Source organism: Rattus rattus, chromosome 4 (genome assembly GCF_011064425.1).
Source record: "Rattus rattus isolate New Zealand chromosome 4, Rrattus_CSIRO_v1, whole genome shotgun sequence".
In the NCBI taxonomy this organism is placed as follows: domain Eukaryota; kingdom Metazoa; phylum Chordata; class Mammalia; order Rodentia; family Muridae; genus Rattus; species Rattus rattus.
In genome coordinates, this window is record NC_046157.1 from 61,282,948 (window position 1) to 61,859,663 (window position 576,716).

At 36.5% G+C, this 576,716-nt stretch overlaps 1 non-coding gene and 3 pseudogenes across 1 annotated transcript; 2 read left to right on the plus strand and 2 right to left on the minus strand.

The window, feature by feature from the left end:
* Window positions 1-90,302: 90,302 nt before the first annotated feature.
* Window positions 90,303-90,725, minus strand: LOC116898000 (annotated as a pseudogene).
* A 116,656-nt stretch (window positions 90,726-207,381) lies between these two features.
* Window positions 207,382-207,593, plus strand: LOC116898367 (annotated as a pseudogene).
* Window positions 207,594-395,113: 187,520 nt separating this feature from the next.
* Window positions 395,114-395,241, minus strand: LOC116899873. The gene has a single exon (XR_004387867.1). It is a non-coding gene; the product is annotated as a small nucleolar RNA SNORA17 (small nucleolar RNA).
* A 107,765-nt stretch (window positions 395,242-503,006) lies between these two features.
* LOC116898001 lies at window positions 503,007-503,773 on the plus strand (annotated as a pseudogene).
* Window positions 503,774-576,716: the final 72,943 nt, after the last annotated feature.

Consider the following 576,716-nt stretch of genomic DNA (forward strand, 5'->3'; position numbering starts at 1 on the left):
AGAGAGAACTTTGGGGGTGGGTGAGAGAGTAAATCTAGTGGATGAACAAGTGGGATAGAGAGCTAAGTGCCATTTGAGATTGCGTGAGGAATCCTGATCTGGTGGTAAACAGTGTGACATTTAAAGTAGATCCTGGAAAATCAGTAAGACAAAATCAAGGCCCAGAGTCCAAGGCAATGGCCACTTCTTCTGCCTCCAGGAAAAATTTCTTGGGTGACCAACTCTTTCCCCTACAGAATCACCAGCAAGCAATTTAGATTCAATAGGACAATACATCAATACAAGCTATTTGTTTTCTTGACATTCATCATTTCTCTGCTTCTGTTTGTAGTCTGTATCTTCAGGAGGTATCCCCCAGTCAAATCTCATTTTTATAAATTTGGATGGAGTCTACCATTGTTTTTCTCCTGTTGAAACAAGGCCAAACCTCCCTCCCAAAACATCAAAATTCCTTCCCTCCCTAAGGATGAAGTGAGGGCATCCTTAATATAAACAGACTAATTAAGTTCAGCAGTGTGGTGGTTTGAATATTCTTGGCCCATGTGAACTGGCACTGTTAGGAAGTGGGCCCTTGTTGGAATAATGGTGTTGCTGGATAAAGTGTGTCACTGTGCTTGTGGGATTTCAGGTCTCCTCTTATGTTCAGGCTCTACCCAGTGTGAAAAGGAGTCTCTCTCTTCCTAGTAGCCTTCAGATCAAATCTTGCATAATCCAACACCATGTCTGCCTGTGTGCTACCAAGCTTTCCACCATGATGATAAAAAACTGAACATCTGAAACTGTGGATGCGTTGAATCTATAGATTGCTGCTGGAAGCATGGCCATTTTTTACTTTTAATTCTATTGATCTGTGACTGTGAGGGTTCTTTCCATCTTCTCATATCTTCTTCAATTTATTTTTAAAAGACTTGAAGTTATTAATCATGCATGACTTGCTTGATTATAGTTACCATATATTTTATAATATTTGAAAGGTATTGAAAATATAGTATTGTAAAAGTGTTATGTCCCTGATTGTTTCTTTGTTTGTCATTTGTATATAGAAAGGCTAGTGACTTTTTAAAAAAAAATAATCTTGTAGAGGACTGGAGAGATGGCTCAGTGGTTAAGTGCACTGACTCACTTCCAGAGGTTCTGAGTTCAAATCCCAGCAACCACATGGTGGCTCACAACTATCTGTAATGGGATCTGATGCCCTCTTCTGGTGTGTCTGAAGATAGCTACAGTGTACTTATATATAATAAGTAAAAAAATCTTTTAAAAAATTAGTCTTGTAAACAGTGACTTTGCTTAAGGCTTTTGTCAGCTGTGGGAGTCCCCTGGTGGAATTTATAGTATCACTTCCGTATAATATATTATCTGCAAATGAGTGTAGTTTGACTCTTCTTTTTTCCTATTTGAGATCCCTGATCTTATTCAATTTTCTTATTGCTGTAGTTGAAACTTCAGGTACTACATGAAGTAGATCTGGAAAGAGTGGACAACCTTTTCTTCTTTCTGATTTTATTGGCTGTGGGCTTTAGTTAAATTGGCTTTATTGTGCTGATTATGTCCCTTGCATTCTTAGTATTTTTAGGAATATTAAAAAAAGAAGTGGCTATATTTTGTCAAAACACTATTCTGCATGTAATGAGATAATGTATATTTCTTTGCATCTTGTTTACCCAGAATAATACCTTTACATATATTCATCCATAATTCTCTGGGATGAAGCCTACTTTCCATGGTGGAAAACCTTTTGTTGTGTTAATGGATTCATATTTCAATCTAAATTTTTGTATATTTTATTTTGCATATGTACATAGGGAAATTTAGTCTGTTATGTGCTTGTATCTATATGTGGTTTGCGGATCAGGCTAACTGTGGCTTCATTAAAATGAATTAAGTAATCTTCCTTCTGTTTCTATTTTGTGGAATAATTTGAGGAGTAGAAATATCAACTCTCTGTTGAAAATCTGTAGTAGTGTTTTTTTGTTTGTTTGTTTGTTTTTAACAAACTTGGTTGCCCTTGTGTTTGAGGCATAGATGTTAAGAACTGAAATGTTTTAGTGAATGTTTTTCCCTTGTTGAGTATGTAGTATCCTTTCTTATATATTTTGATTAGTTTTAGTTTAAGTCTATTTGTTAGATATTAAATGGGTACATCAGCTTGCTTGTATGTTCACTGGCTTGGAATGTTCCTTTTCAATTCTTTACCCTGAAATAATATCTGTTCTAGATGTTGAGGTATGATTCTTGGATGCAGCAGAATCATGGATCCCCTTTTCCCATCAATTCTATTAGTCTCTCTTTTTAGAGTGAAATCAAGTCCATAAATATAGAAGGATATCAAAGAGCAATGAGTAATGATTGTCCAGTCCGGAACTTTGTCGTTTTTGTTGGTAGTGATGATGTGTGTATGCATGTGAGTTTGCTTCTTTTCCTCGGATTTCTCAAGTGCAAGGTTATTTATTTTCTGTGCTTTCTTGGGTTGAGTTAACTATCTTTGGTTGTTTGTTTTTCCCCTAGCACTTTCTGTAGCTTGATTTCTAGACAGTTGTTGTTTAAATTTGGGGTTAACATGGAATATCTTATTTTCTCCTTCTATGGTTGTTGTAAATTTGGCTGACAATAGTCATCTGTACTGGCATCTCTGGTCTCTTTGAGTCATCTTTCTGGGCCCTTCTTGCTTTTGGTGTCTCCATTGAGAAGTTAGATACAATTCTAATAGGTCACCTTATATGATGCTTGGTCTTCTACCCTTGCAGCTTTTAGTACTCTTCTTTGTTCTGTATGATTAGTATTTTGGTCATTATGAGGAAATTAGACTTCTTTTTCTGCTTCAATGCATTTAGTGTTCTGGACTCTTCTTGAACCTCCCTTAATTTAGAAAATAATTCTTCTGTGATTTTGTTGAAAAAAAAAAAGTCGTGTCCTTTTACCTTGGTTTTTTCTTTGCTTATCTATTCTTTTTATTTTTCTTAGTTTTTAAATTGTTTTATTGGTTATTTTATTTTTTTCCATTTCAGATTTATCCTCCTTCCCAGATTTCCCACAAAAACCCCCCATCCCATACCCTCTCCACAAGCTTCTATGACAGTGCACCCCAATCACCTGCCTACCCATGCCTCAACACCCTAGCATTTCCCTATGCTGGGGTATTAAGCCATCACAGGACCAAGAACTTCCCCTCCCACTGATGCCAGATAAGACGACCATCCTTAGCTGGAGCCATGGGTCCCCTCCTCCACTCCCATGTGTACTCATTGGTTCCTGGCTTTGTCTCTGGGAGATCTGGGGAATCTGGTTGGTTGATATTGTTGGTCTTTCTATGTGGTTGCAAACTCCTTCAGCTCCTTCAATCCTTCCCCTAACTCCTCCATTGGGGTCCACTTACTCAGTCCAATGTTTGGCTGCAGGTATCTGCATCTGTATTAGTAGGGCTCTGGCAGATCCTCTCAACATACATCCTTATCAGGCTCCTGTCAGCAAGCACTTCTTGGCAGCAGCAATAGTGACTGCATTTGGCGGCTGCATATAGGAAGGAATTCCTGGGTGGAGTAGTCTCTATATGGCCTTTTCTTTGGTCTCTGCTCCACTCTTTGTTCCTGTATTTTCTTTAAACAGGAGAGCAATTCCAGGTTAAATTTTTGAGAAGGATAGTTCTTAGCTATTCTCTATAATCTTAGGCTTTTTCTTTTTACAGCTTCCCAGATGATCTGGTTGCTTTGTTTCAGGGGCTTTTTAGATTTAACATTTTCTTTGACTGATTTTTTTCCTATCATGTTTTTAGTACCTAAAATTCTCTTCTTCGTCTCTTATATTATTTTGGTTAAGGTTGTCTAAAACAATCTAGAGAATAGGAAGGAGCTGAAGTCTTCATAGTCCAGACCTAGGTCTGGAAGATTCTAACATTAATGCAATCTAAATTTTTGTAAGCCTGGACCTTGAAGACTTCAGTTTCTAGCCCTCATATTCCAAACTAGGCCTATAATGTTTCAGCATCCTAAACTGACTGCTGAATCAACTCACCTTTTCTAGCTACTTATGAACACTTGCTGGCTGGTTCAACTTAGCTTTTCTGGGTCAAACTCCTTTGAAGCTGACTGATTCAGTCTAGCTTCTCTCATCTTCACACTGAATTGCCTCAAACTGGCTGCAAAACAAAGCTAGCTGGCAATTTATTGTAATCTTCTGCTCCTTCCTATTCTCTGGGATTGTTTTGTCTTCTTGTGTCTAGCTTTGTGAAACTGTTAATGCGACATCAGCTGAACTCCAATCGAACTGCATGAACTCACAAATGAACTCAACTCAACTCAACTCAACTACAGTGACCAGAAGGAACTCAAATGTACTCCACTCCAAACTGTACTGAACTGCACAGAACTCAAATACATTCAACTGAAGTCAACTGTATTGCCTGAACTCAACTGAACTTCACTCACTGAACTGCCCTCCATCCCTATACGTCTGTTAAATCTCTTTCCAGTCTGTTCTCCTGAGAGTTAGGACTATCTTACACCTGTGACTTATTCTGCCAATTCTTTCTGATTCATCCCTTGTCTGTCACTCAATTAAACATCATTGCTTGTGATTAAAAATGTATACTAAGGGCAAGTCTGTATTCCAGATGGATCATGCAGACATAGGAGGGGCTTGGATGTGATCCCTTGTTACAGCAATTAAGTTGCTGGATTAAAATTTATCTACAGAATGCTTATTAGATAATACCCTTACTATAACTTACACACACACACACACACACACACACACACACACACACACAAATAAAAATAAAAACAGAAACAAAAACAAAACCTAGCCAGACCATTTCATTTACATAATGAACATTGGAAAAGATACAATCGAGAGTCTTTTAATTTATAGATATTTCAAAAGAGCTACTCTCCTGCCATTGTTTTCCTCCCTAGGAAAAGTGCTTCATTTTATTTCAGATAGCGTTTTCTCATTCTTATCATTAATTCATTTGTACCTATCAAACTTCTTTCCTTAGTATCTAAATTTTATTCTCAATTCTTCACACCACATGCACAACTCAATAATTTTATTTATATATTTGCACATAAAATCATTACTGCTATATTAATCATCACCCAAGTCCTTGTATATTCCTTTAAATATGATGGTACACCCAGTGACACTCCATTAGGGAAAACTGGTTTTCCCTCTTCCAGCAGAAATCAGTTCCAGTTAGTTTATTCATTAGGGATTAGACTCCATGGCCATTTTTCCATCTCCATGCTAGAATTTTTGTCTCTTGTGAACCTCTGTAGACCCTCTGTTGTCACAGTCTTTATGTTCATATGAACATCAGCCCTGTTATGGCTGGAAGGGGCTCTTTCCTTAGATTCATCCATCACCTCTGCCTCATATAATTTTTCTGCCGCTTTTTCTACACAAGTCCCAGAATATGGGGCAAAGGTTTAATTAAGACTTCCTACTTAAGACTGAGTGCTCAGAAGACTTTCCCTCTATACTTTGTTCAGGTATGAGATTAATTTTGTGATGGATTGATATACTTGGCTCCTGGAAAGGAGCACTCTTTGGAAATGTGGCTTTGTTGGAGTAAATGTGAACTTGTTGAAGGAAGCATGTCACTGTGTAGGTGGGATTTGAGTTCTCCTGGTGCTCGAGCGCCACTCAGTACAGAAGAGAGCTTCCTCCTAGCTGCTTGCAGAAGAGTTTCCTTCAGACTGACTTCAGTACAAGATGTTGAACTCCTCCAGCCCAGCACCAGTTGTCCTGGATGTTGCCCTGCTTTCCACCATGATGATAATGGACTGAACCTCTGAAGTTATAACGCAGGCCCAATTAAACATTTTCCTTTATAAGAATTACTTTGGTCATGGTATGTCTTCACAGCAATGAAACCCTAACTAAGGCACTTAATGTCAACTGCAAATTAAAGGTTCTCTGGTGAGTGTTGAGTGAGTCACTGATGTGGGTAAAACAATACATATACAATACTCTTGTAACATTTGTGACAGTAATTTAACAGTATATCTTGAAGGCAGGTCACTGTTTTAGGTCTCAGGGTTTATATCTGGCAAAACCAAATAATACTGGTCTAAAAAGAGAAAACAAAAGCTAATGATAAAATGTCTCCTAATTTGTGTTCTGGTAAACATTGAGACCATTACCTTGTTTAGCTATCATCAGAGAAGCGTCCTCCTGCAGCAGGAAAAACAAATATAGAGACCTACAGGCTGAAATTACACAAAAAATGAGAGAACTTGAAAAACACACCCTAAATAAGACCTTTCTAAAAATTCCTACTCTCACAGCTCAGAGAATCTCATAAAAGAGGAAGCAGAATAAAATACTAGAGCAAGATATGGTAGAGGACACCAAAAAATCAAAATCTTGTAAGTCATCATGAGCAAATCTCATATCATAGAAACTGAAGCATCAAGCATTGGGCCAGTATAGTTCTATACCAGGTCATTCATATATATGAATATATATATGTATATATATATATGAATATATATATTGCCTTCTAGTTTAATGCTTTTATACAATATAGGATTCCTGAGTATTCACACAAGTGGGTCTCTGAATATTGTGCTTTCTTTTGGGTGCTTTTCCTTCTGCTGTTTTGCCTTGCCCAAATTCAATGCAATAGTTTTGTTTTATCTTATCACATTTGATTTTTGATATATATATATACATATATGTATATATATGATGTTTGCATGCACATATATGTAATATGTACATATATACATCATATGTAGAATGAATGAGTGAATGCATGAATGAATGAATGAAAACTTAGTTATCAGGAAACAAATTAACAACCAACTGTCATTTATTCCTGCTGAAAGGGAGAAATATAATTTTCTTTTGTAGAGTGAATCTGGATGTATCTATCATTCTAGACTAGGCCTCATATTCAAGAGTAGTTGAACTGTTGTGGTTTGCCTTGGAGTTTTCTCTGAATTTGTGGAATAAAGGCAAGAGCGCTAGATTTGGGCAGAGGGAGGAGTTAGGAGTGAGAGGGGGATTAGATTCAGAGGTTAGGTTGAGAGAGGACAGTTGGGGACAGTTAAGCCAGTGGAACCTGAGCAGGAGGGGGGGAGGATGAAACAGTTAAAAAGAGTGAGCAGAAGAGTAGGAAGCGAGGAGAAAGAAGGGAACGGTTTAGAGACAGGATGGGGAACTGAGAAGAGTTAGAAGAGACAGGAGATGGAGAGAGGGGAGAAGCTAGGAGTCGTAAGAGAAAGAGAAACTAAAGCATAAAAGAGTTGATATATTTGGGAGAGTGAGTAAAGGCAGTTTAGAAACACGATGGGGAACTGAGAGGAGTTAGAGGAGACAGGAGATGGAGAGAGGGGAGAAGCTAGGAGTCGTTGTAAGAGAAGGAGAAACTAAAGCATAAAAGAGTTGATATAGTTGGGAGAGTGAGTAAAGAAAAGAGAGAGAGAGAGAGGAGAAGCGAGGAGTCGTTGTGGAAGAAGGAGAAGCTGGAGACCTGGCAAATAAAAGGTGCAAGGGATGGATGGTACTGGGCTTTGTATGTTTAAGTGGGCAATTATATCTCACCAATTGGATCTAAGATTATTGTGTGGTGCGTTCCTTTATGTAAGAGTCTCAGTGTAAGAAAGTGTGTGGCTGGGCTGTGTTTCTGCCAAGATATCCAGCAGATATCTGGGGCACTGAGGTGTGGAACCCTAGCAGGGTAAAACACCGAGGGAAAAACATTTACCGTTTTTATTTTTACTTTTTTATTTTTATTTTTATATTTATTTACAACAACAGTTGAACAATATAAAATGGACTGCACAGTTTTTTGTGTTTACTTTTATTTGGTCACAGTTTGGTGGTTATGTTTGTTTTCTTTTGGGCGTTTTTTTTCTTGGTTTGGGAGACTTTTATTGTATTGGCTTTTGGTTTATGTTTTGTCAAAGAACTTAATGTAGATGGGTAGGATGGGAGGGAACATTTGGAAAGATATAGTAGAGGGGATGAATATGATCAAAATTCATTTAGATTAAAATTGTTAAAATTAATAAAAATTATTAGAAAATAGACATTTATAGTTTATTAGTCAATTTAGAGTTGAGTCTGAGCTATACTTCCTTAGTTATTATTTCACTCATTTGATAATTATTCAGTATCTCTTTTAAAAATGCACCAGTGTTTTCTATTTTTAAATATTTTTGTTGTGCCAACTCTCATTCAACCAATTTTACTTTTACAAGATAGTGTTCAGACATTCTCATTAGAAATTCCATTTCTCTTCACTCCAAATGTCAAATGGCCCCTTGATTATCAGAATTGACCATGCCTGTCCATCTTTTTCATTTTTATTTTCCCATTTAGAATTAAGAAGAGAATTCAAAGGTCATCCTGCTATCTCATATCTGAAAACAATCCCTGGCAGTATCCTTCCAGTTTAGAGAAAAGTCACCAAGTCTGCTTATCTGAACAGTATGTCAATTAAGCATTTTCAGTTTCATTCTATTCTTTTAATCTGATTTAAATCAATTAGAGCTTACAGTGTTATGCCTGTACTCCCAGCTAGTTTCTTCTTCAACACTATTTGAACAAAAGGCCTTTCTAAGCCAGAAGGCAGTCAATAAATTAAATCTATAACCCACTCTAATTTAAAACAATGAAATGATTTTTCAATGGTTAAACAAAAATTTAACTTGCAACATATATAATTTATCTGTACTTGCAAATTTATTTGACAAAATGTAGAATTGCATAGGCAATTTCAATAGCAAAAAAGATAATTTTAACCTAATTTATCTTTCCATTCAATTTACTCACTACCCATTTTAAATGTGACCGTATATTTTGATATCTACACCAAGTTTTTCTAAAGCTGTATTTGAATTTTCAGTTCATTGCCCTATAACAGGAAATAATAATTTGATCTATCTTTAGTTTAATTAGAACAGATAGAAGGACATAGATAAGGGAAGTATATTAATAAAAATTATGGGCCTGTATTATTTAATTTTCTCACTACTGTGACTAATACCTGACATGAAGCAATTTGAGGATATTAGGGTTCACTTTGACTGAGAGGGATATGGTTCAACCTAGTGAGGAGAGCATGCACTCAGCCAGGAAGCAAAAAAACAGAGAAAAAGTAGGGCCTGACATTCAAACCCCATGTCCTATCCCCGCTCTCCTCCATTAAATTCACCATCTCAGTAAAAATTCTGCTTTCAAAAGGTTCCATAATCCTCCCAAACAACCCCATCATTTCTTATACATACAAAAAAGAATGCAAGTATACAAACTCACAGAGGAAATTTCACATTCAGACAAACCAGAACTGTTCTATGTTTCAGGAAGATGTTTAAACTTTGAGTCCACCATTTGGTGGTCAAACACCAAATATCCCTAGAGTTTCATGTACACCTGAATTGCTATTTTGAAGACCACCAATCTAGGCTAGTAAACATTCTCATTCTAGATATTCATAGCCCACAATATCTCTTGTTAGATGCCTTCTTCTCTGTTTACCACTGTGAATAAAAATTAATGTTCTCCTTTCCCACTTCTTGTTACCTAGTCACTTTTTGCATTATTGCTACAGGGATAGTTTCAGAGAATACGGAAGCTTGCTATTGGTGGTAATAGAATTTATCATAGAAGAGAATTCTGATTCACAGTTACAACAACTTGAAGCACCTTTTATTTCAGAAAACTCTCAGTTCAGTAGTATCTTTATAGATATTAGATGCTAATTTCATTTGAATAATACAATGAAGTATAATATAATGGTGTTTGAGATATATATCACAAAGAAAAGTTTTATCTACAGTTCCAACCCATTGGATATGCAAATTCCTATCACTATTGCTTTGTAATACAGCTTGAGGTCAGGGATGGTAATTCCCCAAGAAGTTCTTTTATTGTTGAGGATAGTTTTCACTGTCCTGGGTTTTTTGGTATTCCAAATGGATTTGCAAATTGCTATTTCTAACTCTATGAAGAATTGAGTTGGAATTTTGTTGGGGATTTCATTGAATCTGTAGATTGCTTTCGGCAACATGGCCATTTTTACTATATTAATCCTGCCAAACCATGAGCCTGGGAGTTATTTCCATCTTCTGAGATCTTCAATTTCTTTCTTCAGAGACTTGAAGTTCTTGAGATACAGGTCTTTCACTTGCTTGGATAGAGTCACACTGAGGTATTTTCTGTTATTTTTGACTATTGTTTAAAAGACAAATTTTTCCACAGTTCTTTATTTAATATCATCCTGACAAGTGTGCAAGTGATACTCTGGCTTTCAGGTACAATTGGTCTGAAGTCATATTTTAAGGTTCTATGATCTGCCATCCATCCCTATAGAAGTATTCTGCCTTTCTGCGTAAATGACTTGATGATTATACCAGTGGATAACCTTCATTGCGAATGTTTAATATGATTTTGCCTAAAATATGCAATTTTTTTCTAATATGATGATGTTAAAAGTGAGAAAATTTGATCAACATTAAATTTGAAAATACTGAAATCACATCATTCTGAAACATTTAGAGATTCTTTGAATAATTTAATAATGTTAAATTGAATCCTGGACTTTAGTAACAAAGTTAAAGAGCCATGTGTTTAAGTTTGGAACACTTTGTTGAAAGTTTATTGAAAGGAAAACAAACTTTGGACGTTAAAGTAAGGCATGAGAAACTGGTAGAGTTGAGAACCTATTATTAGTTATCTGACTCTGAAAGGATTTGCCTATATAGAGAACAGCCTAAAACCTCTACCACATTAACCTATGATTTCGTATATCTAAAACATATTTAAAAACTACTACATTATAATATTTTTGTTTGTAATTATTAACTGTTGAGATGTATTCCAGATCACAGAGTTTTAATTTTACAGGAATGCATTATGATAATTTTTTCAGATCTATCAGCTTTCATTCCTTTTCATCCAAAACAAAGATTTTTTAAAAAAACATTATTATGCATAGTTTATCCAACATCTTGGAGATATATTTTTAAAATATTATTGTGTTCCTATTGTTTGCAAAAACTGCCACTTGATATAGTAATGCCAGCTCTGCTTCCATTTGCTATTTCGCAAATAGGAAAACATAGTAACCATTCTCCATGATACTGAACAGAGTTTTAAAATGAAAATCTGTTATTCAAATAAGTACTCATGGCTAAACTTTTCATTTTTCACAATATAACTGAAATCTCTTTGTGCTTCCCCAGCGACATGTGTGTCTCATTACTGAGGAACCTCTCTCCTGTCTCCCTGCTCAGGCCCATGGAGAAGTATACACAAGTCTCCTCCATGCCAACACCAAACTCAGATGCATCCCAATGCTTTCACCCTCGTGAGTGTGAGGCAGCGATCAACACTGCTATGAATACTTTCCCCGTTCTTTGTCATTTTTAAAAATTTTGCTACATTTATAATTCTTTTGTATTTGGATCAACAACACTTTCCAAAATGATTATTTTCTGCAGTTTCGCTTTCAGTACCTTCCAACTTTTATCTAGACTCTATTTCAATTGAAGTTCTATATCTGAGATTTTGTTTTTAAAAAAGTTTATTTCAACAGTATATTATGTTCTTATTTTCAGGGACACAACATACTTCACAAAGTGTATAGTTCTTTTATTATCATGAGTTCAGATTATTTCCTGGTGAGAATAATTGAATAAGTCTGTCTAAAATGTTAAATGTGTGAATGGTTTTACCATGGCTTTTCAAGAATTTACTTATTGACTACTGATTCAAGTGATTGTTTTTGAGAGCAAGTGATTAAAAACTGTATCTTTTGAGTAACATCATTCCTAGTAAGCAAAACGCATGATGACATCAAACATTTCAAAATTGGTATTGAAACCACTGGGATTAAATGTGGATGGTTTGAAAAATCTCCTACAAATTTTACATCCCTCCTATTTCAGGTTTGAATAATGTCTGTTTACTGGTGTCACCAGTCTGACAATTATGTGAGGACATGGATGGGAACTATTTAAGCCTAGCAGTGAATATCAATTGAACATATTTCAGAAATCACACTTATACTATATAATTACATGTTTAAAATGTCAAGATTTCTATATATTTCACATTTATAATTTATAATGTCTAAGACAATGATGGAATGAAAAAATAAGTTAATATTTCTAACATCTTGGAGGTTAGTGCATGATTATCCTCTTTGTGGCATACATAATACTCAATGAAGTGTTCCAAATGTTGAGTTTATTCATTTTGCTAATCATTAATTGTCAAATGAAGGAAATACATTCATTGGCTTCTCCTTTCTTGCTATCGATGTGGTTGAGAAAGCATCACTAAAGATTTTTGTTTTTTCCTCAGCCATGTTTAAGTGAGGGTCTCCTAAGAATCCAGAAGAACTTAAGAAGATCTTCATTGGAGGGCTAAGCATTAGAATATCCAAAAGATTCTGAAGAGTCAATTTGAACAAATGTGAAAAACTCATGTGTGGTATTGAGAAAAAGTACCCCAAGAAACCAAAACCACCACTATCCCTACCCTCTCCTATAACAGCAACAAAAACAAACAAACAAACAAAGAGCTTCACAAGGGATTTAGATTTGAAATGTAAAACATTGTGGAGGAAGTGCATGTAAATATGAATGACTTCAAGGCCACACAAGGTGGATGGAAGAGTCAAGAAACCAATAAAAACTTTGTCAACAAGAGAGGATTCTCAAAGACTACTTGCCCACTTAACTTTGTAAAAGAAGACACTGAAGAACATCAAATATCACCAATGAAATCATTTTAAACAAACAGGAAAACTGAAGTAACTGACATCATAATTGAGAGAGAATGTTGGGCAAAGACATGCTTTGTTGATGTAATCTGTTACAAACCATGACTATATGGATAAGATTGAAATTTGGAAACACATTTTTATGAATGGTCAGAACTGTGAAGTGAGACTAGCTCATGGAATCAAGAGAAGACTTGTGCTTCACTCAGAGAGGTCAAAGTCATTCTAGAATTGTTGGTGGTAGTCATGAAGATAGTTTTAGTGGCAAAGATTGGTTGGATTTAGTGGCAGCCTTAGTCATGGGACATATGGTGGCACTAGAGATAGTTGTCATGAGTTTGATAATGATTGAAGCGATTTTGGAGGTACATACTGGAAGCTGCAATGTTTTTGACAGTTACAACAATCAGGCTTCAGATACTGGATGTTTTGGAGTATGAATTCCCCGTCTGATAGAAGTGGAGGGTAGTACTTTGCTAAACTGTAAAACTAAGTTATCTATGATAGTTCCAGTAGCAACTGTAGCTTTGTCAATGGCATAAGGTTTACTGTCAGGAAACAAAACATTGCAAGAGGAACAGCAAGAGAATTGACTGAATAAAATACAGTGGCAGCCAGGCCACTTTAAAGAGGACATACTAATGTGTGTGGCCAAAACACTCCAGGACTGTATTTGTGACAACTTGTATAACAGATTATTTTAGTTTCTGTTCTGTGGAAAGTGTAAAGAATCCTCAAAAAGTGTACAATGTAGACTCTTTTATTAGCCATGAAGTTGATTTCTAAATGTAATAGTTTCACACTGGTACTCAATAAATGCATTAAAAAAGTCTACTCTGAAATTATATTACTAAGCTTACCTAACAGTATAAAATTAAAAAATTCCTTTAGGGGTTTGTTTGTGGTCTCTCTCTCTCTCTCTCTCTCTCTCTCTCTCTCTCTCTCTCTCTCTCTCTCTCTGTCTCTCTCTCTCTCTCTCCTTCTTTATTCTTCTCTCATACAATACACCCCTTCTCCCCTCCTCCCCTTCTCCTCTTCTTCCCCACCTCCTTTCTCCCCCAGGTCCACTGCTTCTCTATTTCCCTTCAGAAAAGAGCAGACCTCCCAGTGACCTCAACGTTACAGCATAATAAGATGCGATCAAACTAAGCATATACCCTCATGTCGAGGCAACCCAGTAGGAAGAAAAAAGTCGCACAGTCGCATGAGCAGCAAAAAACGTCAGAGCCACCCCCCCCACTTCCACTGTCAGAAGTTTAACAGAAAGCACCAAGCTAAATAACCACAGTTTGTATTCAGAGTGTCTGATGTAAACCTGTGTGATTGTCGCTTCAGTCTCTGTGAGCCTCTCTGAGTCCTTCTCAGTTGTTTTTATGGTTTTATGGTTTGTGTTCTCCTTCTGTCCTCCACCCCGGTGGCTCCTACAATTTTTCCTTCCCCTCTTCTGTATAGTCCCAGAGCACTGCCTAATGATTGGCTTTGGAACTCTCTATCTGCTCCCATCAGCTCTTGGAGGAAGCCTCAAATGACTGATGAAGACTGGACTAGACATCAATCCCCTGACAGCTCAGAAAACCAGGGTTGACCCAAATAGGACAAACAGAAGTCAATTAAATTATTCCCAATCATATTCTGCTATATCCATTTGAAGTTTAGTTAGGTATTCATGGGTAGAGTGGCCGTCGTCTTCAGAAACCTAGGTGTAATTGAGTTGCCAGTTATTTCTGATTCTTTATGTGCTTCATCATTGAAAAGTTCATCTGAGAAAAGATAAAAAATTCCATTATAATAATAGTTTTTGGCACATCTTCTGCAAAATCAAAATTGAGATATGGGACCAGATAATATAATACATGAGAATGAAGCATGTGTATAATCTATTGTTATTTGTGACCAAGAAATGACTCACTTTTTTAAAAATAAAACATAAAATGAAGGACTAAAAAAATACTATGTAGGTCTCAATTTGGGCCTATCGTTGTACCTCCTTTGCCTCAGGCTCTTCTCCATTTTTGTCCCTGCAGTTTTTTTAGACAAGAACAATTCTGAGTCAGAGTTTTTGACTGTGGCATGGCAACCCCATCTCTCTACTTGATGCCCTGTCTTTCTACTGGAAGTAGACTCTATGAATTTCCTCTCTCCACTGTTGAGCACAAAAGATTATGGAACCCTGGCAGGTTGTAGATGAACGTGGGGGTTTGGGAAGAAACTCAAAGAGACAGGGGAGGAGTGGGATGAGGAACTGTCAGAGGGCAGAACTGGAGGGGGTTAGCAAATAGACTGTAAAAACAGATTAAAGACAATAAAAAATATATGTGTAACAAAGTATGAAAGTTGTTACAGGTAAGATGTGCTGTCAAAATAAAAATTCATCCATCAAGCCTTCTATATAACTCAATTCCCTCTAACATCCTGAGAAGGTTTGTGAGGTGAACTACCTTTAAAGAACTGAAGTCCTCATTTAACTATCTTGTAAATACTAGAGTGCCAATTCAACAAACAAAGTTTTATTTTATTAAACATATTTGAATATGCCTTTTCTAATACTGTATATTGTACCCACAGGAAATTTAGTTAAAATATTTTTGAATAGTAATCCAATTAAAGTAAAATATGTTCTGTAGCTTAAGAAATAGCATTCCTTAATCATCATAGGAATACTTTATTACAACAGCTCTGAGCATTTCATAAGACTCTAAAAGCATTTTTACAGTTGCAAACATAAACACAAGCAATCAACCAAAATATTTGAACTTTTCTGTATAAAGTTTCAGAATTTTTATGTTGTTAATCTTCCCATGCTGCAAGAAACTAAGTTTATTATTTGTACTTGAAATACATAAATCTAATGCTTTGGTAGGAACAGACTCAAGAGATTATCTTTCCTATCCATAAAGTTTCATTTTCTAAAATGTGAAGGGACAAGCCATCAGATACAACTTTAGATTTATCTTTCATTAGAATTTTATATTCCACTGAACGCACTGTGCAATATTTCAGTTTGATTTATGAATTTAAGGGTTTTTAATTTTAAAAAGACATTTAAATGTTGAATTGATATTTTTCTTCCACTTTTAAAACATTTTGATATGTGAGTATATTTTGAACATTTGCATCACTGTCTCTCAGCTCATCACAACATCCTACCTTCTCAATATCTTGTCATATCTCTTTCGTCATTTATGAAGTACAGTTTGTATTAGTCACGTACCCTTGGGTAGAGACCCACCATTTTGCCTTGTCAACCTAACAGGCAGAACATGGGTACAAAAATAATAATGACTGACTATATTTACCAGAAACTATAAATTATCAGCAATTCTTTAGCTAACTTTTGGAATCCAAGTGCATCTACTCTGTCAACATTGTAACTTTGTATGACAAATTTGCATAGGATTTTTACATGCTATCACAAATGCTACGGGTTTATATGGACAACTCCTTTGATGTGTCCAGGTAAATATTGTTTCCTTATCAACCACATATTATGTTTACAATCTATCCATACCCTCTTCTGTGATGACAGCAGAGAATTGAGAAGGGATAAATATATATGTCTAATTAAAGCATAGATCCTACACAGTTTCTTAATCTCTGCACATTGAACAATTATGTACCTTTATGTTAATTACCATCGACTACAAGGGAAAATAGACTCAGATATGGGTTAAGAGATTCACTAAACTATGAACGTAACGACAAGTTGTTAGAAATCAGTTTAATACTATATACATTTAGAAGATGGGTTGTACTAGAATCCAACAGAATATGTGAAGTATCTAGTTATGTGTTATAGACTGAATATTATAACTGTAAGATATGGATTTCATATTGATTCTTCCTATAACACTAGCATCACTGTACATGACAGGGTACATTGTATTAGAGCAGGCATTACTATATATCCCAGAGTTCAATCCTGGGTAGATTGATGACTATTATTCCCCTCTTGTGTTATACATCATACCTTCCTACATTATGGGTGATAGCTGGTACAGAAAAAGCATCAAAATCAGCATCAGACTTTTTCTCCATATCTTATAACTAAAGACGTGGTTTTATTGGCAATGAAGGTCTTACTGAAAATGTTAGTGTAACCAAGAAAAATATCAGTGGCCAGAAATATTTGGGTTTCTATGGGAACACACTTACCAATAACTCTGAAAAAGGTAACCTATTCCTGGTTGAAATGTCTTATTTCTTAGTTTGCTTTCTTGGTAGTATTAAAGTCATCTTAATATTTTTGCTTCAAATTCAGGAATATAGGTTGATAGGTTTCTTCATTATATGCTTGCATAAAGTTAGATCATGTAATCCATAAAAACTGAAGTGATATTTTGATGTAGGATATTCATTTGTTGATCAATCACTTTACCATTCATATAATTCCATGATCATTATTTCACTGGTACTATGACCACTATGCATTTTAAAAGTATATTATAGTGTGTCTAAATAAATGAAAATTGAGTTAAATTACATTACTAAAATTCTTCATTTTTTTTATTATTAGCAGATGTCCAATTGAGTAAAAATAAGTTTTACTGAAAAGGTTATTTATTTTGTTTATATCATCATAGTTGATGCTTGTAAGTAAAATTTTATTATTTGAAAATATCAGCTTTTAATATGAAAGATAGTAATTTTCTTGTTCTTCTCCTTCTCCCAGATAACAAAATCATCTTCTCTGATCATTTTATGTTGTTCATATATCATTAAAGTATTTTTGTTTAGGTTTCTGGCACTAAATATTCCAGGAGAAATATTTCATAAGCAAACTTTATATAGAGAGGTCATAACATTTTTCTTCCTGCAACTTGTTTTAAGTAGCTTATTGGACACACCAATTCCATCACTTTCTTGTGTGAGATCCTAGGAGAAATAATTATTATAGATTTTAATGGAAATGGTTTAATCATATCAGTACTGTTTTTACACCTAAGTAATTTTAGGCATTTCTTTCCTGCAAATAGCTTACTCTGGTCACTGACAACTTAGAGTCATGAAACTTTGTCTTCCTAATGCAGTTGAGAATAGTAATTTTAAGTATGGCCTGTGTCAAACAAAATTATTTATTAAAGACATTTCTACAAATGTTATTGAAATACGTTTATATATATATAAGTAAGGTCATTCAGGGAAATTGAAACTATTGTATTCTAATTGATAAAATCGTAACAGGATAAGAAAATTATGAAGCAAAGTAACTATCAAACATGAATTGTAACATGACTTCAGATAGAGGACTTTTAAAATTTTTGGGGCATGACAGAAGAGAAGTGATTTGGGGTTGGGGATTTAGCTCAGTGGTAGAGCGCTTGCCTAGCAAGCACAAGGCCCTGGGTTCGGTCCCCAGCTCCGAAAAAAAAGAAAAAAAAAAGGAAAAAGAAGAGAAGTGATTTAATTTCTTTCTACTAATGTGTAATATAAAATTACATTTAAATAAAATATGTTAAATAAGGCAGCTGAAAATTAATATTATCAATATATTTACAGTTGCATATAGTGTTAAATTTGTGTAACTGCTCTGGAGAGATTAATTTCTTCACATTGTGAGACGAAAGGCTAACAGGAGTCACGAACACACAGGAAACTTAGGTTTATCAGGTCCCTTTCCTAAGTTACACGAATATTAAATAAAGCTAGGGAGAAAGAAGCTTGGGAGAAACATATTGAACAAGGAGATTAAGTGTTGCATTTTCTCAAGTGGATACCTTTGCATTGGGAGATTCTCCATGATGTGGCTACCTTCACTTCACTCATGATTCTGTAAGCAACTTTGATGGTTTGCCATCCTCTACTTGTTTGGAATAATTTCTTTGATATATTGTTACATCTTCTGTCTGGTGTGGACAAAAATATTTTAGGAAATTTTGTCTAACAACATAGCCTCAAAAATTATTTAGTGAATTATTTCACCATTATATAAAACATAAAAATAATTGGAGAAATTATATTAAAGAAGACTTTCTGATCACCTAATTGAATAAAGCTCATTTGTTTTAGGTTAGTATAAAGCACATCAGAACTGTAAATTTTATGTAGCTGTTAGTCTATTGAGGTCACAGTCTAACTAATCACAGTTGTAAACAGTTTTGTTCCCCAATTTGCTGTGCAATGTAGAAGGCAAATAATAACAAATTCCACATTTTAGATCGTCAAAAATGTTTGCACATCATATTATAGTTCAGCTCTAATATGGCTTATTTTCAGAATAAGGTTCAGAACAAATCTGACCTCAGAATACTCTCATACAGTTTTCAAAACTAGAAAAAAAACAGAAGGTTGTGCATAATATTTAAAGATAATTTTTTCCAAATACATATTTCTGGTTAAAAGGTTGGTAAAGAGATCTGCATAAATTAAAAATTAATCAGAAATACAGTAAACTTTTGACTTCTGTTTATCTCAAAACATGATTATAGGTTTCCACATTCCAGCATGCACAGTGCCTTAAAAGTTTATATCTTGCAGTAAAACATAATTGGGAAATGGAAATTGAACATAATATTGATTTTCAAATCATTTCTCCGTATATTGGAAGGCAAGTTTACTACATACAAAAAAAATTAAATTCAAACAACTTTTCTAATACTGTAGAAGTGATAGGGAAGTCTTCATGCATCTTCCTGTTTATTATTTAAGAAGCATATGTATTAACCATTGGTGCATTATTAAAATATGCATATATTTATTGATTGTTCAGTGATGTTTTGTTCAATGACCATTTGCTACCAATTATTTTTATTTCATAGTTAAAGCAAAGACTCCAAAGGATCAGTTTTAAACTTGAAAATTTGAATCTCTTATGGATCCAAAAGATTGAACACTGTTGAAGCTAAAAAATAATGAAGCTCTGGTTTCTGACTTTAAAATGTTCTTGCTCAAAACTTGAAGGATATATAGTCTGAGAAAGCCATTAATGTCTTCATTAAGAAGAACCTTCCTCTGACAGATCATGTTTCTCCACATTATTTTTAGCACTGACTGGGAACTACAGTCCTCACCATCACAGTGCTAAGCAGGAGTACATATATAGTAGGTACTTCCATGGTTATGGTTACTCATACTCAGGTATCAGGTTGCCTCAAGGAAACAGCATCCTTTCCCTCATCAGTCTCTCTGAAGATTAAGTAGACACAATGTTTTGGTTATTAGAAGGAAAATTAAATTAATTTTATGGGGTAGTTTCTAACTAAAAAGAAAGCGAAGCAAAATAATTCAATTTAGATACACACTTCTGAATAATGATGTTTATTTCAGCATTGTTTTGAATGTGTCATCTCTAAGAATAACGAACAGAGCATATCACAAAAAATGTGTTTATCATGTAGGACCGATAGTCCCTAAATCCGGGAAGTCTCACCGATGAAAACACAGAGCCGGAGAGTGATTCAATCGAGCAAGAGGTTTAATGATTCAGTGCACTGGGGTGATTCTGTGATTGGAACAGAGGCGACTCTGAGTAACAAAAGCACACACTTTTTATAGATTTGTGGAGGACAGCCTTTGGCAGCAGCTTAAGTTGGTCCTTGATGATGCACATTGACCCTTACATTCCTCAATGATGAGATATCTTTGGCTTGCAGATGGGGGAACTGCTAAGGGACCTTCCCTTAGCTCACTTCCTGGAACAGGGTCTTATCGTAAATTCTTTGGACAGGGTGTTATTCTAAATTCTTTGGAAACTTTCTCTGGTTCTGATAACTGAAAGTCCCAGCCACCTGGTGTTTCCCTAAGGCAGCCATTGTCATTAAGTTTGAATCTTACAATCATTGGATCGATTATAATACCAAGAAATGTAAACTTTCTATGGAAAAACTTAGTGGTACAGAAAAGCAAGTCTCCATACCTCATAAAAACAACCAATAGTAATCATGATGACAAGTTAAATTTTGGGACTGAACAGTTAAAATTATTGTATTGCTGTATCTCTTACTATATAATAATCCTGTAATACCTTAAGCATTGTCTCAGTGTCACTCAAACCTGCATGGTAATTCTCAAATAAATATTTCTGTGGCATTGACTAATATTACATACATTATACATATTTCATTTTATTTGTAAATTTAAGTAAAATTAGTCTTTCTTCAATTTGTACTAATATAGAATAAAATGATTATTCTTGCAGAAAGGAATACATGTGAATCTTATCTTTAACAAAGGTATTCATATTAGCCTGAATATAATAACATACCTGTTTTGTTAACAGCTATTAGTTTAGTCTATATTTTCTTTTTGTGTTGACAACTTTTGACACAATTTAATGTGTAGTAGAAACATGAATATTATTTGAGATATTTTGATTTCTTTCAATTTACTAATTATATTACAAATTCTTATCAAAATGTTAATTTTTAGTATTCAATTGTGTTAGTCGTCTTGAGACGACATAAAATAGAGAATGAATATCTATTGCAAAAGTACATGCATCACTGGTTTACGGAATGTGGGCTCGGTAGTCCAACACTGACTGCATGCTGGGGAAATCATAGGAAGATTTCCTTCATAGGAAATCCTGAGCTTCATAGGAGTCCTGAAGGCTATGCAGCTCAACAGCTAAAATCTGTTGTTGTAGCAGCACTGGAAGACTTCTGGAAAATGGATTGAAAAGCAAAAGAAGCTGAACTCCATCAGTTGACAGGATAGCAGCAGTAGCAGAGACAGATGCAAACAGTAGGCTCAAGCACTGAAGTTAGACAGGCAAAGACAGCACTGCTTTTCCCTCAGATTTTCATGTAGCTGGACCATCACTTTCAGGATGTGCTATACCTGGTAGGGGAGGGCCTTCCATGCTCCAGAGAGTACCCTCACAGTCCCATGTCAGAGGCATGTCTTTAGTTAATTCATCATTTAATCTAGTTGAGGGGTTGGGGATTTAGCTCAGTGGTAGAGCGCTTGCCCAGGAAGCGCAAGGCCCTGGGTTCGGTTCCCAGCTCCGAAAAAAAAAAAGAACAAAAAAAAAAAAAAAAATCTAGTTGAAAAGCAGAAGTTATCCATAATACTAAGCTTCTAAAACTAAGATATAATTAGACATGTGTGTTGTTTGTTTTGAAATTCAACAAAATAGATTGAATAAAATACATTTTTTTTAGATCTCTCAGGCACTGAGCCATCAACCAGGCAGCATACAATAGCTGGTCTAACCCTCCTACCCCTGTCCTCTGTCCCCTGTCCCAGGTCCTGACATATACAGAACAGAGGACTTCCTGGTTTGGCCTTAGTGAGAGAAGATATGCATAATCCTTAAGATATCTGAGACCCCAGGGAGTGGGGAGCTCTGTTGGGGTTTGGGGGTTGGGGACATCCAATTGGGGACTGAAGAATGTTGAAGGATGCTGCCGTGGGGAAAAAAACCAAAAACAACAAAAAAAAAATCCTTCATTTCTTAAACTCTCCTTTTCCAGGTTTTCTGTAAATGAAGTAAAATGAGGAAATCTCAAATTTATTATTATATTACTCTTCCAGTGGCTTTCAATCTCAAAACTTGTCAAAAATGACTCATAATACCCCATCAATCACTGTTCCTTATTGAAGGCAGAAAGCATAACATATTTAAAAAATTTCTAAGAGTTTCTAATGCTAAAATCATATGTTATTTGGTACAATTCTTGCTAAGTGACCTTACTAGTTTTAAGGAGTATAAGAATATCAAATCTCTGTCTTAGATGGAAACCTAGAGCCACCAAGTTCAACTATTTAATGTCACTGGGTTTTAAATGTGCATGAATTTACTTATAAGATCAAATTTAAGAAGAGAGAGTAAATATCCTGTTCCTCTACAGTTTTAGATACAAAATAAACACCCTGTCTTTAGTCAGATGAACAATGAAAATCATGAGTCTGTTGTAGAATTTTTACATTTCATGGGTTAGTACATATCAAGACATACATCTTGGAAGAATTTGCTACTCTATTTAAACTACTGAAATAATTTTAAAAGTAAATTCTTTCTTCAGAGACTTGACGTTCTTGTTAAACAGATCTTTCACTTGCTTGGGTAGAGTTACACCAAGACCCTGCATGACATTCTGCCTTACACCAATCAGAACAGCTAAGATCAAAAACTCAGGCAAAAGTAAATGCTGGCGAGCAGGTAGAGAAAAGAGGAAAACTCCTCCATTACTGATGGGATTGCAAGCTGGTTAAACCACTCTAGGAGATAGACATGGCCCCTATTTGAGGGTTGGGAACACCTATTGATCTCCAAATCTTGAACTTGGGATTGTTCCTATCTATAGGAGACACAGTGCCAAAATATAGAGTAGAGATCAGAGAAAAGACCACCCAGAAACTGTCCCTTCTTGGGATCCATCCCATCTGCAGACACCAAACCCAAACACTATTGCTAATGCCTAGAAGTACTTGCAGACAGGAGCCTGATATAGCTGTCCTCTGGGAAGCGCTGCCAGCACCTGACTGAGATTCTTACAGACAACCATTGGACTGAGCACAGAGACTCCTATAGAAGAATCATGGAAAGGACTGAAGGATCTGAAGGGGATTACAACCCCAAAGGAAGAACAATAGTATCAACTACTGGGCCCCTCAGAGCTCCCAGGGACTAAACCACCAACCAGAGAGTTTACATGAGTAGGTCCATGGCTCATGTACATAAGTAGCAGAGGATTACCTCATCTGGCATCAATGGGAGTGGGCACACTTGGTCATGTGAAGGCTTATTGCCCCAGCAAATGAGGATGCGAGAGGTGTGAAGTGGGAGTGGGTGGGTGGAAGGTGGAGCACTCTCTTACAGGCAAAAAGGAGGGTCATGGGGTGGGGACTTTGTAGAGCAAAGAGTGGGATAAAGGACAGTAGTTGAAATGCAAATAAATGAGATAACAAAAATAAAACCTCATTCTAGTGTTGAGATGTAAAGAAATAAAAATTAAAAAATAGATATGAGCTGCCCTTAACCTTGGTAGAAGTTTCTTTTTCAGAGGGCAGTCAGTGCAGAACTATAGAATAGTCAAAGTGCTAAGAATAAGAAACCTAATACTTTGCTCTATGTGGGACATCTTCAAACACAATAAACATTGTGAAAGAAGAGTAAAAAGAATGCAAGAACTTTTGGATGAGGAAGAATGCTGCTAAATGCTCTCTTCTGGACAATACAAAACTCATAGTGAGTGTTACCTGCACAGTATGGAGTCAGACAGACAGAACTCCTTCAGATATTGTGGCAGTGCTCTACAGGCCCTACCTCTAGCTGTGGATCTGTTGAATGTTGATAGCTGCTGGAGGAAAGAGAATAGTTGTGTTTGTTTGTTTGTTTGTTTGTTTTAAAGGTATTTCCATTGTTAGGTTTGCCATGCTCCAGTGGACATCCATGCACCTATGGTTAGCACTAGCACTAATTGGACTCAGTAAATTGTCAAAGAGTAAAATAGAAGACATGGGAAGGTGATATGTTGGAGAATAGAAAGAGTTGGAAACGGGAAATGGATAGGATTGTGTTTTCTTATGTACATGCATGAAAACCTCAAGAGTAAAGAAAACATAACAAAATATGTGTTTCCTATGCAGTACACTGATTTCTGTAATCAATACCATAAAAATAAGTAAGAGTAGTAGAGTTCGTAACGACAAAAGTAAAGCAACAGAGACACCCAGATTCTCAAACCTCTTATACTCGAGGAGTCCTGAAATTACAAGATGTGGAGAGCTTTTGGGGGCCTTAGAAACTTAGTGGGAATTTGACATCAGGCCCGGGACAAAGAAACAAATTCAAGGCCAGAATCTGGCTTTGGCCTAGGTCTCAGGAAATGGACTCAGATTAAGAACATTTACATTTGAGCTAATGCAAAGCTCAGAGTGGACTCCCTTAATCAAGTGTGGCATTCCTTTTGTCTTGGTCATCCTGATTAGACCCAAGAAAGGTGTTTATGGGATTTTATTTATTGCCTAGACCCAGAAGTGATCTTCTTACTTTGCATGTACATAAAATAGTATAAAAGCAGAATGGGGTCATGCTACAGTGTCTTTTTTTTTCTTTTTAATCTTTGTTCCTGTCCTGGAGAACCTGTTGACTGACTGAGTTGGCTTGGTGAATAAGAAGACACTCTGCCTGGAGGCAAAAAGAATAATGTAGTTCTATTTGAAGCCTTAGAAAAATGATATGGGTATCTGGATCCTTATCTGGAAGCAGATTGAAAGATGACACCTGTCAATCTTGTATAGACTGATTCTAAAACTTAGTAAAGAATTATCTAGAAGGAATACTTAAGCTCCATTTATCGATTAGGTAGGAGTCTCCATGAAACATTGAAGAAAATGAAACTAGGACAAAAATTTACACCAAACTCTTTAAAAGGAAATGAAAAAAATTTCAAAGATAAATAAGGGAAAATTGTTGTTTTCTTTGTTTTGTTTCTTTAAGAGCTAGGTAACTAATATTTTAGGCCTTTCAGAGCATGTGGTCTCTGTCACAGCTACTAACTTCTAACTCTGTGGTATGACATTAAGTATAGATGGATGAATTTAATAGGAACAACTGTATACCAATAAAATTTTATTTCCAAAAATAAAAAAAACAAAAAAGTAAAATATTGTGATTTGTATTTGTATCAGTTATGAGATCACAAATAAAAAAAAATCTTGATGTGTTTATAAAGGGTTAAAGAGAGGGAGGATATGGTCTATGGAGGTATGGTGAGGTGTGGGGGAAGGTGGTGCCTCTGGAGGCCTATGCTGAGTCATTCCTCCTTCACCCCATGAAGGACCGGCAACATAATGGTATAGTATAGAATACATATTATGGGGAAGGGAGTCAAGAGAGTAGTAGAGACAGAAAAAGGAAGAGAGACAGAAAAGGAGGGGGGGAGAGAGAGAGAGAGAGAGAGAGAGAGAGAGAGAGAGAGAAAGAGGAGATGAGAGGAGAAGAGGAGAAGAAAAGGAGAAGAGAAGAGAAGAGAAGAGAAGAGAAGAGAAGAGAAGAGAAGAGAAGAGAAGAGAAGAGAAGTAAAAGATGGCCATGAGAACGTGGAGAGAGAAGGGGGAGGATAATGGGAAGACAGAGCTGGGGCAGGAAGGCAAGAGCAAGATCAAGAGAGTGAAGAGGGGGCAAGCTGCCCCTTTTTTAGTGAAAGGTATACATGGCTGTTGCCAGGTAACTGTGGGGTGGAGCTTAGACAGAATGCTAACAGAACTAATACCTCAGATTCAGGTATGCTCTTAGGCAGCTTTTAATCCATCAGTTGAACACTTAGGAAGAGATTCCTATTAAAAGGTTATCTACATTGGTTTAGTCAGCTGTAAGTCTGAGGAGACTAATTCTAATTTAGTTAATTGAAGTAGAAAGACTAAGCTCTACTTTGGCCTCCACCTTTCTCTAGGCAACTAGAGCTGGGCTGTAGACAAGTATAAAATTTGAGTTGAGGACAAGCAAACAAGCAAGCATTGATTCATTCATTGTTCTTTGTTCTTCATTTAGGTGTGATATATCTGGCTGTCACAGGCTTTTTACTATTGCGACTTTCCCACAGTGATGGATTGTAACCTCAAATTCTTTGCTAAAAAGTCCCTGTCTGCACTAAGCTGAATTTTGGTAGAGTATTTTATCATATCAACAGAAAGGAAACTAGGTCAGTAAGCCATAATTCTTACAACTGAGTTATATCCACTGCACAAGATGCTAAATTTCAAAAGTTGTTAAGATACACTTCTGTAGTTATACTTTAATTCCAAAAATAAGTTAAATATACGCTTATAAGTCAAATTATCAATTTATTTTCCTATGTATTTACATTTGTCAGTAACTATACTGTACCATGATGTTTTTTAAGTAACAAAAGTAATTGGGGATTTTAATTATTTTTGATCTCTCAAAATAAAACAAATGGGAATTAAAATACTTATATTTAAATGTTAAACTTCACATAAAAATCAATATAAAATAATGAAGTAACTTTCCCATTTTCTACTGTGGGCATCAAATTAATTACTTTTCTCAAACTGTATTCTCCACCATGGTTGTTCATTTTAAAAACACGTTACTTTTGAAAGACCCATGGAGCAGGGAGTGCCTCACCAAGTCTCGTGGATGAAGCAACCCACAAGAACGAAGTCCCACACCATGATCCCGCCCGCAGCAGCTCTCTGCTCCCAGAACCCGTGGAGAGATACCTTACTGCCTGGTCAGGCGGGCACTCCTGAGGCTGCAGAGTGGAAGAGACCACCAACACTGCCCACCCCTGCCCACATCCCTGACCCAAGAGGAAACTGTACAAGGCCCTGGGTTCCTGTGGGGAGGGCCCAGGAGCAGCAGGAGCCCTGCCTGAGACACCGCCGATCCTGAAGGAAACAGACCGGTAAACAGTTCTCTGCACCCAAATCCCGTGGGAGGGAGAGCTAAACCTTCAGAGAGGCAGACACGCCTGCGAAACCAGAAGAGACTGCTCTCTACACACATTGCTGATTCCAGAGGAAAACACCGGAGGCCATCTGGAACCCTGGTGCACGGAGGCTCCCGGAAGAGGCGGCACAGATCTTCCCGGTCGCTGCCACCGCGGAGAGCCCGTGGGCAGAACCCCGCGAGCGAACTCGAGCCTCGGGGCCACAGGTAAGACTAACTTATCTGCTGCAAGTGACTTGCCTGGTGAACTCAAGGCACAGGTCCACAGGAACAGCTGAAGACCTGTAGAAAGGAAAACTACACGCCCGAAAGCAGAACACTCTGTCCCCATAACTGACTGAAAGAGAGGAAAACAGGTCTACAGCACTCCTGACACACAGGCCTATAGGACAGTTTAGCCACTGTCAGAAATAGCAGAACAAAGTAACACTAGAGATAATTTGATGGCGAGAGGCAAGCACAGGAACCCAAGCAACAGAAACCAAGACTACATGGCACCATCGGAGCCCAATTCTCCCATCAAAACAAACATGGAATATCCAAACACACCAGAAAAGCAAGATCTAGATTCAAAATCATATTTGATCATGATGCTGGAGAACTTCAAGAAAGACATGATGAACTCCCTTAGAGAACAAGTAGAAGCCTACAGAGAGGAATCGCAGAAATGCATGAAAGAATTCCAGGAAAACATAAATAAACAAGTAGAAGCCCATACAGAGGAGACACAAAAATCCCTGAAAGAATTAAAGGAAAACACAATCAAACAGTGGAAGGAATTAAAAATGGAAATAGAAGCAATCAAGAAAGAACACATGGAAACAACCCTGGATATAGAAAACCAAAAGAAGAGACAAGGAGCTGTAGATACAAGCTTTACCAACAGAATACAAGAGATGGAAGAGAGAATCTCAGGAGCAGAAGATTCCATAGAAATCATTGACTCAACTGTCAAAGATAATGTAAAGCGGAAAAAGCTACTGGTCCAAAACATACAGGAAATCCAGGACTCAATGAGAAGATCAAACCTAAGGATAATAGGTATAGAAGAGAGTGAAGACTCCCAGCTCAAAGGACCAGTACATATCTTCAACAAAATCATAGAAGAAAACTTCCCTAACCTAAAAAAAGAGATACCCATAGGCATACAAGAAGCCTACAGAACTCCAAATAGATTGGACCAGAAAAGAAACACCTCCCGTCACATAATAGTCAAAACACCAAACGCACAAAATAAGGAAAGAATATTAAAAGCAGTAAGGGAAAAAGGTCAAGTAACATATAAAGGCAGACCTATCAGAATCACACCAGACTTTTCGCCAGAAACTATGAAGGCCAGAAGATCCTGGACTGATGTCATACAGACCCTAAGAGAACACAAATGCCAGCCCAGGCTACTGTATCCTGCAAAACCTCAATTAATATAGATGGAGAAACCAAGATATTCCATGACAAAACCAAATTTACACAATATCTTTCTACAAATCCAGCACTACAAAGGATAATAAATGGTAAAGCCCAACATAAGGAGGCAAGCTATACCCAAGAAGAGGCAAGAAACTAATCGTTTTGGCAACAAAACAAAGAGAAGAAAAGCACACAAACATAACACATCCACGTATGAATATAACAGGAAGCAATAATCACTATTCCTTAATATCTCTCAACATCAATGGCCTCAACTCCCCAATAAAAAGACATAGATTAACAAACTGGATACGCAACGAGGACCCTGCATTCTGCTGCCTACAGGAAACACACCTCAGAGACAAAGACAGACACTACCTCAGAGTGAAAGGCTGGAAAACAACTTTCCAGGCAAATGGTCGGAAGAAGCAAGCTGGAGTAGCCATTCTAATATCAAATAAAGTCAATTTTCAACTAAAAGTCATCAAAAAAGATAAGGAAGGACACTTTATATTTATCAAAGGAAAATCCACCAAGATGAACCTCAATCCTAAATATCTATGCCCCAAATACAAGGGCACCTACATACGTAAAAGAAACCTTACTAAAGCTCAAAACACACATTGCACCTCACACAATAATAGTAGGAGACTTCAACACCCCACTCTCATCAATGGACAGATCATGGAAACAGAAATTAAACAGAGACGTAGACAGACTAAGAGAAGTCATGAGCCAAATGGACTTAACGGATATTTATAGAACGTTCTACCCTAATGCAAAAGGATATACCTTCTTCTCAGCTCCTCATGGGACTTTCTCCAAAATTGACCATATAATTGGTCAAAAAACGGGCCTCAACAGGTACAGAAAGATAGAAATAATCCCATGCGTATATCGGACCACCACGGCCTAAAGCTGGTCTTCAATAACAATAAGGGAAGAATGCCCACATATACGGGAAATTGAACAATGCTCTACCAATGATAACCTGGTCAAGGAAGAAATAAAGAAAGAAATTAAAAACTTTTTAGAATTTAATGAAAATGAAGGTACAACATACCCAAACTTATGGGACACAATGAAAGCTGTGCTAAGAGGAAAACCATAGCGCTTGAGTGCCTGCAGAAAGAAACAGGAAAGAGCATATGTCAGCAGCTTGACAGCACACCTAAAAGCTCTAGAACAAAAAGAAGCAAATACACCCAGGAGGAGTAGAAGGCAGGAAATAATCAAACTCAGAGCTGAAATCAACCAAGTAGAAACAAAAAAGGACCATAGAAAGAATCAACAGAACCAAAAGTTGGTTCTTTGAGAAAATCAACAAGATAGATAAACCCTTAGCCAGATTAACGAGAGGACACAGAGAGTGTGTCCAAATTAACAAAATCAGAAATGAAAAGGGAGACATAACTACAGATTCAGAGGAAATTCAAAATATCATCAGATCTTACTATAAAAGCCTATATTCAACAAAACTTGAAAATCTGCAGGAAATGGACAATTTCCTAGACAGATACCAGGTAACCAAGTTAAATCAGGAACACATAAACCATTTAAACAACCCCATAACTCCTAAAGAAATAGAAGCAGTCATTAAAGGTCTCCCAACCAAAAAAAGAGCCCAGGTCCAGACGGGTTTAGTGCAGAATTTATCAGACCTTCATAGAAGACCCTCATACCAATATTATCCAAACTATTCCACAAAATTGAAACAGATGGAGCACTACCGAACTCCTTCTATGAAGCCACAATTATTCTTATACCTAAACCACACAAAGACCCAACAAAGAAAGAGAACTTCAGACCAATTTCCTTATGAACATCGACGCAAAAAATACTCAACAAAATTCTGGCAAACCGAATCCAAGAGCACATCAAAACAATCATCCACCATGATCAAGTAGGCTTCATCCCAGGCATGCAGGGATGGTTTAATATACGGAAAACCATCAACGGATCCATTATATAAACAAACTGAAAGAACAAAACCACATGATCATTTCATTAGATGCTGAGAAAGCATTTGACAAAATTCAACACCCCTTCATGATAAAAAGTCCTGGAAAGAATAGGAATCCAAGGCCCATACCTAAACATAGTAAAAGCCATATACAGCAAAAACCAGTGGCTAACATTAAACTAAATGGAGAGAAACTTGAAGCAATCCCACTAAAATCAGGGACTAGACAAGGCTGCCCACTCTCTCCCTACTTATTCAATATAGTTCTTGAAGTTCTAGCCAGAGCAATCAGACAACAAAAGGAGGTCAAGGGGATACAGATCGAAAAGAAGAAGTCAAAATATCACTATTTGCAGATGATATGATAGTATATTTAAGTGATCCCAAAAGTTCCACCAGAGAACTACTAAAGCTGATAAACAACTTCAGCAAAGTGGCTGGGTATAAAATTAACTCAAATAAATCAGTAGCCTTCCCTCACAAAAAGAGAAACAAGCCGAGAAAGAAATTAGGGAAACGACACCCTTCATAATAGACCCAAATAATATAAAGTACCTCGGTGTGACTTTAACCAAGCAAGTAAAAGATTTGTACAACAAGAACTTCAAGACTCTGAAGAAAGAAATTGAAGAAGACCTCAGAAGATGGAAAGATCTCCCATGCTCATGGATTGGCAGGATTAATATAGTAAAAATGGCCATTCTGCCAAAAGCGATCTACAGATTCAATGCAATCCCCATCAAAATACCAATCCAATTCTTCAAAGAGTTAGACAGAACAATTTGCAAATTCATCTGGAATAACAAAAAACCCAGGATAGCTAAAACTATCCTCAACAATAAAAGGACTTCAGGGGGAATCGCTATCCCTGAACTCAAGCAGTATTACAGAGCAATAGTGATAAAAACTGCATGGTATTGGTACAGAGACAGACAGATAGACCAATGGAACAGAATTGAAGACCCAGAAATGAACCCACACACCTATGGTCACTTGATTTTTGACAAAGAAGCCAAATCCATCCAATGAAAAAAAGATAGCATTTTCAGCAAATGGTGCTGGTTCAACTGGAGGTCAACATGTAGAAGAATGCAGATCGATCCATGCTTATCACCCTGTACAAAGCTTAAGTCCAAGTGGATCAAGGACCTCCACATCAAACCAGACACACTCAAACTAATAGAAGAAAAACTAGGGAAGCATCTGGAACACATGGGCACTGGAAAAATTTCCTGAACAAAACACCAATGGCTTATGCTCTAAGATCAAGAATCACAAATGGGATCTCATAAAACTACAAAGCTTCTGTAAGGCAAAGGACACTGTGGTCAGGACAAAACGGCAACCAACAGATTGGGAAAAGATCTTTACCAATCCTACAACAGATAGAGGCCTTATATCCAAAATATACAAAGAACTCAAAAAGTTAGACCAGGGAGACAAATAACCCTATTAAAAAATGGGGTTCAGAGCTAAACAAAGAATTCACAGCTGAGGAATGCCGAATGGCTGAGAAACACCTAAAGAAATGTTCAACATCTTTAGTCATCAGGGAAATGCAAATCAAAACAACCCTGAGATTTCACCTCACACCAGTGAGAATGGCTAAGATCAAAAACTCAGGTGACAGCAAATGCTGGCGAGGATGCGGAGAAAGAGGAACACCTCCATTGTTGGTGGGGTTGCAGACTGGTACAACCATTCTGGAAATCAGTCTGAGGTTTCTCAGAAAATTGGACATTGAACTGCCTGAGGATCCAGCTATACCTCTCTTGGGCATATACCCAAAAGATGCCCCAACATATAAAAAAGACACGTGCTCCACTATGTTCATCGCAGCCTTATTTATAATAGCCAGAAGCTGGAAAGAACCCAGATGCCCTTCAACAGAGGAATGGATACAGAAAATGTGGTACATCTACACAATGGAATATTACTCAGCTATCAAAAAAAACAACGATTTTATGAAATTGAGGCAAATGGTTGAACTGAAAATATCATTCTGAGTGAGCTAACCCAATCACAGAAAGACATACATAGTATGCACTCACTGATAAGTGGCTATTAGCCCAAATGCTTGAATTACCCTAGTGGCCTAGAACAAATGAAACTCAAGACGGATGATCAAAATGTGAAGGCTTCACTCCTTCTTTAAAAGGGGAAAAAGAATACCCTTGGCAGGGAAGAGAGAGGCAAAGATTAAAACAGAGACTGAAGGAACACCCATTCAGAGCCTGCCCCACATGTGGCCCATATAGAGCCACCCAATTAGACAAGATGGATGAAGCAAAGAAGTGCAGACCGACAGGAGCCGGATGTAGATCGAACCTGAGAGACACAGCCAGAATACAGCAAATACAGAGGCGAATGCCAGCAGCAAACCACTGAACTGAGAACGGGACCCCCGTTGAAGGAATCAGAGAATGAACTGGAAGAGCTTGAAGGGGCTTGAGACTCCATATGTACAACAATGCCAAGCAACCAGAGCTTCCAGGGACTAAGCCACTACCTAAAGACTATACATGGACTGACCCTGGACTCTGACCTCATAGGTAGCAATGAATATCCTAGTAAGAGCACCAGTGGAAGGAGAAGCCCTGGGTCCTGTTAAGACTGAACCCCCAGTGAACTAGACTGTCGGGGAGGGCGCAATATGATTGTGAAAAGAACTAATTTCTCCATTCATAAGTCAGCAATCTATATGAGCAGCCGATTTATCATAAATAGTTATATTTTTCCATCTTTATTAAATTGGGTATTTCTTATTTACATTTCAAATGTTATTCCCTTTCCCAGTTTCCAGGTCAACATCCCCCTAACCCTTCCCCCTCCCTTTCTATGTGGGCATTTCCCTCTCCATCCTCCCACCATTACTGCCCTCCCCTCAACAATCCCATTCACTGGGGGTGCAGCCTTGGCAGGGCCAAGGGCTTCCCCTTCCACTGGTGCCCCTACTAGGCTATTCATTGCTACCTATGAATTTGGAGCCCAGGGTCAGTCCATGGGTAGTGGCTTAGTCCCTGGCAGCTATGGTTGGTTGGCATAATTGTTCAAATGGGGTCTGAAGCCCCTTCAGCTCTTTCAGTCCTTTTTCTGATTCTTTCAACGGGGGTCTCATTCTCAGTTCAGTGGTTTGCTGCTGGCATTCGCCTATATATTTGCCATATTCTGGCTGTGTCTCTTTGGAGAGATAAACATCCAATTCCTGTCAGCCTGCACCTCTTTGCTTCATCCATCTTGTATATGTATGGGCCACATGGGGGCAGGCTCTGAATGGGTGTTCCTTCAGTCTCTGTTTTAATCTTTGCCTCTATCTTCCCTGCCAAGGGTATTCTTGTTCCCTTTTAAAGAAGGAGTGAAGCATTCACATTTTGATCGTCCGTCTTGAGTTTCATTTGTTCTAGGCATCTAAGGTAATTCAAGCATTTGGGCTAATAGCCACTTATCAATGAGTGCATACCATGTATGTCATTCTGTGATTGGGTTAACTCACTCAGGATGATATTTTCCAGTTCCAAACATTTGCCTACGAATTTCATAAACTCGTTGTTTTTGATAGCTGAGTAATATTCCATTGTGTAGACGTACCACATTTTCTGTATCCATTCCTCTGTTGAAGGGCATCTGGGTTCTTTCCAGCTTCTGGCTATTATAAATAAGGCTGCGATGAACATAGTGGAGCACGTGCCTTTTTTATATGTTGGGGCATCTTTTGGGTATATGCCCAAGAGAGGTATAGCTGGATCCTCAGGCTGTTCAATGTCCAATTTTCTGAGGAACCTCCAGACTGATTTCCAGAATGGTTGTACCAGTCTGCAATCCCACCAACAATGGAGGAGTGTTCCTCTTTCTCTGCATCCTCGCCAGCATCTACTGTCACCTGAGTTTTTGATCTTAGCCATTCTCACTGGTGTGAGGTGAAATCTCAGGGTTGTTTGGATTTGCATTTCCCTGATGACTAAAGATGTTGAACATTTCTTTAGGTGTTTCTCAGCCATTCGGCATTCCTCAGCTGTAAATTCCTTGTTTAGTTCTAAACCCCATTTTTTAATAGGGTTATTGGCTCTCTGGAATCTAACTTCTTGGGTTCTTTGTATATTTTGGATATAAGCCCTCTATCAGTTGTAAGATTGGTATAGCTCTTTTCCCAATCTGTTGGTTGCCGTTTTGTCCTAAACAGTTATTTTGATCCAAATGAATCACTGAAAGCAGCTGCTTGGAGTGGACAATTTCACTCATCTTCCACTTCCCACCGCTTGTATTGGTATACTTCTAAAATTTCCTAATTTTCTTCACACATTAGAATAACAATATTGCTATCTCTTAATGCTTTTTTTCCTGCTTCCAAATATATATTAGATAACACCGAAATTGCTTCATCTATTCTAATCTTTTTACATCCATTGCCTGCTTACCCTTGCTAACACAAACAAAATTATCATCCACCTTAGTCAGTAACAGAAAGAGATTAGCTTTTCATACAGGCAATCTTTGTAGCTTTGCAAAGCCATAATTGAATATCTCTTTTTATCAGTTCATTTCATATATCTGGCTTCCAGTCTTCAATAGTACTTTTCTCATAACTTTCCTTGGAAATATATTTTGAGTCTGAAAGTGGAACGTACTAAGTTGTCAGCACACATTACTATAATATTGATTGCCTATATTCAAGGAATGAATTATACCAGATTATCTCAGGATAGTATTCCAATGACATAACAGCAGGAACACATAATAAAATTGTTCTCCAGGAGAAAGATTCCAAAAGTAGAATATATCTGATTTTAATGTAGTAAGTGGTAAGGGAAAGAATTGTTTCCTCTTAAATTTGTTTGCTTTCAAAATCCTGACTTCATCTTTGATGAACTATATTATAGTTATATATTATATTCTATTATTTTATCATTATTTGTATTAACTAATATAGAGAAAGTTATATTAAAACTCAGGTGGTATCTATATTATATTTGAAATTTTGAAAGTAGCAAAAAATATTTTGATGTAAATTATGCATTAAGCCAATTTGGTTTATTATTAAATTGTAGCATATGCTTAATAAAAGCTTATAAAATATTCTAAATTGGAAAATAATAGCAATTGCATCATAATCAAAATTATACTTTGAAATGTAGACATAAAATTAAAAATGAAACCAGATATTATTAAAAGATGACTAGTCAATTTAATATTTAATTAACATTTTTATTAAGAGGAAAAGATACAAATATAATCCGTACATGATCAAAATAGGAGTCAAGCAGACCTTCCACAGGAGCAGCAAGGATCCTGATTCTGTGATCCATCTTTTAGCCTCGCATTTAAGGTTTCAGATAGGCTGATTATGATTCTGAATATGGATACCACATGGTTCTTATCCACATATAGACACTGTATAGATATATTTATTTAAATAGATATATAAATGTATGTATGTACATGCCTAATAATAGTACATCTTTTCATATGACTTAATTATGAAGAACTTACTTTTGAAAGAAAACTTAAAGTATCATGCAATAGTATTCCAAATATTTGCCAAATGCCAATTAAAGCATCTGTTGAATTTGTCATTACCACTCTATTAAGACACAAACAGAGAAAATGTATAGGAAAGAATATGACATCTACTTACTTCTAAATATGTTCCAGAACTTTGAACTACTTCATCTCTAATTCTCTTATGAAGATGATCAGAAACGGTGTGATCCAAGACGACCTTCTGCTCCAAATGTAGAATATATACTGAGGTAAATGGGAACAGTGCTTATACCTGCCAAGAGGATGCTGAGAGGTTATGGTCAGACACAGAAAGAGAGAAGCCCTAGCCGTTTCTGGAAGTAGAAGATAGTGCTTTGTATTTCAGAATTTATAAGAGGTCAACAGATGACTAGAAAACATGTACAACAAGCTAGAAGCATGCTTGTGAATACAAAAAACCCCGAGTAAGTTAAAACATACAAGCCTAAGATGGTGTGGTAAACACATCCTGTTTTATATGTAGATTTTGTTTATTTTGTGAGTCACTACTTAGAATCATACTGGATATGGGTTTTCTGGTCATGGGGATTCAGTAGGCAGATGAATAGCTATGTTGTTACTTACTGCTCATCATCTTACCCATAGCTATTTATTGGCAAGAACAGCTGAAATAACACACAGAAGGTTTATTGGAAAATATAAGCAACACATTGGAGAGCTCTGAAATGTTTTCCTTCTCCACAGAGCTGAATGCTTGATAAAGTAATATGGGACAAGATTCTTACATACATGCCATGTGTATAATAAAAGATCTAACAAATGCTTTATTTTTTAAGTTCTATCATTTGCAAAAGTCCTGGCCTAAACACATGCATGCCAAAGTACAAGCGACATATATTCCACCACCATGTTTATAAAATTTAAAATAAAATAGTTGAAACAATAGTTATCATGCTTAATTATAGTGTGGTATTGATTTTCTGTCATTTTCATTGTAGAAATGAATCAAATTGCATCCTTAACATAGCACGAACAATATATGTCTTAGCATCTTTACACATTTGAATATAGAAAAAAGTCTATTTGTACATCATTTGGAGAAAAAAATTATAGCTGTTTGGGGAGCAGCATTACGTAAATATGAAAATATTCTTGAGTTTTGAAAACACCTATTGTTTATTATATCTTATATTTTAAACTGGAAATACTTAAGCATAACCCAACTATTTGCTATGTTTTAGTATATTTAGTTCATATATGGGATAACCCCGATTTTCTGAAGAATGCAATTTTCCACAAGACATAATGAAGAGCTAAAGGTACACCAATTCTCCTCCACATTTAATTTCTCTGGATAACAGAGCCTGCCCCGTGCTCGATTATGACCAAGAACTCAAATGCTGTCATTTTGAGTGACAAGGTAAACATCGAAAAGATTGGAAATTTGATAAGGGTGAAATAAAATATGGGACTTGGCAGCCTTCCATTGTTATAAAATTGACTTCAAAGAGATTGATGTTTTGGGGTATTATTTTAAGTTATGTCAATTATATTTGTGATTACAATTTTATGAGAATACATTTATTACTATGGGTTATTTTTAATGAAAACTTGCCCTACTCCTCGCAGGTTCTAAATTAATTTTAACTTGTAATTATTTAGACATTTAAAATAGTGGCAGTTCCCACCAAAACATAATATTCTTGTGTAAAGCTGGAAGGCAAATGGGGCAGGGAGACTTTTCAAATTCACTTCCCATAAGTAACACACCAGTAAATCCCTGTGGTAGGAACTTGACTATTACTGTCTCCCAGATGATGAAAACTCATAAATAAAAGTATTTTCTGTGTAACCACATTAGAAACCCATGGTAGAAATATCTCTAAAAATTTCTGATAAAAATATTTGTGCCATTGACCAATTCTATTTTTTGATATCCAAGCAGCCAAACATTTGTAAAAATAATAACTCCTAGCTTTGTCTCTGATACTACATATACATGTACATACAAATAGAAATCAATAAGACACAAATGTTGAGCACCACTGGATATATTTCTCGAGTTTACTCATAAATATTTTAGCCCAAATGTATACCAATAGAACTTCTATTGCTCAGTAGAGTCTGTCAAATTCATATATAAATATCTATAACATATTTTCATGTTAAATGTGGCAAACAAAACATTTTTCTTGCAGTGCTTTTAATACTGGACTCTTTATAATGTATTCAAAGGCACATGGATGCCACATTTTGCTCAGAAATGTGCTTTTCAATCACTTTGAATGGGTTTATAGTGATGATCACTGACAGACATTTTAATGGTGGATCACAAGGGCAAATTTCTGATATTGTTTGAGAAATCCTGGGACTTTGTGATTTCTTAAAGTGATGTTATTAAACCATTATGATGTTTGTGTTTAGGTGTTTGGGAATGTATATTGGGCAAATACATAAATGACAGACCATCCCAAACCCTTTCTAAGAGCCTGTGAATAAGCAATATGGGGCAACCATTTTCAAATGAAATGCTCTTAAATTTTAATGATAACAACAGTGGAAAACCAAAAAAGGAGAAGTGAAGTAATTAAGTGGATAATAGCAAAATTGTTCAGAATATACATGATACACAACCAAAACCCAAAGAAACTAAATGAAAAGGAAGGCCAAAATGAGGATGCTTTGCCAAGGGCCATGCAGGAAGAACAACAAGTGGCATTAGAACGCATGGAATGCAGCCCACGGGTTGCCAATACCACAAGGGTGAGCCTCAGTTTGGCACAGCCCAGAGGACTATATGTGTCCTGAGGACTTCATGCTGTTATGGAGCTCTGCTCTGCTTGCTGCTTTCACATGCCTCTTAATCAAAGGATTATATGAAAACTCTAATGGGCTTTCAACCCCTCACTGGACGGTATTTCTGATACTCACAGTAATAGTGCTTGATCCCTTCCAGGAATTGCTGCTGGAGCAGTCTTTCCCTAGGAAAGAACTTAGAGTTGTGAATCGTCAACAATGACCATCACCCTCAGAAAACATTTAGAAAAGTAAAGTTGTTAGTGAAGCTAGTTTGGGATGTTCTTACGACTGGCTGTGATGTAAAAAAAATCTTAGGGAACAATTTGAAGTCATAAAGGCACACTCTTATTAGTTCAGCTAGGGACCGTTTATGATCAAGGAACAAAAACAATATCATCACTGGCTGACATGACTCTCACTGGAGCTGGACTGGTGATGATTGTTTTTTTATGCTCATTTTTGCCCTCAGCTTCCTGATGTGACTTATAAGGATTGCTGATGCATTTTAAGAATTAAAGACAGATATGGACAATGGTTATATAAAGGTTAAGATCTTTTAGGTGGTTCTTTTAGGATTTTTACAATATTAGTTTCAAAAATAAATACTAAAATAATTACTCCTTTCTTTGTAACTGCAAATTGCTGCCTGACATTAAGAGCAACTAGCTGACAAAACTAATTTGCTTGCTTCCACTTTGATAATCTATAACAAGTTGCTTGGTTACAGATATATGTGGGTTTTTGGAAATAACTTGTTTTTTGTTAAACCTGTTCTACATAATGGCATTTCTTGTAAAGGTGCTGGAAAACACATGTGTTTTTCACAATTATTCAGTAGAAGAAAACTAAAATGTAATCACATTGTAACTGTATACTGCTCGAACGATTTTGCGGGCACAAAGAAGGAAGAATGAGTGGCTGGAACATTGTTACTTCCAACCATCAACTCTGTCTGTTTAATTTTGTGTGTATGATGGGTTGGAGTGTTGTTCCTTTCATCCATCAACTCTGTATGTATAAGGTTTGTGTGAATGGGGAATGTACCATTGTTACTTCTGTCCATCATGTGTGCAAGTTTGTATACATGTAAAGTTTCTCTGGATGTGTGTTGGAACTTGCTCAATCCATCAATTGTGTGTGTGTGTGTATGCGTCTATGTGTATATATATGCATATATGTTTTTGTGTATAAAGTTATTGGATTCTGTCTTTGTTTCATTCACTCAGTGTGAGTGTGTGTGTGTGTGTGTGTGTGTGTGTGTGTGTGTGTGAATTTTCTCGTTCCTCTCTTTCTTGATGGCCACAGGAGCTAATGTCTTTAATTGTCGACTGCCTTTGGCAGCAGCCCTGGTGGGTATTTGGATCTACCTCCATCAGCTGCTCTCAAAACTGTACCCACAATGGCTGTCTGCCTCAGTTTACCCTCTGTTGCCAAATCTAATGTTTTGGCAATACTTGAATCCCACTTAGAAAGGGGAACAAAATTGTCAGAGGAGGCAGAAAAAGGAAGTGAGCTGGATGATAGAGAGGACAGCTAGGGGAACTGGGGGTTGGGGCAGGATCAGGTATCAAAAGACAAGAGAGAATCCTAGAATAATGATTGTGAATTTGCAGCTAATGGAGGTGGAGTGTGGGAAGATTCTCTAGGAAATCCCAGAGACACAGGATGAGGGAGGTTCCCAGGAGTCTGCAGTCTTAGTTGAAATGCCTCAAAGTGCAGATATGGAATCTGAAGAGACCACCTCTAGTAGCCAGAGAGGACACCCAGTGGAGAGGAACCAACCGAAACTACAAAACTTTTGACCCAAAATTGATCCTGTCTAAAAGAAATGGAGGGACAAAGATGGACCAGAGACAGAGTGAATGGCTGATTAGTCACCAGCCCATTTTGAGATCCATCCCATGGGCAGGCACCAATCCCTCACGATATTAATGATGCTATGCTGTGCTTGAACCTAGCATACCAGTTCTCTGAGAGATTCTATGAAGTAGCTGACTGAGACAGATGCAGATGCCCACAGACAAATATTGAAAGTAGGTCAGGGACCCCTGCAAAGAAGTTGGGGGAAGGATTGAAGGTCCTCAAGGAGATGGAAACACTCAGGAAGGCCAATATTGTCAACTAACATGGACTCCTGGAAACTCTCAGAGATTAAGCTACCAACCAACGAGCATACATGAGCTAGTCTGAGCTTGCCTCTCCCACTGCAACACATATGTAGAACGGGCTGCCATGTGTGACCTCAGAATAAGATGTGTCTAAGCCAGTAGAGAGTTGATGCGCTAGAATGGGGGTTGGGGGGGAATAGGAGAAGGGAGTCTGCCCTCTTAGAGGTGAAGAGGATGGGGGATGGGGGAGAAAATATGCAAGGGGGCACAGCATTTACAATGTAAATAAATAAACAAATAAATAAATAGAGTAGAATTTAAAGTTTATTTTAGGAGAATGAATTTGCAGATATTTAGGCTTCTAAGAATTCTACATGAAACTAGCCATGACACTACTATTTTGAAAATAGAAGTAAAATTCTATTAAATTTTACTAATATATACTTAATAATGTTTTGCTCAGTTATTCCCATACACTGGACTTTAACAAAATGCTTAATATTCAGATCTTAAAGAAAAGTTGGAGTGTTTTTAGTGGCATAGTTTTAATTTTAAAATATTTCTAAAGGAAATACCTTAATATCAGGGTGGCTGGCATATGGCATAAAACAATCAGACCATCAAACAGATCAATTATACATAAACAATCAAATTACAGGCAAACAGAATCTTTCTCACAAAGCCAGCATGAGTAAATGAATAAATAAGTCAAGTAAATTTTAACCAAAATCGCTATAACTCATATTAGTTTTGTTTATAGATTAATAGTATTTTAATTTCTATTTTATCAGTATATGAAATGCTAAGAAAAAATATATTAATGGGAATTTAAAAAAATGTTGTAGCATTACACTAGTAAGAAATAACCTTTATTCCTTTATCCTTGGTGTATCTTCTGTGGACTTAAGTGAAGAGAATGTCTTGCTCTACCCTGTCTGATCTCTTCAGCTTTCTACATAAACTTCTCTGTTTTTTCCATTTTCCATTCTCTCAACTATTGCTCTGCTCTCTCTCTCTCTCTCTCTCTCTCTCTCTCTCTCATCAACAGAAAGGCATAATATATCTGAAGCAGACCGATGCAGGCCCTATGGATGCTGCTTCACTCTCTGTGAGTTCATGCAAGCTCTGTCTACACGTGAACTTGCAGTACCTTCTATTCTTGGTGTCTTCCATTCATTCTATCTCTTACACTCATTCTGATATGGTGGAGTTCTCTGAGCTTTGAGGGGAGGAATTTGATTGAATCATCTCATTCAGTACTGAGTGTTCCAAGCCCTTTCACTTTCTGTGTAATGTCTGACTGTGGGTCTTTATGTATGCTATTGTCTGTCTTCTTCCTTATTAATCTATCCACTCCTACTCATTTTTTTGCTCTATGACTTTTATAAGGTAAAAATCCACATTGTATTTGGGCTTTGTATTACCAGGAACTGTTTTGTTTTTCATAAGTCTCTTCTTATATCAGTTTGTCCAGCAATATCTCCTAAGGTTTTCTGATTCATTTTTCCCCATTTTTATTGAATATCTTCTATATTTACATTTTGAATGTTATCCCTTTTCCCCTCTGCAGCCCCTCCATGCCACCCTCCCTCTCCCTACTTCTATGAGGGTACTACCCCCACAGTCCACACATACTCCCTCCTGTATCCATTCCCTGGCACTTTCCTACACTGGGGCATCAAACCTTCACAGGACCAAGGGCCTCTCTTCTCACAGATGCCCAACAAGGTCCATCCTTTGCTATATATGTGGCTGGAGCCACAGGTTGCTTGACTGTATGTATTCTTTGGTTGGTGGTTTAGTCCCTGAGAGCTCTGGGGTGTCTGGTGGGTTGATATTGTTGTTTTTCCTATGGGGTTGCAAACCCGCTCAGATGCCCAGTCCTTTCTCCAACTCCTCCATTGAGGACCATATTCTCAGTTCAGTGGTGGGCTTCAAGCATCCAGCTCCATATTTGTCAAGCTCAGGCAGAGCTTCTCAGGAGACAACTATATCAGGCTCCTGTCAGCATGAACCTCTTGGTATTCCCAATAAAGTCTGGGTTTGGTGCCTGTATATGTGATGGATCCCTAGGTGGGGCAGTCTCAGGATGGCTTTTCCTTCAGTCTCTGCTCCACACTTTGTCTTTGTATTTCCTCCTGTGAATATTTTGTTCCCTCTTCTAAGAAATACTGAAGTATCCACACTTTTTCTTCTTCTTGATCTTCATGTGGTCTATAAATTGTATCTTGGGTATTCCAAGCTTTTGGCTAAGATTCATTCATCAGTGAGTACATACCATGTGCCTTCTTTTGTGATCGAGTTACCTTACTCAGGATGATATTTTCCAGTTCCATTCATTTGCCTACGAATTCCATGAAGTCATTGTTTTTAATAGCTAAGTAGTACTCTATTCTGTAAGTGTACCACATTTTCTGTATCCATTCCTCTATTGAAGGACACCTAGATTCTTTCCAGCTTCTGGCTATTATAAATGAGGCTGCTGTGAACATAGTGGAGCATGAGTCCTTGTTATATGTTGGAGCACCTTTTGCATATATGCCCAGAAGTGGTATAGCTAGGTCCTCAGGTAATGTAGTATTCAATTTTCTGAGGAACCTCCAGATTGATTTTCACAGTGGTTGTACCAGCCCGCGATCCCACCAGTAATAGAGGAGTGTTCCTCTTTTTCTACATTCTTGCCAGCATCTGCCATTACCTGAGTTTTTGATCTTACCCATTCTGACTGGTACGAGGTGGAATCTCTGGGTTGTTTTAATTTGCATTTCCCTAATGACTAAATATATTGAACATTTCTTTAGGTGCTTCTGCACCATTCGGTATTCTTCAGTTGAAAGTTCTTTGTTTAGCTCTGTACCCCATTATCAATAGGGTTATTAGGTTCTTTGGAGTCTAACTTCTTGAGTTCTCTGTATATATTGGATATTAGCCCACTACCACATATAGTATTGGTAAACATCTTTTCCTAATTGATTGGTTGCTGTTTTGTCCTATTGACAGTTTACTTTGCCTTACACATTCTTTGCACTTTTATGAGGTCTCATTTTTTTTTTTTTTTGTTTCTCGATCTTAGAGCATTAGCCATTGGTGTTCTGTTCAAGAAATTTTCCCCTGTTTTCACGTGTTCCAGACACTTCCCCACCTTCTATTAGTTTCAGTGTGTCTGGTTTTATGTGGAGGTCCTTGAGCTGTGTACAAGGAGATGAGAATGGCTCGATCTGCATTCTTCTATATGCTGATTGCCAGTTGAACCAGCACCATTTGTTGAAAATGCTACCTTTTTTCCACCAGATGGTTTTAGCTCCTTTGTCAAAAGTCAAGTCACCATAAGGTATATTGGTTCATTTCTGGGTCTTCAATTCTATTCTATTGATCTGCCTGTCTCTGTACCAATACCATATAGTTTTTATCACTATTGTTCTGTAATAATGCTTGAGATCAGGGATGGTTCTTCCCCCAGAAGTTCTCTTATTTTTGAGAATAGTTTTTTCTATCCTGGGTGGTTTCTGTTTTGTTTTGTTTGTTGGTTTTTGTTTTTGTTATTCCAAATGAATTTGGAAATCGCTCTTTCTAACTCTATGAAGAATTGAGTTCTGATTCTTATGTTTCCAAATTTATAGTATGGACTTGAATTTTCTCTGTTTAAATTTAGCAGCATTGATTGAGATCTAGGGAAATGTTATTTTTGGATAATACAGACACAGAAATTTTTAAGTCAGTAGCTGATGGTATGCTATATCTTCATATGAATTTTAATGCTGTGATCGCTATCACTCTTTTCATCTTCCCTTTATAATTACCAGTTATTATTTTTAATAGGTAATTTTATTCACTTCTAGTCCTGTTATCATGAGTAGATTGATTAAATAATTTAAGACTGTTTTCGATTAAAAAAACATGCCTTAATTGAACTTTTTACCTTCTAGCATAAATATTCATACCACATATTTTTTCAAATTCTTTAGAATTTATATATACAAATGCTCGAAATACTGCAAGAAGAGACCTAATATATAGTGACAGACATCTTCAAAGAGTAACAATTTTTGAAAAAGTTTGTAATATCCGTTTGAAAAATTATTTTGTATTTTATTCTGTTTATTTAAGATGGATTTATTCTAGTTTTTTGTTGCTTTGACTTTTCCCTTTTATTAAAAATAAATTATATTCTCACATATTATATCTTGATTAGAGTTTTCACCTATCTATTCCTCTCCGTCCTTGCTCTTCTCTTCTATATGGATCCACTACCTTTCTGTCTTTATAAAGATGAATAGGCTTTTAACGGATAATAATAAAATACAACTAAATGAAATGAAATAAAACAAAAGCTGACACATGAAAGTTGGACATGACAAGCCAACAGCAGAAAAAACAAACAGGAAAAGGCACAAGAATTGGAGACTCATTTATCTTCCTACTCAAGTCCCACTGAAGCACTAACTGAAAGCCGTATTATATATGCAGCAGACCTGGTACTGACCCATGCAGGCCCCGTGGATGCTGCTTCGGTCTCTGTGGTTTCATATGAGCTTTACTTGTGCTAATTTAGAGCATCTTGTTTTCTTGGTGACCTCCATTCCTTCTGCCTCTTACACGGCTTCTGCTTATGACGTGATGGGGTTCCCTAAGCTTTGAAGGGAGGGACTTGATTGAAAATTCTCATTTAGTTCTGCATGTTCCAAAGTCTTTCACTCTCTGCATAATGTCTGATTGTGAGTCTTTCTATAGGCTACTATCTGTTGTAGCAAGAACCTCTGGTGATGATGTCTGGACTAATGTATGAGTGTAACAGAATATCATTAGGAGTCCTTTGGTCATTATGCTTTTTGTTTGTTTCTTTGTTTTTTAAGTCAAGCAGTATTGGGTTCTACCCTAGGACCCAGGCAGGGTTGATTAGACACTGATTCTTAAGTTATCCAAAAATGTTGGGAACAGGCTCCATCTGATAGAGTTGGGGTTAAATCAAATCAGCTATTAGTTGGTTACTACCATCAGCTGTGTTCACCAGTGCATTAGCTTATCTTGCATGCAGATTTCAATTATAATGAAGGATTTGTGACTGACTTGGTGTTTAAGTTTATATTTTGGTAGCCTGCAGAGAACCTTCCTGTTCAAAAGATACCAGAGCATGAAGAGGTGAAGGCTCTCTTAGTAGGTATCATCTCAACTTCTTAATATTTAATGAGTTGTGTATGTGTTGTCTTTAGCAACGGGGCTTTGCTGTTGTCAGTATACGAAGAACAACATGAGTTGTTTGGGGATTCCTATGGGGCTTCTTGACCAAAACCACAATTAAATGTAACAGAATCCTGACACTGGAAACCAATTTGTTTGCAAGAGGACTCTCTGTCTTTTTTTTTTTTTTTTTGGTGATTTCATTTAAATTACTTCTATACATGAATATATTTAAGGAATGTTTCCATACTACACTCAAATGTCCCTTATTTTAGCTGTCTTCCTCTAGTCCCTTCCTCATTCTCTTCTTCCTTTCTCCTTCTTTATTGATTCCCATCTTACCTAATTAAATAATTATCTATTCTTTTTCTTTTTTCTAATGAAATCCATTAATACTCTCTGGTTTCTTATTCTATACCTCTCCTCTAAGTTTCTAGAGATTGAAGATTGGTCAGCACTGAATTAACAGTTAATATCTATGTCCATGCTAATACATAGCTTATTTGTCTTTCTGGGTCTGGGAATGAAATTTGTATTTGTTTTGTCTATTTGTCTGCACTCAGGATGAATTTATATTTGTTTGGTCTATTTGTCTGCACATTTCAGGATGCCATTATTTTTAACAGCTGAATAATAGTCCTTTGTGCAAATATACCACATTGTCTATGTATCTTCTTCTATTGAGGAGCATATTTTTTCCAATTTCTGCCTATTACACTAACAATTTTTTCAGTATCCTTTTATTCAAAATAGAGTCTTTTCTCATATAGTGCATTCTGATTAGTGTTCTCCTCCCTTTATTCCTCCCAGGTTCTCCAATGTCCTCTCCTTAATGAAGCAGCTTCTTTCTGTTTCTTATTAGTAAAGAAGAGACATAGATGCTGTTCCTTCTACTGTTTGTGTTTTCCAGGAATTCTTTATGGGATTTATTTGTTGCTAATTTATGGACCTCTATTATCTTCTTATAGGCAGTTTTAAGATATGTCCGTGTGTGTGTGTGTGTGTGTGTGTGTGTGTGTGTGTGTGTGTGAGAGAGAGAGAGAGAGAGAGAGAGAGAGAGAGAGAGAGAGAGAGAGAGAGAGAGAGATCTGTGTTGGAATATTCAAAGGTTTGTGCCATAGGATAGCTATGTTGTAGTGCATACATTATATTCTGGCTGTTATTGATTTTGTTTCTGTGTTGGTTTTTTAGACATCTGGGATTGAGATAACTATATGTCTAGGTTCTGATTTCTGGATTTATCTTTATTGAGTGAATTGTTTGCTCTTTGCTTTTGTTTTTTCCCCTCTCTGTGCTTTTAAAGAGTATGATGCCTGTGTATTGCCTAGTTACATTTTCTTTTTCGTTTTGGAAACGATAGCTTTAGTCACTGGTAGTTCCAGGAAAAAATATATTTCTTTGTATTAGTGCTGACATTTAGGAATGGGGATAGGCTAGAGATCTGAAGGGGTTCATTGGAGGGAAGAGAACAAAATGTTCAACCAGGGTCTACAAATTTCATTTTGTTGGAATAGGGGGCGACAATGAAAAGAGGTCACCCTAGAAGGTCTACTTACTCTAGAACTGGAGATGAGACTGGTAGGCAGAAGTTAGCAAGGAGATCCCCCTAGGGATGGGGCCTGGGGAAAAGCAGCTGCTGGGAAGAAAGTTTCAAATGGAAAGTCTCCAGGAACCAAGAGTGATGTGGACAGAGGAGGAAGGAAGAATGAAGCACGTATTCTGTTGCAGAGATATGGAAGAGACTAGGGGATTACATCTGGAGGAATAAGAAGAGAGAAGAATAATAAGTAGACCCATCTCACCCTACTTATTGCCTTCTTATTCTAGTAATTTCTTTTTTTTAATATTTTAATTTTAGGTTTATCTCTCTAATGGGATTTGTTTATTAAATGAAATGACTTCTGAAAAAAAAACACAGGAAAGTGCAGAAGTTAGATGAAAACTTATCTATGGCTAAACAGTTTTAAGAAGCAAAACATTTAACATGTCCTTTTGTGTCATGTTTAATCCAGCAGTTGTTAGGCAGAAGCATGTTAATCTCTATGAGTTTGAGGCCAGTGTGGTCTATAGAATGAGTTTCAAATCAGGCAACATTATATCTGAGACCCACTCACAATTAAGCAAACAGAAAGTAAAACAAAACAAAACAACCGAAATAGAGGATCAAACCTTCTATGGCTAAAGTTACAATCCTGACATGCTATAGGAGTAACTCATAGTTTGTGAATTTAATTTACATGAACATTCTGTAACTTTCACTATCAGAATTCCCCAAAGAGTACAGTGATTTCCTTAGGCAGTAGTAGTAAAACTTAAGTAGGACTTTCTGGATCCATATTAGGGAATGAGTGAGTTTGGAAAAATCATGTAAAACTATTCTTAAAAAATACAAGTACATTTATAGGACAATAGATATTTTGAAAAGAGGCAATTTCTTCAGATAATATGTATTAATAAATTATGTCTTTAGTTTTGGATATTATTCTATTGTTTATCATTTACAATGAGATAGTTGGAAGGATGACCACGTCAGGAAATTTAGATCACTCTCATTTTTATGTCACTTCTGTTAACATTATGCTGTTTCAGGTGTAAACACAGCTATCCTTTTCTTTAAATGCACTGTATTTATAAAGTTATTTTGTCATTATAAAAAGGTCAGTATTACCCAAAACAAAATAAGGCACTGTCGAACTTAAAATGAAAGCATGTCTTGACTATACATTTATTCATTTTAAGACTATTGAATGAGGACCAAAGAGTTCTATGAATATCATTTAGAGTACATTGGCATATATTAAAACAAATACATTTCAAATATACGTAAACCATTTCAGCATATATAAATTTACCATACTGTAAGACATTTAGTAAAAAAATATTAATTGTTACATTTTACAATCTCATGAACAAAATACGATTACACATAAATACTGAATATTTATGTTTAGCTCAGTAGGAAGGAAAATATGTTTTATTGACAGCCAAAGATTACTATGACGTGTTTATTGCTCAACAATGAGAACCAATTTGAGACTGATAAAAATGCAAGCTTGTTGGCAAGGACACATTATTCATAGAGTGTGTTGATATTTCGAGACTCACTATAGTTTATTTTGCATGCTGGGAAAAAACAAGAGTTCATCTATCACCTGCTTAATTGTGTGTGGAAACATTCAGGCCTAAGGAGTGTTGAAAGAGTAACATCAGGGCAGCCAGCAAGCTGTTTCTATGCAGTATCTCCATAGACCCACCCTTCTTTCTTCACATAAGAATGAAATTGAGAGGCCAATTCTTTTAAGTTCAGATTCCATTTTACAGAACCTGACTTAACTTTGAAATCAGGTAAATTAAAAGGCTGGTACCTGTGCCCCCAACAAAACTGGAGTCTAGCTCCAGTCTCTAGGCTAATCTCCACGACCAGCATCTCCAGGTTTTAACTGCAGCAAGAACAATGTCTTCAGGTTAGCTCCCAACAGACCTGCACCCCCAAGTTACAAGCCCACCCCTTGCCTAATGACCACCAATGCAAAGGGAAGCAGAATTAAGTTTATGATGTGACTCTTAGCACCTGCCAATGATGTTAAAAACCACAATAGTTTTTTATTAGATACTTGTACACTTACTCCCTGCTTGCTGCTTGCTACAAAGCCTTTCCCTGATAGATGTTCAGGACACCCCCATCACCAAAACCATCCAGGGTGACTGTGGTGTGTTGGAGAGGACAGGGCTAGCTCACATAGCATAAAGACCCTGCTGTGAGTTGCATCAGATTGGCTGTTGTCTGTTATTTGGGGAGGGGTCGTTAACATTTCCCTGGCACTACAAAGTCATATTAGCTGAGGACATGTGGGAAAATAACATGACAGAATGATCACAGTGGTGAAAAGATGTTACTGCTGCTAGAACACAGTGAACATTGTCTGTGTTCTTTATTTCTTTAATTTCTTTCTATGCATAAATTAAAACCTCATCTTTGACTAGTTATACTCCTTAGGTTATCACATCTTCTGCCCCTAAGGATATTTACTTCTAAAACCCATTCACTAATCAGATATATCTCAGAGTTTATTTCATTAGCTGGAGCAAAGTTTCATTTTTGTTATTTAATCAGAATTTGAATTTTTCTTATGAAGAGTAGTAATGATTGTTTTCATAAACATGTGATAAATGTCATTTTATTTTTCTGAGATTCTCTTTCTTTCAATTTATGTAGTTTGGAAATGTCTAAGCAATTTGTCATGGATAACAGCTCAATCCTGTAGAGTGTTGACCATAGAGTATAAAAAGACACCTTTTAGCATGCTAAAAAGTCCTTCTTCATTAATCAAGGTAGCAATAATATTTGTAATATCTCATCAATTTATAACACTAGTGTATATAAGTTATACCTCACCAAAACTGATAAAAACAAATACAAATTTTTTTTTTAAAAGTGCAGAACGGTGACTTTTCTCCACATTCTAATTTTCAAAACTCTAAACAATCATCACATAATCCAAGGGACCTTATTTTATTTACATAATTAGCACTGAGAAATATTGAAAACCATGTTCTGCTGTTGTGAACAGTTTAATTGTTTTATTTAAATATTTATTAAGTATATTTGTCTTTTTTCCTTAACCTTTTTCATTTTCTTTTTAAAAGTCCCCCATGAAAGCATCCCGTGTTCGTTTTTATGTGGCCGACTCTGCCTAGAGCGCCTGATTTTCTCCTAATCCTGTAACATTTCATTTGCTGCCAAGTTGTTGTTCTCTTTGAGGTGAAATTTAAAGTCTGTTTCGAGCCACTTCTAAGTCGTTTCATTTGATCAGAGAACAGAGTTTGTTTGAATGATATGAAAGTCATGCTTGAAGCCCAGATTTCACTTTATTTTAAGTTACCCCTGCATTTATTTAGTACTTCCGTCCAGACTGAATTTGCATCAAGTTTTGTGTTTTTCCCTTGTTCAGCATAGCAATTCAAACCATTGTGATCAATGGAATCTTTCTTATATCCCTATAAAAACGTTTATTAGATGTTATTAAAAATTATCCATGACCTTTTAAGACAGTGGAAAACCCAAACCCTGACACTATTAACGATAAGCTGTTGTGTTTGCAGACAGACAGAAGCTTAGCCTGACTGTCCTCTTGAGAGTCTCCACCCAGAAGCTGACTGAAACAGATGCGGAGATCCACAGCCAAACATGAGATGAAGCTCAGAGGGTCTTATGGAAGAGAGTTCCAGGAAGTACTGAGGAGGGGATAAGAACGCCACAAGATGACCAACAAAGCCAACTAACCTGGACCTTTGGGGTTCCTAGAGACTAAACAACCAACCCATCATCATACAATGGCTGGACCTAGGCCCTCTGCACATATGCAGGAGATGTTCATCTTGTCTTCATGCTGGCCAACAGCTGGAAAGGAGGCTTACCCTGACTCTGGTGCCTGCCTATGGATCCTGCTCCCTTGAGTTGAGTTGTCTGTCCTCAGGAAGAGAGGATGAAGGTGAAAGGTCTTGGACAGGAAACTGGGTGGGGGGATGAGGAGGTTGGGGTGATGCGATTAAGATGTACATTGAAAAAAAAAAGATATGCCGTAATTCTGTGTGCATCCCCTTATCACGGGCTGTGAATAAATACACAGGAGAAGGTATTCAGAGGACTTGCGTACATTTATCTGTCTCCGTTCTCTGACGAGATGATCATGTACTCACCTTTTTTTTCCCCATGATGCAGTAGATTTCTTTAAATTGGAAACTAAGAGAAAACCCCATTTTTTCTTTTAAAAAATAAGAGTAGAAAGATGTATTATTTAGGGACCCCAAATATTAGTTATAGGGAGTATGGCAATGGAGTCTAGCAGACAGTGAAAGAGATCATGTTCCACAGTTTCAGCCTTTAGGGGCTCTTGGCTCAAATTTCTACAGAATGGTAGAGGAAGGGATAGCTCTTTCAGTCCTCAATAATTGTGTTCTTCAGGGTTCAAGGTGTAAATATTAAGTGTCAGTCATAAGGTATTGTCTTAGTCAGGGTTCCTACTCCTGCACAAACATCATGACCAAGAAGCAAGTTAGAGAGGAAAGGGTTTATTCAGCTTACACTTCCACGTTGCTGATCATCACCAAAGGAAGTCAGGACTGGAACTCAAGCAGGCCAGGAAGCAGGAGCTGATACAGAGGCCATGGAGGGATGTTACTTACTGGCTTGCTTCCCCTGGCTTGCATAGCTTGCTCTCTTATAGAGCCCAGGACCACCAGCCCAGGGACGGCACCACCCACAATGGGCTGGGTCCTCCCCCATTGATTACTAGTTGAGAAAATGCCTTACAGCTGGATCTCATGAAGGCATTTCCACAACCGAGGCTCCTTTTTCTGTGATAACTCCAGCTTATGTCAAATTGATTCACCAAACTAGCCAGTGCAGGTACTAAACACTATTCAATGTTTTTAAAACTAAACAGAGTCTTGGGAAATACCACTGCAGTTCTTACAGTGATATCTTTTACTTACTCCATACTCTGACCGAGAAAGAATAGAACAAGCTTCATTTTCATTTATGAAAGTTGTTTTTATTCTAAATGGCCCATGTGAAGGGGAATACAACTGGACCCAAGATATATGCAAATTTACTTGCATGCTCAGAGAAGGCAATGAGACTTAGCTCTCAGATTCCCTGATCAGGCTCCCTGGGTGAGAAGGCTGAGTCAGAGGTGTCTGTAGCTGACTCACGTTTGAGAAGGGAGAGGGAAAGGTTTGGCTGCTGCTCAGCTCCCAGTGCTCCAGAACCTGCATATGAAAGTGGGCGCAGCTGCCAGGCAAGCGAAGGGGCTCAATGAAAGAGCAGCCTTCACTGTCACCAGAGTGCCCAGGGTGCAGTGCACACCCCCATCCTTTCTGCTGGAGGTCTTGACCCCATTCCCCAATCTTTAAACCACTGATTACTTTCCTCCGGACCAGGACTACAGCGAAACGGAAAAGGCATGGGATTTATAGACAACCCTGAGAGTGTGTTTTTGTTAGTTTTTTTTTAAATTCATTATTAGTTAAAAATAAAACAAAATAAAACCCACAAACTCCCATAATAAATGAAATCTAAACATCTGAAATAAAGACAGTGTTTATCCGTATGCCCTCATCCCTAAGACTGGCTCTGGTTCCAAATTGCAGAGAATAGTGAATATCTGTTGTTTGCCAATGGATTTATCAAGATATTGCATTAAAATATTATATAATCTCGGTTTTAAAAAGAAGAAGAAAAAGACAAAGTAGTGAGAACACATTTTCTTTTTTTTTTTTTTTTTTTTTTTTTTTTTTTTGTCAAGCCAGGGGAGAGGGGGGGGGAGGGAGAGAGAGAGAGAGAGAGAGAGAGAGAGAGAGAGAGAGAGAGAGAGAGAGGAGAAACATTTTCAAATATGATCATAACTAAGTTTCAAAAACCAGAACCTAACATTTGCAAAATTTGCAAAGAAACATTTTCTAAATAGTTCTTTCAGTGAAACCCTGGCCAGATTGTGAATCTCTTCCACCAGTTACAAAACAAACAAACAGACAAACAAACAAAACCAAAGAGTATTTTAATCTAAAGGGGGATTGCTATGGTATTAGTTACATTTAGGCAGAAGTTTAATGAGAGAAGGGACGGGAACAATAAGCCTGTAAAATTTCTTGCATATACACATGCAGGTCAGCGTACAACAGGAATCTGTTACTGACATTCTTTTTCTGTTGTGTTTTAAAACAAGCTTTTTCACTGTGAATGTCATGACCTGTTTTGTCAATGTTTCTTTCTTATAAGTCCTAGTATGGTAAATTCAAGAAATAGAAGTGAACATGGACCAAAGGAACGTTCTACAAACCATATAAAACTTAACAACAGTTCTGCATAACCTTTTGAAATAAAACATCATTGTAAGATTAGAGTTTCATAATATTGTTTTGTTTACATAAATTATTTCATGTAGATGCATCACACAAAAATATTGTCATGATTAAAAATAAACAATACTTTAAGTAGAAGCCAGATAAACAGCACTGGGAAACAATGTCTCTTTTCAAACTTCTTCACTTAAATTCCTGCTATGACTTCTTTAATGCCAAGGCTGGACTCAACCAGCTAAGTGGTAACAATACAGACAACAAAGAGGTGTCACTCTATTAGTATCATCACATTAACTTAAATTCTGTATGTTTTTCACTCTTGGAAATTCCAAGCTGTTTTCCCCATTCACGACATTCCCCTATGTATTTATTTTACTTTATTGATAATGCTTTAGAAACCATATTTCTCACTGCTTCTATGAATTCTTTTTTTTTTCTTTATAACTTTTTAAAATGTACTTTTACCCTCCATATTTTATTACCCTCCTGATCCATCCCGAGGGTTCCACATCACATACATCCTCCCATTCTCCCCGCACACCCCCCATTTCCATAAGGATGTCCCCACCCCATACACCCCAACAGACCTCCCTCTAAATTTCCTGGGGCCTTCAGTCTCTTGAGGGTTGGGTGCATCTTCTTTGACCGAACCCAGACGCTGGAGTCCTCTGCTGCATGCATATATGTTGGAGGCCTCATTGCAGCTGGTGTATGCTGTCTGGTTGGTGATCCAGTGTCTACGAGATCTCGGGGTCAAGGTTAGTTGAGACTGCTGGTCCTCCTACAGGGTTGCTCTTCTCCTTAGCTTCCTCCAGCTTTTCCCTAATTCAACCAGAGGGGTTAGCACCGTCTGTTCCTTGGTCGGGTGCACATATTTGAATCTGACTCTTTCAGCTCCTTGTTGGGTCTTTTGGAGAGCAGCCATGGTATGTTCCTTTTTGTGAGCGCTCCATAGCCTCAGTAATGGTGTCAGGATTTGAGGCCTCCCCTTGAGCTGGATCCCACTTTGGGCCTGTCGCTGGACCTTCTTTTTCTCAGGCTCTTCTCCATTTCCATCCCTGCATTTCTTCCAGAGAGGAAGAATTATGGGTCAGAGCTTTGACTGTGAGATAGCAACCCCATCCCTCACTTGATGCCCTGGCTTTCTGCTGTAGGTGGGTTCAATAAGTTCCCTCTCCCCACTGTAGGACCTTTCATCTAGGGTCCCCCTCTTTGAGTCCTGAGAGTCTCTCACTTCCGAGGTCTCTGGTACATTCTAGAAGGTCCTCCCAACCTCCCTCCCCCTGAGGTTGCCTGTTTCCATTCTTTCTGCTGGCCTTAGGGCTTCAGTCCTTTCTCCCAATACCAGATCATGTTCCCCTCTCTCCCCAACCCCATCCCCTTTTCCTCCCATGTCCTTCTCTCCCCCCTTGTGGTTGTTTTTCTTCTCCCTCCCAAGTTGAACTGAAACATCCTCACTTGGGTCCTTCAGCTTTTTGATCTTTTTGAGTTTTGTGGACTGTATTTTGAGTATTTTTTTTTTTTGGCTAATACTCACTTATTAGTGAGAACATATTGTACATGTCCTTTTGGGTCTGAATTACCTCACTCATGATTATATTTCCTAGTTCCATCCACTTGCCTGCAAAACTAGAATGTCCTCATTCTTAATAGCTGAGTAGTATTCCATTGTGTAAATGGACCACATTTTCTGTATCCATTCTTCTGTTGTGGGACATCTGGGTTATTTCCAGCTTCTGGCTATCACAAGTAAGGCTGCTATGAACATAATGGGACATGTGCCCCTGTAGCATGGTGGGGCATATTTGGAGTATATTTCAAAGAATGGTATTGCTGGGTTTTTAGTTAGGTCTATTTTTAATTTCCTGAGGAACCTCCAAATTGATTTCCAGAGTGGTCGTACCAGTTTGCAATCTCACCAGCAATGGAGCAATATTCCTCTTTCTTCACATCCTCTCCAACATGTGTTGTCACCTAAGGTTTTGATCTTAGTCATTCTGATTGGTGTCAGGTGGAATCTCAGGGTCATTTTGATTTGCATATCGCTGATCACTAAGTACTTCGAACATTTTTTAGGTGCTTCTCAGCCATTCCAGATTCCTCTATTGTGAATTCTCGGTTTAGTTCTATACCACATTTTTTGATTGGGCTGTTTGGTGTTTTGGTGGTTAGCTTCTTGAGTTCTTTATATATTTTGGATATTAGCCCTCTATTAGATTTGGGGTTAGTGAAGATTTTTTCCCATTCTGTACGATGCCAACTTTTCTTGTTGACTATGTCCTTTGCCTTACAGAAGCTTTCTCTTTTCATGAGGTCCCATTTATCAATTCTTAATCTTAGAGTGAAGAGCCACTGGAGTTCTGTTTTGGAAATTTCTGCCTGTGCCAATGAGTTCAAGGCTCTTTCCCACTTTCCCTTCTATTGGTTCAGTGTATCTGGCTTTATATTGAGATCATTGATCCACTTGGACTTGATCTTTATGCATGGTGGCAAATTTTATTTTTCTGTATACAGGCCAGCACCATGTATTGAAGATGCTTTCTTTTTTCCATTGTATATTTTTGGCTTCTTTGTCAAAAGTCAAGTGTGCATAAGTGTGTGGTTTTATTTCTGGGTCTTCAATTCTATTCCATTAATCAACCTATGTATAGCTGCACCCATACCATGCAGTTTTTTATCACTGTTGCTCTGTAATAGAACTTGAGGCCAGGGATGGTGATTTCCCCAGCTCTTTTATTGTTAAGAATTGTTTTCACTATACTGGGATTTTTTGCCTTTACAAATGAATTTGAGAATTGCTTTTTCCATGTCTTTGAAAAATTGTGTTGGGATTTTGATGGGGATTGCATTGAATCTGTAGATCTCCTTTGGTAGGATGTCCATTTTTACTATGTTAATTCTGCCAATCCATGAGCATGGGAGATCTCTCCATTTTCTGAGATCTTCTTTGATTTCTTTCTTGAGAGACTTGAAGTTCTTAAAATAAACATCTTTCACTTGTTTTGTTAGAGTTACCTCAAGAGAGTTTATATTATCTGTGGCTATTGTGAAGGGAGTAATTTTCCTAATTTTATTCTCAGTCTATTTATCATTTGTATAAAGGAAGGCTACTGTTTCATTTTATTTTCCTATAAAGTGAGAAATGTGGTGAACCATTGGAGCATGTGAAATGTGCACAAAACACAAGCCAGCATAGTGTAAGTGGATTATGTAACCTCAGCAGGACACACCTAAGCACCCTGAGATTTCTGTATAGTAGTCGAAATGCTTTAAACCATTAGTAAAATTCAAATAATTGCTCACAGTTTATTCCTCATGAAATGAGGAACGAGAAATCAAACAATGATTACATAAAACACTATTCAGACAGAAATTAAGGAAATAAATAAAAATAGTAATCCTAATAAACAAGACAGAAAGATAACAAATAGCTCTTCTAGAAGGTCTGTAAACTTGATATGTAGACAGAAAGATTAGGAAAACATAGAAAAGACAATGGCTGAATATTACAATATTCAAATGGCTGATAGAACTGCAGGTCCCACAGAAATTAAAATAACAGTAATGAAATATGTACAATACTATCCAAGTCAATGCTATATTTTAGTAAAATAAACACTTTGAATGATGCAATGTACTGAAATTCATTTTAGATAGTTCCAGGGAACAGATAAACTTCTGTCCACTTTGCTGGTGGATTTTTCATAACATTTAAGGATGCATTAACATATTGTTCTACAATTCTTCTGAACATTAATTTAAAAAATAATTCCCAGAGATCTCAATATTAGCATCAGGTATAAATGTAGGTAAAGAGAAAAAAATTACCATTGGCCATATATATATTAAAAAACTATTGTGAATCAGTTTTACTGTAAGATTTTCTTCAACTAACCAGTGAGTTTTATGCAATACGTGAATATCTAATTTATACTAACAACAAAATAAAAACATAATTTAAAAATTAACAGTAAAACTGAAAAATAATCACTTTGGTGGGTATGAAATATTTATTTTGAGTATACATTTTTCATCTGCATTAGAGTAGAATGTAGCATATTTTAAAAATCTGGATCTACTATCATAATTTTTATTAAAAATGGAAAATATTTATTTTCAATATCTAGTTATATGAAGTACAACACAGGATATGAAAAGTAAGAGAAAAGCAAAAATAAAAGAAAGAAGAATAACGTGTTTGAAAAGAAAAAATGCTTAGATAGGGAAAATAAATGGCTATTCAAATGAATGTGTTAGAGTTGTTGGACACATCAGTCCATTAATACTAATCTAAAATAAATCAGGTTTGTTCCTATATATTGTATACAACAAATGGAAATTTCAGTTTAAATTCAATAGCACAAAATGTGAAAGGATTAGTTATTTCTTTGACTTAAAATGTGCCAGAACTCTTTATGACAACTTCTACAGTACTGGAAGCAATAGTATTTATGTAAAAGGCAGCTTCAATGTTGCTATGTAAGTTCTGTTCAGATTCATCTATAGATTCAATGTGCTTTGTATGTTTCCAACAAAAATAGCAGTATACGTACATGCTTCTTTTTAGCAGCAATCTGTTACAAAAATTCATATGAGCATAGAAATGTTTTATAAAAATAGCTGCCCTAAAATCATGGAAATTACTGTAGGGAGTGTGTTACTTGATTATGATATGGACTAGAGCAACCTCAAGACTAAAAGCATCATGGGAGTGACGGGTTCCCCTATAAAATTATAGGACAGAGAAGAGGTCCATAAAGGGACCCACACACATTTATATAACTAAATTATTGATGAAATATGAATATCACTCATAGGTAATAAAATAAAAACTTGATTATGTAGTCAAGGATCATAACATAAGCAATAAGTATTCAATATGAAGAATGGAAAAATGAAAAAAAAACTAGATTTGGGGACAGAGGGAAGTTAAATGAAGAGAGGAGACTGGATTGGAGTAGAAGGGGACGAGGGGGAAAAATAAGGGCAGAGGTCAGGAGAGGACACAGGTTATTGCAACATATCTGCATTGTGGAAATTCTTTAAAGGAACCAGAAATAGGCTGAATACATTACTATGAGATAAGCTGTTATCTATAAACAGTTCATCAGAGAAGAGTAAATTCTCAGAGTATCTAATATTTCATTTAATTACTCCCAAGGTGATCTAACATCATATTTCTTAAAGCAACTCAAGGCTTTAATCAGTTTTAGAAAATGTCTTCAGAACAATATTGGGATTAATATCTGATGGAACCACCAGAAAAATAGCCCCTAGTCAACTTGAAAATAAAAATAGTCATCAATACAGCATAACTCATGCTGATGCTAGCAGAAAACACGAGGGTATACATGTGGCACTCAGGCAAAACCCAAGCTAACACAAAAAAAGAACAAAACAAGCACAGAGAGCATCTTTGACGCCATGGATATCAAAGCTCTCTGAGATATAAAGATTAAGCGAAATTTCCAAACACAATTAAAATAAAATGAAAAGTGACTGTCATATTGATATAGTGACAGACGTGTGGAGTCTGAAATAGGATGATCACATCCTCAGATTAGAATCTCAGGCCTTTAAGGATAATGTAGCAGTACCTCAAATTTTTAAAAACCAAATATGATTATTTGCATTAAAAAGTATGTGCTACAACATGAGTCAAATCTGGGTCGATCATGTTAAGTGAAAAAGAAAAATCCTAAAATGTCAAAAATAGTATTGTACATAGACTGAACGTATAGAAGAGCCCAAAATTATTGGTGGTGAGGGGAATTTCTGCTGGTGGGCACAGAGTTTCAGTTTTAGAACGTGTCATGTAATAGAAATGGGTGATTCTGGTACATTTTGAAAATATTTAGTAGTTGACCATACACCTCAATGGATGAAGGACCATGGCTTCTATAAGGAATTGATTCTTCCATTGGAAAATACATAAGTAAGTGAAATATTCGTTTACTGAATACCATTTATCTGTCTACTAGAACTGGTTGCTAGTTGCGATAATAAATAGTGTAGTATGTTGTACTTGGCGTTTGCCACTCTGTGGGTTCTTCTTTCTCACAATCTTTTATCACCTCAGTTTTGTTGTTCAACACTAGAAGAGAGAAAAGAATGACAGATCCTTAAATCTAATATTTTTGCCAATGGTTCCTCTCAGTTTCTAACCCAGCCTCTTCAACCATTTCTCCCAATTGTTCCTTTTTCAGTTCCCCAACAATCTGCTTAGACAGCGCCTTCCCCCAATTTTCCCAATACTAGTGACTCCAAAATATAACAACTATTGTAGCCTATCTTCTCTGCACATTTTATCCTGGTTCAGCTGTCTCCTAACAATGTCTTCTGCGTCAACTGCCTTGTCCTCTCATTCTTCTAGCCAAATTCACTTCCAGGTGCACACAGACTCACAAAGAAAGACACACACACACACACACACACACACACACACACACACACACAAACCTATACACACAGAAACAGAGACAGAGACATAGACAGAGATAGAGAAAGTAAAAGGAAGAAAGGAAAATATAGTTCAACTATAATAGTATCCACTGCGGCATTCATAAGAGTGGAAATATGTTTAAACCAAGATTGAAAAATGAAAAATCACAGTTTATTTTCCAATACCTAGATACTCAGGAGTAGTAATATATTTTTAAATAAATAAGCTGTTTTGCCCATGCTATTGAAAACTACTTAAGAGTAAAAGGAAATTATTAACCTTTGCATAGACCTGGATCACTTTCAGAATAATTTTTCTGTGTGAAATATATCAAAGAACACATTTCCACTATGCCAATTCACTTATAGAAAATATAAATGAAATTTACAGTGACCTAATGCAAATTATGGGTTTCCTGGGTTGAGGGTTTGTGGGCTGGGGAGTGGTAAAATGATGAAAAAAGTAATTAATTATGAGGGTGAATGTCTGGAGAGGCTTTTTGTGATATATATGTAATATTTTAATGAACTTTGCTAAAGCAAGACTTATAAACATAAAACAATTCAGTGATATATATAAGAGATTATATATAAATATGTATAATACAGAATATGTAAAATACACACATATATAATTACAGAATTTGAAGAAAGCAAGGATATGCAATTTTAATATTTGTTAGTATCCTGTTTGAAGTATTTTCCTTTTTTGGAGCCAAGCAAGTTATGTGATGCAGACAGCATTGCCGCAGGCAAGACATAGTACTCCATGTGATTTCAGTTAACGTCCTCCTTCACTAGGTAATCATAAAAGTGATTTAACCTCCTTGAACCTGGTTTTGTAACTTTAATATATGAAAAAAATCCACCACAAAGGCCTCCAAGAAAATGGAATACATCACAAAAAACCTCTGGCTCACCATGGCTTAGTATATTTTACTCAACTCCAGCCTTTCCAATGTGATAAGCAAATTTAATTATTTGTTGATGATACTTTTATGATTTGGTTTCCTACCAAAGACTGTTCTATAATCCTTGAAGAATGTCTGCTCAATTTCAATATGTCCATTCTGGTTATATGCCTTCTTCCAACTAAGAAAGAAGATTAATGAAATCTTCTACCTCTGCTCTCCGAGGAAATGTAAGCTTAGGATTTGAAAAATTATATTAGTAAATACAATGCATTCGAAAACTGAAATGCGCTCAAGTTTATTTAGTAGAAATTTATTTTAATTATGCTGAAGGTAATTGTTCCCAGCCTGCATCCCGTCCTCAATTCAATCTTCTGTGCAGTTTGCGTCACACTTCAGTGGGAAATTGGATTAATTGTTACGTGAATAACACTTAACAATTATGATCCTAGATACTTTAAAGTTAAGCTGTGTGCTTTGAGGACTCGTTCCTTTAAATAGGACTGTTAGACCCAAGTATTTATATGAGATTTATATGATACAAAACTGCACTTACAATAGTAATCATTTCAAATAAGCAGTGGTGAATTGAAAGGATTTTAGACAGTTCAGAATTATTTTGAATTGAAGCATGTGAAACTTACTCTTGTGGTCAAATTCCTATGAAATCTTACCTACATAATTCTCACTGGAAATTCACTCTTGTTAGTGAATAATTTGCATTTCTTTTATTTACCTCAATAAACTGCTACATTCAAAACCCTATGGATTACTTTCGACAGAACACTGTCATCTGAGGCGGGAATATAAAGTAGTTCTGAATAATCCTCGAACTGAAAATGCATAAAATCGCAAGTATGTGTGTAAATGAAGGGCTGTAAGGTGAATGATATCTCCAAACAACTTCAAAATATTTAACTGTCGCCAGTAATAATTTATAAAGTAAGTATGTAGACATTCGCCTGATAGATCTGAGGGGCATGTTAATGGGGTTCAATGAAGACAGATAGCTCCATTCTGGTACCACTGAGCATACAGCCGCCTCCTGAAACACTTCCCTGCAAACGGCCATCAATCTCCTGCCAATGGCTTCTCAGATTAGACAAGGAGGCATACTTCTGTGAATCTTAAAAGGCCATTTCTGTCTCCTGTGAAGTTGTTTAACTTTGTTTTCATTTTACGCAGCCTCGCTGAGCTCTAACACACAATGGATTTGGATTTGACAGATCAATCTTTATAAGATACCTAAGAATGAATGATTTTTATGGAAGTATAAATTACAAATCTCACTGAGTAAATTCAACTTGGCACTAACTGGAGACATGGTAAGATTATATTCATTGTTTATAACTTTGTTCATATATTTTTATAAGTAGGTCCATATTTTTGTGACATTATTTGATTTGTTACAATTTAAATTGTGATCCTTGTCGGTAAGAAGGAATTTGAAGAACACATATTTAATTATCTCTGAACCAAGTTATATGGTTTATGAACCACATAAAATGATTAGGACTCCCTGAGGAAAACACAGAACAACCACTTCAGACCAGTCAGTAGAATCAGGTCTTGCTATGCTGAAAGCATCATCCAGATCCATTCGGGCATCCTTCATGCTTTGTCATCGGGGACATTGCACGATATATGATACCCCTGCTTTTCAGACATGATTTGTTCCTAGGACTTGTAAACTGCAGCATAATAATGTCAACGTGTACAGTGTCATGCTGATCCTGTGTCCATGCATCATTACTCTAAACGAGTGCAATCTATTATTAAAGATCGTATTGTCAGGATCCAGCTCGTGCAAAGAAGCCATTTGGTATTATGGGCTTCACTGTTTGAGCTAAAAAGCAATCAGTCAAATGGAGGGAGTATTTATTTATGGATGTATTCATTGTATATACATATGTAATATACACGCATGTACATACTACATTTTAAATTCTGCATGAGCTTGAAGACCTTTGACATGAATCTTAAGCAGGATCATTTTTTTGCTGAATTTTGATCCACAACATTTTATTGCTCTTGCAGCTCAGGTATAACTTTCTTAGCTCTGTCTATACCACCCGCTTCCGCTTCACACCGTCTCTGTGCACTAATTATTTTGTCTAGCAGCTCACTCCACTCTAGTTCTCTGTCTGAAACACATAGAACAAAGCATATGAAGAACTCCCGTTTCCTTGCCTCACTGAGGCCAGGCCTTAGATCAACTTGACTTAGAAAAAAGAATCCTAAGAATTATTAATGACCCTAAAATCAAGTGACACTGTGGGGGAACCACTGTATTCTATTTCACGAACTTCATCCTATTCCCTAACACATTGTGCTCTTACTTTTGAATTACATAACTCTTTATAGAGGCAAACGTTTTATTCCTTACTCTGTCAGCAGTCACTGATTGATATATTTGAACAATGGTACTGGGGACTCAGATAGCACTATAGATCTCAGTGAGCACGAGAGCCTGCCAGAGTTCACTCACAATGCACAAGGCTCAAATCCTATCTCTTTCTCTCAGCGTGTTACTTGAGAGTAGCTGCCTATAAAGAGATTACCAAATTTCAAACAGATCCCTGAAATAATTTCTGTGTAATAACCTTACTGAAATTTCCCCATTCGAGAGGATGTTGTTTGAATCTCTGTGTTATTCACTAGTATCCTGAGCAGAGAACATTTCTTTCCAACCAGGATAAATAATTTTATCATTCATTATTATCTTGATAATTTGCTTACAGTCTTCTCTATAAGCCTAGCACCCATGTGTGTTAACTTTTTCTTCATGTTACTCCCAGAAGGTAGGGAATTATTTGGAATGTGGTAGGAGTTCTGTGAAAGGGTAGGACATACCAATCACATTCAGCCTAAGAGAAATGGAGATTCTCAGTCTACATAAGTCAGCCACTCAGGTGGGTTATTAGTTCTGACACTGGAGTGTAGGTAAGTTCATGGTGAAGAACAGTAGTTGATTATATATTTCAAGAGCCACATTTCAAGTTACTAGGCCAAAATATATTTTTGTTAGCCCCATTATAGAAACTAGACTTTTTGTTCTAGATTGTTAAAATCCAGTTTAGTGAAAGGAAGGAAAAATATAATCTCTCTGAATAGTAGTTATTTCATGTGGATGCAGATATTTTCGATAATATTTTAAGTATCTATGTATCTCAGAAAGGTCTAAAAATGATAGTAGTCACCTGCTGATATGGGAAAGGTTAGCGATTAGATTTGTGTGCTCAGTAAATATAAATAGACATCCAAAAGAATAATTAACTAGGTTAAGAAGGTACTTTGAGCATTTTTTGGCCAGTTCCTGTATCCTTATGTTAGAAGGGACTTTGGCAGCACCATAGGATATATTGGAAATAGGATTCTCAGGAATGTAAATTCTTGGGCAGAAGCACATTGCTCCAAAAATATTTGAAAATGTAATCGTGGAAATTTTATATTTTGTATTAAAATGCCATTCAGTGGGATAATTGTTCCCATTTTATACTTAACATCAGATTTAAAGAGATTAAATGTATTTGCTTGTTGTTCATAAACTAAAACATAACTCTTCTGTGGAAATCATTTTTGAAAACTAAGAGGCCGAAAAAGCTCTGAAGAGCATTAATTTTGTATGTAACACAGGGTTGAAATAATTGCTTGATTTATAATGAGTGAATTAAATGGACCTTTTATCTATTTGTGCATTTGCTATAAGTTCCACTTTCTTTTATAGTCCTTGAACATACGCACTCTCATTCAAATCAGAGATACTCGACACTACTTTTTTAAACACCCATTAACATGCTTAACAGAAAACATGACATTTTGATCAGTACAACATAAACCTGAGTAGAGTAATTTGCTCCTTAGGGGTGTAACGGAGGCTGTTTTCTTGAGCATATTCTTTTCTTTATAGACATGAAGTTTTTCGGCTTTTTGGACAAGCAATGTGAGCTGCCTGAAATTCTGCCTCATTATCAACTCAGATGTCCTACCTGATTAAGATAGATAAAGATCCTTTACTACAATTAATGGACAAAAGCACATTCAAATTCCTCCTTCTTATTGACCATCCTGTTTAGATACATATAAAAATTAACAGAAACTTTTACTTAATCTTTAATTTATATCTGTAATGTTAACTAGATCACTTCATCGTTATTATTTAAAACCTTATATAAATAAAATTATTAGGATAGTTCACATAAATAAGTTATATTAATCTACATTTAAATGTATGTATGTATGTATATATCTAGCCAGTTACTTGTATACTTACCTACTTTATAAACAGGGCTTTACTGTGTAGTCCTGGTTGTCCTGAAACTAAGAGATCTCTTGCCTCTAACATTCCTATTTGTTTTTCTTTAACAAGAAAAGTTCATTGAGATTCCTGCAATCAAGTCTACATTTTTTCCTAAAATAATATATTTGTCATTATTTGCACTGTTCATTTATATACTGGATCAAGCTTAGAACTATGTTTTCACTTGTTAATATTTTCAGGACTCTAACATTTGAGAGTATATTTGTAATATATAGGCATATATAGAGTCATATCACATGTCATATCATACATGTTATAGATTGTTTATCAATAATGAAAACAGTAAGACATTCTTTTTTATCTTTATTAGCTTGAGTATTTCTTATTTACATTTCGATTGTTATTCCCTTTCCCGATTTCCAGGACAACATCCCCCTAAACCCTCCCCATCCCTTTTTTTTTTTTTTTTTTTTTTTTGGTTTTTTTTCAGAGCTGGGGACCAAACCCAGGGCCTTGCGCTTCCTAGGCAAGCCCTCTACCACTGAACTAAATCGCCAACCCCTCCCCATCCCTTTCTACATGGGGGTTCCCCTCCCCATCCTCCCCCCATTATCGCCCTCCCCCCAACAATCACGTTCACTGGGGGTTCAGTCTTCGCAGGAACAAGGGCTTCCCCTTCCACTGGTGCCCTTACTAGGATATTCATTGCTACTTATGAGGTTGGAGCCCAGGGTCAGTCCATGTATAGCCTTTGGGTAGTGGCTTAGTCCCTGGAAGCTCTGGTTGGTTGGCATTGTTGCTCATATGGGGTCTCAAGCCCCTTTAAGCTCTTCCAGTCCTTTCTCTGATTCCTTCAACGGGGGTCTCGCTCTCAGTTCAGTGGTTTGCTGGTGGCATTTGCCTATATATTTGGAGTATTCTGGGTGTGTCTCTCAGGAGAGATCTACATCCGGTTCCTGTCAGCCTGCACTTCTTTGCTTCATCCATCTTATCTAATTGGGTGGCTGCATATATATGGGCCACATGTGGGGCAGGCTCTGAATGGGTGTTCCTTCTGCCTCTGTTTTAAACTTTGCCTCCCTATTCCCTGCCTAGGGTATTCTTGTTCCCCTTTCAAAGAAGGAGTGAAACATTCACATTTTGGGCATCCCTCTTGAGTTTCATGGCTTCTGTGCATATAGGGCAATTCAAGCATTTGGGCTAATAGCTACTTATCAATGAGTGCATACCATGTGTCTTTTTCTGTGATTGGGTTTCCTCACTCAGGATGATATTTTCCAGTTCCAACCATTTGCCTACGAATTTCATAAAGTCGTTGTTTTTGATAACTGAGTAATATTCCATTGTGTAGATGCACCACATTTTCTGTATCATTCCTCTGTTGAAGGGCATGTGGGTTCTTTCCAGCTTCTGACTATTATAAATAAAGCTGCTATAGTGGAGCATGTGTCTTTGTTATATGTTGGGGCATTTTTTGGGTATATGTGCAACGGAGGTATAGCTGGGTACTCAGGTAGTTCAATGTCCAATTTTCTGAAGAACATCCAGACTGATTTCCAGAATGGTTGTACTAGTCTGCAATTCCACCAACAATGGAGGAGTGTTCCTCTTTCTCCACATCCTCACCAGCATTTGCTGTCACCTGAGTTTTTGAACTTAGCCATTCTGACTGGTGTGAGGTGAAATCTCAGGGTTGTTTTGATTTGCATTTCCCTTATAACTAAATATGTTGAACATTTCTTTGGGTGTTTCTCAGCCATTCGGCAACCCTTAGCAGTTCTTTGTTTAGCTCTGAATCCTATTTTTTAGTAGGGTTATTTGTCTCCCTGCGGTCTAACTTCTTGAGTTCTTTGTATATTTTGAATATAAGCCCTCTATCTGTTGTAGGATTGGTAAAGATCTTTTCCCAATCTGTTGGTTGCCGTTTTGTCCTAACCACAGTGTCCTTTGCCTTACAGAAGCTTTGCAGTTTTATGAGATCCCATTTGTCAATTCTTGATCTTAGAGCATAACCATTGGTGTTTTGTTCAGGAAATTTTTTTCAGTGCCCATGTGTTCCAGATGCTTCCCAATTTTTCTTCTATTAGTTTGAGTGTATCTGGTTTGATATGGAGGTCCTTGATCCACTTGGACTTAAGCTTTGCACAGGGTGATAGGCATGGATCAATCTGCATTCTTCTACATGTTGACCTCCAGTTGAACCAGCACCATTTGCTGAAAATGCTATCTTTTTTCCATTGGATGGTTTTGGTTCCTTTGTCAAAAATCAAGTGACCATAGGTGTGTGGGTTCATTTCTGGGTCTTCATTTCTATTCCACTGGTCTATCTGTCTGTCTCTGTACCAATACCATGCAGTTTTTTATCACTATTGCTTGTAATACTGCTTGAGTTCAGGGATAGTGATTCCCCTGAAGTCCTTTTATTGTTGAGGATAGTTTAGCTATCCTGGGTTTTTTGTTATTCCAGATGAATTTGCAAATTGTTCTGTCTAACTCTTTGAAGAATTGGATTGGAATTTTGATGGGGATTGCATTGAATCTGTAGATTGCTTTTGGTAAAAGGCCCATTTTTACTATATTAATCCTACCAATCCATGAGCAAGGGAGATCTTTCCATCTTCTGAGGTCTTCTTAAATTTCTTTCTTCAGAGGCTTGAAGTTCTTATTGTACAGATCTTTTACTTGCTTGATTAATGTCACACTGAGGTATTTTATTATATTTGGGGCTATTATAAAGGGTGTCGTTTCCCTAATTTCTTTCTCGGCTTGTTTCTCTTTTGCGTACACACTCTCTGAGTCCTCTCCTTAGTCTGGCTAAGGGTTTATCTATCTTGTTGATTTTCTCAAAGAACCAACTTTTGGTTCTGTTGATACTTTCTATGGTCCTTTATGTTTCTACTTGGTTGATTTCAGCTCTGAGTTTGATTATTTCCTGCCTTGTGTTCTTCCTGGGTGTATTTGCTTCTTTTTGTTCTAGAGCTTTTAGGTGTGCTGTCAAGCTGCTGACATATGCTCTCTCCTGTTTCTTTCTGCAGGCACTCAGAGCTATGAGCTTTCCTCTTAGCACAGCTTTCATTGTGTCCCATAAGTTTGGGTATGTTGTACCTTCATTTTCATTAAATTCTAAGAAGTCTTTAATTTCTTTCTTTATTTCTTCCTTGACCAGGTTATCATTGAGTAGAGCATTGTTCAACTTCCATGTATATGTGGGCATTCTTCCCTTATTGTTCTTGAAGAACAGCTTTAGCATGTGGTGGTCTGATGGGACACATGGGATTATTTCAATCTTTCTGTCTCTGTTGAGACCTGTTTTATGACCAATTATATGGTCAATTTTGGAGAAAGTACAATGAGTTGGTGAGAAGAATGTATATCCTTTTGCTTTAGGGTTGAATGTTCTATAATTATCTGTTAAGTCCATTTGGTTCATGACTTCTCTTAGTCTGTCTACGTCTCTGTTTAATTTCTGTTTCCATGATCTGTCCATTGATGAGAGTGGGGTGTTGAAATCTCCTACTATTATTGTGTGAGGTGCAATGTGTGTTTTGAGCTTTAGTAAGGTTTCTTTTACGTATGTAGGTGCCCTTGTATTTGGGGCATAGATATTTAGGATTGAGAGTTCATCTTGGTGGATTTTTCCTTTGATGAATATAAAGTGTCCTTCCTTATCTTTTTTGAAGACTTTTAGTTGAAAATTGATTTTATTTGATATTAGAATGTCTACTCCAACTTGCTTCTTCCGACCATTTGCTTGGAAAGTTTTTTTCCAGCCTTTCACTCTGAGGTAGGGTCTGTCTTTGCCTCTGAGGTGTGTTTCCTGTAGGCAGCAGAATACAGGGTCTTCATTACATATCCAGTTTGTTAATCTATGTCTTTTTATTGGAGATTTGAGACCATTCATGTTGAGAGATATTAAGGAGTAGTGATTACTGCTTCCTGTTACATTCATATTTGGATGTGAGGTTATGTTTGTGTGGTTTTCTTCTCTTTGTTTTGTTGCCAAGAAGATTAGTTTCTTGCTTCTTCCAGGGTATAGCTTGCCTCCTTATGTTGGGCTTTACCATTTATTATCCTTTGTAGAGCTGGATTTGTAGAAAGATATTGTATAAATTTGGTTTTGTCATGGAATATCTTGGTTTCTCCATCTATGTGAATTGAGAGTTTTGCAGGATACAGTAACCTGGGCTGGCATTTGTGTTCTCTTAGGGTCTGTATGACATCTGTCTAGGATCTTCTGGCCTTCATAGTTTCTGGCGAAAAGTCTGGTGTGATTCTGATAGGTCTGCCTTTATATGTTACTTGACCTTTTTCCCTTACTGCTTTTAATATTCTTTCTTTATTTTGTGCTTTTGGTGTTTTGACTATTATGTGACGGGAGGAGTTTCTTCTGGTCCAATCTATTTGGAGTTCTGTAGGCTTCTTGTATGCTTATGTGTATCTCATTCTTTAGGTTAGGGAATTTTTCTTCTATGATTTTGTTGAAGATATTTACTGGTCCTTTGAGCTGGGAGTCTTCACTCTCTTCTATACCTATTATCCTTAGGTTTGATCTTCTCATTGAGTCCTGGATTTCCTGTATGTTTTGGACCAGTAGCTTTTTCCGCTTTACATTATCTTTGACAGTTGAGTCAATGATTTCTATGGAATCTTCTGCTCCTGAGATTCTCTCTTCCATCTCTTGTATTCTGTTGGTGAAGCTTGTATCTACAGCTCCTTGTCTCTTCTTTTGGTTTTCTATATCCAGGGTTGTTTCCATGTGTTCTTTCTTGATTGCTTCTATTTCCATTTTAATTCCTTCAACTGTTTGATTGTGTTTTCCTGGAATTCTTTCAGGGATTTTTCATTGCTCTCTGTAGGCTTCTACTTGTTTATTAATGTTTTCCTGTGTTTCTTTAAGGGAGTTCTTCATGTCTTTCTTGAAGTCCTCCAGCATCATGATCAAATATGATTTTGAAACTAGATCTTGCTTTTCTGGTGTGTTTGGATATTCCATGTTTGTTTTGATGGGAGAATTGGGCTCCGATGATGCCATGTAGTCTTGGTTTCTGTTGCTTGGGTTCCTGTGCTTGCTTCTTGCCATCAGATTATCTCTAGTGTTACTTTGTTCTGCTATTTCTGACAGTGGCTAGACTGTCCTATAAGCCTGTGTGTCAGGAGTGCTGTAGACCTGTTTTCCTGTTTTCTTTCAGCCAGTTATGGGAACAGAGTGTTCTGCTTTTGGGAGTGTAGTTTTTCCTCTCTACAGGTCTTCAGCTGTTCCTGTGGGTCTGTCCTGAGTTCACCAGGCAGGTCACTTGCAGCAGAAAAGTTGGTCTTACCTGTGGTCCTGAGGCTCAAGTTCGCTCGCAGGGTGCTGCCCACGAGCTCTCTGCGGCCACAGCAACCAGGAAGATCTGCGCCACCGTTTCCGGGAGCTTCAGTCCACCAGGGTTCCAGATGGCGTTTGGTGTTTTCCTCTGGAATCAGTAATGTGTGCAGAGTGCAGTCTCTTCTGGTTTCCCAGGCGTGTCTTCCTCTCTGAAGGTGTAGCTCTCCCTCCCATGGGATTTGGGTGCAGAGAACTGTTTATCAGGTATATCCCTTCAGGTTCTGGCGGTGTCTCAGACACAGCGGTCATGCTGCTCTTGGGCCCTACTCCACGGGATCCCAGAGGCCTTATACAGTTTCCTCTTGGGCCAGGGATGTGGGCAGGGGTGGGCAGTGTTGGTGGTCTCTTCTGCTCTGCAGCCTCAGGAGTGCCCACCTGACCAGGCGGTGAGGTCTCTCTCCCACAGGGTCTGGGAGCAGAGAGTTGCTGCGGGCCGGGATCCACGGGTTTGGGACTCCAGGTGAACCCAGGAAGTGCCTGGTCCTAGAGGAATTCTGCCTCTGTGTGTCCCGAGTTCACCAGGCAGGTCTCTTGCAGCAGAAAAGTTTGTCTTACCTGTGGTCCCGAGGCTCAATTTCACTCGCGGTGTGCTGCCCACGAGCTCTCTGTGGCCGCAGCAACCAGGAAGATCTGCGCCACCGTTTCCAGGAGCTTCAGTCCACCAGGGTTCCAGATGGCGTTTGGTGTTTTCCTCTGGAATCAGTAATGTGTGCAGAGTGCAGTCTCTTCTGGTTTCCCAGGCGTGTCTTCCTCTCTGAAGGTGTAGCTCTCCCTCCCATGGGATTTGGGTGCAGAGAACTGTTTATCAGGTATATCCCTTCAGGTTCTGGCGGTGTCTCAGACACAGTGGTCCTGCTGCTCTTGGGCCCTCCTCCACGGGATCCCAGAGGCCTTATACAGTTTCCTCTTGGGCCAGGGATGTGGGCAGGGGTGGGCAGTGTTGGTGGTCTCTTCTGCTCTGCAGCCTCAGGAGTGCCCACCTGACCAGGCGGTGAGGTCTCTCTCCCACAGGGTCTGGGAGCAGAGAGCTGCTGCGGGCCGGGATCCACGCTAGTTATTACTCTTAGCAGACTAATGTTGACAAAGGACTAAGCGTCTCACTTGGCTTTCTTCCCTTTGACCAGGAACTGGAAATCCGACGGCTCCAGAATCACGTGGCATTTGTGTTCTCTTAGGGTCTGTATGACATCTGTCCAGGATCTTCTGGCTTTCATCGTCTCTGGCGAAAAGTCTGGTGTGATTCTGATAGGTCTGCCTTTATATGTTACTTGACCTTTTTCCCTTACTGCTTTTAATATTCTTTCTTTATTTTGTGCATTTGGTGTTTTGACTATTATGTGTCGGGATGTGTTTCTTTTCTGGTCCAATGTATTTGGAGTTCTGTAGGCTTCTTGTATGCTTATGGGTATCTCTTTTTTTAGGTTAGGGAAGTTTTCTTCTATGATTTTGTTGAAGATATTTACTGGTCCTTTGAGCTGGGAGTCTTCACTCTCTTCTATACCTATTATCCTTAGGTTTGATCTTCTCATTGTGTCCTGGATTTCCTGTATGTTTCGGACCAGTAGCTTTTTCCATTTTCCATTATCTTTGACAGTTGTGTCGATGATTTCTATGGAATCTTCTGCTCCTGAGATTCTCTCTTCTATCTCTTGTATTCTGCTGGTGATGCTTGTATCTACGGCTCCTTGTCTCTTCCTTTTGTTTTCTATATTCAGGGTTGTTTCCCTGTGTTCTTTCTTTATTGCTTCTATTTCCATTTTTAATTCCTTCAACTGTTTGATTGTGTTTTCCTGGAATTCTCGCAGGGATTTTTGTGATTCCTCTCTATTGGCTTCTACTTCTTTATTTATGTTTTCCTGCGTTTCTCTAAGGGAGTTCTTCACATCCTTCTTGAAGTCCTCCAGCATCATGATCAAATGTGATTTTAAATCTAGGTCTTGCTTTTCTGTTGTGTTTGGATATTCAGTGTTTGCTTTGGTGGGAGAATTGGGCTCTGTTGCTTGGGTTCCTGTGCTTGCCTCTAGCCATAAGATTGTCTCTGGTGTTACTTTGTTCTGCTGTTTCTGACAGTGGCTAGACCATCCTATAAGCCTGTGTGTCAGGAGTGTTGTAAACCTGTTTTCCTGTTTCCTTTCAGCCAGTTATGGGAACAGAGTGTTCTGCTTTTGGGCGTGTAGTCTTTCCTGTCTACTGTTCTTCAGCTGTTCCTGTGGGCCTGTATCCTGAGTCCACCAGTCAGATCCCTTGGAGCAGAAAAGTTGGTCCTACCTGTGGTCCTGCGGCTGAAGTTGCTTGTGGGGGGCTGCTTTTGAGCTCTCTATGAGGGAGGCAACCAGGAGGGCCTGCGCCGCCTTTTTTGGGAGCCCCGTGCACTGGTGTCCCAGATGGCTTTAGGTGTTTTCCTTTGGGGTCCACTAAGACTTATTCTTATACTGCAAAAAATTCTTGTTATCCACAAACCTTCCAAATACAAAGTTATATAAAACATTACCTTTAATATTTAAATTAAAAAATTTAAATTAATTGACATTTTAATAGAAGAATGTTTTCTTTTCTCAAGGGCACTGAATTCTGTAAAGTAGCTAATATCAAAACTTGGTAACATATAACAAACTTTAATCTCATTGAATTGGAATGGAATATTTCATGATTTTTTAAAAAAATGTATACTCTATAGTCCTGCAAAATTCCAAGGCTGTGATATTGCTACAATACCACTTGTAGCTAAAAGGTATTTGGAAGGATGTTCTGGAAATGCATGAAGACATTTTTTTCATGATTATGCCACAGGGTCTCATGTAATCCTGGCTGTTGTTAAAGTAGTTTGTAGCGCCAACTATACATGAGCTACTGAATTTCCTTATCAACATCTGAAGTCCTGTTAGCAGGAGAGCGGGTCACCAAGACTAGTGTGTCTGATGATGCTCTGCTGTTGCTTAACTAGAGGGGCCTTGGTACATTAATTTATTTGTAGTGGTAAGATTACTATAGCATATAAAGACATTATATTACTGAAAACAATAGCTTATTTTATCAAAAATAAGGAGGCAATATTGAAATCATCAGTAAGGGAGCAATTGCTTATGCTAAAGAGGACAAAATGAATGACTAAGACACAATACTCTCTTCTTTTCCCTCGGAAATTTAGCTCTAAATACAGTATTATTGAAAAAAATTCCTTTACTAACTTAAAGAAATGGATTAGTGTTCTAATTTTCTTGAGAGTTTTGAGATATAAGACTTAAACACTTTTCATAAGATATTCTGATTTTTTGATATCTTAAGAGAATGGGATATAATATAAAACCGTCATCATGTTTTTTACCTAAAAGATTGTAACTTTTCTTTTATTTCACAGTTAATAGATCATTTTTGAATATATTTAAGGAAACAATGAATACCAAATCCTGATGTGATATATCTTTGTGTCTCTGAGATTTCGCCTTCTTCTCCTGTGTTCTTATAGAGTTCCTTCTACAATTGTTTGCATCAGCCCAGCTGGCCAAACTCACCAGAAACTGCACATTCTCTCCGGGGAGTCTCTTTGTTTGAAACTTAAGAAAGCCAGAGGGAACTGATTGGGAAAGGGTGCAGAAAATTCTGCTTTGCTACCAGATAGCAGATGAATCATCTCATGCTGAAAACCATTCTCACACATGATCCCACATCCATATTCAGCTTACTTAACCATCTGACCTTAAATTTGCCAATTACTTTATTTAGTTTTCTTGGAACTCTTTTCTTAAAAAAATTCATCTTAGGGTTGGGGATTTAGCTCAGTGGTAGAGCGCTTGCCTAGGAAGCACAAGGCCCTGGGTTCGGTCTCCAGATCCGAAAAAAAAAAGAACAACAACAACAACAAAAAATTCATCTCCAGGTTCTAATTCAGCTTATTATCCTTTATGGTTTTGGAGCATTAGGGTCAATATGATCAAAGTAGCATAAGTTTCATTATCTTTTTTTTAATTTTATCTTTCTAGGATATTTTATTTATTCATATTTCGAATGTTATTCCCTCCCTCTCCCCATACTCCCTTCTCCTCTTCCCCTGTTTCTATGATGATGTTCCCATTCCCACACACCCACTCCAAACTCAACCCCATAGCATTTTCCTACATTGGAGAAACAAGACTTCAAAGGACCAAGAGTGTTTCTTCTATTGATGCTGGATATGTGGCTGGAGTCATGAATCCCTCCAAGTGTACCCATTGGTTGATGGTTAAATCAACCCTGAGGTCTGGTTGCTTGATATTGCTGGTATTCCTATGGTGTTGCAAACCCCTTCAGCTTCCTCAGTCTTTTCTCTAAACTCTTCCATTAGGATGCCCTTATACAGTCCAACGGTTAGCTGCAACCATCCTCAACTGTATCAGTAGGGTTCTGACAGAGCCTCTCAGGGGACAACCACATATGTCTCCTGTCAGCAAGCACTTCTTGGTATCAGCAATAGTGACTGGGTGTGGAGGCTGCATATGGGATGGACCCCCAGGTAGGTAGTCTCTGGATGGCAATTCCTTCAACCCCTGTTACACTCATTATCCCTGTATTTCCTCCCATGAATATTTTGTTCCCCCTTCTAAGTAGGACTAAAGCATCCAGATTTTGGTCTCCCTTCTTCTTAATCTTCATATGTTCTGTGAATTATTCTTGGGTATTCCAAGCTTTGGGGATTATATACACTTATGAGTGAGATCATACCGTGTGTGTTCTTTTGTGATTGGGTTATCTCACTCAGGATGTTATTTTCTAGTTGCCTTCATTTGCCTAAGAATTTCATGAACGCATTATTTTTAATAGCTGTGTACTTTTCCATTGTGTAAACATACCACATTTTCTGTATTCATTTCTGTGTTGAAGAACATCTGGGTTCTTTTCAGTTACTGGCTATTATAAATAAGGCTGCTATGAACATAGTGGAGCATGTCTCCATGTTATATGTTGGAGCATCTTTCGGGTTTATGCCCAGGAGTGGTATAGGTGGGTCCTTAGGTAGCACAATGTTCAATTTTCTGAGGAACTACCAGATTGATTTCAGGAGTTGTCGTACCTGCTTGCAATCCCACCAACATTGGAAGATTGTTCCCTCTTTCTCCAAAACCTCGCCAACATCTGCTGTCACTAGAGGTTTTTTTTTTTTTTTTCTTTTAATGTTTCTTTTTTATTGAATGTTTTATGTATTTACAATTCAAATGCTATCCCCTTTCTCCCCTGTCCCATTTGCCCTCCCCCTTCCCCAGCTTCTATGAAGATGCTTCCACTCCCACACACCCACTCCCAACTCAACACCCTATTATTCCCCTACATTAGGTAAACAACCCTTCACAGGACCAAGGACTTCTCCTATTGATGCCAAACAATGCCATCCTCTGCTACATATACAGCTGGAGCCATGGGTCCCTCCATGTGTACTCTTTGGTTGGTGATTTAGCCCCTGGGAGCTCTGGGTGGTTGATATTGTTGTTCTTCATATGGGGTTGCAAACCCCTTCAGCTAATTCAGATCTTTCTCTAGTTCCTCCATTGGGGTCCCTGTGCTCAGGCCAATTGTTAGCTGCAAGCATCTTCATCTGTATTAGTAAGGCTCTGGTAGAACTTCTCATTAGACATATATATCTGGCTCCTGTCAGCAAGCACTTCTTGGCATCCACAATAGTGACTGGGTTTGGAGGCTGCATATGGGATGGATCCCCTGGAAGGACAGTCTTTGGATGGCTTTTCCTCCAGTCCCTGCCCCATTCTTTGTCCCTGTATTTCCTCTGTCACCAGAGTTTTGAATTTAGTCAATCTGACTGCTGCAAGGTAAAATCTCAGAGTTGTTTTGATTTGTATTTCTTTCATGGCTAAGAATATTGAACATTTCTTTATGTGCTAAGCCACCATTCAATATTCCTCAGTTGAGAATTCATTGTTTAGCGCTGTACTTCATTTTTAATAGGGTTATATGGATCTCTGAAGTCTAACTGTTTGAGTTTTTGTATATATTAGATATTAGTCCTCTATTGGATGAATGATTAGTAAAGATCTTTTCTGAATCTGTTGGTAGCCATTTTGTCCTATCTACAGTGTCTTCATTGAACATCTGATAGAATTCTGCACTAAACCTTTCTGCTCCTGGGCTTTTATTGGTTGGGAGACTTTTAATGACTGCTTCTATTTCTTTATGGGTTATGGGACTCTTTAGATGATTTATTTGATCCTGATATAACTTTGGTACCTAGTAATTGTCTAGAAAATTGTCCATTTCCTCAAGATTTTCCAGTTTTGTTGAGTATAGGCTTTTGTTGTAGGGTCTGATGTTTTGGGTTTTTTTTTAATTTCCTCAGTTTCTGTTATGTTTACCTTTTCATTTCTGATTTTCTTGATTTGGACACTGTCTCAGTGCCCTCTGGTTAGTTTGGCTAAGGGTTTATCTATCATGTTGATTTTCTCGAAGAACCAGTTCCTGGGTTTGTTGATTCTTTGTATAGTTCTTTTTGCTTCTACATGGTTGTTTTTAGACCAGATTTTGTTATTTCTTGCCATCTTTTCCTCTTGTATATATTTGCTTATTTTTGTTCTAGAGCTTCTAGGTGTGTTGTCTGGCTGTTAATTTATGCTTTCGCTAGTTTCTTTCTTGACGTGCTCAGAGCTTTGAGTTTCCTCTTAACACTATTTTCACTATGTCTCATAAGTTTGGCCATGTTGTGTCTTCGTTTTCGTTAAATTCTAAAAAGTCTTTAGTTTTTTCTTTCTTTCTTCTGTTATCATTGAATAGAGAGAGCATTATTCAGCTTCCATGTGTATGTGGGTTTTCTGTTGTTTTGTTCTTATTGTGGACCATCCTCAGTCCCTGGTAATCTGATATCCTGCATTTGATTATTTCAATTCTCTTGTATCTGTTGAGCCCTGCTTGTGATTGATTATACGGTCACTTTTGAAGAAGGTACCATGAGAGACTGAGAAGAAAACATATTCTTTTGTTTTATGATGAAATATTCTATAACTATCTGTTAAATCCATTTGGTTCATAACTTCTGTCAGTTTCACTGTTTCTCTGTTAGTTTCTGTTTCCATGATCGGTCTATTGATGAGGGTGGGGTGTTGAAGTCTCTCAGTATTTTTGTGTGGTACAATGTATGCTTTGAGCTTAAGTAAAGTTTCTTTTAGGAATGTGTGTTCACTTGTTTTTGGAGCCTATATGTTAAGAATTGAGAGTTCATCTTGATAGATTTTTCTTTGATACTCATCAAAGTACGTAGTGTCCTTCCTTATCTTCTTTGATAAATTTTGCTTGAAAGTCGATTTTATTTGGTATTATAATGGCTACCCCAGCTTGCCTTTTTGGGAAAATTTGCTTGGAAAATATTTTCCCTGCCTTTTACTTTGAGGTAGTATCTATCTTTGTCACTGAGGCATGTTTCCTGTATGCAGCAAATTGCTGGATCCTGGTTATCTATCCAGTATGTTAGCCTATGTCTTTTTATTGAGGAATTGATGTTAAGAGATATTAATGAATAGTGATTGTTGTTTCCTGTTATTTTTGTTGTTAGAGGTGGAATTATGTTTGTGTTGCTCTCTTCCTTTGGGTTTGCTGCAAGGAGATTACTTTAATGCTTTTTGTCTAGTGTTTTTCCTCCTTTGTTGGAGTTTTCCATCTATTAGCCTTTGTATGGCTAGATTTGTGGAATGATACTGTGTAAATTTGGTTTTGTCATGGAATACCTTGGTTTCTGTATCTATGGTAGTTGAGAGTTTTGCTGACTACAGTCCCTGGACTGGCATTTGTATGTTTTTGGGTTCTGTTCAAAATCTGTCCCGGATCTTCTAGCTTTCATAGTTTCTGGTGAAAAGACTGGTGTAATTCTTATAGGTCTGCCTTTATATGTTAGGTGACCTTTTTCATTCCTGCTTTTAATATTCTGTGTGTGTGTGTGTGTGTGTGTGTGTGTGTGTGTGTGTGCGCGCCCGCGCTCACACCATGTGTGTGTGTATTTGGTGTTTTGACTTTTATATGATTGGAGGAATTTATTTACTAGTCTAATCTTTTTGAAGTTCTGTAGGCTTATTGTATGTTTAAGGGCATCTCTTTCTTTCTTTGGGTTAGGGAAGTTTTCGTGTATAATTTTGTTGAAGACATTTAATGGCCCTTTAAGTTGAGAATCTTTTCTCTCTTCTATACCTATTATCCTTGGGTTTGATCTTCTCATTGTGCCCTGGATTTTTCGGGTTAGGAGCTCTTTGCATTTTATATTTTCTTCGGCTACTGTGTCAATGTTTTCCATGATGTCTTCTGCCCCTGAGATTCTCTCTTCGATCTCTTGTATTCTGTTGGTGATGCTGGCATCTATGTTTCCTGATCTCTTGCCAAGGTTTTATATCTCCAATTTTGTCTTTCTTTGTGATTTCTTTATTGTTTGTACTTCCATTTGCAGATTCTTGATGGTTTTGTTCAATTCCTTCACTTGTTTGGTTGTATTTCCTTTAACTATTTAAGGGATTTTTGTGTTTCCTCATTAAAGGCTTCTATTTGTTTAACTGTGTTCTCCTGTATTTCTTTAAGTGAGTTATTTATTTCTTCTTAAAGTCCTCTATCTTCATCATACAATGTGATTTTAAATCAAAATCTTGCTTTTCCTGTGTGTTTCAATATCCATTATTTGCTTTGGTGGGAGAACTGTTGTCTTGGTTACTGTTGCTTGACTCTTGCCGTCTGGTTTTCTCTTATGTTAGCTGATTTTGCTGTCTCTGATTGGTGCTTGTCCCTCCTGTGGGCCTGTGAACTTGTGAGAGCCCTCCTGAGAGAGCAACTCTCTCAGGGCAGGTTTTGGGTCTGGAGGGCTAATGGGACTACCTTAGCTCTGGACTCCCATGGAGACTCACAGGATCCTATCCCAGGTTGCTTGTCAGTTCCTGTGTCCTGTGAAGCGAAAGTGGGTTTCACCTCTGGGCTTAAGAGGGAGAGAACTCCCTAAAGGGCTGTGGGACAGATTTAGCTGTTGCTCATCGTTTCCCTAATCTACTGAGAATATCATTCATATGTCATGGATCCTCACGATTAAAGATAAGTGTAGACATCCTAAGAATTGGAATCATACAGCCCTCGCAGTTTTACCTTTTGTAGCTTATCTGCATCTAGTCCGACCTTCCTGCCATGTACATTTGTTGTAAATCGTCCATGAATACCAACTGCAGAATATTTCTTTTCTTTCTAGGAGCTGGTTGGGGGAAGAAGATAAAGGAGGGAAGAGAAGGGAGATGGAAAAGGAAAGAGAGAAAAGCAGAAGCAGAGGGAGGGAAGAAGAAGATGGAGAGTTAGGAGGAAGAGGGAGAAGTTGAAAGCTAGAGACAGACAGAGGACAGACAGAGAGCACAGATTCAAAACTATACTTTGTTTTTTTGAGGGGCATGTAATTTCTCTTTAGAGTGTTTTAATATAAACATGATGTTCAGTATATTCACCTCATTTATATGCTGGAGTTTTCAGTCTTTTCTTCAAACGAAATCAAGGCTCTATTTTGGAGCTCTTGCTGTTGTGTGACTAGCTTTAGCTTGTCCCGCTGCAGGCTGTGCACAGATCATTATGTCTGGGCTTCTAGGGCCCTTCTGCTTTTCCTTGCTGATAGTTTTGATAACCTAGTCAAAATGTCTGGTTTTTCTAGTCTGTTTCTTCTCATCATTCATACACCAATGCAACCATCCTAAAGACCCATATTTTTCTTATATTGTTTTGATTATGATTAGGGGTTTATTTTCTATTATTTTCCTTAATTAGTCAAATTATCCTACACTGGACTGTTTCAAACCTATTAATGCTGAAGCTTATGTCTGTATGTTATGTACCTTTCTATCTGGACTTTTCTTGTAATTGGAGAAATTCATCTTTACGAAAGAAAAAAAAATCATTCAAGCTCGGGTTTTGCCTTATCTCCTTATTTCCTAGGTTAATGACTGTAAATCCACATTCCTTGATCTTTACTAATCTTTCTGTGCTTCTAATCAGAGCTATAATACATCAATAAACAAACATAGTGGACTAAATTAATATGCAAAATTACTATTTTTCTCTGCTAACTTTGCTTTTAAATATTTATCTAAGCATTCTCTATGTGCATATCACAGTAAGAATTTTGTATAATTATTTTGTTTTATAAACATTTTTATATTGTTAATGCTAAATTTCAAAAGTTGATATATAGAATATTGTAATGATATTGCCTGATTTTAACACTAAATTTAAAAAATTTTAAAATATCAGTCCCTTATATTTCTATTTGCTTTTAGTAGCAGAGTTTGTTTTTTTTCAAAATAATTAAATTTGTAATAGACTTGAATTTCTGTGATTCATGCTAAGGTTCTCAACAAGTCTTTCTTATTTTATAAACTAATTAAGCTTTTCCTTATTTCGATAATACTTAGTTATATGATCTGGATATAAACCAATAAATATATTTTACAATTTTATAATTTACAATGTAATACAATTTAAGACTTTACTAAATGAAATACTGTAGAATATATTTGATAATTAACCATAATATTTTCTCTGTTAGGCAATTATACTTCCAAGATAGCATTAACAATAAAGTCCAAAAGACAAATTGTTACTACAGGTGAAAATTTCTAATTATTCATTTAAATTTCAACAATATTTATTTTAGCCTAATTAAACAAAATGATGGTATAAATATTAGTGTATACTTAAGTTTGACTACCAATAATTAACAAATTATTTATCTAAAGGTTAAATTTGTTAACAACTTAATGTTTGAGGATTGAAATACGAAAGACCACAGTTTTTAACTGAACCATTTGTTGGTGGACTGCTGAGTACCATTTGTCAAAAACCTTTGTAAGTACTATCTTTTCTGTACCATTTCCACTTCTAATTCTAATAACAGGGTAATTATCATTGTTCATGACTGACATCTATGAATTAGTTTTACAAATAATAAATTAGAATCAATCAAATAGTATTTTGTCACCTGTAATTTAAAATTCATAATATTGTAAAGGAGACAAGAATTACGGTGCAAAGATTATAAAATTCAAAGACAGTCACATCAACCGGTAAGATTGGTACAACTAATTTTGGCAAACTGTAGTTGCAGGTGGTTCAATGCCATCAGATGTTTCTTTGGAATCCATAGACTTCTTATAACCAAAGCGTATGAGATTCATTTTAGCATATTGTAGCTACTCATGAATTCCTGGAATTCCCAAGAGTAAGCACAGATTACTGCTGAAATTTATTAACCAAAAATTGATAAAAATATCAGAATGAAAAATTGTAAGATAAATGTGCTGAGAATCATATTTTCAGTGCAAGAGTTGTTTTCTTGAATTGATAAATAGGTTATTAAAATTATTCTTACCAAAAGGTCAAAGTAATAAAACACCTATTATTTTTTTCAAAGAGAAAAATACTGAAAAGTACACGGTCACCAGATTTACATGCAGTTAATCCCCGAGTGTGCATCTTTTTAGTATAATAAGTACTATTTATGAAGAGTGTGTACTCTGTGATTTAAGAGACAAGCATGTATCAAATGTAAGCGAGCCACTACAGTGATGTTTATGTTAAAAAGACTATGTCATTTGCAACATAATTTCATCACTACTAAAACCTACTAAAGAAAGTGAAGTGTCACTGCTGCGGAAGGTCATATGACCATGACAGCAGAAAGATCTCACTGAAGTCTGCATAGTTACTCCTCCCAACCTCATGCTTTTTGATTTTTATTTTTTCAGATCCATCAGCCATTCATGATGCAAGTATTTATTGAATATACATTCATGTTCTTAAATGAGATCAAGAAAGGTATTTTCGATCATATTTTTTTGGTTAATTAAACATTGTCATGTTACTATATGGCTGATTAAACCATTAAAAGTCCTGGCAGCACATTTTATTAAACAAATGATTCTATTATTTACTCTTAGATTTGGCCTGGCTTTGTTTATAATTTTTTTTGTATTATAAGTTCAACGTTCTTCCACCTTCCTTTACTAATTCCAAACTCTCCCATACATCTCTCCACACCATCCTTCAAGTTGATAGCCTCTTTCTTACTAGTTATTATTACATGCATGTGTGTTTGTGTGTGTGTGTGTGTGTGTATGTATGTGTACATATTCATACATATAACCTGTTCAATTTGTATAATCTTATTTTTATGTATATTTTTGGTTTGTCCACTTGTATTTTTCTTTAACAAACAAAATGTTGCAGTCACTTACCCTTACACTTAAAGGTGTTTGAAATCCCAGTTTTGAGATTATGTGTAGCTATGCTGATATTCTCTTGAATAATATAACAACACAGTAACACAACATGGCAGACTTCCAGAGGATGAACATTCATGTAAGGGCTGGGCCACAAGCCAGCATGTGAATTGCTGCTATCTAAAACTAATCCTAGAGTATATCAGTGTATAGGAAATAAAGTAAAAGACAACCAGATAAATTCAGTCAATCACTAAACATACAACAAATAAACTTGTTTTGAGTAACTGAGTATTATGGTGATTTGCAATCAGTGTGCGTGTGTGTGTGTGTGTGTGTGTGTGTGTGTGTGTGTGTGTTCTATTTTTGTCTCAAAAGAGAAAGTTTGAAGACAATCAGGGTAACCCATGAAAGTCAAAACAAGACAGTGAGAGAATAGGATGGTTATTATGTTCTAATTATGGCTTGGAGATTTATTCAAGTAAACCTAACAAACGCTACTGGCTATCTGCAATGTTGTCACCAAAAAAGAGTAATGCCAGAAAATACTGGGATGTCAAAATCTTGAGAAAGAAACTAATTCTTCATGTGATGAAATTGTATCTATGACTCTCAACTCGGAATTGACATTTGCCAAGTCTGAAGCAGCTAACATTAAATAAGTAAGTTTGCCTTTTCCTTCTTCAAGATTCAAGTCAGATGCCCCCCTGACTGAATTGGAAAACTTGAACCAAAATCAATCTTTCTTTACTTCATTGTTTCTGTTATAGATTTGTCTCAGTAATTAAAAACTAACAGAGTACACCAATTGTTTATCTAATACCAAGTGGTCATCACTGGAAATACATACAAATAACATTGTACATATTCAGTATGCAGAGTACAAGTAGGTATCATTTAGTCTAGTAGTATTTATATATTTAACAATAAATCACTTGCGATTTGTATGTGTGTATTTTATATGTATGTATGTATATATGCATGTATGCATGTATGTATCCTTGTATGTATGTAACAACAATTAATGAAATAAAGAGGCCATAAATTTGACAGATAGCAAAGAAAAGCATGGAGGAAAAAAGGAAGAATTATGTAATTATATTAGAATCTCAAATAATAAAATATAATTAAAAATAAAAAAAAACCTCATATGTTGGAAAGGTGATTTCGGTTTGTTTATTTTATTCCATTATAACATCCTGCCAAATGCATTTATTTGTTGAAAACTATATGTACACCAGCTTCTGAATATTTTTCTCCCTTTACAATTAAGGTATTCTTTTATACCTAATTTTATTTCTTCTTTTTCAATATAACCTATTTAATACTGTGTGATAACGTCTCTGGCTAATATTTTTCTATGTTTTAATGAATTTAAATAATGAAACAAGTTTTTGTTTAGGGAGCATGGTGGATATCAGAGCTGGTAGCTAAGAGTTCAACATCTGCAGGTAGTGGAGACACAGAGTTGGGACTTTGGTTGGCCTTTTAGAAAGCTCAAAGCACACTTTTAAGGACACACATTCTCCAAATGGCCACGCCTACTTCAACAAGGTCATATCCCTCAATCAGTTCTAAGCAAAGCCACTTCCTGATGACTAAGAATTCAGGGGTCCATTCTTATTCAAACCACAACAATAAATGTCCTTAAAAATATGCAAGGGTTTTCAATACTACAGTTTTGTGTGTGATTTTTTCTAATTGTATTACTTATATTACATACAGCTTTGTAATTTCCATACAGATAGAAGTAATAATCTCTTCTTTCTCTATAGCAATAATGTGTGCCTTTTTCTCCTTTTTTTCTGAGTCAATCCAACTTAATATATATCAATATTTAATTTTGCAAAGAACAAAATTGAAGATGCATTTATCATTCTCAATGTTTTCTAATTTATATATGATTGATTTCCACATTAGGTTTTATCAACTTCTTTTAACTTACTTTGATTTTAATTTACTTTTTCCTCTGTAGGACAATAAAAGTTTAATTATTAATTTGGGAATGCCATCACTGAGGATGGCATGCTGATATACATAAAGGAAGAAATTAGTTTCACAGTTCTGAAAATTGTAGCCTAAGATCAAGTTGTTAATAGGATTGAAATATTCTGAGTTTTCTTCTTGAATTATGCTTGTTCCCCTCATTCCTATATACCATAGCATACAAAACAAAAGAAGTGTATTGCTATAAATAGTACTTCATAACATTTCAATTTTAAATGAAACAAAAACAAGTCTACATTTCCACAGCTTCATATATTACCAACATCATTGAGATATTAAGCTTCCCTTTTTTGACTCTTCATCATCTTTGAGTGACAATGGTTCAAGGTGGATTTGCTTTGATGCTGGTCATCTTCCTGTTATGTTGGTAATAACATATCTAGTTCGACTATGTGAGGTTTTGGGCTCTGGTAATTGTAGTTTTGATTTTTCTAATGTCTATGTAATTTCATACACTTAGATTTTGTAGCTAAATGATGTGTCTATATACGATAGGAAGCAAGGACGGAACAATAAGATGGGGAGAAAGAGCAAATTCTCAGCCTTGGTCAGAAAAGTCTCTCCTGTGCGAGAGAGTGATAACCATCATTCTCTTGGGTGATGGTTAAGGTTGAGACTCCTAACTATTGAACGTGCTAAGAACAAATGACTCTACACTGATCAACACTAAATAGCACATTTATACCAACTATGGAGGGTTGAAGAAATATCTCTGCAGAGTGGATAGAAATGCTGTAAGAGCATTGGGATGGAGTGGACCACTATAAAAGACACTCTATTTTGAATATATCACGAACATTGTAATCACAAACACATGACTACCTGCACAACACACGCACACACACACACACATACGTGCACATGCACTAACACATTTACACACACATACACACACAAGATATCAAAACACAAAGAGAGAAAGACACATAAACTCATACAAACAAATATACAGAGATAGAGACAAACACACACAGAGACACTCACACACATACAAACATAGTCACACAAAGAAACAGACGCAAACACAAATGCACACATATATGAACAGGGACACAAATATAAACACACAGAAACACAAAACAAAACAAATGAAAACAAACAGGAGTTGTATAAATATGGAGGAAGACCCAGTCAGAGGAAGAAAGTAACCAGCAACTAGGAGGATGCAAATAAGCAATGAAAGAAAAACTTTATATAAGGCTCAGACATTCTAACATCGTATACCCTCACGTAATTAATAGATAAACCTTGGTTTGAAGCAGAAATGAAAACAAAACCTGGTGCTTTGATTAGAAGAGAGATGAAACCTAACGTATTTGTGGAGCGCAAGTTTGATTCCAAAATTACAAGTAGCAAGAAAATCTTTAAAAAGTTCTATTCGCTGTGTCTTACTTTTTTCTCAAAATCTTCCCAAAGTCAGCAGGACTTGTAAAGCCATTCCTATTTGAACATTTTATACTATGCATGAGAACTAGACGGTTAAGATGAGAAGAAATAAACAAAAAGTGGAAAACGTCTATTCATCAGAACGCTGACTGCCTGTTATGATACAAAAGCAACACGATTAAAATTCTTTGGCTATGTTCATGACAATGAAATAAAAGCCACAGGCAAACATACAGCAAGAATGTGTGTGATGGCAGGAATCATCCTCTGCTTGGGTTCTGGATTCAAAGAAAACGTGAATGGAATATGGCGAGTTTATTTTTAAAATGGTGATGGCATCCTTTTAGTCAGCTCTGGAGTTTAAATAACAACCCCAGGCAGGAAAAAGTTGTATCTCAAAACCTACGATTCAGCTGCTTCCTATCTAGTCGTGGAGTTCACAGTAACATGCCTTTCAAAAATATTACAGTGATAAACTTACCTTGATGGAGTTGGCTTTCACAACGTAAGTTAATGGAGAAATTAAAAGAAGAAGCCAATGCCTGCATCATGTCATGTCCACAGGTTTCAGGAAAAGTGAGTCTAAAGCACTTGAACTTCGGGATATTTTGATCTACTGTCATTATGGTATTCAGCAAATATTGCCAGGTCCCAAATAAGATGTTAGTGGTAACAGCAGGACTTTCAAAGTATGTGTACAGAATGAGGAATTAATAATAACAACACAGGAACAAGGGGAAATCATTTAATTTTGCATACTTAGGAGAGACATAGTGCCTATAACTAAAAATTAAAAACATACTCAGATTAATATACTCTAGAAAATACTTTACTCAAAGTTATATTTATGGAGCACTACATATAACCAATACACATTTTTTCTGGCATTTTAATTTTTATTTTTGATATCATAATTTAATTACTGCATTTCTCCCTTACCTTTCCTCTCTTTAAATCCTCCATGTAGCCCTCCTTGCTTATTTTCAAATTCATGACTTCCTTTTCTCAATGCTGTTTGATTCCATATACATGTTCATGTGTGTGCGTGCACATATATACATATACATACACATACATATATACACATATACATATAGTCCTAAGTATAACCACATATATCTGGATCTGGTCCTTTGTGTGTGTGTGTGTGTGTGTGTGTGTATTCTTAAATATAACATTCTTAGTCCACATAATGCAATCTGAATGTATATTTAACAGCAGAGAATGCTCTCCAAATACAATATTATTCCACTCAAAGATAAATCTTCCTTTTATCTTTTAGCTAAAATATTACAAAATTTGATATATCTATATCTATCTATATCTGTCTGTTTGTCTGTCTGTGTGTTTTCACAGTGTATAATATGCTAAATGGTTCCTAATCACACTGTAGATAAACATATGATCTCATATAACATAAGGTAAGTCAAAGTAGATAATATGTAGATTGTAGATAAACCAGAAGAATGATTTCTTAGGAAAGGAAAATATCCAAAGACCTTCTTTACTCTCCTCATAACCATGTATTGGTGTGTATACCCATACTCATAGGATTGCTACATACAACCATATGCCATGTACAACACACACGCACGCACACACACACACACACACACACACACACACACACACACACCCCATAAACCTTGAGATAGCTTAGCTGTTAAATGCATTTTGCTCTTATAGGAAAAACCCTTTCAAAAACAGTAAAAATCTTTTTAATATTTTTTTTGTTGAGAAAGAGAAACATAATGTTAGGTTGGTAGGAAGCAGTTAGGGGAGTAAAAAGAATATGACCAAAATCTAAGAAAAAAATTTAAATGAAATGAAATAATAAAAGAGTATTGTAATCAAAATTAATAGCATTATTTATGAAAAAATTAAACCTTCATTTGAATGACCCTTTATTTTAATGGATGCTAAAGTTATGCGTCAGTGGATATGCTATATTACTGTAGCTATTAAGGAGGATGACTCTTGGCCTTCACTGCACTCCAGGCTGTAGCTTGACTCAGAGTATCTCATGCTGTCTGTGGCTTGACTTACTCTTTCAACATTATTTATTTCTACTTCTTAGGTGTACAGTGGGCTACGTGGATAAACAGGTCAATAGCTTTGAAACAGATGTCCCAAAGCCTGGTTTTTTTCCTTCAATGTGTTAATACATAAATTTCCACTCCTCGCCTCTGAGTTTTTGTTAACACGGCTAAAGAAAGCGACTGGTTTTCAAGAGTCTATTCACTCACACTAAAAGACTCCTTAGGGAAGACATTCAATGTGCTCTGCGCTATGAACTCAGATAAAAAGTATTCAACGCACTCAAGGGGCTTAAATTCTAGTGAAATATAAGAATACGAATAGATAATTGGACTGGTAGAAAAGTTAACAATGATGCTTTTCAAAGTGCTTTAATATGATCAGATTCAACTAATTCATCTTCAGCCTCAAGAAGAAATGTCCTCAAGGAATTTGCCTCTGAAGCTGGCCTTATTAAACGACTGAGAACACGTAAGAACAAAGAATTGGAGTAAATTACAAGTAAATCGAAACGACATGGAAATGAACACTTTTATCATTAGCACATGTATGGCACAAGCATATGTAGGGCTACTGGTGTGACAAGGGTGAGTAGGGAAGCAACAGATATAAGGCATTTGGGAACAGCTCAAGGAGGTTATCTAACAAAAGTAAGCTCATGCCAATCTCCTGACAGAAGCAGAACTGAAAATAGTCTAAAAAGAGACAGCTGTGTCCCATTCTGCCTTTTAGCTATCACACTGCCCAGGACTTGCAGCCTAGTAAATTGGCATTTCCCCAGGAATACCTATTTGGGAGAAGGGAAAGGCTGAAGTCCTCTGCAAGCCAAAGGGGAAGAAAATCGCCAGGAAAGAGAGTGCACATGGTTCTGAAAACTTGTAAGACTCCCTTGTTGGACGCTGGACAATGATTTGGAGTGAAGCCACACCTTCTCAGGACAGCTTAGGTATGAGCATCTCTTGCATTCTAATTAATTCTCTTCCCTTAATATCACAATGTCTTTTATAGCATTGTAAGTTAAACACAAAGTAATGTTTCACTGTAGTGTGTTTCTATACTCATTCTTCATCTTCTGCCATCCTTGTCCCTCCAACTCTGTATACATTCTTTACTTCTTGCTTCTTTCCCAACAGTCCCTTCTTTGGGTTTTTTGTCACAGGCATTCCTTTTCTTTCTCATTTTTAAAACTTTCTTCTCTCATACATTCTGACCACAGTTTCCCTGCCTCCATTCCACCCAACTCTTTCCCCAAACTCCCTTCTCTCTCAGACCAACTCCTCTGCCCCACCCCCCCGCACTTTTTTTTTAAAAACAGGAGGCCTTCCACTATGTTCAGAATATTCACTGAACATACCTCACAATATCTAATAAGATTATGCACATACATATTTTATGTGGCTAGATAACCTTTGATTAAATTGATGTCCCAATTGCACTGCTCAGAGCCTTGCCTCATAGAAACCAGTTTGAACTTTATCCTGCATTACTAAGCGACATTAATGTGGCCACTTTTTTTCTTTTTTTTTTTTTTTTTTTTTTTTTTTTTTTTTCGGGACTGGGGACCAACCCAGGGCCTTGAGGCAATTACCACTGAGCTAAATCCCCAACCCCAATGTGGCCACTCTTGTAGATTCCTGCTGCTTCTTTGATCATGTTGAAATGTGAAAATCTTAGTGAGACTCATTTACAGGTTGTACACACACACACACACACACACACACACACACACATACACACACACACACACACAAACTTGCATGCATATACACTGAGGACAGAATATCTTTTTTTTTTTTTTTTTTTTTTTATTATAATTTATTTTATTTAACAATCTAGGAAGTTCGCGGCCATCAGCAGTTCCAGTGCAATTTCAGGTGCAATTGGGAATTCAGGAATTTCAGTGGAGCTGTTAGTATAGCGGACCTTGTAGGTAAAATACATGCACACTTTCGATAGCACATGTGAAGGATCTCTCTAAAGTTGACCTCATTGGGTTCATTCTCCGCAAACTGACCTGGACCACTCAACATGGCCTTTATTGTTCCTGATGTTAATGCATGTTCTCTTTTTACAATAAATTCATGACCATCAGAAGATATTAATTTCACATACATGGCATCAGGGCCTTCACAGCCACCATAGGTTTTCTCCTCTCCATCCATTATGTTCTTATAAAATTCTATTTGATCCCAGAGGAACTTACTAGTTTCCTGGCGAGGCCGAGAAGCAGCAAGCTGGTAACTTGCGTCCGAAGGAAGTGTCCAGAATATCTTTTAATGTGGCAAATATTTTTTCTAAACTTGTGCTCATTTTCTCTTCTTTTCATTTTCTCCTTTTCATAAAATTTGGTTCTTTTCTCATACACGATATCCTGATTAGTTTCTCCTCAATACTCCTCTTGGTTCCTGCATTTCCTCTTTCCTCTTGATCTACTTCCTTTCGGTGTTATTCTTAGAAAAGAATAGGACTCTAAGGGATAAAAATCAAACAAGACAAAATAAAATGTAATAAGATAAAACAAACCCATCATATTGATGCTGGACAAGGCAAACCAACAGAAGTAAAAGAGTGGCAAGAGCAGGAACGAGAGTCAGAAGCCCACTCGTCCACAGACCTGAGATCCAAAACACTATATATATATATATATATATATATATATATATATATATATATATATATATATATATTCACAGAACCTGGTGCAGAGACACAGAGCCTTGTGTTTGTTGCTTCAGTCTCTGTGATTTTTGTGTGCACCTTTTGTAATTCATTCAGAGAGCCTTGTTCTCCTGGTCTTCTCCATACCTCTGGCTTTTGTACTCTATCTGCCTCCTCTTTCATGGGGTTCACTGAGTTCTGGGAGGAGGTATAGGGACATCTAATTAGAATCTCTTTTCACATAATGTCTGGCTGTGGGTCTGTTCCCAACTGCTACCAGAGGAAGCTTTTCTGATGATGACTGAATAAGCCAATGATCCAAAAGTACAGCAGAATATAATTAGGAGTCATATATATATATATATATATAATATATATATATCAGACCAGTGGTGTTTGGATTAATCCTAGGTATCGGTGTCTTCTAGTCTACTGTTATAGGTTACACAAGCAATGTCAAGTATGTGTTTTGTGTCATGAAGTGGTCCTTAAGTCAAATCAGACACTACCTGCCTACTTCCACAAGTTCAATGCCACCATTTTCCTAGTGTGTTTTGAAGAAAGGCCAGATTATAAGGTCAAACTTTTGTGGCTTGGCTGGTGTTTACTTTTCTCCTCTGATATCTTCCTTCAACAAAGACATGAGAACACAGGGGTGAGGCTTCTTACAGTACCCAGCTTTACGCTCCATGTTCAATGAGTCGTGTGGGTGTTTATCTTGGCACTGAGACCTTGTTTGCGGTTGTCAAGAGCAACCCCTTTTCTTAGCAACAGGCAGTGTTCTTGATTTGGGGGTTTCAATGAGACCCCCTCAGGTAACAGTAATTGAGTGCCACATAGTTCTACTACTAAAAGCCTCGTTGGGTGACAAGAGAGGCCTGTACAGGTCTTTATTAGGACACTTCTTTGGGATCACCCTCATAAATTTCAGGACATTTCTACTGCATATGATTTGTGGCTGGTTCCTCAAATTCCAGACCCTCGATTCCTATATGCCCCTCAATTCCAGCTGATTTTTATTAATATTATGATTTTGTTGGATTTTTTAAATTTATATTTCAAATATTATCCTCTTTCCTGCTTTTCTGTCCATAAATCCCTATCCCTTCCCCCATTTCCCTTCTTCTATGAGGGTGTTCCCCTACCCAACAACCCACACCTTCCCGCCTCCCGCCCTGACATTCCCCTACACTGGGGGGTCCAGCATTTGCAGGACTAAGGACATCTCCTCCCTTTGGTGCCCATCAAGGCCATCCTCTCCTACATATGCTGCTGAGGACATGGGTCTGTCCATGTGTACTTGGTTGGTGGTTTACCATCTGGGAGCTCTGGCTGGTTGGCATTGTTGTTCTTATGGGTTTGCAAACTACTTTGGCTTCTTCAACGCTTTCTCTAACTCCTCCAATGGGGACCCCGTTCTCAGTTCAATGGCTGGCTGTGAGCATTTGCCTCTGTATTTGTCACACTCTGGCAGAGCCTCTCAGGAGACAGCTATATCAGGCTCCTGTCGGTATGCACTTCTTGGTATCAGCAATATTGTCTGGGTTTGGTGGCTCTATGTATATGGGCTGGATCCTCAGGTGGTACAGGCAACAAATGGCCATTCCTTCAATCTCTGCTCCAAATTTTGTCTCCATATCCCCTCCTATGAGTATTTAAGAAGGACTTTTTAGAAGGACTGAAACATCTGCACTTTTGTTGTCCTTCCTGAGCTTCATGTGGTCTGTGGGTAGTATCTTGGGTAATTCAAGCTTTTGGGCTAATATCTACTTATGAATGAGCACATACTCTGTGTGTGTGTGTATGTGTGTGTGTGTGTGTGTGTGTGTGTGTGTGTGTGTCTGTGTGTGTCTGTGTGTGTCTGTGTGTGTCTTGTGATTGGGTTACCTAACTCAGGTTGATATTTTCTAGTTCCATTCATTTGCCTATGAATTTCATGAAGTCCTTGCTTTTGATAAGTGAGTAATATTACATTGTGTAGATGTACCACATTTTCTGTATCCATTCCTCGTTTGAAGGACATCTGGGTTCTTTCCATACTCGGGCTATTATCAATAAGGCTGTTATGTACATAGTGGAGCATGTATCCTTGTTTTATATTGGAGCATCATTTGGGTATATGCCCAGGAGTGGTATACCTCAGTTCTCAGGTAGTATTATGTCCAATTTTCTGAGGAAACCTCCAGACTGATTTCCAGAGAGGTTGTACCAGCTTACAATCCCACCAACAGTGGAGGAGTGTTCCTGTTACTCTACATCTTTGCCAGCATCTCTTGTCACCTGAGTTTTTTATCATAGCCATTTTTGACTGCTGTGAGGGGGTAATCTCAGGGGTTTTTTGATTTACATTTCCTTCATGACTAAGGATGTTGAACATTTTAGGTGCTTTATGGCATCTCAGCCATTGGATATTCCTCAGTTGAGAGTTCTTTATTTAACTCTATACCCCATTTTTAATAGGGTTATTTGATTCTGTGGTGTGTCTAACTTCTTGAGTTCTTTGTACATATTGGCTATTAGCCTTCTATCAGATATTGGACTGGTAAAGATCTTTTCTCAATCTGTTGGTTGCCATTTTGTCCTAATGACAGTGTACTTTGCCGTACAGAAATTTTGAAGTTTAAGAGGTCTCTTTTGTTGATTCTTGATCCTAAACTATAAGGTATTGGTGTTCTGTTCAGGAAATTTTTCCTATTGCCCATGTGTTCGAGGGTCTTCCCCACTTTTTCTTCTATTAGTTTGAGTGTATCTGGTTTTATGTAGAAGACTTGAGCTTTCTATAGGGTAATAAGAATGGATCGATTTGCATTCTTCTACATGCTGACCTCCAGTTGAACCAGCACCATTTGTTGAAAATGCTATCTTTTGTCCACTGGATGGTTTTAGTTACTTTTGTCAAAGATCAAGTGACCATAGTTGTGTTGGTTCATTTCTGGGTCTTCAGTTCTGTTCTATTTATCTACCTGCTGGTCTCTGTACAAATACCATACAGTTTTTAATCACTATTTTTCTGTAATAAAGCTTGAGGTCAGGGATAATGATTTCCCCCAAAAGTTCTTTATTGTCGAGGATAAATTTTGCTGTCCAGGGTTTCATATTATTCCAAATGAATTTGCAAATTGCTTTTTCTAACTCTATGAAGAATTGTGTTGGAATTTTGATGGGTATTACATTGAATCTGCAGATTACTTTTGGCAAGATGGCCATTTTTACAATATTAATCCTGCCAATCCATGAGCATGGGAGATCTTTCCATTTTCTTGGATCTTCTTCAATTTCTTTCTTCAGAGACTTGAAGTTCTTGTCATACAGATCTTTCACTTGCTTGATTAGAGGTATTTTATGATATTAATGACTACTGTGAAGTGTGTCATTTCCCCAATTTCTTTCTCACATTGTTTATCCTTTGAGTAGAGGAAGGCTCCTGATTTGTTTGAGTTAATTTTATACCCGGACATTTTGCTGAAGTTGTTTATTAGGCTTAGGAGTTCTCTGGTGAGGAACTTTTGGCATCACATAAGTATAATATCATATCATCTGCAAATCATGATGTTTTGATTTCTTTCTTTCCAATTTGTATCCCTTTGACCTCCGTTTGTTTTCTGATTGCTCTGGCTAGAACTTTGATTACTATATTGAATAAGTAGGGAGAGAATAGACAGCCTTGTCTAGGCGCTGATTTTAGTGGGATTGCTTCTAGTCTCTTTTCATTTAGTTTGATGTTGGCTACTGGTTTGTTGTATATTGCTTTTACTATGTTTAGATATGGGCCTTGAGTTCCTGATCTTTCCAATATTTTAGCATGAAGGGGTGTTTGTTGAATTTTGCCAAATGCTTTTCCAGCATCTAATGAGATAATCATGTGTGTGTTTTTGTTTCTTTGAGTTTGTTTCCACAGTGGAGTACATTGATGGATTTCCATATATTGAACCATCCCTGCATCCCTGGGATGAAGTCTACCTAATCAGATGAATGATGGTTTTCATGTGTTCTTGGATTCGGTTTGTGAGAATTTTATTGAGTATTTTTGCTTTAGTAAGGTTTCTTTTATGAATGTAGGTGCCCTTGCATTTGGAGCATAGATATTCAAGATTGAGAGTTCTTCTTGGTGGATTTTTCCTTTAATGAATATAAAGTGTTCTTCCTTATCTTTTTTGATAACTTTTGGTTGAAAGTCAAATTTATCTGATATTAGAATAGCTACTCCAGCTTGTTTCTTGGGACCATTTGCTTGGAAAATTGTTTTGCTTTCTTTTACTCTGAGTTTGTTTCTATCTTTGACACTGAGGTGTGTTTCCTGTATGCAGCAAAATGCTAGGTCCTCTTTATGTATCCAGTCTTTTAGTCTATGTCTTTTTATTGGGGAATTGAGTTCATTGATGTTAAGAGATATTAAGGAATAGTACTTCCAGTTGTTAATCCTGTCTGTACTTCTCTAACCCTACCTCTCTTCCACTCCTTCTCCTAACCTGACACTCCCATTCCTACCTGTACCTGTGTGCAGATAATCTATACATCTACCCTGCTTCCCCCTCTCAAGGAGAACCATGTTTACCACCCTAGTCTCTTTGTCTATACTTGACATTTCTGGATCTATAGATTACATCTTGATAATCTCCTGATATCCAAATATAAGTAAACACATACTGTATTTTTTCTTTTTGCCTGGGCTATCTCACTCAGGATGGTTTCTTTCTATGTCTATGATTTGCTTAAAAATTTCATTTTTAACAGCTCAATATACTCCATTTTGCAAATGTACCAACAGATTTTCTTTATACATTCTTTTGTTGAGGGATATGTAGGTTGTTTCCAGTTTCTGACTATTATGAATAGAATAGAAGGGAGCTTGTTTGAGTAATTGACCATTCGATAGGATGAAGCATCATTTAGATATACAACCAAGAGTTAGATTATTGCATCTTCAGGTAAATAAATTCCCGTTTTCTAAAGTAATTGTAATCGTGATTTCTAACATGGTTGTACAATGTTGTGCTCTCAGCCACAATGAAGGAATGTTCCCTTGATTCATATCCTCAACAACATGAGCTGTCATTTGTGTTAATGATCTTATTCATTCTGACAAATGCAAGATAAAATCTCAAAGTAGTTTTCATTTGCATTTTCCCTGGTGGCTAAGAACATTGAATATTTCTTTAAGTGTTTTCAGACATTTGAGTCTCTTTGTTTATATTCCAATTTAAAATTTGGACTATTTCCTATTTTAATTACTAGTCTCTTCAGTTCTTGATATGTTTTGGATGTTAGTCTTCTAACACATGTTGCGTTTTTAAAAATCTTTTTTCCATTCTTTAAGCTGCTGCTTTGTCTAATTATGGTGTCCTTTGCATTACAGAAGCTTTTCAGTTTCATGAAGTCCGTTTAGTGAGTTTGATCTTAATGCCTATGTTAATATTATTCTCTTCTAAAAGTCTAAAAGGTTAAGACTATTTCCCCCTCTCTCTTTTAATAATTACAATAAGACTATGTGCATTCTCCCATCTTAAGGGTAGACAAGGCAACCCAATAGGAGAAGTACCCTAAGAACAGGCAACAAAAGTCAGAGATATCCCCACTTCCACTGTTAGTCGACCCACAAGAACGCTAAATTATACAAGCATGACATACACACAGAGGATCTAGCTCAGACCCATACAGTGTCTGTTTTTATTGAATTTGTTTGAGTCCCTATGAGTCCTGCTTAGTTGATTCTGAAGGCAATATTCTTGTGATCCTGTGTATCCTTGGCCCGTATGACACCTATAATCCTTACTTCACTTCTTGACTGCTTCTACTTCACTAGGGGATATAAGTACACTATAAGTAAACTATATAAGAGATTTGGTTTATCTCTTAATGTCACATCTCCAAATATAGACCTAAGGAACCACTTAACCTATTTATTCTCCCTGAAAATGTAGTCATGTTGAATGACTATCATTGTTATGCTTTTAGTATTTGCTTATTTAATTAGCCTATAGCTAATTTGTAGATAAGCATAGAATGTGAACTCAGTCAAGTATCTGACTCTAACAACTCAAAATTATTTTCTTCTTTTGAGAAAAATTTAAAATATCTTTGTCTTCTTTATTTATAAACATTGTTAAGGTTGAAATATATCACCCTGAAGAATTGATTATGTTTTACATGATTAAGTGTTTATATATATATATATATATATATATATATATATATTGATGGAACTTTTCCAATTGTAAGCATGTTCTCTAAAACATGTAATTATAAACAAATCATGACTGTATTGTAACCAGAAAACAGTTTATATATATTATAATTTAAGGATTATTATGGATTGCAGAGAAGAGAGGAAATATGTGTGTGTGTTTACATATATATGATATAATCCTCCTCCTCTTCATTTTCCCTTAACCACCATACTGGTTAATGCATTTACACCAAACTTTTTTCCTAACTTTTTTACTTTTTAAAAAAGTCTTATTATGTCTGTATATTTATTATATACCATGGAATATATATGTGTCATGTATATTCAAATGAAGTCAGAGAAAAAGTTCTTAGAGCTTGAAATAGTATTATTAGGCTAGTTGGCAAGTGTCTTTACTTACTGAGCCATCTCATCAGTCCAAAATAATCTCTGGAACTCTTTTATGTAAATCGATAGTCATATGCAAGCATCATTTTATGGTACATACAGGTATATATCATACCAATACAAAAGTTCATAGATTAAGGAAACCTTCCAATTACATATATAATGCCAAAATGTTTTCCAAACTACTCTAGCAATATACATTGCCATTATTAGATAAGAGTTTCTCTTATCAGGACTCTTGCTGAAATATGACTTTTTCAGAATCTTCTTTTTGTCTGGTTTTATTATATCTCCTGGAGAAGTTGCACATCTTTTCATGATTATACTATAGCACCTTTTCTCTATTATATATTTCTCTGAGTGACCATCTCTCTTTGGCTTTCTTTTACTTTTGAAGACAAAATTTAGTATTTTTCTTCAGTGATATTTATATTAATTTCAAAATATCTTAAAATTATCATCAATATATTATCTCTATATCTGTCCTATTTTGCCATTGTAAAAAACATCTCAATTAGGGAATACTTGGATATGATTTCCCCTGTTTGTGTGTTTAATAAATGAAGAAGCAACAATTAGCATGTAAAAACAAGTAGCAAAATGCTAGCAGAAACTAACGTCTCATGGAAAAGCTAGGCTTGAACACAGATTTGACTGTCCTTCCCACACATGATAACATCAGTGGAGTAAGCAGGTACAAACATGGAGATAAATGACAATTTAAGAAGAATGTCAGCACAATATGATGTGAAAGAAATTAAAATGACCATCAATGTTCAGAATTAAATTAAAATACTTTTTATATACAAAATAAATAATATTTATTTCAAAATCTACTAAACTTTGCTTTCCATTGCTAACAAGCTTTAATGTGGTCTTTCATAAACCACAATGCAACAGATGCAAGCTAAGAAAATAAACCCTGAGTTTTATTCTACCTTCTTAGTGAAAATGATGACTGCCAATCACTTCAAAAAGAAGTTAATATACTGTAGGATAAACTCATCTTTCAGGATTTCATGTCCTTCAGTTCCTTCTCTAACTATTCAATATCAAAAGACCCATTTGTGTTTTATTTCGTACTTGAAACTTTCCAAAGAAGTTACAAGGGTATGGTCTTTTCTTTCCGATGTAAATCTTATGATGATTCATTACCCTTCAAATTAATTTTCCCATAGTCATTTATCGTCATCAAGTTTCTATCACATGGCAGGTTAGTTATGTCATGCCTGTTGCTCTTTCTTCCTTAGACTGACATTTCAATGTCAGGAAAGGCATATTTTCTCACTACAGATATATAAAATGATACCATTCCAACACATATTATCATGACACAAGTACATAGTTTGGTGTGCGTATATGTATGCACATCGAAGTTGAGAAATAAATTCATTTTACTAAAAAGTAGTGTAATTTTTGCTGTCATATAAACTTATAATTCCCATCTAAAATGAGCCCCAGGTGTTGAACTTACCCTTAATAGGATTGTTTTCTGAGAAATTTGAAATTCACCTTTAAGTATAGGCTGACAGATGTGCTTTCCACCTCTCTAATGCACAATTTAGAGACAGGAGACCTGAGAGTCTTCTTTGTCTCACTTATTCCCTGTTACAGAGATCTTTTCTTTCTTTTTCTTTTTTTTTCATCTTTATTAACTTGGGTATTTCTTATTTACATATCGATTGCTATTCCGTTTCCCGGTTTCCGGGCCAACATCCCCCTAACACCTCCCTCTCCCCTTCTCTATGGGTGTTCCCATCCCCCTTCCTCCCCCCATACCACCCTCCCCCCAACAATCACATTCACTGGGGTTCAGTCTTGGCAGGATCAAGGGCTTCCCCTTCCACTGGTGCTCTTACTAGGTTATTCATTGCTACCTATGAGGTTGGAGCCCAGGGTCAGTCCATGTATAGTCTTTGGGTAGTGGCTTAGTCCCTAGAAGCTCTGGTTGGTTGGCATTGTTGTTCATATGGGGTCTCAAGCCTCTTCAAGCTCTTTAAAGCAAACTCTATGTCTAGAGAAATAATTTCCATTAAGAATTTGACTACCCTAAAGACCTGAATTTGGTTCCTAGCACCTGTATTAGAAAGCTCAAATTTTCCTTTACCTCCCCTCTAAAGGACATAACTTTTTCTGTAGCTGCCTCTGTGGGCAGCAATAATTATATCCCCACATTAGCACATAGACACAAATGGGTACACATACTCAAAGTGAAAAAATAGTTTTCTCTTTTATTGTGCCCCTCGCTCTAATCCTCCTAGTTCTTTTCTTCCATCAGGTTCCTCTTCCTTGGTGTCTCTCGTTAGATAATAGCAGACCATACTGAAACAGATGTGCAGCTTAGTTGTCATGTGGGTCCCTCAGTGACTGGAGCAGGGGCTGCCTTTGACTCCCTTGCCTGCTGTGAATTTTGTTCCTTTAATTGGGTTGCCTTGTCTAGCCTCAGTCGGAGAGGATGCACAGTCCTGTACTGTCTAGATGTGCTAGGGTGGTTTGGTAACTAGAAGGGGCCTCCCCATTCTCAGAGAAGAAGAGGAGGGGTGGGGCTAAGTGAAGGGGACTGTGAAGAGGGGGCTGGCAATAAGAATATGACTAAATAAATAAAGAGGAGTAAAACAGAAATGAAATGAATAAACTGAAAAGAAAAGAAAAGAAAAGAAAAGAAAAGAAAAGAAACAGGCTTCTAACAGATAAAAGGTAACATACGTATATTAAGATAAAGCAGAATCTTACACAACGGATTTGGGTAAAACAAAAAGTGCCAAAGAGAAGAAACAAGAGCCAAAGACAAGAACAGCGCCTGTGCATGATGCTGACTCAGGCTTTGTGTGTAATTCTCACTTAGAGAACTTTGCTTTCTTTGTGACCTTCACTGTCCCTTTTACTCTTTCTTCTCCTTCTTCCTTGAATCTCTGATCTCTAAAGGGATGGATTTGATGGAAACATCGCTGTCAGGACTGACTGTTCCAAGGTCTCTGGCTGACTGCATGATGTCTGGCTGTGAATGTCTGTAACTGTTTCCATTTGCTACAAGAAATTTCTCTTCTAATGGCTGAACAAATCTCAGAAATATATAGCAGAATGTCATGAAAAGTTATTTCATTGTTATTTACTTTATTTATTTATTTATTTATTTATTTATTTATTTATTTATTTATTTACAAAAGAATGGTTAAGTTTTAGCCTAGGTCCCTGTATTATCTAGTCAAGGTTCTTCATCATGTTAGCACTACTGAGTATGGTTTCCATCATGTAGAATGAGAAAGCAGATATCAGTTGGTTTCTTTCACAAACTGTGTGCCATCATTGGACTGCCATATACTGCAGGCAGGACATCATGGTACATCAAAGAATTTGTGTCAGGTTTGTCCGTAACAGTTCTTCTTTGGTAGCATTCAGAGAAATTTCCTGTACATTTCCTCATGCTTTAACCTGTTGCATTATTCAAATAAATCCTGTCTTTTAGTGTGAAGAAGCTTTTCAGTTCTGAATATCTTTTCCTGTCTAAATGAGGTTAAGGTTATTCCACGCTTTCTTTTCCATTAAGGTCAGTGTACGAGATTTCATATTGAATTATTTGACTCACTAGCACTTGAATTTGTACTGGGTGATTAGTATGGAACTATTTGCATTCTTCTACATACAGATGTCCAGTTTTACAAGACTAGATGTTGAAGATGCTGTGTTTTTTCCAGTGTGTATTTCTGAATTCTTTATCAAAAATCAGATATCTATATACAGTTGAATTTACTTCTGGATCTTTAATTTGAAGCCATTAACCAATGTGTCCGCCATTAATCAATGTGTCCGCCATTAATCAATGTGTCCGCCATTAATCAATGTGTTCTTTGTTTTTGTTTTTTTCTAAGAAATAGTAAAAGGGGAAAAAAACCTACCAGACTGTATATTCTCTAAATATATAAGTTGCTCTTTTAATTTTATGTAAGTTGCTCTTTTTAATTTCTATGTTGCTTTCCTAATTTTTATGTTACCCTACTCTGCTGATCTTCCCCTTTCTCCTGCCAGTCTTTGTCTCTTCTCCTATAACATAGTATAATGTAATATAATATAATCATTCCTAGTATTTTTTACTTTTTCTAGGAGAATAGATCACATAGTTTTTCAAACTTTTTTTTTACAAAAGTTCACTATCAATTCACACATAAATTCAAATCATAAGTTAAATAAGTTCACAATATATATGTTTACATGTATTTCCATTAAGAATAATTATCTAACTAGACATTCATTATCTGTCACTAGTGCCACAATTTTTATTATTTTTATTTTTTATTAATCATTTCATTGATTTACATCTCAAATTATATCCCACTTCCTGATTACCCCTCCACCCATCCCCCCATTCCATATCTGCCCTCCATTCTCCCCTCCATGGTCCCCTCTATGAGAACCATGGATCCCTCTAGATATACTCCTTGGTTGGTGGTCTAGACTCTGGAAGAAGTGGGTGCTCAGGCCAGTCTCTGTTGTTCTTCCAATGGGGTTGTGATCCCCCCTGCTCCTCCAGCCCTTCTGCCTTTTTCATAGAGAGTCTAAAACTATTATTTTTTGGGACGAAGTTAGCAATAAACTTTTAAATAGATAATTCCAGCCAACATTTTTTCTTCTGTCCTTATACCTACAAGAAATCATCAGTTCCCTTTTATGACCTTTGGTTAATTGTTTTACATCCTCTTGGAATGTGTCTTAATGTTGTAATGCCTTCTTTCTATCTGAGAAGCAATTAGCTCATGACACATGAAGATTAGTAGAGTTATAGTTACAGATTTCATATCAGATATGACTTGATAGGAGTACTATTATAAATGGCTTCATACTTACTAGTATAATTTTAGGAATTCTTATAGCATCACTACAAAACAGTACATCTTTGTTGAACTGCAGAAATCTGACCCAAAAGGTGGGCCTAACTAGTGATTATATTATGTTTAATAATAATTGGAATGGCAAACTAATGTCAAGAACCTTTCCTAAATTTTTGTTGTCCCTTTGACATTGCCTTGAAGGGCTTTTTCTTCCTAACTCACAGTCTACTGTGAAACCATCTCACGAAGATTACCTTATTTTTCTCTCAGTTCATTTTTTTTTGTCATTTTTATGTAGGAAAGTGACCTACTTTTGTGAGTAAACTTCATATCCAGCTACTTTGCCAAAAGTACTATCAGCTCTAGATGTTCCCCAGATGAAATTTTAGGGTCATTTATATATACTTTATCATCTACAAATAAAGATTCTTTGCCTATACTCTATAATTTCTACAATTTGAATTCCCTTGATTTCCTTCATTTCTCTTAATGCTCTAGTTAAGGCTTCAAGTTCTATATCGAATAGGACGGGGGGTACTAGAAAACCTGTTTCCCAAAGTACAAGAAGATCCAACAAAAAAAGAGAACTACTAGAATGTTAATTTTCTCCAGAGTATAAATTCAGAATAAATTAGCAAGAATGATAGATTACACATTTATAACCTTGAGAGTTTACTCCTAACCCTATTCAGTGTGGGACAGAGGGAGCTGATGAAGGAGGTCAATTGGCTGCTTTCTTTGCTGCTCTGAGCTAGCAGGCTTTCACTCCAACAGCTGGCTCCTGAGTCTTCATTGGCAAAATGAAATAATTGATATTTTGTTAAAAAACATTTGCAATCCTGATATGTATTACCATTAGAGATTTCAATTAATATGTGTTTTGAAGAGCTAATACTTAGGGCTAGGGAAACCTAAGGAGGGCCCTGGGAGGGATAAAATAATCCTTATTCTACAAGGATATGCCTAATAACTGGGAATGGTACACAAAGTGAGTAGAGGCCACAAAAGATAATCTGCTATAGAGATAGGGGTGAGATTTGAGAATTGGATGAGGATGACAGGAGGAAGGGTGAAGACCTGGAGCTTGCTTACTTGCTCCTCTGGCCTGTTTGCTTTCAATGGGCTTGGCTGTTGTATTCTCAGGGAAGGCTTCATGGATTTTGAGCCTGTGATACTAGAAAGAGTAAGGAAGAAGTTTGGAGAAGAAGGTCTGAATGATCTACTGGAGATTAGGGCAGAGAGGGGAATCAGCTGCAGCTGATGGTTTTCTACAGATATGGGGTATAACAGAAGGATTACATTTTGGTGAAAAGAGGGACAGGTGAAGATTCCCAGTTAGGCAACCTGCATCCCTGGACTGAAGAACTGGTAGATTCCCAGGAATGCACGCGAGAGTGGGAGACTAGAATGAAATGTGCAGAGAAAGTAGAGATTGAATGGGAAGATCTATATGATCCCCTGGCAATGAGTGCAGAGAGGGAGGTGAGGCAGTAGCAGGAGTTCTGCTACTGATCTGGGGTTCAGAGGACTGTATAGGATTTGGAGGAGCAGAGAGAAAGATAAAGATTACCAGGTAGCCTACCTCTTCCCTGGCCTGTGTAGCAGTAATGTTCTCTGGGGATTCTTGTTTTTGGAATGTGAGATAATAGAGTCAGTTGAGGGAAGGAAGGTTCAAGAAGAGGATTCATGGGATCCTTTAAAGCTGTGGCCCGAGAAAAAGAGGAAACTGCAGCAATTGTTCTTACATAGAGTTGGAAACGTGCCTTCGTATTGGATTTGGAAGACAACATGGAGAGGTGCGACTCAGCAATTAAACTGCTGCTTCCTAGTCAGAGTCTTCCTCAGTTTACAAAGAAATGCCTGCTGGGGTTGACGGTGACACAATTATACTCTTTTTCTTTGATTGTTTATTTTATTTATTTACATTCATTTCAAATGGTATCCCACTTCCCAGTTGTTTTATAGTTCATTGACTTCAAGAAGAAGAATAGAAAAGGTAAAGATTGTGAGTCCATGCTGAGGAATTAACATGGAAAATAATAATGTCACATCAGAAAAAGAAATATGAACAAGTAAGGATGGAGTTAGTTGTAATCACTACCAGAATCCATTTAATTAGAGGGAGCAGCAGTAAGATGCAGTAATTCCGACACAATAGAGATTAACCTCTTTCATAGTAGATCTCCTTCTATATATATATTAGAAATAAGTACATTTTTAGTTTGAATGGAAATGTACTACCATGCAAAATGCTACACTGGACTAACTTTTGGCTTTCCACAATATTCATGTTGTTCCCTAATCTCCATGCTTACTCAGACTTCAAATGGAACCAATAGTAGATAATGAATATTTTATGAGATATTAAGCTTGGAGCTTCAATCCTATATGATTTGAATACTTATAAGAGGCAGTGATAGCAAATTTATTTCTACTTCTTCTTGCCACTAGAAAAAACAAGATGTGATAACTGATTAAGCAAGTGAGTATCTGAGAAGTAGGAAGAAGGGTAACCTCAGAAACCAATCCTTAAATCCAAGTTGACACTAACTTTCTGTCTTTAAATTATATGAATGGAGATTTGCCTTATTTAATCTACAAGGTGTATTCTATTTTGTTCTGCCAAATCAAATTTATTAATAATCGTGCATATATGCTTTTGTCTAGTATATTTATAAAGCAGTCTTCTAATAGCTAATAAAATTAAATCTAATTTACTATAAAATATCACAAAATTGAAATGATTTTCTTCAAATCACATAGAAAAGAAGACATAGTCAGGATTAATCATGTCCTTGTTTTTCTTTGGAAGGTTTTCATATTTTACCAATTATTCAAAAAATGACATTGTGCATGTCTCTGTCAATATCACAGTCACAGAACAAGGATCATCATGAAACAAGAAGGAAGTCTGGTTCCACATGACTCGGTAGCTGATGTTGCTTCAAACTTATAGAACCTAACCATAAACAGTTTATTTTAGGCTTATTGTAAATACAATACAATTTAGGGGAAATTTTCTTGACTTAACATAATCTTGTGTGTACAATAAGTCATTCTTCAAAACTCTTTTCAAAGTATGTCATTTCTTCTATGATAGGCTATATGTAGTATCTTAATGACATATAGGAATATCTGGTGTAGTCTCATACAACTAGCAAAGAGGCTGCCTTGGTTACCAACCACTTTTAGTACTATTTGTGAAAGCTGGATGTGGCTTGCCCTATAGATAGTGCAGAGGTCACTGTCAGTGGCACTATTAACCTCCTGTGTCCCCAGGCTGCTCTGAGTAAAACATATCTTTCTGTGAAGGGCAGAACAATTTTAATCTAACAACATCCAAAGACCTTCTAGGTCTGTGTAATCTGGCTGGAAGATAGAAATAGCCTTAGTACACATCTTTTAATACCTTTTGCTGGAATAAAGACATGCCCTTCGTACCTACCTTTAATCCCTAACAATCAAAGATTAGTTTGTAGAAGGAAAACAGCTATGTTTGAAAGTGACATCGAATTGATGGGCAGTGGTGAATGAGAGAAAGATTTGACAGAGTGAGTCAGAAATAGGATATGCCCAACAAGAAGAGAACAAGTAAGATAAAATAGTTAAAGGGTGGGAGAGAGAGAGAGAGAGAGAAAGAGAGAGAGAGAGAGAGAGAGAGAGAGACAGAGAGAGAGACAGAGAGAGAGAGAGAGAGAAAGAGAGAGAGAGACATACAGAGACAGACAGAAAGAGTGTGTGAGAGAGAGAGAGAGAGAGAGAGAGAGAGAGAGAGAGAGAGAGACAGAGAGACAAAGAGAGACAAAGAGATATTGAATCAGTTCAGTCAGTGCAGTTCATACAATTCTGTTGAGTTCCTACAATTCTATTCAGTGGTTCATCCAGTCAGTTGAATTCAGTGCTGTGAAGTTGAGTAATAGTTCAGTGCACTTCAGCATGGAGTCCAGTTGAGTTCCTGTCAATTAGTAGAGTGGACTTGATTTCATGTGAGTTTGTGAAGCTTGTACAGGTTCAACAGAAACAGTTTTACCAGCAGAGTTTTACAGTGACAGATCTCAGATGAAGGCAAAGGGAGCCAGAAAACGAGAAGAAGCCAGAAGATTAGAGCATACCGACAAAGTTAGTTTAAGGCCAGGCAAAGTGATTCAGTCAGAAGCAGAGAGAAGCCAGATTCTATCAGTCATCTTGTAAGAAGATTAGATTCTACAGAAGATAGAAGCTTCCAGGCCAGGAATAGTTAGAACAGAAAGGAAATGTTCTGGACTGAGCTGAAGCTATGTATTTGTAAACCTCAGGAATGGTTCTCATCTCATCACCTCATCTGAGTAAATAAATAAAGATCTTTACAGTAAAGAGACAATTTTGCATATTTAACAATCCTGCTTTCCCTAGTTATCAGTGAGTTCAACTGTGGCCTTATTAAGGAGGTACAGCAAATGACATCAGTATAGATGAAAACATAGATGAAAATTGAATATTTTTTTTCCTCAAAACTGAGAAAGCATTTAGATCTGGTAGCAACTGGAGGCTGAGGAAAGAAAATCAAAAATTTTAGAATAGCCTACCTACATGAATGAGTAGAAGATTCAAAAAGAGGAGTCAAAGTGCAGTAGACCAAACCTTGAAGTTTTAATGTGGAAAGAGATTTAGCAAAATAATATGTACAATATGTTATTTCAGGTAAGTATATGTATTAGTGCAGGAGTAGGTTTGAAGGTTTAACATTTATTAGTTTCTCCAAAGCTTCTAAAATATGTATTGTTGATGTATATTCTTGTTGTATGTGTGTTGTGGGGCCAGCTGTGGTTCCCAGTCCTCCTCTTGTCCCACTCAGGGTGTATGGAGGTCAATGCACTCAGGTTTGGAAAGGTGGGATTCTGCAGGATCTTGACCCAGCTGGGGATGAATGCTAGGCAGGAGAGGAGGGAGAGTGTCTTCTCTGCACATCTCTTTTAAATGAAGGCCTTCTCTGTGAATCTTCAATGAAACAGCTCTGTGAGGTTTTCTTAGCTTGTGCAAGTACATGTATTCTGGGTGAGCTTATAGTCATACAGTTTTGGGGTAAAGAGAGCATATATATGGATCTTGAAGATTGGGAAGGTGTTTTCAGAGTCTTAGGAAGAGTTTTACTGCTGGAAACAGATACCATGACCAACTCTTTTAAGGTCAATGTGTGATTGGGGCTGGCTTACAGGTTCGATTTCAGTCTGTTTTCGTCAAGGTGGGAGCCTGACAGCGTCTAAACAGGCATGGTACAGAAGGAGCTGAGAGTCCTACATCTTCATCTGAAAGCTTCTGGCAGAATGCTGTCTTCCAGGCAGTTAGGATGAGGGTCAGTGCCACACCTACTCCAAAAGGCTACACCTACTCCAACAGAGTCGCCGCACCTTCTAATAGTGCCACTCCCTGAGTCAAGCATATACAAACCATCACTCAAAATAAGTGGAAAATCATTCAATAGAGTTTGAAAGTTCTGTGAATGCCTCATTTGTATGAAGAGGCATCCCAGGAATCCTGGTACTTGCATCAGGAAAAGGGGGATGGCGGTGGAGTGGAACTTGTAGATCTGCCAAGGACTACTGGATCTTCTCCAGGTATAGGGTATGGGAGTGTGGCCTCACCAGACAAGGTCAGAGAAGGGTGAAGTTCTGCTGTAAAGGGAAACCTCCATTTTGTAAGGAGCTTAGAGAAGATATCCCATCATGGGAGACTTCGATCTTAGCAAGGTTTCCCATGTATCCTCTTGTATTTTACTAAATTGCTGCTCACATCATGACCTAGGAAATGCTGACACATAAACGTTTTTATCTTTATATTTTCTGAATGATTTGTTTATTTTCAAGTCTCAATCATCTTTCTTTAATATCAAGCTCATTTTAATACTCTTGTTAGATTTTTTTTTACATTTTTTTGCATACTTGCCTGCTTCATTGATTAGTATGCTTTAAAATGTAATGTTTTAATTAAAACAAAATTACATCCCCCCCACACTGCTCCATTTTTTTTCTTCCAGCCCCTTTAGATACCCTTCTTTGAAATTTTCTCATAACCCCTTATCAGACTCTGGCCCTTTTTCTTTGATTATTATTGTGACCTTCACAGAAAAAATAATGTTTATAATATTTACATGTGATTAATTTCTATGCAAAAGAGTTCCTCTTGAAGAATAATTTGTATATGTATCCGTATGAAGAAGAAAATGTTTAAATATTACACCTCACGAGTCCTATTTATATATATAAAAAATCATCAGTATAACTAGAAAGACAAAAGTAATACAATTATTTCAAGGAGAAAACTCAAGTTACCATGGTAACTAACTTCAGCAGACACAACCTAGGGTTTATATTGAAAACAATATACTTATAATATCAATTTTAAATGTAATTTACTTTTAAAAATGTATGCACATAATAAACTAATGAGAAAGCATAAATTATATTTCTTTTTATGTTTACCTGTTCTGGAAAACTACGGTAATATTTATGTGAGAGATCATACAAACAAAATAATTAACATCTGATGTTAATATTAGGTATATCATTTTTTAATGAATCCTTGGTAAATATATTGTGAGTGTGTTCACTTTAAGAAATAGAATAGTTTCAATAATATGAGAAAATATTAAAAACAACATATTTATTTTATTTTTTCATAGTTTCATTTCCTAAATTGAGCCATTAAACACTGGAATGGAATAAACACTTAAAAATATAAATTATTTTCATTGCTATTTTTTCCTGAATAGGCCATCCTACTTTGTAATTATGAAATTTTCAATAAAAATATGAAATTAATTGAAGTATAATACATTAAAAATGTCTGGCATTGAGGGGAGTTCTCGCTGCCTGGTCGGGCGGGCACTCCTGAGGCAGCAGAGCGGAGGAGACCACCAACGCTGCCCACCCCTGCCCACATCCCTGGCCCAGGAGGAAACTGTTAACGGCCTCTGGGTACCCGTAGAGGAGGGCCCAGGAGCAGCAGATCCACTGCGTCTGAGACACCGCACCTGAAGGGACCGACCAGATAAACAGTTCTCTGCACCCAAATCCCGTGGGAGGGAGAGCTAAACCTTCAGAGAGGCGGACACGCCTGGGAAACCAGAAGAGACTGCACGCTGCACACAGTACTGACCCCAGAGGAAAACAAAAGCTATCTGGAACCCTGGTGCACGGAACCTCCCGGAAGGGGCGGCGCAGATCTTCCTGGTTGCTGAGGCCGCGGAGAGCTCATAGGCAACACCCCGCGAGCAAACTTGAGCCTGGGGACCACAGGTAAGACAAACTTTTCTGCTACAAACGACTTGCCTGGTGAACTCAAGACACAGGCTCACAGGAACAGCTGAAGACCTGTAGAGAGGAAAAACTACACGCCCGAAAGCAGAACACTCTGTCCCCATAACTGGCTGAAAGAAAACAGGAAAACAGGTCTACAGCACTCCTGAAACACAGGCTTATAAGACAGTCTAGCCACTGTCAGAAATAGCAGAACAAAGTAACACTAGAGATAATCTGATGGGAAGAGGCAAGCGCAGGAACCCAAGCAACAGAAACCAAGACTACATGGCATCATCGGAGCCCAATTCTCCCACCAAAGCAAACACGGAATATCCAAACACACCAGAAAAGCAAGATCTAGTTTCAAAATCATATTTGATCATGATGTTGGAGGACTTCAAGAAAGACATGAAGAACTCCCTTAGAGAAACACAGGAAAACATAAATAAACAAGTAGAAGCCTACAGAGAGGAATCGTAAAAATTCCTAAAAAGAATTCCAGGAAAACATAAATAAACAAGTAGAAGCCCATAGAGAGGAGTCACAAAAAATCCCTGAAAGAATTCCAGGAAAACACAATCAAACAGTTGAAGGAATTAAAATGGAAATAGAAGCAATCAAGAAAGAACACATGGAAACAACCCTGGATATAGAAAACCAAAAGAAGAGACAAGGAGCTGTAGATACAAGCTTCACCAACAGAATACAAGAGATGGAAAGAGAATCTCAGGAGCAGAAGATTCCATAGAAATCATTGACTCAACTGTCAAAGATAATGTAAAAGCGGAAAAAGCTACTGGTCCAAAACATACAGGAAATCCAGGACTCAATGAGAAGATCAAACCTAAGGATAATAGGTATAGAAGAGAGTGAAGACTCCCAGCTCAAAGGACCAGTAAATATCTTCAACAAAATCATAGAAGAAAACTTCCCTAACCTAAAAAAGAGATACCCATAGGCATACAAGAAGCCTACAGAACTCCAAATAGATTGGACCAGAAAAGAAACACCTCCCGTCACATAATAGTCAAAAAACACCAAACGCACAAAATAAAGAAAGAATATTAAAAGCTGTAAGGAAAAAGGTCAAGTAACATATAAAGGCAGACCTATCAGAATCACACCGGACTTTTCGCCAGAAACTATGAAGGCCAGAAGATCCTGGACTGATGTCATACAGACCCTAAGAGAACACAAATGCCAGCCCAGGTTACTGTATCCTGCAAAACTCTCAATCAACATAGATGGAGAAACCAAGATATTCCATGACAAAACCAAATTTACACAATATCTTTCTACAAATCCAGCACTACAAAGGATAATAAATGGTAAAGCCCAACATAAGGAGGCAAACTATACCCTAGAAGAAGCAAGAAACTAATCGTCTTGACAACAAAACAAAGAGAAGAAAAGCACACAAACATAACCTCACATCCAAATATGAATACAACTGGAAGCAATAATCACTATTCCTTAATATCTCTCAACATCAATGGCCTCAACTCCCCAATAAAAAGACATAGATTAACAAACTGGATACGCAACGAGGACCCTGCATTCTGCTGCCTACAGGAAACACACCTCAGAGACAAAGACAGACACTACCTCAGAATGAAAGGCTGGAAAACAACTTTCCAAGCAAATGGTCAGAAGAAGCAAGCTGGAGTAGCCATTCTAATATCAGATAAAATCAATTTTCAACTAAAAGTCATCAAAAAAGATAAGGAAGGACACTTCATATTCATCAAAGGAAAAATCCACCAAGATGAACTCTCAATCCTAAATATCTATGCCCCAAATACAAGGGCACCTACATACGTAAAAGAAACCTTACTAAAGCTCAAAACACACATTACACCTCACACAATAATAGTAGGAGATTTCAACACCCCACTCTCATCAATGGACAGATCATGGAAACAGAAATTAAACAGAGACGTAGACAGACTAAGAGAAGTCATGAGCCAAATGGACTTTACAGATATTTATAGAACATTCTATCCTAAAGCAAAAGGATATACCTTCTTCTCAGCTCCTCATGGTACTTTCTCCAAAATTGACCATATAATTGGTCAAAAAATGGGCCTCAACAGGTACAGAAAGATAGAAATAATCCCATGCGTGCTATCAGACCACCACGGCCTAAAACTGGTCTTCAATAACAATAAAGGAAGAATGCCCACATATACGTGGAAATTGAACAATGGTCTACTCATTGATAACCTGGTCAAGGAAATAATAAAGAAAGAAATTAAAAACTTTTAGAATTTAATGAAAATGAAGGTACAACATACCCAAACTTATGGGACACAATGAAAGCTGTGCTAGAGGAAAACTCATAGCGCTGAGTGCCTGCAGAAAGAAACAGGAAAGAGCATATGTCAGCAGCTTGACAGCACACCTAAAAGCTCTAGAACAAAAAGAAGCAAATACACCCAGGAGGAGTAGAAGGCAGGAAATAATCAAACTCAGAGCTGAAATCAACCAAGTAGAAACAAAAAGGACCATAGAAAGAATCAACAGAACCAAAAGTTGGTTCTTTGAGAAAATCAACAAGATAGATAAACCCTTAGCCAGACTAACGAGAGGACACAGAGAGTGTGTCCAAATTAACAAAATCAGAAATGAAAAGGGAGACATAACTACAGATTCAGAGGAAATTCAAAAAATCATCAGATCTTACTATAAAAGCCTATATTCAACAAAACTTGAAAATCTGCAGGAAATAGACAATTTCCTAGACAGATACCAGGTACCGAAGTTAAATCAGGAACAGATAAACCAGTTAAACAACCCCATAACTCCTAAGGAAATAGAAGAAGTCATTAAAGGTCTCCCAACCAAAAAGAGCCCAGGTCCAGACGGGTTTAGTGCAGAATTCTATCAGACCTTCATAGAAGACCTCGTACCAATATTATCCAAACTATTCCACAAAAATTGAAACAGATGGAGCACTACCCGAATTCTTCTATGAAGCCACAATTACTCTTATACCTAAACCACACAAAGACCCAACAAAGAAAGAGAACTTCAGACCAATTTCCCTTATGAATATCGATGCAAAAATACTCAATAAAATTCTGGCAAACTGAATCCAAGAGCACATCAAAACAATCATCCACCATGATCAAGTAGGCTTCATCCCAGGCATGCAGGGATGGTTTAATATACGGAAAACCATCAACGTGATCCATTATACAAACAAACTGAAAGAACAAAACCACATGATCATTTCATTAGATGCTGAGAAAGCATTTGACAAAATTCAACACCCCTTCATGATAAAAGTCCTGGAAAGAATAGGAATTCAAGGCCCATACCTAAACATAGTAAAAGCCATATACAGCAAACCAGTTGCTAACATTAAACTAAATGGAGAGAAACTTGAAGCAATCCCACTAAAATCAGGGACTAGACAAGGCTGCCCACTCTCTCCTACTTATTCAATATAGTTCTTGAAGTTCTAGCCAGAGCAATCAGATAACAAAAGGAGGTCAAGGGGATACAGATTGGAAAAGAAGAAGTCAAAATATCACTATTTCCAGATGATATGATAGTATATTTAAGTGATCCCAAAAGTTCCACCAGAGAACTACTAAAGCTGATAAACAACTTCAGCAAAGTGGCTGGGTATAAAATTAACTCAAATAAATCAGTAGCCTTCCTCTACACAAAAGAGAAACAAGCCGAGAAAGAAATCAGGGAAACGACACCCTTCATAATAGATCCAAATAATATAAAGTACCTCGGTGTGACTTTAACCAAGCATGGGAAAGATCTGTACAATAAGAACTTCAAGACTCTGAAGAAAGAAATTGAAGAAGATCTCAGAAGATGGAAAGATCTCCCATGCTCATGGATTGGCAGGATTAATATAGTAAAAATGGCCATTCTGCCAAAAGCGATCTACAGATTCAATGCAATCCCCATCAAAATACCAATCCAATTCTTCAAAGAGTTAGACAGAACAATTTGCAAATTCATCTGGAATAACAAAAAAGCCAGGATAGCTAAAACTATCCTCAACAATAAAAGGACTTCAGGGGGAATCACTATCCCAGAACTCAAGCAATATTACAGAGCAATAGTGATAAAAAACTGCATGGTATTGGTACAGAGACAGACAGATAGACCAATGGAACAGAATTGAAGACCCAGAAATGAACCCACACACCTATGGGCACTTGATTTTTGGACAAAGGAGCCAAAAAACCATCCAATGGAAAAAGATAGCATTTTCAGCAAATGGTGCTGGTTCAACTGGAGGTCAACATGTAGAAGAATGCAGATCGATCCATGCTTATCACCCCTGTACAAAGCTTAAGTCCAAGTGGATAAAAGACCTCCACATCAAACCAGATACACTCAAACTAATAGAAGAAAAACTAGGGAAGCATTTGGAACACATGGGCACTGGAAAAAATTTCCTGAACAAAACACCCATGGCTTATGCTCTAAGATCAAGAATCGACAAATGGGATCTCATAAAACTGCAAAGCTTCTGTAAGGCAAAGGACACTGTGGTTAGGACAAAATGGCAACCAACAGATTGGGAAAAGATCTTTACCAATCCTACAACAGATAGAGGGCTTATATCCAAAATATACAAAGAACTCAAGAAGTTAGACAGCAGGGAGACAAATAACCCTATTAAAAAATGGGGTTCAGAGCTAAACAAAGAATTCACAGCTGAGGAATGCCGAATGGCGGAGAAACACCTAAAGAAATGTTCAACATCGTTAGTCATCAGGGAAATGCAAATCAAAACAACCCTGAGATTTCACCTCACACCAGTGAGAGTGGCTAAGATCAAAAACTCAGGTGACAGCAAATGCTGGCGAGGATGTGGAGAAAGAGGAACACTCCTCCATTGTTGGTGGGATTGCAGACTGGTACAACCATTCTGGAAATCAGTCTGGAGGTTCCTCAGAAAATTGGACATTGAACTGCCTGAGGATCCAGCTATACCTCTCCTGGGCATATACCCAAAAGATGCCCCAACATATAAAAAAGACACGTGCTCCACTATGTTCATCGCAGCCTTATTTATAATAGCCAGAAGCTGGAAAGAACCCAGATGCCCTTCAACAGAGGAATGGATACAGAAAATGTGGTACATCTACACAATGGAATATTACTCAGCTATCAAAAACAATGACTTTATGAAATTGTAGGCAAATGGTTGGAACTGGAAAATATCATCCTGAGTGAGCTAACCCAATCACAGAAAGACATACATGGTATGTACTCATTGATAAGTGGCTATTAGCCCAAATGCTTGAATTACCCTAGATGCCTAGAACAAATGAAACTCAAGACGGATGATCAAAATGTGAATGCAGATCGCTCCTGAGAGACACAGCCAGAATACAGCAAATACAGAGGCGTATGCCAGCAGGAAACCACTGAACTGAGAACAGGACCCCTGTTGAAGGAATCAGAGAAAGAACTGGAAGAGCTTGAAGGAGGTCGAGACCCCATATGTACAGCAATGCCAACCAACCAGAACTTCCAGGGACTAAGCCACTACCCAAAGACTATACATGGACTGACCCTGGACTCTGACCTCGTAGGTAGCAATGAATATCCTAGTAAGAGCACCAGTGGAAGGGGAAGCCCTGGGTCCTGCTAAGACTGAACCCCCAGTGAACTAGACTGTTGGGGAGAGGGCAGCAATGGGGGGAGGGTTGAGGGGAACACCCATAAGGAAGGGGAGGGGAGAGGGGGATGTTTGCCCGGAAACCGGGAAAGGGAATAACACTCGAAATGTATATAAGAAATACTCAAGTTAATAATAATAAAAATAAATAAATAAATAAAATGTCTGGCATTAAGCATATAAGACAATGAGAAAAAAAGATGAATGTGTCTAAATATTTTGAGCTATATTTATGTATTTTGGTGGTTTAGTGTTAAGATACATTAGCATTTTTAAGTATATTAATTATAAGAAGCACTTGTCAATAGTGACAAAATAATTAAATAATAAGAAATATTCCATATTTCACATACTATTGTAGTGTTTTAAATGTTATTTTACTTACTGAAATTACAATTACACATTTCATATATATATTTTAATAACAGCTGTGAAAAACTTATCTGCTCATTTTTCATGAGTCTAAAGTTTTTAATAGCATGCAAGTTCATGCAGTTAATCTGTGATAAATACTTTGGCATATGTTAGGAATTCTAGAAGAATAATTTATATTAGATACAACAGCTGCTTAAAATAGCAGACATGTTAATCAAATTTCATTTACTCTTTGTGTGCTCGTTCGTCAGAACGGCAATCAAATGAACGCCAAGCTACTGTGTGGGTATGCCATCTGCACTTAAAAAAAATGTCTTGGCTAAAATTCAAATATACTTCTTTGGTGAGTTTTATCCAAGAAATATTCAGACACACACACACACACACACACATACACACACACACACACACACACACACACACACACACACAAACAAACACACACACCCCACAGTCAAATGAATTTTACCTACAGGGGCATTTGAAGAAAAATCATTTTTTTCTAGCATTGTCAGTGGTAGGTGATAAGTGAATTATTACTTTTTGATTTTATTTTTCCATATTTTCATTGTTTATTTCATCTATATACATTTCAAATGTTATCCCCTTTCCCATTGTCTCCTCCACAAACCTATCCCCTCCCCCACCCCCTGCCTCAATGAGGTTGCTCCCCCACCTCCCACCCAATCATACCTTAGCACATACTATTCCCCTACTATGGGTCACTGAGCCTTCACAGGACCAAGAGGCTTCCTTCCCAGTGATGCCAGAGAAGGCCATCCTCTGCTACATATGCAGCTGAAGACATGGGTCCCCCACATGTGTGTACTCTGTGATTAGTAAACCACAAACCACAGAACTATTAATTTCTTTTTTTTTCTTATTATTATTTAATTTTTTTTCCACTCCAGTTTTTATTCCGCTCCCGGTCCACCCTCTGACTGTTCTACATTCCATACCTCCCAGCCCTATGTCTCCATGAGGATTTCCCCACCCCACCCCCACCCCACCAAGCCTCTAAACTCCCTGGGGCCTCCAGTATCTTGAGGGTTAGTTACATCTTCTCTGACTGAACACAGACCCGGCAGTCCTCTGCTGTTTTCGGGACCTCATATCATCTGGTTTATTCTGACTGGTTGATGGTCCAGTGTCTGAGAGATCTCAGGGGTCAAGATTAATTTAGACTGCTGGTCCTTCTACAAGGTCGCCCTCAGCTTCCTCCAGCTTTTGCCCTAATTCAACCAGAGGGGTCAGCAGCTTCTGTCCATTGGTTGGGTGCAAATATCTGTATCTGACTCTTTCAACTGCAAGTTGTGTCTTTTGGAGAGTAGTACCTTTTTGTGAGTACCCCACAGCCTCAGTAATGGTGTCACATCTTGGGGCCTCCTCTTGAGCTGTATCCCACTTTGGGACTGTCACTGGACCTTCTTTTCCTCAGACTCTCCTCCATTTTCATCCCTGCATTTCTTTCAGACAGGAAGAATTATGGGTCAGAGCTTTGGCTGTGGTTTAGCAACCCCATCCCTCACTTGAAGCCTCGTCTTTCTGCTGAAGGTAGTATCTACAAATTCCCTATCCCCACTTTAGGGCATTTCCCCTAAGGTCTCTTTCTTTGAGACCTGAGAGTCTCTCACCTCCCAGGTCTCTGATACATTCTGGAGGGTCCCCCCAATCTCTTACCTCTTGAAGTTGCTTGTCTCCATTCTTTCTCTGGCCCTGATTTCTTAATAATTAGTTTAAGAGTTTAAATCTTCTATAAGCCTACAGCAAAAGGAAATAAAGTTTTTCTATTAAACGTAGGGATGGTGAGTTAACCTTTGTTTCAAGCTCCACAGGAAGAACAACTCTATATATATATTCAAACTTTACCAGAGAATTATTGCCATGAGCTAATACATGAATCATGATACATGAATACATGAATCAAAGCAATCAATAACTATTTTCTGCTGGAATACATAGACTAAACCATGAAATTATACTCTTCCTTATAAAGAGTACCTTTTTCACTATGGCTTTTTTTATCAATAGGTACATAAGGTGCAGTTTATGAATTAGAACTTCATGGTGGACAGATTACTTTCATGAGCCATCGTGGAATTTTTTATGCAAAAAAATAATTCTAACTTTTAAACTTCTGTCTCCTCTAGACCATTGTAAATAATATTTTTGTAGGTGTGAGTAACCTTTTTTGGCAGTTTGGAAGATGAGTGTGTGTGTGTGTGTGTGTGTGTGTGTGTGTGTGTGTATGTGTGTGATCATTGGATTTGATCTCTTGAACTCTTCATACCATAAATTTTTGATTGATTTAAGAAGAACGTTCTCCCAAAATTTTGAGAGAAATGATACCCAATGAGTTAGCATATTTATATCTTCATAAAAATGGAAATGTTGATTCAACAGAGAAAGACTTGTCTAGGTACAGATGAACTATTTTCATGTTGCCTACTTCAACATAAAATAAGTAAAAAATATGATTTTTTAACAATAAAAATATATTATATTTCTGAAGGTTTTTAACATGTGAACAGGATTGCTTTTGTAGGAAGAAAACTAATATAACAATGTAGAACTCACAAGTTCAAATGATTTTAGCCTTTGAAATATTTATCTAAGACGAATTTAAGCTAATCATTAATGCTGTCAATATCAAAAGAAAAGAGAGGGCAAACAAAGACACAGCCAAGAGCGGCCCCAGAAAACAAGATGATCAGATATAATTGTATCCTTAATAGGCATTCTGGGAAAGGAAAAGAATACATCAGAAGAAAACAGAGAAAATATTAACAAAAATGAACCTTATTAAAAGGTATTTAATCAATGTATTATTAGTTATAATGACTTGTTTCTTTGATGTAAAATATTAATCATGGAAACAGGATTGCCCAAAAGGTAAAAGTTCAGACATCCATGAAATATCTTCTAGCTAATGTAGTAAATATCATTGGTTAATGAAGAATAACTGACAGCTAATGGAGGGAAGATCCATGTATTAAGACTAGCAAAAGATAAAATCATTGTCAGTAAAAGCTTATTACAAAAAGGACCACACAAGAAAAGTGATAATTACTTTTTTTATGTCTGTTTGCTTTGGGGGTATTGAGATAGTGTTTCTCTGTGTCACTCTGACTGTCCTAAAACTCACTCTGTAGACCATGCTGGTCTCAAACTCTGCCTCCTGCCTTTGTCTCCTGAGTTTCATAGTTAAAGGCTTGTGCTACTACCTCCCAGCTAAGAAAAAGATAATTGTAAAGGGTTCTCTGATTAAGAATATCATCATATTTCTATTAACTAGAAAAAAGAACTCAGAAATATGAACAGTTTTTAGAAACTGTTCTTAAATAACACATGTGATGATGTATATCTGTTGACAATTGGGCATAAAGGTTATGGAGATTAATTCTAGTTATTAACATATTCTTTTAGTTTATCTTTTATTTGCAAAATTAAAATTAAATATATTGTTTGCTTATTGAAAGGTTTCTGTTAACTTTTCTGATTTTATGGAGTTTTATGAGACTTCTTTTGATTAATGGAGCTAACATTGTTCATTTATGGCTTTTGACCTTGAGGGTGTCCATCTCTTCTTCAGAATGAAGCATACCTGACGATAGTCTTGTGATAGGTGGGTTTTTTTAGTCATGAATTCCTTTAAATAGAATTAACTTAGAAATATTATATTTCTCTTTCAATTTTGATGGATTCTTTTGTTTGGTATAATAGTCTAACTTAACAGTTTTGGTCTTACTAACAAATCTAAATTTTAAAAGAAGGGAAAGCATCCCATGGAAATAGAACCTCAAAATAAGCATATATAGATGTATGTATATATAGATGTCATACATGTTCTAATGTATGACAAAATTGATTTTTAACTAAGAACACAAGAGACATATGGCTCATTTTTTAATATTAAGGAAAGATATACCAAAAAGACACCAAAATTACTTCTCTGTCACTATTGCAAGGAAATATTAATAGTTGAAAAAGAAAATGTAGAACCTATACACAATGAAATACTGTTCATCTCTAAACACAACAAATATGAAATTTATAGATAGATGTAAAAATCTAGAAGTGATCATTCTAAATAATTAATCCAAACTAGAATTAAAACTATGGGCCATATTTGGGTGTTTACTTTGACTACTTAATTATGTGTGTTTAAATTGAAACAGCATAATAAGTGGCTATGGGAAAAGAGTCTAAGAAATTTAATACAGCTGATGTGATTGGAAAATAGATAATAATATAACAGGAAGATTTAAAAGAAGCTGGGAATGAGAGCAAAGACAGGAGAAGAAGTGTAGGGAGGAATAGTCAACACTAAAAACATTGGAAGAATCAGCATGAGAAGCCGCTACTGTAGACACTACTATATATAGTATATATATGATCATATAAAATATCCATATTAGGAAACATGGCAAAAATGACATAAGAAATGTGAATAAACAATATTTATACAGAACATAGAGTTATAGGTAGCAAAAAAAAGAGAAAAGACACAAATTTCATGTAGAAAAAGGTGGCAAATCTAAATATCTTTACCTGTGATTGTGAGTTTTAAAATACTGAAAAAATGATGAAGCAAAATTGGTTTCAAAATCATGAGTGCCGCCTGGCGCTTTGTTTTCTGTTTTGCATTAAACGTTTAGAGCAGTGGTTCTCAACCTTCCTTATGATGTGACCCTTTAATAGAGTTCCTCAATGGGTGGTGACTCCCAACCTTAAATTGATTTTTTTGCTACTTCATTAGTGTAATTTGGATATGATTATGTATCCTAATGTACATATATCCAATATGCAAGGAATCTGATATGTTACCCTTGTGAAAGGGTTGTTTGATCCCCCAAGTTTTTGTGGTCAACAAGATAAAAATAAGGCACAAAAATACATGAAGACATGAACTGATTTATACTAACACAAAACTAAAATAGAGCCTAGAGTCATAAGACTCTATGTATCCGGAATCAATGATTACAAACAGGAAAGCAGTCTTTTGTTGAATATTGTAGGCTTAATTCATATTCCTCTGGCAAAGAGGCTTAGAACACAATATTCCAGATGGAAGTAAAATGCTTGATTTAAAAAGGTTTCTTAATAAAATCAGAAGGGGTTCTGTTTAGTAGTCAGGCTTCAAATATTTTATGCACTATGAAACCCATAGTACCCATTCATCATAAAGAGTGATTTTAATATGTGAAATAAGAATTTACAAACAGAACAAAAGACATATTTCAGAATATAATGCAGATAACAATAAATTAAGTTATCCAATAAGTGTCTGATATAATATCACTCCAAGGATTGAAAATAACATATAAATTTAAATAATGTATAACAATATTTTGAATACCCTATCTATAGTAATTAAATGAGTTTTTGTTTCTCCCAATATAGGGGATTGGAAGTGATGAGGTTTCTTTAATTTGTAATACTACTGCAGATATATTTGATTATAGATGGAAGTAAATGAAGTTAAATAGGCAAAGGGAGGCTAGAATATGATCTGTGCTATTACATCACAGTTGGAGGTGCTAGCTGGACTTAGGTTTAACAGATGAGTAGTGGCAATATTAGATAGAAGAAAGAAAAAGAGATAGGATGGAAAAGTTATTAAATCAATTGAAAGAAGAGAGAGATCGTTTTGACATTTTCAATGCCATGGAGTTAGTAAAATCTTAGGAAGTATGTTTCAGTTCATCTCTGTGGAATCTTCTTTGTAGCTCATGTTCAAAGAATGCTGAAAAAAAAGGAATATAGAAAACTTTTCCTGCAGATACATGGTAAAATTGTGTCAGCAAATTAATCAAGCTCACCTGTGTTACAGGAAGTAGATATACTGTTTCCTAGCCTACTAACTGATCTCATCAGACTAGCAACCATATTATCTCTCCATGGAAACTTCAGTTTGAGCATCCTGTTTTTCAAGGAGGCAAAGTTACTTTTAGTAGAATACTAATATTTCATAATAAACAAATAATAAAGTTGAGACCAGACATACCCATGTTCAAAATCTGTTTATGTATGTATGTATCTATCTCTCTGTCTGTCTGTCTATCATCTATCATTTATTTAACCATACCTATCACCCATATAGCATCTGTCAATTTATCGTCATATATGCATGTCCATGTCATCTCTACTATTACATACTTTTAATAATTGAAATTCTATTAGATTATTTTCATCCAAAGATTGCAGAAGAAAGGTACTTCATGTAAAGTGGATATATGATACACATAAAACAAAATGAAATTAAGGATTTTCATTAATGTTTCACAGTCATAAAGAAAATCTATATATTATCATATTTTGTGAACATCAAAGGGGCATGACAACTACATGAAACATGGCATCCTGTACTATAACAGGGGATAAGAATATTGCTTATTGAAGAACAATTATAAATCTGGACTATCCTAGAAAGTAGGGCATCAATACTAATAATTTAGAGCTTACACATGTACTATGATAATTTCTTCAGGAAATGAGGACATCCCTTATTGAAATTTCATGTTCTACTTTGTTATGCTTTCCATAAATATAGATGTATTTCAGCATAAAATCTCTGTTTTAGAATTTAGACAGTAATTGTTACACAGCTTCTTAAAGTTTTCTTTCTGTAGTCTACATAATAATGAAAATGAAGAGTTTGTATGAGTGGAACAAAATCTAAACTAAAGAAATTTGTCCTTGAACAAACTGTACCCTTTTGGAAATAATATAGATTATTTTTATAGTTTGCAAGGGATTTTATTATTAGTGAGTGTGTTTTAGCTGCCTTCTTCTTCCAGTTGAGTAGAAGGACCTTTTATTCATTTATACTGTTGGTATATGTTTAACTGTATAAGAATGAGCATTCCTACTGGCTTTCATATTGAGAAGTTACTTTTGACTTGTGTTGGTGTGACTTAAAAGGAGGAAATTGGGTAGAATCTAGATCATTTCTTAATAATGTCACTGTTTCGGGTGGATTACATTTCTTAAATTGCTATATCAGCCAAAGGATGTTTGGTACATTTTTAAAAGGAAATGTTGTGAAGTTCCATCATCCTCTAGAAAACTTCTTACCCTCAGCCATGCGATTTATGTGCCCTTACTAATTTTAGATACTCAAGACATTAACGTTAAGAGATAACAATACAACACATAGGATTCCCATTGTTTAAAAAGTGTTGTATATTTTTTTTAAATGATACTCCAAACAAAAGGTATAAAGAGCTGATTGAGTGCTTTCAGGGGCAGAACTCACAGAAATTGAGATTATTAGTAACCCCAGGCAATATCTTCAGAGACACAGAGAATGGCCACTGACAGCCTTGTCAGCCACATTAGGGTTATTTTTTTTCTTTTTCCTTTAACTGTTTAAAGAAATTCACAGGATAGATCACAAAATTCTTGTATGGTACTAGCAGGAAAAATGCTGTTTAAAGTCTTTTGATAAATTTACAGACTTTATTTTGCAACTTGTTTGGCTCAGTTTAACATGCAGAATCAAACAAATTTACATGTTCATGTTCTAAATTCGTGGCATGCAGATGGAATGTATATGATTGAAAACTTCATTTTATTCAGTTTTATCAAGCATGGTGGCTCTACCCTTCCAAAAAGAAAACACTTGGCTAGTTATCTTTTCTGTTTTGATAAAGTTTTTCTAGATCGATGCTTGTAGCATGATTCCATCATAGAGGCATATTTAATAAACAGCTCTTACTAATAAATTTGATTCACATTAGCTAATTTGCTATGCACTAATAGAAAAGTTGATGATAGTATAGTTTCTAAAAAAATCAAAATTAATGCAGTGATTCTTAAATATCACCATGCATATGCATATATTTTCTCTTATGCACAGTGAAATAAAATCACAAAAGAAATACAAATGAAAGTATAATCATTGGTCATTTTGCATTTGCCTCTGAGAATTACTGGTGATCGTAAGACAGATTTCGATCATTAAGAACTTTATTTTTTGATAGAAGAATAATATATAATCTGGTATATTGCAGTTTATCTTAATTAGAGATCTAAGTTGCACTGAAGCATTAATAAATTAGTATTGTAAAGAGCTTATTTTGGTACAAAAAATATAATTATTTAGTCTTCCAATTGGTTTTTATATAACTAGGCAAGATATCCTTGTTGCTTTGGACAACATGAACCTTTCAGTCATAAAGTTTGGCTAATTATGGTGGAATTCTTATACTGTCTGAAATGTGAATTTGCAATTTTATGAAGTAACTCAGTAAATGTTAATCGTTTTTTAGACACTAGAAAATTTTATTCAATTTGAGAGAAAGGTTGTGCAGGCAAGTCATTTTATTGTGGGAGTAATGTAGTCACCTGGCAAGTCACTTGGGAATAAATAGTTCATAAATAATTTTAAGTGCCAACCTGAAGGCATGGACATCCAGTAAAAAATTAAGCATAACACCATGAACCTAGGAAAAATGCAAAATGATAAACAAAAATATCAGTCATGGAATTCAAAAATAGGGGATTATGCTTACAACAATTAAATGCACACAGCATAAAACAATGCAGTATACAGAATATCTCAACTACATAGCAAAATCATTAAGCAGAAAAGACAGACACTGATAAGAAAATAATATATATTTTTTAAATTAGGATATGATGAAGAAGAGGTACATTTCTTTCCCCTGGAAAAAAGAATAACCTCATTGAAGTTAATCATTTTTCTACATGATTTTTTTTAAGCCCTATAGTTTAATTTTGTCTTAATTTTTAGGGCTTAGATTTTGGAAACATTTTCTTCTAAACTTAAATTACTTTGAAAAAATGTGCTTTTAAAAATCTGTACTCCTTGAATTCTCTATTACAGATGTTGCCAATTGAAGTACTCGCAGTCTCATAATCATGTATACATGTGTCACATTAGCTCAGTCTTTAAGACTATTTCTACTTTCTCGCTACTTAGGATAAAATAGTGAGAGCACATATCTCTTAGAAAAGAGCTTCTTCAGGGGTTGGGATTTAGCTCAGTGGTAGAGCTTGCCTAGGAAGCGCAAGGCCCTGGGTTAGGTCCCCAGCTCCGAAAAAGAACCAAAAAAAAAAAAAAAAAAAAAAAAAAGAAAAGAAAAGAGCTTCTTCATACTGATGTGGCTCTTATATATGCATGCACTAAAATTACCACCTACTTATGCTCTTAGACTAAATCTGACTCATTCCAAATTTTCAGGGAAAAGAAGTGGCAATGGAAATGCTTATGTCTTAGACATGTCAGGGCTTTAGAATAAGCTAATTGTGCTGATGGCTTCCTTGAACTCAGCCACAGTCATTTCATTTTTGAAAATCTTTATGAACTATTTTTTTTCTAATTGACATCAGGATGTACTTACCATTATATCACCAAGTATGATATTATGTATGATTCTGTGGGCCTGTCTCTTTGTCATACATAAGCCAACAAATGGATGCCCATGAAATAAAATGTCATTTCTACGTCATTTCCAAATCAACTGCAATGGAGAACAATTACAATTTAGAGGTAGGCAAGTTAAGATTGAGAGAAGATACCTGCCTGTCAACACCCCTCTGGGTAAGCTCAGCAGCTGGGAGCTCTGCTCTGTCCCACATGCCCTCTGCAGATAGCTCCACAGCTGGTCTTGATTTCCCAAAAGCCTGCTACCATCAGCTACTACCAGGAGAGAACTTTTGCGCTCCCCCCCCCCGTTCCTTGCCTGCAGGTTTCTCTCTTGGCAAGCACAGCAATGGTGAGCTCTTCCCTATCCCCTGTGACCTCCATTTCTCAGCTCACAACTCTGTGCATTCCCTTAGGCTTGCTGCAATCAAGTACTACCTAAACCATACTGTTATCTGGTACTAGTAGCCCTACCTGCATTTCCAAAGTACTACTCTCATGGGCCTGTTACCATAATGTACTGCTAGGCCTACCAACACCAAGGACAGCCAGTGACTAAGGGCCAGCATAAGAACAAAATCAACACATATCAGGGCAATACAGCAATTACAGCTGAAGCATAAGAAAATGACTTTAAAGCTAATCTCTTGAGTATAACAGAGGCCTTTAAAGATGAAATGAATAGATCCATTAAGAAATACAGGAAAATACAATCAAATGGGTGAAATAAATAAATAATATGTTAAACACCTGAAAAGAGATATAGAAGCCATCTGGACTCAGTGAGAGAGGATGCTCCAGGGTTGGGGAGTACTGGGGAAGGGGCACCCTCTCAGAGGAGAAGCAGAGGGGGATATGGAGAGGGACTCTGTGATGGGAACACTGGGAGGGAGGAGCATCTGGGATATTAATCTATCAGTCAGTCAGTCAGTCAGTCCGTCAGTCAGTCAGTCAATTAATAAAAGAACACACAAACTGAAGGAATTCTGAAAGTAGAAAATCTAGGTAAGAGAAGAGAAACCACTGATCTACTACAAATATAAACTACTTTTACATTCGTAAAAGAAACATTACTTAAGATTCAATCACAGGTTGAACCACAAGCATTACTAGTGGGAGACTTTAGTACCCCAACAGAATACAAGAGATGGAAGAGAATCTCAGGCATAGAATATAGGATAGATGAAATTGATACCTTCATGAAAGAAAAATGTTAAATATAAACGGTTCCTTCCACAAAACATTCAGGAAAATTAAGATACTCTGAAAAGACCAAACTTACAAATAATAGGAATAGAAGAAGGAGACTATTCCCAGCTCAAAGACCTAGAAAATATTTTCAACAAAATCATAGGAAAAAAATTCCTAACCTAAAGTAAGAGATGCCTATAAATGTACAAGAAGCCCACAGAAACAGAGTGGGCCAGAAAAGAAAATCCTCTCATCGAATAATAATCAAAACACTAAATGTGTAAAACAAAGAAAAAATGCTAAAAGTCACAGAAAAAGGCTAAGTAACATTCTGAATTCCACCAGAATTCTCACCAAGGACTTTAAAAGTAAAATGATCCTGGATAAATGTTTTGCAGTCTCTAAGAGACTACCAACATTAGCCCATAGTAGGATAGCCAGAAAAACTCTTAGACAGCATAGATGGAGAAACAAAGGTATTCCATACAAAACCACATGTTAAACAATATCTCTCCACAGATCCGGAGCTACAGAAGATATGAGAAGGAAACTCCAATTCAACGAGGTAAACTACACCCAAGAAAACAAAGGAAATAAATAACCTCACACAAGCAAATCTTACAGAAGAAACACACACACACACACACACACACACACACACACACACATACACACACACACACACACACACCACTCTACCTGCAACAACATCAAAATAAGAGATATGAGCAGTCATTTGACATTAATATCTTTCAACATCAATGGACTCAATTACTCAATAAAAAGATGCAAGCTAACAGAACAGATGTGAAAACAGGATCCATCATTGTGCTGTATGCATAAAACATACCTCAGCAGCAAAGAAAGACATAACCACAGATTAAAGAACTGGAAAAAAGTTTCCAAGAGTATGTACACAAGAACCAAGCTGGAATAACCATTGTACCACATAATAAAATAGACTTTAAATCAGAGTTAATCAAAAGAGATGGGGAAGGACACTTCATATTCATCAGAGGAAAACGAAACCAAGTTGATATCTCAATTCTGTAGATCTGTACTCCAAATGCAAGAGCACCAACATTCGTAAAGGAAGCATTACTTAAGATTCATGTTGCACCACACACATTACTAGTGGGAGACTGTAGCACCCCATTCTCAACAATAGACAAGTCATTGAGACAGAAACTAAACATAGAAATAGTGAAACTAAGTGATATTATGAAACAAATGGACTTAACAGATATCTATAATATAATTCCCTCAAATACCAAAGAAAATACCTCACAGGATCTTCTACAAAACTGATCATATACTTACAATGCAGGGCTCAAAAGAGAGAAGAAAATTGAAATAACCTTCAATGCCTTATCAGATCACCATGAATTAACACTGGACTTCAACAAAAACAGAAATAATAGAAAAACAATAAACTCATGGAAACTGAACCACTCTCTTTTCAATGATCACTGGGTTAGAGAAGAACTAAAGTAAGAAATTAGAGACTTTCTAGAAATAAATAAAAATTAAGGCAGAGCATACCCAAAGCTATGGGATACATGAAAGTAGTGGTAAGCGTAAAGGCCATAGCAGTAAATGCCTTCATAATGAAATTAAAGGGTTCTAATATTACCAATATGACAGCACACAATGAAGCTCTAGAACAAGAAGAAGCAAACACACACAAGAAGAAGAGAAGACAGGAAGTAATGAAACTCTGTGCTCAAACCAATACATTTGAAACAAAGAGAGCAACACAGAATAAATAGCAATACAACAAAAATCTGGTTCTTTTAGAAAATCAATAAGATAGACAAACCCTTTGCCAAACTTACTGAAAGAGAGAGAGAGAGAGAGAGAGAGAGAGAGAGAGAGAGAGAGAGAGAGAGAGAACACATATTAAGAAAGTCAGTAATTGAAAAGGGGGATATCCAACAGACATGGAGGAATTCCAATGAATCATTAAGTCTTAAGGGTTCCAGAGAGAGATCATGGAAAGACATCAGAACCCAAAGAGTCAGACCAGTAAGGAGTAAGCATAGCTGTCACCTGTCACGGCTGGGTTAGCCAGATTAGCATAGACATCAAGGTAGCTCATTTAATTCTTTAGGGACTGAGGTGCAGTTTTACATAATCTTGGTTTCTCTCTGTGGTTTCTGGGGACTACCATAAGGCAGAGAAACACAACTGCTGGATTAATAAACTACTTACATTTATAATAAATATAATAATAATTCATTTTATATATTTATTCCAAATAATGGGAAAATCGAAATAAATCGGAAGATTTTCCTGATAGATACCTCTTAACCAAAGTTAAATCAAGATCAGGCAAACTATTTAAATAGTCTGATAATTCTGGAGGAAAAGGAAGCAGTCATTAAAACGTTCCCAAAACAAAAAAGTCCAGGACAGCTGTCTTACAACAGAATTCTATCATACTTTCAAAGAAAAATAAATATCAGTAATCTTCAAACTATTCCATAAAATTGAAAGAGAAGGAACATTGCCAACCTTATTATAGAAGGCCATAGTCACCCTGATATATAAAAAACACAATTATTCAACAAACAAAGAGAATATCAGACCAATTTCCCTTATGGACACTAAGGCAAAATGCTCAGTAAAATAATCTAAGGGATTCAAGGATAGTTCAGTGTGTGATCCATAAGTAATCCATAAGTATAATCCACCATAAAAACATGTTGAAGGAAAAAAGAGACCATGATCATAAATCATTAGATGCTGAAAAAACCTTCATGATGAAAGGCCTGGAGAGAGGCACGTACCTAGACACAATAAAGGCAATATAAAGAAAGCCAATAGCCAACATTAAATTACATTGACAGAAACTTAAAGCCATTCCACTAAAGCCAGAGACAAGACTGACTACTCTCTCTCCAACTCACCAACAACTATTATATCATCTTCAATTAATAAAAATAAGGCCATCTAATTAAGTCAGTTTATATTTCACAGACAACTGTGCAAACATTCCCCTAACAGGGTTCTGGACAACTAGTGACTGGTCCAACTTGAAACTTATCCCATGGAAGAGAGCCAACCCTTGAAACTATTAATGGCATTCTGCAATTCATGCAGAGCAGAGGTGATCATAAATGTCTTCTGAGAGGCTTCATCCAGCAGTGGATGGAAACAGATAAGAGATCCACAGCCATACAATAGATGGAGCTCGAGGAGTCTTGTGGAAGGATGAGGGGAAAGAATGAGGGACCTGGAGTGGTCAAGGACACCACAAGAACACTTAATGAGTAAACTAACCGAGGTCTATGCGAGCTCCAAGAGACTTAACCATCAACCAAAGAGAATGCATGGGTTGTATCTAGGGTTCACATGCATATGTAGCAGATATGTATGTATCTTGTCTTTCCTATGGGCTCCATGACAATTGGAGTGGAGCTATCTCTGATTCTGTTGTAGACCTTTAGATACCTTTGCATAGCTGGATTGCCCTGTCTGCTCTCAGGGCGAGAGAATGTGCTTAGTTATGCTGCTTCATGTACCAGGGTGGGTGTGTAAACATGGAGGACTTCCCTGTCTGTAAGAAGAGGAGACAGAAATGGGTAGAGGTGGTATAAGGGTGGGCTGTGATCAGGCTGTAAAGTGAATAAATGAGCAAATTTGTAAAGAAAACTTAAAAGCGTACATTTTAATCTGTAAAAATAATAAATTGTCATCAACAATTGAACATTAATATATTCTGTGGGCTTTGCCTATCCTATTTTTTCCATGTTTAAAAAATGAACAATTTAATTTTCAATAATGAATCTTGGGAAAGGAAACCTCTTTGAAGAAGAGTACATTAAGATTAAAAATTGATGATCTTTACCTGATTTGAACATTCTTTTATTCTATGTGAATAGCAATTATTCTGGAGGAAAGGGATAATGTTGGTAACCTGAGATATAGCTCGAACTGACCTAATCTTTTAGAGTCAGAGGCTCACAACGCATGGCTTTCATAGAAAGTTGCTTATTGAAAGCAACTTAAAGTCAAGTATTTATTGTTCTATGAAAACTCTGTCAACTGTCAGTAAATATTTCACCGTTCAGCTTCTGAACTATGTATATCAGAATCTTTGTATCTTTAGTGCTGGTAGCCCTCTCAAATTTTGTTTTTTCATCACTTACTCAGTTCTTCCGTATTTGCTTATATTTTTTAAAATTACTTTATTTACTGACCCATAATTTTGTACTCCTGCTGTCTCTTGGATATTCCTGTAAGTCTTTAGTTCAAACTTAGTAGTTGACCTCTGACATTTCAGCTATTTACCAAGGATATCCTGGCCTTCAGTTTTTGGCTTTCTGAACCCTTTAGAAGACTCTGCTATACTCAATGTCACCTTCACAGCTGAACACACTAGAGAAGACTTATGCTTCTTCAACAAAACCAGGCCTAAAACCACATGTCTGGGATAACTAGTTAAAAAATAATCTACAGTGTAAAATTTCTGTAAATCAAAAGAAATGGGTTTTTATAATTGTCTGTAGACAATTAGATGCTCTACAACCTGTGTGAATGTGCAATTCAATAAAAGACTGAAGTGAATGACTGTCAAATAGACACATGTAGTTTATTTGCTAACAGCTTATGATTGCCTTAGTTGAACTGTAACATATGGTAACCATGTGTAATAAGTAACACATTTATTATAATTAATAGAAAAGTGCCAGTTAAAAAAATTGTACATGTCTGAATGTGTTAAATGAGTTTGATTATGATGAATTTGCCAATAAAATGTATTAAGACACAAAGCATATGAATTTATATAGCAAGCTTTGGCAATAAAAATTTGAATATATGAGTAATAAGGTACCTAAGGAATGCTATGAAAGCCTATCATCTCGGGAATGGAAAAGAAGTTTAGAATTCATGCAATAAATAAGAAAGTGACTTCTTATTTTCACTAACTTACTACTTCAAAGAAAATGCAACCTGCGGCATGTGCCACTCCACTAACTTGAACAGATCACTCTTTCTCGGTACTTGCCAACTCATTATCATATCATGTACTTGCCTTTTCAAGTCATTAGACAGAGACTTCCCATTTAAAACACATTAATTCTCCTGCTCTTCTGAAACCTTCAGCCAGAGGTGGAAATTGATAACTGCTAATGCAAAGTATAAAAAGAAAGGTGTGGACTAGGATTGTTTCTGTTAATAGAGACTAATGGCTAAAACGTCTATAGTTAAGAAATCCATGATGATTATTTTTCTTATTAGTTATTAGGAGTTAGTTTTCTTATTAGATGTTCTAGTTTATTTACAATAATAATTCTTAAGAGGGGATCTTCTGGCATTTATCACTGGCAAACTTTTATTATATGTGGGAGAAATATTTCAGCACAGTAGGCTCTTTGTCGATGCCTAAGCTTCTATAACTGGGTAAGCATGTTATCCCCATTTGACAATTTGGAGCTTACCTAAAATCATTGATTCAGACTTCACACAAAAACATTCTATTTACTTTGAATAAGAGTAATAAAAAAGAGATAAATAACACCAAAAATTCTTGAAAAAACCCTTTGTTTATATATATATATATATTTGGTTTTATATATTTTTATATTTATATTTGTATTTAGAGTAACACTATAATATGCATACACACACACACACACACACACACACACACACACACACACACACACAAAACCCAGTTCTTCTTTGGGATGATGCTACCACTGTGATCTACAGACTATTTAACAAATACAACAGTGCCAGTCAAGAAAAGGAATTTTTTTCTTCCTTTCAAATTGTTGGACAGAGGAATTTTAAAAGATTCCCCCAAACAAGATAGGCTATATCCATTACCCTTTTTTGCCTATCAGAATATGAAACCTTATTGTTACTGACACTACAAACTTACAAGAAAGTCCTTGGATAATTGACATTGGTATTGACCTTGAACCTTTTTCCCTGAAGTCTATGTATGAGTAGATACTTCATAAGCTACAAAAAAGGAAAGTATTCAGTAATCCTAGCCAAGAGTTAATTCCATATTCCACAGCAATCACTGGGCTGGAAATATATTCACAATAGTGAAATAGCGGTACTGATATATTGAAATTAACCAATGACTTTCTAATTGAACTTAAGGTCAATTCAAAAGGAGGCAATGCCTATTACTACAGATACGGCCATCGATTATTGCATGAAAAGTGGTAAAGATTAGAGGAAAAATAACCTCCACCATTTTCACCTTTCTTACTCAATCTTCTAATTATTCTAAGCACCCGCCCTTCTATTGAAAGATATATTTAACTCTCATTGTCCCTCAAAGAAGTGTCTTTTTACAACAGACAATCTACTACAAAAATTTACCCTGGTAAAACTGTAGAAAAATGTCTGGGCATGGTGGTACCAGCTGTTATTTTCAGCACCCAGGAGGCACAGGCAGATGGATCTCTGTGAGTTCAAAGAAAGCCTGGTCTACAGAGCCAGTCCAGGATAGGTAATGTTACCACACAGAGAAACCCTGTCTTTAAAAACAAAATAAAACAAGACACAAAACCAAAAAACATAAACTACAGGAAATAAATGGTTTTGTACTTCCTGGCATCAGTAAATATGTCTACATTACTAGTCCTACACCTAACTCGTGGGAATTACCATTGTAGAAGGTATACAAAGACTGTAATAGCCAGAGGACAAGGATGCTTGCTATATGACAGTATGGTACAGAAGCTGCTTTTATGTGAAAATGTATTGAAGAAATATCATAAAGCCACACTCCTAGATGAAGACTTCCTGGTAATTAAAGATGGTGAGAGATGAAGAATCCATCCTCTTCAAAATGTAACTCACTTTAGTTTATCTGCTCCCAAGTAGTCAGCTGTAACCATATGGAAATATGAATAACACTAAAGAGACTTGATTGGTTTTATGTGTATACAAATGTATATGTATAGAAATATTAGAAAAGAGCATAATGAGTCCAAGAATGGAAATTATATATATATATATGTATATATATGTCTGTGTGTATTAAATTATATATGTTATACATATAATGTAGGTATATGTTTAAATTACATATAAACTATATATTATAAATTATGTATATTCCAATGTTTTTTGTGTATAAAAATTGTGCACTACTTATGTGGACTAAGAGTAATCTACACTATTACAATTGTGTTATCCAGCACTGGTATATATTCGTCCTCCATTTTAGTTAAGAAAGGTTTAATTTGATCAAAGGGAATCATTACAATGTTGTTGAAGTTGCTGAGGGACTTTCTCATACTATAAATCGTCCACATTAGAAGCAGAAAAACCAGATCTTAGATCTTTAGTACATATGTAAAGTGCAGTCTGCTGGTTAACAACTATTTTGCTTTTAGAGAGTAGGTAGAAAAATGAAAGTCCATTGCTACAGGTCTTCCTAAACTGCAGGTTTGAGCTTCAGTGGAAGAATCCTTTGTCAAAGGCTTAACACAAAAAGAGAGCAATAATGGGAAACACCACCAATGACCTGAAGCTTACACACACACACACACACACACACACACACACACACACACACACACACACAAGCAAGCATACATATGTGGGCACACATATGCACATGTATAATTATGTTCATATGCCTTTACCCTTCACACACTCATGCCAAATAAAAGATTTTCATGAGAGATTTAGCTGTACTCATTTGAAATCTACAATGGAGGAGAATGTAATAGAAATATTACAAACTCAAGGACTCCCTCTGCTACATACTCTCATATTAAAAACAATGAAATAACCAAAAACCATCCAGCCATATCTTCTCACCTGAACAACCATGTCACTATTTTTCTCTCTTAGTTTGCAGGAAAGAAAAGTTACTAGAGCATGCGTATAAAGCTTTACTAAATCCTGCTACAAAGAGTTTCCTAGGCTATTATATAGGATTTCAAGAAAATCTCATTCAGAACTATTAATCAGTTGAGCAGTAGACAGAATTATTGATAAAAATATCAAAAGTAAAGAAAATATTGGAAAATCATTGTGGAATTTTTGACATTTGAAAAAAATCAAAGCATGTCTTTATTAAATTCTTATTCTTCAAACAAAAATAGCTTAATTATGTTTTATGGAGTTTAGTAGCAGAATAATAGAATTGTCTAATAAGATCACTGAATACTATGAATATTAAAATAGACAAAATACACTAAAATATTTTCATATAGGGGGATCATGTGTGTGTATATGTTTGTAGTTTAAAGAAGTTATTACACTTCAATTGACTACACTACTCAGAAGATATACAGACTATCAAATACCCCCAAGAGAAGTATTGAAAATTCCCTTTCAAATTCTTGGTCAATGAAGCTCAAAAGCCCTGCAAAACTCTTGAGACTATTATAGTTACTCTTGGTTGCCTCCCAGAAGCTGTTAAGTCTATTGTTGAAGAAATCATGCATTTTGGACAAAGGATTAGGAAGATCCAAATAGGTCTGACCTGAAAGATACTTTTCAAGCTGCAAAGAGGGATAACCAATGAATAATCTTAATGGCTGTGACACTTAGGAACCAGGACAATGACTGGCATGGCAGTATATCCCTACAGGTGTAACACTTGTATGGTGGCAACTCTCTAATTGGACCTAACCCTCTTAACAGAATGTTCATGATCCATATCCCTTGAAGCCCGTGAAAATTTCTAATAGTGATGTCACAGATCTTTGTGAAGCTTGTGTAATCATTTTTAAAGAAATAATCAAAATTTGTTTTTATTATTAAATTATTTTATTTATTTACATTCCAAATGTTGTCTCGTTCCCAGTCCCTCTCCTGGAATTCTTCACGTCATCCTCCCTATCATCTGAGAGGGTGCTCGGCCACTCACCTACCCACTCCCACCTCACCACTACCAGCTTTCCACTTCCCTGGGACATCAAGTTTCTACAGGATTAAGTGAATCCTCTCCTACTGAGGCCAAACAAAGCAGTCCTCTACTACATATGTGCCAGGGGCCATGGACTAGCCCATGTATGGTCTTTGGTTGGTGGCTTAGTTTCTGGGAGTCCTCACAGGGCTGAGTTGTGTTAGCCAATAAGTTTGTTCTTCTTATGGGGTTGTAATATGCTTCAGTTCCTTTAATCCATCCCCAACTTAGATGTTCTCAACCTGAATCTAATAGTTGGCTGTAAGTATCTGCATCTGTCTCAGTCAGCTCCTGGTAAAGCCTCTCAGAAGACAGTCATGCTAGGCTCCTGTCTGCTAGCACAACATGGCAATAGTAATAGTGTCAGGGTTTGGTGCTGGCACATGCGATTGATCCCAAGTTGGGCCAGTCACTTAGATGACCTTTCCTTCAGTCAATGCTCCATTTTCGTCCCTGCATTTCCTTTAGACAGGAACAATTCTGTGTCAAGAAAATGGAGATGGCTGGACAGCTCATGGCTCAACTGGGGACCAGGTCTACCTACTGAAGGTATGGGTTCTAAATGGTTATACTTGCACCCAGAGATCAGTGTAGTGCTCAGCCTTCATTAAAGAAGACTCTCTTCTCTTCAGATGAGGAATAGTACAAACATCACAACTTGTCAAAATACAAATAAATATGATCCTAGGGTGCCAAGACACAGTAGCTGTATCTGCAGCATAAATCCTGCACATAGTGCTCAGAGATGACAATGTTGACTACAGTGAAAGGGCTCCAGGACAATGCCATTGCCTTACAGATCTAGAATATATCCAAGCGAGACCCAGTGACGTTTTCACGATGTCATTTTACTGTGAACCCCACTGTATACAACTGATAAGAGTGTATCAGCTGGATATGCGATGCTCAACATAAAAAAAACTGACAAAGCAATCAGTGTAATGCTTCTAAGGATATTCACTAATAGATTAGTGAGGGAGCATAAGAACACGTTATTAAAATAGGCAAACATTACGCTTCTGTGGAAATCCAGAGTCAAGAGTATAGAGGTAATAGTTGTAGAACATAGTACAAATGAGAAATTCATTAGAGAAACATGGCACTTTAAGGAGATAAAGAGAGTTGTTTAAACTGAATACCCCTATACATAAGACAAATATCAAAAGCACAAATAGTTTAGAGCCTCAGCAACGAACTAGGTAAGTCAGGAAAAAAATTCTGAACTCGAAGACTGGCATATTAAAATAACCACTTTGATGCTGGAGCAATGGCAGCCCTGCTATTGAAACATGGGTGTAGCTTCCCTGAAATGTCTTGAAGGATGAAATACAGTGGAAGAAAATTGTTGTTATACAGAGAAACAAAGAGGTTTGCGGTTATCTCATGCAGAGTCTGGAAAACACTAACTCATCTTCTCTGAGAGTAGGTTGTGTCACATTTTTCACACCTGGAAATGGCACAAAAGGGAATTAAATTCGATCTCTGCATTTTGATTGGTTGCAGTTTTCTCTAAAGGTCTCTCTGCTGTTATATCTACAACAAAACACCTGCACGCAATGATCCCAGGGACCACTGAAGAGGAGGCAGAATGATTGATTGTAAGAGCCAGAGGAGAGGCCCTTGGCCCTGTGAAGGCTCAACTCCCCAGTGTAGGTGAATGCCAGGGTGGTGAAGAGGGAGTGCTTGAGTGGGAGGGGGAGCACCCTCATAGAAGCAGGGGGAGGAGGGATGGGACAGAGATTCAGGAGGGGAAACCAGGAAAGAAGATAACATTCAAAATATAAATTCATAAAATAGCAAATAAAAAAAGGGGTCAGAAATACAGAGTCTACCTACTGTTAGGTTATATCTTAGACCCTTCAGAGAAGCAACACACATGAAGTCTCAACAATGCAGCTACCCGAGCAAGGCTTGAACAGGGGTAACTCCTACACACATGCTAAGCAAGGCTTGAACAGGGGTAACTCCTACACACATGCTAAGCAAGGCTTGAACAGGGGTAACTCCTACACACATGCTAAGCAAGGCTTGAACAGGGGTAACTCCTACACACATGCTAAGCAAGGCAAGGCTTGAACAGGGGTAACTCCTACACACATGCTAAGCAAGGCTTGAACAGGGGTAACTCCTCCACACATGCTAAGCAAGGCTTGAACAGGGGTAACTCCTCCACACATGCTAAGCAAGGCTTGAACAGGGTAACTCCTGCACACATGCTAAGCAAGAGGCAGAACACACATGCTCCTACACACATGCTAACAAGGCTTGAACAGGGGGTAACTCCCACACACATGCTAAACAAAGGCTTCAAACAGGGGTAACTCCTAAGCAAGGCTTGAACTCCTCCACACATGGCAAGGCTTGAACAGGGGGTAACTCCACACACATGCTAAGCAAGGCTTGAACACGGGTAACTCCTACACACATGCTAAGCAAGGCTTGAACAGGGGTAACTCCTCCACACATGCTAAGCAAGGCTTGAACAGGGGTAACTCCTACACACATGCTAAGCAAGGCTTGAACAGGGGTAACTCCTACACACATGCTAAGCAAGGCTTGAACAGGGGTAACTCCTACACACATGCTAAGCAAGGCTTGAACAGGGGTAACTCCTACACACATGCTAAGCAAGGCTTGAACAGGGGTAACTCCTACACACATGCTAAGCAAGGCTTGAACAGGGGTAACTCCTCCACACATGCTAAGCAAGGCTTGAACAGGGGTAACTCCTACACACATGCTAAGCAAGGCTTGATGAGGGGTAACTCCTCCACACAAACTAAGCAAGGCTTGAACAGGGGTGACTCCTCCACACATGCTAAGCAAGGCTTGAACAGGGTAACTCCTCCACACACACATGCCCCAAAGCAAGGCTTGTAACTCCTACAACAGGGGCTTGAACACTCCTCCACACATGCTAAGGCTTGAACAGGGGTAACTCCTACACACATGCTAAGCAAGGCTTGAACAGGGGTAACTCCTCCACACATGCTAAGCAAGGCTTGAACAGGGGTAACTCCTCCACACATGCTAAGCAAGGCTTGAACAGGGGTAACTCCTCCACACATGCTAAGCAAGGCTTGAACAGGGGTAACTCCTCCACACATGCTAAGCAAGGCTTGAACAGGGGTAACTCCTCCACACATGCTAAGCAAGGCTTGAACAGGGGTAACTCCTACACACATGCTAAGCAAGGCTTGAACAGGGGTAACTCCTACACACATGCTAAGCAAGGCTTGAACAGGGGTAACTCCTACACACATGCTAAGCAAGGCTTGAACAGGGGTAACTCCTACACACATGCTAAGCAAGGCTTGAACAGGGGTAACTCCTACACACATGCTAAGCAAGGCTTGAACAGGGGTAACTCCTACACACATGCTAGCACAAATGGAGTGTTCTAAGTCCTAGACAAGAAACTAGAGGGGATTACGAAATGCTGTGAGGGAGAAACAGTCTTCCCCAGGAAAATTCCTAACACTTTGTTATACAACATTAGTTTCATCTTTGAAGCAAACACATAAAAGTTGTATTTGACATTATATTGACTGAGCAGTTTGCCTTGAAACACATATGAAAAATAAATGCACACACACACGTATATGTATATATATGTATATATATACACATATGTCACATATATGTTATAAATGTACGTCTATATGTAGCAACAATTAAAAACATACCATTGAAGGAATCAGAGAAAGAACTGGAAGAGCTTGAAGGGGCTCGAGACCCCATATGTACAACAATGCCAAGCAACCAGAGCTTCCAGGGACTAAGCCACTACCTAAAGACTATACATGGACTGACCCTGGACTCCAACCTCATAGGTAGCAATGAATATCCTAGTAAGAGCACCAGTGGAAGGGGAAGCCCTGGGTCCTGCTAAGACTGAACCCCCAGTGAACTAGACTGTCGGGGGGAGGGCAGCAAGGGGGGGAGGATGGGGAGGGGAACACCCATAAAGAAGGAGATGGGGGAGGGGGATGTTTGCCCGGAAACCGGGAAAGGGAATAACACTCGAAATGTATATAAGAAATACTCAAGTTAATAAAAAAAAAAAAATAGACCATGATCAGGGGGAGCACAGGGACATGGGAAGGAACTGAGAGAGAAAAGGGAAGGACAAGGTATGTATGTATGTATGTCTTCTTTTTTTAATCTTTTTTTTTTTCACTGTCCAGATTCTATCTGCCTCTGGGACCACCCGATGACTGTTCCAAATCCCATACCTCCTCTCTCCTCCCCCTTCTGTTTCCAAGAGGAGTTCCCTACCGCCCCAAACTTCACCCCACCAGATCTCCCACGTCCCTGGGAAAGGTGCCTTTATCTCACTGAGGGCAGATCAGGAAGTCATCTACTGTATACATATTGGGGATCTCATATCAGCTAGTGTTGCTGCCTGGTTGGTGGCTCAGTGTCAGAGAGATTTCAGGGGTCCAGCTTAGTTGAGGTTTCTGGTCTTCCTATGAGGTCTCACCTTCCTCCAGCTCTTCCCTAATTTAACCCCAGTGCCCCCCACCCCCGATTCCCCACCCTCTAGTTTCAGTCCATTGGTTGGGTGCACATATCTGCATCTTCTTTTTCAGCTACTTGTTGGACCTCTCAGAGGGCAGTCATGATAGGTCACTTTCTGTAAGCACATCACAGCATCAGTAATAGTGTCAGGCCTTCACGTCTCCTCTTGAGCTGGATCCCAATTTGGGTCTTTCACTGGACCTCCTTTACCTCAGGCTCTTCTCCATTTTTGTCCCTGCAGTTCTTTCAGACAGAGATTTTTGACTGTGGAATGGCAACCTCATCCCTCCACTTGATGCCCTGTCTTATTCTTGATTTCCAAAAGAAAGATATATTAAAATTAAGAAAGAAATAGTTGCACATTACATTGTATTTACAAAATAGCAAGCATCAAAATGGTTTTAACGTTTTATCATTATTTGTGAGAATTATGATCATAGCTACTCCCACTAACTCCTTTCAAATCCCTCTATTATGTTAATCTCCTAAGTTTTTGCTTATTTTCTGTTTCAATATTGTCTTAGTTAAGGTTTTATTGCTGTGAACAGATACTAACATGTGAACTTATGACTAACATAAGTTTTATAAAGGACAACAGGCTCAGAGGTTCAGTCCATTATCATCAAGGCAGGAGCATCACAGCATCGCAGCATCGCAGCATCTGGACAGGCATGGTACAGGAGGAGCTGAGTTCTACATCTTCACCTGAAGGAAGCCAGGAACAGACTGTGCATCCTCAGGAAGGTAGGAGGAGGGTCTCCAAGCCCACCTCCACAGTGACACACGTTCTCCAATAAGGCCACACCTTCTAATAGTGCCACTCCCTGGGCCAAGTTTGCAAACCATCATAAATACTCAAACAATTGAACTTACACTGCTTAGGTGTGCATAGAATTGGTGCAATCTACTTAGTCATTGAGTGTCTACCAGTCACTAAAACCTCAAAAGAACAGTTTACCCTCCTGAAGCAGCTATTAACTGCAAAGAGCTCTTAGTATGGGCTGCAGAACACTTAAACAGTAACAAAAGCACTCATACACATTTTATCAAAAAGAGAATACTCTTAAATATTATATATAACATGTAATTAAGAATAAATGGAGATATATGAAGAAAAATTTCAATAACATCATAATCAGATTAAAAAAACCAATAATACAAAAATATTGAGAACAACCAAAGGACAATGAATCATGCACAAGAATTTTAAAGAGAGTTATGGCTGACCTTCTAGGTTTCCCTCTATACATATTAGGTTCCTCCTTGTTGCAACATAACGCCAATAAAACAATTTAAGAAAAGGTTAACTTTGACTCATGTTTCAAAGCAATAGTCAATCAGTGTGAGGAAGCATTGGTGGTGGGAATGTGGGGCAGCCACTCACACATATAAATGCTAGAGTTAGCTCTTCTATTCATTCTAAGACCCCCAGACTTTCAGAGTATATATCTTTGATTCTCAGCTCAATCCACTCTTCTTACAGACATGCTCACAGGTTTGTCTCTGCTAGGTGATTCTATATACTATTAAGTTAACCATAAATACTTACTATCACATTCTGCATAACACTCAACAATGATGTTAGCCTTTTAAATTTTAACAATTAAAAATACATTAAACTGAGACTCTGCTCAAACATGTTTTCAAGAGTGAACAAAAATGAGATCATCTACACACAAAATTTGTAAAGATAATTTGTCACCATATACATAAGCTATAAAAACACGTATAAATTATTCCTTATATATAAATTATAAATTTATGCATTATTCTTCTGTATAAAAATATATTAATTAATTTATATATTAAATATCTCACAGCACATATAATTACCGTCAGAGTAACACAGTGAGTTGTAACTACTATCTTTAATCAAACTTGATTTTAGGGATGAGTAAATTGTGGAAGTTGTAAAGGGAGTTTATTGTGTTTACTTTATAATATATTCATTATTAACTTCGAATATGTGAAAACTAGAAAAATATTGTGTCAACTCCTTTTTAACCGATGTTTTGCTCAAACTCATGTTTGGTTGCTGAGCTGAAAGACCTGAATAGAGAGACTGTAAAGAAAGTTATCTAGGGCTGGAGAGATGGCTCAGCGGTTAAGAGCACCCGACTGCTCTTCCAGAGGTCATGAGTTCAATTCCCAGCAACCACGTGGTGGCTCACAACCATCTGTAAAGAGATCTGATGCCCTCTTCTGGTGTATCTGAAGACAGCTATAGTGTACTTATATATAATAAATAAATAAATCTTTAAAAAAAAAAAGAAAGTTATCTATACATGGTCAAGCTATGAATTCTGGTTCTGCACAGAGTATGGCTTTAGAAAATTCAAAATCACTACACATCCATCAGCAAACAAATGAATGAATAATACACACAAAGGACTAATTCCTTATTATTCACAGCAAATGAATATAATAAACAGACATTGTGTCATTTTGAAATAAGTTAATTACATGAGGACCTATACTACATAATGCTGCTTATATTTAAATGCTGAAAAACATTCACCTGGAGAGAGTAGGGACTGAGAAAGTGAGCGTTTAGTGAGTATTTAGTGAGAGGGTACACATATAAGTAATAACTTTTATTAATCTATACCTCTGTAATGAGTCTTTGTGAATTAATTAATATATGTCATATGAATAATTAAAACAGTTTTAGGAATGTTAGAAGGAAGTGAACACAAAGTAAGAAAAGTCATGGAAATAGTAATAGCTCCATGTTTCTTAATAAAAATCATAAACATATGTCAAAAGCTAACTTGTGTTATCAAGTAAAACAACAAAAATTAAAATATATAACTTTTTGGAAAGAATATTTACATGGGGATTTAAAATTCTCAGATTAAATATCCTTGAGAATTTAGTGGTCTTTCATTATTTATTTATTCCATAGCATCTTCTGACCTACACTAAAACAATGAACAGCAAGTAAAGATCAGAAGGACTCACTTGGAGGAGGAATAGATCTTTGTTCTTTGGGGTTAGGGGAAGTGTCATTTAGTTTTTAAGTATTCCATTAGCATACTTTAAATATGAAAGGAGTTTAACTTAGTTTTCTTGTGAAAGCATGAGTGTACTCTTTTAAACAGAACCTAGACACCATACCAATGGCTATACTACTGAAGAAAACCAATCATTTTTTATTATCAACAACCTTGTACCATCCTATACTCTAATTCTATATTGATATTTTCTTTCTATAGTTACAAGGTAAATAGTTTTTTTTCCTCTCTTTCAATATATGCTTCAGTTTCTTATTGGTATTTTATACAAACTAATTCTCCAATATAGCACAAATGATAACATGTTGTTATCACATTAATGGGGGAGAGAGCTGGAACCTTCGAAGTGTGGATACTCCTGAGAAGTCAGAGGAGAATACCCTCTGCCCACAGTCCAGACCTAAGAGGGAATCGCATAGTGCCAACTGTGCCCGCTGTGTGCAAGGACCTACATGCGCAATCGGGGGCAGGATCCTTTGATTTCTGCCCGTACCTAGAGCTGGAAGACAGTCTCCAGGAGTGCCGCCACAGCTTAGAGCAGAGGTCACTTTTTCTGCTACCAAGTGACCTGCCTGGTGGATTCAGGATACACAGAGGCAGAAGTCCTTTGGGTCAGGGCACTTCCTGTTCCTGGCTCTGCCTGAAAGTGAACTGATAACATCCCACATTTCCCTGAACCCAAATCCTGTGGGGAAGAGAGCAGAACACCAGGAGTGCAGACATCCCAAGGCCTCAGGACAGACCGCCACCTCTGCACACCTCGGCTCACATTCCTGGTCCAAGGGAAAACTGCACAGAGCCTCTGGACACAGGAATATAGGAACAGATAGCCGCCGGTACCTGCAGTTCTGGTCTGCACCCAGGACCAAACTGATCCTGCCAAGAAGCTCCCTGCACCCAAATCCAGTGGGGGAGAGAGCTGGACCTGTAGAACTAGAGTTTTAAAAAGGTTACTCATTGTCAGAGTCTGGATGTGCAGGGCCGGACATGCATGAGGGAGAGCCAGAGACAGGACTTGCCAAACCAGCTATCAGCCCCAAGGACATTGATCATCTGTAGCCACCCCCTCCCCTTCCTTCACCCCCCTGAGTGAGGTGAGCCACCCTACCTGCCTGCCGAGCTGCTAGAGAGCACATACTCCTTGCTGATGTAATTTCGCGCCGAAAGTAACTGTGCACCATTTGAATTGACCAATCATGTGTAACCTAGAATGCCCCTAACCTCCCTATATAAACCCCTGAGTTTGGGCTCAGGGTCGATTCCTCTGTCTCCTGTGTGAGATACGTGTCGACCCGGGATCCCGCTAAGACCCGGGATCTCGTTAATAAAGCTACCTCGTGCTTTTACATCAAGAATGGCTACTCGTGATTCCTGGGGGCACCCCACCCCGTGATTGGAGCGAGAGACACGGTTCCCCATTTAGGGGTACGCTCTTTCAGACCCTTAGAAGTGTGGATACTCCTGAGAAATCAGAGTAGAATATCCTCTGCCCACAGTCCAGACCCAAGAGAGAATCCCATAGTGCCAACTGTGCCCACAGGGTGCAGGGACCTACATGAGAAATCAGGGACAGGACCCTTTGATTCCTGCCTGTGCCAAGAACTGGGAGACAGTCTCCAGGCGCACCGCCATAGCTGAGAGCAGAGCACCTGTTCTCAGGAGAGGCTGAAAGAAAACAGGAAAACAGTTCTACAGGAGTGCTGACACAGAGGCCTACAGCAGGGCCAAGTCACTCTCAGAAACAGCAAGACAAGCAAACACCAGAGACAACCAAATGGCTAGAGGCAAGCGCAGGAACTTAAGCAACAGAAACCAGGAGTATTTGGCATCATGAGGGCCCCGTTCTCCCACCAAAGAAAATACTGGCTATCTAAATACACCAGAAATGCAAGATTTAGATTTCAAATCACATTTTTTGATAATGATGGAAGACTTTAAGAAAGACATAAAGAATCCCTTAGAGAAGTGCAGGAAAGCACAAGTAAACAAGTAGAAGCCCTTAGAAAGGAAACACAAAAAGCACTGGAAGAATAACAGGAAAACACAACAAAATAGGTGGGGGATTGAAAATGGAAATAGAAAAAATAAAGAAAGCACGAAGGGAGACAACCCTGGATATAGAAAACCAAAGGAAGAGACAAGGAGCCATAGACACGGCATCACCATCAGAACACAAGAGATAGAAGAGAGAATCTCAGGGTCAGAAGATACCATAGAAAGCATTGACACAACTGTCAAGACAATGCAAAATGCAAAAAGCTCCTAGCCAAAATGTACAGGAAATCCAGGACACATTGAGAAGATCAAACCTAAGGATAACAAGTATAGAAGAAAGTGAAGAATCCCAACTTAAGGGGCCAGTAAATATACTCAGCAAAATTATAGAAGAAAACTTCCCTAACCTAAAGAAAGAGATGTCCATAAACATACAAGAAGCCAACAGAACTCCAAATTGATTGGACCAGAAGAGAATCCTTCTATCACATAATAGTTAAAACACCAAATGCACAAAACAAAGAATATTAAAAGCAGTAAGGATAAAATGTCAAGTGACATATAAAGGCAGGCCTATAAGAATTACAACAGGCTTCTCACGAGAGACTATGAAAACCAGAAGATCTTGGACAGATGTCATACAGACCCTAAGAGAACACAAATGCCAGCCCAAGTTACTGTATCCAGCAAAACTTTCAATAAACATAGATGGAGAAACCAAGATATTCCATAACAAAACCAAATTTCTGCAATATCTTTCTACAAATCCAGCCCTACAAAGGATAATAGATGGAAAACTCCAACACAAGGAGAGAAACTACACCATAGAGACAGTAAGAATATAATTTCCTTGCAATGAAACCAAAACAGGAACAAACAAGCATAATTCCACCTTTAACAACAAAAATAACAGGAAGAACAATCACTATTCCTTATTATCTCTAAACATCAACGGACTCAGTTTCCCAATAAAAAGACATAGACTAATAGACTGAATACGTAAAGAGGACCCACTATTTTGCTGCATGCAGGAAACACACATCAGAGACAAAGACAAACACTTCCTCAGAGTAAATTGCTGGAAAACAACTTTCCAAGCAAATAGCCTGAAGAAACAAGCTGGAGTTGCCATTCTAATATCAAATAAAATTGACTTTCAAATAAGAGTTATTAAAAATGATAAGGAAGGACCCTTCATATTCATCAAAGGAAAAATCCACCAAGATGAACTCTCAATCCTAAATATCTATGCTCCAAATGCAAGGGCAACTACATTCATAAAAGAAACTTTAATAAAGCTCAAAGCACAAATTACACCTCACAAGATAGTAGTAGGAGATTTCAACACCCCACTTTGATCACTGGACAGATCATGGAAACAGAAATTAAAGAGAGACATAGAGAAACTAACAGAAGTTATGAACCAATTGGATTGAACAGATATTTATAGAACATTCCATCCTAAAACAAAGGGATATACCTTGTTCTCAGCACCTCATGGAACCTTCTCCAAAATTGATCATATAATCAGTCACAAAACAGGCCTGAACAGATACAGGAAGATAGAAATAATTCCATGCATCCTATCAGTTCACTACACACTAAGACTGGTCTTCAATAACAACGATAATGAGAGAAAGCCCACATACACATGGAAGTTGAACAATGCTCTACTCAATGACAACTTGGTCAAGGAAGAAATAAAGAAAGAAATTAAAGACTTAGAATCTAATGAAAATTAAGATATAACATTCCCAAACTTATGGGACACAATGAAATTGGTACTAAGAGGAAAACTCATAGCTGTGAGTGCCTGCAAAAAAAAAAAAAAAAATGGAAGAGAGCATGTGTCAGTAGCTTGACAGCACACCATAAAGCTCTAGAACAAAAAGAAATAAATAAACCTAAGAGGAGCAGAAGGCAGGAAATAATCAAACTCAGAGCTGAAATCAACCAAGTAGAAAAGGAAAGGACTATACAAAGAATCAACAAAAGCAGGAGCTGGTTTTATGAGAAAATCTACAAGATAGATAAACCCTTAGCCAGACTATCCAGAGGTCACAGATAATGTATGAATTAAGAAAATCAGAAATGAAAGGGGAGACATAACAACAGAACCTGAAGAAATTAAAAAAGACATCAGATCCTACTACAAAAGCCTATATTCAACATAAGTGGAAAATCTGGAGGAAATTGACAATTTTCTAGACAGATACCAGGTAGCAAAGTTAAATCAGGAATAAATAAATCATCCAAACAATCCCATACTTCCTAAAAATGGAAGCATTTATTAAAAGTCTCCCAACCAAAAAGAGCCCAGATCCAGATGAATTCATTGCAGAATTCTATCAGACCTTCATAGAACACCTCATACCAATACTGTCCAAACTATTGAAACAGATGGAGCACTACCAAATTCCTTCTATGAAGCCACAATAACTCTTATACCAAAACCACACAAAGACCCAACAAAGAAAGAGAACTTCAGACCAATTTCCCTTATGAACATTGACGCAAAAATACTCAACAAAATTCTTGCAAATCAAATCCAAGAACACATCGAGATGATCATCCATCATGTTCAAGTAGACTTGATCCCAGGGATGTAGGGATGGTTTAATATATGAAAATCCATCAATGCAATCCACTATATAAACAAACTCAAAGGTAAGAACCCCATGGTCATTTATTTAGACGCTGAGAAAACATTTGACAAAATTCACCACCCCTTCATGATAAAAGTCCTGGAAAGATCAGGAATTCAAGGCCCATATGTAAACATAGTAAAAGCAATATACAACAAACCAGTGGCTAACATCAAACTAAATGGAGAGAATCTTGAAGCAATCCCACTAAAATCAGGGACTAGACAAGGCTGCCTACTCTCTCCCTACTTATTCAATATAGTGCTCAATGATCTAGTCACAATGATCAGACAGCGAAAGGAGGTCAAAGGCATACAAATTGGAAGGGATGAAATAAAAATATCACTATTTGCAGATGATATCATAGTGTACTTAAGCGACACCAAAAGTTCCACCAGAGAACTACTTAACCTGATAAACAACTTCAGCAAAGTGTTGGAGTATAAAATTAATTTAACAAATCAGTAGCCTTCCTCTACTCCCAGGATAAACAGGCTGAGAAAGAAATTAAGGAAATTATACCCTTCATAATAGTCCCAAATAACATAAAACATCTTGCTGTGACTTTAACCAAGCAAGTGAAAGATCTGTATAAGAACTTCAAGCCACTGAAGAAATAAATTGAAGAAGATCTCAGAAGATGGAAAGATCTCCCATGCTCATGGATTGGCAGGATTAATATAAATGGCCATTTTGTAAAAAGCAATCTACAGATTCAATGCAATCCCCATCAAAATTCCAATCTAATTCTTCATAGAGTTAGACAGAACAATGTGCAAATTCATCTGGAATAACAAAATCCCAGGATAGAATAAACTAAACTCAATAATAAAAGAACTTCTAGGAAAATCACCATCCCTGACTTCAAGCAGTATTACAGAGGAATAGTAATAAAAACAGTATGGTATTAGTACAGAGACAGGCAGGTAGATCAGTGAAACAGAATTGAAGACCCGGAAATGAACCCACACACCTATAGCCATTTGATCTTTGACAATGGACCTAAAACCATCCAATGGAAGAAAGATAGCATTTTCAACAAATGGTGCTGGATCAAGTGGAGGGCAGCATGGAGGAGAATGCAATTTGATCCATTTTTATCATCATGTACAAAGCTTAAGTCCAAGTGGATCAAGGACCTCCACATCAAACCAGATACACTCAAACTAATAGAAGAAAAAATGGCAAAGAGTCTCAAAAATTTCCTGAATAAAACACCAATAACGTATGCTCTAAGATCAAGAATTGACAAATGGGAATTAATAAAACTGCAAAGCTTTTGTAAAGCAAAAGACATTGTCATTAGGACAAAATGGAAACCAATAGATTGGAAAAAGATCTTTACCAATCCTATATCTGATAGAGGACTAATATCCAAAATATATAAAGAACTCAAGAAGTTAGACTCCAGAGAGCCAAATCACCCCATTGAAAATGGGGTACAGAGCGAAACAAAACATTCTCAACTGAGGATTATTGAATGGCAAAAAGCACCTAAAGAAATGTTCAACATCCTTAGTCATCAGGGAAATGCAAATCAAAACAACCCTGAGATTCCACCTCACTCCAGTCAGAATGGCGAAGATGAAAACTCAGGTGACAGCCAATGCTGGCGAAGTTGTGGAGAAAGAGGAACACTCCTCCATTGTTGGTGGGATTGCAAACTGGTACAACCACTCTAGAAATCAGTCTGGAGGTTCCTCAGAAAATTGGACATTGAACTCCCTGAGTACCCAGCTATACCTCTCTTGGGTATCCCAAAAGATGCTCTAACATACAACAAGACACATGCTCCACTATGTTCATAGTAGCCTTATTTATAATAGCTAGAAGCTGGAAAGAACCCAGATACCCTTCAACCGAGGAATGGATACAGAAAATGTGGTACATCTACACAATGGAATATTACTCAGCTATCAAAAACAATGACTTCATGAAATTCATAGGCAAATGGAATGAACTAAAAAATATCTTACTAAATGAGGTTACTCAATCACAGAAAAACACACTTGATACGCACTCATTGATAAGTGGGTATTAGCCAAAAAGCTCAAATTTCCTGAGATGCAATCTACAGACCACAGGAAGCTCAAGTAGAAGGATGGTCAAAATGCAGATTCTTCCACTCTTTCTTAAAAAGGGGGAAAATATTCATAGTAGGGGATATGGAAGCAAAGTTTAGAGCAAACGACTCAAGGAATGGCCATTCAGATTTGACATACATGTGGGCCATGTATATATGTATGTATATGTATATACATACAGCCACCAAAACTAGATGAGATTGATGAAACTAAGAAATGCATGCAGAAAGGGACTGGATTTAGATCTTTCTTGGGAGACACATCCAGAGCACGTTCAATACAGAGGTCAGTGCTAGCAGCAAACCACCGAACTGAGAATAGGACCCACTTGGGGGGAATTAGAGGAAGTATTGAAAGAGTTGAAGGAGCTTGAAACCCCATAAAAACATCAATGCCAATCAACCAGAGCTTCCAGGGACTAAACAACTACCAAAAGACTATACATGGACTGACCCAAGGCTCCAACTGCATACTTAGCAGAGAATAGCCTTGCTGGGGCATGAGTGGAAGGGAAAAAGCCAAGATTGTATCCCCAGTGCAGTTGAATATGGGGGAGGGCAGTAAAGGGCATGTATACGGGGAATATCCATATGGGGGAGGGGAGGGAATGGGGGCTTATGGACAGGAAACTGGGAAGGGGAATAATCCTTGAAATGTAAGTAAAGAAATATATAATAAAAAAAGAATTTCACATTAATAAGTACTATACCATATACAGTAAGATATATATGCCAAGTACTACATATCTGTAGCAAATTCAGTAGTATTTTATATAAATACTAGTCCAGACCAGAAGGGACTCTGCAAAAGTATATGGAGCCTTCTCTACATGTCTTCTCCTGAGATGCTCTCTTTACTGCCTACACAAACGTGCTATGGTAATAATTTTATCAACTTTTCCAAAAATTCTTTTTATGTAAGTAAAACATCAGTAAATAAATATCTTGCTAGAACTGAAATTTTACCATCACAAATTTACAGCTATTTATATATATTTATATAAATATATGCTTATATTTATATAAAACTATTTTAACTCAGTATTTTGAGTCAAAATTAGTTTTTAAAAAAAATAGAACATATCTCTGCCAATCTTCAAGTCTTATCACCTTGATGATACTCAGATGTTAGCTTTAGTATTGTATAACCACCCTAGATTATTTCTTAATTTTCTTTATACCATCCTTCTTGCTTCTATGTATCTACATACCATACATACTTTGGGTTTTGTTCTTTTATTTGTTTAATTATTTTATTATAATTCTTAGGATTAAATATGCAGAATCTCATAGGGATATGCTTCATTTTGCAACATAAAATAGTAGATAGCTTTTCTCTGGATGCATTATTGAGCTCATAATGCTGTAAACATTTGCTGTAAATGCTAATTACACTATTCTAGAAATGTTTAATTGAATTTGGTGTTCTGTCAAGCCACAGTATTTTTCACTGTGTCATTTCCAATGTCTTACTATGTTCCAACATTCTCAGTGCAAGGCATAAGACTGATTCCAGTCATTTCTCTCACTAACACACTTATGACTAACATCAGTACTATAATTTTTCTCAAATAAATTGCTCTTAGAAAATCAAACTAATTCAGATTGCTTAAAATGTTGCTTCACTCCTTCTTTAAAAGGGGAACAAGAATACCCTTGGGAGGGGATATGGAGGCAAAGTTTAGAACACAGACTGAAGGAAAGCCCATGTAGAGCCTGCCCCACATGTGGCCCATACATATACAGCGACCAAAATAGATAAGATGGATGAAGCAAAGAAGCGCAGGCCGACAGGAACTCAGATATAGATCTCTCCTAAGAGACACAGCCAGAATATGGCAAATACATAGGCGAATGCCAGCAACAAACCACTGAACTGAGAATGGGACCTCCGTTGAAGGCATCAGAGAAAGGACTGAAAAAGAGCTTGAAGGGGCTCGAGACCCCATATGAACAACAATGCCAAGCAACCAGAGCTTCCAGGGACTAAGCCACTACCCAAAGACTATACATGGACTGACTCTGGGCTCCAATCTCATAGGTAGCAATGAATATCCTAGTAAGAGCACCAGTGGAAGGGAAAGCCCTTGGTCCTGCCAAGACTGAACCCCCAGTGAACGTGATTGTTGTGGGGAGGGCGGTAATGGGGGGAGGATAGGGAGGGGACCACCCATATAGAAGGGGAGCGGGACGGGTTAGGGAGATGTTGACTTGGAAACCAGGAAAGGGAATAACAATTGAAAGGTAAACAGGAAATACCCAATTTAATAAAGATGGAGAAAAAATGTTCCTTATTCATCAAAGCATTTCACACCCATTTTTATAGAGATCAGTGACCTCACCCTCTCCCTTTCTACCTTGCTTAGTTCCTTTCAACCCTTTATTGGTCTTTTAGGCATATTTCTATGTAAATAATCTCTACCTCTTATTAACACCATGCTTATAAGATGAATTGCAATATATTGAAAAGTATATTCAAATAATAACTTTAATGCAACTAAAATATTTTGTTGGTTTAATGATTTGTAAAAAAGCATAGATCACCCAATTTCAAATAAGAAATAAATGTCTCAGTGTAGTGACAAGAGTGTATTCTAATAGTGAAATCAATGATGTTTTCTTGTTGAAATAATTTGGGTTAGCAATTTGAAAATTTTTACTCACCCTTCAAGGAATAATAACCTCATCTCCAGTTGTAGGGGACCCACATTAAGACCGAGGTGCACATCTGGGACAAAAGTTTAGGGGGCGTATGTCTAGCCCCTTCATGCTCTTTGCTCTTTGGTTGGTGTCTCTGTAAACCCGAATGAGCACAGGTTAGTTGACTCTGTAGGTCTTCTTACAGTGTCCTTAACCTGCCTAACCCCCTTAACTCTATCCCCTACTCTTCCACCTCTGCTGCATAAAGCCTTTCAGGAGGAAGGGAACTGGGATGAGAGGATGTCAGGAAGGGAATGGGAATGGGGATCAATGTGGTTATAAAAGGTGTGGGAAAGACCTGGGAGTAAGGATAGTAATTGATTCTGTGGCATCTCTGGGACTAACTGAAAACCTGGGATGGGGAAGAAACAAGGTATCTCTAGGGTGATGTTAGCTGAACCTCCAACCAGCACAGGATATGGACTCTGAAGTAGCCACCTCCTGTAGCTAGGGGGGACTTCCAGTGAAGGGAGGGGAAGAACAAACCAACACAAAAAATTCAATCCAAAGCATGTCTTGCCTACAAGATACACAGGGCAATGATGAAGCAGGGTCTGAGGGAAGGTACAGTCAGTGAATGACTGGCCGAAGCTGAAACACATTCCATATAAGATAGCAAATCCCTGATTAATTGTACTCTATATACTTGCAGAAATGATTTTTTATAACCCACCTACAAATAAGCATGACAAACTAAAAATATGTATGTGTATAGATAATCAGAGAGAATGAAACTTTTATTAGACATTATTTGTTGTATTATTAATTATCTGTAAACCAAAGCCATAAGAAAATTTCTTGTTTAACAGTATGACTTTTTTTCACCATAATTATTTTTATTGCTGCAACTGTGATGCGTTTTAAGTGTTTGAATCACAAAGAAAAAATTTTCATTTTAATAAATCAGATTTTTATACTGAAAAATATTAACCAGCATATGCAACCTGAAGGAATTTTCATGAAATAATAAAACCTCTTATAGTCTAGCTTTGACAAACATTAAATAATTACCTTGGAACATATAATGACTGTTCTAAGATATTTTAATTAGGCATGAGTGTTAAAGAATAGGAACAGGTTAATTTACAGACATGAGAACTGCTTCACCTTTACTATGAGATATGTCTCATATTATGTTTTAACATATTTTGTAATGTTTTTCTGCCAAACCACATCTCATGACTGGGGATCACAAAAGCCAACAAAAATAACCCAGCCTATTTCTTTGATCTCTGTTGCTCATCCTGCAACTGAGGACATGACAAAATTTGGTCACAGGAAGATCATAGAGAAATCAAGCTCGAAATGAGCTGGATGCTTCCTCTATTTCTGCTAACTTTCATGGTCCAACAAAGTATTGTGAAGTCTGCTAGGAAAAAAAAAAGCATTGATTATCTCGCTCAGGTCTGAACCTGAGCCTATGAGTTTAATAATGACATACAAGGAAAAGCATTCCTCTGATGTATCAATGACATACAAGTTTTCCTTTTAGATTTGAAACTTTCTCCACAGGCTGTGGAGATGCAAGCCTGGTTCTACACATTGGAACAAGCACCATTGGTAAAGAAGGTCAGCTGCTGTATGGGGGAGTTTGCTACTAATCTTTTGCTAAATAATCACATTATCAAACTACTTCCTAAATACTAAGGTTGATATCCATACATTAGTGCTTTATTCCCTTGCCACAAGAGAGACTTCTTCCTGTAGCAGATGATTCTTTATTCTGAAACACAACTGGTTAAATTATAAAGTCTAAGTGTTGGTGGAGTTAGTTATAAAATTCTCCATGATAACTGTTACCATACAGATGAAGAGGTAGAAAGGAGTTAAGAGCCCAGGCTAAGGAAGTGTGGGATGAAATGATGCTTTCTGGAAAGGAAATAGTCATTTCACTCAGCAAGTTGGCTGCACAAAATTGTCCAACATTTCAGCACGAATAAAAGAGGGGACGAACTGCCTCAAACCTTCCAGCACTTTTGGTAAATGATGTTTTCTAAGTCGTAGGGTGTCACTGTCTTAAATTATGTAGTAACAGAAATTAGCTTTGCTCCACTTGAAAAACTTCAAACCAAACTCAGGCAAGCCTACTTGGTCATACACAGTGAAGACAGGAATGTAGGGAGTGGGTGTCTGGAGTAGAAAGATCAATGTGAGAGCTAGGAGTGTTGGAGAAAGGAACTGGAAGGATCAAAAGTGACTGAAGTTTATTGGGTAAATGTATGAAGCTGAAAAACAAAAATAATTGGGGGAAAAAGAGAGAAAGAAACCATCAAGCAAGGCATTCCTGAATTCTTCAAATTAAAGTCTCACAGATATGCTAAAGCTTTAAAATCACATTATTTATTCAATTAATCTAAAATAATATGCCAGAAGGTGGCAAAATAAAAATGGCATAAATTAACATTGTTAGGAACAAGACTCAGTAAAATCATACCATTCTGGATCTTGTGGTACACAACATCAGAATGTAATTCTTTTTGCCTCGCTGTCTTTCCTTGTTGTTAATGCAGTTGTAAAACATAAAGTTAAAATCTGAGCTATGGGACATAGTGGGCGAAAATGTCTTGAAGCACATGTTTATTGAAAAGTGTGTGGCAAGTAAAATTAGTTAATGGCATGAATCTAATTTACTACGTTTGTTCTTAATTACATTTCTGGAAGTTCAATTAAGGCCATAGAAGATGTCCGAAATAGATATTGAATAACAGATGCTTTGAATGGCAAACTGGATGTGGCATATTTTATAGTGATTTCTCTGTGCTTTCAGTGTCGATTACTTATTATTTTTTCTTTCTATTACAAGTGACTGACAATACATTGTATTCGTAAGCATTTGACATGAATTTTCCACTTACTTACAAGATATTCACTCCCTATTCTTCATTTTTAACAAACATCTTAAGCCATCTATAATATTTTTATCTTTAGTATAATCAAATATACCTAAATCATAGAGCAGCAAGATTGTCAATGGCATTCCTGTTTGAACATTTTTCTCTGTTTAATGGAGATCAGGGTACTGGGAACTTTCTCAACATAATTACTCACTTCCCAGTTCTAAAGTCAGAATGGTTGATCCTGTTTGAGCTGTTATTGAAAATTCATGCAATCGTTTTTCAAACTGACATAAGAATAAGTTGAGCGAATAGGGGCATTCCTTTATTCCTTTTCAAACAATGCCTTTAATAACCACACACTTTAGGGTGGGATTATGTAGTTCAATGACAGGACATTTGCTGTTGGGCATGAATATGTACAAAATCCTGTACTCGATTTACAATGCTGAGAATGAAAACAAAGAAAAACAACAAGGGTTTTATTGTGACATTTTGGTGAAAGTCCATCCACCACCTAAGGCAGCCTATATTATAGACCATCAAGAGATTTTGCCAAGGAAATGAGGTAGGAAAATTATTTTTCTGTGCAATCACTACTTACTCACAAGAATGCATTAACAATAAATCATGCACAGCCATAGGTGGCAGAGACAGGACATGACAAAAAAATTCTACTTGTAAGTAATGACATGTATTCTGTGGACATCCATTTCTGAGAAGCAGCATCTCCAACTACAGCTATTGTGCTGACCTTATACTTTGTGTTTGCCTCATTCTTTCATTGACTAACTAGGAAGGAGATACTAAGCATAATCAGATACATAGTCAATTCAAGCCATTCCTAAGGTATGTAGCGAATTCTCTCTAACTTTTCGATAAACATGTGGTTCAAGACATTTCTATCGACTGTGGCCCTCATTCAGAATTGAACCGTATGTTTTACAGCTGCATTAGGAACACAGAAGAATGGTTAGGCAAAAGGAATAAAAGACAGAAAAATCAAACACTGATGCTGCGTACCTCAAAATTCAGAATAACATCATTTGAATGATTCCTATTCTTCACCATGTTAATTTATGCCTTAATTTTTTCCATCTTCTGATGTCTTACTGTAGATCGGTTGAATTTGTGTTTGCACAGAAGCTCATTCACAGGGTCCATAGTAAAACAGGACAGTGGTATTTCAGCTCAAAGACTCTCTAATATTATACTCAAGGTCTCTGTGGTATACCAAAGATCTATGTCAGTGTCTGAGATAATTTATCTTTTTTTCTTCTGTCCCCCTTTTTTTCCTTTTTTACATGTTTTTTAGTAAATTATTTTTAAATTATTGTTATTTTTACTTAGCATTTTACATCCTGTTTACTGCTCTGCTCCTGGTCATCTCCTCCCACAATTCTCTGGCCTCCCCTTCCCTTTCTCCTCTGAACTAGTGGAACCCCCTTAGGATTCCCCCATCCTAGCACACCAAGTCTCTGTGAAGCAATTCACTTCCTCTCCCACTGGGGCCAGACAAGGCAGCCCAGCAAGAAGAACATACTCCACATACAGGCAACAGCCTTTGGGACAGCCCCCTCTCAGTTGTTCAGGACCTATATGAAGACCAAGTGGCACATCTGTTACATATTCCTCCTTCCTTAAAAATTGTAATTACAATTAAGGTTCAACTGCTATTTAGATTCTGTCAGTCCACTTCTTAATGCGCAGAGACACTACCTTTGACAAATCTCCTAAATAACTTGTTCCATATTTTCAGAGTCTAAGAAATTGCATGCTAGCTCAAAAAAAGAAGAAAAATGTCGTGATATATATATATATATATATATATATATATATATATCATGTTAGAGGTTTTGATAAGAGGTAGGAAGAAAACAATTTAGGGAGCAGAGAGGAAGTAGGAAGTTACTTACATGTCCATGGGCATCAGAGCTGAGCGACATCAGAGGGTGCAGCTGGAAACACGCGGGTGCATCAGCAGGACCGCATTCCTGACCCTAGTGCTGACGTTTTAAATATTGGGCTTGCTGGTCCAGTTCTGCAGGACATTTCATCTTGAGGAATGAAAACTGTTTTGTTTTGGGTTTTTATTTTTTTCATACAGTAGTTTTTTTTTTCATTCATATTAATCCCTGGTAGGTGAGAGTCATGGAGTCATATGAATAAAGACTAAACAAAGATAGCAAAAACCCTTGTCCTGGATGGGGGACAGTCTTGTTGAGAATACTGATATTATATTAGCATCTCTAGATGATTTCACCCAGTATTACATTAGGATTAGAAATTTTCATTGACAGACAATGGTCCTTTATGAAAGTAAATTATCTATCTACTCTCTATCTAATAATTTATTACCTGTCTCTCTACCCATCTAAATATTTTATGTGGGCCATTTACTGCTGACCGTGGCCTAAATTTTGGGTTAGATACACAGCAAGACTTTGTGGGGGAAAACTAGTTTTTTCTTTGTTAGTGGTTAACAGTAGAAATAGTTTCTGGTTTAGAGATGGTCTTCAATATTCCCTCCTCTCTTAGTGCTGGGATCCCATCTGGTTCTGACACGTGTAGGCCCTTTGTGTGCTTCCGCCATCTCTATGCATTCATAAATTCTGCGTCTAAAAGGCCTGTTGCATCTAAAAGGCCTTCTTTTCTTGTTTTTTTCCACCCAAACTGACTTTTATATTCTTTCTAACTCTTCTTATGCAAACTTTCCTGTGTCCTGAGAGGGGAGATTTGATAAAGACATCTCATTTAGAACTACATGTTCCAAAATTTCTCACTCTCTGTAGGTTTCCAGTTGTGGGTCAGTTTTAATTCTCATTTACTCTCAGAGAAAGCTTCTTGTTAATTACAGAGTGAGAGAGTTACCAATGAATTCAGTAGAATATTGTTAATAATCATGATATTCGAATGGTCCTTTAGCAGAGCACTAGTATTTTGGTTTTGGTTTTCTAGAGGTCTCTTACACATTTCTTCTCAGGGGCTTGGCCACCCATGCAGTGTCAGGCCTCAGAGTCCTTTCACAGAATGGGCCTTAAAATCTTTCAGAAAATGATGGTTACTCCACAGCTTTTGTGCCACTATTGCACCTGTGTATCATATAAGCAGGTTACTCTTATCGAACACAGGTTTGTAGCTGAATTGGGAGAAACCATTCTTCTCTTGATGTACAGAGTACCACTCAGTACCATAAGCAATAATCAGTAAAGATAAAGCATATTGTTAGTTATTAGCATGACTTCCCTGTGTTCAATGAGGTATGTCAGTATTGTCTTCAGTAATAGGGGCTTACTGTCAGCTTGTGCAAAACAACCAATAGCATTGGCAATAGTCTGAGTTATTTCGAGCTTTCCATGGGACCCCTTTGGCCAACAATTCAATTATGTGTAGCCATTTCCTGTTATTAGAGGCAAACTATATCTGCTGGAACTTGGTCTTCCTCATTATTGGATGGTTTCACTTACAATTCCTTCATATATGCATACATTTTAGGAAGTCTACTGCAATGTGTTTCCACAAGATCCTTCACACCTTCACATGGCCCAACGTGTTAGTCGTCTTTTCTCTTCCTCTTCCCTCAATCTCTCTGTATAATTTTCCTCATCCAGGATCCACCTCTCCATAACTACATTTTCTACCTCCTCTTTTTCAAGAGATAATTTCCTCCCTCTAGTTCCTTACACTATATCTAATGGTTTTGCTTATACATATTATACCACATATACAGAAGTTTTAAAAGCTAATAGCTACACAGTATGATAATTTTATTTTACATTTGAATTACCTCACTCAGGATATTTTCTCTAGTTCCATCCACTTACCTATGAATTTCATAAATCTTTTAACGTCTGGGTAGTGTTTGATTATATATGTATATATACCATGCTTCCTTCATTTAATGTTTGCATACAACTTCAGGGTTGAGGACTTGGTATTGGATAAATTATTAGGACTCTTTTTGCTGAGAAATACTATTTCCTCAGATTTCAGCATTCCTTAGTTGCCTACAAGTTTTTGTGTAGGGATGAGGTACCTACATTTCTTCCTTTCATTTTATCGTGTCAGTTGGTATTCTACTTCTCATTTTAAAGTTCTAAAATTAATATGACATTCAATTATAAAAACGTCAGGATTGACACCAATGTCATTAAATTCATAAAATAATTATTGTCTTACTTATTTTAGTTAGGGTTCTATTGTTGTGAAGAGACAATATGATCAAGGCAACTCTTAGAAAAGAAAATATTTAATTGGGACTGCTTTACAGGTTCAGAGGTTTAGTCCATTATTATCATGGTGGGAAGCATGGCCAGGTCAAGCACACTGATGCTGAAGGGCAGGGATTTCTACATCTTGATCTGCAGGTAGCAGGACACACTAAATTCCATTCTAGAAAGAGATCGAACACGAGAAACCTCAAAGCCCACCCCATTGTTGCACTTCCTCCAACAATGTCAAATGTACTGCAATAGGACCAAAGCTCCTAATAGCACCACTCCTTGTTGGCGAAGGAATGGAAACACATGAATCAATGGGGACGGTTTTATATATATATATATATATATATATATATATATTTGAAGATTTGTAGTTAACAGAAATTAGCCCACACTTAAGCATTAAACAAACCTGTAAAGATAAAGAAAAATATATTTTATTTTGAGACCTTTAACAAAATTTTATTTAAAATTTTAAGAGTAAAGTAAAATACAAATTAAAGTCTATTTTGTACCATAGACAGTGCTGGAAAAAATGTTAGGTCATCAAGGTTATCACCTCAATTAGAGAACTGTGAGTGAGCAAGGATCAGAATGAGATGAACTTATGCAAATATCTGCGTCTTGATATAAACATTGTCTCTAAGGAGAAATAACTTTGTGACGAGGCAGCTACCTGTACACTTATGATTTCTTTACTATTTCTCCATATGCCCTACATAATGAAAATATCACAAAATGTCATATTATGATCTACTCTAATGTTTAGTGTCATTTAGTAGAGATCACAGACATAATGAAATATTTGTAGATTCATTTTAGAACTACTGCACGTCAAATGAGTAGAACTTAATAAGAACACAGGAAGCAGGCAAAGCTTAATTTCGTATTTTACAGTATTTTCATGTTTTAGCTGTAAGAAACTTTGGTATAAAAAGTATGCACTTTCAGATGAGTTGTCAACTTTTTTATTTGTTTATCATCTAGTATTTTTAGCATGCTTTATTTGCAAGTTGTTCAAAGTACTTGGAAGGCAGAAAGGCATGCAAACATAAATTATTGGAGCTAGCAACTGACATGTCTAGAAATATCTTTTCTACCTCATTTGCATAGTCATCAGTATAGTCAGGAGAAATAATATTCTCACGTACTGTAAACTTTTGTGTATTCTTGCATTATGCTTCCAGAGCTATGCTATACAACTTTTAAGGAAAACAATATTCATTTAAACTAATGTCTCAATATACCTCGTACATAAGACACAACAAATACATTGAATATGGATGTGGATGCTGGCTGAAAGGTCTATCTCTTTAACTAGGACCTTTTTCCAGTTTGAGTAGCAGAGGGTACACCAGGGTCTTCTCTTCCCCTGTAATACTTAAAATAAGTCTTAGAGAGCTGGGATGATGACTCAGTGTTTAAAGTATTTCATTCCTGGGCAAGAGGAAGTCAGATCATTAGCACCCATGTAAAATTTGGTGCCCCATCCAATGTGTAAATTCAACAACAGAGAATGAAGAGAGGAGGATCCTTAATTGGCTGATCAGTCAGTTAGACCAAAGAGAGTGCTCCAGTTTAAATTAAAGTAACTGTTTCAAAAAATTAACAGCAGTAACAATTAGAACAACATCCTGAGCTCAGATGCTGGCTCTACTCAAGAGGCAAGCAATACTGAACACACTCACATGAATGCACATGCATAGACTACACACATATGCATACACAAACACAGTTTTTAAGGGGAACTAAAAACCATTACACTGGTCAGATGGCTCCACAGAGAGGGACATTAAAGTGTTGGAGAAAAGTCTGAGTCCAAGTCTTGATTCCCAACTGGGAGTAGGAGAAACGCTTCTAAGAATGTTTCTTTTACTTCCACAAGTTTGGTGGCATATGTATAACTACATGTATGTACACAAAAACGCAAAACACATACACAGAACATACTCATACACACACACAAATAAAACACACAAGCGTGCAGTACACACACACACACACAACATACACACACTCCACACATGAAGATAGTGCAAAAAAATAAAGAATAACAAATATCATATAATATAAATGAGAATAAGTCAGCATAAACTTAAAGACAGGTAGCATAAAGATCTTGAAAATGTTTCTATGTCTTCTGTAGATCATTATAGACATTGAATTAGTTCATGTTTTGCTGATGAGGGAATTCTTATCTCAGACTTTCTTCTTCAGCAGTCTTGGATGAAGACCTCAGAATTCTATGGTAATGATTCAGTGATATATTATCAATTCTATCTTTAAAAATTCCTGACAATAGAGTTTTAAATATTTTATACTAATTTCATCATTAAAATGTAACACAGTGAATATGCATTTATTCCCCTTGTCATGTTCTCTGATACTTTTTACTTTAAGTACCATGAAACTGCAGGCATGAAGTATTTGTTGAAACATTTGGTATTGATACTTTTATTTTTTACTATTCAAGCATTTATAGACATGTCTCATTAAACTCAGAAAAAGAAAAGCATCCTGTGACTAGTTCTCCCTGAGAATGCAGGATCAGAAAACCTTCTGACCTGACTGAGAAAGACAGGAAGAGGTGAACTTCATGTAGATTTTCCAACCTGTTCAGTTGGTTCAGGTAGGGTTGAGATCTACAGCAAAGCCAAAGGGAAACCAAGATATTGCCTACCCATTCAATCTCCAGAATTAAAGAATTTTAAGTCTACTAGGACTGAGAGGTCATAAACATTTTGATAAAGTCTCTCTGAACTTTCAGTATTAGTTAACAAATGTTGTTCCAAGGATTTATGTGGCATTTGTAGTTTTAATCCTTCATTGTTTTTACTATGCTCTTTAATCATTTGTGACATGGCAGGATGACGTATTTTATGAAAAACTGTGTCTGGTCATGGGAAGTTTGTTGGGTTCAGGAGAGATAAAAACAGAGCTCCACACTGTCACTCAAGGCATCACCAAAGAGTTTCCATAATCTTTAGCAACATCGACTCAGATAAGCCTGATTTTTGTTTTTGATGCAACAAAATATTGAAAACAGATAAGTATGGAGCAAAATAACATATGTTAAACATAGAGGGGGAAGGCATTTATGGAAAAAATGAGGTACATGGAAGACCAAGAGTAGGGGCTCCTCAACAAAGAGTTATAAATTATTAAATGTCACAATTTAACAGCTGTTTATTCTTATAGGAATGTGCATACACACACAAGTGTGTGTGTGTGTGTGCGTGTGTGTGTGTGTGTGAATGAGTATATCTTTATGTCTGTGCACATACCTGCAAAGGACAAAAGAGGGGGGGTCAGATAGTTTGTAGCAAGAGCTACAATTTCTGGGCAATTCTGCATGTTCTACCTAAATCGGAACTCTGGTTTATATTGTAGATTAGGAAGCACTCTAACTACTAAGTCATATCTCCATCTACAGAGATATCATTCAATATATGCATTAAGAATAAAAGAGGCACACAGCGAATGAATAGGAAATACTCAGGTATGCATAAGGGCTCCTTAAGAGGCAAAAGTATCCTTAAGACCCATTTCCACTCCTCTCTTTTCCACTTTGCTCTATGGGTAAGATTATAAGACATTTACAGAGGTGCCTTGGAGCAAATTACAACCTGGTAAAATAAAACGAGCAATCACTGGTGATGCACAAGCAGGTGGGGATGTATCATTTTACTATAAAGGGACTTTCTAGTGAGATACTGGGGGAAATTACAGGTTTATACCTGAGAAAGGAGGAATATATTAAGCTAATGTGAAAGTTTTGGAATTCTCGCTTCTCAACTTGCAGAAGCCTCAACCAGATTCCAAAGTGAGCGCATCTTTGCTTCTATGGTCTGTACGTGATAATTTCCCTGTCTTTCTGTCCTGCGGGATGTTGTGTTTTGTCTGCTTTCTGTCCTGCTTCACATCAAATCTCCTGGGTATATGCTTGTATAAAAAGTTCTCTCTAAATAGATATGATTTTCTTTGCCAAAGTCTGTTGAGCGAAGAAGAATGAGTAACTTCCACAAGGGTCTAAAGAGAGGGCTTGGTGGATAAGTGGTTAGGAGGGTTAGCTGCAATCCCAGAAGACCCCGGGTCAGTTATCAGCCGCATGTTGGGATGTTGACAGGTACTTAAAACTGTAAACCCCGTCATCCTCTGGAGGTACCAAACACATGAGGAAAGCACAAAGTAGGAACAAAACAACATTTAAAAGAATAACTAAAGTGATTCTCACTGGGGATCCAAACTATTTATTTTTATTAGGCAGGTGTGGCTGCATCTTCCCTTTCCTTTTTATTTTGTTTCATCTCCAATCACCTGGTCGTATGGATTTCTTTCACTAGCCTGCCTCTGCTGAGAGTCATCTCATTTTTATCCTTGGCCAACCTTCATTAATTTCAGATCATCTATGAAGACTTGGTAGGTCAATCCTCCACATACTCAGTGTTGATTTGTGACTGGAGAAATACCAATGATTCAAATAAGGATAACCAAGCAAACATGTGAGTATGACTCCCATCTGTGCCTGTTGGGGGCCGAGCTATGCTACCTGAGGCCTGAGACTGTGTGGACAGGATGAGAGGAGGGGCATTTGGGCCGCTCAGCAGACTGGGTTGGTTTGTGTATAGATTATTTCATATAACCTAAGGTATGCCTTCTGCGAATATGTAAATGACATGGTACATGCTGGGATGGAGAGCAGTCTCCTGTCTAGGATGATGGACGAGTTGCTTCACACCTATGCCTCAGACTTTGAGGAAACCATAGCATATAGGTATTTTACATGTATGAACTATTTGTAGGGTTAAATTAAATATAGAAATAATTAAAATTTCAGGTAAAATTAAATCATGTTTGCATAATTTTATTTCTTGGGTTTTCACTTCAGGACAATTGTTTAACAATCTCTGGTTTCTCTCGTTTAGATCCTGGGATTATCTTTACATTAAAGATTTATTTTTAACCATGTAAACGTGAGTGTGTGTGTGTGTGTGTGTGTGTGTGAGTGTGAGTGTGTGTGGTGTGTGTGAGTGTGTGTGGTGTGAGTGTGTGTATGTGTGTGTGTGTCTGTGTGTGTGTCTGCGTGCATATGTGTGAGCATGCATGTGCCCACATGAGTGAATGTACACACAGAAGCCAGAGTAAGTGTCAGATCCTTTAAACTGAATTTATAAGCAGTTGTGAGCTACTCAGTGTAGATAATGGGAAATGGACTAAGAGTCCTCTGTTAGACCAGTATGCATATTTAAGCATTCAGCTATTTCTCAATCTCTCTAGAGTTTTCTTTATTATAAAAATGCTAAAGGTAACAGGAACAAAAGTGGAGGAGAGACTGAATAAAGAGCCACCCAGTGACTGTCCCAACTTGGCATCCATCCCATGCGTGCACACCAAACACTGACACTATTACTTATGCTATTTGTGCTTGTAACACTACCAGCAGCTGACTGAGACAGATGCAAACACCTACAGCCAACCATTAGAATGAGGTCGGGGACCCATATGAATGATTTAAGGGAAGGACTGAAGCAACTGAGGGGGATTGCAACCCTATAGGAAGAACAACAGTGGCAACTAACCAGGACTCCTCAGAGCTCCCAAAGAATAAGACAAAAATGAATGGGTAAACATGGGCTGGTCTGTGACCCGGACACATGTGTAACAGAGGACTGCCTTGTCTGGCCCCATTGGGAGAGGATGTGCCTAATCCTGGGGAGGCTTCATTTCATGTCTCCCAAATGGGATGCTAGTGGGGGTTAGGTAGGGGTGGTTGGGTAGGTGGGGGAGCATCCTCTCAGAGGCAGGAGGGGAGGGAGGTGAAAACGTCAGGGGGGGCAGGAAGAGGGGCAACTTTTGGAATGTAAGAAAATAAAATAATTTAATGGTAATTTTAAAAGAGCCAAGGGTAATAGTATAGATAATGGAAGAGAAATACTATCAATCATATCACTGTTCCTGGTTATAAATAACTGTTGTTGTAAAAATATTTAAAATAGAAAGATATAGGTGTCTTTTACCCCGCTGGGTTCCAAGGTATCTGCTAGATATCTTGGCGGAATCACATCCCAGCTCCGCAGCGGCCCATTGTCTCCTGCTGCTGCACACTTTCCTATACTCAAACCATCACATAAAAGAACACACAACACAATAATCTTAGATCCAATTGGTAAGATATAATTGCCCACTTAAACATACAAAGTCCGGTACCATCCATCCCTTAGGAACATTGATAACAACCTGTAAATACACAGAGCAGAATCTTAACATCACCTGCCATGGCTTCTCCCCCTCTCCTCCTGTCTCCTCTCTCTCCTTTCCATTCCAGTCTCCTCCTCTCCCTTCAAACTTCTCTCCCGCCCATCCTTCCTTCTCCTCCAATGACAGGCCTCCTTCTATCCTGTACCTGCCCCTCACCTGTACTTTACAAATTCCATGGGGAAAAGGTTCTGGTGAAGTCACCTGATTCCTGAGTATGTGACTAGGCAGCTGTCCTTAGGGCAGTGGAATTAGCATCAAAATACAGATAACTTCAGGGCAAACCACAACAAATAACTGTTGATAACAATTGGACAAAAATAGGTCTGGAAAGACAGCTCTGTAAATAAAGTGCATCACACAGACACAATGACCAGAACAGAGTCACCTAGCACTGACAGGGAAACATGGTAGGTGGTCTACAACTCGCTCAGTGACTAAGAATATTTAATAATTTTACAAATTACCCAAATTCAGTTGAAACCACCAGCAGCAAGGTTAACAACATCTGTAATTGTAATTTTTAGGCAATTTGGTGCCCTATTTTGATTCTGTGGCTCATGCCCTCATACACGAATGCAGAAGAGTCATATATATAACATAAAATAAGTTAACTGAAAAATAAGAGCCTTGCAAGTGTGGCAGTGTGTGTGCAGTCCCAGTGTGGGGAAGGCAGAGACAAGGAAGAGCATAGCCAGCTGACTAGCTAGATCATCTCTGTGCACAGAGACTTTGCCTCTAAAAACACAGAGGCAAGCAGGAGAGGAAGACACACATGGGGCAATGCATTTAATAGGTAAAATGATTTGAGATATTGGATGTAACAATCTTCATAATTTAGGATTATCATTTTCCTTCTCATTCATTACTTCATTATGTCATGTGTGTTCCTGTTAGTTTATCTTAAGCTACTACACATGACATCAATTTGTCTTAAATAAGGCAAATTTCATAAAGCTATTCTAGGTTTAGCCCAAGTATACAGTCACTGACTATTTTGTGTGCGTGCTGTAGTATCTGAAAAAATGAAAAGAGGAGGACACTAATCAATTCTCCCTGCTTCCACCAAAATAAAAATAAAAATAAATTGGGCTCAATATTAATTTAGGAAGCTGTCAGGTTGAGGAATGATAACCAGTGCAGAAAAGTGCAGGAAAATAACATAAGAATGAATATGAATGAGCGATAATGCTGAGTGAATAGAATATAGAAATGGACACACATTTTACCTGTGTTTTCATTTTTATAAAGTACTAAGTTTTCTATTTAGAATACATTTGATATAAACTAAATATAAAGGCAATTTTCCTCCTAAACCTTGTAAATCTAAATAAAATTTTTATTAGTGATTTTGTACATAAACAATCAGTGTGAAATGAAAACACACAATTTTTAAAGCTTAATTAACTTTTGGAAATCATTTTATATTGTGGAAAAGTAATGAAACACTATGTAACCAGATTACTGTAGTTGAATAAAAATTATACTTCTTGGTATTGAATTTAAATTTGATGATACCTCCTTTTATATTTTTATCAATACTCATATGATTTTAAGTTATCTTCTTAAAGAGCACTTTCCTTGATAATGTTCTTTGTTTTATATTCTCTACAACAACTGAACCATGCTCGTCAGTTAATCTCCCTATTATGTTTCATTTTCATAATTTGTTTTTCATCAGACCTGGAACCTGGCATTACTTCCCTCAGGGACATTCAAGTCAGTTATAGTCACTTCCAGACCAGTCCTTTGTTCTTCTTCCAGTAAAAACCAAAGGTTCCTTGGGTCACTTTTTCCTGTGTTCAGCATCATTTGGTTTTAAGAATTAGCAACCTTTCAACAGCCTTCAGTATTAGGAACATACCATGGTACAAAGTTTCTTAAATACAGCAGAAAAGCATTCAATTTAATGAAAGAATAGTTCACACATTTCTTCCCTTTAATAAATCACGCCACCATTTTTTGTCTCTGAAGAACTAGTGAGATGAACCCTAAACCTTTAATTTCATAGTCAATCTCATACTTTGGATCATAGCAGTGTACCATGATCTGTCTTAGACAAGCGATCTTCGAGGGGTGTGCTGGTCTGTAAAAAGCCTTGTGAAGGTGCTGCACACATCACATGAGACAGAGCATATGGCAGTTGGCAAATAACAGCATTGGAAATTGCCTTCTCTTCAAGTCTTTCTGGCACAGGCACTGAAGTATTCAGAGTATCTAACTCACAGGAACGTAGGATTCATTTTAATTCGAGAGAGAAGACACACTACTGGTTGTATCCTTAAGATGATACTAAAACAAGTGGTGCATGAAATTATGTCTGAAAGTATATGTAACAAGTGGAACCATCTAAAAAGACCCCCTATACAAGTTACCCAAAAGTTGGTATCATTTAAATGACAGAAAAACACTCCTTTACTACATGACAGAAGCAAAACATATTGTAGGACACTGCATTTTCAGCTTAAAAACATCTTTTACCAGAAAATTTACTTCATCAAATTCTCTTGATAGCTCGGTGCTGTCCATGTATCTCTGTTCAATACATTGTTTGTCAACACAGGAAATTAGAAACTGTAAAACTGTGCCCTGTGAACCTCCAATATTGACTAGTCGCTTGCCCACAGTTTCTACTGGTACTTTTGAGGGAGGATGGTCTTTGTTACAGTTGTTGTTGTTGTTGCTGTTGTATTGTTTTAATTAATTTTATTAATTTACATTCAGGCCATTGTCCAACTCCCAGCCAACCTGTCAAACCTCTCCCTCCTCCAACACACACACAGTTTCTCTTCCCATTTCCCCTCCCCCTTGCCTCCCAGAGGCTGCTGTCTTCCTCCACACACTCCCTTCCCCTTTCCTGGGGCCTCCTGTCTCTCCAGGATTAGGTGAATCGTCTCCTTTCTCCCACTGAGGCCAGACCAGGCAGCCCTCTGCTGCACATCATGTGTCAGAGACCACAGACTACCTCATCTATTCTGCCTGGTGAGGGGATCAGTCTCTGAGATCTCCCAGGAGTCTGGGTTAGTTGAGACTACTGGTCTTCCTATGGGGTCACCCTCTCCTTCATCTCCTTCAATCCTTCCCCTAATTCCTCCATAGAGGTCCTTGATTTCAGACTGATGATTGGGTGAAAGTATCTGCGTCCTTCTCAGTCAGCTCTCAGAGGCTCCTATCTGTAAACACATCTTATCACCAGTAACTGTGTCAGGCCATGGTGCCCCCAATCCCATGAGATGGATCATCAGTTGGGCCGGTCACCGGACAGCCTTTCTTCCAGTATAATCTCCATTTTTATCCCTGTAGATCTTATAGATGGGAACAATTCTAGGTCAGAAACTTTGAATGTGGCTTGGTAACCCTGTCTCTCCACTTGGTGCCTTGTGTATCTCTTGGAGGTGGACTCTTCTAGACTATTTTCCTAAGGTCACCCCCATACCCATTGAGTTCTCAAAGTCTCTCACCTCCCATGTCTCTGGGATTGTCTAGAGAGTCTCCCCACCTTCCACTCTCAAAAGCTGAATATTTCTGTTCATTCTCTTGACCCTCTGGGCTTCTCCCCTGCCCCCCAACCGACATACCTGATCCTGTTCATTTTTTCCACTCCACCACCCCTCTCCTACCCAGGTCTCTCCCTCTCTTTGCCTCCTGTGATTATTGTTTCCCCTTCCTTGTTAGTGTAAAGTGTTATTTTATGCATTTAAAACCATCAGATGTTGGTCCTGATTTTCAAACTTCTTCAAAAATGTGATGTTATTTGTTGACAGATCTCTTGTGCCTGCACCTAGTTAAGATGAAGTCCTACATGAGTTGGACGAATCCTGAATCCAATTTCATTGCAGTCCTTATAAAGACCTTTGATTTGAACATGGACAGGAACACAAGAAAAGTGTCGTGAAACCATACAGGCAAAGATAAATAATATGGTTCTAGAAAGAGAATAAAGCCAAGAATTGTGTAGCACTCATCTAGAAACTGGAAAGATTACACCAATGGATTCGCCCTGATAACAACTAGTGGGACTTAAGTGTGCCAATTTTGTCACTTGAAAGTTTCTGTGGTCTTGAACTGCCGCGCCGAAATGAGCAATGATGTCCTGTTTCACAAAGTATACTACACATTGTCATGGTAACCAGAGCAAATTAAGGTAATTATGATTTTAAAGCAATCTACTTGTGATCTTTCAATTATTTAAAGGTGTCAGTATTAAAGGTGTCACAAGATTAGCTTCTTAGCACCTAATACTGTCACTGGTATTTGACAGTATGCCTATGTCTGTATACTAAGATTTGCTGCAAACTGTCAGATTTTTAGAGTGAGTGAGTGAGTGAATGTGGGTGCATTGTTTCACACTTGTGTGTATTAAAGTTTAATAAGACTGTGTACTACTTTATGGTGAAAGAGTATGTCATACAACATCCTGATCTATCAAGTTATCTGTATAGATTCCACTGTCTCCAATTTAGGGCACTTGAAGACCTTTGTTAAATGCATAATTTCTCTTTTTTCTATCTTCCTTCCTCTGTCTCTTTTCTCCCTCACTCCCATTTATTTTCCCCCTTTCATTTTCACACATGTATTTTAAGGATCCAAACTCAGATTCTCCAACTTGACCTTTCTATTTTATGACCTGCTGAGACACATCTTTGAACCTTTTCATTTTGGGTATGAGAGATCTATCCTTACAACTTTAAAATATGATGAAATAGTTATAATTTTTTTGGATTTTTGAGTCATTGCTATGCTGACTTACCTTTTAGTCAATATCCCATTATTTTGCTTTAATGAGCTATTCATATTTCTCTCAAATAATAAGCGTTCATCTTAAGATATTATCTATTCATATATAAATTTATTTTTGTCACATAGTACATATACAATAAATTATATATAGAAGCATATGTGCATAACTTTATAAACATGCATAACTTGTGTCATATGATTATGTGGAATGTGTATAGTAAGTTATATATATATATAGTGTATGATATATATGTTTATATATATATATATATATATATATATATATTAATTCACTATTTACCCAAAGAGCAATGTTTGTACTAGCCACTTTTCTAAACTTATTTCTAAAGCTGTTCTTCAAAGGCCCTGCTGGGATGAAGACACACAACGTAGACCTTAAAATGCAACTGATGTTAAGATTTTATTTTTGTGACCTGCTTTGAGCAATCTTCCTTTTGTTCTTTGATGGAAAGATCCTGTGTCCAACAGTTGATAGCTGACAGACTTTGCCTTACAATGCTTTTGCTTTTAATGTGTGGGTTTTTTAAAAAATCTGATTCCCTTGCAATACATTTGAAGTATGTCTAAACATTTTCTAACTTTAGCGATAATCGCCAACTCTTACAAAATTATTTTTGTGAATGTAAACAAATACTCCCTCACTTTAACACAGGTTCCTTAACTTGCATGTTTAAATGCCATTCTAATTACCAGTTCTACTACATTAGCTTTAACATTGCTTGTTAAAATTTTCTTCCTATATCATTTTGACCTAATTTAAAAGATATAAAGGAATTTTAATCCACTAGACATTCTGCTCTGGCAAGGGATCACATCCAACCACCTTCTAAGTCTATATGATCTGTCTAGAATATAGACATGTCCTTAGTACACATCTTTAATCCCAGTTGGTTAGTTTGTGGAAGAAAGCACCCATGTTTGAAAGTGTCATTTAAATGAAAGACATAAGATTTGGCAGAAGGCGTCAGAAATAGTAGGTGCCCAACTCTCCCCAGAACAGCACAGGAAAGGGACACTACTTAAGATCAGTAAGTGGAGAGGGACAAGAGTTCAGTGAGTGCAGTTTAGTTGAGTTCAGGGAAGGCAGTAGAATTTGGTTGAGTTCAGTCAATGCAGTTTAGTTCACTACAGTTGAATGGAGTGGAGTTGAATTTTTGCGGTTCTTTTCAGTTCCATTCAGTTCATGTAGTCCATGCAATTCAGTTCATGGAATTCAGATGCAGTTTATCTTAGCAGATCAATTTAGTCAGAAGCCAGTTTGAATCAGTCAGCAATGAGAGGACGTTTTAGAAACAAGAGCTGAGCTGAACCAGGCAATCAGAATTCAGGAAGAGCTAGAAACGGGGAGCTTATTCAGGAGGAAACCTGAAAGATATCAATACCGTAAATTTGAAATTACCTTTACCTTTAGATTCAAGTAGCTCATTTGCATGATGTAATTGTCATCATAATTATTCCTTTATATGAATATCTAGAATTTGAAAGCTATGTACATAGACATTTACTTGCAAATTACAAATTCTGAGGTCATATTCTGCAGTTCCCAAATTATTAGTTTTCTATGGTGCTCTTCAGGCTCATATGCTGAATCCAAAGTAACATTCTCTACCTCTGCTACAAAACAGTTTTCCTTACACAGTAAAATCTCTCAAAAGTGACAGACAGTGATGGAAAGAGGATAGAGAGACTCATGGATGCTGACTCTTTATTAAGTTGGGTTGCTAAGAATGCTTATAATTTGTCAGAAACCTACCAAGGAACCAAAGTTCTAAAGATAGCTTTCTTTCCAGGGGTCCAAAGAGATAACATTGATTTCAGGAATAAGTATGTGGAAGACACAAAAATGAAAAAAAGATACATGAGTTTAATAGCCTAAAATTTCAGGGAGAGGATTCTGTAGATGAATTCACAAATGCCAACATCAACAGGTGAATGCAGTAATTAAAAGGCAGCTTCCATTCCTTTGCCTAAGAAAAGAAAGCACCTTTTCAGCTTCTGATACAGTAAAGAGATGTGAATGAGAGACGTTAGGGCTAGTAATTTTTTGAATGTAAGACTGAAACTTGATTTGCAGAGACCACAGAGACTTGAGCTCCTTGACTAAGTCAACTACAAGATCATTTATCCCAAGCTTGGCCTCAGTTGTAATGAAATTAAAAGATGATGGGATTTTCAAGATGTAGGGTAGAATGCAAAGTTTTTAAAGGACATCCCTAGAGCTGGTCTTGTTTTCATAATGACCCTATAGCTAATATTTTACTATTACAATTAGAAGAGTATAAAAACATCTTCATGATGGCCCACATCAGAGATTACTTTACATTTGTAATTTCTGGCTCAAAGTAAATAATGTATTTTCTCTAATAAGCTGCAACTTTCAAGTGTTCAGTTCAATTAAAAAGTAAATGAACAAAAGTTTTAACTTCACAATAACCAATGTGTGTAATCCATATCTATATTGCAATGAAGGAAAGGAAGGATACCAAAAATAGTGTTTTAGATTGCTTTAGGTAGGATGGCCATTTTTACAATATTAATCCTGCCAATCCATGAGCATGGGAATTCTTTCCACTTATGAGATATTCTTTGATTTCTTTCTTCCGGGACTTGAAGTTCCTGTCATACAGATCTTTCACTTGCTTGGTTAGAGTCACACCAAGGTACTTTTTTGTCATTTGAGACTATTATGAAGGATGTCGTTTCCCTAATTTCTTTCTCAGTTTGTTTATTCTTTGAGTAGAGGAAGGCTACTGATTTGTTTGAGTTAATTTTATACTCAGCCATTTTTCTGAAGTTGTTATCAGGCTTAATAGTTCTCTGGTGGAACTTTTGGGGTCACGTAAGTATACTTTCATAGCATCTGCAAATAATGATATTTTGACTTCTTCCATTCTGATTTGCATCCCTGTGACCTCCTTTTGTTGTCTGATTGCTCTGGCTAGGACTTATTGAATAACTAGAGAGAGAGTGGGTAGCCTTGTCTAGTCACTGATTTTAGTGGAATTGCTTCAAATTTCTCTCCATTTAGTTTAATGTTGGCTACTGGTTTGCTGTATATTGCTTTAACTATGCTTAGGTATGGACCTTTAGTTCCTGATCTCTCCAATACTTTTAACATGAACAGGTATTATATTTTGTCAAGTGCTTTTTCAGCATCCATTGAAATCTTCATGCATTTTTTTCCTTTGAGTTTGCTTATGTAGTGATTGACATTGATGGATTTTCCTATATTGAATCATTCCTGCATTCCTGGAATTGAGCCTCCTTGGTCATCGTGAATGATCATTTTGATATGCTCTTGGATTCAGTTTGCAAGAATTTTATTGAATATTTTTTTGCATTGATATTCATGAGGGAAATTGGTCTAACATTCTCTTTCATTAGTGAGTCTTTTTGTGATTTAAATATCAGTGTAACTGTGGCTTCAGAGACTGAATTGAATAGTGTTTGTTCTGTTTCTATTTTGTGGAATAGTTTGAGAAGTATTGGTATCAGGTCTTCTTTGAAGGTCTGATAGAAGTCTGCCCTAAAACTATCTGGCTTTGGGCTTCTTTTTGATTGGGAGACATCAAATGACTGCTACTCTTTCCTTAGGGGTTACAGAACTATTTAGATGGTTTACCTGATCCTGATTTAACTTTGGTACCTGTTATCTGTCTAGAAAATCATCCGCTTAATCTAGATTTCCACTGTTTTTTGAATATAGACTTTTGTAATAGACTCTGATTATTTGTTAATTTCCTCAGTTTCTGTTGTTGTATCTCTCTTTTTGTTCCTGATTTTTATTAATTTGGATACTATTTCTGTGCCCTCTAGTTAGTTAGGCTAAGGGTTTATCTATATATTGTTGATTTTATCTAAGAACCAAATTCCCACTCAATTCTTCACAGAGTTAAAAAGAGCAATTTGCAAATTTCTCAGGATAGTGAAAAACATTATCAACAATAAAAAACTTCCGGGGGAATCACTATTCCTGAACTTAAGCTCTACTACAGAGCAATAAAGATAAAAACCTTATAGTATTGGTACAGAAACAGGCAGGTAGATGAGTGGAATAGAATTGAAGACCCAGAAATCAATCCACACACCAATGGTCATTTCATCTTTGACAAGAAGCTAATACCACCCAGTGGAAAAATGACAGCATTTTCAACAAATGGTGCTAATTCAATTGTAGGTCAGCATATAGAAGAAGGCAAATTGATCCATTCTTATCTCCTTGTACAAAGCTCAAGTCCAAATGGATGAAGAACCTCCACATAAAACCAGATATGCTGAATCTAATAGAAGAGAAAATGGGAAATAATTTTGAACACATGGTCTCAGGGGAACTTTTCCTGAACAAAATACCAATAGATTATGCTCAATTAAGAATTGACAAATGAACAAGAATACCCTTGGCAGGGAAGAGAGAGGCAAAGATTAAAACAGAGACTGAAGGGACACCCATTCAGAGCCTGCCCCACATGTGGCCCATATATATACACCCACCAATTAGACAAGATGGATGAAGCAAAGAAGTGCAGAAGTGTAGATCGCTCCTGAGAGACACAGCCAGAATACAGCAAATACAGAGGCGAATGCCAGCAGCAAACCACTGAACTGAGAATAGGACCCCTGTTGAAGGAATCAGAGAAAGAACTGGAAGAGCTTGAAGGGGCTCGAGACCCCACATGTACAACAATGCCAAGCAACCAGAGCTTCCAGGGACTAAGCCACTACCTAAAGACTATACATGGACTGACCCTGGACTCTGACCTCATAGGTAGCAATGAATATCCTAGTAAGAGCACCAGTGGAAGGGGAAGCCCTGGGTCCTGCTAAGACTGAACCCCCAGTGAACCAGACTGTTGGGGGGAGGGCGGCAATGGGGGGAGGGTGGGGAGGGGAACACCCATAAGGAAGGGGAGGGGGGAAGGGGATGTTTGCCCGGAAACCGGGAAAGGGAATAACACTCGAAATGTATATAAGAAATATTCAAGTTAATAAAAAAAAGAATTGACAAATGAAATCTCGTAAAATTGAAAGGCTTCTATAAGACAAAGAACACTGTCAATAGGACAAAATGGCAGCCCACAGATTAGGAAAAGATCTTTATCCAATAGAGGGCTAATATCCAAAATATACAAAGACCTTAAGAAGCTAGATTCTAGAGAACCAAATAACCCTATTAAAAGATTGGGTACAGAGCTAAACAAAGTATTCTCAACTGTGGAATCTAGGATGACTGAGAAACACTTAAGGAAATGGTCAACATCCTTAGTCAGCACAGAAATGCAAATCAAAATGATCCTGTGATTCCACTTTACACCAATAAAAATGACTAAGATTAAAAACTCAGGTGACAGCAGATGCTGACAGGGATGTAGAGGAAGAAAAACACTCCTCTATTGCTGTTGGGACTTCATTTTGTTAAAAACACTCTGAAAATCAGTCTGGCGGTTCCTCAGAAAATTATAAATAGTAATTCTCGAAGACTCAGTATATCACTCCTTGGCATATGCCCAAAAGATGCTTCAACATATAACAGGACACATGTTCCACTATGTTCATAGCAGCTTTATTTATAATAGCTCGAAGCTAGAAAGAACCCAAATGTCACTCAGCAGTGCAGTGGATACAGGAAATGGGGTACATTTACACTATGGAGTACTACTTAGCTATTAAATGCAATGACTTCATGAAATTCACAGGCAAATGGATGGAACTATAAACTATCATCCTGAATGAGGTAACACAGACAGACAGACAGACAGACACACACACACACATAAATAAATAAAAAAATTAACCAAACACATGGCATGTACTGACTAATAAATGGATATTAGTCCAAAAGCTCACAAAGCCCATGGTGCAACCCACAGACCATATGGAGCTTAGGTGGAAAGAAGACCAGGGTGTTTGCTTCAGTCCTGTACTGAGGAGGGAACAGGATGACTGAGGGAGGTGGAGGGAATGAAACTGGGAGGGAAAGAGGAGGGAGAGAAAATACGGGGACAGTATCTGGCACTGAAGGGGACATAAGAGAGGTTCAGACAGACAGGAAATCTAATAAAAATATGTGGTAATGGGGGATGAGGATCAGAGGATAGCTACTGTAGGGTTCCAAAAGCCAGAGAGGCTCACAGGACCCAACAGGGATGACTTTAGCTGAAATGTACAGCAAAGGGAAGATAGAACCTGTAGAGATCTCCTTCAGTAGAAAGGTACGGTCCCTGGTCAAAGAATGGGGCCACCCACCCATCTCAAATTTTTAACCTGAAATATTCCTGTCCAAAGTAAGAACAGGGTCAAAAAATGGAGCAGAGACTAAATGAAGGGGTGCTGTGAGGGTCCATCCTGTCAGTAGACACCAAACCGGACACTCTTGCCATTGACAGATGCTTACCTAGAGGAACCTGGTATGGCTTCTTTGGGAGGTCTGGCAAGCAATTGACCCATGCAGATGTGGATACTTGGAGCCAACCATCAGACTAAGCTCCAGGATCCTGTTGAGGGCGCTGGCCAAAGTACTGGAGGAACAGAGGGGTATTACAACACCATAAGATGAACAACATTGGCTGGCTGGGCCACTCTGTGTTTTCAGGGACTAGACCACCAACTAAGGAGTGTATAGGGAGGGATCCATAGCTCCAGATTCATATGTAACAGAGGATGTCTTTGTCTGACATCAATGAGAGAGGAGGCCCTTGGTCCTATGGAGGTTTGATGCCCCAGTGTAGGGGATGCTGGAGCAGTGGGGCAAAAGAGGCTGGGTGGGTGGGGGAGCTTGCTTATAGAGTCAAAAGGGAGGGAGAAGAGGGCGTATGTGTGATAGGGGATTTGTGGAGGAGTAACCTGAAAGTGGGATATCATTGAGATGTAAACAAATGGAATGATGAATTTTAAAAAAAAAATGTATTTTAGGACAAAGGAAGGAAGTTAACAATTGTTACAATGAAAAATGACCTACACAACCATTATATTTACACAAATAATAAGTTTGTTATGATGCTGTGCAGTATGAATACCTGGGTTGTCACGAAATATCTCCTTTTTTTTTTCTAAATCCCTCAAGGATTATGCTGAAAGAAAACACTGTTTTCTCTCACCCGTAGATTCCATTTTTTCTTAGCTGTTTGTAATAGATACTAGCATTGTTGCTGTGACATAATAAGTGGCCAGAACTTATTTAAGATTAGACAGATTTGTTTTGGATCACTCTTTGAAGGTTCAGGGCTTACAAACTGGATGTCAACATGAACTGTTCTACTCAAGAGCTTGGTGACAGGTATCCATAACTGGTCACCAGCCACTAGTCTCCATGTCTTCCTGTCTACTCTTCCCTGCCTTTGTTGCTTGATTTCTTCAACTTACTAGCTCAGTCAACACTTCTGCCAGTAGGCGAGTTGAGCCTACAGAGACAAGTTTTTTTTTTTTTTTTTTGTTTTTTTTTTTTTAATTTGCACATCAGTGGGGAGAAGGAGGGCCAGGATATCTCCAAACTATTCAATGAGTACTTTAGCAAGCTAGACCTGATGGCCTGAGATAAAATGACAGATAGAATGATAGATAAGTAGATTTGAAAAAAGTGCTGGAGAACAATGCATTCCAAAGATAATCAAATGTTTAAGAGATGAAATATTTCACAACTGAGTTCAATACACTGCCTTCAATTATGTTCTCACATGCATATTTCATGTAGGCCATCTCACAAACACACACAGAGATTCCACAGAAAGTACTCCAAAATTGCTTTGTAAAAGTGTGTGTATACTCAATGTCAAAAAATTTCTATTGAAGTGGAAGTGTATTATGAATTTTTAAGCAATTGTCTAAGAATATAAAAAGTGTTTTTCATTGTAAATTCAATTAGATCAAACACCACACCCCCAGATGAGATTTTAGTTGTTATCTCTTCATTCAATCCTACCTATACCTAGCATCTTATTATTCTAAATGTTGTAGTGAACAAATGTCTTTGAGATAGTCTTCCTTCTGTGGGAAACAACAGTCACTTCATAGTATTGCTTTTTTAAATACAAAGTTAACATAGAAAATATTATTTATTCTTGTGGAGAATTTTATGAGTATACAGTTGATGAATGAGTAGATTCCAAGTGCTCATGAAGAAGGCCTTGATGAATGAGCACAACGTTATAACATTTTTTTGTTCATCTTGAGCAAAGAATTTATTTCTTTTATCATATTAAATAAATGAATAATATTTTATCATTTGCTAAATGTGTCTATATCAATATCAATAAATTGATAGCCCTGGGCTAATAGATGAATTATATTTAAACTCATCAATGATGTTAATTGAAATAATTAAGTTGAAAGTTGAAAATAATTTTCAACATTTGTCTTCCTTAAAAAAATCTGCCTCCATATATAAATCACTGATGTTAATTGAAATAATTAAGTTGAAAGTTGAAAATAATTTTCAACATTTGTCTTCCTTAAAAAAACTCTATCTCCATATATAAATCATTGTGAAAGTTAAATTGTTTTAACATATCTTCAAATTTAACTGTGAATTTACAAAAAGCAAATTAAAATTACAGATGGTTCTGAGTGGCTGGTTGGTATTGTGAACCAAAGCTGCCTCCTCTTTAATATCAAAAATTGCTCCTAACAGAGCAGAGCTCTATCTCTAGCACCTATATGATAGGAGTCTGTTTTAAGCCTGTGTGATAATTTTTCTTTATACAATGACAATTTGACTTTATTGATAATGATTTGGAAAGTATTCATATTAATTATCTTCCTTAGGAATAGCAAGTGGGACTTTTATGTAAGTAAAACCATGAAAGCAGACATTCTTGTCCTGTTTCAGACCTTAGGAATGAACTCTCGGCTTTCTCATTCCATGTGACTCACTCTGAGCTTGTCTTATGCTGATCTTATTGTGTTTAAATATTGTCAGATTACACTGAGCTCCTTCAAAGTTTTATCACAAATTATTTTTGAATATCACTAGAATTTTTGTAAATTTTTGGTTTAATTCACACTTTCTGTCCTTTATTGCTGTGTATTTTCTATGCTGTATATTTTAGTTTGCATATGTTAACTGTCTTGCAACCTCAAGGTGAATCCCACATTATTACAGTGAATACTTCTTTAAAGGTACTCTAGTGATACTGGGATAATATATTAAAATAAAATAATAATTGATACACTTTGGAACTAGCAATAAATCTGAAAGAAACAGCACTGGAATCGAGTGGGAAACCTTGAAAATATAACTTTGCAACTACATCCAGTTGAACTTGAGTGGTGAAAATTACTCTAGAGAAGGGATTTATTTTAAATAAATGGCACCAGAAAAGCTGGCATTCTAATGGAAAAGACAGAAACAAGACATAAATCCCCTCATTTATGCAAATAGATTTCAAATGAGTCAGACATTCAAATATATGACCGGAAGCTAAGAAACTGTCAAGAAATAATGCAGAGACACTTGGAATGGTAAAATAAAGGGCATTTTCAAAATGTCTCCTTAATGCAAGAATCAAATGCAAAAGTAGAAAATTAATTAGCTATGGAACTTATAGATGGAAAATGATCAAAATAGCAACAATGTAAGAAGAAAAATTGGAAACATACAAGTTTAAGCAGCTGGAAAAGGTAAATATTCAGCATATATAAAGAATTCAAAAATTTGTTTTAAAATGCAATTGGCAAAATAGCACTAAATGCAATTTTCCACAAGAAAATATATTTCTCCTCAGAAATATACATTTCTCCTCAGAAAGGCCAGTGCTTTCATGAAAAAATGTAATCATTATTACCAGAAATTGTGAGCCTGGAAATTAAAAGAATCGAGGCCCTACTTCGAGGAAAAGTGTGTTTTTTAAATGACAAGATACAATAATGCTAGTATGGATATGGAAGGCAGAAGATTTCTATACACTGCTGGTGGGAATGTAAATTCACACAGCACAGAAATAAGTATAGCATGATCCCTGGTAGCTAGGTCTTGGTCTACAAAGACTAAAGTGTCCTCTGACTGCAGTGACTGAAATCAGTGAAACTGCAAGCATTAGAACAAATGAAGTGTTAGAGAGATAGTCAGGTACTGGGAGAGAAAGGAGAGAGCCCAGAGCAGCAGGAGAATGAACAGGTGCAGGGGCTCGGCGGTGGGGGTGGGAGGAACATCTAGAACGTCCCAGAGACCTGGGATGTGAGAGGTGCCAGGACACAATGGAGTGACCTTAGCCGAGATGCCCGACAGTTGGGAGATGGAACCTCAAGAGTCCACCTCCAGTCGAAAAGGCCCCTAGTGGAGAGATGGGGTCCCCTAACTAACTACGTTCAAGAAATTTGGCCCAGAATTGTTCATTTCTAAGGGAAATGCAGGGACAAACATCAACAGAGACATAAGGAATTGCCAGTCAGTGACTGTCCTAACTGGGGATCCATGGAAGAGCATGAAACCATGACATTATTTCTGATGCTATGTTGTGCTGCAGACGGGAGCTTGGAATGGTTGTCCTCTGAGAGGCTCTACCAGGTGCTGACTGAGACAGATAGATGCAGATATACTTAAAGCCAACCACTGGACTGAGGTCGGGGACCCCTTTGGAAGAATTAGGGGAAAGACTGAACGAGCTGAAGGGAATGGCAATCTGATTGGATGACAAACAATATCAACTAACCCAGACCCCCGAGAGCTTCCAGCGACTAAGTCACCAATAAAAGAGCGTACACAGGCTAATCTATGACGTCCCTCCCCCTGCACATTTGTAGCAGAGGACTGTCTTGTCTGGCCTCCATGGGAGTGAATGGGCCTCATCCTGTAAAAGTTTGATGCTCCAGGTGTTGACATCCAGGGGGAGGCTCAGGGTGTGGTGGAGTGGATGGGTGGTTGAGGTAGGTGGGATGGCGGGGGAAGGGGATGGAAACCCTCTCAGGGGTAAAGGGAGGGTGGATGGTGTGACGAACTCGGGGAGGGGTCCAGGAAGAGGGGTAACTTTTGTAATGTAAATAAATAAAATAATTTATTAAAAAATAAAATTAAATAAATCCTTCCTCACTTAAAAAAAAAAGAGATCAAGAAAATAACCCTGTTTAGTAACAAGGAGAGAAATGGTGGTTATGGCCACGTATATAGTGAGAAATACTCCAGAAGCTGGAAAGAACCCAGATGTCCTTCAACACAGGAATGGATACAGAAAAGGTGGGTACATCTACACAATGGAATATTACTCAGCTATCAAAACAAAGACTTTTATGAAATTCATAGGCAAATGGATGGAACTGGAAAATATCATCCTGAGTGAGGTAACCCAATCACAGGAAAAACACACATGGTATGCACTCATTGATAAGTGGCTATTAGCCCAAATGCTTGAATTACCCTAGATGCACAGAACACATGAAACTCAAGAAGGATGACCAAAATGTGAATGCTTCACTCCTTCTTTAAAAGGGGAACAAGAATACCCTTGGGAGGGAATAGGAGGCAAAGTTTAGAACAGAGGCAGGAGGAACACCCATTCAAAGCCTGCCCCACATGTGGCCCATACATATACAGCCACCCAATTAGATAAGATGGATGAAGCAAAGAAGTGCAGGCTGACAGGAACAGGATGTAGATCTCTCCTGAGAGACACAGTCAGAAAACAGCAAATACATAGGCAAATGCCAGCAGCAATCCACTAAACTGAGATCGGGACCACCGTTGAAGGAATCAGAGAAAGGTCTGGAAGAGCTTGAAGGGGCACGAGACCTCATATGAACAACAATGCCAACCAACCAGAGCTTCCAGGGACTAAGCCACTACCTAAAGACTTACATGGATTGACCCTGGACTCTGACCTCATAGGTAGCAATGAATAGCCTAGTAAGAGCACCAGTGGAAGAGGAATCCCTTGTTCCTGCGAAGACTGAACCCCCAGTGAACATGATTGTTGGGGGGAGGGTGGTAATGGGAGGAGGATGGGGAGAGGAAGCTCATATAGAAGGGGAGGGGGATATTGGCCCAGGAACCGGGAAGGGGAATAATAATAGAAATGCAAACAAGAAATACTCAAGTTAATAAAGATTAAAAAAAAAAAGGAAAAAAAGAATTGAGCATACTAGTATATTTCAGCCTAGATACGGATATTTCACAACAATATGATTATGATAGATTTTTAAATAGTGATGTATTATTTTGCCAATTATAAACTATAAGCTATGTTTAAAAAGTTGAGAAAATAGACAATTGGATAAAGAGATATCAGTACGCCAGGAGACAAATAGATGTTATAGCAAAAAAGAGAAAGAGGATATGAATTAGAGTTGCAAGGATGTATGGGGTTGTGAGCAGCAGTAGATGTGAGTCAGATCATCAGCCCTGGCAGAATTAGGCTTTGAGAGGCTCGTTTCCACCACATCTACACACTTACTCCCTGGTTGTAGTTAGCTGACATCATGAAAGGCTGGCATATTACTCGCTTCCTACCAGGTTTCAGACCATCTGACATAGCAACCCCTGATAAAATTGTGTGACAGTTAAGAGTGTTTAGGGATTTTGAACAAATTAATATTCTTAGGTTTCCCTCTGACTTTTTCATACACTATCCTCTCACATATTACATCCTCACCACAGTTTCCCCTCCTTCCACTCATCCCAGCCTCACCCCCTTCCTTCTGCCCCCGATCCACCATTCATTCATTTACCTTCAGAAAAGAGCAGGTTTCCCTGGTATATTAAATCAACACAGGGATACAAATTACAAAAAGACTAGTCACATACCCTTACAGCATGCTGGGCGAGGCAACTCAATAGGAGGAAAAGGGTTCTAAGTGAAGGCAAAAGAGTCAGAAACAACCCCACAATTCTCATTGTTAGGATTTTCACAAGAATACCAAAATATAAAATCATAGCATATATGCAGAGGCCCTAACATAGACCCATATAAGTTATCCAATTGTCACTTCAGGCTCTGTGAGTCCCTGTGAGCCCTCCTTGGTTGATTCTGTGGTTCTTTTGCTTTCCTTGAGCCCTCTGGCTCCTACAATACTGCCCCACCCCTTGCTTTTCTAGAGTTTCCTCAGCTGAGCCTAGTATGTGGTTGTGGGTTTTTGCATCTGCTCCCATCAATGGCTGAATGACACCTCTTTGATAATAATTAGTCTAGACTCTGGTCTTTAAGTATAGAAGAATATCATTATGAATCGTTTTATTGACTTTGGGGAGGAGGGGCTATTCATGTTTTGTCTTTCCTAGGTCACTATGCTCTCCAGCCTCTGGTCTGGGCCCTCAAGGTAGGGTCAAATTTTTTATCTATTCATTCTTTCATCTAGTTGTTAGTGGTTAAATCCCCAACAACTAAAAGACACAGATATTCTGTCCTTGAAACTTATAAAGAATGGAATGCACACCATGTGTCCATAAAATTACCATTTCTGAATTAAAACAGAACTTGTTTTGCAAACAGAAAAGATAATAATTGCTTAATTCTCCCTAAAACAAATGCTTTATGTGAGCCATCTCTATTCCTAATAACAACCTGCTGAGAGCACTGTAGGCATTTTAAGATGGGGACAACTTTAAAGGGAATATATATGGTTTATATATGGTTAAATATATATGGAGATATTATTACCCTTAAGTTGTGGTACAGGTTCTGTAATAGAAGGATGAGTAGCAGATGCTAGGAAAGGCAGTGAGGAGACACCATACAGAAGTCTAAAATGACAATTAGCAAAGAAAATATGCTCAGTGGAAAAAAAGATGGAGGGAGGGAGAATGATTTTACTCAGTAATTCAGCGACTTTGTCTTATTGTATTCCCAGAAGTCATTGTGCTTCTTTGATTTTTCTACTGTGAAGGAAAGTATAAGAAAAATGAGGCTGCAGATTGGACCTTAAAATAGTTGTTGAAAACTCACTGAAGTACACTCTTTTTACTAATCAACATACGTCAGAAACAAAATTTATTGAGTATGACTTGTTGATTTAAAGGGGCTGTTTTCATATTAGTCACAGTAATGTGTTACAGTTTATAAAGCCAATTAACACTTCAATGAAAACAAACAGGAGAAAATATGTCAAGTACCTGTAACAAGGTCAAGCTAACTTTCACTTTTTCTCTATGTAATCTTCAGCAACGAAATTTTCTCTATTTTCAACTGTGTTCCCATATAATTTGTAGGATATAATATAAATGTTATTTAAACTAACTCTCAGCCAAATTGTAAGAGTTAAGGAGGAAATACTTTTGATAAAATATTACAAAAAATGACCGTAGTAACAGACTTACAAAAGTGCATGATTTTAATCATCTATAAATTTATGTAAAAGAAATCAAAATGTGAATTTCATTCAAAGTAAAGTATTTCCTTAAGCAACTCTCTATTTTCAAATATTACATAATACCTGTTCTATGCAGACCTTTAAATATTGAGAAAATAAAGCTAAGAGGTTTAAAACTTGTAAGTAAGCTAATATAATTTAATATTTGTTACAGGTATACTAAGATCTTAAGCATCTGTAGCTATAAAACAGAATATTTCATTTCTATGTCTGTTTCTTTTTGTTTTTCTCAGTATCATCTTGTCTCTTTTTCTCGCTTATAGACACAAACATACAAACATATACACCCACACACACATACACACATGGGGTGGGGAGGGAAGACTGGGAAAGAGGGAGGGAGTGAAGAGAGAAGGAGAAAGAGAGAGACTCACAAACCAGAAATACTATTCAGAATTTGAGACTCTAATAATTTTCTAAAGACTAGTCATTACTATTGAGGTTAAAAAAATATGTAGAACTCAAGAAGGATGACCAAAATGCGGATGCTTCACTTCTTCTTTAAAAGGGGAGCAAGAATACCTTTAGGAGGAGATAGAGAGGCAAAGTTTAGAACGAGACTGAAGGAACACCCATTCAGAGCCTGCCCATGCAGCCCATACATATACAGCCACCCAATTAGATAAGATGGATGAAGCAAAGAAGTGCAGGCTGACAGGGCGGATGTAGATCGCTCCTGGAGACACAGCCAGAATACAGCAAATACATGGCGAATGCCAGCAGCAATCCACTGAACTGAGATCAGGACACCTGTTGAAGGTAATCAGAGAAAGTTCTGGAAGAACTTGAAGGGGCCTCAAAGACCTCATATGAACAACAATGCCAACCAACCAGAGCTTCCAGGGACTAAGCCACTACCTAAAGACTATACATGGACTGACCTGGACTCAACCTCATAGGTAGCAATGAATAGCCTAGTAAAGGGAACCGTGGAAGAAGCCTTGGGCCTCCCAAGCCTGAACCCCCAGTGAACAGAATTCTTGGGGGGAGGGCGGTAATGGGGAGAGGATTGGGAGGGGAACACACATATAGAAGGGGAGGGGGATGCGTTAGGGGGATGTTGGCCTGGAAAACGGCAAAGGGAATAACATTTGAAATTTAAATAAGAAATACCCAATTTAGTAAAAATGGAAAAAATATGTAGAAGAGTCTGTAAATCTTTCAGCTACTTAAGCATGTTATGAATATTATGAACAAAGAGCTCCTGTTTTCCAATCTTAAGAAGCCTGCAGCCATTTTGTATACTAGTTAGCAACAGGTAGAGAAACAAAAATTAATCAAACTCTAGTCCAATGCAAGTGTATTTACTAATATGGAATATATATATATATATAATTTAGAATGTGTAGTTGTGCTCCAAGGTAAAAGAGTACAACTATAAGGACAAGCAAACAAAACAGACGCTATTTTTTTGATGAGGCATAAACAAAATTTGAGCTTGGGTTTGAATTATTTGGTGATATGCATCACTTCATTAATCCTTGCTGTCACAGACTTATTAATATGAATCAAAACTTTCTCCAATTTCTCAGCGTAATAATCCCTAACTTTTCACTTCTAGAATCATATGAGATTATTCATGTTTTCATATTGAGTTTTAACGATTGGCTAATAGTCAATTTCTACTATCTCCATGAAACCATATATTTTTGTCTATTTTTTTTTTTTAGGTTGTAGCAATGAAGTATTTTATTCCTTTTCTGATATGGTTGTTCCTCAACTTCCTTTTATCCATTCAGTAAAGTGTAAATGATTGTAGTCTCTATTTTATTTGTGAAATTATTTTTGTGTTTGTGTGCAATTATCTGTGTGTGGATTAGTGCATGTGTGTGCAGTGGCCTATGGAAGCAAGGATTAGGTCAGAACCCAAAGGATGAAATTCTAGGCAGTTGTGGGTTGACCAAGTGGTTAACGGGAACTGAACTGGGGTGGTCAAAAGAGGGTGGAACCCCTTAACAAATTCATCTCTCCAAGGCCATGCTTAAACTTTTATTCTGTTATCACATGTGCCCAGATAGCATGATTCATATATTTATGAATATTTATGTTTCTCTCTGTGCATGTTTACGTCAATTCACATCTGTATGCATGTCTGTTACTGATTAAGGACTATGTAAGTGCTACTTCAAGGTTTTATGTTGGGGGAGAGAGGCTATTTATTTTTATTTTCTGTTAATGATGACACGAGACAAGATCTCATTTGTAGGACAGGTACATCAGGAACCCGCTGTGTAGCCCAGCCTATCTTTAGTTCATAAAAACACCTTATTTCAAGTACAAACTACTGAGGTTGTACATGTACAACCTACACCAACAAACAGACTTAATATCTGTTCTTTATTATTGAAATGCATTAATTAAAATGGAACAGTTTATAACTTAAGATTCTGCATAAACATGTATAATTTGGAATTCTATTTGTGCACATAGTGTTTTACTCAGTACATCGAAAACCTTCAGAAATGAATTATTGGTTAAACCTCTACTTGTTATAGAAATATTCTGAAGGCAGAACTTTATGTCATTTTTTCCTCTCTTTTGTTAAATCCATCATTTAACCTGTTCTCTCTCTCTCTTTTGTGTTCATATTATATTAGGTTTTTATAGGAAAAAATAAAATTGTATGCCTAAAGTAAGAATTCTAATTAACTTTTGATTGCAAGTTATCTATTAAATTAAGGCCCTGGAACAAAATACAAAGTAAGATTTTCATAAGGCGATTGTTAATATTAATTGCAGAATAAATATTCCTCAAGAAAAGCATGTAATCATATTGACAGCACCACACAGGAGACAACAGCACAATATTAAAAACCAAAGGTTTCTTTCCATAGGAAAACTATGTAGACAAATTTTAAACTGTGTTTCAAAATTGCAAGTCCTATTCAAATGGACATTAAGTTCACACAAAACATGATTTTTACTTAGACGTAAACTTTAGTAAATTTCATAGTCATATATTTTTCTAAAGCAATCAAAAAAAAATCAAGAGAATCAAAATGATAATCCCAAGTTTTTACTCAGGAAATGCTGGTCTATTTTATTTCGACTATCTACAAAAGTATAATCATGAGTGCTATTTTACAAAATGTGACCAGTAAGAGAGCTGTATACATTAACAGGATGACATTTTCACAAATTGTTAGCATTTTTCAGCAGTCCTCAGCAATATACTATAAGGATCCTAGATAATACCAGCAAGCCAGCACTCCCAGAAAGTTAAACATTTTTCATGATTGTCATTGCTATTCCATTAAGCATCGGAGACAATCTTTCTGTCTCCACTATTTTGTCATTATTAACTGAGTTTGATGGCATTTGAAACAAAATAGAAACAGAAAACAGTGAAATATTAAAAGCTTATGGCATTTTTGTATCTGAGGATAATATTTAAAATAATCTTTTCTGACATTTTAAAATGCAATTCTAAAATTCAAAGAAATATATACATTTGTTTTGATATTAAGAAATTATATAAATATATAATATATATGCAAACACACACATATACACACATAATTTCCATTTCTTAATCCACAAATGGCTTTTGAGTTTCTCCTTTCAGGAAGATTAAATACTGTTTTAAGCACATTCTTAAATATTGTCTTGTTCCCACATCATAATGTCTATAATAATTTAAGGAACTCTTTATTACATTAATAATACTAGATTTTTATTATGCATAATAAAAATAAAATTAATATAAGTTGTATAATATTGTATATAGAGAGATAATATATACCCTAATTGTTCATATAATCATTGAGATTCCAATAAATCATATTGAAAGTTATAAATACGAAACAATCATATACACCCTGCTGATGTAAGCATAGTTTTAAATTCTTATATTGAAAATAAGTTTAATAATAGTAACATCTTAAGATGTGTCTCCATTCGATAGAAATAATATTAGAATAATATCTTTACTTTTAAAATCCTAATCACCGTTTTTTGTTTGATGCTTGATATCATTTTGATAGTATCAAAAAATTGTTTGTCTGGTTTTCTTTGTTGAGAGTTTCACAACTAGAAAATATATAACTGACCAATACTGACTGTGATAAGAAACAATTAAAGTAACATTTAATTGTTTGATTTGAGATATTACATCTGCAATTTAATCTGCATGTTACCAAATGTTTCTCTGTTCTTATAATGATGCTGTGCTTAAAGCTATATATTCCAGTCACACAAACATTTTTATTTTAGTATCATCATGGTTTTAAAAAAGGGAAAAACCACCATCAACATGATTTGTTGTCTGTCCTTCCACTTAGTTATACCCTTAGAGTGAATGGAACCTTACCAGCATGTCAGTATATCAGCAGTTTAGTTCACAAGAATCACCAGCAGTAGCTACATCCACTTCCAAACATCACTCAAATCAGTAGTAACAGTTCAGTCCAGAAGAAACCTCCAGGCTCTGCCAATTGGGCTGAGTACACAGAAGCCACAGGAAGCTACCTGAATATCATGAGAATTTCTTTTTTTAAAAAAAATTAAGCATTCCATTTATTTATATTTATTCTACTTCCTGCTTACACCTCCACAAAGCCCCCATCCCACATCTGTCCTCTCTTTCTTCCCCTTTGCATCTATGAGGGTGCTCTCCCACTTATCTATCCCCCTCACCACAGCTCCAGCATCCTCCTACACTGGAGCATCAAATCTCCACAGGACCACGGGATTTCTCTCCTACTGATGTAGCTCTGCTACATATGTAGCTGGAGCCATGGGTCCTTCCCTGTACACTTCTTGATTGGTGGTCTGGCCCTGGTTATACTGGGTGATCTGGCCAGATGATGTTGCTCTTCCTGTGACTTTGGTGTCTTTCTCCCTACAAAATCACAACGAATGAGGATCAGTGAAGAAGGCAAGGCAAACCAATGCTACAACATCATTAGTGAGGACCACGTTGGCAAAGGTAACAACAACAACAACAACAACAACAACAACAACAACAATAACAACATCAGAAACAGAGAAAAGTGTCAAGGTAAACAATTACTGCAGCATGTTCCACAATCTGTTGGATTATACTTTGTTTACATCCTTAAATCCTTTCCAAACACCACATGTCCTCTCAAGTGTCCACTCTAGCAAAACCGGGCATCCTCTTTGTCCAGGAAGCATCCATAAAAACGCTACATGTATCTTCATATGTTACATATGTATAGGGGGCCTGTCTGTCCCATGCATGCTCTTTGGCTAGTCATTCAGTATCTTTGAACGATTATAGTCAAGGTTAGTTGATTTTGTAGGTTTTCTTGTGCTGTCCCTGGCTCCCTCAATCATTTCTCCCCCTCTTTCATAAGACTCCCTGATTTTCACCTAATGTTTAGGTGTGCATCTCTGCATCTTTTTTATCAGCTGCTGGGTAAAGCCTCTTAGGTAAGAGTTATGCTAATCTGCAAGTATAGCAGGATATTTTTAATAGCATCAAGGGCAGGCTTCATCTCATGGCATGTCTCAAGTTAGGTCAGTCATAGATTCTCTGAATTTGTGCTCTATCTTTACCTCTGCACATCTTGTAAGTAGGACAAATTGCGGGTCAAAGTTTTATGGCTGGTTGGTGTCCCTATCACCCCATTGGAAGACTTGCCCAGTTATAGGAAGTAAGAGTTTCTGGTTCCATATTCTCTATTGCTAGGAGTTTTAGCTAGGGCCAAGCTCATAGATTCCAAGGATTATCAAAAATTAAAAACCAAAGGTAAAAAGTGTGAATTTCAGCACCTCGGCCTTGTACAGATATGTAGAGGTCATTCCTGTGAGCTAAAAGCAAGCCTTCTTCACAACCAACTCTTTTCACTTAGGCTTCTTGGCACAAAACCTTTAGAAAGTACATTATGTTGCTTATAAGTTATTTCCAGTGTATATATACTGTTCTGATTTAGTGTACTAATACAGCCTTCTAGTTCACTGAAGTATAAGATAGGAAGCAGAAAGAAGTACTTATGAAGCTAATAAAACGTTGATATATTTAGTATTCTAGCATTTATTAGTCACATACTCTCAAACTATTACAGGATGTTCAAAATCTTCTGGTCAATGGAAGCTTTCACAATCATGATCACTGATGAGAATGTGTTAAAGTGAACAATTTTAACACAGAAAAACTTAGGGTTTTGTCCTCTTTGATTCTTTTCTTACTATATAGTTTACTTAGCATTATACTCTTCAATATATCAATATGTCTTAACACAAAATAGGTGTTATCAGAAAGGACAGATGTGTAGAAAAAGAAAGAAAATATTAAGGTTCAGGAACAGAAACCATTCCAGAAGCAAAAAAATATGAAGTGTTTACTAAAAATTGAGCAGACTGAGGAGAAAATTAATCTAATGAACTTACGATGTCTGCAATCTGTGACTTGGCTTTACCATCTGGACTCATCTTTAAGCTCTGATCAATCAAGGTTTCAAGCTATGTTTGGCTTAGAGCCCATTTTCTATTTTGGCTCTGAAATATTTTTACTGTGACACTTCCCAGTAAAAAAGTAAGACTTCAATAAATACTGGTAACCTACACGTTTGTTCTTACATCCATAAGCAGGAAAATTCCTCTTCACTAGATTTACTCGAAAACCTTATATCATATAACTTCAACATAGGTTAAGCCCAAAGAACAGCTATGCTCAAATCTCTACAACCTAAGAAGACAATTTTAGAAGCAATAACCAGCAAAATCTTTGTACATACATTAAATGAGGTCAAGATGCTCTTAGCAAAGAAGCCAATTTTATGAAAAACTGCTTCTATACAATGTGTGGAACAATATTTTAGTCTTAAAATTAGAAGTGGAGTAAGACAAATGATTCACAGTTTATTGTTATGAAACAAAAGATAGATTGGAATAATTAAGCAGGCTTTGCTAATTACAAAATAAATGTGAAATTGTTGTTAAATGACAGAAATTCTGTGGCAGTATCATTTTTTTTCCTTTTTCCCTTTTCTTCTATCTTTAAAAGCTTTAAATATCATGTCTCTCAAGATCATGAAACTGACCATTATTCAAGGGAAGTTCATAAGTTTCCTTATAAAACTTCCAGAAATAGAAGATAAAAATAAATCGGTAATAAAATTATATTAGAAGATTTGACAGCATGATGACTTAAAATTGACATTTACTTCATGTAAGTTTTGTGTGAAGATAAAATTCAAGTAAAGGTACAAAGATCCTCAAATACAAATAGACGCTCACTCATACACTTCCTCCAATTGGATGGCTTCCATGATAAAATCAGCAAGCTTTCACTGACAAAATATTACTAAGTAAATTTACAATTTTCTGTATACATTAAATAGATATATCAGTTACATAAAGTTTATTGCTGGTATCTTATGTATTTAGCCACATACTTTTATGCATACATATACACATAAATGTATATGGACACACACACATATATATACATATAGATATACATACACAATTATGAAATTTAAAAAGAATATTGCACTAACATAAAATATTATCTTGGTGAGCATAGCTCTCATACCTCATCAAGGAAGTGTTCTTTTTAGCTGACAGAACCTGCTACATAGAATTACAACTGATCAAGGTGAAAAGAATCAATAACCATGGGCATTCCACCCTCAGTTGAAGCATCATCTACAATATAACCTCTTTTTATAAAGCACTGAGAAAGTCATATAAGAGAAGGCAGAACTAATGTAAGAACCAGAAACTCAAAAATTCCTACTATGATTGCATATCTACATATGACAAAGAAGCTGCACCCATGAAATCTCAAGTGTGGTTTTCTGCACACGATATTAATAACAATAATACCAAGTTACATGCCATAGTGAATGCAAAAAAGCCTCCCAGGGGCCTGTGAGTCAAAAAAAAAAATACCTATTGACAATCAATGAGTAATGAGAAAGGAGGAATCAACTTTGTCTAGGGACAAACTTATTGATAAATCTTGTCTTAATTGGTCATCTCTAGATACATGAATATATAGGCAACATTAATTAGAAGCAATAGGTTTAAAGTTTACAGCGAATCCAATTAATGTGTGTGTGTGTGTGTGTGTGTGTGTGTGTGCATGCATGTAAAACAAGTATAATTATACAAAAACCAAGATGAGTTTGCAGAAGTCATCATGGAGGGAGCACTAAGATTGATGTAACTACAGTGAATTTATTTTTATTTTCTTAAATTTTATTGAATATATTTTTATTTACATTCCAAATATTATTCCCTTTCTCGGTCTCCTGTCCATAAGCCGTCTATCCCCTCCCCATCCCCTTCTTCTCTAAGGATGTTCACCTCACCATCTACCCCCCATTCCCACCCACCTTGGACATTCCCCTACACTGGGGGTCCAACCTTGGCAGGACCAAAGGGCATCTCCTTCTTTTGGAGCCCAACAAGGCCATCCTCTGCTAATATGCAGCTGGAGCCATGGGTAAGTCCATGTATAGTCTTTGGCTAAAGGTTTAGTCCCTGGGAGACCTGGTTGGTTGACATTGCTGTTCTTATGGGGTTGAAAGCCCCTTCAGCTCTCTCAATCCTTTCTCTAATTCCTCCAACAAGGGTCCCATTCTCAGTTCAATGGTTTGCTGCTATCATTCTCCTCTGTATCTGACATGCTCTGGCTGTGTCTCTCAGGAGACATCTATATCTGGTTCCTGTCAGCAAGCACTTCTTAGCTTCACTTATCTTATATAGTTTTGGTGACTTATATATACAGGTGACATGTGGGGCAGGCTCTGAATGGCTATTCCTTCAGTCTCTACTCCAAACTTTGCCTCCATATACTCTACTATGAATATTTTTGTTCCACCTTTTAAGAAGAAGTGAAGCATCGACACTTTGGTCATTCTTCTCTATGAGCTTCATATGGGCTGTGGATTGTGTCTTGGGTAATTTGAGCTTTTGAGACAATATCCATTTATCCACAATATCCAGTGAGTTCATACCATGTGCATTTTTCTGTGGTTGGGTTACCTCACTCAGGATGATATTTTCTAGTTCAATCCATTTGCCTATGAATTTCATGAAGTCATTGTTTTTGATACCTGAGTAGTACTCCATTATGTAGATGTACCACATTTTCTGTATCCATTCCTCTTTCCAGCTTCTAGCTATTATAAATAAAGCTGCAATAAACAAAACTGGAGCATGTGTCTTTGTTGTATGTTGCAGCATCTTTTGGGGAATGCCCAGGAGAGGTATAGCTAGCTCAATCCTGAGATAGTGTAATGTCAAATTTTCTGAGGTACCTCTAGGATGATTTCCAGAGTGCTTGTACCAGTTTGCAATCCCACCAACAGTGGAGGAGTTGTCCTCTTTCTCCACATACTCACCAGTATCTGTTGTCACCTGAGTTTTTGATCTTAGCCATTCTGACTGGTGTGAAGTAGAATCTCAAGGTTGTTTTGATTTGCATTTCCCTGATGACTAAGGATGTTGAACATTTCTTTAGGTACTATTAAGTCATTCGATATTCCTCAGCTGAGAATTGTTTGTTTAGCTCTGTACCCCATTTTTAATAGGGTTATTTGGCTCTCTGGAGACTAAATTCCTGAGTTCTTTGTATACTTTGGATATTAGCCCTCTATCAGATGTATGATTGGTAAAGATCTTTCCCCAATCTGTTGGTTTCCTTTTTGTCTTAATGACAGTGTCCTTTGCCTTACAGAAGCTTTGCAGTTTTATGAGGTCCCATTCTTGATCTTAGAGCATAAGGCATTGGTGTTTTGTTCAGGAAATTTTCCCCAGTGTCTATATGTTCGAGACTCTTCCCCACTTTTCTCCCATTAGTTTGCGTGTATCTGGTTTGATGTGGAGTTCCTAGATCCACTTGGCCTTAAGCTTTGGATAGGTTGATAAGAATGGGTCAATTTACACTCTTCTACATACTGACCTCCACTTGATCCAGCATTATTTGCTGAAAATGCATCTTTTTTCTATTGGATGGTTTTAGCTCCATTGTCAAAGATCAAGTGACAATAGGTGTGTGGGTTCATTTCTGCGTCTTCAATTCTATTCCACTGATCTACTTTCCTGTCTTTGTACCATTACCATACCATTTTTATCACTATTGCTCTGTAATACTACTTGAGTTAAGGGATAGTGATTCCCCCAGAATTTCTTTTGTTGAGTATAGTTTTTGCTATCCTGGGTTTTTTGTTATGCCAAATGATTTTGCAAATTGCTCTTTCTAACTCTATGAAGAATTGAGTTGCATTTTTGATGGGGATCGCATTGAATCTGTAGATAGCTTTTGGCAATCTAATTATATTAATATGATTAATATAATTAATAATCTAATAATATTAATCCTGCCAGTCCAGGAGCATGGGAGGTCTTTCCATCTTCTGAGATCTTCTGCAATTTCTTTCTTCAGAGAATTCTAGTTCTTGTCATACAGATCTTCACTTGCTTGGTCAGCATCCCACCAAGGTATTTTTTTATTATCTGGAACTATTGTAAAAGGTGTCATTTCCCTAATTTCTTTCTCAGTCTGTTTTTCCTTTAAGTAGAGGAGGCTATTGATTTGTTTGAGTTAATTTTATACCCAGCCATTTTACTGAAGTTGTTTATCATATTCATTAGTTCTCTGGTGGAATTTTTGGGGTCACTTAAATATTCTATCATATCATCTGCAAATAGTGATATTTTGACAACTTCCTTTCCAATTTGTATCCCTTTGACCTCCTTTCACTCTCTGATTGCACTGCCTAGGATTTTGAATACCATATTGAATAAGTAGGGAGAGAGTGGGTAGCCTTTTCTAGTCCCTGATTCTAGTGGGATTGCTTAAAGTTTCTCTCCAGTTAGTTTAATGTTAGCTACTTGTTTGCTGTATATTGTTTTTACTATGTTTTTGTATGGGCCCTGAATTCCTGATCTTTCCAGGACTTTTATCATTAAGGGGTGTTGAGTTTGTCAAATGCTTTCTCAGCGTCTAATAAAATGATCATGTGTTCTTTTTGCTTTGAATTTGTTTATACATTAGATTACATTGATGGATTTCTTTATATTGAACCTTCCCTTCATTCCTGGGATGAAGCCTACTTGATCAAGCTGGATGATCATTTTGATGTGTTCTTGGATTCTGTTTGCAAGAATGTTATTGAGTATTTTTGGGTTGATATTCATAATGGAAATTGGTCTGAAGTTCTCCTTCTTTGCTGGTCATTGTGTGGTTTAGGGATAAACATAATTGTGACTTTCTGGTTCATTTATAAGATAGGAGACATAAACACCCCACTTTCATCAATGAACAGATCACGGAAACAGAAACTAAACAGAGACACAGGGAAATGAACAGAAGTTATGAACCAAATGGATTTAACAGATATCTATGGAACATTTCAACTGAATACAAAAGAATATTCTCAGCACCTCAGATTACCTCCTCCAAAATTGACCATATAATCAGTCAAAAAACAGGCCTCAACAGATACAGGAAGATAAAAGTAATCCCATGCACTCTACCAGATCACACTGGACTAAGGCTGGTCTTCAATAACAACAAAACATCAGAAAGTCCACATACATTTGGAAGATGAACAATGCTCTACTCAATGATAACTTGGTCCAGGAAGAAATAAAGAAAGAAATTAAAGACTTTTTAGAATTTAATGTAAATTAAGGCACAACATACCCAAAATTATGAGATACAATGAAAGCAGTGTTAAGAGGAAAACTCATAGCTCTGAGTGCCTCCAAAAAGAAGGAGAGAGCATACATTAGCAGGTTGACAGCATGCCTAAAATTTCTAGAAGAAAGAGAAGCAAATTCACCCATGAAAAATGGAAGGCAGGAAATAATCAAACTCAGGGCTGAAATAAACCAAGTAGAAACACAAAGAACTATTCAAACAATCAACAAAATCAGGAGCTGGTTCTTTGAGAAAATCAATATGGGTCATAAACCTTTAGCTTATAATCAGGGGGAACAGAGAGAGTATCCAAATTATCAAAATCAGAAATGAAAAGGGAGACATAAGAGAAACCATGGAAATTTAAGAAATCATCAGATCTTACCAAAAAAGCCCATACTCAACAAAATTGGAAAATACAGATCAAATGGACAATTTTCTAGACAGATACCATGTACCAAAGTTAAATCAAGATTAGATAAACCATCTAAACAGTCTCATAACCCATAAAGAAGTCTCATAACCCACAAGATAAGTAGACAGTCTCCCAAACAAACAAACAAACAAACAAAAAGCCCAGGAACAGATGGGTTTACAACAGTATTCTATCAGACCTTCAAGGAAGACCTAACACCAGTACTATTGAAATTATTTCACAAAATATAAACAGCAGGAACACTATCCAATTAACTCTATGAAGCCACAATTATTCTTATACTTAGACTACACAAAGACCCAATAAAGGAAGAGAACTTCAAACTGATTTCACTCACTTATATCTATGCAAAAATACTTAATAAAATCTCACACATCAAATCCAAGAAAATATTGAAATGATCATTCACCACGATCAAGTAGGCTTCATCCCAGGGATGCGGGAGTGGTTAAACATAAGGAAATCCATCAACATAATCCACTATATAAACAAACTCAAAGTTAAAAAACACAATCACTTCATTAGGTGCTGAAAAAGCATTTGACAGAATTCAATACTCCATCATGTTAAAAGTCTTACAAAGATAAGGAAGTAAAGACCCATACCTAAACATAATAAAAGCAATATACAGCAAACCAGTAGCCAATATCATATTAAATGGAGAGAAACTTGAAGCAGTCCCAGAAAAATCAGGGACGAGACAAGGCTCCCCACTCTCTCCCTATCTATTCAATATAGTACTTGGAGTCCTAGCCAGAGTAATTAGACAAGATAGGAGGTGAAAGGAATACAAATTGGAAAGGAAAAAGTCAAAATATCACTATTTGCAGATGATATGATAGTATACTTAAGTGACCCCAAAAGTTCCACCATTGAACCACTAAGCCTGGTAAACAATTTCAGTAAAGTGACTGGATATAAAATTAGCTCAAACAAATAGGTAGCTTTCCACTACTCAAAGGATAAACAGGTTGAGAAAGAAATTAGGGAAATGACACTATTCTCAATAGTCACAAATAATATAAAATACCTCGGTGTTACTCTAACAAAGCAAGTGAAAGATCTGTATGACAAGAACTTCAAGTCTCTGAAGAAAGAAATTGAAGATCTCAGAAGATGAAAAGATGTCTCATGCTCATGGATTGGCAGGATTAATATTGTAAAAGTGGCCATCTTGCCAAAAGCAATATACAGATTCAATGCAATCCCCACCAAATTTCCAACTCCATTCTTCATAGGGTTAGAAAGAGCAATTTGCAAATTCATTTGGAATAACTAAAAACCCAGGATAGTGAAAATTATTCCCAACCATAAAAGAACTTCTGGAGAAATCATTATCCCTGACTTTAAGCAGTATCACAGAGCAATATTAATTAAATAAATGCATGGTATTTGTACAGAAACTTTCAGATAGACCAATGGAATAGAATTGAAAAGTCAGAAATTGATCCATAAACATATGGTCATTTGAATTTTGATGAAGAAGCTAAGACAATCTAGTAGAAATAATGCAGCATTTTCAAGAAATGGTGCTGGTTCAACTTTTGGTCATCATGCAGATTATTGAAAATCACTTCTCAACTCCTGGTACAAAGCTCAAGCCCAAATGGATCAATAAATCCGCATAATTCCACATAAATCCAGATATGCTGAATCTACTAGGAGATAAATTGGGGAATAACTTCAAACACATTGGCACTGGGGAAAATTTCCTGATCAGAACACCAATGGCTTATGCTCTAAGGTCAGCAATCAAATGGAATCTCATAAAATTTGTGAAGTTTCTGTGAGGCAAAGGACACTGCCAATTGCACTAAAAGGCAACCAACAGATTGGGAAAAGATCTTCCCCTATCTTACATCTGATAGAGGTCTGATATCCAATATATACAAAGAACTTAAGAAGTTATACTCCAGTGAATCAAATCCCCCCTTTAAAAATGGAGTGCAGAGATAAACAATGAATGCTTAACTGAGGAATATCAAATGGTTGAGAAGCACCTAAAGAAATGTTCAACATCCTTAGTCATCAGAGAAATACAAATCAAAACAACTCTGAGATTCCACCTCACACCAGTCAGAATGGCTAAGTTCAAACCTGAGGTGACAGCAGATGCTGGCAAGGATGAGGGAAAAGAGGCTCACTTCTTCATTGTTTGTGGGATACGTTTGTATATCCACTCTGAAAATTAGTCCTGTGGTTCCTCAGAAAATTGGACATAGTACCACCTGAGGACCACTCCTGGGCATATACCCAAAAGATGCTCCAACGTATAGCAAGATCACATGCTACACAATTTTAATAGCAGCATTATTTATAATATCCAGAAGCTGGGAAAAAACCCTGTTGTTCCTAACAGAAGAATGGATACAAAAAATGTAGTACATTTACACTATGGAGTTACTAAAAGCAATGGCTTTCTAAAATTCCCAGGCAAATGGATGGAACTAGAAAATATCATCCTGAGTGAGTTAACCCAGCCACAAAAGAACATACAAAGCATGTACTCACTGATAAGTAGATATTAAACCAAAAACTCAGAATTTCCATGATACAACTCACAGATCATATGAAACTCAAGAAAGAAGACCAAAGTGTGGATGACTCAGTCATTCTTAGAAGGGGGAAGAAAATACTTACAGGAGTTAGGGAGTGGTGGTGACTTCAGAGGAAAAGAGGAGGGAGAGGGGTAAATGCATGGCTGGATCAGGTATGGGAGGAGAAAGGGATGATATACAGAGGGTCTTTCACATTTGCATCTAGCCTTATTTTTTATACTGGAGAAACAATGGGAGATAGTTCTGTATAGAAGTCTATGTGAAAGAAAGTCTTCATATAGACTCTCTATATAGAAATGTCTTGCCATGAAAGGCTAGCTCACAAACAAATTACATTATAAAATAAGAAATCAGGCACTTCGAATAAAATTTTCAAAGTGTTACAAATTCAGAAAATGTATATGAAAGAAACAGTAATATACAACAAGGTAATTTCACATAGCAAATAAAAAGTATGCCTTAAAAAGATGACAGTTTTAGATTTAAAATGGAAGGAATATGCCCACACATCATTGTTTCGATGCTCCATAAAGTAGTGTACACAATTTCTGATAAATTTGGAAGCTCCAGCATCCAAAAATATATATTTCCTTTGATCAGCAGTTTCTTGTACATCAGTGGAATTCACAGAATTATTGTCAGTAATTCCATTTAGTACATTATATCATTGACGCGAGGTATTTGGACTCTGGTAATTGGACATTAAGTATGCTTTTAGCATTTACACATTGAAATGTGCAATTGAATTGGCATACAACAGCATAAGAAGCTCAAAACCATCTGCATGATTGCTCCTAAACCTTAACTTAACCAAAGTCTACACTACAATTACATCATGACACATATATATATATATATATATATATATATATATATATATATATGCCCTTTCTATAGCAATTTACTATATGTTATGATAGTTATGTTATTCTTGTGAATAATTAGTTATTTACTTACTGAATAGTATATATATAAATTTATATAAGCTTCCATATATATATATATAATTTCTACATATATAACTTTACTTTTCTGAAGATCCATGAACTCAGGATTTTAAACGAATATCAAGTCTTACCTGAGGGTAGTACATATGCCTTTCAGCTGCAAGTGCTTTAGTATTATTTTTCTTCCAATAAAATCCTTCCAATATGTGTTTGCCAAATTTTGGGGGGTTCAGCTACTACTTATAGTGGATAATAAGAAGGGTATTTTAAATTCCAATATTCTATAAACCAAGAAATAGGCTCTTCATAGTTCCTTCAAGATTCCGAACACAAACAACCCTCTAGAACTCCTTATGTTAAGCAAAAATTTTAATCTTTTAACACAGACTGGTTTATTGCATTCTTCTAAAAGGAGTCACAAAATCCATGATATCTTTCTGGTATCTATAGGTAGCCTCCCAGCAGGATGGACTCTTTTGTGAGATGATCTATATGGGCTGGGTGAAAGGAAGACAACCCCTGATTTCAGTAAATTAAGATTTAGGTTCTGTAATTGTAGTGTAATAATAAACTGTTTATTATATAAACGGTACTTTTCCTTTTCACGCGGTAGACCATTCTCTCTTTTCTCCTTGCTAGGCTGCAGTAGGCAGGGTATGATCCTTCACTCTGTTTATTACCACTTCGGTAATGAAGTTTTAACAGTTCTCTTTGAGCCTCTCTTCTTTTATGCTCTTTTGTCATTACAACTATTTACAAGAAATCTAGAAATAGCAAGTAAGGGAAACAGTATTTAAGCTCAGATAGCCACTGTTCTCCTCCTGGAAATATCAGTGAACATCCTTCAGCTAGGCATCCACACTGCTGTCTAACCTTGATCTTATTTATTATCATGCCAACATACCCTTGGAAGAAGAAAAATAACCTGTATTTTATGTGTTTAAAGGGGTCCATTTCAGATGTTCCTGACTTCATGCGGGGCTTCATTGCACAGCTTTCCATTACATTCTTCATATATTTCTTGCCTTGAGAAATGAATATATACATATATAAATACTTTATATAAATATATATACATGCATATCTATATTTCTTTGTAGTACCTTATGAATTAATGAATGATCTTCAGTTTATATTGTTAGTGTTATAATGTTGTACATGATATTTTATTAATTATCTAAGATTTCAATATAATTCTTAGAATTAATAAGGACAATTTTATCATGCATTTAACATTTTATGCATATAGATACAGTATATTCTAAATATTATTTATCATACTTATATCTTATAAAGTTTCTAGGAAATTAAAGCTTAAATAAGAAAAAAGCCTTCCATATAAGTCATGAACTATGGCAATATATAATACACTAAGAATATTTTAATTTTTTATTACAGTTGGATTTGAATATTCTTTAAGAGTGTTTTCATTTCTGTAAAGGCTGAAATTGTATGTTATGATGTTTGGTACCTATTCAGTTTTACAGAAAGATTAATTACTTTTTTCTTACCTAAGACAGTGACCTCAATTGTCCTTGATGAAGATTTTGATAGTCTTTGAGTTTTGAAATGTACTTATTTAAAAAAAAAACAAAACAAAAACAAAAACAAGCAAATCGTGGAATCTTCAACTTGCAGAGATTTTTTTCCAAATTAAAATTCATGAAAACTTTTGTTTTTATATTTTATTCTAAAGAACAGAAGAGAAAGGACAGTGTATATTTTTGTGGTTTATTTGTTATGCAGAATATGTTTTATACTAATTGTATAAAGAGATATACAATTACTACACTATTTTTACATTAAACTTTCTAAATGTAAGAATTATGTTGACAAAAATGTTATTTTATTAATATAACAAATATGAACAATTTTTTAAGCATTATTTTAAGGAATAAGGTCCAAACAACAGGAAACAAAGTGATACAGAAGCACTGAGGAACTCCAAGGGCTCTTATATTACCAGTTTATATTTTCATTTCTTGAAAAAAAATCTGAGGGCTGATTTGAGTAGCTGAAGAAACTACTCTGTTTCGGCAATTTGTTTATAGTGGTAATTATATTTTTAAAGAATACTAGAAATGAGACCAGGCGGTCATTGTGCCTCCCTTTAGTCCCAGTACTTGACTAGCAGAGAAATCTCTGTGAGTTCAAGGCCAGTCTGGTCTACTGATTGAGTTCCAGAACAGGGAAGGTTATTCCAAGACTGTGTCAAAAAAAAATAAATAAATAAATAAAAAAATCCAAAAGCCAGAAAACAAAACAAACAAAACAAAAACCCCACAAAACCATCCAAACAAAACACAACACAAGTAAAAAACAAGAACTAAAGATGTCACAGAAACCAGAAGTGGTTGTACCAGCTTGCAATCCCACCAGCAATAAAGGAGCATTCATCTGTCTCCACCTCCCAGGAGGCTCGATGCCCCAGTGTAGGGGAGTGCTAGGGCGGTGAGGAGGCACTGGATGACTGAGTGGAGGAGTTTTCTCATAGAAGCAGGGGGGATGGGGGGAAGGAATAGGGGGATTTCGGTTTGCGGATGGGGAGACCAGGAAGGGGGATAACATTTGAAATGTAAGTGAATAAAATAACCAATAAAAATAAAATGAAAACACTAGTGCTTCACCATCAGTGCTCAGTGGAACGCCTGTGTTTATAAACTTTAAACCTCAAAACAGAATCCTCACAGTCGAGTGGGCGCTGTATGTTTAGACACTGTGTTCATGAGTACGCCTCTAGGAGGAATGGACATTATTTGCACATTCAAGTATTTACACGTTCATTTAAAAAGTATCTCTTTAGTAATTCCACCTAAGCGTAAACCGATTTTGAATACTCAAGTATCTGCATTATTTTAAGGTTAAACATCTGTGAGAATAAATATTAGGTGTTTGTTCTAAACAGAAAAGAACATATAAATGGTGTGAAATACAGTGGGAATTTTTTTCTACAGAAGGCATGCTTTTATTAGCAAATAGTGTTTTAAGACAGAAGCTCTTAAGACAAATTATGGCAGGAAAAAGTTTTGTAAGCTGTCAAAAATTGGAGGTCTTTTTCTGGTTTTAATATTCCTAATAATTGGGCTCAATATTGGCCTATTTCTACAAAGGATATTGTATTATACCTAAGAGGAAAGTGCATGTTTAGTTGAACCTTTGAAGCATAGATAATTACAAAGTTACACTATATTTATTATAAAAGCCTTTTTTTTTATGAGGAAGTACAATCTTAGGCAGAATTCCTGAAGTGAATGTTTTCTAAGCAGAAGAAATAAGACCATGAAGGGAAATATGAGTTCAGAAACTACTGACTTGCAAGAGAGGATGATAATATAAAATACAATAATTAATAATATAACTAAAGACTCCACTAATAAACTACAGTTTGAAGCGAAACAAATGAAATTTTAAAAGTTTCATGAATTCATAGATATAGTTTGTTAATTTTTAATATTGATTAGAAGAATTAAAAAAGCTTAACTATGTAGATGTTAAGCATTAGATTAATAGTAAAATTGAATTTTGGAGCATGTGACATGACGTGGCTCCCTGAAATAACATGCTCATACTAGTTAGAAAATTATGGGGTTGGGGATTTAGCTCAGTGGTAGAGCGCAAGGCCCTGGGTTAAGTCCCCAGCTCCGAAAAAAAAAAAAGAAAGAAAGAAAAGAAAATTATTAGAAACCCTTGTGAAAGGAAAGAAGCAATTGCCAAAAGTTTTTTTTGACATCTCCATGTAAACTATAGTACATACATGGATGGACATGCACACACACACACACACACACACACACACACACACACACACTCACACACACACCATACACACACACACACACACACACCACATACACACACACACACCACACACACACACACACACACACACACACACACACATACCATACACATACCACACACACACACACACACCAAACGTTCCGCACAATTACAGAAAGGTATTTATAATAAATTAGTAAAATAAAAAATAATAAAACAAAATTATAAAATATAATAAATATAATATTCATTTGTATTTAAGGAATTCTTGCTCTCATTTTTTAAAAAAGTATGCATAAGTACTAATAGAGGGATACATATATTTTAAAATCTTTATTAGTTCCAAAGAATTAATGAAGGAGAGAAAAATGTTTCCAACACCAAATACTATAAAGTCTCATTAAATCATTAACTTTCTTCTTAAACACAGAATACTCTCAGATTATGTACTTCAAATTCTCTCTATAAATATTGAAAACTGATGATACAGGAGTGATTATGATGTGAGCAAAAAACAAAATGCAAAACAGTGGATATGTAATAAAATACTGTTGGGTTATAATATCATGAAATTCTGATATCATTGACAATGTCAAGGTAAGAGAAGATCGTTCTGATATGTAACTGAGACTACATATATACATATATGTAAATTACAGAAAAGTAATTGATCATATGTTTTTCAAAAGTTGTATGAACAGTACAGATGGTGAAGAGAAGGTCCTTAGGGATTGATTTATAGTTATAGTAACATATTTAGAAGACATCCTAATATACTACTACATGGCAATTTATTTTTAAATGACAGCTATACATTGCAACTCTAAAAATCTAAGAATACTTCTCAGCAAAAGCAAAGGGTAAATGTCTGAGGATCAATATTTAACATTATTGAACATCATTCAAATGTATGTGTTGAAACATCATGGGTACCTTAGGATGAATAAGTATATATGTTGGTCAAGAAATAAAGTTAAATTAACTTTAAACAAGTTCCCATTAGTGAATAAAATAAACTGATTAAAAAAGTTTTTCATATATACATACATAAACACACAGAGAGAGAGAGAGAGAGAGAGAGAGAGAGAGAGAGAGAGAGAGAAAGAACACTGGTAAGGATCAATAAGAGAGTCCCTCACAAATATTAATATTTTTCCTGTGTATATATATATATATATACATATATATACACGCACATACATATATATATACACATACACATGTTTCATATATGTACGTAAATGAAAGTAACTGAAGAAAACAAATTATCATATTCTTCATCATTCATCAGGCTCTAATCAATGGTAAATGTATCCTTTGGAGCATTCAGGATCACGTCAGATTTTTGTTCTTGCCTTAAGTTCATTCACGAAACCTTTTCTGCTGTCTATTTTCAGCTTCTCTCTTCACTTACTGAAAAAACTATTGCATATCTACGTTGTCAAGTACTTTTATATCGTACAGTAATGTTTTCAAACATTTCTACTTCACCGTGCATTCCAGGCTATGAGGTGTTTGTGTGATTTAGTTGGGCTGCTGCACGGGGACTGCCTGCAAAGCTCCTTTGCTGAATTCTACCTTCCACTCACAACACTTATTTTCCTTCTAGAGCGAATTTGGTTAAACCCATTGTGTGATACTGCCCTGTTTCATTTTATTTTGTTCCTGTTTAGAAAATAAGGCCCTTAAATCCCTATGCTTGAATGGCTCCCTTTCAATCTGCTTTTCCATGTTACCATTAGGCGACCCACTCGCCTCACAGGAGGCCGGAGATGAGGGCGGTCTGGCTGCATAGTAAGGAGGAACAAGTTTGTGACTCCTGTGAGCACACTGCATTTTCCTAGAAATCCGTGTTCCTATAGTGTGTCACGCTGACACACTTCTCGTGTATTCTCCTGATAACACCTTGCTCTCATTGAGCGTCTTACTTCACTTTCATCATATTGTTGATACCTCTCATTTAAATCTTACGTGGGAGGCCATCTTATCCTCTCTCACACAGTGCTAAGACCTTGTGTTATGCACTGTATTATGCTCAGTCTTTAATCCCTAAAATCACTGAACATATTTATTACTATATTGTAGAGATTTGTTAAAAATACCTACTGCATCGAATATTTAATTATTAATTATTCTTCCTACACTCTGGATTCTTCCAGGCATATTAAAGAAACACATATTCCAACTAGTTATTTAATATGGCAATGTATTTAGTAAACAAAGATCGAATACATATTAAATGTAACAAAACACAGTTTGCCAATTATAATGTATTCCTCTCACAAAAGTGGCTACAAACAGGTTTAAGGACTTAAATGTCCCTATTTTTTTCTTGTTGAGGGTTTTTAATCAGTTCATGATGCATTTGTTTCCTTCACTGAATTTAACTCTCCACATACTGTACTAAGTGCTGTTGCCTGCTCAAGCACATTTATAAAATTGCTACGTAATATGAATATTCACACCAAATTTCTAAGAAGGCCACAATAAAACTGACTAGTGAAGTACTCATATCAGAAGAAACATTGCCATAAGACTGGGGTCTCTAGCAAACCGATAAACAAACAAAAGGGTATTTTGTACACATAGAAAATCATATCTGACCATAAACATTTAAAAATACACAAATGCCACCAAAATCAACTGATGTTGCCATGTTATTTATTTTAAAATATTCAGGTAATGTCAAGAGGCTGTTTTTTATGTAATTAATGAAATTAATACAGAAATAAGTGCTTTCGGTTGTCTTCTTTAGAGACCCTCACATTCTGAATAACAAGGAAAAAGCAGATGAAGAAAATTAAGAAATAAAATAAAATAATAATAAAATTCAAAAAGCTAAAACAAACGTTGTTTTGAAAATACTTTAAATACTCTTATAAGATTTTTAGGAAAACAATTTAGTCTAATATTAAATGTCACTTCCACTTGATTAAATGAAATTCATGTTTGTTTAGTAAAATATATATATATGTATATATATATAATTATATATATATGTATATATATATATAAAGAGAGAGAGACATATCTAAGAAAAATCATTTGATCCACCAATAAATGGTTTTAGCGTTCCTAGACTAGGAAATACTCTATGTGAAGTTTAATAAGGAGGTTTAGGAACTGCAAAAAGAGTTACAGTTAATGTTCAGGTTGCTTGGATGTATACAAATAAGTATCAACAAATCAACAAATTTGGGTGTGGCATATCTATCACTGCCATAAACCAGAGCACGGGAGGATAAAATCGATAATAATGGCTTAAGAATCGATGCAGGGGTGCTCAGGACAGCAAGGAGGTGAAGAAAGGAGAATGAGGTGGTATGGCCTTTTCTTCTGGCTCCTGTCTCTGCGCCCCTTGAAGAACTTCCAGCAGCACCAGCATGTGGGGTCAGAGTATTCAGAGGTTCACCACCTCTGTGGGCCGTCGCAGCCACTATGAGGTGGGGCTGGGGAAGACTTTGCCATTTCTTGTGGAAAACAGTGCTGGTTACCAGCTATCATGACCGTGTAGTTTGGATCTGGATTTGCTGCTTTTTTCTTTATAGTAAGGCACGTGCTACTTAAAAAAAAAAAATCGCATCCCTTTAACTGAATGAAGAAAGTTTAAGAGATATGACCTGAAAGTTAGATTAAACTCTTGAACTCTTATACTAGAAAAAAATTAATAAACTAATGACATAAAAAAGAATTGAAAAATAAACAAAAGGACATACTGCACACGTAGAGAATCATATCTGACTGTAAACATTTAAAAATGCATAAATACCACTAAAAGAAACAATCTTTATTGTTAAAGAAATAATCAGATAACGTCAAGAGACTGTACTTTTGGTAATGCCATGAAATCCAAGTCCCAGGCCAAGACAATTTCTCAAGGAGAACAGAAATAAACCTTATCTTTTATCTGTTGGCTACAACAAAATACCATGTAATAGTAACTATAACTCCATCATTCTGAGGTTTTGATGATAGATCAGTGGGACAATGTCTTTGAGTTCTGGCGAAACTACAGAATTGGATTCATGCCAGGAATATTTATGATATTATCCTTTCAAAATTACCACCATGGCCGCATGTTTTCTTAAAGCATATTCTTAGACACCTATTCTTGTTGTTTCTTTGTCTGCTGCACATCTCCCTCTGCCTTGTCTCCCAAGACCCACTTTTAAAAATGTGTTTATTTTTTCATTTCACTTTACATTCCATTCACTGCCCCATATCTGGTTATGCCCCCCATAATCCTTCCCCCAACCTCTTCTCTCTGAGTGATTGGGGTCTCCCTGTATATTCTCCCATCCTGGCACTTCAAGTCTCTGCTAGGCTGATGTATACTCTTTGGTTGGTGGTTCAGACTCTGAGATCCCCAAGGATTCAGGTTAATTGACTCTGTTGGTCTTCCTGTGCAGTTCCTATCCTGTTTGGGACCTGCAATCCCTCCTCCTATTCTTCCGTAAGAGTCCCCAAGCTCCATCGACTGTCTGTGGGTGTCTTCATCCATCTCATGGATACCTTTCTAGTTACTTGACCTCACCTCCCTATAAGTACAAGTATATAACAATTGAATGTAGTTTCTACATTTCTGAGAGAACACCTGTCTGTCTTAGCTTGTGTAATCTCACAAGTTTTGTTTTCCTCAGTCTTTTCATTATTAAATCCTTCTATGAATAAAGAACACCTCTTGTCTTATCCTGTCTTCGACTTTGGACTTCTTTGACTCAATAAGAAGAATCAGTTTTGAATATGAGCCATTTCTCATCCTAAGTCTAAAGAGATTTTCCTTATCTCATTTTTAAAATCAAAAGTGACTTTTATCCCATGTAATAATAATAATAATAATAATAATAATAATAATAATAATAATAATAATAATAATAAATCCATTATGAAATCATGGCAATGCATAGAAATTTTGCTCCACCTCCAGACAATGTTACCAGAAATATAGTTGGAAATGACTATTGGAAGTGAGTTGCAAAAACGTGTTGCTTAATACTCAATAACTTGTAGAAAATCTAAATGGGAATACACACTGGTAAGACACACCTATACTTAAAAGAGATACTGTCCCAACTCTTTATAACAGTTCTATTTTGCTCTAATCTCTAGAATTCTCAGGAATGTGAATTTCTGAACTATAGCATATGATATATTTAATCATTATTATTTACAAAGTTAGGTCAACACAGAGTTTCTACTGTTACATGGAGTGAAATGTTAGCATGTGTCTATTCAGCACAGCTTCATATTTCCCACTTGCTGTTGTTTTTCCTTTTACATTGGTTTTGTTATCTTCATTCTCATATGCTTTGTTGATATGATTTGTATGTTTTGGGGAAACGGCCATATGTTTGGGGGATGTCTTCCACTATATGCACAAAGTTATTTGCCTTTCTTTTCATTCTTTTTCATGGTTTTCACAAACTCTCTTCAGTATGACAACAGTTTCTAACCTCAGTTGATGAACTTGGATGAATTAACCCAATTATCAACAGTTACACTTTTTTTTCTCATTTACACTTAATGTGTATTAAAATACATTTCATTTGGAATTAGGATGCAATCACACAACAGCATACACACACTGGCTTTCCCCTTTCTTACGAAGATATTCTAAATATTGGCACCATTTGAAAAATTCTAAGTTAGAAGGCAAACTAGTACAAAAAACATAAAGTAGAAACAAAGTCTGAGGTGAAAAGGATTCACACAAGTTAATATAAAGAAAAGAGGCTTGGTTGAAATTGAGAATCATTGTCTAGGTCTCATTTCCAACTTGGTTGTTGCTTGTTAATTTTGTAGCATTTCCATTCTTTTTTGGAGGCAAAAGACGATAACCCTGATGCCTAGATTAAATCACATTCTTACAGCCTTTAAAAGTCGCCAACCTTTAAACTTACTTGTAAAACGAGGGTGTGTCACAGTATAGAGTTGTTTTTATTCTTTTTAATAAAAATAGAAGGAATAATTAAGAAGCAGAACTAAATCTGCTTCGGTTCCTAACTTCATCAATGCATAAACACCAGTTTAATCCTTGATTACATCATCATCATTATCACCATCATCCTCATCACTGTAAAAAATAAACAATGAACTCAGGCCCTTCGAGTATAGAGTTTATTTATCTTTGGTATCAGTGTCAAAGAACTGAGGAACCTGAAGGTAGCGTTAGTGGAGATCCTTTATTTTGTCTGACAGTTGCTTTTGACTCTTAGAAGCATGCCTTCAGGCACTTAACTTATTCTCTGACCTTTGCCGAAAACTCAGTCAATGCCCAAACATAATAACAAAGAAAAAATATCATAATAGAAGAAGTAATAGCCTTAGGCCCAGTTATGGATTCCCTGGAGATCTCATGTACCTGTAAACACTTGACAGGGCTGCCAATGACTCTGTGTGTGTGTGTGTGTGTGTGTGTGTGTGTGTGTGTTTCCCAACACTCAAACATTGTCATCAGTTCAACACTTAATAAGAGCATGCGATTGTGCTGACTGCTACCATAAAAGAAGGTTTCCCCCACTTATTTCTCTCTGCAAACCAGCCAATGTTTTCATGTTTCTGAATGTGGTGAATTAGTACAGAGGGTTTTAGCAAACCCGACCTTTCTTCAAGTTATTCTTTTTCTCAGTTTTGTAACTGAAACATATTAAGTAGAACACAGTACTAATTTTAAAAGCATAGCGAGAATTATTGTTACTGTATCATTCATATCTATGACTTTTTTGAAAGGCTACCAAACAATGAGGTTTTAAGATTTCAGGAACACTCTCCCTTGGAGACTGAAATACGTGTTGATGGATGATGTGCCTTCATTTATTCATAACTTACTGGGATGCTGCTCGCCCACTTCTATGGCAGCTTTCCTGAGATAAAGAAAAATGTTTTACTTCTGAAAGAAATAGCTTCTACAAAATAGATTATTCATAAAGTTTAGCTCTACATTTCTCGCCAGTATTTGCTGTACAATGCATTTATTCATTTACAAAACACCTCTGTTTTTGATTTTTACTAAAATCTGTGTGGAATTGAAATGATCGGATATGTCATATGTACCTGGGTGTGCCTCCGTATTAATTGGAAACACATCCCTTATTAATGCTAGGACTGAACATGTCTCTTAAACTTTCCTAATAAAGTACTACCATTTCGTATGTATTTTTCAGTTTTTTCCTCCAGAGGCTCAGAAGATAAAACGTGGTTTCTGCGGATATTATACTGGGGTAAACATTTACAGGCTTAGTCATGCCGATTACTTTTTTCTTCACAGAGACGAATGTGCGTGTTTGTCCACGTTTTCATCACGTTACGATCAGCTATGTGCAGTAGTTTATGCTTCTCCGTTTTTCATTTTATGATGTGGTTATCTGAATTGCACACAGGGACTTGTTCTGCCCTCTGTGATGAAGGTGGTACCATGTACTAGTGTATATAAGCAATGTACTATGTGTGCTTGTGTGTGTCTGTTTGCGCATGTGCGTGCATGTATGTGTTAATGCCCATATGGAGATCAGAGATTATGTTCGGTTGTCTTTTCCTATCCCTTCCCATGTTATATTTTGAGAAAGGATCTCTGACTTCGCTGACTGAAGTACACTTGCTAACCAGCAAATCCAAGGAATCCCTGTCACCGGCTTCCCAGTACTGGGTTTGATTGAACTGAGGTATTTATGCTAGCACAACTATGTCATTCACTGGGTCATTTCCCCTGCTTTTGTAAATACAGGTCTTCATGGCACAATCATTGTCTTTGTTTTGTTTTATTTAATCCTAACAGAATAATATTGCCTCTTTGATTTTTATTTTGGTAACCTAGCTCTTCCCTATTTTGGCCAGGAAACTCCAACTAAAGTCTAATCAAACTTGTGGGACTTTTCGTACACAAAAATGTTTCACCGATTTTTCTCCTTCTGTGTTCCTCTTCGCCACTTCTCTTTTGCTCTAATCTTTAGTCGCTCCTCCTTTTTAATCATAGTCATTCAACAGTGAACGATTTCCCTCTTAGCTCTGGTTTAATACATGCATGACACTTCAACGCAGGTCTTCCTTTGCATGCTCATCACAGAACGATTTTAATTACTGTTGTAATTTCCTTCTGTTATCAACATGCAGTGTGAGTCTAGCCTCTGCTGACTGAAACATATTCTTTGTGTTGTTCCTTGATTCGTCCTTTTACACATTCTATTTTTTGATGTCACTCTGTTTTTTTGGAGAACAAATGTTTTTCTGTTGATGGCATGTGCCTCATAGAAATATACCAAATATCATCTTCATTTTTTACACTACATGGAATTAAAAATATGTATTTCCCATTATTATTGCTGAATTGTTGTTTTTACATATGCACATTTAATTGCATTCCTTACCTATTTATTTTTTAAAATTATTTCTTTAATTTGATTTTCTGTGCATTGGTTTGAGGATATCAGAGCCCCTGTAACTTACAGACAGTACTGAGCTACTATGTAGGTGCTGAGAATTGATCCTGAGTCTTCTGGAAGAGCAGCCAATGATCTAAATCACTGGGAAATCTCCCCAGCACATCTGTTAATATTTATCTATGTTAATAAATAGAAGTTTACGTTGCTAAAAACAGTCTCTCTTGAAATCTATGTAATATTTATTTTTTCATATTTTTCTTGGCAAAATATTATTAGAGTTAGAATAACTCCCTTGTTTATCTATACAGTTCATATTTTACACAAATTTTCAATAGGCTCATAATTTAGTCTAAAAATTCATCTAATACAAACTACATACCTCAATATCATATGCATAAATTTATTAATTTTTGTTATATATATATGAGTGGCAGAAACATTAAAGTTTGAGGCCACCCTGTATTATAAAGCATTACCTGTCTTAGGATATTATGAAAAATTTATAGAATTCCATCTTTCACTAACATTTCCAGGGATCTCCCTCTCTCTCTCTGTCTCTGTCTCTCTCTGTCTCTCTCTCTCTTTCTCACTCTCTCCCTCTCCATATATATATATATATATATATATATATATATATATATTTGTGTGTGTGTGTGTGTTCATGCATGAAATGAGGGGGCAGTTACTAAACCATGGTGGCATAAGTGGATGTGGGCATGAATATTATAGAGTCAGTCTTCTTGCTATTATATTTGCACATTAGCTTCTCTGTTTGAAAACATATTAAATATGTTGCATTATATGACACACCTACAAATTATTTTATTTTATTTATGGAAAATTTATGCTTTGTCATTGTGAAAATGTAAAACTTCAATTTCAAATAACAAAGTTGAAAAACAATGAAAGCAAATTAGTACTTTGGGAAAAGAGTAAGGACATTAGTTTTGAACATAAAGTTATTATTTTATCATAACTTAGAAGCAAACTGGTATATACAAATTGACCTGCTGCAGAAGAAGGTTGAACCTGCAATAATCTATTATAATAAAGTACTTTTGCTCTCTTTTCAAACCTTAATATATTTACAAAAATCTTGACCATAAGTAAGAACATTAAATACTCAAATTAACCACATCCAAAGTGTGTACATATTAATGAAATTATATACAATCAAGTTGGGCTTCAAACCAGAAATTATAAAGTTTTACAGTATATTTTAGAACTTACTCATTACCTAAACAAAATTTATTACAGAATTAAGAAAACATAGCCATTTCACTATAGTTTTTCACTTTCTTTTTTTCTTCCTGTAATACATTAACCACACAAACATTGTTTATAATGTTGAATAGTTTACAAAATTGAGAGAGAGCATTAATTTTTCTCTTTCATAGATGGTTTGAAGTCCCTGAAAACTATATATTACAAATCTATCCATTTGCCTGGCCATTTTACAGTTACACTTTTAGCATCGTGCAGCATTACATACATATAAAAATACACACACACAAGCACACACACAATATACTATATATTCCGTATATCCTATATATTGTATATATGATAGTGTATTGTATTATCTACACATTAATATATCATATACTAAATATATATATGATACCACATGTATACCAAATATTGCATATATATATTTGTTTTTGCATTTATATCATAATTATAGCTTATATATTTTATAGAATTATATATTTATGCAATTTTATAATTTATTATATTTTGTACAATGATGACATATCTTTTAAATAATAGGTGTGCTTTTATATATTTATATAATTATATATTTTATATATCATATGTTACCAAATTTTTACTATCCATTAATTATTTATACATATTTCTGTGGTAAGATATGTAGATTCCTCAAGTTTTTCAAATAAATGAAATAGCTGGGTTATATGGTAGTTATATTTTAACATTTCATTGTTTTTCAAATTATCTCCATGGTGGAAATTTATATTTACCACTATCAACAATGGATAAATATTTCTTCCAAGCCACATGCATTCCAACTTCCATTGTCAGATATGTTGATAATAAAACTTTGAGTGTCTGGACGAGGTATCTCAAAGTAGTTTAATTTACATATCATTGTTTGATCAGAATATTTGAGACTCTTTAAAGTAAGCAATGACTGCTTGGTCATTTGTTATTTACCCACTTATTGACTGGCAGTGTTGTTACTTTGGTGTCTAATGTCTATATTTCTTTGTAAATACTGTATATCTGTCCCTTTTCTGATGAGAAACTGGAAGGTTTCCTTCCTTTCTGTGAGCCGTCTGTCCCCATTACTGATTGCCTTCTTTGTTGTACATATATATATATATATATATATATATATATATCCCCTTCTGTTGAGACTGGGGTTATTTCTGATGTTGTTCGTGCTCTCCTTGAAGAGTTCTGACCTTTAACAAGTGTCACTCCAGAAAAAGGCCCAGCATGCATTAATCTAGAATAATAAGACCACTCATAATGTTTTATGTAATACCCTTGATGAGTTTCTTCCTCATGATCATCTTCTCAGCACACTGCTAAGGGCACAGAAACTAGAAATTGTATTTTATAGGACGAAACATCAGAAGTGGAGTTTGATTATGTCATGTCAACTTCTAGGGGCAGATTGTTATTATTAATATCAATTTTGTTTTTGATTAAAACCAGACTACACATTGTGCCTTCTGGTAATGGATATTCTCTGAAAAGGCAAGCTGTGTGGTTTTCTGTAAGCACTGAACACTGCATTAGCAAACTTGGGGGCCTCCCTTTGTCAGCTCTTCTCAAACATCAAGGTCTTTTGTCTGAACCCAATTAATTTGGTGACTCTTGACAATGAAAATGTGTGAAAAAAATTCATCCTTAACCTCGTTTGAACTGCACTCCTGCCCTTTTCAAGATAAACACTGAAGTTTCCTAAAAGTCATTTCAGCAATTGTAAGTCATAAATAAATGGTAGCAGGTTAAAACTAATAAAAGGCTAGGGCATAATAGGCAGAAAGAAGGAACAAGATGAAGTTGATTTTGATAAGTGTGAAAATGGAATTCAGTAAGTGTGCAGTCTACTTTCTCAGGTAACTCCTCTTAGGGGTAAGTGTGTGCTCATGTATCTCATACCACATTCTAATTAGTCCTACCTCTTGCTTAATTTTTAGAGCACAAATAAGCTAAATTTTGGCTTTAAGTTTTGTCAACTTCACATTTAGCCCATACATGAAGCAATGTTTAACAATGGTAAGAAGTCAAATTAAAATTATTTAAAATTTTTAGTGAAAACAATTTGATATGTAAAATGCATTCCTACTCTACAGTGAGATGCCATCAAGGAACATTTTTTATATAAAATGTTAGTGACTGAAAATTGATTATTATTATAATTATAAACTTGTACATTATCCATTTTACCCAAGTTACTAGCATTGTTCATTATATTCAGTAAGGGGTAAGAACAACCACTGCTGCTCACGTTTTACTCTGATTAAAAAAAAAATCTCTACAAAATGTAGAGAATACAATTTTCTTCACTGATTTCAGCTAGTGCAGCACGTTTAATGTAATAATATTTATTATCCAAACGAAGGAACTTTATGTGTTGCCACGTTACAGAAATAATCTAAACACATTGTACCCAACACAGAAATCAAACAGACTCTAACATGACGTGCTGCTCTCCCGTCACAATCCATTTTCGTACTTAGAGCTTGACTCAGCCAATCAACACTGGCGTAGCCTACTGGGCATATTTCACTGTAATTGTTCTGCCTTTGTAGCATATACATTTCTTTTTCCCAGTGCCACCTTGGCAGGTCACTCGTCTCATCCATCACATAGGCATAACTATACCTGTTAAGTAACCATCAGAGAAAATCAATATTAAGCATTATACCCCTTGAATTACACAAATGAGTGTCCTAAAAAGAATATTCAGCTTGCGACTTGATTTCTTGACCTTACCTAGAAAGGAAAGGCCAACTGCTAAGGGGTTAGGATGGATCACCTGCCTTTCTCCTCGTCTTTATTTTTGGCTCCCAATACTGGCCTGCCTGTCACCTTCTCCTATTTATTGTGCATTCCTGGTACTTGACACTGCAATAAGTGGTTTGAGATTTACAGTTTTTTATTTGCTCCTTGCCCTTAAAATTCAGCTTGATGGGATGAAGAAACACAGGCCAAATAGATTATAGGGCTAGATTCACACGGTTAGAAGAAGAAGAAAGAATATCAGAACCAAAAAAAACCTTTAGACAATAAGAAACTGAACCGCTTAATGGTTGTATAGAATGTCTGAAGGGTCCATGTAAAAGAAATAATTGGCAGGAGGTTGACATTATACAGAAGTTACACAAAAACATTTCACGCGTATTCTTCATAAATGAAACAATGAAGTAGGGTTGAACATGTACTAATTTATATTAAGAAAAACAAACCATTGTATAAGATAGCAATAATACAAAAATGAAATTAAAGAGAAATATCTTACTTATCATATCCCTTTTCAGTTCCTAAATTGGAAAAAAATAGAAATATCAGATATCTCACCATCCAAATCCAGTACTAATGTCTGTCTTGAATGCACTTTGTGGATTTACTGTACTGAAACATTTGCAGAGAAAACTGACTCACAATAGAGATGCAGAAGCATGAAGAGTGATGGCCCACTAGTTCATTAGTCATCTTGATGAGGTTAAGCCCTTTCTTATTATTAAATTTAAATCCAATATTATTATAAACTGAAACAACATATCAGTCATAAATCTTACAAAACTTCCAGGAAAAAAATTATATATAAATGCAACTTGTATTACATTAAAAATAATCTGCTTTCTAAATAAATCATAAATATCAGACACAATGTAATTTTGTAAATAAAATGGACATATTGCAATAGATGACTGAAAAAGCAAGGTATTTTTTATCAAGATCCTAAATTTATGTGACTTCTTCTATATTGTTATTTTCCTATCTGTATTGTTTTGTAAAGTTTATGTGGTTTGTGTTAGAATGACTCCACAGACTCATGTATTTATATACATTATCAAACTTGGGGAAATTGTTTGGCAGTGGTGAGAAAACTTGGAGGAGGTGTGTCACTGGGAATAGGCTTTGAGGTTTTAAAACCCATGTTTTCCACAGTCTTCTCCTACTTGTGAATAAGAATGTAAGTTCTGAGCTAAGTCTCCAGCATCATGTTTGTTTGAGTGATACCACATTACTGTCATAAAAGTCAGGGATTCATCAACAGGATCAGAGAGACCCTATAAACTCTTCTTAAATTATCTGGCATTGTGGTTCGTTACAACAAATAAAAAATAACACAGAACATCTCATATATAGCAGATGTGCAGCCTGGTCTTCATGTGGGTCCTAAACAACTGGAATGGGGGCTGTCCCAAAAGCTGTCGCCTACAGAAGTCTAGCATGGCTGTCTTCTGAGAGGCTCCACCCAGCAGGTGGCTCAGAGGAATGCAGATACCCACAGGAAAACACTGAATAGAGTTTAGGGACCTTTCGGAGTTGGAAGAAGGATTGATGGCTCTGATGGGGATAGGAACTCTACAGAAAGACCAGCAGAGTCAAATAACCTGGATTCTTGGGAGCTCTCAGATACTGAACCACCAACCAATGAGTTGGCACAAGCTGGACCTAGAACATCCCAAACATATATAGATGTGTAGCTTAGTGTTCATGTGGCTCCCAACAACTGGAACATGGGATATCCCTAAAGCTATTACCTGTACGTGGGATAAGCTTTTCAAGCTGAGCTGGCTTGTCTGGCCTCAGTAGGAGAGGAACTGTTTAGCCTTGCAGACACTTGATGTGCCAGATGAAGGAGAAGCACAAGGGGGCCCCACCCTCTCAGAAAAGAAAGAGCCTGACTGGGGAAGGGGAGGACTGGAAAGGTAAACAACTGAGGAATAAAGTAAATAGAAAATAAAGGAAAAAAAGAGAATGGAGTGAAATGGAGAATGAAGGAATCAGCTTATGTTCTGGATGAATGTGTGTGTGTGTGTGTGTGTGTGTGTTTGTGTGTGTGTGTGTGTGTACTTGTGCAGGTCCATGTACTTGTGTATGTGTACATATGAGTATGTATGTTGAGAGTATGGGTATGCATGTACTTACACTTGCTCATGTGCTTCTCTGCAAATGGATAGGTGTGTATGTATGCATGTATATGGTTGTGCATGTCTGTGTCTGTGTGCTTGTGTGTGTGTGTGCTTGTGAGTGCGAATATGCTTATATGTGTATGCATGTTTATTTTACTAAAATCTAGAAAAGATGTTAAATTTACCCAGGCAAAAGCAAGCTTGTACAATCAGCTGCTTAGGAACATAAAAGTTCAGGCATATTTCATACTTGAAAGTGAAAGTGAGTGATAAGGAAAAATATTTATTAACATCTATCATATTCCTGTATTACTTGGTTTGATATAGTGTTTAATATACAGTAGCTCACTTTTTTTTTCAAATAAAACCCCAAACCCTCTATGTGCAGTAAAAATAGAAGAAATGCAGAAATAAAAATGTAGTTCTCTCAGATAGTGTTTGCAGGGTATGGGATAATTGATACTCCTGTAGCTTGAGTGAGATGGGAGTGAAGAAGAGTGGGCTTGGGTGTGTTGAATTTCATTTCTAAGGAAATACATTGTGTAGTTATCTGAGCATCTATTCAATTTCACATTGAATGATTCCTCTATAAGACTGAGATCTGATCTGCTTATTCAGTCTTCAGGATTCTTACTGGAGCAGAAGTAGAATCATATTTACTCTAAGAAAGATTATCCTCAGGTCACTATTTCTTATCAAAATGCTAACAACAATCAAACTAGAAAGCTTTAGTGAGAAAAAAAAACAGTGGCGGCCATATAGAAATAAAGTCATATTTAAATATTGAGAGTTACAATTTCAGAAGAAAAGTGAAGTTATTACATTTTGACATATATTTTTATAATTCATGTGCATGTTTGTGTGTGTGTGAGTAAGTGTATGTGTGTATGTGCACACAAAATGGTTCTATTGCTATGTCGAAATGAATCATAGATAGTAAATAGCAAGTAATTACGGTTTTCAGTTTTATTTTCACCAAAACTCATAGTTAATGAACCATTATTTTACTTTCTCTGGGTTTGGGTTTTCTCAACATTGTTTTCTTTGTTTCTCATTTTTGAAGTAGCATATGACAGTGGAGTTAAGTAAATATTTGAGAAAAGTATCTTCCTTAATATTGTCAAGAATACATGAAAGAATATAGGCAAAAATGAATTCATTTGAAATTTGGTTATCCAGTAGACTGTATTTACTATAAAACAGAAGTTCCAGATTCATAGCAAGAAGTCCTTGGTCAGAATTCAGACTTAATCACTCACACAACTTATAAACATGTGTCATAATTATAAGGTGGGTAAAAATGGACTATGTCTTCTTTTGTATCGCTCCATGTTCTTTATTTCTCTGCAGATACTTTGTAGTTCACACACCAAAGGCTATTTACATTCTGACAGTGTTGTTTCAAAGTACTGAAGGGAGTCTGAGAAACAAACAAATAAATCTCTAATAATTGAGTTCAGAGACCATAACTGGTTGGGAGGCATAAATTTGGTGGTTGGCCTTCCCAGGGCCATAAAACAGTAGGTCACAGATGGACAGTGCTTTCTAAGGTCACTGTTAATAGCAGGATGAGGCTCCAATCCTACGTTAACACAATAGTATGGCATTACAATTCAGTTTCAGAGTGGTGCTTAGAGCAATTATTCTTCATTGGACTCTATTAATATGATTAATATTGTTTAAAATATCTATATTAGTGGAGAGCTGGAGAGTTTCTCCAGAGGAAACTAAATTAAGTGGCATGATCTTAGAACATTATATTGTAACAAAAGACATGGAAAATACTAGATTACAATGGTAAATACCAAATATAAACACTCACCATGTGTTAACTCATAATACTGATCTGTGCAACCTTGAAATGTAGCCTGGTTCCTTGTTGTGCTAAAGCTAGAAGCCCCAGAGACCCTAAAGGGACAGAAGGGTCTTTGCCTACTTCCAGGAAATGAGGCCCTTGACACTAACTGCAGCCCTCCCCACCATAGATTTGTGGTCATCAGTCAAAAGTCAAAAGGGCAACGCCCCAAGTCCCCCACTTTAGCACAGAGATGTGACCACAGGTCACATAGGTTCAAGACAGAGATCTCCTTTCTAGTGAGATACCTAGAGGCCTGGAGGGCTTGGCCAATGAGCTTTCCTTCCCAGACATTCCTCCCTGAAAAAGTATTTAACCTTAGGCTCACCCTGGATATGATTTCACACTCCACTTTCCTCAATGACAATAAATGCCTTAGAACCATAGACTGCCTCTTTCCCTCAGGATTCACAGTGGGGAGCCATGGAAAAGGCCTTCACCTACAGAACTGCTGTCTTAGTCTCTGTAGAAGGCCTCTCTGCGCTCTCAAGCCTGCAGCTTGCCACCAAGCCAAGGACTTGCACCATTGAACCAGCTGAAGCTTCCCCTCTTTCCCCCTGGCTCCAGGTCAGATCAGCCCATGAATCCAGATTCCATTCTCAGCTCTTCCACAACTTCCAGCAGTATCTGGGTGTCCAAGAGCCTGGGAACCTCATGGCTCTGGCTTCTTCCCAGGCCAGGGGAACCCTGTGAAGCTCCTGCTGTTCCGTGCTTCAGACCGGTTTTTCCACCCCCAGAATAATATCCCAGGGCTTTCCTATGGCTCAATACCCACCAAGCTCCCTGTCCTATAAGCACAGTTAAGCTACCCCAATCTACCCTGCCAGAGCAGCCATGCCCTATGGCTGAGTGGACCTGGTACTCACTAACCCTGCAGTCTCTATATCTTTCAAATATTAAATAATCTTTACAGATAAAACTTATGTTACATGGCATAAACTTCCAAAAACAATACTTTCTGATTTCAACAAAACAGTAGTTTTAATTTTTTTCTGTGTAGCTTTCAGTATTTAATTTTATATTTAATCATAAAATTACTGGAAATAAAGCTTAAGCACACATGGAAATCCTGTTTATAAAACTGTAGGTACAAAAACATAGAAAAGTCAAGCATACCTTTATATTGAAGTGATGATCTTAGAACAGAGAAAAAATAACACCTTTGCCATCATTATTAAGTGAAATAGCATTGTCTTATATCTGAAAATAACCTGGAAAACCCTTTAAAGTAAATATAAAACTAAAGAAATAATGTAACAACTTTTTGATGTGTTAAAATTATCAAATTAATCATTAAATATAAAGCTTCTAACACAGACGCTGGTAAATACTTTCACATAAAAATTGCAAACATATTTTAATTTTATCTTTACCCACCGTCCTAATTATAGGTATTGGACATATATGATGAGAGAAGAAAGACAGCTAACACACTGAATCTTGAATATTTAATAATGTTTTCACATAGAATAAATCCATTCATGTCATTCAGTAGAAGGCTGGATGGACATGTTGAAATGTTTTTATCTCTCAGATCTATTGCTTCTTTTTGAAGTGTGATTTTATGGTGATTTGTGACGTTCAAATAAGATAACATGTGTAAGGAGTTTAATATTCCTTAGTTCCTCTCCTTCCAATGGATACAAAGTGCTGCTAAGAGATGTTGGAACATATTTCTGTTGTCCTTAATCATGGAGATATAGCTGCTGCTTCTTAGATATTATATCTTCAACTGTAACTCTCTATCTTTTAGTTAAAAAATCTGAGTGAGGCTTTTAGACTAAGTCAAAGACAATCACTGAGACTTCAACCAGCACCCCTCACAATTAGACACTACTTCCTACATTTGACAATCCATGGTTATCACTGTGAAGTCTATGAAGGAATCCCAGTAAAGTATTCAGGGTGTGTGGAGTAATTCAGATTATTCCTTACATTCTAACTCAGGACTTAAGAACTCAGTAATTTTTGAGCTATCATCATCCTCACTAAGTAGTCTGTACTCCAGGTTCAAATAAAACAAAGTTAGTTGTGGTGGGCTATGACAGGAGGACCAGAAGAAGGCAGATGCAGGTGATCAGGTTAAAGAAGGAAGAGGAAGAAAAAGAGAGTGAGTGAGAGTAAAAGAGAAAGATGTAGAGGGGAGAGGGAGGGAGGGAGGAAGGGAGAGGAAGACAGAGAGACATACACACACACACACACACACAGTGAGAGAGAGAGAGAGAGACAGAGACAGAGACAGAGACACAGAGAAACAAAGAGAGACAGAGACAGAGACACAGAGTCACAGAGAGACAATGAGAGACAGAATATATACCAGAGCATTTTTATTTCCTCTGGCATTCCTCAAACACTGAGATGACTTTATAAACAATTGAAGTATATTTGTTATGATTTTAAAGGCTGAGATATCCAAAGTCAAGAAATCTGTGTGTTTGACAGGAGGTGAGTGTTTTGTTGTTGTTGTTGTTGTTGTTGTTGTTGTTGTTGTTGTTGTTGTTGTTGTTTTGTCTATTTCCAAGATGGTAATTTAATGAATTCCCCTCGGGGGAAGAATCTATGTCAATTCAAAACCAGTGTTGTTAGGCACCGAATGTTCTGATTATTTCCTTTTCCTCAAAATATAATTAAGGGCAATAATTGCTATTAGGTAAATATGAGGAAAAACTCTTCATAGGAATTATGAGTTGATGCTGTTTTTATAATGTCTGAAATGGTCATATACTGAAGATTAGATTTCTCCTTTAATACGGTCTTTCCTTAAGTGAACAGACATTCATGTATGGAATTCCATATGCGCTAATCACCTAAAGTCTAACCACTGGTTGATTAACGACAATTGTCTCATGGTATAACTAAAGGTCACTTTTCTTTCATGTGTTTTGTATTGTCCTTCTTATGTAGATAGTTTTATAACTTCACAGTCTCCCTGTTTCTTCACTTCTTGGGAACACCAAGATTGCTTAGCCAGTGCATAATGTGCAGAGGGGGTAAAAGAAATTGACAGGAACAAAAAAATGAAAATTATTTCCTGATATATCATCTGAGTACTCCATTTTTGGAGGCTGAGTTTTAAATATTTATTTATTTATTTATTTATTTATTTATTTATTTATTTGATTGCAAAATTATTTTTCATTCAAGTCTTCCAATTTTATTTAATGTGATGGGCACTCAGTCATACTCAGGGGACTGGAGTAGAAGAAACATTTTTATTTATATAGAATATGTTCTATGTATGTCTCTATACCAAGTGGAGTCTAAACTGACCTTGAGGGATTTCAGCGCTCCCTTGTATGATCTCAAATTTCATTATCTTCGGTAATTTTTACAATGTTAGGAATGGAAATTATTTGTTGTCCTCAAGGGACACACATCCTAGTAGATCAAATTTTTTCCATTTTATGTTTATATTTATTATCCCATATCTATATTTAATATATAATCTCATGTTTACATTTAATATACTCATTATCATAAATGCACATGAGACTGTGTACTACATTTTCAGGCAGTATCAGCAACTTATCTTTCAGATGTTTATAGGGCAAACAACAATTCTCATTTATCAAATTTGTCAGCTGCAAGGCCCATTTTATTTTCTATGCTGTTTAGAGAAATCTAAGTTACTCTACTTGTCCATTCATAAGGAACAATTAGTCATCACACAGAAGGAAAAATAACAGACCTTTATGAATTAATATTTTAAAGCATAGTGCCAGCCATCCTAATTAAAAAACATGAGCAGAACTTCAAATTTCTGTTTTGTATAAAATTATTATTGATATTGTGATGATTTGAATGAAGAAAAGTTCCCCTTCCTGTGTGGGTGTGTGGGGGGTTGGGGGGTGGCACATTCTTGCTGGAGGAAGGATGTCATGGACAGCACACTGTGAGAGTTCATAGCCCCTCCTCACACCATGATTTCTCTCTCCCTGATACAGTCTTTTTGATTCCTGCTCCTGACAATTAGCTAACTATTTGTTGCCATGTCTTCCTACTGTGATGGACTCTTATTTCTCTGGAACCATAAGCTGAATATAATACTCTTTCTTCATAAGCTGCTTTTATTTGGCAACAGAATTGTAACTAAAACATTTATCACCCTGTACAAAGCTTAAGTCCAAGTGGATAAAGGACCTCCACATCAAACCAGATACACTCAAACTAATAGAAGAAAAACTAGGGAAGCATTTGGAACACATGGGCACTGGAAAAAATTTCCTGAACAAAACACCAATGGCTTATGCTCTAAGATCAAGAATCGACAAATGGGATCTCATAAAACTGCAAAGCTTCTGTAAGGCAAAGGACCTCTGTGGTTAGGACAAAACGGCAACCAACAGATTGGGAAAAGATCTTTACCAATCCTACAACAGATAGAGGCCTTATATCCAAAATATACAAAGAACTCAAGAAGTTAGACTGCAGGGAGACAAATAACCCTATTAAAAATGGGGTTCAGAGCTAAACAAAGAATTCACAACTGAGGAATGCCGAATGGCTGAGAAACACCTAAAGAAATGTTCAACATCTTTAGTCATAAGGGAAATGCAAATCAAAACAACCCTGAGATTTCACCTCACACCAGTGAGAATGGCTAAGATCAGGTGACAGCAGATGCTGGCGAGGATGCTGAGAAAGAGGAACACTCCTCCATTGTTGGTGGGATTGCAGACTGGTACAACCATTCTGGAAATTAGTCTGGAGGTTCCTCAGAAAATTGGACATTGAACTGCCTGAGGATCCAGCTATACCTCTCTTGGGCATATACCCAAAAGATGCCCCAACATATAAAAAAGACACGTGCTCCACTATGTTCATAGCAGTCTTATTTATAATAGCCAGAAGCTGGAAAGAACCAGATGCCCTTCAACAGAGGAATGGATACAGAAAATGTGGTACATCTACACAATGGAATATTACTCAGCTATCAAAAACAATGACTTTATGAAATTCATAGGCAAATGGTTGGAACTGGAAAATATCTTCCTGAGTGAGGTAACCCAATCACAGAAAAACACACATGGTATGCACTCATTGATAAGTGGCTATTAGCCCAAGTGCTTGAATTACCCTAGATGCCTAGAACAAATGAAACTCAAGACAGATGATCAAAATGTGAATGCTTCACTCCTTCTTTAAAAGGGGAACAAGAATACCCTTGGCAGGGAATAGAGAGGCAAAGATTAAAACAGACACAGAAGGAACACCCATTCAGAGCCTGCCCCACATGTGGCCCATGCATATACAGCCATCCAATTAGACAAGATGAATGAAGCAAAGAAGTGCAGGCCGACAGGAGCCGGATGTAGATCTCTCCTGAGAGACACAGCCAGAATACAGCAAACACAGAGGCGTATGCCAGCAGCAAACCACTGAACTGAGAACAGGACCCCCGTTGAAGGAATCAGAGAAAGAATTGGAAGAGCTTGAAGGGGCTCGAGACCCCATATGTACAACAATGCCCAGCAACCAGAGCTTCCAGGGACTAAGCCACTACCTAAAGACTATACATGGACTGACCCTGGACTCTGACCTCATAGGTAACAATGAATATCCTAGTAAGAGCACCAGGGGAAGGGGAAGCCCTGGGTCCTGCTAAGACTGAACCCCCAGTGAACTAGATTGTTGCGGGGAGGGCGGCAATGGGGGGAGGATGGGGAGGGGAACAACCATAAAGAAGGGGAGGGGGGATGGGAATGTTTGCCCGGAAACTGGGAAAGGGAATAACACTCGAAATGTATATAAGAAATACTCAAGTTTTAATAAAAATAAATAAATAAATAAATAAATAAATAAATAAATAAAAGTGACGTCACAAACTTCGTGAACACTAAAAAAAAAAAACATAACAAAACATTTATCTCCCTAGTATGATAACTAATCTTTTGAACTTACGATAAAAATCAGTAGTTTATGACCATAGTAGGATTTTTTTAATCATTATGTCCTAACATTTAATATTATAGCTGTTATAGTATTTTGATATTGCAATTGTTTACTATTGTGATTTACTTCCAAAGGCTCCTTGTGAAAAGGTTATGGATTTTTTATTTTTCTCTCTTCTGAAAGAACTCTAATATTATAACAGTACATAACATATTACATCTGTATACATTATAACTGATAATAAAAACTAATAAGGGTAATTAATAAGACATATGCACTTTTCAAAAGAATGATACTTGGTGAAAAGAGAAAGAAATAAAGAATAATTGAACAGTGACACATAAAGCAAACAATTCTGTTTTCTGCCAGACTGATTTCAGTTACTTCTAAGTATTTACATTATTTCAATGTCCTGTTTTGCATTAGAAGACGTTCTCACATTTTGACAAAATTAAACAATTTTTATATAGATAACCTGAAGATATACCATAAAATTTAATAATTTATAAATTTTTTCATTTTATTCTTTATTTTTCAACCAGAGGTTACGGGGTCAAAGTTGAACTAACCTATTAGCTCTCAATGAATATCCCTTCATTAAATGAGGTTTCTAGTTCTTTGTAATGACTGAGGAAGTGTTATGGCAAAGCAAGCATGTTGCATCTGTTGCTATGTGACAGAGAGAGGGAGAGATTTCCTCAGAGAAAGAGTGCAAGAGTATGTGATTGTTAATCTGTTTGTTTATTTATTTACTGATTTATTTTGTTAGTACACCATGACTGTCTTCAGACACACCAGAAGAGGGCATCGGATCCCATTACAGAGAATTGAGATCAGAACCACTGGAAGAGCTCTTAACCACTGATCCATCTCTCCAGCCCTGAAATTGTTAATCTTAAATGCACATAACTCATCAAGACTGGGATTTTAACTCACCGCACATTATCTTACAATGATAATGAACCCTTTTTACCAAACATTGTCTTTTAAATACAAAAGGACTGTCTCCATCTTTAAATTCGCCTTCCCTTTTATTCTACTGCTCTCCCTCCCTTTCAGAATCTTCTAAGACGGTTTTGACGATGTCTCCTGAAGTAGACAAATAGCACTCGGGAAGGAGTAGCAGAACAAAATAGCAAATTTTTTTTCTTTTTCTTTTTTTTTTTTTTTTTCGGAGCTGGGGACCGAACCCAGGGCCTTGCGCATGCTAGGCAAGCGCTCTACCACTGAGCTAAATCCTCAACCCCCAGCAAATTTTATTACTCTATACATAATGAATTAATTTATATTAGGTGCTTGTGAACTTTACTAAGACTTAGAGAAATGTGTTACACATACATACAAACACACACATTTACAATCCATTCTATGAAAAATGAATATGTTTACTTGCACATAAAAACATAGTGTGGCTTTGATAAAAACAGTGTGACCTATATTGTCCTCATGAGACTCTGGTTCTCATAAGAATGAGCAGTTTCTAGTCTTATTATTGGATGCCATTAGAGATTTAGCAAAATTTACCTTTTGTTCTACTGCCAAGTAAATTCATAGATATCTGTGATAAAAATATGATGAGGTAAGTTTAATAACACATGACTATATGAGTTCCTGAGAATACTCTAACTCCATACAGGGTCTTGAACTAAGATAAGCTTTCCAGTAGATGAGTCTTGCAGGTACATCAGTACGAACATTTTATGATTATGTTGGAGTACAAAATTACCCTAGAGCAACTGGAAAAAAAACTATAAAGATTAAAGAGGATCTGGGAAAATCATAGATTTCTCAAGAATTTGTATATATGCTAAAGTCCAGCTAAAGAGATAAGTAAATATCATAGTGGTTTATTCAAAACACATATTCCTATCTCCTATAATATCTAATAAATCAAAATTATCTTTTTCAATTCTTTTAATTAGTCACTTTGAAATAAGCCTTAGCTAACCGTGTGCTCATGCTCACAGGAATAAAAATATTAATGATCGTGGAGCGTTTGAATGGACCTCAGAAAGTATGATTGTAACCTGTCATACATCTAATTAGACTGCTGACTCTCTGGAGTCCACTCTGCTTCTGCAGTTATTGTGATTGAATTATACTTTGCAAACAAACAAAAAAATCTCCAAAGCTTATAGTACATTGTTTCAATATAATTTAATAAGAGAATATACACGTTTGAGATAAAGTACTCAATTTCACTACCTAATTTTCTTTAATTTCACTTGAATAAGTTTTTACCCACTAGAATAAACTAATTCAACCCCTTCCAACTTTCATTTTCTTATAATCTCAATATATCCTATTTCGGTTGTTAACACTGTCATTTGGGAAAATTAGAAAAAAAATACATGAAAAGCAAAACTGTATTTCAATCCACACAGAAGCACTTTGAAGAGGAGAATACAAATCTAGGAAACAGGAAAACCTTATCTGAGGTGATGTTTTAATTTAAAAACAAAAACAACAGAAAACCTCACACACAATTTGGAGTTATACGGTGTCCCAAAACATGGTGATGTCGATATGGTCTCTCTTCAAAGAATAAACCAATGGCCTCTTGTCACAGATATTTGAAAACTTTCTTGTTTCCTCAGTATTTTTAGAGAGTTTTATGTGTACAATGATGTTTTTACCTGTTAGAATTGTTATAAAGTACAAATGAGAAAATGTGTGTGTACATCAGTATACTGTTTAATTAAACAAGCAACACTTAATCACTTGGCTATGGGTATTCAAATATTAATTTATATTTAAATCATTACTAATTTATTCACCTAAATCTTCAAAATTCATGCTTCACCATGAGCCTGAAGTAAAGGTCATATAAATGTATACTTATGAATACCCACACGTCACACACACACACACACACACACACACACACACACACACACACACACAGGAGAAAGAAAAGCAGAGAGGAAGAAAGAGCGAGAAAAGAGAAAGAAAACTGTAAAGTGCATGTGCTTTTATATAATTAAAATAATCTGATACAATATGGGCGGGCAGATATTAGAGAATTACTTTGCAGCGAATAAACTTCAATGTGTGAAATTTACTGAGTAAGTCATGTGCAGCTTTTATTCATATTTTTACTCATTCCAGAAATAATCTAAGCTTTTCTGGACTGAAAGCAGTTGCATAAACAGAAAAGTGGACAGTGTTCTTTCTTTCATGAACTTGTATATGCATTAGGTAGCATGCCATGTTATGATAAGTGTTAATAATGAGTGGATATCAGAACTACCAGTGTGAACAGCTGTATTACATATGAAATTTTATCAGCAATATCAACAAAATGAGAAAAAAGTGATATAAATATTATTGGAAATGGAAATAAAACTCACACATCCTGGAGCAATATGGCCTTCTAAAGCATTATGGATCTAGGGAAGAATGCTTTAAGATGTTACAAAGGTATATTATATTGTGTGCTAATTAAAATTTATAATTATATAATATGAAAATATCAATATCTGCAAAGTTCTTTATCAAGTTAACATTTATACTTAATTTTAACTGATCACTCATTTTATTAACACTTTTTACAAATCATAATGTCAATGTTCTTAAATAAAGAAAACTCACAGATTATTTCTTTAAAAGTACTATATGTAAATTTGATATACATTATTTTATGTTGTCATTCAACTTTTTACATTTTTTTTACTTTTCAGATTTTTTTCTATTACTTATTTTATTTATATTTTCGGGGGAATTTCATGCTTTTTTTAAAAAAAATACTTCATATTTCCTCTTTTATTATATAAATATCAATATAAATATAAATATTATTATATAAATATTCTATACTGTAAGAATGTATTTGTTTTAAAACCACAGTCCCAGTTCTCCACCAAAATAAAGTTATCTATTCCTCCCTTTAGAAACAAAAGTTTTTCAAACTCACAAGCTTCCATTTCATAAACACTCTGCAGACTCTGAGCTCCTAGGCAGGACAGGAAGCCTCACTATATAACCTTTTGGTGAGAAAATTTGGAAGAGGGTTGGGATGGGGCATAATTTGCATATTCAATCCTCCTCTTCAAGACTCAATCTGCATCTCAAGCGAACAAACAAAGAAACAAACAAAAAGGACGTTCTGCTCTCATTTCTCCCATACATTCATGCTGTAAATTAAGTCAATGTTAAGAAACATGGTTGGGTCATCAAAGCCCAATAGACGGGGGAAAGTCATAGTCAGGATGTGGAAGTGGAACACACTGGGTAGAGGGAGGTTAGGAAGAAGCAAACACCAAAAACAGGTAAAAACCCATTGGGCATCTTTCGAGTCTAGGCACAAAAATGTTTCAATCTCAAAATATATCTCTTGTAGAATTCCAGGGCTTAAGAGAAAAATAGTAAACTAAAACAAGGTAGCCAGCCATTTATTTATATTTCAAATGTCCCCCCCTTCCTGGTCTTCCATCTGCAAACAACCACTCCGATGGTCCCTCCCTTTGGCCTTAATAATGCTGCTCTTCCACCCACCCAACCACCTACTCCTGCCTCACCCCTCTAGCATCTCCCTGGGCTGTGGCAACAAGCTGTCACATGACCAAGCTCCTCCCCTTCCACTGATGCCAGATAAGGCAGTCCTCTGCTACATATATAGTGGGAACCACGGACCTTCCCATGTTTACTCTTTGCTTGGTGGTTTCGTCCCTGGGAAATCTGAGGGGCCTGGTTAGTTGACATTGCTGTTCTTCCTTTGGGGTTGCAATCCCCTTCAACTCCTTCAGTCCTTTCCCTAACTCTTCCACTGGGATCCGCAGGCTCCGTCTAATGGTTGGCTGTTGAGTATCTGCATCTGTCTTAATCAGGCGTTACCGTAGCCTCTCAGAGGACAGCTATACCAGGCTCCTGTCTGGAAAAGCACTTCTTGGCTTCAGCAATAGTGTGGGGGTTTGGTGTCCGTGGATTGGATAGATCCCAAGGTGGGGTAGTCTCTGGATGGCCGTTACTTCAATCTTTGCTCCATTTTTTTGACCCTGCATTTTACTGTAATCCTTTAATAGGTTACAAAACCTAATGTCGCAAATTTCCATGAACTTGTCAATGTTCACATTTTTACCTAACACTATATGCTCCGAAGGTAGAATTTATAGTGAATTCAAAGAGCTTATCCAGTATTCCAAACGTCACATTATCACAAAAAACAAACAGCAGTACAAGCAAACTCTCACCATGTTTTCCAGCCAGATCATGTATTTATAGCTTTCTTAGCTTGCTCTTTACTCTCTTATATAAGTGCCTTAGTTTCTGTTGCTGTGATAAAATACCATGACCAAAAAGCGACTCGAGGAAGAAGGAGCTTATTCAGCTTCCTCTTGCTCATTACCGTTCATCACCAAAGGAAGTCTGGATAGAAACTCAAACAAGGCGATATCCTGGAAGCAGGAGCTGATGCAGAAGCCCAGGAGTTGTACTGCATACTGGGTTGCTTCCAATCAAATGCTCAGCCTGCTTTCTTTTAGAACCCAGGGCCACAAGTCCAGGTACAGCACCACCCACAATGGGCTGAGCCTTCCTCCATTGATCCTTAATTGAGAAAAATGCCTTGCAGCTGGATCCTATGAGGGCATTTTCTCAACTAAGGCTCCTTCCTCTCTTGATTACACTAGTTTGTGTCACGTGGACAGAAAACTAGCCAGTACACATGAAATGTAAGGTTTAAGCATGTGTAGGTCTATTGTCTGAGTCTATGCACAGATGATGATGTACACTAGGATCTTGGAATTCGGAGCAGATCCATTCCACTGAACCATTCACCTAAACCATTCCAGGAATCTTATTTGTACTGCTTAACTTTTCTTCTAGTATTTCTTTTTCTTCAGTGTTCATTTTTTGTCATTATTAATTTCCTTAATAATACCTTCATGTTTTTCATATTATAGAAAATGGTATAGAAGTAGAAATTAGAAGGTTAATCAAAATAAAACAAACAAAAACATCCATTTGGGATTTTTACTATACCAATGCCTACACTGCAAACATTAACAATGACTAGAATAATAACATAAGCTTTTGACATTTTCCTGGAAAGATAAAGATCAGAAACAGATTTCTCCAGATTATTTCCCCTGCCTCAATATCCATTTCAATGACCTTATGAGAAGCATGCTAGAAAAGAAATGCATTGGAGGAGATGGGAAAGATAACATGTCAATCTGTGGTCTCAGAAAGGCGATAGAGAACTCCATCATGTATCACAATGGCCTTTATGTAACACTGCCTAGACTAAGTAAGTCGTATTTAGGAATATATATGTTGTCATGGTTTCAATGAAAATGGCCACCTAAGCTCTTGCGTTTGGAAAGTTGTTTTCCAGTGGATATAATGGAACTTGAAAATAAGGATTAGGAGGTGTGAACTTTTTGGAGAAGGTGTGTTACCAGAAGTGGGATTAGGGTTACAAATGCACATGGATTTCCAGTTGGCTTGCTCTTATCTTGAGGCTATTGTCTCAACATGTAAGCTCTCAGTGACTGCTCCAGCACCAGTGCCATGCCTGCCTTCCAGCATCCATGCTCACTGCCATGCTTTCAATGGACTCATCTTCTATAAGTCACATCAAATTGAATGCTTCCTTTTATAAGTTGTTTTGGTTATTGTGGCTCATCATAACAATAGAAAAACAACTAAATTATATACACATGTAACAATAGTAAAAAGTGAAGAATTGAATTCAAAAGAAGACAGGGAGGAATATACAGGAAGGTTTGGAGAAAGAAAAAGAAAGAGGAAATAAATTTCATTTTATTGTAACTAAATGAAAAAAATACAAAATAAAATTCACAAAGAACTATGGCATTCTGTCAACAACAACAACAACAACAATAATAATAATAATAGCAATAATAATACACGGTGTGGTGATTTGACATTAAGTGATACTCTAATGTGCCTATAGAAATGGAGGAACAAAAATGTTGATTGTTATTATGAGTATGAAACTCATCATATTTAATTTCTGAAGCCTTTGGTTTGTTAAGACTATACATGGACTGACCCTGGGCTCCAACTGCATAGGTAGCAGTGAATGGCCTAGTAAGGGCACCAGTGGAAAGGGAAACCCTTTGTCCTGCCAAGACTGAATCCCCAGTGAACAGGATTGTTGGGGAGAGGGCAGTAATGGGGGGGACGATGCGGAGGGGAACACCCATGTAGAAGGGGAGGGGTTAGGGGGATGTTTGCCTGGAAACCAGGAAAGGTAGTAACAATTGAAATGTAAATAAGAAATACCCAATTTAATAAAGATGAAAAAAATCAATTGTATCTGTTTGTTTTAAAAGGGCTTTTTTTGTGCTTTTGAAAGTTTTTACAGGTTTTGATCCTATTTTAAGCCCACTCACAAATGTTTCCCTTGTCTTCACTTCCTAGCCATTTTTAATCTTTTTTGTATCTAACCTTTCAAGACCAATGAGTGCTGCCTAAATATTGCTGGGTGTGTACATGTGTTCTTCCACATGAGGATTATTCCCCTACTAACGCTACACTTTTAGAGAATATGCTCTCTTACTCTCTCTGCAGTTACATATTCCCAACAGCTCCATGACGAGGCAGGGGTTGTGTGCCCAGCTCCATTCTCAATTTTGAATTTTGGTCTAACTTGGGCTTTTGCATATTCCAAGTATGTTGTTGTAACCATTGTAAAGAGTTCTTAAATTCTAATACATTTATTTCCATTATTTATCTAACTTAAATAAGCTCCAATATTTTTTACTATTCAAATCCATGTACATAGATGAAAGGAACTTAGTGGGAAGAATTTATAAGTGGCTAAAAAGATGGTTCAGTGGTCAAGAGTATTTGTTCCTCTTGTATATGACCCTGCTTCAGTTTCTAGCTCCTACATGGAGATGAGCAGTTATCCTTATGGACTTTCAGAGAGGATACAAAGCCCATTTCTTATCTCTGCTACCCAAGATACATATGTGTTGTTCATACATGCAGGCAAAATTCTCATGTACAGAAATAAAATAAATAAATATAAAATAATACTGTAAAAAGTACTAGTCATCAGCCAAGGTTTGCTTTAAAGAGCAGTATGATGTGACAGAAAAAGAATAGAAAAATCACAGTGAAGATCAGCAGATTCAAAGTATTAGTCAAAGAATGTTCATTGGTGAGACAACTTGGTTTTTGAACATTTTAACTCTGACACCCTATAAAGTTTTATCTAAATTATATTTTAAATTATATATCATAGGTAGTAAAATAACTTTCTTATGAATAATTTAACATAATTCCTTTCATTATGCCTGTCTTAATTAGGGTTTTACTGCTGTGAACAGACATCATGACCAAGGCACGTTCTATAAAGGACAACATTTCATTGGGCTGCCTTACAGTTTCAGAGGTTTAGTCCATCATCATCAAGGTAAGAGCATGCAGCATCTACATAGGCAAGATACAGGCAGAGCTGAGAGTTCTACATTTTCATCTGAAGGCTGCTAGTAGAAGTATGACTTCCAGTCAACTAGAGTGAGTGTCTTAAGCCCATGCCCACAATGACACACCTATTTCAACAAGGCCACACCTCCTAATAGTGCCACTCCATGGGCCGAACATATACAAACCATTACAATGCCTAAAACTGAAGAGTTGATTTTCTAATAGAATATATTGTATGTATTAAATACCATTATAAAAATAATCTTCTTGTATGTGTATATACATATAACATATAAATGTGAACTACATTAGCAATTGGTTAAGTGTGCCTTCATCTAGTTGGATTTATTGACACATTGAAGAGTGAAGAATAGTTGAGTTTCTCAGTTACAGAAACCATATGAAGAGCTCCTCTTTTTAATGAGTTCTGACTGTCCCCCTGCTTTGTGAAAGTCTTCCCTGACAGAAGATAAACTACCCCAACAAAGCAAGAACAGTTCACTTGCTTTCCAAGCCATGAATAATCAAGTCCTCAGCACTGATACCTGGAATCCCATCTCTCATTTCACCATTGTTGAGTAGTTGGTAAGAGCACACTTCTGCTACAGGGAAGAATAATCTCAAATACATAATCAGGTCTAGCAATACTGTCCTTAATCATTTCAGAATTCTCTACCCATCTAGTTTTTTTATTTGCTCTGGGTTAAAACATTCCATTCTTATATAAGAAAGAGTATGAGGATTTGTGGATAGTGAAATGATTGAATTTCAAAATAAGTATGAAGTTAGTGCTGTAACTGTGACAAACTTTGAGCTATTAATATGAATTTTATGAGTTTTGCTTGAACAATTTTTCAAAGCTATAATATTTCAATTAGATTTTCTTACCTGATCATTTTGAGGTCTCTTGCTCACTCCCTATGCATTTCTTCATCTATTATGACACTTGAACATTTTTTGTTGATATTACTACTGAAAATGACATGAGTTAATTTATATGTATTCTACAGAAGAGTGACCAATGTCTTACAAGAAGTCATTGATTCTTTATAACCACTTTAATTGTAGTTCAGAAAATCTAAGAAGAGGTGGTAGCCACAATGTTGCCCAGAAATCTAGACAATGAATTAGGGTTGGGCAAAACTAGAGCAGGATCATCCTGAGAAAATTGGAATTTCAGACTTTAATTCTGCTCAAGGCTCATAGATTTTTGACTCACGTGGATCAATATAGTCACCCACTCTCTTGAAAATACTTTTGGCTTAGATTTTATAGCCCTTGTAATAAAAAAAAATATTGCTTTGGCACAAAGTAAAAGAAATACTATTTTTGCCTATGGACATAGCTTAGCAGGTTACCACTTCCTACACAAGAGATTAGATCCCCAGGGACTAATATAACTTTTTGTAGGAGTAGAACATCTGCCTATAATCCCAACATGTATTTGATAACACCAGGTAATTATCCAGAGAAAGCCAGATAGCTGGACTGGCTAAATCATGGTGATCTGTATTGAATGAGAGACCCCGCCTCAATATGTAGAGAGTGATTGAGAAAGACTTTAAGTGTCAAACTCTGACCTCTCTACACATGCTTATGTGAAAGCATGCAAAGACCCACACACCTGAATATACATACATACAGAATATACATATACACGCTGAAAAACAAAAGTGACTCTATTACAATATATAATACTTTGAGCAATGGCTGGGTGAACTTTCATATTAGACTGACTGGGGAACTAGAAACCCAGTCATAGTCTTATATAATTACTCTGTCTTATCTGGTAAAGTGTGATCATTATCCATCTGTACCATATAACAAATGACTCTTAAACCTCTTAATCTTATTGTAGAAGGATGTCTAAAAGAATATCTAACTTCAAATTATTTCAGGATAGACCCTTTCTGAATTCAAATAAATCCAATGAATATGTAATTATACATATATATGTATATATGCATATATATATGTATGTATTATAGATGGGATAAGAAATCTATTTATTGAAAGTACAGAAAAGTTCTTTGGCAGTACCTATGAATAGAGCTCTTAAAGGTCAGAAAATGAATGCTTGAGTACAAAATCTTGGGAACTTGAAAGATTGTTAAACACAATGGGATTTGGGCTATATAACATATTGATTTCATTTCGTGTCAAGGATGTTAGTTAAGGAAAGATCACTATTAAAACTTAAGTGATCTTACTGCAACACAAATGCATTTGATAAGGAGATCTTATTTACTGATTGTATATTACATTGAATAAAAAGATATTTTTTCTACAGAAGAATTAGTTTAAAAAACAGTACAAAAGTATAAAACTAATATAAACTAAAAACTAGGAGAAGAGAAATCCCTTTGTATTTTTCTTGAGTTCAAATGGAGAGTTTTCAGTTTTAAATAAACAGAGTAGATACAAGGCATTTTTCTATGCTCAAATGTAATATATACGTTATTCAGTATTATAAACTCATAAAGTAATTACTGTGAACAACCTCGTTTAGTAGCTAAAAACTTTCTTGAAGGTAACATACTAGTAAACTCTTGTTCTAGGATTCGCATCTAGTTGGCTGACTCTTATTATCATTCTTAATTTCTGATTATACTACTGCCTTTTAAGACAAAGGAAAGATTAATATCTGGATAAGATGCTTCTAAAATCTCCAATCATCTTCTGTATTCAAATATTGTATTTCTAAGTTACAAAAAATCATTTGGGAAATCATAGAAGTAAAGGCAGGAAGGGAACTGGAATAAATGAAGAAAGGTTAAATAAATTTTTGGCTCATGGTATTTTCAATCCACAATGGGTTTATTGAGTTGTACCTTCATCATGAATTGAGAAACCTCAGCACTGTCAATTTAGACTTCAATTGTAAGTACACTTTCACTCAAAAGTGAAGGTCAAGTAGGAATGGATTCATTACAGAAATCTGTGCAACCTAGAAGTCACAGACATTCGAAATAAAGAGATAAATTTTTATTGCAAAAAAATACAACTGAAATCAAAAAAGTGTGTTGCAATATGAACACACTTCCCAACTCAACTCATCCTAAGAAGTATTGAGTATTAAAGATAAATGCACGAGTTCAATTATAGAAACTAAGACAATTAAAGCCACACAGCACCAAAATTATTAATTCTTATAGATAGGGTATGAGGGCAAGGTTTTGAGTAATTTGCTCTAAAATTTGGTATTGATTTTGGCTTCAAAAATACATTTATTTCTAAGCATAAATATCCAGTTTACTTTAATACTATATGATGAATGTTTCAGTGTTACAGAACAAAATACAGAACAAACCTCAAGCGTTTATTCAGAAAGGAAAATAGTAGTCATTGTGAGGATCATCACTGTCATGGGAAAACTATGAGAAAAACAGTTAAAAATAGAAAGGAATAATCTACAAATTTTAAACTTTTAGGACACTAAAAATTGTAGTCGTGTTTAGATATATTAATATAAACTTGTTGTCAACTATAAGCTGCCTAAAATCATGATTCAATTAGTTTCAATGGAAGCATCCTTCTAAAACTTGCTATCAATGTATAATTGGGATGCATTCCACAACTCTGTATTTTTTGTTCTCTTTTTTAATTAAATATTTTCTTTATTCACATTTCAATTGTTCTTCTCTTTCTAGGTTTCTTCTCCAGCAACCCTTATCCCATCTCCATAATCCTGCTTCTATGAAGGTGCTCAACCACCCATTCCCTCCCACCTCCCTGCCCTGCCATTCCCCTACACTGGGACATCCAGCTTTCACAAGACCAAGAATATCTGCTATTGATACACAACAAGGCTACCCTCTCCTACATATGCATCTGCAGCCATTCGTTGCTCCCAGTGTACTCTTTTGTTAGTGGTTTAGTCCCTGAGAGTTCTGGTATGTCAGGATGGTTGATATGGTTGTTCTTCCTATGGGGTTTGCAAACCCCTTCAGCTCCCTCAGTCCTTTCTCTAACTCCTCCAGTGGGGAACTAGTTCTCAGTAAAATGGTTGGCTGTGAGCATCAACCTCTGTATTTGTCAGGCTCTGGCAGACTCTCAGTGTCTGCTATATCAGGTTCCTGTCTGTATACACTTCTTGGCATCCATGATAGTGTCTGGGTTTGGTGACTGTATATGGGATGGATTCCCCAGGTGGAGCAGTCTGTGGGTAGCTTTTCCTTCAAACTCAGTTCCAAATTTTGTCTCCATATTTCCTTCTGTAAGTATGTTGTTCCCTCTTCTAAGAAGGACTGAAGCATCCAATCGTTGGTTTTCCTTCTTCTTGAGCTTCCTGTGGTCTGTAAATTGTACCTCAAGTATTCCAAGCTTTTGGGCTAATATCCACTTATCAGTGAGTGCACACCATGTGTGTTCTTTTGTGATTGGGTTAACTCACTCAGGATGATATTTTCCAAGTTCCATCATTTTACCTAAGAATTTCATGAAGTCATTGTTTTTAATAGCTGAGTAGTACTGTTGGGTGGTACTCCGTTGTGTACCACATTTTCTGAATCCATTCCTCTGTTGAAGAACATCTCAGTAATTCCTAGCTTCTGCCTATTATAAATAAGGTACAAACAAGGTGGAGCATGTATGCTTGTTATATGTGGAGCATCTTTTGGGTGTATGCCTAGGAGAGGTATAGCTGTGCTCAAGTTATGTCCAATTTTCTGAGGAATCACCACACTGATTTCCAGATGCAAGTTAGGAATGTTCCTTTTTCTCCATATCCTGTCCATCATCTGCTGTCACCGAGTGTTTTTTTTAAGATTTATTTATTTATTTATTTTAAAGATTTATTTATTGTTCATATGTGAGTACACTGTCACTGTTTTCAGACACACCAGAAGAGGGCATCAGATATCCTTACAGATGGTTGTGAGCCACCATGTGGTTGCTGGGATTTGAACTCAGGACCTCTGGAAGAGCAGTCAGTGCTCTTAACTGCTTAGGCACCTCTCCAGCTCCGATTTATTTATTTATTATGTATAAGTACACTGTATCTCTCTTCAGACACACAAGTAGAGGACATTATATCTCATTACAGATAGTTGTAAGCCACCATGTGGTTGAGGGGATTTGAACTCAGGACCTCTTGGAAGAGCAGTCAGTGCTCTTAACCACTGTGCCATCACTCCAGCCCTCATGTAAGGTTTTAGTCTTAACCATTCTGACTGGTAAGAGGTGGACTCTCAGGGACGTTTTGACTTGCATTTCCCTTATGTATAAGGATGTTGAACATTTCTTTAGGTGCTTCTCAGCCATTCAATATTCCTCACTTGAGAATACTTTGTTTTTAGCTCTGCACCCCATTTTAATAGGATTATTTGATTATCTAGATTATACCTTCTTGAGTTCTTTGTATATATTAGATATTAGCCCTCTATCGTATGTAGGGTTGGTAAGTATATTTTCCCAATCTGTATCCTTAGATTCAGTTTGCAAGTATTTTATTGAGTATTGTTGCATCAATATTCATAAGGGAAATTGGTCTGATGTTCTTTTTCTTTGTTGGTTCTTTATGTGGTTTAGCATAATTGTGATTTAATAGAATGAATTGGGTAGTATTCTTTCTGTTTCTATTTTGTGGAATAGTGTGTGGAGTATTGGTATCAAGTCCTCTTTGAAGGTCTCATAGAATTCTGCACTAAACTTATCTGGTCCTGGGCTCTTTCTGGTTGGGAGACTTTTAATGACTGCTTCTATTCCTTAGGAGTTATGGGGCTGTTTAAATGGTTTATCTGATCCTGACTTAAATTTGGTACCTGATATCTCTCTAGAAAATTGTCCATTTCATCCAGATTTTCCAATTTTGTTGAGTATAGGCTCCTGTAGTAGGATAAAACCAAATACAATTGGCAGAAAAACAAACAACAACAAACAAACAAAACCTTAATTATATGGTTCATAATCTGCTGCCGATTGGTGCCTTATCCATTCATCACCAAGAAGGTGTCATTCAGCAGCAAATGCACATGGGTTCAGAGACCTACCAAAAAATATGCAGAGACAGAGAATCTAAATTGGAATTATTCATATGGTCCCTTTACTCCAAGATCAGAGAATACTGCAGAAGACGAAGACAGAAAACTGTAGAAGTCTGAAGGGATAGAGAACACTGACAGAACATGGTCCAGAGTCATGTTTTCTTCAATCAAGAGAATCAACTAAGCAGACAGTGGCTCACACAGCCTGAAATGCCAAGTACTGGGTTGCAAGGGTTGGCACCAGGTTCTCTGCCTATATATTATGGCTGTTAGCTTGATGGTTCTAAGATTCTTATTTCTGAACTCTTGGGGCAGGTGGATTCCTACCTCTTTTATCTGTTCTTGAGATTATTTTCCTCCTATTGGGTTCTCTTGTCCAGTTCTCGCCTTGTATTATTTTATCTTTTTTGTCCTGTTGTTCCTTGAAGACTTGCCCTTTTTTGAAGAGCAGAAGGGGTGGGTATGGATCTGGGAACAGGAAAAGGAGATAATGACACAGTAATAAATTCAAGAAAATAATGGCTAAAGCATTTTCAAATTTGATAAATTACATAAATATCCAACGAAGATGCCAACATCAAAATGCATCGTGGTCGGACTGAAGTTAAAAGTACTTAGTGTTCTCGAAGAGGACTCGGGGTCAATTTCCAAATGGTCACTTACAATCATGGACTGCCAATTCAGATAATTTAGTGCTCTCTTCTGGACTCTGAATGCATCAGGCACACATACAGTGCACAAAATTAGAAGAAAGCAAAAGAGTCAAACACACAGACTCAAAATCTGACCAATTAAACTCCCATCCAGTCTCAGATCCAGGGCTTTGAGATGGTCCATCCATTTCATCTATGAAATGCTGGAGCACATGAAGGGACTGGTCCTCCAGAAGTAGAACAACAGAATCTTCATGACTTTGATCAACAAGGGGATATCCAAGAGGAGTCCAGTACTGACAGTATGGTAGAAGCCAGAGGACTTAAATAAGCCCAAAAGGACATTGCAATAAACATTTGCATACAAAGCTGTTTGTGTAAAAGACTATACAGTGTGACATATTACATGTTTGAGCAGAGAACCATGTTGACAATCCTAAACCATACTGTCACTAGATATCATGTGTAAGTCCTTGCCATATGCTGATGCTGGAAACTATGGATGTTTGTGGTCCCTGATGTTGCCAGAAACCACATAGAAGCCCATGATCTGTATTCCATTCGACTGTAAATAACAAGGAAGTTGTTCTTGCAGTGGCATTCATGACTGCAGACTAACAGTTGAGAAAGATGAACATAAGTGGTTTCTGTGACATGGCCTATCCCACCGAAGTAACAGCTTAAAAAGAAAGAAAGCCACTAAAGAATACTTAATTCGTTTTTAAAATATTTTTAGAACTCAACTCATGCTGGAAGAATTTATTAGAAAATAGAGTTTTACAAAATAGCAGCTAGAATGAGTTGCAGCTTCTTGTACAAAACAAAAAAAAAATTGAGCAAGTGGCAAACTGCTACTAGGGTGGAAGAACTCCTCTATTCTTAAAGTATAGATCTTCATAATTGATGGCTTTTGGGCAAGGTGTTAAGTGGAGAAGGACTCAGCTTTCCTTAGAGCTGGCCACAGGGAGGTGGCCATGTTCTTATGAGTATATGGACAACACAAAATGGACTCCTTTTTCTCCCTTCTTTTCTTTTTTTTTCTTTTTCAGGGAAGGAGGGGAGATGGGAAGTTACAAGGGAGGGGAAGCAGACATAGGGGGACTAGGAAGTGCATGTGATTGGGGTGCATGGTATGAAATTTTCAAATAATCAATAAAAAATATTATGTTAAAGAAGAGTCACAGAAAAAATTGGGAGTTCATAAACCATGATAACAAAGATATAAATATAGGGAAGTGATTTTAGGAACGATGGAAGTCCACATAGGAAAGGGTAATTAGAATTTATACATTTAAGAAAATTTCAAAGAATGGATTTAGACAATAAAATTTAATTAAACAGAGAATAACACTTAAAACAATTATTATTCTATAATAAATTATCATTGTAAATTTGGCTGATAACACTACGATTTAAAATTACTTGCTGTTCAGGTATTGTTGGAGATGGGCTCTCTCTCCTGGGTTTACCCTCAAATTAAACAAAACATTTTTTGGCCACTCCCATATATGCTGTGACGCAATTGTCCCTATACATCTTGAAGGTGGAACAGATTATAGGTGAATAGTTTTATGATTGGACTGGAAGAGGAACATTGGACACCAATATAGTTTTAATTAATGTTTTATTGTCTTTTAATGCCACTGAGGTCTCCATTTACTCCATTTATGTTGGTAAAAAGTTTCTATATATACTGTGTACTAACACTATTTCCCCCTGTACTATCTCAAATTTTATATTTTGTTTTCTGTTAAGGTCTGAATTTATTTAATTAATGGTTTTGCTACATCTCAGTTATCATAAAAATTTAACTCAATAATTTGTTTTAGGTTCACTTTTCTGTTTTAAAACTTTTAATTGATCTCTTTTGTCTATCCACATCATCCTGGCATTCATTGTATTTCCCTTTAAGGCAGTTTTTGCTTTTAAGTTTTTATATAATAGAAAATACATAAAAGCCTTTTAGAAATAATCATTCATTTTCCTTTTAAGGGTATGGAATTTCTATATCTTGTTTGTTTTATAATTTTCTTATTTTTATTTTTTGTCCAAAATTAGATTTCAGTATCTGGAAATCAAATCACACCCCTCAGAGTTTGCTTTGGTATGACAGTATAGCTCTTATTTCTTTGTTTTGTAATGACCGAGTGATTGTGTTTTTCCTGGTTGTACTTTATAATTTTCTGTATGGAAATAATGGGGTTGAGGAAGGCAACAAGTTAGAGAATCCTAAAGTTTCTCAGAAATCACCTCATTCAGAAATAGATAGATATATAATGATAAACACACATACACGCACACACACACTCTTAGTTTTTTTGTTTAAATCTTTGAGATCAGATTACCAAACAAAAATTAAACCGAAAATGTGAAATCTTTACAAGAAAGGGTTTTCTGTCCACCTTGTCTTTACAGCAACTTGACATTCTTCTTCCAGTTAGGGTTGAGGTAAATTCCCAGTTGCTTTGGTGTCACAAGCAGAATTGATAGACTTGCAGACCAGATTGTCATCCCAGGCCCCTCATAGACATTGAAAGTGTTACAGATTCTTGGAGTCCGTAATATTTATGGATTCAGTCATGGAGAAAGCCTTGTACTTCCTAAAGCATTTTACCAGAATACTCTCAAACACAGTTTAGATGAATACAATTTTTAGATAACATTTGGTGCTTTTATTCTTTTTTTGTTTTTAATTTCTTTCCTGAGGATAGATAATTGAACATATTTTATTAATTGATATTGCTATATTGCATAATAATAATGAAAATTAAGAGATCTAATACAATTGTACTTATTCATTCCCTCCTCTACTTGGAACATCAAATACTAGGCACCATGTCTGTAAATGCTCTATCACCTGTGGCCCCAGTAGGCAAATAGGATAATTTCTTCTTAATTGTACAAAACATCATCATACTTGATTTTATTTTCTCATTTTGAAAATGAATATTTGTATGTTTGTGTCAAATTCCCTTATCTGTGTTTTGGTGTATGGTATAGTTATGTCTATTTCATTTAGAGAATTCACAGGGTTTAAGTATTTAGTAAAGAAACAGAATGGTAAGAGGATCTTCTAAGAAAATGATATAGAACATAATGTTAAAAGGGAAAAAGGGGGAAAACAGAACACGAGATTAATTATAGCTGGGAGGGAGTGAAGGAGTAAATATATATATATATATATATATATATATATATATATATGCCATATATAATTTAAACAGTCCCTATATAGTAGTGGAGAAAATTACCCTACTAAAATTAGATTCTAACAAGTAAAGTTCCTAGTGAAATAGTAGTTACATCTATTTATTCCATTGGAAATAGTGATCCATTAGAGGCCACACTGACCCCCATCTCCTAAATGTAATTTAGTCAACGTGATTGGTTACCCTACATAATAAGACACGGTTTCTGAGATTACACATAAAAAGGCCATAAGGAAGAAGAAATCTATTTTGTACTCAACTGGAAGCCTCACTTCTACAGTCTAGTGTTGGTACATGCTAATGGATTAGAAAATTAATCAACAGTATCAAACAGCAATAAATTCTCTGAGTTATAATAACAACCTACTGAAAATGATACCAACCAGAACTGTAGAGGCATGAATGATGAGACACACAGAAATTCGTTTTCTTTTAAATTGGGTTTAAGGTTCACCCAATGAGATAGAACCATTAGCTGACACTACTTATAAAACCAAGAACCTAAGACGAGATGGTGTTGGGCCCAGTGCAATACCTACTGCTATTATCATGCTACGTGAGTATAGCAATAAAGTAACTCTTGATGAAGTTTTTCTATACCCAAAGGTCACTGTTGTAAATGTAAATGTTGTTTTTCTTTCCTCGGAGTAAGGAATGAGATGAGTGTCATACACCAGCTTTCAAAATCCGTGGATTGGGATGAGGCCAAAGAATCTCCTTTTCTTTTCTAACTATCTCTAGACCTGTGCCTGGAAACTTCTATCCTGGCTACAATCTAATCTGCAAACTCAAACCTGAAGATTTTAGCTTCCAGCCTTAGTCTGCTAACCTAGGCTTAGAGTGTTTCAGCTTCCTAAACATCCTGCTAAGTAAATGGATTCTTTCTAGCTCTTTCTAATCTCTGAGTCACTAGTTCACCACAGCTTCTGGCTCAAACCCCTCTCCAAGATGCCTGACGCAAATTGGCGTCTCTCATTTTCTGACTCAATTGCTCTTGCTTGAAGCAACTACCTCTGAATTCCAGGAACTCAACTGCCCAGAATTTAACTCTACTGAACTGAATTGAATTGAATTCCATTGAATTCTTTCTTCTTCAGTGTTTTTTAAGTAGTCTCTTTTTCTGGCCTGTTCTGAGTGTTGAGAATATCTTATCTCTGTCTCATTCTGTCAAATCATTCTCTGTTGTTTGGGATTAAAGGTATATACTAAAGGCAAGTCTGTATTCCACCTAAAGTGATCAAAGGTGTAAATTATGGGCGTGTCTGTATGCAACAAAAGAACAAAACCCAGACAAACAAAACATCTCCCTGCAGTTGATTTTAACATATCAATCTACAAAGTGAAAACACACAGAAAATGGGAGACTAAATAATAGCCTGAAATCAGATGTCTCTCTCATACTTGTTCATTCAATCTTGTTCTCAGATCAATGAGAAACAAGGGGGCAGAAAGACTGTTGGCACCACAGGTGTTTAGCAATTTTAATGAAAGAGCATTATGCAGACAAAATTGGGCAAATGCTCATTGTCTTAGGGATTGACTGCTGTGAACAGATACCATGACCAAGGCAACTCTTAGGATACCAACTTTGAATTGAAACTGGCTTACATGTTCAGAGGTTCAGTTCATTATCATGAGAGCAGGAGTATGACAACGTCCAGGCAGGCATAGTGCAGGAAGAGCTGAGATTTCTACATCTTGTTCAGAAGGCAAACAAAAGACGGGCTTCCAAGCAGTAAGAATGAGGGTCTTAAAGCCCATGACACTTCATCCTACAAGGTTACACCTACTCCAAGAAGGCCGCATCTCCTAATAGTGTCACTCCCTGAGCCAAGCATATTCAAACAACCACAAATATGCAGTTTCATAGAGAATATGACAGTAACATTCATGCACAAGCCTTTATAAGAAAAGATAAAGCCAAAAACCATTCTAACCAGGAAAAAGGAAGTATGGGCATGAGATTCCACTTCTTTTCAAGAAGATTTTTCTAAATGATCTTTGGTGGCTAAGGAAAAAGCCAAGATTCTGTTGTTTGCTTTGTTTTGTTTTGTTTTGTTTTGTTTTGTTTTGTTTTGTTTTGTTTTGTAGAGTGGAACTGAGTGCATAAATGCTCTGCCAAGCAGACTCCAGGCTCAGGGGTAAGTAGCCAACAGAAATCATACTCTATGTTTGGGTTTTTTTGTTCTGTTTTGTTTTGTTTCATTGAATGCTTTTATTCTTTTTCTTTTTAGAAGGGGAAAGAACATAAATTAGGTGGTTAAGGAGAATGGAGGATTTGGGTAGAACGGGAGGATAGAAAAGATGAGGATGAAAAATGCAGTAGGGAATTCTCAAATAATAAATGTTTTAAAAGATAAAAAAAGGAAATGGATCTTTTACCTGAGGTGCTTTCGTACCTTTTTTTTTTCTGTTGTCAGATTTGTTGCTTAACACATTCAATGATGGTTGGAAAAGTATAATTACATTCATGAATACATTTCTTATACAGTACCAAAAGTACAGCTGTCTAGCTTGACGTTGACTGTCTAGGTACTGTACCATTAAAATAAAACACTATTACCACAAGAGGACGTTGTGAATGAACTTTATTTCCATTTCAAATTCAAGACGTTGTCAATGATAAAACGTGATGGCGATTCTTACTAAGTCACTTCCTTGGGTTACTATTTATACAACTCTTAGTTGAGACCGGGATGAGCATCGTCACGCCCCTTCTTCTAAGTGGAAATCAATGGAAGTTCTCCCAAAGCTGACCCACATTCTTTTTTTGTTTGTTTGTTTGTGTGTTTTGTTTGGTTTTCATATTGTGTTTTTACATGCACAGCTGAAGTAGACACCTTTTATTTAACAATGATTTTTAAAGCATTGTGCTAGCTCACATTCAAATGTCAATGAAGACAGGAAAGAACTGACCGCTACAACTAAGCATACTAGAGCTAATAAATTCAACACATAGAAAAGAGAGACAATGGCCTTTGTCTTAGTAAAATGTATATATGATTTCAGTTATTTAAAATATGATTCTAAGAGTCTTTTTATCTTTAAAAATGGTTTATTTCCCCTTGAACAGAAACATTTAAATGAGATTGTACATGTTGGGTTTGAGGTTGACACCAAGAAAACTCACTATAGTGACAAAAGCTTTAAAGACAAGAGTTTTATTGTCTGATTGCTCAGAGAGGCAGCCAGTTTGGGATCTGAACCTTGTCCCAGAAAGGAAAGGGTACAACATTTTTCATAGGTGTGAATTCAAAGCAGGGGGACCTGGGGAAAGCTGTCGTGTTATCCAATATTATTTTGACATTATTAGTTAAACAAGGGAGGCTGTGCTGTATTCAGGGCACGTGGCTTCAAGACCTTTAATTCATCTTTTGCATCTATGTCCCCTATTGGACTTAGTCCCAGAATTTTAGACTGAAAATGGACCAAAGTAGTGGGTTGACTGTATGTAGGTTATAACAGGCCATTGGTTTTATGAAGATACATATATGTTGCTGTTTAAAAAAAAAAGTGTACAACCAGTTCCAGCAAGTTCCCACTCTGTGTGGATCCACTCGCTCTAGCTGTTTCTCTGTCAGCAGCTTTCACCCACTGTCCCTTCTGCAGGTTGTTATACACATAGCTCTCTGAGGGCCATGCTAGCATGGTCCATGTCATACTAGCACCAAGCATTCTATAGCCTCGCAAGGCTTCTTGTCACAGACTCTGCTTACACTCCTAACAACCAGATTAACCTAACTCCAGTTACGTCATGACTCAACAAACTGTAACCCAACAACCAGATTTATATGTTAAATGCTCAATGTACAATACATCCACATAATAAACTTACAACTAATTGATAAGGATATAAACTGCCCAGCTAGATAAGATAAATTTGCCCATAGAAATCTATCCCTTAAGAAATATTCACAACAATCTGTATCTATGTAGAGATGCATGGTAAGGATCGTTTACATCTGCCTCCATGTTTCTTCTCCCTTTCTGCTCCCGCCTCCCCTTCTAAAATCTCTGTCCCCACCTCCCTTTCTTTTTTCATCCAATGACAGGCTTCGTTTTATCTTCTGTCTGGCTTTACCTGCGTAAGGGCATCAACCTACACACACACACACACACACACACACACACACACACACACACACACAATGTCTGTATATTGGATTGGATTAGATAACAGAAATTTCAATGTTCTTTGAAAGTTAGACAATTATGAAAAAAATTTGGAGAAGTAGGATAGGTGCTCATTCCTAAGCCAGGGAACATGAACTGGTTTAACAGTGCCAGCCAGATGAAGTTGTCTATCTTGAGACAACCTTGAGAAGGCTGGACTCAGACAACTGTTTGTGACAGAAACTATGCCACTATGGGAAAGTCTGCAGCTCCCCTATATCCTGAGAACCTTGAATTTACTTTCTCTCTATGATTAATGGAATCTGAAAACAAAATTGCAGTACTTAGAATAAGGTTCTTTTGCTTCTTCCCAATAGTACACACATACAAATATGCCTCTATTCCTATTCCCAATTTCCAAAGTCCAGCTGAGAAATCCTAGACTTTAATTCTTAGTTGGGGTTAAGTCAAGGACATTGCAAATAAGATGCAGGTCAGTTATAAAATCAATGCCATCAGCTCCAATCTGTAGGTCCTATAAAGGTTGCCTGAGAACAAATGATATAAGGAGAGAGAAAGAGATGGGTACAGTCTAGAGAACAGGTGAAGGTAAAGGAGTTTCCGTAAGTCTCCTCCCATCTGAGAATCTAGAATTCTATCATAGCTATTATTTGCAATAAAGGTTCTTTCACAGGAACAAAGTCTTTCTATATTGAGAAGAGTATTAAAAACAATTAATCAAATTTGAGGTCTAAGCATGCATGACCTACAAATATAGCTATACTCTTAGCAAACAGTTTCTAGAAATTTCATAAATATGGCTAAAATTTTCTTTGCTGTAAGAGCATTTTAAGATTTCTGCAGCCCTTGTGACCCAGTTTTTTAAGCTATGAGCTTCAACCTTGTTTACTGCAGATCTTATGATTTCTGTAAGTCTTTTTTTGGTGATGATGATGTTGATGATGTTTTTGTGCATCTGTGTTTCTCTTAGTTGAAAGAAGTGTTAACCAAAAAGAACTTCATAGACACATCGATCATTTTGCAAGTGATAGTGATCTTCATCTAATTTACATTTATTCAACAAACTCTCGCTTCAATTAAAAAATGTGTCTAGTACCTGCCATTGCAAGAATATTCTGTAGTCTCCCACCTAAATAAGTTGTAGGCCATCTTTGATTCATTTGTGTTTTCACATGAGAGACTTGAGTTTACTGAATGCTGAATACCTGTTTTCAATCATAAAATCTCTTGCAATTTTAATGGTGACCAAAGAGATGATTTTGTATGTAACATCTCAGGCTGCACACATTTGATAAATCTCCTGCTTACTTTGCTAGAATCTGTTCCCACATACTCCTGTGCATATGCATTCCTTAGCTCTTCTACGGAAAATGGGAGGGAGTGAGAGAAGATCAGGTTAGTGGTCCCTGAAGCCTGAAGCACACAAAACAGAGAAACAAAGGAGATCAAGCCACAAAATGTTGGACACCTGAGACATACGCATCAGTTCTTGAATGAACATAATAATTTTGTCTTGCCTTCTCTTCTTCTCTCTCTTTTTTCCCATCAATACAGTTCAAGGAGGCACTGGCTAAAAGCATACTAAGTACTAAGTGCTATATGTCTTAATTTTTATTGTATACGTCACTGAGATCGGCTTTATATTGTATCCTGAATGTTGGGAATGATGAGCTACTAAAGGGTTTCTTGTATAATTGACAAGTATAGATGATAAGAATTGTGTTTTTCAAATATAAACTGCTCTAAAATGACAACCATGAAAGACCAGGAAACAATTATTTTTAAAATCAGTGGGCAGCTTTAATAAATATTGGGTTCCTTGGGCTACTGCACAAAGAAGAACAACTTAGTGATTTACAGTAACAGATATGCATGAAGTTCCTTGGTGACTCTTTCACCCTTGAAGGCTGTAAGTAATATTCCTTATATTTTCATGGTTTCTGATGATTCTCTGAAATCCAGTGTGCACTTTAGCTTTTTATTGTTTTTTCCCAATCTCTACCTGCATGGTCACATGTTCAATCCTCGTGAATGTCTCTTTTCCTTAATTAAATTGTAGTCACTGGATTTATTATGTACTTCAAACAATTGTGGTACACTTTAAGCTGAAAGTACTTGTGTATAACTTACCTTCAAAATGTCTGACATCCACATGGACTGAGGGCCAGGGCTTAAACATAACATCAACAGAAGGTATATTGGAAATATTCAGAAAAGAGGAAAATATAAATACTAAGAGGACACAAAATGAAAATATTCAAGATTCATATTAATTAAAAAATAAAATAAAGTATGAAGACAGATTCAATGCAAAGAATATAAACAAAATCTACATCACTGACAATTTTATGTTGTGGTTTTTATGTGGGGACGCTGTAACTGCCTAAGTGGGAAAAAAGCAAATGATATAAAAATATTAAATATGTGGCCTTTTGCAAAAATATAGAACAGATTTGACTAATACACGATTAAATAAATAAAATATTATTTATACTATGTGAGACTTGGTTAGGGAAACAGAGGTAAAGATGATCAGGAAAATAAGCATTTTACTAATGACTCATTGGGAAATCGCAGTTCACAAAATTGTGGGGTGCATGGAGTGACATGGTAAAGAACAGCTCTGAGTTTTCTTCAGTTTGCATGATCTACAGTTGAATATAATTAGAACTCACGGGAAGAGTAGAGAGGCAGGAGGAAAGATAGCAAAGGCACAGGAGGCTGGGGAAGAATAGAGAGGCAGTAAGGATGACAACAAACGCAGGGGGAAGAAGGCAAAAGTAGACCTGAGGAGAAAAGGAAAGAAGTCCGAGGTGTTATTATAGTAAACCACTATAGTAATTTCCACAAATAACTGAATGGTCTAATTAAAAACTTTTCAATGTTCAGAAAAATGGCACATCCTATGTCTGTATCTTCAAACTCTTTAATACCTTGAGTCCTAATTTCGTACTTATGAAAATACAAAGTGTGTTCCAAGGCAGAGGTCAGTTCTTTAAATGCCTTCTTTTTGTTGGTCCTGTGCAAGCCCAATTTCCCCTTTCATGTGATGATGCCATAAGGTGCTTTGATACTGTGGTCTCAAGGGACAACACTTCAATCTTTGGACTCCATGCTTTCGTAACCAGAAGGACAAAATAATTGTAGTCCAAGGTTCTCAGTGTACATGATTCAGTTCTTGCAAGTGAAGCTTGTGAAAACAACATTAAGTGAGACTGTGCAGCTGCAATAGAGGTACACAACTTCCTGCTCAATTGAAAAGTGGTTTTTCTGGATGGCTTTGATCACATCGTGCTCCTACTTAGCAATGCGGAGAATAAATAGAAGTTCCCCCACTTACTGGCAACAAAACAAAAAGGTCATGCCCATTAGATCTGTCGGGAAAGCCCTCCTGAAGTGAGGTTTGAACTTGACACAACCTCTATAGAGACCATAGTCAAGGAAATAGAGACCAAAGTTGCACAACCAGGAAATCGGTTATTTTACTGATGTGAATAAGGAAATAAATTAATTGCATCCATTATCTAACTGTCTATCTCCCTGTCTCTGAGTAGAAAACTGCAGTGCAATCCAAGAGGGGTAGAAGTGTTAAACTTCATTGAAATTGATTTGCATAAATGTATTCATAATCTAGAATGTTAGCTTTGGGCTCTCAAATGGAAAACAAGGATTCATGCTCATGTATACATATGTCTTTACATTTATTTAGTGTTTATGTACTGCAAATTTATTGTTACCTATTATTAAGGTTTAAATAAGTTCTCATTATATCTTAAACAATAATCATTTGAATTCTTTGCCTTCTAGGCTATGTCACAGCAGGATTGGCTTGCTTTTTAAGTTGCTGGATTGAGCAAACAGTGACGGCATTACTCTGCAAATATAAAGGATAAACACTAAACCATTGCGGTTTGTGTAGCAAAATTATCAGACATTTATGCAAGTTTCCTAAAGGCTGCATTTCCGTGTATCATGAGATAAAATGAAGTATGAGTGGAGATAAGAAAAAAAGTGGAATCTCCTTTTGAATAAAAAAGGAACTTCAGCTAGCTCGATGCTCCATACATTTGTAAAACTATGAACAGCCAGGAAGAAAAAGACCACACAGCGTCAAGGGGGAGATGCAGCTACAAGTGTTGTCTTCAAATGCACTACCACCTTACACACTTAGTTTATGGCTTCCTATTTAGAAGATATTTATTTATTTATTTATTTATGTATTTATTTATTTTTTATTATACGTAAGTACACTGTAGATGTCTTCAGATCCAACAGAAGAGGGCATCAGATGACTGTGAGCCACCATGTGGTTGCTGGGATTTGAACTCAGGACCTCTGGAAGAGCAATCTGTGCTCTTAACCACTGAGCCATCTCCAGCCCAGTAAGTTTTTTTTCTTTTTTTGCTTTTGCTTTTGTTTTTGTTTTGTTTTTTGTTTTGTTTTTTTCAAAGGTCATTTGATTTATTTTGAGCTGCTCTAATTCTTTTCCGGATATGAAAGCCATCAGATCTCTAAGAGCAGCCACAAATTAAGTTCCTTTCATCATGCACAGCTTTCTTTCTCATATTTGCATTTGACTAAAACACTAAGAGAAAGAGAAGTCAGCTTGTGTCCAGAAGCATATTATTTAAAAAATACCCTGTTTGAGCTCCTGTACGTTTCTTCCATTTGTTCTTCTAGACCTTTCAGTTTATACAATTACTTGCTTGTTTGTGAGACCTATACATACATAGCCTGGGAGGGATAACACTCCACTTTCCCATAGTACTACTAATCCAAACTTTAAAATTATTTAATAGGAATTGATGAAATTCATTCTTTCTTTTTCTTTTCCTTTTTTCTTTGTTTTTTGGTAGGAGAAGGATATTTTTCTTATTTTTATTGGATATTTTCTTTATCTACATTTCAAATATTATCCCCTTTTCTGGTTTCTCCTCCAGAAACCCCCTACCCGATCCCCACACCCCCTACCTCCATGAGGGTGCATCTACTCTCTTCAAACTCCCAGTTCCAGCATTCCCCTCACTGGGGCATCCAGCCTTCACAGGACCTAAAGCCTCTCTCCCATTGATGCCGAGCAAGACCATCCTCTGCTACATATGTGGCTGGAGCCATGGGTGGCTCCATGTGTACTCTTTGCTTGGTGGTTTAGTCCCTGGAACTCTAGGGCGTCTGGCTGGTTGATATTTTTGTTCTTCCTATGTGGTTGCAAACACCTTCAGCTCCTTCAGTCCTTTCTCTAACTCCTCCACTGGTGACCCCATGCTCAATTCAGTGTTTGTCTGTGAGCCTGCACCTTTCCATCTGTCAGGATCTGTCAGAGCCTTTCAGGAGACAGCTATATCAAGCTCCTGTCAGCATGCACCTCTTGGAATCCCCAATAGTGACTGGGTTTGGTGACTGCATGTGGGATGGATCCTTAGGTGTGGCATTCTCTGGAGGGCCTTTCCTTTAGTCTCTGCTCCATACTTTGTCTCCGTATTTCTTCATGTGAGCATTTTGTCCCCCCTTCTACAAAGGAGTGAAGCATCCACACTTTCGTCTTCCTACTTCTTGAGCTTCATGTGGTCTATAAATTTTATCTTGGGTATTCGGAGCTTTTGGGCTAATATCTACTTGTCAGTGAGTAAAAAAACAATTGAGGAGACAGCAAATGTCTCTGTGGTAAAATCACTTGTCTCCGATTCTAATGACCTAGATTTAATCTGAACTCAAGAGGTAGAAAAAACCTGACTTTTGCAAGGTGTCCTTTCATTTCCACACTCAAACTGTGGCATGTGTGCCCAGCCCTCCCCACGCACACCACAAAATAAATAAATGTTTCAAAATAAAAACACCATTTTACCATGTGTTAAGTACATGCACAAGCAGACTGTTGGTGACTTCTGAATATTCCAAATAAACGTCTACAATTTTGAATAGTCCATTACTTTCTTACTGCTTTTTTTTTATTTCTGCATTTATCAAATACCCTTCCCAACCTTAATTTAATGGTTGCCCTTCTTTTTGTTCCTATTTGAATCAAGTTACACTTATGGTTGCCTCCTGTGGCCTTTAGTAACATTACATTTTGAAATAATATTGCTAAGGAGTAAGTACTATTTCATAAATGAATCCGTTGTAATTCCCTTGTCTTGCTTGTATGTGAATTTCCCACAGATTTGCAAACTTTGAGTCGGGAATTTGTTTTTGTTTTCATTTGGTTAATGATTTACCTAATGAATAAATTCACAGCATTCTGGTTTGTAATTGGAACACTGTTGCCTGGGTTACAGATACAACATCCACAGAGGTTACAGCTGCTTCCTTTGCTCAGGATATGATCAAGTAGGTAAATGATCTACTCCTGTGCTATCCATTTTACATACAGAAATTGTTAGACAATTCTGTAAATTGTTTTCAGAAAAGAAACCAACTTAATCAGTTTATACACTGTGCAAACCAGAAGCACTTCTGGGAGAATGAACTGCTTTGCTTAGACTTTACCTGGCCATCTGTTATTGATTTTTACTGTCTGAGTCAAAGCCTGGCCATCTGTTACTGACTATTACTGTCTCAGACATCTATGCAGAATATGGCAACTGACAAATTGACTTGATTAAATACTCAGTTTTCATCTCGGTTTTTAGTGATACATACTGCATAATAGTTTTCTAGTTTATTCATGTAGATCATACACTATTGGCTGATTAATATTAATGTTATTTTTAACATACTGTACTAATATGCCTGTATGCTATGAGTGCATGGTGAATGACTTTTAATTTTATTTAATATAATTTTTATACTCCAAATTTTATCCCCCTCCCAGTTTACCCTCTGACTATTTCACATCCCATACCTCCCCACTTCCCTGTCTCCAGGAGCAATGTCCCAACTCCTCCACCCCCCAACTCACCAGACCTCTCCACTCCATGGGGCCTCCAGTCTCTTGAGTCAGGTACATCTTCTCTGACTGAACCCAGACCCAGTGTCTGAGACATCTCGAGGCGGGGGGTGTCTGTCCAGGTTAATTGAGAATACTGGTCCTCCTAAAGGGTCACCCTCCTCCTCAGCTTCTTCCTGCTTTTCCCTAATTCAACCACAGGGATCACCAACCTGTCCATTGTGTGGGTGTAAATATCTGCATCTGATTCTTTCAGCTGCTTGTCGGTTCTTTCAGAGGGCAATCAATTATGATAGGTCCCTTTTTGTGAGCACTCCATAGCCTCAGTAATAGTGTCAGGCCTTGGGGCCTCCCCTTGAGCTGGGTTCCACTTTGAGCTTGTCGCTCGACCTCCTTTTCCTCAGGTTCTTCTGCATTTTTGTCCCCGCAGTGAACAATTCAGGGTCAGAGTGTTTGACTGTGGGATAGCAGCCCCATTTCTCAATGAATGCCCTGTCCTTCTGCGGAAGGTGGGCTCAGTAAGTTCCTCTCCCATTGTAGGACATTTCATCTAAGATCCCTCCCTTTATCATGAGAGCCTCTTACCTCTCGGGTCTCTGGTAAATTCTGGAGGATCTCCCCACCTCCTACCTCCGGAGGTTGCCTGTGTTTGTTCTTTCAGCTGGCCCTCAGGAATTTTTTTTAACTAATGATATATTTGTACAGCTTTGAGTCATTGAAGAAAAACTGTAATATACTTGCTATAATTGCATTTAATAAGTTAGCAAAACAGCCAACAATGTGTTATATGTTTAATTACAATTATATCATGTAAATTTTAAGCTCGATTTTTAAAATTACATGTTGCTTGTCTAGAAGCACATTCTTCTATAGAATACTGTCAGATATGTTTTGAATTATTTCAAGTGACTAAAAAAATTAAAGCCAATGTTTGAGAACACAATGTCAGTAATTACACAGTACAGGTTTTGAAATATTAAATTTGGAGGTAACATAAAAATCCTGAAAATACATGAAACTAAGTTTGAATAAATTGTGGAGAATCCAAATATATGAGTGAATCATAACTTAGAATTGCTATGATCAGACCCTAATGAAATGATGAAACACTGACTTTTACATAAAATAAGTTACTTTCCCCTTAGGAAAAATGAAAGAACTACATTCTTTTACATTGGTAACACTAAAATATAAATGTCATGAAATAATGGAATTAAAATGTGATTCTTGTTTAGTAATAAGCAGGATGAACTGATTATTTAATATAGCACACACTGTTGCTCTAAATTCTTATACTCAATTATATATTATGAGAAATATAATCCAAGGCAATATAGTAAAGATATTTCACAAATGAATAATAAAGGAAAATATAAAAGCAATAATTTGTAAAAACACCTCCACACAGCCTTCATTTTTCAGAGATACAATGTTTCAAATTTGTAATTATTGAAGAATGTCTCATTTTCTCTATTATTATATTTTCTTTTTGCTGTTGTTCAAATGACAATATTGATTTCTCACTTCACTAAATGACAGTAATTATAACTGAAGTGACTAAGGTAAAGCCATCTTACCCTCACTCCTTTAGAGTTTGCTTGGCAGCCCAACAACACGTGAGAGTCCTATGTTCTAGTCGTAATACATCGAATATCTAGTGCTTATATGAATTTAACATAAAACAAAGAAAACAAACAAAAAAAACATAACAGAAAAAGAAAAAAAAAAGGTATGTCAAGATAGTTGTATGTTGTGTACTAATTCATTACTTTGTGGTATCAGAAACAAATGCTTTAAGGTTCCTCTGACCATAATATAACTTTTTTTTTTCTTTTTTTTTTTTTATTAACTTGAATATTTCTTATATACATTTCGAAAGTGTTATTCCCTTTCCGGTTTCCGGCAAACAAAATTGCCGCCCTCCCCCCCAACTGTCTAGTTCAAAGTCTTAGCAGGACCCAGGGCTTCCTCTTCCAAAGGATATTCATTGCTACCTATGAGGTCAGAGTCCAGGGTCAGTCCATGTATAGTCTTTAGGTAGTGGCTTAGTCCCTGGAAGCTCTGGTTGCTTGGCATTGTTGTACATATTCTGGCCCTTCAAGCTCTTCCAGTTCTTTTCTCTGAAACAAATTCTCAGTTCAGTGGTTTTTGCTGACATTCGCCTCTGTATTTGCTGTATTCTGCTGTGTCTCTCAGGGATATCTACACTTTTTCTTGCTTCATCCATCTTATCTAATTGGGTGGCTGTATATATGGGTCACATAATATAACTTTATGTATGCTATTTGTTGGCTTTCTTTTAAAATTCTGTACCTTGAACTTTGGAACCAAGGCATGAGCCTTGACTCTGAGTCATGAACCTGCTCTTGGTTATCAACCAATAAAAAACTCATACTTTTAGTTGGCCTAATCGGCACGGTTGTCTGTATCTTACTCATGTGGATTATTGCAAACATACAATATCGTATGATAATACTTTTTTTTACACACAGGAACTAATCTAATATCCAAAATTAACCACTGGAAGCTGTAGTGAGATACAACTACAAACTCTATATTGTTAAGCTTTTATTATTATCCTCTATATGCCTAGAAATAAAATATGCCACCCTTTATCACTCTCTATGGAGCACATTGATTTAATAAAGACACTCAGAATGTCCCAGATACCAGCAACAGCATCAGACGAACCACTTATAATGTTCAGTGTTTTATTTTACCCGTGGTATATGTTTTTTAGATTGAGTACAAAGTTCATTAAAACTTGGGTCACAATTAATAATACTAACACTGTAGCCTGTGACGATGGCTTAACCATTGAGAGCACTTGCTGTTTTTCCCAAGGACACATGAGTTACATTCCCAGCATCCATGTTGGGCAGCTCAGAACTACAAACTTCTCCCCTTCCATGTGATCCCACACTATCTTCTTGACTTGACAGGAACCTTAAACTCACATACAGATGCACAGACACGCAGATATATGGTTTAATATATGCATTATATATTAGAACAGTGATAATATTTTCAAGATGTTATTCTAGGTATTTTCTTTTGCGAGATGTAATCCTTTTGGGATTCTTATAAGCAAATCTGAGAACAACAGAAAAGGAGCATGGACTATGTATGGAGTGATGGTTGGAGGCAGAAATCAGAATTTCACATGTAAGATATCCATGAGTAAGTACAATCTTCATTTTATTATTTAATTCTGTTGATATTGGTATGCACATTTGTTGGATGTAATCATGTGATCATATATATGACCTTAGGGGTATGTAGAAGTCAGAGTAAAAGTTCACATGTTGGTCCTTGCCTACTGAATAGTGTGAGAGTGTCTATTGTTCCTAACTGCATCATCCTATCTAGAGAGCTGGAGGGCTTCTAGAAAATTCTCGTGTTTCCCTCACCTATTTCTGGTCAGAGTGCATGTATGTCCTGAGGATTTGAACATGGTTCCTAATCCTTGTACAGCAAGAGATTTTCCAGCTTAACCACCTTTTCAATCATGTAATCTTTATCTTAAAGTGATATCAAATAAATCACATGGGAAGGAAGCCATTCACCTGGAGTTCCAATTCATTCAGGAGGCAGGATTCATATGTCAAGGTCAAATGTGTTCTTTAGGAAAAACAGAGACCTCCGTTCACTCTGGCAGTTTTTGTCTTTTACCCTACGAGCTTTCATCCTCCTTTATACCATTTAACAAGTTTTATTTTTGAATTCCATTATCATTTCCACCACCTCCTTCATCTGCTCTTTTAAATGTAAAGAAAAACTAATTAATCAACTTAAAACTCACAAAAAATTTAGGTTATTGTATAAGTGAAGGAAGCAAAGTTTGACCAGGCCAAAAATTAAAAAATATATATATATAGTCATTAAAAGAGAAACAGTGCTAATAAATATCCCCTAGTGACCTATATTTTTAAACATCTTTGGGCTATTAATAGAAACTGATGCTCTCTAATTATTGTTAAAGACTTACATTTTCTACTTCTCTTAAACATTATTTCTTAACCTAATATCTAAGCAGAAATTTCCACCAAATGTGAACAGTAGAAAAAATTATGTTTGTACACACTCCTAACAAAAAGCAAGTTAATTAGCAGAAAAATGAAATAAAGTCATTTAGCAGAATATTTATTTGATAGCAATAACTTAGGCATTTAAGACCAAGTGTCTGTTTCTACTTCAAGCTGCAGCGTGCCTGTACAGGAAGATCTGGAGGTTTGCCACTTGAAACAGGGAAGGTGTCAAGCCTGTAAATTACTCTTAATTATCAAAAATAAAATGCATAAAGTGACTTTCACACTCTTGGGTATAAAACACATCAGTGGTTCCCATTAGACATCCCCTTACAGCTATAATTCAATCACTTGATTTTACAGAGTCCTCGTGGTGTCCAATTTTCTTGGCCCACCTGCTCCTGTCTCCACATAACTCATTATCCCTCTGATTCCTTTCCCATCGACTCCTCGGCTGGCACATTTCCATCGTCTCCATTACGCTTCCCAATAATCTCATTAAACGAGTTCACCTCAGCAAATAGTGCTTGATGCATGAAGCTTGGAGCTGGCATCCCACTCACTGCCCATGGTCCATACGCAATGGTTAGAGTAGAAATACGGTGGCTTCTGCTCGCTGTCCAAGGGCTAAGTATACAGACACATTATTAAGATCAATTATTGATCTCCTGATCTAGACAATGGTTTGCAACATCAGGAGAGTGTGAAAAGAATAATGTTCTGCACACAGGTCATTGACTCAAATATCAAGTGGCTCTTACATCAAAGTGATAACAACATCAAACCTAGGAAAAATAGTATTTCAAGGTTTTTTTTTCTCATTATATTTGGGTGTTGTTTAGAATATTATCAAAAACCTGTGTATCTCTTCCGATTTCAAAGGGTCAAAGTCCCTGTTTGCTACATAACTGAGAAATGAAAAGATGCAAAATATTTCATACCATTCTATTTTCTGTGAGCATTTTTCCTTCTTTCATTCGAAGTCATTTATTTCTCTCATTTTTCAACATGTAAGAAAATCAGCTATGTTTTTTAAATGAAAATATTCTGTGAAATTAATCCACCACAATTTTTTAGTAGAACATAAGCAGAGACCAAACCCTCCTCCCTTGATTCCCTGCTTTCAGGATAATTAGTGGTTTTTGTTTATTTAGATACCAGGGTGGCACAGGTATCAGAACAGGTCTCAGACATGGCTAGAAGTGAGAGGGGAGCAGCAGGTGTGAAGGGGAAGGTAAGAAGGTTTTGAGAAAACAGAACATGCGCACAGAAATTGTGTATGAAGGCCCAGGCAACACTCATTGGCGTGGTTTGGAATATCTTCTATTAAGCTTGAAATATGTCAGAAGGTGGGGTGCTCAGTTCTGACAAACATACTTTATTTTTCATGCATGACACATTTATAATTATTTTAAAGGTACATTTTGTTCCAGAGATACCTTCTCTCTAATACTTAGCAGAATTTCAATCCTCTAAAACAAAATCCACCTTTTCATTAAATCTCTATTTTCAAATTCAAGCAGCACATTTAATAGCCTATGCATTTGAGCTCTGAAACCCAACAGTTTTCTCTTTCCGGGAGGAAAAGCAACTTAATGATAATATTATTGCAGCAGTTAAAGCTGCTAAAATAGCCAACAGCCTAGGCTTATTTTAAGGATCCTTTGTCAGTAATATGAGATGTACTATTCCTTCTGAGAAACGTATTTGGTTTTGTTGAGGAATTCTGATTCCCATCCCATAATTTAATTAGTTGATAGCAGGGTTTTCTGGTTGTTCTTGCTATTTGTTTCATTTCCAGGAAACCATAGCCATCATTTGTAAGGCTTATCAAAGGAATATTTGGAATTGAAAATTCTAAAAAGAACTTACATATAAAAAACAAGTATAAGATGATCAAGAAACTGAACAATAGAATTCTTGGGATATAATCACACTTTGTAAAGTCCATGATCTATAAGTAATCTTTTCAATTGATATTACTCTCAAAGTTAAAGAATAACTTCATAGTGGGAGTTAAGCTCTGATAATAATTTATACAGAATTCAAATTATGAATGCTTCACAACATAAAATGGAATTTCTAATCTCAGAAAATACTTATAGTTTAATTTTGCCCCCCATTATTAAGATACTTCCTAATCTTTAATGAATTTTTTAAAGAAATGATTTGACTTCAATGAATTAGTAAATTGTTTAATGTTTGGGGTATTATGCTATTATATTTATTATTGACTGGAGAATTTGGTGGGACTTTCTCTAAGACTTACTTATTAAACTAGAAGACTAAGCACACTTTTGCATAAGGTATAAATTTAATGAAAGCCTTTTTTTTAAAGAACAGTCATAATATGACAGGAAATATCAGTTATAAATATAGAAACTAACAGCACTTAGGAACAGGACTGTGTGTTATAACAGACAACATTCAAACTCTGATTTCAAGCATTCCATGGAACTAAATTGCTATGACATTGTGAGCATTAAAATCGTACTTAAAAAATAGAGAACACTCTGTCCCTGCATTTCCTATAGAAACGAGGAGTTCTGCATTAATATTTCTGACATGGGTAAGTGGCCCCATCCCTCAACTGGAGGCCGTGGATACTGGATATGGTCTCTAGAGATTCCATGTCCTCTTTGTTGGTTATTTAGGCTAATGTCATCCCTCTTGAGTCCTGGGAACCTCTTAGGTCTCTGGCTACTGGGACCTTCTAGTGGCTACCTCCAGTTCCCCATTCCAAACGCCAAGTTTGCCCCACCTAGGGATCCATCCCATCTGCAGACACCAAACTCATCTTCGCCCACTAAGGCCAGAACGAGCAGAACTCCACTACATATGTGCCAGGGGCTTCATACCAGTCCGTGTATTCTCCCTGTTGGTGGCTCAGTCTCTGGGAGTTCTCAGGGTCTCTGTTAGTTGAGATTGTTGGTCTACCTATGGGTGTCACTCTCCATTTCAGCTTCTTCCATCTTTCCCAGAATTCACCCATAGAGTTTCCTGATTTCAGTTCAATGATTGGGTGTAAGTATTTGCTTCTGTCTTCAGTGAGATGCTGGTAGGGCCTCCCAGAGGACAGTCACGACAGGCTCCACACGTGTAATGGATCCCAAGGTGGGCTGACCATTGGCGTGCCTTTCCTTCAGTCTGTTCTCCATTTCTGTCACTTAAATTCTTTAAGACAGGAACAATTCGGGGTCAGGAATTTTAACTGTGAGTTAGTAACCCTTTCCTTCCGCTTGAGTCCCTGTCTATCTACTAGAGGTGATCTCTTCCAGTTCCCTCTCCCCAATATTGAGCATCTGGAAAAAGGTCACCCCCAATGGGTCCTGAAACTGTCTCACCACCGGGTCTTTGGTACTTTCTAGAGGATTCCCCACGTCCCACTTACCGAGGAGGCTTTCTTCCATTCATTCTCTTGGCCCTCTGGGCTTCTCTCCTGTCCTCTCACTGCCACATCTAATCCTGTTCCCCTTTTCCTCTCCCCCTCCCATTTCCCATCCAGGCTGCTTCCTTTCTCTGTCTCCCCTGCGATTATCTCCTTCCCCCTTTTAAGTGGAATTGAAGACTCCTCACTTGGACATTTCTACACGTTACACCTCTGTCTTTAGGTTGTATCCTAGGTATTCTGTACATTTTGGCTAATATCCACTTGTCAATACCACATAGCATGCATGTGCTTTTGGGTCTGAGTTATCTCATTTAAGATATTTTCTAGTTCCATCCATTTTCCTGAAAAATTCATGATGTCCTCATTTTTAATAGCTGAATAATATTCCATTGTTTAAATGAATAATATTTTCTGTATCCATTTTTATTTTTAGTCTAGGGACATCTGGGTTACTTCCAGTTTCTGATTATTACAAATAAGGATGTTATAAACATAGTGGAACATGTGTTCTTGTGGTATCATGGGTAGCCTTTTGGGTATATGTCCAAAAGTAATATAGCTGGGCCTTCAGGTAGAATTATTTCCAAATTTCTGAGGAACCACCAGATTGATTTCCAGAGTGGTTGTTACTAGTTTGCAATCCCAATAGCAATGGAGGAGTGTACCTCTTTCTTCACATTCTCATCAGTATGTACAGTCACTTGTGTTTTTGATCTTAACCATTCTGATTGCTGTGAGATGGAATCTCAGGGTCATTTTGATTTGCATTTCCCCAATCACAAAGGAATTTGAGATTTTCCTTAAGTGCTTCTTGGACATCGAGATTCTTCTTTTGTCAATTCTTTATTTAGCTCTGTACCCAATTTTCAGTTGGGTTATTTGGATTTTGGGAGGTTAAATTCTTAAGTTCTTTATATTTTGATGATAGCCTTCTTTCAGATGTACATTAAGGGAAGTTTTATCCCAATCTGTAGGTTGTAGATTTGTCCTATTGAGGATGTCTTTTGCCTTACAGAAGCTTTTCAGTTTCATGAGGTCCCATTTATCAATTGTTGTTCTTAGAGCCTAAGCCATTGATGTTCTGTTCAAGAAATTTCCCCCTGTGCCAATGAGTTTAGGGTTCTTTACCTCTTTCTCTTCTATTAGATTCGGTGTATCTGGTTTTATGTTGAGGTCTTTGATCCACTTGGACTTGAAAGTGGTGCAAAGTGATAAACATGCAACTATTTTCATTTTCCTACATGCAGACTGCCAGTTAGACAGCACCATTTACTGAAGATTCTTTTTTCCACTGTATGTTTTCGCTTCTTTGCCAAAGATCAAATGTCCATACATATATGGGTTTAATTCTGTGTCTTGCATTCTATTTTATTGATCTACATATCTGTCTCTGTACCAATACCTTGTGGATTTTATCACAATTGCTTTGCAATACAGCATGAGGACAGGGATGGTGATTTCTCCAGAAGTTTTTTTATTGTTGAGAATTGTTCTGGCTATCCTGGGTGTTTTGTTTTCCCATATGAAGTTGAGAATTGCTCTTTCCATATCATTGAAGAATTGTGTTGGAAATTTGATGAGGATTGCATGATATCTGTGGATTGCTTTTGGTAAAATGGTCATTTTCACTCTGTTAATCCTGCCGATCCATGAGCATAGGAGATCATTCCATCATCTGAAGTCTTCTTAGATTTCTTTTTCAGAGATTTGAAGTTCTTGTCATACAATATTTCTTTCTTGCCTGGTAAGGGTTACACCAAGATATTTTATAATATTTGTGGGTATTTTGAATGGTATTGTTTCCCTAGTTTCTTTCTCAGTGTGTTTATCATTTATATAAAGGAAAGTTACTGATATGTTTGAGTTAATTTTATATCATAACACATTGCTGAAGTATTTTATCAGCTGTAAAAGTTCTCTGGTGAAATTTTACATGTGCTTATATATACTGTCATGTCATCTGCAAAATTCGACACTTTGACTTCTTCATTTCCTATTTGTGTCCCCTTGATGTTCTTTCCCAGGGATGCAGGGATAGTTCAATGTATATGAATATCCATTAATGTAATACAAACAAACTCAAGGGGAAAAAACACATTAGATCCTGAAAAAGTCTTCAAGAAAATAAAATACCCTTCATGCTAAAAGTCCTGGAGAGATCAGGAATTCATGGCACATACCTAAACATAATAAAAGCAATTAATATTGAATCAACAGCCAACATCAAATTAAATGGAGAGAAATTAGAAATGATTCTACTAAAATCTGGGAGGAGACAAGTTTTCTCACTCTCCCTACATTTTCAATATAGTACTCGAAGTACTAGCTAGAGCAAATAGACAACAAATAAATAATTTTAAAAATGTGAGTGAATTTCATAGTTAAGCATTTAAAAATGTAACATCTCGAATTCTTTAATATCTTAGAATTTATTATATGAGATAAATAGAATAAAGTATATTTTTTCTAAAAAAATAGCCTCTCACATAAGCTTTGTGTACAGCCACAGTCTCCATGGATTCATATGTGTCTCCTTCCCATTGTGTTACACTCCTCACTTCCTTGGGGTCCTCAAATCCCTCCAGTTCTTTCAATATGTCCACTTCCTCATCTTCAGGGCTCCCTGAGCCCTGAGAGAAGGAGTTGATGGAGACAAATGAGTGTTCCAAGAACTCTCACTATCTTTATAATATCTAGTTATGTGTAGCTCTATATATTTTTATTTTCTTGTACAAGGAAGCTCCTCTGATGACATTAGCCCATGAGTATAACAGAACAAGCTTAGGATTCATATTATTGCTCTGTTCCTTGGCAGAACAGTAGTGATTTATTGCCCCCTAGGTCTAGGGCCCAATATATGATATCTTGGCTACCTGTTGGCTAGTGTTGTGTTTTTTTTAAATCTATTTACAGTTAAAGAAAAATGTAGACAATAAAAGAAAATAATGCTCCTCATCAACTCATCAATTTCAAATTCGTGCTTTCCACCAACAAAGACCATAAGTAAGGAAATATCTACAGATAATCTGCACTGCAACAGCATGCTTCATTGCACAATTATCACATATTTGAATAATTTATTCTAAAACTGTGTTCAGGTCTTGTTCATAGAAGCAAATACTTCTCTTGTTTGTCAACTTTTTGTGGGTTTGTATAGTGTGCTCTGTGTGTGTGTGTGTGTGTGTGTGTGTGTGTGTGTGTGTGTGTGTGTGTGTGCATTCTATGGTATGCTAGCTGAACCCAGAGTAGAACCTCCTCTGTTATTATTCCCTGACTTTATTTGATTTGGGACAGGTCTCTTATGCTTTGGTGATATATTCACTTGACTATATATAGCTAGACAATGAAGTTCTACAATTCTCCCTGTCTTTTAAGACATGAATACTGACATTGAAGGTGGTCATCACTATCTCTAGCTTAGCTGACTACCAGGGATCCAAATTCATCTCCTTCGGCTTGTGTGGTACATTATTCACTAAGATATATCCCTAGCCCATGCTTTATGTTCTTATATGTTATAAACTTATTGAAAATTTTATTTGGAAGTACATTGGCAGACTAATTGAACATTTTCTTCTCTCTCTTCCTTTGTTTTTCTTGGATATTTTTTATCTACATTTGAAATGATATTCCCTCTCCCAGTTTCCATTCCATAAGCCCCCCATTCAATCCCCCCATTCTTCTATGAGGGTGTTCCTCCTCCACAACTCCCCATGCTTACCCACCTCCCACCACGATATTCTCCTATGCTGGAGGTTCCAGCCTAGGCAGGATCAAGGGCTTCTCCTCAAATTGATGACCAATAAGGCCATCCTCTGCTACATATGCAACTGGAGACATGGGTCTGTCCATGTGTACTCTTTGTGTAGCGGTTTAGTCCCTGGGAACTCTGGTTGGTTAGTATTATTGCTCATATGGGGTTGCAAGCCCTTTCAGCTCCTTCAATCCTTTCTCTAACTCCTGCAAATGGGAACCCATTCAATTCAATGGGTTGCTGCTAGCATCTCCTCTGTCAGCATGCACTTCTTGGCTTCATCAATATAATCTAGGTTTGGTTGCTGGTATATATATGGGCTGGATTCCCAGGTGGGACAGGCTCTGAATTGGGCATTCCTTTAGTCTCTGCTCCAAACTTCATCTCTATATCTCCTTCTATGAATATTTTTGTTTCTCCTTTTAAGGAGGACTGAAGCATCCCCACTTTGGTCATCCTTTTTCTTGAGCTTCAGGTTGTCTATGGATTGTATCTTGGGTAATTCGAGCTTTTGGGCTGATATCCCTTTATCAGTCAATGCATAAGATGCATGTTTTTTTTTTTTGATTGGGTTACCTCATTCAGGATGATATCTTCTAGTTCCATCCATTTGCCTATGAATTTCATGAAGTCATATTTTTGATAGCTGAATAGTACACCATTGTGTAGATGTACCATATTTCCTATAGCCATTTCTCTGTTGAAGGGCATCTGGGAATTTTCCAGTTCCTGGTTATTATAAATAAGGCTGCTATGAACGTACTGGAACATGTGTCTTTGCTATATGTTAAAGCATCATTTGGGTATCTGACCAGGAGTTATATAGCTGGGTCCTCTGATGGTAAAAAGTCCAATTTGCTGAGAAAACTCTAGACTGATTTCCAGAGTGGTTTTACCAGCTTTCAATTCCATCATCAATGGAAGAGTGTTCCTCTTTCTCCAGATCATGGCAAGCATCTGTTCTCACATGAGTTTTTTGTCTTAGCCATTTTGACTGGTATGAGGTGGAAATTCAGGGCTTTTTTTTTTATTTGCATTTCCCTGATGACTAAGGATGTTGACCATTTCTTTAGATACTCCTCAGCCATTTGATATTCCTCAGCTGAGAATTCTTTCTTTAGCTCTGTACCCCAATTTTAATAGGTTTATATAATTCTGTGGAGTATAACTTCTTGAGCTCTTTGTATATATGGGATATTAGTCCTCTATTGGATATAGGAATGGTAAAGATCTTTTCCCAAGCTGTTGGTTGCCTTTTCATACTAATGACAGTGTCTTCTGCCTTATAGAAGCTTTGCAGTTTTAAGAGGTTCCATTTGTCACTTTTGATCTTAGAGTATAAGCCATTGGTGTTATGTTCAGGAAATTTTCCCCAGTGCGCATGTGTTCAAGGCAGTTCTCCACTTTTTCTTCTATTAGTTGGAGTATAACTGGTTTGATATGAAGGTCCTTGATCCACTTGTACTTAAGCTTTGTACTTGGTGATAAGAATGGATCGATTTGCATTCTTCTACATGCTGACCTCCAGTTGAACCAGCAAGACTTGTTGAAAATACTGTTTTCCACTGGATGGTTTTAGCTCTTTTGTCAAAGATCAAGTGATCACAGGTGTGTGGGTTCATTTCTGGGTCTTCAATTTTATTCCATTGATCTACCTGCCTGTCTCTCAACCAATACCATACAGTATTGATCACTATTGCTCTGTAATATAGCTTGAGGTCAGGGAGAGTGATTTCCCCAGAAGATTTTTTATTGTTGAGGATAGTTTTCACTCTCCTGGGCTTTTTGTTATTCCAAATGAATTTGTAAATTGCTCTTTCTAACTCTATGAGGGATTCAGACAGAATTTTGATGGGTATTGCATTGAATCTGTAGATTGCTTTTGGCAAAATGGCCAGTTTTATTTTATTAATCCTGCCAATCCATGAGCATAGGAGGTCTTTCCATCTGAGATCTTATTCAATTTCTTTCTTCAGAGACATGAAGTTCTTGTCATACAGATCTTTCACATGCTTGGTTAGAGATACACCTAGGTATTTTATGATATATTTGTGACTATTGTGAAGGATGTCATTTCCCTAATTTTTCCTTGTCTTTTTATTCTTTGAGTAGGGGAAGGCTAATGATTTGTTTGAGTTAATTTTATATACAGCCATTTTGCTGAAATTGTTTATCAGGCTTAGTAGTTCTCTGGTGGAACTTTTGTGATCACTTAAATATACTATCATATATCACTGCAAATAGTGATATTTTGACTTCTTCCTTTCTGATGTGTATCCCTTTGACCTCCTTTTATTGTCTGATTGCTTTGGCTAGGATCTAGAATATAGTATTATATTGAATAAATAGTGAGAGAGCGGACCGCCTTGTCTAGTCCCTGATTATAATGAGGTTGCTTCAAGTTTCTCTCCATTTACTTTGATGTTGGCTACTGGTTTGCTGTATATTGCATTTACTATGTTTAGGTGTGGACCTTGAATTCCTGGTCTTTCCAAGACTTTTAACACAAAGGGGTGTTGAATTTTGTCAAATGCTTTCTCAGCATCTAATGAGATGATTATGTGATTTTTTTATTTTGTTTATATAGTGGGTTACATTAATGGATGTCCATATATTGAACCATCCCTGCATCCCTGGGATGAAGCCTACTTGATCATGATGGATGGTTGTTTTGATGTGTTCTTGGATTTGATTTGCAAGAATTTTATTGATTATTTTTGCATCAATATTTATAAGGGAAATTGGTGTGAAGTTCTTTCTTCATTGGATCTTTGAGTGGTTTAGGTTTATGTGTAATTGTGTATTCATAGATTGAATTGGGTAGTTTTCCTTCTGTTTCTATTTTGTGGAATAATTTCAACAGAGTTGGTATTAGGTCTTCTATGAAGTTCTCATAGAATTCTTTACTAAACTGGGCTTTTGTTGTTTGGGAGACTTTTAATAACTGATTCTATTTCTTTAGGGATTATGGGACTGTTTAGATGTTTTTTTCTGATCCTGGTTTAACTTTGGTACCTGGCATCTGTCTAGAAAATTGTCCATTTCATCCAGATTTTCCAGTTTTGTTGGATATAGGCTTTTGTTGTAGGATCTGATAATTTTTTTGAATTTCCTCAGATTCTGTTGTAATGCTTTCTTTTTCCTTTCTGATTTTGTTAATTTGGATGCACGCTCTATGACCTCTGGTTAGTCTGGCTAATGGTTTAATCTATCTTGTTTTTCTCAAAGAACGAGATCCTGGTTTTGTTGATTCGTTGTATAGTTCTTTTTGTTTCTACTTTGTTGATTTCAGTCCTGAGTATGATTATTTCCTGATGTCTACTCCTCTTGGGTGTATTTGCTTCTTTTTGTTCTAGAGCTTTTAGATGAGTTGCCAAGTTGCTAATGCATGCTCTCTCCCATTTCTCTTTGGAGGCTCTCAGAGCTAGGATTATTTCTCCTAGCACTGCTTTCACTGCCATAAGTTTGGGTATGTTCTCCCTTCATTTTCATTAAGTTCTACAAAGTCATTTTCTTTCTTTATTTCTTCCTTTACCAAATTATCTTTGTTTACCTGTGTTGTCTTGTATTTCTTTAAGGTATTTATTTATGTCCTTCTTAAAGTACTCTATAATTGTCATGGCATCATCAGATGTGTTTGGGTATCCAGTATTTGCTTTGGTGGGAGAACTGGGCTCTGATGATACCAAGTAGTCCAGTTTCTGATGCTTAAATTCCTGTTCTTGCCTCTCACTATCAGGTTGTCTCTCGTATTAGTATGTTTTGATGTCTCTGACAGTGGCTTGACCCTTCTTTAAGCCCGTGTGTAAGCACTTTTGTAGACCTGTTTTCTTTCAGCTGGATCTGGATACAGAGATTTGTGGGACCTGTTCAGCTTTGGGTGCAGGCAGAAACCAGAAGGTTCCTCTCCCAGACTGCTGCCAGGGTTGTGTGTGCTGAAGCCTGCAGGTGGATCGCTCAGAGCAGAAGAGTTTGTCTTACCTCTGTTCTTAGATGTGTCAGTGCTCCTGGTGACTGGCTTTCTGCTCTGAGAACAGGCAGAAGGGTCCCGCCCCTTACTGCTCCTAGTTTCCTATGTCCAGAGGCTGCTAGGCAGGTTCCTCTTGGGCCAGGAATGTGAGCAAAAGTGGTGGTCTCCCCTTAACTCTCAGGATTGTCAGCACTTTTGAGAGTTCAGCTCTCTCCTCTATGGGATTTGGGTCCAGAGAGCTGTGAGACCAGTTCAATTCGGCCATCTTATTTATCAAGGCTACCATCCAGAATTCTGTGGTATTTTCAAAATACTATTTTCCCTAATGAGGTAAGATATATTGCAGTATCTACACAACGAACAAAGTACATTGCTTCAGAAGATGCATCTTTATGGATGTCCTAAGTGAATGAAGGGGCCCTGAACGAGATACTATTAAAAAATAGTATCATTATAGAGGGAGAACCATGGAAGGTCACGGGTATGCAGTTTTCTCTGATACATTCCCCAGGTTAAACTGTCAGCTGACTGCTTCCTTCAAAATATAAACGACATATTTAATAAAAAAAAGGAGTGTTCCTCCTGTGTTTCACTAGGGAAGATTGAAATTATACAGAGAAAATACATTTTCTTTATACTTCTATGACATTTTCTGGCTTGTTAAGAATATTCTAAAGAAGCCCCAGTCTTACTTAAAAGACTAAAATTTTCCAGAATGCATTGAAAGGCTGTGTATACATGGCAAGCTATTTTAACCAGCACTCAGTTAAATAAATTGTATAACATGAAGTAATATTTACCTTCTATTCATGTTGAATAAAAATGATATTTTGTATATATCATATATGAAATAATTTAAGTCTTTTCTCTGTAAAAGTAAGTTGTTTTAGCATAAGACTTGGCACTTTCTACCAAGAAAAGAGAACAAATGTACTTAAAATGTTTATTTTCTTCTCTTTGTGGCTAGTTGGTTGTCTTTTCTGTAAAGAATCAATATGAAACTGGAAAGTAAAAAGGTCTAAAATCATGCCCAAAATTTGAAGTAATATTAATAAAAGATAGATGCATGCTGTAGAAAGCCTGCTATTTTATCAGCATCCCTTCTCTAAAGTCAATTATATTCTAGTTAGGAAAATATTGTTAGCATATAATTTTATAGAGGTAATAAAATATCCTAAGTAAAACAAACAAACAAAAACATACCCAATACCTCAAAGCTGTGGTGTGTCTGAAGACATGAATATTGAATGTAAGGAATGGTGTGATGATGTTGGGTATATAGGATCCCTGAATTGGGCAAGTTCTAGAAAGAAACCTGAAAGAACAATACACAGTTATCTAGACATACCAGCTTGTTGCTCTCTGATACCAAAGAAAATCTGCTCTTTATTCTCTGGTCTCCGTGTATCAGTTGTTTGAACAGACACCATGAAGACTTTTTCTGTGGCATTCTTCATGCCAAGAAGTGGTGACAGAGATAAATAAGTCCTCTTTTCATGGAGTATAATCCCTTGGGATATGCAAGTGAAAAGCAATCACAAAACCAATAAGCATGTTGATGACAGTGTTTACTATAAAACTTATACAGGACGAAATAACTGTCTCCAGAGAGAGACTGCTGCTTGATCAAGGATATCAACATTGAAAAAAAACTTAAGGAAAACCTGTCTGAGTATTGTTTGAAAGAACGTAATGGGTTAGCTCAAGGGTCTGGTCGAAAATCCTCCAGGCAGAGGAAATTGGTAGCATAATATTTTCCCATCTTCAAGAAAGACGGAATTCCTTTCTACAAGGGAGAGGCAGAGAACGTCTTGTGTGTGGCCATAGTGAAGTTATACAACTAAGGGGAAAAAAGAATGGATTTGAGAAATGATTGTTAAACAGTCTTATTTTTTTTTTTTGCAATATTAGCTTTGTAAGATATTTCTCTGTTTAGACACAAACATTAGACTATTTTTCCTGTTAGTTCATGAGAAGATTAGGACAAGACCAACTTTATTTCAGAGTGGCAAAACTTTTTGTATATTTTAGATATCTGGGGGATATAAACTCAGCAGTTGGACAGGGCGTCAGAGCATGGGTGACACTGGCATTCTTAACCTTCTGTGGTCAACTTTAATTGACGCCTTACTGGAATGAGATGTTGCAGAGAGTGACAAAGGGTCCTTCCAGGGAGGATTCTCTAATAGGGAAGATCCACTTTTAATGTTTCTGACACTTGTTAATAGTCTCGGGAGTCCACAAACAACAGGGAAAGCAACAGCAGCACAGCCAGGTCATGGCTGCCAGCATGTGTGATTCTCCCCATTCTGCTGTGTACTTCCCCTATGATGAACTGAAGCATCAGTAAGTGTGAACCAAATGTTTATGCTCACTTCACTTATTATATAATTTCTCATAAGAATGTCAACAAGGAATTGACTTTAGACACGTGATAGGAAGGTTAACGATGAGAATGGTTTGTAAAATAATTCACAAGCTGGATACCAGTGTGAGAGGAGGGGCATATGCTCATAGACCAGCAGGAAGCAACTCAGGCATGTTTACTAATTAGCAATATAAAGAGATAAAGGACATAGGAAGGGATATCTTCTCTGTTTTCCAATTCTATGATAAATATATAGCTAAAAGCACTTAACGCAGATAAAAGCGTTTCACTGTGTAGTCCATCGTGTGTGAGGTCAGGGCATCAGGAGCATTAGACAGCTCATCCCATCACATTGGTAGCTAGTAGATGAGGGACGGGGTACTGCTCTTCCTATTGCTGTCTTCATCTACACAGTGTAAGCCACACCCAGTTGAGATAGGTCCTCCCACATAAGCTATTGTAATTATGCAAATCTTCCCCCCACAGGTAATGCAGAGGTATGTCTTCCAGGTGACTCCAGATTCTGTCAAGTTGACAATCAAAGTTAAACATTCCACGGTGATTCATCAAGAGAGATGCTGCCTCCAATTAAACAGGCATATACAAAGAGAACACAATAAAGTCTCATTTCAATGACAAACTTACTTTGGGAACTCAAAGGAAAAATAATACAGACTATGATATATGTAGGACGAATAATGGTAAGAGAAATATAGAAATTAAAAGGATGCGTGAGTACTCAGGTGTCTAGATGGTGACTAGTAGGATATAAACTAGAAACATTGAGAAAATAAGACATTAATAAAAGCATAACCATAACAATAAGTTGAAGGACACAGATTAATTGACTAATTAACTAGAGGAGAGAACAGTGATGAGAAAGAGAAGGAATATATAGAGGGACAAAAGAGAAGGGACTGCAAAGAGGTCCTTGAATATTTAAAGGAAAACCGTTGGCTGCAGCAAAGCAAAGTGGTATAGGTGTGCACCTCTCAGGCCAGCTAGCGTCTTCCCTGAAGGAAAACTACAGCTGCCTTTATCAGAAACTTCACATTTAGAACTTCAGATAGGGAGCACACTTCCGCATTTATATTTATGCCCTACTGTTTTTTTTTCTCCCTGAAATATTTAGAAGAGAGGAGACTCTCATTTGTGAATTTAAATATGTATTAAAAATACATGCAAAGTTTGTTGAGAGAAGCAGACGCCACATAAGGAAGTCAAGACAGCCATATGGACAGAAGCAGCGCCAGGTGGTAATTCTATTTTTGGTGGACGGCAGACAAGGAAACTGATAGGGAAAAGGATGGCTATCTGGAATGACAGAGAACAACAGATGCTTTGATGTTTGGGATCAAGCCATTCTTCAAATTGGGCATCTATGCTAACAATAAACTTCTTATGGCGAAAAATTTCCTCATGACAATTGAATATATTTAGAAGACAATATTTGTGGTTCATTATACTTGACTGAAAATATGTGCCACTAATGACTTCCTAGCTTTCAGGTAGAAAAAATACATTTATTCCTAAGACATTGAATATATGTATGTTGGTTTGATATTTTTCAGCATCATTTGAGTGACTTAATAGATACTTTGTATATATTTTCAATAAAGTGATTATTATGGCAAAAATTACATTCTGGATAAAAGTAAACTTATTTGAAAACTGAAAAACAAATGCTAATCTTTTCTGCCTGATGCAAACAGGGGGGGAGAGAATGAGGGGCAGGAGGGAGGGGGAGGGGGAGGGAGGGAGGGAGGGAGGGAGGGAGGAGGGAGAGAGAGAGAGAGAGAGGGAGAGAGAGAGAAGAGAGAAGAGAGAAGAGAGGAGAAAAGGAATATGAGTAGGACACAAAAAAGAAATGGAGTCAGGTATCAATTAACCTTGTGCCATTCACTGTGTAAGAGCTATGGAAAATTGAAAGTATTTTCAGGAGTGAAGAAACGAAAAGAGAACACCAACTTTCTGTGGCTGTCCTACAGCACCTGGATATGCTCCAACAAAGGCTTCCGCAGTTCTTAAAATCCTCATTTGTCTGGCAATATTGACCACTTTGCTTGCCATTTTAATAATGCAATTGGTGCTTCTTTTTCTCAGTGACCTTCCCTACATGCACTCCAGGGACTGCCTGGAACATCCACAGGATATTGAAGATGAAATTGATCTTGTCTTTGTGAACTGTAGGAATACCTTATAATTGCTGACTGCTTTACACACACTACTCACTAGCACATATGAATTTGAGTTGTGTTTTTCTGTGATTTAATTCAATGCAGAAGTGTGTTTTAGTGAATCTTCAGCCTAGGACAAAAGGAATCAGATATTGTGCTGCTTGTACAACACAAACACTAATGATTTTCTTATATGTACTTATCATAACACAGTTTATTTTGTTTCATAATCATTTTATTGAATACCCAAATGAAATTTTGAAAAATTTAAAAAAAGATAAGTTTTCTATTGTGAGGATTAAAATATCTACATTATAAAATATGATTTATTTCAACGGTTGACACGCATCTTGGTAGGTAATCTGTCTTCAATGTCACTTTTAATGTACAGAATTTTATTTCCTTTTCTTTTTGTGTATTGGTTTCTGTGTGTGTGTTTGTGTGTTTGTGTTTGTATGTTTGTGTGTGTGTGTTTTTGTGTGTGTGTATGTGTGTGGGGGGGTGTATTTTGTGTGTGTGTGTATGTGTCTGTGTGTGTGTTTGTGTGTGTGTGTGTTTGTGTGTGTGTGTGTATGTGTGTGTGTTTGTGAGTATTTTTGTGTGTGTGTGTGTGTGTGTGTGTGTGTGTGTGTGTGTGTGTAGAAAATGTGCACCAAATACTGTTCTTTCTCGAGGGTGATCCATCTGGTTTCTCTGTTGACTGTTTGATTTGTTTTGTAGATATCTATTTATTGTTTACTCTCTTGCCTTTTTGATTCTCTTACAAATTTTCCTATATTGGGTGCAAAATAAATCCAAAGATGTGCCAGTCTCTGATTTCCTGGAATGTGATCAGAAATGTACACCACAGCACCAAGAGTTTTATGTGAGATTTGACCTACAAACTTACATGGTAAGTACTTCCATAGCTGTTCATTCTCTCTCTTTATCTCTCTCTCTCTCTCTCTCTCTCTCTCTCTCTCTGTGTGTGTCTTTGTGTGTGTGTGTGTGTGTGTGTGTGTGTGTGTGTGTGTGTATCTGGATGTCTGCGGCTTCTCTTGTTTTGCCTTTAACATATTTAAACATCTTATTCTTAAAAAGAATGACATTATTATACTTGTTAGTCATTAATAAGAAAACAAGATGAAACAGATTGTATTATCATAATATACAATTTTTTGGACTGGCCTTCTGAATAAATTCATCTTTGTAGTTTATTACTTCTGCAGAGGTCCTAATATGTCTTTCAATATTTTGCATAACCGATAATCCAGTTGATTGTTCTTACACAGGGCTCCTGCTTCACATAGGCTCTGCTTTCTTCTCAAATCTCTTCATACTTATGCTCATGATTTGGACTTCTTAGAAAACAATTATGTCTGGTAGTAGAAAATCAGCACTGGCCTCTCAAAGTTAAATCAAAACTTGAATCGCTATGCTTTGCCTCACAGCACATTATGGAGCCTACTGGTATTTGGAGAGCAATGGGCTGTTTATTAAATCTTTATTTTAATCACAGCTGAATTTATTAAATGAACTAATAAATCTTAAGTCTTCTGGTGGCCCCTTGCTTGTAGTAGAACCTATCTGGGAAAGTGACTGACTCCTCAGAATGTGGTTCGTTGTATTTTTAAATAATATCCAACAGGGAAGAAAACCATATTAAACTAAACCCAGTATTTCACATGCTGCTTCTCTTTCTGGAAAAGTTGTTAACTGACATCATAAACCACAGAAGAGACAGTTACTAATATGCAAAGTACACCACAGGAGCACAACAATTCCCTGGAAATAAAAAGTTACACCCCAGGATTCCGAGAAGCTGAAACATAAATTTACAATTTTTTTTTGTGTGTGATAGGAAGCCCAGGAAACTGCCTGTAACTCAGCCTCCTCATCACCACTCATGCTGTTCCCTGAGTGTTGGAGTCATGGAAGCGCTGCACAAGCTAAGCCCACCAAACAGAGTAGAGCAGAATTTAGTGTGCTAGTCATCGCTAAAGAGAAAAATGAGCCTTGCACACTATACTGGGTATAGACTTAAATATAAATCAATTACTAAGAAAAATAGAAATCTCAAAATACCATGGGTACAATATTACTGAAGAGTAACATTTTCAGGATGTTAATGAATGAGAGACATTAAACTAACAAAGTCCTCAGTGACAAAGCTTTCAATAGGATGCAATGGACCAAACCAGTGCTATTCAGTTTAATATATATTTGAAAGTTCAGTTGGGTTAAAGTTTTATGTTCTAGTTGTTCTCATACTTTATATCTACCACTAATTCCATAATTAGGAGGTAAGTGAATTTCATCCCAAAAATCAGTACCATGATTTTTATGTACAGTAAAATCAAATTTAAATAGTCTCATTATGTGGAAGCAATTAAAACTTAATTTAAATTAACAATTTATCATTCTAAATGAAACAAATAAATAATGAATGAATGATTGAAAATGTAGCCACTGGAGTAAATGGTACCAAGTGAACTATCATTTATATCTTCTGTAAAAGGAAAAATCAGTTTTCTCCAATAGAGTAACATTAGATATATATATCCAATGAAGGAGAGGTCTCATGTTCAAGTTTAGTTGAGTAAGGAATAAAGGACTCTATTGTTTTGTAAGCTTTTATTGGTTACATTTTGGTGGTGGGGGTGGTTTTTGTTGGTTTATTTTTGGTTTTGTTTTGTTTTTTGTTTTAGGGTGTGGTTTTATTTTGCTGTCTTGGTTTTGAAGGATTTTGTTACTGTATCAGAGTTTTGTTTCTTGAGAGAAAAAGAAAGCTTAAAGTTTGCTAAGTAGTGAGGGCGAGATGTTTGGACAGACTTTGGAGCAGGGAAATATCAAATATATTCAACTTAAAATTGTTTAAATAATTAAAATATTTTAAAAATTAAAAATTATTATTATTTAAGTGTAGTAAAGTGGCAAATTTATCGTTCAAAATTAGTAGAAGAGCATAGGGAGAATCAAATGGCAGTCACTCAGGTGAAGTTAGAACTCAGAAGAAAAACAATGTAAACAGCAAAATAGTGACAACAACCAATTTTACTATACTTTAAGTTTCAGCAACAGAAAGTAGCCAAACAAATGTATAAAAAAATAAGAAATCAAAAATGAACAATATATATAATATATATACACAAAAAGTAAGAGCTAATGAATACAACGTACAACCAGTTAACGGTTTCATTGAGCTCTTTATATTCTTCAGATCTACGAGCCAGTCAAAAGTTCCCTGCGATGGTGAAAATCTTCCTAACAGAGTTTTATTATTCTATGAAGGGAATTTGCATAGCACTTCTGCAAAAAAAAAATGTGCCACTTGTTAAGAACATAGAATTAATCAATTCCAAGATTCCCACCCTGCTAAACCTTGGATTTCTTATTCAATCTTCTGTGAAACCACTCTATACAATGACCAGCATAAGATTTGATGGGCACAAATGTCTAATTTAAAGTAAGTGAGAAGTTAGTGTGTCGACAGGACCAGTCGTATGCTCACTATCTCTGTGAAATTCAGTTTTCTCCACACAAAAGAGAAATAGTATATATTATTAAAAAGTCAAAAAATAATAGAAATTAAACTATAACATGGGCAACAGAGGTTTTGGGGCATATGCAGCAAAAATTGTATTGAAGGGGTGTTCAAACATTTTATATAGAATGAGTTATGCAAGCATCCATTTTCTACCCTAAGCACCAAGCATAATTGTGAGTAGAAGAAGCTCTAGGGAACAGAGCTAACAATGTGTTTGTACAGATGAAGAGAATGTGATGGAACCCATCTGTCTCTTCATTTGTTAACTTGGCTAAGACTGAATTTTGAAAAGAATATGTCAAGTTCTGGAAAGATAAATGCACTGATAAAATGGGTAAATAGGCTCAAAATTGGAAACTGATTCATTTAAGTATTCAGTAAGTCCTAAAAAGCCATCTCTCATTCCATATACCTTTGGCAATTGGATATTAAAATGGCTTCCTAATAAGGCTGATTATTATAGTCAATATAATGAAAACGCTTGTGTGTACTGTACTTATATAAAGAAATTATAAAAAATAAGTGTTTACAGTGTGCGGAAGAATTGGAAGAGAAAAGAAAAAAAAAGGCAAAGCCTGAATTACAATTTGGATTCACATCCTTAACATTCTAATGTATTTGCATCATGCCGAAGTCCTATGTTGAACAGAACTGAATTTTCTTCTCTTAAGCAAGCCACTGTGCAGTATGTCTTTACATTTTTTTACCTTAATGAAAAGTATAGTAGTTTGATATTGAATTTTATTTTAGAGGAGCACTTCTAACACATATAATACAAGTGCTTACGTCAATAAATTGTATGAAACAATCTGTAGCTTATTCTGGAAGCTAATCAGGACTGAGAAAGTATGCATCCATATGCCCGTTATTCAAACAGTAGAAAAAAATAAAACAAGCCAGCAAACGGAGCAGGGATATGGGCTAGCGAAATGGTTCATCAGTTAAGAATATGTGTCACTTAAGCGTGAAGACCTGACGTCAAATTATCAGAATTTGATATTAGAATTGACCCATCAAAGATGGACACATTCACAGTCTTATTCCTGTAACCCCAGCTCTGGGGATAAAGATAAGAAGATCCCTGGGGACTGCTGGCTGCCATTCTAGTCCCTGATTCAGTACAAGATACAGACCCAAGGACATAATATGGAAAGTGACACTAGAGGCCAGCCTTTTGTCTGATGTCCATCAGCACATGTGTGTCTGTTCATGTATGTGCATATGAGTGTATGTGTGTATGTGTGTGTACACAAAATGTTATATTCACAATATGCTTTTACTCTGCTGTGCACAGTGGTTTACTTTCAATTCATTTTGAAATTAGATATGCTGTGGGTCTATGGAAATACTGATGTTAAATGATGTTTGCACTTTTAATTCTACACTTGATTTGTTAGTAATGGGCCTATACATAAGCAATAAAATGTATGGTACATTAACATGACCCTACAAAAGAAGCATTTTTTTGTATGTCAAGATTTTTGCGTTACTTTAGTACCAATAAAATAAATTCTTTAAACCCCTACCATATACACTTTAGGTTAAAGTATTTAGATCTACATGGAAATAAAGAAACACAGTTGTTATTTGTAATATATAAAATTGGAGTGTTAGAGTAAAATTTTGCTCATCTTTTCTCAACTGTAGATAATTCAAGTCTTAAACATTAGGTAATCTGTTAGATTTTCTATGTGAAAGAATGTATACCTATTTAAGACACTAGATAACATTTCTATATTCACTATTAAAGTGTTCACGTTATTTTCTGGCAAATTAATGTACTTCAAATGCTCAGTACTAGCCTGTTGGTCCAAAAACTTATAAAGACTTGATGAGGACTCAGTGAAGTAAGCCATAAAATTAATAGTGGCGTGTGAAAAAATAACATGAGACAGGAGAGTGTTCATTTGTGTCAGAGACTCATAAGGTTACATACTATTCACCTGGGGCTTATTGTGATCTCATCCTTCCAAGATATTCTATGGCAATCCTTGTGTTCACATGAACAAGCCTTATGTCACTGTACAGTGCAAATGCTGCTGCTCACAAGACTTCTTAAGTATTACTACTTTCCAGAAGAGTAAGTGCATACCATTCAGGGTGCACTGAACTTTTACTTAGGGAGTTCATTCCTGAAAGACTTTGATTACTCAAAAGAATTATGGGGCCAAGGTCTGATGGTGTTGGAGAAAAGCCTAGTCTGAAATTCATCATGGGAGAAAACCAGTAATACTATTTAAGGTAATAGAGCAAGCACCTATATTAATCCATATATTTAGAAATATATACATTTATTGCTATAAATATCATACTGGGACAAATTGATTAAACCAATGTAAGGAACTAGCTGATGGCAAGCTCAGGTGATGAAACGTTAACACAAATGTAGGTGCCGCTAAAGGGAACTTGTTCCTGTGTTCAGAGTAGGGGAATACAAACTTGCAAAACTGCATAGTGTGAAAAAAAAGAGTGTAATATTTAAGAATTCATGTCAGGTTAATACCTTATAAAATATGACAAACAAGAATAACAGCATCAAGATTAGAGAGATGTCTCAGTGAGTGGTTAAGAGCACTGACTGCTCTTCCAGAGCTCCTGAGTTCAATTCCCAGCAATTACACGCTGGCTCACACAATCTGTAATGGGATCCAATGCCCTCTTCTGGTGTGTCTGAATACAGCTACAGTGAACTCACATACATTAAATACATAATTTCTTTAAAAAGAAGAACAGCTTCATTGACTACCAAATAGAACATGCACTGTACAATAGGGTGCAAATAAAACCACTGAACTGGCAAAAAGTGGCGTCCAAAATTTTCTGGTTAATGCTGTTTTAGTCTCTTTATATGACTGATTTTCTGATAAAGACCTTAAGATCTTCAATATGATTTTACAAAAAAATATGAATTGTGATAACAAAATTGTAAGTCGCTCTTTTTGGATTAGCATAAGGTGCAAATGAAATATCTTAAAACAGCCTTCTTGAATTGAAAAAAATCCATGAGAAAAGTTTAGCTTTATTCTCCTGATATAACAACATTCTCTTGTCTTGCTCATTGCTTTGGGACACAGTAATAGGAGACTTTCAATTTGTGTTAATATGCTTTAATTTTATATTCTTAGAATCCATACGCCTTATGTGTATTTCAGGAGTTCAACAACTCTTTTATCAAAGAAGCAAATTATTTCTAACTCTGTTATATCTAGATATATTTAATTCCATTAATTACACATATAATCACTGGGTTGAAATCTACTACTTGAAAAAAATCTATCAACTCAACAAAAATGATTAAAAGTTATTTTCATTGGGGTAACTCATCAATGTTTCTTCCCTTGCAACCTACCACATGGCTGGGCATGGTGACTCACAGCTCTAAAACAGCTTAAAATGGTAAGACTGGAGGATCTTAAGTTCACAGCTAATTTGAGTTACATTGGGGCCTACTTCACAATAAAATAAAAATTATGGTACTTGTAGACAATTTACTTTAAATTATCTTTATTTAAAGTATATAATTATAGCTCTATGTCAAGTAGGAGTAATTGTCCTTTCTGGTAGAAATGTAACTTATCTCTTCTAAAATAAGGTACTTGATCTCTACAGAAAGCTTAAGAATGTACCCAGATTCTGCGAATGTCATAGGTTTTCTAAGATAAAAGGATTTATTATAATAATAATATTTATTATTATTATTATAACTATTATTATTATTAACCACTCTCTCTTTAGAAAAAGGAAATCTAATTTAATAGCCAGACTAGAAGCATAGGGTAAGTAAAGAAGTGAATGTAAATAGTTTCTGAGGCATATTTCATATTTAAAACAATTCTTTGCAAACACTAATTGTGGTTATTTCCCAATTGGTTATTTTAGTTCTTACATATATCACTAGAGAGAGCTATAACGATAAATGACAGTGAAGGAAACACTGGGCATACTTCTCCTTAACATACTAAACAAACCGTAACTATCATTGAAGAGAAAGAAATACATTTCTCAACAAAACTTTATTAATTTTTATAATTTTATATAGAGAATATGTGTGAGCATAAAAAAGGCTAAGAACCAATCTGTCAATCACTTAACTACATGATGAATTCAATTGAAGCCATTCTCCTGTTTGTAGTATAATTACTGGAAGGGGTGACACAGATTTTGTCCACTGACATGCAACTAGCAATTTAGAAAATCAATTTTCATTTATACCGAGGCATCGTGAGCACAAAAAAAATCAATGTATTTTCCTAGTGGAAAATATCCCACATGTTGTATAACATCTATGTGGTACCTAAAGGTTCTGTAATATTTCTGCTCATAATTTTAATATTCATGCCTTCAAAGGATGGTACCCTTGTCCTAAAAGTTTGGTATAATCATGATAGCAATGATAAGGAAAGAGTAGATTTTATTTCTAGAAAAGTTATCTGCTTGACAGCAAAATCAAAGATTAATTTGCAAATTTTACATGGTACGATACATTTATATTTCTTAGATTTTACTAATGCTATACTGCCAAGGTCTAGCTCCCCATGTGGAAGAGCATGTTGTTTTTAAGCAACAGGCAATAAATTAGTGTAATAATATACTGTAGGATTTTAAAGGTGAAACAAATCACATCTATTATGCTGTCTATTACCTGCATTTACTATTACCAATACACATTCAAAATGCATCTAAGGTGGGGTGTGAATAAAGTTTTAATGTTGTCATATTAACAGACAAAAAGAAATAATATTTACATCAACTGAAGTAATTCTGAAGTCTTCATTTTAAAATCATAAAAAAAAAGCGAGAGAACACTTCAATGTTTTCAGTCTCCAGTATCACATGCAGCTTGGGTAGTCCAGAACCTTATGAACACATTTTGTTTAATTCTTGAAACAGTTATTCAATTAATAATATCTGATTCTTTTAGTGATCATCAAATTTAGGAATGAAGAGCAGAGAGTGAAATGACTTATTACAAAGGTCAATAACTGGTCAAAATATAGAAAACAAATTACTATGGACTGTCCAATCCCAACAGACACATAAACTACAGCTTTTATAACTAAGTTTCTAGGAATTCAAGAGTTTGGAAAGACAGATTGCAAGAAACAGAGGACCAGGATATCTGTTGCCATAAAGTCTTTTATACACGACTTTATGCATACACACTGCTGTACTAACACGATCTCAACAGTAAGATCTATCTAAACAAGAAAGACCTGCGTTAAGAAAACAAACAAACAAAACAAAAATCCAGATGTCACTCCAGTGTAGATGGAAAAACTCACAAAATACAGCCAATCAGAAACTGCAAAAGGAAGGAGAATGAGTTTTCTCCAAGTGTAGCCTTGCTGATTGGTTCTTCAATACTAAGTCATACTCCTCAACACATGTATGTACGAGAAATGCAACAACTACTGTGCTTTAGTAGAGCTTAGCAGCTTTACCACAGCAGTCCCTGAATATTCCAATATAGCTTAGGCACAGGTAAAAGACCCAAATGCAGAACTTTTGACAGTGATTAAAAGATCTCGGGAGGAAGTTAAGAGATCCAGGAAATATCACACACACACACACACACACACACACACACACACACACACACACATACACACACACACATACACACACACAAACACACATAAACACAAACACACATAAACACAAACACATGCGTGAAGGAAATAAAGAAAATAATTCTTTCAAGACATGAGAAGGGAATGAAAACCCTTAATTAACCATCAAAATGAACCATTTTAAACCTTAACAGATCTTAAAAGAATGACCCTCAACTCCCTATGAAAAAGAAAAACTAATGGAACATTGAATAAAAAAAACCCACTGCTTTCCTTCACGCCAGTCCCAATTCAAGATTATTAGAAAGTTATAGTAACAAAAACAGCATGGTATTGCCCTTAAAAAGACAAGCTGGTCAATGCAAATGAACTGAAGACCAGATATAATTTCACAGACCTGTAGTCTCGTGATCGTTAATACAGAAGCCAGAAGTACATACTGAAATAAAAGCAGTATATTCAACATATAGTGCTGATCAAATTGAATGTCTGCATATCGGCACAATTAGATCCATACTCATCACCCTGCTAAAAACTTAAGTATAAATTTATCAAAGGCCTCAATATAAAACCAGATACACTGGACTGGATAGAAGTGAAATCGGGGAACAGACTTTAATTTCCCTGGAAGAGGAGAAGAATAACTGAAGCGAACACCATTATTGGAGGAACTATGACCAACAATTAATAAATTGGGCCTCATTAAATTAAAAAGCTTCTCTAAGGCAAACACTATTCAGACAGATCAGTAGAGTACACAATGAGAAAAGATTTTTACCAATGCCGCATCTGATAAAGGACTCATATCCAAAACAGGTGAATAAATTAAAAAGCTAGGTATCAACAAGCAAATAATTCAAATTAAAATTATGCTATAAATCAAAACAACCTAATTATTTATTACCATTAATCATCATTAATCATATCATCATCATCATCATCATCATCATCATTTAATCTTTCTTACACTCCAGATTTTATCCCCCTTCCAGTCCACCCCTGTCTCCATGAAGATGCTCCCGCCCTCCAACCTCCACTCCACCACACCTCCCAATTTCCTGGGGCCTCTGGGTTCTCAAGGGTTAGGTGCATCTTCTCTGACTGAATCAGACCCAGCACTCCTCTGCTGTATATGTATTGGGGGCCTCATATCATCTGGTATCTGCTGCCTGATTGGTGGTCCAGTGTCTGAGACACCTCAGGAGTTCAGGTTAATTGAGACTGTCTTCCTCCTACAGGGTCACCCTCCTCCTCAGCTTCTTCCAGTTTTTTCCTAATTCTGTGGTTACAGGGGCCAGCAGCTTCTTTCCATTGGTTGGGTATAAATATCTGCATCTGACTCAGCGGCTTCTTGGGTTTTTTGGAGGGCAGTCATGATAGGTCTCTTTTTGTGAGCGCACCATAGCCTCAGCAATTGTGTCAGGACTTGATGCCTCCCCTTGAACTGGATCCTACGTTGGTCCTGTGCTTGGTCCTCCTTTTCTCAGGCTCTTCTCCATTTTTGTCCTTGCAGTTCTTTCAGACTTAAGAAAGGAAGCTCAAATGGCTGAGAATCACTTACAGAAACAGCCATATATATATATATATATATATATATATATATATATATATATATGTAGACATAGCAGGCAGAATCTTTTTAAGGGAGGTGGAAAATTCAGCTTTAGAGAGCATTCGAGATTCCCAGTGCTTTAGGTTCTGCGTGGAACACAGCATTAATATTTAAAATTATGATGTCATTTTACATGTATACAGTATAATGGGACTCATTAAGACATGTTCCTGCAGATGTAGCATTGTATTTGGATGGCTATTGCTTCTCTATCACCCTTAATTACAGGCCAAATGTTATTGATTACTCTATATCAAGTAGCCATCCCTTTTTTTTTTTCTTTTTTTTTTTTTTTTTTTTGAGCTGGGGACCTGGGGACTGAACCCAGGACTTTGCGCTTGCTAGGCATGCGCTCTAGTAGCCATCCTCTTTTAAAGATAATGTTGGATATGGGTATTCCATGAATGAAAATGATATTTATCTATTGTACTTTGGTTAGCAATGGCTACAGAGTTCTTACCCCTCTATCTGTTAGACTGGTTAAACCCTCAATAAACTCCTTCTTCTGCTCTATTTAAGTGTGCATTCATACATACATTCACAGAAAGAGAGAGAGAGAGAGAGAGAGAGAGAGAAGAGAGAGAGAGAGAGAGAGAGAGAGGGAGGGAGGGAGAGGGTAAAGCAAGCTTTAATGAGCTTCAACTACTTCACATATATACATTCCTGTATACATACCTACATGCATACATACATACATACATACATACATACATACATACATACATACACATTCACATATTGTGTTAATGGAAGCAAGCTCCAACCTCCTTTCATACATACACATATATACAGTTGATGTGCATGTGATGGTGCAAATGTATATAAAGAAAGAAACAAACAAACGAGCAAATCAAATTATTTGCAAGAACCAACATACATCTGTAACTAAGCATCTTCTCATAGATTAACAAAGTGTGAACAAGCAGGGTAATTTTTGTAGCCACTTTCTCTTGCTGGGAGGCTGCAATTTGCAATTACATAGGACCGATTTTTTTTTAATTTTTCTTAAAAAGTAATCTTGCAAAATATCTTAAGAAAATCACAAATCTGTAGGAAAAGTCATTTCTATTTTAATTATTCAGACTGCACAGCCACCCATTAACATTTCTTTTTAGTAAATCATACTGGGAACCTGAGGGCAAGAACGGGTACAAGAAACTAAGCATCCCCTTGATCACCAGCCCACGTTAGCAAGAAAGGCAACTGGTACTGCTCAGGGTGCCAACGTTCTTGTTCCCTGACCTAAAAAAACATCCCTTGCTCAAAAACCAGAAGTGTGCCTTTATGAGCTATAAATTAGATTGTTTTACCTCAAAGCTAGTAGCAACAATATCTTACCCTAACTTTCCTAACGATATACTTCTCCAAATTCTTTCTAAGGTCGGTGCTCACAGCTAACAATCTACATCTCTTAAGTTCTTTCTGAGGGTGGTGAATGCCCTTAATTTGCCCCAGCAGCAATGCTTGGAAAAGACCAATCATTATTTTTATAAGTGCTGGCGATACTGCCTAGGGAGGGGCTGGAAGTCTCCTTAGAGTTTTCATACGACCCATAGATTATGAGAGCTCTGGTGACTCTGAAGGCAAAAGCAGAGGACCAGTCCATCCTAACGCAAAGTTCTCAGGTACAGGTGGACATTCCTCAGGGCTTCACATCTCCAAGACTCACTTACTGTGATTTTGCTTACTGGTGGGCTGCCTTCCATGACCTCTAAAGCCTCTATCTTCTTTGTCTTGTACAGACCATAATAATTATTAAAATAATGATTTTCTGAAATTTCAGGTGTGTTATTGTAAATAGTCAATACCACCTAAGATTTTGGCAGTAGTAAAATATTTATAGCTTACTACATCTTGGAGATGTATTGTGAAGTAATTTTTTAACTGATATATTTTAAGACACAATGTATTATTTTGAATTTAATATTTTTTCTTTTAATGCAGCAACTAAAATAGGATCATATGTATGTTTACAACTTTTCAAAAGAATTTACTGAAACAATATTCTTCAGTTAGAATCTAGAAAAGAAAACTGTCAGAAGAATACTATGGGCTTGCATTCACAAGATCCATTGTTAGTCACTTACAAGTAAGAGAGGGTTTTCCCCTCGCACTATTCCCAGTATATGCAGACTAACATGTCTTAGGAAAGAAAACATTCTTTTAGAATAACAAATTAATACTTTATGTGATAATCAGTGAAGTAATTCAATCAGGGTACATTTACCTGGATCCAGCATCAAATTTAATTACAACCTGGAGTTAGAGTTTGAAGTTCTAAGTACTCAAGTCAAATACTCAAGTCAAATTTTGGGAAATTTCCCTATATGTGCTTAACAGATTCTTGGCCAACTGTGTTCCCAATCATGACATCATTCAAATAAAATATACAGAAAACATTTTGAACTTAGGATTTCTGCTTCCTTTATTGTTAGGGCATTCCATAACAGTATATTATATCAATCAGTAATTATGTGACTGTTATTCAGACAACAGCAAAGTCCAGAGAATTTTTTATGTGTGCCAAAAAATAAGCTGCTCTGACATTCTGTTTTGGTTTTGAGTGACCTATCTTCCCTCACCACAAGTGAATGTCATCACAGGGACAGAGTTTGGGAATCATAAGTTTGGTCTCAGAATACCAGAGTTTAAGGAGAATTTAACTTCATCTTTATTAAAATTAATTTATTTAACAATGCATGCCTATCTATAGATAATTTCCACTTGATTAAAAAGTACACTTAATTGGTAGTGTAGCATCTTCAGCAACAGGAACTGACAAAGGCATTTAGTCATTTTAGAAGCTTTCATACGATATACCAGTATATTTTTATGATAACAAGTTATGTGTAAAAGTAATTTCTCATTATATGTAGCATATAGACATATACATAAATTTGGGATTATAATCTATTTTACCATAAAGGAGAATAAGAACATTAAATACATGAATGCTATTAGAGTATTAAATATTGCCATTTGCCTAAAACATTAAGTTTCATTTTATTATTGAACTTGTTTAAAATCCAGTGAGATAAAATTAATGTTAATGTAGTTAAAAAATATAATCTTTTAAAGAGCTAAAAAATGCTAGTGTGGAGTAGAATCATAATTTATTGATAAAAATACTAAAAATGTAGTTTGCAATTCTAAAAACAATAATTTGAACTTTAAAGTGTGTTCCTCTGGCCTACTATATGTAAGTCAAGTATTAATGTCATAGCTTAAAGGTAAAAATATCTACTCTACCGCGTATTTATAGAATATTCTATCTTATTTTAATGAATCCTACTTCTGTGAGGTTTTTTTAGTTACAGTTAAAAATGCAATAGTCTGATAAATTATCCTCTGTGAAGCTATTAGTTTATTGATTTTGCTAAAGGTATAGTGAAATATTACTTTTCTGGGTCATACAGTCAAGTTATTCTACAATTTCGTGTCTCATTTGTTCTGAGTTTAGGAATATTATGTGAAAAAATTCTATGACTGACTGAAAGCAGAAAACTTAGGCTAGATAGCTCTGTTGTCCTAATTTTCTTAGGAAGACATCTTGAATTGTAATGTTTCTTAGGAAGATATCTTGAATTGTAGTGTTTTCTCTAAGATAGTGTAACTTTCCCTACATAGTGCATTTTAATTACCCATGTTCTCCTATTTCAGAAATTTTGATAGAAGGCCTATCTTAAAGACCAGAGTAACGAAGCTTTTTAAATAATGGGCCAATCAAGTCAAAGTAGAGCAAAGAAGAAACAACACTATTTCCTGAACTTCAGCATCCATTTGTATACTGAATAAAATAATAATCTCTCTTAAATAAATTAACATAACTTATTACATGATTTAAAATTATGTTTTATATATATATGTGCCTTTTTGTTATAGATAACAAGTTTTAAACATATTGTAGAAATAAAATCTCACTGCATTGAAATATTTAACACAAAAGACATTATGCATATTTTCTGATATAACATTCTAGAATGCTAAATGTCATACTGAATAAGCTATTTCTTAGCAATAAAATATTGAATTTAGGTTAAGAAAAAGGTAAAACTTCATGAATCAGATACATTTTATATATAATTAAAGAATTTGAAAAAGTATTAAAAATAGCTTGTTATAAAACCCAAGTAAACTGCAATGCTGTTCTTTCTTTAAGAGGAGAAATAGAAGGTGGATACCATTCATCTACAGACATTCAAAATGCTAAATCTGCTTTTATTTATTGTAACATGCAAACTATGTTTGAATTGATTTTCAAAAGCTGATTTTACAGAAAATCCTAAATATTTAATTAAGAAGACTACTGAAATAGCATGGAAATTAATTGTACTTATTCAATTATTTGAAAAATGAGATTAAATATCCTTCATATTATTTATGGATTGTTTAAGAAAGCATGCTTGCAAATTAAATTGTATTATCACTTTTTCTTTTCTTCATGCACTGGTAATTATAAATATTCACAAAAGGATCCATATTTGTAAACAGATTATGGTCTCCCCAGATGACTCAAAGGAGGAAATAGAGAAACATGAAAGTATTAACATTCAATAGTTTGCTAAAGATTGAAGTAACACAGTAGAATGTGAATGCATTGTGGTATTTAGATATCTGCTTTTGATTCTTAGTGACTGAATCAACACGTCCATTGTATCTAGGAAAAATACAGTCAAATCATGGTTGTAGTGTAAATCTTCTAAAAGGAACATGTAATGCATTTGCCAATACTAGAGTTTAAAAAAAATAGGCACAAGTTTGGAGATTTTTATGGCAACAGTCAAAATAGATATCCAGGGTGTGTGTGTGTGTGTGTGTGTGTGTGTGTGTGTGTGTGTGTGTGTGTATTCACATACATGCATCTGTTTATCTAAGAAACTATGTTTATATCCATAGAAGGAATTGAATATTATCTATATGTTATCCAACTAAACTATGTTGTATGCAGATGCCTGTTGTCTAATGGCTAAGTTATTGTTGAATTATTTCAATGCTGGAGTAAAAGACCTTTAAGAAAGTGAACAATAGAATTCCAAATCAACCTTACTCTCAGGATAGTAGAATTTGTTTTTAATATCCATGTGTCTATAGGCCTGAACCTCTGACTTTATAAACTACAATCCCTTCTGTCTCACATCTTTTACCTTCCTTGTCGATCATTCTTTTCTGTCATGGTTCTTTATACCTTAGGATAAAGCTTGAAAATTATAGTTCAAATGTTTAAAGATAGCCATCTTTCTGTATGACTGAAGAAAATTATGATGGCCCAGACTCTAAGGTCAGACCTGTACACCATGTCATTCTTAGGAACTATATTTATGTTTCCCTTTCCCTTACTTGGGTTTATTCAATAACTAGCACCTCAAAAAAAAAGATATCATTTTATTGTGCTTTGAAGTCGTATGTTCTATTTTACATCTTTAATAGGGGAAAATCCTACCTTGGATTGATAATTTGTAAGTAGCCATTTTTAGGTTTTAGTTAAAACTGATATAGATAAAAGTCATGCATAGGGAGTGGGAAGGGAGTGGCATCTCCAAGACAGAGATATAGGATAAGGGAGGTGCCCAAGAATCAATTTCCTTAGCTGTGACTCACAGAAACTGAGATATGAAACCACAAAATGCCACCTCCTGTATCCTGGTATCCTGACAGGAACCCCATGAAATAAAAGGGACACCACCCTCCCAGAGAACTTTAGACTCAAAATATATCTACAAGGGATGCAGGGGCATGGGATGGAGCAGAGACTTGAGGCAACAGACAACCAAAAACCGACCCAACTTGAGATCCAACCCCTGGGCAAAGAACAATTCCTGACAGTATTAATGATACTCTGTTATGTTTGCAGACAGGAGGCTAGCATGGCTGTCCAGTGAGAGACTCTATCTAGCAGCTAACTCAGAAAGATACTCACAACCATTGAATGGAGCTTGGGGACTTTTATGAAAGAACAGAAGGAAGGATTGCAGGTCCTAAGGGTATAGAAACTTCACAGGAAGACCAACAGAATCAATGAACATGGACCCTTAGGTCTCTCAGAGACTGAACCCCCAACCTAAGAACATACACAAGTTGAACTTTGGCCTCTCAACACATATATACCAGAAGTACAGCTTGGTCCTCATATAGGTCCTGAACAACTGTAGCAGGGATGATTCCAAAAGCTGGTGCCTATCTGTGGGATATATTCTTCTAGCTGAGTTGCCCTGTTTGGCCTCAGTGGGAGATAATGTGCCTAGCCTCACAGAGATTTGATGAGCCATGGTTGGAGGATACCCAGGTTGACCCCCACTAGAGAAGAGGAGGGAGCATGGGGGAAGGATTGTGGGAGGGGGTGACTAGGATGGGGCAGTGGGAGGAATGTAAAGTGAATGAATAGTAAAATATAAATAATATTTAAAAACTCATGCACAATTCACTCATTGCAATACAAATTTATGTGAAAATATCTACAGATTGGGGTAAAAAAATCTTCACTAACCCCACATCCTATAGAGGGTTAATATCCAAAATATATAAAGAACTCAAGACTCTAACCTCCAAAAACCAAACAGCCCAATCAAAAAATTATTCCATGAGCTAAACAGAGAAGTCACAACAGATGGATCTCAAATGGCCAAGAAGTACTTAAAGAAATGTTCAAAGTCCTTAGTGATCAGGGAATTGCAAGTCAAAATGATCCTGAGATTCCACCTTAAATCAAGCAGAATGGGTAAGATTGAAAACCCAGGTGACAACATATGTAGAGAAAGAGGGACATTCTTTCATTACTGGTGGGATTGCTAACTGGTACAACCACTCCGGAAATCAATCTGGAGGTTACTCAGAAAATTGGGAATAGTTCTACCTGAAGACCCAGCTATAACACTACTGGGCATATACCCAAAATATGCTCCAGCATATAACAAGGACACATGCTCCTCGATGTTTATAGCTGCCTTATTTGTAACAGTCAAAGCTGGAAGCAACCCAGATATCCCACAATGGAAGAATAAAATTTACAAAATGGAATACTATTCAGCTATTAGCATGGATTCTGCTATTAATGAAGACATCATGAGTTTGCAGGTAAATAGACAGAAATAGAAAATATCCTGAGTGAGGTAACTCAGACCCAAAAGGAATACCTGGTGTACAATCCTCAGAACTCAAGAAGGTTGACAAGTAGAAGGGCCTCCCTTCCCACCTGGGAGGGAGAAAAAAACAATTACAGGAGGCAGAGGAGGGGGGCAGGATTGGAGTGGGCAGCAAGAGAGGAAAAGGTGAACATGATCAGATACGGGGGGGGGGCAGAACAGTAGCCTTGAGTACCAGCAGAATGAATGGAAATACGCAACCCCAGGGAGTGGGAGGTAGGAGGTGGGAGGTGGGGGGACCCTCTAAAAACTACCAGAGACCTGGGAGGTAATAAACTCTCAGGACTTAAAGGGAGGAACTTTAGATGAAATGCCCAACAGTGGAAGGACGGAACTTTTAGAGTCCATCTCCCTTAGAAAGACAGGGCATCAAGTGGAGTGATGGGGCTGCTATCAAATATCCAAAAAGTCCGAGAATTGTGACTGCTGCAACTTGGGATCCCATCTCAAGTGGAGGCTCCAAGTGTTGACAATTTTCTGATTCTTTGGTGTGCTTACAGACAGGAGCCTCATTAGCACAGCTGTCCTCTGAGAGGCCCAACAAGCATTAGCTGAGACAGATGCAGTTATGTACATCCGATCGATGGACTGAAGTCGGAAACCCCTGTGGTTGAATTAGGGAAAGTCTGGAAGAAGCTGAGGAGGATGATCCCAAGACCAGTGATCTCAACTAACCTGGACCCCTGAGATCTCTCAGACACTGAGCAACCAACCAGGCAGCATAAAGGAAAAGGTCATTGGCCCCCAGACACACATATAACAGGACTTCGTCCTTGGCCTCAGTGGGAAAAGATGTGCCTAACTAATCCCTGAGAGACTTGAGACCCAGGTCAGGGGTAGGGGAACATACTATTAGAAGCAGTAGGGAGGAGGAATGGGACTGGGAATGTGGTAGGGAAGAATGGGTGGGGGCAACGGCTGGACTGTAAAAAAAGTAATGAAACTAATTTTAAAAAATAAAACAAAATAAAATGGGTTGTTTTCAAAAAATACTAGCAGAAAAAGCATGAGTCTGGAATCACTTTCTCAAAGGAATGAAATGTCAGGAAAGGAACAATCCTAACAAGTTCCATGTAACAGCAAACTTTCAGGGAAGTGGGGGAGGAGGGAGAGAGAGAGAGAGAGAGAGAGAGAGAGAGAGAGAGAGAGAGAGAGAGAGAGGAGATAGGATGAAGGGGCGAGGGAGGGAGGCAGACAGGCAGGCAAGTGAGCAAACAAGAGGGGGCAAGGGAGAAAGAAAGAAAAAAAAACCCAAATATGAAAAAATTCCTGCTGGACTTGCTGCTCTGGTCTATAAAACCAGTGTACCAAGACTATGGTAACTGGGACCTTTTAGCATAGTCTCTCATAAAATTCCTAGGTTGTTTTTTTTTTTCTGTTTTGTTGTTGTTGTTGTTTGTGGTTTTTTTTTTTGTTTTTGTGTTTTTGTTTTTTTGTTTTTGTTTTTTGTTTTTTGTTTCTCCATATCCATGAATTTAGACAGGTAAACTCTGGCATTTTGAAAGAAAGGCAATAAAATATTTCAAACCTTCCTGTCATAAAATGTGTGTTCGTGTGTTCTTCAGTGTCTTTGTCTCATATATAATATATATATATATATATATATATATATATATATATATATATGATCTCAGGCTAAGAAATCCCAGTCACTGTGCCTCCAGCTGGGGTAGGTGATGAAATATATTTTTTATACTCATACAATCCTGTAAAAAAGAAATCATTTACCAAACCCATAGTGATTTCTCTTTGTGTAATTGTTACGAAGTTATTCTGAGTATTTTCAGTATATTTAAATCCCACTTTTCATGGTAATTCCAACTTCAAGTCATCAATACTTCTCATTTTTAATCAAAGAAGTTGAGAGGAAACAAACACCACCTGAACATCTTGGTTGGATTGTTTCAACAGAATATCTAATTTTTTTAAGAACTATATTTCAAAAACTAATATAATATGAACATGGAAATGTGGTTTGAAGCTCAATTGTAGATCGTTGCTGAGTATGTGCAAGAACTATATTCAATCGTTAATATCATAAAATAAAAAACCAAAGCCATTATTAAACAAAATTTAGCTCCTTTATTATTTTTATTTATTTATTTTTACTTTTTGTATTATCCCAAAATCTGCCATACCAGAACTAGACACCCTGAGTTGTAAACAAATAATCCTCAAAGGATGAGAGTGTCCACAAATCATCCCCCACCCCCATATCTGAATGTCTCAGGAGTATTTGGGGAATATTTCTCTTTTATTTCATTGGTTATTTTATTTATTTACATTTCAAATGCTATCCCCCTTCCCAGTTTCTCCTCCACAAATTCTCTATCCCCTTCCCCTCCCCCTGTCTCTATAAGGATGCTTCCCTATCCACCCACCCACTCCTGCCTCAGTGCCCTATCATTCCCCTACCCTGGGTAATCAAGCCTCCACAGGACAAAGGGTCTCCCCTTCCACTGATGCCAGATAAGACCATCGTCTGCTACATATCCAGCTGGAGCCATGTGACCCCACACCACCAATGTGTACTCGTTGGTTGGTGGTTTAGTCCTTGGGAGTTCTTGGAGGGGGTGGTGGGATGTGGTTGGTTGAAATTTTTCTTCCTATGGGGTTGCAAGCCCCTTCAGCTTCTTCAGTCCTTCCCCTAAGTCCTCCATTGAAGTCCATGTGTTCAGTCTGATGGTTGGCTTCAAGCCTTTGCATCTGAATTGGTCAGGCTCTGGTAGAGCCTCTCTGGGGAGAACTACAGGAGGCTCCTGTCAGCAAGCACTTCTTGGCACCAGCAAGAGTGACTGGGTTTGATGTCTGTACATGGGATGGATCCCTGGGTGGGGCAGTCTCTGGATGGCCTTTCCTTCAGTCTCTGCTCCACTCTTTGTCCCTGTATTTCCTTTAGACAGGATCAATTCCGGGTTAATATTTTTGAACTGGGTGGATGACTCCACACCTCAACCCAGTGCCCTGCCAAATCGCTGAATATGGTCTCTACGGATTGAGAGACATATTTTAAATAATCCACAAAACCTAATTCCAAATTTTGTATGAAGTATACATATGTATAGTCACAATCTCTTTTTATCCTAGGCATCATAATGCTTAGTTGGAACAATATGGTTATAGGATATAAAGAAGTATACACTGTATTTAGATATTTCTTTTCATGGTTTGGTAAATGTTAATTTCATCAACTTTATTACAATATTTTTTCTGCCTTGGATTAAGCATTATGTACCATCTGTGGTTGAATATCATATTTTCAATACACAGTGCATATAAGGTGCACATGTCCTCAATAACTTTTTGTCAGTATTTTTCAGTATAATCACTAGTGGTAATCCTTCATCCCACGCCACTTGCCCCGACAATGTGTTTGAGAGTGGAGTTGCCTATTCATTTAGGTTTCTAATGTTTACTCAGTTTCACACAGCATATGCCAAGGGGTAACTCTATTTTAAAGCATTCAGATTTGTACAAAACAAGAACAAAAACAAAAGAAAACAAAAAATAACAAAAATAAAAAATAAACAAGCAAACAAAAAAAACTGCTCTTCCCATTAGAAAGGATATTTTACTTCAGAGGGATGTTTATTTTTCTTTAAGAAATAGGTTGATTCTCCACCCATAAATGAGGTTAGCTCTGTAAATCATAACTTTTACACAATTTTAATTGAAAATAGCTTTAATACACTGTATTCTGAGCAAGGTTTCTTCTTTTCGAACCCTTCTCAGATACTCACCACCTAGTCTGGTTTACAACCTTGTATTATCTCTCACATTAGAAAACCGTCAACAACAACAACAAAATTGGAATAGGACAAAACACACGAAATAAAGGAGCCAAAGTAAAAGTACGAGGAACACATAAAATAAAGAGACATACATGTGCACACACAGAAACTCCATACAAAAACACTAAACCAGGAACCAGAATATAGAAACAAAACCTGTACGGTAAAACAAACAGTAGACAAGTAAACAAAGAAATGAATGAGTAATGCGAAAGCTAGCCTTATGAGGAAAAAAAAACTCAAAAAACAATTATACTCCTTCCGTGTTGGCTGTTTATTGCAATGATTGGGGCCGGCCCTTAATGTTTTATACACCAAATAAGACTCTCTTGGGGAAAACTAGATTTTCGTTTGTTAGTGCTTATCAATTGGAGATAGTTTCTGGATTAGAGATAGGTGCTTTTGTCTGCTTTCCTTTCTCAGAGATGGGACTCAATCTGGTTTAGAGCTGTGCAGCCCCAGTGCATGCTGCCATAGATTCTGTAACTTTATATGTATGCCATTACTGCTTTATCTAGAAGGCCTGTTTTCTTGGTGTCCTCCATACTCTCTGTCTCTTACAGTCTTTCTTCCTCCACCGCCACAAAGTCCCAGAGTCCTGAGGAGGATTGATAGAGATGTTCCAACTACACTCGAGTATTCCAAGGTCTCTCACTCTCTGCACATTTCCTAATTTTGGGTCTCTGTATTATTTTTTCCACTTTTACTGCAGGAGGATGAGATATTAACTCATGAGTTCAAGAGAATATTTTTAGGAACCTCCCCCCCCAAAATATTCCTTTAACAAGACAGTGGTATTTCCCATGGTTCAGAGTTTATTTCATCTCAAATACTTGGCCATCAGAGCAGTGCTGGGATGGGTTCTGTCTCAGGGAGTGAGTCTTGCATCCAATCAGGTATTAGTTGATAGTCCCATAAGCTTTGTGTCACTACTATAACAGTGTATTGTTCTTACCCTTAAGGATGGTACCTATACCTATACCCACTGGGACTCCACTGCAGAGAAATTATACTCACATGCCCACAACTACCCAACCACCCCCACAGACACAGACACTTGTGAGTGTGTGTGTGTGTGTGTGTGTGTGTGTGTGTATGTGTGTGTGTGTGTGTGTAAAGAAACATCTGCCATAGTTGGTTTCCATATGATCCTTCAAATATCCTTTAATTAGTTCCTAGAAAAACAAAAACAAAAATCCTGTTCTCTGTGGGAGTTTATATTCTTGGTCACCTTGGAAATCTCAGGCCCCCTGATATGTGTGGTATTTCCTCATTTATTTGGTTGGCCTTAGAAATAAAATGCAACTCTACTACTCATGCATGACCATAAACTAAATATATGTCTCTTAATCTCTCAAAGGACAAGCTAAGTGTGACTCCTATAACCAATAAACTGGGAGGAGAGAACCAGTTTCACCCAATTGTCCTTTGTTTTCTACATACGCTAAATAACAAATAGAAAATCTCCCCTCTCTCTCTCTCTCTCTCTCTCTCTCTCTCTCTCTCTCTCTCTCTCTCTCTCTCTGTCTGTCTGTCTTGCCTGCGCACGTACTCTCTAAGCATATGTATTTTAAGTTTAGAATATTAAAATAAATAACTGTGTAACTGAACCAAAATGCTCCTTTATTTTAAAAGCTTATTTTTTAGACTAGCAAGAGAAAGTTTATGTTTCTAATTTTTCCAAAGTCAGTGTAAGAAAATGGGATAGTCATCCCATAAAGTAGGAACATATTATCAACTAGACAAAGTAAGATTTCTTATAGGAAAAAATCTGCTACAAAGAAACTTTCCAATATAAAGGTTGCTTTCATAGGAATTGAAAAACATTACATAAGCAACCTTCAGTTATGTACAACTGAACTGAAAACAAAACAATTATTACTTCAGCAGCGAAATATCTCAAAGGAGATGTGATTATAATTATAAGAGAAATATCTTGAAGACGTGGGTAGAGTTTTCTGAGTGAATAAAATATGGTCAAGGGGGTATTTTAGATTTTTACAGAGATGAGCTTTAATGACACAAGAGTCTCAAACTGATATTTCATGGTTTTTCATTTGGAAGAACAGCTTCATTCTTTTATTCCATTAACTTGCTGATGATTTTGATAAAGCAAAAGTCTTTATTTTATTGTAAAATCAAGAGGTTAATGCCAGGGGCATTGATTATATGCCGAAAATCTCCCTGCTGTAATCCATACCAGTTTTAAGAAAAATATAAATGGGTAAATTATAGAAGCCACATATGACATCAAATGAAAAATTCAAAGTTAGCTCTATAATGTTGTGAAGAACAGTTGTTCACCATCTCAAAATCGATTCAAAAATCAATTCAAAACACATTCACATTTTGTTCAGCCTTCACAAATCCTGCTTCGAGAAACTCTACTCACAATAATTTTAAATTACACGATTTATGATAAAATAATAAAGAACAAATGAAAATACAATTCAGGTGAAAACCAATGTGTTCTATCATTTTAAAATAAGAAATAAAATTTAAAAATTTAAAGAACCTTAAGCAATGTATAGGATCCAAAATTCTTACATGAAATATAAGGCAAGGATCTTTTCATTGGCGGCTTTTCTCTTGGGTGACCAAGGAATCCCATGGCATCCAATATGCTAAAACATGCTCAGAAAGAAAGACCAATTACATCCTCACACAGACACAGGCAAGCAAGTGTACCTGTTGAAGCTCTGTAAAACTTTATGCAATTAAAGAAGAAACCTAATAAATATTCATACATACAAGTTCAAGTGCATCATTTTTTCTGAACCTGCCAAATTCTACTAAACTATAAAATCATGATAAAACATGAAGTAAAAGAATAAATATAATATTCTTCCATGTATCCAGCAACAGAAATAAATAACCAGTGAAAGTTTGTCATAGAACATATGCTAAATACTTTAATTGGACATAGGTCACAGTAAGGTGAAATTCAATTAATACCAGCTTTATCACATGGCCTTGACTAGAAGAAGCTAATCAACATGATAATGCATATTTACATTTACAGCATATTGATTAATGTTTGTTTGAAATGTGCATCATTGAAAAAGATAAAATAAGTGAGATAGTGGTTAACCATCATTCTAGTACTGTGAATATTATGAACCCATTTTGAATGAAGCTTTATGCCAAGGGCTTACAATATATACTGATAATTGCTTCTCAAAATTATATACACTTGTAGAGATATACATGTATATGCATGTATTTGTGAACATATATAAAGTGCTCATGTGTACAAAATAAAGTGTTATGTATGTAAAGTAAGTATACGTACAATATATAGTAAGTTCAAATAAAAATTTTGGGGCTTCACAGATGAGATAGTACTCTGAAGATCATATATCAAAAAGAATAATACTGTAAATAAAATAGAAGAATTCTAGCTTCATTCTCATTGGAAATGTGACTTCTTTACTCCGCAATACCCTTCTCCATAAGCGTCGGACATATGACCCATTTCGGATTGCGTGAGTTCTATTTTATGAAAGTCAAATGTCACCCCTACAGGTATTTATAATCAATTAAAATATTCATAGAATTAAAATATTCATTTAGTCACCTACATTAGTGTCTTGCAGAGCATTTATCATTGAGTGTTAAATGCACAACAAATGGCTTAAGTGAGCTTAAGATGCTTCTTAAGATACATAGCATGACTTCATTTGCATGTGGACAAAAGAAGAATTCATAGTAGGTTACCACAACCCAACGTTCCTTGTGACAGTCCGATGGAGACCCAGTAGTTAATAGGCTAATTTCCCTACGATATTCTTTAACATCTATGTGTCCAAAAAATTAAAAGAGAACCACTGGAATGAAGTCTACTTTTTTTTTTTTTGCAAATTTCATTATGTAACATTGAGACACATATAAAACATTTCGTAAACATTGAAATGTTCAGATACAATGATAAAATATTTTAGCGGAACATTGATTTGGACATTATCTGAATAGTCAACCAAAGGTTTTATATCAGTGGATAATTTTCTCTGTCTAAACCTTTAATAGATTTATGATGATTATATTTTCAGAAAATAAAGCTCATACAAAAATATGTTGGATGTAATTCAATAGAATGAGCCTCTATAGGAAAAAAATTCAAAGGAGTCATAAATAGAATCAAATAAAGTCCTTTTTCATTTGTGCTTAAAGGTTTCTCAATCAGGATTTTCATAAATTAGTCAAACCAAAATCTACTCAGATTTTTTTTTGCAAAAGGAGTTTGCTGAATGTAGTTAAACATAAATGCCAAATTCTGTAAGTTTTAATATTTAAATATTTATCATTATTTTATAATAATATGCATGTTTCCTCTTTGCATTTTTAAAATCTGAATGTAGTTTTTGGTTTATCACAGGAAGACTCAGAGATGGGTCTAGAAACATTGTACTCCCTTATCAGAAAAGTGAAGAACGTCTAAGACACAGTAAGTCACGGAGTAGTTAGAGACACTACTACTCACAAACTCACAAACTCAGAACTCTTAGCTCTTGGTACAGTGTGATTCTCATAAATATGGGGATTTCAAGAGTCCAACCAACCCTTTACACTATGTTACTAATGCTTCTATAACCAAACGGAATGGGTATTTTGTTAGTAAATTTAAATTTTCTTTTCTTCTACTCATATACCGAGGTCTGTCCACTCTAGTACTCTAAGCACCACCTACTAAAGTCCATATTATAACACCACTGTGTTGCAATATTTATAACATAACACCACAAACATAAACACACACACACACACACACATGCTTACATGCATAAATGTCTAATTTTTATCAAGCTTATAAGCGTGCTGCTATTTATCTTTTGCCTCTTTAGCTAGCCAGCTATTTTGGGTTCTCCCTGAGAAGTCGTCAGTCTCCTTCAGTCCAGAGTTGTGAACAACTTTTACACTGCTTTAATTCTAATGCTTTCATCTTGTGTGTGTGTGTGTGTGTGTGTGTGTGTGTGTGTGTGTGTTTTTGAGTGTCTAAAGAATAGTAACAATGGGGTCATCAGTGGTTTATAGCATCGATCATGTATAATGAGGGGTGAAAATATTCAAATAGGGAATAGATGGGCAAGATCAGAAAATCAAATGTGGTAAACTACTGAAATAAGATGAGAAAACCACTCGGTAACCTTCTATCCCATGACAGAATTTCTAAAATGTACAAAATGCTTGGAGAGATGGCTCAGGGGCTAACAGTGGACATTGCTATTGCAGAGGATTAAGTTCAGTTCCTGTCACCAGGCCAAGTGGCTCAAAACCACTTGTAATTTAACCCATATAGATATATGTGGGACAGTGAAAGACACCCTGGTTCCCAGTTGAGCAAAGGCTTGAAACCCAGGTGACCTTGAAAGAGGATGGTAGGCATTTTGCCTGACTCCTGGCAAACCAGGCCCCATCACTAGCCACAGCCCTCCGTAGATTGGTGGCCATCAGTCATGTAAGGGCAACACCCTAATCCCCTCCACAGGTAAAGGAAGTGACCACAGGTCATCTAGGCTCAAGACAGATCTCGATTATAATGAGGTACCTAAGGGCCTGGAGGCTTAGCCAATGACTTTGCCTTCCCAGACACTCCTCCCTGCAAAAGGTATTTAATCTCAGGCCCATCCTGCAAAGTGGAGTACAGTTTTACTCACCCACTTCCCGCCTTGACAATAATGTCCTGAGGCCATGGACTGTCCCCTTTCTTCAGGATCTGCTGTAGAGAGTCACAGAAAAAGCCTTTGCCTACAGACCCGCCATCTAATCTCCTGTGGAAAGCCTCCCTCAAGCTTGCAGCCTGCCTCCTTTAAGCCAAAGACTCCCCACTCATCCCACTCCCCATGGGACCAGCTGGAGCCCCCTCTTTCCCCTCAGTTGGGACTAGATCCAGCCTGCGGGGGCGAGTGGGGGCACTCGATTCTCAGCTCTTCCAGGGGAATGAGAAGGCCAGGTTTCCTTGCAGGCCCGGGACCCCCAGCCAGCTCCAGCTGTGTCTCACGCCTCAGACTGTACTTCCCCACCCCTGGAGCAGTGTCCCACAGCTTCCCATAGCCCAACAACTGCTCTTCTGCAGCATGAGGTAAGCACAGCCAACTCCCTGCATCCTGCCTCCCAGAGCGGCCATGCCCTGTGGCAGAACAGATGTGAGACCCCACTTAACCCTACACATATAATTTAAAACAGACAGGAAGATTGGCATAAAAGAGATTTTGAAGATGGGGATTTCTCAAGATTAGACAGTTCTTGTAATCGAAGCAATGGTTCATTACATAAAACTTTCAGTATTAAATCATTCATGAGAGTATTAAGTGAGGGACACTGGAAGTCATTCATGAGAGAGGACTCAGGAGACGCCAAAACAAGGCAGGATCTTTCCATTCTTCTTGATTCCTCACGAGGGCTGTGAGATAAGGTCCTCTTGGTAGAGACCCCATCTGCTTTGTATACCTCATGTAGAAAAATTGGTCTGGACCTTGGCAAAATGATCCTCCATGGTTCCAGAAGGTTCTGTGGAGCCTGCTGTGGAAGAAAGTCAGGAGCATCTGCTCTAACTGTGAACATGGTGGAGTATAAGGTCTCTCAGCCAGGCAAGATGTGCCCCGATGACTGTTATGGAAGAAACCATTCTGCTCCCTAACTGGATTTGAGGCTCGATTGCAAGGTTTTTCTGTGTTCTGATGAGAGTTTATAGAGCAAGCTCATTACTTTTTTTTCATAGTTTCTCATTGTTTTCTTCTGTTTGGACAAGAAGCCATCTCTCTATCCAATTTCAAACTGGCCTTCCTTGCTACTTGTTCAGCGCAACATTCTAACACCACAGCACAGAAGTCATTCCTTTCTATCATCTCTGTTTGGACTTTCCTATGCATTAAATTCCTGCCTGCAAGTCATAGCTGGTGTAACTTCACTGCATTTGCTAATGTTCCCCAAAATTTGATGTAATCTGATGTGTATAACTTCATGAATTCTGTTATTTTATTTTCTGAATATATTTCATACTAGTTTGTGTCGATGACATATTTTTTCTGAGTTCATTTGTTTTTTTTTAATAAATAAAACAGGGCTAGATTTCTGTTAAAGGAATCTTTCTCATTTTATAGATTACATTGCTTTATTTATCAAAATAACATATATTCCCCAAACACAATATCAATGTCTCATTTTTATTAGCCAACTACATATTTAATTGATGGATCAATAAACTGATTTTATGCTACAATCTAAATATAAAACTCTTCTTAAATGTAATGGCATTTGTAAGTAGGGCCTCTGAGCGGTGCCCATGAAAGGATTTGGTGCTCTTAAACATCATTGCTTTTGTTTCAGCAACATAGTTAAGAGGTGGAGAAGACAGATTTCTCTGGGTGAGGATGTTGGTCCCTGTTAGGATCTGAATTAACCAGTAATTTAATCCTGGATTTGCGAGCTTCCAGAACAGTAAAAAGTAAAATAAATAACTCATTCATAGAAGCCACAAACTTTATACTGTTCATTAAAATAACCTTCATCAAAATAGTCTGAACAGATTATGATAGAAGAGAACACACTGGAATTTAAAATTCTGTCCTCTACTTCTACTTGAACCTCACATGAGAACTCCAAATAGATGAACTGTTCTGTTCAGTGGATTAACTGGCCTGCTTTTCCAATGTGACTCTGTTGAATAAATCTATGTTTTTTAATGCTTTTCACTGTTAGCCTGTTTCCTTCTATTGGTTTATTAAGCAGAGTGGCCAAGTCAGGCTTGTTAAGGATTACAGAACACAGTCCTGACCCTGATATCTCCAGCAACATAGTGACTCTTACACATAATACACTGCAGTCATGTGCTCCAAGGGATGCTTCTTGTGCTTTCATTTTTCTCTTTTATCCTCTCTGAAGAGAGCAGCTCGATGCAGCTTATCGCTGTCCCGAACTTGAAAGACAGGGATAATGTTGATTGTCATCATATGGCTAGGCAATGTCTAAAGTGTGCGTTTGGATCTTAGATTTTTAAAAGAGTTTCTTCCTAGACTAAAGTGTTAAAAAGAAATCTAATTCTACACATAAAAAGCCTTGTAATTAAAAAACGGTAATGAAAAATTATTTCCTTTGCACTAAAAAAATGTACTTTTATTTTACGTTAGGTGCTATTTATATGGGGGAATTTGTTTTAATTTGAATATCTCAGTACTTCAGTTGGAAAATATTAACTTCTTTAAAAGTATATGAAAATAAAAGCATGGATCTTATAGATATTGTTCTCTGGGAACTTCTAATTTATAGCTAGAAAGTCAATTAATGATGAAAGTTGAAACTTCCACACAAAGTGATCTGGTAGTGAGTGGACCAGGACTCAGAATACCCCTGATGAAGCACTTTTATATATTTCTAGTACACATTGGCAGTATAAAGTTGACCCCTTCTGAGTAACTGATATGAAATGATACAGAGAATATTTAAATATCAGTCTTATAATTTACTCATTGCATCATCTAGTATGTAGATATTTTCTTGCATAATTTTAATGTATTTCTTGCTCTACATTGGCCCATAACCCTAAAAGTATACATATGCTCACATATTCATACATGAACTCAGACTATTACAAATATCAAGTTCAAAAGAGTCATCAATAGGAATTTTCTTGCATTACTTAGTTGCAATTTCTTTAAGATAGATGCAATTAGATATGAATATAGAAATGAATGAAACATGGTGAAATGAAGAAAAAAGAAAAAGAGAAAGCTACAGAATTATTCTCCAAGAGTTCCAGGATTTGGAATAATCTAAAGGCAAGAATCATGTTTTCTACCTTTCCAAAGTACCACAGTTGCAGATAACCTGTGCATTTAAGACACCTGTATTCCTTTACGTATCTTGAACCAGACCTTCTTCAAGCTCATGCCTTGGTTCTGCTCATCAGAGACAGTCACCTTCCATTGTGATTTCAGCTAACCTTCCACCAAGGTTTCTGTTCCAGATTACTGACTTTATTTCCTGCCTTGGCTTATCACAATGAAAATTATATTGCAGGATAAAACAGAGTCTTTCTTCAAAACCTTGTTTCCCATAAATGTTTCATTACAATACCTGAAAGGCAAGTTAGAACAGTGTCCGTGTCTGGGTATATGTGGAAGACAAAAGAATGGAGCTGAATGGACTGGAGTCAAAGGGATAGCTGGGATCCAAATTCAAACCTCTGAACGTGCAACTCAGGTGCCCTTAGCCATTCAATCACCCTTCCAGGACCTCCAAACGGGTTTGTAAACCTTAGTCTGAGCTACAAAGAGACCCTGTAATCTGTACTAATCCATTAACCACCCCACCCAAGGAGGTGTGCACTTCCTCTCAGGTTCAATTTTGTCAGAAAGTAGAGCTTTGAGGCAGTGTTGCTCATTGTTCAATGAGGTGGTGCAAAAGAGGACAAAACAGTTTTAAAGAAGAGAAGCCAGAGCAAGAATCTCACTCCTGATTCTTGAATTACTGACCTCCAACCAAGACAGGAACAGGGACATTTCTGGCTCTAACCAAGGACAAGGTTTTGAACTGTTGCTCTCCCGATCTCTACTCTAACCTAACTGACCAGTGTTTCTTTCCTGTCTTCAGCAAATTTACTTCCGAGCTTTAAAACTTATGAGACAAATGTCCAATTTACTTTTAACAATCAAAAATACTCTAAAACATACTTTAACGTAGGCTTCACTTAGGAGCAGGAAGATGAGCATCAGACACAATTGCTACTGAATCAGTAAGTTCTGCAGAGACTAAAGACCCTTTAAGGTGAAGCATATTAATTTTCTCCAGAAGAGGAGGTAATTTATTCATCTTTGCTATGTTTTATCATAATACTCACTCACAATGCTCTACAGCTTAAACACACTTGTGTGTCCTCTTCTGTGGGAAACAGCTCATCTTCAGGAACCTTTCCTGATCTGACTTACTGTGCATTTACATCTTAGGTTCGTTTTAGGTGAGAATTTCTACATATCAGGAAATGAATATGCCAAAATATTTTCAACTTGTCTGAACACTTCATTTTTTTAAAAATACTTTTGGCTCAAAACACCATAGCAATTATCAGGGGGAAAAAAGCCTTTATTGTTCTACTATAAATAGTCAGAGGCTCTATTTTCAAGCAGAGTGAATTATACATTACATTTAAGTGTCAAATTATCATTTCAGGAAACACATCAGGGGAAGCAAGCAATGTTAGTCATGTTATTTAAACCAAAGAGTAAAAACAGAAATTAGCATGAAATACCCTCCTGCCATTCATTCAACAGAAAAGAATTTAGAAGAAAATGAGCAATAAAAATATGCAATAACGGCCGCCATAAGCTGCTGCTTGTGAGATTTAACACAGCACTACCACCCTCCTCCTATAAAGGACTGCAGTTATAATCACAACGGCACAGTTTGATGCCATTGATTAAATAATACTCCTGTTAACACATGAAACAGCAGTAACTTAAGCAACACTATAATAAAAAGATTACTGTGCACAGTTTAGATAGGCAGTGAAATACAAGTTTCTAGGGCTTTGTAAATATTATAATTTGGTGAGAAATAAAAATGATAGTCGATTGGTATCTATATACTCTTTTCCGTATTGTACAAGAAGTGAAACAGAAGTATTGTCTAATAAACTACTCTCGGTAGCAAAATAATGAAAGTATTTTCTGGGAAATTATTTTGTTTTTAACCGAACAGTCTTCATGTTTGAAATGATGTGTCTGAATATAACTTACACTGCGACATGATAGGATTGCAAATAAAGTTGAAGAATCAACTCATGATGAACTTAAGGGCCGCCTGCAAATTACAGTGGTTTTTCAGATGACGTGACATCCACTGTAACTGCACTAACACATTGAAAATACTTTCTTAATTTTTCTCTAATTAGTCATGCTTAAAAGAGGTTCAAAGACATTGACTTTGCCAAAAGCAGGTATTTCCATCCAAAACTGAGCTAAGTGTTGCTAAATTCTAAAGCCATCTATTATATGAGTCTTCTTTCTAATTCCCACTTTGTTATCCCTAATTTTGTTAACAACGCATCTCACATTTCATTAATATTGGAAGCTGACAGGATCTGTAAACTTCCATCCCTAACAGCACAGTAATAATTATTTCTACAGTCTTCCAAAGACTTGAAGTTTTCCAAAGCATGAACTTTTTTTTTGTTTGTTTGTTTTTTTCAAAGCATGAACTTTAAGTAACCCAACAACTTACCGTCTTTTCCATACGAAATCAGTGTTTCTTGGTTTGTTTTACAGCACAGCTTTTCTCTTATATCACCATCAAAGTAGAATGTGAAGAGAGACTCATGTAAGGCTAAGGGGATGTGGTAGATAGGTAGATAAGTGTAGCTCAATCCAGTGAGCAGGAGCAGAGTGAATAAAACCACACCAAACAGGACTAGATGGGGTCTATAGGTGTTTCTGAATTTCTTCATGAAGATTTTAAAGACCTCACTGATACCAAATATTCTAATCTCATTGTTTGCCTCTCAGGGCTGTCTGTTCAAAGCAATGTCGGTGGGACCTGAGTCTCACCTTCACTTCTTTTTGACAGTGACAATGACTTCTCAAACGCTTCTTTCTGTGACCTCATGAGGGACCTCTAGAGAAGGCACAGGTTCCTGCCCACTGGCTGAAAACAGGGTGGCTGGAATGCTGAGAATACGAAGATCTGACCCATTTTCTTTGAGCTTCACAAGTAAAGAGCACATTGCCACACCAGTGTTTGTCTGGTGTCTCTCTTCGTTATTAAAACAGACACCACACAATTGTGACATTATCCTGAAATCAAAGATTGTATAGAAAGAGGACTTGGCATCAACCTTAAAGTTGCCCAGTTTTATTTTTTACTCTGCATAAAAACGCAAAAATCAGGAAAGATAAGAGGGAACAAAGGAAAGTGTTACAGTCCTTTAAAAGTCCCCAGGGAATAAAACTTTTAAAATGAATAGAAGCTTAAACAATGCCAGAATGTCTCTGTCATGTGTAATGACAAAGACACAAAAGAATGCAACAAATATTCCTTCTGACCTTTAACTAATTTCCTTTGGATCCCAAAGGTCCTCCAAACATATTTATAAAAAGTATTTGCTGTTTGAAATCACTTGTACATCACAGTTCCAAAGCACAATGTAATAGATAATTTATTACTTCCTTTATTTTAGTTATTTAAATATAATCAATAAGAAGCCATGCAAACAAACAAGCAAGCAAACAAACAAACAAAAACCATGGCATTTTATCAGTGATGGATTAATATGGATGGTAAGTTATATGATTTGTGAGAAACAAAGGTGATGGAAACAGAAAGAGGTTTGTGGTACTGTTTCTAAGTGTTCTGAGTTAGTCATAACCTGTTCCAACAGATTATCAAACGAAAGAAAATTATAAAATGGTAAAGGGTGAAATAACATACTTCACTATCATTATGTATAAGACTTAATTAGAGAACTTGGTACATATTTTTGATACTTGCTTAGTTCTGAACTGAAGGTATTCCTTATATTATATTATTATTATATTATTATAATCCTACTACTATATTATAAAATGAGCATACTTGAACCTTATGGAAAATACAGCTGTCCATGCTTTTCTTTATTGTTTTTAATTAAAGCATATGTTAAATGGATAGTAGTAACTTGATGTATATTTTGTATTCCTTCACAATTAATAACATACCTCTGTCATGTGCTATTTCTCAAATAAATACCACTGTTAACCAGTACTACACATGAGTTCTTTACTGTTTCTAATAAAATTTCTTATTACCAGGTCAAGAATAGAAATATCACTGAACAATTTTAGCTTTCATATTCATTGGTATTTATTTATCCATTAATAGAATATTAATTAATGAAATTAATTATTTAATGAAATTTAGTCGACTAAATTTCATTCTTGCATGCTCTGGCTTCTTGCTTTCCTCTTTCTTTATCTGGTCCTATATAGATTCAAAATATAGACAAGGTTTACCTGTTAGATACTTCATTTATTGTTAATCCTGTACTTATTATTTCTGAACTTCTGCTAAACATGTGGAATAGTCACTAGGCTAACTTCTTCAGTAGTCTCATGATTTACACATATCCTCCAACATCCTCAGGCTCTTTGCCCACATGAGGATCCTCTTTACAACTTTAAAGCATCACCAAGTTGTACCTTTGAACCATCTATGAGAACAGATGCATATGGGAGCATCCACCATTGTAGGTGTCTATGAATACAGACATTCTAAACACTTGAACGTTTCCAAAGCAGGGACACAGCAGACAGCACTCCTCAGCTGGGACGTCTAAGATCAAAGCTCTGAGAGTGCAGGGAAGTAGACATACTTAGGCAATAACCCACAACCCTCTATGTGGACTTAAGACCAGGGCAAATATAAGGTAAATCATGTCTGTTATGGGAAACCTAGCCAATTACTGACAAGGTCAAGCCTCGGCTAGCTCCTGGGAAAGGAGTGTCTGAGAATGGTGAAAACAGACTACTTGAAGTCCAATCCTGCACTGAATGAGGCTAGCTGGACACCTGTGCTCTGCTCGACCCTGGTTCTCTAGAAAGCTCTTTGTGGAGAGTTCTTGGCTCTGTCAGCTGCCTAAGACACCTTTTCAGACTGTAACTATAAAAATTCAAAAGAATTGCTATTTTTCTCTGCTAATTCATCTCATATTTATATATCAATTTAGTTATTTATTCCAGGTTCCATTGTGACCTTCCTAAGAATGAGCATCCCATGACTAAGTCCCATTGACTCCTAGGAAAAGGACAGCAAGTACATTTTTCTTTCTTTCTTTCTTCCTTCCTTCCTTCTTTCCTTCCTTCCTTCCTTCCTTCCTTCCTTTCTTCCTTCCTTTCTTTCTTTCTTTCTTTTTCTTTCTTTCTTTTTTTCTTTCTAACATTGCAAATGAATTGGGAGGTCTGCCAGCCTTTGTAAACTCAACTAGGTGGGACCTTATTCTGAGATTATCATTCATACCACACATGGAACTCAATTAGCTCTGTCTTAGGCTGAACTTCAATTCAGGAATCTGCCTGCATTTGTGTCTGTCTGTCTTTGTAGCTTTCTGACAAGCTGACTCATAACTTAGCTGCCTTTTTCATTTATATCTGTGAAGCTCCTTATACAATTCATATTAGATCCTTATTTTTTGCATAGTTAAGAAATTATACATTTTCAAAATCATGGTTTTAGAGTTCTTTTCCACAGTCTTAGGGGCTGTCTTGAAGCATTTGCCAGTTTGCTAAAGACAGACACATCCTCAACTCCTAGACTCATGCTGTCTCTGATTATTATGGAGTCCCTTAATATTAATAAGGACATACCTTGGAGGAACATGAAAATATGTGCATCATTATAGAAACAAGCCTTACACCCACAGCAGCCATTAACACTCCCAGAGGCCCACACCTGCTGGCCATGGCCCCAGGGCAGGACCAATGTCATTCGATTCCTATCAAGGCCATGCCTGACCTCATCAATTACTAAGGACTAATTAATTGGTGAGAACTGGAGAAGCATTTACAACTTCCATTTTTCTAACTTTTATAATTCCTAAATATAATCTAAACATTTACCAGTATAATTACTGATAAGTATGTCTCACCCGTAATTAAAGAAATTTCTCTGTGAGAAATATGGTGGTCATTGGAGAAAAACAAGCCAATCAATGTGAAGAAAGAAAATGACTGTGGGTTGCCCAGTCCCACCTGACACTTCTTTAATACAACTCCTATACTTAAGCCTCAGAGAGAATAAAGAAGGATGCAAAGATTGTTATCCACGGGAATTAGTAGTTTTCTGTGAAATTAAATATCCCGTTCACCTATAAATGTCAGCAAAGCTACACCTAGGAAGTCTCATCACCTGTACAAGGTCTGGACAGTGATGCACACAGAGACATGGTAACATGCAAGGGGCTCAACTGGGCCTCAACTCCAGACAAAGAACTACAGGCAGCTAGTATATACTGAGAACAGAGACAACAACCTTCCATATTTATGTATATGTATGCCTATGTGTATGTGTATTGTATGTATATGTATATGATATGTATATGTATTATATATTGCAATATATATATATATATTCTAAACTGTTGTATAGTTGGTCTCCTAGTTGCTGTCTACCTACAGAAAGTCCAAGAATCCAGTTGTTAGTCACTGAGGATGGATATCTTAGCTAGTTTTCAGTATATGCCATTATGCCAAAAAGTACACACTAACCGCAGTGAGTGCATGAACTTTACAAAAACAGAGTAAAGGCAAACTGGCCAAAGAAGTGCAGGAAGGATTGTGAAGTTGCCTTCTTCCATCTTCTTTATGTACACTGACAAAGCAAGAAGTGTCCCAGTTTAAAGGGAGATTTCCCACCTCGAAAGAGATGGATTAAAGGCTTGTCTTCTTACTTTACGTTATTCAATTAAAAGGAATTCTTTGAAGAGTTTGCACAACTGATTGGATTTTTGCTACTCCAGATATAGTCAAGCTGACAACCAAGAATATCGATCATAAGAGCATACCACCTGGTTACCCAATATCAAATGATCAGTCCTGAAAGCACACATGTGTGTATCATTTTAAATAAACGATATAAAACTGATTCCTTGACAAAAGTTATCATTGTAAGAATCTAACTATAAGATTGAAAACAAAATCCATGTATTATATATTGAAATGAGTACATGTCCAAATACCTGTGAGGGCAGAGCAGAAAGGTTTTAGGTTGAATTATTCTGAAGAGTTAGAGGAAGCCTTTTGAAATATATCTCTGCCTAAGAAAAGAAGGTGAATGAAAATTTCCAGTATGGAATAAGAAAAAGGTCACTGCAGCTAAACGAAATAGCATGTGTGAAAGCCCACAGGTATAAAAGTTCTGAATCTAAACCATGACAGGGCACGAGCAAGGGTGGCTCACTGCTAGGGGCAGAATTGGTGCCATTAAAAAGCAGTCACATAATAAAAGAATGGAAGTGAAGACCTGTGACATTTGTTAATTCCACACTAATTAATGCCTCCATATGAATAGCCTCAAGTTGGTTTTGATAAATTGTGAAAGATACAGGATATAGTGGAGGAGTTACCAACGAACAGAGTTTTAATCCATGTTAACTCATCCTTAGATTCTCTTCTCAGACTCTCATGCCAGTCACTCTGCAAGCTGTATCCACGACAAACATTCTGGTGCCAAGAATAGGATGTATTTTTTTTTAAGTAAAGTAGACAGTCTGGGTGAATTCTAAACTCCATTTAGGAATTCTACATTTATTGGTACTAAAAATGGTTCAACATTTAAATCTGTAATTTTTTAAAGTTAAAGTATTGTTGGTTCTACAAATGCAAGTGTAGATAAATATTTTTTCTTAGAGAGATTTTTTTCTTTTCATATTTATGACTAATATATTAAGGACATCTCTCAGCCTTAGTGCTTTAAAAAAAATACAGACAATTATTATCCAAAACATACTAATGGATTTGATCAAAAAGGCAAAAACTATCAATTTGTCCTCAATATTTAGGTTCCACGAATTACATCTGAAAAATATTCATGTTTACTCAGGTTCATAAAGATGTACTATAAATATTCTCAGTGGCTCATTAACCATCTGAATTCCGAATAAAATATTGGGCTTCAAGTCCTTTATTCTACTAGATTTACTCTAACCAATCATTACAATAAAAAATTCTTAAAAATTTTTCTTAAAAAAAGTAACATGTAGAGGAAAAAGTAACATCGTTCTAAGTTTTCTCATGAAACCTGTATGTACTTAAAACAGTAAAATAAGATGCCCTGGGCCACAGCTCAGCCTACATCCCAGAGGCCTGCTGCCACTCAGGACAACAAGGAGAGATTTCTCCATGCCTCAATCCCCTGCCCTGCTGAGTCCCCTGGCAAGCCCAGTAGCCATGAAGTCTACTCATCCCCTCTGTGCTCCATTTTCCCCTCAGCTCTCAATCTTCCAACCCCACCTCTATCTGCAATCCGGCAAGCCATTAAGAACCAGAAGGTAAGACTACTACCCCAAGTCCTTGCCTGCCGTCCCTTCTGGACAAAACCAGAAACAGCAGTGAGTTCTGTCCTATCTCCTCTGAGCTCCTGCCCCTCTGGTTGCAGCCCAAAGGCCTGCCACTTGAGACAACCAGGTAAGGGGTCCACACATCTTCCCCTGCCCACTGAGTCCCCTAACTGAAGCAGCAGCTGTGAAGTATGCCCCATATCCTTTGTGCTCCATTGTATGGTCCACGACTCTATCTGCAATCCCAGAGGTAAGCAGCCACCATGGACTACCAGCTCTGCCTACATCCCTGGAGGCCTGTGGCTACCTGCAACAAGCCTGAAGCTATCAGGAGCTACGAGCTCTGCCTTTGTGCCTGGAAGCCTGCTGTGAACTGGGACAATCAGGTCTACCTGGAACTACAGAGGCAAGCTGCCATCAGGAGCTACCAGCTCAATGTGCAGTACCAAAGGCCTGCTGTCACCAGGGACTTTCAAGCCTGTCAAAACCAAGGACAACCAGTTAGCATAGAAATGTCATGAACAAAATCAAGGGCAATATGACATCACCAGAATGCTGCTATCCTGTTATACCAAGCCCTGAGTGTCCTAACGAAAGAGCCAGAGTTGGGGCCAATCTGGGGCCAGTGGGAAAATTCCCACCCTCCCACCACAAATCTTCCAGCACAAAGACCCCTCCCTACCAGGAAGAAAAAGGCTGGTTTAGCTTCTGGAACATCTACAAGCCAAACCGCCACACAAAGCTACCTGTGGCTTCCAACTTTCCTCCTTGGGAAAGTCTTGAACAGTACACTGTGTCCGATCTGAAAGCTGTTTCGCTCCACCAAATGTGCACAGTACCCTGCCTAGTTACCATTGTGCAAATTCTGCCCCAATTGTTTGAATTCTGCCCAAATTGTTTGCAAGGTATATAACTCTCTGCTAGAGTCTGCTCAGGGTCATCTCCCCTTGAAGTGGGAGGATCCCAACATGTCAGAATTAAACTCCTCTTGCTATGACATCAATCACTGCCTCCATGAGTCTCATTCAAGAGGTTCTGGGAAAGGATCAACTCGAACCTCACCGTAACACAACTGAAACGAAATGACCTTAAATCTAATCTTATAAATACAACAGAGGCTTTTAAAGAGGAAATTAATTGCTTAAAAGGTAGAGGAAAAGTACAATCATAGAGGCATTTAAAGAGGAAACAGATAAATATAAAAAATGTTGGAAAATGCAATCAAACAGGTGAAAGAAAGGAATAAATCTGTTCAAAACCTGAAAATGAAAATAGGAACAATATGTAAAACACAATCTGAGGCAATCCAGGATATGGAAAATCTAGGAAAGAGAACAGGAACAACAGACTTAAGAAACACAGAGAATACCAGAGATGGCAGATAGACTCTCAGGTGATACAATATTGTGTCTCAGAAAATACAATAGAAAATTTGACATATATGTCAAAGAAAAGGCTAACCAAACTAAGAATAGTAGGAATAGAATAAGGAAAAGATTCCTAGCTCAAAGGCCCAGAAAATATCTTCAACAAAATCATAGAAGAATATTCCCCTTAATTTACAGAAAGAGATGCCTATAAATGTACAAGAAGCTCAAAGAACACCCAATAGATTGGACCAGGAAAGAAAATTCTGCCACATAATAATTCAATAATTAAATGTGCAGAACAAACAATATATATTAAAAGCTGCAAAGGAAAATTGCCAAGAAACATATAAAGGCAAACCTATTCAGAATTACAACTAAATTTTCAACATAGATTCTAAAGGCCAGAAGGGCCCAAGAAGATGTCTTATAGACTTTATGGTACCATAGATGACAGTCCAGACTAATATTCCCAGCAAAACTTTCCATCACCATATATGGAGAAAAAATATATTCTAGGAAATCCTAAATTTAAATATCATCCTTCCACTAATTAATAGCCCTACAAAGGATCATAGAAGGAAAACTCCAACCCAATGAGATTAACTACACCAAAGAAAACACAATAAATAAATAAACTCACATGAGCAAAACTAAAACAGAAACACACATGCACGCACACGCACACGCACACACACACACACAGACACACACACACACACCAACAACAACAACAACATCAAAGAACAGGAATAAACAATCCTTGGTCATTAAAATCTCTCAACATCAAAGAACTCAGTGCCCAAATAAAAAGGCACAGGCTAGCAGAGTTTATGATTAAACAGGACCTATCATTCTGCTCCATAAAAGAAATACACCTAGCAATAAAAATATACATTACCTCATAGAAAGGGACTGTGAAAGGGTTTTCCAATCTAATGGACCAAGGAAACAAACTAGAATAGCCATTATAATAGGTAATTAAATCGATTTTCAATAAAAAATAGAGAGATGTGGAAAGATACTTCATACTCATCAAAGGGAAAAACAAAACAAAAACAATCATAAAAGTTATGGCCATTAACTCCTGAGACATCCCTTTCTCGGCCATCTACTTCCTGTGCCCATGTGAAGGCTTCCTTTGCAAATGAAGGTGGGCAGCTCAACCCAGGAAGCCTGCCCTTAGCTGGTACTACTGCTGGTATGCCTGTGGCATCTTTAATGACCCCAGTTGATGTTATCAAGAGGAGATTACAGGTAGCTGCCCATGCGGCCAAACCATTTACTGAGGTGCAAAGGGACTGCTTCAGAAAGAGACTGAGGTAAGAAGGCCCCAAAGCGTTGTGGGAAGGACCTGGTGCTCATGTCTTCCACTCCTCACTTCAGTTTGGTGTCACCTTGCTTACTTATTAATTGCTGAAGCGATGGATATATGTCGATTTTGGAGTCATGAAGCCTGTGGGATCCTAAATCCCGGATTGCTCTGCTCCCAGTCCTGACCACGTAAGGGGTTACAAACTGGCAGTTGCAACATCCACAGGCATTGAAAAAATCTTGTACTTTACCTACCTCTCTTTAAGCCATCAGCATATACCTCACAAGTGACTGTTGGGGACTCGCAGAAGGACTGACCTGACTGTAAAGTGATTGGAACCACAGTAAGTCTCATCTGGGTTTTAAGCATGCCCCTGCCCCTTCCGCATCTGCCCCTATTTAATTCAGGTCAATGTTTCTTATAATAAATACAATCTTTCATTTTCTGTTTTCTGTAGCAAGATCATGTGGAACTATTCCTAGTTATTCTTTGGCACTCGGCCCATCACCTGTATTTGTATCTTTTATTTGGTCAATACTAACTTGATCTGGAGTAAGTCTGAATGAAGTCACCTACCTGGTTGATGGTCTCACTGATGCTACTTGAAGGTGGCTGTGGTTTCTAAAAGAGTTCTGAGTATGTTTAAAGTAGTAGAAAACTAGGTATATATTTATAAAAATGAAAAACACTGAAAGGAAAAAAAAACAAATATCCAGCCTGGGCTCAAATTTTAAACATGCACAAATTTGGCCTCCGGATTATATTATGAAGGTTTTATGTAATACATGTTTTTTTTTCATAACAGAAACCTTTTTGAGGATGTTTAGCATCATATTCTCTTACTATACTAAATCTACTAGGGAAACGTTTCAAATGCTAAGGAAGGGCTCTGACCCTTTTATTAAGAGACAGAAGAAACACAATTCTACTCTTGAGTGTACTGATTTGGGATAAACATGTATATGATGAACACATGCTGATTCCAATATTAATAGATACTGTAAGAATAGTGTACACCCCTTTTCCTCGCACCGCTCTACTCCAATATCCATGGTTGGTATCCATTTGACTTAAAATCAACTTTATCTTGAATCATGTCAGACAAATATACTCTAAGTTTATGTTTAATTTGAGGTGCCTTGTATAGAGGCTTATGTGTATGTGAAGGGAAAAATAAACTAGTTTTAAATGAAAAAAAAAACCTTCAAGATGACATCTTAGTTCTGAACATTTATACCTCAACTATAAGGGCGCCCATATTTATAAAATAAACACATTACTAAAGCTTAAATCATACACTGTAGCCCCACATATTAATAGTGGGAGACTTCAGCACACCAGTCTCACAAGTGGACAAGTCATTGAAACAAAATAAATAAAGAAATATTGATAATAACAGACATTATGAATCAAACTGACTTAGTAAATATCTACAAAATATCTCACCCAAACATGAAAGAATGTGTAAAGAACACAAGAAGTTAGACACCAACAGACCAAATAACCCAATTAATTTATCTCATGCAGATGTAAACAGAGAATTCTGAACAGAGGAATCCCAAATGACCAAGGAACACTTTAAGAAATGTTCAACATCCTTAGTTATCAGTAGACGGAAATCAAAATCACTCTGAGATTTTGCTTTACATCCATCAGAATGGTTAAGGTAAAACATTCAAGGGATAGCACATGCTGGCAAGGATGTGGAGCACTGGGGACCTTCCTCCATGATGTTGGGTACACAAGCTTTTACATACATTCTGGAATCCCATTTCTCAGAAACTTTGAAATAGTTCTACCACAAGACCCCGCTATACCACACCTGGGCATATGCCCAAAAGATGCTCTACCCTACTACAAGGACACTTGCTCCACTATGTTTACAGCTTTATTCATAATAGCTAGAAACTAGAAACAACCAAGATGTCCCTTAACTGAAGAATAAAATATACTTTATTTGCACAATGAAATATTACTCATGTATTGAAAGCAAGGGCACCATGGAATTTGCAGTCAAAAGGAGGAGACTTCATTCTGAATGAAGTAGCCTAGACCTAAAAGGAGTCTAAAAGTAAACTATACCAATGCTACAATTCACAATAACAAGGAGGTCCAAAGGGAGAATGCCTGAATCTCACTCAAAAAGGGAAATAAAATAGTCATCTGGTATCAGAGGGGAGGAGATGGTATAGGTAATATGGAGATGGTAATATGGAGAGCTAGGGCTAAAGAACTGGGAGATGAATATAAATAGGTGTCAGGTAAGGGGGCATCTCTAGGATACTCCAGAGACCTGATATGGGAGAAGATCTAGGTAGTCTATGAGGGTGACTTTAGCTATGACCCCGAGCAGTGGAGATATGGAGCCTGAAGTAGCCACCTCCTGTAGCCAGGCAGGACTCCCAGTGGAGGGACAAAGACACCAACCCACCCAAGAACCTTTGTCCCAAAATGTGTATTGAAGGGAGAAAGATGGGGTAGAGATTTAAGGACCAATGGTTGGCCCAACCTAAGATCCATTTCATGGACAAGAACCAATCACTGAAACTATTAATGACATTCTGTTATCTTTGCAGGCAGGAACATGGGATAACTGTCCTCTGAGAGGCCCCATTCTGCAGCTGACTAAAACAGACACAGAGACCCACAGTCAAATATTTGACTGAACTCAGAAAATCTTCAGGCAGAGTTGTAGAAAAGATTGTAGGATCCAGTAGGGATAGGGGCTCCACTAGAAGACAAGCAGAGTTAACAAATCTGGAACCCTGGAGGCTCCCAGACAAGAACCACCAACCAAAAAGACTTATTTGGGTTGGATCTAGGCACCCTGCACATATATAGCAGATGGGCACCTTGGTCTTCATGCAGGTTCCCCAACAGATGGAACAGAGAATGTTCTTAACTCTGTTGCCTGCATGTGGAATCCTGTTCCCCTAACAACTTCCTTGTATGGCCTCAAACTGCATTAGCAGTTAACTAATAATTATCTCACTCATTTAGTTTTGTGACTGCAAAACTTATAATAGATTATAACTATTATATAATTCCCAACACATTAACTTTTATAATTTCAGTGTATATATGGCTACAACACTTCAGATAGAATAAGAGTTCTTAAAGCCCATCAATTTTTAACACCTGTGCTGGCTAATTTACATCACTTGACACAGTGACAGTTAGCAGAAAGCGGTGTGGGAAGGGTCAAGAAGGACACCTAGGAAGTCCCAGAGAACTGGAAGGTGAGAGGCTCTCAGGATTCAATGGCAACAACTTTAGCCAAAATGCCCAAGGGTGGAGAGAGGTAACCTAAAGAGAACACCTCCAGTAGATAGACAGTTCCCCTAGTCCAAGGATGGGGTCACCAACATACTTTCAAAAAAATTGCCCAAAAAAAAAAGACAGTGGAAAAAAATGGAGGAGATACAGAAGGAAAGGTCATCCAGTGACCTGCACAACTTGGGATTTATCCTATGGGCAGGCACCAAACCCTGACACTATATATTACTTACACCATGTTGTCCTTGCAGACAGGAGCCTAGCATGGTTGTCCTCTGAGAAACTATACCATTAGATGACTGATACAGTTACTTAGAGGCAAGCATTTGAACTGAGATCAGGGATCCCTATAGAAGAGTTGGGGAAGGACTGAAGGAGCTGAAGGGGATTCCAACCCCATAGAAAGACCAAGAGTATCAAGTAACCCGGACCCCTGAAAGCTCCCACAGACTAAGTCACTAACCAAAGACCATATATGGGCCGATCCATGGCCCCTGGCACATATGTAGCGGAGGATTGTTTTGTCTGTCCTCAATGGGAGAAGATGCACCTAATACTGTAGGAACTTGACGCTCCAGGGAAGGAGGACTCAGGGAACAGGGTGAACTGGCAGTGAGCAGAGATAGGGGTGGTGAGAGGAGCACCATCTCAGAGGCAAAGGCAAGGGGTTGAAGAGGGACGGGAATGGGGGGGGGGCAGCCTTTGGAAAGTAAATAAATGAAACTAGCAGCACAGCATTAACACACACACACACACACACACACACACACACACACACACACACACAAATCCAGCTGTTAGTCATTTTCTTAATTAGAGATTGAGGGGGAGGATCCAGCCCACTGTGGGAGGTACCATGCCTAGACTTGGACCCGGGTTTTACAAGAAGGCAAACTGAACAAGCCACGAGGAGCAAAGGTAAACAGCACTCTTCCATAGCCTCTGCATCAGTTTCTGCCACTGGGTTCCTGCAGTGTCTGATTTCATTTCCTGTTTTACTTCAATGATGAAATACAACCTGGAAGTGTAAGCCAAGTAAACGCTTTCCCTTCCAAGTTGCTTTTGATCGTGGTGTTTCACTATAGAAATAGGTTTACTAACAGTTCCTAACTAAGTCAACCACTAAGAATAATTACATTTTGCTTAATCTTGAGTCCAAGTGGATCAAGGACCTCCACATCAAACCAGATACACTCAAACTAATAGAAGAAAAACTAGGGCAGCATCTCTAACACGTGGGCACTGGAAAAATTTCCTGAACAAAACACCAATGGCTTATGCTCTAAGATCAAGAATCGACAAATGGGATCTCATAAAACTGCAAAGCTTCTGTAAGGCAAAGGACACTGTGGTTAGGACAAAATGGCAACCAACAGATTGGGAAAAGATCTTTACCAATCCTACAACAGATAGAGGCCTTATATCCAAAATATACAAAGAACTCAAGAAGTTAGACCGCAGGGAGACAAATGACCCTATTAAAAAATGGGGTTCAGAGCTAAACAAAGAATTCACAGCTGAGGAATGCCGAATGGCTGAAAAACACCTAAAGAAATGTTCAACATCTTTAGTCATAAGGGAAATGCAAATCAAAGCAACCCTGAGATTTCACCTCCCACCAGAAAGAATGGCTAAGATCAAAAACTCAGGTGACAGCAAATGCTGGCGAGGATGTGGAGAAAGAGGAACACTCCTCCATTGTTGGTGGTATTGCAGACTGGTACAACCATTCTAGAAATCAGTCTGGAGGTTCCTCAGAAAATTGGACATTGAACTGCCTGAGGTTCCAGCTATACCTCTCTTGGGCATATACCCAAAAGATGCCCCAACATATAAAAAAGACACTTGCTCCACTATGTTCATCGCAGCCTTATTTATAATAGCCAGAAGCTGGAAAGAACCCAGATGCCCTTCAACAGAGGAATGGATACAGAAAATGTGGTACATCTACACAATGGAATATTCTCAGCTATCAAAAACAACGCCTTCATGAAATTCATAGGCAAATGGTTGGAACTGGAAAATATCATCCTGAGTGAGGTAACCGAACCACAGAAAAACACACATGGTATGCACTCACTGATAAGTGGCTATTAGCCCAAATGCTTAAATTACCCTAGATGCCTAGAACACATGAAACTCAAGACGGATGATCAAAATGTGAATGCTTCACTCCTTCTTTAAAAGGGGAACAAGAATATCCTTGGCAGGGAATAGAGAGGCAAAGATTAAGACAGAGACAGAAGGAACACCCATTCAGAGCCTGCCCCACATGTGGCCCATACATATACAGCCACCCAATTAGACAAGATGGATGAAGCAAAGAAGTGCAGGCAGACAGGAGCTGGATGTAGATCTCTCCTGAGAGACACAGCCAGAATACAGCAAACACAGAGGCGAATGCCAGCAGCAAACCACTGAACTGAGAGCAGGACCCCCGTTGAAGGAATCAGAGAAAGGACTGAAAGAGCTTGAAGGGACTCGAGACCCCATATGAACAACAATGCCAAGCAACCAGAGCTTCCAGGGACTAAGCCACTACCTAAAGACTATACATGGACTGACCCTGGACTCTGACCTCATAGGTAGCATTGAATATCCTAGTAAGATCACCAGTGTAAGGGGAAGCCATTGGTCCTGCTAAGACTGAACCCCCAGTGAACGTGATTGTTGGGGGGAGGGCGGTAACGGGGGGGAGGATGGGGAGGGGAACACCTACAAGGAAGGGGAGGGGGATGTTGGCCCGGAAACCGGGAAAGGGAAAAACACTCGAAATGTAAATAAGAAATACTCAAGTTAATAAAAAAAATTTTTGCTTAATTAATCAGAGGCAGTCATTTATGAATTCTAGGCTGGCTATGAGCAGGCTATGATGCTGAGGCTAAGGATGCCTTTGAATACATTATCCCCAAGGTTCTAATTTGTCAGCGTTGGGATTAAATATATGTGCAACATCCCTGAGATTTACAAAGTGCTGACAATGGAATCCAGGACTCCATGCATATTTGACAAGCACTGTACCATCGTAGCTACTCCTTTAGCCCTAAAACATCTCAAATTTTAATTTATTTTTCCAGCCATACTTTAAATAAAAGTTAATTCATATAGTAAAATTTCTAAAGTCAGTATTAATTCATACATGGTATACACCGAGGCTTAAAAGCAATCTTATCCTTTATATCTAAAACAATAGAGAAAAGCATTTTTCTCTGATCATTGGGAATCACTTCCTTTATTTAGCAAAGAGGAGCAACAATAAAATAAACGGCATTGCACACCGAGTAAGCCCTCACAGATAACAACGAAATATTTCAAACTGATAATCTGTAAATAAAAAAATGGCATGCAGGAAACATCTTTTCATTTATAACTTTTTAAGATTTAGTTTTATACACGTTTTGCTATTATATTGTAAGAACACCATATGTATGCCTGCAGAGCTGAGAACATATCACAGTCCACATTCCTAAGACTGAGAAATGTGGAGGCTTGCGAGCCACCGTGTGAGTGATATTGAGGGAGCTCTGAAACAGCTGTAAATGCTTCTAACGGCAGAGGGATCGAATACCATGTATTTTTGAAACCTACATCCTTTCTCTTCCCCTTTATCTTTCCACACTCTTTATGCATGTTTTTGTTCTCTCTCAAGTTGATGGGTAAACATCACTTTTATGTCCTTAGATGAAGTGATGAGACAAGAGCTGTACCCAAGATGTGAAAGTCTATGACTTGGGCCGAGCCCAAAGCTTTCCCTTCTCTGTCTATCCCTTGACCTAGGCCTGGAAGCTTTTAGCTTCTTTACAATCCAATCTTCCAAACTGACTGATTCAATCTGGCTTCTGACTGAAATGCTCTGCTTGGCTTCATACTAACATTAGCAATATGTTCTAATATTCTGGCTTCTCCTCATTCTTTGGCTCCTTCTGCCTTCCATTTGTTATTAGATAATCAACTGATGTGCTCTTCCCTCATGGAGACATTAAACAGAAAATCATAGTCTTTATCATCCTATTCTGGGTTAAGTGATATTGCCCCCAGAGACACAGATCTTTGAGCACTTTTCTCACAGTTGCTGGTGCTACTGGGGGAGGCAGTGGAACCTTTGGGAAGTGGAACCATGCAAGAGGAAGTTCCCATTATCGGAGCTTGCTTTGAGTATTTATAGTTTTGTCTCACTTATTATATGCTTTCTGCCCTCCTATAATGATCCATCATCTTGCTGTTTTATCACAGCCCCAGAAAAGTACCTAATATACATGAAAGTAATATTCTTAGAAATTCTACTACTACTACTACTACTACTACTACTACTACTACTACTACTACTACTACTACTATTACTATTTAATCTTTTTTTACAGTTCAGTCATTACCCCCCTCCTGGTCTGTCCTCTGACTGTTCCTCATCCCATCCCTCCTCCCCCATCTTCAAGAGGATGTCCACACCCCCAGCCCAACCCCATCAGACCTCCACATTCCCTGGGGCCTTAAGTCTCTCAATGGCTAGATGCATCTTCCTTCACTGAGGGCAGACCAGGCAGTCCCCTGCTGTATATGTGTCTGGTGGCCTTGTATCACCTAATGTAGGTTGCCTGGCTGGTGGCTCAGTGTGTGAGAGATCTCTTGGGACCAGGTTACTTGAGACTGCTGGTCTTCCTATGGGGTCACTTTCCTCCTCAGCTTCTTCCAGCCTTTCCCTAATTCAGCCACAGGGTCCCTGGCTTGTGTCCATTGGTAAATATTTGCATCTGACACTTTCAGCTGCATGGTATCCTTCTCAAAGGGCAGCCATGCTAGGCTTCTGTCTGTAAGCATACCTTAGCATCAGTAATAGTCTTTCATTTGTTTAGTTAGAGTTACCCTAAGATATTTTATATTATTTGTGACTACTGTAAGGCTGTTATTTTCCTAATTTCTTTCAAATGACAGATTATCATTTGTATAAAGAAGGCTACTGTTTTGTTTGATTTATTTCATATCCACCCACTTTGATGACGTTGTTTATCAGCTGTAGAAGTTCTCAGAATTTTTGGGGTTGCTTATGATACTATCATATCATCTGCAAATACTGATATGTTGACTTGATTTCTTCTTTGCCAATATTCATCCCTTTGATCTCCCTTTGTTGTCTAATTGCTCTGGCTAGAACTTCCAGTACTATATTGTTTGTTTGTTTTTTTTTTTTTTTTGGTTCTTTTTTTTTTTTTCGGGGCTGGGGACCGAACCCCGGGGCTTGCGCTTCCTAAGCAAGGGCTCTACCACTGAGCTAAATCCCCAACTCCCGGACTTTTTTGAATAGATAGGGGGGGGGCAGCCTTGTCTAGTCTCTGATCTTCAAAATTCTCTGCATTTAGTTTGATGTTGACTAGCTATTGGTTTGCTGTATATTGCTTTGATTATGTTTAGGTATGGCCCTTGGATTCTTGATCTTTCTAAGGCTTTTAACATGAGGGGGTGTTGTATTTTATCAAAGGCTTTTTCAGCACCTACTGGGATGATCCTGTGGTTTCTTTTCATAGTGCTTTTTATGTAGTGGATTACACTGAAGGATTTCCATGTTAAAGCATCCCTGCATCCCTGCATCCCTGGAATGAAGCCTACTTAATCAGGATGAATGTTTTTGTTTTTTTTCACGTGTTCTTAGATTCAGTTGGGGAGAATTTTTTGAATATTTTTGCATCAATATTGATAACCAAAATTGTTCTGCAGTTCTCTTTTCCTGTTGTTGGGCAATTGTGTGGCTTAGGTATCAGATTAATCCTGGCTTCATAGAATGAATTAGGTAGAGTTATTTCTGTTTCTATTTCATGGAATAGCTTGAGGATTATTAGTATTAACTCTTCTTTAAAGGACTGGTAGAATTCTGCACTAAAGCCATTTGGCCTTGGGTTTTTTTTGTTTGTTTGTTTGTTTGTTTGTTTGGTTGGTTGGTTGGTTGGTTTATTTTGTTTGGTTTTTTGTTTGGGAGAATTTTAATGATTTCTCTTTCCTTAGGGGATATGGGCCTGTTTTGATTATTTACCTGCTCTTGGTTTAACTTTGGTGTGTGATAATCTCTCTAGAAAATCATCCGTTTCATCTAGATTTTCCAGTTTTGTTGAGTATAGGTTTTTGTGGTAGGATCTGATGATTTTTCTGAATTTCCTCAGTTTCTGTTCTTATGTCTCCCTTTTCATTTCTGATTTTGTTAATTTGGATACTGCCTCTGTGCCCTTTAGTTAGTTTGGCTAAGGGTTTATCTATCTGGTTGGTTTTCTCAAAGAACCAGCTTTCGGTTTGGTTGATTCTTTGTATCCTTCCCTTTGTTTCTATTTGATTGATTTCAGCCCTGAGCTTGATGATTTCCTGCCTTCTACCCTTCTTGGATGTGCTTGCATCCTTTTCTTCTATGGTTTACGGTAATTATTAAGTTACTAGTGAATGCGCTCTCCAATTTCTTTACCAGGGCACTTAGTGCTATGAATTTTACTCTTAGCACTACTTTGATTGTGTCCCATAGGTTTGGGTGTGTTGTGTTACCATTTTCAATAAATTCTGTTAAGTTTTTAATTTCTTTCTTTATTTCTTCCATCATCAAATTATCATTGAGTAGAGAGTTTTTCAGTGTCCATGGGATGGAGACTTTCTGTTGTTTCTGTTGCTATTGAAGCCTAGCTTTATAGTCTGTAGTGATATGATAGACTGCATGGGATTATTTCAGTCACCTGGTATTTGTTCAAGCTTGTTTTGTGACTGATTATGTGGTCATTTTTTGAGAAGGTACCATGTGGTGCTGAGAAGAATATGTATCCTTTTTGTTTTAGGTTGAAATATTCTGTAGATACCTGTTAAATCCATTTGGTTTATAACTTCTGTTAGTTTCACTGTGTCTCTGTTTCATTTCTGCTTCCTGTCCATTAATGAGAGTGGGGTGTTGAAGTCTCCCACTATTATTGTATGGGATTCAATGCATTTTGGGCTTTAATAAAATTTCTTTTATGAATGTGGGTGTCCTTGCATTTTGAGCAAAGATGTTCAGAATTGAGAATTTCTTTTGGTAGATTTTCCCCTTTGATATATATGAAATATCTTTCCTCATGGAGTTTGATAACTTTTGGTTGAAAGTCTACTTTATTGGATATTAGGACGGAAACTCCAACTCTTTTCTTGGGACCCTTACTTGGTAGACCTTTTTTCAGCCTTTTACTTTGAGGTAGTATCTATCTTTGTTATTGAAGTGTGTTGCTTGCATATCTAGTCTGTTAGTTTATGTCTTTCTATAGGTGAGTTGAGTCCATTAATATTGAGAGGTATTAAAGACAGATGGTTGTTAGTTCCTGTTATGTTTGTTTTGTAGATGGCATTATGTGCATGTGGTTTTCTCCTTTTGGCTTTGTTGTGAGATGATTATAATCTTGTTTTTCCTTTGGTCTTTCTACTTGTCTTGAAGTTTTCCTTCTTGAATCCTCTGTGGGGCTGCATTGGAAGTTAAATATTGTTTAAATTTGGTTTTGTCTTGGAATATTTTGGGTTCTCATCTATGCTAATTAAGAGTGTTACAGGGTATAGTAGCCTGGGTTGACATTTGTGTTCTACTAGGGTCTGCATGACCTCTGTCCAGGCTTTTCTAGTCTTAGGTGTCTCTGTTGAGAAGTTTGGTGTAGTTCTGAGACATCTGCTTCTGTATGTTTTTTTTTTTACTTTTTTCCCTTACAGCTTTTAATATTCTCTTTGTTCTTGGCATTTAGTGTTTGTATTATGTGATGAGAGGATTTTCTTTTCTGGTTCCATCTATTTGGTGCTCTATAGGCTTCTTGTACACTTATGGCCATTTCTTTTTAGGTTAGGGAAGTTTTCTTCTCTGATTTTGCTGAAGACATTTTCATGTTCTTTGAACTGGGAACCTTCTCTCTCTTCTCTTCCTATTATTCTTAGATTTAGTCTTTTCATTGTGTCCTGTATTTTCTGAATAGTTTCGGTTAGGGTTATTTTATGTTTTGAATTTTCTTTGACCATTGCATAAATATCTTCTGAGGTATCTTCTTCTGAGATTCCCTCTTCTATCTCTAGTATTCTGTTGCTGATGCTTCCATCTCTATTTCCTGATGTCTTTCCTAGGTTTTCCATTGTAGCAGTGAATATTTAAAAAAAAGACTCTACCATCCAAGCTAGTGCTAGCTCTGTTGAGCCACATGGCATCTGCAAGGTATTTTCATCTCCTCTAAACATCTCAACCTCTGAGCTCCCAATCTTCATCCCACACTGCCTCTGGCTGTTCTCTGAGCCTGGAAGCAGCCACCCTGGTGCAACCCCCTTGCTACGAACTCTGCTCAGATTCCCAGCATCTGACCTCTCTGGTTATAGTCACAACTCCCAGTAACCTGTTAAAATCAAAACTCAATAAGGTTGTGATTTAGCAATCAGATTTGTATCTTAAATTCTCACCCCACTAAATGTCACAATTGATAATTATATAAACTGCCCTCTTAGATAAGAGAAATTGTCCTATAAAATGCCATCCCTTATGAAACAGTCATAACTACTTGTGGGCCTTTAAGGCCACACAGATCTGGGTCGCTCTTTTCCTCCTTCATCTTGGTTCTTCTCCTTTTTTCCTCTCTCTCTCCTTCCTTCAAAATTCTGTGCCCACCTTACTTTTCCACTGCCCAATCACAGGCCTTGCCTTACCTTGTGCCTGCCTTCCCCTGCATAAGGACAACAATATACATTCCACTCTCAGGGTTGCCTCCATTTGTGTTTTCTTTATTATTTCTACTTCCAATTTTAGGTCTTGCACTGCTTTTTTCAATTCCTTCACCTGTTTGTTTTTCTGTATTTCTTTAATGGATTTATTTGCTTCCTCTTTAAGGGCTTCTACCTTTTTACCTGTGTTTCCTGTATTTCTTTCAGTGAGTAATTTATATCCTCCTTAAAGGACTCTATTATCTTCGTGAGATAGGATTTTAGGGTAACTTCCTTGTTTTCTTGTGTACTAATGTATCCAAGGCTTTCTGTGTTTGGAGAACTGGGTTATGATGATACCAAAGTACATTGGCCTCTGTTGCTTATGGGCTTTTCTCTAGCTGCCTGCTTATCTCTTGCATTAACTGACATGGGTGTCTCTGTCTGAAGTCTGCCGCCTGTGTCCCTGGTTTGCTGCAGGTCTCCTGGGAGGCCTGTGGGGTCTTCAGAGATGCATCAATACTGGTGATCTGTTGCACTTGCTACAGAGGCTCTCCGGGGGGGTCTTTCAGACTGTGGGGTCTTCCCGGGGCAGACAAGCTGCTAATGTGTTGCCCTGTCCAGAAGATCTCCTGCGAGACCTGCAGGTGCTGGGTCTTCAGAGGAGCGCTCAAGCTGTTGCCATGTGTGTAGCTGTTTTCCTGGGAGGCCTTCAGAAGGTAAGGTCTTCAGAGGAGCAGACAAGCTGATCATCTGCTGTGGCGTGGCGGGAGGCACAGGATGGAGGGGAAGTAGAGTTCGGGGGTGGAGGATTAGGGAATAATGGATCTGGAGTACACTGGATTCTCAGGGTTCCCAGTACCTACAGTTGTTTGGGAGGGTCCCTGTACCAATTGCCCTGAGCTCAGCAAAACTCCTGGTAGACCTTTAGACTGTTGGGTCTTCAGAGGACCAGAGAAGCTGGTGATCTGCCCAGACAGAAGATGCAGGCCAGAAGGAAGGTGGTCCTTCTAAAGAACTAATTTGAGTTGTACCTTTAAATATTTGGGTTGTGACAGTCAAATATTAAAAGACAAAACTATGTCTATTTGCTTTAGCTTGAGAGTAAAAATCTTCACAAATTTAACTGTAAAGTATGAATTGATTAATTATGTATTGAAGAATTTTGTAGATAGAAACTCCACGCAGTGTGGAGGATATAGTAACAAATACGTTTACATGGAATTATTTTTCATCCCTATAGAACCATGCATTGTGAAACATTTATTATTGTATATCTATTATTTATGTTAAATATTTTATTGTATATTGAAGAAAATTAAGTTATAAAATATTGAAATATATAAAATGATATATAGAAAGGAAAGCTCTAGTTAGAAAACAGCCCAGTTTTTTAAAGGCAATAAAGCAGGAGAAATAGAACTAATTCAAAAAATAATCTTGAGGTCAGTATGATAATAATGGTAGAAATTAGGAGAAAAGATGACAGCAATTTAAATGTCTGCCTTTTCTTACTGATTATAGCCTAATATTTGAGATTTTTTTATTTTTGTCTATTTTAAGAAGTAAAACTTCATAGACTTGATTAAATTACATGAAACCATACAAATAACTTTATACTTATTTATTTCTTACAATATTTATGCTATGACTCCTTTAATAGATGTAATAGTGACCTCTATATGGCTGCTATAAAAACATGAAGTATACAGTGTCTATATTAAGATATCCCTCATGAAGTACACCAAGATTAAACTGAGATCACCCCTATGATTATACCTTGTCTAAATTAATATTTTCTTTAAGGCATAAATACTTTCTAGATTAAATATCCCTTATGAAATACTAAATAAATGCCTAAATAAAGTTATCCTTCAGTAAGCAAACACTCTTTACATAAGGAATTATATAAAACTATCTAGAGATGGACATACCTCATAAAGTAAGAAATGCTAGATAAGGGCATACCTCATGAAGTATACACTGTCTGTATAATAACATCCTCACGAAATACCCATGTTATCAACAAGAAATAAGGATTTGAGCTCTGTGTGATATCTGATTTCTGAGGCTAAGGATTTTCAGTCACAGCACTGAGTTCTTGCTTCAGTAACATTCCACTCTTACATCTATAGGCTTGTCATACAGTCCATTATTACATCATAGTGAACTTTAATTTTCAATGTACTGATACTTTGGAAAAAATAACTAGACCATAACAAACTGATTTTATATCTCTATTCTCTAATTTATCTTGATATTTAATCTCTATCTCTCTCTGTGTGTGTCTATACTAGATTTATACAATTATTTTGATGGTTTAATAACAATGTAATGAAAACAAAAGTAAATATTCATGATTTAGTCACCCCTAAAATTTTATATCTTAAGATATGTTAAAGTATCTAAACTGTAGGAAATGCTGTTAATAATTTTTTGCCGATAGAACTTTGTCAACAAGGATAAATCTCTCTCTGTGTGTCTCTCTCATCCTCATGCTCCTTCTTTTTCTTTCTCCTCCTCCTTCTCCTTTTTATTCCTTTCTAGAATACAAGCTAAACATATCCCCATGATAGTTCAGAAGTGACAATGGAATTTTGAGTAAGCAATTTAATTGCAGTTTGCAGGCACAAGTCATGTGTCAAAACAGTCGTGTCATCTCACAGATTGCCTTCTTCACTTTGTCATCCTTCAAGCATATGCCAGTCAAAATGTGTAACATTATATCAGCTGAAGTTACTGAGGATTTCATATTACCATAGATTGTGTATTCAACAACTTTACATAATAAATAAAAACTTCATGGAAGCCAAGAGGAAAAAATATAGGCAAAGAAGTTTTGATCACTTCATTTTGGGAAAAAAATTGAATAGCAACAGACTTTTTGTATTTTATTTTGTAGAATCTGGGTATATCTATATTATTAATTAAAATTAGATGTTCGTTTTTCAAACCTTTATTCTTTCTTATATATCCCCTCCTTTCTAGTCCCTCCACTCTCATCCAGAGAACTTGTGTTTTACTTTTATATTGGCCATAGATGTAAAGTCTTTAGAATATTAAGACTGAATTGTATCTTCGAGCTATCTAAAAATTATTAAAAGGTATTACAATAAATGATTGGTGTCATTGAAACAGGCCTGCAAAATATAGCTTATGCTATTTTCTCACACATCAAATTAATATAATACATAATTGCATTCTGCTTATTATTATATTTAAGCTCTTAATAGTAACACTAATATCAGGTCATTTATAGTTTTGCTACACTAAAACAATGAGAAATTCTTATTAAATATCCAAAAGTTTATTCTGATTCCTTTCCTCCATTTTCTCATCCATTAAGTACAAATGAACGGAAATGAGAATGCAACAGAGAAGCAATTGATTTCACTGTGGAAGAATTTTATTCAATTGCCTTTGATAATCCCATCATATTCTTCTGTCTGTACCAATTTGATCTAGCATTTGATATTTTTTCAAAAAGAAATTTTATCAGAATAACATGACCTTCAACAAGCTGAGAATAAATTTTAAATGCACCAATTACCAGGAGAAAAGGTGGCACTGTGTTTTGGTCAATACTTTAGCATTGCTTATGGAATAGAGACGAATATTACAGAACATAAATTAAACTCAAGAGAAATTGCTAGTGAAGACTCTTCCTTACGGTAAAAGTCTGCTGCTCACCATTTGTTTCACATCAGGACTCTATATGAGAGTCTTCCTCTTTTCTCCATTTATATATCTGCAATTTTCTTAACTCAGAATTAGTTATCAACTGCTTTATTATACATTATCAACAAAGTTGCCTTCTCATCACTAGAGACACTTGACATCACCTTATGCTCTGGTTCATCGACATCATGAGGATATAGCCCACCTAGTGGCTGAGATCGCAATGTTTTCTGAATTCTCGATGTGAAAAAAAATCTGTGTCCAAATTTGGGCAAGCCTCATATCCCATATTCCAGCAAACCTCTCTGCTGTGCTGTGTCATGGGATGAGAGTTGAACCCTGAAGCAGAGAGGCACTTACATGATGGGAGAGAAGATCTCCTAGACAGTTTTCTAATTTCCGAATTGACAATGTTTTTTTTCCTATGCTATTAGTACATGGGATTCAGTAATATCAGAGGCACTAATGGAGCACCAGAGTGTGGATATTAGGAAGAACTAGACTTTATGTTCTAGACTTCCTGAAATGTATTTTATTGGTAGAATTCATATCAGATAAGGCAAGTGACACATATGTTCCTCTCTGGGTAAGTTCCCCAAGTTTCTAAAGTAATTTAGCTTCATTCGCTATTTTAACACAAATTGCATAAGTCTGTAAGCTTTTAATATTGGTGATTTTAATCCATTAAAGTGGATTAATTGTCGTTAATTCATATATTCTTTTGCATCTTTTAGAATCTGTTATTTTCTGACATTTTATTTTACTTTTTATGGAGCAATAGATTAGATGTTAAATTTGAGCATGTGCATTTAAAATTGTTATTCCCTCTTGATATCTAAAATTTATCATAGATTGCTTTAAGCACTAGATAAAGGACTAGATAAAAATAAGGAAAAAGTCCTACGTTTTGCGTATGAATGTCTAGGAGCATCTGGTGTATTCACCCATCACTTGCAGTCATGAAAACAGTCATAGTATTCCTACCACATTCTCAACTTTTATTTCGACTGTCTTTGGTGCTACATTTTTTCCCCACAGGCTGTCTCTAATATTGAGTGACCTTTTTCTATAACAAACTGGTCTGAAATACTAACATGGTATAATGTCAAAGATCTTGCACCATCTGTCTCTGTATGCTCTGTGTATTAATCATTCAACCAAAAGGTTTTCATATATTCCTTAAAAGGCCACAGACCTTGGACCATTATTACTGCTTCCTGAATCATTGTAATGTGATAAATCATTAAAGTATTTGTATAGATGAGTAAACACATCTCGAAGTCTTCAAATACAGAGTAGGCAAATGAGTAAATGATGAACACTCTTAACTAGGAATGCATGCTTTACCACCAAAGGAAAATATTAACAGTCAGAATAAATGTGCAATCATTAAAAAAATAAGAATAGGATTTCAGCTGATACAGAATATGTGCAGACAGAATTTTTCTCTTCTAAACACTCAATATTCTGTTTCTTACTAAATTCTTTTACAAGGAACATGCTGATATTAGAACGAGATGTCTCACTTTGCTACTTAAAAAGGTTGCTCTCACTAACTTCCTGGAAGCGTGCCCCAGCATTTCCCCTTTCACCGTTATTGAACAGCTATATCTGATTCAGACTTGATATTTACTGTGCTTTCACTTCTCTTCTAAAAGGATCTATTGACATGAAAACATTTACCGTCTATTATTGTGGTTGTAACAATGGAGCAGTTGGTGTTTTCCATATATAATGCGGTTACTGACTCCTGTAACAGCTTTCAAGCCAGAAACTGTCATTTTAAAATTTATAATGTGAGAGGAGCAGGGAGACAAAGATCAAGACTTTATTAGAATTTCAAACTTCAAAATTAGTGCCCTAAGTCTAAAATTAAACATGAAAGAAAATTACTGGCATTATATATCTCTGCCACATCTCATTGTCTCTTGCTTGCTGCTTAGATGCTGAAGAAAAATGATCATCGGGTCTTAGGACTATGGTCTGAACTCAAGTCCTACGGGTGCTATGCCTGTATCTAAGAACCTTGCCAAGTACAAAATCCTCATGGCAATGATGCCATATTCTTATAGGTAAGCAGTTAAAATGTTTGGAATGGATACAGAAATGTTAATTAATGTCTGGAACTGTGATGGCCTCTGAAATCCCCAGTGTTGGCAGAGTGTCCGTCTCAGTAAGGAACTAAGGAGGAAAGTTCAGCAGGACTCAGCAAGAGATGTTGATTTAAACGTCTAGAGTCTCACACCCAGCAGTTTATTTTAGATATGGTTAAGCATAGGAAATATTTCTCTGTAGCAATTAACTCCATTCATGTGTACCATAAAGGTTAAAGTGTGTTTACATTGAAAGGTGTTACAAAGCACACATTCCATATCCCATAAGATAGGTTCTATGGGTTGAGAGACAATGTTCAAGATAATGATCTATAGAGAATGACTAAGATAAAAAAATAATATTCTGGGAGATTATAGCACAGGCCACCAGGATATTAACTACAATTCCACAACTCCTGGCAGAAAGCAGCTCTTCCCCGAAGAGGACAAATCTGTTTAAGAGTCCTGTCCTTTACAGTGCTTTTTTGTGACCTCAATGACCTGAAGCCCTCTACATAGGATATTTAGTGTTACATTTTATAACCCAGCAAATACATTCTCAAGGATATCTATAGAACTAATTTAACAAACATTATGTAGTTATAAAGAAGCAAAACATTAACATTTTGCCTTTAACAAATAAACATACTAAACTTAGTTATGCATATTTTTCCAATTGCTCATGTATTTATTTATTGTGGTTATATTGTTAATAATAAGATATTTAAACCTGTTTTATTATCTCAGGCTCCCTAACTTTACAAAAGTCTTACAAACATTCTTTTTATCAAAGAAACTAGTTTATTTTGTCTAACCTAATTGCATAAGGTATCGCTTGAAGTAGGAATAGGGAAACAGAATTTTTTTGTCTCCAAATTAAATTTATAAATTTTGAAAGAGTTATGATCATATGAAATTTTTGAAAGTGTTTGCTGGCAAGAATTTGTCTCACATCCTGCTGCCTACTGAAAAAAAAAGTGTCAGATAACTTTTAGTCTATGTTCATGACTCAGAATCTGGGAGCTCACCTCATACAAAGACCCGAGTATCAGTTCCACCCAGTGACTTCCTAAGCTGAAGATTATCTTTCCGTGTGTCAGTTATACTGAATAGTTTGAAAAATCTCATGTAAGGAAAGCGTGAAATACTTAGAGACAAAAGTGATACCGCCATATCAAAAGACTTTATTTTTGGCCTTTCTCCTGGCTGTTTTTTGTTCATTCTGTTTTGTGTTTTGTTTGTTTTGTTGTTGTTTACTTGGAGTTGGCATGAACTGAAAAGGCACAAGGCTGTGGTCTTCAAAAGAAAGATTGTTTATATCTGTACTGAATCCCTAGTCACATACTAAACTGAAACTAAATACTGCACAATTACGAAAAGCAAAACAACCTGATCAAATGTGAGGTTAAAAGAGCACCAGTGGAAGGGGAAGCCCTTGGTCCTGCCAAGACTGAACCCCCAGTGAAAGTGATTGTGGGCGGAAGGGCAGTAATAGGGGAGGATGGGGAGGGGAACACCCATATAGAAGGGGAGTGGGAGGAGTTAGGGTATGTTGGCCCCGGAAACCGGGAAAGGGAATAACAATCGAAATGTAAATAAGAAATACCCAAGTTAATAAAGATGGAAAAAAATGGCTAAGAAAAATAGACACGAGATAGAACTGTGATAAAGAGCTTCACTAAAAACCCTTTGCAGAATATTACGAGTGAGCAGTATAATTTTCCTTTCAGAAAGGCAATGTCGATTCCATAGACATCATCCTCTATCATTAATGATGAATAAGAACGGGAACAAAGGAAAATTTAGGTCAAGATTGAGCTGAAGAATTCCTCAGCTCTGCAGAAGCTGGAACACTAAATCTCACTTGGAAACTGAGCTCTTGGGGAACCTGAAGTGCTTGGCAACCAGTTGCAGCTGTTACCTAACACAGAGTCAGGGAATTCGTGGATCACAGAAGAGGCTATGTTGATAATAAAATTCTGGTCACATGCCACAATTACCTTCTGGTTGGTATTTACTTAGTATGGCTTTTGCTCATCTAAATATTTCTTACTGTGTGAGAAGAAACTGTGATGTACATAAATCCAGTATTAATTATCAATGCTTAAGGGAAATTTGACAAGAGAAATTTGAGGAGGGAGAGTGGGGTAAAATGAGAAAAAGTCTTAGTTTGACAAAACAAACAAAGCAACAAACGAAAACACACTCAAAGCCTGTCTAGAATGTGGTTATCTTTGAAGAATTAATTTGCCATAATTCTAATTCAGCTGAAAATACGCAATGCAATCTGAAGTATAAAGTGTGTGTGTGTGTGTGTGTGTGTGTCTGTGTGTGTGTGTGTGTGTGTGTTTTGTATGTGTATTTGGTGTGTATGTAAGTGTATATTTGGTGTGTTTGTGTATTATATGTGTGTGTTTTGGGCATGTGAGGGGGCTTAGTATGTATGTGTGTATGTTCAATGTCTGTATGTATTCTGTATGAGTATGTTGCTTAATGTGTATATGTGTTTGTACAAAAGAAGAATGTGACAGAGCCGCAGTGGAAATGAACAAAACCCAAGATGAACTGATCATTGGTTAATGTCTACAATTTCCAATGGAGGAAAACAGTACTAGGGGAATGTAGTTGAGTTAATGGAGTGCTTCTGTGCACGCGTGAGGACCTGGATTAGATCCTTAGCTGTGAGAAAGCTTGACTCGGTGATATATGCCTATAATCCAGCTTTCCAGTATAGAGGCTGGTGATACACAACTTTAAGGTCATCTTTTGTACATCTTTATGGCTAGTCTAAGACATTATCCCAAAAGTCAACATTTAAATAAATAAACTTAAACATAAAAATATAAGTAATAATAATAAGGGGGAAATAGTTGTCACACACAAAGTGTTTGTTGACACTTAAACTATATTCTTTTGAAAGTTTCACTGGCTTCAGAAAGGAGTTTTTGAAAACTAGATTTTCTGCTTCTACAGAATGTAAATTAGGGCGTCAGAAAATCTAAGGAAAGAACAACCCACTACTATTGTGTTTTAGTTTGGTTTAAACTTTCTTCAGAAACTCATTTACACAGACATAGCTCTAGCTACTTTTTCCACATCAGAAGACTCCACAACTCCTGTGGCCTCAGTAAAGCTTTAAGCTAAGGACCAGACACAAACAGCATTTTGTTACATGCTGTTAGGAAGTGTTCACCCAATCCTTAGACTTCGATGGTTCACTCTATGTAAGTAGCTTTTAACACTAGAATAAAGTCACCCTCTCCCAACACTGGGAGGCATAAAAGTTTTCGGCAACAAGAGGCAGAAGCAACAGTTAAACTCCTCCTTTTTCTCTTAGGTCTAGATTGTTGACAAGGAAACAAATACATTAAAGTTCTTCATAAAAATATCCTAACTTGGCACAACATTAGAGATATGCCCTTTGAGGAGACACTTTGATTTTTTTGATATTCCCTTCACCAGTTACAGTTTTCCCCTCTCAAATTTTCCTGTATAGGATCGAACTCCTAGAAAGATAGGAACATAAGACATTTATGACAATTTCCCTTTGACGAGTCGAATATAAACCATCGTAAACAAGAAAGGAAGAAGTGGGTAAGTACACTAGGTTTTCACATCATATGTTGCATGGTTTTCACACAGGTGCTAAGGACCTTATTATCAGGAAAAATAAATTAAAACTAGTAGATGGGGAACTGTTGCTGCTTATGTACAGCTTGTGCACCTCAATGGTATGAGAGACATTACTGATAAAGAATAAGGGCTGGGGATTTTTTTTTGAGGACAACATTAAAGTTTGTCAGAAAGAATGTCCTGGGCTCAAGGTATCTCAGTAGAAGCTGCAGGGTGTGCTTCAATACAATAACACTCAGAGTATCTGCAGTTACTTTCAAATACATTCTTTTCTCAATAGACGTGTGGAAGAGTTTACTGTAAAATAAACCATTGCTGTGACAGTAAAAGTGGCAATTATGATAAATAGAATTAATGGACAGCTTTTTCAGGTTTTCTGTACCACAGGTAAGCGAGTGTCTGAGGTAAGTCTATATCTGGACTTGAAATCCAGAGGTGACAGAGAAATCTCAGCCTTGAATCTGAAATCTCAGAAATAATGCCCTTGGAAGAAAATGTACTGTGACTTTAGTAGAGGTGAGTTCTTTACAAAAGAACATTTGGTCTTGGTCTTGTCTGTGGTGTCCTTCATTGCTGTGAGACCATTAGTCAGGATCAGTGATTAGAGTCCGTGCACTTCGGGGGTGGGGGTTGGGGCGGTCAGAGAAATAGGCAATTTGCAACATATAATAAACATATAATAAAATACCTGGCAATATTTGTGAAGAACTTGGAATACTTTTATGGGAGTGCATTGGAAAAAGCATAGAATATCATATTTGAAATACAAGCCTAGATTTTAGAGAAAATATTGATAGTCATTCTCTTACCAAGGAAACTACATTTAAAGGAAATTGGGCTCACTACAGATACATGGTCTGGGGTGTCACAATGACTGTTGACCATGGTGGTACCAAAGACTAGTAAAGTGGAAATTATAGAAACATTAAGAGAGATGTGATGGCTAGTTCTACTTGTCAGCTTTGACATCACTGGGAATCACCTGGGTGGGTGGGTAGGGGGGATTCATAATGGGATCTGGTTGTGCTTTTTTGTGTGTATTTGGGGGATCATCTTGATTCCCCTAATTGATGAGGGAAAATGCAGTTCACTGTAGGACCGCTCCTTGGGCAGGGAATCTAAGACCGTGTTAAGATGGAGAATACTAACAGCACCAGAAAAAAGCTCCTGCGTATGTGAGCATTCATTGCTCTGTTCACTGAATGTGGCTAAACACTTCAGGTGCTCGCCAATTATGAGAACATTTCCAGGTTCAGGAGTTGTGATCTCCACCATTTCCCTGTCCTGAGCCTGAAGAGTTGTGAGGTTGGCAGCCATGCAGTTCCATTGCATCCAAAGATCAGTTAGTGAAGTTCACTGCATCATATCAAGGTATCAGGAGACAATCAAGCCAAGACAGAACCTCCTACGTTATCCATTAACTTTCATCCAAAGCCAGGCTCCTGGTATGTTTCCTGGACTGCAGGGAGTTTCATAGTCCAATGCTAAAAGCAGTTAGTCTGTAAGGATGACATTCTGCTCTGTCACAAAAGATCGCAATGTTTGGTTGAAATCTACCTGTCCAAGGAATTACATGAAAGCAGAAAGTTCTCTCTCCTCCCCGACTTCTCTCTTTGTGTACATATGTGTGAAAATATTCATGTATCTATGTCTACATCTTGAAGGAAATTGCTCGTGCCAGTCTGTGGTGTGTTTACCAGAATATAAACTACAGACACCAACAATGGGTACACTCCTCTGTTCCCTTTTCATCTCACTTTTTGAGACAGTATTTTATGGAACCTGGATGTCAGAAACTTTAAGCTACACTGGCAAGCCAGCAAGCTTCTAGGATCCTCTTGCCTATCAACCTCATAGAGAAAACTTTAAGAGCTATCCATAAGGCCTCACATTCAACACATTTTTTTCCTGAATAAAATGCATTAACAACTGTTTACAACAAAGATGTACCATTTTTGTAATGAACTTCACTTTAGCAAGACTGATGTGAGCTAGTATCTTTCAGGAGGTGTAGAAAAATAGAGACTAGAGAGAGTAATGCCTAGAGCAACATGTGATAGAACCTAGTTGTAAAAGGATGGAAGACTCCTTTGAGTCCTGGGCTACAGTTAACCAACAGAGCATGCAGCATAAAAGCTATGATATTCACAGACATGGAAAGGTGAGGCTTACATAAATGACCTATAAAGCATCACGTGCATCAAGGACCAGAACTTTATGTGCATGATTTTCCAGGCTCTCTCACCCACTCCTGCTGTAATACACTGTGCCTCTGTGTATGTTTATAAAGATGTCCCTGGTACCATTCTTTCTCCAAGAACAGGACCTTGAGGCTTTTGCAGATGTCTAGCAAATTCTTACCACATCTGTCACATTTCCATTTTATCTGCTTTAAAAGGAACAACAGAGCACGCTTTTACCCATCACTCCAGGAAAACTATCTCCTATTCACACATAATCACAAGTATCTTTAATAAAAGTACAGTTGGTGGTTATGAAGAAATCTCAGCCCTCTAGTGCTCTTACTGTTTTTGCAGTGGGGGCCTGGTTTCTGTGCCCACAATGTGCATCCTGGTGCATGGCCCTGTGTAACTCTATTTTTAGGCTGGTGAGGATGAGTGCACTCAGACACACAGTGCAACTACTGTGAGACTTTACTAAAAACAAGCAATTCAGTTGAAGAAGGATGAAAAGACAATGACAGACAAGAGTCCGGTTTACGGCTCTTTTCAGCTGAGTATCGAGAATTCTAGCACTGTTAAAATTTACTGTGCAGGTGACAAGACAAGGACAAAATCCCTTCTATAGAGAGAGGAATGCTCAAAACAATGACTCATGCTTGAGGTCTAAGCCTCAATGACCTCCAAGTAAAGCTATAATCCTTTCCCAGATCTTTTCTAGAAATCTCACAAATAAGTCTAAAATTTTGTTTACAGTAAAATCATCTGAACTTCCCTGAAGCCCTTGTGACCTGTGGTTTTACCTTCTCGACTGCAATCTCATTCAAGCCCCATCTTATGATCTCATTTACTGAAAGAAAAAAGAGTTTCTTAGTAAGCCCTTGAGATGGAACTTGAGACGGCACCAAGCAAAACATGTACGGTATTACTAAAAATCGGTCAGCGCTTTCTTCTGCAAGTCCCTACCCTTGCTGTCACAGGCACCTTTTTCCTTTCCCTGAGAATCTTTATTCCAATTAACAGTGCGGCTAAATGTATCTATGTCAAAACCACATGTGAATAAACTTCGACTGTGCGTCATCCTGGCACTTCTTGCAATAATTTTCTGTGGCAAAAACTACAGGTGTAACTTCCCGTAGTGCAGACATCTGAAAGGAACTTCTGAGGTTGTTCAAAGTAATATGGAGCACTGCCTCCTATCCCAGCACCTCGGACATAATTCTGTGATAAAAGAGAAAGAAATAAGAGTGGATATATTTTGAAGCCAAAATAATTGAAATCATCTCCACTGAATAACTTCTTATAAAGAAGTGTCTTTTTCATTTACAGACACTAAATATCATATCTGTATAAGAAATATCAGTTTTAAAAGGACTGTCCAATGGCTCTAAGAGATGTCTATTGTTTATTTGTTTGTTTGTTTGGTCCTCAGATGTCTCAATTCATGGGAGACTGGTGAACATGTCACATCTTATAGAAGACCATGATAACTCAGTCTTGGTATCATAATATCATAAGTATTATACTTTTAAGCAAAACATTGTAAATCTTCATTGTGTCTTTCTAATGTTATTTTGTACTAGAATGATAACCTTTCTTCATAAATATTAGTAAAAGATAGTACTAGTTCAATTATTTATAATGAATACATATGTAAATGAATATATATAATGAATATATGAATATTACTTTGTTCCAGATGGCTTTCACAGACTGTTTTCTTATAGAGGCCAGGATTACCAGTCAAGAGATGGTACTCTTCAATGGGTTGGGCCCTCCCTCATCAATCACTAATTAAGAAAATTCTTGCACACAAAAGCATGATGTCCTCTGAGAGGATCTATCCTGCAGCTGATGCAGACAGATATAGACATCCACAGCCAAACAGTGGAAGGAGCTTGTTGACTTGTATGGAAGAATTTGCAGACCCTGAAGGGTATAGGAACTCTACAGGAAGACCAACAGTGTCAACTAACCTGGACCCTTCGGGTTCTCAGACCAACCAGTGAACATACACAAGCTGGACCTAGGCCTCCTAGCACATATGTAGCAGATGTGCAGCGTTGCCTTCAAGATGGTCCTGAACAACTGGAACAGGGGCTATCCCTAGAGTTGCTGCCTGTCTGTGGGATATGTTCTATTACCTGGGTTTCCTTGTCTGGTCTCAATGGGAGAGAAAGTGCTTTGCCTCAGAGAGACTTGGAATGCCAAGGCAGTAGGGATACCCAGGGTGCCCCATCCACTCTAGGGAGAAGGAAAGGGGTATGGGGGAAGGATTTGGGGAGGGATGACAAGGAAGGGAGCAGTGAGCAGAATATAAAGTGAATAAGTAAAAAGTAAATAAATAAAATTAAAAACATACTCTATGGTCTGCCCTATAGCTCAATCATGTGGAAGCATTTGTTGATTTGAGTTTTTCTCCTTTGGAATGATAATAGTTTGTGTAAAGTTGACATGAATGTAGCCAGCAGACATCTGACTTTTCTCTTTAGTTATAAGCAGCACATCGGGTCCACCAAGGAAGGTTATGCTTATGACATCATTAAAGTCCCATGCTCACTGTCTTAGTCATGTAGTCAAAAGAGACTGTGGCAGAAAAGAGCTTATAATAAAGAGTAAAGCAAGGCATGATGATGTTCTCAATTGAAATTTACCAGAAAAGTGTTGGTGAATGGAGGAGTGATGTCTCTTCCTATCCACAGCTTCTAGGGTAGTTTCTCTGATTAGCATATTCACATGCTTAAAGGAAATAATAAGATTAAATATGGTGTAGACCCATATTTATCTGTTAAGCTGCAACTATTTCTGAAGAGATACAGACAAACCGTTATGACCTTGAGGAAGCATTCTTTTCAATTATTATCATAAGAAAAATCAAAGTCTTTTAATGCTTTCATGGTAATGGCAAGTGTCTAAAACCAGAATAAACATTTACCTTTTATTGTAATAGAGTCTAAATCCTTGAGGTTTACACTCAAAATAGCAAAAACAATAATAATAGATATGCCCATTATTATATTAATTGTATCATGTTAACTTTTTCTCCAAGGGGGTAGGGAGAAGTAGCCTTAAATAATTGGTCATAAAAGAAAGTATCGAAGAAAATTTTCTGAATATTCCCATATATACTACGTAAGTAATGGTTGCCAAAATCAATATGTTAAGCCATATCAGGGGAACTTATATATTTTAAAACTGCTTATTATTAGTAATATGTATTTTAATTTATTTTTATTAGTTTACAAAGAATTATGTTTCATTATAGCTGTTTTCAAAATATTTTTGTCTCGCATCCCTTGCCTTTCCTCCTCCTTTGGTTATTCTGCATCTAAAGCTCTGAGTTCCAACCACAGTAGAGTGAGCTTCTTTGGAAACTTTACACATAAGAATCATTAAAAAAAAATCCTATTCTGAATATTTCTGAAGATTTAGAAAACTAGCATTTTCAAGCAATTTTCAGAGAAAAGGTAGACTTTTCGTCAAAGGTGGAGGGCATTATAAATTTTGTACCCACTTGTATGACATAACTTTGAAGTTCTAATAGTATTAGGTACCTGTGAATATCAGCATTCAGTTTGATTTTTCTCCTGATAAAGAACCAGGTAAAGAGCAGTAATAAAATAGCTTAATATCTTAGAAGAGAGCTGTGATTTCTGAAACAGAGGATTAATTTCCATTTGTAAGATAACTCTTTGCTCCACTACAAGTCTAATGATAAGCGTCTGATCATGAAATATCAAGTTGGTGGGCAATTATTTCAGGTTTTCCTTAAGTGAATAATAGTGGAGTTACTGCTGGAAAGGTTAAGAAGATTTTGACAGAATACATCGTCTATTGAAGGAATTTGTCCCAGAATCTGGACAGAGCAAGTTGGGAGATGTAGGAAATAGGAGTAGGGGACTTGCTGTCATTTACCTCTTCATGGCTATAATTGCCCAGAGAATTTCCAGAGTTGGCAGAAGAGGATGGATTTATTTCAAGTTCCAAGAGTCGTTAGGATTTTTGTTAATAGTTACTGAAAACTACAAATAAAGATGACAACAGCAAAACAAGCAAACCAACAAACAAAACCCACAACCTAACACTTGATGTTTATCACCTGGTACTTGTGGCTACTCTAGGTATATATTTCATATGGATTTCAGATGGATGAGAGTCCTAAGTATGCAGGTACAGATAAATTATTGAAGAATGTCTAAAAGTTTTGTCATGCATGCTAAGAGGACAAAACTTAAAGGAAATGGTAGGATAGAACATGTGTCAAGATGAGACCAAAAATACATAGTACATCTTTTAGTATTCATGTTATCTATATTGTACAATATGTAGCCTGGAGATTCACAGATCTAGTAAAAACAGAAACTACAACTAAGGTCAATACACAGCAAAGTGCATCGTAACAGTCTGTAGAAGTAACTTTTACTTGTCATGTGTCACTGTCATCTTGCAGGCTTACTGCTGAGGAAGCTCACCTTTTGCAGTTCTTTCTGGACTTAGGCTGTCTGATTCAACTCAGCTGTTCTGACTCAAACTCCAGATGACTGATTCAAACTTGCTTTCTCATTGAGTTGCTTTGCTTGGCCTCAAACTAACAGACAATTTGTTCTAATCTGCTGGCTGCTCCTTATTCTCTGGCTTCAACTGCCTCTGCTGATCTGCTCTGCAGAAACTGCACCAATTGAACAGAAATCATGATAGAACTCAAGTGCCAGAGAACTACAGTGACTAGACTGATTCAAATGAAATTCACTCCATTGCCTGAACTCGACTGAACTGCATTCACTAAATATCTCTTCATACCGGACTCGCTCTGTGCTGCTTTTAAAGCAGTCCCTCATTTCTCATTTCTTGTGAAAGTTGATCCTATCCAATCTCTGCCTCATTCTGTCATATCTTTCTCTGTTTTGTCACTTTGTCTGACCCTCAATTGGAAATCACACTTAACCATGACTGCTTCATTCTACAAACTGACTTTACCTCCATTGTTTGGGATTACAAGTGTGTACTAAGGACAAGTTTCAAAGTGAGTTTTTCTTTTTTTAAGATTTATTTATTTATTTATTTACTTATTTATTTAAAGTATATAAGTGCACTGTTGCTCTCTTCAGACACACCAGAAGAGGGCATCAGATCTCATTACAGATGGTTGTGAGCCACCATGTGGTGGCTGGGAATTGAACTCAACCTCTGGAAGAGCAGTCAGTGTTCTTAACCACTGAGCCATCTCTCCAGCCCAGAAGTCTTGCCTTAAGAAAAAATTGTTTGTTTATGCATTTTATGTATATGGGTACTTTGTCTGCATGCACATTTCCACACCAGAAGATGGCATCAGTTGTGAGATGCCATGTCGGTACTGGGAATGGAACTAAGGACCTTCGGAACAGCAGTAAGCCATCTCTCCAGTCCCCTCAAAGCGACTTTCTTCAGAGAAAAGGTGGGGGTGGGGGGCGCAAGAATTTGTTGTCAGTTTTATGAGGTTTAATAATGGATAAAATTATATATTCTCAGGCATTGTGATACATATTCACAAACTCAGCACTGTTCTGGAGGGTCATAGAAACTTTGGGAAGTGGAATGTCATTGAGGTATGATTCAGTAAGTATGGGCTGTGAAGTTTCATGTCTTTGTTCTGTTTCCTTTTCCATTTCTGCCTCCCAGATTTCCAAGGCATGAGGAGGAGCCTTGTTTTCTCCCCAGGGACAGCCAGCAGCGACATATGCTTCTTCCCATCTCCTCAGTGAAGTTAGGATGTACCTTAAACAGTAAAACTAATAAAAGAAAAAAAATCCTTCCAGCCTTAACTTGCTGCTAGTTATTTACTTACTCATGGAAACTAGCACACCTCCTTCTCAGGTGACTTACACATCCAGTCCTTGATATGATCTGATTGGAACTTGTCATACCCTGTTCAGTTGATGTCCCTTGGATGCCTGCTTTTTCTGAAGGGAAACAGGAGGAATAGATCTGGACAAGAAGGAGGGTGGGACTGAGAAGAGTGGAGGGAAGAGAAGTCTCAGTCGAGATGTAATATATGAGAGAAGAGTAAAAAGGTATTCGAATTAGCTAAAAGTAACATGTGGAATAATTTAAACTATTTTTTCACATAAGTACTATGTTCTTAATAGTGATATGACTGCAAATCAATGTCATAAAAGGATATTATTAATCATGCCCACATAATGATATAAAATTCTTTTGAATCATACAATCTCTAAATGTAAAAAACTCCTTCCAGTTTAAAATAATTATCATAAGATGTTCTTTGCCTTCAGAAGTATTTCAATAACAGTGGACAGAAACGTAAATACCGTGTATTTTTATTATATATCATATTTATGTGAAGGATGGAATAATTTATTCTAAAAGACAATTGAATACATTTGACTAAAGTAAGGTGACTCAATGTTGATTTATACTATGTTATTAATTGTATAGTAGCAGTGAATTATTTGTTGAAACTCACATTTTCCTCCAAAACTGTTTTACAATGCTAGCAATGTGTTTCTCAGATTATGTGTAAACTCGTTCCACATTTGAATCATTTGAAAACTAATTATTAAATAGAAAACAGTCATTAAATAGTAATACAAATTCAAATACTTATTTAAATATTCTATTCAAGCTATGCTTTAAGAAGAATTTTAAAAACATCCCTGAAGTATTTTAATATGTAAATTAATGCTCTCCCATAAAGCCTACACAAAACTATGGAGCAATTCACTTCAATTGCTATTAATGTACCAGCAATGAATGTCTGTAAGCTGCTTTGGGGAGAGTCTTCTTACAACAATAAAAAATCTGTTTTGTACTACCTTTCCTGAGCGGAGCACCAAAAGGCTTTACAAATATAATTTTCCTAATCCACTCAGCAATCATGTGTTAGCTATGGGATGGCAATTCTTAGTCCACTGTGTGAAGTAGCTATGTCAAAGTTACCTCATGGAACTGTAGTTCAGATTGCCAAAATCCAGTAAACGTCCAGTGAGCATTCTGGCCTAACCCAGGATAGAAAGTCAGAGCAGGAGATCTCAAGACCAAACGTGCATGTAATATTATCCATATCACAAACTTGTTTAAGAGAACCTGCCTAAATTAATAAATAAAGTGGGCAAGTAAAGATGATACTCAATTTCAACCCTGGGCCTCCACATTCTCTTGCTCCAAATACTCACATACATACAAGCTTGTGTTGCCACATATGCCCATCATGTGTGCATGCGTGCGCACACGCACACACACACACATACATACATGCACGCACATACATACATACGCGCACACACACACACAACACACACAGGCACACACACACACAAAGTGGAAAAAGAAATAGAAAGAAATATTGCACTGTATATAGCAGGTGGTTACACTCACATTGATCATGTGAAGCCCATGGATGCTTCATATATTCATTTAAACTAAGAAAATATGAAAAATAAAAGGATTTAGAAATTAAGACTGATTAAAATATACATAGAACTTCAAAGCAGTAAAACATAGTGAGAAAAACCTACAAAGAAATGACTTTATGAAATTAATAGGCAAATGGATGGAACTGGAAAATATCATCCTGAGTGAGGTAACCCAATCAGAGAAAAAAATACATGGTATGCACTCATTGATAAGTGGCTAATAGCCCAAATGCTTGAATTACCTAGATGCCTAGAACAAATGAAACTCAGACGGATGATCAAAATGTGAATGCTTCACTCCTTCTTTAAAGAACAAGAATACCCTTGGGAGGAAATAGGAAGCAAAGTTTAGAACAGAGACTGAAGGAACGCCCATTCGGAGCCTGCCCCACATGTGGCCCATACATATACAGACACCAAACTAGATAAGATGGATGAAGCAAAGAAGTGCAGGCCGACAGGAACGGGATGTAGATCTCTCCTGAGAGACACACCCAGAATACAGCAAATACATAGGTGAATGCCAGCAGCAAACCACTGAACTGAGAACAGGACCCCCATTGAAGGAATCAGAGAAAGGACTGAAAGAGCTTGAAGGGGTTTGAGACTCCATATGAACAACAATGTCAACCAACCAGAGCCTAAGCCACTACCCAAAGACTATACATAGACTGACCCTGGGCTCCAACCTCATAGGTAGCCTAGTAAGAGTACCAGTGGAAGAGGAAGCCCTTGGTCCTTCCAAGACTGAACCCCCAGTGAACATGATTGCTGGGGGGAAGAAGAGGAGGGGAACACCCATATAGAGGGGGAGGGACTGGGGGTGTTGGCCCGGAAACCAGGAAAGGGAATAACAATAGAAATGTAAATAAGAAATATCCACATTAATAAAGATGAAAAAACAAAAACAAACAAACAAAAAAAAACCCCTACAAATAGAGGATAGATTCTGAGATTTAAAACTAATGGCAAAATTATCATTTTGCTGTTGTTATTGTTGTTAGAATAAGAGGACATAAAGGAGAAGAAGCGGGGGGGGGGAATCTATAAAATAAACATATTTGCCCAAAACCCGTGGGAGAGACCTCACTGCCTGGTCAGGTGGGCATCCTGAGGCTGCAGAGCAGAAGAGACCACCAACACTGCCCACCCTGCCCACATCCCTGGCCCAAGAGGAAACTGTATAAGGCCTCTGGGCTCCGTGGAGAGGGCCCAGGAGCGCAGGACCCCTGCCTGAAACACCGCCGAACCTGAAGGAAACAGACCGGTAAACAGTTCTCTGCACCCAAATCCCGTGGGAGGGAGAGCTAAACCTTCAGAGAGGCAGACACCCCTGCGAAACCAGAAGAGACTGCTCTCTGCACACATTACTGATTCCAGAGGAAACACTGAGGCCATCTGGAACCCTGGTGCACGGAGGCTCCGGAAGGGCGGCACAGATCTTCCTGGTTGCTGCCACTGCTGAGAGCCTGTGGGCAGCACCCATGAAATAACTTGAGCCTCGGGACCACAGGTAAGACCAACTTTTCTGCTGCAAGTGACCTGCCTGGTGAACTCAAGACACAGGCCCACAGGAACAGCTGAAGACCTGTAGAGGGGCAAAACTACACACACGAAAGCAGAACACTCTGTCCCCATAACTGGCTGAAAGAAAACAGTAAAACAGGTCTACAGCACTCCTGACACACAGGCTTATAGGACAGTCTAGCCACTGTCAGAATTAGCAGAACAAAGTAACACTAGAGATAATCTGATGGCGAGAGGCAAGCGCAGGAACACAAGCAACAGAAACCAAGACTACATGGCATCATCGGAGCCCAATTCTCCCACCAAAAAAACATGGAATATCCAAACACACCAGAAAAGCAAGATCTAGTTTCAAAATCAGATTTGATCATGATGCTGGAGGACTTCAAGAAAGACATGAAGAACTCCCTTAGAGAACAAGTAGAAGCCTACAGAGAGGAATCGCTAAAAATCCCTGAAAGAAGTTCCAGGAAAACACAATCAAACAGTTGAAGGAATTAAAATGGAAATAGAAGCAATCAAGAAGGAACACATGGAAATAACCCTGGATATAGAAAAACCAAAAAAGAAGAGACAAGGAGCTGTAGATACAAGCTTCACCAACAGAATACAAAGATGGAAGAGAGAATCTCAGGAGCAGAAGATTCCATAGAAATCATTGACTCAACTGTCAAAGATAATGTAAAGCGGAAAAAGCTACTGGTCCAAAACATACAGGAAATCCAGGACTCAATGAGAAGATCAAACCTAAGGATAATAGGTATAGAAGAGAGTGAAGACTCCCAGCTCAAAGGACCAGTAAATATCTTCAACAAAATCATAGAAGAAAACTTCCCTAACCTAAAAAAAGAGATACCCATAGGCATACAAGAAGCCTACAGAACTCCAAATAGATTGGACCAGAAAAGAAACACCTCCCGTCACATAATAGTCAAAACACTAAACGCACAAAATAAAGAAAGAATATTAAAAGCAGTAAGGGAAAAGGTCAAGTAACATATAAAGGCAGACCTATCAGAATCACACCAGACTTTGGGCCAGAAACTATGAAGGCCAGAAGATCCTGGACTGATGTCATACAGACCCTAAGAGAACACAAATGCCAGCCCAGGCTACTGTATCCTGCAAAACTCTCAATTAATATAGATGGAGAAACCAAGATATTCCATGACAAAACCAAATTTACACAATATCTTTATACAAATCCAGCACTACAAAGGATAATAAATGGTAAAGCCCAACATAAGGAGGCAAGCTATACCCAAGAAGAGGCAAGAAACTAATCGTCTTGGCAACAAAACAAAGAGAAGAAAAGCACACAAACACAACCTCACATCCAAACATGAATATAACAGGAAGCAATAATCACTATTCCTTAATATCTCTCAACATCAATGGCCTCAACTCCCCAATAAAAAGACAGAGATTAACAAACTGGATACGCAATGAGGATCCTGCATTCTGCTGCCTACAGGAAACACACCTCAGAGACAAAGACAGACACTACCTCAGAGTGAAAGGCTGGGAAACAACTTTCCAAGCAAATGGTCAGAAGAAGCAAGCTGGAGTAGCCATTCTAATATCAAATAAAATCAATTTCCAACTAAAAGTCATCAAAAAAGATAAGGAAGGACACTTTATATTCATCAAAGGAAAAATCCACCAAGATGAACTATCAATCCTAAATATCTATGCCCCAAATACAAGGGCACCTACATACGTAAAAGAAACCTTACTAAAGCTCACAACACACATTGCTCCTCACACAATAATAGTAGGAGATTTCAACACCCCACTCTCATCAATGGACAGATCATGGAAACAGAAATTAAACAGAGACGTAGACAGACTAAGAGAAGTCATGAGCCAAATGGACTTAAAAGATGTTTATAGAACATTCTATCCTAAAGCAAAAGGATATACCTTCTTCTCAGCTCCTCATGGTACTTTCTCCAAAATTGACCATATAATTGGTCAAAAAACGGGCCTCAACAGGTACAGAAAGATAGAAATAATCCCATGCGTGCTATCGGACCACCATGGCCTAAAGCTGGTCTTCAATAACAATAAGGGAAGAATGCCCACATATACGTGGAAATTGAACAATGTTCTACTCAATGATAACCTGGTCAAGGAAGAAATAAAGAAAGAAATTAAAAACTTTTTAGAATTTAATGAAAATGAAGGTACAACATACCCAAACTTATGGGACACGATGAAAGCTGTGCTAAGAGGAAAACTCATAGCGCTGAGTGCCTGCAGAAAGAAACAGGAAAGAGCATATGTCAGCAGCTTGACAGCACACCTAAAAGCTCTAGAACAAAAAGAAGCAAATACACCCAGGAGGAGTAGAAGGCAGGAAATAATCAAACTCAGAGCTGAAATCAACCAAGTAGAAACAAAAAGGACCATAGAAAGAATCAACAGAACCAAAAGTTGGTTCTTTGAGAAAATCAACAAGATAGATAAACCCTAGCCAGACTAACGAGAGGACACAGAGAGTGTGTCCAAATTAACAAAATCAGAAAAGAAAAGGGAGACATAACTATAGATTCAGAGGAAATTCAAAAAATCATCAGATCTTACTATAAAAGCCTATATTCAACAAAACTTGAAAATCTACAGGAAATGGACAATTTCCTAGACAGATACCAGGTACCGAAGTTAAATCAGGAACAGATAAACCAGTTAAACAACCCCATAACTCCTAAGAAAATAGAAGCAGTCATTAAAGGTCTCCCAACCAAAAAGAGCCCAGGTCCAGACGGGTTTAGTGCAGAATTCTATCAGACCTTCATAGAAGACCTCATACCAATATTATCCAAACTATTCCACAAAATTGAAACAGATGGAGCACTACCGAACTCCTTCTATGAAGCCACAATTACTCTTATACCTAAACCACACAAAGACCCAACAAAGAAAGAGAACTTCAGACCAATTTCCTTATGAATATCGATGCAAAAATACTCAACAAAATTCTGGCAAACCAATCCAAGAGCACATCAAAACAATCATCCACCATGATCAAGTAGGCTTCATCCAGGCATGCAGGGGATGGTTTAATATACGAAAACCATCAACGGATCCATTATATAAACAAACTGAAAGAACAAAAACCATGATCATTTCATTAGATGCTGAGAAAGCATTTGACAAAATTCAACACCCCTTCATGATAAAAGTCCTGGAAAGAATAGGAATTCAAGGCCCATACCTAAACATAGTAAAAGCCATATACAGCAAAACCAGTACAACATTAAACTAAATGGAGAGAAACTTGAAGCAATCCCACTAAAATCAGGGACTAGACAAGGCTGCCCACTCTCCCTACTTATGCAATATAGTTTTTGAAGTTCTAGCCAGAGCAATCAGACAACAAAACGAGGTCAAGGGATACAGATGGGAAAAGAAGAAGTCAAAATATCACTATTTGCAGATGATATGATAGCATATTTAAGTGATCCCAAAAGTTCCACCAGAGAACTACTAAAGCTGATAAACAACTTCAGCAAAGTGGCTGGGTATAAAATTAACTCAAATAAATCAGTAGCCTTCCTCTACACAAAAGAGAAACAAGCCGAGAAAGAAATTAGGGAAACGACACCCTTCATAATAGACCCAAATAATATAAAATACCTCGGTGTGACTTTAACCAAGCAAGTAAAAGATCTGTACAATAAGAACTTCAAGACTCTGAAGAAAGAAATTGAAGAAGACCTCAGAAGATGGAAAGATCTCCATGCTCATGGATTGGCAGGATTAATATAGTAAAATGGCCATTTTACCAAAAAGCATCTATAGATTCAATGTAATCCCCATCAAAATACCAATCAATTCTTCAAAGAGTTAGACAGAACAATTTGCAAATTCATCTGGAATAAATAAAAAACCCAGGATAGCTAAAAACTATCCTCAACAATAAAAGGACTTCAGGGGAATCACTATCCCTGAACTCAAGCAGTATTACAGAGCAATAGTGATAAAAACTGCATGGTATTGGTACAGAGATAGACAGATAGACCAATGGAACACGATTGAAGACCCAGAAATGAACCCGCACACCTATGGTCACTTCATTTTTGACAAAGGAACCAAAACCATTCAATCAAAAAACAATAGCAGTTTTAACAAATGGTGCTGGTTCAACTGGAGGTCAGCATGTAGAAGAATGCAGATCTAGATCCATGCTTATCACCCTGTACAAAGCTTAAGTCCAAGTGGATCAAGGACCTCCACATCAAACCAGACACACTCAAACTAATAGAACAAAAACTAGGAAGCATCTGGAACACATGGGCACTGGAAAAATTTCCTGAACAAAACACCAATGGCTTATGCTCTAAAGATCAAGAATCGGCTAAATGGGATCTCATAAAACTGCAAAAGCTTCTGTAAGGCAAAGGACACTGTGGTTAGGGACAAAACGGCAACCAACAGATTGGGAAAAAGATCTTTACCAATCCTACAACAGATAGAGGCCTTATATCCAAAATATACAAAGAACTCAAAAAGGGACCAGGGGAGACAAATAACTATTAAAAAATGGGATTCAGAGCTAAACAAAGAATTCACAGCTGAGGAATGCCGAATGGCTGAGAAACACCTAAAGAAATGTTCAACATCTTTAGTTATCAGGGAAATGCAAATCAAAACAACCCTGAGATTTCACCTCACACCAGTGAGAATGGCTAAGATCAAAAACTCAGGTGACAGCAAATGCTGGCGAGGATGTGGAGAAAGAGGAACACTCCTCCATTGTTGGTGGGATTGCAGACTGGTACAACCATTCTGGAAATCAGTCTGGAGGTTCCTCGGAAAATTGGACATTAAACTGCCTGAGGATCCAGCTATACCTCTCTTGGGCATATACCCAAAAGATGCCCCAACATATAAAAAAGACACATGCTCCACTATGTTCATCGCAGCCTTATTTATAATAGCCAGAAGCTGGAAAGAACCCAGATGCCCTTCAACAGAGGAATGGATACAGAAAATGTGGTACATCTACACAATGGAATATTACTCAGCTATCAAAAACAACAAGTTTACGAAATTTGTAGGCAAATGGTTGGAACTGGAAAATATCATCCTGAGTGAGCTAACCCAATCACAGAAAGACATACATGGTATGTACTCATTGATAAGTGGCTATTAGCCCAAACGCTTGAATTACCCTAGATGCCTAGAACAAATGAAACTCAAGACAGATGATCAAATGTAATGCTTCTACTCCTTCTTTAAAGGGGAATAAAGAATACCCTTGGCAGGGAAGAAGAGAGGCAAAGATTAAAACAGAGACTGAAGGAACACCCATTCAGAGCCTGCCCCACATGTGGCCCATATATATACAGCCACCCAATTAGACAAGATGGATGAAGCAAAGAAGTGCAGAAGTGTAGATCGCCCTGAGAGACACAGCCAGAATACAGCAAATACAGAGGCGAATGTCAGCAGCAAACCACTGAACTGAGAATAGGACCCCCGTTGAAGGAATCAGAGAAAGAACTGGAAGAGCTTGAAGGATCTTGAGACCCCATATGTACAACAATGCCAAGCAACCAGAGCTTCCAGGGACTAAGCCACTACCTAAAGACTATACATGGACTGACCCTGGACTCTGACCTCATAGGTAGCAATGAATATCCTAGTAAGAGCACCAGTGGAAGGGGAAGCCCTGAGTCCTGCTAATACTGAACCCCCAGTGAACTAGACTGTTGGGGGGAGGGCGGCAATGGGGGGAGGGTGGGGAGGGGAACACCCATAAGGAAGGGGAGGGGGGAGGGGGATGTTTGCCCGGAAACCGGGAAAGGGAATAACACTCGAAATGTATAAAAGAAATATTCAAGTTAATAAAAAAAAAAATTAAAGGAGTAACCAGGAAAAAAAAAACACCTAAATTAGTACTCATATCTTTTTGTTTTGTATTTTCAAGACAGTTTCTCTGTGTAGCCCTGACTTCAAATACAGTCTGCTGACCAGACTATCCTCAAACTCAGAGATCTTCCTATCTCTTTCTACCAAGTTGTACAATTAAAGGCATGCACCACCATAAAAAAAAAATAAATAAACATATTTACTCGACTTATCAGGAAAATATATGTAGAAATTACAAATTTGATCTTTAAACTCTATTACTGCATAAATGGACACAGAGCAAAGGATTTGAAAATTAAACACCATAGTTTTAGGAAGCAAAATGAAAATGAAAATGAAAAGGTATCACAAGATTGTAACATAAAACTAGAACCAATTTCCAGCGAAACCTTCAGAACCAGGAGGGGAGGGGGAATCCTCTTAAGTATCTGACTGAAGAGTGGGTAGAACCCTAAGGCAACCGAAAACATGGGTTATAACAACCTAGGGCTATTGACAGAGACCAGCAAAGACTTTGTAAGGTTTGGGCTTGACCGATACCCTAACCCTGGATAGAAGAGCAGATAAGCATGACTTTGTCCACTGCCGGAAAGCTTGCAAAAACTGCCGGCCCTCCACTGCGTTGTTTACAGAACCAGACTCTGCCTTTAAAGAAAGCAGAAATATAAATACATGAAAATGAATATAGATAAACAAGTAAATAGTAAATAAATAAGTAAATATTGAATGAATAAACAATAACAATTTTAAAATTTGAAAAAGATGAAGGTAATAACTTAAAGGTTTTCAAGCAGTAGATCCAAAACAAAACAGAATCTTCTTTTTTATTTACATTTCAAATGTTATCCCCTTCTCAGTTTCCCCTCCACAAACTCCCTATCCTCCCCACTATCCCCTGCCTCTGTGACAGAGCTTCCCCACCTCTCCACCCACTTCCAGCCTCAGTGCCCTAGCATTCCCCTATCCTATGTCATCAAGCCTACACAGGACCAAGGAGTTCTCCTCCCACTGATGCCAGATAAGGTCCAGCCCCTACTACATATCCAGCTGGAGCCATGGATCCTTCAATGTGTACACTTGGAAGCTTTGGGGGTTTTTGTTGGTTGATATTGTTGTTCTTCCTGTGGAGTTGCAAACCTCTTCAGCTCCTTCAATCCATGCCGCAATTTCTCCATTGGGGTCCCTGCGCTCAGTCATGTTTGGCTGCATGCCTCCTATCTCTTTTGATCAGGTTCTGGCAGAGCCTCTCAGGGGAGAGCTATACCAGGCTACTGTCAGCAAGCACTTCTTGGCATATTATCTGAATATGGTGTCTGGAGATGGGATGTATCCCTAGGTTAGGCAGTCTCTGGATGGCCTTTTCTTCATTCTTTGATCCACTCTTTGTCCCTGCATTTCTGAGATTATTTCCTTCACCCTCTGAATAGGACTGAAGCATCCACACTTTGGTGTGCTCTACCTTTTTCTTGGATTTCACATGCTTTGGGAGTTGTATCATGGGTATTCCAAGCTTGGGCATATACCCAAAATATGGTCCAACATATAACAAGGACACATGCTCCACTATGTTCATAGCAGCCTTATTTATAATAGCCAGAAGCTGGAAAGAACCCAGATGTCCCTCAGCAGAGGGATGGATAGAGAAAATGTGGTACATTTACATAATGGAGTACTCAGCTATCGAAATCAATGACTTCATGAAGAAAAAATGTAAGTACAAATTCTCCCTGATCAGTGTTTCTCAACGTAAATTCCAGGAGCAGATACACATAGAGAAAACAGGTAACAAGAAGATAGCAGGACTGAAAACACGGAAAGATTGTGTGTTGAATTTCCACTCTTGAAAAGATTAAAACATTTTGGGAAAAAGCTAATTTTTCAAGATTTATTGTCTCTTTAAAGTTTAATATTTTACATAAGGACACAAAACACTGTGAATGTCTTCAGGAACAGATCCTCTCAACAGTCACAAGTCATAGATGTATTCCTTTCTTGGTTGTAATAATTACATATTGTTTTTCTTCTTTTAATTCTTCTAAGTATGTGAAGTTTTAAAAGATCAAAGTAGTATTTCATTTGAAAAAGTACCTTCATAATTTACGTACATGATATCCTGTTTCAGGAAAAAAATGTTTGTATCAAAACATACTATATTTAAATACAAATAAACTAACTCTAAGCTAGAGGTCTAAAGGAGTAATGTGAGCATTCTATTTAACAGTTATGTCAGAGATACAGGTTAAAGGACATTTTAACTTTTCTTGATGCACGCTAAATATGTAATGCTTGGCATGCATTAATCTGTAATAGGCATGTATTTTCCTATATGTACCACAGGTAATGGAAATGCTGAGTTAGAGAGATACATTTAGATGTCATTCCCCTATATATAATACATTTTAGAAAATGGTATTTTCATGTTTGTATTACAATCCTGCTTCTCCAATGTACCACGCAGGTGTAGGTGCATTCAAAAGTAGCAAAGAGAGAATTCCAATCACATCCCACTGTTTCGAGAATTGCAGTTAACTCTCATATGCAAATATTTCATGAACAATTATAAGTTCCATTCAGCACAATGAATTTGCCTCTTTAAAGAGTCTATTGCAAATTGGCCCTTTAGATCTCTAGTTAATTATAACTAGGCTTTTAACATAGTAGTTTTTATCTTTATGTTCAAAGGGTATTGAAAATACCTGGCTTTTCCTTTAAACACTCAAAGAGATTTCTTTAGAGGAAAATAGGCTTTGCAAGAGTCCATGACCCCTTTGCAAGGTTGTTTAAAGATTTTTAAAATAGATAAAATTAAACTTGTATACAATAGGTTTTATTTCAAAATAGTTATTTCTGTCTCCTATGAAAGTGGAAAGAAACATGTAAAAGTGGTAGGTTATGAACCTGATTTGCATTGGTGTTCCTATCGCTATTATTTTATACAAGGAAAGAAAATAGTGGACTTATAATTATAGAGATTTGAAAACTTCATTTGTAATACATTCACAGAGAAGAATAAAGTCTCTATATTAAAAATCAACCAACATCTAATATACTGATATTGTAACTTCTTTCAAGGCTCACTGTTCTGAAAAGAAATAAAGGATACTGAAATTCTTTCATATTTTCACTGGAAGACTTGATTTAGCAGAAACTGTGGTGGGAGTGGTTGGCCAGATATGGGTTGGTGGATACTTTCAAAGTGGGAGTGTCCCTTGCGGAAATTCTTTTTTGAAAATAATTTTATTTATTTATATTACAGTTGTTGCCCCCTTTGAATTTCCTCCAACAGTTCCTCATCCCGTTCCTCCTTCCCCTTACATCCAAGAGGGTGCTTCCCTCAACCAGACTTCCCCCTTCCCTGATCCTCAAGTCTCTCAAGGATTAAGCACATCGTCTCCCACTGAGGCCAGACCAGGTAGACCTCTGCTACATATGTGCCAAGGGCCTAGGACCAGCCTGTGTATGCTTTTGGTTGGCAGCTCGGTCTCTGGGAGCTCCCTGGGGTCTGGTTTAGTTGAGAATCCTGGTCTTCCAAGGAGCTCGCTCTTCATTTCAGTTTCTTCAACCCTTCCTGTAATTCAACCATAGGGATCCCTGACCTTAGTCAAGTGGTTAGGTGTAAGTATCTGCTTCTTTCTGAGTCAGAGACTCAGGTAGGGTCTCTCAGAGCCATGCCAGGCTACTATCTGTAAGCACAGTCATGTCAGGCCTTGGTGTCTCCCATTGAGATGAATTCCAAGTTGGGGTGGTCATTAGACTGCTGTTCCTTCGGTCTCTTCTCCATTTTTGTCCCTGCAGTCCTTTTAGAAAGGAAAAATTCTCAGTCAGGAAATGTGGGTGTTGTTAATAACCCTGTGCCTCTGCTTGAGACCCTGTCTATCTACTGGAGGTGGACTCAAGTTCCCTTTCCCCAATGTTGGGAATTTTGGCTAGGGTCATCCACAATCAGTCCTGAGATTGTCTTACCTCCCAGGTCTCTGGTACTTTCTAGATGCCCCCTACCCCAGGACCCAAGGCTGCTTATTTCTATTAATAATCTTGGCACTCTGGGCTTCTCTCCTGTCACCTCCCCCATATTTGATTCTGTTCCATTTTCCCCTCTGCCTCCCCTTTCCCACTCAAAACCCTCCCTCCCTCTGCCTTCCAAGATTATTTCCTTCTCCCGTCTATGTGATATTGAAGCCTTGTCACTTTAGCATTTCTGCTTGTTACACTTCTTATATTCTGGAGGTTGTATCCTAGGTTTTCTGCACTTTTGGCTAATATCTACTTTTCAATGTCCTTTTAGGTCTGAGGTACCTCATTACACTTCCATTTTATGTTTTTGCCACTTTTCTCAAAAATCAAATGTCCATAGGTATATGGGTTTACTTCTAGGTCTTTGATTCTATTTCATTGATCAACCTGTCTGTCTCTGTACCAATACCATGAAGTTTTTATCATTATTGCTTGCATTCATGGGATGAAGCCTACTTGATCGTGGTAAATGATGGTTTTGATGTCTTCTTGGATTGGGTTTGTGAAGATTTTATTGAGTATTTTTGCATAAATATTCATAAACAAGATTGGTCTGAAGTTATCTGTCTTTGTTGGGTCCTTGTGTGGTTTAAGATATCAGAGTAGTTGTGGCGTCATAGTATGAATTAGGTAGTGTTCCTTCTGTTTCTATTTTATAGAATAGTTTGAGGAGTGCTGGTATTAGCTCTTCTTGGAAGGTCAGGTAGAGTTCTGCACTAAGGCCATCTGGCCTGGGCTTTATTTTGGTTGGGAAATTTTTAATGACTCCTAATTCCTTAGTAAGGACTGTTTAGATCATTCACTTGCTCTCAATTTAACTTTGGTACATATATCTGTCTAGAAAGTCATCCATTTCATCTAGATTTCCGAGTTGCATTGAGTATGGGCTTTTGTGGTAGGATCTGAGGGGCTTTTGAATTTCCTCCAATTCTGTTTTATCTCCCTTTTCATCTAATTTTGTTAATTTTGATACTGTCTCTGGGCTCTTTAGTTAGTTTGGATAGGGGTTTATCTATCTTGTTGATTTTCTCAAGGAACTAATTTTGGGTTTGTTGATTCCTTGTATGTTTCTCTTTGTTTCTATTTGGTTGACTGCAGCTCCAAGTTTTACTATTTCCTGCCATCTACTCCACTTGGATAGTTTACTTCTTTTGTTCTTGGGCTTTCAGATGCGAAGTTAAGTTAGTAGTCTAGGATTTCTCCATTTCTTTTACAAGAACATTTAGTGCAATGAATCTTTCTCATAGCAATGCTTTCATCATGTCCTGTAAATTTGGATATGCGGAATCATAATTTTCATTGAATTCCTGGAGGTCTTTTATTTCTTTATTTCTTCCCTGACAAAGTTATCATTGAGTAGAGAATTTTTTCAGTTTTCGCGAGTATGTGGGCTTTCTGTTGTTTCTTTTGTTATTGAAGCCTAACCTTAGGCTGTAGTAATCTGATAGAATGCATGGTATTATCTCAATCTTCTTGTGGTATTAAGCCCAATCTATTGAGGCTTGTTTTATGTCTGAGTCTATAATCAATTTTGGAGAAGGTTCCATAAGGCGTTGAGAGGAAGGTATATTCTCTAGTTTGAGGATTAAATATTTTATAGATATCTGTTAAATTCATTTGGTAAATAACTTCTTTAGTTTCACTGTGTGTCTGTTTAGTTTCTGTTTCAATGACCTATTCATTGGTGAGAGAGGGATTTTAAGTCTTCCATTATTATTGTATGAGGTTCAATGCCTGTTTTGAGCTTTTACAAATGTGGGTGCCCTGGCATTTGGGGCATAGATGTTCAGTATTGAGAATTCTTCTTGGTGAACTTTTCTTTTGGTGAATATGAAGTGTCCATCCCCATCTTGCTTAATAACTAAATTTTGGTTGAAAGTCTTTTTATTGGATATTGAATGGTAACTCCAATTTTTTTCTTGGAATCATTAGCTTGGAAACTTTTTTCCAGTCTTTTACTCTGAAGTAGCATCTGTCTTTCTCAAGGAGGTGTTTCTTGTATGCAGCAAAATTGCTGAATCCTGTTTACTTATCCAGTTAGTTAGCCTGTGTCTTTTCTTTTTCCATTCCATTCTTTAGGTTAGGAAAATTTTCTTCTATGATTTTTATTAACATTTTCTAGGTTTTTGAACTGGGAACTTTTTACCCGCTTCTATTCCTATTATTCTTATGTTTGATCTTTTTCATTGTGTACTGAACTTCTTGGATATTTTCAATTAGGAGCTTTTTACACTTTGTATTTTCTTTAACTGATGTCAACATTTTATATCATATTCTCATTATCCTTAATCTTTCTTTACAGTCCAGTCCTTATCCCTCTCCTGTCCTGCCCTCTAACAGTTTTTCATCCCATTCCTCCTCTCCTGTCTCCAAGAGGATTGCCCCATATACCCACACACCCTCACACCCCTCCAGAATTCTCCATTCCCTGGGGCCTCAAGTCTCTCAAGGGTTAGGTCCTTCTTGAGGCCAGATGAAACAGTCTTCTGCTGTATATGTGTAGGGTGCCTTGTACCATCTACTGTATGCTACCTGGTTGGTGGCTCAGTGTCTGGGAGATCTCAGGGGTCCATTTTTGTTGAGACTGCTGATGCTCCTATGGGGTCACCTTCCTCCATAACTTCTTCCAGCTTTTCCCTAATTCAGCCACAGGTTTCCCCAACTTCAGATCAATAGTTGGGTGTAGGTATCTGCTTCAGTCTAGTCAACTGCTTATTGGTCCTCTCACAGGGCAGCCATTGCTAAGCTCCTGTGTTTAAGTACATCATAGCATCAGTAATAGTGTCAGGCCTTGGAGCCTTTCCTTGAGATGGGTCCCATTTAGACTGGTCACTGGACTTCCTTTCCCTCAGTCTCTTCTCTACTTTTGTCCATGTAATTTTTTTAGACATGAACAAATTTTAGTCAGGAAATTTGACTGTTGGCTGGCAACCCTGTGCTTCCACTTGAGGCTCTGTCTATCTACTTGAGGCAGATTTGTCAAGTTCCCTTTCCCCAATGTTTGACATTTTGGCTAAGGTTACCTTCAATGAGTCCTCAGAGTATCACACTCCCAGGTCTCTGGTGCTTTCTAGAGGGTCCCTCCACCTCCCACCTCCAATTTCAATTCATTCTGTTGGCCCTTGGGGCTTCACTCATACCTGATCATGTTCCCCTTTCCCCCCTTTTCAGGTATCTTCTACACCTGAAACTCCTTCTTTTCTCTCTTGTATTCCATTGGTGATGTTTGCATCTGTAGCTCCTGATCTCTTTCCTAAGTTGTACATCTTCAGGGTCTCTCCACCCCCAATTGTGTTTTCTTTACTGTTTCTATGTCCATTTTTAGTTCTTTCACTGTTTTGTTCAATTACTTCACATGCTTGAATGTATTTTCATTTATTCTTTGAGTGATGTATTTGCTTTTTCTTTAAGAGCTTCTACCTATTTACCTGTATTTACTTGTATTTCTTTAAAGGAGTTCTTTATATCCTCCTTAAAGGCAACTCTCATCTTCATGAGATGGAATTTTTAGGTCATTATCTTGCTTTTCATGTGTGTTAGGGTAGCCAGGACTTTCTGTGCTTGGAGAACTGGTTTCTGATGGTGCCATATTGTGTTGGTTTCTATAGCTTATGATCTTGTGCTTGTCTCTGACCATCTGATTTGATCTGGTGTTAACTGGCCTGGATGTCTCAGACTAGACCAGGCATCCTTGTAGGCCTGTAGAGCTCTATGAGCTGAGCTAGAGCTCGTATCTTTGGAGGCAGGCAGTGTTGTCTCTGGTTAGTGTGACACCATGTGTCTGGTTAGAGCTGGCATCCTGTGTCCCATACTTTCTCTGCCCCTGGATATTGAAGCCTTCCTGAGCCCTTTGTTACTTCGGACCTCCTGAGAGGCTTGCAGGCCATAGAGTTTGGGCAGGTATTCAGTCATTGATCTGGCCCTGGTGAGGAAAATAGGACAGAATGAAGGTGGAGTTGGGGAGTAGGTCCCTCCTCCCCTGTTTCAAATGGGCTGTGTGTGTGTCCCAGATGGCATGGATATTTGGGTGAAATTCTTGTCTTTAACCGTGGTCACTGCCAACCTCCTGGAAAACACACAGGCTGTAGAGTTTGGGCACTCTGCATAGCCAGGCCATTGGTCTGGCCTTGGGGTTGGGGGGGGTAGCCATTGCAGAAATTTTAACTATAAAATTTACCAAAACTAGTGTAGTGTAACAGGTTGGATTGTATGATTAAGCTTGGTTTTAAAAGGATTTCTATGGAAGGTGTGGTAATTGAAGATACTTTTCCAAAATTGTATTACATGTTTACCCTTCCATATGTCATAAAATATAGGACTTAGCTCTAATTTTTAGTAAAGACAAGTGTGTATAGACAACTAAGTGATAAGAAGGGAACTTGTGGCATTTGCAAACAAAATTGAAAATTAGACGTGATGAACATCACCTCAAATTGTAAGTTAGATAAAATTATTTCTTTCTTATATTAGTTTGGTCAGGATTTTGTTTTTTACCAGGAAATCCATCTCCTTCTTCTGGCCCTTAAAAGGGACCAGGCAAGTAATTGGCATATATATATATATATACATATATATATATATATGCCAAAACATATATATTTTTAAACATATAAAATAAAATCTCTATCAAGAATTCCTTTTAATTTTAAATTTTATCACTTCGCCATAACTTTAAGTTCATGTATTTATGCTCCATTTAAAGTTCATTAATTTATAGTCCATTTTCCAATCAAAATAAACAATCATAACTGCAAAATCAAACTCACATGCTATTCTTCCTATATTATATGAATTTAATTAATCCCTATTTGGATATGTCATTTCCAATCACTAGAAAATTAATAAATGGTGATCATACAAATTAATAAAACATATTTCAAGAAAATTCTCATGAGCTTTTATGTAACAAGATATTAACTTTATTAAGCAAGTCATATTGAGCCTTTTATTAAGTGCTTTTACCAAAAGATTTGTATAGTCTCTGGACTTTAATTTGACATTCTGGGTTTTTCTCACGGAGAATTATTATCTGAAAGTATGTAAAACTAATAGGTTTAATTTAACAGTAATTAATAAGTGATCATTATAATAATCAATGATACTTATTTAAGTTCATAGTTAAGTAGAAATATATGGACATTAATAACAGAAGACTTCAGGGAGTTAGAATGAAATATACATGTTTCTTACATGACACAAGTAGCAACAGGTACCTCCTTTCCATTCACAAAATTTCACTGCCAGTTAATGTCTCTGTCGTTCACTTTCAGACCTAGTCTTCCAATGATATTCTACATGTTCACTCATTCTGGCTTGAATCTTTTCCCTGCATCTCTGGCCAGCATCTGCTATACCATTGAGATTCTCTTCTTTCTTTCACTGTCACAAGACAATTGGTTCTCAGGAACTGTACTTTGGAATTGGTATGTAAGTTGCCTTGTATTAGCATGGCCAAACTCTTTTGAAATGGGGCATTTCCAGTGATTTCTAGATATTATAGTAACAATCTTGCAAAACTGAAGTAACTTGTTTTTCTAGATTCCAGCCACCACCAAGCTCCAGACCCTAGTACTATCTAGCTGTACAATGTGCATAAATTACTAGATGTATTTGCTCTCACTATCCTTTGACCATGCCTAGCAATGACCAATATTGGACAAAAAAAAAACAAAAAACAAAAAACAAAAAACAAAAAAACCAAAAACCTCTTTAGCTTTCTTTCCTATTTTCTCGTTTCTGCCCTGTAACTATCCTAGCTTTAAGTAATTTGTAAGTGTAAGAACCACAGATTCTTACAGAGAGAATGTCTATAGTTATAGTCCCTCAATTAAACGATCAATTAAATGCAATCCCTAAACATGCTAATTCCCTTGTGTGCCTGTCTTTCCCTCTCCCTGAATGCTTTCTATTGGTCAATATTCAACATTCTCATTTTCTTTCATGTTACATAGGATACAGTCTACACACATATTAGGAAGAATTTGATAAATGGATAACACCGATTTTTTTTTAAAGAAGAAGAAGTTGGTTATTTACTTCCTGACTGGTTTTCTTCTTCTCTGCTCATTATGTCTGACAATTACATAAGAGTTTACACCCTGTGTGCTTCTTTCTACATTATTGTAAGCGTTTACTTTATAATGTATTCCGCAGTGATTTTCATTATTTGAAATGCATACTTAAGAGACAGACAGGTAAATAACACCTTCATCAAAATACTTTTTCTTCGCGGTAGTCTTATTTTTCCTTTTTGTAGTAATTTTGCAGTATACTTGAATTTAACATTTTGGCCGTATTGTGTACAATTTCCTCACATGAGTGCTCCCTTTGACTTGTTTTCCCACTTAATACCAGCTGTGTCTTATTTTAAATGAATAGTCTTTGCAATTCATTACTATCCTCATGTAAACGGTTAACTTTAACAAAATAAGGTATCAAAGCACTAGACTTCCTCAAAACTATGTAGTACAAATGCTATATTGAGCATGATTGATTGATTAATGTTCATGCTCTCTCATGACTTATATTTGACTCCTGTGGAATGAGCCTACAGTTTCTAACTATTGATACATTGAGTGTTCTAAGAAATAACATATATGCATTTTAATAATGACAGTCAATGCCTAGCACGTCTTCCAAATAATCTTTTCTTGTGTAATAAGTCTACTAGACTTTTCTTATAAAATAAAACACTAAGGTCAGTTAGCCAAAAACCCTCTAGTTTCTTACTTCACATTTATGGTCATGAAATTTCCAGGATTTCTATGACATACCACCTCTATTTCTGATCCCAAGATAGTTATCACTATGGGTAGTCATTCAATCTGTTACCAATATAGCTAAAGTTCATTTTGTTTCATCATTGGTTCTCCTTTTTGTTTGTTTTTTTTTTCTTAAGAGATAGAGAACAAGGTGGTATATAAGTTAAGTGGAGAAGATTGGAAAGGGGAACTATGATTAGAATATATTGTGCTAAAATATTTTAATTTCAGTGAAAAATAAAATCTAAGGAATGATTCATCTTTGAGTTCTCTTTTGGAAATAAACCATAGGGAAATACTCCAGAATAGAAGTACTTCCTTAATATTTAAGGCCAAGAAATCCTATTTAGGATTTAAGCTGATGATAACTTGCATATCAAATGCGTTTATTGGGAACATATAAGAGCTCTACTGAGGGGAAGTTAGGTTGCTGATTATCTGATGTTGAAATAGTAGTGAGATCCTGGACAGTTTCTATTATGATATATCCATGAGGTAGACAACCAAGACGGCCCCATTATTGAGATGTCTTCCCTACCAGAAGGCTATGAATGACCCAGAGAAAAGCTTTCCTTTTGTAAATTGGTTATTTCAGTTATTTTGCTTCATGAATACTTGACTAAAGTAATGATTATGACATTTAATGTTAGCTGCCAATATGATCAAAGTACTTTTGAAAACCATGTTAGTCTTTGTGTAATGTCTCACATACATTATAAATATAAATATTTCCTTACATATTCAATAAAGGTTTATGGAAATAATTTGTTTATAAAATAGTTATTTCATCAGACTTGTCACATTAATGTTTTATTCAAAGCCTATTAACAAAGTTTCTAAACAGAATAGGACACTCTAATGATGACCTACATAAACATTTGCAGGAGAATGTGTTAACTATTTTGTTTTACTTTAATAGTGAAAGGTATATATTAAAATTTAAAATTTACTTACAATACATTTGCATGAAAATAGAAAGCATTTTCTCATTTGTTAATCAAAACTTTGTAAACTAGAAATATAGAAATATAAAAGCAGATTATTTTAATCAGCCTGAATCTCTAAATATAGTACTGTCAGTGCTAGAACATAATTTTACATTTTTATATTTTACATTTTTAAAATAAATTCCCACACAATTCTTCATTTGGAGGATAATGTCCTTTCATTGGACAACCATTATTCTTTGTTGTTACCCAAAGAGTAGTTATGAAATGTTTCAACAAGTTTTTTAATTGTTCTATATATTAAGAAATATTTGAAAGTTATCAATTATTTTTGTAAATTTTTCAGTGATTACTTACACTACCAACTGAAACCCTGTAATTGTAATCAGGCAGCATCACACTTGAAAGACTGGTTGATTAAAATGACTTGGGCACAATCAAAAAATCAATATAATTAGACTATGAAATATCTAGGTCATCAATAAAATGTTACATCATTCATCATTCAATTGTACATTCTTACTTAGCAAATTTTGATCATGGACAAGAATAAAATAAAAAGAAGAAAAAGGAAACCTCAATTAAAGACTGAACATATTGTCATTATCAAAACTCAAGAATACTTATTAGCTGTGGTTAGCTATGATTAGTAATAATAAGAATACCATTGACTACGGTCAATGAAAAGTTCCCCTATACACTTTTACTTCCAAAAACAAGTAATTATAATAATTGTGAGTGTCACAATAAAAAGACAGAAATACAAAAATGTATTTGCAACAATCAGTGTTAAGAAGAAAACATAATAAATAGAAATTAATTACCCAACTGCCAGATTCAACATGTCTGAGTCTAAGAAATGTCTTATACTCTACAAACTGTGAGTCATGAAGAGTGAAACTTAATGTGTACATGTGGAGGTGACCAATTTATTAAACACTTTCATCCTCATAAACTACATTTCGTTTCTAGCTGACTCAACACGATGAGTATATTAAATTTCAGATGATTTCTTTGATTTGCATGTGTACAGAGGAGTTGTTTGTATCACATTTTTGCATTTTGCCATTTCAAAACTTAGCTTCTGTTTGCTCATGTTCTCTGAAATTAAGCTGGTACTCATATCCCTTTTCCTAAAGATAACATTATTAGAAATATAGGAAGCCAAGGCTTGCTTTGTAAAATCCTTATCCGAGTTGGTAGGAAAGCTAAGGCCCCACAAGGAAACCCCATATTAGGAAAACAAATAAAACAACAACAGCAACCAAACGCAAAACAAAAATCAAACAAAAGTTAAACTGTCCTATCCTAATGGTATGAGAAGAACATTTCACTCATTCATTCATTCATTCATTCATTCATTCATTCATTCATTTTCTCATAGTTTTCTTTCTTTCAAATATATTTTAAGCTCTTTGTGTACAGTAAGCAAAACACCAGCAGAACTCACCTGTTTGAAATGAACAATATGAAATATGTAGCTATGTTATGTGAGCTTTTGCATGTAAAATACAGACATCAATTTAGTGGATAATATGCAGTATTATGTAATGACATAGTGATCTGTAAATAAGCCACTAGCATTATATTTCCTTATTTTGGAAAAATCATCTAAATCAGTAGAGTTTGATTTTAGGGAGATAATTCTGATATTCTCAAGCTCTTCCAGAAGTTACTGGAAAATTAAAATAAAAATAGGTTGTAACAAATTTCATAAATATCAAGTGACAAATATCTTTGTGACCAATATAGGCATGGAATATCAAAGAAATAGGCACATCATAGAAATTGCATCACTCTAAGTATGAAGTAAGGAATTGGATGACTTTAAACTTATTGACACCCAAGGTTTTATTTTCCACGAAAAGTCTAGTAGAATTAGTTCATGATAAAACAGAATTTTGGTGATCTGGTAGATACTTATTTATCATTATTAAAACATGTGGGGTTTTTTTCAAGCCATGGCTGTATTATTAGTGTTGGAAAATGTTGGTACAAGGTTGTCTACTCTCTTTTTACCTTTTCAATCCAGTGTGTAAAGTCATAGCTACAATAGACACCAGAAAGATATGAAGATGATACAAGTAGGAAGAGGAGTCAAAGCACCTTTATTTGCAAGTGATATAATTATATAAATTAGTTACTTAAAAAATTTCCAACAAGGATGGCCTTGTTGGGCACCAATGGAAGGAGAAGCCCTTGGTCCTGCCAAGACTGGAGCCCCAGTATGGGGGAATGTTGGGGGAAGAACAGGAATGGGAGGGGGATGGAGAAGGGAACACCCTTATAGAAGAAGGGGAGGGGGATGGTATTGGGAGCTTATGTCCAGGAAACCAGGAAAGGGAATAACATTTGAAATGTAAATAAAAAAATCTAGTAAAAAATTCTACCAGGCAAATCTTATAAAGCAGCAAAGTAACAAGGTACAAAATTAAAATGAAATAATCAATAGCATCTTGTACACAAATGACAAAATGAATTAAGAAAAGAATCAGGGAAACAACATTGCTTGTAATAGCCTCAAGTAATATGAAATGTCCAATTTAACTCAAACCAAGCACATAAAAGACTGGTATGGCACATTTAAACATTTAAGATGACATCAGAAGAAAAAAATATCTCCCATGCTTGTGAATTGGTAAGATTAGTAGTAAAGATGGCAAAAATTTACAGATTCAGTGCAACCACCAAACTAATTCCAACACAATTCTTCACAGAACTTGAAAGTACAGTTTTTGGAGTCATATAAAAACACAAAAACCACAGGGAGCTATAACAATTCTTAATGATTAAAGTTTGGAGGGCTCAACGATCCCTGATGTCAAATTGTACTATAGAACTAAATAAGGCTATCCCATTTGGAGATACAGCCCATATACATATAGCCACCAAACCCAGACAGTATTGCTGATGCCAAGAAGTGCATGGTGACAGAAGCCTGATATAGCTGTCTCCTGAGAGGCTCTGCCAGACCATGACAAATACAGAGGTGGATGCTCATACCCAACCATTGAACTGACACTGGGTCCCCACTGGAGGAGTTAGAGAAAGGATTGAAGCAGCTGAAGTGCTTCTTATGGGACTGAAGTTTGCAACCCCATAAGAACAACAAAACTAACCAACCAGAGCTCCCAGGGACTAAACCACCATCCAAAAAGTACAAATGGACAGACCCATGGCTTCAGTTGCATATGCAGTAGAGGGTGGTCTTGTTAGGTACCAATGGGAGGAGAAGCCCTTGGTCCTGCCAAAACTCCACCCTCCCTCCCAGTGTCAGGGAATTTCAGGATGGGGAGGTAGAAAGGGGGGTGTATGGGTGAGGGAACACCCTCATAGAAGAAGGGGGTAGAGGGATGGGATATGGGAGCCTTTGGACTGAAAACTGGGAAGGGGATAACATTTGAAATGTAAATAAAAAATCAAATAAAAAGGGGGGGGACTACAATAAGAAAAACGGCATGGAGTTGGCACAAAACACATTAATCAATGAACTAGAATCAATGGCATACATCAATCTGCACACATATGGGCACCTGAGTTTTCATGCTGAAGCCAGAAATAAAAACTGGGGCAAACAAAGGCAGCATCTTCAGCAAATGCTGTTGGCCACACTTCATGGCTACACCAGAAGAATCTGAATAGTTCCATACTTATCACCCTGACCAAAGTCAACTGCCAATGGATAAAACAAAAAGGTGCAGAAAATGGATAAAGTCAACCTGAGACCAGGTTCACTGAATCTGATATATGGGGAAGGGAGGAATAGGCTTGAGAATATTGTCACAGGGACAGGCTTCCTGAACAGCATATTGATTGTGAAGGTGCTAAAGGCAACAATGAACACATTGTACCTCATGAAACTGAAAAGTCCCTGGCAAAGAACACTAACATCCAGACAAAAGGCCTGGCTACAAAGTGGAGAAAGATATTTACTAAATATATAGCCAGTGAAGATGCAATATCAAAAGTATACAAAGCATTCAAGAGATTGAAATTCAAGAAAAAAGTTACAAATTAGGAAAAAAAGTTTTAAACAGTGAAAGGATGAGAGTAATGTTCCATATCTTTATTCATCAGTGAAATGCAGATTTAAACTACTTTGTTATTTTATCTTACATAACAGTCAGGAAAATCTCTCTCTCTCTCTCTCTCTCTCTCTCTCTCTCTCTCTCTCTCTCTCTCTCTCTCTCTCTCCCCTCTCTCTCTCTCTCTCTCTCTCTCTCTCTCTCTCTCTCTCTCTCTCTCTCTCTCTCTCTGTCTGTGTGAGAGATGTGTGTGTGTGTGTGTGAGGAGTGTGAGAGGAGAGAGAGAGAGAGAGAGAGGAGAGAAAAGACATCTCATGTTTGTGAGGGTGTGAACTCAACAATAATGAAAACATTCATTCAATGCTGGTCAAAGAGAACACATGTACAGCCATTATGAAAATCAGTGCAGTAATTTCTTAGGAAGATGAGAATCATTTACCTCAAGATTGAGCTATATCAGCCTTGTGCATTGTACCCAAAGCATGATTCATCTTATTACAGAAACACTTACTCTACACGATCATTGCTGCTCTATTCCTAATAGCCAAAAATGGTGGGGGCGGGGGTGCAAATTTAATGTCTATCAATGGATGAATGGAAAAAGAAGCATGGACCATTGACACAATGAACTATTACTCAGCTACTGTAAAAATGGTATGTGGTGGTAGTGAGATGGCTCAGTGGTTAAGAGTATTCACTGATTGTGGAGAAGTCCTGAACTCAATTCATGCAAACACATTGTGGCGCAGACCATACGTAAAAGGATCTGGTACCACTTTTTGGCATACATAGTGCTCAGACTTTTTTAAAAGAAGATAATTAAATAAATGATATCGTAAAACTTGCAGGTAGAAAGATGGATCTAGGGGAGTGGGAAATCCACAGTGAAGTTACCCAGGGCCAGAAAGATAAAACATACGTGTATTCACTTAATATGTCGATGTTAACTGTCCAGTCATTGATAAACATGCTACAATCTGTATAATCACAGAGGTTATGTGTAACTTAAGGAACTATGGGTGAGGGAATGATCTCCCTAGGAATGCGAAATAGAATACAATAGAATTTCCATATGGCCCCCTTAGTCCACAACTCAATTAAACATAACCCATTCCTGACACTAGATATTTGACATGAGCAAGAGACGTCTATTTGGGGCTTTAGCTCCGGCATTATTTGGTTTCTCCATTTAGGTTTCTTCATATGTAAATATGTTGAAAGAAGTTTGTACCACAGTGAGTTTCTCTATGATGGTCTAAAAACCTTAGGGTGAGCTGTGACTCCCTTAATTCCCTGCCTTATGCCCCTTTTGTCTTCTTCTCCATTTAATCTTCCTTTCTGAGTCCCCTGTTTCTTTCTAACTGTATGTTCTATTTCTCCTTCATTGGGAGGTCCTTATCTCCTTGCTGACTTCCGTCCCCTATATGTAACCTCTGTGCTTTATTGGATAGTAGCATGTTTATGGAAGGTTGAAGTCTAACATTTACATGGAAGACAATACATACTATACACATCTTTTAAGGTCTGTTATTACCTCACTGAAGAGAAAGGGAATAAAAATATTCATAGGAGGGGATATGGAAGCAAAGTTTAGAACAGTGACTGAAGGAATGGCCATTCAGAGCCTACCCCACAGTCAGCCCCTATATATACAGTCACCAAAACTAGATAAGACTGATGAAGCTAAAAGTGAACCGGATGTAGATCTCTCCTGAGAGACACAGCCAGAATATGGCAAATATATAGGCGAATGCTAGCAGCAAACTACTGAACTGAAAAGGGGACCCCTGTTGGAGGAATCAGAGAAAGGACTGAAAGAGCTGAAGGAGCTTGAGACCCCATATGAACAACAATGCCAACCAACCAGAGCTTCCAGGGACTAAGCCACTACCCAAAGACTATACATGGACTGACCCTGGGCATCAACTGTACCTGTTGAGGCCCAGCAATGGAATAGCCTGAGGAGTGAAGGCACCAGTGGGAGCCTTGGTCCTCCCAAGGCTGAACCCCCAGTGAAGCGGGTTTCTTGGGAGGTATTTGGGTAGTAATGGGGGGAGGATGGGGATCTTTTGGGGAAAATCACCCATATAGAATTTGGGAGGAAGGGGTTAGGGGATGTTGGCAGCAAACAGGGAAAGGGAATAACATTTGAAATGTAAATAAGAAATACCCAATATAATAAAGATGGAAAATATCTATATACTGGTTGTATATATACACATATGAATACATGTACACATGCATTAGAGTTTGCACATGTACATATATATATATATATATATATATATATATATATATATATATATATATATATATATATCATCCTTTGGAGTTCTGACATTTATTTAGTCATGGAATGTTGCTGGTCCTTTGGGCTGGGGTCTTTCTCCTCCATGGGAAAAATATCCTGTATGCAATCAAAGTTGGGTAAAATCATAAATTTATCCCTAAAAAGTTATTTATGTATTGTGTTTTCCTAAGGAGATATCCTGTTTGAGTTTCAAAAAAAAATAAAAAAAAAAATATACATGCTGAAAGGGACCAGATATAGATCTCTCCTGAGAGATACATCCAGAGCATGCCCGATACAGAGGTCAATGCTAGCAACAAATCACTGAACTGAGAATGGGACCCTGTTTGGGGGAATTATAAGGATTGAAAGAGCTGAAGGAGCTTGCAACCCCATAGAAACAACAACGCCAACAATCAGAGCTTCCAGGGACTAAACCACTACCGAAAGACTGACCCAGGGCTCCAACCTGCATATCTAAAAAGAGAATAGCCCAAGCACCAGTTGAAAGGGGAAGCCCTTGGTACTGCGATAAGGCTGACCCAGAGAAGGGAAATGGGGCAATGTAAAGGAGGATGGATGGGAAACCTGTATGGAAGGGAGGGGGAGGGATGGGGGTTTATGGAAAAAAACAAAAAACAAAACAAAAAAAAAGATAGTTTTTAACTACTAAAATCTTTTAATGAAATTTTACAGGTTGTTTTTAAATTGCAGAAGGACATTGCATTGCAATATGTTAATGCCTCTCATTTTCTTTATCCATTCCTCTGATGGTGGGTATCTATGCTGTTTCCAATTTCAAGTTATTATGAATTGAGCAGCAATGAATATGGTTGGCCAAGCATCTTTGTGGTAGAACAAAGCCTCCTTTGAGTATGTGTTCAAGAGTGGTATGGCTGTGTCTTTAGGTACATAGGTAAGATTCCTAAATAACTACTGTACTAATTTTCAGAGTGAAAACAAGTTTCCACTCCAAGCTTCCTATGGGAGTTATACATTTGGGGAAGGACTATTTCAGAGGAAAGAAAGCCTGTTTTGGCAAAAGGGAGGAAAGGAATCATAATGCTTTCTTATGGGTCTCTAATAAGTATGAAAATATTACTCCATCCTTCAGAGGACTATGCTAATGAAATAGTTACATATGATTAGGAGAAACTTAGACTTAAGTTCTCGCACATTTTAAACATATTTACTCAATAAAAGATAATCGGTAAAAGAAAAATGTCTTATAAATGCATGTCCAGAGATGAACAGAATAAAACCCATTGTAAATATAGGTAAAGGTATGAAAATGAAATCTTTACATCTAAATACTATGAGGAAAAGGTAATTATGAGCTAAACGTTTCTCAGGAAATGAATATTGCCTAATGAAATCTACACATATTCAAACAAACTAAGAGTTCAAAATAGCCAGTGAAATTCCAAATTAACCTATATTTTGTTTACTGCTATATAAATTAGAAAGCATATTTTTTGTAGTTAACTGATAATTATTTTAAACCTGTATTTGACACTCTTGTATGGGATAAATCTGGAAAGAACATTTTTACTTTAATAAATGTTCATTAACTCAGTGATGGTTGTAATGTGTGACTCATTCCTACGAAACACCCTTGATTGTCCTGGCACAATGAAGATATGTTGCATGCAGAGTTTTGTCAGATTAGGTACAGTGTTTTTAGTAGATTGATACTAGTGTGTCATCATTTTCTATTTGTTTGGTGTATATTTCAGTTACCCCTATTTCAAAACGAGAGATTATTTGAAATTGAGAAAATATCATTTTTTATAAGTATACTTTCCAGGAGACCTATGTAAGTATATATTTAGAGTATCTGAACACACCATAAATGTTCATAGTATTCATGATATATTTTAAATTCTTACAACTTAATATAAACAATCACAGTGTTACTTAAGAAAGCAAAACACCTCTATAGTGACCTACCTAGTTTAACTCTTCTATCTATTTCAATTAAGAAGATTTTATCAAGTTGTGATAATCTTTTAAAATTAATCTCTATATTTCTGGTAGCTAGTCTTTTATGGATGATATATGCATGTTATATTTGAGAGCTTATTATATCTATAATAAAACAATTGCAACAGCTGCTAAATTCTTACTTTCTTTGATTATGTTCTACTGGTGATAAGCATAAGCTTTTCTATAAATTAGCCAAATTTATGTGTCAGCATAATGTATTAGTTAAAGTTGTCTCTGTTTTTTCCTCAACATAGTGCACTGATCTGATCACATTTATACATTGAATCTATGTAGGTAGATGACTACAAAAGAAATGGAGTTTTGTTGTTCTTTGTTTCTTATTTAGAAAAATATACAAGGCAAAAGGGAAAGATATCAGGCATCTAAAGAGTTTCCTTATAAAATCTACATCTTTGAGTACTTACAGCATATGATAATATAATTTTATTCTTTTTATTTAGAAAATACTTTGAATTAGTGTTAAATAGTACAAGTGCTGTAAATATTATTATATTTTAGAGATAATAGTTATTTCTTTAAAAGTTCTAAAATGTGATATTGTTTGAAGACCAACACATATGAGCCATCATTTTGCCTATATGAACGCAGATATTTTGATGTAGATTCAAAAACGAATAAATGGTTTTCCAATTTAGTTGCACACCAAGTTAACTGATGAGCACAGTGTCACCACGTCTTAAAGACACTCAGAAGGAAATGCCATGTTTAGGAAGGAACAGAGAAATCGTAACTCTATTTGATTAGTTAAAGTCACATTCTCCTTACTTAACATTTATAAATTCAGCCAACAAATGAGGTAATTTTCATTTTTATTACTACACTTAAATATAGACTCCTCAGTAATAAAAGCCTGTAAATACGTAAGGGGACACTGGTTTAGTGTCACTGCTTTTAATATTTTATGAATCTTCCTGAAAGTCATTACTGACTGTAGCCCTTTAATTTTCTCTTTTCTCAAAAATATATATATATATATATATATATATATATATATATATATAAAATATTAAAAACTTGGCCAGCATTTTCTTTAAATAATCATTTTGATAGTAATGCCTTACACTTTAAATTTAACCATATAGAAAAATTATGTCAAAATATATGATCATATATATATTTTCAAAATCAAAAATTTTTATGTTTTGTTTCCTTGGAAAAGTTTAAATCATTGATGGTTATTTCTAAAATAAATATATTATCATTGTTTATTATTGCAAAAGGCCTAGTTTCAATTGAACCTATGTAAATATCTACACAAAACAAGTAAAATAAAATTATATTTATATAATATGTTTAACTATGCAAAACTAAAACGAAATTTTCTTCAATATAGAATATATTTCCCTTATCAATTATATATATAATTATATATATAATATGTAATTGTGATAGATACAAAAGATGCAAACTATTAAAAATACAATTTATTGATAGGAACTTGGTTAAATAAATTGAATTACTTGGGAGGGAGAAGAAAGTAATTATGAGGAGGCAGAGGGAGGGAGGGACCTGGGTGGGAGAGGGGTCATGGAGGGGAAAGGGGGAACATGATCAGGTACTGGGGGTGACAGGTGTGAAACCCTGAGGTCCATCAGAAAGAATAAAAGAAGGTAACCTTTGGGGGTAGGAGTTGGGGGGGAGGTGAACCCTCTAGAATACAGCAGAGACCTGGGAGGTGAGAGAATCTTATGATTCAAAGGTGGGGCCCTTAGATAAAATGCCCAACAGTGTGGAGAGGGAACTTGTAGTCCATATCCAGTAAACAAACAAACAAACAAACAAACAAAAAACAAAACAAACAGGGCATCAAGTGGAGGGATGGGGTTGCCATCCCATAGTCAAAAATTCTAATCCAGAATTGTTATTATCTAAAGTAACTGCAGGAATTAAAAAATTAAAAAATAGAAAAGGAGATGAGACTGAGGGAAAGGAGGTCCCGTGACAGGACCCAAATTGGGATCCAGCTGAAAGGGAGGCTCCAAGGCCTGACTCTATTACTGATGCTATGATGTGCTTACAGACAGGAGCCTAGCATGGCTGCCCTCTGAGAGACTCGACAAGCAGCTGAATGAGACAGATGCAGATGCTTAGACCCAACTAATGGACAGTAGTTGGGGACCCCTGTGGTTGAATTAGGAAAAAGCTGAAAGAAGCTGAGGAGGAGGGTGAGCCAGCAGGAAGACGAGCAGTCTCAATTAACCTGGACTGCTGAGACCTCTCAGACACCGAGCCACCAACCAGGCAGCAATCACCAGCTGAGTTGAGGCCCCTGACACATACAGCAGAGAACTGCCTGGTCTGGCCTCAGTGAGAGAAGATGCACCGAACTTTCTAGCAACTTGAGGCCCCAGAGAGATGGAAGGCCTAGTGGGGGTGGGCATCCTCTTGGAGGCATGGATACTGGGGTGTGGGGAGGAGGAATGGGATGGGGAACTGTAAGAGGGCAGACCTGGAGGGGGATAAAACAGGACTGGAAAAATGTATGAAAGATTTTTTTTAACAAATGGACACCTCAACTATTGCTTCCAAAGGCCACGTTGTAGCACAAATAAGAGTTTCACTACTTACAACATCCTGTAAAATAAAATTACATGGTGACACCTCAAAAAAAAATCGACAACAACAACACTGAACAATAGCAGGCCTCCCAGGATAGTGACCAGTTATGGCCTATGAAGATTCACTAAGACTGGAACAGATCCTCATATCATGGCCGACATGGTAACTCAGTAGGAGATAAAAAGGTTCCCTGCTCTTTCTGAAGATCTTTATCTTGTGTTATATATTGGTTTATATTTTTGCTTATACTTCCAGATGGTTATCACATCAGCAATGGAAATTTCCACTTAGAATACTTTAGATTTATCTAAAATCTATATTCTAAAAGTATTAGAATACTCTAATTTCAGTAGAGGAATATTACTTGATTGATACTTACTAGTTCAGAGGTTTTGGGGCAGGTAGACCGCACTTGAAGTTGTCTCTAAGAATTTCAAGCCAGTAAGTCCAAACAGTTTTGTGGTGAAGGTATGGATTAGCATTTTTACCTCAAAGATCAATCATTGTTGAGTCAACTTATATGATATCAAATGTATTGTTTTTTTATTACTGCTGCTATTTTAATTGCATTTTAATTCATTTATTTTCTTTTTATTTAAGGCTTTATTTAAAGTGTTTTTGGACCTCTTTAATGTAGCAGGGAGTGTAAAACAAGGTATGTTATATAGAAAATTTGGATTTTCATTAGATTAAAATTCGAGAAAGCCATAGAGAATGTGCGGAGTCAGGATATCATCATCCAATTCCCATTACTTATTACATAAATAAAAACTTGTAGATCACTCAGCATTCCAAAGGCAAGTCCTTCTTCCTCCCCATAACACATCAGAGGCTTACATTAGATGGACTGGTGTAATTGCACATGAAAAGTTATCAAACCAGGATAATGAGTTTGAAATGGCTTTTCAAGCAGGCATATTTTATTATGACAGTCTCATTTTAAGTTAAGTTGATTGGAGTAATTGCTTCATCTCTGTTGTAATCTAGTCACTTTAAATAACTTAATATCATCAAACTACAGTATAAATAAACATGTCAGTAATGCATGTATATGTTGCAAATTAATTAACTTTGTGAGGTATAAAGAAAAATAGCAGCATTTTAGATTTAAATTTCTGATATTTGTCTTCATGAGAACATTTGGCTGTAATTAAATTATTAAATATAATTTTCCTTATGACTATCTCAATAATGCTATCAGTATTAAAAGTGTTTATTGAAAGCTCCATGACTTCAAAGTACAATACTTGTGCTGACAATTCCTCTTCCACGAAAAGGTAAATGTGAGTGCTCTCCCAAAGCGTAAATACAAACCACATAATTTAATTTGAAATAAATTAATAATTCTTATGTCAGGATAATATATGTTTTCTGAGTAGAAAATTGGTAGTTTAATAAGAAACTTTTAATTACCCATCTTTTAATATTTTATATGTATAATATAATTGATCATATTACTAGATTATACAGTTACAAATTTGGTATTCTCTTACATTTTTATCTGTGTGAACAGAATTTCCAATATTGTACTAATGAATATCTTATTTGAGTGTAGAATGGCAATTCATTTGAATTATATCATAAATGAAGATCGATCTACCTAAATACTGCTCAGTTTAATTGAAAAGCACAGGACTGGAATATTTAATAGCCTTTTGTATGCATTACAGGAGATTTGTTTTATGCTTTTGAGATTGTAAGAAATTTCCCTTTGAATCATGGAGTTTTAAATATTGAATTAAAAAAATAGGTGGATAGTGAAATTGTGGGTGTTAATAGTGAGAGAAACATAGTGTCATACACATAAAAACCAAAAAATGTAGAAGCCATGGAGGATGCAAAACTTAAGGTTAGGACAAGTATGAAGACTCCAAGTAGTCCTATGTGCATATCACCCTACCTCTGTGAGCATTTCACTTATCTCATCGTAATTAAAAATCAATAACTCAATGAATGTGAAGGAGTTCCCTAATTTAGCATATCTGATAAAATATTATATAGTGATCAGAATGATAGCCCTTTGCAAGTTTAAAAACTAGAATCAAAACAAAGTGAAAAATTTTGTGGACACCAGCAGTTTGGCAGTGATTGCCTTTTGACTAGAATCTTGAAGACAGCCTGAGTGACCCAGAACTCTGTTTCATCGTGACCCAGTAAAACTGAGGTAAACAAGTTGCTATCAAACACACTTGCTGATAGGTTATAATATGACAATTGATAAGCAAAACAGTATTGTTTAAATTCGTTTTGTAATTCTTATGCTGACTGATTTGACATATTAAATTTCCATTCAGGAACACAAATTTTTGCTAATTTAAATATATAGCTATGTTAAGTTCCTTATAACCTATACTCAACAGGAAATGAAAAGGAAAGAAGGAAAAGGATAAACCTCAAATGCATATTCTGCTTGATAAATAAAATATAAATATTTATATCCGTTTGTAACTGTACTTTGTAATGTATATATATTATATGAACACTTATAAAGAAGTCACAGAAAGCTTAATTGTAGCATATACTGTAGAGTGATTTTTATATTCTACATGAATTAATTATCTACAACAGTTAATTGGAAGCTTTAAGTAATTTGTCTTGGAAGAAAAGAAGAAAAAGAAGAAGAAGAAGAAGAAGAAGAAGAAGAAGAAGAAGAAGAAGAAGAAGAAGAAGAAGAAGAAGAAGAAGAAGAAGAGGAGGAGGAGGAGGAGGAGGAGGAGGAGGTGGTGATGGTGGTGGTGGTGGTGGTGATGGTGGTGCTGGATGAGATGTCCTCTCAGATTGATTACAACTGACTTTTTAAAAAATATTCTAGGAAAATAAATTCCTAGTTAGATATTTACACTAGTAGATGAAGTAGAAGGTATCGTTGGGAACATTCAATAAATGCGGGATATTATAAAACAATAATATAAGTCTGTGCTGTCATAAATAAATTAGTCTATTTAATATAAAAATCTTATAATCGATAGTGAAATACTGAGTGGGACAGAATAAGCCTGTTGTCTCAGGATTTGGGAGAGAGACAGGAAGATAACTCATTCAAGGATATAGTAGGCTACATAGAAAGCTATAGACTGTACAAAAGAATGTGGTTAAAGTAGAGATTTTAGAGTATTGAACTGGAAGGGAGAAATGATATATTAAAAATTCAAATGAAGGACCAAAAATTTCAAAAATATTAAAATAACATAGTTTTCAATAATTTCTGCTTTGGCTGTTTATAATATTCCTGTATCTGTATGGTCATTTAAATAGAGTATCCAAGTCCCAGAGTAAGAAAGCAGACTGTGTGTATGGAGTTATACATGTATAAAAGTTTAAAATTTTATCGTCCAAACTTTATAACGACATTGGGTTTGGATAAACAAACATTATGTCAAAGCTCTTTTGTTTTTTAATTTATTGAAAATTTGATGTAGTTTTACAAAATTGGATGTTTTACATTTCTTTTAAATGATTAACATTATATTTATGTATTTCATCTGTGTATTTGTGTGAGTATGTGTGTTTTTGTGTGCATATTTACAAAGATACACACACATACACATGTTGTAAAGTCAGGTGATAATTTGCAGGAGTTTGTTCTTTGTTTCCACAATGTAGGTCCCAGACATTGAACAAGCTTCCTCTGTCTTGGAGGCAAAGCCTTTATCCACTGAGCAATCTTGTTATCCCTTAAAGTAACAAAGGTTTGATTGTTTTTCATTAAAAGTAATAAAAAATAACAAGAAAACACTGTAGAACATTTTAAAATTAAGAACTGCATGCTCACACTATAAATATATACACAAAAATAATATGCAGAGGACATTTTAGGTCCCTAACACATTTCTCAACTAATAGGCAAAATTTAAATTGTTAAATCATCTCTGATATAACAGATTTTAGCTAATCTCATCAATAACTGTAAGGAAACCGTGCATTTCCTTTAGAAAAAAATAAAGGCTGTTTCAGATTTAAGTAAAACAGTGTTTAATCCAAACAAGTCCAGTTCATTTGAAGGAGTGAGTAATGTGCTATGGACTGAGCATGGCATGATACACTCAGGTAAAGAGCAAAACGAGACAGGCCACATCCAGTTTGTAAGAGATATAGCAACTGGCCTACAGTAAACGGAAGCCCTGGATGAGTTCACATTCAGAGAATCTGAGGTACGAAATAAAAATTCCTTAGTAACTGCTATTCTTAGAGTGATGTCACTTAAATGACAAGATAAAAGGAAATGGGCACTGAGCAAAAGACTCAGGTAGTCAAAGTAATGAGTCAATGAAACCTACTTGCCAATGTACAGGTTCCAAATGTATGTGGCTTTTGTTGAGAAAAAAAATGCTTCAATGTATTTGCTATGTGATGTCGACATTTTTGAAATTTATCAAAGTGGAAATAAAACTAAAACCATCCGTGTATGAGTTCTGTCTCAAGAAAGAATGGAATAGGTACCACTTACTGGTTATTTCTCTGCTTTATGCTGTTTTTACTAAAAAAAAAAAATCAGTAAGGCTCTAAGCAGAAATGAGTGCAATTAACTGGCCCAGTTCTGCGTCTGAGTGCTCTCCACAACAAACACTGCACTGCTTGTCCTCAGTGGGAACTGGTATGGCAAACAGCCGCTGGATGCACTGTGAACTTGGAGGTTGTTTTCCTATAGAAGAGAACTTGACAAAGACAGACGGCCTGTGCACATGAAAGGGTTAAACACAATAACTAGACACATATTTCACTAAAATTAATTGTAAGCCTTTGAAGTATTAAAGATATAATTATTTAAAATTGACATAGGGTGATGTTCATAGGTCTATAAAGGCTGAATGTATGAAAAAAAACAAATAAAATGACTTACAGAAAGTATTACTCTGACTTTTTTGCTTCGCTAAAAAGGAAAATAACATGGGCCTATTCACAAATCTCAAACAAAAGTTTTCACGGAAATATATGTTTGGTATTAGAAAAGTACAACTGATTTATTTTAATTGATTTATTTATTATTTATATATATATATACACACACACACTTTTTTTCTTAAGATTTATTTATCCATTTTATGTGTGTGAGTACACCAGTAGAGGGCATCAGATCCCATTACAGATGGTTATGAGCCACCATGTGGTTGCTGGGAATTGAACTCAGGACCTCTGGAAGAGCAGTCAGTGCTCTTAACCGCTGAGCCATCTCTCCGACCCCCACCCCCACTTTTTGATAGTTAAAATTGAACATCAATTCTTCCCACTTAGCTTCCACTGCACTGTCTTTCCCATTGAGCACTGTAAAAAATTTACCTTAAGCACTGTACTCTAAAACGTATTTTTCTTAAGTAGACATAATGATATATTTCTAAACCTTTCCTACGGGTTACACTCATCCGTAAAAATGACTAAATAGTCTCACTGCGAAATTGATTACTTAGTCAATGAGGCAGAGGCTAATCTTTAATATATTATTTAAAGATAGCTCCTTGTCCTGATGAAAGGTACCTGGATTACATGAAGTTATTTTTTACTTCCCACAATTCCAGTGCTCAAAACATTGAAGTGCATTTGCTTGAATTTAAACATGTATGTCACTGATGAAATAACTTTTATCATTGTGTTTTTTTTTCCTGAGGAGCCTAAGTAATTAAAATAGTATAGTAATATAGCAGAGGTAAAAGATTTACAAGCATATGTTTTCATTGTTTCACTTGGAGTATATTAATCCACATAGACAAAATGCCAGAAGTAATTTTCATATCTATATGATCATTTATCTGGTAGAATACGAATTTTAAAATTGAATGTATGACACAATTTGGAACTATATTTACAAAGACCGACAGAGACTTGAGTCTATTTCTCATTGTTAAACATTACAAAAATAAAACACGATCTTGTATCTAAAGTGTCATTTTGTAACTGTGGCACTGGATCTGATTTTCATGCTTCCAAAGGATTATGGGAAGTTTTTTCTATCTCTTAAGGCTATGAAAATGAGCCTCTATTACTGCTATCCCTGTATTGTTCAAAGTAATTCACGTACTTTATCAAAGGATCGTGTGAAATTTCATCAGGCTGTGAGGAAGTCAAAGCAAAGGTGAGAATACTGAAATGATTTTGGACAATGAGTAAAGACTACAATAAAAAGCAGTGACTATTCTTTATGTATTCCCCTTAATGTTTCACAAACCTTATAAAATGCTAATTGTTCAGCAAAGAGGCCCGGGATGCCAGGACTTTTAAACCTCACTGACTTGTATTTCACCAATGAGGGAATAAATGATCTGTATTTTTTATCTAAAAATTACTCTAAACTGATTTAGACCTAGAGGGGAGAAATAACTGAATTTCTAAGAGAAGGAGGGCAGCACAGCTCCATGGGGACTAAAGTACAAGGATTGTGAGTTGGAAAACTGCAGTGGGATTCATAGACTTCATCCTCATCTTCAACAGGATATCAATGCCTCCCTAGATAACAGATCAAATAGAAACCATCCATGTACTGGTTTTGTCCAAACTGTGATTATCAGACACATAATTAACTGCTGTAATTTGAAGCTCGTAGAATATTACAATAGTTGTCCTTGTGGAGAGTTACTTCAGTACTTTTTATTTTCCTCCTCGCTCCCTTCCTCCCTCCCTCCCTCCCTCCTTTCTTTGTTTCTCTTTCTTTCTTTCTTTCTTTCTTTCTTTCTTTCTTTCTTTCTTTCTTTCTTTCTTTCTTTCTTTCTTTCTTATATATTTTATTGCTAGTATCACATCACCACAGACATGGTGGCTTAAAAGTAAACCAATATAATATCATAAAATCTCTGAAATTGGAAAACAAGATGGACTTAAGTGAACCTATTTCATTTATTTTGAGCTTAATTAAATGCTGGTCAAACTGAGCTGTCATTTTGAATTCCTGGGGAAGAGTTACACCCCAGCCTCTGTGAGGTCGGTAACAGTCCAGTTCCTGGTCAGTGGTAAGCCTGTGGTCTCAGGCTCCTGGTTGGCTTGTGCTTCCCGTTACCCCACTGCCCTTGCTTGTTCTCACAGGCTTCCTCTACTTTCAATCCATCCTCTTCCTGAGGGTAAACCCTTCAGCATCTTCACCTTTCTCCCTGTTCTGTTTTCTGGCATTAATGAGGAAACGCTCTATTTTAAAACAGTCACCTGATGGCATTCTCTCCATCTGATTCGCTTCTCTATTTTAGGATCAGCTTTATAAAAATAATCTCTTTCTTTATTGAGCATAACATGATTGTCACAAGAAGACCTGAAGGTAATGGCCACAGGAGATATCTTCAAATTTTCTTAGTATGCGGAAGTATTTTTCCTTATGCGTTTCATGTGCTTATTCAGTTAGTTGAAGAATTACCAAAAAAAAGTTTTTACCTCTTACATGTTTTCTTCATGAAGTTTATTACATTTCATTTCACTCCAGGACTGTCCATTTGCTTTTCAATTATATAGACTACATTTCCCGAATTATGATTAAGAACTTCATATGCATTAGAGGGTTGGTTGGTTGTCACTTTTTAATGTATTAGAAAACAAATAGGCCAGCTGGTAGGAGCTTTAAAGGTACAGAATGTGCTCCAAACAATTTCTCACAAAATTGAAGACATTTGGAATATCAGCAGCCATTGGTTAAGAAGAGCTTTAGACTACTGTACTAAATTTGATAATTAATATTTGTATTCCTTTAGACTAAAGTGACTTAGCAACATCACCCATTCCAAAGATTCACAAGATTTCAAGGTGACCCATCAATTGGATAAACGTGTTTGCTGGGAAGCCTGGCCACCTGGGTTTGATCACAGTGAGCAGCGGGGTTGAAGGAGTCAAAAGATCCACCCATGTTGTCTTCTGAAGTCCACACGTGAAGTCTAACCAAAAATGTTTAAACACCAAAACCAGGACTGCAGCATATGAAAACAAAAACAATTTTTGTATTTAAAAGTATATTATTAAGTTAGGATGTGTATAAGCAGGGAATTAGAACACAAATTAATAACAAGGATACAGTGGGGAAGAGAAAGTTCAAAAATTCAAAACCTGTGTGTTCAAGCCACAAGTAGCAAAGTCCTTGCCTAGCACGAAGAAGTCCCTGGGGTCACCCCTCAATACCATCAACAAAATCTCGATCAATTAATAAAACAAATTATTTGACATTAATGTCACTTATTATTTTTATTTACAATCTCATAAGACTAATCTTACAGGCCATGATGATTAACTCACATCAACTTTGCCTCATAAAAATTAATCTTTGCTTTAGAAAGAAAAGTAAAGAAAATAAAGAAAATAAATAAAAGTAAAGAAAAATAGCATTTCCTAGGAGAAATAAATAAATGATAAGCAAATGAATTGAAAATAAGTTTCTGCAATCATCTCTAATGTTGCCACTGAGATGTGAGAGTTCAGTAAGTTTCAGCTTCTCCATTTCCTATAGCTGTTTGCTTGCCAAGCCAATGCAAAATGACAAATTCTTTTACTTAATTTTTATTAAGCAAATAGAATTGCTGTAGTCACCCATCTTCAGGCAACTTACACTGATATGCCTCTTTCTTTCTGTTATTATTCATTTCCCCTTTATTTATTTATTTATTCCCTTTACATCTCTATCACAGCCCGGCCTCATTCCTCTCCTCCCAGTCCTACCTCACACCCTCATCCTCCATTCCTCCTTCCCCTTCTCTCCTGAGAAGGAAAGATCCCCACATGATTACCAAGCTGACCTGCCACATCAAGTCACAACAGACCTAGGTACACCCATTTCGCTGAGGCCAGACTATGCAGTCCAGCAAGGGGAAAAGCATCGGAAGGAATTAGAGGTGCCACATGGAGATCGTGTCTCACATCTGCTACATGCATGTTACGGGGCCTAGTTTCAGCTCATGCATGCTCTTTGATTGTTGGTTCAGTCTCTGTGAGCCCCCATGGGCCTAAAGTAGTTGACTCTGTGATCATCTTCTGTGTTCTTGCCTAGTAAGGATTTATCAATCCTTCCCCACACTCTTCCACAAGACTCCCCTGAGCTCTATCTCATGTTTGGCTCTGGTTTTCTGCATCTGTTTCCATCAGGTGATGGATGAATCCTCTCAGATGAGAGTTATGCTAGGCTCCTGTCTACAAGCATAACAAATGTCAGGGATTGGCTCTCTCCTATGAGATATGTCCCAAGTTGGGCCAGCCATTGAATAGTTATTCAATCAATCATTGTTCAATCTTAATCCTTGTACATCTTGATGGTTTCTCAGAAAATTAAGAATAGGTCTACTTCAAACCCAACAATTTCTGAGCATATTCCCAAATGATGTTCCATTATATCACAAGAACACTTGCTCAGCTAAGTTTATAGCAGCTTTACTCATAATAGCCAGAAACTGGAAACAACTTAGATGTCCCTCAACTGGAGAATGGATAAGAAAATTATGGTACATTTACACAAGGGCTATTAATGACAAAGATACCTTGCATTGTTGCAGGAAAATGGAGGGAACTAGCAAATACCACCGTGAGTGAGGTAACCCAGAAACACAAAGACATGCCCAGCATGTCATGTACTCACTTATAAATGGATATTAGCCATAAAGTACAGTATAACCATACTCTGATCCATAGATACAAAGAGGCTAAGTAACAAAGAGGGCCCAAGGGAGAATACTCAGAAGGGGAACTAGACATTGGAGGTGGATGGAGGGAGGAAATTGTTTGAGAGAGAGAGAGAATGGGGAGAGGACATGGAGTGGGGTTCAGGTGTGTGGAGAGGGGAAGGGTGTTGAGAGGGTTTAAGGAAAAAAGGAAAATTTGAAGTAGCATCTCTGAGATGAGCCAGATCCCTGAGATGGGGGAGGCTCCCAGGAGTCTATGGGGATGACACTAGCTAAGACTTCTGGAAGTTGGGAATATAGAGGCTGATGTGGCTGTCAACCTGATGTAGCCAGGCAGGACTTACAGTGGAGGGATGGAGACACACACACCCACTCGCAAAATCTTCAACCCTCTATTTTCTTTAGACATATTTACTCATGATTGGAAATGATATCTGGTCTTATGTCAACAAAACAAGAGGCTTTATTATCCCCCGATGAGTATTCAGTGTAAATGCAAATAACTGAGATTGAATTAAAACTTTTGCATTCATTCTCCTACATTCCACTCTGCAAACTACAAGTTACTCTAAGCAAATGGTGGAGTGCTGTTTACTCCATACAACCATGGGCAATCAATGATTTTAGACCTCAGGCAGTATTACTGAGGAAAGATCAGCACCACTTAAAAGGTGAGCTTTACACTTTATTTTAAAAGCTATAATATTACTTTGCTAATATATTTTGAATTAGTGTTACCCACATGTAGACATGAGGTACAGGTGTAATTATTTGCCTTTTGTAGCCCTGTGAATTGATCTTGTATCACAATTTTACTTAGAATAACTATAGAGATTTTAATCTAATAATTTTATAAGGCTTCTTTTCTATGGAGTTTTTGTATTACTAACCCCATCAGAAGTCAAACATTCTCCTACAAACAAAACAAAACAAAATAAAAAAGACATATAGATTCAATATGGCCAAAACTTCAGCTAGATGCTCTACTGAATACTGATTTGCCAGGCAATCTAAATGAGGTTATCCAAACTCAGATTTATGATTCAGTTCACTACCTCATCGGTTTTCTATACTTAATCTGTTTAAGCATTTAATTTTACCGTGTCACTAAATGGTTCATAAATATGACCCCCATAAACCTATGCATTGCTCAATCAAATGGTTTCATTTTAATTCTTGTCCGGTCTATATGAGGCGTTATATACCTTTGGCACTACTCCTGCCTGGCTTTCATTTTATCGACGCTTTAAGATTTTTGAGTTCTTCTATGTTTCTATACATTCTTTCTCAAATGTCTTTCCTATTTATTGGTCTATATTTTCAATGCCTACCTAACTTTGTCATTTCTGCTTTTCTGTTTTTGTGTGTATGTGTGTGCTATCTCTATATCTCTCTCTCCTTTCTCCTTTCTCCTTTCTCCTTTCTCCTTTCTCTCTCTCTCTCTCTCTCTCTCTCTCTCTCTCTCTCTCTCTCTCTCTCAACATATCAAGTATTTGTGCTATAAACAAACCCTTGGAAGTGTGGTTTTAAAGGACATTATGTTATTGGATGACTGAAGATTCATATGTTAGGATCACATATTATTAAATAATTTATTTTGAGGTTCTATTCTAATACTACACAAAAAATATTTTGACAATACTAGGCAAAGGGCACCTTATAGTTTAGGGCAAATAGGATTTTTTTCCCCAAATTTACTTCCCAGAGTAGTGTGACATTCTGTACTCCATACTATGGCATCAACTTTGAAATCATAGAAACTGCAAGGAGACTCTGTACTTTCAGTGTTGAAGAGGTCCCTACATTCTGCTCGGGATTAAATTTGCATTAAATTGAAGACAAAAGACTTAGAATCTAGTAGAAGTGTAAACTTCTCAGAAATGTCTTAACATTAAATGTGCATTTTGATTTTGCAATAAGAGTTATTTCTTACAGTCTTTGGAGACTTAAAGTTTTATTTTAACACAAGTGAATGTGATAGTGTTTCCACTGGAAGAAGTAGAACACTTGAAATCCGAACCTCTCCCGCTGTCGTGGAAATGTCTAATTGCTAGATTTTTAACGCAAATTAATTTTTCATATGCTCAATTTAAGTATCATCCAATTTTCCTCTCTGTGGCCTTTTGCTTAAGGAGTAATTATATTTCTGACTTTTTAAATTAAAACAGTGCTATCTAATTTAGAAAGCACGAAGCTCGCCATTAATTTTCAGATGCTGAAAACATTTGAGACATAAAATTTGATATCTTTCAACAGTCTGTGAACCCCATATTTATTATTAGATCATTTAAATCTATGATAATCAGATAAAAAGTAAATTGTGTTAATCAATAACATTACTAAAAAGGAAGACCTAAAATGTTATTAAAATATTGTAGTTTAGATGAATATTAATGAAGTCAAATGTAAACTATTAACTTTAATTTAAAGGAAGAGAGATTAGACATTTTAGCAATTGTAGGAAAAAAGAAGAAAAAGTACTACAGCACTATATATGTATAAATTATTTCATAAATACTAGATATTTTTACATAAATATCAAAAACAACTTGCAGAAGGAAAGATTTATTTTGTCTTAAAACTTCAGAGGCTCTTAATGCACAGTGACAGGAAGGTATATAGTGTAACTCAACTAATAGCAGCAGAACGATGTTGACATATTAGGGGCTGTTTAATTTGATGTGTTTCCACCAGGTACGGTTCATGTCTCAAACTTAAATACCTTTCCAACGTAACATCAACAGCTGGGGAATAAGGAAATAGTACATGGTAGAGGGTGTTTCATCTTTAAACCACAAGGCAGATATATTGCAAAATTCTACAAACATTTAGTATTCATTTTGGAAAGAATTATAAGGCAGTTACCTAAATCATAATTGATTACCGTATAGGTATGCTTAAAGGCTGCATGACAGGGAGTGATCACATAGGTCAACTGAGAAGAAAGATGAAACCTTTAAGTATAGCCCTATATCTTAGTGTAACGAAAGAACCTCAAAATTCTCTAAATGAACGCACAGGTTGAACCAAGCACATCAGTGAAGGAATGTCAGTACAAATCCTTTAAAACAAGGAGTTCAAAACTGGGCATGGTATTTCCGTGTTAGACAATGATGCAGTGGTTACCAGAGCCTTCGTGGTTGTCATATATTCTTGATTCATTTTTTTGAGGGCTTTCCAATGTTTGATATTAGCTTAGCAAGTATGTTTTTAATAAACAGCAGGAAAACAGATGGAAAACACGCATAATATCTATTCATTTTGCAGTAGAAGACAGACTTTAAAATCAAATCTATTCATGGAATACAATGTATATAAGTATCACCTGATATTTTTCCTTCATTTTCCATGTTTCACTAAAATTTTTCTTTATATTTAATGAATATATTACATATCAGTGTATCACCTGTAATATGTAATTTACATATTCTCAAAAATCATTTAGAATTGCACATTCTTAGATATGTAATTCTGAAGAAATAACTCTTATCCCAAATTGAGATCTTTGATCAATATGTTGCATTTGTGAAGCACAGTGGTTTATCCTCTTAGTCTTTATTTAATTCAACAACATACGCTTGGCTTTCCTAGAGTGATGTTTGATGATTTAAATTTCTTTCACTATTAAGGAGTTTGATGTATTTTATGTAGAGCTGGGGGCTGTGTTTCTGACTACTATGGAAGATGATAGGTGGTAATATATATTTTCAAAGCTTTAATTTTCTTCTTTAATTTGAGTTTTTTTCAGCTAATGTTCCTATTTTGCAGCTTCAGGCATAAACTAGTGGGCGGAATTTAATGATGAAAGCAGCAGATGTTAGAAATGCAAATACATCAGCTGCATCAAACTCTTTGCAGCTATGGGAGTCAAGGAGGGGGGAAGTCATGTCCTTTCTTATTCCCCAATTACTGATTCTTGTCAATAGCAGTCAAATAAATTCATTCCTCATTGACTAATTTTGGAAATTATAATGACTAAAAACAAAGTGACAAAAAAAAAAAAAAACACCAAGTGTACCACTCACAGATCTACATTTAGATATACAATTTGCATTTCTTAGTTTGGATAGAAGTAATATTTTTCCATAATTGCTACATCTTCTGAAATTAAAATGAAAGAAAATGTGTGAAGTCTAAAGTATCACCAGGCACAGGACATATGGAAACTTAAACCAGATAGAAGAATGTCTTGGAGAGGGGAGTTGAGCACAAGGCTCTTCCCCTAGAGTCCACTGGAAGTTGTAAGCAGCTGGGTAAAGAGATAGCTCTTCTGAAAGTGGACCCTGCTACCTTGATCATATTCCACTGAAGGCATACATCCACAAACATCTGGGAAGCACCACTTAGCCTTGATGGGGAGAAAAGAAAAACCTAATCAAACAAAGCCCATAAAATGTTTGATGGGACAGGAAAGGGTGAGTGAGTCTGGGATTTCTGTGAGAACATAAAAATGATCAAAACACACTGTACAAAATACTCAAAGAAATAATAAAGGTTTTGCATTACACAAGATAAAATTTATATTTAGTTAGGTGGTATTTTTAATTTAGAGTTTATGTTTTTTTCACAGCATTTTGAAATTCAGAAATTTTTTTTATTTTAGACAATAGTATTTTTTATAGAAATCATTGGATTTTTATTTAAACATTTTATAAGTATTTAACACAGATATGTTCACCTATACAAAATTCTGTCCATGTTTTATTTTTCTTTGCCATAGATATTTTGGAATATGCACATTCAAATTATACTTTGTTTTCTAGTTTAAATGCTGAACTATAGTTAATCATTGAATACAAAATATGAAGAAACTTACATAGAGCAAAAATAACAATTTTACGTTACTTTTCTTATATTATTTAATAACGACCTTGAACACTCACATTGTTGCAAGCCATTTGACACAACAATAAATAATGAGTTAGATAAATCATAAATGATTGAATTTTATACCTCATAGTATCAGTGCACAGAAATCAAAAGGGAGTGGCTTGACATATTTAGTATTCATTAAGAGATGCTCTTTGTTTCCAAAGAGGTTTGTTGAGCAGTCGCTATAACAATCCTCAGTGATGAACCACACGCATATTGGGTCTGAGGAAGGATACGTTCTCCAGAGAAAGGGCCTCATGACTTTTCATAGACACCATGGAAAGGAGGGAAGGGTAAGGTGCATGGAAACTTTGAACACTGTGCTTATTCCAATTAGGCCAGGAAAGCAAACTACCAATTGAAAAGTCCAGATCCAAATATTTTTCATATAACCTTAAAGTTAAACAGGAATTGGCCAATAAAGAAGCAAAAAGAAGACAGAAAAGGGATAAGAAATATTTAAACCATGGCATAAACACTGTGGTCATATAAGTCAATTAGTATAAAGTGTCTCTCAAAACATAGGAAAACAGTGAAAGGCAAAATATATATCAAAGTATTAGGGATATAAAAATTGATCTACCCTATGTAAATTAATTAAAAAAAGGTACAGGAACAATTGTTATAGCAAGAATAGCGATGAATGCTTACATTTCCAGTATGTTTGAAAGATCTGTGAGAGTTCAACACTAGTGTGTTTTATTTAGTTCTTGTCCTCTAAGGCTAAAGGGTTAGACTCCAAATCAATCAATCCTACAAATGACAATGATAGTAAGCTAATTTTAGCTTTCCCTATGGTTCTCAAGTAGGTAGTGGTAAGTGGACACAAAGACAATTTCATATAAAGTAAACAAAGGCTAGGGTTGAGTGTTAGGGAACGGGCTAATTTAACCCAGGTGGTCAGAAACTTGTAATTTCAAGGCTTATATTGTGTTTGTTTTGTTTGACATTTTCTTTAACTTTTAATTGGTGCATTGAGAATTTCACACTGTCACCATATTCCCACTAATCACCCCCTTACCCCATTCTCAAACTCCAACCTTACAACCTCCTCCAAACAAGTGGGAAAAATGTTTTGGAAGCTGTTATTGTGTATCACAGTGTGTCCCACTGTACACCCTTTTGTCCACACATCTTTGCTTGTAAATGTTCATTACAATGATATGAAGGTCTGGCATGAGACTTCTGGCTTCTGCTACTCTATCAATACAGGAACCTCACTGGGACTTCTCTTGGATATTCTGTTGTTACCCTGTGTCATAAAGGTCCTCTAGTTTTGGCTCTTTAGGACCAGCTCCTTCCTGCACTCCAACAATTCACCAATGGGGTAGATGCTAGGGTGGGCCAATTCAAAGCTCTAGACCTGAGCCTGAAAAGTATCTGAGGTGGTCAGTCCATTGGCCATCACACAGTCAGTTTGACTCACCAGAAATCCCTGCAACTAGAACCAGCCCTGCCCTGCTGCCTATTAGAGATACAGGGCCTGGTTCTCAAGTGTAGCAGCTGGTGAAGGACATGGCCAGTTCCCCCATTCTCATGACCCTGTAGCCAGATCTGCTTTGCTTATCCAGAGGTGGCAAGGGAAAAAGCTGAGGGAGGGTATCTCTCCCTTTTCAGTGCTACCCCAGAGCAGGAAAGAGGCAGGGCTAGATTTCCTGCGCTCACACTCTCAGGATCAGTTCACCTGCAACCACCATGTCCAGGGCCAGGTCTACTGTGCTGCAACAGGTGAGGGGCAGGGACCTGCTCTCAGGTACTGAGGGTCACCTCTCCTACTTGTCTTAGGTGGCAAGGGATGACAGGGGCATCACTCCTTTGTTTAATGCTGCCACATGGCAGAGAAGTCAAGGAGCCAGTTCTCCCTTGTTCACACTTTCAGGGCCAGCTCACCCAAGTCCTGTCATCAAGTTCAGCTCTACTGTGCTGCCCAGGTGAGACGCAGGGTCTTCTCCCTGAGTGAGGACAAAAGGGTGAGGAGGGCGATCTCTCCCTCAACAACACGACAACACAGTATACAAGATGTAGGTCTGCACCTCCCAAGCTCCCTTGGACTAGCTCATGCACAACTCCCACATCCAAGGCCTACTCTACTAAGCTTCTCAGGTGAGATACAAGACCTGTTATCCGAGTTTTATATTAGATGAGGGACAGGGTCAGTTCTCCTACTCTGATAACCTCTGGGACCAGCTCTCCTGCCTGCCGTGTGTCAAGGGGTGATGGGGAGTACCTCCTTCACCCATATCACTGCTGACCTGCAGCTCTCCCAATACACAGGCCTACTCTGTTTACTGTAGGTGGATAGAGACAGGGTCAGATCTCCTGTTTCCACAGCCCCAGGAGCAGCTCTCCCTTGATGTCCAGGTGAGGGGTGGATCCAATTCTGCCCAGCCTTTTGACATCAACATGGTACCAGAAAACAGTCCTGATGAGGGACGACCACCCAGCCTTTTGTTCTAAGAGAGAGGTACTGCTTCAGGAGCATAGACCCAGACATGACCCTGCTGGCTGCACAGACTAGGACTTTACCATGGTCCCAGGTGGCAACACCAACTACTCACATCAGGCTGTTCTTCACTATTCTCTGCCATCCTCTACTTTCCAATTCTGCCGTTCTTCTTTGCACCCACATCCTTCTCTTTTTCTTTCTCTTTCATTTCTCCACCATTTACTTGCTTCTCCTAGTGATCCTTGGTGTTTCTGAGTGTTTGGGATCATCTCAGGAGTCTATGTCATAATTATGCATTATGACACCAGGAAAGTATCATCTGAGGCATGATCTGTACCCCAAGGTCTGTGCAGCACCAAACTGGTGATCATCTCAGGCTAGCTCCCTGTCCAGGCTCCATGGCATCAATCTGCTTCTTGTCTTGGGCACATTCCTATATGAACCTGAAGTCCCAGGAGGGGCTCTCATAATTTCTTTCTTGCTCTCCACCTTGGATACCAATCTGGACCTGCACAGTGCCATGCTAGGGGTTGTCTCAAACCAGTGAGCGGGTGATGTCTAGTGAGATGTCTAGTAAGCTATCTCTGTCTAAACTTCCTGGTGCCAGAATGGCAGTCACCTAGGGCTCTTTCTCCCTCTCCTTCCTCTTGTTCTCTCTCCTCTCTCTCCCTCTTGCTCCCCCCCCTTCTGTGTGTGTGTGTGTGTGTGTGTGTGTGTGTGTCTCCTCCTCTTTTATCTTATTTTTTTAGGAAAGTAGGCTGCCAATCATTCAGATATTCACAAGTCAGACTGAGCAGTCTTACCCTCTCCTCTCTGCCACCTACTGATGCACCACATATGACATAGCATCCATATCTGCAATGCCTCTAGGGGGCAGACTTTTGAATTTTTTTAAAATGCTACTGTGGGTATGGATGTTTTACTTATATGTTTATTCCTGCACTCATATCGATGGCTAGTTCCAGCAAAGGCCCAAGGAGGGTGTTTGAGTCCATGGAATGGAGTTACAGACAATTATGAATCATCATTTGTATGTTGGGAATGGACCCAGATCATATGGAAGAACAACTAATACTCTTAACCACTGAGTCATCTCTCCAGCCTTGATGGATACTTTTAGGCTTACTCTCCTATCTCTAACAACTAGTATTTCTTAGATGAAAGGATGGAATGTTCTGGAATTAAGTTGGAGCTAAACTATATGTTGAGACTAGCCCCTGAAAGAATTTCTTTGAAGATGAGAAGCAGAAGAAAAATAACAGCATCTATAAATTATTTGAACTACCACTAGGCTAATGGAGGGAGGAAGAAGCTTGAGAATACTCAAACTTAACTGGGTCATACTGCAAGGCCTCTTCTGAACCCTTCTTCCTTCATGTGACTGAGGAACTTACAAGTCATTTTAAAACCCTATCTTCTTTTAATACATAGGTAAAAACCCACTACAGAAATGTACTCTGAATCAAAGAGACAATTTTTCCCCCACAAGATTTTAATGTAATTGGGGAGGCTGCTAGGAGACAGAAGAAAACTGACTACTACTACTTCTTCTTCTTCTTCTTCTTCTTCTTCTTCTTCTTCTTCTTCTTCTTCTTCTTCTTCTTCTTCTTCTTCTTCTTCTTCTTCTTCTTCTTCTTCTTCTTCCTTCTTCTCCTCCTCCTCCTCTTCCTCCTCCTCTTCTTCTTCCTCCTCCTCTTCTTCTTCTCCTCTCCCCCCTCCTCCTCCTCCTCCCCTCTTCCTCTCCCTCCCCCTCCTCCTCCTCCTCTTCTTCTTCTTCTTCATTTTAAAGGAAAGTATTTCAATCTTTAAAGCTGAGAAAATTGGAATCCCAGAGGCTCTCAAGATTAAGAAATCCCAAGAACCATCTTCAGCCATGGATCTTGAAAAAGTTACAGATTAGTGAAGGTCACTTGTACCCTTGTCTTCCTCTAATTTAGTTGTTCAATTTTTCTCCATACATAGGGAATATTTTTGACAAAAAAACAACTTACTGGAAACCGTGATCTTTTAAGGAAAATCTAGAAGTTGAAAGAGTAAATAAAAACCAGACATTATTAAATAAGAATAAATTTGTAAGTAAAATGGGGGAAAAGGCACCATGGAAAGAACTTTCTTGGGGCAGGCTTACCACTGTGCAATAAGTCAGGAGTTGGGATCCCAACTATTCATATGCATAGCAGGGATGGAGACACAGGCTAATCCTTGCAGTTCACTGACAGCCAATCAAGCTAGGCAAATGGCCTCTAGGTTCAGTGAGAGACATTATCTCAAAAAAATAAATGATGTGAGTGAAGAACACGGTCAACATTGACTACTGTCTCCTACATGCAGAGAAACATGCAAAATCACACACACACACACACACACACACACAAAGCAGAGAAAACACAAGTAATAATTTACTATTCATCATTTAAAATACATTTATTAATAGTAAAAAGAGTATTTAATTCAATAGAAATTTTTTAATTAAAAGAGACCTATACCTCTATAACTAAAATATACAATTTTTGAAAGAAGAAAGCTTATGGGGGACTGTAACAACAGACTCTGCACAATTCATATGGTTTTTATATATGTAAAAATTAACCGAGTCCCTATGTCCTGATAAAGTTGATATTCTGATCTCCCCCAGTGAATCACAACTTTTTGAAGACTTTAAACAGGTCAAAAATTTGAAAAATAATTGTAGATACCTTAGAAATATAAAATGATTAGGAGTAGATGTAGTTTGAAGACATGTGAACTACTGCATTCTTGGGACGAACTTTTAATGAATGGGTAGCTGCTGAGATGATTCAGCAAATCTGACTGCCGGGATTTCATCCCAAGAGCCCACATGGTAAAAAAGCACCAGCTACGACTTCTTATTCTCTGACCTCCATATGTGGGTCATATCATGCATATTCTTACGTACACCCACATACATGTTAACACACTCACAGGAAAGAAACAATAAAAATAATCAACAAAAGTACCTGAACACTTCTCTGCACATTATAATTTTATAATGTATGCATATATATTTGATATACGTCAATACTAAGAGTTCCTATGAATCATTGTTTTTGACATCTTTTCATTATCCTTACGATTCTCTTCTTTTGATGAAAGCCAATTCCTGTAAGACCGGAAGAATTGGTATTTGTTACTACAGCAATCAGTCCCCTCCACTCCATCTCCTTGCACTGATCTTGTTTGGTTTTATTCTGAGTACATGTTAATATTTATTATAATATAATCTGGTGGCCGTCCTGTGTATCATTCTTCTACTTAGTTACTCTGAGACACGACACTCCAGTGGTTAGATCACAGCTCATATCCACAGAGCACTTTATAGATAACACACATCTAGCAGCTGGGCCACCAATAAAAATATCCACTGGAAAAATCATTGATTGGGCCTTTACAGTTTAGTGGCAAGCAATGCCCTACCACCTGCTCCCATGTGTCATGCTGTCAGGGTTTTACTGGAGGCAGGGAGGTGCAGTGTCTGGCAGGTGGGCCATTCTAGGAACAACTCTGCAAAGCAGAGAGGGAGAATAAATCTGAGGAGTTTAGCCAGCATTCTTTGCCACAATTAATGCATTCAATGAGGCAAATTACGGTCTCCATACAAAGTAAGTGCACTGCCTCCCCATTTAGACTCTCTAAACGTTGCTTAATCTATGCCTTCTCATCTGCTCCTCTCTAAAGTCATCCCTTCAAGTGTGCCTATTTATTTAATGGCACAAAATAAATTTTGTACAGCTTCAACGTACAAGGAGGTTGTCTCTAAAAGTTTTAATCGCCTGTGATTTTTCAGAGAAAAGGGATGATCTGTCTCTCTCACTCATTTATCTCACTCTCCTATGGTGTGCCAATTTTATATTTATTTTCCTATTTTCTGAGCTTCCTTTGAGAGATTAAAGTTGTATAGCTACTTCATAAATATATGTTTGATATGATGAATCTAATCATGTTTATATTGTATTCGTTCTCAGTTAATTTTCACCACAGTAACTTTCTATATCTCACATACACATTTTCACTATAACCTATTTGTTTTTCTGATTGTTGCTTTCAAAACATACATTTAAAAAAATAACTATCCTTGTAGGATTTTTGTGTCCTGTCTGGCTGTCTCTTAGAGGCCTGCTCTTTTCCTCAGAGGGAACAGAGTGGGAATGATTTGGGCAGAGAGGGAGGTAGGGGGAAGCTGAGAGGAGTGGAGAGAAGGGAGACTGGAAATGAGATGTGCTGTATGTTCAATAAAAAATAAAAACAGAAATAAGCCTTCCCACTTAAAAGGTATACTTTGCTGACATTGTGTTTTCAGACACCTACTGCATATGAGCCTGGTCTTCTTCCTTCCCTCACCACATAAATGTTACCTGATATTTATGACATTTAAAAAAAAAATCAATGCAGTTTTGCTTACAGTGTTGTTTAAATAGAGATTTTAAAATAACCAAAAAAAATCAGAAACAACAACAAACAAAACAAAATATTCCAAACAAACAAACAAACAAACAACAACAACAACACAATTCTACAATTCGATCCATCAACAGCCCCATGCATCCTGTACTGATCATCACTGCTTCTCCCAAGGTAACGTCTATTACAGCACTGCCTCATCCTGGTTACATTTAAGGTTCTTCCAAACATCCTTAAAGGCAGATGTAAAATAATTCCTCCATCTGTTTCTCAACCCTTTCAATGTTCTATTCCTAGTGAATTCTGTCTTAAACAGAACAAAACAAAAATGCAATAAAAAACGACAAAATGTCTAATGTCACTGCAAAAATTATCTATCACGATTTAAAAATTAAACTCTCTGAACGCAAGATTGAATCTTGGATTTTTGGTTTTATAATGTTTTGTAGATGTTTGGGATGAAGTCTACAATGCTTCTGTATTTTATCAAGGGATTATCGTACATTACGGAATGGTATAATGACATCGAAATACTAATGTAATATTGAAATCTCTATTCCAAAGCAGTAGTCACATGATTTGCACTGCCACAGCTTATCATAAATATAAATATTAAACAATGTATGGGAGGGCAAGAGAAATGCCCCAGCAGGTAAAAATACTTCCTACCAGTCTGCATGAGGTAAGGCCAATATGTCTGGTGGTTTTCTGAACTCCACAGACTCACTTTCCACGAGCATACACATACCCATATGCTCGGCCCAGAATGCACACATAAATAAATGAATAATATATAAATTATTTTTAATATATGAAAAAAGTTATAATGGCATATGAATAAAATAAGAAATATTTAGATTTTAATAACTTGGTGATATTTTTCCCTTGTCGTAAATTTTATTGTTCTTGTGTGTCTTTGTGAATATGTGCTTCCACAGATGTGCATACCTATGCAGAACCAAAATAGGTTGTTAGACCCTGGAACGTGAATTACAGGCTGTTGCAGGATACTTAACTTCCTACAGGGATTCTATGACCAGAACTCTGCTGAGCCATTAACCTCTACATTTCAGCATTTAAGTGTGTGCTAGTCATAAAGAGGTAGGGTTGACAGAAATTAAATAAAATTGCTCACATCCTTAAGTAGAATACTTTATAAACTGTTCTTTACAGTAATTGTGTTTATTATTTTCTTACGTGATAGAGCTATGTCTTTCAATCTACTAAAATTTTACTATGTAGCATGTCCTGACTTATTAAAATATAAAAGTCAAACAGTTGTTTCAGAAGCTAACACCATTTGTCAAGGTACCTCGTTCAGGGTTTACTGAAAATACAAGAAACTGTATTATTCTCTCCCAGATTATTATGTTATGTGCGTGGGTATCTGTGCATGTGTGTGTGTGTGTGTGTGTGTGTGTGTGTGTATGTGTATGTGTGTGTGTGTCTATGTACATGTGTGTCCATGCATGAGTGTGCATGTGTGTCTATGTACGTGTGTGTCCATACATTTGTGTGTGTTTGTGTCTATGTACATGTGTGTCCATGCATGTATGTGGGGGGGGTGTGGGTGTGTATGTGAGTGTGTGTGTGTGTGTACAGGCTTATAGCAGCACACGTTGATAGCTTTCAAGTTTCACTTCTCTTTCTAAGTATGGGATTTGGCTATCACTCTCATGCAGGAAGACATTATATACTGAATAATCTCTCAGACCTAGGGACTACACTTTCTTCTTCAACTAGGTAGGCATGGTCTTGTTTTTTTCCATCAGTGATCAGCACTCTGTTTTTCTTCTTAAACATAAGTAAAGCAAACTATTTGTCACCCTTGTAAGTTTAAGCTGTATACATATATGCATGGGTGCATACATATATATCTGAATAAAATTGTTACCTTCATGAAAATAACATTTAGGAAAATGTAAAACTTGCCCCCTTTAGTATGAAAAATATTCTAAGTATTTCTAAAATTGTGTAGACATGTAACGATAACATTTGTAACTCAGTGTGAAAAAAAGTGACTTCCTTAATTAAAAAGAACTTAAATAACTATTTCTTAAATATACAAATAGAAAATGGCTTTGTGTTGAACAATTCATATGTGTAGGAATTTCCCTTTCAGTATGGTTATGTAAAGCCCTCTTTTCTTTCAGACCTGGAAATGGACGATATCTTGAAGTCTTAGGATCAAAAGGTTGAGTATTTTACTTTAATATAGGTGAAGTTCTAAGACTCCACAGCAATGAAAAGACTACAAATGAATTCTTCACCCTGGGTATTACTGACAAAAAGGATTAAATAAATACGTTTGATTTCTTTTCTTTCTTCTGAAGCGTAAGCTCGCTACAGTAATAGAATGAAGCTTTAGATTCTTTTCTGGAGTATATTGCCAAACTCTTATCTAATGTAAATTGATATTTAACAACTTTTTCTCATTCCTGTGAGGATTTTGCACTTTTAAAAATCAATTTCTCTTTCAACAGCCTTGAAGTTAGGTTGCCTGCTACATATTTTCTTCGTAGAAAAAAAAATATTTTCCCTCTGGGTCCTGCTCTGTTGTTCTTTTCCACTCCAAGCGCCCATTCTATTTATTTGCAGTCTCATTCATCCATGGCCTATCATGAGTATCATCTCATTATTCATCGTTCTGAAACATATGGTGCTTGTGTGAGGGTTCAAGGGTCAACGCCAGGGACCAGTGCAAATCAGAAGGTGCTCTCATCTTAATCCTTAACTTTAATTGTTTTCAAAAGTTAGAAAAGAAAGGACATGCTTAAAATGAGTTATTCTCCCAAAGAGGAAATGCCAGGAGAGATAACAAACCTTATCATTTGGAGTGACTCAGGTCTCCCATCCATCACTTCCCACCTCATCATTTATACTACATCCGTCAGATCTTGCACAGGGCTTGAACATATTGACAGGAGATATTTTTCTCACGTTAATGGCCCCTCACTTAAAGATCTATTCTCAGGTTCAAGTACATAAAGAAAAAGGAGAGAAATCCTTTAGAAACAAAATACTGGTGCACAAGAACCTTCCTCTATTTCATGGAAAGAAGCACTTATATTTTAATACTTAAAGTATTAATACTCACAAGACCCTAAAGGGTCTTTTTAGAAGTGTCATTTAAAGAAAACAGCAAAAGAGATGTCCTCAATTTGCCAAGGGTCAAGGATTTGTTCGATGGTTAGACCTTTCCAAAGACCCTAGACATTGTGTTTCCTATTCCAGTGACTAGAACGGAAAGTTAAAATTGATTCAATTCACTGAAGAATGGAGAAACTAACTCATAAAATTATACAGCGCAGAGGTCTTGGTAGGTCGCCTAACCAATCCCCCTTTCCAAAATATAGCTGAACCCAGATATATTGATTCAGGGAGCTGAGATTTGAATACTTTTTTGCAGAACTACTTAGACTCTTTGCATAACTTCTAAAAGAGACCTGATGTTATATCTCAGTGAATTATTTTTTCAGATAATAGTTTGTAATAAGCTCTTAGAACGTTAACAAATGCTTGTCACTGCTTTATCTAATATGTCTGAATTTTACGTGGAAATCTTAGGCAGTTTGCCACAGACTATTTTCCTTTTCAAGTTGGATTCATTTTTATATCCTAGATTTATTAATTTAGCACACCAAAACTCATTCTATTTGGGTGATTACAATAACTTATGTCTGTACTTCAAATTACAAGTTTGAATATAGTATGAGCTAAGTATTAAAATATTTTCTCAGTAAAGTGATTTAGCAAAAATAAAACGAAACGCTATTTTTACAGAGAATTCATCAGCATTGCCTATACTTAAAGACATAAATCATTAATCTGTATTGAAATTACTCATAACTTGATGTTAAGAATTTCCCAAGATCTCCAATGACACTCAACTCATAATCTCTGCTTATATGTGGCTACATTATGAGTTCCAGTCTATTCTCACCTAATTTTGTAATTCCTATAAAAAACATTTCCATTAGGAAAATTTCAGTGCACAGTCATTCTGCAACAAACCAAACTTTTTCACTTTAGGTTTTTTTTTCTTTTTCTTTTTCTTTTTTTAATGCTGTGACTGCCCAACTTGATGCCAAGTACAGAGAACAGAAAAATACTGTGTCAAAAGGCAGCAATAGACAGCAGTCAGACTATTAAGGGCTTTATAAACTGTGGTAAAACTCTCCATTCTAGTAAAACTTCAAAAGATGTCTTTTGAATTTAAAATGGTAACACTTGCTGGGATATAGAGAGCAGATGACAGTGCTTCTGAGCAAGTATGGAGGCCTAAATTCAATCCCATATGTGGTGGTTTGTATATGCTTGACCAGGGAGTGGCACTATTAGAATGTGTGGCTCTGATGGAGTAGCTGTGTCACTGTGGGTGTGGGCTTTGATATCCTATGCTCAAACTCCACCCAGTGTGGAAGGGACAGTCTCCTTTTGACTTCTCTTGGATCTAAATGTAGAGCTCTCAGCCCTTCCAGTGCCATGTCTGCCTGGACTCTGCCATGGTTCCCAATATGATGATAATACACTGGACCCATGAAACTGTAAACTAGCCCCAAATAAATGATTTCCTTCCTAAGAATTGTTTTGACCATGGTGTCCCTCCACATCCATGGAAATTGTAAGTCAACTTCTTAGTAACAAGAATTACTTTGAAGTCATATGTTCTCTTTGTGGCCTGTCTCCTTGACAATGGAATTATTCTGGAAGGCTGCGTTGAGGATGTTCAGACAAGGGGTTTTTAGAGACACTGGCTTCTGTCATTAACAAATCCCTAGATGAGTAGGAGGTTCAGAACTCAATTCTTGGTTTAGTTACTCATTTTTGCCAGCTGTATTTTAGCAAGAAATCTCAAATTGGAAAATTGTTCACACACACACACACACACACACACACAAACACAAACACACACACACACACACACACAAACACACACACACACACACACACACATACACAAATCCATTTTTACAGTTTTTCAGTCTGAGATTCCAAGTTTATGGCAAGTTACAGATTTAATGCCTGAGAACTGCTCCCTTTTTTGGTTTTAGAGAACATGTTCTCACTGTGAATCCACATTCTGGTATCTGCAAGAAAGATCATTCTAAAGCCAATTAGAAAGTAACACCATTAGTTAGAGACATGAGTGTAAGGATAGTTTTACCTCCAAAGTCCATGGTGACATCACTTTGATGTGATGAATTCAACATGTAAATTTGGGGAGAAGGATAAATATTCACATCTTAGAATATCATGGAAGATATGGATATAGGGAGAGTCTCTGAGAAGTGCCTAGGAGATTGAATAAATTGAAGCTACAAATTAATCTTCTTACTGAGACATGAAACAGCATAATTTATTTAAGTGAATTTAGAACAGGCTAATCACATTAGACTACAACTGTTTTAATAATGGTGCTTATTAGGTAAAATTGTTCATTTAAATAAGGTTTCTAACCTTTCCCTTTCCTTTATTTTTATTTTATAAATAGAGACCACATCCATTTAACATTATATTTCTCAGTCTTTGGGGAATGATTAAGAATAATAATGTGTTTTTGTTTAATTTAAGCATTATTTTCTCTAAGCCTATGGGCATCATTTGGAACGACATTACAAAGAATCCCCAAATGAATATGCTATGTGAGTAGCATGAGTTCCTAAGACGTAATTTTAAACTTTCATTTGTGGCTACTCCATTGAAATATTTACCTTAAAAATATGAATTCAGCATAAGTCAATGAAGAATCCTTGCTTAAGTAATTTCATCATGTGCTTTCAAAGTTTACGCAAATTTCTGTCTATTCTTGAATCTGATGTGACACAAGGGACCCTCAGAGTTCCCAACAAAATACTATTACAAAGCAACTGTGGGTTGAAATAATAGCGTCATTAATTATTTCATTTCCATAATATTTAACTTTTCACCATAGTAACTTTAGTGATATATTATCAACTGTTCACAGTTTGCGTAAGTTTATAAATGTATTTTGAATGAGTATTTGTGGATGAAAGGACTATATGACCCCTATTGTTTTCCTACAACTTTGACAAAACCAAAGATATAATATACCATCTGCTATGGCAATGGTAAGGTGTGCTTGTGTATGAATCCCTCAGATAATATAACCAATGAATTCAAATTTCACTAAACAACACGGATTTCTTTTTTGAGGAAAAATCATATATTAATGAAGTAGAGAACATGCATGTGAAATTGTTCAATTTAATAAAAGTTATGATTTTAACAAGAAGAATGTCATATAATCCTGTAGCATTCTAGGACACAGATAATTCTCAAACAGAAAAGTTCAGAAGATCAAAGAAATTATGAAATTCTTAGTAAAATCTGTAGTCTGTTTTTCTTATGAGCGACAATAACACATATTGTTGAATCATAAAAGGAAGAAATTGTTATTTGTTAAAATTTCTGTAAATGTTATTAGGTTTTCATTAGAGTTACAAGTTTATGTAGAAGTTTCAGAGTTTAACTGACAACTAGTTCTCCTCACTGTATTCTCCATTTTGAAACAAATACACAAAGGAACATATTGACACATTCACTGTCAGCATCAGGTCACAGACTTTTTATCCTTTGTTTATCTGCTTTACTCATGTTCTTCCTGCACTCCAATATTACGACAACCTAAAGTTGACAGTTGTTCAAAATTCATCATATTCAAATAGTTTAAAACTTGTCAATGTATTCTCTCACATCCAACCAAAATAACATTTGCTCAACCAACATATCATTTACTCAGTTTAAATAAAAATCATTTTCTCTAATACTTGCAGCTTCAAAATACAAACACTAAGAGTTACAAAGTCTTGGGGTGGTGAATACTCTCACAAGTTGAATTTATCTCACATAGAAGAGCTAGGCAATAAGCAATGAATACAATCTTTATTTCCTCACAAATTCTAGACAAATGTGGAACAACTGCATTTTCATTTTTGTTTGTTTGTTTGTTTGTTTGTTTATTTATTTATTCAGTTTACATCCCAATGTCAGCCCTTCCTCTCCTCTCAGTAGCCCATCATGTAAGTTCTTCCCTCATTCTATCTTCCTCTTCTTTTAAGAATGGGAAGCCCCTCTGGGTGTCACACCCATGCACTACCACCACACTACCACCACCACCACCACCACCACCACCACCACCACCACCACCACCCTCACTTCAAATCGCTTTGACACTAGACAGTCTATTTAGGGGCACAGGATCCACAGGCAGAGAGGCAACAGGTTCAAGAGCAGCCCCTGCTCCAGTTGTTGGGAGACCCACATGAAGATCAAGCTGCTCATCTGCTACACATGTGCAGGGTCCTAAGTCCAGTGCGAGCTCACTCTGGTTGGTAAATCAGTCCTTGTTCGTTGACTCTCTTGTTCTTCCTGTGGAGTCCTTGTCCTTTTCTGGTCCCTCAATCCTTCACCCAGTACTTTCTTAAGATACCTCCAGCTCCATCTAATGTTTGTGTCTCTGCAGATCTCTGCATTGGATGAGGGTTGGAGCCTCTCAGAGAACAATTGTTCTAGGCTCCTGCCTACAACCATAACAGAATATCATTAATTGTGTCAGGGATTGGTTCTTACCCATGGTATAGGTTTCAATTTGGGCAGCCATTGGCTTGCTATTCCCTTAGTCTCTGCTCTGTCATTGTCCTTGCACATCTTGTAAGCAGGACACTTTTTGAGTTAAAGGTTTTGTGACTGGGTTGCTGTCCTTTTCCCTTCACTGGGAGTCCTGCCTGGATACAGGAAGTGGACACTTCAGTATCCATATCCCCCAATGATAGGAGTCTCAGCTAGAGTTGTCTGTATAAACCTTCTGGGTTATCTCCCCATCGAATGCAAGATGTGTTTTAAAAGAAAATAGACTCATGACTACTCCTGTTCTGTTTTTTAGTTTGTTTGTTTGGTCTCTCTGTTTGCTTTTGTTTACTGCTTTGTTTAGTTTATGGTTCTACACTACGGTTTTAAAAATGAGTAATTTTAGACATTTACATGTTTATTTTTACTAGACAACTGTCTACCTGTCCTATTTTTTTCTTATAAATTTTTTCATAATTTTACAACTTTAAAAGTCTCTATATTCACTTAGCATTTGATGCCATAGGTCTGACTAAGATTTCACGTATTTCCTATCTCTACTCACTGTGCTAGTTAAAAATTTCTTTACATTTTAACAAACAATTAATTAAGCATAATTATATTCAACCTATTCCCTTTAAATTTTATTCACAAGGGGCAAAATTACAAATGAGCTACAAATCCATAGAAGGATTACTTAATGTTATACTAATTTATGTAAAATAAAAAATAGAAAAATATAACACTATTTTATAATCATCTGGAGACTACTACTTATAAACTAATAATGTATTACTAGTAAATTCTAATATGCTTGTACGATTGATATATTCCTCTGAGTTAGATATATAAATGCAACCCTTATTTTTCTTGTTTTATCTCAAAGTTAGCTTGGATTCGAATTTGTCAGCCTTGATTCATTAGTTAATTTGATGCAGTAAGGTTAAGATTTTTATGTCCCATGGTAGAGTCATGCCAGGGCCGGGAGGTGTGAGGAAGTGGGTGGGTGGGGGAGGACCCTCATGGAGGCAGGGGTGGGGGATAGCATAATGTGGTTTCAGAGGGGAAACCAGGAAGGGAGATAATATTTTAAATGTAGATAAAGAAAATATCCAACAAAAAATTGAAAAAAATAAGATTTTGGGCAAAAACCTGACTCTTAAAATGTTAAAAAAAAAAAAACCCAACAAACTAAGACTTCTTATAGTATACTTATATTATGCATGCTGTAGTAAATATTACATGAATACACCCAGTGTGCACAAGGATCATATTTGGTCACACTAAATGAGACACAATGACAAGTATACCAGGCTACGTTACAAAGAAGAAAACTTAAGCCTGTATTTTTAAGCCATTTGTATTATTACAGTAAAACATAGTACAATGACAACAAAACACTTAACTATAATCAAACTTTCATTTAGGCAAGAAAGATAATTGGACTCAGCTACAATTTAGGGTATTGGAATTCCTATCTTCTTGATTTCTGCCACATACTAAGTCCCAACTTACTTCATATTTGTTAACACAGCCATAATAATTTATATCCATAGTATCAAACTGCTGTAATGGTATAACAAAAGACTAAGCACCTTTTGTTAGAAAAGCAAGCAAACAAACAAACAACAACAACAACAACAAAACAACCTTTTTATTCTTGCCACATAAGGTGATATACGAATTCAATTTAATTCAGTTTGGTAATGTGACATGTGATATATTTAAATATACTTCTTTTTTTTAATTTTCTTTTTTTTTATTAACTTAAATATACTTCTAGCATGGATAAAGTATAGAAGGAAATGTTTCTGAATCTGCATCTAAATGTAAGTCACTACAAATAGCCAAGAGGTAATGAATTCATGGCAGAGAACTGAATCCTGAAGAAAATAATGTCAATGGCACTATTAAAAAGCAATATTCAGATTTTCTGTATAACTATAGGGAATCTTCTTGAAGAGACCAATGAAGAAGGAAGAAGTGAATTAAAAGACAGTGCCAAATGGTGTGAATACCTTTGCTTTCTGTGTTAACACAAAAGTTAATAAAGCAAGGACCTTGGAAATTTCAGTGAGGCAGTACATTTAAAATTCATATGTTTTAATCTCAGAAAAGTTCATTTGAAAAAAGAAAAAAAAGTCTTCAGCTGATGTACACAGAAACTTTTGTATTTTCTTTAAAATATATCTTGAAGCTACATGGACCATCACTGGTAAAATAAAATCATATTTATAAAGTGATGAGAATGACTTCTAAACTACTGGGTTTAAAATTGCTTTAATATTTTTTAAAAAGCTAATCAAAAAGGAAAAAGGAAGGTCATTGAGAACCAGAAAATAAAAAAGAGTACCCATTAAAAAGTGCTCCAATATGCTATGTAATCAAATTAGTCATTTCTATTGATGTGAAGACACAGAATGACCAAGGCAATTGATTTGTGCAATAACTCAGTAATAGAACATCATGGCAGGCATACATGACTGAAGGCAGAAGGCATTGCAGCAAGAACAGAAAGCTGAAGGCACATACTATGAACTATCAACACAAAGCAGAATCCTTCAGCAAGACTATACTTCTCTTAACTCTCCCCAAACAGTGTCATCCACTGAGGACCAATCACTCAAATACCTGAGACAATGAGGAAACATTTCTTATTCAGACCAGCACCATGACTGATATATAATTTTGCTATCCTTCTAAGATTTAATTTCAATACAAAGCAAACTTAAGATGATTCAGCAGTGGATGAGATGGCTTGATAGGTAATAACTTTCACTCACAAGTTTGACTTGATATCTATGATAGAAATGCAATTTTAAAAGACATAAAATTCTTAGAAGGATAAATTCTAAATGGCTTTGGGATTATCAGAGGAGATACTGGATCAAAAGCAAGACTGATGAGAAAAACACTTAGAAGCAGGGTTTATCTGGAATTAAATTTTGTGTTCTAAAAAGGACAGTATAAAGAGAATTAAAAAGAAAGCTGCAGGAAGTTTAAAAAAGACATTTTTACAGAGAATTGTAGAGGAATTTTCATCAAGCAACATGGCTTCTCTTGCAAGGGATCACACCCAAATACCTAGGTCTGTGTGATTCATCTGGAATGTGGACCTGCTACACATTTTCAATCCCCTTGTCTGGAATGCACAAATGTAAGAACACATCTGTAAGATAAAATATTTTGTAGAAGGAAGTAAGTAGCCATGTTTGAAGTGTTGCCTAATTGAGGAGCAGTCAAAGTGACAAATCAGAGAAAGATTTGAAATGGTAGGATATACCAAACTCTCCAAGAATTGTATGCCCAGATCACAGGTTCCTCACAGATCACCAGAGGACATCAGAAACCTAACTTGTATGCAAAAGCAAAACGTCTTTTTTCAAGTTCAAGCTCAGACCCTCCAACCTCCATAACACAGTGGATTGTATGGAAATACTGAGCTGGTACAAACTTGGCCTTTTTATCAAGGTTGTAGCAGAGTGATAGAATTTGCAACTTGGCAGCTACATGACTGCTTGACATTTGCTTGGTACACTTTTACTGGCTAGGAATGATTTCAGCTTTGTATGAACAATGGTTTCTAGTTTAATCAATCTACTTTGAGATATTAGGTACTTTCCTCTTAAGAGTTATTTGGTTGTTGCTAGGGATGGAACTGTTTTTTATTTAGGGGAATTGTAGTTGTTGCCAGGATGACATGGTCCCTGGAACAAGTTGGGGTTTTTCCAATAGCTGTGTTCATTTTAAGGGTAAGATAAACATAAAATAGAGTGTGAAAGCAAAATGAGATTTGAAATGTTAAGCTAGGCTTTACAGAACAACACAGGAAAAAGAAGCCATCTAAGAGGGAGAATTGAATGCAGTTGAATCACTGAAGTTTGTACAGTGCAGTTGAGTTCCTTTGTCAGTTCTATCAAGGTTGTGCAGTGATCAAAAGACATCGCTAAAATCAGATCATAAGGAACCAGAAAAGTAGAACATATTGCAAGGTTCGTATGAAGCCAAACAATAATTCAGTCAGAAGATGAGAGAAAGTCAGATTGAATCAGTCAGCTCTGAGAAGAGTTTCTCTCAGAACAGCCAAATTGGGCCAGCCAGTCAGAGTTCAGAAGGAACTAAAAAGGGTGTGATTATTCAGCAGTAAGCCTCTGAAGTGACAATTACATTAGGGGAATACATGCCATTTTTACAGGACTTTCATAAAAAACAGACAAAAAAAAACAAAAACAAAAAAAAAACAAAAAAACAAAAACAAAAAAACCTCAAAGAATAAAAACAAACAGAATTTCAAAGTGTAAAATGGAAACACAAATATCCCAAATATATGGTAAAACAAAATCTAAAATGGAGATAATATAAGAAGAAGTTCACAGAATATGTCAAGTGAGATGTATTAATTAAAATGTAAATGAGATACCATTATTACAGAGATTTTTAACAGGACTAACATCTAGTGATATCATCAAATGCTGACATAGTGTGGAACCTTGATAATTCTTTCTTACTTGCTGCAAGGAGATTATAGAAAGTCTGTTTTGAAATATGCAAGAGTTTTTTTAAAGAAACTTTAATGAATACTTATCATAAAACACTGACATAACATGCTTTGGTATTTGCCTAATTAAACAGAGATGCCAAGCACACACAAAATTTCTTTATAGATGTTTATGGAGGATTCATTCATAATGGCAAGAACATGGAAACAGTGGACATGTTCTTGAGAGGGTTAAGAGATGAATAACATAGGTAAATACAGTAATGATAAATAAGCTACTTGGTTATAAAAAGAGAAAGATGGGACTTAAATGTATCTTCCTACACAAAAGTAAAATGAAAGCCTGCATATTCTGTGATTATGACTGGATTACTTTTTGTAAAAATATAAAAGCTATCAAGATGGTAAAAGTATAATGGTTATCAGCAAAATGGAGGATGTTGAAAGAATAAGTTGAGTTCTTCAATCTTCACTGCAAAAGAGTCTTTGTGATAGTGTAATGGCTAGTGTTTTCCATATTCATTAGGCTCACATCTACAGTACTGAAGAGTAAATCTAGTGTAAGCTGTAGATTTGAATGATGTGCCATCTTATGTTTTAAAGTTGTATCAAAGGGACCAAATTCCAAATTTTGAGATATATTGCCAAATAAGAAAGGCCTCAGACACACACACACGCACACACACACACACACACACACACAGATAGATAGATAGATAGATAGATAGATAGATAGATAGATAGATAGATAGATAGATAGATAGATATGAGAAGAAAATATAAGAAATTTCTAAATCTGAATTTCTATTGAATGTTAACCTTTTACAGAAATAGGCCTTTTAAAAAAATGAAAGGAAAGAGAAGCCCAACAGTTGCTCATGCACATGTTTTATTTTGGCATGAATGGTTTAACAAAAATCTTTGATATTTTATTGTCTCTTGTATTTCTAGATTCATCTCTGACGACCTGATATTAGATAACTAATTTATGTGTCCTTCGCTTTAGTTGTCTGTACTTATCTTTGTCAAGACCTCATGTTCTTTCCTTCAAAGCATACACACAGGTGGACTATGTAGACAGAGAAAAGAAGTTGATGTAATTATATTAGGATCTGAAAAGTAAAAGAAGAAATCTTTGACTTGGATTTTATGGAGTCCTACAATATATTCCACAGAAGGATCTCACAGTCATCCACATTCTGATCACAGTTATGGTACTGCCTTTGTTACACTCTCATACAATGACCATGAGGTATATTATCCTGGTAAAGAAGGACTCTTTTTTTTTTTTTTTTTTTTTTTGTTGTTTTTTTTTTTTCGGAGCTGGGGGCCGAACCCAGGACCTTGCGCTTCCTAGGCAAGCACTCTACCACTGAGCTAAATCCCCAACCCCGTAAAGAAGGACTCTTAAAACTCAGGAATATTTGGTGGTGATAATGAGTGAGATCAACTAATACGCTTACATAGCTCACATATATGAGGACAAGATTACATATTTATCATTTAAAGGCACATCTATGGAATATATATAGAACTACAAAATTTAAGCACTCAGAGAAATATTCCACTCATATTTGTTAATGAAGATCTAATTTTCAAAAGAAGAAACACAAATAAGTAATTCCGAAAACGTTCACCTCTCTTAACCATAAGGGAAATGCAAATCAAGACACTTTAATTACCATCACATCCATTTCAAAACAACGATTGTCAAGAAAGTAGTAACAAATATTAGTGAGGACATGTGAGAAATCAGTCTACAAAAGAAAGTATGTAAAAATGTATCATTTTGAACAACATTGTTTTATTTGTGAATACTTAAAAATATAATCTCATTCACATTTAATTTTGGCATTTTAAAAAGTAATAAAATAGTATTTGGCTACTAGTTAACATATGAAGAGATACTGAAAAGTAGAAGATTGATGCAAACCATACTGGGTTATTTTTGCCAATTTTACATTTATGTAAATATTGGTAGAACTCTTCGTAACTTCAAATTTAATATTAATACTGATTGTGCCACTAGTGTAAATTAGTATAATAATAAAAGTTAGAGGTGAATTATACATTTCATCTGGACACTAGCTGTGAAAAGGACTTTCACACCATCTATGATGATTTCACATAATCATCATGGAACAGGTGGGTGAAAGAAATAATGTAGAGGAATTTTAATCCAGCAACATGGCTGGTCTGGATAGAATTCAGACACACTTTCAGTACACAACTTTAATCCCAAACAATGTAGGTAATTTTAGTTTGTAGAAGGAAGCAGCCAAGTTTGAATGTGACATCTAATTAAGGGACAAAGTGATGAGTCAGAGAAAGATTTGACAGAATGAATCATAGATAAGATACTCCCAACACTCAGGAGAACAGATAGGAAAGGAAGGCTACTTAACAGTGACACAGGGAGAGACAATCAGTCAGTTCAGTCAGTGAGGGAGTTGAGTTGAGTTGAGTTGAGTTAAGTTGAGTTGAGGGCAGTATAGTGGAGTTGAGTTCATTTGTGAGTTCATGCAGTTCAATCCAGGTTAGCAAAGGCAGTCGAAGCCTCAGAATAAGAAGAAACCAGAAGAATAAATTGCCAGAAATAGATTGAAACCAAGCAGAACAATTCAGGGAGAAGTTGAGAGAAGCCACATTGAATCAGTCAGCTTGGAGAGGAGTTTGAGCCATAATAGCTGAGTTGACCCAGCCAGCCAGAGGTACTTTATAAAAGATGAAGAAGAAAAGTCAATCTTGCAATCTAATTATAAGGTAATTATAATTATAAGGTAAAGTGACATAAAATGGCTTCTTTCATGTTGAAGTCGATGGTCTGTGAAGTCACCAGAAACCATATGTCCATGATTTGTTTTCTGTTTCACTGTAAAGTGGAAGAAATTACTTTTCCCATGGTGTTGATAAATACAGACAGACTCTCAACTGAGAATGAGGGATGTATACAAGCGTCCAGTGATTACCCCTAGCCCAACGTACTTCCATCCCCACCCTGCAAAAGAAACAGTTAAGAAATCTCATCTAAATCGTCTTACAGTTTCTCTAGTGCTGCTCTTTTCAACTAATGGATTCTGAGAGGTGTGCAAGTGGGTAAGGATTAAGTTTTCTTTAATTGGCTCGCCACCAGAAGTTTGACTGTCTACTGTGAATATATGAGTAACAATAATTTAGCTGTTTTCCCCTTTTCTTCCTTTTTGGGAGGATGAGAGCTGTCAGACAAGTCAGGACAGATGTGAAAGAACTAAGAAATGAGTGTGGTTGAGGTTCATGATGTAAAATTCCCAAATAGTAAATTATGAATAAAATGTACTGAGAAGATTAAATTCTATTTTTTCCATACATGTACTTTGCTTGCATTTACATAAATGTATCAGATATATGTGTGTTGCTCTTAGGGTCCAAAAAAAGGGTATTAGATTCCCTGAAAATAGAATTACAGACAGTCATGAGCCTAATTCCAATGGATGATGGAAAGCAAATCACGTGCAGGAACTCTGAATGAACTACAATGGCTCTTAGCCACTCAGTCCTTACTCTAGTCCCTAATGGATCTTCTTTAAAACTTTGTTTAATTTTTATGTATGCATGAGTTGGGGTGGGGGGAGTATGGGCATGCGTCCATGTTTGTTGAGGTGGGGCATGCCAAGGCATAGGTATGGAGAGTTAGAGAAACTCTGTGAAGTCAGTTTATCCTTCCAATCTTACATAGTTTCTGAGGAGGTAACTTAGGTAAACAGGTTTTCAGAGCAAGATTTTATAGACTGAGCCATCATGCTAGTATTTATCAGAAGGTTTTAATTAAGAGGACTAAAATAAAGGAAAATAAAGAAAAATTGAAGAAGATAAGAAAGACAGAATAATTGATACAAATTGTCTCAGGAAAATCTATGAAAATGATTCATAGCACTTTACCATTGTTTCAATATAATCTTTATGGTTTTTGTCTATACTAAAAGAAATTAGGTGCATAGCCTAGATAGTTTTTTTTTCATATATAAGAGAAGATAAGATAAAAGGTATCCTTAGGGAAAATATTTGGTGATTTAAAGCAAAATTATTAGTGGATTTAAGGCTGTCATATTGATAAAAAGAAAAGCCTTGGGAATTATTCACAGAGACACAGGTAATTGTTTGATTCCTTTCCAAGAATCTCAAAGCACTGTTGAAAAGACATTAAATTAACGGAAAAAGTTTTACTCCTCTATCAGAACAAATAAAATACAAAGTAAAAACACATTATGTTCTTTTTAACACAGAAAAAAGTACATTTTCACAATAAACATTTCTGTGGAAATTAAGCTTTTATAACTTCAGATTTGATATAATATAATATATTTGAAGTCGAAATTCAGCCAGAATTGAACAAAAAAAAAACAACCAAACCAAAAAAACAAAACAAAACAAAACAAAACAAAACAAAACAAAAAACAAAAAAACAAAACAAAAAACAAAAAACAAAACCTTACTTGGTTATTTCAGAAGAAAATTACTGAAAAGTAAAGCTTCTACTTTTAGTAATAGATAAAAATTGTAGTCTTGCTTGACTAACCTATAATCAATAGTTTTTCACCACCCAACATAGGCTTCTGAAATCCAGCTCAGCCTTATATTGTACATTGAACTAGAACAGATATCTTTAGCTCAGAAAAAGTCAAAGTGAAATAATTTTGCTTTTGATTGTATGAATATTTTTTACATTGCAGGTCAAAAAAAAACAAGAAGGAAACATGAAACAAGAAATACAGGTATAATTTGATAATAATAAAATTAAAATTGAAATCTTCAACATTATGACTTCTAGCTATTTACAAACAAGGTAGAAAATCTTGCCAATGAAAGGAAAATTGTGTTAGGAAAGCAGGAATCCTGGGAGTGAATCTATTATAGCATGTGTGACTGATTTAAGTATGACCTCACACTTCATCTGTCACTTTTAAATATTGGTATAAAACTAAAATTTAAGACCTCTTGTTTTATCAGGACAATAATGAAGAATCTAGTTCTGTATCATCAGTAAATTTGTTGCCTTTTCCTGAACAAAACTAACAAATAAAACAAAACAAAAGAAAAAATGAAGCAGACAAACCAACAATAACAAAAAAAAAAGGAATAAACAAAGAATAACAGTTGGGAAACATAGCATGCCTAAATGAAATGTAAGTCCAGCTTTCCTAATTTTATCTAAACCCCACAATTAATAACTATTCTTTTTATTTTATTCTTCTAAAATAGCATATATATATATACATACATATATACATATATACACACACACATATATACATATATATATATACACACACACATATATACATATATATATCGTCCTCTGAGGCTTTTGCCATGACTTATTTCAGCTCATGGTTAAAACCTGTAAGATAAATCGGCCCATTCCTTCCAAGTTGCTTTTATTCCAAATATCCTACCACAGCAACAGAGAGCCAATTAGGACAGAAAATTATTACCAGGAGTTGTATATTGTGATGAAGCTGGTAATGTTCTTGGGTGTGGGGAGTGAGGTAGTTGAAGCATTTTGAACACTAGGTGGTAAAACCCACTTGAGTACTCAACAATCAAGTGAACTGTCCTATGGGGACTTGAAAGATAATTTTGAAAGAAATACACATAGTGGATCCCTGTCTCTTGGAGATTCATGTATTTTGAATTAAGAACACATGGTTTCTAATGAGCTGGGTCTGAAGAATTATCTGTGATTAAGGAGAAACCAAAATCACTAACGTAAAATCTTTGCTGTACTGTGACAATTAATATTGGTAGAAAAGGCTGAAAAATTAGCTATGATTAACAAGACTCTAGGGCCATTGAGATTAAATCTTCTGGCAAATATTTTCAAAGGATTACCTCCTGAAAAGTGTCATCAAGGCAGGCCAAGACAGCATCTCAAGGTGGTAGCTAGACTGTTTAATGCATAAGAGTCTCCCACATGGTACTTCATTAAGGGCTCAAAAAGCCATGGGAAACTAGAACTATGTTGGCTTCTCTGAACACTGGGAAGAAGTGATCACTGATATGGCCTCATTTACAGTGCAGATCCTAGCATATTGAAGGCCAGGACAGTGCGTTGACAACCATGGAAAAGAGTGGTTGTGAAATAGAACAGCTCAGACTCTTTTAAGACAATCTACGTGTGCTGTGAGTATAAAGCCAGAAAATTAAGATTGCCTAGGCCTGTTAGATTCCAGAAAAGCATGATTGCTTTCCAGATATTGGGAACTGAGTTGTTCAAATAGTTGGAGTTTGTAACTCTACCCTGGATCTTCCTTTTTGGAATGAGAAAGTATATGACTTGTTTTTTATAGGTCCCATGTTTCAGACAGTTTGGACTTTTCGGCCTCATCAGAGGAGCTCCCTTCCGCAGTAGATAGAAATAAACACATAACCCAATACTGGAGAGTGTGCAGAGTCTTCTCAGAAAAGTTGGCCCTCAATAGCAAGTCATCTTCCAATTTCTCAAGGAACTCTGAAGAAGACGCAGGAGGAAGAAGCAGGAAGATTGTTAGAGGCAGAGGGTATAGAGAATGTGAAGGAACCAAGAACTTCTAAAAATAGCAAAACTGTGGCACAAATCATATTACAGAGTGTAAAAAGACATTGGATTTAAAAACAAACCCTTAGGTGTCAACTTCTTGCATTTTTAAAGATTGTGGGACTTTTATATCATGACATAATATATTTTATACTCAGGCATTAACATATGGTCTTCAGGATAAAGTAAAAGGAAAAATTATACATTAATAGCATTTTTTTGCACATTACCTTGACAATGAACCAATTTAACTGGCACTTTTTTTGTGAACATGACTCAAGACACGTTCAAATGAGAAAAGAGACAGCAACTGAGGGACTGCCTATATCTTCAGATGAGACTGTAGACTATCTATAGCTTATTCTCTTGATCAGTAATTGATATGGGAGAGCACACCATTGTAAGTCAGGCCACTCCTGGACAAGTAATCTGGGCTTTTCTCAAAAAGCCATCTGAGCAAACCAATGAGGATTGAGTCAGGAAACAGAAATTTTCTTCCTAGTTTCTGGTTTACCTCCTGTCTACAGATTCCTGCTGGAATTCCTAGTTTGACTTCCTCAGTCATTAACTGTAATGAAGGAATATAAAAAAATTATTTACCCATTAATTTTTGTTGTTATTTTTGCAACATATATAATTTTCAACTAGCATATATGAAAATAGAATTGGAGCAAAATAAGGTTAATAAGTGTTTGGTTTTACAAAGATCTTAAAAAAAACTAGCTAATGATTCTAAGCCTGCTTTAATTTAAGCTGTCATAATTAGAACAAGTATTCTAAGTCAATGGTGTCACCATCCTATGTATATCTTAATTGCCATGAAAATAAAAAACAAAAACAAAACAAAAAACACCCAAACAAACAAACAAAACTAGAGTGTATTTAAATAATCTGTATACTAGGTTTTAATAATGAAACTGGGTAGAATTAAATTGTTAAATATGGAAGCTTGGAGTAATAAAATTAAAACATTACTAGACACAAAGTAATTCTTGCATTTACAATTTCTTCAAAAATGTGATGTTTCTGCTCACATGTAGGTTTATATTTCTTTCAGTTATGTATTTCTTAGTCATAAAAGTCATAGAGAAAACTGTTCATGTCACATTTTCCTCCTCCGACCCCCAAAAAAATCTCACTAGTCATCTTGTTTGTGAAAGATTTTCTAACCAGATAGTTTGGATAAATTGACTTCAGATAAGTATCTGAAATGAACTTTCTCTACAGTGAATTTTATCCTGGGCACTTCAAACAGTAGCTGACATTCACAAGCATGCAAAAAGGGCTGTGGCCAGAAAGCTACTGTGGGAATACCTGTGATTCCAAGAATTACGATGAACTATTTTTTTATTTTATTTTAAGGTTTTCATGCCTGTATAAAATTCCCACTAAATTGGAGTCATTTTACTGAATACTCTGCTTGCAGGTTCCTTTAAACTCCTCATATGCACCCTGAAAGAAAAAGTAATCCCATGAAAAACCAAACATATTTTTATTGTCTCTCATAGTTCTGATCAGCGATGTTGTCCTAACGATGCCACTGAATGATGATGATGATGATGATGATGATGATGATGATGATGATGATATTGTAGTAATAAGTCAAAAGGCAAGGATCTTTTCCAGATTAACTCTATCTTTTTGTTTATAAATGGGTTAGTCAAATGCACCCCCAGGTTTTCACTGCTGAATACTGAAAATCACTATTCTTTAGGACTTATGTTTGAAAAATACAGCAGCAACATTTTCAGAAACACTTTTAACCTTCACAATTCCTTAGAATTAATGGTCGAAATTAAAGAATGATGTTAATGCTGACAATCAATAATTTAGTTTTGTTTTGTTTGTATTCCTGCTAGTCAGGATGTTCTAACTTTTCTCATTTTACTACAAGTTGACATGCTGAATACCTCGCATGTTTTAAGTTGTAGATGAGATGGACCCTTTGAACAAAGGAACTAAGAAAATTGATCCTTTCTTATAGATCCATGCTTGCTTTTCTGAATTGCTGTCCTAGTAGACATCGACTGTTCTCTTTATGTGTTCACACCATGAAGCTGGACTGAGCAGGAAGGTTGAGTCTATTTAGACTCTCTAAGCCTTGCCTAAATTTCCACAGGTTAAAAAAAATAAAAATAAATAAAAGAAAGCCCTGGTCAAGCTTAGAGAGGACGCCATACAGAATCAGCACTAGATATAAGTATATTATATTCCATTATAATTACATAAAACATTAACAATTAGCATAACTTGTTGGAGATTCAGCATTGGAAGGGGGCCAGAGGGGAAAAAAAACGAATATTTGTAGTGAGTCCTGATTCTGGGTGCAACTTCCTTTGGTTTTGTTTAACTTTCCTCAAAGAAAATGCCTGTGATTTATTTCATTTGGACTTGAAATTCAAATCAAATTCAACTTGGAATCTGAAGAATAACACACAACCCGTAACTCTGTCCTTGTTGTGGAATCCTGTTTAACATGTGCAAGCCAAGGGAGTAGAATGAAGTAACGACGTTGGATTCACAAGAGTTTACCACAGAAAGGGGAACTGTACAAGTAGACATTGCACTGAAAGAGGAAGAAAAGGAAGGAGACCATTGCAGAGTAAAGGAAAGAAAAGCTTTTCTTGACACCATCCGGAATCATGAGGCCAGAAAAGCACAACTATATAGTTTTCTTCGGTTATTTATTACTAGAGTTTACCTGGTAGCTGTACAGGGCACATATTCTACTTTTAAGTAAAGTTTTTTATTAAAATGCATATACCAAATTCTGTAAAAACTAATCAAATACTTCATAAAATGTTTAATAAAAGAAAATATATTGAATTTACCTAGGAGTTGGATGACTTTAGATATTATAAATCTTAGGACGAAAAGGTTGTAACATGCTCTGGTTCAATTGGTGAAGAGGTGTGTTGGTGATTTTATTTCAAGTTTTGAAAGTCTACTCATCAACTCCAGCTGTGTGATCTGAAATGTCTGATTGGACTGCGAATGCTTATGCATGGAAGTTAAATGTCTTTAATAATAATAAGAAAAGCAGAAGTGCATCAAAATTACTAAAGATAATGCCATATTCCAATAACTCGTAAAGACTATTACTGCCATCTTGTGTCTTTAAGACTATTTACCTAAAATTTATGTGTATATTTTCAATCTGATGGTAACACAACAGTGTGTTAAAGGAACACTATGCAAATACAATTCAAGGAACAAATTTTTGATATTATTTTTACTTAAACATAATTATCTTTAAAAGTAAAATTTATGAAATAAAATGAAAAAATGGGTAAATACAACAACCCAGAGAAAATAAATATATTTTCTGTCGTTCATTTTTATTATACTTTAACTGTGTGTGTGTGTGTGTGTGTGTGTGTGTGTGTGTGTGCATGTGTGCGTGTAAGTGGATGAGGATGTCTTCAGGGACACACAAAGAATACCAGTATCAGGTAAACTGGAGGTAAACTTGCAGGCAGACAGTGGTGAACATCCCTGCTTGTGTGCTGAAAACAGAAATTCGGTTCTTGAGAACAGCAGCAAATTATGCACAAAGTTTCATCTCCATACTTTAGGGTCCCTTTCTAATGTCACGTACTATAAGTGATTTATTGTTAATGTATGAAGGATTTTGAAGGAATGCACAAGCAAAGAGACAACTCTCTACTTAATATATTGATCTACATAGTAGATAAACATGAATAATCGACATTTTCAGCTTATAGAGTCCGTGTCTTGTGTTTCCTTGAAATCTAGCCCATATACCAATTTGAGAAAAAGTGGCATCTGATAGCATCTTTTAGAAAAAATATTTCTATGACCACAAAACTGGGGATAAACTGCATTTTATAATCATATAAGTAAGTACTTGATATAATCTGTCCATTTCCCTTCTCTTACATAAAAGACCCGTACCTTTCATAAAACATTTTTTTCAAAGTATTTGACCATTTGCAAACTAATGCAAAATTGCTATTTGAAGGAGAGAGTGTGAAAATGATTATCTTATAAAACTATAGAATATTTATTGAATTCATTGAGATGTAGAACATACAGTAAATGCATATGTACATAGAGTTATACGTGTATATATTAACTAGTAGAATATTTAGCAGAGGCTTTAGAACTCAAACATCGAATAAATAACCTGACAATTTTCCATATGGAGACCTGTAGCTCTGCGTTCCAGGTCCAATTCAAAGAAAGATGTTGAACAACCACAAAAGTAAGTATCTTAAACCATGCTTTTTGATGCAAAGTTCATCTGTCTTTCAACATTGCAACAATCTACCCTGGAGCTTTCCATATTATTCTCTTGTTTAGTAAGAAATACAATTTACAAAATCAATGATGTATGTACATGTATTATGAAAAGAATTGTTCTTTTATGCATCCTCATAGAAATGAATAGGTTGATATATTGGACAATACAGTCTATGCCCCGTTATGAAATACTTGGTGCTCTGCTACATTTTATCCAACAATTTATTTCTCAATTCAGGTTGTTATTTGTTCTGAACAAACCACACAGTGTGATTGTATTAACTCATTCAGATCTAGGTTAGTAATTGACTGCTGCTGTCTGTGAACTCAAAAAGCAAAAGAAATAGAATAGATAAAGAGAAGACATTTTTGCAACGATTTGAGTTCTTCTGCAGATTGAAGAATAAGTGAGTGGCTGGTTATGCATACCTATTTAAATAAAGATACAAAATAGGGATGAATAATAGCCATGATTTAACTTTCACAAATAGCTCTTGCACACAGTATTCTGCTTTTTTTTTTTTTTTTTTTTTTTTTTTTAATAACAATCTTACAAAGCAGGAGCTGTCACTGACATTTGGCTGATGTGACCTGGCCTTGGAGGGTTAAATTACTCTGACAAGCCCATAGCTGGTAAATGATGGAATCACTCTCCAGACACCGACATGCAGATTCTACATTTTCATGAACTGTCACCCTTCTATTATGCTACAAGAGTTCTTTCTTCCCCATGGACGTTTTCAAAAGTGAATTATTTGTCTTGTTAGGTATTTTTGTATCATTGCCCAAAGTAGAGATTTGCCTTATCCCTCCTGGGTATATCTCTTGAAATGGTTGAATTTCAGGCAATTTTGTCTGCATATTGAACAAGTAATTTAGAGTATTATGCAAACCTTTACAGTTGGCATCCTACTAGTCCTGATAATTCTTTGTTCTATGGCCAAATGATATCGTAGTATGTGTGTCATTGGGGAGAATTTCAAACACAGAAAATAATAAAATGAATCTCCGATTATCTATCATGCAGCCTCAAAAATTGTCCACCTTCTGCCATTTCTGTATTGATGCTACTCTCCTCCATATTTCTTTTTTTTAATCAATTATTCCATTCGTTTGCATTTCAAATGATATCCCACTTCCAGGTTAACCCTCCACAACACCCCCCTCACACACACACACACACACACACACACACACACACACACACATCTGCCCTTTCCCCTTCCCTGTGCCTCTTTGAGGGTACTTCCCCACCCACCCACCTACTTCTGCCTCACAGCTCCAGCATCCCCTTATGATAGGGCATCAAACTCACAAAACAAGGGCCTCCCTTCTCACTAATGTCCAACAAGGTCATCCTTTGTTACATATGTATCTGGGGCCATGAATCCTTTCTCTGTACACTTGGTGGTTGGTGGCTAGTCCCTGTGAGCACGGGGCGGTTTGGCCAGCCTGCATTGCTATTCCTCTGTGTTTGAAATCCCCCTCTGCTCCTCCAGTCCTTCTGCCAGATCCTCCACTAGGGTTCCCGAACTCAGTCTGATGTTTAGCTCCAAGCATCCATGTCTGCATTGGCCAGTGGCTGGAAGAACCTCCCCAAAACAGCCACACCAGGTTCCTGTCAGCAAGTGCCTCTTGGCAATAGCAACCGTGTCTGTGTTTGATATCTCTAGAAGGGATGGATCCCTAGTCAGGGCAGTCACATATGACCCTTCCTTCAGGCTCTGCTCCATTTTTATTCCTCTTCTTCCTTTGGACAGGAACATTTCTAGGTAATAGACTTTGAGATGGGTGGGTGGCCCCCATCCTTCAACTGGGGGCCATGCTTATCTACTGAAGGTCTATCTCATCCATATTTCACCTCGTCACTCCAAGGGAATTACGAAGAAGAAGAGGATGTTACCGGTGTTAATTTTATTTCTCAGCTGATAATAGTGCTATTGGGAGATGGTAGACATTTTGAAGATCAGGTTTCAGTAGAAGGAAACTGAACATTGAGGACATGACTCTGCCGGGTCACAGATTGAAATTAGCAAACAACTATGGACAGAAACTTCTGACACCATAAAGAGAAACTAATCTTTCTACTCTTGACTTTCCTACTTTGTCAAAATGACAAATAGCAAAAATCATGTATGGTCACTGCACAGCAAGAACACAGGACAGGTTGGCTCTTAAAGAACATGTACCTGTGTTCTGGAGTATGGTTTACTGTCTTTTTGTGGGCTTGATTTCTTCTCTTAAAACACATACTGAAACTTACATCTAAGAGTGCTTTTTATAAAGCCCAACCATGCTTTAAAAAAGAATGCAAAACTTTCCAGGGGAAGTGGCTGCTCTTAATTCTTACATTCATTCTGTAGCTGCTATCTGTTTTCCTTCCCTAGCCCCGCTTGTCTCTTAGTTGCACTTCAAATGAGAATGTTTTCCTTGTAGTTATTGGTTCAAGACTGTATGGCAGTTAACTGCCTCCAATCTTATTTCCAGCTTCTAGATATTGACCACACTACCTGTAAACACAACACAGAGTACATATTGAATTTTCTTCAAATGTTGGGTAAACTTAGCTATGCTTCCCTAAGCAGGAGGCTTTGGGAAGATGTAAATACTGCCACCTGTCTGTTTTGCCTTTTGTTTACTAAATATACAAACCAAAATAATGGCGACAATAATTTAACTTAGCAAAATAAAACTAGGTAGGAGAGATGGGAGTTTGAGAGCGGTGTGGTGGGAAAGATAGGAGAAGATGAGGGGAGATGGTTGATAGAATGCATTGTATACTTGTGGGAGACTGCCAACAAGTATATTAATACAAAAGAAGAAAGTAGTATTCACTTGCCAGGCTACCAGAAGATATGTCTAGGTCTGAACTTGACTGGATTATGAGTCTGTGTTGTGCCATCATTTTAGTGGTGTGTTCTGCACCAGGTTCACTTTCACATAGTGGATAGTAAAACGATAATCTTAACTCGTTCCATATCATATTCATACATGTGACAAAAGTGGCGTGCATGTATCAGTTACCATGTGTTTCTGATGGTTAATCCTCCTGAGGTGTTTTGTTCTGATCGGATTTAGTAACATGGCATGAACTGGTAAATATTCCCAAGGAGAATAGCTAATATGTTTTTCTATTAAAACATGGAAAGAATGGTCTCCCAAATTTTATGAACTATGGATTCTTAATTAAATCTCCAAATTTTCATGAGAAGTAGAGATAGTAAATTTATAAATTTCTTGGCCAAACTCCACTTTGTACTTTTGTAGCTGAATTGAAATATTGCCTCCCAGATAAAGAAAGAAATACCTCAAGTATCAAGATGTAAAGATTATAAGGCATAGGGTACACACACAGATACACACACACACACACATGTACCATTCTCTCTCTCTCTCTCACATCCACACATTCACACACTCACATTTACATATATACATACCCATATATATTCCCCCACATATATACATACATACATTCACACACACAATCACATATATTCTCACATGTACATACATACACACACTCACACACACACACACACACACACATTCATACACTCATACATTCATGCAGGTACTCACATGCATTTCCCACATATACAAACAAATTCACACACCTCACACACAGTCACACACACACTCACACACATTCAAATACACATCACATACATACACTACACGCACACCCTTACACATACTCACTAACCACACATATACATCCACACACATGCTCATACATACATGCATGCAAAGATGTGTTGGCAAGATTTTCCATTACATTGTATGAAGCTGTGTCACTGCATTTTCAACTGTTAATTCTGGACTGGCACTAAATGCTGGCAGGATGTTGATCTCGTTTCTACGGCCCATCACTGATTTTCTTGATGTGCACGCTTGTCCTTCCTTACCTGCCCTAAGGATGAAAGTTAGATAACCCTTGTTGCCTAAAGGCAAACATAACAGATGGATAGGGCGTTGTCTTGCTGCTGACTGGTTCAGACTGCAAAATGGCTTTTGTATATTAAAGAGCTGAAGGGCAGATGTGGGGCAGGGAGTATGCGGGTGGAACTTCCTGTCAGAAAAATGAAGAGTTGGGAAACTCGAAGAGGCATGGCAGAGGATAGGAGCAGAAGGGAGAGAACAGAGCTGTAGGCAGATGATGAGAACTTTATGAAGAGATGGGATAGTGGAAAGGATAGATGAGTTTAGATGAACTAACTGAGAGAACGCCCCAGCATGAGAGGCATAAGCTTTAAATTATGTAGAAATCTTTGCGTTTTATTTTAACTGCAAGCATATCAGCAAAAGCTCCACATTATATATACACCCATAAATAAAAATAAAATAAGTATTTTTTTGACATTTTTCTTTTATCGGATTTTTTAATTTACATTTCAAATGTTATCCCCTTTCCCAGTTTCCCCTCCAGAAACCTGCTATCTCCCCCAGCTTCTTTGAGGGTGCTCCCCCACCCACCACCCATTCCCTCCCACCTCCCTGCTGGGACATTCCCCTAAGCTGGGGTACTGAGCCTTGACAGGGCCAAGGAACTTTCCTCCCATTGATGTTCGAACAAAGCCACCCTCTGCTATATATGGCTGGAGCCATGGGTCCCTCCCTGTGTACTTTTGAGATGGTAGTTTAGTCCCTGTGAGATCTGGGGGTTAGGGTGGTTGACACTGTTGTTGTTCTTATGATGTTGCAAACCCCTTCAGCTCCTTCAGTCCTTTCTCTAATTCCTCCATTGGGGACCTATTTCTCCAGACCAATGGTTGGCTGTGAGCATTTGCCTCTGTATTTGTCAGGCTCTGGCAGAAAGAATATAGAAAAGAATATAGCTTTTTCAGGAGAAAAAATATAGCTTTTTCAGGAGAAAGCTATATCAAGTTCCTGTCAGAATGCACCTCTTGGTATCCACAATATTGTTGAGGTTTGGTGGCTATATATGGGATGGATCCCCAGGTACATGGCCTTTCCTTCAATCTCTGTTCCACCCTTTGTCTCCATATTTCTTCCTGTGAGTATTTTTGTTCCTCCTTCTAGGAAAAACTGAAAAATCCACAGTTTGGTCTACCTTCTTGAGCTTCATGGGGTCTGTTAATTGTATCTTGGATATTTCAAGCTTTTGGGCTAATATCCATTTATCAGTGAGTGCATACCATGTGTATTTTTCTATGATTGGGTTACCTAATTCAGGATGGTGTTTTCTAGTTCAATCCATTTGCCTATAAATTTCATGAAGTCATTGTTTTTGATAGCTGAGTAGTACTCCATTGTGTAGATGTTCTACATTTTCTTTATCCATTCCTCTGTTAAAGGGCATCTGGGTACTTTCCTGCTTCTGGCTTTTATAAATAAGGCTGCTATGAACATAGGGGAGCATGTGTCCTTGTTATATGTTGGAGCAAATTTTGAGTACATGCCCAAGAGTGGTATAGCTGGATTCTCAGGTAGTACCATGTCCAATGTTCTGAGGAACCTCCAGACTGATTTCTAGAGTGGTTGTACCAGCTTGTAATCTCCTTGAAGCCTTAGAACTATGACTCTGCTGATAAAGTGGTACTTGACACAGAATGCCAATCTGACTTCTGGTCCCCAGCATCCACATAAAACGCCAGCCTCTTATATAATAGCAGCACTGAAGGTATAAAAAAGCAGAGCTCCTTTAGCAGCCATTGTAAACAATATGTGAACTCCAGAATCAATGTAAAATCCTATCTTTTAAATGTAGATGTAGAACTGATTGGGAAAGACACTCACATCCCAAACAAACCTCTGACAACCACATGGATAAGCACACTTGCAAATAACATGTATACACACCACCACCACCACCACCACCACCACCACCACCACCACCACCACTACAACCTACATAAATACTAATTCCCATTGGAACTTTAACCATAACATGAAATATTAAATACTAGCTTGTTTCAAATATTTCTAGTTTGTGAGGGTAGAAACCATGTGAAAGGGACTAATAAGTGCCTTGAAATTGTACTGATCAGCATGTGAACATCTAGTGGATGAGGACATGATGGATATATGTCTATTTATCCCAGAGATATTGAAGGTGCAGTGTCAAAATTCAGTTTCTTTGTGGGGGAAAAAAAGCAAAACAACAAAACAAAACAAACAACAAAATCTGATTTTTGTGAAGAACTAACATCATGGTTGTGCTTGACAACCTCCTGGCCAAAGGACAACCCTAAAGACGAAGTGCTTCCCGAGTCATGCTAAAGAAACAGTAAATATCTTTCAGGAGATACTGTCCAATATCTTCCTAAAGTTTCTAGTACAGTAGTTTAACGAGACATGGTATTTGAATGTTTGGTTTTTTGATTTCCTCAGAAAAAGATAGTTATTATGTCGTCATCAAATCTCATTTTCTAAGCCTCTGTTCCCCAAAATTTGGTCTTGACTCTTTCTTTAAAGCTCCTCTACCAGCCCTGAGGCTGCTTGTCCACCCTGTGGCTGACCTCAATGTTGACTTAACTCAGACAGTTTAATTCTTCCTCTAGTCAGCTGCCAGGAATTACAGCTTTCCGGCCCTAGGGTTTTACTTTGAAACAGTAATAAAATTGTCCTTGGGCTTCTATTTGAGTATGTGCTTAAATTCTTTTATAAATAAGACAAGAAACCCAAGGGAACACTGATTTTCCTGGTATCCCATGGCAATCATGAAAGCATTCCTAAAATCTCCAGTAACATTTCTATACCCCAGAGGAGGGCTTCCAGGCATATATATAGAAACTGAAAGGATTAAGATACCAATGATCCAAGAAGGCAATGTCCTTACCTTTGAAATTCTGTAGACATTAAGAAAATGCATATACAAATCATAACAACTTAAACTGCATAGGTGTGACGGAAGATTCATTGTGTTAGGTTACAAGAAAAATAATTTTCTACATTTCAACATAATGATTAACATTCTGAACATCATTAATACCTTTTGTCTTAAGAGTGCTTATGTGACTCTACAGAATGACAAAAAAACAGTATTTTCACAATCGCACTATTCTAGGTATTACACAGAATTAATAGGAATTCCTGTTGTCCTCAGGCACATCAGAAAGTGATACAATTTCCCTCAGTGTCTTCCCTTATCTTTGTAAAGAATTCTCAAACAGTGTTTCCAATGATCATCAGGGACTATTAAAATACTTACCTGTATAATTGCTAAAAATAAAACTCAAAGTCTATTGGTCCTTTGAATCCTCAGAGCTACTAGATCCCAGCTGTCTTCGTACACTCAAATGTTAAGCCATAGGCTCTTCTGATAGAGTCCAGTGTAAGTCCCCAGCTAACAGAGAAACACTGTAGCTGTAAGACAGGTGGATCCCAGACATAGCGTCTACATTTACCTGTGATAGGAGGGACACATAGCCAAAATCTGACATCACCTTTGAAACAGAAAATTGATTTAAAATATGTCTCTTGTGAACAGAGGGAATTTTTCATGAACAAAATTAAATGAACTTTCTCAGATATTACTACCTCAGTGGAAACTCATCAAGTGTGGTAACATTAGCAAAGAGGTGGCACTCAAACAATGGGACAGGAAGTCATTGAAACTGGACCGTGCCTCATTAGTGTGCTCAGAGGACCTGCGATAGACAGCTTCATCTCAAGCATAACATTAAATAAAAAATTGTGAAAAGATGACAGAAAAGGGGGATATATATGGGGATAATCTGAGGAATGTGCAGTTTCTGCAGTTTTATATAAAATATTATATATAACAATGACATGAATAACTCCTCTGAAAGTCATATATTTTCACTAGGGATTTTTAGAAAAGCAAGAATCCTACAGAAATGTTTAACAAAAGTGTAAACGGAAGCCCAGGACTCAGCTGCATCTAACCGTAGCCGCCTGAAGCATGGTTATGAGAGACTCCATTCAGGTTGAGCAGAGGTTGTTTACGTCAGTGCAGAATGGGGTTCCATGGGCATCAGTCAAAAAATTCAAGGAATGAAAACTGATGGATATGAATTGTAAATACACACATTCATAATTATAATAGATGACTACTGTTTTACTCTCTTAATTACAAACAGAACCAGTACCAATTGTGAAGCTAGAAAACACCGATAGGGAATCACTTAGAATAAAGAAGAGTATACACTTCTGTATCTTAGCATCAACCTATATATGATTTTATTGGCTTCTGAAATCACTCTGTTCAATGGGTATCTAAGGATCTTTTGTTTAAAACAAATGAGATCCTTAGTATTACTTGAGCTAATGAAGTAAAACCATAAATTACAAGGCTCAATAAGGGAGATAAGACATTCCTAACATAAATATTTATAGTTATTTCTAAGATTAAAGATAGGTACATGCTTCTATATAATAAAGAAATAAAGGCTGTTATGCTTAGGTCTTAATAAGAACTCATTGCTATCTTAACATTATTATTTAAATATCTCTGCATAAAAGTACTAATATTTCTATTAAGCAAACTTCATAGCAAATTTTAAAACAGGTCTGCAGTTCTTCACTCTGATGTGGCGGGAGATTTGAAACTGATCCAAGGGGAGGAGGTTCCTCTTCCTTTCATTGTCCGTTTAATGTTCTTTTTATAGAAATCTATTCTCATTAAGAAAATAATAGGATAAAATTAACAGTTTGACAATGATTTAGTATGCAAACATTAATCAAAAGAAAATCAAGATGGCTACACAAGTAAAAATTAGCTTTCAAATGACGAATATCATCAGAGATGTTAGTGAATTTGATAATCATAAAAGTGTCAATCCATGAAGACAAATTCTTTCTAAACAGAGTCCACAATATTACTTTTTAAAATATCAGAAATATCTAAAAATATCCAGTGTAAAAATATGAAAGATATAAACAGAAAAGCAAATTTATAATTATAATCACCCAATTATATATAACTCTATCACTCACTAAGAAGCCAGAATGATAATCAACAGGTATAAAAAGATTTAGTCACTCATATTTACCTAATTCATTTTCTATCTGTTCTACATAATTATATCTTAACACACCTCAATTTTAAATTTCAAAGGAATACTTACCAAGGTAGACCATATTATTTCCAATATTGTGAGATTCAATACATTTTAAATAATTTAATTTTTAAAATACTTTTTTGATCATAACAAAATACTTATTAATTGAAATATTTTCATTTTTGTTTAGCTTATAAGTAAGATGGTTTCTTGTGAGATTTATCCAAAATGATTCTGTTCATAAAAAAAATACTTGGTAACAAGAAAAATCAGCAATTACATTTTGACATGTATTAGTATTATATAAACTTGGGGAACAGATTACTCTCAATAGCACATGAAGAAAAGGTCTATTATCTAAAACACCTAATCTTTCTTCCCAGGCAGATCTCTCTGACATTCTTCCCCAGGCATTAGCTTGGTGAATCTTGCTGGCCTCCCATCTTTACATCCTTCCCACCCTGTAATACCTAACCAAGATTACACATCTAAACTACTAGTTTTGTCAGACCATGCAATTTCTGAATTCTTCCAGGATTCTCCCTACCTAAAACTCCTCACTCATAGACATTCCTACACTACCTCTAGCCCTCTCACCCAGCCAGGTTTATACCTGTCTTTTAGTGTTAGACCAGGAAGCACAGGTCTAGCAAGTTAGTGAGGAATGAATTTATTCACTTACACTTTCACATTGCTGTTCATCACCAAAGCAAGTCAGGACTGGAACTCAAGCAGGTCAGGAAGTAGGAGCTGATGCAGAGGCCATGGAGGGATGTTCTCCTTAGTGACTTGCTTCCCCTGACTTGCACAGATTACTCTCTTATAGAACCGGACTACCGACCCAGGGACAGCACTACTCACAATGGGATGGGCCCTCTCACCCTTGATCACTAGTTGAGAAAATGCCTTGCAGATGGACCTCATGGAAGCATTTCCTCAAAAGAGTCTCCTTACTCTGTGATAACTCCAGCTTGGGTCAAATTAACACACAAAACTAGCCAGTTCACTACCCAAATAATTTCCAACCTCTAAGTCTAAGCTGCCAGCACATCCTTAAATCTATTTAAACATACTTGTTTAACATCATCAAAGAATTCAGCAAGTTTAAAAAAGACACAGAAGAGTGAATGATCCCAAGAGGGTGTCTCCCCTTTCTCAAAGGAGAAGGGGAGAGAGGAATGGAAAGTAGGGGTTTGCATGAGAGTTACTAGGAGAAGAGGGGAATCCTATATTGGTATGGAAAGTGAGTCAAAAAAAATGACACACAAAAAAAACCAGCTGAACAAAATTAAAGAAAACAATATTCAAGAGAATAAACATCTGAGTGACACCAAAGAAAAGATAAGCACACATGTTCACTTGCAGGTGACTCTGCTGCACTCCTCCAAAAAACCTAGTAGTAAGACCTAGCAAGCTTTTGTTAGGTCCCTGTCAACATCTGCTCCAATATCAGATGGCTGGTTGCCTGGCAGTGATAAGCATATATGATTGCTTGCTATCCCATCTCTCTCTCTGTCTCTGTCTGTCTGTCTGTCTCTCCCCCTCTCTCCTTCCCTCCCTCCCTTTCTCCCCTTCCCCTCCTCTCTCTCTCTCTCTCTCTCTCTCTCTCTCTCTCTCTCTCTCTCTCTCTCTCTCTCTCTCTGTCTCCCTCACCTCCTTCATCTTTCTCATTCTCTCTCTGTTTCCACTTCTTCCTAGTTGGCCTTTCTCTCTTTCTGTCTTTCTCTGCCCTTTGTTCTCTGCCCCCATGGTTATGGCTGACTGACTCTATTATACTTTCTCCAGGTTGTTCCTCCCCTCCCTTCCTACAAATACACTAACCTTATCCCAGGTCTGTTGCATGTTGTGATCTCTCAGGAGTACACCTGGGCATGGGCTCTCCAGGTATTCCAGTACCCCTGTACATCACTGCAGCATACTTCATAACAATAGGACCGAAGAATATTATAAATATAACCCAAAAATTGATTATGGAATTTTATAAAAATATGTAAACATTGAAAAAGAACCAAGCTGAAAGGAAGGTAGAATTGACAGTCCAAGACAAATAGATAAACCAAAGGAAAGCCTTAAAATTAGAATTGAACCAGGCAGAAGATAGAAGAGCATGAATCAAAGACAAAGTAGAGGATCCAGACCAATTGAATAAGGAATATGAAAGATACTTTAAAACAAAGGAAAGGAACATATGAAGTGTGAGATAGCACGAACAAAACAAAACCTTCAAATTATAGGTACTGATAAGGTCGAAGAATCTGAAGCCAATGGCATAGACACTATCCACTGTCTTCAACAGGATCATAAAAAAAAAAAAACATTTCCTGAAACTAAGGAATGACATATGTAGACAGAACAGCAAATAAAAAATCTAAAAAAGGAAATTTTACAGCTATACATAACAAAGAAAAGATTATTGAAAGCATCATGAAGAAAAAAAGCAGAACAAAACAAAAACCACTAATCTTATTCAAAAATATTCAGAATAAGAGCTATTTTGTCAATAGAACATTTGAGAAAAACTCGGGCAGCATACTCCGAACTCTAAACAACTATGATGTGTATGCTACAATAATATTGCATGTAGAACTTTCTGCAATAAACGAAGGAGAAAAGAAAAACTTATAATCAGCCTGCAAATAAAATTATACCCAAAAAGTCAAAGAAAATACAGGGAAATATTTCACATTGAAGAACAAATATAACAATGAGTCTGTAGAAAGAAATGTGAGACCATCATTAATAAACATAAAGTACCACTAAGAATACAAAGAACACATTCTAAAATTAACTATATTATGACCACTGTATGCATACATGTCTCAATAAACACTGTAAATATCAATGGCTTAATGCTCTAATCAAGAAGCAAAGGCTGATTAAATGACTCAAGAAAGAAATTCTTGTATGTTATCTAAAAGAAATATATCTTACTTCTAATTACAGAGAGTGCCTTAGCGTAAGATGATAGATAAAATTCCTATAGTAAAATGGGACCAAGTAGGAATTAAACATCTTTTTGTTAATATCTAACAGAGTAGACTTCAAACTAGACTAAACAGAGGTACCGATGAGTCTAATGAAGAGAACAATTATCCAAGGAAACATTATTCAAAACTACGTGTACCAAACTGGGTTGTACCCAATTTAAAACAAAGAAAACTATATAATACTGGATTTAAAGGCACAGCTTTATCAATTTACTAATAGTGGATGATTTTAATATCCAACTTGCTCAATGTAAATAATATCATCTGAACAGAAACTTTCAAGACACATTAGAATTAGTTGTTATCATACATGAATGAACTTAACAGATACTTACAGAGAAGTCTACTGAAATACCAAAGAATGCCCATTGTATGCAGAAGCAAGTGGAAGGTTTTCTAAAACCGTATTCTCAGACGTAACTTTAAAACACAAAATAATTTAAATCATGTGTTGTATTTTTTCTCAACCCAGTATGGGGAACAAGACAAAAATAGAGAAGAGATCAAGGAAGGGGAAAAGGTAGAGTTTAAAATGAGAAAGGGGGGGCTGGAGAGAAGGCTCAGTGATTAAGAGCACTGACTGCTCTTCCAGAGGTCCTGAGTTCAATTCCTAGCCACCACATGGTGACTCACAACCATCTGTCATGGGATGTGATGCCCTCTTCTGGTGAGTCTGAAAATAGCTACCCTGTACTCATGTAAATAAATCATGTAAATCGTTAAAAAAAAGGAAGAAAGGGATGAATGAAATGATGTAATTATTATAAAATCAAAAATAAAACAATTAAGCATGCCCAAAAAAGGACATAAAGCATTCCAATTTCTTAGAATACTAACACTTAATGTGAAAAACAGCAATTATTCTGTTATTTTGTTACAATAAGTAAGGGGTAAAAATGTCATCCTTTCTACCATTTTCTCATAGGCTCTTTATGTGGCCTGCATACCATACTGACACAATGTAGATTAACATAAATAAAAACTATAAACCAGTTTAGTTATGTGCTCAGGCAAAGAATCCCATAAAATGTACTTGTAGAATACAGTAACTAATAGAAAGGAATTAGGAAGACTTCATGTACAATTAGAAGTTTCAAAATACCTGAATAAATGCTATTTTGTACTACACTTTTCTGTGGCTGGTACCTCAGGGGGAAGGGATGCTCAAGATGGGCCCGCAGAGGTGCCCTCACACCATTCTGTATCTCCACCAACATGTCTAACCCTGGAAACCTTTCCATTTTTATAAAATACAACATTGATGCTGTAACCCTCATTTTCTTGCTTTCTCCCTTTTTTTCTCCTTCTCAATAAAATCATAGAGTAATGCAGTTTTTCTGAAATTTTAATGGTGTTGCGGATCCATGTTTATAATGAAGAAAGCAGAATTACTTTCCAAGAGAAGCTGCTTGGCAAATCATCAGAAAATAAAATTTTTGAAATTTCAAAGCCCCAATCTATCTATTTTTCCCTATGAATTTCTACTTGGCAGTGTTAAAAAGTATGTGCATATCTTTACATAAAATAGGACACTCTCTTTTGCGTTTTTAGTCATGTATTTCCAATTACTATTAGTAGTTACCTGGAACTAGCTCAGTAATGCACCTTAATTCATGGCTCGTTAGCAATGCCAGGAAAGCTATCCTATTCATTCCGTCCAAATGTTCATTGATTATACACCCTGGCTTCTGTATACACATGTGACAAATTTGCCAAAGGTAACATAAAAAGAAATTATAGAAATAACAGCATTCAGTTCCATTGATTTTGATTGGGAAGATATTCTGTTTATCTGTTTAATTTTTTCATAAAATGAAATGGGTGATGATCTACCTATTCCAAAAATAAAAAGAAAATTTAGGGCATAATATGGGGCTCTATCAGTCTATAGAATTAGAATAAGGAGCCTAGGTTTATCTAAGTTGAAGATGATCTCATTTCTGAATCTGAAACAGTCCTCAGAAGTCCTTATTACTGTCATGCCTGATGGACCAATAAGGTTCCTTCAAGATCATTTCTGAGGGGTTAAAACTCATTATCATGGATAATGATAGGTCATCTATGTTGGCATTTATCTAGGCTCTGCCCCACAGTTACCTGGCAACAGTCAGGTGTGCCTGACTCTCTATAAAAGGGGCTGCTCATTCCTTCCTCTCTCTCTTTCTTGTTCTTGCTCCGTCCTCTTGCCCATTCCTCTTTCTCCATTCCACTCTCCCCTCTCTCCATATGCTCATGCCCATGGACAGCCTCTACTCCTACTTTCTCTTTCTCTGCCTTTCTCTGACTCTACTACCCTCTGGATTACCCTCCCCAGGCTCTGAATAAACTCTATTCTCCACTATACTGTTCTGTGGCTGGTCTCTTGGGGGAAGGGCTGCCTCAACATGGTCCTGCAAAGGTACCCCCTTCCCCCACACCTGACTATACATCCAGCAAACATATTCTCTCTCCTTACATTTTTATAAAACACAACAATCTAAGAAGACATTGTCTTTTGAAGATGAATTTTTCTCTAGAATCCTTGGTGACTGGAAGTTAAGGACAATGAGTTATCTCTGACTTCCGTGGAAGTCAGAGGAGACAGGCATCCAACATAAAGGAGGAGATGTTAGACTTTCAGCTATCTAAGTGAAGTTAAATGTGGAATCATATCATTTTGAGTAGAAAAATATCAGCATCTATAGCCTGGTACAAAAATTAGCATTCATGCATTCTAATATGTTGACATCTTACAAAAAATGAAAAATACGGATTTTTTTTTTTGCATGTGGTAGTTTGAATAAAAAATGATTTCCAAAGGTCCATATAAAGTGGAGCTGTTAGAAGGTGTGGCCTTTTGGAATTATGGTGTTGGAGGAATTGTGTCGTTTTTACTTCCTATTACATGTGAATCCAGAAGTGGAAATCTCAGCTCTCTCTTCAGCATGTTGTCATGATTCCCATGGTGGCAATAAAGGATCAAACCTCTACATTGTAAGCCAACCTTAAATACATTTTATCTTTTACAAAAGTTGCCTTGGTCATCATGTCTCTTCACAGCAATAGAACTAAGACATAATCTTATATAAAATTTCTTTTCAAAAGCCCCTGTTCAGGCTTTCTTTTGTCTCATATTCTGACATAATTGACATTCATTTCCAAGCTCTACCAGCAAGATCATTATGTATATAATTAATGTTCCAGCATTTATCCATCGTATTGTTAATTAAATCATGTAATTATTCTTTAGTATTTTATATTTGACCACAATTGGCTCTTAATATGCATACCTTGATCGCACACCACAGATTGACCTAATCAGTCATAGATGACGTTTGCCAGGTAAATCGTTTCCAAAGCAATGCAACGAACACCATGCCCCGAGACAGCAGTTCACATGGTGACAAGCGATATTTTTTTTTGGCACAATTCATTCTCGTCTTCCTCCAGTTGGGATGAACAGCAATTCGCAGTCTCAGCTTAATGTCTGCAATGATGCCTCCCGATGAGTGAGAGCTTTTCTCAGCATGAATCTTATTAGCATTTTTCTGTGCTTGGCAATAAGGAACTCAATCCTCCCCATAGCTTCACCCCTTCACTGCCCCCAGCAGAAGGCTGATTTCTTTAAAGAAGGAAGCATTCTCTACTGGCTGAACAAAACACTTAAAAAAAAAAAAAGAGCTTACTGGAGACAGGTGAAAGGCAGCTGCACAAGAGACTACCTCCCAGGGTCCTTTGCATTAATATGTAAAGCAATAGTCTGTAAGTAGTGCCTTTTGATGAACAACAGGTGGTTTTTCATTCTGAAAGAGGTAGTGTCTCATTGTGAATCAAAGGTACCCTGTGGTTCTGCCACCACTTCTCTGAACCTCCTACCAGCTCAGGGGACATAGATATCCGCACCTACTACAGCACTCAGCCCTCCTCACAGACGCCGTGCAAGCTAAAATTGAACTTCAATGATCCAGCAAGTTGCTTCATTGGTGTGCACTTTCTTTGCACTCTAAAATCACAGGAAGCCTTTGAAGTGGAAAGGCAGGCTTCCTAATCAGAGAAAAGAAACCATAATAGGGAATTCTCAGAAATATTCAACACTGGAATAGGCATACATATTGAAGGCATCCCCCCTCCCCCACGAGCTCATACTAAACTATCCAGGAACATGTGCACAGGATTGAGATAATGAACATGAACTTCAGTTATGAAATGCATTTTTAATAAATAGAAAAATCCTTTCTGTTTAGTTATATCTTGATGAATATGGCAGTAAGTCCATAGACTTTATAGGGCAGTCCCATTTTACCTACATGCTAAACACTGCGTTAGCATATGTGACATAAGGTAGAGCAAAAAAGTTGAACTCATATTTCCATCATGAAGGAAACTAACATAGAAAAATCAAAAAGGAGTCACTGCACCAACGTTTTATATTTAATGCCATTCTTAAACTGCAAGAGGTCATGTGACTATCTTCCTTCGATATAATGAATAAATTATCAAAAAGGACACCACAGTAATAAGTATTTCCATTGGAAGTTATGCAAATACTTTTGCAATTGCTTGTATGTTCAAATATAATTTTATGATGTTCAGAATTGATATGTGGTAGGCAAATGCTACACTTCACTATATTTCTGTTCTCCAGATTTATTTTTCAATAAAAAATGCCTTGTCTTATTCCTGTTCTATTTGTTATGAGTTATTACAATGCTTAGATAAAGAAGACAATAGAACACGTCAGAATGTGAGAAGACATAGAAGATGTAGATTTCTACTTACTATGGCATAAACCAAATGGAAGACTTAGTTTTAAAAGTTATTAAATTGCTGACCTCCCTACAATATGATACATAAAAGTATCTAAAAATGTCTTGATATCTCTCATTTATCTTCTTAAAGTAGCCTTTAAAAAGCATTCAAATAGATTAGCTGGTTAAATTGTCCTGTTTTTTTTCTATTCATAGAATAGTGGCAATTTATAAAGAACAGAAATGAGATTGGCTCACTGTCCTCCTACTGGATTTCCTTGTCCACTCTTAATATGAGAGGATGTGCCCAGTCTTACTGCAACATGATATGCAGTGTTTACTGGATATACCTGGGAGGCCTTTCTTTTCCCCCTCCCTTTTCTTTGAAGGGAAATATTAGAAAAATGGATCTGGAGAAGAGGAGAGAAGGAAAGTGGGGAAAAGATTGGGAGGAGATGATCTTGGGGAAACTGGGAAGGGGGTGTAACATATGAGAGAAAATACATTTTAAAAGCATGTGTGCCTAAAGTAAAAAAGAGATAGGCCTGTGACCTAAGATTATGAAATTGTTCATGTTAGAATTACACTATTTGGGGCTTTATGTTTAATATATAAAATAAAGAACTCACAACAGTCTATTCTAACTTTACCCACTGCAGTTTTAAATTTCTACCTCCCCAAATGAAGTAACAGAAACTTTAAGATTTAAATGGAGTTTATTTATTGATCATTCAAGCAAAATGTATTCAAGTAAAACTGCAATAGAGTATTTAACGTGTAATTAAGAATTCTGCAATATGCCTCAGTCATTTTAACAATGTTAAATCAAATATGGATGCATTTTTATTAGGTTTGTATGTTGCAGGAAAAATGGTTATAATTTCATCCTATTTTTGCAATAGAATGATTTCCCTTGTTTTTGTCACCATTAAAGAATTTGGAAACACCAACCAAGGGTTTTACAGGGAGGGATCTATGGCTCCAGATATGTAGCAGAGGATGGTCTTATCTAACAACAATGGGGTAGAGGAGGCCCTTGGTCCTGTGGAGGTTTGATGCCCCAGACTAGGGGGATGCTGAAGCTGTGGGGTGGGGGTGGGTTGTTGGGTCAGGGAGCACCCTCATAGAGGAAAAGGGCAGGGAGGAATGGGTGGCTGGGATTGGGGATTGTGGAGGGTTACCAGGGGAGAGAAATATCATTTGAGATGCAAATGAATGGGATGATAAAAAATAAAAGAAAAAGAATTTGGAGATGAGAAAAGTACAAATTGACAAAATCTGTAATCTACTCAACAAACAATGCAGTTATTAAATCAGTCACTCTTCAAATAAAATGAAGTAGTTGATTAAGTCATCTTATTTTCTTATGTGTAGAATAGTAACAATTTATAAAGAATAGAAAAAGCTATTAGTGCACAATTCAAAAAGCCTTGGTACTGTAATATAAAATGGCACATCCTAACAAGGAAGTCATATGCTTTCACCGCAGGGCAGGGATACCAAAGAAATTATAGTCTAAAGAGGATTGAATGTCTTATAGGAAGTCCTGACTTTCTGATTTGCATAATACAATTTCCATGATGGTGACATTGAGTCTTTCGTGTTGTGAGAGCTTTGGTGACATACCACCTTTTTATTGTTGTTTAAAAAATTCCTCACTTATTTTTTATTTTATGTATTGAGTAATTTTGCCCGCATGCATGTCTGTGCAACATAGGCATGGTACTATTTGTAGAAGCCAGAAGAGGGCATCAGATAGCCTGGAACTAGAGCTAACAACTATCCCCACCTGCCAGGGGCTGGTGGGCAACCAAATCAGGCTTGTGTGCTGATCCATGAATGCTCTTAACACCTGGGACTGCACTCAAATTTTCCTCACCATCCCTTCAAAATCTGACCTCTGTGCACTGACGACTAAGTTTTCAGCAGCTCAAGATCTTAGGAAAACGCATACAACCTAAGGGACATAAATACTAGTCTAACTCTAACATGTCTTCAGAGATAGAAAGAAGTGCAGCTTAGTTTTTTTTTATATCCCCCAGCAAGGTACACAAAGTGCTGTCTGATATAATGATATTATAGATCAAGGTTTTCTACTGATCCCTAAAGTAGCCGTATGAAATTAGAGCATGCTAAGCATATGACTTTAGTAGGAAGGGATTGTTTTCAATAAAGGAAATAATAGTCATCTTAAATGCAAAAATACAACTTTCAGGTAGCCATATATATGTTTTTAACATTTACATGTCTGTTTATCTATCTATCTATCTATCTATCTATCTATCTATCTATCTATCTATCATCATCCTATTTATCTATTATCTATTTATCTATCTAGTCTATTTATCTATCACCCTCTGACACATCATCTACCAATTTACTCACCTATCAATTTGTATTTTTCAGCATGTAACACTAGGAAATAATTTAGTCAGATGCACAGCTTTTTTCCACATTGCTAGTGACCTTTTTAAAATAAACTTCACCTGCAAATACTCCATGTTAGGAGAATAACGTGTTTATCAGTCTGAAAGAGCCACACTATAATTAAATGCATGCATTATCAAAGTCACTTGCCACAGATGTATTGTAGTTAGAAATAAATAGGCAACAGAGTAGCAAAAATAAGTAGTGAGCACCATGTCTTATGATCTCAGGATGTAACAATCGTAACTGTGTCTAAATTTACTACTTAGTCTCCTGTGGTTATCTAGGCATAATTCACTGGGATAAATTAGCCACTTAATTTAATATAATTATAAATCTGTTTTTAATCTAAACGTTTCACTACCAAGAAAACATCTTAACTTTCCTTTATATGGAAAACATTCAGACACATTAACGAATGTGCTTTAACATAATGAAGATTGTTGTCTGAGATTGTTGTATAATCTGGTTTCACACTCAGCATGAGGAAGAGAGATAAGAGGCTAGAGACGCTGGCACAGACTCACCATGTTCTTAAAGTACTAACAAGCTAAACATCATAATTTAAAATATTTATACAAAGCTATTATGCAAATCACATACGGCTGAGTATTATTTATGGTTTTCTCCATGTAGTAATTGCTCTGATCTGATAATCTCTGTAGGAGTTGGGACGTTTTTAAAGTTAATACATTCTCTCTGGAGGTTAAGCTATGCTTAAGAGCAAGACTTGGAAATAACAATTCTCTTGCAGATTCATGGAAGTTTGTTCAGACACATGCCTCTTGGTTGTTTCTCAGTCAAACCAAAAGTTAACATATTGTATGTGTTTATTTTGTGTTTAACAGCTAACAAGAGTCCACTGAAGTACAGTCATTTAAGTCACACCTTTCTGAATGACTAACTATAGATTGTACTGTTGTCTAAAAAGTAATATATAAAACAGCAGTTTGAAATGGGGTAACACAAAATTGGACTATTTTCAAACTGTCCTAACTCAAAATAACTCTACTATATGCCATTAAAAAACTGTTTCACTGCAGATTGTCTTTTTCAATCTTTGTTTGTTTATTTGTTCAGTATTAACAGCAATTTTGAAAACCAAGTATAAACTCCTTAGATTCCATTTAAAAAATTAGATGAGTTTGGAATCTAATATGCTTGTTTTTCTACCAGGGATAAACAAAAAAAGTTAAAATGGGGTATTTGAACTGAAAAACATTTCCAGTTGAAAATATGACAGCTCCAGCAATTGGTATGCAGAGACATCTTTTTGTAGCCTGCACAATGTAAAACAAAACAAACAGAAAACTATGACAAAACCAAAAATACAAAATAAAACAACCAAGCAGAAATAATAAACTTGCCTAGCAGACAGAAGGATAATGCAACACATAGAGTGAATTTAGGAAACTCATACGTTATATCCGTAGAGAAGAAATATCTAAGGCAAGACAGGTTATAATAGGTTGAATCTACATGGTAAGGTACAGCAAACAAAGTTCTTAAGCTTATTTATTCTGTGGTCCTCCTGCCCTCTTTAAAACAGTTTCCTGTCAACCACAGGACTGTACTCTCTTTACAGATACCTTCACATTCTCAAATGTCAGTGAATTTAAAGATTTGTGGTAGGAAGAGAAAAAAAATGTTTTCTGAAGCTATTTTACCCAGAGCTTCTGAGTCGACTGATTTGCATAGAGAAATGTGTGTGAGAGTATATACATAAATCAAGGAGAAACCAAGTCCTTTTCCTCTAGTCTCAAAAGGAGTGCTTAGTAAACACCAGATCAGACCAAAATGTGCTTGAATCTTTTGCCTCTTGGCTGCTCTTTGAATCAGCCTGCCTGCCCTTGACATATGTGATTGACAAAGAGTAGTCAACCATACAGAGCTAAAGGAAGGGTGATTTATAACTGTTTAATAGAAGCTAGTCATAAAAAACAAGCTTCGTACAAGGATGCAATAAAAAGGTTCGCTGGAGTATGTCACACGTTATGGTAATCCTTTATTCTTTTTCTTTAGGAAAGAAGCTAACAGAAAGTCATGAACAGGAGGCAGAGCACTTTGCATTTGTGCATAGACTTCTCTGTAAGCACAAATACGCACTGTACATTTGCAAAATGCATGAAATAAGCACAGCTATTAATTATTTTATTGGATATATTTCTTTATTTACATTTCAAATATTATTCCCTTTCCCGGTTTCCTGTCCATAAGATCCTTATCCTCTCCCCCGTCCCCTTCACCTATAAAGGTGTTCCCCTCCCCATCCACACCTCCTTACCAATTCCCCCACATTTCCTTGCACTGCGGGTCCAACCTTGGCAGGACCAAGGGCTTCTCCTTCCATTGGTGCCCAACAAGGCCATCCAATGTTACCTATGCAGTTGGAGCCCAGGGTAAGTCCATGTATAGTCTTTGAGAAGTGGTTTAGTCCCTGGTAGCTCTGTTTGGTTGGCATTGTTGTTCTTATGGGGTTTTAAGCCCCTTCGGCTCTTTCGATCCTTTCTCTGATTCCTTCAATGGGATCCTGTACTCAGTAAAGTGGTTTGCTGCTAGCATTCGCCTCTCAATTTTACATGCTCTGGCGGTGTCTCTCAGGAGAGATCTATATCCGGTTCCTGTCAGCATGCACTTCTTAGCTTCATCAGTCTTATCTAGTTTTGTATATAGGTCACATGTGGGGCAGGCTTTGAATGGTCTTTCCTTCAGTCTCTGCTCTAAACTTTGCCTCCATATCCCCTCCTATGGATATATTTGTTCCCCCTTTTAAGAAGGAGTGAAGCACCTGCATTTTGGTCATCCTTCTTCTTGAGCTTCATGTAGTCTATGGATTGTATCGTGGGTAATTCGAGCCTTTGGGATAATATCCATTTATCAATGAGTGCATATCATATGTGTTTTCCTGTGATTGCGTTACCTCACTCAGGATGGTATTTTCTATTTCAATCCATTTGATATGAATTTCATGAAGTCATTGGTTTTTTTTTTGTTTTGTTTTGTTTTTTTCTTTTTTTCGGAGCTGGGGACCGAACCCAGGGCCTTGTGCTTGCTAGGCAAGCGCTCTACCACTGTGCTAAATCCCCAACCCCCAGTCATTGTTTTTGATAGCTGAGTAGTACTCCGTTGTGTAGATATACCACATTTCCTGCATCCATTCCTCTGTCGAAGGGCATCTGGGTTCTTTCCAGCTTCTGGCTATTATAAATAAGGCTGCTATGAACATAGAGGAGTATGTGTCTTTGCTGTATGTTGGAGCATCTTCTGAGTATATGCCCAGGAGGGGTGTACCTGGATCCTCGGTTATTGGAATGTCCAATTTTCTGGATTTTCAGAGTGGTTGTACCAGCTTGCAATCCCACCAACAATAAAGGAGTTTTCTTCTTTCTCCACATCCTCACCAGCATCTGCTCTAGCCTGAGTTTTTTTCCCTCCATCTTTTATTAAATTGGGTATTTCTTATTTACATTTCAATTGTTATTCCTTTCGGTTTCCAGGCAAACATCCCCTAACCATTCCGCTCCCCTTCTATATGGGTGTTCCCCTCCCCATCCTCCCCCCATTACCGCCCTCCCCTCAACAATCACGTTCACTGGGTGTCCAGCCTTGGCAGGACCAAGGGCTTCCCCTTCCTCTAGTGCCCTTACTAGGCTATTCTTTGCTGCCTATGCAGTTGGAGCCCAGGGTCAGTCCATGTATAGTCTTTGGGTAGTGGCTTAGTCCATGGAAGCTCTGGTTGGTTGGCATTGTTGTTCATGTATCTTAGCCATTCTGACTTGTGTGAGGTGGAATCTCAAGGTCGTTTTGATTTAAAATACTTTTTGATGATATTGATATTATCACATAAAAACAGTTTCATTCGTGAGCTTTATTCAGTTAATAAAGATATAATTTTTATTCATGAAAAGTCAAGGTAGAATATGCATTCCTAAACATAATTTAAAACACAATTAGACGTTAACTAGTAAATAAGTATAATATTACTTTTCTATCACTTCCATAATTACTTTAGGGCAATTATAATAAGTCTAATAAAAAAAAACAGGGAGAAAGAAAGTATGATCTGAGTTGAAAGTGAGAGTCAAAGGTGATTCTTCATTCCTCCAACTATTAATACTCAAAATTGAGCAAGGACATCTGTTACTAGCCAATGTTGCCCAATCAGTGACATTCTTCATGTCCTTTTTACAAAGAGAAATGTGCAGGTTCTCTACTAATAGCTTTAATATTACCTACGGCCAAAAAAGTTCGAAACTATGACCTACTATTTAAATAAATAGTTTACATTATTAAATCTTGTACTTTAGTACTGATATCTAAGTTAATTTTAAGCGAAATTGTACAACACACTCATTATTCTTCTTCCACCCATTGTTGACGATTTCATGTTATAGGATCTGATTTTAATGTCACTCCACATAATAACTGCTACTATTACTTATTTTGCTCTGTTCAGTCACAATTTTTCTTCCAATCTTTTTCTATTTTAGTGCCTTGACAGATTTGAGGTATATTTCATAATATGTTCTTCAAATTGGCCAGGCCTGATATTTTTAAAGTAACTAAGACTCAGTCTCTGTGATGATAGAATATCATATTTGCTTTATCACTAACTCTATTTATATGCTTTTCAGAATACAATGAGAGAAAAACTGAAGAAAAAAAAGCTGCTCAACTATACTCCCAGCACTTCCCTTCTCTTACAAGACATGTGGAGTTTCTCCCAAATGAGTGCTAATTTTCTACTGTACAAAAACTTTATATTCAGATCAATACAGTTTATTTCTGTTACCATCTCATTGATATTAGCTGTTGACCTCCCATCTGGCTATAAGTACAGGAATTTTTAGTTTCTGCTCCACCTGTTGTAAAATGGAAATTTCCCTGAACCTTATTTCATATTCAGTCATGTTCTAGAGCTAGTCACAGATCTACCAAAGTTGGAATACTTAAACTCAATACTTGGTGACGAAGTACCATTCAAAGACTACAGGTGAGCATGGAAATGGAAGAACAGAATAGAATGTAACAGGGGACAGATATCCAACATCTCTGCAACCCAAAGAGGTTCCATTAGTCTGACTACTGGACCAATTCAGCACTATGTAGATATCCCCAAGACTGTGCTTTTATGGTTTTGTAAAGATTCCATTACTTAGCCTTAAATCAGTGGCCGTTACAGATGAACTACACTGTCAACCACTTACCCTCCCTGGAAATCAAGAGGGTAAAATCTTAAGTTCTCATCTGGTAATCACCTGATAGGCTCCCAGGGCATCATCCCTCAATTCTGAGAATATTCTAGAGTCCATCAATCATCACCAGCCTTATTAGCATACATGATTCTACTCATACATGCTACTCATGTTAGCATACTCAGCATCATTTCAGTTTTATCCTCTTGTATTTTTTTAAGCTTGAGTAAGTGATTTATAGTTAGCCCTGGGAATAGAGACCCTCATTTTTTCTTTCATACTCAACTTGGTGCCTTTGAGATTTAATTAAAACTTGTGGCTTTAAATAATAAGTATATATAGATAAACCCCAAGATAAAGAAGATGCTATACTGTATCATTAAGATATGAAATAAATAATTAACTTCCACTTTACAGTGTTTTAAGAACATTTGCTTAAGAAATCTCCCAGTCCTGCCTTGAGATGAACAGTAGTCACTGAAAATGTTTATTCATGCAAAGTTATCAGAACATATTGTAATTGTCATAGGTGACTTTCAGGGTGGTGTTTGCCTAGTTTCACAGCACAGCATATGCCAATAGATAGCCAGACACCTACTGGTGAGAGATTAAGCATGCTTTGCTATTGTTAGCAAAACATTAATCATCAATCTAAGACATTGGGCCTACGTAGATCAAGAGTTCTATTAATCAAAGACACAAAATATAGAGTTAAGATTTTCATAGTTTGTAAAGAACTAAATGAGTATATTATAGGTATACGTGCCATGTACAAGTGCTCTAAAATCAATATTTATTGCCATCCATTCACCAAGAAGCTAACTGTATGATAAAAAGGGGCCAGCATGACAGGGATTTACATGAACACCCCACTGAAAATATCCATGCTTGGGTACGAACTCCAAGGACTTTATATAGAACATTATACCACAAGAAATATTAAGCTTTTTCTTGATAATCTATGCAGTCCTATCAATCTTGATCTATTTTATTCATACTATGGTTGTCACATGAAGTAATATGAAAACAATCACTTTTTTACATATTGAAAAATAAACTAGAGAAGCATTTAAACATTTCCAAATATGAGAAATATAAACCGTCTGCACTGTAACTTGCAGTGATTGTGAACACAAATTTGTACTTTCATCCACCTTGTCAGATACTTGTGAGCACAGAGGATGTTACAGTCTCAAATAATTAAAATATTTTTAATTATAATCAAGGACATAGGTAGTTATTTTATGGTCCCATTGTAATTCATGCCAGGAACAGGAATTGTTTTTGTTCTTGTTTCTATTACTAAAATCCTGACAGAAAATAAATAATTACACTAAAAGTTAATATATATATATATGTATACATAAATATATATTACACCTACATCTATATATCTACATCTATATCTTTATCTATACATATATAGATATACATATATACATATAGATATACATATATAGAAGTAGATGTAGATGTAGATGCAGATGATGCAGATGTATATGATGTAGATATAGTTGTAGATGTAGGATATGTAGTATATGTATATGTGTATATGTATGTATATATATATGTGTGTGTATGTGTGTGTTTATACTACACCTACATCGATGTATATCTACATCTACACCTTCATCTATACATATGTAGATGTGTGTATATATAGATATGTATACATAGATGTAGATGCAGATATATATGATGTAGACATAGATGTAGGTGTAGGATATGTAATATATGTGTATGCGTATATGTATATGTGTATACACACATACATATATAGTTGCAGGCCCATGAAGCAATAATTCAGAAGAAGCAATAATTCAGAATAATAAATTATTTAACCTAACATTTAATGATATAAATGAGTATAATCACTCTATAAATGATAACAAATAAAATTGAGGAATTATAAATAATAGTAGATAGCTAATCTAGTAGAGAATGTCAAATGTGGATTTCCTGTACTCTGACATTTTAGTTAAGTTTCTTATGACAATGTGACCACCATTATTTGGACGGGATAAGTAATGAACAAAGAAGACCTACAATCTCATAAATTTGAAAATTATGCTCCCATTGTACTTTTCTTAATAAAGAAAATCAATGAGGGAATTTGTAAAACACCTGATCAATTGGAATGCAGGTTGATCAACATTTTGTTCCAATGAGAGGAGCTGCAGAAATAGAAAATGAAATGATAAAATTAATGTTCTTGGCTACATAGTATGTAATATTCAGAAATAGATTCTGCTTGAGTAATGTCTGTTTATAGAACCTAGATATAATTATATTAAAAACTACATTTTTAAAAAAAGCCACTTATAAGAACTGAAATCTGTCAGTGAAGATATTGGAGCAAAAGTTCTAGTTCTTCTGTCCATCAGCATAATTGATGTGTGACTCCACCAAGTGGCTTTTATTGGTCATTGGGAAATTAGTCATTGACTATTAGGGTCCATTGAAACCACAAACTACTCAAATCACAGGTTTCCTGGATATTCAGCAACACTAATACCCTAACCATTACATTACTTTTATTTGTGACATTGCTTGAAATTTTTTTTAAAAAGACACCTTTATTCTTTTCTTTACAAAGAAGTTCATAGAAATATAAGAAGAAAAACTGAATAAATGAATAAATATTTTGAATCTGTGCAGATTGAGTGCAGCTGTTTATTTTTCTTTATGTAAATTTATATTATTATTATTTCCATCTTTATTAAATCGTGTATTTCTAATTTACATTTTAAATATTATTCCCTTTTCCAGTGAACGAGATTCTTGCGGGGAAGGCAGTAATGGGGGGAAGATGGGGAGGGCAACTGTTTATTTCGATAGAGGTAGAATATGTGGCTAATAAATTTGTCAGAATAAATTTTATCATTTTTATGGTTTAGGCCATAAAAAAGAAACCTTAAGCTTTCTTTAGTGGTTTATCTTAAAGCAATGCTATAATTTATATGGGACATTTATTGGTAGTTAAATATGTCTTATATCTAAGAATATAATTTATTCTGATGCACACTCAGGGTACGGCTGGGAAAGGATTACATAATCATTTTTTTTAGTTTCCTAAAACAATGTTTCTACTGAAGTTTTCTGTGGCTTAATGACAGGAGTCTTTAAAATATCTTTATAATGATCTGTCTGGACACAAATTCATTCAACACTCTTCTTTTTAAAATGCTAAACAATTTTATCTATGGAGAAACAATTTTATCATTTAATAATGAGCACAGATTTATTAAAAAAAACAGTCATTCCATTCGGTATTGTTGCTCTCTTCCTAATATTGAACTAGCACTACCACACTGTGAAATAAATGGGTTCCTGCCACCTCCTGAGTCTTATTTCAGTGACTTTATTTAGCTAAATATTAATAAAAATCCAGCATGACTTTCTGTATATGATATAAAAAAGGAGGGGAAGAAAATGAGATATGACATTCAGAAGGAAGAAAAAGGGGGGGAAACATAGGTCAGTGTGAAGGTGCTTCCAGAGAAGCGCTGAATTAATCCACAGCACATAAGAAAACGCAGCGTCATCCTGAACATTTCCGTGTGAGAGGTTATTACCGTTATTGATTCTTCTTTACAAGTTTGCAAGTCTTTTCCTGCTTTCTTCTTTCAGATGGTAACATAAAATCCATAAATAATACTCATCCAGAGAGACAGTCTCACTAGAAGGATCCTGAGAGCTACAGCCCATTAATCTTATCAACACACTGGTCCACTCCATTACAAGATTTAGAATGGTCTCCTGAGGGTTTAAAGAAATTAAGCCCTTATCACTGATCTCAGTTCTTCAGAGAAGTATTTAACAATAACAATATAAATCAAGAAATGGTAAAAAAAAATAAAAAAAAAAAAGAAATGGTCACGCATGCAGGTATGTGTGTGTGTGAGTGTGTGTGTGTGTGTGTGTGTGTGTGTGTGTATCCATATGTAAGTCCAGAATCACAGATATTGACAACAATGTCTGGACATTATTATGCTACATAAAATTGTGGGCAAATTGAATATTTATAACATCAGTAGGAACAACTTAGTCACAACTATGACCCTGTGCTGAGCTTGTGATTTCCAACTACTTGTCCTGTTGTTGTTTTGTCTCCTGTGACATCTGTTGCTCTAATACAGCTCTGCTAGTTATGAACAGCAACAGGAGAGAGAGGGAGAGAGGGTAAAGTACACAGAGTGGAGTCAGAGAAAACCAAGGGAAAGGGAGCCACTTTCGCATTTGGTGAGCAAGGATTAATTTTCTTCGCAATTTATTAAAACAGGACAATCATAATACCATCCCTCAAGTTCTTCTTCCACTCTTGGGAATAAAAACAAGAAACAAACAATATGGGCAAGCTATTTTATTATGAGATACATTTCGTCATTCTTGACAGTTTCACACAATGATAAGATAAAAGAGATTATAGATACTTTTCAACTGCTTTCAGAAACCAATATAGGCTCCTTAAAACTTTATCAGTTTTTTTTGACACTTCTTAATAGTCCACTAACTCCAGTTAGTGCTGCTATAAGGGAACAGATGTGAGGTTATCTCTTGGACCATGGGCATCTTATGACTTGTCACAACATCCTCAAAAAAAAAAAATCACCCAAATCATGAAGGTACTCACTGGCCAACGTTCTGATATGCCATGCCTTCTTCAACTTGACTACCAGAAAGTGGGTTCTTTAAACAACAAGTTATTTACACTAAATTCTGGAGGCCTAGAGTATACAATCAGGTATAAATTGGATTGTGTTCTAATGAAGCCTTTCTCCATCGCTGGAAGAGGGCAGACATCTCCCATCATGGGAACTTTCTTTTACTGCCTCTCCATTTTCTGGAGTAGCACTCTATAAGTTCAATCAATTTTGCTTTTCCTCCCCAAAGGGTATACAAAAAAGATGCTCACACTGCAGATGATGTTCTTCATGTGAACTTTGAAAGGACACAAGTCTGAAATAATCTCAAGGGTATGGATAGGCTGTGATGTTCAAAATATTTGCTGGCCCCTTGGATCTGTCCTTTGCTGACTATGGTAATATTAGATAATGAGTTTTATTGTTCATTATTTGGTTTCTTATCAGTAAATGGAGACTAGAACGATGATTATGTCCCCTGACATTTTGTGAATTGAAGAAGACAGGTCTTTTTCAGTGCCTGGTGACTGGGTAAATACATAAAGGAGATTAATGAAAAGTTGTTGTAAAAATAATTTTATTATTTTATAGAAATGGTGTATATAGAAGAAGAAAATTGAGCTTTTTAAATTGTGCAATTTTTACCATGTGCATGAGAACACAATTTTGCACGTTTGTACCTCTGCTTCATGTCAATAGAATGAGAATACAGTGTCATGTTACATTGCATTTATCAAAATTATGGTTTTGAAATGTAACTGACATTCTAAGCTGGTTTTAAATCAAAATGTACATACTTAAATATTCATGTGAGGAAAAACAAAAACAATACATTTTTAAAATGATAGAATGGCTTTATATACAGCTTTTGCCATAACTATCTCTTTATCACAACATTGTCCCAAGACCATGTGAAATGTAATACAAGGATATGCGTGTATCTATACAATATCTTCTCTTCCTTAGGACTTGAAGACAGGATCACAACTAATATAGAGTGCTTTTTCTCTTAGCAGATTTTTAACACAAGATCAAAGTTATATAGACATCTTTTTGGAAAATTTTCTCAAGGATCCGATGAACTTTCCAATTAATGGGCCCACCAACTCTCAGGAGCACCGTAGGCTGGAAACTAAGTCCTCAGCACTGCACATGGTGGATTTGAATCCAACTATATCGTGTTATGAACAAAATGAATAATAAATAAATTGGAACTTTATTCTATACCCACCTTTAATTCATGATAATAGAAAATGACATCTTTTACTGGATTCAATTTCTTTATCATTGCCTTACTTATGTTCCTTTTTGGATGAGATACAAAGGATCAAAATATTGCATCATGAATGTTTGTAACTAGGAGTGAAATATCAAAATACAACATATGTATAAAGAACATTTAAACATAAATTATAAAATTACATGTGGGAGTTTTTAAGTGTATTTTCCATATTAAAGTTATTCTAAAATGAATGTGTTTAGATCAGAATTTTAAAATTATTAAGATGAATAAATGGTATGCACAAACAAATAAGACATAAAACATTAATAAGAAATTTGCTGAGTAGCCATCATTTGTATTCAACAAAAACTTAGTAAATTACTTTTAGAATCTTTAAACTTTGTTTAATTTTATTTTTAATTGTTTTTATTCTATTTTTCTTTGTTTTCATAGGTGTTTTTGTGGGTATTTATGGATGTGTATGTACAAAGTTATAGGTCAATGCCCAGGTTATTCCTCAGACACTGGGGATCTTTCTTCTTTCTTCTTCTTCTTCTTCTTCTTCTTCTTCTTCTTCTTCTTCTTCTTCTTCTTCTTCTTCTTCTTCTTCTTCTTTCTTCTTCTTCTTAAATGGTCGCCGTCGCCGTCCGCCTTCGCCTTCTTCTTCTTCTTCTTCTTCTTCTCTTCTTCTCCTTCTCCTTCTCTCTCTTCTCCTTCTCCTTCTCCTTCTCCTTCTCCTTCTCCTTCTCCTTCTTATTCTTCTCATCCTCCTCCTCCTTCCCCTATTATTATTATTATTATTATTATTATTATTATTAGTAGTAGTAGTAGTAGTAGTAGTAGTAGTAGTAGTAGTAGTAGTAAATAAAACTGACCCATTAGATCTGACTGTAAGAAATTGTCTGGGCATGCTGCCAAGTATACTCCAGGAATCTCCTGGTCTTCACTGTGTCTCCCTTTGGATTACTAATGCTGCCACAAGGTCAGAATTTTTGTAGGTTATGTGAATTTGAACCCATCCATTGACATGAAATTCTTTCTTACATAATTGAGTCCACTCAAAATTTTTATGTCCAACCAATCTACAACAATAGTATCTTCTAAGCAAAGTCCTTTGCTGAGATAATCATAAAAGACCATAAAAGTTTTACCACAAAATAACTTTCTTCACAATAACTCTGATGATTTTCTGTATATAATTTGCTGATTCAATTTTTTCTTTGACTAGGAACAATAACAGCAGATGTACCTACATACCTATAGAAATACTCTCTCGTTTCAATAAACAAGATAACCCAAAAGATGTCTGCATTTTTGTTTATGGTTTAAGAAATAAAATGTAATTAGCGTATGTGTTTCAGAGGGCAGTTTGTTCTCTGTGCACCAAGTAGTTCAATACTTTTTGCAAATATGAAACTGTATCCTCTGGTTCCATTCATTTTCAGTAGTTGACCAGCAGGCAGATTAAATTACTGCAATGGATGCTACTGAGATGTCCTCATTTGAATGGACTAATTTCATGACTAGAAATTATAAAAGAAATGTTCTACAGTAACTAAATAGGAACCAGAATTGATTCGTTTATATTGCCCTGATTGTCGGGGCAGAATTCTTTGTGAGGCAGTTACATGCACAATGGTTCAACTAACTGACCTTCCTTTCAGAGAAAAAATACCCAAGCACCCTCTGCCATATGTTGGCAGTTACTCCATTCCTGACAAGCTGGCCAAGATCTATGTGCAGCACTAAAGAAAGTTGTTTCATTCTACTCTCATCTAAAGGGACATTTTTAAGCTACATATAGAACACCCATATGCACAAATATTCTGACATTATAATATGTCAGCACCACCCAGCACAATGACTTCTCAGTGGCTTATGTTCCTCCCAGGAGAAACGACAGAAGAAGGAATTGTCAAAATGAAGCAGCATAGGCCAATCTGTTTTCACTTTTTTCATGGTCTTTTCTTACATGGGCATGATTTCTTTTCTTTTGTCTTTTCTTCTCTTTTATTTTCAATTTATCGCAAATACAGGGGGAGATTAATGAAAGGCATAATAATAACATACCATTAATCAAATTTCCTAAAGAACCATTCCTTGTAATTTATCTGCTTACTTGCAGTGCATAGTGGCTCTACTGCTGGTGTTGTTGACAAGTGGCCAACATTACTGACTTCTTTCAGAGCATGACGTGGGTGTTCTTTCTTTTCTCTTTTCAGATATTCCTCCTTAAACAAATTCGTAGAGAAGCTTTACAACATCACACGTGTTTAGAAGCAGTCTAAATTTGTGGACAAAGGGAAATCAGGAAGCTTGGCATTGTGTCCCCCTCTATGCTTACAGTTGGAAACAGACCGTGCACTCTTCTACGTGACATGCAGTACTACTAAATCAGACGTATTAAGAAAATAAACCACCCATGGCTTACTAATGGATATTTTGCAGTTGAAATAATCCTTCTTCATTTTCCTCCAATTCCTTTAGACTTACAATTATACTTTGGTAACATGAGCAACTAAATAAAAATCAATTAGAAGGAACTACTTGTAAGGCAGTTGAAGCCTGCTACCTTTTCTCGCTCCGGTTATAGTTAACTGACACAAACTACATGCTCCTTCATTTCCATTCATCTATGAAAAGAATTTAAATACATACAGCCTTTAGAAATCCTTACGGCAACCTACGGTAATTGACAAAAACTTATGAATATATCCATATTATAATACAACAGAAGATGAATATATAATACTTAATATTAAGATTTGCATTTAATTATTTGATGTTATTCAGTTTACTTCATTGATAAAGTATTAGTTTGGATCTTCTTTTATACTTTTCAACTTCTTTATTGCAAAGAATCTCATTGTGAAAATGGATAACTTTGGATTTTGTTTGGGATTGATTTAGATACAATGTCAAAGACTAGACAATTAAATGAAAAGACTTAAGAACTTGGACTTCATTTAAATTATACTATTAAAGAAAGTTATGACAAAGAATTCTACAATATTGGAGAATATATTTTAGAGGCACATATGTAATGTAGTACTAGTTATATTGCAATATAAATATTGAGATTCAATAGAAAGGAAATGCAGATCCCAAGTGAAAAACAAACCAGCGGCCTTTACAGGATTTTACTGAAGAAAAGTAAATGGTAAAAACGAAAAGGGAAGAGATGTTACATCACAGAACACTTGTGAATTGAAGGTTAAAAATGGATATAGCTCTAGGTAGAGCATACAGTGCTCAGTACCCATTCCCTGACAATACCAAGTGTAAGATTCACATTAATCGTTAATTGTTATAGTAATATTACAAAATGATATAGACTTAAGGGAAGAGATTGACTAAACTTTCGCTCTTTAAGAAAATATTTATTTGTGCATGTGCAGAAACGTGTAAAGCCTGTAAGTGTGGTAGCCATATATAGATGGTAAATGCAATCCTAAATTTTCTTCTCTTTGCTTTTGTTTTGTGTTTGTTTGTGTTTTATTTTGTTTGCTTTGTTCTTGTTTTAGATAAGGTCTTTTACTGAACCAGGGTCTTGCTAATTTGTATAGACTGGTTAGCCATTTGAACTATGTACATCCACAGGTTTCTGCTTTCTGAGGCGCTGTGCCAGGAAGTGAGCACTGAACTCTGCTTTTTCTATAAATGCTGGGAATGGGATCTGGGCCTCATTCTCACACACAATATGTACTGTACCCACTGAGTCTTCTTATACCCTCAGCTCATCCTTTCTGTGAACTCTGCACTGATCTATCCAAAAACAAAACACAATCCCCCAAAACAAAAACACAAAGGAATGATTTTACTTTTTTCTAAAACTGAAAACATATTAATGGACTAATTTCTTTGACAAGAAAGAGTATATTCACAATGTGATTTAGTATTTAAAGTAAATTTTAAAATAAAGAATCACATTAAAAACTGGCTTGTATTTTCTTCTGATTATTATTTCATAGTGGCAAATGAGAAAATACAGAATAACAAGGAGAAGAGGGTAGTTACATGGTGCTTAAGAAGGTTAAAGCTTTTCATATTTTTCTTATTCTTCACTCATATCGAAAAACATTAACCAGAAATCTTAAGCCATAGTAAATTGTCATGATTTGTTCAAACAGAGCTATCCTCCAGTTATTGTTGGTTAGTTTATTTTTATTTTATTTTATTTTTATGGCTACAGGATGATTCTCACCAACACATATACGAAGATCATTGGCAATATGTAGCATGTATCAGAGAATGTGGTTTCATTGGGTGTTTTGATTTACCTCCTAAGTAATGCAGCACTCCCAAATTGAGTTTATTTTTTTCAGAATAAAACTATAGGAGCACCAAGAATAATTTTAGATGGGAGAGAGAAAGAGTGCCCCTGGGTAATTTGCAAACATTCCTGGTACTCTTCTTCTAATAGTTAATTTACATTCTGGTAGGTGCACAGAGATTCCTGGGGAATCGCGCTTAAGAACAATGGACTGTGGTAGCAGCCCATGACTTCCACCTGCCTCTCATCTCACAATAGAATAGGCAGAACAATTACTTATGCAGTGTTTAGTGGTTTAAAGATCATGGGAAGAATGTAATGCACTAAGAGTCCCTGAATAATTCCCTCTTTGATGCAGCAGGTTGAGAATATATCCCTTCTGAAATTTCTGCACCAAGTTCCTTGCCATTGGGAGGATGTTGATGCACAATAGCTCTCAGGTGGCCTTTCCAAATGTTGGTTTCATTTCTTAGCTCCTGACATAAGCCTCTAATTTTTTATCACTCCTTGTTATATTAGAATGATAGTGTCTTCTAGTCACTGCTCTCTGTCAGAGTCCCAGAAAATGAATATCTGTTGCTCCTTCTTTCCACATTAGAAAGTTTTCCTTTAATTATTCATACAATGAAAATTACAGCCAGTTTACCAATGCCATTTATGAGGAGAGAATAGTCTCCAATATTGGCTGAAGAAACACCAGTGAACAGAAGGGATGCCATCTCTTTCCCCTTCGAACCGTTTGGTATTTCGTAAATTCTCAGACCATAGGGAATCTCCTCTAATAATGGCTTAAAAGAATCACTATAATCTTACAGCATAACCCCATCTTCTCTAATGCACTTTCTAGCTAACTTTACAACAGCCACACTAACTTTGAGCTAAGCTAGCCTACACCTGCTGCGGTCTCACAGCAAGCCTCTGTACTTGCCTCTCTAGGAAAAGCCTGACTCCAGGGTCCTTGCAAGCATTAATGCTCATCTCTCTATATAGTTATTTCAGAGAGTCAGCTGCATACTCACTCTGCCATTCCACCTTCTTTCTGTAATTATTAATTTCTGTCTAAACAGACCCTCCCATCTGAACACTGCAATATAGCATAATTTTCTACTTAATTTCCCATGTTCCACTTGGTGTGGAGCAATCCACACAATGTGTCCTGGTTTACCATTTCTAATCAACAAGCTTGAAGCAAATGTTGTTGCTATTTTTACTACCTAATGTTTCAGGTTTTGCTTTATTAATACCAAGCCAATAAGTCTTTGTGTGACTTACATGGTGGTCAATTCTCTGAGAGCACTCCGGCCCAGTTTGTAAAAGGAAGGAGCAGAAGTCAGATGTGACAGGGTGACGGCAGCCTTTTCACATTTAGTGGGTAGCATCTTGAAAAAGTTTGATGCTTCTTTGAGCCTGTGAGCTCTTTATGTAGCAGAAATTTTTGCAGCCTTTGGCAACGATTACCAGAAAAGATGCCTATAGATGACTCCACTACTGCCTGACATGTCCCAGTATACAGGGACATTCTGATTGGCAAATCCTTAGGTCATTACTCTTACAAATTTTGCTCCTCTTATTTCCCAATCCTTGAGTATAAACCTGTTCAGGGTCTATGTATTTGCAGGCATAGTATGTGCATTTTCTATCATGATTCCTTGATTGCAGATAGAACATAATTTTGCTGGTTCATTCCTACTCTTACCCTGCCAGGAATGCAAACATTCTTGAGTCATTGAAGTGACTATCAGACTATTAGGACAGTTCACCCCGTGGTCCTCTTACTGGACAAAGAAAACTGTTGAAGACTGATGCTAGCCAGAGGAGGAGCTCATCTCTTGGAAAGAGATTTTAGAGTTCATACAACTTATCAGACCTCTTTTTATGAGCAAAATGAGACGATATAAGGCCAGGAAGACTGGCAGTGACAAAGACTGTTTAGCTATTCATGCCTCTGATCCTCTAAAACTAAAGCTCAAATCTGACACTGGAAATAGAGTTGTAATCACGTCATTGGACCTTTTTGTTTCTCTTCTCAATATCGAAACTGAATAAATAGTCCCTTTCTACTTTTTCGTTATTGCATGTTTTCCATTGGACCACCAAAGGTAAGCAGCTGGATTTGGCTCGTTGGTGGGATCTCTGGGGACTCTAATTGTAATAGTAACAAATGGCAAATTGTTTCAATTATTTCTCCAAGATGCATTCATTCAATATTTTGGAATATGCCATGCTATTAACATGATAAAATTGTGAGCCCCTATGAAACATATGTGATTTAGATAGACTTTAAATGATTTCCATTGCAGAAAAAAACTCCATCTATAAATTATTGGTAGTTATTTGGAATGATCCTTGCTCCAAAGTCAGGGCTGTGTTTATGGCTATCTCCAAAAAGCCAGAATATAGAAGTGGCATCAAAAGGATGACAGTGTGTCTTCCAGAGGGAATTTTGTGACTGCCAAAAAAGACTGCTTTCTGCTTATCTGCTTTCTGCTTTCTTATCCCTTGTGAAACCAGAATGTGTGCAGCATCAGAGTTGTGCTGGCCGTGCATCCAATAAATAAGATGAGAAATTGCTCTATCAGGCTCATAGAATAAAAAAAGATATTTTTTAACTGTAGTAATTGATGATTTATTGCATGTAGGTGACAGCAAAAGAGTTGATGCTACATATTCTCACCACAAAATAAGTCATGCTAATTAGCTAAATTGGAGCATTCAGCATATCATTAATATGCTAGAAGGAGTCTTATGCACAATATTTCCTAAAATTCAATATAAATTTTAAATAAAATGCATTAAAAGAAAATTCCTAGACGAAACTCATATGTACATGTCCAAACATGGAGGCATGTGTGACCTTAGCTTAGCATCCCCTGCCTCGGCCAACTTTTTAAATTAGTATAAAAATGTAATCCCACAAACTCTTTACTTTTCTATCACTTTTGGCTGGCATATGACTATGTCTAACAATCTGATATTGGAAGCAGAACTGTATTGATCAATATACACTAATAACTATCTTTACCTGAGGACCAGGAAGTAATCAATATATGAGAAAATATTTCTTTTTTTCCCACCTTTATTAAATTGGGTAATTCTTATTTACCTTTCAATTGTTAATCCCTTTCCCTGTTTCCAGCCCAACATCCCCTAGACCCTCCCCCTCCCCTTCTCTATGGATGTTCCCCTCCCCATCCTCCCCCCATTACCACTCTCCCCTCAACAATCCCATTCACTGGGGGTTCAGTCTTGACAGGAACAAGGCCTTACCCTTTCACTGGTGCCCTTAATAGGCTATTCATTGCTACCTATGCAGTTGGAGCCCAGGGTAGGTCTAAGTATAGTCTTTGGGTAGTGGCTTAGGTCCTGGAAGCTCTGGTTGGTTGGCATTGTTGTTCGTATGGGGTCCCAAGCCCCTGCAGCTCTTTCAGTCCTTTCTCTGATTCCTTCAACAGGGGTCCCGTTCTCAGTTCAGTGGTTTGCGGCTGGCATTCGACTATGTATTTGCCTTGTTCTAGCTGTGTCTCTCAAGAGAGATCTACATCCGATTCCTGTCGGCCTGCACTTCTTTGCTTCATCCATCTTATCTAGTTTGGTGGCTATATATGTATGGGCCACATGTGGGGGCAGGCTCTGGATGGGTGTTCCTTCAGCCTCTGTTCTAAACTTTGCCTCCCCTTCCCCTCCTAGGGGTATTCGTATTCCCCTTATAAAGAAGGAGTGAAGCATTCACATTTTGATCATCCTTCTTGAGTGTCATGTGTTCTGTGCATCTAGGGTAATTCGAGCATTTGGGCTAATAGCCACTTATCAATGAGTGTATACCATGTGTGTTTCTCTGTGGTTAGGTTACCTCACTCAGGATGATATTTTCCAGTTCCATCCATTTGCCTGTGAAATTCATAAAGTCATTGCTTTTGATAGCTGAGTAGTATTCCATTGTGTATGTGTACCACATTTTCAGTATCCATTCTTCTGTTGAAGGGCATCTGGTTTCTTTCCAACTTCTGGCTATTATAAATAAGGCCGCTATGAACATAGTGGAGCATGTGTCTTTGTTATATGTTGGAGCATTTTTCGGGTATATGCCCAAGAGGTATATAGCTGGTTCCTCAGGTAGTGCAATGTCCAATTTTCTGAGGAACCTCCAGACTGATTTCCAGAATGGTTGTACCAGCCTGCAATCCCACCAAAAATGGAGGACTGTTCCTCTTTCTCCACATCCTCGCCAGCATCTGCTGTCGCCGGAGTTTTTGATCTTAGCCGTTCTGACTGGTATGAGGTGGAATCTCAGGGTTGTTTGGATTTGTATTTCCCTTATGACTAAAGATGTTGAACATTTCTTTAGGTGTTTCTCAGCCATTCGACATTCCTCAACTGTGAATTCTTTGTTTAGCACTGAACCCCATTTTTAATATGCTTATATGTCTCCATGCAGTCTAATTTTGTGAGTTCTTTGTATATTTTGGATGGAAGCCCTCTATCAGTTGTAGAATTGGTAAAGATCTTTCCAAAATCTGATGCTTGAGATTTTGTCCTAACAACAGTGTCCTTTGCCTTACAGAAGCTTTGTAGTTTTATGAGATCCCATTTGTCGATTCTTGATCTTAGAGCAAAAGCCATTGGTGTTTTTTTCGGGAAATTTTCTCCAGTAGCCATGTGTTCGAGATTCGTCCCCACTTTTTCTTCTATTAGTTTGAGTGTGTCTGGTTTGATGTGGAGGTCCTTGATCCACTTGGACTTAAAGTTTGTACAGGGTGATAAGAATGGTTTGATCTGCATTCATCTACTTGCTGACCTCCAGTTGAACCAGCACCATTTGCCGAAAATGCTATCTTTTTTCCACTGGATGGTTTTGGCTCCTTTGTCAAAAATCAAGTGCCCATATGTGTGTGGGTTCATTTCTGGGTCTTCAATTCTGTTCCATTGGTCTATCTGCTGTCTCTGTACCAATACCATACAGTTTTTGTCACTATTGGTCTGTAATACTGCTTGAGTTCAGGGATAGTGATTTCCCCCAGAAGTCCTTTTATTGTTGAGGATAGTTTTAGCTATCGTGGATTTTTTGTTATTTCAGATGAATTTGCAAATTTTTCTGTCTAATTCTATGAAGGATTGGATTGGAATTTTGATGGTGATTGCATTGAATCTGTAGATCGCTTTTGGTAAAACGGCCATTTTTACTATATTAATCCTGCCAATCCATGAGCATGCAAGATCTTTCCAGCTCTTGAGATCTTCAATTTCTTTCTTCAGTGTCTTGAAGTTCTGATCATACAGACCTTTCACTTGCTTGGTTAAAGTCTCACCGAGGTATGTTATATTATTTGGGCCTATTATGAAGGGTGTCATTTCCCTAATGTCTTTCTCGGCTTGTTTCTCTTTTGTATAGAGGAAGGCTACTGATTTATTTGAGTTAATTTTATTCCCAGCCACTTTCCTGAAGGTGTTCATCAGGTTTAGTAATTTTCTGGTGGATCATTTAAATATACTATCATATCATCTGCAAATAGTGATATTTTGACTTCTTCCTTTCCAATCTGTATCCCTTTGATCTCCTTTTGTTGTCTGATTGCTCTGGCTAGAACTTCAAGAACTATATTGAATAAGTAGGGAGAGAGTGGGCAGCCTTGTCTAGTCCTTGATTTTAGTGGGATTGCTTCAAGTTTCTCTCCATTTAGTTTAATGTTAGACACTGGTTTGTTGTGTATGGCTTTTACTATGTTTAGGTTGGGCCTTGAATTCCTATTCTTTCCAGGACTTTTATCATGAAGGGGTGTTGAATTTTGTTAAATGCTTTCTCAGTATCTAATGAAATGATCATGTGGTTTTTAATCTTTCAGTTTGTTTATATAGTGGATTATGTTGTTGGTTTTCCATATATTAAACCATTCTTGTGTACCTGGGATGAAGCCTACTTGATCATGATGGATGATTGTTTTGATGTACTCTTGGATTCAGTTTGCAAGAATGTTATTGAGTATCTTTGCATGGATATTCATAAGCGAAATTGGTCTGAAGTTCTCTTTCTTTTTGCGTCTTTGTGTGGTTTAAGTATAAGAGTAATTGTGGCTTCATAGAAGGAATTCGGTAGTGCTCCATCTGTTTCAATTTTGTTAATACTTTGGATAGTATTGGTATGAGGTCTTCTATGAAGGTCTGATAGAATTCTGCACTAAACCCGTCTGGACCTGGGCTCTCTTTGGTTGGGAGACTTTTAATGACTGCTTCTATGTCTTTAGGAGTTATGGGGTTGTTTAAATAGTTTATCTGTTCCTGATTTAACTTCGGTACCTGGTATTTGTCTAGGTAATTGTCCATTTCCTCCAGATTTTCAAGTTTTGTTGAATTTATGCTTTTGTAGTAGGATCTGATTTTTTTTATTTCCTCTGATTTTGTTGTTATGTCTCCCTTTTCATTTCTGATTTTGTTAATTTGGACACACTCTCTGTGTCCTCTGGTTAGTCTGGCTAAAGGTTGATCTATCTTGTTGATTTTCTCAAAGATCCAGCTTTTGGTTCTGTTGATTTGTTGTATAATCCTTTTCGTTTCTACTTGATTGATTTCAGTTCTGAGTTTGATCATTTCCTGCAATCTACTCCTCCTTGGTGTATTTGCTTCTTTTTTTTCCTAGAGCTTTCAGGTGTGCTGTCAAGCTGCTGATAGATGCTCTCTCTTGTTTCTTTCTGCAGGCACTCAGCGCTATGAGTTTTCCTCTTAGCACAGCTTTCATTGTGTGCCATAAGTTTGGGTATGTTGTACCTTCATTTTCATTAAATTCTAAGAAGTCTGTAATTTCTTTCTTTCGTCCTTAACCAGGTAATCATGAGTAGAGAATTGTTCAACTTCCATGTATATGTGGGCGTTCTTTCCTTATTCTTATTGAAGGCCAGCTTTAGCCCATGGTGGTCTGATAGGAAGCATGAGATTATTTCTATCTTTCTGTATCTGTTGAGGCCTGTTTTGTGCCTGATTATACATACAAGAAACCTACAGAACTCCAAATAGATTGGACCAGAAAAGAATCTCCTCCCATCACATAATAGTCAAAACACCAAATGCACAAAACAAACAAAGAATATTAAAAGCAGTAAAGGAAAAACCTCAAGTAACATGTAAAGGCAGACCTATCAGAATTACACCAGACTTCTCACCAGAGACTATGAAAACCAGAAGATCCTTGACAGATGTCATACAGACCCTAAGAGTACACAATGCCAGCCCAGGTTTGTATATCCAGCAAAATTCTCAATTAACAAAAATGGAGAAACCAAGATATTCCATGACAAAACCAAGTTTACACACTATCTTTCTATCTTTGTATCCAGTCATACAAAGGATAATAAATGGTAAAGCCAGTCAAAAGGAGGCAAGCCACAACCTAGAAAAAGCAAGAAACTAATTGGTTTTTGCAACAAAACAAAGAGAAGACAAGCACACAAACATAATCTCACCTCCAAACACGAATATAACAGAAAGCAACAATCACTATTCCTTAATATCTCTCAACATCAATGGACTCAATTCCCCAATAAAAAGATACAGATGAACAAACTGGATACGAAATGAGAACCCAACATTTTGCTGCCTAGAGGAAACACACCTGAGAGACAAAGACAGACCCTACCTCAGAGTAAAAGGCTGGAAAACAACTTTCCAAGAAAATGATCTGTAGTAGCAAGCTGGAGTAGCCATTCTAATATCAAATAAAATCGATTTTCAACCAAAAGTCATCAAAAAAGATAAGGAAGGACACTTCCCATTCATCAAAGGATAAATCCACCAAGATGAACTCTCAATCCTAAATATCTATGCTCCAAATTCAAGGGCACCTACATACATAAAAGAAACCTTACTAAAGCTCAAAGCACACATTGCACCTCACACAATAATAGTAGGAGATTTCAACGCCCCACTCTCACCAATGGACAGATCATGGAAACAGAAATTAAACAGAGACATAGACAGACTAACAGACGTTGTGAACCAAATGGACTTAACAGATATTTATAGAACATTCTATCCTAAAACAAAAGGATATGCCTTCTTCTCACCACCTCATGGTACTTTTTCAAAAATAAAGATATTTTAAATGTAGGTATTTATAAGTTTTTATATGGTGTGTCGAGGAACAGTAGTGGTGGATAAACATTCTTTTTCTCTTTGCCAGAAAGGGTAAATTCTCCATTCATGAAAACCAATTTGTCTTTGACAAATATGCAGAGCATAGCATTTCTTATCCCATGAAAAGGCATTGTCTCTGAGTCCTTATTTAAAGGCAGCAGGTTGAATATACAAAATAAAAATCTAATTATAAAACACTCTTAACCTGCTGAGACAGATTCACAGAGAAATAAGCTAAAGGAGTAGCAAATTCACGTCTTTTCTCAAATTTATTCTACCTTTAAAAGAGGAAGCATCACATGGCCATAAATGTTAAATGAACCAAATTGCTTAATGAACCTCTCAGCCCAAGCTTGTCTAATTCCAATTTGCTTCTGTGCTTCTTTGTGGAGTAGATAGTATACAAAATTTTAATCTCTCCATTACATCATCAACATCCATGATAATGAAGTTTTGACATATCTAACAGAGAGTAAATTTAATGAAAAAAACCATATACACAAATCAAATTAGATTTAGATGTTTTTCCTACTTATCATCAAAATTAAAGGTGTAATTTAATATGGATTTTAAATTAAAAACAGATGGCTCACATCTGTTCTGAAAATGAGAGAAAAGCTATGTCAGTCGAAAAGTATAAGGTATCGTGTTATTATCTGATAAAGAAGAAATGGTGAATGTATTTTAATTCTGTCTTCATCAATATTTCTGAATATCACAAAAAGTAACAAGGGCAGAGCAGTATTTTTACCAATGTGGAGAGGGTTCTAAAAGGCATATACAATTACTCTCCACAACTGGTCTAACAAGATATAAGAATTGAAACAACTAGAGAAGATCCTGCAGTTAAGAGCTAGCACATTTCCAGCTATTTTTGATGATGTCTTTTATAAGATAAACTTCATGATTCCAGCCTCTTGGTCTATGTGTTTTTGGTTATCCCTTCCCCTTGAGTGGTAGGAATTATCATACTGTTATCCAGCAGAAGAGGAGACACATGATCTAACAATACATTTATGCTGTTTGCATACAACTGCAACATTCAATTAGGAAATAGAGACACGATCCTCTGTTGGTTGGAGAAACTTGTACATAGAGTGCGGACACACTGAGAAAGCCCACGTTGGGAAGCGGCCTCTGAACACAAGACAGAGCACATACTAGGCCACAGAGTGAAAGTAGTTAAGTTCTGCCTTCAATGAAGGGAGATTAGAAGTCACCCTCTGCCCAGTCAGACCTAAATCGAAATGATAATCCCTGGCCTATCCAGTGTTGAGGTCAAAGGCATTAAATTTGAGATACCAGCTAACCAAATCAGATATTTGAGATGATAAATGGGTATTGAGTTAAACCTGTAGATTAATGACAACATTATTATGCATCAAGGGTTGAGCAATGTCACCATGTTCTCTCTACACTCAATCAGATCGTCACTGCCATTAAAGTAAGTAAGGTCTTCAGAATGATGTCACAGGAGACAGATGTGGATCCATCAAAATGGCGCAGGGTAACACAGAGTGCTCATCCCTGCCTGATACAAAACAGCAATGGATAGTACAGGGAAGGAACCTTCTAAAAATTCACAAAGTATAAGTGAGAATACAAATTATTTTTGTCAAGCAGAGAGGTACTCTGAAAGAAATATTCTATTTTTCTCATCGGCTCACCTCTACCAGACATCAGGAAACCAGTTCATGGGGCATCTTTGCAGGCTGCTATTTTAAGAACCCTGAGAGCACCATCTCTAAAAGAAAGAGCTCACATTAGTTTTAGAGAACACCACCTTGAAAGGTAAGCATATGGCTAAGAATAGCTTCCCAGTTAAAGTCTAAGGGCAGATCACTAGATGGAAGACAAAGGATATTATGCTAATTTCTACAGGTAAATTTCCTATCATGAATTTATTGAATTATACAGAATAGTCATGAATGAATTAGTACATAAGAAATGATTCTAATATTCATTTGTGTGCTATTTTAAATAGGTTCCTATCACTTAAATTCATAGATACATTTTAGAGAAATTGTGATATCTGGGAATTGTTTCTTTTCTTGACTGAAAATCAAATCTGAGTACACGTTTTTTTCCCAGGTTTTTGTTAACAGAAATTTGTTTTGTCAAGTTAACATTTCGTAAACAGTTATACAAATCTGAAATTTTATTTTATGCTTTCTAACCTCTAGTTTTATTAGATAATTGATTTCTTTAAGAGAATGGCCTAGAAGCTTCAATGCATTGCTTCCCTCTTGTCAATTGGTTTTTATTTTCTCCAGTACAGAGAATATCTTCTAGATAATTGATTTATATACCCATTATCATTGATATGACTTCATCACTCTCAACAGATAAGTTTTTAATTGTTTTTCTATGCCAGGCAGATGGTAATAAGGCACATAATTACAATTATTATATGTGGTTCACACTGCAATAAAAGTTAAAAGGAAGGAAAATGATAGCTAACATTGTTAGGAGGAAAAATATACAGGCTGGATATTGAAACATTGTATAATGCTACAATGTTGCTTGCAATGTGCTTTCAAATATATCATTCAATCACACTGGCCAAACTTCATGACAGAAAAGGCTAAATTCTTTTTTTATTTATATGAAAACACTGTAGCTGTTTTTAGACACACTAGAAGAGGGCATGGATCCCATTACAGATGGTTGTGAGCCACCATGTAGTTGCTGGGAATTGAACTCAGGACCTCTGGAAAAGCAGTCAGTGCTCTTAACCACTGAGCCATCTCTCAAGCCCAAGAAAAGGCTAAATTCTTAACAAAGATTTCGTATGAGTGCCCATGAATAAACTCTAATGCAGTCATTATCATTTGTATGGTCTATGAGGAATTCTACTTCGGTATTCAGCATGCTGTCTCACTGATAGGATTCTTAATGCAAGATATCTCAATGATGGAAAACAACGGGAGTGCATGTGGTGAATGTTCTACAGAAGGAAAGAGGAAGAACCTATGCTTATTAGTTTTGAATATATTTTCCCATGTCTTTGTGACATTTCTGATATCACATGGAACAGAGATGGTGTTCTAAGTCCTCTCTGTTCCCATTACTGTCTGTGAACATCTGAGAGCAGTTACTTAACTGACTCCCATACCAAGTATAGACCACATAGCCTAAGGAGGAATCTTGAGAACCTAGAATAAGATAATTATGCATTCCTGTGTTGTACACAAGCTCTTCTTTACTGATCCTTTTGTCTTTTCAAAAGAGATTTCTTCTGTGCCTTGAAAAGTGTATAATTTTACTTCACATTTTTAATTGTAATAATATTAAGAGTGCTAATGAACAGAATCTCATCCAGCCCAAATTTGCTTCAAACTAAGTTGGAGGGAGAGGAAGAATACTCTCAACTCTTGATTCTGCTGCCTCTGCAACCTGAGTTTTTATATATCAGGTGTACAAATGATTTATGAAATACTATAGGTGAATCCCAGGGCATACAACATCTTAAAGAAGTCGTCTACTGACTGAGCTACATGCTCATTTTTACTTCTTTCTTTAATTTATATAACAAAGGAATAGTATAAGGTGTCTAAATGTGAATAGCATAAATCCATAGGGTTGTAGCTCATTTCATTTGACATGAGAAAAGGCAGAGAAAGATACCTATTAATAGCTATTTCACATTTTAAAGAATAGTTAACAAAACAAACATTTCTCTTACATATTATAATTTTGGACATGAATGGAATAATTGCTAATCACAAATCTAAGAACATAAAGGATGAAGGATACTTGCTAAGGTGCTTATCATAGGCTCATAGAACATAGTAACTGACTACACATTATAAGATGAAATGCCTGGTGGCAGTACAATTGTCATTCTTATTAAATTAAAAATATTTCAGGGTCATGAGCACTTTTAATATGCAATAATTTTCTAGTTTCACATTTCATGTTTCTATATATGCAGATATATATTAAAAATGGATAATATATACAAATTTTATCATTCATTTATTTTACATTCTAGAATTCATAATTTCTTTTAGTTGTTGCCTTATCACTGTGAAGGAAAACATGATTTTCATTAAAAATAGAAAGTGGTAAAAAATTGTCATTGTCTGAAAATGAGATTTATGAATATGCTGTTGGAGATAGAGTATGTTTATTCTTTTCTACTCTGTCAGAAATAATAAAATAAAAATAAATTTCCAGGATGGCTAAAGTTACAAAGCATCAATTTTTCAGACAATTCTTTCTATTTTGTCAATCTGTCTGAGGCGAATGCATGTTCTTCTTATTCTGATTATAATTACTAATATTGTCTGCCATGTCACCCATTACCTAGCACACAGTAAATATGTACTTATATTTATGTACCTGTTTGTTCATATCTACAGCTTATAGAATAATTACTACTTAAGGAGGATACAACAGATATTTAAAGAAGGTTCATATGTCGGCTGATATGCATAATCTGCATTTATGAAAACTCCAGCAGAAAACTCAACTTTCCTTGGGGCATCAGCTTGAGTAAGTTTCTCTGATCATGATGACCAGAGGTAATGTGGCCTACCCAACTGCCATTTACCTGGCCATTCCCTGGTTCACTCTCTCCTCTAGCAGCACCTGCATCTATATCTCTCAGATCCAATTTGTTTCTGCAGTGCTATCTCTACAGTGGGCACAGCTTCATTTAATCAAGATTCTTCTGCCAAAGCACTTTTGTACCTGCATCTCTTTCTATCATTATCTGGGTCACAGCATATGTACAGATCTCCAAAAAGACACCTTATTCTCTCCCTTGCATTTCCGTATACACAATTATTGAAGCAGAAGAATTTGGGGCAAACTTAATATCAACTCAAGCTGAAATTTCAGGTTAAATTTCATTCTAATTCCTTGCTTTCATTGTTTTATTGTTTATAGATAGACCCTTGTTAAAATAGTAATTTTAAAAATGGATTTACATGAAATTTAAATAAGTAGTAGAAGAAAAGGAAAGTTCACACAATTTTAGCTTGCTTTTATACATCTTTCAGACCTTGCTTTTTTAGATCAGTTTAAGAATCAAAAAGTGTAGTGCAGGTTTAAAGTAATTTTTTAATATATTTCTGGTCAAAATAAAGTAAATGTTTACAGTAGTTCAGCTATCTAATTTAAATTAGTAAAAGCTATGAGGATCCATGTACTACCAGCAATTCATCAAATAATATAATTGGAGTTTGTACATTAGTCATTAGACAGTAATTGTTAGAGGTTATTTAATTTCTCATGAATTATTCTTCAAAACTAAAACGAATAAATGCTCAAATGTAGCATTAAAATTGTTTTTCAACATATTAACATATGTATGCAAATGTTACACCAGTCAATCCCACCTATACAATATTTTATGATTGTTCCCACACATGGCTGCACAAAGTTCCCTGAGGCATGGAAAACTAAAGTCCTAGATCTTGGAGGAGAACCTACAACTACCACTTTACTAAACCAGCATCATTAACTACATTCTAAATATTTGTCCTTATACCCACAGATAAATGTAGTCCTCAACCTTTAAGGAAAGTTCTTTTTGAAAGAATGAGGGCTCATTACATAAGAAAAAATGACATAAAATGCAGAGTTGTGGAACCCACTCATAGATGTGGAACAACTTCACCTAAGCTCAGGGCACATCTTAGACGACTGGTCATCTTAGAGATCAAAAGAGGAAGACAATGAGGGAGTTTGCTGTGATTGTGTCTCCTAGGAACGTCACAAACTACATCCATGAAGTATCACTGAAGTAACTTCTAAGAGGTTTTTGTGTATCTATTTTTATAATAATTTAGAGACCCTTTGATAGGAAGATGATACAGCACACAATGGGACATATAGTGAAATCGCCCATGAAAACCCAGGGAAATACAAGTGAGTACAAGAAATGGAAATTCAAAGCCCATGAGTAAAGGGTTTTTGAAAATTGGATCCAATTTACAGAAGAAATTCCTTTTTCCATTTGTAAAACACATTTGTATAAATGAGAGAAGGAACTTGTGACGGGAATAAACTACACAGCACTAATCTACCTATATGTCTATATAAGGTATTTAAACATGATTGAGAAAGTGTTGAAATATTAGGAACATGTCAAGTGGTAATTTTTTCCATATCAAGTTTTTGAGCTTTCTGTTTAACTACACATGAGAAATAGTAAATATCATCACAAAATGAATCTCTTCCACTTTGGCAATAATGCAAACACACTGGTTCTTATCCTGTTGTTTAGGGACCTGTTCTTTTCTAAATGTGACGACAGATGCTTACTGCCTGCTCTCCTCAGGAAGCATGGATCCTCTGTTATGGGAATAGACTTGGTCGGGCTTTGCTAATAGAGAATTAAGTTGAATATGCCTAAGAAGATGTTTAAGGGAAATCATTATCAGGAGAAATGGCTTATTTTTGTTTGCAGTCTTTCACTGGTTATTTATTGGTTTACACAGTGTTTTGATAAAATTTCATGAAATATGGAAGTTTAAATTTAAAGTCGGGGAGTCAATAGCAAGTGAGGAGGAAGCAAAGCCAGAGCAGCAGTGGTGGAGAGGAGGATCCATGAGTATTTGATTTTAGGAGTAGGCACGGTGTATAGTAACCAACTCTTACCCTGTATCTAGAGAAGGAAATGCTCTTGTATTTGAGCTTGATTTTTGAATTCTGAAGAATAGTTGTCATAAAAGTGGAATAGTCACAGTAGTCAACTATGCACCCAACTTTAGGCTCTTGTATTATTATAAGTTATTATAATGTATTAATCCTTAAATATTTTTAAAAATTGTCCAAAATTAGGGTCAAGAAGCTTCATGATTTTTTATCATATTTGATTCCTAATCCTACTTTTCCCAGAATCCTTTCTGCTCCCCACCCACCCAAAATTATGAGTTCTTTTCTCTTTCTCTCTCTGCCTCTTTCTCTTTCTCTCCCTGTCTCTTGAAAAAAAATCAAAATTAACAAAAAATAACACAGAAAGTCTTTGATCAAAGTGACCACATAATCTCTTAATGTGGAGATTTTTATTTTATTTAAAGCATTTATTTAAATTGTTTAGTGTTACAATAATATAAAACAAAATAAGTAATCTGTTAGTATCAAAACCTATAAATTACATTGAAAGTATTTTCTTTATAAAGTTTTTTTCCATTAAGTAACTAAAGACATAAAATTTGTCCTAAACACATCTAAATTACCTTATATGCACAGAGAAAAGTTAAATATTAATTAGTTGTATGTTATGCTGTTGATAATTATTTTTAGAACACAACTACTGCCCTCTTATTAATATTGGTCACATATGTTATATATATATATATATATATATATATATATATATATATATATATACTCAAATACATACACACACACACACACACACAGAGTCACATGCTTCAGTCCATTCATGAGTACAGAGACCAAAGAAGAATGTGAATTGTCCTGAAGTCTTGAATGATCACTCCTGCCTTATCCCTTTAAGACTACTTCTCCAAGAAGAAGAAGCCTAAAAGATGTTTCTCTCCTTGTCCTCCACAGGTCTGAGATCATAGGTGCAAGCTATGGAAGTTTATGTAAATGGTAGAGATTCAAACTCAGCTACTCCTGTTTGCCTAGAAAGCCCTCTTTACTTGCTGGGCCATCTCCTTAAGTCTGGAGCACACATATCATTTACCTGTTTTATAGTTAAAATATAGCACAGGTCGCATTAAGTATAATAACAACAGTGGAAAAAAATCTGCTTTCAAGTCTTATTTTCTGATTTCAATAAGTACTGAATTGGCTTAATTTTGAAGCAAAGCATATTCAAAGATCTGAAAAGAAAATGGGCTCACTTCCATTTTAAATGTCACTGAAATGAAAATACTGAACTCCTAGATAAATGATTTTCTTCCATAAGGTTAAATATCTGCCAAGAATATTAGTTGAGTTTTCTAAAAATTGCCCTTGAAGTGGCATTGCTGCCAAAAAAATAATAACAACGCAAGTAAATGAACTGGCATTGTGTTGAAATCAGTGTCAGGACATTGAATTCATTGAATTGCTATGATCTTAGTACAATTGGAATGTCACCATGAAAGAAAATCTTCATTTAAGCCAATTTTATGAAACAATTTTGGTTTCTACAGTTTATTTATAAGCTTGCACACTTGAACACTTCCCTCTAATCAGCTCAGCTAGTGGATGAGACACGCTCTGAACACACCATCATAACACAGTGTCAAGTACTGTGATGGAAACATTTATACTGGACTTGGGAGAAAAAGGGAAGGAGTGAGAGGGTGCTTCCCTCAGTGACTCTGGAAAGGATCCACAGAAAGAATGGCTTGATGGTTAACAGGTGATGATGACTTTATTAGGCTGAGACACTTCCAAGAAAAGGAAAACGGAAAGGCAAAAATGTTCCAATAACCTCAGAGGATTAATTAATACAAATGTTGGCAATAAGACAAACAATCTGAAAGTTTACAAGAAGGGTTTATAAAGTTGATAAAGCATGGTCTCCCATAAGAATGCTACAATCTATATAATGAAAGAGGTTTTGTATCATTTAAGGTAATATGAGGAAAAACGAGTAATCACCAAAGGAAGGGGAAAGAGAATATTCAGTATATAGATAGAGAGACAAGGGAATATGGGAGTGGAATGATTCATGGAGGGACAACTAACATTAACAGCTATTAGAACGGTCCTAAGGAAAGCTATTCCTGTAGGAACTTACTATGAATACATGGCTAATGAATCAAAGACATAAAAATGGAGTTCCCAAATACTGGCAGGAAACAATGTCTTAACTAGACATCGTTCGCTACCAGGTGAAAGCTCCAGTGTTAGAAATGGGTTGCATCTATTTTAATCACTTGTCAAAGGGTCTTCATAGAAACCCTCAAACCCATCAGGCTACTTCGAAAGAAATTGTTTACTCTCCAGAAACGGGAGGTAAGTCACTGCTGTTGAAGGCAACGCTAACACATCTCATTGAAGATGGAGAAGTCAAGCCGATCCATAGCTTGTACCTTCACTCCTACTGCATAGTGTTCATGGTACTTGGAGGTGCTCTGCATTCAGAGGAGAAAAATAACCGTAAAGTTTGCTACATAACCTTTGATCTATAATGGTGTCCTGCCTGCATGATCTGTTATTATGATAGTGGCTTAACCTTTGCGGGATTAACCAACAATACTGAATGGAATAAGGCCCAGTCTACTTGATAGAATCCATGCCCAACATTATTAGGGTGGCCATGAGTCTTACAGAGATTAAGCCATGGGCCCAGAGGAAAACCAGTTACTACTGTTCTGCTAAAGGAACATAGCTATAATGTAACTCAAAAATATGTTCTACAACATTTATATATCATTATCTCACTCAGTCATCATCAGAGAAGCTTCCTCTTGCAGTAGATCATAAATAATAGAGACTAACAGCGGGACTGCAGAGAGTCCTAGGTTTTGGATCCCATTAAGGACACTTTCAAAAAACATGCTAGATTCACAATGGGTCTAATGACTTAAATTAATTTTTATGAAAAATAATTGATGAGGATGACTTGCTTAGTTCAAGTAAGGTATGTATTCAAATCCCTAATTTTTGTCAATTATTTGAGCAATGTCCATGTTTCTATAGGTTGGATCAAGACTAAATCATTTTTTTACTGATAGCTTAACAACGTAAATCACAGTTTTATACAATATTTCTCAGAATCCCCACCACCATTCAGAATAAAGGTTTCAAGTATGGCCAGTATTGATGTAAATTTTGATAACATTCTCAAATCTGCTACTGTGTTTTCCTATATTGGAATTCAAATTTTCCCAAATAAGTATAATTTTCTTTGTTCTGTCGGCCATGCGACCCAATTCAATTTGCCAGTTAGCTATTGCATGTTAAGACAGATTGGTACGGATGAGCCTGCCAGAGCCAAGCAAAAGAAAGAAGGTTTTATCTAGGCTGAAGGCTTTGGAAGGCAGCCTATCAGCGCAGGGAGGGAGGAGAAGAGCTGTTCCTTATGTCAACACAGGAGGGCGTGGCAGTGACTGTTCCCTTCATGGTAGAATACGAAGGTGAGTGTTTGATCAAGAACCAGAGTCACAACAAGCCTAAAAAGTCTACTCTTAGTGAGATAATTTAATAATCCGACCCAAACTGCTGAAAATTACACAGATCATCCAAAAATAATACCACTGTCCTGGAACACCCACTCAAAATATAAATATATTTCTAGAAAATTTCAGATTCAAACCATAATACCATTAAACGGCCTGACCTATTATTCTTTTAAGCAGATTCTTCATTCTTTCATCGGCTTATTATTCACTAGTTCTTAATAGTGTGGAAGTAGGAATGACACCAAGACAGAGCTGGGCAGATGGCGTATTTCCCCTTCTCTTGCTCTTGTTCAAAGACTATGTGAATCTTCACTCCCAGATACACTCTATACCCTCTTCTTGAGTATCTCTTTAGCTCTGACTCTTGGTTCTATAATCCAGGTCACTTCCTTTGAAACTCTTCCTGTGTATATACCATGTAGGAGAGGAAGCAGGCAGGTTTAATCCTAAATCTTTGCCTTAGAAGTTTCAATCAACCATAATTGCAGCAGAATCACCATAAGCAAACCTTGTAACCTGAGAACCCTAAATCAGTTTTGCTTTTCTGGTTTTAATGATAACCAACACTACTGAAGTTATAACTTATGAACCACACTAATATTCCCTTTGTAAATGAATTATGTTTGTGAATTATGATGGGTTGCATATATTAAAGATCCTCTATTTACATTTCTTTAGTGTTTATTTTTACATAGCTTTTATTTATCATGCTACAAGAGAAAACTGGAAAGACTACTCAAGTTGTCAAATGCACTTATTATGAAATTTTAACATTGATGTTTTCAATTTAAATTTCTTTTGGTACCTGAATATTCACCAGGAATAATTGGTTGATTCTTTAAATTTGTGCCGAATAATTTCTGTTAGTTACATAGTGAGGACTGTCATGATGAATGAAGAAAACTATAAAAGAATGAATCATTATATCCTCTTAACAAAATAAAGCTGAGTACACTGATTTAGTCACAAGTTCATACAGGGAACACAGAGATATAAATGCTACCTATTTTAATACCATCTTCCAATTAAATAAAGTACTTCACTATATTTCTTACATACAAATTAAAGATTGCATTTGTGTAGCAAATTGGGGCAAAAGGGAATATGGATTCTAGTTTCTAGAGATATTCTTGTTTAAAAACAGTATGTATAACACTTAATCCATGTTAATAAGTAGTTTTAAGTAAATTAACTTGAATTTGAATGACGGTGTAGATCTTCACATCATTTCTAAAGGTATAAGTGCAAAACTAAGATCATTTGGATGATAAATATGACTGATTGATAGCAATGTTTAAAGTGATCATTTAGAAAAAGTGTTCCTTTAGAAAAGCAGCCATCATTTAACATACTGTGTATTTCTTGTAAGAACACTTTTCAACCCAATCAAGTCAATTCATTTCTTGAGTCTGCAGTACACAGAGGCACAGCATGTTTAGTTTCAGAGTGGAAATTAGGTGAGTTCTAGGAATTGGTAACCCAGAATTGCTAAATGGAAACCTCAAATCAATTGACTTACTTTCTAGGTATCTCTCTGTGCACATAAGAAATAAGGTCACCCATGTCAACTCTTGTGCATGTGTATGCATGTGCACAAACACCTTCATTCTAAACAAACAAAATAAAACTCCACTGGTTTCAAAGCAATATTGACCTTTCTTTTTTTTCTTAAAAGCTAAATTTTATTCCTATGGTTTGCTTGGACATCAGTGGAACTAGAATGAGTAGATGAGAAAGAACAGAAGACCAGTTTATCTCATCTAATCATAATATTTGAAAGTGGGTAAATAAATATATCCAGAATATGTATTGATTCAAAATATTTATATACAAAGCCAATACTAGTAACATGAACATTTTAAGGACAATGAAATTTATCTTCATAACAACCACTCCTCAAAAATAGGCTAATGAATAAAATCTGGAGTGCAAAAATTAATTAATTAATTAATTAAAAAAAGGCAAATGAGCATTTTGGAACATACTTGGCCAAGAACATCCAAATTTGCCAAGTATTATTTAACTGGCAAAGAAGATATTAGGAAAAGTTAGGTGGAAACAGTAGTACACTAAAACAATACCATAGGTGTGAATAAAGAGTGAGTACACACAAAGTAATCCTCATACAGACTAAACTGAATTAGTACCAACGTATTATGAAAAAGGACCAAAATCACTCCAATGCTTCTGAAATCTGTTCTGAACAATTTAAACACCAAATTATAGGGCATTCATGATGAAGAAGCAGCGAGCACAGGAGATCTTCTCATCCTCGATATCTTCCTCAATTTCTTTCTTCAGCAACTTGAAGTTCTTGTCCTATAAGGGTTTCACTTGCTTGGTAAGAGTTACACCATAATATTTTATATTATTCATGGCTATAGTAAATACCCTTGTTCCCCTAATTTCTTTCTTGGCCCATTTGTCATTTGTATAAAGGAAGGTTACTCATTTCTTTGAGTTTTTTTTCCATTTAGCAAGTGACAGTACATGCTAGCAAGGATGTGGAAAAGGGGAACACTCCTCCATAGTTGGTGGAGTGTGAACTTGTACAACCAGCTATTCCACCTCTAGGCATATACCCAAGAGATTTTCCATCATCTCACAAAGACACTTGCTCAACTATGTTTGTAGCAGCTTTATTTTTAATAACCAGAAGCTGAAAACAACCCTGATATTCCTCAACCGAAGAATGAATAAAGGAAATACGGTACATTCAGCTATTTAAAACAAGGACATCATGAATTTTTCATACAAATGTATGGAACATGAGAACATCATCCTGAGTGCAGTAACCCAGTCCCAAAAGTAAATGCATGGTATATTCTCATGTATAAGTGGATATTAGCTGTAAAGCACAGGATAACCATTCTACATTCCACCGGGCCAAAGAAGCTAAACGAGAAGGAAGACCCAGATGAGGATGCTTGAATCTCACTGCGAAATGAAATAAAATATTTATAGATGGAGGGAACTGAGTGGGAGTAGGAGGGGGCTCGGAATCAGGTGTGGGGAAGGATAGCACAGATGTCCAGATAGCCTTGAGAATGATTGGAAAGATTGGAGGTGTGGGGGAATTTTGAGGACTTGACAGAGACGCAGGATATGAGAAGCAATCAGGAATCAATGGGGGTAATCTTAGCTGTGGCTCAGCTTGGGGATATGGAACCTGAAGTGTTAACCTGTAGCCAGGTAGGAACCCCAGTGGAGGAATAGGGACACAAATCTACTCACAAATCTTTCAACCCAAAATGTATCTTGTCTACAAAAATCGCAGGGACCAGGGATGGAGCAGAGACTGAGGGAGTGGCCAAACAATAACTGGCTCAATTTGAGACCCATGCCATGGGCAAGCCCCACCATTCCCTTGACACTGTTATGATATTCCGTTATGCTTCTGGAGAGAGATCGGACATGTTTGCAGAAAGGAGTCTAAGATGTCTGTCCTCTGAGAGGCTCCAACCAGCAGCAAAGAATGATGCAGAGACAAACTCAGAAGGATGCAGAGACCCACACCCAAACGCTGGAAGGAGATTTGGGACTCTTATGGAAGAGTTCAGGAAATGATTTTAAGACCAAAACACTATAGGAACTCCACAGGAAGACTAACAGAGTCAACTAACCTGGACCCATGGTGCTTTGAGTGAACCACCAAACAAAGAGTACACTTAGGCTGAACCTACCCTCCGACACACACCTCAAACCCCTCAAATATGTAACAGATGTACAGCTTTGTCTTAAGGAGGGTCCAGAACCAATGGGGCTGGGGCTATCCCAAAATCTGTTTCCTGTCTGTGGGATATGATTTAGCTTGGCTACCTTGTCTGGCCTTAGGGTATGACTAGCCCTTCACAGACTTGATCTGCCAGTGGGGCGAGGGTACTCAGGGGTATCTCCCCCATCTCAGAAGAATAGGGTGTGGGGAGATAGGAGAAGGAATTTGGGAGGGGGTTACCTGGAGAATGGGAATGAGTCAGATATAAAGTGAATAAAAATATTATCTCAAAAGGAAAAACAAAACAGCAATGACTTTATATCAGACAATCATAGAGGTGCTATATCAGAAGAAATAGAACTAGAACTCCTGGCAAATAATAACGACCCAACACATTAGCAGATTAATGCTAAAACTTTGGCTTTTGTGTGGGGAAATTTTAAATGAGTATTCAAAGATGGTTTCTGAGCTTTCCATAGACTGGTATATACATATATAAGAAAAAGTTAATCTAATATTATTTCTAATGTCAGCTAATGTAGATTCATGAGTTTTAAATAAAATAATGACTAGATATCAAATATATATTAGGAAATATTCTAGGTACTATGAAGAATTCATTAAAAATTTCCATTTTTGGAAGGAACATATATCTGAATAAGTGAGTAGTCATTTATAATCAACTTTGGGTCAGGAGAGTACAGTGGATTGGAAAGTTGACAGTATGATGACGTTTTCTGTGTTGGAAAGAATAAAATGATTTAATTAAAATTTTAAAATAAAATTATCATAAAAAACTTTCTTACAGAATTATATGGCTTTATATAAGTTAATATATTCATGTTCCTTTATATTTTTATACATAATTCCATGTATGTATCCTCATTATCAGAAAACTTGGAGTTCTTATTTTACATAAAATTCTTGGAGAAGAATATGCAAATATTAAAGGAGAATTTGAGATGACATTTTCAGACCTTAAAACTAATTTTCTGTGAAAGCAATACAATTTTTCTGTTCTTTTTCTTCACAGTGTTTAAAAGTACTTTTCAAACATTTCATGATAGGAAGTAGTTTTCCACATATGTCTTAATCATGTTTGATTATAAGTTGCCAGTAATTACATTATCAAAAATGTATACTTTTAATATTTTCCTGTTTGTTCAACACTCTAATAAAGATCTAGGCACAGGTAGAACTAGATATAACTTACAAAATTTTACTCAATGTAACATATCCCTCAAATAATCAATTGCTTTTACTAGATGGAATTCCACCTGATCAATTCAATATTTTATTCCTTTGTAGCACCTAAAACTGCAAATTCTGTATGTAGATCCTTGTAAAGAAGATACAAAGTTTATGCAAACAGTATGATTTTAATTTTTCTATTCTAAATCTTAAAATGATATTTTCTTCATGCAACTGAGAAAAATGGAAACTCCCAAGTCTTTTAGAATCAAAGTATCTTATTTTATAAGAAATCTATGAATCTAATCTGAATTCCCTCTTCAAGAATGTAGTCACATCTTCATGGGGTAGAAATATTTTAGGTAATAAGCATTTATAAACTATAAGTAAAGATGCAAGTCTATATCAGGTAACCAGAGTTCTAATTTGTAATTCCATACAATATTATAAATTCATTATGTAATTTATTATGATAATTTTTAATTTTCACCATTACCTTTTATTCTTTAAAATATATAACTAAAATTTAGAAATCAGATTATAGATTCTTGTGCATTTTCTAAACTATATTTTTTCCAAGAGATAATTATTTTAAGTTACAAATCATGGGTGCAAAATAAAAGACATTTTCATTGTTGTTCATTAAAATGCTTTGATTGCAGAGAAATAAGTAACAACAGAGGAATACAAGCTGGGCATAGTGAATAATAAAACACAGCATGTGATTTTCCTTTATATTCTTAATAGCTTATAATTTGCTGGCCTTCATGAACTTGTCTCTGACTTATAATTGAATACATAGCTATATACAGTTGGTGAAATGCTAAATTTATTTTTAGCTTTAATTAAGCAATAATCTACAGCAGTTTAAATTCTAACTGAAGTTTATCTAGCCCTGATCTTGATAGCAGACAATCTTCTGTATTGAGTTTATATTCACTTAAAAAAATCAAAACTACTAGTTGACAATCGCCAGTACTTCTAGACAGCCTTTATATAACACACTTAAATCTTGTTCACTTTATAAGTATAGACTTATCATTTTTTGTTTCAGAGAACAGAATGGAATAAAACTGTTTGAATGATAGGAGAGAAATTTCTTTTATGTAGAGTAATGTGCGAAGAAAATTAATATAATTAGTATAAATTCTTTCGACCTTGGCATTAAGGTGTCTCATGAATCACAGAACTACCGACACCATGGCATCTCAGATAATAACCACAGTTCACTTGAGTACAAGCAACAGTCAAGTTTTGAATTCACTCAGCCCATGTCATTTTTGGCACCATAATAATAGACCAAAGAATAAAAACATTTTCCATAGTAATATTTTTTGATATTTTAAATGAGAATGGCCATCACAGACTCATGTTTTTGGTGTTCAGTGAGTGATACTGTTAGAAAAGATTATGAGGTATGCCCTTGTTGTAGGAATGGGTCACTGGGGATGGATGTTGAGATTATAAAACTCCATGCCAGACTTTCATTCTCTCTCTCTCTCTCTCTCTCTCTCTCTCTCTCTCTCTCTCTCTCTCTCTCTCTCTCTGCCTACCACTTAAGCCTTAATGTTATAATCTCTTACTCTTGAGAGTCATGTCTGTGCTTTTGTTTGCCACCATGGTGATTACAGATTCAGCCTCTGGAGCTGTAAGCCAGCCCCTATCTAGTTAACCACTTCCTTTCATAGGTTGTCTTGACTGTCTTTATTGTGTTACATAGTTCTGAAAGTATTTTAAATATGTTAACATATTTTATCTCTTCTTATTTCTATATTATCTGAGACAACCTTTATTATTCAGAAAGATTAGACTTGTACCAACAAACATGCAAGGTAGAAAGAAAATAGTTGATAGCATATCAAATATTTGAAGTTAGTGCCAATGTTTAGAGTCACTTGTCTGTCTTTGTGAAGAAATACCCAATATAAGAATGCTATGAGGAGAAAGTCTTGATTTTGAATAAATCTGTCCATGTCTGATATACCTCACTTCTTTGGGCCAGTGGCAGTCCAACACACTATCAAAGCATAGGGGTGAGGATATATCTTTATCTAGTGTCCGGGAAGAGAAAAGAAAGAGAAATCACTGGGAATATTTCCTGATTATTTTCTTCAGTGGAAATCCCAAATGAAAGATTCCTGTATTAAACAATATGTCCCAACGATTGCATCAATCTTCAGGAGCACTGTTCTATGTTAGCAATATAACCTCTGAGAAATCAGTCCTTGGATATCAAACTGAACCCAATCTGAAAATTGCAGATACTTCAATTTGAAACATTTTCAACCCAGTTGAGTAGTCTTCCCTACTCTATGAAATCTTTAAAATAAAACCTAAAATAGAGAAAACTTGGAAAGAATATTCTAAAATGACATATAAAAATCAAAAAAAATGATTTTCTTAGACTAGTGAGATACAACTCTGTCCTCCTCATCCAGAGAGTGCATGGCACTTACAGTCCTACAGATATGAACTTGAAAGTGGCCCAGTTGTAAGGGCCTCTGTGCTCTTGCAAAGGACCAGGGTTCAGTTCCCAGCAACCTCCGTGGTAGGTTGCAATTGTCTATAACTCCAAAGAGTTTGCTCTGTCTCATTCTGGCCACAGCCTCCAGATCACCAGGCACACTCATAGTATGCATACATGTATGTAGACAAACTCTTATACACATAAAGAAATAATCCTTTCATATGTTTTAAACTATACAGGATGAACAGTAAAAATCCTTTAATATTAAATAGCTTCTCAGCAGATATGTAGAGCATGTAAACATAGGCTGGAATGATTTCAGAAACTAGTTATATAGGTTATCAAACAAGGATTGATGATAAATGCTTTAGAAGTTAGTATTCAATTACATCCTATAGCCCTGTTGACAAACTCTGGTCCTAGAAGAATAACTTTATATGTGTCACTGGGGCCAGCAGCATGCTAGAAAGATAGGCATTAAAGTAGGGAAGGAATCCAGTTGATTCCTAAGCGACATATACAGGATACAGAAATTTGGATGTCTTGTCATTCTCAGGTAAGAATAGAGATGCTAAGGCTCTCAACTGTGGCATATACCAGTATACTCTTTAAAATATAACTTTATATACAAATAAGGCCAAACAAACCAATAGAGTTATTATGATTATGAAAAGGAAGGTAATGTGGAATTACAGTGTCCCAGAGATGTGGATCATAGCATACGTGTTATTTGTCAACAGGCCTTCCTCACAGGTAAGTTAGAGTGGGTTTTTATAGAGCAACAAAATTTTATTACTCTGTATAATGAAAGTGCCCTCATTAATTCTAAAAGAAATGTCCTGTGGATCTCAAAAGAGCACATAGTAAGTTCTTTAGGAAAATCAGTATGAGAGCAAAAAATCCTAGTGAGCAAAAAAAGTATTGAACAGAGAGAAGAAAGATATTTGAGACAGATAGATATTCTGTTAAGAGAAACATATCTTTGAAACAAATCATCTTAATTTTTTTTCATTTTTGTTCCTCTATGCCTTATAATTACAAAAACGTGCTTCAGCTTCTGATTCTGCGATAACATTATGTGAGTTCACCGTCATATTATTGTCTTAGGTCAGCTGATCACTTGTGAAAGACACAAGGAATATAAAAAGAAATAAGACACATGGACCCATACCAGCAGTGGTAAACAAAACCGATGCCTTCCATATGGGAATATTTTTTGAAGACAGCAAAGTTCAATTAAAAACTCCTGGGTACGAAGCTACAAAGATTAACTAAATAAAACTTCTCCTGCCAGAAGATGTCTGGTAGCATCTTCAGACTATCAAGGTGAATGTTGAAAACTACGTTGTATTCAGACAGCAGACAGCAGACCAACAGAGACACTATTGCTACATGTTTTTATTCAACTCACTTGTTTTAGAAACATTTCTGCATTATAGCCTATGTAAATAGCAACACATGACTGTTGACATTTCCATTCTCTAAAGAAAAGGTGACTTCTCAAAGAAAGAGAATTTATTACAAAATATTTTTTATTATTCCAAAATTTATCAAAGAAAATTTCATTCTATCAATATCTTTTATTTTATAAAGAAGAAATTACTCTTGACTTTCAATAGGAAAAAATTGGAATACCTGATATGGCTCTTCTCGGAAGGTTCTACCAGCACCTGATCAATACAGATGCAGATGTTTACAGCCAACCATTGGACTGAGGCCAGAAACCCCAACAAAAGAGCTAGAAGAAGAACTGAAGGATCTGAAGGGGATTGTAACCCCATAAGAACAATATCAACTAACTGGATAACCCAGAGCTCCCAGGGCCTAAATCACCAACCAAAGAATATACATGGAGGGAACCAGGACTCCAGATACATATGTAGCAGGGGATGGCCTTGTCTGACCTCAATGTGAGGAGAAGAAGGCTTGATGCCCCAGCTTAGTGGTCTGCTAGAGGGGTAAGGCAGGAGTGAGTGAACATGTGGAGGAGAATCTTCATAGGGGCAAAGGGGAGTGGGGAACGGGGGTGGGATAGGGGTTGGTGAAGGGGAATATTATTTGAAATATAAACCAACAGAATCATTAATAAAAAATAAAGAACACGTAGACTCTAGAAAAAAGAAAGAAAGAAAGAAAGAAAGAAAGAAAGAAAGAAAGAAAAGAGAAGAGAGAGAGAGAAAGGAAGGAAGGAAGGAAGAAAGAAAGAAACCTTTACTGTGGTCCTATTCCTTTATTAGTTCATTTAATAATTATAACACATTTTCTGAGTATCTACATACAGAAAAGAGATTTTTCTACATGGACCTTGCTGTCCTGAAACTGACCGTGTAGACCAGGCTGTCCTATTCCTCCTCCTTTATCCTTCAGAAAAAAAGCAGACCTCCCAGGAATATCAGGCAAACATGGCATAAAAAATTATGATAAAACTAGGCTCAAACATATATGCATGCAATAAAATTTAATGAAAGAGAGAGGCCATGCATTTAAAGGAAAGATGAAAAGGACATGTGGAAGGGAATGGAGAGAGGAAAGTGAGGGAGAAATGTAATTATGCTGTAATTGAAAAAAAAAAGTTAAAAGGGAAAAGGTTTATTTTGCTTCATGATTTTGAGGTCCTAGATCAAAAAAGTAATATTTGGGGATGACCCTTTGAGGTCAAAATTGGCTTGTGTGAAGAAGAGATTACATGTATTCATCTCTCTCTCTCTCTCTCTCTCTCTCTCTCTCTCTCTCTCTCTCTCTCTCTCTCTCTCTCCCTCTCTCCTCTCCCTCTCTCAAGATTAAGAGGAACCTAATCTTAATGATTGTGACTGTTTTCTCTCTATCCTCAAACATTCTATCTAGAAATGGCATACTGATTAAATTACCACTCCTAAAACTTCAAAGAGATATTTAAGTTTGGGATATGGCACCCAACACAATTCCAAACAAGAAGACTCTTACATGAATGAACAGAGTATAATGGTAACACTGTATCTTCCTTCTTCATTCATATAATCTGTGCCTATTCAATGGCCTTGTTTCTATCAGCAGAATCCTGTAAAGTATTACAAACACATCATGCTAATGTTTGTTTCTCCAGGTAGTTATAACACTGTCTCCCCTTTACCTCTTTTGTGTTAATCACCAAGCCCCTAGGTTACGGTAAACCATATGACTTGAAACATTGCATTCCTAATTGGTTCTAGAAATTACTATTCTTTCCTAAAACAACCTGCCTTGGCATTATGAACAAATTCTACAAAATTAATACTATCCTAAGTTTGTCTCCCATGTTATTGCTCTAATACTCCTTTATCTGTGAATGGTGTTACTTCATAGCAATCAGTACATGTAAAACGTTTTTAGGACAGAAAGATCATTTACATAAATCCAGATAAAACATGATATTTCAAGTAATTTTGCCTTCTGGTAAGATATGTTAGCCAGTTAAAGAAAATGAAGTCAATCTCCCAAATTTATCTATCAGTTTATCTACCAGAAAATTATCAAATATCTACAAGCTTCAAGACTGATTTAATTTCTACCAAAAAAAAAAAGAGAAACAGAGGTGATTTTTATATAAATTATATCTAATTGATATAAATTATTTTTAGTCAAGTCAGTAAAAATATGTAGAACTTTATAATACATGAAAATTATTCACCATATAACTTACATATTCGGTTTTAATTTAAGCTAAAATGTCAAGGATATGTCTATTGTAGGTTAAAATATAAAATTCAGATCAATGGTCTAAATTATTCATCTTTATTATTCCTGCAGTTTTAGAGAAACCTGGGTATTCGCTCTGTTACATTTGATTTTCATTGTTTACTTCTGCACAATTACTTGATTATTATGATGTGTGCCATCATTGCTGTTATGATATGATCCACAGTGTACCAGCCCAGATAGAGATTAATGGACCAAAGGAAGGAAAACTTCAATGTCCATCTTGATGAATCATTCGGTTTTCTGGCTGTAAACACAGCTGCATCACAAAAGGTTCACCCAGGATAGGGTTTACCTTATAAATGCTTTAACGCTTAAGCTCACCACACAGGTAGAGATAAAAAAGAATCTCTTCTCCAGACTGCTCAAGGGTTCCGAGCCCTTCCAGCCCCTTGGCTGCTCTGTGTCTCTTTCAGGCAGTTCTGCATGCTTAAGGTTGCTTCTCAGCGGTCCTTCCTGCTCATGTAAGTTTGCGGCAGTGAGGGGAAAAGTACATCTCCCCAGTCGCTGGGACCCTCTGAAGCTCCTGAACATTTTACAGCCTGAGTATTAAGGGGCCATTTTACAGAATGTCTGGGTTCTTTATGAGCTTCTCTGCAGGATAGAATGCTCGACCTCCCTTTAGGAGATGGTGAGTCTTAATAAACTTCACTCCAAGACTGAATGGATTACCTTTGACACAATTGCCATATGACAACTGCTAGATAGAATGCACAATAAAATTAACTATAGAGCGTATTCTTTTGGTGCAAATACTTTTACAATATGTTTGCTTGTAATTATAACACACAAAGTTTAGTAAATCAGAAAAAATTAAATCACATTATAAATGAAGGTCAACTGTGTCAATGTTTTAAAAGCATCTTACAAGGTCTTTTAAAAGTATTTTAACTACTTATATTCAGAAATTCTTTGTTCCTCTGATAGTTTATGAGAATATATTAAAATATATTTTATGTTATTTCATCTTTAAAAATCAGAATAATATCAACATGTTACAATAATATGCTTTCTATTTGACTAGATTTCTTTTGAGTGGAGAGATATTTAGCATGGAGGTGAGATTTTAGAAAACAATGGATTAAGCACTCCACAATATGCCCTTACAATCTCATTTATTTTTCCAATATTATTCTTGACTGAAAGCTTTTTAGTCACTTGCTTAACTTGAGAAATCTAGCAGTGAACTTTTTCACTATATATAGTGAACTTTTTCCATTATATATAGTCTTGTTATGAAGATGTAATTAGAGTTATTTTATGATAAAAATATTTTGTTTAGTTGGTTATTCATAGACAGGTTTAAAATATTGAACAGGGTATAATGGTAACACTGTATCTTCCTTCTTCATTCATATAATCTGTGCCTATTCAATGGCCTTGTTTCTATCAGCAGAATCCTGTAAAGTATTACAAACACATCATGCTAATGTTTGTTTCTCCAGGTAGTTATAACACTGTCTCATTATAACTATTTATGAAATATGTTTTGATCATATTTAGTTGGAACTAAAATTTGCACAGATAAATTATATTATAATAAATCATATGTATGAACAATATTGGCAATGGCCTCATGACAAAGGAATTCAGAAGAGACAATATTAGCAAGGAGGGATCATCTGTGTTCCATAATATTTGTAGCCTCTTCTGGTCCAGCTCTCAGGTTGGTGTTGGCAGAGCTGAGCATGGTCCAGACAGTTCTTCCATAGCTCTTGTAGGACAACTAATTCTAGATTCCTATAGATCCCTATGTGTCAGGCTTTGTATGATCTCTTGGAATTCTTCGGTGAATGTATCTAATTTTAAAATTCCAGGTTAAAATAAAACCTAAAATCCTAGGATAAGATATAACGAAGGCGGAGAGTTGATTTGTAATACTTTTCCCAGTGATGATATTTTTGGAAATCTCTTTGTGAAAACTCTTTCACTGTGACAGGAGGTTAGGGGAAGCAATAACCTTGGGATTCACTGTAGAGTGTGAGACAAAAGTGGGGCATAAAGAATGTAGAATTAAGAGTCTGTCTTCTATCCCTTTATTTCCAATACGCACGGGAAACAGAGAGAGAAGACAAAAATTAACATACTAAACATGAATTATTAGTATGAAGTTCCTTACTCTTGAGAAAAGATTATTATAATTTTCTTATTAAATAGGAATTTTCAATATTAATTCAACTGCAGTGCATCTCAAACTCTTTTAATAATGAGAGATGCTTAGAAGACTTTAAAAATACCAATTCCCCTGAACTTTCTTCAAACTGAATAAAAAGGGATTTGCATGGGGAAGAAGTGAGACAAATTATATTCTCTAACCTAACATCCCAGGTGTTTTTTATTAATTTCAAGTTTGTGGAATATCATAGAGTGTGATTTCCATTTCATAATTGTATAGAAGATTCCATTTAACATAAGTCTTTTATGTTGATAGCACAGGTCTACATGCCTGCTATTAAATATATATCTTTTAGATAAAGTGTGGAATTTGGAGAAATTCCTGGCAGATAGTTCATTATTTAAAACTGGATATTCTGGAACCAAAAAGATGGCCCAGTGAGGAAGAACCCTTACTGCCTTTCTACAAGACTTGAGTTAAGTTCCAGCAACATGTTCTGTGGTCCACCATATCCTGTATCTCCAATGGCACAGAATCAGGCAAATTCATCAGATCTCCACTGGTACCTTCACCCACTTGGTGCATGCATATATGCGCACATACTCAACAAGTAAGTATTACAATAAAACGAAAATTCCTCATTATATTTTAAAAATAAATTACTCATAAATATTAAAACCTTATTTCCACTCACACCTTTATAAACAGTGTGATATTCTTGCAAATATTTGATTTTTGTATTATACCTGTAGCAGCTTTTCTTAACCTAGACTTTATAGTGATTTCAGTCCTGTTCAGCTCAAGAAACCTGCACCTAAGTTGTGATGTGTACAAATACTTTGACTTCCTTTGCCTTTAATAAAAGAGATATTGTTGAATATTATTTCAATATTTATTTCTCAGTTTCAGTGTCAGAAGTTAGTGATGATTTTTCAGTTTCTTGTTTGCTGATACTATTATTATTGTGATATTTTTGGATAAATCATTTTAGATATATTCTCTATGTGAGAAAAATAAGAGTCTAGTAGCTTGAGGAGGTTTGGGCAGGCATGTTAGCTGTGCATTCTAGTCTTCAGTAGATTCAAATGAGTTGGTTGGGGCTTTTTGTTTATTTGTTTGTTTGTGTGTGTTTTGTTCTTGTTTTTTATTTGTTTGGGATTTTTTTCTTTGTTTATTGATACCAATAAATGTAAGGGTTACGCATCAAGAACATGTGGAATTTGTTTGCATGCAAACTACTTTTAGGTGTCAAGAAGGAGATTGTGGTGACACAGGAGGAGGGGGGCAGGGAGGAAGGTATGGGATATAGAATAGTCTGAGAGTGGAAAAAAACTGGTTTGCCAGACAAAGAGTATGTATGGGCTGGTCTATGGCTCCAGCTACACAGGTAGCAGAGGAATGCCTCATCTGGCATCAGTGGGAGAGAAAGCTTTTGGTCCTGTAGAGGCTTGATGCCCCAGTATAGGGGGATGCCAGAGGGGAGAGGAGGTAGTAGGTGGGTAGATAGGGGAGAACCCTCTAAGAGACAAAGGGGAAGGAAGTAGTAATAGGGTTTCTTGGAGGGGAGACTGGGAAGAGGGATAACATTTCAAATGTAAATATATAGAATGATTGATAATAATAAAAACATGGTTTGGAAAATATATAGACATGAAAGAAAAAATCTGGATACCAAGTGTATCCCTGGCAGCCAGGTAGTTATATATCTAGCACTGTTATGACAAAGGTAAGAGAATTTTTGGAAAGATGAGCAAATCATGATCTAAATATAACGTCACAAGTAATCCAAGATACAAAGCAAATCCCTGCCACTTTATTGCCAACTTAGAAACAACAACAACAACAACAACAACAACACAGTTCATAATGATGTGCATTGAAACAAATTTCTGAATGGCAATAGAAATGTACTGCTAAAAAGCAACATGGACTTTGGTTTGACTTATAGGGCATTTCAATATTTAGAAGCTTGTTACCATGCCATGAAGATTACATGCAAATTGTTTATATATAGCAGTCCAAAGTGCGTCTTTCTCATGAGCTATCTGCTGAGAACTAAGTTGCCCTTACAAATAAACCTCTTGATTCTGTTACATCCTTTCCTATAATATAGACGCATAAACGTAAGCTTGCTCTGTCACATTGAGAAATCATGCCTCCTCTCTGTAACAGACACTGAGCATGGCCTTAAATGAAACCCACTGTTTGCTTCCCCTGTGCACTCTGCTTCCTGCTATCAGCAAATACATCACTAAAGACTGCGGGTGTTTAGAAGTAACAAAGACATCTAGGAAAGCTCCTAAGTATCTGCCACAGGTAATTTATAAATTACCCTTTTTATGCTGAATTGGGACGTGAGAGGATGATCCTGTGTTTCCAAGCCATGGGTAAAGGAGGAGATTGTGAATGTAATATAAATCACAAGAAAAACATCAAAATCATAAAAAAACAGAAAAACCATCTGATTAAATGCATGCACTTTGCATTTAACATAGAGCAGCCCTGTCAAAGACAAGTCTCCACAGGCAAGCAATGTTCCTTAGAGAACGAGAACAAATGGTTGCCAGTCATCTCGCTGATAGCATGCACATCTTCTGTTCTATTCATTCGAAAAGCAATCCTGAGGAATTCAGGGAAGGCACTCTAGAGCTTGGAAATCTTTTACTAATCAAAGAAAAGTCCCTGGTCTACAGCCTTGGGGAACTCTTTTCTAAAATGAGAAACATGGCATACATTCATAGCATAAAGAAACAGAATAAAACAGGGCAAAGACCACATTGTGAGGGGGTTGGTGAGAATTGTTATTTTCAGAAGAGTTGGCAAGGGTTGTTTTTCTTCATATTTAACCAATATAAGTAGCAACAAATTAAATCAGCGCTTTACTCTGGAGTTATTTAGAATTCCTGTGGACAAAAATTAATTAAATCTAAAAACTTTGTGAGAAATTTGTTATTTTCTAATGCTGGAAGTAAATTGGAGAGGAAAACTTTTAATTGAAAATGCATTATATAAACCACATACAAAATTTACTCTTCCTATCTTACACTTAAAAAAAACACCCTATTAACAGAAAACATTATTATATTGCCACTTTAAACTGTGGGCCTGAGCTGAGTTATGATTTTTCATGTTTTCTGTGAAAATGCATCATGTTTAGCCATATTCATTACAGTTACTGTTTTCTAAATTTCACTAAAATCTTTTCTACACCATGAGTCTGCATATGGAAGGTTGACTTCTATCAATCAAAAGTACAGAAAAAGATGCAAGTTTGTATGTTGAAGAATTTGATAGAAATTTAGAAATGACCTACCTATTTTGTCATGACATATATTTGGTAATAACTTAGATCCACATTAAAATTATTATTTTAAAATGTTAAAGAATACCACGTAAAATAAAAGAACAAGTAAGCATTCTTTCCTTTTCTATGTGTCACATACACATACACACATACACACACACACACACATACACACACACACACACGAGAGAGAGAAAGACAGAGAGAGAGAGGGAGGGAGAGAATTAGTGCTGGGAGAACATTTAATATACTTATTGAGGTACAAAAATAGTTACTTTTCTCTTTTAAAATGTATATTTTGGTTAATATATATACTTTGTTCCTGTTCTCTAGTTTCCTGACACTAATACATGGGCCAAATTAAAGCAAATCAAATGCTGCCTTGGTCAACTTCGTAGATAAGAATTATAGAAATTCCTACCTGAAGAAGGAAAATGAAAGGATCACTTCCTTCTTTCTGAAGAACGGAGGTGGGACTTTTCCAGCTTCAAGGGACTTCTGACCTTTCTTGGTTCATTTCCTTTTGAGAGCCTTCATCATTTCGACTTCTGTCATCATGTATCCCTTTTGACATTATATATGTGACCCTGACGCTGTCCCCACAGTTCATAATCTTTCAGTCCTTTCATTAATTACAAATCTCAAGTGATGTTTCTTATGCTTCAGTTAATGTAAGTGGGAAGTTTATACTGTGTAGCCAGGCTTGGAGGTTTCTCTTGTTCCTGGTTCCTTTCTCCCTTTTAATTTTTTGTCCATTCTAACTTGAGTAGCTCCTCATAGGCTCCTATTGCCATGCTCTTTGTCACACTAATAGAAAAAGTATTTATGGGGCTTGGGGATTTAGCTCAGCGGTAGAGCGCTTGCCTAGCGAGCGCAAGGCCCTGGGTTCGGTCCCCAGCTCTGAAAAAAAGAAAAAAAAAAGTATTTATACTTTCTGGAAATCTGCATGAGTCTTATGAGGCGTCTTTCTATCTCATACTACTGGGAATGAAATTATGGTGCTTCCATCTACATGGTTGTGTAGAATATTCCTAGTAGAAAGGTAATTATATGTTTATTGTAACATACATGGTTTATATTTATGCTGTATGTAAATAAGATGAACATTGATTATCTAATAGTAACGAAGATGTGTTTTATTTAGTTATTGCATGAAGGGGCTGGGAAAAGAAAGATAAACTAAGAAAGATATGACAAAACCTTTGGATTAGTATTAAGACATATCTCTGAGAAATGCTATTTTCATGAAATGACAATATTTATGCTCATATTTAATAGCCAAACAAGTTCCTGATAACATACTCTCATTAAGTGCTATACATCACAAACCTTAATTATAAGATTTGGCAATATCAAGCTGGTAATGTTCAGTAAACTTATCATTAGTTGCTAGTTTTCATAGTACTGAAACATGCTGTGTAAGACACTATAGGTAGAAATTAAATATAATTCACACCCAGCCATGAACACTGCCAAGTATACTATTGAGTGAAATAAGATGATTTCTGACTAGTGGAATGATTCTTATAAGGGAAACCAACCACTTTATGATTTATTTAATCTTCACTCCACAAGATGAAAGCCATGCCTAGTATCATTATTTGACTAAAATTCTGAGTAAAGAGATCCTAGGTTCTAGGGGAGATCTGCAGCTAAGATGCTGCTAAATTTACATAGGGATAGACTTGTAAGGACTTATTTTAACACCCACAGATAATATATGTCTGAATTTTAATCTGAAACCCTTCATGAAGTAGAGGTTGACCCACAACTGCTCACAGTGATGTCAGTAAGGTAAAACAGAATGCTCAATCTTAAATGAATCATATATATTGCCTTCTCCTCTCCCGAGGTTTAGGGACAATTATAGAATAAAAGACAGAAGGGGTGCAACAGCCAGAGGAGGTGGATTAATAAAAGGAAACAGTGTCTGTTGGACACAATTTGGAAGCTGTTTATGTGAACGCAATGTAATAATATGATGTGCGGCAATAAATTTCACTTTTTCTATTATGCAACTTTTTCTGTTATCTTTGTTCCAAAACCAAATCAAAATAAGAGGTAAGAAATGAAAAGTAAATTGAATTATAAAAAATAACAGAGATAACTGTAAAAAGTTTCTAGTGTCAAAGAATAAAATCTCTAATCAGTTGTGTAAATTTATTCCTGTAATGCTAGTTTCCCACTAGATAGGCCCTCAGATGTTCAAACTTATCTTCGTCTAGGCATTAAGTATTAGCCTGAAATACACAAAATCGATTTGAAAACAAATACAGAAAGAAATCTACAGAGTATCCATATCCACACTTGGTTTCTGACTATGGTTCTTTCAGTACTGTTTGTTGGCTGTGTACTGTGCAGTGTCAGGGTGGGGGCAGCGGGAAGGGATCTTCCTTTTTGGCAGTTCTTCTTGAGGCAGTGGAAGGGGAAGAACATAGGCAGAGGGTAAGACTTGATCTAAAGAGATATTTAGGGTTGCTGTATAATAAAAAGTTTACTTATCTAAGTCTAAGTTACTATGCTACTGTAACTGACCTGCATTCTGTGATCCTCTAAGGCCAGAAACTTCAGTCTTTTGCACTTAGCAACTCTTCCTAAAACAGCAAAGGATTAAGTAAATAGCCTTTGTACTATCTCAGCAGGAGCCGCGAGGCCTTGACTTTCAGCCTGTTAGTAGGAAGTTGCAGGAAGAAAAAGGAACTCTCTGAAAAGTTATTATAGAGTTTATTACTAAGTTGTGAAAAGTTTCCTATGAAAGCTATCTAAGGGGGAAAGCAGAAAGATACTAAGCAGGGAAAGGGAAAAGTTCTTCTAAGGGAAAAATTTCTTCCAGAAGGGGAAAAGGAAAAAAATTTCCCTCTTCTCTTTGTCCTCAGCACTTATACGTCTTTCATTATACAGAATCATATGTCACAAAATTCATCATAAGTTTACACACAAAAAAATCGAATCATAAATTGAAATAGAAGGTTACGAAAGAGAATGTTTACATGCATATCCATTAGGAGTAATTATCTGGCTAAACATCCATCACCTGTCACAGATCCACAGGTTCATTGATGGTTTAAAACCATAACTAAGTTATTAGTGAAGTTTTGTATAGATAAACCCAGTCAATATTTTATCTTCTGTCCTAGCATCTATAATTAATCATTAGTTCACTTTTTATGATTTTTGCTTAATTGTTTTACAATCGCTTAGAATGTGCTGAGTAGGAGAAAGTCTGGTTACCATCTAAGAGCAATTAACTGGTGACAGATGGGAGACTCACAGAGTTCTCATTGGAGCTTTGACAATAAGAAAAAGACCTAATAGCAGTCCCACTATAAAAGAGCTTAATAATCACTGATATAATTTTAGGAATTCTTATAGGACCATTATTAAGACTTAAGAAGTCATCAATTTGTCTATATAGCATCACTATGAGACAGTACATCCTCATAGATTTACAGATATGATAAATACAGATATTTACAGATAGATCTGCTCCAAAGGGGTGAACTAATACCTAGTTATTGTTATGTGTTTAGTAATAACAGGAAAAGCATATTAATAGCAGAAATCTTTTCTAAAATGATTCTTCTATGGCCTTGCCCTGTAAGAGTGAACCTGTCACACATTTTATGACAATGTGAAGCAGGCCATCTCAGGAAGATCACTTGCTAGTTATTAGCTTGTCCCATTATGGCTCCTAACACTACTGGTTGGTTTTGTGTGACAACCTGACACAAGCTGGAGTTATCTCAGAGAAAGGAGCCTCCCTTGAGGAAATGCCTTCATGAGATCCAGCTGTAAGGCATTTTTTTTTCAATTAGTGATCAAGGGAGGATGGCCCAGCTCACTGTGGGTGGTACCATCTCTGAGCTGGTAATCCTAGGTTCTATAAGAAAGCAAGTTGAGCAAGCCAGGGGAAGCAAGCCAGTAAGCAGCATTTCCCCATGGCTTCTGCATCAGCTCTGGGCTTCAGGTTACAACCCTATGTGAGTTCCAATCCTGCCTTCCTTTGGTCATGAACAGCAGTGTATTAGTGTAAGGTGAATAAATCTTTTCCTTCCTAATTTGTTTCTTGATCATGATGTTATGTGCAGGAATAGAAACCCTGACCAACACAGGCTATTTGTTTGCAATGCTTAGGTTTGAACCAAGGGAAACATCTTAGTTAGGGTTTTACTGCTGTGAACAGACACCATGACCAAGGCAACTCTTGTAAGGGCAAAATTTAATTGGAGCTGGCTTACAGGTTCAGATATTAAGTCCATTATAATCAAGATGGGAGTATGACAGCATCCAGGTTGATGTGGGACTGGAGGAACTAAGAGTTCTACATCTTCATCCAAAGGCAGACAAAAGACTGCTTCCGGGCAAATAGGAGGAGCGTCTCAAAGCCCTAGCCTACAGTGACACACCTATTCCAACAAGGACACACTTTCTAATACTGCAACTTTCTGGCCCAAGAATATGCCATCACCAGAAAGTTATATCTGTTCTTGCAATAATTTGCCAAATGTAATCCAAGCCCCTTCTCATAAACTTTTTTAAGCTTTGTGTTCATAAATCACAATGTCTAGTCTATATGCTAGATCTTAGGTTATATTCCCAAACAACATTAAAAATTAAGACCCCCTCCAATTTATATAAGTACTATTTAATTCACTTGAATTGAATTTTCTTAGCCAAGAAAATTTTAATCTTTGAGGAAATTTCCTCACTATTGCAATCATACATTTGTGCTAATTCTGTCTCATTATTTTTCCTTTGAATATCTAAGGTCAGTTTCTTATGAAATAGGGTGACTGGAAAGGAAAAATAACCTGCCTTAAATGCAAGGCCCTTGGCAGGTAAGTTATAGGGTATTACTCTGTAAAAAGAAGGCTATTAGAAAAACAGGCAAAGAAGACAGTCACTGTGTATCACCTGAAAACTGAAATGCATAAATAAAGGCTCTCTAAAGAAAAAATGTAACATCATCCACTATTTCCTTTTTCTTCGAATTCACAATTGTCTGGCCATATAGCATAGTTTCTCTCTCTCTCTCTCTCTCTCTCTCTCTCTCTCTCTCTCTCTCTCTCTCCTCTCCCTCTCTTAATTTGGTCTTTCTTATTTACATTTCAAATGCCATTCCTTTCCCAGGTTTCTTGTCCACATGCTCCCCAACCCCTCCCCCTCCCCTTCGATAAGGGTGTTCCCCTCCCATCTACCCCCCCTTACCATACTCCCCCAACAATCCCCTACACCGGGTGTCCAACCTTGGCAAGACCAATGGCTTCTCCTTCCATTGGTGCCCAGTAAAGTCAGCCTTTGCTACATATGCAGTTGGAGCCATGGGTCAGTCTTTGGGTAGTGGTTTAGTCCCTGGAAACTCTGGTTAGTTGGCATTGTTGGTCTTATGGGGTTCAACATAGGGTTTTTTACATCCTTATAACTCCCTTTGAAGAAATAATTCCAGTGGGTGCATTCTCCAATCTAAGCTTTTACAAATATTTGCTTTTATTCCATCATGGAGCAAGCATGGTTATATAAATAAAATAATTGTTGTTGTTTTTCTATTTCTTCATGTTTTAAACCATCATTTTATTCTCTGTATTAGAATATATAAATTTTACCAAGAATGTTTCCTTTAGATCTAAGCTAATAAATACTTAAAAATATACTGTTTTTCTTGAAACATTGACATAATATATCTAGCAATTATATCCCAAAGATAAGGGGATCTCTGATGTACCTTCCTATGCTAATGCAATTTCCAAATTCAGCCTTATTTATTCTAATTCTGTATTTTTACATTGGAATAAATGTAAACTACAATTATAGCTCAATCATATGTTATTTTAAAATGCATTCTAAATGAAGTAAACAATTATGTACCAATACATTCTTTGTTTTATCCCTGTGAGATGAGAAAGATCATGTTTTTCTTTAATTTTTCATAGCATTTCTTCTCATAATCTTCCCAATTATTAAATATATGTCCATAAGGGGTCTCCACAGTGTACATACTGGGAGTATACGAGAGGCTAAATAGGAAAGAGACCACGTAGGCAATGGGACAGAGAAGTGGCATGACTTCTGGAAGCTTTTTCAGCACTCTTTAAAAAGCTGGAAGAAAAGAAATGCTCCACAAAGGAATGGACATATTATTAGTTTCCCTTATTTCTTCACACTGTTGCAAACCTTGGTTTGATTCATTGTTATCTCTGTCCATTTTCTCAGCTAGCTGCTGCTTTCCCTCAGAAGTGGAAGCCTATGTCTTTGCTTTTCAGATGCCTAGGCAGCTCTCTAAGGGTCTCTGTTCAGCAGCCACTGAACATCAACCCTTCACATTGCTTTTATCAGCTCAACTGAGATGAGAGCACCCCAGGAAAAATGCAAACACCCTGTGTTTCAGCCTGATGCTAGTGATCAAGCTTTAATTATGTATTAAGTCCATAATGAAAATGATTTATTAATGGATTTCCATACACACCTATGAGAATCCTTCAATAATGTACTAATCACAATGTCATTGAATTTCATGGGAAAGTACAAGGTGGAAATCCCATCACATGGGGCCAGTACTTTACACAGCTGTAGCCCAAAACAAATCCTGTTAGTTACATTTTGCATTTGTAAACAATTTCCCGATCTGGGGATCTTGGTTACTTTCCTGAATTCGATTCGGTCATTTATCTTAGAGCCTTATATTTCTCTGATCTAAAATTTACAAAATATAGTTCAGACTTACTATGTCTTATTTTTTTAAATGACATTATATCTTGTATGCAGGAGAATAGGATAAAACAGACATGAGATAAACATGTACAAATGTAAAAGTTGATTTTGTGTCTGCATTATTACTGTTTAAAAGGTACATTTACTCAAGCCAGAATACAGATGAATATGTGCAACAATCAGATCAAGACATATAAAGATTTATTTATTTTATATACATGAGTGCCCTCTCACTGTCTTCAGACACACCAGAAGAGGGCATCTGATCCCATTACAGATGGTTGAGAGCCACCATGTGGTTGCTGATAAACTGAATTGAAGACCTCTGGAAGAGCAGTCAGTGCTCTTAACCTCTGAGCCATCTCTCCAAACCCTTTAACAGATATACCAAGTCATGAAAAGTGAAATTGAATTGACTTAAAATTCACTTTTCTCATGATCCTCATTAATAACTGATTTAGCACTGATATTAAGGAGTAGGATATTAATTACTACTCAAAAATGTAATGTAGTTATCATAGCTATATCACAGCTGTTAAATACATCATCATCCTTTCTTATAGTTGTTAAACTTATTTTGAAAAATGCATCTTTGCCTTGGCAAAGACTCAGGCAAAATCCCTAGAGATTTTTTTTTGGTATAGTGCTTACTCCACCTGTCATAACTTTAAAATTAAAAGAAAATATGTGATTTTGTTTTACTCTGTATATTTTACATGTTTTTAATGTGTCTCTTGATGATAGTGTTGTTCTATTATTTCATACCTTTGCATACTCTGTGTGTTTTTCAATCAGGTATAAATGAGAGTATTAACATCTACCAATATTGATTTATGGAAGGAACTAGAAAATATCATCCTGAGTGCAGTAACAAACAACACACATGACATGCACACGATGATAAGTGGATATTAGGCCCAAAGCTCAGAATACCCAAGATACAATTTACAGATCACAGGAAGCTCAAGGAAAAAGACAAAAGTCTGGATGCTTCAGTACTTCTTAGAAGGGGGAAGAAAATACTCACAGGAGGTATGGAGACAAAGTGTGGAACAGAGACTGAAGGAAAAGCCATTTAGACTGCCACACATGGGGATCCATCCCACGTGCTGTCACCAAAACCAGTCACTATTGGGAATGCCAAGAGGTGCATACTGAGAGAAGCCTGATATAGCTGTCTCCTAAGAGGCTCTGCCAGAGCATGACAAATACAGAGGCGGATGCTCGCCACCAACTATTGGACTGAGAACAGAGTGCCCAGTGGAGGAGTTAGAGAAAGGACTGAGGTAACTGAGGGGGTTTCCAACCCCGTAGGAAGAACAGCAATATCGACCAAGCAGACACTCCAGAGCTTCCAGGGACTAAACCACCGAACAAAGATTACATGTGAAGCCACCCATAACTCCAGCCCCACATAGCAGAGGATGGCCTTGTTGGGCATCAATGGGAGCAGAGGCCCTTGGACCTGTCAAGGCTCAAGGCCCCAGTGTAGGGGATTGTCAGGGCAGGGAGGCAGAAAGGGGTGGCTGGGTGGGTGGAGGAACACCCTCCTGGAGCGAGGGGGTAGGGGCATGGGATGGAGGTCTTCCAGAGGGGAAACTGGGAAAAGGGATAACATTTGAAATGTAAATAAATAAAACATCCAATAAAAATAGTTCTACTTGGACTCAAGGAAACTGGCAATTTGTAATTTTCTAGGCTCGTCATATTCTCTGGCTTTAACTGTTTCTGCACAAACTCATGAATGAACCCCACTCCTCTACACTGCATTCATTCAACTGAACTGACTCAACCAAACTCACATGCACCCCACTGCATTGCCTGAATTCAAACAAACAGCACGAAATGTACTGAATCGAACTGCCTTGAAGTGCACTGACAGATCTCAGATCTCAAGTGACTGAACTCCCGACTGACTCAGTGAATTGCTCTCTAATTAGATGTAAACATTGAAACGTTGCTGCTCCCTTCTATAAAATAACCTTGTACTCATTGTTTGAGAATAAAGATGTATATACTAAGGGAGAGTTGGTATTCCAGCAGGATTATAGTGTAGTCCAGGGCATGTCTGCATTCTAGCCGTATCACATAAACATAGAAGGATTTTGGATGTGATCTCTTGTTTATTCCATGTTGCTGGAATAAAATTCCTCTACAGCATGTCTAACCTGGATTGATGCTTAGATTAATCAAATTAATAATTTAATTATCCATTAAACATCGGATTATTTTGGGTACTCTAAATTGTGTAAATGAACAAACAGATTAATTTTGTCGATGGCCCTGTTGTAGTTCCCAGAGAGAATTGTGGTGCTATAATTGTCTCCAGTGGTCTCAGTATAGGTAGAGAGTTCAATAATATTTTATTTTAAAAGATTTCATTTCCTAGAAGAAATCTAGTGCAAACCATTGAGCTATTATAAAGAAAAATTAAGTCATTCAGGAACCATATGATGTTTATTCTCAAAATACAATACTCTTTCAGTTCCTTGAAAATAATTGAAAGGAACAAAGCCATGAGAAGAAATCAATTTTTTCACCACTGTATTTAAATAGTGTAATGTGATGACCTGGAATGGCAGGCAGAGCATGCAGACCACTGTTGATTAGAAATACTACTGAACAGGAGAAAAATGGTTTTTATGATGTGTTGACTTTACTGGTGGAGTTGAAAGTGTCTGAGTGGCTCCGGAGTACCTAGTTAAGTTACTAGGTATTCACAAACCTGAACTGTGGAGGGTTCCTTAGTATAATTACCATGCACTCCGCGGAAGCTAATAGAGCTTTGCAGTAAGTGACTGATGATGCTTAAGTAACGGATTTTCCTTTAGGCGATGAGAAATCCTGTTATGCTTTTACCTAAATGACAGAAGAGAGAGAGGTTTTGTAAAACTTCATGGATGAGTAGCAAAATCTTGGAGAAATGGGAATAAATAGAGATGTTCCTTTGGTTGTTTCTATGAAGAAAATACACTGGCTTTATCTGTTTTTATAAGTTGTTTATTGTGTAAACTTTTGTTATTTTAATACCAAGTGACATCACTTATTTAAAACTATGTTCAATTGTAAAAAATATTGTTTTTCACTTTATAAAAGTTTTATAATGATTTTCCTAAAAAATATTACTTTTAAATAATATATTACTTTCATGGTACTTTATATTTTCAGTTAACCATTTAATTCATATAAGAAACTTTTCAAAATAACTAATCCAGGCCACGTATGCACATATGCAAGTCTGTATATATGTATGTATATGTGTATATGCATGTATTTGTATATGTGTACAAATATATATGTAGATGACTATATATGTGATTACATATATATGTACTTATTTAACTTGCATAGTTACTTTAATTGTGAAGTAAATAGTAATTTTAATGGATGCAATTTTAAGTGTGAGTATATAGACTTAAAGTGTTCTCTTTAATATAACAGATTAAGACCTTTTAAAAAGTTTTTTAAATCCTAGTGCTCTTAAAATTCGTGGTTGATCACACCAATTATAAAGAGTTTTTTTTCTACAAATAAAATCAGCACAAACATCTATAAAGAGAACAGATTTACAATCTGTACAGATAATGTGCACTTTTCTCCCAGTAATCATAGTCTTGAACAAGTTTATTTAAAGTGAAAATTAAAGTGACAAATTAATATTTAATATGTATCCAGTATAATGAGTATAGAAATCAAACTTGCAATGGTAGCCTACTGTTCACACTGAGGACAACATTTGGGAAACATTGGAATGACCCAATTGTCCTGTTCTCAATAGGAAGAGTAATGTTTTGAGACACAAGGAGTTATCTGGTAGGGCTCAGGTTCTGTTCTGCACATCATCTAGAAACAAGAATTTCTCCAGTATTGTATAGTCTTACAGATCATCTAATTCCCCAGATATAAAACTCAGGTGCTTTCCAGGTCATGTAAGGTATATTTGTTAAACATGCAAGGCAGACACTGCCAGCCCAGAGCAGTTAAGCTAAGCCTTGGAGGAACAGTTGCAGTGCATTCCAGGTCTCTTGCTACTTACCTGTCTCTAAGTAATAAATCTACCTCACATTACTTGTATTGATGAGTGTTCTGTCTCTCTACTTGCAGACAAATTGATAACCAGTTCAGAATGACTCTACCAAGAAACAAAAATGCCTGGAAACAGGAAGAAAGGTACCAATAAATCTTGGGAAGCACACAGACATTAGGAGTGGCAATTTATCATGAGAAGAACGTGAATTTTCACATCTTGAGTGTGTATGCATGTGTGTGTGCATGTGTGTTCCTGTGTGTGTTTCTTACTTAGTATATATTCTTCTGCTAATTAAGATAAATGCATACCATGTAGACTAAAACTTACATTAACAAAGCAGCTATTCAAAATAAAGCTAAACAATGGCAGAAAATAGAATTTTCTGCAACTGAATCCAGTAACATACACGAAAATTGAAAGTATAATCTTGAGTAAAATAAAATAGATGTAAATGTTTATATTGTTAATCCCACAGAGTGAGAATAATACTACTACCAAAAGCTTGAGTGAAATTTGAAACAAGCTTTATTAATTACTGGACAAAGATGTCAGACACTGGCTAGACCCATAACCAGGATTCCCAAAGAAGGCTCTGAATTACATTAGGGACATAATGACAAAACTCACGAGACTAGTTCAACTGTGTTTATTTTTTGAGATCTCCTCTTTTCTGTGTTTCTGGTTATAATGAACCACTAGAGTTTCTGAATGCAATAATAGGAGGTATCAAATCAGCAGCCACGTTGACATTTTTACTCAGAAATTCAGGCACTTAGCATAGTATCTCACACATTATCTAGTGCATGCTTGATTGCTGGGAGAAGCCACCAGCCTATAAATTCTCCATTTGTCTCTGTCAAGCTTTCTAAGTCCACATCCAGCCAGCTGCAGTCTTCATTCCAGGAAGATGGATTCTGGTTTCTCCAAGACAGCAACAGAATGAACGTTGGAAAGTATAAGAGTTGACAGTGATTCGTCTGCACATTTGCAGTGTCCAGGTTATGCTTTTGGGCTCCTTCTATGGCAGAGGCCACTGCATTAGTCAGTTTTCCTATTATTGTGATCAATTACTTGTCAAAGCAACTTAAGCAAGGAAGAAGGCTTCCCCAGTTTGAGGGTATAGCCTGTGATGGAGGAGAATGCATGCAGGCAGGGACGTGAGGCAAATGTGTATGTTTCGACAATACTCAAGCAGCAGAGTTCACTGTTAGAGTTAAGTTCACGGGGCTGGAGAGATGGGTCAGCTGTTAAAAGCTAGGCTCACAACCAAAAATATAAGAAATATGATGAAAATAAATATGGAGAATATCACCGTAATTGAAATGTCTTGACTTTCCTCTTGATCAAAAAGTCACACTGCCCTCTTTTTCGTGACGCCTCCCAGGCAGTTGGCTGTGTCAAGATGAAGCTGAATATCTCCTTCCCTGCCACTGGCTGTCAGAAACTCATAGAAGTGGATGACGAACGCAAGCTTCGTACGTTCTATGAGAAGCGCATGGCCACAGAAGTAGCTGCTGATGCGCTTGGTGAACAGTGGAAGGTGTATGTGGTCCGGATCAGCGGTGGGAATAACAAACAAGGTTTTCCCATGAAGCAAGGCGTTTTGACTCATGGCAGAGTGCGCCTGCTGTTGAGTAAGGGGCATTCTTCTTATAGACGAAGGAGAACTGGAGAGAGGAAGCGCAAGTCTGTTCGCGGATGCATTGTGGATGCCAACCTGAGTGTTCTCAACTTGGTTATTGTTAAAAAAAAAAAAAAGGAGAGAAGGATATTCCGGGACTGACAGATACTACTGTGCCTCATTGGTTGGGACCTAAAAGAGCTAGTAGAATCCGAAAGCTTTTTAATCTCTCCAAAGAAGATGATGTCCGCCAGTATGTTGTCAGAAAGCCCTTAAACAAAGAAGGTAAGAAGCCCAGGACCAAAGCGCCCAAGATTCAGCATCTTGTTACTCCCCGTGTCCTGCAACACAAACGCTAATGTATTGCTCTGAAGAAGCAAGGCACTAAGAAAAACAAGGAGGAGGCTGCAGAATACGCTAAACTTTTGGCCAAGAGAATGAAGGAAGCCAAAGAAAAGCGCCAGGAACAGATTGCCAAGACTCGTAGGCTGTCCTCACTGAGATCTTCTACTTCTAAATCTGAGTCCAGTCAAAAATAAGTCTTTTGAGAGTAACTAATAAATAAGGAGACCTTGAAAAAAAAGTCACATTGTGCATCAAAGAGGAGAATAAGCACTGAAGGCAGGATGTACGCTTGTGTGGTTGGTTGTTTTCAAATTTTGTTTGTCTGTTTATTCTTGTTGTTCAATTCTAATATGAGTGATTGGCGGTGGTGTCTTTTTCCCCATTGCTTCAGGCCATCTCCTCATAGTCTTTAGCAACTGGATAACCCAAGAATCAATGCACAGGAAATGGGAAAATGTTTAGTGTTCTAAGGGTAAAGGAGTTATTGCCCCAAGAAAGATACAAGTTATTGTTCTAGGGCCTCCATGACCACGTCCATCGTGTCTCTTTCATATCTGCAAGCACATTATCGTATGCTGCACTTTCAGCTGTGAGCTTAAGATGGAGCCCAGCCCCGTTGCACTGTCTGTCTTCTTGTGCTGACCTAGGAAATCACTTTCGTTGGTATTTCTTTTTGAACAGAGAAATCCATTCAATGGAAATCTGGGCTCCTTTGAAATAAGCTTGCATTTTAGAGACAGTGCTAGCCCTGCGGACATGGGGCAGGAGAGGCTCTTACTTTCAGAAATCTGTTCCTATTGCCCAGCAATGGCCGGAGCTTTCTCTCTAATGGTTTTAATCTCCATTGAAATTACAGCTTCTCTAGAACATTCCTTATTTATAACGTCAAAATCACTCAAATTCTCTCCAGAGCCAAACTTCCTAGTTTTCATTTCTCCTCTAGTTTTCTCTTTCATTCATATCTGAAGGAGAGCAGTGAGCATCCACCTTTCCAAAGGCTAAATGCTATGCACTCTAAAACGTCCTTTGCCAAGCATATTAGTCTATTACCCTTTATATATCATAACTAAATATGTAGGGATTTATTAATTATTTTGTTTATTTACACTCCAAATGTTGCCCCCCTTTCTGGTCCCCCTCCACGAATTTTTGCCCTGTCCCCTCCCCTTATCCCCTTTTCTTCTGAGAAGGTGCTCACCCCCCACCCCTCACCCTGCTAGTATACCCGTTCTCTGGGACATCCTTTCCCACTGAGGCCAGACAAGGTGCTCCTCTGCTACATATGTGTGGGGCAGGGGTACAGACTAGCCTATGTATGTTCTTTAGTTGGTGGCTTAGTCTCTGAGAGTTCCCACCGGTCTGTGGAGTTGATACTGTTGTTCTTCTTATGGGGTTGCCATCTCCTTCAGCTCCTTATGTCCTTCCTCTAACTCTTCCTTAGGGGTCAACAATCAACCTCAGACCAATGATTGGCTGTACCTGCATCTGTCTCAGTCAGCTGCAGCTATAGCCTCTCAGGGGACAGTCACTCTAGGTGCCTATCTGCAAGCACAACATGATTTCAGCAATAGTGTCAGTGTTTGGTACCTATACGTGGGATAGTTTGCAACGTGGGCCATCTCTTCACTGTTGAGCAGTATGGCTAAGGTTATCCCCATTGGGTCCTAGGAGCTTCTCATATCCCTTGTATCTGGAACTTTCCAGAGTATCGCCTACCTCCCACTCTACTGCTGGATCGGGTACAGGGAAGAAAGAAGAGTAGCCTAGAAGGCCAGGAGGATGCATATGTAGTTTTAACATTGAGTTTTCAAAGCCATTATAAATTTAATATATGTTATGACATTTTTTCATTTTCAAAATTAACAGTTTTAATACACCCACCAGATTGGGTTTGTTATTTTTTGAATATGCAATAAAAATAGCAATACTTTCTGTATATGAGCATTAGATTTGCAGTAGAGAACACAAACATTTTAAGGCCAGTGCTTTCTATCCTAGGAGTCTGGGACTAAGAGAGTGCATGAACAATAATGAGGACAGAAGAGAAGAGAAAGGAAAATAGGGGAATAGTAAATTAGATGAATTGTTCTCTGTGTGGTGAAGAGTACAATTCTAGCACAGTTTCAGAGGTAAGAGGTTTTCCTCCATGAACAAAATCATAAGATACAATTTGTGAATGCGTGCTTTAGCATTTCCAAGAATAAGAAAGGATTAAAATTATGCATATGAGCCAAATATGCATAATTTTTGACATAAAGCCAAAGCAATGATGAGAGAAGGGAAGAGAGAAGAAAGACTCTCATTAGAACCCCAAATGCATGTTGTCAATTCAGGAAACTACACACAAATTCTAATATACTTTTCATCTAGCCTGATAGCCAAAATTCAAAATACTGTTTCAGTATTTTTTTAAATAAATCTATTATTGTTTGCTAAAACATAATTTATGTTTAATGCTTGCCATTATCTCATTTGACCTTCCCTTTCCGTTAAGGAACATATATGTGCTTTCAGAGCTGTGAAGTATCAGATCTATTTGTAAAACGAGTCCCTGAGTCTGACAGTTGAGTGAGTCCTCATTTCCAGGTCATTGTGATTTTGTTCCTGTCACTTCCTATCATTTCTGGCAAAAAAAAAATATTAATTTCTGTGACTCCAAGTATGTTTCAAGGCAATTGCTTGAAAAAGTTGTTTTTTGGTTGTTTATTTATTTTAATGATTTCAACTCATATTTCTTAATTCAAATTTTTCCACTATTAGGAAAAAATACGCCACTTTTAGTTCAAAATTATAAAGTCTCAGCTCCCTGGTTTTCCCTAGTTTCTGATCTTGTCACAGTGTTATTCAAAGAAGTCTCTACTGTGAATTGGAGCATGGGAGAAGCTCCGCAGTGAAGAGCGAGCAGGAATAGCTTTCGTTCCTGAAACTTCGAAATCTCCCTAATCTGAATGTACAATAAGAAATAAATGTTGTCTATAGCGGAAATCTCATATTCATTGCTATATTTCATGGATTTAATATATAATGCATGTTAGGGGAAAATAATCATTTATATATTTCTTTTTCTTTTAAAGTGTGTGTGTTTGCATGAGTGTGTGCGTGTGTGTGCCTGTGCGTGTGTGTACGTGTATGTTCTGTGAGCACTGTCTGCATAAGTGTATGAGGAATGTCCTCGGCCATGGAGCATAGAGGTCCATGTTAGATGCAGAAGCTAGAGTTATATGCAGTTTGGAGCTGATGAACAGGGATGCTAGGAAATGATAGGAAACAAAGTTAGGTTCTTTGTAAGCATAAGATATGTGGTTCCCTGCTGAGCCATCTCCCTAGACCCTCACTTATTTTTAATGTAATTCATTGTATTTTCCTGGACTACATTAAAAGTAGCACTTCTGTGTTGGTTTTAGCTGTCAACCCTCATACACAAGCATGCCTGAACATGTGCATGCATAAGCATTCACAATCTTACACATATTCAGACCAGACACACATCTTTAAAAGTACAGATTTGTGATAAAATACCTTAGAAATATTTTATTAGTTGTTTAGTCACTTCCATTGCTATTTCATGTGTCTGAACTAAAGAAGGATTTTGCAAGATAATCTGAAAATCCTGGATTGAAAACTTCAGCACTAGAGTGATGTTGAGGTGAAACGCAGAGTACCAGATTTGAGATGTAGCTATGCATAAATCAAATTTAATGAGCTTATATTGAGTCTCATAAATGGAGTACGTTAGTTATTTAAACAAATGCCGATGATTACTGTATTACTTTGTATGTGTTAAGTATCAATAATATTTTTGTTGGAGTTCTTCGCTTTATTTTCCAGTAATCTTTATCACATTTACTGTCTTATCATGATCATATTTGATCACTCTGAAATGAAAAAAGGTCCCATAGTATGGATCATTATTGGTTTAAAACCATATGGTCATTTCATTCTATTTTATTAGTCTAAAGGTTAATGTGAGATCTAGTAGAGGCAAGGGAATATAAGAGAAAGGGTAATAAGATAAATTATGCACGACATATTCTCTCTGAGAAAAGTGAAGCTCAAAGGAAGGGAAGGAACTTTAATCCAGTTCTCTGGGTTCTGTGTTTTGACAAAGGCTGGATGAATTCTGTAGCTTTGAAATACAGTAGCCTGCTTCTAAACTACAAGGAGGAACTCCTAAGGAGACAGCTAAGCAAAATCAAAGTTTCGGCTCCTTTAAACCACCAAAACTATATAGGTGCTTAGCTGTAGACATCTGTAGTTACTTATAAGCATGTGGTTGATTCACATAGAACATTTTCACTTCAGCATGTGTTCGATGTTTGGATTACACCAAATATTCTTTTGGAATTTGTGGTATTTTTAATAGCTTTTTAAAAATTTGAATTTTTGGAAATCCTGTTTACCTTCCAGTTTTCAGGCTACGATTATAACAAAAAATATTAGAAAGAAGCATGAAAAGTATTCATTGGGAATTTTCTGTCACAATATTACTATTTTATTTTTAAAGTAAAGATTACATAATAGCAAAACTACAATTTTTATGACAACTGGTGAATTCCTTAAATATTTATTTAAGAAATACTGTTATTTCTTAAAAATAATGTTTTATCATAATTAGCCTTTTTATTGAAAATTTCATTCTTTTATATAATGTGTTGCTATCAAATTCATCAGTCATTCCCTCCCCTCAAATTCCTGCCCATTCTACCATGACTTTTATGTGACATTCAGACTAAATCCAAATTCTTTTTCAGAAATGTCACTTGTCCTTTCTGTAATTACTGCAGTTGACCTTTGCACACCACAAACAGTGTATCAGTACTATGCCAATGACATTGAATATAGTCTGCCTCCTATTTCACAAGACAATAATAGTAAATATGCTGCTGAGGTTTTTGTTCTTTTAATAATTTCTATAGAAAAAGGCACAGATGTGTAAAAGCAAAGGATAATTCATCCAAGCTGACTGAGCTTATCACGGATAATTAGAACGCACAGGTGTCCAAACTGACCATGTTATCCATATTCTGAATTAAAGTACATACGCTCTAGTGTTGAAGCAAAGTTGCTTGTTTAATGGTGGCTGCAGTCAGAGACAGGATGATATGGATATTGGGACCCTGCTAAGGTAGAAAAAGAAGAGTATACCTGCCACAGCCCTCTCCCATCTAGAATGTCCACAGCTTCCTAAAAGCCTTCTTAAGTTTTGAAAGTCAACTTTTCTGATCTCATTAACATTCCTCAAAAGCTCCATCTTTGAAAATATTTCCAAATTCAAACTCTGCCTTCAGAGAAGAAGCAGGAGCACAATTATAAGCAAGATTCACTCTCATGTAACAAATTGTTTTATAAGAGAGAATCCAAGGTCCCAGAAAGATTACCTTAGTTAATTCCAAAGCAGATCAACCTAATCAATTGATAACTTCCCACTAGGAAACAGCCATTAAAGGTTTCAAGAGTTCATTGTAAACAAGCCTCCAATTTATAAGTTGTTGACAAAAAATTTTAAATATATTCATGCAGTAAGCCAGACACTAGGAAATGTCAATGTATTATATGTTTGTCAATGCACTAATTATTTTCATTGGTGTTCCTGTGCATTGTTTGACAGAGGCAAGAAGAATGAGGGATTTATCCTGGCTACCAGTGTGATGGTATGGTCCAGCAGGCGGAAGAATTCAGGGTAGCAGCAATGTGGAACAAAGATATAAGGCTGCTGTTCTTTTTTATATTGATATTTATATTTTTATTGGATATATTTTTATTTACATTTCAAATGTTATCTCCTCTCCTGGTTTTCTCTCCGTAAGCCCCCTATTCCATTCCCTCTCCCCCTTCTTCTATGTCGCTGTTCCCCAACCCATCTACCCACTCCTTCCCACCTCCCCACCCTGGCATTCCCCTACACTGGGGCATTGAATCTTAGCAGGACCAAGGGTTTCTCCTCCCACTGATGCCCAACAAGGCCATCTTCTGCCACATATGCAGCAGTAACCATGCATCTGTCCATGTGTACTTTTGGATGGTGGCTTAGTCCTTGGGAGTTCTGGTTGGTTGGTATTGTTGTTGTTATGGGGTTGCAAACCCCTTCAGCTCCTTCAGTCCCTTCTCTAACTCTTCCATTGGGGCACTGTTCTCAGTTCTTTTTAGTTAATCCTGGAGTCTACTGGGTGATGCTCCTGTGTCTTGTACCCTCAGTTAAACCCCAGTGTAAACACCTTCATAATATTCAGAAATATTCAGAATCCTATGTGATTTAGGATACTGTCAAGTCAATAATCAGTGTTAACTACAATGGTTACATTTAGGGATTAAAGGTTCAATACAAGCTGCTTAAAATTAATTGCTCAACTCCTATTTTATGTATTTTAGAAAAATAATAACTAATCAAATTCATTAAAAATTACTTTCTCACTGACTGCTATGTTTTATTTGTTAGCACTCATGGCTCTTTTCTAGGGCTGGATTTTAATTAAAGATACAGTTTCGTTGAAGATTTGTCTCTCTCACCAGTGTTCTCTAAATTCTTGAGTTGTGACCTCAGAGTAAATTTTATGTCTTCATAGCCATTATGTAACATGAGTGGGAGTATAAATATATGAGGAGAATTATTTTCATCATCCTCAGTTCTTGTGTATAGGTCTGCTTTCCACACAGCAAAAAACAGCCTTTCTTAAAATGTACTACAGCAATCCCAAGTGAAGAAGCTTAGCATTAACTTTCTTTTATTTCTGAAGCTTGTCATGAGACCTGTCAAGTTCCCACTTTCTTCCTGGATCAGTACTGTTCATGACCCATCCTAAATCAATAGCCTTAACGCTTAGAAGCCATTGCTGTTTCTTTCAGAACTAAGAATACTTCCTCCCTGTCCTGGCACTACCTCATAAGGAGACACGAAGAAGCATGATTCTCTGGTGCTGCTATATTTTTTAATGACTGCTTAAAAGGAATAGAATATTTAATGTATGTCTTTGTGAGCTATGTCTCCTATAAATAACAAGACAGAAGGCAGTAGAGCTATGGCCGATTAATTGTTCAGTCTCCTTTGCAGAGGCGGGATGGTTTTAACAGTATTTGGGAAATTTCTCAGAGGTCATAGCCACTCACTGAGTTTTTCTTGTTCAGCTATCAAGAGTTTAATGGTCTCTCACTTTGTATTTCTTCACATTTGTTACTGTTACTTTTCAAATCCCTTTACTTCCTCATTTATCCTCCCTGAAAATGTCCCAATCCAAATAATTTTAAGCACATTGTATCTCTGCCTCAGGCTCTGCTTCTTGTGGAACTCAGATAACAGTATCTCGACACCATGATTGTTGCTGCTCCCACACCGACGCTGAGAAGTAGTCAGAGCATTGCATTTTATCATATAATACATGTTCCCCACCCCCATTTTCTCACTTTCCACTAAATGTGTGTTCTATACATGTGATCCTTCTGATTTCTCTGAGATTTACAAATATTCCTTAATAGACAGAATTTCTGTTTCTCACCTGGTACTATGGAGGAAAAACTGTTAGAAAAAAAAAAAGACACAGAAGGAAAACATGATTAATATGTCATTTTAAATCATCACTGTTAGCATATGCAAACCAGTAGCAACATGGTATTTTTGTGTGTAATTGGCATGTGTTGTACTAAAACAAAGACCACTTAATCTTTAGAACCATCCATAGGCCTGGGCAATCAAATCCATTCATTTTTAAGGCTGGTAATACATTTTGTTTTCGATCCAACCAAACAATGTGAGAGTTTCAGGAAGCTTTCTATGGAGTAAATGGTTTCTTTAAGAGTTATTTTTTATGCGCTGTATTTTCAGAGAGAATTTGGAGCATTTGTTTACAGTACTTCTCACTGTAATTTTAAAAATGCTATTTTCAAACCTATACTACTATCAATGGTCTCCATAAGCTTAAAGTCAGTCCTGATGAACTTCTAGCTATGAAAATTTGCAAGAATTTATTTATTTCTCTGCCTTCTTAAGCCAGAAAATATAAAATATTAATCAAGATCAGTGTTTAAACTTTTACGAGGAGTGAGATTACCATACATACAAGACACTGGCTCATTTCTAAAAGTTTTAAGGCACAGAGTTTTCTGTTGTGTGATACATGCAGTGTTATCGTCCCCTGAATGAGATGAAACAGTGAATGTGACCTGTAATTTTTTTCTGTTGAACACTGAACACACTTTATTTATGAAACTATCAGGTTCAGTAGATGGAACAGTTGTGGTTATACTTTTGAGTCATAAAAGAATGCTGAGTTTAGGGAAAACATTTATTTACTTTTTGAATACGTGTGCTAATATGGTACGATTGAGTATTTTAGTTAGGACTTGTAATTGAAGATGACAAAATGAGAAGTAGAGAGAGCATGAATGTGAGCTCCTAAACCCCACTCAATAAAGTAAGTTTCTTTACAGTTAAATCTCGACTATTATATTCAATAGAGAGATTATCTGGAGAAGCGGGGTTTTACACTAGACTACCAATTCCATACATATCGTTGTACAAGCCATTGTTTTTCATTCAAAACATGAAAATACCTAATCAATAAACATTGTGAGATAAGTTCCAGAGCCCAGCAATAAAATGCATAACAGGATCAAGGAGTCACATGATACCTGTGTTACTTATTGTAAGTTTATGCTCATACTGTACTATAGATTATCAGATATTTAATAATGCATTAAATGCAAAATATGAAAACCTTTTCCCATTCCTCAGAGCTCAATATGAGATTGATTTTAGTTAATTTCCTTTTTTTTTTTTTCCGGAGCTGGAGACTGAACCCAGGGCCTTGTGCTTCCTAGGCAAGCGCTCTACCACTGAGCTAAATCCCCAACCCCGATTTTAGTTAATTTCAAGAACCATTTGGAGTATGGTTTTAGGTTCTATATAAAAGAAAGATAAAAGGCAGGTTGTTGATTATACCAGAAACTGGACTTGGCTGCAGTAGTGTGGGTCAAGGAGTAAAGAAGTGTGTTGTCCATCAGTCACTGGCCTGGGATCTTGAAGTATCCTGCCATATATTTATTCTACTACAGTAACATGTTTACTTTTACAGACTCATGTGTTAAGGTCATGTATGACTCAGAAACATTAAAAATATAATTATGATATATGTGACGCAAGTGAGTTTTTGTAAATGAAAAATTTGATTTTGTTTACAAATAGGGGAATATACAAAGAAAACATCACCATATCTTCAGAAAGTAATTGCTATCTTTATTTGTATAACGTACTTGTTGATGTTTGAATGTAACTATAATTTGTCCCTAAATGACCTATGCCCATCAGGCAATTTTTCACGTGTCTTACTTGCGTGAAGAAAACACAGATAAGAGGTTTTGGCTATTTCAGTACACTTGACTTAACCTAATTTTTGTCCAATCTGTGAGTTGAAATAATTATAACAATTTATGATAACTTCAAAGTTCAGAAAATAATTTTGCGAAGAATTAGTTTCAAAGTAATGACACATATAATTAAATATTTATAGTAATAACCTAGTTCTAGAAATGGAACTTAAATATTTATTTATAAATTAAAATATTTTCCTATGAATGAATTATACATATCTGCACATAATGAATCATAAGTGTACATGGTCTTTTACGTAGAGTACAATGAGTCTCTTTAACAGGACTCTGAAACTACAGCCTCTGATGCAAAACAAGCAGCATTGTTTTGGATGTCTTTGTTATAGGAAGTTACTTCCACTTTGTTGACAGAAAATATACAATTTCAAGTAATACGTGGCTCAATTTGAATCGTTTATTCCATGAACAGCCTGATTATTATTTTTCTTTCACTATTTTCTTTAATTCTGCAACAATTTAAACATTTAAAACTATTATTATTGTCTAATTTGATTTAAATCGGGTAATCTGAATGCAGTTTTCATTTCTTCCCTGGGGAAAAAGAAAGCACAAAGAAATGTTTACTAATGATTGAATCCCATTACTATCGAGTTTGTTGTTTGAGTAAAAGATTCTGTCTTTTTTACACAGCGCAAAGTTGTTAAGGATGAAAATATCAAAATGGATGCTAAAGGCTTCCCCAAGTACTTTAACATATTGTTCAAAAAGAAAAGAAAAAGAAAAGACCCTTATCCAAGAAAAGTAAAAACTAATTATTCTGTTCCCTCCTCCCAGATATAATATAAAAAGAATCTAGACAGGAAGCCACTGGAAATAATTCTTAAAAATTGGGATAGGGATGATGAGGTGTAGCCCTTCATGGTTGATGGCTTCCGGTGACAATGGTGGTTGGAAAGGACTTGGTTTTCTAAAAGGGGCTACCCAGTGCTCCAAGTTAACTGTGCTCCAATGAGTATATAGGCGATACAAATCAGATGTGGTTTATGCTTTTTTATTTTCTGTTCTACTTCTTTAGTTTTGGAGGACGTCACAGGGGTTGGGGATAGATCAGGGAGAACCGGAAGGTAAATGAGATCAAGGTGCATTATGTAAAATTTCCAAAGTATCAATAAAAATTTTATGCTCATAAATAAATAACTTTATACCTATAAATATAATTACCTTTTTGCACATTGATTTTTGAGAATATGTCTCCCTACACAGCACAGTCTGGTCTGAACACTTTGTTCACCGTGCCTTAGTACCTTGAGTACAGGTACGTTGTAGCACACCCACTTTACTCTGGAATCCTTGCTGACGTCTCCCATGTCTACCACTTACTCTCAAAAACTAAGGTGTACTTACCAGATATTTCATACTGAAATGGGCAATCAAAATGGAATCACATTTATTATCTTTTTTTTCTTTTTCTTTTTTTCTCCATCTTTATTAACTTGCATATTTCTTATTTACAATTCAATTGTTTTTTCCTTTCCCGGTTTCCTGGCCAACATCCCCTAACCCCTCCTCCTCCCCTTCTATATGGGTGTTCCCTTCCCCATCCTCCCCCCATTACCGCCCTCCCCCCAAAAATCACGTTCACTGGGTGTTCAGTCTTAGCAGGACCCAGGGCTTCCCCTTCCACTGGTGCTCTTACTAGGCTATTCAATGCTACCTATGAGGTCAGAGTCCAGGGTCAGTCCATGTATAGTCTTTAGGTAGTGGCTTAGTCCCTGGAAGCTCTGGTTGCTTGGCATTGTTGTTCATATGGGGTCTCGAGCCCCTTCAAGCTCTTTCAGTCCTTTCTCTGATTCCTTCAACGGGGGTCTCGTTCTCATTTCAGTGGTTTAATGATGGCATTTGCCTATGTATTTGCTGTATTCTGGCTGTGTCTCCCAGGAGAGATCTACATCGGGTTCCTGTCAGCCTGCACTTCTTTGCTTCATCCATCTTATCTAATTGGGTGGCTGTATATGTATGGGCCACATGTGGGGCAGGCTCTGAATGGGTGTTCCTTCTGCCTCTGTCCTACACTTTGCCTCTCTATTCCCTCTCAAGGGTATTCACATTTATTATCTTAAATTAAAACTTTCCAAATGAATATTATTTTCATAAAAAAGAGCTATGTAATTTAAATTTTCTGAGACTATCTTACATTTCACACATGGTCTGTAAAGGGAATGTAGGCTTTAATAGAATTTTATGAAAAAGTCTATTCTTGTCTGGGGTTTGAAATAAAAAAGGAGGAAGTTCTATTTACCAAACCAACTTAACAAAACTTACACAGCCACTGAAATACAAAGGTTCTCCTGATTCTAAATAGATGGTTAAAAATCAAAATGCCTTTAGGATATAGAATGTGGTTCAAATAATATTGAAACACATCCCACATGAACTTCCCCAAAGTATTAGTGTTTCAATTCCATAGTAACTAGCAGTAAATAAGATCTGTGAGAAAATAATGTAGGAAGGAATAACATTTTAAAATGGCTTCTTTCCTTTAGTTTACTTGTAATAATTGAGACAACCATAAACATTAAGTTATAAGAAAGGCTACTGAGCCACACTTACATTTTGAAATAAGAATGATACGAAACTCAATCGAGATGTTAAAAATGGTAAGCGAGTACACAATAATCAGACCTGTTGGGATTTTAGGTAGAAAGCATTCTTAATAAGTGGCATTTGTTTATGCCTTATGTGCTTTCATAATTACAAAGCTTCTATGGTCTCTGTGTGTGTAACAGAGGGAGGTGACGCTGAATAAATGGGAGTTGGAAGATTGGAGAAGGATGAAGAGATGTATCAGACTCAATTTCTATTCATATGGCAATCGAGGTAGAATTACCATGAAATCTAAAAATCTGAGTATTTATTGATCTCTTGTTTTCTCTTCATTCTCTTCGAACACCAGTGAAAATTGGATGTCACTTTAAACCCACTGTTATTGTAATTACATATCAAAATTTTGACCAAGTCAATATGATGTTTGGGTTCATGTCGAGAAAATGTAATTACAAAATAATAAAAAAAGTGAACATATTTTTCTTGCTTTCAATATTTTTGCTTCAATTTATAAATTATGATATAATGCTTTATTCTCCAGGATAGAGACTGATATATTATTTCAATAGTTAACAAATGATTTACTTAGCTAAAAGAGTCAAATGTAGAAATGAAGAAGTTACTGTTCTGTGTCTGGACAGCACAGACACTAGGACAAGAACTGACAATTGGAAACTCATGGAAAGAAAAAGCTACTGTATAGCCAATGATATTATTAACAAAGCAAAGAGGCAGCTAACAGAAGGAAAGAAAAACCTTTGTCAGCTATAGGTCTGACAGAGGATGAGTATGTAGAATAGAAAAAGAACTCAAGAAAGGAACTCCTGAACAAAAGTGAGAAGGAAGGAAAGGAGGAAGAAAAACTTACACTTAAAAAACAAACAAACAAACAACAACAACGAAACAACTCAAGGAAAAAAATGAACTGTGCAATCAAAGTTCTCAAAGGAAAATAAATTCCCAGTAAACACACTGAAAAATCATTCAGTCCCTCATTTATCATAGAAAGGTAGATTTCATATGATCAAATTCAAAATGGCTACCATCTGAAATAAAAATCACAATAAATGCATAATTTTATATTTGTATAAAGAACAGGGAAATCAGATCCTTTGGCCACTTGACTACTGTCTCCTTAACCTAATTATTGTACAATGATTGGTAAAAATTAAATGTAACAATTTTTACTTAATTTAAAGTACAAACACATAATATCTCTCAGTCCTAACACAGATATAAACTTTTACCTCAAAGCCTCGATGTGCGGATCCCTACTCAAAATGGTCCAATGTAGATATGACTGAAACTCACAGAACTCCAAAGTAGGCTTCATGGCCATTATTATTATTGAGATTTTCATATATTGGCACTTTATTCATATCATTTCCTCACCTTTTGTCACTGAAGCTCCCCCCATGTGCCTTCCCAATACCCTCTCAAATTTACATCTGCTGAGTCCATTTAGTGGTTTTTATATGTGTTTAGTCTGAACCCTTGTCTTTATATAAGCAATTAGGGAGCTGTAAGACTAATGATCCTTCTCTCTCGGTAGTCATTAATTTTCTGTAGCTCTTTATCCAGGGGTTGGGGCATATGAGATTTCCCCAATAGACTATATATCTTTTACAATTTCTTGGAATCGTCTAACCAACAAGTCTGACTCAATTTCCTTAACATAACTTTAACTTCTCCCAACTTCAGTCTGTATATGTGTCTATGCAGGGGTTGGGGCATATGAGATTTCTCCAATAGACTATATATCTTTTACAATTTCTTGGAATCGTCTAACCAACAAGTCTGACTCAATTTCCTTAACATAACTTTAACTTCTCCCAACGTCAGTCTGTATATGTGTCTATGCCAAGGACATAGGCTTCAACCTAACAGTTAAATCTTGTTTTCATGAATCTTCTTGTTTAATGAAGACTAAGACAGTTAATCTTCACATTTTGATTTCATAATTGAGATAATTTTCATTCCTTATCATTTTGAAGTAAAGATAAATTGCAGTATTTTTCTTTTTTACTATGAGAGCGTTACTCTCTCTCCTTTCCTCCCTTCAAACCCTACTATATGTCCCTTGCTCTATTTTCTCCCATCCGTATCATGTCTGACCAAATGATGACTGGAAAGTTGTCTTCACCTAGCTACATGAATTCAAGGGCTGTTCTGAAAGTTACCTACAACCAGATATACTATTATGAGGCTGGTATGGTCATGGTAAATCTGAGTATCCCCAATCTAACAGTGTATGGTTAGACTACAGAAATCTGTTTTCCAGCTGTAGTAATCATATGCCCTATGACCTTGCCTATGTTAGTTGTGCATAGCTCTGTTACAAGCACAGCACTGCAAGCTTCTTAACACATTTTGCTTTGTTTCTCCTGGGAAAAAGGTAATTGTTTTTCCCCCAGGGACCCTCTGGTTCTCTCTTCAATCAAGCTTGTACTTTATATAATGCAGACCTCTTTCCTTAAACATGTATCTAACATATTTAGCTTCCACACTGATTCTCAACATTCTCATTAGTAGTTCACATAAAGAGAAGAGATTCCTGGGGCTTGAAAATAGGAAAATTGCTTTCTCCACATTCTTGCTAGCATCTGCTGTCACCTGAGATTTTGATCTTAGCCCTTCTGACTGGTGTGAGGTGGAATCTCAGGGTCATTTTGATTTGTATTTCCCTGATGACTAAGGATGTTGAACATTTCTTTAGGTGCTTCTCGGCTATTTGATATTCCTTAGTTGAGAGTTTTTTCTTTAGCTCTGTATCCCATTTTTAATAGGATTACTTGGTTCTCTGGAGTCTAACTTCTTGAATTCTTTGTATATATTTGATATTAGCCCTCTCTCAGATGTAGGATTGGTAAAGATCTTTTCCCAATATGTCGGTTGCCATTTTGTCCTATTGCCAGTGTCTTTTGCCTTACAGAAGCTTTGCAATTTTATGAGGTCCCATTTGTCTATTGTTGATTTTAGAGAATAAATGGTGTTTTGTTCAAGAAATTTTTCCCAGTGCCCATTTGTTTGAGACTCTTGCCCACTTTTTCTTCTATTAGTTTCAGTGTATCTGGTTTTAAGTGGACGTCCTTGATCCACTTGGACTTAAGCTTGTACAAGGAGATAAGAGTGGATCAATATGCATTCTTCTACATGGTGACCTCTATTTGAACTAGCACCATTTGTTGAAAATGCTGTCTTTTCCCCACTGTATGGGTTTAGCTCCTTTGACAAAGATCAAGTGACCGTAGCTGTGTGGGTTAATTTCTGGGTATTTTATTCTATACCACTGATCTACCTGCCTGTCTCTGTACCAATACCATACAGTTTTTAATCATGATTGTTCTGTAATACAGCTTGACATCAGGGATGATGATTCCCCCAGAAGTTCTTTTATTGTTGAGGATAATTTTTGCTACCCTGGGTTTTTGTTATTCCAAATGGATTTGCAAATTGCTCTTTCTAACTCTATGAAGAATTAATTTGATGGGGATTGCATTGAATCTGTAGATTGCTTTCAGCACGATGGCCAAACTGTAAGCTTTTTAAAATCACTCTGGAAATCAGTCTAGAAGTTTCTAAGAAAATTGGACATTGCACTACCTGAGGACCCAGCTATACCATACCTGGTCATATATCAAAAGATGCTCTAACATATCATAAAGACACCTGCTTCACAATATTCATAGCTGCCTTATTTATAATAGCAGAATGTGTAAAGAACCCAGATGTCCTTCTACAGTGAATTGACATAGAGAATGTACATTTACACAATGAATTACTATTCAGCTATTAAAAACAATGACTTCATGAAATTCCTAAACAAATGTATGGAACTGGAAAATATCATACTGAGTGAGGTAACCCAATCAAACAAGAACACACATGATATGCACTCACTGATTAGTGGCTATTAGACCAAAAATGTCAGAATACCCATGATATAATCCACAGAACAAATGAAGCTCAAGAAGAAAGATCAAAATGTGGATTCTTCAATCCTTCTTAGAATGCTCAGGTTAGGAAGAATGTAGAAGGAACTTTGGAGGAAGAGAGGAGCAGGAGAGGGGGAAAGGGAAGTAGGATCAGGTATGGGCATAGACTGGGATGAAATATAGAAAGTCTGGAATTTGTACAAATGTGTGTAGTAATGGGCGATGGAGAACTGGGGGTAGCCACTAGCAAGTTCCAGATGCCAGGAAAGCAAGAGGCTCCCAGGACCCAACAGGGATGTGATTAGCTGAAATCCCCAACTACGGGGAGGGAGAACCTATGGAGACCAGACCAGAGGTTAGGCAAGGTCACTGGTTGGGGGACGGGACCACACACTGTTCTCCAAATTCTTAACCTAAAAGGACTTCTAGCACAAGGAAATATGGGGACAAAATATGGAGCAGAAAGTGAGAGAAATGCTATCCAGAGATTTTTTTCACCTGGGGAGCCATCCCATATACAGACACCAAACTCAGACACTATTGCAGATACCAAGAGTGGTTTGCTGACAGGAGCCTGTTAGAGTTGTCTTCTGAGAGGTTCTATCAGAGCCTGACAAATACAGAGGTGGAGGGTCACAGCCAAACATTGGACTGAGCACAGGGACCTACAGTGGAGTGTAGATAAAGAATGAAAATAGCAGAGTGGGTTTGCAACCCCACAGGAAGAACAAAAATATCAATCAGCCCGATACCCCAGAGCTCCCATGAACTAAACCAACCAAAGAGTATTCACGAAGGGATCCTTGGCTCCAACTGCATATGTAGCAAATGATGGCATTGTCTGGCATCAATAGGAAGAGAAGCCCTTGGTCCTGTGAAGGCTCATTTGACCCAGTGTAGGGAAATGCCAGGATGGTGAGGTGGGAGTGGGTGGGTGGGAGTGGGAGCACTCTCATAGAAGCAGGGGGAGGGAAATGGGAGAGGGGGCTTCCAAAGTAGAAACCAGGAAAGATGATAACATTTGAAACGTAAATGCATAAAATAGTCAATAAAAATAATTACAAAATTAAGAAAATAGAAAATTTTGTGGACTTCTTTACTGTCTTAGTTTGATTTCAATTGTTGTGATAATATACTATGACAAAAAGCAATTTGAGAAGGACAACATATATTTGGCTTACAGGTTCTGGTCATGGTACATCATCAAAGGAAAATAGGACAGGAAATCCAAAGAGAAAACTTAATGCAAAAGCTGTAGAAGAGTCATGGAGAAATACTGCTTACTGCTTAGTTGAGTGCTCCCAATGCTCCCTAAGGTTTGCTCAGCCTGTGGTTGTTGTTGCTGCTGTTGCTGATGTTGCTTCTCCTTCTGTTTTGTAGTTCAGGACCACTTGTACAGGTATATCACTATCCTCAGTAGACTGAACCACCCGCATTGATAATCAATGAAAAAAGTGCCATTACAGACTTGCCTATGGGCCAATATAACAGCACTTTCTGAGTTAAGGTTTCCTTTTCTTACATGACAGTACATTGGGTCAAGTACACACACACACACACACACACACACACACACACACACACACACACACACACACGAAATAAACAAACAAACAAGTAAAAAACATTGCCACCATATCCACATTGACACATCTTGTATCTTCCTCATAGAATGGCAGGGGTTTCTTTCAGCTGTATCAGCCACAATACTTATAGATCTTTTACCTTTAATTAGTTTTGCAAAGTGAAATGCTGTGTACTTAGGGAGCTGGCCACAGATTTTCTACACTCATTTGTAAAAGCCCCAGACCCCACTGGTAAAGATTAGTAATTGTTGTGGTTTGCCCTGAAGTTATCTGTATTTTGATGCTAATTCCACGGCCTCAAGGACAGCTGCCCTGTCACTACTCAGAACTCAGGTGACTTCACCAGAACCACTTCCCCATTGAATTTGTAAAGTACAGGTGAGGGACAGGTACAGGATAGAAGGAGGCCTGCCATTGGAGGAGAAGGAAGGTGGGCGGGAGAGAAGTTTGAAGGAAGAGGAGGAACTAGGAGAGAGAGGAAGAGACAGGAGAGAGGAGAGGGTGAGAAGCCATGGCAGGTGATGTTAAGATTCTACTCTGTGTATTTACAGGTTGTTATTAATGTTCCTAAGGGATGGATGGTACCGGGATTTGTATGTTTAAGTGGGCAATTATATCTTATCAATTGGGTCAAAGATTATTGTGTTGTGTGTTCTTTTCAGTGATGGTTTGAGTATAGGAAAGTGTGCCACCAAGGAGTTGGGATGTATTTCTGCCAAGATAGCTAGCAGATATCTTGGGGCGCCGCGGTAGTGGACCTAGCGGGGTAAAATACAACACTACTATTATTACTTTTATATTTTTACAACAACAAGTAATGACTGTATTTCTGAATTTAACTAAGCCTAAGGAGGAGACGGAAGAGGAGGAAGAAGAGAAGGAAGTAGAAGAGGAGGAAAGAAGGAGGAAGAGGAGGAGGGGGAGGGGGAGAAGGAGGAAGAGAAAACTTTGACATATTACCACATCTTACTAATAGCATTACAGATTACTTTCACAACCTTTTACCCAGGTTGTGACTTTTTGTACTACCTAATATTGTTCTGATTAAACAATATGAATGTTGGGGTGACTGAAGTTAACTATTTTTGAATATCACAGGAGTAGACTATAGTTAGTAAGTTAAGCATACAGCAAGTTAAACTTAAATGATTATATATAAATGAATTGAGTTTATTTAAAACTTGTGTGTGTAGTTAAAGTATGTATAGTGTTGACTATTATTTTCATAAATGGCACCAATGTTTTAGGCTGTATATGTTTTAAGTGGTAGTATTTTAATTTGAGTATTATGAACTATAAAGGAAAACAAAAATTGTATATTTTTTGTAAATACAGATTTTTGTGTTCATACAAGAGAATTATTTGAAGTCATATTTTTCTCTCACACATATTATGGCTTCAATTAAAATTATATTATTCCATAGTGATCACAAATAAGACTTCTCAATCCCCTATCTGAAATAGACATTCATTTCTTTGTACCTATAAGAAATAAAATTATACCATTCTTTGATTTGTGAGTCAAAGAATTGTGAATTAATTCTAAACTGTATTTCCCTGAAATACTTTTTGAATAATATTATTAAAAATCATATACCTTACGATGCAGATGAATTGAACAGATTAGATATAATGCTGTTTTATATTTCTAATAATTCTTTTCTGTATAGGTGCCAGGCTCATTGTAGTAAAACCTTAAAAATTCTCCAAGAGTAATAAATCTAATGGGTTTTAGATTTAATAGCATTATTTTTTAATGTAGGATAATTTCTGAAATTGGAAACTTTCCATGGAAATAGATCAGCCTGTCATTTCCTAATGTGGTGTTCATTTTAGTAATATTTGAACTTCTGAATAGCTCTCATTTCAGCAGGTGACTTAGCTTTTTCCTTCACAAACTATACTTTCTTGACAAGTCTTGGACTAATCAATTATGTGCATGAATTATGTGCTCCAACAAACTCATGTACATGTGACTGACTATAGCTGTAGCAAATGTGACAGATGTTATATTTTGTGACAAACACAAATGTACCTAATATAAACATTAAACTATTTGATAAACATAAAGATAGAGTTATATTACACAATCAAAACATATATGTTGGAGTCCTAATCCTTATTATCTCAAAATTTGGTTTCAGCAAATACATAGCTATATATGCCATGTACTAGGGAAAGATTGCTTGCTCTGATCTTCCACAGGCCTTGAAAGATGCAAATCTACTGATACAGAGCATTCTGACTTCTGGACTTCCATTACTTGGGACCGGAAGTCATCATCTGTTAAAGCAATCTCTCCACAGTATTTTTTTGAATGGTAGTTCTTTAAAAGTTATACACAAATTTCAAAACACAAAATTAAATATTTGCCATTTTCATTATGAATGAAATGTCCTTGACATTAATACGAATTGAAAAGAAGAACCTCTTGTCTAAGAATTTTGGCATGTATGATGAATCAACTATGCTAATTGAGTATTCAGTCAGAAATTAAAATAAACACATGCTTTTACACCGACTTTTACTCATTTGCCATCAAAATGATTCTCAGAGGTCAACATTTGTCCTCAGCTGTGCAATTTCTTCATCTTATGTTTTCCAGGTAAGGCACGACTTAAACATCTGTTGTAAGGTCTTCGTAAAATTAATGTACACAACCAATTTAAATGCACAGGTAAAAACATCAACACTGGCCAGTTTAGTTTCCTTTATTGTATCCTGACTATGTTCATCAATAATTGTCTATAATCTGAGTAAAATGCAATCTTTCCATGAATCCAATGTGGGCACAATAAGTAGGGTATATATATAGAAACTTAGGGAGGCATGGAATATAATTTTTATACAGTTCTTAGGTTATGTTCCTCTGAATATAAAATTGAGTATGATGTCTGAATGTGAGACTTCCTAAGGGAACCTTAGAGTTTCATTATTAAGTGATCAAAGCACTTGAAAGGACATTTGTGCAAATCCTAGGGGAACAGGATATTAACCGAGTCCTACGTTTTCAAAGACAAAAACATAGGAATGATAAAAGGACTCTTTAAATGAAGATTAATATTATCATTGTGCTACATAGTCACTGCAGCTCCTTTAGGCTGAACAGTGTTAGCCTATATTTTGAAAGCACTTGGATACACTGTAGAAAGAATGGAAGAGGGAGAATATAGGGGGAAGGGTTGTGGAATAATATACTTTGGGTTTTATACTATCTATTCAAAAGGTATCTCACAACACTGGTGTTACTGGCCCACACTACATATCTGAGAAGCCATCATGACTGGAGAATTGGTTTAGGGGTCCAATTATTTAATGTTAGATAAGCAGTTACACATATTAATTTGGGGGGAGGTTCTGGCATTGTGTTTAGTTATGTACACTTGATCTTAGCCAAAAGGCCCAGAGGCGATATGTTTAGTTATGTACCAACCCAATGCAGATGTAATTGTTTGAAGCAAAACATTTAGACACTTAGTCAGAGAAGAAAAGGATGACCTGGTCAAGATCCACCAGGGATCATTAGAAGGACACTTACAGAACTGAGGATTTTCTGGTAGATCTTAACCCTTGCAGGTGCACAGTACTACCCAATACTGCAGTCCTAGAACTAAAGATTTGCTAGATAGATGTTGGATGCAGAGTACCCACAAAATGCAATACAAGGATCAAAGTGAATATTATAACCAAAGAGGAAATGATGGATATGTGTTAGGGATGAATTCACAAAGTTAAGTACTCATGAACCACCACCTCAAGAATAGTACTGAGATATTTCAGGTTGATGTAGATAACATGTACCTATGAGATTCTGATGAGATTAATATTAATGCAGAAGAAAACCCATACAGAAAGGGAAAGGGAGTAATCAGTAAACTGACAAAGATAAAGGTGAAGTGGTTCTGCCTATGCAAGATTTCACTGGGACTTCTTTTTGCAAGCGACCGAACTTCATTTCCAAATGAATAACGAAAACCTTAAAGGAGTACAATGTCTCACACACAGTGCCCCAAGTCCCTAATTAAGGCCACTGCAGTGGGATATGCATGAAATAAAAACAAATTTCTAATTTTCTTAATAGAGTCAGCGCATCAGAATGTCTAATGAGCGAGTTTTTTTTTCCCTTAAATTTCCAGGTTCTTTAATTGAGAAAGAATAAATTGTAGGGACAAGCATATGCTCCATTCCACCTAACACATCTTATATTAAGCCACAAGCACTTCAGTCACTTATAATCCCTTTTTATTTCATGGCCCAGATGCTGAATTTAAATAGACAAACCAAATAGTCAGCTAGCTATTGGGAAATTAAATATTCATGAATGTGTGTGCACATGAGTGCATGCTTGTGTGTTGTATGCATTTTTCATCTGTGCAGATCCTTAATGAATTATGGAATTTCTTTCCAGCCTACATTTCAAAAGAGGACAGAGTCACGATCACAGGAGGCTTATTTTTAGTTTTCATTTGGCAAAGCAAATTGCTTTGATTATTACAGAAGCACATTTAAGTGATTTTCCATTTTATAATTTTAGTATTTCAATCCAAGGCTTTGGCTCAGCAAGACACTATCTAGAGAAATGAAACGTACGCCCCCATACTGCAGTTTCCTTACACGTTAAACAGAAATTATCTTCATATATATTTTATTAGATAACAGCTGTATCATTTTGTTTAATTACCACTAATTTTTCACAATATCTGCATTATGTACAATTTTAATTACTTGAGTGTATCACTATATTGGTAGCCTATCATAAGCACTTTACGAATGAACTCATTCACAATTTTGGTAAGATGATGATGATGATGATGATGATGATGATGATGATGATGATGATGATGAAAATGTGGAAGTGTGTTGAGAGGTGGGATGTCTTCTCTAGAAGGTCCTGGAAGATTGTAAAAATGCTAACACAAAAGGTTCTGGGAGCTCTTAAAATGGCTACACAAATCTTATCATCCTTGAAGAAATTATTATGTTTGATCTTGCATCTACTGTGTGCATGTGCATGTGAGTGTGTGTGTGTGTGTGTGTGTGTGTGTGTGTGTGTGTAAAACCTGATATTTAAATCAGTACACAGAGTACTAGCTAGTATTTAAAAAAGTAGAGAAAGGTTCTTTTAATGACCATGTGTGACAAATGCTTAACAAATAATCTAAAAAGCACAAAAGCTTAAAATTCTCATTATTTCTCATAATAAATGTTACCATCACTTCAACATCTCTATTTTGGATTTTTCTACTACATGTTAATGAGTATTTCTAAATTAAATATCTCCTGTATGTTCCAAAGCATTTATTAGTGCATAATGAACTAATTGTGCTTTTTTTGTCCATATAGATCTATCATTTATACCTCTCATTTTTCAAAGAAAATAATTAAGTGAGCATTATTTAAAATGCAAGCATAAAAATATCTTTGGAAATAAGGAAAATGATACAGAATCTATATCTGTTTTTATTAAATATTTAATCCTAAAATGACAAAGGATTATTAATCAGAACAAGGTCATAAAATTAACTTTTCATAATATTTTACTTACTACTAAAAAGTTATATAATTATTATATTGATGAGAGATATAATTAATATCTAAAATATTATTTCTTCTCAATATTTTAATTTTTAACAGGACCAATACTTCAATTCCTACAAATATTTTGTGGTTATATAGTTACTGAATTTAGAAGTCTTACCCTTGTGGCCATTTTATTAAGAGTGGAATTCTTCATAATTATTCCCAACACTTATACTTACGTCATGTTACAGATTTAGAAAAGAAATCATGGATGACATTAAAACATTGTACAAATATACAAATTGCCACTATGATACCCTTTGTTTAAAAATGTTAACATTCATAAGAAAAAGAAGACCAGACCAGTCAAGAGCGGTAGCTTATTCTTAAGATTTCTACATCTGGAGTCTCTCAGTCCAGACCCGGCATAGAGCACACTTTGAGCTCCTGGCCGGTGTTAATTACATAATGATACATGGTCTAATTAATTAATTAATTAATTTGATGATTACAATTTTTAAATCTATTTTAATGTATTATGTTTCAGTTTAATTTAATTTTAATATTTAAATCAATATATTTATTATATGAGTCACATAATTAATGTGATCATTAATATTTTAAAATATATTCAGCATTATTTTCTTATTGCCATGATATTTCCAGTTTAACACTCTTTGGAGACTAGTTATAGTTCTAAATAGAACCCAAACCCATGAAATTTATGCTTAGTGATTCAAGTTGGATATGAATCATCATTTTAATATCATATATCTATGAAGGACCCTTCACAATTTAAGAAGCAAGATTTAAATTATTTTGAATCTTCATTTTTCAGAACATTCACCAATATTACAATTTATTATTATACTACCTGGTTAGCTGACCAAGATTTTAAAGACCTTTTCTCTATATAATTGCTTTAGAGAACCAGAGTTTATTCTTAGATAATATTCTGCTGATATGGAAATTGTGGATAACTCTTAACACCACGGAATTATGTTAGCACAGAATATATGATGCTGGAGAGCCAGGACACACAAAATTAAATAGTGATATAATATATGATGTAATTATTTCAATCAGAATAACACTTTGGTGTTGCGAGTGAATGAATGTGGCCTTGAGGTAACAGACCTTAGGCTTCTGTTCCACTCCTATCCTAAGCCTTTCCTTCTATAGGCCTACTTGCCTACTTCAGTGGACTCTGTATGCCTTTCTCTGTGTGTCACTATGCCCAGTGGGTGTTGTTTGAGTGTGATAACATAGGCTTGGGTATTTGACAGCAGTTACGCTCTTAACAGCATGTATGCTGCAGAATGAATTATGCTTCCTTCAATCCCTTCACCTTCCTGCACTCTTCCTGCACTGCTTTCCTCAGTGTTAGCGCTTATGCCTCACATGCTATCACTCATGAGCTTCATAGAACATCATTTGTAGATTTGCCCACTATTCTATTCATGGCTTTCAAAAAATGCTATAACTTATCCATGCAAAGCACGGACTATGATGTTTAAAGGACTATAATATGAACAGTGGAGTGGAAGCCACGGTATTATGGCTATATGACTGGGTTCCAGATTGCTTCACAGAAGAAATTTTCTTCAAGAAGCTTATATTCTTCATCAAATATTCTCTTTCCAATCCCATGAATCCAGAATATTGTGAGGCACTAAAATCAACATCCAATTGCATGAAAAACTGGCTTTTCAAAAGACCTCTTGTATTTAAATCCTTGATTATAGACTTAGTTATTGTGATCTCTCTCCTCTCTCTCTCTCTCTCTCTCTCTCTCTCTCTCTCTCCCTCTCCCTCTCTCTCTCTCTCTCTCTCTCTCTCTCTCCTCTCTCTCTCTCTCTCTCCTCCCTTCTGTCTCTTTGTAATTTTTATGTTTCCATGTTTCATGTTTGTCCCAGTTTTTTTTCCTTCATTGAAACACATTTGATAAGGGTGAACAATCTCCTTCTTGTTTTCTTTTGTTTCCTATTTTATTTTATTTTATCTCCTTTTGTATGTCACATGCCCTATTTATGTAATATTGGGGTTTACTATGTAAACGATGATGGCCTTGAATTTTTAGACATCTGCCTGCATCTGCCTCCAGAGTTCTGGGATTAAAATTGTGCTTGATAAGACCTGGTCCACACCCATTTTCAAAAAGTTTTAAACATCTGTTATGCTAAGTAGTATAATGTACTATGAGAATAATCAGAAACTGGTACATTTCCTGATCTAAGAAAGTATGTTCCAAAAGCAACAGACATAGAAAAAGAATATACATTCAATGTTATAAGCACAAGTGCCAAAACCTTGACATTTAAAGAATTCATTTATCAAACAAAACAGAATTACCTAATGTTTGGTAGCTAAGTGATTAAACCCTAGAGTCTCTACAATCTGTAAGGTAAGAAAGACCTTTCCTCCTGACCTAAATGTAGGGCAATCAATAAACATGATGCCTAGAGACAGAGATCACTATACTTAAGTACCCTTTCCCATTTAAGCTGTCATTTATTCAAGGGGACTTACTCTCGTTTGCTAGATGGTCTGAGTTAACTCTACCTTTAAGTACAGACAAAGAGCCAATTTTCCTAACCATGGGGAAAAATCAATTTATATTCATAGAACAAGATCTGCTAATAAAGTATTTTCTCCCCAGTAGATGTCATGAGTTAAGTACTGTATGGCATGTCCCTCGTTAAGTGCCACCACCTCAAATGTCATTGAGGTAAGTAGTGATGTTGGAAATTCTCCAGAATGCCAATGAGGGTTCATGTAGCTCATAACATGGTTCCTGGAGAGGCATACATCTTTGCTGAGTGTACAAAAAGCTTACCCACATTATGTGATGCTTTAAAAAGAAATGTTAGTTACCCTGTGCCTGTAGTTCTCTAAGCGAAGTGTTAAGTGAGTAAATGAAAGCTCAGGAATATTTTTCTTTCAGTTTTGAAACTTGATTAATTATTATAAAGGAACATATATTTTATTTTCAGGATTTTATTATTGCTGGAAAATGAAATTCATAGTACTGAGTAATGCAGTGTATTTATTTCATATGTGGTTTGCATTTTATGAATATTCATGCATATATATACACATACATATTAAATATGCATGGAAAGGTAATTGAGGAGAGAAATAACCTGATATTTGTTTTGTCGTGTTTATTTCTTCACATTATTTAGATGATAATTTCTTTGTGAGCTTCTGGAGGACCAGGCAAGAAAGAAGGGGTCGTTTGGCAAAATAGAAATATTATATGCTTCTAAGCCTTAGAGTAAGAGCAAGTTCATTCAAACGTGTTCTACTAAATACGGAAGATGTGTCATTGCTAGTGTAACTAAACCAGAAAACATCACTGTTAGGCAATTTGACCTCAAAACAAAACACAACCCTGAGAATCAAAAAGGAAGAAAGGACAAAAGCACGTAATATGTTAGAACAGAACAAATGTGTAATTAAAGTGTAAAGGAAGCCTGTCTTCTGGTCCAAAGGAGTTAAACGAATGGCTATTTCTAATAGTTCACAGGCGGCCCTAAGGTTTGCTTTGGAGGCTGATGACGCATGTATCAAAATAACACATAGAAATGTTAAGATTCATCTTGTACTATTAGCTCAAAAAAGTAAGTTACATTTGCTCAGTAGTGCCTGTATTCACTGTGGCTGTCTCTCCTCATCAGCTTTAGGCATCTATATTGTTCTAAAGTTTAGTATGTCTTTCTGTATAGGGAGCTCACTCAGGATATTTGACAATGTTCCAGATTGTTTTTGATGGCTGGGCAACTTAGAGAATTCCATGTTGAACTTTACCACAAATAGCTGTTGAGAACATCTCCTGCAGTTCAATGTCCAATATTTTCAAATTAACTGCTTTTAATGGCTTGATGAATAACTCCTGGTGTGGTGAAAAGGTTGTTTTGATTTGCATTTCCCTTATGAAGAGAAGGAACAGGTGTTAATGCTGAGTAGAAGGCTTGATCAATCATTCTAAGCTCCAGAATCGATTTTTCTTAATATATTTAAATCTACTATATTTGCTTTGGATTTTGATTTTTGCATTTAACTAAATATGTCTTTTTAAAAATTATTTTATTTATTTACATTCCAGGTGCTGCCTCCGTCCCAAAGCTCTTCATCCCATTCCTCCTCCCCCTCACTGCCAAGTGGGTGCTCTCTCTCTACCAGGCATCCCCTGTCCCTGAGGCCTCAAGTCTCTCAAAGATTAGGTACATATTCTCCCACTGAGGCCAGACCAGGTAGTCCTCTGCCAAGGACCTCAAACCAGCCCATGTAGACTGACTGGTGGGTGGCTCAGTCTCTGAGAGCTACCAGGATTCCAGGTTAATTGAAACTGCTGGTCTTCCTATGGATTCGACCCCTGACCTTAGGTTTCTTCAGTCGTTCTACTAATTCAGCCATAAAGGTCCCAGACTTCAGTCCAATGGTTGGATGTCAGTATCTGCACCTGCCTTAGTCAGCTGCTAGTAGGTCCTCTCAGAGGACAGTCATGCTAGGGTTCTGTTTGTTAGCACACCAGAGCATCAGTAATCATGTCAGGCCTTGTTCCCCCGAACTCCCCAGGTGATGGATCAAAAGTTTGGCTGGCCACTGAACCACCATTTCTTCAGTCTTCTCCATTTCTTGTCCCTGCAGTTCTTTTAGACGGAAACAATTCTGGGTGAGAATTTTGACTGTGGTTTGGTAAACTTTTGACTATGGGTTGGTAAACCCATCCTTCCACTTGAGACCCTGTCTATGTACTGGAGGTGGACACCTCACGTTTCTTCTCCTCACTGTGGGGCATTTTGGATAAGGTCATCCCCATTGATTCCTGAGAGTCTCTCACCTCCCAGGTCTCTGGAACTTTCTATAGAATTCCAGCACCCCCCCCCCAGGGCTGCATGTTTTCTTTCATCCTCCTGACCCTCTGGCTTTTCTCTTGTCTTTCTGTTCTTGCCCCATACCTGATCATGTTCCCTTTTCCCCCTTTCCTCCCCTCTCCCACCCAGATCCCTCTGTCTCACATCATTATTTTCTTCTCCCTTCTAAGTAGGATTGAAGCATCGTCACTTGGGCCTTTCTGCTTGTTAAAGTTCTTTCGGTCTGTGTATTATTCTAGGGGTATTCTGTACTTATTGGCTAATATCCACTTAGCAGTGAGTAAATACCATGGATGTTGGTATTAAAATAAATGTAAAAGTGTTTTAAGTAATAAAAATATAGAAATTGAATGATTATGATTTAATGTCCCTCTTCTGGTTAACCTCTTCCCATGTTTCCTCTCTTTGCTCCCTTGCCAATCCATTGTCTATTATATTGATTTGTGTGTACTTGGTAGTGCATACACATACACACACAAACACACACACACACACACAAACACACACACAAACACACACACATACACACACACATGCACACAAACACACACAGACACAGAAACACACACACATGTGTGCACACACTCTTCATTGCAGGCTGACCATTAGACACTGGATAACTAAAGAGCTTATTTCTATGCATGGTTTTACTCTCACTTGAAATATTCTTTAGCTGCCTGTGGTACATTATGTGCCACAGGGACATGTGAAATTTCCCTTTTATTAAACAACATATCTATTGCTTGGTTCAAGCATTGCTTAGACAATCATATGTGAACAACCCTGTCAATTCTAAGAGACACTCAGTAGATCTTACCATCTTCTGAAGCCTATAATGTTACCTGCTCCTCTTTTACAACGTTATTGAGTTTTATATGCAAAAGATGTTAGACTTATCAACCTGGGATGGCTATCCCCTAGTCATTGTCCTATGCATTTTAAACAACTACTCTTCTTAGAGGGTCTTTGTCTGTTGAAAAGTGAAGTTTTTTGACGAAGTGATAGAACTGTGCTTACCACTGGGTTTAAGCTGAGTATTAGAGTATATGAAATATATGGAGTTAGGAATTATGCTGCTTAGGAAAGTATTAGCAGTAAATTCTCCTTTAAAATCCATAATTTCAATAGTCAGTGAGATCAAACAAACATACAGAAAAATAGTCATGCCTAAGAAATCAGAATATACCAGTGATATTTGTATTTCATTTTTAAATTTGAACAAAACTTTTATTGATTTTTTAACTTATCTTCAATTATATTTTAATGATGTCACAACAAAAGATGTATTCATATAGATCAAAAGTCTATATTATAATATGAAATAAATAAATGATTAATGTTAGGCTGATGAATTTGTGCTTCAGAAATCACTCAAAATATTATTTACTAGTAATTGAAAATGAAAATGTTGGCAAGTGAAATTCTATATTATAAATGATTATTGCATTTAAATTCATATATATTGTAATAACATCAAAGGCTATTAATAAGTCAATATTTAAATTAATGATGAATATATTATTCAAAATGCACTTCCAAGTGTAAATTGTAAAGCACATTATTACCTACTACATCACCTATAGGATAAAATATTTGAATAATGTGTGTCAGCAAGGAAGAATACTGAACAAAGAAAAACATATTACAGTATACTATGAAAATGAGGTTGATTGAGTAGTGAATTGATGATTATGTAATTTTCATATGAAACAATTTTGGGAATAGATTTTAAAGGCCAGCAGAAGTGTGACTGAGAAGTGTTGAGTCTGTCATCATTACATTCATATTGATGACAGTTGAAGAACTAATATGTCACAGTATATGCATAATGCTATTAAGAGTTATAAAGCCAGGAAAATATTTGGGGACCTATTTCACAATGTGCTGTTTGTAAAACCAGGTCAAATCACCACACCTAGCCAGCCAGTAGCACTCATTATTATAGCACAATTAAACCAAGGAGGAATAAGCCTAGGATATTGTAACTGTAGATGTTCGTTCTTCCTATTCCTATATAAGCCTGTGTATCTTACCAGAAATGAGAGGGAAGAGATTTTGGTAGAAACACAGGTGGGAAGAGGATCCACATGTGACCCTGTACCAGTAAACACTATGGCCATACTGTGTGGCCATGGTGGATTTAAAAATAAGAACATGGGATGGGGAGGGAAAAGTAAGGTTGGGTGGTGATTATAGGACTGGAGAGAGAGTGGGAGGTAGTTTTGATAAAAACATATTGTAAATATATATGGAGTGCTCAGCAATGACACAATAAACAAATGTGATATTCCAAATAATTTTTATGGCATTCCTGAAGTCTGACATTTTGAAAAGGCTGAAGTGGTGGAACTTTACTCTGGCAATCTACAAACCTAAGGTTGGAAAGATTTTTGGATTTAATGACTTTTTTTCACTCACTGAGATGGTTTGTATATGGTTGGCTATAGGAGTGGCACTATTGGGAGGTGTGGCCTTGTTGCCATAGGTGTGTCACTGTGGGTGTGGGCTTTAACAACTTCATCCTAGATGCCTAGAAGCCACTACTCTGCTAGAAGCCTTCAGATTAAGAGTAGAACTCTCAGTTCCTCCTACACCCTGCCTGTCAGGATGCTGCCATGTTCCTGCCTTGATGATAATAGACTGAACCTCAGTTAATTGTTGACTTTATAAGAGCAGCCTTGGTCACGATGTCTGTTCACAGCAGTAAAATCTTAACTAAGACAAAAGTTAGTCCTGGGAGTAGAATATTAAAGAAGCACCAGGGAGTGCAATGGAGCTGAATTCTATATTCTAGGAGAAAACAGATTAAGGGATTTGGGGTCCATATCCCATTCAGCTAAGTATAGATCCAGACATGTTGATAATCCCAGCATTACAGAAGAAAGAGTCAAGGTCAATCAACAGAGCAAGTTCCAGGAAAGCCAAGCTTAGGCAGTGAGGAAATTGGAGAACCGAAGCTAGTAATAGAATAAAGGGGTCAGTCTGGGCGCTATATTCCAGCCCTAGCAAGCAGCAGAACATGACAGCTTTGGCCATGTGGCTCTTGTTTTAGTGTGAAAAATAGAAGGAACTACTGGGGTAATTGATGCTGGTTAGCTGGGGCTAAGAAATTAGTGGTGATTAAGAAGTGACCAGTATGGTAGAGGTGAAATGTTCTGGAAAGCGTTTTCTCAGAGCACAAAGAAGCTGTGTTTCAGATATAGCCAAGGTTATAGCTTGTGCTGCAGCTGTATGTGGTAATGTGTAAGCATCACCCAGATGATACTGGTTTTGAATGCATGAAGGAATCATGAAGAGTCACTGGCTTGGTACTGTGAGAGTCCATGGAAGGCCATTGGTTAAGGTACAGCCTCAGTTGAAGGTGATGGGCCAGAACTGAAGGGGTCATGCAAAGAATCTGAGGCTTCACACCATGAAGAGAGCCTATGAGCGGCTGTTGATGATGCCTAGTGCGGCAGAAGAAGCCATTGTACAGGAGATGCCAGTACCATAGGATGACCACCAAGAATAGTACTGGAAGTGGAATGGATCAATCTCATCTTAGAGAACTACAGAGGACAGAGATAGATAAGGGATGGCAACCCTTTGGAGGAGCCCAAAAGACCATATGCAGATCCTAGACATTGGAACAAGAAGTAGTGATATACTTGCTGAGGAAAGGTGCTAAAAGGGAATGGAACTAGCCCAGAAGGAAGAAGTTTGTGGCAGTCAGCAAAGATGAAAAAGGAGTGGAGCTCTGAAGACCTCTCAGACATCAGACATGGAAATGCAGAGATTTGAGTTTGCCCAGCTACTTTGTCTTGTTTTGAGGATTACAGTTAAGTGATTGGATGAATCTCAGAAAAGACCTTAAACTTTGGACTTTTAATGTTGTTGAGGCAATTATATACTATGGGGACTTTAGAAGTTGGACCAATTATATTTTGCATTATACTATGTTTAGGTATGGCCCCATAAACTCATGTTTGAACAAACCTACTAGGACCAGGGAATGTGATAAGTTGTGGCACTATTAGGAGGTGTGACCTTGTTGTCATAGGTGTGTCACTGTGGGTGTGGGCTTTAACAACTTAATCCTAGATGCCTAGAAGCCACTACTCTGCTAGGAGCCTTCAGATTAAGATGTGGAACTCTCAGTTCCTCCTACACCCTGCTTGTCAGGATGCTGCCATGTTCCTGCCTTGATGATAATGAACTGAACCTCAGCCCCAATTAATTGTTGGCTTTGTAAGGGTAGTCTTGGTCATGATGTCTGTTCACAGCTGTAAAATTCTAACTAAAACATTCATGTAATTTTTCTCTTTTTCTAACATTTTCATGTTCTCTCAGTTTCATAAATAAATTAGTATAGTTTTAGAGCCATCTCTGTTTAGGTTTATAGACACTGTCGATTTCTGAAAAAATATTTTTTCAGAAGTTAGCAAGAATCCATCTCTCATAGTATTTTAGATATGTCTTGAAGTATTTTAATATCTGAAAGTTCTTCGTTACCACGACAGTCTCAACCCTTATTAACATATTGTCATTTAACTATATATTGGTTTTATATCTGTCATCTGTGACCACTCCTTGTAATTTGCTTTCTGTTTGCAGATTTATTAGAAGCACTGTCAAAGGTTCAAGGTTCCTTATTGATGAACAATAAACAGATATTTTCGATGAAAAGTTTTCCTGGTTTATACAGTTATTTAAGATATGTACACCAATATTTTCCATTCTTATACATGAGAGACCTACACTTTCATATGCCGTTACTTTATCATATTTCAGTTTTTACATTTATATTTATTGTGTTCTGTAGTCAGCACATCTAAGTGAATTTATTTTACAGCTTTAAGTTGCATTTCATAAAGGGTATTTTTTTTGTTTCTCTCCACCATTGCGAATCTATGTTCTCATAATATTCAAAAGACAAACCCCTTCATGACATAGCATATAGCATATTGTTTTATAGTGATTTCTGACCTTTCCTTATGTCACTTAGTAGATTATAAATTCCATGCTAACAATGCCAAGTATTAAATTTGGTTATAATTCTTGGCGCATCTAAGACAAATGGTAGTGCTAAAATTAGTCTAAAATGTTTGAGCAAAAGTTAGAAATAATGTAGGTGTTTAATTCACAATGATATTTTTAAATGCTACTAAAATATATTGAACTGATATTTCAGTTTCATGCTAAGAATCCATCAACTTGGCTAACAGGCAATTTAAAAATTCTTATTACATCCCATTGAATTGGAACCAGAAATTTGCAGACAAGTAATACAAGCAGATGTCCCTAAGTCCATAGTTAATTTGCCAGATCACGTTGCCCTTGACCCAGAATGTACAGGGCTGGTCCATGAACGTATTATTGTTATTTCATGTTAGAAAACAAACCACGGGGTTGGGGGATTTAGCTCAGTGGTAGAGCGCTTGCCTAGGAAGGCTTAAGGTCTGGGTTCTCCCCAGCTCAAAAAAAAAAGAACCTTAAAAAAAAAAAAAAAAAAAAGAAAAAGAAAACAAACTACACCAGACCTTAAACCTTGCCATTGGTTTGTGAGGAAGACTAACTGCTAAGTGCAAGGACTTCCAAGGGTAGAGAGTATTTTCCACTGGTCCTAGAATTATGAAGCAGAGAAAAGGTCAAAAAGATTTAAACTATGAAAAATAACCTAAACGTCTGTCATTTGTCCTGGGGGTGAAAGGCTATGGAGCCTTGGTACTTGAGAGATTTCTGGAAGTAGAAACATACACTCAGATCCAGACCTCTAAGGAAAAGTAGCCTAAGTGGAAAAAAAATGTAATTTATGACTCCCAAGAAGCAAAAGGAGGTCAAAATTAATTTCGTACTTTGGCTTTTCCTCTGAGCGTGACTGTAGCTGAAGCTTATGAGGAGATAAGGGGTTTCTTCTATTTGAATGCTGTGGGAAGAGGAAATCAAAGAGGAAAGAAAGAAATATAGCATTCATATCTAAGTAATTGTGTTAAGAGTGATAATCATAACATTAAGTTGGAGTAGGCCTGGGGTAGTTGACTAGGTGAAAAATGGTAAGATTCTGTAAAATATAGAGGAAATGTAGGAATTGGGCAGGGGGGGAGAAAGGATTCAGTGATGATGATTGCCACCTATTTATAGTGAGTGAATGAAAAAAAAAAACAATTCTGAACAATTGAAGAAGAGAAGAAAGGATGCAGTTGTTGAGGATGTAGATGTTTTGGCTGTCTTGCTCATGAGATATTAGCAAGGTGATATGAAGTAGGCTATGAGATATCTGAGTGACATACTATAAAGATGCTTAAATTTTTGGGATTATTTTAATAGTGAACATTCATGGTAGAAAGACACTAGCTATGGTAAAAAAAAAACATCAATAACATAAAAGTACTGAGAAATGAGAGAAGTTATAGTAGACTCAGGTAATATGTCAAGAACAAACCAAACTTTCAACAAAAATATGGAAAAAGCCTGGCCAAGCAATGAGGCTCAGTAATGCCACTCCCATCGCATGCCACAACTCTCTTATTGTAAAACAAAAACTAATACGAAAATAGAAACAAAAGAAATGTAGCTTACAAGAAACCAGAGGACAGTTTACTTAAAAGAAAATAGTCTGTTGAAGGAATCAGACAAAGGACTGAAAGAACTTGAAAGACTCGAGACCCCATATGAACAACAATGCCAAGCAACCAGAGCTTCCAGGGACTAAGCCACTACCCAAAGACTATACATGGACTGACCTTGGACTCTAACCTCATAGGTAGCAATGAATAGCCTAGTAAGAGCACCAGTGGAAGGGGAAGCCCTGGGTCCTGCCAAGGCTGGACCCCCTAGTGAACGTGATTGTTGGGGGGAAGGTGGCAATGGGGGGAGTGGATGGGGAGGGGAACACCCATATAGATGGGGAGGAGAGTGGTTAGAGGGATGTTGGGCTGGAAACCAAGAAAGGGAATAACATTTGAAATGTAAATAAGAAATACCCAAATTAATAAAGATGGAAGAAAAAAAGAAATGTAAGTAAAGAAATATATCTAATAAAAATAAAAAATAACAATATAAAAAAATAGTCAATTCCTTGACCCTTTCATTTTTGTATACATTTTAAAAATGAATATGGAATTTTTAAAGTCAATAAAACCATTCTCATACTAATTCAAGCTCCAAATATTTGTGTTTTATTAAAGTCAAAGTAAATTTTTAGAATGGCATAATCATTTTTCTTAATTAGAGCATTTTGTAATTTCTGCACTGACTCTGACTTTCTTCCTGTCCACTGACACCAGTGGGATGAGCAGCGGTCATGGTTTCTATGCTGTTAGCACATTCTGCAGTCACCTCTTCAAGAGAGTGGCATGCATGGTAAGCAACAAATAAGACTCACTTCTGCACAGCTCTGTAGCCAATCATTTAGGTTGTGCTTTGCTTACAAAGGGAATTGTGTTGGGAAAGTATGGTCTGAAGCCAAACAGCCAAATTTTGCTCTCAGAAGGTGTGCCAAATGTCAGTTCACCAAGAACAGCAAGAAAACTACAGCTTTTGCGCTCAATGATGGACGGTTGAACTGCATTGAGGAAAACGATGAAGTTCTGTTTGCTGGACATGGGGAAAGAGTAGTGTTTATTACTGGAGTCCATTTTAAGTAGCAATGTGTCCCTTTCAGTCTTGTACAAAGGCAAGAAGAGAAGACCAAGAACATAAATTCTGACAGTTGGAAGACAGTTATACATTTTCATACTTTGAATGAAAAGGAACATTTTGAACATGGCAGGTTTTCTCATTAACTCATAGAATGTTATATTTGATGAGTATAAAAATCTTATTTAAAAATGATATTTCTAAAGAGAAATTCAAGTAAAGTATCTATTTGACATCCAATATCTGATATATCAGTTTTAACACTTAGGACCATTTCAGAGAATCCTCCAACTTTTAAACTACACTTTGTTTTATTTTTCAGTTTCGAATCTTGAAAGTCCTATTATAAAGTATTCTGTTATCTATAAACCAAGTAAACCATCACATGCCATTTATGATGACAATAAAATTGAGGAAAATGTTCTAATGCCTTCTTAGTATAGATTAGCACTTTAAGATTCTATAAATTCTGAAAATTATGTCAATTATATGTCTATTTTAATAACTATAAAAGTATAATATCACCCAAAGTACAAATCATCCAGCTAAAAAAGAGAAGATACATGCAAACAGAGAGACCACACACACACACACACACACACACACACACACACACACACACACACATGGAGAGAGAGCACCATTGTCTATCTACATAAAATATCTATCTGTATTTATCTGTACATAGACATACATATGCATATAGATAGATAGACAAATAAACACAGATAAATGATAAATAATAGATGAAAGAGAGAGAGACAGACAGACAGACAGACAGACAGAGAGAGAGAGAGAGAGAGAAAGAGAAAGAGAACATGAGATCTTTTGCTCACAGAGATGCCGCAAGCAATTACACAAAAGAGATGTATAACCTGATTTCTGCCCAGATGTCCTGAATTCCCTAACCTATTATGTTTATCCAAAACTCTCCTTCCTTTGTCTTGACAGTTGTTTTTCCACCAATATACCCATCCAGTGGGAGATGTCACATGTAATTTAGAACCCTCTATGTGGCCACTGTACTGTCTGTAGTGCCAGGATATACCTGGCCCAACAGACTAAGATAATCTTCTTCATCATACCCCCTATCTTAAGCACCCATATACTGTACATTTTTCCTCAGGAACAGAACCCGTTCTTATTAAAGAGGTCAGATGTATTTTGAAGAGTTTCAATGTAATTATGTTTTCAATTTTGTTGTAAACAAGGAATTGGGTTAATTATTAGCAAAAATCTCTTTCCAAAATACTAGTGTCCTTAAATATGCCTAAAATAAAGTACCCAGTGTCAGACTTTAGAAATTTCAACGAACAACCAACATGCTAACACTCTCTACTGAGCAGTGTTGAACTGGATTTTCTTTTTCCCTCATATAGATCATGACTCTGTTGCCCTAGTGTTTGCATAGAACGTGTGTGTGTGTGTGTGTGTGTGTGTGTGTGTGTGCACGTGCATGTGTGTGTGTGTTTGTGTATTTATATATGTATATATGTGTATATAATTTATTAATACAGATAGCATGTCTTTCTATATTTCTATTTTAAGAACTGGTTACTTTTGCTTTTTTATAATAGAAGTTGAAATCCTTTAAACATAGTCCTGTTCATAAATTTGGATTACCAAATTTTCTATATTATAACATAGTCACATGTGTGGGTTAGAGTTTTTATCAATTTGACACAGAGTCTTTTAGGAGAAAGTAACCCACCTGAGAAAATTCCATCATATGATCTGCTTGTAATTAAGTCTATAGGACATACCATTGATGATTGTTGTGAAAAGATACAGGATGCTATGGGAGGCACCATTCCTGAACAAATGATACTAAGTTGTATAAGACAACAAACTAAGCAGGTATAAATATCAAGCCAGGATGTTGCCCTTCTCTATGAGTTATATAACAGCTCCTTGTTTAGAATTCTGCTCTGTGTTTTGCCCTGAATTTGCTCAGTGAGCTGTCTTAGTGTTTTACTGCTGTGAAGAGATACCATGACCACTGCAACTCTGACAAAGGACAATACCTAATTGTGCTAACTTACAGTTTCAGAGTCGTAGTCCATTATCATCGTGTAGAGAAGCATGGCAGCAACCAGACAGATGTGGGGTTGTAGAAAGCTGAGGATTCTACTCCTTGATCCAGAGTTAGCAAGGAGTAGTCTGTTCCGCACTGGACAGAGCTTGTGTATAGGAGAGTTGTAAACCCAATCCCACACTGACATCCTTCTTCCAACAGAACCACACCTACTCTAAGAAGACCACACCTTCAAATACTGCCATTGTCCACGTACCAAGCATTCAAACTCATCAATCAATGGGGGCCTTACATCTACAAACCACTAAAGAACTCTTACTTGAAATTAGAAGATAAAACGTTTCTTCCTCAAGTTGCTTTTGTACATCGTGTTTAATTACACAAGAGAAAAATCTCTAAAACATCACACATTCGAACTTTTTGAGAGACAGTTTTAGCAATTGATTTAATGATGCTGAAATCACAGAATCCATTTTTCAATTATTTTATTTCAATTATCAGATACAAATAGTCATACTCAAATACAGATAAAATATGCATTGCTATTTTTAAGCAAAATAACTAAAAAAGATGCTAATTAAATACAGAGTTTTCTATACATTATGATGTGGATCAATCTATACAGGCATTTCAATAACATGTTTGAAGGTAAAAGAATTAAAAATTACATAGAAAGCAGATCCAAGAGCAATGAATAATAATGAAAACAAAGTTGAGAAGAATATTATTCTTGTAACTACTTGAAATACTTTAGAGAACGGAACTCATTCTATTCTGTCTGTTGAAATGAATTTGAGTGAACACCTCTAACTGAAATCATGAAACATGATACTTTTTTCTTTAGGACACATCCATTTACTTTAATTTCCATTCCTTTAAAGTGCCTTTGCACCAATTTAGTTATTTAATGCTATAAATGTTTCAAGATTTCACAAATATTTTAATACATTGATGGACTGCAAATTGCCAAATGGAGATTTGCTCTGACAGGAAGGACAGAAGGCATTCACATCATTTATTTCATATTCTTCGTACCCACTTCTGTATGATAATCTAAATAATGATTCTCAATGCATCTCTCTGATCTCAGGCTGTAGTTTCAGTCATCTCTCAAGGCGTTGATCAGGTTTATATTTGCTGAACGAATATTCTAGGATTACTTTAATTCTGTAGCTTAAATGTAACGAAAATAACTAAAGGTAAAGCCACAGTCAAATATTGTAGAAGCTTCTGGCCAAATGAAGGTGCAGGTGAATGTTCAGTAAGAAATTACAAGATAAAACAAAACAAGATTATTGTGAATTTATAAGACTTTCCTTGAGTAAATCAAGGTATAGATTATACTCTTACCTTTATTTTTCTGACACAGTAATAGGAAGTTGAGGGTCTCAAAACCTCAACTTTAAAGTATTTCACCTTTCTTCACTAAACATAGAGATATTGTATACTTGGATTTTCATAGCTATTTAATTAAAATTGAACGCTATTTTGATTTATGTGTTTTTGTTATGACACATAATAACAAATAGTTACTTCATAACCTTTACAGTTCAGGAAAAATGGACCATAATGATGGATTTAGTGAAATTTATAAATATTGTTCTCAGAAAGCAATAGTTTCATGTACTGTGCTGTAGAAAAATCTTTCATAAGTTCTTAATGAACATTGAAAACTCTTAACATGTGAAAAAGATATAGATTGGAACTGAACATATCAAACTAAAGAAGTTTTTGTGCTGAAGCCATGGCTCAGTCCTTAAGAAAACTTGCTGTTCTTCTAGAGGTCCTGAGTTTGGTTCCTATCATCTATATGTTGGTTCCTATCTGGTCACCAACTATCACTCCAGACTGAGGGATCCAACATTACTATAGACAGAGAAGCCTGTGACTCCAGATCTATGGAGCCAGCTGCACCACAGAAGGAGAAGCATGTCAATAGGAGGGTAAACTAGAGTCTCACAGCACATCTGCCATTTAGAAACCAAGACAGAACAATAACAATGTTCCATTGGTTTTCACCTTTGCACTCAGTAAATGTTGCCACTCCTGAAGAGATGCTATTTTGGTGTGTTTTTTCCCCTGTGTTTGGAAGATCCCTGATAGACAGAACTAGAGGTGTATGTCCATGGAAATTGTGATACCAAGTTTATAACACACAGTAACCATTGCAGTGACCTAGGACTGAGCAATATTACATAAAATAAACGATAGATAATAAAAGCACAAATAGAAAATGACTAAGTGAAACTTTATCTTGCAAAGAACAGTATCCAAAAACTAAAACAATCACTTCAAGAAAGAATGAAGGTCTTTGAAACTAATGTATCTGACAAGGGACTCTTTCAAGAGTATATAAGAAATAGTAAAAGAGCAATTTAACAATAATAAAAATACAATTTAGTTTGAAAATGAACATATTGTCTGATGCTTTGGGGTCATACCTGAAATAATATACATATAATTGACTTTATATGAAGTAGAAGATTATATTTATATACTTAATAATTTAAATATGTACATATGTGTTACAACACCTAAACAAATATAGTGATATATTTAATATCAGTGTGCATCAAGTCTCATGTGAGGAATAAGAAAAAGGATAACAAATAAATAATTAAATAAATAAATAAATAATAAAAAAGAAATAGGATAACAATATAATTACCTTTTAAATTTTTAAAGGGCAAAAAGGTCTTGTGAGATTTCTCAGTGGTTAAAGTGCTTGTTATAGAACTCCATGTATCGAAGTTAAAACCCTAGAGTAACATGCCAGGTGGATGTGGTAGCATGAGTACAGTCCTAGTGATTAGGAAAGAGAGATGTGATTGTCTAAAGAGCCAGTGTTTGTATTTTGTATCGTTTCTGTGTGTACGTGTGTGTGTGTATGTGTGTGCTTTTGCTTTTGCTATTGCTTTTGTTTAGATTGCCAAAAGCATTTTATAATAATATTGGGTAGTCAAGATAGCTTAGTGAACAAAAATGCTAACTTCATATTCTGATGACTTGAGTTCAACCCTTGGGACCTAGAGAGTATAATGAAATGTATAGTTCCTGCCATCACTCCTCAGGTTGTTGTGGCGTGTGGAAGCATATGTAAACATACTCAAGTAAATAAGAGATTTAAATGTTTTAATATATTTGTGTTGGATGGCATTACTAGAACATGCTTCTGATAAATCACGGGATGAACAGCACTGGTTCTTCACAAGCTTCACTGGGCACTGTAATCATCTTGAAATTTAAAAATGCCATTGTCTCCCCAGAGTAGGGGAATGCTAGAGCATTGATGGGGGAGTTGGTGAGTGGGTGAAGGAGCACATTCATAGAGGTAAAGGGGAGGGGGAAGAGGAGAGATGGGATATGGGTTGTGGAGGGGTAACTGTCGAGGGGGATATCATTTGAAATGTAAACAAATAAAATGATTAATAAATAAAAATGACAAAATAAAGTTGCTTAAAATGTAACCTATACAAAAAGTGATATATGAAAAGAGCATAGAGGTTTTCATTTTAATGCTAATTTGAGGAAACTTTAAACACACACAGACACAGACACAGACACACATACACACACAATCACACACATGTGTGTGTACATGCACATATTGAACACACAATACTGTTCCTATGTTTATAAAGCAGCAGTTCTCAACCTTTCTAATGCTGCAACCCTTTGATACAATTATTCAAGTTGTCCTGATCCTCAGCCATAAAATTACTTCATTTTTACCTCTTAACTGTAATTTGCTACAGTTATGATTCATAGTGTAAATATCTAATAGTCAGGAAATCAGATGTGTGACCCCTAAAGGAGTCATGACCCACAGGATGAAAATCACTGTTGTAAAGTTTATTATATTACTCATGACATCAGTCATAAATTATCTCCAATTATAATGACTTCCAGAAAACTTAATTTATAAATATTAGTATTAAGGAATTCTACTTTATCTCTTATCACCATATACCAGAAAATAATTATACTTCATAAGTAGGTTTTTGATATTTTAATTATACTTTCTATCTTCCCTATTCATCATTCTCAATGTCCAAATTTCCTAACTTTTTCATTATGTTTAGAGATCTCAAATGTTTTTTGTAGTTAATGCTATGGAGTATTTTGGGTAAATGTAGGATAAGTTACAGGGAAGGTTTAGTTGTGTTTTTACAATAACCATTAGCAAATTAGCCATCTTACAGGAACAATATATCTACTTAACTTGTATTCAGCATATTTTCTTCTTTCTTCACAAGTCTGGGCAGTTACATTGTTAAATGCTTGCTGGTGTCTGAGTCACATATTTTAAAAGTCTTTTTATTAGGTTATTTTGTGAAAATTTCTCCATCCTAGCCTACCAATCCTTAACTGCTTACAATGCCATTAAGACAAAACTCATCAACTTAGTATTCATGACATTGTGTGCTGAAAAACAAGAAAAAAAATAATCAGAAATGAGCACAACTCATAAAAATGAAAACTATAAATATTAAACCTCTGAGGCCAGATCCAATTCATTGTATCACAGTAGGAATCGGTGAATTTAAGGGGAAACTAAGTATTTTCTGCATCATTGAGTAAGGACATTTTCCTCATCATGAAAATAATATAGAACTGAAATCTTAGTATATCTCATCTTATTAAAATAGAATACAATCAGTGAAATCCTCTCAGGGATCATTCATTATAAATAGTGTTGCTGCATGGATACTTCCAATTTCAGATAAAAATAATAGAGAAATTATATTCGAATTTGGACCAATACAAACCAACGAACAAATTGTGGACCCTTCTATGAACTAAAATAGTATATTCCTGGGTTTTCAAAGTCCAGATTTCTATCATCCGAATAATTTCTTTAAACAAAATGCTTCTTCAAAGTTTGCCTCACAATATGGAAAACATAGGAAATATGTCTGCCATTAACTTTTTATGGCTTGTCAGATGTTGAATAATAGCAAATGCCACTGTTTTATTCATTGATTAAATTAACAATTACTTCAAGCCAAGCATTTTGCTACTCATAACTCAGAGTATTTCTATAGAAATGATAAGATTAATGCATGTTAAAAGTTAATATGAAGATATATAACTCCACACACAGATAAACACCTGTGTATTAATGAAAATACTAGTTACTCAAATGTAACAAGATATTGAAATGGATAGCATGCTATTTACACGAGGGACATTTGGCTATATTGGTGTTAGTTGTTGGTGCTGTACAAAGTACTTTGCAAGCTGAATACTTATTCAGTGTCATAGTCATCAAATCAGTTTTGGCATTTGAAGTTTTCATAACCTAAAACTTAAAAACTATTTTGTTACCTACAGTGTGTCATCACATCGAGGATTCTAAAAAGTAAAAATTATTCTCACTGGTGAAAATGATCATCTGATCATCAGGAGCTTGAAACGAGTTATGAAAATCATATTTGATCATTATTCTTTACTTCCCAATGGATACAGCACATAATTAATTTCACAAATATAACTTTGGTATTTTGAAAAATCTGGCATACTTTTATGAGCCACTACCTTGTTAGTCATATGATTTGATAAATAATATTAAGGAAGATGGCATGAGGAATAACAGGACACCTTATCACATTACTATGGAAGGCAAATGCTTCTGGGCTGGTGGGGCCAAAAGACCCTCCATATCACCATTCTAAGTTCATGGCAACTTGTCTTCCTAGAAAAAAATTTTGCCAAATACTATGACATTTAAAAGAGATAAAGACATTCATTAATATGTTGAACACAATGAAGGTTAAACACTGATAGTTTGCATTGGTAATAAAGGCAGAGATACTGTAAAATAAAAAAAAACCACATTGTACAGAAAATTAAATGTGTATGAAAAAGAAGTATAAAGAGGATAACAAGATAGATTTTCCTTTCCATTTATTAGCACTCTTCTTTTTGGTGTATTAAAATAGATTCTGTTCTCAATGATATATCTTCATTATCATTTGTTCCTCAGTTTGTCCCCACTCTCCCCTCTAGATCTACTCCATTCTATCTCTCATTAGAAAACAAGAGGCTTCTAAGACATACTAACCAAACATGACAAAATAAAACATTATGCGATGAAGCAAAAACTATCTTATTGAAGTTGAACACTGCAACACATCAGGAGAAAAGAGTCAGAAGACAGGGAAAAGAGTCAGAGACCAACTTGTTCTCACAGTCAGCCATTCCATAAAATTACTAAGTTCACTGCTATAATGTATATGTGGAGGCCCTGGTAGATTCATGTAGGCAAATTCAGTCTTGAAAAGGCTTGAGTAGACTAAATAATTTCTAAGTCAGTCGCTGTAGGTCCATAGGCACCTTGCTAATTGATTCAGAAGGCCATGTTTTTGTGTTGTCTTCTATCACTCTAGGTCTTAAAACCTTTCTGTCTACTTTTCTGCTGGATTCCCTGAGCTCAGAGAGGAGGGATTTAATGGAGACTTATAAATAATCTCTTATGATGCCTGGCTCTGTGTTTCTGTATTTCTTCCCATCTTCTGCTTAAGGAAGCCTCTCTAGCATTGAATGGATATGACACTAATATATGAATATAGCAGAATGTCGTTAGAAATCGTTATTGATTATTTTACACCAGTATTGTTTGGTTTTACACTGGGTCTCCTGATTATCTAGTCTCTGGTTCTCTGTGACTTAAGCAGTATTGAATACGGGTTCCTTCTCAAGGACTGAGTCAAAGAAGACATATTTTATTTTTGGCTGCTCCATCAAGTTCTTTGCCATGGTTTCCCTCATTAATTTTGCAGTCAGGACAGATCGTAGGATAAGAGACTGGGTTGGTGGTTTCATTTTTCTTTTGATATATGACACAATAACTTCTGAACCCCAAAAGACTAGGCTGGAGCAGTAAGGGCTCCATGGAGGCAGCAGCTCGTCTTTTTCACGTTCAGTGAGTTGTGTGAGTTTTGTCCATGGGATGGGGGCCCCAGCTATTAGTTTGAGGAAAGCAACCCTTTGTCTTAGCAATAGCCTGGGTTTGTAGCAAAACCCTGGGTTTTTCCAAAACTGTCTTCTCCAAAAGCTCAAAGGAAGCCAACTTCCACCACTGGAGGAAAGCTTGGCTGGCTACAAGAGATGGCCGGTCGAGACTCCCTATCCCCTATCACTAGATCCCCATTAGGAACACCTACAGAGATTCCAGTAAGTTTTTCTTGCACTAGGCTTCCATATCACCCCCCCCCCAAGATACTTACAGATTCAAGGCGCTTCTCCCTTCACTTTCTCCCTCCTTTTTAACCTGAAACATACAATCCAGTCCACACCTGCCCTCGGCTTGCCCCTCAAATTTATTCTTTCCCCAACTCATTCCCTCCTAGGAATCCCCTCCTCTTCACCTAACCTGTCTTGATCTACAGGTTATAGCTTTCTTATCACTTCCTTAATGTCTAATGTCTATTTATAATCTATTTATAAGTGAATATATTCCATGTTTATCATTTTTAAATGGGTTACTTCACTTGGGGTTATGTTTTCTAGTTTTATCCATTTGCCTTCATATGTCATGATGTCATTTGTTACCAGGTCAGCAATAACCCATTGTGGAAATCACCACATTTCTTTATCCACTCTTCTATTGGGGAACACCTAGCTTTTTTTCCAGTTTCTGACTATTATGGACAAAGCCACAATGAACATAGTTGACCAGGTGTCTTTGTGATAGACCAGAGCAACTTTCAGGTATGTATCCAAGAGTGATATAGTTGTGTCTTCATGAAGATTTCCATAGTGGCTGTACGAGCTTTCATTCCCGGTAACAATGGAAGAGAATTACTCTTGCTCTGCACTTTCACCAGTCTGAGCTCTCACTTGTGTTATTGATCCTAGCTGTTCTGACTAGTGTGAGATGGGATTACAAAGTACTTTTGACTTGCATTTTCTGATGTCTATAGACATTGAACATGTATTTAAGTGTTCCTTTTGAGACTCTTAACTTGAGATATCTCTACTTACATCTGTATCTCATTTTTAATTGGATTAGTTTTTATATCTAGTTTCTTGAGGGCCTTATATATTTTGAATATCAGTTCTTTATCAAATATGGAGGTGATTAAAAGTCTTTTTCCATCTTTGACTTAAAAAGTGTTATAGTTTCATGATATCCCATTTATTAATTGTCCATCTTAGCGTGTGTGTGCTATGGTTGTTAACAAAAGTTGTTTCCCCTGTCAGTGCATTTCTGGGTATTCCACACTTTCTCTTCTATGAAGTTCAGTGGATCTGATCTTATGTTGAGGTCTTTGATCCCCTTGGATTTGAGTTTTGAGCAGGATGATAAGTAAAAATCTATATATACTTTTCTATATGTAGACATCCAGTTTTTCCAGCACAATTGTTGAAGCTGTTTGCTTTTTTCCAGTGTTTAATTCTAGCTTTGTTATCAAAAATCATGTATCCATAAGGCATCTGATTTATTATTAGGATTTCAACTATATGACAGTAACCAACATGTCTGTTTTTATGCCAATACCATCTGCTTTGTATTACTATAGTTCTGTAATAAAACTTGAAATTGGAAATAATAGAACATCCAGCAATTCTTTTATGGTTCAGGATTACTTTATCTGTCGTGCTTTTTATTCCATATGAAGTAGATAATTGTCCTGTCAAGGTCTGGCACTAATGTGTTGGAATTTTGATGGGAATTATACTGAACATGTAGATTGCTTTTGGAAGTTGGTCATTTTTACTATGCTAATGCTTCTGATTCATGAGTGTGGGAGATGATTTTTGGTTTTGTCTTATTGTAATATTTTAGTTTTATCTATTATATTATTTTATTATTATCCCTTAGAAGCCTGTTTTTTCCTCATGATAGAAAAGTTTTGGGCATGGCTGATATGAAGGCACAGAGAACCTGAGAGATGTATATGGAAAGGAAACAGTAATTAAGATATACAATAAAAGGGAAAAAACTGTCAGAATCATTACTATCAAAAACACAAGCAAATAATTCTAATTCCTCCAAGCAAGAATGTGGAATAGAAGACATTCATCTATTTTAGGAGGGATAAGAAACTAATACAGCTATTATTAAAATCAATATGAAGTTCGCTCAGAAAGTTGAAATCAATCTACCATAAGATACAGCTATATGACACTTAGGGATGCACCTAACCCCTAAATGGTGCACCTTACCAAAAGAACATTTGCTCAAATATGTTTATTACTGCTCTATTAATAATAATAGTAAAAAAGAACCTAAATGTTCCTCTACAGAAGAATGGAAAAGAGAATGTATGTATGTAGTATATTTACACAATAAAGTATTTCCTGGCTGTTTGAAAATAAAGTCATAGAATTTAAAGGTAAACTGATAGAACTAAAAAACAACCACCCTCAGTGATATACCCAAGACTCAGAAAGACAAAAATGGAATATCCACTTATATATGATATGAGTCATTAAATCAATGATAACCAAATAACATTTGTAGGCCCAGAGAGGTTATGCTAGAGAAAAAGATTGAGGAGGATGGGCATATGAGACTCCTGGAATGGAATTTAATAGATTTTGTAGGTAGATAGACTGTAAAGGGGAAAGGAATGGGATCATCAGGTGTGAAGGGGGAGGGAAAATGAGGATGATGGGGGTAATGGTGGGAGAGACAGCTAGAATTGAGCAGCATTTGCAGGTTAGTATGAAAACAGTGCAGTGGAAACTTCCTAAAATATATGAAGATGATACTAATGAAGCTTTGTTTCCATCACTGTTACCAAAGTTGCCAGTTCAAGACTAGCTTACAACCAATTAAGTTGTTGGGGAAAGGGGTCCTACGAAAACTCCCCCAATAACTCAGGCTGTTTCCATGACAATAGATTGCTTTCTGCAAACTGACAGAAAGGCCCATTTCTGAAAATAACACCAATACAAACCATCAAACATGGAGAAGACCTGCTGATACATACATAGAGGTTTTGCCCTTATGTTATGTGTTTTGGGTACAGGAAAGGGCTATATGGCTATGAGAAACAAACATAGACACAAAAAATTTGACCTATAATCTGATTTACCTGCAAAATATAATAGGGCAGTGGTAGCATTCAGCTTGTAGGAATAACCAACCAATGTCTGATTTGACCAACAAGTCTTTCCTCAAGACAGAAACAATCCCTGATACTATTTAGGTGACCAAGTATCTGAGACTAGATAGCTAAGAGCCCTAGGGTAAAGTTGAATATAAAACAGCAACATTACAGTGACTTGTAACAGTAGGCTGTTACACTCATAGATCTGTGCTTTATTCTGAGATCATCTCAGAAGCTTCTTCCTTCAGCAGGTGGGAAAAAATACAGTCCTACAGCCAGATGTTATGGAGAGAAAGACAGAGAGAGAGAGAGAGAGAGAGAGAGAGAGAGAGAGAGAGAGAGAGAAAGAGAGAGAAAGAGAGAGGAGACAGAGAGAGACAGAGGCAGACAGAGACATGGAGAGAGACACAGAGAGAGAAAAAGTGAGAGAGACAGAGAGAGACCTTGGAACTCACAGCTCTAAAGAGAATACAACAAAGCTCTCCCCACTTGGTTTAAACAATCCCATCAAAGTGTATACATGTCACAGAGAACACAAGGGGAATAACACCCACTAAATCAACTGAGCAGAGGTCACATGAACTCACAGAAACTGAAGAAGCAAATGCAGGTCCCACACTGGTCTGCACAAGTTCCTTATTACTTATGTTAAAACTTTCAGCTTAGAATTGTTGTGGGACTCCTGAGCTTATGAACCAGTGGGCTTCTCATTCACGACTTCTCTTGGGTCTCTTTTCCTACTTGTTAGTGTTTCTTGTACAACTTGGATATAATGGTTGTGTTTTATTGTGTTACATTTTATTTTGTCAGGTTTGCTGTTATCTCTAGGAAGCCTATCCTTTGCTAACAACAGAGAGAACATGAGTGGATTTGTAGAGGACAGGATTTGGGGAGAAATTGGGAAGAGTTGAGGGAAGGAAACTATAAATATAAAATATTGTATGAGAAAATTGTGGGTTTTTTTAAATGGAGAGTTTTTTAATTAGATAAATTTAAGGGATGAGGGAGTGAGAAGGTGAGGATATAGAGGAGGAAGGAGGAAGTGGGGAGAGGAAATGGGGATGTAGGTGCCACAACAAAATTGATAGTCCTGGTTGTATCCTGTGGTGATATCACATGGCTGTGCTGATAGTGATTTCAAGGCCAGCTGGGATATAGTTAAACCAGACAAACAAAGGATACCATGGCACAGAAGCTGGTAGCGTGTGGTACAGCTACAGCAACAATATGCCTGGCATTGCTGTAGTTGAATCTGTTTTGTTTTGTGCTTGATTGTTTTTGTAGATATTTTTACATTTACTTATTTAGATTGTATATGTATAACACAGTGGCCACGTGGCAGGAAAACTGTGTAGTTGATTTTGTTGTTGTAGTACATACAATATCATGTATGTACTGGAAACTGCACTCAAGTCAGATGTCTTGGCAGCAAGTACCTTTATCCATGAACAATCTTGCCAGCTCTCAAAGGCTAATTTTACTGCTATAAAAATCCATTTGTTTTGGATCTTTTAAGTTAAAAATTTTCAAAATTAAAATAAAAAGTCAGTGTTCATAAAACAAAACCAGAACACAATGAAACAAAATAGAAAAGACAAAGATGACAGAGGCCAGGAATATGAGATAATAAGTTGAGTTCTATAGAAGAGGTTCAAGAGAGTAAAGAGAAAGTGGAAATGATGTAATTAGGTTTAATACAAGCAATAAAATATTAATTCTATGTTGATCTGTAAATAAAATGTTACTAACAATTGTCATAGGACAATTGTAGCTTAACTGCTTATCTAAAGTCATGAGTATAGAGGGGTCAATGGCTCTAAATTACTAATGTATGACTGAAATTAGTGTTCTAATCCTGAAAATGGTATGAACAGAATATAATAAAATAGTATTGAAATTTTATGATAGGCTTGATAAGTAAGCAATTTAGTAATAATATAAGCAATACCAATAGAAGAAAGGATAATTTTCTTCAATCATTTATGTAAGCTATTTTATATAGAAATATATGCTCTCTTCTGATGTGCAGAATTTATAAACCATAGAAGAACATGTACAAAATGTGGACAAGATATTTACAACTTAAGGAAATGAAAATGTAAAGACTTCATTTCTTAAATATGAATAGAAACAGATGAACTATAAAAATCTAAGGGTTTGTATACAAAGAAAACTAGGGATTGACTACATAGATATGTATTAATAACTATTTTCAGCTTGGAGTAGTATTAACTTTAGAGATATTTAAAAATCTAAATGAAGACACACACCCTGTATAAATCTAAACTATAATTTAAAGTATATAAATGTACTCATCCTCATATTTAAGGATTTTTTTTTTTAAAATGTGGTACCAAGCAACCTGGAAATTAGTCATAGGTTCCATTTGTAAGGCAATTATACTAAAATATATTTACTTTAATTGTTCTTGGTGTGCTTACTTTATTGTTTTTTCATTCCTATTAAGTTAAAATACCTGAAACTTGATTTCATTCAACATATCAGCTTAGCATGTTTCCTATGACACTGTAGGTGATTTGACCGTCTCTGAGGGTCAGGTCAGAAGAATATAATAAACTTTGTCTAATTACAGCATGTTATGCAGCAAGCCATTTCTGCACATATACAATGAATTTTCTTGGCACAGCCCAATAAGAGATTCTTAAAGAGGCATTTGTGTGTTTGAGAGAGAGAGAGAGAGAGAGAGAGAGAGAGAGAGAGAGTGTGTGTGAGAGAGAGAGAGAGTGTGTTTGTGAGAGTGTGTGTGTGAGTGTGTGTGTTTTGTGTGTGTGAGAGAGAAATAATGTGTGTGTGTATGTATGTGTAGATTTGTGTGCTTAGATGTTATAACTAATGTATGCTGCCTCACAAGAATTCATAAGATGTGTTAAATGTGCAAATTAGCAGTCTTAAAAGTTTACCCAAGAGCCTATGTATAGAGCATATGACTGTGCACACATTTAAAGACTCCGTAAATGATGGACAAAATGTTGATGGAATCAGAGGCTAAAGGCATTTAAATTATTTTGTAATATCAAAGTTAAAAGAATCCACAGAAAACTCATGTATATTATAATAAAATATATAAACACTAAGATGATTGAAAATGCATATATTGGACAACTGAAATAGTACTAAAGACGGGTAGAAGAAAGGAAATGAAAGTAAAATTAAAATAAGCCTTTATGGACTAATAACATTCTTTGAAAAAATATCCTAATTTGATGACACATCTGAGAGATAAAGCAATTAGGAAATGAACACAACATTTCCTGTTTTAATTTAATTCCTTAAAAGCTACAATTTGAATGTTGCTTCATCACTGAAAATATCATTTTATATTATCTTGTAATAATGTGTGTTCCTACAACTACAGACATAAGGTACAATGTTTATATGTGACTTAATTTACAAGTGGGCCTGCAGTGCACGTTGAATCAATAAATTTTGTATTTTTAACTTTTTAATGAATTAATATACAATAAAAGAAAGCTCAGGAAATATAGGTCTGTGCCACTGTTCCAGATCAGAGGAGTTGGATCCCTGGGAAACAGTAATAGGAGGACAGAAACAATTTTAGCAAATTTTCTTCTCATATGCCATAATCCATGCATGAATGTGGGAATGGGCACCCAAACACACACACACGCACACACACACACACACACACACACACACACACACACACACACACACACACACACAAATAAGCTTAATTAAAATTCCATACCTAAAATATTCTTAGGAAAATGTGCCTTTTATCTTAATCTTAACATTGTTACTGTGCTTTATAAATGAAACACATTCTATTACATGTTTTATGTAACAATGGAGGATAGAAAAATCTGATGCTAGGTGAGAAGAGAGTTCTCTATGTAGTTCAATTCCCTTCCCTTCATGTCCTTGGTCTTATTCTGTGTTAATTTCTCCAAAAGCCTTAGGTTTGATACAAGATAGCATATCAGAACCTCTGTGAATACTAGTTCATGTTGTATTTCATGTAGGTCCTAACTGCCTCTACCTGTATTTCCAATGCCTGGGAATAGATTTGATGAAGCAAAACTTCGTTTTCTTCTGTAGAATAATTGATATCGTACCTAACACTATATTAGTACATTCAACTTTACAGAGAATATGTATTATCTGGTCCATGTTTTCTGCTTAGAATTATCTCCAACCCAAAACATGCCTAGCACTTTCTCTTTGCACTTTCAAATTGCTTTTTCTCTTGTCTTGAACTTGAATTTAGAAATGGCAGAGTCTCTATAGAGGTAGAGGGTAATTTCCCACAAGACCTGGCTAATTTATAGCTTTCAACACACCAATGACCCCTGCAATTTGGCAGTTGCTTCATTAATTCCTCTACACCTGCTCCATTTATCTTGAAAAAAAATAAGACAGATAAAAAGCACAGTCTTTTTCGCTGCAGCTATTGTGAGGAGCAATTCTTTACCCATTCCTGAAGTAAATTGCACCCCGCGTCCTGGAGAACAAAAGTACAGCAGTGAAGACAGACGGTTCTTGTTTGTCACTGGGAATAAAAAGAAGGGTCTGAAAGGTCATATATTTTGAGGATATTTATTATTGTTATTCTTGAAAATTTATGTCTACTTAAGGAAGGAGCAGTGTACTTTCAGTAGAGGTTGGCATTTCATTCTCATAATTTCAGGATTGGAACATAATCTAAATAAAAATTAATATTTTAGATTCCCTGGGGTTATATAGATACCTTCATATCTATTGATATTTCCAGCTGTCTTATCAACTACCTAATTACTATTAAAATTCATAAACATATTTTAGACTAATTCTTTCATGTAGTTACAGTATCGAACAATTCATTTGCACAAAATATGAAATTTTTTTGTCCTAAGAAGGACAAAAAGGTAATTCCCACCATTGAGAGACGCATTAATTAAAACAATACATTTTAATGTTAAGTTAGCAAATCCCCTATTTTGCTGAATTGAATATAAAGTATTTGCCTGTTTTTAAGACAGAATACAGTTACAATAATTTATTCTTCCATTTTCTTCCTCCATATCCTTCCACATATCCGTCCCTTTTCTCTTTCAAATCCAGGGCTTCTTTTTTCTCTAATTGCTATTGAATGAATAATTTTATTTTGTTTTTATTTCAACAACTACAGACTAGAGTCCATGAAAATAGGAATTTGTGGATATGTTACTCTTCTATGGAAAATAGTGCAATATTGTCCTTGTCACTAGATCATTGTTATACCTTGAACAATAAGAGAATCAGCTATTGGTAGTAAGAAAGGAATTTAAGATTTTGTATTTAAGACATGTTTATGTATGCACATGTGTGCATATATGTGTGTACATGTATTGTGTATTTATGTAGGCTTAAGTGTATATGTATGCATATGTTTTTAATGGGAATAAAGTTAAGTCAGATACATATTTTTCTAATATTCTTATTTAATATAGATCATGGATGGTTCACAGTCATATCAGATTGCATAAATTATTAATTCCTTCATACAATATTTATGCCACTAGTGCTAAACATTTTTAACATGCACAGAACTACATCAATTCTTTTCATACATGCATGTGACATATTTAAAACATACAGGTTGGTGACAAAATAAAAAGACATTGAATGATACCATCTTTAGTTACTTAAATTAGCAACTGTTCTTCATAGATTCAGCATGAGGATTTTTGTATACTTTGGTTTCTATTCTTTATTTTCTAAATATTATATATAGGAAGAGGGTCAAAACTACTGATTCTGTAAAATGAAATGAACTCCATATCCAGTATATACTAAATTGTTAGTGAAGTACAGTTAGTATTAGACTTTAGAAAGTGAAATAAGAATTAGAATCTTTGTGTACCCTAGAGATTGCTGGGTAATGAAGAATCTTAGAATTCAGCAGCTTAACTTGTAAAGGAAATAGTCCAATATGGTCAGTAGTCTTCCTTATAGTCAAACAGTTTTAGCAGTCTTCCTTTTAGAGTTGTTTCAGCATTTTCTATGCTATTAAATATGAAATGACATAATTCATTTAATTGCGCTTATCTCATTAGTCTTTTTTATTCCTCCCAACCTTGTTGATCCCCTTAACACTCTATAAATTCCCTTCCACATTCATGGTTGCTTTTTTATTTGTTTTTTTTTGTTGTTGTTGTTGTTGTTTTGTTCCTTTTGTTTGTTTATTTGTTTTGCTTTATTTTGTTTTGTTTTAATCCACTACTCTTAATCAGTGCTGGCTCTGTGACCAAGGATTTTGTGCTACCCACTGGATATGGTGTGTTCATTAGTTAGTACAGAAAGGAATACAATGACTTATTCTATCCCATGATCTATCAGTAGAATGTAAGTCCTTTTCCATGACTGCTTTGACAGATCTAATCTTTTACAGGCTCAGTGAAGACTCACTGATCTTGCTATGAGTTAAGATTTGGTGACTACATCATGGCTATGGATGATGACTTATCTTGTGAGATGTCATTTTGAATTCCTTACTCCTATCTTTTGTCTCTTACAGTATTCAACCTTCTATTCTGTGATAGGCTCTATGGTTTGCAGAGGTTGCCATAAATATGCCACTTAGTACTAAGTAATCAACTGCCATGATTAAGTCTTATCACCTTAAACACATATTTTTCATTTTTTGATTATTTATTTACTTTATATTCTCATTTCAGTTGTAGTTAGACCAGGGACATCTCCTATCGAGGCTAGACAAGGCAGAAGAATTATCTGAAAAGCATCCAAAAGCAGGCAATACAGTCAGAGACAATTCCTGCTTCTGCTTTATGAGTCCCACATAAAGACCCAGTTATACACCTGTTACGTACGTGTGGAGAGCCTAGGTCCATCTCACGAGTGTACTCTTGTTGGTAGTTCAGTCTCTATGAGTCCATGTTAGCCCTGCAAAGACAGACCACACTGACAAAGTTGAGAGAAGAATTTGTCTATGTATGAATGTAAATGTTTAGGAACTAGTTTATTACCATAGCAGTTTAGCTACCCTACAGAATTCAGTTATGCCCTAAGGTCTAAGACCTCATAAGCTATACCATAACTAAGTTTATAAAGTCAAGCCAATATTACACCAGTGAGTCCATAGGGCATGGGATTTTCGTATTATAGTATGTAGTGTTCACAGCTGGGTAACGTTGCAGAGCTTTTCTCTACTCCATTAAGATTTTATGCAACTTCTATGACTACAAAAGCTATCCATTAGAGAGGAAGTTTCAATTCTGATATCAGTTGTATTACTCTATATTTTGTACCCAAAGTGCTCCGTGTCACCTACAAGAAATAGGATTTAATCAGCTAGTTCTGGTGGGAAACCAACAGGAATGGCATGAACATTTATTTTTCTGGGTCCTCCAAGACTAACAACTCATAATACAGTATTTCTCACTTGGCAGGGAATTTTAGTAGAAAGACAATATAGTTTATGTTCAATATTGTCCAGGCATGTAGTATATATCCTCTCTAACTTTAAAATAAGTCATATTTTAAGTTAACTTACAAACTACCTATACTTCCATATGACTTATGATTATCACATAAGACAATCTAATGTGATAGCTCCCTTCGATTGGTTTGAAGAGTTTCTTGTTTTGTGGTGGTGGTGGTGGTGTTCCTGCTGTGTTTGCTGCTGCTGATGGTATAGGTGGTGGTACTGGTGCTGGTGCTGCTAGTGGTGGTGGTGGTGTTACTGGTGGTAATGGTTGTGGTGGTGGTGGTGGTGGTGGTGCTGGTGCTGGTGATGGTGCTGGTGCTGGTGCTGGTGCTGGTGCTGGTGCTGGTAGTGCTGGTTCTGGTTGTGTTACAGGGAAATCTTAAATATCACTAATAAGGAGAAAAATTGAATCGACATCAAGGGTAGACAGAATGAGGAAACTGAAGGGGACAGGTTATGGATTGAAACAGGAGGGATCAATATGGGGAGGAATGAGGGAGCAAGTACTAGGAGAAAGAACTGGTATAGGTGGTTGGAGGCAAGTTCACAAGAACTAGAAACTCATGACAATGGAAACTACCAAGAATCTGTGAGGGTGAACCAAGGTAAGACTCTTCTCAGTGAGGAATAGGGAATGTAAAATGGTCATCTCTTGTAACTAAACAAGACTTCCAATGGAGAATTGGGAACATCAACCTAGACACAACACCTTAGTACCACATTTTCTCCTGCCTACAAGATATGCAGACCTAAAGATGGAGCAGAAATAGAGAGCATGGCCAACCAGTGACTCATGAGACCCATATCAAGAGCCAGAGCACACACCTGATACTATTTATGATATTCTGTTCAACCTGTAGACTTGGGCCTAGAATAACAGTCATCTAAGAGGCTTCATCCAGGTGAATTTTGGAGTGTCCTGTGGGAGCAGGGGAGAAAGGATTGAAAGAGTCAGAGAGGTCAAAGACAGCACAAGAAAGCCTACAGAATCAACTAACCTGGGCCCATAGCATCCCCCAGAGACTGAATGACTAACCAAGAAATACATGGGATGACCTAGGCCCTCTGCACATTTGTCCTGGTGTTCATGTGAGACAGCTAACAGCAGGAGCAAGGGCTGTCTGTGACTCTGTTGCCTGTCTTTGAATTTCTTTCCCCTAACTGGTCTGCATTGTCTAAACACAATAGGAAATAATGAGCCTGGTCCTCCTGCAATTTGTTATGCCAAGGCATGTTGATACTCATGGAAGTCCTCCCTATTTCTGAGGGAAATGGGAGCGGGCATCTTGGGAAGGTGAGTTAAGAGGGAGGGAGTGGGAGGAGAGGAGGGAGGGGGAGTTGGGATCAGGATGCAAAATAAATAAATAGATGATGAAAACTTAGTTCAAATCAATAGACTTGTCTCAGTGATAGCTTAAACTTGTATATAGAGGCCTCTGTATTACTCATAAGGAGATTAATGATAAAAAGATGAAAGCACAAATAAGACAGATCATAAAATAAAGTGTCTCATGGAGAGCTTCCAACCCATTTACATTTTGTCTCTCTAAGTCGAACGGTGATAAATTTGTAAAACCAAGTGTTATGAAATTATTTTCGTGAGGGAAATAGAGCTAATGTTCTAAAATCTAGAACACCATTGAAAGATGATTCCAGTTCACAGAATGGCCATGAAGTTCATGAACTCACATAAATTCTCATTAGGAGTTCAAATAGAGAATGTAAAGTGAAGGTGTTATGCCATTGCTGATACTTTCTTTAAATGTAGGAGAAATTTTATGAGACAATGTCATATTTTCATACTTAATTATTTCCACCTAGTGCTTATGAAATATAAATTTAAACACATCATCTGGTAATATATCTTTGATTCATGAATAGTGAAAATTAATGTATTTAGTAGAATTAAAATCCATAAAATTTTGAATAAAAAAAGAAAAATATATTATTACTTTCTCCTTAAAAGACAAAGCACAGGGTTAGTCATACAAATGCACATTTAGTGCCAAGAATAATTTTAAAATTGGTGGATTTCAATGAAACAAAAGACATTAGAAATGTTAAGAATATCTTGAGAACAAGTCTATTGCTCTTATAGTTTAAGCTTTGAGAAAAATTATATTTAATAAAGTGTCAATGTTATTAATTTTGAGATAAAGTACAAAGTACTTTAAAGTGTAAATGAAATTGACTGAGGAGATCTGCTTTTTCCCATAATTTTGTTTAAAATTTTATTCACATATACAACGTGATTATCTTCCCTTCCAATATTTTCCTCTATAGCTCTCCAACTCTACTGACCTTCTTATTTGTTTGTATCTTCTGTTTGTGGTGTGTGTGTGTGTGTGTGTGTGTGTGTGTGTGTGTGTGTGTGTGTGTGTGTGCTCGCATATGTGTGTATCTGTGTGGGTTTTATTCAAGTAGCTATAACTGCCATTTGCTATGACTTCAATGGTCATGTATATCCAAAATAAAGATTTTGTTCATGCGCCTCATAATCCACCTGGTTGTCTTCAAATATACTCTGGGCTATATAGACAATCTTGTTAAGTCTGCATATGCAGCATTCACTCATGCTCTGCATTTTGACCGGCTCCAGCTCTGAGTATCTTCATCAAATGTCATAACCTCGTGACTGCGCAAAGTAGCCTCTCCTAGCAAGGCTGAGAGAACCTTAAGTCTGTAGTCATAAATTCTTAGAAGGCAATTTGATTTCCTTTTATCAAAACCACAGAGCTCTCTTCTTAATGTATTAATTTAAATACCTACTTCCAGAAAACTGTGGATTTATATTGAAGACCTATCTACTACAGCTTTGCTGTCTCATTTTTGAAATAAGAAAATAGTCATAAAATCATAACAGTGTTCACTAAATAATTATGAATACTCAGCATTCATATATCCACACATATACAAACTTACATATGCATAACATACCACACAAACACATATATAAACACTCAGAAAGAGATAAATACATACACATTATTAATAGGCTTAGGTAATGTTGCTCATTAAAGCATTAAAAAAGGTCAGAATATTTTCAAAAATATGATAATACCAGAGTAGCAAAGAGAAAACATTCTTATTCATGGTTTTCTGTAACTTCAGTACCTTCTTGAGAGATTTTTTCATTGTATCAAATGCACACATCACCACAGTCTATGATAGAGTCATAGCAACACATTCTTCATAAAACTGATGTTTGATATGTCTCTCTACATAGGCATTTATCTATCTATCTATTTGTTTATTCTTTTCGTATATATTACATCCTGATTGCAGTTTTCCCTTCCTCCACTACTCCACTCTCCTTGTGAATCTCTGCTCTTCAGCTTCCTTGCAGAAAAAAAAAGCAACATTTTAAAATATATATACAGTAAGTCGAAGATTTGAAAAAATATACTAAATGTTTTCTGGAGTGCCGGTGTTCAGTTTTATTGCCAGCATGCAAGCAGCAGAAGCTGGCTGATCGCTGGGAGTTCAAGGCCAGGCTAGTCTAAAAAGCAAGTTTCAAACATGTTGAAGCCTTGTAATGAGATGTTGTCTCAAACTAAATAATTGGATAAGTAAATATATAAAAATTAAAAATGGAAAAATGAAAGAAGGAAAAGAAAGTAAATTCTTAGAATGTTATTTTGAAATTATAGTAAAGTTATAATATTTTTCTCTTACTTGTCTTATCTCCAAACCCTCACAGTGATCATTTTCAAATCCATGGCTTCTTTTCAACGAATTGCAATCGCACCCATCTTTGGAAAGAAAAAAATAATAGATCTTTAATTGTAAATTTGCATTTTTCTTTTAGGTATGTGTGTGTGTGTGTGTGTGTGTGTGTGTGTGTGTGTGTGTGTGTGTGTGTGTGTGTGTGTGCGTGCTTTGATGCTTTCCTAAAAGTAAGTTTTCCAGGATATAATTTTCATGTTTGAAGTAAGTTTTCATTTTAAATACACCAATATAGTTTCAAATATGTAACGTTTGAGCATTTTTACTATCTAATGTACTAAGTTATTGTTACTGTAAATTCAAAGATTCCACTTTGGAAACACACGAGAAAACAAATAAGAAAAGGAGCTCGTGGGCTGAGATACAGCAGTGCCCAAATCTTTCAAAAATCCACTCCACTGATGCATACAATGAGGGGAAAACTTTTGAGATTAACTAATGCAGCATTCTTATCTACGGAAGTGTCCAGCTGGGTTGATTAGAGGATAAACGTTAAATGCTGCACACATTCAGATAAACTCCACAGGGAATGAAGGATGATACCAGTGACGCCTCTATGGTTAAAATTCGATAGAAATAATAAAATCGTGCCTACATGAACGTGATTAACCAAAATATGAAATCATTTTTTTTATTTTTATTATTATTAACTTGAGTATTTCTTATATACATTTGAATGTTATTCCTTTCCCGGTTTCCGGGTAAACATCCCCCCCCCCCCCCCTCCCCTTTGGTGTTCCCCTCCCACCCCCCCCCCCCTCCCCCCCCTTCCCCCCCCCCCACTTCACTGGGGGTTCGTCTTTGCCGGGCCCCGGGCTTCCCCCTCCCCTCGTGCTCTTTCCTGGCCTTTCATTGCTTCCTATCAGGTCAGAGTCCAGGGTCAGTCCATGTATAGTCTTTTAGTAGTGGCTTAGTCCCTGGAAGCTCTGGTTGGTTGGCATTGCTGTACATATGGGGTCTCAAGCCCCTTCAAGCTCTTCCAGTTCTTTCTCTGATTCCTTCAACAGGGGTCCTGTTCTCAGTTCAGTGGTTTCCTGCTGGCATACGCCTCTGTATTTGCTGTATTCTGGCTGTGTCTCTCAGGAGCGATCTGCATTCACATTTTGATCATATGAAATCATTTTTAATTCTATCATTCTACCTCCTTTACTGGTAGAAACATTCAAAATTTAAGGCCTGCTAAGAAGGAGAGTTATGTCTATTTTAATAAGAATATTTCAGTTATCTTTAGGAGTTCCTTTATGAAAGCACGAAGTGTAAGGTATATGTGCCTAAGATCTGGAAAAAGTAAACAAATTTGCATCAGAAGTGGAGCTATCGAAGTCATCGATTCCTGTATGTGAAACTGTCATACAGCTACAATTCCCCTACTTCAGCTCCCTTAGACACCTTGCTTATCTTAACAATGTACTGTATCTTAAAATGACTAGGACATACTTGTTCCTTTCAAGGTAGAATGACACTAATAAGAAAAAAATGTTTTGTTCTTCAGTCCTCAAACGTTTTCTCATGTGTTATTCTTATCATTGCTATTTCTTCACTGTATATTACATACGCCTTTAATATTTTTTCCATGACCTCAGAAGAACTCCTTAAGCACACTATAAACATAAATAATTCACTAATCTATTCCTCTGGTAAAGTTTTATAATTGTCCAAGATTCACATTCCCCTATGTATCTTAATGTCCACACACACACACACACACAGTACACATCATAGGGCCTTATCCATTCAGAAGAGCAATTTCTAATTAAAGGAACTGCCTACTTAGTAAATCACAATACAGAAAGTCAATGTTGGATGAACAAACTTGAAAGCATTAATAGCCCTCAAAAAGAAAAGTGATAATAGCTAATCCAAAATAATCCAAAATTATTGTCCTTAGGAAGGGACAATACGTTAATATACCAACATTTCTAAAAGGACAATAACTCATTCCAATGAGGAGAAAAGAAAATTCAGTCTAAATCTACTTACTATCCTAGGGCATATATGTATATGAAAGAAAGTTGACAGAAGAAACAAACAGAAATTTTTACTTACTCTATTTTACTTACATATTTTGTGTTGTTTCAGCTTATCCATTCAGAATGTTATGTAATATATTTTGACCAGAACTATTCTCTCACCCATCTCTAGTTATATGTCCCTTAATAATAAAGGGTAAACCAAGTATTAATTATGTACATATGCATAACACATATGTATGATATAAAGTAATCCAAATTTTAGGCAAGCTTAAGCAAAAATTATGTTTATATATGTGTGTGTATATATATGTATATATATGCAAAGCAGCACTAGCTTGATTTGCATGAAAATGACCAATAGAATTTGGGGAACAAAGAGTTTATTTGGCTTACATATCTAAGGTTACAGTCTACCTATGGAAGCTAAGGCAAGAGGTGGGGGAGAAACATGGAAAAATGCTATTAACTGGCTTGCCCTCCCTGCCTTCCTCAGGCTGCTTTGTTATACAACTCAGGACCACCAGCCCACAGCAAATGTCAATGCCAGCAGCAGGCAAATGAATGACTAAATGAATGAATGAATCCTGAATCAATCAATCAATATCAAGAAAATGCCTTAGAGAATTTTCTACACACAACAAGATGAAGGAATTTTCAGTCGAGTTTCCTCTATCTAAATAACTCTACTTACTGTTAAGTTGGCAAAAAGGAAAGGGGTGGGGATGGGGCAACCAGAACAATTGATCTGTTATCAACTCTACACATACTTAACACCTTGTCAACCTGACAGACCAAAAAAAAAAAAAAACTATTGAAAATATTCTTTTTTTTTGCTTATCCCCAAGAACATATAAATATTAAATAATACAATGTGAAATATTCAAAATCCCATACCCTTTACATATTTCAATACTTAAAAATACAAGGTCTCTTATTTAAAAGCCCAAGGTTTCCATCTGCGGTTTTGTAGAATAAGGAAGAAATAACATACTTTCTTAATCCAAGAGAGAAGAAACAGTTGCAATAAACTGAAAGCAAAAATCAAACATGTACTGTGTAGAAAGTTCGGTGTTTGCAGGCGCGCTCCTGTTCCTTTGGGTTCCATTTCTCCAGCTCTGCGGCACAAAAGCTGTGTCCCCTAAGTTCAGACTAGCTCTTCTCCACAGCGTTTACTACCCTGGGTGGCCCTCCTACGGCTCTATTATTCCTAACATGCTAGAGTATCCATTTACACCAAGGCCGCATTTTGATCTGTGGCATCTCATGGCCTCTCACAGTATTAACTGTCAACTTCTTCAGGACATCCTTAAGCCAATAACCAATAACTCTCAGGAGACATGGACTGAATAGCAAGTTTCAGTGCATGAGATACAGATTGGTCTCCTTTGAAGCATGAGTTTTCTGTCTGCTGATCCTGATGGAATAACCCTAGAATATTTCGTCTCAATGATGTTGATCTTGTGATCAGTGAAAACTTCTTGGTTTCAACTAAGTAGCATCAACTCTACAAGGAAATAAAAGTTTCACTGCAGTGAGACTCTTTTCTTTTTAATCCTAGCTGATTCTTCATTCCCAGTTCCCCAGAGCAACATATTCTTAACCAGAGTAACAAATTCTTAATTCAAAACATCACATGAATGGCGTTTAATTCTGTGTGGCACTTAAAACATTAAATATTGATATGAGGAATCTTTCACTTAGCTTTATAAGATATGTGTACAGTTTTGTTAGTCTCATATTTTGTTAAAAATCTAAATTATTGCTATGCAAAGACCATATTCATTCCCAACACAACATATACACATTACATAAATTTCACATGACATTAAGTGCAATAATCAAATTCTTACTCAAAGTAGTTGTCGTGTATAATATTTATGTTTTACCTTTAAAATTCCCTCCTTGTTTTAGTTTATCATTTTATCAGTGGTGAATGCATGCATTTAGATAAAGCCTATCCACACTATCCATTCTGTCCATTTGCAATTTTGTCTGTATTGGTAGGCCTCAATTCTAAAAATATTAGATAATTTTTTTATCTTTAATTTTTTAAAGTCCAGTCTTTATTACCCTCTCTCTAACAGTTTCTCATCCCTTTCCTCCACTCCTGGTCTCCAAGAGGACCTCTCCCCCTACCGCACCAGGTTTCCCAACTTCCCAGGACCACAAGTCTCTGGATGGGTAGGGACATCTTCTCTCACTGGGGCCAAACCATGGAGACCTCTGCTGTATATTTTATTTTGAACTATTTTTTTTTTTTAAAGTTCTTTCTCGAAGTCCAAATTCCTAGCTCCCATGACATATGTTGAGTACCTTAGGGTCTGACTAAAGTCTCACCCTGAAGCTATTTCTTGGTGGACTGTGTTTGCAGAATGTCTCCTGGCTTTTGGAGCACAGTGGAAGTGCTCAGTGTTGTCTGAAGAAATAAAGAATAATTATAAAACTAAAACTGAAACAACTCTGGAGCTCTGCAAAGGATTCCATGGAAGGAAGTCTGGCTTTGTTCTGTTCTTCCCCAAGCCATTGTCCCTTTCATTTCTTGATTTTTTTTTAAGATAAATTTATGCCCACAGGCTTCTTTCCCACTTGTCTGCATCAGGGATGTAGACATAAGGGAATGACCTAAGCTTCCATTTTATTTTTCTCTGTATTGTGAGAGCTTGAATGACTCCGTGCTGGTCCTTGCTGTTTTAGTTATCTGATTGATTCAAAACAACTTTCCTTTCTTTTCTATTTTGAAAAAAAAATAAGTATATTACATCAAGTGCCTCATTTAATGAATGTAAAATTAAAATATGGTTAGAACTTGATTCCATGAGAGAAAAGACAAGAAAACAATGCAGAATACATTATCAGACATTATATAACTCATTTTAAGTCATTGTTCTATGCTTTCGAGACTTTTATATTACATAAAAATGTATATAGTCTAAAACCATCAATAGCTGAATTTTTCATACGGTTTTCAATGTTTTGATAAACTGTTTATTTTTTAAAGATAATTGTTTTCTTTAAACTAAAGTGAAGACTTTAAAATTTCCTTTTAATGGCTATCAGATAACTGTAATCTTTTTCAGTCACCTTTAGTTTATGACTCCATTGCTTTCTGGACTATGCACAAACCAAAGAACAAAATTCAGGACCGTAGATCTTTGAAAATGACTGATTTGCAGTGCACAAACTTGTGTAAAGTTTTATCCTCTACCTCCCGAAAGAAAGTCATTAGTGCTTCGTGTAGTTGAACTGGAAGACCAGCAAATGATCTCTGCAGGTGTTAACTGATAACATCTACTGAGCTTTTCACTGAATTGACTCTATTTCTAATTTGCTTGCAGAAATGCTTCCCTGCAACTGTGGACCTGTAAGAATAGCCTTAGGTAGGTCTCTGTGAATGTGACTGTGTATAAAGTTGCACTGTAATGGCCGCCTGCACTTCCCTGTGTCTTTCTCAAGGAAGTTATTCTGTCCTTGCCATTACTTTCACAAATTTACAAAATTCTGTGTTCCTGATGGTAGTTGTACTTTTCTCATAGCATGAGAATTTTAAAATATTATGAAGTCAAAATGTGTTTTGAAGAAAAACAGGAAAAGAAAGTTGATACTCATAAGTGGAGAAGCAATACAGGTCTTGCGTAAACTGGGTCCCTTCATATTCAACGTGAATACACATAAGCAAGATGTTTGCAATACCTTTGTGTTAAACAGAAACATCCTCGGTTTAGACATGAGGACTTTCCTTTCATGGTGTCTTAGCAGCTGCTGGAGGTAATTTATTTAAGGCTACAGAGCGCATTCTCCTACTCAAATATTGCTTTAAAACCAACTGAAATAACATTTGCTTCAGTTTCTCCACTTTGAAGATTTTCTGACTGCACAGGTTTCCTTCTCCTTGGCAGATTCTCTCTCTCTCTCTCTCTCTCTCTCTCTCTCTCTCTCTCTCTCTCTTTCTTTCTCTCTCTCATGTCATTTGGGTCCTCAACTTAAAATACAGAACGATATCTCATGAGTTATTAAAGAACCAGTATACAATACGTGCACACACATGTACACATACATTCTAAATATATGATTTTAAGATGTCAATTCATGCAAAATAATTATTAACTATTATTATATTAATAATTATTACATTATTAATATTAATAATATTATTAAATTATTAATAAAATTAATTATTAATTAATTTATTATATTAATATTATTATATTAATAATTATTAATTATTAAAATAATTAGAAACATGTTTTCTTACCAAAATTATACTCCATATTATTGTGTGTGTGAGTGTGTGTGTGTGTGTGTGTGAGTGTGTGTGTGTATGCTGTATGTTTATGTATGTGCACAGGACTGTCTGTACAGGTGCATTAATGGAAGCCAATGGTCCTTGCCCAAAGTTTCCTCTAATTGTTTTTCACATTGATTGTTATGGGAGGGATGTTTACTAAACCTGTAAGTTACTGATTAGGTCAGACAGGCTGCTCGTAATGCACGGGGAATCCTCCTGTCTCTGTCTCGTTGCAAAGACATTATGGACACACATCAACAAAAAATGCTTTTCAAATGGTTTCTAAGGATAAAAGTCAGGTCATTACACTCATATGACTTGGCCACCTGAGCTATGTCCCAAGCCAAATGACTCTTAAACTTTGCATATAATTGTGTGCATTTTCCACAGCCATCTTATATAGCTTTTACTATGCTCTGCAATACCAAAACTAAACAATATTTATTTAATTATATATGATACACATTCAAACTGACAAAATACCTTAAAATGAAATTAGTGACTGGCTCAGTAATACTACGCTTTAAGATGTGCAAAGTGAATGCTTCTCTCCAAGGTTTCCTCTGCTCCCCAGAAGTTCTCTTAACATGAAAGTGCCTGCGTCCACACGTGCACAGTCACACACACGGCACATGCAAAACTGAAACACACAAACATAAGCATACACACTTAGGTGTACACACATGCATATACACACATAAACTATTTACATTGAAAGAAAGATTTAAAAAATTACGTATCAATAAGATGTATTATCTATGCCATTTAGTAATAAACTATCCCTTAGAGAAGACTTTGAAAAAGCACTGGTTTTAATAACAAAGTCATACTAGATAGCTTTCCTGGTTGAGGGTGTGTTATGACGTATAAAATGAACCAAATTTCTTACTGTATCATTAGTACTGTTTTGCTCTGTAAAAAAAAAAACAAAAAAAAACAAAAAAAAACAAACAAACAAAAAAAAAAACCAAAGTGGGGGGGAACACGGCACTACTGCATAAAACGACTGCCCTTTGAGCCTTATGTTTTAAAGTTATTTTAATATTCATTGAGCTAAATTCTAGAAATGGACCACAATAAAGCACCACCTCTATGTCATTTGAAAGTTAATTATGGGCTTTACTTAAAATTTAGACTGTAGTTTGGGGAACTTTGAGTTAAAGAGTAGCAATTTTTCTTCTTTAACAAGAGAGGTGACCTCAGCCTTCAGTAAGTGCTTGGAGGAAACATTTAGCACAGCAAAATTGCAAGAGTATCCCAGGAGAAAATGAACTGCCATTGATACCGATGTCCTTTATAAAACAGGAACTTCAAAACACATTTTTCCCTTAGTGAAAGAATGGAGATAGAACTGATTAACTCCAAACTAATCAAAGACTTGGCCAAATCACTAAGTGCAATAAGCTGAAAGCCTTTTCAAACAAAAGTAATCACGAACCCGCACCACACTAATGACTTTTATCATAAGACTGCACTCTTTGTACTCTTAGTTAAAGCTGTTATTTCAAGACATAGGCTGTCCTTAGTAACCATCTCTTACACTATGTACTTATTGTATATAATGGTGTTAATATAGAGTTCTGAAGACCTGTACTACACTAAAATCTATCATTTGTAAATCTCAGAGGCTGCTAAATGTGGTAAACATACAATTAACACACACACACACACACACACACACGCACACATGCATACAAGCACAGATGCACAAAAACATACACAGACACACAGAGCTAAATCAAAGTAAAAACAAAACAGCAAAGATTTATACATATTTATATTCTCCTTTATTGACTACACATATCTGTAAACTGTATAATGCATAAAAGCTGCTTATAGCCTCAATTTAAAAGATATTATCTTCAGCTTTGAGCACCACAATCTCAGCACAGTTTTTGGATATCACCATTACAACTAAGGATTATAAGAGAGTCAATCTCAGAGTGACTTAAATGGATCTTACACAATCCAAATAAAAACCTCACGGGAGATACATGCAACTACAGTCTAGTTTATTCTTGACCAAGAAAAAATGTTATTTGCTTTAATTGATGATATCAAATGATCCAAGCCCATTTGTATCCTTGAAGACTGAACAAAGAGAAAGGAATACAGGGTTAAGAACATATTTTTACTAATTAAATTGCTTTATGATTTATGTGTTTATAGCACCTTTCAATTATCCCATTCAACTTTAATTTTTATTTGACAGTTTTATACATTTATAAGTTGTAATTATTTCATACCCTCCTCTCCCATAAGAACTCTTATTTTCAAGAAGTCCCTTGCCTATTGTAATGTTTTACTTTTTACGTGTGTTACACTAAGTTTAAATACAATTCATTGGTTGAGCATGGATGAATGGTGATTCGTGGTGCAGTAGCCACTGATCATTCACTCCATCACTGAGGAAAACAGTACCATCCTCACAATCAACTGCCTCTCAGGAAGGGATTCCACTATATGACCCAACCTCATCGTATTGAAAGGTTGATGGGAACGTTTTGTGCAGGTGTTATGCATAACACAGCTGCAGCGTGTTCTCAAGGGCATTGTCTAACACTCCTTCATACCCATAGGTCTTAGTCATCTTCTTATTTCTGTGATGTTGGTCAAGACTTGAAAAGGTGAATCAGCTTTTACACAATGGCTGAGCAAGGCGGCATCTCTTACTGTGGCACACTTTCCAGTGATGGCTTTGTGTAGTAACCTGCACCTACTATAATAAGAAGCTTTCTCAATTGAGACTGCACACAGGACTAATCTGTGAAGATACACTTGAGCAGAAGGCCATTTGACTTCCTAATCTGTCAGCAAACCAATAGTAGCAGGTTCCCCTCTCAGACCTAGGACCTGTCTGTCATCCAATGGTATTGAGCCAGATTACAGCATCAGGCTCTTATTTATTTATCAGGCCCTAGAACCAATCAGGATAGGATTCTTTCCCTACTTCTTATAACCTAGCACTAGTGCTCTAGAAGGCGCATTCTCATGACTGATACGTCATTCTCATAGCTTCAGTGAAGGAATTTAGTCCATGAAGGATTGTTAGGGAAAAGGCTATCATTTCCAACAGTGGTGAGCCCACTTATTTACTCATTCTTCAGTAAATAACCGTAAGTTACAATCATTAAACAATGTGGACTTCACACACCTGAGAAGCCTCTAGGCAGGAGGCACACTTTTCAGAAAGAAGAAATGTTTCAATGTGAGAAAAGAAGGGTAAGGCAAGACAATGGAGGGTAAAATGACTAAATTACGTGTGTGTGTGTGTGTGTGTGTGTGTGTGTGTGTGTGTGTGTGTCTATCAAAGAATAAGAAAAAGAAATTACCCATGAACAGAAAATTGATAAAGTTGATGACAATCAAGAAGCTACAATTCCTTAGAGAATGATTCCTGTTGATTAAAATAAAATTAAAACTTAAACAATAAACACTCTCATAATCAGAAACAACCTTTAAGCTTCCTCACATAAAATGCATTTGGTATATTTACTGTTCCCTAAAACCAAAGTAACTTGTGATTCTTCAAATCATTTCAATAATTGATTAGATTTGGTATATCTATGCCTTAGGTGTTGTTGGGGAACTTGCAGGAAAACTATGTGCCCATGATGTGATCCAATATACATCACTATTCCAAGTGCAAAGGCCCAATCTAAAAACATTATATTATTCCATCTATATAAAAATATACATTATGCTTACTCATCTCTAGAAACAGAAAGTGGGTAATAAGTGTAGGAATGAGAAGCTTGGAAAAGTTTGCTGTGTGATGGTTTAAAGGTAAAGAATTTCTATTGAGGGATAATAAAATGCTTAATAAGTAATTCTTGAGGTCACGTGGCTCTTACTCTAGTGTTTCCTTGCCGTTGTCCCCTTCCTATGGGTTTTTGAAGCTGTCTGTCTATGTCCTAAATTTTTGATATATAAAGCTTTGGAATATTCTTGCTTAATCCTTCATGATATACAATTTGCATACCATTCTAAGTGCCACAGTGAAATCCTCCAATATCCTCATTCCATCAGTCATCTTCTTTCATATTATCTGTTTTCAGTGCAGCCTGCATTACTAGCATCATAATCCATTCAGTTCTTACACCACCTTTAATGGTACTAGAGTGTTTAGTTTAAAGCAGCTCCTATTTTACCCAATAGTGATCCCAAAGCACAAAAGAGGTACTGGAACATAAAATATAGAAAGTCAGATTGACTGTGGTGCTCTGTGGCAACATTGCAGAGAGAGCTTTCTTAGCTGAGAGAGAAGCAGAAACACTCCAGTGGAATGTGAAGAATGACTATCTTCAAAGATCTTTCTTGAGTCCCCTTGATAAATAACAGCTAATATTGTATACTGAATATTATTGAGCTCTATATTTAAATGGATGAATTATCCTATACGAATTTCATCTTGATAAAAGTCTTATGAAAATTAAAAAAATAAATATTCAGGGTCTATACATTGCATATAGAAAACATTTCTATATATGTGAAATGAAAATAAAGAAAATGTCTACTTCATCCTAGAATAAATATTAGTTGCCTACTTAAGAGTAATGTTTATATACAGTGACACAAATGAAGGTTCAAAGTCATGCAGCAAAGTGTATGAGAAATTTTGACATTTAGTAACATTTCATGTGATCTCCACTGAAAATGAGGTGAAATAATCAGAATGTCATAAAAGTGGAAGGGTCTAGTGACACTTGTGCAATCTACCACATATAAGCAACCATAATACATTCTCTGTTGGACACTTATTCTATGATGTAAAGGTATTATGTAGTTAAAGAACATTAAAGTTATTTGTTTAGGATTTTCTTTATTGAACTACAGTTTCTACTTTATGCTATATAGAAATATAAGAAAATGACTTTGTATTATAAAATGTTATATGCTTGCATTTTACAACATGATTTTTTCACAAACTCTTGAAATTTTCAAAGTAGGAATATACGCACTGTAGCACTGCATGCATACTACAAAGGAAAGATAATTTATTTTATCATCATGTTCCCAGAAAGCTATATTTCATGCTGATGTATCACAATAGAAATACGCTTTCAAAGTGATGTAAGAAAACCTGAAGGCAAGTTTGTCATGATTAAAAGGAATACAAAACAGAAAGTGAAACGAGAGCAATGAATGGTGCTGGATACACTTTTGAAGTATACGTTCTACTGTGGTAGTTACTAAATTTCTACAAGATAAGTTGATATTTAGAAAAATGCTGCTATGAAGAATCACCAAGTCAAAACACTAAAATATATTTATTTACATGCAAAGTTGTTTTCCTGTTTTAAAATAGATGTAGACTTATAATGCTGTAATTCAATTTATAAAAGTATTAAATAAGTATCCATTACATGTATCCAAGTGTCTTTTAGAATTTTCAATTGACACTTACACAAGAGAAAATGTATGTTCCCATATTTTTAATGTTCAGTGTGAAGTTATTGGATCTGAAATTGGAGAATTAGGGTAAGTGTGAAACAAACTAAATGACACCATAAGCAATTTTTAAGAAAAATATTTCTAACAATAAATCACTGTGTAAAGGAGATGATGTAATAAACTATATTTTTATAGAATCATGTCTGCTTAGAAATATTTGATGTCAGTTTTTAAATGAAAGTATATTCATGAATTAAAATATATATTTGATGAAATACTTGTTTTGTTACTATCGTTGTTGTTTGTGTTTTATTCCTCGAATTCTTTACTTGGTGTTAAAAGTCAAGGATTGGACCCAGAACTTCCGCCTTGTTAGGGAAGCTTTCTACAAATAAGTTTTAATTCCCATATTTCTATTTTATTTAAGCTTATGTATCTGAAGTAAGAAATACGCACAGAGTTAGTATTATCTGGGCTATATTTAATTATTAAACACACGCAGCACATTTTGTTACCCCTCACCACTCATCCAAGTACTCTGTGACTCACTCTCCCACTTTAATATCTAATCAATTGTGTCTCTAATCTCCGTTTAGACTCCTGGAATCCAAACTGTGTTGTCAATGCAATGTTTGGTGTGTAGTTATGCTCTGGGAAATGGTTGACCTACCTTGGATCACAGCCTTAAAATTAACTTCCTGATCCCAGCAGCTAACCATTACCAGTAAATCCTCAGCTATCTATGAGACTTTCATATCACACCTCCCTCCCTCCCCACACGTAACCTGGGATTCTGTTTTAAAGCAGCTTCTGCAACTCTTGTGCATGCCTTTACAACCATTGTTAAGTGCTACAGGCTAATGTTTTATTGTGTTTAGAAAAAATGTTTTCCTTTCCAACATCTTTAGTTGCTACAAACCTTTTACATGCCTTCTTCTACATTGCCCTTGAACCTTGGAAAAAGAGTATGTGATATAGATATCCCAATAAAAGTTGAATATTATACAGCCAATTGTTCCCTCTGTGTTGACTAATTTGAGGCCTCTGTAGTAATGCCTGTCTACAGTAAAGAGAAGCTTGTATGAAAGTTGGGGATAATACTGGTATAAAATATATAGAGTCAGCTTAATACTGTTTTCATTTAGCAGAATAATTGTAGTAAGTTCTCCTCCAAGGCCTGTGAACTGTCTGCAAGATATAGGACACCACACTGCCTTGTCCTGTCAGTGTTAGGGACAAAATGAACACCCATCGACACAATAAATGAACAGTGTTTGACGATTCTGTTGGTTTTGTTGTTGCTTCTTGTCTCAGGCTTCAGCTTCTTCTGGCTTGCAGATCTGGGATTGTTATGTGTGATTCCCTGGGGACAGTTAACCTATTTATGTTGGAGTCTTCCTACGATTATGTTGAAAATTCTTTCTGTGCCTTTGACCTTGGTTTCTTCTCCTCTATTATTTTTAGGTCCTTCTCTATTTATTATTTTTAGATTTGGTTTTCTCATAGTGTTAATTCCTGGTATCTTATGCCAGGAGTTGTCTATTTTTTGTTTCTTTGTTTGTTTGACTTTTTAAACTAATGTATCCACATGTTCTATCTTGTTCTCAGAGTCTGAGATTTTCTCTTCTATTTCTGTTATCTTATTAGTGAGGATTGCCTCTAAAGTACCTGTTTAAGTTCTTATAGTTTTCTTCTTTTTAATTGGTTACTTTATTTACTTACATTTCAAATGTTATCCCCCTTCCAGATGAACCCTCTGTATCCTCCCATTCCCATTGCCCCTCCCCCTGCATCTATGAGGGTACTCCCCCACCCACCCACCCACTCCTGCCTCCCACCCTGGCATTCCCCTACCCTGGGGTATCAAGCTTCCTTATATTTTTCATTTCCATGTTTTCTTAAATTTGAGTTGTCTTTATTAATTTTCTACTCACCTTTGGCTCTTGAAATGTTTTCTTTATATTTTCCCCACTGTTCGTGTTTTCCTAGGGATTTTAGGAATCCTTAAATGAATGCTAATAATAAACAAAATTTATTAGTTTCCTTTTTAAGTAGGTCTGCCATATTCACAACTCTATTTTAAGGTCTTTGTCTTGTGCTATGTTGTAATACCTGAGGGCCTACTGTGCTTGCATTGCTGAGCTCTAATAGAGAATTATTGTCCATGCTGTTTTGATTATGTTATTATGCGGGTGTCTATGCATCTGGTTTTGGGAAGATTGTAATTCTAGGTTCTGATATCTGGTCTGGTCTTTGTTGAATTTCTCTTTTATTCCTTTGTTTCTGTTGCTATCTCTGGTTTGTAGCAGAGTGTGATAGTTACATTTGACCTGGTAGGAAACTCTTCTATGATTCTGATAGGTATGGCCACTGGGCATTCTGTATAAAATAGGTCTGTAGGTATTGGGAACTGACACTTAGGAATGGGTGAGTGGGCCCATAGAAGGGAGAAAATCAATGTTCCACTGCTCTCTGAAATCTCCTAGGAATATGGACAGAAAGTGAGGATAGGCCACAGCAGGTGGTCTGCTACAAAGCAGGGGTGATACTGAGGGATTGGATCTATCGGGAGAGAGGGAAAAGTAAGAATCTGCAGCTGGATTACCTCCTTTGCTAGACTACTTGCTTCTCTTTAAGCTTTCTAGTGTTTTCACAGAAAAAGCCTACTCAAGTGAGTTGGGGCTGGGATAACAGAATGAGTTCCGAAGAAGTCTGGAGAAGATCTTCATGATCCCAAGTATATATGGACAGAA